Below are 519270 nucleotides of genomic sequence, written 5' to 3'. Positions count from 1 at the left end.
AGCTAGGAGGAGAAAATCCATTCTCCTGCTAGGAGAGAAGAGAGGAAGAGGCACCTTCCACCCAGGGACAAGTCTTCCCTGGGGAGAGAAGACACTTCTTTGGAGCAGAAGAGTTCACCAGAGCAGCTGGTAACACATCCCCAGGGGGTAAAGTGGAGAAAGGGAGGTGGAATTGCCCAGAACTCCCTGGAGCCAGCCTGTAAATATTTGGATCTGGCACCTAAATCTGCTAAATCCTGAGAGGTTTTGCTCTCAGCCCTTCACATCCCACTGCCTAACCAAAGAACAGGTTGGGCTGCTCACCAAAATGTCCGATTCTTAAGGCACCCTAGCCTGGCAGGGCCATATAAACCGCTACCCCTCCTGGTCAGCCATCCACATTTCAGTGCCTCAGCAGAGGATAATTTGCTGCTCCTATTGTGCCTTAACACCCCCTTCCCCCCAACTCTACTGCATTTCATGCAATGGTTCCACAATAACTAACTTCACAAAAGTCAAAATGTAGCTCAGATTGCAGCAAGGGGCCACTTGTCTGTGTGGAGAGAGTAAATTCTTTGAGACAAGGTGCCATGGCTTCTTTTTTGAATCTTTGTTCTCTAGTTGCATATGTGGTCTTACCTGTAAGATTAATAAATTGTAACAAACTTAAACTAGATGGCAATTGTATCTGAAATAGCCAAGTGATGTGCTTTCTGGAAAGACAGAGAAGGAAAGAGAGGGATGAAGGAACATTTTTTATCAGCCCAACTTCTGTATGTGAAAAAGACAGCCTTTCTTGTTTACACAGAGCTCTTCTTCTGGGCAAGATGTTCTTTAATGGTATTGGTTGGGAGGGGAGGCGGAGTTAATTTCAGTTGCAAAGGCTTGCAAAACCTAAAGGAACACATACTGGAAATCGAAAGCCTATATTGATTGAACAAAGAGCCTTTCCTATCAACTGCTTCAGTTTTGAACCTTGGGCAACAGAGATTTCAGAACCTCTAAACCCGGCCTTTTGGACTCTAAGCCCTGGTCTACACTAGGCCTTTATTTTGAAATAACCCTCCTTAGGTCGAATTAATAAGGAATTCTTGCAGTTTGTCTACATGGGGAAATTTACTAGCATAATGATGCCAGTGTAATTATATCCCTATAACTGCCCATGCCAACACTCTTATGTTGAAGTAAGTGTCCACAGGGGAGATGTAGCGATATCATTATAGCAGTATAATTATGTTGGTAAATTTCCCCTTGTAGACAAGCCCTTATTTTATGACCAAGAACAAAACAACATTGTAGGTGCATATTCTGGCTCCTATTTCATTTCGGGGAATGGGGATTGGTAAGGATGTGAAAATGTTTTCTCCGGAAGAATGCCGATGGGAGAAATGTCTAAACAATTTTCCCCGTGTTACCACTACTTCTTTTTCCCATGTCTGATCATAGTAGGCTAACACATAAGTCCTTGCCCCTCCTTTCTCTGAATGACGAGTCAGATGACTGGAAAGCAATGCTGATCGGTGAATATGTATTTGTGTTGAGTGAATGTGGCAGCACGAGTTGTGTGTTTGAATTAGGGTGTGGGAGGACAAGAGCTACAAACCTCCAGAAATATAACTGTGATCCAATGCAGTTCATTTAGATGATTGCAGGTACTTTTGGGTGAGATTCACAACTATATTGGTTTACTGGGTGTCAGGCACCAAAGCAGCTTTCTGAATCCCCTCCTTTGTGAACTCATTACTCAGGTTTCCAACTCCACACTGTACTTCAAAGGAGAATGTTTTTAACTGAAATTTTTTAAAAAATGAATTAAATAGATTCTATAGAGTTCTTTCATTTTTCATTTAAGATGTCTGTAAAGGGAGTATTTTAGGATTTCTTAATCCCAGCGATTATTCAGGCTAGCTCCTATTCTGCCTTTTGTAACTTCCGCATTGAAGTCGCTGTGAATTTGAGTCAAAATGTGAGAGCAAAGTTGCACTGAAATGAACATAGAATGTTTGCCTTCCTCTGCACACAGCAGACTCCTTAGAGATTTAAAGGGGGCAGCAGATACAAGAAAAAGGCAAAACAACATTTATTTATTACACACAAAAATGACATCAAGAGAATGAGGTTTAGGTTGCAAAATCAAGCAATCAGGATTTCGGAAATGACAGTATTAACGGTGCCATCTGACACTTCCCTTAGTACACATGTATAATGGTACAGTCTTTAGTTAAATGGTTAAATACTTGACTTTACATATTTTATAATATTTGCTTAGTGTAGGTTTTGTTTTATTTTTGTGTCTAAAGTTAGCTTATATGTATTCAATACACTGGAGAAGAGAAGTACTTTCTGTTGAAGTCAGGTGGGTTTTGCCTGAGTAAGTGAGGTTTTGCTGCAATGAGTAAGAGCTTCATGGACTTGCTCTCAATCACTTTTTTTAAGTACAGATCATCTTCATCTTCTTCTTGGCTTCATTGAACTATCAGCTGTAGCAATCGTTTGCCATTTGATCCATTCCTATGCAGCCACAAGGATGTGAGGAGTCTAATGTAAATGTAATGCACCCATATAATAGGAGGTCTGCCTGTGGAACTCCTCCATCCTTCACTTGGTGGAATTTTATCCCAGAATTTACAAGTCACCCAGATAACAGCTTTTTCAGAAACATTTTGTGGCATTCTCTCAGCATGTCTGAAAAGCCTGATGCCATCTGTGAACAATGCCATAATAGTTTATAGACTGGAGCAACCCTAAGCATCTGTATTACAAATGAAGTCATTCCACTTTATGCCCAATATAGGATATAGGCATTTTGTGTGGAAGCCTCCAACTTTGCCGAGTCTGAGCAGCACGGTGTCCACATTTCATAACCATACAGCAATAAGGAGAGGGTATAGATCTCCTGAAGGCACTGAAGTGTAGTTCTGAGAAGCTGGCTATCACAGAGTCATAGAACACTAGAACAGGAAGGGACCGCGAGAGGTCATCAAGTCTAGTCCCCTGCCCTCATGGCAGGACCAAGCACCAAGATTTAACGTATTCACTTCTACTTACGGATCTGAGTGCCCCCAGACCGACTCCCCATGAGTGCGAAGCCCCAAAGGGCCCTGAGCTCCCACCTGCGTCCTGTGTGTGCAGGGTTCTCAGCTCCAGCACCGCCTCCTTCCATCACCAATGGGCATGGCGCAGCCTAACCTGCTGCCGGGAAAGGGGGAGGGCACTGGCCACTCATGCACCACTAGAGCCTGTACCGTCCGGCTGGGCCCTGCGTAGCCCAATCTGCAGCCTGCCCCGTGGGAGCAACCAAGGCAGACATCCAGTGGCGGGTGGGACTTTTGCATGGAGGGGGATGGGGCGGTGCTCCTCCACATGTAACCCTGCGGCTTGCATGTGTATGGGAGGGTGAGTTTACTTTCTTCACCTCCCTGCCTGCCCCCCTGGAGCTAGTCCTGCAGCCTCAAGTTCAGTGGCAGCGCGGGCTCCCCGTGTGCCACTCAAAATCATCTTGCATGCCACTTACGGCATGCATACCATACGTCGCCGACCCCGATCTAGATCATCCCTGACAAATGTCTGTCTAACCTCCTCCTTAATATCTCCAGTGATGGAGACTCCACAGCCTCCCTAGGCAATTTAGCCTCCCTAGGCAATTTATTCCAGTGTTTAACTACCCTGACAGTTTGAAAGTTTTTCAATGTCCAACTTAAACCTCCCTTACTGCAATTTAAGTCCACTGCCTCTTGTCCTGTCATCAGAGGTCAAGGAGAACAATTTCTCCCTCCTCCTTGTAACACCCTTTTAGATACTTGAAAAATGCTGTTATGTCCCCTCTCCGTCTTCTGTGTTCTAAACTGAACAAACCCAGTTCTTTCAGTCTTCCCGCATAGGTCATGTTTTCTAGACCTTTACTCATGTATAACAGGGCTTCCACTGTCCCTAAACAGTTATTATTTGCATTACTGTAGCACTGGGAGTCCTACTAATGGACCAAGACCCATTGGCTACGTCTACACTGGCCCCTTTTCCGGAAGGGGCATGTAAATTTCACTAGTCGTCGTAGGGAAATCCGCGGGGGATTTAAATATCCCCCGCGGCATTTAAATAAAAATGTCCGCCGCTGCAAGTAAGAATAAGAGCCTCCGGAAAAGGGCACTTTTTCCGGAGGATCGGGGCCAGTCTAGACGCTCTTTTCCGGCTTTTTTAAAAGCCGGAAAAAAGCGGCGGACATTTTTATTTAAATGCCGCGGGGGATATTTAAATCCCCCGCGGATTTCCCTACGACGACTAGTGAAATTTACATGCCCCTTCCGGAAAAGGGGCCAGTGTAGACGTAGCCATTGTGTTAACTGCTGTTTGAGCACTGAAGCAAAAGACAACCCCGGCTCCAGACAGTTTACAACCTAAGCGTGACCCTTCTGCTGGTAGCCGAATCCAGTAGCTAGGGAGGTAAGCAAATTGGCTTAAGTCCCCACCCAGTAAACTGGGAAAATGCCAACCTACCCACTGGGTTCCTTTAGAGCAGTGTTTCTCAATCTTTTTTTATAAAGTACCCCTTAAAAAAAAGTTTTCCTACAGTTTTCAAATACACTAAATTTTGTTTACTGTTGCAACACATTTGTTTAAACAACTTAATCGTAGCTGGGTGGCCGATGAAATTTTTGGGTGTAAAAAGTACAAAAATAATAAAATGCTGTACAACGTAACAAAAATTTAGTTTTCTCCAAATTTCAGTTGTGTTGACGTACCCTCCAGACTTTTCTCGAGTACCCCTAAGGGTACTCATACCACTGGTTGAGAAACACTGCTTTAGAGGAACTTTTCCCCCTCTCACAAACACTGAGTTGGAGATAGAAACAGTCTGTTTAATACCAGTAATATAGCATCAATCTACAGGAACACACATAAACAGAGAAAACCCGTAAGCAAGGTACCATCACCAGAGTCCGCAGGGCAGAGTCTTTCCCTTAAAGATCTTTAGTCCAACCCCCAACTCATATAGTGTGGTTTCCCCCACTTCAAACATCCCACTCATGGCTCTGTCCAATCAGTGCAGACCCAGAGTCCATAGGTACATCATCCTGATGTCTCCACTCGTTGAGCATGTGGCAATAAAACCTACGTGCTGCTTTGCCAGCTGCCCTGCTGGCCACCTGCTGCTGCTCCCGCTGGCTGGCCGGCCACTCCCACTAGCCTCCTGCTCCCACCAGCAGCCTGCCACTCCCTCTAGCCCCTGTTCCTGCTAGCTGGCTTTGTGATGGATTTGGCTCTAGGCCAAACCTAGTGATTTCAGCTCTCTGTGATGTCAGCTCTTGGCCCACACCACAGTCCAGTCATTAGAATGGTGGAAGAGAAACAAATTGAACCAGTCTTGCAGTTCATGCCTGGAGGGCACGTACCCTGTTTGTTCAGAGCTCTGCCCTCCTCCTCAGTTGACTTCACAGAGTTGGGAAGAGAAAGCCTTGTCTATGCGAGATTCTTTACAATGACAGTGTCTCTCCTTTGAACTGAGTTAAACACAGTCTGCTTTTCTGCATTCCCAATAACTGAAAGCATTGGTGGTCATATTTTACAATTCCTACCTTTAGGGTTAACATGGTTTGTGACCCCACAACAGCCAAATTGGTTAAATAACATTCTAACAATTGAATATCTAGCAGGTCTAAGCAACAGCATGTACATGGCCACACCCAGAATTCTTTTCCCATTCCAGCTGGCTGTAATGGAAGCATTGATTCAGACCCTGCTTACATCAGTACAGAACAAGGAAAAGATGGATACAGACAGACTGATAGGGGAACATAAGGAAACCATGAGACAATGTAGGGCAGGGCTCTGAAATACTACAGGTATCTGCCTGGTGGGTCTTGCCTCCATTCTCAGGGTCTAACTTATCGCAATGTTTGGGGTGGGGAAGGTGTTTTGCTCTGGGTCAGTTTGGCAGAGACCATGGGCGCTTTTTTTTTTTTTTTTTTTTTTTTTTTTTTGTCTTCCTTTGCAGCATAGGGCATGGGTCATTTGCAGGTTTAAACCAGCGTAAACGGTGACTTCTCTGTAATTTGAAATCTTTGGACCATGATTTGAGGATGACGGCAGTGACTCATCCAGAGGATATGGCTCTATTAGAGGAGTGGGCAGGTGAGATTCTGTGGCCTGCAATATGCAGGAGGTCAGACAAGATGATCCCGATAGTCCCTTCTGACCTTAAAGTCTATGAATCAGCACACCAGTCGGCTATCCATTGTCCATTTTTCTTTTGAGGAATTACAGAAAAGCAGAGTTTTAAAAGAGGGATTTGAAGGCAGATGAGGTAGTTTTGTGGAGGTTTGCAGGGTGTTCATCTCAAGGGCTAGCATGGGAGAAAGCTTGGAGTTGCTTGTTGGAAAATCTAATCATTGGATGATGGAGGTTGGCACCTCTGGGTGGTGAGATGGGAGTCTCTCACTCACTAGTGAATTAGAAATGATTGGGTGAGGATAGCTTGAGGTGGGCCTTGAAAGTGAAGACAAGTAGTTCATGTTTGATGTGGCATCAGAGGATGCCATACTGAGAACAATGGCTAGGAACTGGTCTTTGCTGTCACGTTCAGAATGAATATGAACAGGGCAAGACTGCAAGGCCGGAGAAAAGGATGTTGCTTTAATCAAGACACCAGAAGATGGACATTTAGAACAGAGCTACATGGATGGATACGAAGGTCACAGCTTAGGGTCTATTGGAGCTGGGAGTATGCCCCTGCTTGGCATAGTGTGCTAAAAATAGCACTGGGATTAGTCACCCAAGTTCAGGCTTGCCTGAATCTCTTGGTACGTAATCAGGCGACTAGCCCATGTCACAGCATCCATATTTCTAGCCTGCTAATTTGAGCAGAACTAGCATATATGTTTACCCATAGGTCTGCCGATATGAGGGAGAGGAAACAGGGCAGTTGCCCTGGGGCCTGGCAATTCAAGGGCCCCTTTAAACCACTGCCAAAGCATAGCATGGCATGCTCCAGGTGGCTCAAAGGGCTGGGGGAGGCTACATGTGTGATACAGAGGGCTAGCTTCTCCTGGCTACTCCTCCTATCTGAGGCTCTTCCCCTTCTGGGAACATGGAGCCACCCTCCCAACCTGGCCAAGGGGATTGTGGAGGCTGTCAGCACCTTCTACCCATGCTGGGTGGTTTGCTCCCAGCTGTGATGTACATATACCCTTAGAGATATTCTGTAAGAAAAGGCTCATCAAGATTTCGGCCTAGCTTGGATGGGAGGACCTAAAAGGAAGTGAGAGTCAAAGATGACCCCCAAGTTACCGACTTGGGCTCAAGGCACATGACTTGGATGCACTGGAAAGAGGAGAAAATATACATCTTAAAACCCATCTCCATGAGCAGCATGGCATTTAAACTCCACAAGGAAATGTAAAAGATCAGCCTGATTCACTAATACACAGGACGATACTGCAGATCAAATACATGACCTGCAGGAGAACATCTAAAACACTGACCTGAAGCACTTTAGGTTAATAGATGGCAGGGTCATCTAATGAAGGAACAATCACCCTTCAGACCATGGAGCAAGGATCAGCCAATATAGCACAAAGAGTGAGGAATGTGAACTGAAACCTGATATTGATATTCTAATGCTACTACTTAGCACTTGCATGGCACTCTTCATCTTCAAAGCAGTGTACAGCCATCTGTTAATGGGACCTCCCAGCTAGCCTGTGAAGAAGCAGCTGTTGTGAACGCCATTGAAAGTATTGGGCCAAATGAGGGCAGCAGTCCAGTTTTGCACACAGGGCCATACCTAGGGAAGCCCAGGACAACCCCCCCCCCCCTCCAGTGTCCCAGATATGGGGCTTGGGGCAGCCCCTCTTCCCCTGCTCCACCCCGCCCCCCACTCTATTCCTTCCCCCAAACCCTGCCCCTGCTCTGTTGTCAAGGTGAAGCAGAGCGCTGTGGGCTGGCAGATGGGTGGCAGAGTGGAGCAGGCTGCCGTGTTGCTCTGGCTCCTGCCACCACAATGAGTGCCAATCCCCTGCTGCTGCCCTCCGCCAATCATCCCCGGTAATCCCCCAGACCCACAGGTCCTATCCATAGAATGGTTAGGGCTGCTGATGCAGGGGGCCCTACGGATGGGATGGCTCTTTTTGCACAGTCCTTACTTGGGCAAGCGCCTGTTGATTTTTGCCTGAGGAGGAGAAAAAATAACGAATTTGGTTTTTGGTTCAGTATTTGCATTTGTGGGAATTTCCTGAGTTGTGTTCCCATTTCTGCCACAGGCTTCCTCTGTAAGCTTTAGGCTTTGTCTATACTACCCAGCTTTTAGCGACATGGTTGTGTTGACACGGCAGTATCACTAAAAGTCCTTTGGCCTTGGCAACACTTCACGTTTTGTCAACAAAACTTATGTCGACACCCAAAAGTCACCGAAACAAAAATCACCAGAGGGTGTTCACACTTGCTCCTTCTGCATGTTCACATCATCGACAGTGTGGGCAACACACCGTGGGTAGGTATCTCACAGTGCCGTGCTGTGGGAAGGTGGAGCTGATCACTGAGCCTCTTGGGATTCCCTCCAAGTTCTCCCACAACCACCTCAGCTGCCGGAAGCTGGGTGCGGCAGCATGAATAGCTCTGTGAGCACTCTGTGCTAAGGAATGTCAAAGCAGCCCAGCAACCTGTCCCCCTTCCCCCTGCAGCAGTCAGACTGTGTTTCTGGCTGGGCAGAACAGGAGCATTCCAATGATTTGCTCTTTGTTCCCCAAACAGAGCAGCTCACTCAGCTGTCAGACATTTCCCGGAGATTTGAAAGGGGAGAGAGGGGCAGCAGAGACCAAAACAATGAGCAGAGCAATCAGGGCAGGCATTGTGGGTTACAGGTGGAAGCCAGTTCTGTCTACAGAACAAACAGCAGAGTCCACACTAGTGCTTTGTCACCAATAAAGGGAGGGGAAAAGAAAAAAAGTCTCTCACTGAGGTGGAAGATTTTTGTCACAGAAACTGGGCGTTTTTCTCCACAAAAGTTGCACTGCAGTGTGTACGCTCTCACTGTTTTGTCACCAAAAGGCCGATTTTTAGTGACAAATCTTGGTAGTGTAGACAAGCCCTGAAGAAGACTACGTCTACACTAGAGTGCTTACCGTGGTACAGCTTTCCTGATGCTTTTGCGCTGCTGAAAGATCTCCTGTATTTGTTCTATGCTGACAGGAGAGAGCTCACCCATTGACACAATCAAACCACCCACAAAGAGTGGCACTTCTGACGGTGTAACTTATGTTGCTCCGGGTGTGTGGTTTTTTACACCCTGGAGTGGTATCAGTTATAGCAACAAAAGACGCTAAGACATCGGGGGGGGGGGGGGGAGAGCCACAGAAATGCTTATGAGCAAATGAGCAGGAGGTTTTAAAAATCCAAAATGGGAGTTGCGTGCACCAGGCATGCTTTGATTTTCAGTGCACGTTAGGTAACTTTACCTCTAGTCAATCTCCCTGGCTGTATCTAGACTACACCTCATTTTTTGAGGAATACAGGATCTTTCGAAAAAGGGTTTATTTTCGACAGATCTGCGTCTAGACTGCCGTTTTTTTTCTGAAAAAGTTCCATTTCAGAAAAAAGTGGTGGCCATGTTTATGCTAATGAAGCACGGGATATTTAAATCCCTGCCTTATTAGCAATTTCCACGTGCCTAATCTACATCTCTCTGTCGACAGAGAGATGTAATCGAGACACTGCCCCTTTAAGTGAAAATCTTTCGGTTACAGATGGCAGAACTAGTTTGGGTGAAATCCAAAGCAGAATGAATCATCCGCCCCAAACATTTTAATGTAATAAAGTTCAATACACTTTTCATTTACAAAGATATTTTATGTGCCTGGTGGCAGGGGAGTGAGCTACTGAAACAGCAAGAGAGGTATTTTAAGCTGGGCTGAGCAGTTATTACAGGCCGTCCTCCTATAAGTCCAAAATATGTTCCAAAAAACTTGGACTCATAGTGAAACAACTTAAAGCAGGGAATTTTTTTCCCATGGCTGATTTTCATTTGTACAAATTGTTGGTTTTTGCATGACTTAAGAGTGGGAGATGGGAGGACTTCTAATGCATCAGTTCCTACAAGCATCAACGACTTTCGTGCAGAACAGATGTATACCGGGGTAACTTATAGCGGGGATGCCCTGTACTAGGATTAACAATTAGTATTATCATAACACCCACATCATGGACTGGCACCTCATCAAAGAAATCAGAAATCCCGCTGTGCAGTAAGAAAAGCAAATGTGGTAAACACCACATTGGTTTACCAGGGAAATCCTTGGTGAGCTTAAACACAAAAAAGAAGCTTATAAGAAGAGGAAACTTGGACAGATGACAGGGAGGAGTATAAATCTATTGCTCTAGAATGCAGGGGAGTAATCAGGAAGGTGAAAACACAATTGGAATTGCAGCTAGCAAGAGATGTGAAGAGAAACAAGAAAGGTTTCTACAGGCATGTTAGCAATGATAGGGTGATCAGAGAGTGTGTAGGGCCCTTACTGGATGAGGAAGGTAACCTAGTGACAGATGATGTGGGAAAAGCTGAAGTACTCAATGCTTTTTTTGCTTATATCTTCACAGACAAGGTCAGCTCCCAGACTACTGCACTAGGCAACGCAGTATGGGAAGGAGGCGGGCAGCCCTCGGTGGAGAAATAAGTTAAGAACTATTTAGAAAATCTAGACATATACAAATCCATGGGTCTGGATTTAATGCATCCGAGGGTACTGAGGGAGTTGGCAAATATCATTGCAGAGCCTTTGCCATTGTCTTTGAAAACTCATGGAGATCGGGAGCGGTGCTGGATGATTGGAAAAAGGCAAATGTAGTGCCCATCTTTTGAAAAAGGAAGGAGGACAATCCAGGGAACTACAGACCAGTCAGCCTTACCTCAGTCCCCGGAAAAATCCTGGAGGGGATCCTCAAGGAATCCATTTTGAAGCACTTGAAAGAGGGGAAAGTGATCAGGAATAGTCAACATGGACTCACCAAGGGCAAGTCATGCCTGACCAATCTGATGAGCTTCTATGATGAGGTAACTGGCTCTGTGGACATGGTGATGTCGGTGGATGTGATATACCTTGACTTTAGCAAAGCTTTTGATATGGTCTCCCACAATATTCTTTCAACAAGTTAAGGGAGTATGGATTAGATAAAAGGACTGTAAGGTGGATAAAAGCCGGCTAGATTGTTGGACCCAACTGATAGTAATCAATGTCTCGATGTCTGGTTGGTGGTCAGTTTCAAGTGGAGTGTCCCAAGGATCGGTTCTAGGGCTGGTTTTGTTCAACATCTTTATTAATGACCTGGATGAGGGGATGGATTGTACCCTCAGCAAGTTTGCGGATGACACTAAGCTAGGGGGAGAGGTACATATGTTAGAGGGCAGGGACGGGATCCAGAGTGACCTAGACAAATTAGAGGATTGGGCCAAAATAAATCTGATGAGGTTCAGCAAGGACAAGTGCAGAGTCCTGCACTTGGGACGGAAGAATCCCAAGCATTGTTACAGGCTGGGGACCGACTGGCTAAGTAGCAGTTCTGCAGAAAAGGACTTGGGGATTACAGTGGATGAGAAGCTGGATATGAGCCAACAGTGTGCCCTTGTAGCCAAGAAGGCTAATGGCATATTAGGGTACATTAAGACAAGCATTTCCAGCAGATCTAGATAAGTTTATTATTCCTCTTTATCCAGCACTGGCCACATCTAGAGTATTGTGTCCAGTTCTGGACTCCCCACTACAGAAGGGTTGTGGATGCATTAGACAGAGTCCAGCGGAGGGCAACCAAAATGATTAGGGGGGCTGAAGCACATGACCTACGAGGAGAGGCTGAGGGATTTGGGTTTGTTTAGTCTACAGAAGAGAAGAGCAAGGGGGGATTTGATAGCAGCCTTCAACTCACTGAAGGGAGGTTCCAAAGGGGATGGAGAGAGGCTGTTCTCAGTAGTGAGGGATGGCAGAACAAAGAGCAATGGTCTCGAGTTACAATGGGAGAGGTCTAGGTTGGATATTAGGAAAAACTATTTCACAGGAGAGCGGTGAACCACTGGGATGGGTTCCCTAGGGAGGGGGTGGAATCTCCATCCCTAGAGGTTTTTAAGTCTCAGCTTGACAAAGCCCTGGCTGAGTTGATTTAGTTGGGATTGGTCCTACTTTGGGCAGGGGGCTGGACTAGATGACCTCCTTGTGTCTCTTCCAGCCCTAGGATTCTATGATTGTAGGATTCAGGGAGTTCCAAAAGGTGTGCAATTCCTCCATGCCATGGACCTGTGCTCAACAGGTGCATCTCAGCACAGAGAAGGAATCAGAAAGCAGGATAAGTTGGGATGAGACGGGTAGTTTTGCAGTCATATGGATCCACCAGCCCCTCTCCCCCAGTAAGGGTGATGTGGAACAGCTGCATAGTATCCCTGTGGAGCTCTGCTGTCGTTCCAAAGCCTGAAAATGAGGATTTCTGTAGGACGCCTCTGTTTGTGGCCCAGTAATTCAGGCTGGGCCAAGAAAAGGATTTGGGCCATAGAAGGTAGAAATGAATTAACAGAGCCATTTAATACAATAGAGTACTTATAACACAAACCCAGATGTTGTGCCTGGGAAGTGTAGTTTTCCCACTACACTTTTTACACAGAAAGCAGTTACTTAGGGTGCAAGGGGCCTTAATCTTGAGTGTGTGAGGAATAGGGGAGACTGTTATTCTGAGTTGCCTCAGAAGCAGACAATTGTCTGACCATCCTACTCTCTTTTTTCAGTTTTAAAAAATGGAGAACTCTGGACTCTTTTAAATGCACAAAGGGGATTTTGAAAGCGCTAATACGATATTCTACTGCTGAAAGCTTGTGGAATATTTTACATTGAAGTTTAGCTCTAGTGATTTTCTAAGGATTTTGCATTCAATAGACCCAGCCGTAGAATACTCTCTATTCATGAAGGGAGGGAGGCAAAAATGTTTAAAGTTTTCAATAGAAGAAAGCATGTAGACTTTGCTTCATTGCAAAATCCCTATGACTCCCTTCTGGAGAAAGGTTTGCTGGTTATTTAAATCTCTGGGTTGAAGGCTTGCAAAATGACCCTTTGCTTATAAGATTACATAGAGCCTGATGGTCTCGCCGACCTCAATGGCAAAACTCTAGCTGTATGTGGGGTCCGGCTTGTTATTATGTGTAACACCCTGAATCTCCATGCTGGCTCAAGGCCCCATTGTGCAAAGCACTGTGCAGACATGTAGGAATGCACAGACACTGGTCTGAGGAATGGAGAAAAGAGTGCATAATCATAGAACTGGAAACAACCTTGACAGGTCACCAACTCCAGTCCCCTGCACTCATGGCAAAACCAGGCACCATCTAGACCATCCCTGGCATGGTGTTTGTTTAACCTGCTCTTAAATATCTCCAATGATGGGCTGTGTCTATACTGGGCCACTTATTCCGGAAAAGCAACCGCTTTTCCGGAATAACTTGCCAGCTGTCTACACTGGCCGCTTGCTTTTCCGGAAAAGCAATGACGATCTACTGTAAAATTGTCAGTGTTTTTCCGGAAAAACTATGCTGCTCCCGTTCGGGCAAAAGTCCTTTTCCGGAAAAACTGTTCCGGAAAAGGGCCAGTGTAGACAGCACAGTAGTCTTTTCCGCAAAAAAGCCCCGATTGCGAAAATGACGATCGGGGCTTTTTTCCGGAAAAGTGCGTCTACATTGGCCACGGACGCTTTTCCGGAAAAGCATCCTGCCAATGTAGACGCACTTTTTCCGGAAATACTTATAACGGAAAACTGTTCCGTTTTAAGCATTTCCGGAAAAGGGTGCCAATGTAGACGTAGCCATGGAGTTTCCATAACCTCCCTAGGCAATTTATTCCAGTGCTTAACCACCCTAATAGTTAGAAAGCTTTTCCTAATGTCCAACCTAAGCATTCCTTGCTGTAATTTAAACCCACTGCTTCTTGTCCTATCATTGAGAGTTAAGGAGAATAATTTTTCTCCCTCCTCTTTGTAATAATCTGTTAGATAAGAACATAAGAACGACCATACTAGGTCAGACCAAAGGTCCATCCAGCCCAGTATCCTGCCTGTCGAGAGTGGCCAATGCCAGGTGCCCCAGAAGGAGTGAACAGAACAGAGAATCATCAAGTGATCCCTCTCCTGTCATCCGTTTCAAGCCCCTGATTAGAGCAGGGTTGGGGCCAACCCATGGCTCTCGAGCCGCATGCAGCTCTTGGATTAAAAAAATGCAGCTCCTGCTGCTTCTGAACCATGCGCCTGGACTACTCAGGCCAGCTGCTCTGCACAACCAGCGCCTGGGGGGAGAAGTGTGTAGCGGCAATGGCAGCAGCGGCTCCAGGACCCAGGCATTAGGTTAGAGTCAGAGGGACTGGAGGTGCCTGGATGCGGGGGAGGGGAGCGAGATTGAGTTAGTGTGGGGGGGGGGAGGGGTGTCTAGCTCTGGGGGAGGAGGGGTAAGTTTGGGTTAGAGTGGGAGGGGCTGAGGGTGCCTGGCTGTGGGGGAGGGGAGGGAGATTGGGTTAGTGTGGGGTATGTGTGTCTGGCTCTGGGGGAGGAGGGGAAAGATTCGGTTAGGGGGGGGGCTGAGGGTGCCTTGCTGTGGGGGAGGGGAGGGAGATTGGGTTAGTGTGGGGTGTGTGTGTCTGGCTCTGGGGGAGGAGGGGGAAGATTGGGTTGGGGGGGCTGAGGGTGCCTGGCTGTGGGGGAGGGGTGGGAGATTGGCTTAGAGCAAGGGGGAGTGCCTGGCTCTGGGGGAGAGGGAGAGCATTGGGTTAGAGAGGGGGAGGGGGCTGGGAATGCCTGGCTCTGGGGGAGGGAAGGGGCATTGGGTTGGGAGTAGGGGCTGAAGCACCTTAAACTCAAAGTCTTTGTGGATGCAGAATAAAGCAGCCAACACACGTCATATTTAAATTCCAGGGCAAAAAAAGAATCAGCAAGTACCGGGTTTACATTTTGTTTCCTTAAAGAGAATTCAAAGGCTATTGTTTGCCAGGCTGAAGCAATTATTCTGAGATATGAGTCTCTCCCTTATTGTTTTTGAACCTCTCATATTTGCAGTCTGTGACAGGCACTTCAAATTGTGCTAATTTACTTCTAGGTTCAGTTTAATTTTAAAAAGCTCACAGGACATTATAGGACAGTAATGTTACATTTAAAATACATGATGGGGATGCTTTTTACTGTATTTTTAAAGGTTCTTTTTTTAATTTGATGTTTGATCCTTGTCAAGTTCTCTGAAGATCTATGAACTGGCCGTGAATTTTTTAAAGTGACTAGAGATTTTTTTTTATTTGTTTTTTGTCCAAAATGTCCTGTAATGTTATTTTTATCACTACATCTTGTGTACTATATCTAGCTATCTTTCTATATATAGAAATAAATATATAACACGTGGCTCTTTGCACTCTATCCACCGCTATTTTAGCTCCTTGTCTCTAACTGGTTGGCCACTCCTGGGCTAGGGACAACATTCCTACCCATTCTGGCTAATAAGTATTGATGGACCTAGCCTCCATGAAATTATCTAGTTCTTTTCTGACCCCTGTTAAAGTCCTGGTCTTCACAACATCCTCTGGCAAGAAGTTCCACAGGTTGACTGTGCACTACATGAAGAAAAACTTCCTTTTGTTTTAAACTTGCAACCTATTAATTTCATTTGGTGACCCCTGGTTCTTATGTTATGGGAACAAGTACATAACTTTTCTTATTCACTTTCTGTATACCTGTCATGATTTTATAGACCTCTATCATATCCCCACTTAGTCTCCTCTTTTCTAAACTGGAAAGCACCATACTTGAAAGCTGTTATCATGTCCGTCTATCTTCTCTTTTCCAGGCTAAACAAACAGGGGCAGCCCAACCATATAGGAGAACGAGGCTGTCGCCTGGGGCGCCAAGTTAAATGGGGCACCAAATGGTGGCGCAATATCATTGAGGGGTTTGGCGGTGGGGGCACCCATTGCATGGTTCGCCCAGGGCGCCAGTTGCTGGCAGCTAGTCTAGGGCTGCCCCTGTAAACAAATCTTTCAATCTTCCCTCATGTTTTCTAGACCTTTAAACATTTTTGTTGCTCTCCTCTGGATCTTCTTCAAGATTGTTCTTGAAACATGGCACCCAGAACTGGACACTATACAACAGTTCAGGCCTAATCAGCACAGAGTAGACAGGAAGAATTACTTCCCCCTTTTTGCTCACAACTCTCCGGTGAATACATCGCAGAATGATTTTTGGTATGTTTTTTGGTTTTGCAACAGCATCACACTGTTGACTCATTAATTAGCTTGTGGTCTACTATGACTCCTCAATCCCTTTCTGCAGTGCTCCTTCCTAGACAGTCATTTCCCATTTTGTGTGTGTGCAACCAGGCCCACTAATGGGGGAGTGGAGGGGAGCAAAGAAAGCAGCTGCCCCAGGGCCTGGCAATTCAAACAGGCCCACTGCCGCTATTCCAGGGGTGGTGGTGGCTAGAGCTCTGGGCCCTTTAAATCATTGCTGGAGTGCCACGTGGTGCTCTCACTCCAGGTGTCTCTAAGGGCAGCCTGAGCAAGATGCACTCCAGCGTGGCACAGCCCTGCCCCTTCTGATAAGGCCCTGCTGTTTCTGAGCGTGTGGAGCTATCCTCCACCCCTTGCCCAGGGGCCTGGAAAGTCTGTCCGTGCATCTATGTGCAACTGGTTCTTCGTTTCTAAGCGGAGTACTTTGCATCTGCCCTTGTTGAGTTTCATCTTATTTACCTCAGACCATTTTTTCAGTTTGTCCAGATCAGTGGGCTCCAACCTTTTTAAACACAAGAGCACTTTTTGAATTTAAGTCAATCCAGGATCTACCTCAAATACCCTTTCCTGCCCCGTCTCCAAGGCCCTGTCCCTACCCAACCCCATCTCCAAGGCCCTGCCTTGGTCTCTTTATGGAGATGAGGTACCAGAAGAAGGGGTGGGGAACACCTTGACATATGTAACCCTCTCCTCTGTCCCCAACCCCTGCACAGCAAGCAGGAGGCTCCCAGGGGGCAAGTCCTAGGCAGAGGGCAGAAGCAGCACAGTAGTGGGGGGAGGAGCAGCTAAAGGGCCAGCACTTGATAGCCTCCCCTGTCAGAGGCTCCAGGATCTACCAGTAGATCCTGACCTATTGGTTGGTAATCACTAGTCTACATAATTCTGAATGCAACTCCTCCCAGCTTGGTATCATCTACAAACTTTATAAGTGTACTCTCTATGCCATTATTTAATCATTAATGAAAATAATGAAGAGAATCAGACCCAAAACTGATTTGTGCAGAACTCCACTCATTATGCCTTCCAGCTTGACCGTGAATCATTGATAACTACTCTCCAGGAATTGCTATCCAATTAGTTATACACCCACTTATAGTAGCCCTCTAGGTCAAAGCTACTCAACTAGGGTTGCCAGATGGTTTAGTAAAAAATACAGAACACCCTTCCCCCCCAAAAATAAACACAACCAGGGCCCCTTTCAGAGTGCCTGCAGAGTCAGAAGAGGGCTAGGAATGGGGGAGAGGTTGAGCACTAAGACCCAGGGAAGGCATTGCTTCTCCTTGGTCTTTAGGCTTTTTGCCGGTGGCCATTTTGTTCTATTGATCAAGCCAAAACACAGCTTCCCTGTGGAACCTGGTAAGCAGGAGGTCTGGGGGCAGGGGGATTGGAGTGTCAGGGGCCCGGACAGGCGGGGAGGAGGGAGGCTGGGAGCTGGGCCCAGTTGCCGAGTGTGTCCTAGGGTTGCCAGGTGTCCGGTATTTTTGCCTCCTGGCTGGGGAAAAAAATCAGAAAATACCAGACATTTCACGTGTCTGATATTTTCTGATTTTTTTTTTACCGGACAGGAGGTGAAAATACTGGACTGTCCGAGTCAATACCGGACACCTGGCAACACTATACTCAACACATGGGATGCAGGCCTCATGTAGCTGCGTGCGTTTGTGGCCTGCGTTGTGGTTTGGGTTGCTATGTGTTTTAGTAGTTAAATTCCTGGACTGTTGTGAAGCCAAAACAAAAAAAGTAGTCAATATAATGATCTTTTGTTGCTATGCCTTTTAGTAGTTTAATTCCTGGACTGTCATTGCTCATTAAAAATTCTGTCATATGGGTGGAAATCGGGTAAATATTGCATTTTATTAATATTAGTAGAACTGACTTAAACGGGGCCTGCGTGTTGTCTAGTCTTGCCTTCATTTTTGTATTCATGCCTGTCAGCGTGAAAGAACCCATTTGCATATATTTGCATGTATATGCAACCACACTTAAAGTGTGGCCCTTGGCAAGTGCTGTGAGTATCATTGCGGCCCCCGGGGCTTCCAAAGTTGAGTAGCCCTGCTCTAGGTTATATTTCCTTAGTTTATTAAAGAAAAAGTCATATGAGACTGCATTATATGCCACACTAAAGTGTAGGTATTCCACATCTACCACTTTCCTCTTATCCACAAGGCTTGTTATTCTATCAAAGAAAGCTATCAGATTGGTTTGTATATATACTGATGCCCAAATCAATTCATATTTATCACTTTGTTAAGATAGAAACTTGAATCTGACCACCTTCAAATTCCATGATGTTCACATTCAAAGCCTGCCTTGACCCTTCTGTTTCTGAACTGAAAAGAAATTGCTTTTTTAGATACATCCAAAATCTTGAGAGAGCAGTCATCCTCATGAGGTTTTATCCTAAGTCTGCAGTCATATCACCAGCATAGCAAAATCAAGAGTGTCACTCTTGAGCATACCTACCTCTACCCTCAAAGAATGCCACATCCCTACAAGCAGAATTTGGACCTGAGGGTGTATGACAGAAAGCTTTTCTTACATAAGATCTAAAAAGATACTTCCAGAATATTCCTTACTGATATTTTTGCAAATGATATGAGATGGGACTTGCTTGAATTTTTTTCTGAATGCAAATCATTGTTTCATCGAATAAAGCTTTTGATGTAGATACAGTCTGACCATCATCAAAGCCTACGACAGACATTTCTCTTTATTCTCCCATGCCCTTTCCAAGCTTTTAGCTGTATGCCTGCTGTGTGTGAGAGAAAGAATGAGTTTTTAACATCTAAGAATACCCTGAAGCTAAAAGCACACCAGTGTAATTGACTATTGTCATTGCCTGTGTGCCTTGATATCTTCCCTATCTAATTTGTTGCCAGTGATTAGGAAATAAACAATCTTTAAACATTTAATTGCAATTATAGCAAGAGATGAAAAATGTTTTATTTATCATGAACTGCATCTTGTGCAGTATTGGGTAGCCTCCTGTTATAGCTGAAATAATTGTGAGATGCAGTTCTGAAACTGAACCTTTAACAGTGGGTTTTCACTGCTGCACAAATTTCTGAAGCGAGGAAGTCTGCAGAATTACCTTTGGAGGCAGATCAACATAGAAAATCTAGATCAAAGGGCAAACGATGCTGAATACATAACGCACATTTAAATAGTAGAGTCACTGAAGCTCTTCATAGTTTTACAGGATTATGTTCTTGGGTGTGTCTAGACTACATGGCTCCGTCGACGGAGCCATGTAAACTAGTTTACCCGACAGTCAATGAAGCAGGGATTTAAATAATCATAGAATCATAGAATCATAGAATAATAGGACTGGAAGGGACCTCGAGAGGTCATCGAGTCCAGCCCCCCGCCCTCAAGGCAGGACCAAGCTCCGTCTACACCATCCCTGACAGATGTCTATCGAACCTGTTCTTAAATATCTCCAGAGAGGGAGATTCCACCACCTCCCTTGGCAATTTATTCCAATATTTGACCACCCTGACAGTTAGGAATTTTTTCCTAATGTCCAATCTAAACCTCCCCTGCTGCACTTTAAGCCCATTACTCCTTGTCCTGTCCTCAGAAACCAAGAGGAACAAATTTTCTCCTTCCTCCTCGTGACACCCTTTTAGATATTTGAAAACCGCTATCATGTCCCCCCTTAATCTTCTTTTTCCCAAACTAAACAAGCCCAGTTCATGAAGCCTGGCTTCATAGGTCATGTTCTCTAGACCTTTAATCATTCTTGTCGCTCTTCTCTGTACCCTTTCCAATTTCTCCACATCTTTCTTGAAATGTGGCGCCCAGAACTGGACACAGTACTCCAGCTGAGGCCTACCTAGTGCAGAGTAGAGCGGCAGAATGACTTCACGAGTTTTGCTTATAACACACCTGTTGATACAACCTAGAATCATATTTGCTTTTTTTGCAACAGCATCACACTGTTGACTCATATTCAACTTGTGGTCCACTATGACCCCTAGATCCCTTTCCGCCATGCTCCTTCCTAGACAGTCGCTTCCCATCTTGTATGTATGGAACTGATTGTTCCTTCCTAAGTGGAGCATTTTCCTTTCTCTTTATTAAACCTCATCCTGTTTACCTCTGACCATTTCTCTAACTTGCTAAGGTCATTTTGAATTATGTCCCTATCCTCCAAAGAAGTTGCAACCCCACCCAGTTTGGTGTCATCTGCAAACTTAATAAGCGTACTCTCTATCCCAATATCTACATCATTGATGAAGATATTGAACAGTACGGGTCCCAAAACAGACCCTTGTAGAACTCCACTTGTTATCCCTTTCCAGCAGGATTTAGCACCGTTAACAACAACTCTCTGACTACGGTTATCCAGCCAATTATGCACCCACCTTATCGTGGCCCTATCTAAGTTATATTTGCCTAGTTTATCAATAAGAATATCATGCGAGACCGTATCAAATGCCTTACTAAAGTCTAGGTATATGACATCCACCGCTTCTCCCTTATCCACAAGGCTCGTTATCCTATCAAAGAAAGCTATCAGATTAGTTTGGCATGACTTGTTCTTCACAAGCCTATGCTGGCTATTCCCTATCACTTTATTACCTTCCAAGTGTTTGCATATGATTTCCTTAATTACCTGCTCCATTATCTTCCCTGGGACAGACGTTAAACTGACCGGTCTGTAGTTTCCTGGGTTGTTCTTATTCCCCTTTTTATAGATGGGCACAATATTTGCCCTTTTCCAGTCTTCTGGAATCTCCCCTGTCTGCCATGATTTTTCAAAAATCAAAGCTAAAGGCTCAGATACCTGCTCTATCAGCTCCTTGAGTATCCTGGGATGCATTTCATCAGGACCTGGTGACTTGCTGACATCTAACTTTCCTAAGTGATTTTTAACTTGTTCTTTGTGTATCCTATCTTCTAAACTTACCCTCTCTCTGCTTGTATTCACTACGTTAGGCATACCTCCAGACTTCTCGGTGAAGACCGAAACAAAGAAGTCATTGAGCATCTCCGCCATTTCCAAGTTTCCTGTTACTGCTTCTCCCTCCTCACTGAGCAGTGGGCCTACCCTGTCCTTGGTCTTCCTCTTGCTTTTAATGTATTTATAAAAGGTCTTCTTGTTTCCCTTTATGCCTGTAGCTAGTTTGATCTCATTTTGTGCCTTTGCCTTTCTAATCTTGCCCCTGCATTCCCGTGTTGCTTGCCTATATTCATCCTTTAATGAAATCCCCGCTTCTTTAAAATAAAAATGGCCACCGCGCTGTGCCAACAATCAGCTGATCCAGAACAGTGCGGCAGTCTAGATGCAGATCGGTCGACAAGGGAAGCCTTTGTCGACCGCTCCTGTAAACCTCGTTTCATGAGGCACAAGGGAGCAGTCGACAAAGGCTTCCCTTGTCGACCGATCTGCATCTAGACTGCTGCGCTGTGCTGGATCAGCTGATTGTCGGCACAGCACGGTGGCCATTTTTATTTTAATGAAGCGGGGATTATTTAAATGCCCGCTTCATTGACTATGTTGGGTAAACTAGTTTACATGGCTCCATCGATGGAACCATGTAGTCTAGATACACCCAAGAACATAATCCTGTAAAACTATGAAGAGCTTCAGTGGCTCTACTATTTAGATGTGTGTTATTATTTAAATCCCCGCTTCATTGACTATGTTGGGTAAACTAGTTTACATGGCTTCATCGACGGAGCCATGTAGTCTAGACATACCCCTTGGTTACATTTATACTGGCATGATTTTCAGGAAATGCTTTTAACGGAAAAGTTTTCCGTTAAAAGCATTTTTGGAACAGAGCATCTAGATTGGCATGGACGCTTTTCCGCAAAAAAGCCCTGATCGCCATTTTCGCGATCGGGGCTTTTTTGCGGAAAACAAATCTGGGCTGTCTACACTGGCCCTTTTGCGCAGAAGGACTTTTGCCCGAACGGGAGCAGCATAGTATTTCCGCATGACCACTGACAATCTTACATGAGATCATCAGTGCTTTTGCGGAAATTCAAGCGGCCAGTGTAGACAGCTGGCAAGTTTTTCCGGAAAAGTGGCTGATTTTCCGGAAAAACTGGCCAGTCTAGACACAGCCCTTATGTGGCTTGCAGAAAGGCTATGGTATAGTCAGTGATTGGAGCCTTCTTTCCTAACAGCAGCGTCTTAACCACAAAACCAATCTCTCTCATTGTATTATATTCAGAATATCTTGCCAGGTGTCTTTCATCTCAGAGGATTCCACATTCTACAGAGTATTCTCTTCACTCAGCTGCAGACGGCAGGTTCCCACCACCTCACACATTCATCCAGGCCAGGAAGTGAAAGCAACCTTGATTGTATGGGAAGATTTATAATCCAGAAGCTCTTTCTCTTCTCCCCTCCAAAATGTTACTTAATAATTATTTGACACTCATCTTGGACTGAGGAGACAAAAAAAAAAAATCACTTTTGAGGAAAAAAGTAGCTGCTCATTTGCCATGTGTCAGGAAACATTATACCCTTGATTCTCTTATTTCTTTTAATATATAAAACTAGAAGTTGCGTTGCTCAGGTCCTTAACTCAATTAATTTTTGGTTTTTGGAAAATAAAATGAAAATGTATAGGCTTCATTTAAATCATTGCTCTGGGCTTGGGCTGGGGGTTCAGGATGCAGGCTGCCCTGGGGAGAGAGGACTACACCAGCCCTCTCTCATGGCAGCAACCTGGTACCAGGTGAAAAGTGCATCTCCCCTAGTTGGCACAGGTGGGGGAAGGGTACATGTCTCATGGCTGGGGCAGGTTCAAGTTCATCTGTCCCTGTGCTCCCCAGCCAGAGTGAGAAAGGCAGCAAACTGTGCACTTTACCCTCGCTCCCAGAGGAAGCAGCCTACAATGTTCTTGTACAAATTGGGAGGGAGCTTCAGCCCCCCTGCCATCACTAAGGTTGCTCGGGGCTGGAGCAGTCCCAGATGTGTTAGGGAACCCTCAGCCAGCTCCTTTTACCTGCTTGGTGATTCTCTTTTCTGTATGGTTTTCTGAGAAGCAATCCCATTCCAGGCACATTCCATTTCCCTGCCACAACTAAAACCTTATTTTGCTTTAAGTTATGATAAGAGGAATCTGGATACTGAATTTGGTGGTCCTAGCTCTTACTGTTTAGGAGGAGTTCTTGAATAGACATGACAGACAGGCAGACAAACCCTCTGAAATATATAGTAGGTATGCTGAGGATTTCATTATGGACAGCAAGCCAACATACTCGCTTTAGAATAAATGTGGTGTGCTCAGAAACAACACTGAATGCTCCATACTAAAGACATAATTAGTTTCCCAAGAAGCCAGATGCTACTATTGGAAAAGTAGCTGCCAAAGCTTGTCAGCTGAGCCTAGAAATTGATATTTGAGAGTGATAGGATGAGACAGACTTGATAGCAACGCTGTTCTTTTTATCAGAATTCTATTTTTTTCATTTTTTAAATTGAAAAATATTTTTGCTAGAGACTTGCAACAAAAATCTAAAAGTTAAAAGTCAATGTGTATACTGAATCTGTATTGTATTCCTGTAAAAATACACAGAGTGTTTTGACCATTTTAAAATGCATAGGTTTTTTTTTAAGAATTGACTGGTAATACTGTTAATTTATTTGCTTACTCATCTTTTGAGATATGATGGGTCACAAAATTGGCTTGCCAAATGATACAGAAAATATCAATGGACAAAGTGCTCATATTTCACAAGTCTGCATGTCTCTAGTTCTTTGTGTTCGCCATCCTTTATGCATAACTGCTTTTCTTACCTCTTAGGTAAGAGGTATTTTAAGAGACTTATCCCTTAATTAAGCCGGTCTGATTGTAGGTCCTCATGGCTAGAAAATCCATTGCATCCTGAAACTGTATACAGGCAGTCCCCGACTTACGCGGATCCGACTTATGTCGGATCCGCAGTTACGAACGCGGCTTTTCTCGCCCCGGAGGACACGGACTGCGGGACCTCGCAGTCCCGCCGCCCGTGTACTCCGGGGCGAGAAAAGCTGCTCCGCATCTCCCTGGTCTGCAGACCAGGAAGACGCGGAGCAAAGCCGCGGAGGGGCTCGGGCAGCCGGGCAGCCCAGGCGCGCCTGGGCTGTCCCGCAGCCCCAGCCCCTCCAAGGCTTTGCAAAGCCGCGGGGGAAGCCAGCGGCGGGACAGCCCAGGCGCGCTTGGGCTGTCCCGCTGCAGGCATGCTCCAAGGCTTTGCTCCCCGTCTCCCTGCAGACTAGGGAGACGGGGAGCAAAGCTGCGGAGCACGCCCGCAGGGGGACAGCTCAAGTGTGCCCGGGCTGTCCCGCTGCGGGCGTGCTCCGAGGCTTTGCTCCCCGTCTCCCTGGTCTGACCAGCAGACCAGGGAGATGGGGAGCAAAGCCTTGGAGCATGCCAGCAGTGGGACAGCGCGGCGCACCTGGACTGTCCCGCTGCCCGCGTGCTCTGCGGCTTTGCTCCGTGTCTCCCAGGTCAGCAGACCACGGAGACGGAGCAAAGCCGTGGAGGACTTGGGCGTCCCCACCCCCGTCTCCCTGGTCTGCTGGGGAGGGGGGTGCAGCTAGTGCCCCCCCAGCAGACCAGGCTTTTCTTGCCTACCCCTGGGGTAGAGCAGCTGGGGGCTGCCGGGTTGGTCCCGCAGCACTGCTCCGGACCAACCCGGCAGCACCCCAGCTGCTCTGCCCCAGGAGCCCTGATTCAGCCGCTGCTGGTCAGTTTCAGCAGCGGCTGAATCAGGACGCCTGAGGCAGAGCATCTGGGGTGCTGCTGGGTTGCTCCAGTAGCGCCGAGGAGCCGTGCTACTGGAGCAACCCAGCAGCACCCCAGCTGCTCTGCCCCAGGCGTCCCCAAGTCAGCCGCTGCTGAAACTGACCAGCGGCTGACTACAGGAAGCCCGAGGCAGAGTTGCTCTGCCCCAGGCTTCCTGGAATCAGCCGCTGATCAGTTTCAGCAGCAGCTGACTTGGGGACACCTGGGTTTCTTAAGTTGAATCTGTATGTAAGTCAGAACTGGCGTCCAGATTCAGCCGCGGTTGAAACTGATCAGTTTCCGCAGCGGCTGACGCCAGTTCCGACTTACATACAGATTCAACTTAAGAACAAACCTACAGTCCCTATCTTGTACGTAACCCGGGGACTGCCTGTATTTGAAAACAAAATGTCTGGAGCACAAGTTAAAAGTATGATTGTGTGTTATTGGTGAGGGGGTTGGAAAGAGGGTACAAAAGTGGCCAAACTCACAGGGCCAACAAGGACATGGTCTTGATCCTGCAAAGAGCTTCAATGGGCCCAGGGGCACACATATATTTCGTACAGTAACTTAATCAGCAACGTGATGGAACGTTGATGTGCAAATCTGTCACCCAGTCGGTGACTTCTGGTAAAATAATCAAGGCTGACTGTCCCTCCAGAGGGATGTAGTATCCAGCTGAGACTCCATTGTATGTTTCCATCACATCAGACCCTGCTCCTGCAATGGGGTGAATAATTCAGTGTCTTGATGACAATGGAAAGTAGATAAGGATGTGCTGACCAAGGCTTAAATCCAAAGAAGACTGAAGTGATGTTGGCAGGCCTGGGGTATGTGCTAACACAGGAACAAGCAGCGTTCACTCCCACAGAAATGTTCAGCAGAAGTCAACAGGATTTCCCATGCAGAATGATGATTCTTGATTGCACCCCTCTATGCAGCTGGCCAATCTGCACTAAAAGGACACAATGCTGGTGCAAAGAGGAATTGTGTGCTGAGTGAAAAGCAGATGGTGACTCTTGGGCTCTCTCGCTTTTCACTTTCACTCATCAGTGCTGGGGGTGTGGTGGCACCCCCTGGCTTGAAAATGTTTCCATCATATACAGGGGTTTCCAGTGGTTCTCAGCACCCCGCTACACAAAAATTGGTCCAGCTCCCCTGCTTGTACCAGGCAGATTTGGCTAATATTTGTGCCACTTCAATTATGTCAGCACCTGTCAATGAAAGATGCGGCTTTGTCTCCTTGTTTGAAGTTCAGAATGAATGAGCTTTGTATTGAAGATTTTTTTAATACACACGCATCATAACACAGCCTCAAATGCTGGCAACTGACAAGAGGAAATATATACGGTTTCCGTTCTGAATCGTTGGCCTCCAAATCAGTGCGGCCTTGATTCAAAAGAACTACCTCTTGTCATTCCACACAGAGAAAGACACATTTAGTGTCTTTAATGTACTTTAAATAAATCTTGTTTCAAACAAATGTTCTTCCTCTCCAGACCTAAGGGAAAGCCTTCTGCAGCATGCTACAGTGATGCTGACTGAAATCACATGAAGTGTAAAATGAGCCAATCTGTTGCAAAGCTTATCATCTTGAAAAACAGCATATCACTGGTCTGCCTAGAGAGTAGAGGAGAATTAGCATAGTCTAAAGAAAGGAAATAGCTTGCTGCACTCCATTTTAACTATTTTAAAAAGGCCTTCAAAGTGAACCTATTGGAGGGGTGATTGAGAGAGGCGCATTTTTAGGGTAAGTCTTAAATATTTCAAATCAATCATGATACAATTCTACATCACATCTTATCTTTTAATCTGTCTAAAGTAACTTCCCAAGAGAGATGGCTGAATAATTTTGAGCCAGATAATACTGTATTTGAAGGGAAATCACTGCCAGAGAGCAGAAAGGATTTTTGATTAGAGCCTCTGCCAGATAGTCATCAGAGATATGGTCTCTAGGGAGCAGCCTCCTGCATTGCACTTTGAAAAGCACTATAAACTCTTGGCCCATTAGGGTAGGAAATTGGAAAGTAAAAGTGAAAACAGGGATTATTTCTAAGCAGGTTAGCGAGCAGGCAATGTTAAAATGCTCAGAATCCAGATTCAAACATCCTAAAGATTGGAAGCAGATCTAAGAATTCCCGAACTCTGACGTGCTCACCTCTACCAAAGTGGTCTAGAATTCTCCTTGGGACAATCTTGTAAGATATCGGGAACTTTTGCCTCCTGATCACGAGTACAAATTCCTAAGGACAGCCAATGGAGAATAAGAGAGATTGCTGTATCATTTTTTTAAAATAGCATTAGAGCCCTGCGCAAATATAAAATTTTGTATCCACATCTATATCTGCAAAAATGAGCCCAGGTCTGTGTATGTAGATACCCACAGATATAAAGGGGATTTTAGTAGATTTGTGGGGCTCTACATATCCACATACCTCTTAGGATTATCTGTGTTCTATTAACAGCTTCCTGGCAAGAGTTAAACCAAAGGCATCTTTTCAGGAAAAAGCCAACAGGAAATAAAACACTGACACTGAGGCTAGTTATGCACTTACCCCAAGATAGACACTCCTGAGATTGATCTTTCGGGGTTTGATTTAGTGGGTCTAGTAAGGACCCACTAAGTTGACCACTGATGGTGACCCCGGTACTTCATAGTGTCATGAGGAGTAAGGGAAGTTGATGGGAGATTTTCTCCCATGGACCTCTTGCAGTAGGACGCTGCAGAAATTCAATTTAAGGTATGTCGACTCTATCTATGCTGTACTCGTAGATGGAATTGTACATCTGAGGTCCATTTTCTCATGTAGTGTAGACCTGGCCTGAGAAGGGTCCTGGAGGAAACTATCAAAAGGCTGTTAATTGGGGGAAAACCCAATCTGACTCCATCTAGGCTAGAATGGTACTTTTCCCAAGGATGAACCTAAGATCAAATTGAATCCTAAATCTCAGAAGTCCTAGCTACAGGAAAGGGGCTGAGAGGAGAGTAGCTTGTCAGCAATGGATATTGACTAGGGATGTGAATGTTTAAATGGTTAACCAATAAGCCTAAATGGGTACAGCTTACTGGTTAAGGTTAAAAAGTTTCAGAGGGGTAGCTGAGTTAGTCTGTAACAGGAAAAACTTAAAAAACAACCAATAGTCTGGTAGCACTTTATAGACTAACAAAACATGTAGATGGTATCATGAGCTTTCGTGGGCACAGCCCGCTTCTTCAGATGACCGGAGAGTTGGATGTTCAGAATCAAGAATAAATGGGGAAGAAGGTGGGGGGAGGGGGAAGAGAGGGAAGGAAAAAAAATTGGGGGAGGGGAGAAAAAGAGGCAGTGGGTAAATAAGTTTCAAAGGGAAACCCGAGCCAATCTGTTAACCAGTCCCCACCTGCCATGGGCAGGGGGCTTCTCCAGCCCCCCAGATGCCTGCTGCAGACAGGGGGGCCCTGGATAGCCCTTCCTGCAGCAGTGGGGCCACTCCAGACCAGCATCAGGCGGGGGACCCCCACACACACCCTTCCGATAGCCAGTTAACCAATTAAATGGGATTTTACATCCCTACTGCTGACATCCAACTTGACAGAAACAGAGGGAGTAAGCCGGACCTCCCTGACAGATGGATAGAGAGGTTGAGTTTAGGTAAGAAACTCTGCATCTAGGCCTTTCCTTCTGTTCACCCTATTCCCTGAATCCTTGTGCTTTCGAAGAATGAATAAATAATGCTTTGTTTTGAAGACACTGTTTCTATATCACTGCAAATGTAGGCTGCTGTCACTGGTTTCCAAAGAGAAACTTTCAGCAGCTAAAACTGAGTTGGCTCTCATGAGCACGGTTGGGAACAAAGGGGGCTGCCGCCCAGAGATCCAGTGAGAGCAGGGGTGGGCCACCTGGTGAGGAAGCCAGACCTGTCACTTATGGGGTGCACTCCAGAGAGCGCAAAAGTGCAGTTTTCCCATTAGCTATGGCATTGCCTCTCTTGCATGTTCAGCATTTTGTACTCCGGTCACAGTGTGGAATCCCCAAGGGATGGTTCTGGATGTGGGGATAGAGAATGGAATAAAACATTTCAGAACCTTAACAACAGTTAATTTTTATTCATCTTCTAAGACTAGGAAAAGGTGGGTCTCAGCTACCAAGTGAGGTCATATTCTGATCCAAACTTCTCCAAAGTTCAGAGGTGTTTGGTGCCACAGTTTTGGACCAAGGCATTATAGACAGGAATCAGCAGCAGCAACATTTGTACCCAGAGCCACGCTCAGATGAAGCACATCTGGAATTTTGACGCCTGGACTCTTTTTCCTTGAGGGTTTCTTGTTTATTTGCTCCTCTGTATGTTTAATTCAATAGGTTTCTGTGGCAGTGAGACCAGCCAGAGAAGCAGAGATACTTGGCGAGCCAAAATCAAAAATAGGGAAAGTGCTGGCTCTGTTCCAGTTTCCATTGAAATCAATGGGAGTTCTGCCATCGCCGTCAACGGGAGGCAGAATCAGAACCTTAATTTTGTTTTCATTGATGTGGAGAAGTATGAAAGAGTTCAGGTTAGTGGGCAGGTTTTGCTTTGCTGGCTTTGCTTTTCATTTATTTACAAGGTAAGGCAGTGGTCACCAACTAGTAGATCGGGATCTACTGGTAGATCTTGGAGCCTCTGACAGGTGATGCTCACTGGTTTGGCCAACTGACTATTATCAAGTGCCGGCACTTCAGTTGCCCCTCTCAGGAGTGTCTTCTTTTTTGAAAGTTCAAATATGGTAACCCCACTCACTAGGTTAGGTTGCCCATTGCTCATATAAGGTGATAAGCTGTCAAAGGTCTGATTCAGCAACCCTGTCATCCAAGCAGTCTCACTGCAGAGACAAGGTGGATGAGGTAATATCTTTTATTGAACCATCTTCTGTTGGTGAGAGGGCCAAGCTTTTGGGCTAACCAGCGGCTCTTCTTCAAGTCTAGGAAAGTCCGATTGTGGACTTGTTTCTGGATTGGACCCAAAGACGGCCCATGAAATTTAACTGGAAGCTTCCGAATGGAAGGAATTTGCACAGATATGAAAACTGGATTAAAAAAACAAAGCTTCAGATACGCTGACAGGGAGAGACCCAGTCAGCCAAAAAGGCAAGAGTGGATGCACCCAGACGCACAAAAAGCCAGAAGTATCCAGAGCTAAATTCTGAAGACCTTCTGTTTCTAAAGAAAGCCTACAAGATAGGAAAAGGATGCAGCTGGCCAAGATACCATCACATAATGAACCCAAATTATCCTGACAATTCTTGCCAGACAGAAAATAAGAGCTACATTTCCCAGTTCCTTGAAACTGTTCCAGTGTCAACAGTTACATTTTCCTTGCTTAAAATCTCCCTGCAGTTTCAAATAGCTATGGCATTCTTTATTAATTTTGTTGCTGTGGACTGTTAACAATTGCTATCACACACACCCTTTACCTGCAGAGACAGATGCATTTCAGGAATGGACAAAGCGAGCTCTGGGTATATCAGTTTTTAATGCACTTTGAGACAACTTAGGGAACAAACGACTATATAAGTGTGGGTCATTATGTTTCACAAAGGGCAGTTAGTTATGTGCAAGATAGCTGAATGGCTGTGAGACAGTTTGGGTTCACATTTTAAAAAATAGAGATTTGTACAAAACAATCGCTGATATTCTATTTGTCTGTATTTCACGTCACAAAAATCTAGCTATACCATGAATCTCAAAATTATATAGCATGAGTCGTAAGCTGCTGTGGTGAGAGAGGGCTGGGATTGTCCTTTCTCCCCAAGGCAGCCTGAATCCTGAACCAATTAACCCAAGCCCCACCCTAGAGCAATGATTTAAATGAAGCATGGACATTTTCATTTTATTTCCCAAAAAACAAAAATCAATTGAGATGAGGACTTGAGCCGTGCTGGGTACATCTTATCAGGGGTGGTCCAAGGTGGACTGCGGCACTGGTGCCCCAGGCAGAACTCTCAATGGCGTGACATCATCATTGGGCGCCCCGTTGTAGGCAGTGCCCTAGGCGACGGCCAAGTTGGCCTATAGTCACGGGCTGCCCCTGCGTCTTATAGTAAGTAACTGAGGCTACGTCTAGACTGCAGGCTTCTTTCAGGAGAAGCATTTCTGGAAGAGATCTTCCGGAAAAGCTTATTTTGAAAGAGAGCATTCACACAGCAAAAGCTCAATGAAAAAGCGATCTGCTTTTTCGAAAAATAACGTCCATATTGATTGGATGCTATCTCGCATTTAAGTTTTGATTTGTCATGACTGAGTGGGCACCAGAGCACCTGTGTTATTTCTCAGAGACCTCTTCTTTTGAAAGAACTCCCTCTTCTGCATCCACACACACCTTTCCCTGAAAAAGCTTTTTTGGAAAATGACTTCTTCCTTGTAGAATGAGGTTTACCGCCCTCAGAAAAACCCCTCTGTTGAAAGAACTCAATGGCAGTGTAGATGCACCCTAAGCAAGCAAGCAAGCAAGAAATGTCAATTTTACTTCTTCTTTCAGTCAAAGTCCTTAGCAGTGGGACTCATAATGCAGAACAGAGTATGGAAAAATCTCAGATCAATGCAGGTTCATTTGTTATTTATCCTTTGTGTGGAAAAAATGTGCACTTCATAAGCCAAGCACTGTGCAGTGTATTCAATCAATGTAGCCTTGGATGCAGGGGTGGCCTGTGAGCCTAGGCAGACCAGGTTGTCCATAGGGTGCCGCCGGCCCCGGGCGCCCAATGATGGCGTCATGGCCATTGACGGCTGTGCAGAGAGGGGCGCCGATTGCGCCTCCCACCTGGCGCGCCAGCTGCTACAGCCAGCCTCTGACCGCTCCTGTTTGGATAGGCCCTCCAGTGTTGGGGGGGGGGGGGCATTTGCACATACAGCAGAGGGAGTTCCATCCCTTGGGGATGTGGTTTTGAATTTTTCCAAACCCTTTCCTACAGCAGTCCAGTGGCTGGGGTTGTTCCTGGGCTGAGGAGAAACCACTATTGAGGCCTGGGTGAGGTGGAAAGGAATGCAAAGGTGTTTATTTGCTCTCACCCCCTTCAGGCAGAGAAACACCTCAAGACACCTGTTTCCTCAGAACGTAGTAACTAATTACAAGTACAGGCAGCCCCCGACTTGCAATGCAGTAGGGTCCTGGGGAAGCGTCTCAAGTCAGGGGTGTCGTAACCTAAGCCCGCATTTATGATAGGCGCCATGCGCCGTCATAAATGTGGGCCAAGGACACAAGTTGGGGGGTGTTGGCCCCTTCCCCACTTACAAAAATGGTCGTAAGTGTGTGTGTGTGGGGGGGGAGGGAGGGCGGTGTCGCAACTCGGGCCATCGTAACGCAGGGTTTCCTGTACAGTTATTCCACATCAGGCCTCCCTTCCCTCAGGCTACGTTTAGACTGCAGGCTTCTTTCGGAAGAGGTTTTTCTGGAAGAGATCTTCCGAAAAAAACTTCTTCCGAAAGATAGCGTCCACACTGAATGGGCACTCTCTCACATATAAGCTATGATTACTGTGGATGGAATGGCTACCAGGGCACCTGTGCTTTTTCCTCTTTCCTCTTTTTTCGAAAGAACTCCTTCTTCCCTGTTCACACACGCCTTTTTCTGAAAGAGCTCTTTCAAAAGAAGTCTTCTTCCTTGTAGAAAGAGGTTTACCAATGTTGGAAAAACCCCTCTGTTCTTTCGATTTTTTTTCGAAAGAACCTGATTGCAGTGTGGACATAAGTTTTTCTTAAAAAAAAAAAAAAAGCCATTTTTCCGAAAAAAAAACCAACCTCTTTAGTGTAGACATAGCCTCAGAAAGACCCTGACAGGCAGCCATCTCTGAAGCTGTTCCTTGCCCCAACCAGGCTGTGATGTAGTGGGGGTACTTGCTGGGCTGTGGTGACCTCTGCTGTCTGGAGCAAGACCCAGCATGGAAAACCTCATTATGCAAAGGTGACGCCAAACCTGTTGAACCAGACACCCTCCCCTCACCCCCCGTGGAGAGGAACAAAGGAAGGTGGAATGCTGCCCTGGCTGGGGGGCAGGGCTGGAAGAGTGGGAGTTAGTGGCTGTCTGGGAGCATGGAGGAGACAGCCTAGGGAAAGGGGCTGGAGTTTAGGGGCCCAGTCTCCCCCCATCTCAAGGGGGCCTGAGGCATCCTAGCCCAGCTCTGTGACCAGATTACATCTGTGTTGTGCTGTATCCTGGAGAGGCAATAACCTTCCTCTATTCCACCGGCTGGTGCAGTCTGTTTGTGCCATTTCGGGGTGCAGGAGACGGGGGACCCCCAACGCGCCGTCACACAGGCCTCTTCCACAGAGCAAGAGTGTTGGGGATTTGTTCTCCTTCTCAATCATCTGAGCTGGACTGTCCTCTTTCAACTCCACCATTCAAACCTGTCTCCTGTTACTACTTTAGTGCGCCCACAAAAGCTCATTAACCCTTTCAGGGACAGTGTGGAGTTTGAAATCCCCATCACAGGTCCCTAAACCATGTACCATGAATGCTGGAAATTAATGGAGCAATCGCTCTCCTGTAAAAGTGAACCAAGCCACAAGCCATGCAAAAATTATACCGGTAGTGCTTTAAACTGCCAAAGGACACAGTGCAAAACAGCAGAAGCCTTGACAGAATAAGCACATTGCTGGCAAAATGCTCTTTTCTCCCCATCCCTAATAATCTCGTTGCAGAGCAGCGCTGAGCGTGAGAAAGGGCTTTTGGAAGATTACACACATTCACAGACAATCTCCCAGTCACACTAGAAATTCTCAAACAAAACCATGAATCACTTCAAGTGACTCAGTCACCGGTGATAGAGTCATCAACGAAGCAGATGGTTTCACCGTGGGCTCATCTGTACTGTCGACTGCATGCAGATTCGAGAGCAGCAGTCTTTGCTGATACGTAAGGTAGATGGCTGCAAGAACTGAAGCTGCTGTTAGCAAATAAAGTATCTTTGAAACTGTAGGCCCAGTTTCTCTGTCCACACCTGACTCCTTTGCATCACTCTGGTACACAGGAGTCAGGGGGAAGTGTGCTCCAGCTGTCGTGGGTAACTGGCTATTCTTACCTGGCAGATAGCGGCAGGAGGGCTTGGTGGCTATGGGACTTTCCTACAGCCAGGGAGACCCAAATCTTCATTACCAGAAAAACAGAGCAATCTAACCTGGGCCTCCCACATTCCTGGTGAGTCATTTAACGGTGTTGTGAAGGCCAGGACTTGAACAGGATTAAAAAAAGAGCTGGATAGATTCACGGAGGTTAGGTCTGTCAAAGGCCATTAGCCAGGATGGATAGGAATAGTGTCCCCGCCTCTCTTTGTCAGAAGCTGGGAATGGGTGACAGAGGAGGGATCACTTGATGATTACCTGCTCTGTTCATTCCCTCTGGGGCACCTGGAATTGGCTACATCGGCAGACAGGACACTGGTCTAGATGGACCTGTGGCCTAACCCAGTTTGGCCATTCTTATATTACTGTTGCCTGTAGCCGGAGAAGCCCATGTATAAATGCTCATTTGAGCAACCAGGCATCCCCTCCCTCTCCCCCTGGGGAGACTGAAAAATCACAGCCCAAATCTCTGCTGTATCCAACCTGATTGTGACCCTAGAATCAAACTGCTTTGATTTTCCCATCTGTGAAATGAGGACATTGATCCCTCTCTCTCCTGTCCTCCCTGCTTCACAGGTTCGTTGGGAGGGCTAATGAGCTAATGTTCAGAGAGGTCCACTTCACCTCATAGGTCCCGACATGGTTGCGTTTGTAAATCCCTTTAAAGTGCACTGGGAAAACTGAGGCTTGTCCCCCTGAGAATTTAAGCCACATCAGTATAGAACAAAAGCTGTTTTGTACAGAGGAGACAAAGTACATTGCTCAAATAGCTGTAGCCGCATTAATTGTGAAAATCCTGGACAAAATATTTAGCACAGAGGAAAAAGGAAAATGCCTGCCAACTGCAGGAGCTTTGTGCCCTGGGGTTATCGATACTCTCTTGCCTCTGCATTTGCTGAGCTTGCTTCAGGGAAAGGGGCTAGAAAACTGGCTGACATTTTAAATTCCACTCGTGTTACATCACTATCTTATCCACAAAAGAAGCTCATTCCATTCCTGTGAAGACAGGCAATAAAAATGTGTGGCTATGATACTCCTAAGACATCATGAGCTGGATCAGAAATTCCATGCCCCTCCTACCAGAGTCATTCCAAGACTAATGAGCCTACACAAGCTTTTCAATCTCCCAAATTATTCCCTCACGGGCTACAATTGAGGCAGACCCATCCAAATGGGGGCAGGATGGGTAGAAACAATTATTTAATGAGTACGGGCTGAGGCAAGACCACCACATTGACACAGAGCTGAGGAGGCAGAGTGCCAGAAGCCATTGCAAGCTAAAAAAAACTAATTGCATGTGAGGTTGTTTTTTTTCTTCTTTGTTTAGACAGAGCACACTGGTTTATTTACAATACTTCGCATATCTAAGGCGTTCAGGAGGTGGAATAGAACATAAGTGCTGCTCGCGGAACGACAGCAACTCAGAGCATCAGAGTCCACTCCGGCTGGTCTGAGTCTCTGGCAGCGATGTAGAATCCCTCTCACCAAAGGACTAAAAATATCACAAATATCCATTTAGCTGTCACATTTATGGTACTGAGCTGAGGACACACAGCTCCCCTGTTGATGGGTGCTGAGTGGTCCCAGTGCTGGAAGGACAGACGGTATAGCAGAGTCCCCAGCTTGCTTGCTCCAGCCTCTAGAATCACAACAGCAGGCTGAAGGAGTGGGTCTGCAGAACTCTGGTGAAGCATGGGAGGGGCCAGATGAAGCAATGCCTTTCACTGCCTATGATACCCGCTGCCTATGCTGCTTGCTGTGTGCAATATTTATTCCGATGCCAATCCCAGATCCCTTGCTCAACTGAAAATATATCTCCAGGCGCTTCACTTCATTAGATTTCATCACCATAGACTGTGTTGCCTGTGAGATTAATTTTTTTAAAAAAAATAGAGTTTTCTCCTGCTAGTTCATATTTTGTTACTTTCATCTCTCTAGGAACCAGCTCCCCAGCTGGTCCATGTTTGGTTAAAATATCTTCTTCATTGTGACAGCTCTAAAATTGACATGAAGAGAAAACTTTTAAAATCCATTAAAATTCCCCCTAACTGGCCATTGTCAGAGGTTTTATGTGATGAATAAAATGTGCTGTTCTTCCAACAGACTCCATTTGAACATTTACACAGCCCAGTGATGAAGTCCCACCGAACTACCTCTTGCATTAGAATGGATAATCTGATCACGACACCCATGACTTGCTCTGCTCTTGCTGAACCTGATGCAGCTGTTGCTATGAGTCACGGTACTTCAGGCACAATGAAGGGTAGATCCTCAGCTAGTGTAATTGGCCATCGCTCCATTGACTTCGGAGGAGTCAGTGATGATCACTTACACCAGCTGAGGATCTGCCCCTCATTCCCTGCACGTCTGGACAGAAAATAAGACCCAGAAATTTCAGAGAACAGGTGATGAAACCATGTTGACAACCTCTGAATCATGCTTTTTACCAGGAGGCAGACAGGCCATTAAAATAGCTCTACCAAAACTATAAAGCAACAAGGAGTTGAATTTTGCCCAATATGGAGCTCAGTAAGCCATGCCAATACCTCTTTCTGTTATGCTGTTTAACTCCATGGATGACAGGATTATCATGGCTTAGTCAGCTAAAGCAGAGAGCTGGGAAGCAAGAATGTCTGATGTGTAAGTGAAAGGAAAGACAAGGTTAACCATACCAGTTCTGCTTGTCTCCCAAGGATGACATTTGTGCTATTCATCGAATTAATCTCAAAAGGGTAGCCTTGATAGTTTGTAACTTCAAAACCAATGAGTGGTCCTGTGGCACCTTAGAGACTAACCAAAATAAATATATAGAATCATGAGCTTTCATGGGCAAAACACACTTCATCAGATGAATTGGAGAGGAAATAACAGAAACCAAGAGATCTATATAACAGTAGAAGAAGAATCATAGAAACATAGAATACTAGAACTGGAAGGAACCTCTAGAGATCAGGTCCAGTCCCCTCTCCTCACGGCAGGACCAAGCATGGTCTATATCAACCCTGATGGATGTACCTATCAATTATAGTACCCATGTTAATGAGACTAATTAAGTGGACTGGATGTATCTCAAACATAGTTTTTGATGTGGAAATGCAGATGTTAATGGCAGGAGAAATTGGCTTTGTAATGCATCAACCAGTAAATGCCTTTGTTTAGACCTCAGGTAAGGGTGTCAAATCTGAAGATAAATTCTAGTTCTGAAGACTCTGTAATTAGTTAGTAAAATTCCTTTGCAGAAGAATAGCTACTTTTAAATCCATGATTGAGTGACCAGACAGGTTGAAATGTTCCTCTACAGGTTTATGTGTGTAATGTTATTAATGCTATAGGAAGACCTTGTAGCACGTCTGTGATGGATAGGAAGGGGGCCTGCCTTTTCTGAACATCCCAGCATTTAGTGACTAATAGGGGTTAAACTCAGGCAGCTAGAGGGGTGTTGGCAGGGAGCCAAAAGAGCCAATGGGAGAAGGCAGTGAGATTTTAATTGGAAGACACCTCCCTGCTGTTTTTCTTTGTGTGAGTTTTAAGCTAGGAGTTGGGTGAAACAAGATTAATTGAACCAGGCGGAGCTACCATGCCCACAAAGAATACTGGCCATGGAAATGGACTGAACCTTGAAGTATGGATTGTGACTAGATAGGGAAATGTCTAGTCAGACGGGATCAGGTTATTTTCTTTGTTTTGTTGTTTGGTTAGCACAAATAAAATTAAGTCCACGTGGCCCCCCCCCCCCATACGCTGTACTTTAAGCTGTATCCCAAGGATGGAAATTTCTCTGTGTTTTTAAATTGTTCTTTTCTCAGTTGCTTTACAACACCTAGCAACCAGGTATGCTTTATCAAACATATCTTCTTGTTTTGTTAAAAATAATCTTTTTAAGGTGATAATTTGATTCTTGTGTCCTGGAATTAATAGGAGGTCTGTGTATGGATTCCTGAGACCGAGAAGTCATCTATCAGAGATTGCAGTTTTTCTCTTTTTCCAAGAGCTTGGGGGTGACCCTCTGGAAGAAGTCCAAGCACTTTCTTCCTAGGTTCAAAAAGAAAGTGTTTTTTTTTTTGTTTCACTTGGTGGGGGCAGCCTTTCCCCCAAGGCCAGGTAATCTGTGACCTTGAGGAGCTTTTGAGCAGAAACCTATAGAGGCAAGGTATTTTTAAGGTCTGTTGCAGGCCCCCACCTTCTGCATTCAGAGTGTCAGAGTGGGAAACAGCCTTGACAGCATCTATTGGGTTGAATAAGCTAATCAACAAGGGCTACAGAAGTTTCTTTGTACTGAATGTCTACACATTCAACCTGTGTTCCAATAAAACCAGCTCTTGTTTGTGTGCTTTCCGCATAAGACCTCATAGAAAACTTCTGAAGTGCCTATGGGTCCTGTGTAGAAGACACATGGGAGAAGCACATGCCATGCTTTCTTAAGGATTTGCTGGCATTGAGCTTTGAGTAACTGAGGCTTGCTTGCCCATGCATGATCACTTTGCTGTTGCCAATATTACCATCACGACAAACCTCAAAGGGATGTAGCTTCTTTGCAGAGCAAACTCCACCCAGATTAGTCTCGAGGTAGGTCCTTAACATGGTTTGCTGGATGTTCAATTTAGTTCTGTCATTGGTGATCTTAAAGCTTTTGACACCAGTGTGATTACTAGCCACGTAGTGAAAACTTGTGGTAAACTTGGTTTGTAACTATCCATTTTCTAGCTTTAGGCCGGGCCTACATTCATAGGGTTTGTTGAAGCAAGAGTCACAACTCCAGCCACATTAATTAGGTAGCTGGAGTCAACATTCTTTGTTTTGCGTTTTCCCACTGCCCCCACAGCAGGAGACCAACAGGAGCAAATGCTCCCATTAGCTTACTCTTCACACAAGCAGTAGTACCAGCCATCAACAGGGATGCCCTCTGAGTTCCATTCAGTAAGTCTTAACTAGACTTGCTAAATCGAACTCCAGAAGATCGATTGTGGCAGAGGTGATCTTCCATTTAGTGTAGACCTGGCCTAAGGATGCACCCATGCCAAGAAAATTGCCACCACTGAACCAGTGATGATGAAAACAGTGAGTATGTTCAGCTACAAACACCCTCCTTGGTGATCTTCTCCTGTCACTTAGTGCGGAGCAGCTGATGAAGAGGACAAGAATTGAAAAGGTCAATCAGCTGCTCTTTCGCCTTCCTCGGTGCTCACATTTTGCTGCCATATGATAGAGTTGTGTGACCATAATTTTTTCATGCCGTGGCTTTGTAGTAAGCTTGATGTTTCAACATCTCCATAGAGTCCATTAAAGGCTCCGGGGCATGGCAGTGACTGCTGCTATAGGAGCATCCAAATGCTTTTGTCAATACAGGTAGGTGGCTGTTATGATACATATTTAACTAGAGCAGAGAACTGAAATTACTTGCCAGAGGCCTTGGAAGTCAGCAGCAGAGCTAGGATTAGAGTTCTGGATTTTCTGACTTTTCTTATTCCTTCAGACCACTCAGCCTCCTTGTATTCTCCCCCATGCACATATACCTGTCTTCCTCAAAGCCTTAACCATGTCTGACACACCTAACCTTTTCCTCTGAGTGCAATGGTGAGATGTAAAGAAAATAAATCTCCCTACAGCTCCCAGTATTAGCAAGTAATTCTCGGATTCATTTTTCCAATGCCTGATCATTTTTCAGGTAGCGAAAGCAAAAAGAGTGAGCATGGTTTCCTTCTCGTTTGAAAACTGAACCGTTGTCCCTTAAGGTAGAACTCAAGATTTATTTTTAATTTGTCAAAAGAGATACTGATGTTAATTAATGATGTCTGAATAAGGGAGGGCTAACTAGAGTGTAAGGTAGACTGTCGAGCAGATGTGTCGAGTGATCAAACTGACAAGCAAGATCTCTATGTCTTCAGAACAAAATTTTTTGTTGGTGTTGAGCATCATTAACAATGAAAATTAAATTAAAATATTTTTAAAATGTGTTTGCCTTTTTAGTGACCTGCTCTCTCAAACATATATGAGCAGCCTTTACTCTGGTAAGCAGCCTCGTTAAATTCACGTGAGTAAGGACTACTTAGATTTATGCATTCAGCATTCGTGTATAATTTCCATTCAAAAAATGGTAAACTTCCCCTAATTTTTCAACATTTTGTATTTTTCAACTGAAATTATATATGTACTTTTTTGAGCAATTGACACAGGAAGCAGAGTGGGTGCCTATGTTCCCCTATAGAAAGACCACCAACATTTCATTGAGAAGAATAGCGTTTCTACACACTTTTTAAACTACCTTATGGAATTTTATAGCAAAGTAGCAACTCAGTACTCATTTGTTGTTTTAAATCACTTGTTTTAAATGACGAAGAAAGGCTTTAATCTTGTTTGTTTTTAGAGTAGTTTATACAGAACATTATTTCATAGATGAATGACAGAGATCCCAACACATCAGAATTTCACTCAGTGATTCTTCCTCAAGCCCATACCTAGTCACTGAATTAAAACACACCATTTTTCAGAAAGACATCTCATAATCATTACAAAATCCACCATAGCCAATGACATTTTCCCAATGATCAATTAACCTCAACATTAAAAATGTGCATCTTATTTCTAACCTAAATGTATCTAGTTTCCTCTCAGTTATTTCTTATTCTGTCTGTAGATTAAGGAGCACATGCTTTCTGAAATCTCCTCACATGTAAAATATTTACAGAGTGTATTTGTCTCACCCCTTGTACAGGATTTTATGGAAAGGTTTTAAACTCTTTTACTACCAAAGGAAAATATTCACAACCTGGCTATTTCTTCAGTATGCCCAAATAAGTCAGTTGCAGAAAGAAAGTCAGCCTTTATTCATGTAATATAGTATAAGCCATCCTATACTGCAGGACTAGCATGTTTGCATACAAGTCTGAATTTCTGGAAGGGTTAGTAGAAAGACTATCCCAATGTGCATGTTTTAAGTCAGCAATATTGTGTCACATGGTTCTTTTTTTTCAATTTAACGTGACAAAGCTGTGAAATCCCATTAAGTGATGCCAGCTGGTATGCCGTCACTAAGCAAGCTGTTAAGATTGTGGATATCAGTTACTGAGGTCCCTTCTCATCCAGACATACACAAACCCAGGCACAGGGGAAACGTATTCTGAAACAAAAGAACAGGATTAATAACAGTAACTTCAAGATCGAAATGGACTATTGCTTCTGGTTAATGCTTCCTGCCTATACAGGACAGTTACTAAACTAGCCAGTGATCACTGAGTTTATGTACTTAATTGCCTTCTTCAAAAGAGGCAAGAAGTATTTAAAACTCCTTAAAATTCAGACTAAATGAAAATATGCTCATTTTTCAGAAGAAAGCAAGCATCAGGGGGAAAAAACCACATAGGTATTACAGTAGGGTCTGCAGTTCCCCAACTGAGTCTAGATGCACATGGTGGCTGAGGAGAAAAAGGGTGTTTTCCATAAACTCTTTGGACAAGACATTTTAAAATTCATTTTGTTCAGAAATGTTTACTGAAGTTTCTGACCAAAAATGAAATGAATATCTTTTTATTTATTTAGAATAGTGATAGAAATGTAGCCATGTTAGTCTGGTGTAGCTGAAACAAAAAACAGGACTATGTAGCACTTTAAAGACTAACAAGATGGTTTATTAGGTGATGAGCTTTCGTGGGCCAGACCCACTTCCTCAAATCAAATAGTGGAAGAAAATTGTCACAACCATATATACCAAAGGATACAATTAAAAAAATTAACACATATGAAAAGGACAAATCAAATTTCAGAACAGAAGAGGGATGGGAAGTGGGGAGGTAAATGTCTGTGAGCTAATGATATTAGAGGTGATAATTGGGGAAGCTATCTTTGTAAAGGGTAAGATAATTAGCGTCTTTATTCAAACTTAGGTGTAAAGTGTCGAATTTAAGCATGAATGCCAGTTCAGAGGATTCTCTTTCAAGTGTAGTCTTAAAAGGCCTTTGAAGCAGGATGCAGGTAATCAAGTCGTTGAGACAATGTCCTTTCTGGTTGAAATGGCAAGAAACTGTTTTTTCTTTGTGATCCTGGCTAATATCTGTTTTGTGGGCATTGATCCTTTGGCGAAGTGTCTGAGACGTTTGTCCAATGTACATAGCAGACGGACACTTTTGGCACATGATAGCATAAATTATATTTCTGGATGCGCATGAATATGTGTTCTTGATCTTATAACTCACTTGCTTAGGTCCAATAATGGTATCATGCGCTCTGGATGGCTCTGAGACAGTGGTGGGTAAGATGCTGCCCGCCAAGCCACTAGATCCATCCTGCAGGCCACTCCACTGGGGCCCTCAGAGAGGGAGCAGCTCCACATTGCTGTAAGCAACTTGTGGTGCTTTCTGCTCCGGGCGCCTGGTGTAGGGGGAAGCTTTGTGTGCTGCCCCTGTCTCACCGAAATATTTCAGCTCAACCAGCCAATAGGAATGCAGAAATTATGCTGGGAGTGGGGGCAGTGCACAAAGCCTCCCCCTCACAGCACCCTCTGCTTCTTTCCTATGTCACTGGTTCCCACTCTTTGGGTTTGCCAGCTTCTAACTCCATCCATTCAGGGAGTGACCACAGCCTACTTCCCTGCAGCCTTTCCCGTGAGTAGCCCCTGAACACTCCTCTCTCTTCCCAGGCAGTGACTATGTTGTTGTTTTTCTTCTTCAGTAGCTGCCTTTCCCAGGAACAGCTACCCCTCTTGGCAGCCAGCTTCCTGGCTTTACCAGGCCCTCCTGTTCCTCTAATTAGGGCATTCTAGTAGGTGAAGTGGCCCATCTGGTCTCCATTCCTCCTTTCCACTCCTGTGTGGGGAGGATACCTACTCACAGGTGCACTCTCTGGCAGACAAGGTGAAAAGAACTTTGCTCAGCTTTTCCATCAGGCGGGTCAGTTACGAAGGAATTTTTAAGGTAGACTCAGCTCTAGCAGAGAAAACCCAACCAAGTATGGACCCTGAGAATAGCTCAGACATGGAAAGGCAAAAAGAGTTGCTAATTGTAATCTCTGTCTTGGTTACAGGTGACTCAAAGCAGGGGTGACTTTTGCAAGCACTGGCTTTGTGCTGATGGTCAGAGCAATTCAAAGCAAAGGCCCAAATGGGAACATTTATTAAGAGCAAATCCCTTCTTGATTTTAAAGTGCTCCCGGAACAGTCTGCTGGCAATCTGGACCCAAAATAAACTTCACCCCCTCTTGAAATGTTCTCTTTCTTCTGGACAGCCCTGCAAAACCACAGTGGTTAATGAACAGGAAGACTGATGGGTTGTTGTTTTATTTCGCATTTCCACCACTCACTGTGCATTAGGTTCCATCATTTCACATGTCGCTTGATGTAATATGATGTGGCATAGCATACCCTGGTCTGAAAGTGAACCATAATGCAATGCAAAGTAGATGCATTGGGCTATGAGTTTGGAATTACTCTTCCTTGAGTTATCATCTTTGATTCCCCTTTCTAGTAATGGCAAGGTACTTAAATATATAGAAACAAGTAGTGTCTGCTTTGGGTGTGTTGTTTCTCTGTAAACATCACTCAACCCTCCAGGCAGAGTCTTTAGTTGCAAATATAGTCCATTATCAATAAAAATAATTAATATTTTGGTAGTGCTACCTAAACTCTCTTTATTCTAAACTAGAAGCCCTACCAGCAACATATGTATCACTGAGAGAATAGTTGCATTTGATTTAGCTTTTGAAATTGCAATGTTGTATATATTTTACTTACAGAATTACTATTAATTTAGACTGAAATTTCCAAAACCGTCTAAGTTATTTGGACATTACGTTCCTATTAAAATTAATGGAACTGAGAGTACAAATTCCCTATATGGCTTTAAAAACTCTTCAGCTTGATATTGTATCATTAAGTAGACAGTGTAATGCCCTAGATATGACTATCTAACTGCCTATCTTGGTTATTTACCATTGTGTCTGAATCCCTCAATGTATTTATCCTCAAGTCACAACACCTTTGTGAGATAGGGAGGTATTACCACCATTTTGTAGATGGGGAATGGAAACACAGAGAGACTGAGGGTGTGTGTCCCTTAGAGCTGGAAGATGTTATCCCAGCAGTAGGCGACATACCTAAGCTAACACTGAGGAAGCTAGTGTGCTAAGAAAACAGACATGGCATGCAACCATGACAGTGGAAAGGGCATCCACCCCTAACGTGGTCCTCTCTGAGGGCACATCTAAACTACATTCCTCTTGCGAAAGAGGAATGTAAATGAGGCAAATCAAAAGTGCAAATGAAGCATGGATTTAAATATCCCGTGCTTCATTTGCATATTTGCATCTGAGCGCTTTTTCGAAAAAGGGTTTTTCAAAAGTGAAAGTGCGGTCTAGACAGGGTTCTTTTGAAAAAAAATCTTTTTTGAAAGAACCCATCCTTCTGAAAAAATGAGGAGTACAGGGTCTTTCGAAAAAGGGGTTTTGTTTTAAAAAAAGAAACCCATCTAGACTGCCCTTTCACTTTCAAAAAACCCTTTTTTGAAAAAGCGCTCGGATGCGAATATGCAAATGAAGTGCGGGATATTTAAATCCGCTCTTCATTTGTACTTTTGATTTGCCTCATTTACATTCCTCTTCCGAAAGAGGAATGTTGTCTGGACATAGCCTAAGAGCCTAGGTATATACTCAGAGAATAGCCTCTCCCACCTCTTACACTATGGTTACTATATTCAAGGCCATGGAGCCTGAGGTAACCCCTTCCCCATGCACTATTTGCAGGGCCTTCGGTGTGGGGCCTCATGCAACCCCCTGCCAGAAGCCCCACCTGCCCTGGCCTCACACCATATCTGCCCCACTCCACTCCTTCACCAAGCCTTGCCCTTTATTGACCCTGCTGCAGCAACGCGAGCCAAGGGATTACTGGAGGGCCTGGCACAGTGTAGGAGCAGGAGTCAGCCCCCCTGCTGCATTTGCCAAGGTGGCAGGAGCCAGAGCAGCTCGGCAATCTACTCTGTTCTGCTTCACCCTCTCCTAGCAGAGCCATGGCGAAGCCAAGCGTAACAGCCTGGGGAGGGTGGAGTGGAGCAGAGCACGCTTCCAGGCTGCTCCAGCTCCTGCTGCCCCCCTGCACCAGGCCTCTCTCCCCAGGTCATCCCCCAGCTGCCCTGGGACACGCTCATAAGACGGTTGAGGTGGCTGCCGTGAGGACCTCCAAAGTTCAGGGCTTGGGTGGCTGCTCCAAACCATCCCATGGACGGGCCAGCTCTGACTACACGTCTACGTTTAGCACACTAGCTCCATCAGAGGTAGTGTGGGTATAACTCCTCAAGCTGGAATTTACACCTTCCTGAAGTGTAGTCATAAAAAAGAAGTGATACACTCTATTGACCAACCAGTATGCTGCTGCTTTCTGCCCCTGCAGAGCTATACAATAAGTACCTTGCCCAAGTCACATGGTGAGGGTTGTCTGGGGAAGAGTAGAGACTTGAACTTGGGTCTCCTGCATTCTAGGCTAACCCTAGTGATACATAAGGAATCCTACTCTATTAATCAATTCTCAAGGGGATGCCTGCTTGACTGTGAGCCTCTACATATTTCATGTTATGCAACTGATTCTTAAGAAATTGGGTTGACTCTAACACCAATATCTTTATGGTGAACATAAGAACATAAGAATGGCCATACTGGGTCAGACCAAAGTTCCATCTAGCTCAGTATCCTGTCCACTGATAGTGGCCAATACCAGAAGCCCCAGAGGGAGGGATCGCAACACGTAACCCTCACGTGATCCCTCCCCTGTCACCCACTTCCAGAGAAACAGAGGCTAGGGACACCATTCCTACCCATCCTAGCTAATAGCCATTGATTGATCTAACCTCCATGAATCAATCTAGCTCTTTTTTGAACCCTGTTAAGTCTTCACCACATCCTCTGGCAAGGAGTTCTACAGGTTGACTGTGCGCTAAGTGAAGAAAAACTTCCTTTTGTTTGTTTTAAACCTGCTATTAATTTCATTTGGTGACCCTTAGTTCTTATGTTGTGGGAATAAGTGAATAACTTTTCCTTATTCCCTTTTTCCATACCAGTCATGATTTTATAGACCTCTATCATATCCCCCCTTAGTCTTATCTTTTCTAAGATGAAAAGTCCAAGTCTTTTTAATCTCTCTTCATATGGGACCTGTTCCAAACCCCTAATTATTTTTGTTGCCCTTCACTGAACCTTTTCCAAAGCCAATATATATTTTTTGAGATGAAGTGACCATATCTGTACGCAGTATTCAAGATGTGGGCATACTATGGTTTTATATAGAGGCAATAAGATATTCTCCGTCCCTTTTTTAATGATTCCTAACATTCTATTTGCTTTTTTCACTGCTGCTGCACACTCAGTGGATGTTTTCAGAGAACTATCCACAATTACTTCAAGATTTCTCTCTTGATTAGTTGTAGCCAAATTTGTTCCCATCATATTGTATATATAGTTGGGATTATGTTTTCCAATATACATTACTTTACATTTATCAACATTAAATATTATTTGCCATTTTGTTGCCCAATCACTTATTTTGGTGAGATCTTTTTGAAGCTCTTCACAGTCTGCTTTGATCTTAACTATCTTGAGCAGTTTGGTATCATCTGCAAATTTTGCCTCCTCACCGTTTACGCCTTCCTCTAGATCATTTATAAGTTGAATAGGATGGGTCCCAGGACAGAGCCTTGGGGAACCTGTTTGTTACTTCTCTCCACTCTGAAAACTGACCATTTATTCCTACCCTTTGTTTCCTGTCTTTTAACCAGTTACCAATCCATGAAAGGACTTTCCCTTTTATCCCATGACAACTTACTTTACTTAAGAGCCTGTAGTGAGGGACCTTGTCAAAGGCTTTCTGGAAATTTAAGTATACTATAGCCATTTGATCCCCCTTGTCCACATCTTTGTTGACCCCCTCAAAGAACTCTAGCAGATTAATAAGGCATTATTTCCCTTTACAGAAACCATGTTGACTCTCCCCCAACAAATTACATTCATCCATGTGTCTGACAATTTTATTCTTTACTATAGTTTCAACTGATTTGCCCAGTACGGACGTCAGATTTACCAGTCTGTAATTTAGAGCCTTTTAAAAATATTGGTGTGACGTTAGCAATCTTCTAGTCATTAGGCATGGAAGCTGATTTAAAGGATAGGTTACAAACCACAGTTAATAGTTCTGTAATTTCCCATTTGATTTCTTTCAGAACTCTTGGGTGAATGCCATCTGGTCCTGGTGATTTGTTACGGTTAAGTTTATCAATTTGTTCCAAAACCTCCTCTAATGACACCTCAATCTGGGATAATTCCTCAGATTTGTCTCCTAAAAAGAATGGCTCAGGTTTGGGAATCTCTCCAAATATCCTCAGTTGTGAAGACTGAAGCAAAGCATTCATTAGCCTCTCCTCTATGACTCTATCATCTTTGAGTGCTCCTTTAGCATCTTGATCATCCGAGGGTTGTTTAGCCAGCTTCCTGCTTCTGATGTACTTAAAAAACTTTTTACTACTAGCCAATTAGCCCGTCATAAGATGGGATTTTCAGGTCTCTCCTCCACATCGGTCTTCTCTCCTGAGCCTCCAGTCTCTCTCTCTCTCTGGGTATGTCTACACTACCACCCTAGTTCGAACTAGGGTGGTAATGTAGGCATACCGCACTTGCAAATGAAGCCCGGGATTTGAATTTCCCGGGCTTCATTTGCATAAGCCGGCCGGCGCCATTTTTAAATGCCGGCTTGTTCGAACCCCGTGCCGCGCGGCTACACGCGGCACGGGCTAGATAGTTCGAACTAGCAAGCCATTCCGAACTATCTGTACACCCCACGAGGTGTACAGATAGTTCGGAATGGCTTGCTAGTTCGAACTATCTAGCCCGTGCCGCGTGTAGCCGCGCGGCACGGGGTTCGAACAAGCCGGCATTTAAAAATGGCGCCGGCCGGCTTATGCAAATGAAGCCCGGGAAATTCAAATCCCGGGCTTCATTTGCAAGTGCGGTATGCCTACATTACCACCCTAGTTCGAACTAGGGTGGTAGTGTAGACATACCCTCTCTCTCTTTCCTCCTCCTACTGCCTCCACCTCGCTCTTTCAGCTCTCCTCCACCTCCTACCTTGCTCTTTCTCTTCTCCTCCCCCTCCTGCCTCTCACTCGGGGGACCGCGGAGCCCAAACGGCCATTTGGGCTCCACACTCCCCGTGCTGCTTGGGGAGCATGGAGCCCAGACGGTCGCTTGTGCCACTTGCTCCCATGCGGCGGCATGGCTGAGCGGTGCAGAAGTCAGCTGAGCGTCACGGTGGGAGGCGAAGGGAGGCGGGGTGGTGACGTTCACAGCCAGGGGACAAGGCCTGGAGCCGCCCTCACGCTGCATGTCACCGCCCCGCCCCCTTCGCCTCCTGCCGTGGTGCTCAGCTGACTTCTGCGCCACTCAGCCGGGCCGCTGCGGGGGAGCAAGCGGCGCAAGCGTCCGTTTGGGCCCCGCACAACCCATGCAGCACGGGCCACCCAGAGGGAACAGCCAGCATTTCAGGCAACAGCACCCCCCAGAGGGAACAGCCAGCATTTCAGCATTACAGACTCTCAGACACTGGGCTACTATATATATGATTACTTTTGGAGTTTTTGGCTAGCCGTTCTTCAAACTCCTTTTTTGCTTTTCTTATTATATATTTACACTTAATTTGACAAAGTTTGTGGTCCTTTCTATTTTCCTCACTAGGATTTTACTTCCACTTTTAAAATATATCTTTTTATCTGTCACTGCTTCTTCTACCTGGTTGTTAAGCCACTGTGACACTTTTTTTGGTTCTCTTACTGTGTTTTTTAATTTGAGGTATACATTTAAGTTGGGCCTCTTTTATGGTGTCTTTGAAAAGTTTCCATGCAGCTTGCAGACATTTTACTTTTGTCACTGTACCTTTTAATTTCTGTTTAACTAACTTACTCATTTTAGTGTAGTTCCTCTTTCTGAAATTAGATGCCACAATGTTGGGCTGTTGAGGTGTTTTTCCCACCACAGGGATATTAAACGTTATTACATTATGATCACTATTTCCCAGCGGTCCAGTTATATTTACTTCTTGAACCAGATCCTGTGCTCCACTTAGGACTAAATCAAGAATAGCCTCTCCCCTTGTGGGTTCCAGAACCAGCTGCTCCAGGAAGCAGTGATTTAAGGTATCAAGAAATTTGACCTCTGCATCCCATCCTGAGGTGACATGTACCCAGTTAATATGGGGATAGTTGAAATCCCCCACTATTATTGAGTTTTTTTAATTTGATAGCCTCTCTAATCTCCCTTAGCATTTCATAGTCACTATCACTATCCTGACCAGGTGGTTGATAATATATCCCAATATCTATATTCTTATTATTGGAGCATGGAATTACTATCCATATAGGTTCTATGGAACATTTTGGCTCATTTAAGATTTGTACTTCGTGGTGACTTGAAATAGTTTAGTAATAAGCTATGCAATGAGCATTTACATCTACATTTCTATTCTGTTATGTTCGAAAGGGGGTTATGATGTCCAATAAGAGAATCCAAATGGCTTTCATTTATTTTGAAGTTAGCATATGGTCTTTCCCACGAGATCTCTAGTGTTAATTTTAGCCATTCTTTGCTGTGTCCTTTTTGCATTAGCTGAGTATTATGCATCTAAATATTGTGACAAGTAACTATTCATACCCAGGATCTATGAATGCCTCCAACCACTGTGACAATCTGTAATGATTTGTTTTTCTTTTCACTGTACCTTTAAATTGAGATACATTTCTCTCCTACTGCATCCACCCATTTTGTTTGCTGATATAACTTGCAACAGAAGTCAGACTGATACTCATGGCAATCTTACTTTAATGTGAAGGAATTTAAAAAGCCCTGATGCAATTTAGAAGCACAAATCTCCCAGGACCACAATTCCCTTTGACTTCCAAACTCACTTAACAACTTCCCCAAATTCCTCTCTCAATACAAAATAGAGACTATAGATATAATAGAAAGTAGATGGTTACTTCTTTTTTTTTAACGTGGAAAAGCAAAGAGTGATCTCTATCATATATCATGATTTATATGGACCTGCCCATTAGAATTGCTGTAAGTGTATATAAACACCATATGGCCAAGATTTTCAAAAGTGATGGATGAGTTCTGTACACCTCAATGTAAGAGACATGAAGGAGCTTAATTTACAGAAGGCAGGTACATCGCACCTCTTGAAAATAAGGCCCCTTTAATGCATTTCAAGTTGGGTACCCAAAATTTCCAGTCACGTTAAAAAAAAAATCTTGGTTCATAAATACAGGTTATTTCTCTTCGACTCCTCCTGTGGAAGGAGACTTTGATTAAAACAGTTAGCACAGTTAGGCAGAGTTAGCACAGCATGACCGCATTAACAAGCCTGCAGAAAAGAATGAATAAAAGCTGAGTTCTGCTGACAGAGAGGTAAAATCTTTCTGAACAGCCGTGACCGTTCTGCATGTTAGCAGAGGAGACATGAGACACAGTTGGCAAAACACATTAGCATCTTCCGCTCTGATAATTAGTTTAGTGAAAAATTATTTCATTGTCTGTTTAGTTTCACTGGATACCAATGGAGGATCTGAAAAAGAAATCCACATTAGCTATTTTAAATAAAAGTAATAAACTTAATTGGTTTTCTCAATTAAGCTGAAAATTAGATAGCACGTGAGTAATTAGCAACGGTAGGACAGGGGTTATAATGCATTATTTAATAATTAAATTAAATTTTCTCACAAAGAAAAGAGTCTCTTAAAATTCATAATACAAAGCAATATCAATACATTATCTATAAAACCCATCGTAGCAGAATTAATTAATACCAACGTAGAACATGGTTCAGTATTCACAAGACCATAAGAACGGCCAAACTTTGTCAGACCAAAGGTCCATCTAGCCCAGTATCCTGTCTGCTGATGGTGGCCAATGCCAGGTGTCCCAGAGGGAATGAACAGAACAGATAATCACCAAGGGTATGTCTACACTACCCCGCTAGTTCGAACTAGCGGGGTAATGTATGCATACCACACTTGCAAATGAAGCCCGGGATTTGAATTTCCCGGGCTTCATTTGCATAAGCGGGGAGCCGCCATTTTAAAAACCCCGCTGGTTCGAACCCCGTGCAGCGCGGCTACACAGGGCTCGAACTAGGTAGTTCGGACTAGGATTCCTATTCCGAACTACCAGTACACTTCGTTCCACGTGGAACGAGGTGTACCGGTAGTTCGGAATAGGAATCCTAGTCCGGAATAGGAATCCTAGTCCGAACTACCTAGCTCGAGCCCCGTGTAGCCGCGCTGCACGGGGTTCGAACCAGCGGGGTTTTAAAAATGGCGGCTCCCCGCTTATGCAAATGAAGCCCGGGAAATTCAAATCCCGGGCTTCATTTGCAAGTGCGGTATGCCTACATTACCCCGCTAGTTCGAACTAGCGGGGTAGTATAGACATACCCCAAGTGATGCATCCCATAACCCATTTTGAGCTTCTGACAGAGGCTAGGGACACTATTCCTGCCCATCCTGGCTAATAGCCATTGATGGACCTATCCTTTATTAATTTATCTAGCTCTCTTTTGAACCCTGTTAAAGTCCTGGCCTTCACAACATCCTCTGACAAGGAATTCCACAGGTTGACTGTGTGTGTGTGTGTTCAGCAAATCTTACGATCAGTGGTGGAAATTTTGTTTCTGTTTATTTAAGGTCAAATATGGACCCATATTACCTAGCAGTGTATTGTCTAGAGCAGGGGTCTCCAAACTACGGCCCGGGGGCCGGATGCGGCCCGCGAGGCCCTCTCATCCGGCCCGTGGAGACCTTTTTGGATTCAAAGGCAGAAGAAGTGAGATTGTTTCAAAACCCATTTGAAGCAGATGTGGCCAGTTGCCCAGATGAACTGCAGCTGGAAGTCATTGAGTTGCAAGCAAATGACCTCCTTAGGGACAAGTTCAAAATAGGACTGGTGGGTTTTTACCAGTTTTTGCCCAAGGAAGACTTTCCTAATGTCAAAACTTTTGCATCAAGGTACCTTTCAATCTTTGGAACAACATACCTGTGTGAACAAACATTTTCAAGAATGAAATACGTGAAGAACAATTTGAGAACAAACTTGTCCGATGATAATCTCAGGTCACTGTTGATGTTAGGGACAACAAATCTAAAGCCAGAAATGTCTGCTATTTTGGCATCCAGGAAACAATTTCACCATTCACACTAATACAGGTGTTCATGTGTAGTGTATGAATGTGTTATTAAATAATAACTGAATAAAATAATATTAAATAAATAATTAAAAACAACATCCATGTTTTGATTGTTTTTTATTTGGACCTCAAGTGTGTAGTCGGCCCCCGAACTGCTGTTTGATAGTTAATGCGGCCCTCGGGCTGAAAAGTTTGGAGACCCCTGGTCTAGAGGAAATAACTTGAAATCAGTTCTCAGCTTTTGTTACTGAGAGTCAGTTTAGAAGTCTGAGACCCCTCAAGTTGTCCATGTTTGCATTCTTGTACCTGAGAAAAGGACTGAGATTTTCTTAGCAGGGGAAGGATTATGCAGATATCAAAGTTTGCCACTGTAAGAGTCTCTCTCTCTCTCTCTCTCTCTCTCTCACAAACCCCTGCTTCCAAGAATTGACATTTAACTAGGGTTACTACTTAGCAAGCGTGAAAACTGAACAGGGCAGGGGGAGGTAATTGGTTGCCTTTATAAGACAAGGCTCATAATACCAGGATGTCTGATCGCCCTATATTTATTTATTTTCTCCATTTCTTTATCTATGATTGTGGTTTAGGATTAGCTGTTGGTACTGAAAGTTCAGAAAAACAAATCTTTCCTCTGAAGATAATAGTCACAGTTAGTAAGAATAGTCACAGTTTTATGTACTGAAATTACTAGGAAGCTTATTCAGCTTTTCAAAACCAGAACTAAGCATGCTAGATCTTGGCAAGGATCTTCGTCTCATTGACACCAACTTCAGTGAGGTGATTTTCAGTGCTGTAATCCAGGCTAGAATAAGGTCCTTCAAAGGTAAAAGTGAGGTGTTGCATATAGCAAGGCCAACAGCCTGGCCTGGCCCAGCCCCTGAGCAAGGTGAGGGGCGGGGCCTGCTTCACACCCCCAGAGGGGGCGGGGCCTCAAGTGAAAGGGGTGAGGTTGGGACTAGGCAGTCCTCAGCACTGCCCAGAGGGAGTCGTGCCTCTCTCAGGCAGCCCTCAGTATTGCTTGGAGTTTACCATGCAGTGCCCCAAAAGCAATTTAGAGGGCCTGGGGAACTCTAGACCTTTTGTATCTCTGGGCTCCAGGGCAGTTACTCCCACTTCCACCCCCCTGTCAGTGGGCCTGTTTGTAGAGAACGAAATAGGAGACCTGCCCAATAAGATCTATGAATAGGATGCTCTCAGAAAGCAAAAGGTGCAATGCTCAATGCGTCAGACATCGGAAAGACAGTCCTGTTTATGCAAACAGTTTCTCAAAATGGACAAATTTGGCACCAGCGATTCAAAGCCTCCAACTGTGCTGTGAGATGGTTTGCTTTTGGAAGATGACAGTCAGAGCGTCAAGCCATGCAAACTCCAGGATTGAGCCCTAGTTCTCCAGAGGAATTCTATGACTTGCAATAGAAAAAAATATGCACTCACCCACTAACCATTTCCTTAAGTTTGATCAGGCCAATTGGATACAAAATGAATAAGAAAGCTAAAATGAGAAATAAAGCAGGTCAGAGGATAGTGGGGATTGGAGTTCCAGTAAAGTATAAACATACAATGAACCTTTTCTTCATTGAAAATGTTCCCCATTCAGATCCCATAAGACAGCCAACTCAGTATGGCACTGATGGGCAACCGGGGCTAGTGAGTAGGCCGCATGAGTGGCCCTCCTTTGTCTCAGTGGGCCAAAAGACTGTCATAATAAAGACAGTCTCTTGGGATAGGATAATTGTACTAACTGTGCTTGAGCACCTAGAATTTGCTGGGCATGCCAATTGAACTGTAGCAGCACTTTGATTGCATGCCGACGGAGCCAATGTTGCATGCCATAGGCACGCCCCTCACTTCTCATGCCCTTGCTTTACGTGCATGTCACTTCAGTAATACCGGAAGAGAAAAAGCTATGTGGATAGAAACCAGAGGAATCTGGCAATCCCGTGGATGGGCAACAGCAGGCCGCAGGTTGTATAGTATATTAGTATAGACCTCAGCTGTATAGTGTACTAAAAGATTTACCTGGGGTTGCTTGGGTCCTTAACTCAAAAAGTTTTGTTTTTCTTCATTTAAATCATTGCTCTGGAGTGGAGTTGGGGACAAGGGGTTCACTATGCAGGCTACCCTGGGGAGAGGGGGCAACCCAGCCCCTCTCTCACTGCAGCAGCTTGGGGCCAGGTGAGACGTGCCTATCCCTGGCCACTGCAGCTACAGCAGGCCCAGCTGGGGGAGGAGGTGCATGTCCAAGACACACAAACAGACACACTCCCTGAAATATTTAGTAGCTAACTATCTTTTTCTTCACTCTTACCCCCTGCTGGCCCAATGGGGTTATAGCTGTCCTGGTCCCCATCGCTCAACCTTTGTTGCCCCCCGTGGTCATTCTGCAGTATAACTCCTTCCTACCAGGCCCCTCTCTTTCTGTTTTATGAGAAACAACTGAATTCCACATACATCCCATTACCCTGGCACAACCAAACCCTGACCTTGCTTTAAATTAGGATAAGAGGAAGCTACATACCAAATGTGGTGGTCCTAGCTCTTACCGTTTAGGAAGAATTCTTGAACAAACAGACTCGCAGACGGACTGAGAGACATTTCTAAAATATATAGTAAGATGTGGATACTATATAGTATACTTCCAGAGTGATTTTCAGGCATTAATAAATTAGGCTTCTCAATAGGTGCATATTATTTCTATTTTGTATATGGGCAAACTGAGCGATGCAGTAACTTTCTGAAGCTCAGTGGTGGAACTGGGAATAAAATCCAAGTGTCTTTGCATTCATATTCTGGCTTTCACCATTACAGCATACGCAGTCTCATTAGCTGACCAAAGAGATCTATATTCAGTAGCTCACAGACTTTCAGGGGTAGTTTTTTTTAACTGTCGATGTTGATTTCTCTGATGCAGCAGACAGATAACAGCAGAGCACAACATTGTTCATTACACACTGAATGAGATCAGTTTTTCACTGCTCCCCTCTGCACACTCACCTTGATCCCCCATTGGCTGTCGTCTTCACAAAACAAGTGTACAAAGCAGAAGACGACTCTGTCCTGATATATAATTCAAACCACCCTAAAGAGTTCAGGCTGTTTGCAGCCATAAATCAATCATATTTACTTATCTTCTAACTGCACTGACAGACAAACCAGTCTGGGTGCATTAGCTCTAGCTGTTTTCATTGTCCTCATTTTCAGACTGGAAAGCAACTGTTGTGCTACAGTAAAGAACTAAAGACATGGAACAAAATTCTGGGCCCAAGACAGCCCCTTTATACCACTGCGGTCATAAAGCTGCCTGCATGGAACAGATGAGAATTCCTCTAACTAGAGAACCAGCTATCCCAGCTCCGCATCCTCTTTCCTTTTCACTTCGCTCCAGCATAGGGAGTACAATGAGGGGTGCCCCACAGGGACGGGGTGTGCCTACAGCTGTACTGTACTCTTCCAATCCCTATCTGACATAACTGTCCTGTGGGGGCCATTACCAGCTGGCATAAATTAGAATAGCCCTGAGGTGCTCTACTTTATGGTGTGAGCCAAATTGGTCCTAGGCAGCTATGGGATTGTAGGGAGTGCAAACTATAGTCACTTTTGCACCAGAATAGGGAAATGGGAAAGAGCAAAGCACAGGTCAGCTGGCCCATGGGTGCTTACTTAGGGCCTTGAAGTCAATGCGGGCTGTGTGTTTCCTCTTACAACCATTTCACACCCATGTATCATCCTTGAGCTGCACAGAGTTACGCCTCACTTCCTCCAGCAGAAGTAAAAGGACAAGGCCTACTGGGAGTTGTCCCTGAGTGAGGACTGAGTGGAATATAACTTAACACATTAGGGTATGGCTCATTGTAAATCCATTTCCTGTGATGATTCCAGAGTGGTGAACTTTTATCACCTCTTCTAAGTAAATTCCCAGTAGAATACTGCCTGAGGGTCCTTAAAATAAGTTAGTGATTAAAAAAACATGTTTATGTAGAGTACAAAGCTCTCAGGCATAGTCACATCAAAACATGTGAACTGTTAAACTTTCCAAAATCTATGCTCTCTTGTTAGGGTCACGACCAGACTGTGATCCAGGGACGCTTTTCCTTAGGGATTGAGAATCTAGCACAACCACAAAATTAACTAAAATCTCACCTGCTTGTAAATTCAGCAGCATTAGTCAGCCCTCTGCACAGAGATAATCCTCCCTGCAATCAATATTGACCTTTGCCTGCCTTTCCTAGCCCACCCCTTCAGGGAGCAACCTCCCTTGGTGGGAACGTCGAGTCCGACAAACAATTTGTGTGTGCCATGATTTTTAATCTGTCCCTGGGATACAAACTCTATCCTCAGAATGCAACGCCGTCGAAATGATGCTCTATTCATATGTCAAGCCACTTCACCGACAGTCAGTGCTTAGAGGGAAATGACTTGTTGCAAGCAAGCTGCAAGTTGGCACATAGCATGGGTAGTCATTTGTGAACGACCACATGGAAAACCAGGTCTGGACAGAAAGTGAAAACCAGCAGTGTTGAACGGTCACCATTAGAAACTAGAATGAAGTTTGTAATTCATAGTAGAGAGGGTTAGAACGGAGGCCAGGACTCATTTCTGTCCCACTATTGGTCAAATAAGAACATAAGAACGGCCATACTGGGTCAGACCAAAGGTCCATCCAGCCCAGTATCCTGTCTGCCGACAGTGGCCAATGCCAGATGTTCCAGAGGGAGTGAACTGAACAGGTAATGATCAAGTGATCTCTCTCCTGCCATCCATCTCCACCCTCGGACAAACAGAGGCTGGAGACACCATTCCTTACCCATCCTGGCTAATAGCCATTTATGGACTTAACTTCCATGAATTTATCTAGTTTATTTAAATACTTAGGTCCTTACTCAATTTTTCCCACCTGAAGTGAATGGAAGTTTTGTCAGAATGAAGATGGAGTGAAAACTGAGAAGGGACTTTAGATTTTGACCCTAAACTAAGTAGGTCCGTAAAAACACTTGACCTTCATAAGATCATATGGCTGGTTACCTCTTCCTGCTCCTATGAACAGCCTCCACTGCGGGAAATCAAAGGGTGCCTGAGTATTTGATTGAAAATGGATACTCCATTTGAAGAGCATGTTTTGGGTCTGCAAATAGGAACAGGTGAGAAACCTTTTTCCTGCAAACAGTCGCAATTAATTCAGTTGGCTGCTATGCAGTTGTCAGGAATTCCAGCCTCTGCATTTCAATGTGTATATTTAATTGGGATGGACAGGAGCACCCATAGCCTCTACAGGCCACTATGCAAGGTGGGAGAGGGGGCCAGTTCCACGCTACTGGAAGAGGTAGGGACTCGGATGGAAGGGGAGGACTGGGGGCAACCAGCTCTCTACACTGCATAGTGTGACACCCCTCTCCCCGCCAGCACTCAGAGCCACAGAGTGTATGGTACTCTCTTTACTCACCAGGCCCTGGGGCAACTACCCCCTTACCCCACTCTTCCCCAGTCAAACAAGTTTCCATTGTCACCTTCAACAACACACAGCATATGCTCTGGGAATCTGCGAAGGGTTAATCACATTTTGGTGCAAGCCTCACTTTAAATGGGACATTATTACCTCGTTATTTCAAATGTGTTGCATGCAACATGGCAAAAATCTATTATTCAGAAATAAATTCAGGTGGAAGAAAAGCAGATTTTATTAAATAATGCGCACACACTACACTGAATCTTCCCAAGGTTCAACCTGATAGTGTCAAACAAAAAAAAAATCCTTGTTGCTCGACTTCTTTATAAAGGGAAAATTATCTATTCATTTAAGAAAAAGTAATCATGCTCACTTAGACACCCCAGACAAGCATATGAAAGGAAAAATGTCTTTGATGCCGCTATTGATCGTGAGCCCTAGACAGCTCTAGAAGGAAACTTTGCAAGTCAGGTCTTTAAAAAAAATTATGCAATAGAAAGGTCTATTAAAAAGGTGGTTTGAATTGCCAATTCGAGTCCTTTTGTTGCATAACATATTGGAACCTTTAGAAGAACTGTAATGAAATGCAGCTCATTTTTTCTAATATACTTGGAAGCTCTTTGAATAGCATTACCCACCACAATATGCATGAGATCTGCACCTAGGATGACTGATTGGGGAAGTAAATAGAAACGCGTACCTGTCACTGCTGTTGGTGCAGGAACAGTGGGATTAAGAAAGGTATAGGGAAAGAGAACTGGGTTGCATGCTATTTTTGAAGGGTTGCTCTAATCTCCGTGTATCATAGACTGTATCTAGATTAGACAAAGTTAGCTAATGGGGTGGGGAGGGGCAGGGACTGAAAAGGCTTGGGCAAAGGCAGGGTGGGGGGTTAGGAGAAATGGTGGAGTGAGGGCAAGGCAGAGCAGAGCTGGGTGGACTGGGGCCAGGTCACTCACTCACTGTTGCCCATGCCACCCCCCAGGCTGCCCTGGACTCCACATTCCCCTGACGTAGCAAGCCCCATAAAGTGCAGGATGCAGGGCGGTTGCCACAGTCTGTCCTATGAACAAGACAGCTCTGAAAATACAAGCCCAAACATCGGGGGAGCCAAGCCCACGTTATCATAGAATCATTGGGTTAGAAGAGTCTTCAGGAGGCCATCAAGTCCAATCCCCTGCCCAAGGCAGGACCAACCCCAACTAAACCATCCCAGCCAGGGCTTTGTCAAGCCAGGACTTCAACACCTCTAGGGATGGAGATACCACCCCTCCCTAGGGAACCTATCCCAGCGCTTCCCCACCCTCCTAGTGAAATAGTTTTTCAAAATATCCAACCTAGACCTCGCCCAGTGTGACTTGAGACCATTGCTCCTTGTTCTGCCATCACTCACCACTGAGAACTGCCTCTCCAGCCCCTTTGGAACCCCCCATCATGGGGTGTGGGGGAGTCCCCAGCCCCTGCACCCCCCTCCGCAGCCTGAAGTGACTCTCAGCCAGCAGGTAGAACAGAAGGTTTATTGGTTCACAAGGACACAGCGTCGCACAGGATTGATGTTAACACCAGGACCAAGAGCAGCCAGGATTCTTCTTCTTGGGGACAAGGGGCTCCAGGCCCTTCTCTCCCCTTTCCTGCCCTACACCCCATCTCTCATCCTAACCCTGACTCATCCCCTAGGCCCTGATCTCCAGCCTGGTGTCAGCCCCGCCTACCCTTTGTCTCCCTTCCTGAACAGGAGTTATCTCCTATGCCTGGCCCTCAGGTGTGAAAGGCTGAATACACTTCTGCAGTGAGTCATCCCCCTTCCTCCAGGCTGTGTCCAGGAGGATAGGAACCACACACAGCACAGGAAGCAATACAATCCCCGCTAGGTTGCATCTCCGCAATACAATTCCCACTACGGCACCCCCCCCTTCAGATAGTTACAGGCTGCTCTCTCATCCTCCCTCACACTTCTCTTCTGTAGACCAAAGGCCAAATCCCTCAAGCCTGTCTTCCTAAGTCATGTGCTCTGGCCCCCTAATCATTTTCGTTGCCCTCCGCTGGACTTTCTCCAATATGTCCACATCCTTTCTGTAATGGGGGGCCCAGAACTGGACATCATAATCCAGATGTGGCATCACCAATGCTGCATAAAGTGGAATAATAATTTCTCTAGATCTGCCGGAATATGCTCCTCCTAATGCACTCTAATATGCCATTAGCCTTCTTGGCTTCAAGGACATACTATTGACTCATATCCAGCCTCTCATTCACTGTAATCCCCAGGTTTTTTTCTGCTGAACTGCTACCTAGCCAGTCGGTCCCCAGTCTGTAACAGTGCTTGGGATTCTTCCGCCCCAAGTGCAGGACTCTGTACATACATAAGAACATCCATAGTAGGTCAGACCAAAGATCCACCTAGCTCAATATCCTGTCTGCCGACAGTGGTCAATACCAGATTCCACAGAGGGATGGAACACAAGTGGTAATCCTCAAGTGATCCCTCTCCTGTCACCCATTTCCAGACAAATAAAGGCTAGAGACACCATTCCTACCCATCCTGGCTAATAGCCATTGATGGACCTCCATGAATCTATCTAGCTCTTTTGTGAACCCTGTTAAAGTCCAGTCTTCAGCACATCCTCTGGCAAGGAGTTCCACAGGTTGACTGGGTGCTGAGTGAAGAAAAACTTCCTTTTGTTTGTTTTAAATCTGCTGCCTATTAATTTCATTTTGTGACCCCCTAGTTATTATGTTTTGAGAACAAGTAAATAACTTTTCCTTATTCACTTTTTCCATTCCAGTCATGATTTTATAGACCTCTATCATATCCCCCCTTAGTGTCCTCTTTTCTAAGATGAAAGTCCGAGTCTTTTTAATCTCTCTTCATACGGGACCCGTTCCAAACCCCTAACTATTTTTGTTGCCCTTTTCTGAATCTTTTCCAATGCCAATATATCTTTTTTGAGATGAGGTGACCACATCTGTATGCAGTATTCAAGATGTGGGTGTACCATGGGCGTACCACTTGTCCTTGTTGAACGTCGTCAGATTTCGAGATGTTGATCATTACCAGTTGAGCCCAACAATTTAGCCAGCCTTCTATCTACCTTACAGTCCATTTATCCAATCCACACTTCTTTTAATTGCTGGCAAGAATGTTGTGGGAGACCATAGGAAAAGCTTTGCTAAAGTCAAGATATATCACATCTCCCCTCTGGGTCTAATTCACTTTGAATTCTTAGTCCACTTTGAGACACCCTGTAAGAATTCATTGGCCAACCAACCCACTGGCAAATGCTTTAGAAATTGTACCCAGTACCACATTCTGGGGCAACGTTTCTCAAACTCTTTCATCATGGGGTCCCCCTTATCCGCAAAACTTCACAGGAGTCTCCTCCCACTTAGCTACGTGGAAAGAGCCATGGGGATCAACCCTTGCTCTGGGAGATGAAGTTTGCAGAGGAGTGTCACTTTCTAGGAGATCAATTCTGTGGGGTTTGACTCTGGCGGGAGGGATGTCAATGTAGTAAATCTTGTAACTTCTGTGCTGATCACGCTCCTATAGACTCTGGTACCGGGTTGAGAAAAGTAAGGGGAGTCGACAGGAGAGTTTCTCCCATCGATCCCCCACTGCGAGGATACCACGGTAATTCCAACTAAGGTACCCCAACTCCAGCTACACTATTCATGTAGCTGGAATTGCATACCTTAGTTTGACATTGCCCCCTAGTGTAGATCTGGCCTTAGAATCAGATTTGCTCTCTGGTTTGCTCTTTGAATCCAGTACACAGCAGATGTGAGTGCTTTATCAGGACACAGGTAAAGGAGCAATTTCTTTCAAATACAAACCCCAATTTGAAACTGGGAAATTTACTGTTTGGGGTGACCAGACTCTCCCTGGCTCCTTTTGTCCAAGTTGTCGGCAACAAGGAAATTTGAGGGACTTTCAGGAACTTGTCTGTTAAGAGACCAGGATCTGGAGCAGCTGGAAACTGCAGATTAGAATGAAAATTCAAATCTCTCTCTGCAAATTACAGCATATCTCCATGACTCTTGGAAGTGATGGGAGCTCCTGCTGCCCTTTATGACTTACAGTGGAATTAGAAAGGTGGTTGCAGAATCTAGCACATAATTATAGTATTCTCCTGTTGAGAATTGAAAGAACTCATTAGCTTTTGAAATCAAGGTAGTTCTCACTGGGGCCACAGGTTTTGCCTGTGATCCATCACCTCTTTTCCCCCCACCGCTAAAGAAATGAGACTATATCACCCAGGCTCATCCAAATGTGTTATCTCTGTAACCAGGGGATGTCTATGAATTAATTTCTGCACATCCCTTCTCCCCCCCCTCCAAACAATGGATGAATTATCTGAACAAACCTTCCTCAGCATATTGAAATGTCATTAGCCCCTGAAGCACATGTGCTTTCTGCAAGAGAGCAACTTCCAGAACTCCCTCTCTCTGGGCCCAGTCTTGGTCTCTTGGGAGCCAAGGGGTGGTTTTGATGATCGCAACAATGCTATGAAGGTTTGGCCTTCAAGATCACACAGGGGCCAACTTCTACTTCATAAGGAAGCTAAAACTCTTTACATGGTCAGATCCTACAGTACTTCACCCTCCCCCCTTTCACCTCCATCATCACACTTCAAGACAAAGAGAGTCTCAGACTGGAGAGCCAGTCTAAGTTCCCCATCGCCACAGAGAATGCGGCACAAGCGTGCCCAGTCTTTTATTTGTAACTGATATTTTTCTTGGTTGACGTGATCATACAATGCTGGCAGGTGGAATTGAACCAAGGACCTTGGGAGCTTAACGCATGAGCTAAAAGCCAGCTGGCTCGCGGCTAGGTGGGTGAAGGTAGGGCTGGGGGAAGCAAGCTCTCCAGCCTCCCTCCCCCCCCATCTGCCCGGGTCCTGCTCCCCTGCACCACAGAGGGAGTGGGCAGCCCCAATCTCCCCAGCCCCAGAGCACCGGGCATGCAGCCCCAGTCTCTCAGGCCATGGAGCACCAGGGAGGGAGGGCAGCATGTGGCCCCAGCCTCCCCTCCCCACAGCACCATAGGGAGGGTGGGCGGCAGGCAGCCCCAGACTCTCCGGCCCTGGAGAACAGAGATGGGAGGGCAGCGCTTGGTCCCAGCTCCCTCAGCACCACCCCCAACTCCAAACCTTCCGTCCCATCCCCCTGGCACGCAGCCCCAGCCTCCCCAGCCCCAGAGCACTGGGAAGGGCGGGCAGTGCACGGCCCATCTTCCCTGGTCCTGGAGCATAGGGAGGGCAGGTGCTGGTGGCAGCAACACTCTGCCCTCAGTATGCCTACAGTAGGTGCTCTGGGGGCAGAGTGTGGACGGGGCCATGCCTGGCTGTTTGGGAAAGCAATGCCTTCCGCCGCCTATGATATCGGCCTCCCCTGCTGCTAAGGCTGGAGAGTACACTCGTTCTTTCTCCCTGTAAGTGGTCTAAGTGCCACTAAGTTCCAGTAGGCATGTGGGTTACATAAGCAACACTGCTATAGAAACTGAACAAAACAGCAGAGCCCTCTGCAGCTCGTACCGAGAGGCCACTTAAAACAGGTGCCAAAACAAGTCATGGAAACACATGTTAAGTAAATTATTCTCAAAGGAATAGGAATCATGGCATTTTATTTGTCCAGATATCTCCCCACAGCATGTGGAGGGCAGAAAACAACTGAGACTATATTTGGATTAGAATGGAAGGTTGTCACAGGTTCTGTTATCTGGCCCCATTTTATGGTTTTTACAGCTTGCCTAGCTAAGCATTGCACAAAATTAAAAAATACGAAATCCCCAGCAGTCTGATAGTCACATCCAGCTGCCCTGTTCTTGGGTAATTGTTCTGAGGGATTGTGCAACATCTGGCCCAAGTCGCTAATCCCCAACTCATTAAGTGCCCTTTGAATTAGGACCAGGACTTTGAATTCTGCTCTGAAGTGAATGGAGAGGCAGCAAAGTGAGCAAATCAAAGCTTTTTTGGCTGCTGAGGTACGCTGCTGTGTGCCGCGTCTTAGTTTCTGTCTTTTGGTAGCAGTTGCATTGTTTCCTAAGTCGAGTGCTGCTGAACAGCCTGAACACCCCGCATGTGGCCTATCAAAGCAATGGATTCTTAAACATCTGAAAAAGCAGGGTTAGGCTCCTCAACTTTGCAGACTGAGGGGAAGCACGGGTCTCTTTCTTGCCTATTCTAGGAAGCCATGCTGTCCAGGGTACAATGAGACAAAAAACGATCAAACCTGACTCTTGCATGTGATCAGATAAACATATCTCAGGATCAGCTAGATCACGGTCTCACTTTGGATATTTAATTGATGAAGGCATGCGTGCCAACTACCCACCTTCAGAGCACCAAAAAAAAAAAATCACCAACAAAATAAAAGGATTGGTAGAAATAAAGGGCTTTATGGTCTCCTGTTTAGCCCAGTTCCAGCCCCAAAATACTGTGTGTGGTTTGGATGCTAAAATACAAATGTAACACAAGATGATCCGCTTCTGCATAAGCAAAATGCCCAGGCAGCTATGAGAAAACATCAAAGTTTGTTCCTAGGAAGGATAGCACATATAGAATACATATGCAGTCACTTCAGAGTTATCATGAAAGACATTATCCCATACCTCAGTAAACGGCAGAAATTAATGCTAGAGGAAGAAATCACTGAACTGTCAGGACACAGTGTTGGGAAAAGAATTCAGACACAATATTACCAGCTGTGTATGGAACCTCCAAGCAAACTCTTCTGCCATCTCCTGTTTCTGAAGAGCTATAACTTGTATAAAAGAATACTCTTCATTTGTGCTTGTGTGTGTGTGAGAGAGAGAGAGACTGAGAGAGAAAAGGTTAATTAGCTGTGTAACTACAAGAGAGGTCTTTTCACTTCGAGACTCATTTCTGTTCCCTGATGCCAGGTCTACACTAAACCCAGCAGCTCAGCTAAAGGTACACAATTCCAGCTACATAGAATATGCAGCTGGAGTTGGCTAACCTTCAGCTAAGCTTGGCAGCATCCCCTGCAGCAGGAGACCAATGGGAGCAAATTCTTCCATCGGCCTCCCTTATTCCTCGCAAAAGCAAGAGTACCAGGCAGTAGCAGAGGTGCCCTCTGAGTTCCATTTAGCGAGTCTTAACTAGACTCGCTAAATCGAACTCCGGAAGATTGATCACGGCAGCGGCAATCTTCTGTTTAGTGTAAACGGGATACTTAAATCCCTGCCTCATTTGCCATGTCGACCTGCCTAATCTGCATCCTTCTGCCGACAGAGGGATGCAGTATAGACATACCCTAGGAGACATATCTACAGCAAAATAAAGATCTATTCACTGAGAAGCCCAAACCACCACATTTCACTTATAATTTACAAATTAGCTGGACAGATATACCATCCACATCCCAGCATGTGGTTTCAATCATATAGACAGGCAGTGCATGTGCTAAAACATATTATATTCTGGGTATGTTTGATCATGAAAGGAATTTCCTTCTAGGGAAAGCCGAGACAGGGACATGCATTACCCCTATTATAGCAATAGAAAATGACAGCAACACATGGCTATATGGTTAGGGAACTCAATTGCTCTTAGTCATATAGATGAATCACAGCGTTTGTTTCACGATGGAGTTGTTCACCCATACACAGACATAGCGTCAGATGATTTAAAAAATGGGACATGAAGGAATGTTATGCTAACCTTTGTCAACCTCATTTTTAAATTCAACAGGGACAATAATAAGCCTTCTGACGACAGATCGATTGCATATGCAAGTAGTACCTGTGAGCTTTTTCAGGACTTCTCAACTGGCTGGAACTCAAATGTGGGACAAAGAATCTAAATCAAAAATACAAGTGCAGGAAACATAAAATAATGTGACATTTATTTATTAAACACGGACAACATTTTTTATGTTTTCTGCTTGGTGCGTGAGTAAAGAATTTACAGAAACAAAGGAGAGAATGCCACATGGATGTAGAGCAGCAGTAAGTGTGCTTGATACTGTAAATGTCACTTCCATTACTCTTTGCAACATTTTATTAGGGTGGTTTGTCCCTTTTAGGACTAGAGACCTGGAAGCAGTCAAACCTAATTACTAGATAAGCATACATGAGTAGGCATCAGATGATTCCCCTATTAAAACAACAGGATGCTGCAAAAGAGACAACTAAAGGAATCTAGGACAGAGACTTTCAAAGAACAGCTGTGAGCAAAAAACCTATTCAAATTCTTCAGAAGTGATCAGCTTAATGGTGTAGAGAGTATGCTTATAAAGTATGCAGACTAGATATCATGCTGAGGAGAAGGTGTTGCAAAGACTTCAGGGGACAGGATAAGAATTCAAAATGACCTGGACAAACTGGAAAAATGGTCTAAGATAAAAAGGCTGAGGTTCAATAAGGACAAAAGCAAAGTACTACACTTTGGAAGGAACAGTCAGTTGCACAAATACAAATGGAACATGATTGCCTAGGAAGGAGCCCTGCAATCAAGGATCTGGGTATTATAGTCGATCACGCATTCAAGATGAGCCAATAATGTAACGCTGTTGCAAAAAACATTTTGGGTGTATTCACAAGAGTGGTGGAAACAAGATACAAGGGCTGTGTCTAGATTGGCAAGTTTTTCCGCAAAATCATGTGATTTTGTGGAAAAACTTGCCAGCTGTCTACACTGGCCACTTGAATTTCCGGAAAAGCACTGACGATCTCCTGTAAAATCATCAGTGCTTTTTCGGAAATACTATGCTGCTCTCGTTCGGGCAAAAGGGCCAGTGTAGACAGCATAGTACTGTTTTCTGCAAAAAAGCCCCGATCGCAAAAATGGTGATCAGGGCTTTTTTGCGGAAAAACGCGTCTAGATTGGCCACGGACACTTTTCCGCAAAAACTACTTTTGCGGAAAAGCATCCTGCCAATCTAGACGTGATTTTTCCGAAAATGATTTTAACAGAAAACTTTTCCGTTAAAAGCATTTCCGGAAAATCATGCCAGTGTAGACGTAGCCAAGTAGTAATCAATCCTTCTGCTCTGCACTGATGATGGCCTCAACTGGAGTTCTGGAAAAGATGTGGACAAATTGGAGAAAGTCCAGAGGAGAGGAGCAACAAAGGGGTCTAAAACATGACAAATGAGGAAAGACTGAAAAAAATGTTTTTTGTAGTTTGGAGAAGAAAAGCTTGGGGGGGGGGGGGACATGATCATAGTCTTTAAGTATGTAAAAAGCTAGTATAAAGAGGAAGGGTGGCAAACTATCCCTTTTCCACTAGGGACAGTCTGAGAAGTAATGAGCGTACTCTGCAGCAAGGCTGATTGGTATTAGACATTAGGGAAAACTTCCATACTGTAAGGAAAGCCCTGGAACGTGTTCCCAAATATGGATCATTTGCAGGATTGGGACCTTCCTTCACTAGTTTCCTAGGGCACATCTGTGAGCATCTCCATATGGAAAATAGCTTTATGGAATATGTGTGTGGTGTTTTAGATGCTGCTTGTAATGATTAGAATTGGGAGCACTGGCCGTTGGGAGTCTGGAAGCACAGGAAACAGGAAGGAGGGGGGAGGAGATGAGCCAGGGCTGAGTGAGAGCTATAGAGGGGAGCAGCAGCAGCAGCTTTCTAAAGAGGTTTCACCTTTGTTAAATAAAGGCCTGTTGAAGTTTGTTAGTACCTTGCTTGCATGATACAACAGTCAGATATCTAGTTTAGTGGCCAGGCCCTGTGTATTCAGGATTTGAACAACGCTGACAATCGGCCATGGTCGGGGGGGTAGGGGGAGGGGAGCGATGTTGGAGGTTTTTAAAAAACTTGCTCAGTCACACAGCCAGTCAGTGCCACAGCCAGGAAATGACCCCAGAAATCCTGACTCTTAATCCCTAGTTCCACCCACTAGATAATACAGCCTTTATGAGGAGTATCAGAAACAAATTCAGCTACTATCCGAAAACAAATTCAGCTACTATATGAAACAGGTGTGGAGAATTGGTTTTAGAAACAAGTTCTTATTGAAATGTCTCATTTTCCAGGCTCAAAAATCTCTCCAGTCACATGCACAAAGCCCCCATTCTTACCCATGGGATTTAGGCACACATAGCAAGAGGACAATAAGACATTTCCTGTGACTGGTTCCTTCCCTTTTGTGGACCCTCCCCATTCTATTCCACCACATCCAACCATGGAGGTGCTGCATCTCCCAAGGGCCTGGATGATCAAAGAACCAGGAATTCAGCCGTTTTTTTTTTTTCATTTTAATGCCATAAAAACAGGATTTCCGTGGAGTAGGAGTCAGGGTCCAGTAGAGCCCTACATAATACAATTTGACAGCAGCTGGCAGCTAGCGGCTGACACCTGCAATCAGAATTCCATCAAGAATTTCCGACTGCGCTGTGTATTCATGCCTACTGATGAGTAAAAATATAGAAAGTACTAAATCACTGCTCCCTAGAATGCCCTCCACAAATCATGGATGAGGAGGAAAGGAAGGACAGGGAACTTTCTGGAGATAGGCTATGGAAATCATTCTTCAGCCTGCAGGGACATGTTTATCTGAGTGCTTGCTGCTAATTTTTTACCTCCTCTTTGGCTTTGACTCAGTATTTTCCAGAACTTTTTTATATCAAGCTTGCCTCTGAGCATAACTTACTGCTAGCCATTTAGGAACTATTGGTGGGTCTCAATAAAACTATTTCCCACCATTAATTTAAACCCACCGCAGGATTTTTTCCCCCCCACTCCTCTATCCAGGAACAATAGCAAGCAGGCCTGCTGACAGGGGGGGGGGCAAAGGGGGAAGCTGCCTTGAGGCCCAGTGATTCAAAGGGGTCCCGCAAGCCCTGAGCCCTTTAAATCGCCACTGGAGCACTATGTGTTCCGTACGGCTCTGAAGGCCTGCTCTTTCTGCCTCAGGCTCCACCCCTTCTGGGAGCTGCCCCCTCCCACCTTGCACAGGGGCCTGCTCCCTGCTCCCGGAGAGCAAGAATCAAAAGCAGCACTTTGGTCTCAGTTCATTTGGTCCTTGATCTAGGGCCCCAATCTATAGACCTCCCTGCCTGGGTTTCCTATCCTGCTCAGGGGACCCGTCCTTCTGCAACAACACTGCTTCCACTCATCATGGGTCCCCAGATTTGGTCAGGTCTCACACCAAGAGCTCCCCTGGCAAGCAACTTTTGCAAGCTTTTCCGTGCTGCTTCTCGCTCAGCTGCAAGTTTCAGGCAACTTGCCCCTGCCTCTCTCGCGCCTTGGTCCACCAGGTCTCAGACTCACCCAGTCTCTTTAGGGTTGCCAAGTGTCCGGTTTTGAACCGGACAGTCCGGTATTTGAGCTTCTGTCTGGAAAACAAATTGAGAAAATACCAGACATAGACATGTCTGGTATTTTCTAATTAAGTTTTTATTATCATCACGAGTACCAGTACGTAGTTGCGTGCTGCCTGGCTGGTAGACGTGCTCACACTGCGTGAGCCAGGCAGTACGTAACTACGCAGTAGAGAGGAGAGGAGGGGGGGCGGGGGCTGGGCCGTGGCAGAATGGAATCCCTGAGGCTGGACTCGACCATGCGCAGGACGGGCAGCATCCCGGGATCTGCATGTGCCCAGGCCAGCCCCGCTCCCAGCCGGCTGGTTCCCCCCCATGCTCCCCACCCCTCCGGGCCAGCACCGCTCCCCACAACCGCTTCCCAGCCAGCCTCGCTTCCTGCTGGCCAGTTCCCCCCCCACACACCAGCCAGCCCCACTCCCCCTGACACTCTCCTGGCTAGTCCTGCCCCCTCCCGGCCAGTTCCCCTCCCCACCGATCTGAGATCAAGTGTGTCCGGTATTTTTTTTAAACCATCCGGTAACCCTACTCTTCTTGAGCAGCCAAGTGTCCTCTTTCAAGTCCAAATGGGATTCAACTGAGGGATCAAGGATGCACTGGCCTCTTTCTTTTTAAAGGGCCAGTGCCACCATATGACAGGTACCTGCTACTGCAGGGGTGAGCAATTTGCCAGAGGTGGTTCGCCGGGGTTAGACCCTGGAAGGCTGCTGGTAGGGACATAAAATCCCATTTAATTGCTTAACCATTTAAACATTCCATTTAGCCGGTTAACCAATTAGGGGAAGGGATGCAGTTAATTGATTAAAGGCAAAACAGTCCCAGCCTGCGGGGTGCCTGGACTCCAGACAGGCAGGTGCCATGGGCCCTCTGTGGGGCTGGAGCAGCCCCCTGCCCACGGCAGGTGGGGAGTTGCTCCAGCCCTAAACAGTTAACCAGAACAGGTTAGCAATATCCGTTCAGGGTGATGCTTACCATTCAACCACTTAACCGTTCACATCCCTAGCTGCTAGCACTTTATTTACCAGTGCATCTGCAGGTATGGCTGCTTGCAGCTCCCGCCGACCATGGACTGCTGTTCCTGGCCAGTGGGAACTGTGGTAAGCACCATGGACCAGGATACCACTTCCTGCAGCTCCCATTGGCCAGGAAAGGTGATCCATGGCCAATGGGAGCTGTGAGCGGCTGTACCTGTGGATGCACAGGTAAATAAAGCATCTGGAAGCCCACTAGGGCCTCACCTTGGTGAACCACGTCGGCCTGCAAACTGTTTATTGCCCCTCCCTGTGCTAGTGTGATGCCCACCCTCTTTGCTAACATAGGGGGACTGAACAAGGGACCTCCATGCCTAAAAGCAGGGTCTGGAACAATTTGCATCCTCTATAGATTGGAGATGAGAGGTGGGTTGTTTCTGTGAGAGCTGGTCCTAATGTCTCCTCTATCAGGGATGTTCAGAATGGAGGTTTAGGTCTGAGCCTTTCACATAGTGCCCTCTTGTGGACCCTGGAAATATGTAATAGGAAGGAGACAGGAACTCAGACTGGAGGAGGTCCTGTCTCTAGGGTCTAGCGTTCCTACATGCCACGGAGGCAATATATAGGGGCTGTAAATAGCCTTCATGCAGATAGGGAATAATTACTCTGGGGCAGAGACTGTGTCGTCCTGGAAGCTCCCACAGAGTTTAATTGGTAATGAAAGAGATGCTGGGATTCAAGTCATTGTTTTACATTCAGAACTGATGCAGCAAGACTAGAAGTGCCAGGCTCAGCCCTGACAAGCCCTAGCACAAATTAAGCACTGATGCTGTAGTGTATCCATTCAGGGAGGAGGGGCACTTCGGAGCACTCAAGGGAGGCTGAATACGGAGAAGTCCATAGCAGCCCTCGGCAAGCCATAGCAAGGAGAAGAGTCTCTGGTATCTCTAATTTGCACCAATGGGCTATCAGCCTCGGGTCACACAGCCAATCACATGAAGTGTCTACAAACTCTCAGCCATAGTGTTTGGGGAGAGGGTTGCCTTTAAGATACTGAATCATGTTCCAGCTATCTTGTTGTTTTATGCAATTGTTAAATAAAAACATTTCACTGAACCCTGATGCTTCCCAAGACCAAGATACAGGATCTAACAGACACAGGTTTGGCTCCATTCCTTAGATTCAGTGCACTCCTGACGTTTGTCTGGGTTTTGAAGTGCTGTGAATTTTTCATCTTAGACTCACTTCTACTTAGTGGACCTCTTCGTGCAAATTCTTATTCAGCTGCCTTAATGGAACTCAGCTCGCACGACTGCAAGATCGGGTCTTGTATTGTTTTCCTTTCTGGTTTTTCATGCATCCGCATAGCTGCAGTCCATCTAAGGCAATGTTGACATTCAAAAATATACACTTAGGCCATGTCCAGACTCAGGGGTTTTTTCGGGAAAAGTAGCCTTTTCCCGAAAAAACTTCCCCTGCGTCCAGACTCAAGCCGCGTTCTTTCAAAATTATTTCGAAAGAACGCGGCTTTTCTTTCGATGGCGGTAAACCTCGTTTCACGAGGAAGAACGCCTTCTTTCGAAAGTTCCTCTTTCGAAAGAAGGCGTTCTACAATGTAAAGAGGCCGTCTTCGAAAGAGAGCATCCAGACTCGCTGGGTGCTCTCTTTCGAAAAAGCGGATTTCCTCTATCGAAAGATCCGCCTGCAGTCTAGACGCGATCTTTCGAAAGAGGCTCTTTCGAAAGATGCTTTCGAAAGAGCCTCTTTCGAAAGAAGCCTGCAGTCTAGACATAGCCTTAGAATGTTAAAAGTAACAAAACCAATTCAATGAATGCTAGAATATGCAAAATCCTCTCACCTAAAATTTGTTCTCCACGGGGGTCAATATTGCTTTTAAATAATACATGCACTTGTGTGTTCCTAAAACATGTTTGGATTACAGATTATTTGAAGTCCAGCTTCTGTGGGGAAAAGATAGTGGCTGAGATTCTACATATCTGGATGTTCCTACCAGCGACATGAATGAAAATAATGTATCAACCACAAAAAACATGTATCAAAAACTCCCAGACATCCAGTGCCATTCTGCCTAATGATCAGTCATGGGAGTGTCATTAATAATACAGTCAGAAACTCTCTGCTACCAGAGGACTGTGGATATAAAACTCATTTGGGAAAGTTTCCACCAGAAATTCTAAACTTTGCACATAGTATTTCTCCTGAGGTACAGAAGGGGGCGCTATGAAACAAGCAGCAGAAAAGCAATTTCTTGACTGCTATTTAGAAAAACCAAAAAGCTTTCTAACTCTTCTTGCCTGAATCACTTTCTTTTAAAGGTGAACCTCGCCTCTGCTCTACCTCCTCAATCACCATCCGTACGGTGAGTATCCTGCATGGCGCCAGCTGTACTAATCAAAGAGAAAGATAAACGCACTAGTGAAAGTCACCACAATTTAGGGCTTAGAGCTTCTGTGAGGAATTCATTTCATGAGCGTTGCTCATGGGAAGAGGGAAGAGGAGGACAGGCATTGTCAGGTAATTTATTGGCTAATTAGCACTACGCAGTATGGCCCAAAAGAAAAATCTAGAAGCTGGCAAACTGAGGGGCTCATGGTTTGAACAAATCTTTCTGAGTCATTCAACCACCAGGACTGTCATGCCTGAGATTCTGTATCCTGCAGGATAAATGCAATGCCTCAATATGTACTTTGCAAGGTGGCACTCGCAAGTCTTTGATTCACCAAAGAGGTGACAGAGTGGACGGAGCATAGGGCTAGGATGTACGGGGCTTTAATTCTACCCTCTGTGGAAGCCCCATTTTGTCAGCAAAGTCAGGCTAATGCTGACAAATGATCCCCCAAGGCACCCTCCCTTGGTAACGTATGTCAAAGTTTGCTCCATCACCTCTTAGAACTAGGTCCCTGTGCTCTAATCCTGAATCTGGAGCAACAAAAATGATTATAGGTCTAGAAAATATGAAATATGAGGGAAGACTGAAAGAACTGGGCTTGTTTAGTTTGGAAAAGAGAAGATTGAGAGGGGACATGATAGAAACTTGCAAGTACCTAAAAGAGTGTTACAAGGAGGAGGGAGAAAATTTGTTAACCTTGAAGATGTACACACCTTCCCTTGCTTTTCATTGCCTTTCCGCAAGTCTCACACTCGCTCCCTGCTACCCGTTCACCTGCCACACAACAGCCTTGGCCTCGCCTCTGTTTAGTTTTCTCTCTCCCCTTTTCTCAGCAAAGGAAACGTCTCCTCTCACTCGGTCAGCCTCTGCTTGCTCCAGTCGCTTTCCCCTGCCTGTGGCTGAAAGGAAACTGAGCCCCTTTCCTATAGGGAGGCCCATCCACATCAAGGCCGACAGCCACCATAGGGCCCAGGGCAAGGAGTGTGTGTGTGATGGGGGGCTAGCTCCAGGGCAGGGCCAGGGGCAACCAGTCTTCAGTGTGCCCCCCGACCATGGCAGAGCTATGTGGAGTAGCAGAGCACTGCTCTGGTGGCTATTCAAAGTGCCTAAATCCTAATGATAATGGGGGCCATAGAAGTACCTCAAAGAGAACCTGGTAAAACTGTCTTCACACTAGGGCTTCTTTGGCACTTTTTAGTGGCAAAATTCCTAGCGTGAACAAGGCCTCCAATAGACTAAGGGAGTGAGGCACCTGAATCCCAGTGAATTTCAAGTTGGATGCCCAACTTTCCTAGGCACTTCTGAAAAAACCCATTTGAATGTCTCACAAGCATGTTAGGCTGCTGCTCTTCAATTTTAAACAGGGAAAGAAAATGCACAGGCTGTTTACACTCCTATCTTTTAATTGATCTGTTTAAAGGGGCCTTGACCATTCCAAGCTTTAATTATTATTCTGAGCTGGATTAAACCTAATTCATGTTCAGATCTCTTTCCTGATGTCTTCTTACAAAACCCAAGAACTTAAAGTAAATGAGATGGTCCTAGAGGTCCATTTATAATAATCTTTTAAACTTCATAACATCTTGTTTTCTGAATGCGCTGGCAGAGAAAAGTGACTGTCTGTATATTTAATTGGACCCACACGAAAAGAGGCTGTTGACCAAAAAAAGAACATTGCTGACTGTCAAAAAAAACCTTCATAGTGAAGTGTCATTAGATGACAGTTATCTGAAAAAACAAGGAGAGAGAGAGATGAGGTCAAAGACTTGGTCAAAAGAAGACATTTACTTTCAGTTAATCATTCATTAAAAACGGCCATGCTGGGTCAGACCAACAGTCCATCTAGCCCAATATCCTGTCTGCCGACAGTGGCTAATACCAGATGCCCCAGAGGTAATCCTCATATGATCCCTCCCCTGTCACCCACCTCCAGAGAAACAGAGGCTAGGGGTATCATTCCTACCCATCCTGGTTAATAGCCGTTCCAATGGTGCCTGATACATTTAAAGGAGATAAAATTGCAGAGAGAGAAGGAAGGATATTAAGGACCTGTCTCACATACATCTCTGACTCGGGATCAGATATTATGGAGAGCTGGGCCACATAAGCACCAAGGCACTTCTCTTTATATGAGAATCTGCCTACATTTTGGACCATACCTACCATTGTCCACTGCGCAGGCTCCAATGCAGGAAAGGATCCCCATCTATGGCTGCTTGTAAGTCAAGACATGTCAACACGTTTGAGTTCTTTCTTGAATCGGGGAAGCAACCTGCTTTATCCACTTTCTGTATCTGTGTGTTGGAAGTTACGGGAGAATGTGAAACTCCACATTCATTCAGGGTGTCACCACTCTGCTCTTTATGCCAGGCTTTTTTTCTTCTTCTTGCTTTCATATCCAAGCCATGGCAGCCTGAGGAATCTGAAGGCAGGCCTACACTTACCCAGAGATCGGTGCTGTGGCTATCGATCCCTCGGGGGTCAACGTAGGGGGTTTAATAAAGCCCCACTAAATCAACTGCCGATCACTCTCGTCGACTCTGGTACTCCACTGGAATGAGAAGTGCAAGGAAGTCTATGGGAGAGTCCCCTCAACACTCAGAGGCAACTCGACCTAAGGTACGTTGACTCCAGCTACAGTGTTCACGTTCCTGGAATTGTGTACCTTTGGTCGACATTGCCCCATAATATAGACCTGCCCTAAGGCAGCTCATTATGGCCTCTTACAGCTGTGCCAATTATTGCTCTCATTAATAACATGCAGACTTGGACCCTTGAAATTCCACCTGCAAAGAGAGAAGCTACTTCTACACTAGGGCTATGTCTACACTTGCGGCTTCTTGCACGAGTAATATGCAAATGAGGCTAAGCGTGGAATATCGCCAAGCCTCATTTGCATACCTAATGAGCCACCATTTTTTTCAGAAGAGGCTCGTGCACAAGGAGTGTCTACACTGCCCCTTCCTGTGCAAGAAAAATCCTCTTGCGCAATGCCGTTCTTGCTGGCAAGTAATAAGAGTAACAGCATTGCGCAAGAGGGTTTTTCTTGCGCAAGAAGGGGCAGTGTAGACGCTCCTTCTTGCGCAAGAGCCTCTTCTGAAAAAAAATGGTGGCTCATTAGGTATGCAAATGAGGCTTGGCGATATTCCACGTTTAGCCTCATTTGCATATTACTTGTGCAAGAAGCCGCGAGTGTAGACATAGCCTGTGTGTTTTTTTTTCAGCAGAAGATATGGAAATGCAATGCTCATTTGCATATCTCATGCTCATTTGCATATCCTCTTCCGATCTTTTTTGCGGAAGAGGTTTTTTTGCGATAAAAAGCCCTGTGTAGCAAGAGCCTGTAAATCTCATTTTTTGAGGAATAAGGTTTCTTGCCCAAAAGGGTTTTTTTTCTGACGAATGGCCCTGTCAACTCAGGGGCTTTTTAATCGCAAAAACCTCTTCCGCAAAAAGGATCAGAAGATGATATGCAAATGAGAACACGATATATGCAAATGAGCACTCCATTTGCATATCTTCTGCCAAAAAAAGTCACACAGTGTAGATATAGCCAGAGAGAGTCTGTGTAAGAGGAACTCACTGCAAATCGCCATGCAGGACAGATGAAATACGAGGAATTTAATAGCACTATATTACGGTAACAGTCTGACTCACCGCCATGGTGCCTCCAGCTGATCACTCCAGGAATTCTCTCAGTCCAGCCTATGAGAGCCCTTTCATGATGGTGTCTTCCCCACTGTTACCTTTTGGTTCATTCTCCACCACTCATCCGGGTCCTTGTTCATCCCAGACTGTGGCACCCTTCCCTCTGGGTACTGGCCCACAGCAGCACCCCCACACTCTGGGGTCCTCCTTTCTCAGGGAACCCCACCCCCGTATAACCACCTTGCCTCCGTGACCTCTGCCAGTTGTCATCTAGCCCCTTAGCTCAGGGGCAAAATACCATCTGAACTAGCCTCTCATCATTAGCAAGGGAGGGTTGGACCTGCTTCCTGTTCCTGCCCTGGCTGCTCCTCTGCAACCCTAGTAATTTGCTGAGCCTCAGCCTGAGGTTTATTCAGGCCTGAGCTCCCCTGCCTTCCTCAGCACTATTTTGTCCAAGGTACCCCATCTAGTAGGCAGCTAGGTCCCTTTCCTTCCAGAGGTGGAGCAAGAGTGAACGCCTCCTGGCCAGCCATCTTTTTGGACAGCCCTGCTGGGCTCTGATTGGCTGCCACAAACCCTCTCCCAATTGGCGCTCAGCCTCAGCCCTATGCCAGGGCTGTTTCAACCCTTTTCATGCCAGTGCAGACTAAACACCCCATCACAATTACCTACTGTTCTATAGAGCTTATCATCTGTGGCTATGAAAGAGCTTTAAAAAGGAGGTATCGTTATCCATATTTAACATATGGGGAAACTGAAGCACAGAAGGGTAAAGTAGCCTGCACAAGCTATAATACTATATACCAGCATTTCCCAAACTATGGGCCATGGCCCAGTACTGGGCCAAGGGGGAAAAAAATACTGGACCTCAGTGTGGCTGCCGGGAGGGGAGTGGGGCGGGGCAGGCTGGGAGGAGGTGTGTGTGGCGGAGGGGAACCGGCCGCTGGGAAGCAGGATTGGGGGCAGTGGGGCTGTCCAGCGGAGATCAGGGTGGGCGGGCGGGTGGCCAGTGGAAGCAGGGTTGGGGGCAGCAGGGCTGTCCGGCGGAGATGGGGGCAGGCGGGTGGGGGAAGCAGGGTTGGGGGCAGCGGGGCTGTTCAGCGGAGATCAAGGCAAGCGGGCAGCGGAAGCAGGGCTGGATGGGGGCAGTGGGCTGGCCAGGGGACAGTGTGGGGGTGGATGGACGGGGGAGATCGTGAGGAGGAGAACGGGAGAACCAGCCGCCGGAAGCAGGGCTGGACGGGGGCAGTGGGGTTGGATGGGGGAGATCAGGAGGAGAAGCGGGGGGAAGGGTGGGAGCAAATCGGCCGGCAGGAAGTGGGACTGACCCGAGCACATGCAGACCTGGGCACACAAGTGAGTCTGGTCCCGGGGATTCCATTTTGCCTCCTCCCCATACCTTCCATTGAGTATTTGCGAACTGCCTGATCTGGTAGACACACTCATGCAGCATAAGCACATCTACCAGCTAGGCAGTTTGCAGCTGCGGACTGATACACCTAATAATAATAATAAAACTTACCTAATTAGAAAATACCGGACATTTTATATGTCAGGTATTTTCTCAATTTGTTTCCCGGACAGAACCCTCAAATACCGGACTGTCCGGTACAAAACTGGACACCTGGCAACCCTACCCCTCCTTGAACCTTCACTCCTAGCCAGATAACCTACCCCCAACCTGCTCCTGCTCCCGCCTCCTGGAGTTCCCCAGGCTGGGTAGAGGATACAGCCAGGTGAAACACTGAAAATTTATTCATTTTTAATTCTTTTTTTTATATGCATTTATATGTTTGGGCTGCAAAAAAAAAAAAAAAAAAAAAAACAGGTTCCAACTAAAGTAAAAAGTTTGGGAAACCCTTCTCTAGCCAGCTTTCTATCCATCTATGGTACGTCTAGACTACAGGCTTTTGTCGACAGAAGTTTTGTTGACAGATACTGTCAACAAAGAGCATCTAGACTACATCCACTTCTGTTGACAAAGGAAGCCACTTTGTTGACATGACAGTGTAGACGCAAAGGACAGTGTATATGCAGTAACGCCTTCTATCAACAGAACTCTGTCGACAAAAGGCGTTATTCCTCGGAGGATGAGTTTACAGCCGTCGACAAAACTGCTGAGTTCTGTCGACGTTATGTCGAAAGAATTCAGTGGCAGGGTGGATGCAGGTATAGTTTTGTCAACAAAACCCTGTAGTCTATATCCAATCTCCCTTAATTTGCTGGCAAGAATATTGTGGGTGACTGTATCAAAAGCTTTGCTAAAGCTGGCACTGGGGGCTTTGGGAGGACCAGAAACAACTTATTTGAATATTCATCATTTGCTTAATGAATATGCAAATGAATGTTACAGGTCCTCCAAAAGCTCGTGAATGGTTACTGGTCCCCGTGTCAAAAAGTTTGGGAACTCCTGCTATACAATTAAAATCTGAATTCAGGGTCAAGTGTGTGTGTGTGTACACACACACACCCCTCTATATGGGTGCACGTTTATCTGCCCCCACACAACCTAGATGCAACTATAGGGAGATCTCAAAAGCCATTATGGCATATATTTGGCCTTGGCATTTTCTTTCTAGGATGAAGCAAAAGTGCTCACCATTCTTTACACTCAAATGCCTGGCTTGCTGAAGAGCCATTTCAGAAGAGAATTTTAAATACATGCCTGGGATAATGCAAATATGCCACAGAGGATTTTGGGGGGGGAGGGCGGGGAGAAACCCAACTGGCGCGTAGGTTGCAATGTTATAATCTCGGGCTGTTGTCAGTTTAACGTTATCAAACCACTTCTTAAAATAGCAGCATAATTATTCTCATACTGCAGCTCAAACTGAAAAGCTTTAAGTGTCTTCATTTTTTCCCCTCCTCTGCAAATGTAGGGCTGTCTGCATTGCTGCTTCCTAGCTCCCACCAGCAGCAGACTGAGCTCTAATTAATGTCTCTTGCTAGAAAGAGCTGAAAGTGTTTCAGATGCATTTTTTCCCCTTGATAATTCAGCTACTGGATAAAGCCCAGGTATGTGGCATGACGCCTTGGAGACTAGCAATTTTCCAAGGTTTTCAATTGAGAACCTCAGTGGTCCGAGGAGAAGAGATTCCTGATCTCTCTACTGGAATTGTCTGAAGTGCTTAGCACCAGCCAAAGGGGTCACAATGGGAACTGCTAGATACTGATTGCTTCTGAAAACCTGGCCTTGCGTATATGCTGAGCTTAAAAATCTGGCCCTCGGAGCAGGGTACATAGGAATCTTGGAGAGACTTGCTAGTGGATGGGACAATGCTTTTTGCTGGAGGTGGCAAAGGCTCCGGAGAAGAAAGCAGAGTTGTTAATGAGAGAAAAGAAATGGCTTAGAGTTAGTTACCAACTCACAATAGGGGAGAGACAGGAATAATTCCTTAAAAATGGACCATCTTCCAGGGTTGATCAGAGGACAATAGGAAGCGGCTTATTCAACAGGTCCACCTGATCCTTGAGAGATCCCCAGAATTACCTGAGATAGACATGAAGTGCAAGAAACTGAGTTGAGACAAATGTGTGGTGGGCTTTTTTTTTTTTTTTTTGCAAAAAATGTATTTACATGAATAAAACATAACCCACTGGGAGATATGACCTACTTTCTCCAAAATGATGAAAAACATGTTCACATTTTTATTGTTTTTAATTTTATTTCAATTACTTTGTGTCAGAGAGAGAGATTGAACCACACTGGGAATCCATGCCTATCCACCATATGCTGTGATTTTCTTTCTTTCTCTCTTTCTTTTTTTTTTTTAAATAATCACAAACCAATTTACATGATTTTCAGATTCTGCATTTCCGTGCTGGAGCCTTTAACCTTCAAATGCTGCAGAATAGCTTTGACAGTACATAATTTATATAGAAATAAATGATTTGATGAAGGTTTCTCTGTATTTGTTCTGCACTAGTGAGATCCTTTAGCTATTTATCTAAATAATGAATGATATTAAATAATATATAATACTATTGTCCTGCATAAACATGAAGCCTTTTTTTTAAATTCGCAGAACTCCCAAAAAGCAGAGGAACAAACCATGTCATTTTCTTTTAACGAATAAGCAGAAATCAGACTTAATTCAGGCTTGAGCAGGTCTATCTTTAAAATGCTGCATTGATTTAAAACTTGATTTACATAAATCAAATGTTAATTGCAGCGGCATGCCATTGTGCTGTGCCTGACATAACAGCAGAGCATTATCATTGATTATTTAGAGGAGGCCACTCCAACTGTCCAACGAGTGAGATATTACTCACCATTTGTGCTAGCCATAAGGGTTAGCAGCCTCACGCCTGTGGCAAGAGAATTGTGCATGATGATTTCAAAAAACAAGTCCCTCTCCCAAAGAGCTTATGAGGAAAGGGCCCCACTTTTGCAACCACATTGAAATTCTGCTGTTGACTTTGAGTTAAATTCAATCACAATCTGCCCAAGCAAAGGGTAGTGCATTGGAACACAGTCCTCAGAGAATACCAGGGGAAGAATTGCGCTGTTTAAAGACACAGTTCCTTCATTCCTCACTCCCGCCATCGATCTATATTGTCAGCAATTGATTTTCACTACTGGTCGAGCTTGGGCCATGTTTACACTCCAACTGCTACAGCAGCATGGTTGAGGTTGTAGCTGTGTAATGTAGACATGTCCCATGTTGAGAGAAAGGCTTTTTCCATCCGTGTAATTAATCTACCTCTCCAACAGATCCGTGTAATTAATCCTTCTGTCAACCCATCAGTGCCTATACCAGGGATTTGGTTGTCCTAATTATGTCACGCAGCACATGAAACTTTTCACAGCTCTGAACAACATAGCAACTGAGCTGTTGAGTTCCTAAATTATTACATTCAGTGTGATGGTGACACGTTGGGTTTGGGAAATGCATACAAAAACACCCCAATTATCACTAAGAATTTTGAGGCCAACTCACCCTTGCCAATTCCATCATCCAAGGGGTTGGAATGAGCAGAAAAACCCAGGTGATCTTAAATATTTTAGAAGGAAAGAACTCGTCCTCCCTTCCCCCCCACCATGACCCAGCAGAAACCTCTGCAGATTATGGAGTATTGAAGATTGACTCAACAGCATCCTCTGGCCAATTTTTTGAGGAATTTCTCTAGGAATTAATATTCAGAGACTCCCAGTTTGTACCTGAGAACCCCTGGGATCCAGATGAGGATAGAAAAGCCTCAGGGCTTTAAGGACTACAAGCTGTTAAGGGAATATCAAGTTCCTACGCTTCTCTAGACATCCTGCCCAGTGGTTAGTGTGTGGAACTGAGGGTCAGGACTTCCAGTCTTACCTCTGACGCTGACCTTGGGCAAATCACTTATTCTTTTAGTATCTCAATTTATCCATCTATAAATGGTGAGGTAATATCTTACATCTCATAGGGGAGAGGTCAAAGTCTTATAATTGTGGGGAGAGTTTTCAGGAAATGGCACTATACCAACACTGTGGCAAAGTTGCTGCTTCAGCATACTGCCTTGTAGGCCAGAAGTAGAGCTGCAGCAATTTTGCCTCAGTTTCCCCAGAATTTGGCCCTACTTTAACTGCAGGAGTGACCAGGCCCTCCAGCCAGACTGTTTTACTGCTTCCAGGGCCATAGGATTGGTTAAAAAAACATCCAACAGAAATATAGAAACAACCCGACCTTTAATCCAGCCAGATTCAGCAGGCTGCCTCATACCATACCTTACCTCCACTCCCATGCCTCAAACAACCCCTCAGGCACTCTCTTCCCCTGACTCAGGGGTCCAGGCAGACTGCAGCTCATCAGCCTTCTGTCCCCAGTCCTCCTCCAGACAGTCTGTTTACTCTGCTTTTTCCACCTTGAACTGCTGGCCTTCCCCCTTTAAAACACTCCTGTCAAGCTAAGCAGCCAGCAGAGATGCAACAGGGTGTGATCAATTAGGCCTAAGCTGCTGGGAACCCTTTCTAGACAGAGGTTATGGGACCCACCACGAGCATTGGCAATGCTTCCAATGCATGTGCTCCTTATATTTCCTAAAGCAATTTCCTCAATTAAGCAAAAAGGGGAAACAGGGTTTCTTTCCAGTCTATCCTCCTCCCACCTCAGTTTGCTGTTAGTCATCAAGGATCAATTGGAGAAAGATTAAAGCTGTGTTCAGGCTCGCATTATGTCCACAGTTACACTAGTGCCAAGTATCAAAATCAATAGATTTACACTCCACTGGCATAAATGAGCAAAATCAGTCCCATGAGGAAATTGAGGTGACAACTCAGTGGACCCTCCAACACTGAATGTTTTTGTTCCAGTGGGTTTCAATGCTGGCACTTGAGTCATATTTTAGTTTCTCTGCTGTTAGAAACATACCCAGCTTAAAATTGACAAGCTCACTGCCAGATAAACCGAACTTTATTACAGTACTTTTGCACAGCTGTTGCTAGTACTTAAATTACATCTTTCTGTTGTCTCTATGGAACATTTTTTCCTGGGAAACTGCTGGGGATATTGGCGTCTTTTTTAACGTACAAACCAACAAGCAACATCTCTATGTTAATTTTTTAAAAGACAGATGTCTTGTTATAAAGATGTATCAAAACCGCAAAAAAACTCGTGGTCCTTAATTGGTAGTGCACTTATTTTTTTTTCCAAAGGGGTCTCCATATTAGTCTAACTTTAAAAACAATGAGTAGTCCTGTGACACCTTAGGCTACGTGTAGACAGTAGCACTATTTCGGGATACTGGTAGTATCCTGAAATAGCTATTCCGCGTCTTTAAACGCACCCATTATTTTTAAATAGTTTCAAAATAATGGGCATGCTATTCCGGTGTCAATTTTGAAATAAGCTATTTTGAAATTAGAGTGAAATAAGATATGCGATTTGCGTAGCTCACATTGCGTCTCTTATTTCGACCTACAGGTACAGTGTAGATGCACCCTTAGAGACTCACCAAAAATATATAGCATCACGAGCTTTCGCAGATAAAACCCACTTCATCAAATGAATTGGAATCATCCCACGAAAGCTTCATGATGCTATATATTTTGGTTAGTCTCTAAAGTACCACAGGACTACTCACATATATTTTGGAAGCTTCAGTTTAACTGTTACAGAAAGGCTGCAGCTGAACAGAGCAATTAAGCATATATTTAAGCCCAACCTATTCAGCAAAATATGTAACACTCGCTTAATTGAAAAAATCACCTCTTCGTAGCTATGCCTTTCAGAGGTGATTTTTTTCAATTACGCAAGTGAAAAATGCACACCCTTGAGAGATACAAGTAAGTCGCCCTAATCCACAGTGTAGACAGTGCTAGGTCGATGGAGGACTTCTTCCCTCAACCAGATTACCTGCAGTGACAGAAGAACCCCTCTTATTAGTAGTGAGTGTCTACACTGAAGGGTTACAGCAGTGGAATTTAATCCCACTGAAGTCAATGGGACTGAAACACATACTTAGGTGCTCTGCAGATTAAGGCCAGAGCATTGAATTAGGGGCCATGGACTATGTCTACACACAAATGTGCATAATCGATTTAAATAAACTGGTTTAGTTAAACCAATGTGGGAGCTTTTAATCCTGTTCATGAACCATTTATTTCAGTTTAGTTTAAATCTGTTCCTATTCAACGTAAAATGAACTGAAATAAACCTGGTTTATACTGAAATAAGTGTCCATGTAGCTTTTTGAACTGGTTTCAACTAAATCATTTATAACATTACACCATGTAACTGGAATATGGACAAGTCACAAAAGACCATCTCTCCTGCAGGAGAGCTGTCTGGACACCACACAAGCGAACCTCCACTATAATGCCATTTATTAACATTTTAAAATCTTCCCTGTCTTTGAAAGTTTAGGAAAACAAAGAGAAATGGTCACAGACTTAGCAAGGCTGAATTAGCAAGAAACAGAGAAACCATGTTTGACCAGGGCTTTGACTCAAGCTGTTAGCAAACATTCTGGGCTACATCCGACCCTTTGTTAAACTGGTGGAAATCTAGAGTCACATTTTATCAGTAGAATTACTTCAGATTTATGCTAGTAAAAACGAAAGCAGATTTTGGTCTGTTATGCCTTCTGTGAGTTTCACTAGATTCACACCCCTGGGGCAAAGCCATGTGAGTAGTGCATACTCAGGCACTGAAATCCTTGTGATTTGGACATGCATTGAAGTGCTTTGTCAAATCAGGATTTTTGCTAGTACAAAGCTGAGTGGAGTCAGTGGGATTCGGCTAGGGAGCTTCCTCTGAAATGGGACCCAGTAAGACCCTTGAAGGCCCTAGCCGATAGCTCCACTGAGATCTGTGACTAATGCAGGGGCTGACTTGTGGCATGTTCCTCTGGATGTTCTATTTTTATGGTTCATCGCGGTGTATGTGGGGGAAGCATAGATGCTGCAATTGGGAGTCAGCATGCTCATGATACTAGATATATATTTGAAACAAAAAACAGGACTATGTAGCACTTTAAAGACTAACAAGATGGTTTATTAGGTGATGAGCTTTCGTGGGCCAGACCCACTTCCTCAGATCTGAGGAAGTGGGTCTGGCCCACGAAAGCTCATCACCTAATAAACCATCTTGTTAGTCTTTAAAGTGCTACATAGTCCTGTTTTTTGTTTCAGCTACACCAGACTAACACGGCTACATTTCTATCACTATAGATATATATTTGTTACTCTCTAAAGTGCCACGGGACCACTCGATGTATATAGCTCTGTTCGCTTTCCTAGCTCTGCAGAAGGCTATGGAAACATGCGGCAGGCACTACAAAAATAATATCGCTATAGCAGAGCTCTGTAGCCTGGAGGGAGGAATGGCTGCATCTCACTATAGGTAATGTTATTTTGTTATCTCTTGGTACAGTACACACCGGGCCTGATGCTGCTTTCATTAAAGTCAAGGAAGTTTTACCAGCCTTCAAGCGAGAGACCCAGCAGTGTTTTAAGGAAAGCCCAAAGGAATAAAAGGAAACAACAAGTTGGCATAGGCCAAGTGGCCCAGAGTTAAAATGTGTGTAAGGTCTTCTGCTGTATGAATGTAGTAGGTCCATTTACACACTTTGCTGTACCCCAGAAGTGTGGCACGAAGACCCACACTGTTTCACATGACCTTGGCAGATACAGTACAGATTCTGCTCAGCCAATTTGTTGAAAGACAAATCCAAGAAGGACTCTTCAAATAGCTTGTATTATTGCTGGAACACGAAACGGGGGGGAAAAAAACCCCAACCAACAAATGATGATGTGATATAATCTGAAAAAGACCCAACATCCCTGTTAAGGGCCCAGAAAGGAAAAAAAAAAGTGTCTTTTTTATTTATTGTGTGAATTGTCAATCTGTCACAGGCTGTGAATCTGAAACTTTCATCTCACATCTGTTATTGTGATAGAAAAAAGAAAAAAAAAAAACAGAACAAGAGCTCATTACCAGAAGAAAATGACACATTTTGCTTGTTTAGGAAGAAACTTCACACCATAGAGATATGGCTTCTTCTAAATAGCTAATAAACTAGCAAAGGAGGGAAGACATTTATATCCTTCTTTGTTTAAAGTTAATGATCACAGAGCCCACCTGAGCCATGGGCACTGGGCAAGATTAATACACAGGCTGGATAAACAGCCTTAATACAGTTAAAATACAGATGTACAAGAACTCTCAGCTGTACACTGTATAACAGACCATGTAACAAAACGCAACAGCACCTGATTCTCTGTTCTGCTACATGCGTGTGACTCCACTGAATGCAGTCCTTAAAAAAATGCAGGTGATGAATGTTTACTGGGGGCAAACAGGCAGAAGAAAAGGAAAAGAGGCTTTACAAGCCTCTTGACCAAAGGAGCTTTTGGCCTTTTGTCATTCAGGTCTGCAATATGGGTCTTGTTAGATCCCCGCCACCAGGGCCGGCTCTAGGCACCAGCAAATCAGGCAGGTGCTTGGGGAGGCACTTTGCCAGGGGTGGCATTTCAGGTAAGCAGCTGGTGCCACCTCTGGCAATGCCTAGCCCCGCCCTGCTGATTTAAAGGGTCGTGGCCAGGAAACGCCGGGAAACACCACGGCTGCGCGCAGCCAGCTGGCAGCACCAATGCGCCCGAGCCTGCTGGCTGCCCCATCTCCTCTCCTGCTCCTCCCTTCCCCCGTCAACGCCTAACCCCGCCCTGCCCCGCCTCGCTGATTTAAAGGGCCGCAGGAGATGCCGCGGTTGCACAGGCAGCACTGGCACCATGTGCGCCTGGCCCCGGAGCCTGCTGGCCACCCCTGTCTCTTAGTCCTGAGTCCTGGTCCTTCCCAGCAGCCGCTACCTCCTCTGAGAGCCTCTCCACTCCAAGCCAGCAGCCACCCCTCCGCCTACACTGTATGGAAATCCGAGGTAAGATGCCCCCTTTCCGCCTAGGGTTGCCATGTGTCTGGTATTTTCGCTTCCTGTCCGGTAAAAAAAAAAAAAAAATCAGAAAATACCAGACACCTGGCAAACCTACAAACACAGCCCACTGGCCCAGCTCCCGGCCTCTCCCCCCAGGCCCCAGCCCCCAGCAGCGTCAGCCCATGGACTCTTTGAAGTCTGTTCCTAGTATATTTCTCTTGTTCATGTTTGTAGTAGAAGTAGAACCAAACAAGGATCCAGCACGCACGCGCGCACACACACACAGAATATTAACTGTTCTACATTCTTCAAAGAACCACACATGCTGTTTCGTAGATATTTCTTTAAAGAATTAAACTTTGTTGATCTGGGTAAACTTTTGTGTTTGATGTCTCTAAGGCAAGCTTCACCCCATAAATAGTTGTATTGGGTACATACAACTCTCCACTCCCTCTCACACCTCATAAACTTGAATATATAATGGCTACTAAAAAGATGGACACACAAAAATAATGTGCACATGCACACCCACTGATCTCAGTTTCTGATAACATAGTTGTGTTAGAGCCACAGGGTACGTCTAGACTACATGCCTCTGTCGCCAGAGGCATGTAGATTAGGCTACCCGACAGAGTAAAATGAAGCGGCGATTTAAATAATCGCCGCTTCATTTAAATTTACATCGCTGCCGCTTTGAGCCGACAAACAGCTGATCAGCTGTTTGTCGGCTCAGCGCGATAGTCTGGACGCTCCCCTGCCGACATCAAAGGGAGCTGTCGACAACCCAGGTATGCCTCATCCCCTGTTTGTCGGCTCAAAGCGGCAGCCATGTAAATTTAAATGAAGCGGCGATTATTTAAATCGCCGCTTCATTTTACTCTGTCGGGTAGCCTAATCTACATGCCTCTGGCGACAGAGGCATGTAGTCTAGACGTACCCACAAATAGCCACTGCATTCCAAAACAAATCTAGTTGAACAATGCAACTATTTATTGATGTAGTTTAGATATCCTATGTGCTATAGTTATAATTGGTTGACAAGTGTGTTTAAACAGAGTGGTATTGTTAGCTGATTGTAATTGGTTTGAAGATTGATTAAGTATAGCCATAAACTACTTGAGTTAGATGTGGCACAAGTTCTTCCTTCTATTTTTGGTACTTAGTTAAGGAAATATAAACTATTTGTGTTAAGAGTTTTTCATGCATTCAAACCCCAATTAAAAAGTAGCCTATTTCTAGAAGAACAATAAAGTAGAGATTTAGGATACATTTCCCACTCTTTGGGAAAGAGCTTTGTGTGAGCTGGAAATTTTGTCTCTGTCACCAAAACAAAAAAAATTGCGAAGTGCAAACGTGTAAAAGCCAACAAAAGGGGGAGGGGGAGGGGGAGGGGGAGGGAGCGGGGCAGCCAAAAATTTTTTTGCTTGGAGCAGCAAAAAACCTAGAGCCGGCCCTGCCCGCCACATCCTGAATGCCCCAAGAGCTGTAGTGGCCAGAACTTTATTGCACCTGCACTGCCACCTGCCTGCTTACAATCATCTGTGCTAGGCTTTGCAGCCATCCTGAACTGGGCAGGACAGTCCTAAAATGAAGAGTTCAAGTCTTGGTCCAGGCCTAAATGACTCCGAGATTTCCTGAGGTGCCACTCCATGCTTGCCTGAGGCTGGGGGTGGTGCCCACCTATTCCCAGTAGAAGGAGCTGCCCTAGGCTCTGGACAGCCTACTCTCCTCAGCCATGAGGCTCCACTCCCAAGCTAGACAAGAAGCTGGAGCCAGGCAGTAGTGCAAGCCACCTAGGGAGCCCCAATTCCCACCTGCCCTGGGCAGTGCACCCCGTGGAGTGAGGACATGGGCCAGGACTGCCTTCCAGCCTTCCACTCAGGGCAAGTCCAAGGTTCATCGTCAGCCAACACAACCATCATACTTCACTGAGGCCTGAAATCAGACTGACCAGGGTCAAGGTGAACTGAGGTATCACCAGAGATGCTTCGCCACAATCTTCTCAATCTCCTTTGCCATGGTAGGTCAAGATGTATGAGTTAATGAAAGGAAGAAAGGAGAGTCCAGGGTTAGGATGCTAGCCTGCATCTCAGGCAACTTTGCTTCCATCTCCAGACCCCCCATTCACATCCCTCTACATGTGACCTTGGATAAATCACTTGGTCTTTCAGTGCCTCGATTCTCCACCTCTGAAAGGAGGCATTAGGAGGATAACTACTTTAAAGAAGGGCTCAGATAGTACAGTGATGGGGCCCTACAAGTATCAGAGATAGAATGCAGTATGCCCTAGGCCAGGTCTATACTAGGAGGCAATGTTGAACTAAGGTATGCAACTTCAGCTATGTGAATAATTCGAGTTAAAGGGGCATCTCCACTGCGGGGGGTTGACGGGAGCGTGATCAGCAGTTGATTTAGTGGGTCTTTACTAGACCTGCTAAATCAACCCCTGTGAGTTCGATCACTGTAGTGCCTGTTTCCTGATACATGTAGACAAGGCCTTAGCTGAGATGGCACTGTTTCTGCTGCTTTTGCATTCCCCTGTAGCTTATGTAGTAAAGGTAGGACTAGTAAATCCAAGCAGCTTCTAAAGGTCTGATCTGACCAGGTGCAGAGTTTTCCCCAGATTCCCTCAACCTCAGTGGGAGCTGAGGAGGCTCAGTCCAGATCACCTCCTTTCGGTATATTATACCTGAGCAGTCAAAGTTAGCTAGCAGCATCTAATGAGCCTCTTTCATTCAGAGCCAAATCTCATTATTATTATTATTATAAGGCTTCCAGGGTATTGCCAGCTAATTTACAAATAGAGAAATTAAACCATCTGTTATTCCTCAGTTTCCATGACATCTAAATCCAATTCCTATTTAATCTGACAGTGTGGCAATGATGAAGCAATAAGACACGACAAGTGATGTATTTTTTGATGGGCTGGGGGAAGGCCTTGGGTGGACCATGAGATGAGACGTCATTTCTCCACTCACCCAAGACTTGCACTAAGACGCCGCCTGTCACTTCTCTGACCAGGGGTGCCCAAGTGGGGTTATGATAAGGTGTGGGGAGGAGACACCTTGTCTTCACTTGACAGGTGTTCCCAACTTGGCGTGACCGATTCAGTGCCAAAGCTCCATCTTGTGACCAGACGCCCGGCTCACACTCACCTCCCACACGCTATTTCTTCACTTACCCAGTGTTCCTCATCAGCCACCCAAAGTCGTGAACTCCACATATGTCTCCCAAACTGCTGAAATTCAAGCATGTGTGGTGAGTGGGAGGCTGCTGGCAGGCGTAAGAAAAACCACGATCATCTGAGGCTGGATCCCACAGCTCCGAGAGCACTGGGGACTTTATGGAAATCAGGCACCCATTCGATTTTTCACCAGCTCTGCTGGCTTAGCTGGAGAGTCAAAGTGCCAATCACCTGAACGTTTAGGAACATGTGTGTGTTGTACATGTACACAGTCCACGCACACGCAGACGCCCAATTCTCACGTGAAGTCTTCACAACACTGATTCCCTGCTCGGTGCCTTTCTGCTTCTATGACAGCAATCATTGTAGGGTCTGGGCATCTTTGTCCATTCTCTGCTGCAAGGAAGTAGTGTTAGCCCCAACTTGCAGACAGGGAAGAGCAAGACCTGGTCTTGGGCACACAGCAAGCCCGAGCCCTGCACGGAAGCAAGTTCTCTCACATCCCCATCCAGTTCCTCAACCCCAGGACTACCCTTCTGCCTCTTTTCCATTTAGGGAAGAGGATACAATCTAAGTAGGCAGAAATTAACCAGGCTGAGATGGAGGGAGCATCCCATGAACAGAAGGCAGAAAGGAGAGCAGGAGACGACCAAGTGTTTGAGCTGGGAGGGCAAAAGGCAGTGCAATGAGAGACAAGGGCAAGCAGGAGCAAAATCGTGCAGGGCCTGGAAGGCACGGACAAGTTGCTTCAAAGCAATGACGTAGACAGCAGAGGGAGAGAGGCAAGGACACTCAGAGGAAGGAAAGTCACCCATAGAAGTGTTGCAGCAATCGGTGCCCAGACTCCTAGGATCTCCGGCTGACTTTTGCCACAGACGTGCGCAAATTACGTTAACCTCTCTATGCCTTAGTCCACACTTCCTTCAACCCCTGAAAGACCATCTCTACCTACCTTGCAGGGTGACGCTTCCTCATCGCACAGCAATTGAGATCCTGGGATTCCAGGCACTGTAGCTAAGAGTGAGCACAACAGGGCACACTGAGAAAGTGTGTGGCAGCCCGAGTGTGAGGCGTAGCTGGACATCTCTGGGAAGGCGCTGAGCACCTTTGTGTCCCAACAACTGACTTGCCATATGGGTCTGATTAACCAGGAGGTTGGCAATCTTGTCTGTAGCATAGTCCAGCAAGACAGGGATGCCAAGCATGAATACCACCATGCTGGCAAGGACTACACCTTCCTGCAACACACCAGGTAGTTAAAAGATGTAATAGTACCTGAACACTGGGACACAATTTCAGGAATCATGTGTTTTAGGTGAGCTTGCGCTTCGTTGCATGGATGGGTTGCCACACAGGGAGCTTTTAGGCTTGTGTGTGTGGAACTGTAGATCAAGGCAGATCTCTCCAGCTCGACAGTGAATACAAGTAATTATCTTTCTAATGTGCCTCCAGATGCTGGCTCCCAATGGTCTGGCTAGTGTGGCTTGTAAAAGGTGTGAGGTTCCTGTATGTGATCTGTAAGGGCAGATGTGAAAAACAGTGTGGTGTTTAAATAATGCAAAGGAGAGAGCCCCATGGCTCCTTTTTGAGCTCCCCCAGCACAACTTTACTCTAGGGCTACATCTTCCCTTTTTGTGAAAAAACCCATTGTGCAAAAAGAAACGGCCGAAAATATGTTAATGAGATTGTGACTTATGCTAATGAGTCTGTCATTAGCATATTTTCTGCCAGGAGAACTTGCCGGGAAGACAAAGCCTAGGTGAGCATAAGGAATGTACCTCAGGATGGTTTTCGTGAATTTTACCTTTCAGGACTCCAATGCATTATAGAACAGGACCATGTGACAGACCCTTTTTGAGTGGTCTGTGATTCTTCTCAATAGCAAGGATGATTTCTGTATCCTGACAAAATCCGAGGGTTTCCTTTCCTCTCAAACCGATTGACTAGGAATCTACAACAAGCACAGCAGCAGAGGATGCAAAGACGACAGCTTGTCAGCCATCAGCATCACTCTTAGCTGGTGAGAATGAAGCAGTTCTTTCAGCCAGCTCCATGAAAGCCACTAGGTCTGTGACGCTGATGGGGGCAGACTGCTGACATGATGGGATAGTGGTCGTAAAGCTCTTTGATTGGCACATGAAGGCTTGTGTAGTTCTTGCGTACGTTCTTCGGGATGTGGGGAGATGGTTATCCCCATTCACAGATCTGACACGTACATTCAAGCACACAGTTGGCCAAACTCAACACACTTGGCCCCCATGCTTCTCTGTTGCTTTTTATTGTTAGTGGCTTCAGTTCAGCAAGGCACGTAAGCATGTGATAAGTCCCAGTCAACTTCAGTGAGACTACTTGCATGCTGAAAGAGAAGCATGTGCTTAAATAACTTGCTTACTCAGCCTCAATCCTCCCTTGAAAACGAGCCGCTCAGTGGACCGTGGGAGTAAGCAAACAGATCCAAGAGCCTCAACAGCTCCCACAGAAGCCAAGGGGAAGACTTGTCTAGGAGCTGCACTGGGGTGAGTCCAGGCCATGGTCCCTGGACAATCGGCCTTTTACACATGATTTCAGACTTTCCCATCACTTTTAAAACTGGGCTGGTAGAATGATGACTGATGGGAGGTTTCTGTAAATAACGCTCACACACCTTGAAATTAATGCTTTTAGGACCTGCACAGCAGAGCGGAAGCTAGGCAGATTGCGTGTGTCCTTCACCTAGCCTTTGAGGAAGGATTTGTACACCTTCACTGAACACACACTTGCATTCACGTGCTACTATGACAATCTACATCCCTTGATTTACTCTTGGCTTTAAGTTGCTTAAATGAAAGCGACTCATTGCGTAACAAAGATGGTTTCTTTCGTCCTCTTCGGCCCCATTATCCTTTACCAGCATCAGGCAACTATACATCAGCCGCTGATAGGTCCCAACACAGAGGATTTGGAGAGAATTAAAAAGAAATCGGAGAATCTATGGATTGAAAGACTGGATGACCAGGGGTTTAAAACAGTTCCCATGTATTTTTCAAGCGGCACTTATTTTGACAAATGTGAACAGAGGCACTGACTTCGTGGGTGCTCTGGGGCTATAGTACCCCTGGGGAAAAATTAGTGAGTGTTCTAGGATCCCCCCCTCTTCCCTCCCTCAGTGCCTCTTACATGCCAGCAAGCCTGCATTTATCAACTCCTCCCCTTTCCTCCCACTGCTTCCTGAGCTCTGTGAATAGCTGATTCACAGCATTCAAGCTGCATGAGGGAGGAGGAGAATTGGGGATGGGGTGCACTTGGGGGGAGGAAACAGGGGTTGGAGGAGGAGCAAGGGCAAGAAGAGGTGGGACAGGGGCAGGTGTTTGAGGAAAAGGATAGAGTAGCGGCGGGACCTGGAGCAGTAGGGAAGGGGAGCAGGGAAAGCACTCCCTGACAAGAAGAGAGGTTGGCACCTATGAATGTGGATGCACCTTTGTGTCTAGATTGTTTCAATCAAAAAAGTAAATTATTTCCCCTAATGCACTGGAAAAAAGAATCTAAGCTGTAAAAACATCAAACTGATTTAATCAATTTATAAACATTGTATCGGTAAAAACAGTGCTATTCTAAATGCTCTCGGTACATTGGAAGTCTACCCAAACGTTAACCAGATTGAAAATTAAAGTCTGAAAACTGACAAAACAGCAAAGGCACGAGTCATAACCTGGCTCCTTACTAAAGCCCCAACCCTGAAAACACTTACGCCCATGGAACACTTTATCACATAAGTAGTTCCGTTGATTTCCAGGAGATTACTGGTGGCCTTGATTCACAATAGCACTTAAGCATGTGCTTAAGTCCATCCCTATCCAAGACCACACTAAGCACTTGAAGTCCCATCCACTGGGGATCTGATGGAATTTAAGTACATGCTTAATGACTGCTCTGAAGAGGGCTGCTTTCCTGACAATGAGCATATGTGTTTGCAGGCAGCTCAGCTTTTAAACCTTTCATCTGGACTGAACAGGTCATTTTCTATTTATACACAATGAATATCAAGCTCTAATTTAACAGTTTTTTGTTGTTGTTTTTTAATGCTTAAATATGCCTAAAACAAATCTATTACATAAATATATAAATTATTCTTTAAAATGAGAAACAGACGCCTTAAGAGACAGAATATAAAAACTTAGAGATAAATATAACCGTATTTACAAATTCTGGAGTATACAAAATGATGCCCTGGTTTTAAAACTAAGCAAATTATCCAGGGGATATGGAGACAGTATGTACATTACATTTCTTATCTGGAGCAGGAGGACAGAATTAGTTCTGATACTGCATCAGGACTGGCAAACACAGGCCCATATAGCTGTGCAGGGGTCCCACAGATTTCAGTGCACTCATGGATCTTTGCTATTGGTTCCAGATTCAGACTGTGGGGGTCATACTGTGGAATATTTTGTAAATAATGCTTCAAGGGTCATTACAAATGCATTGTAACAAGGTTGAAAGTCAGTGCGCATTACATTTAGCACAAACTTTAAACTCAAATATAATATACAAAAACACTTGTAGGACTTTTCTGATGCTGTTAAATCAACAAGAGTAGAAACCAAACATTCTAACACAGGTTTTTCAATAATCTTGTGGGTTTTTTTACACCAGTAATGGACTTTCACCTTCTGTTGTCCAAACTTCATTTAGAAATGGACTGATATTCACCTCCTGGTAGCTCTCAGTCCTCCAAGACCAATGTGTATAACACTGACTTTTTCACGAATGACGAGTTCCCCAAATAAGATATGCTGCAAAATTAATCAAGCTTGAAATAATAGATACCATCGTCTGTGAAATAAAAGACTTGGGTCAAATCTTCAATTGGGGGAATCAGCAGAGCACCACTGACTTCTACAGAGCTATGACAGTTTATGCCAGCAAAGGCTCTGACCCTTTGTTTAAAGAATTTGCCTTTCTGATGTCAAAAGTTTTCACCTTCATATTGGATGGAGGGTCTAACATGAATGGTTTTGGATGTGATTTGCCAAAAGCCCTAAATGAAAGTTTTCATCTGATGAAATGGGTTTTACCCACAAAAGCTCGTGATCCTATATCTTTCTTAGTCTCTAAGGTACCTCAGGATAACTCGTTGTTTTTAAAGTTACAGACTAACAGAGCTACCCTTCTGAGACTTGGCTCCCACAGAAAATCAATGGGAACCTCACTCAGTTATAGACCTTTAAAAATCCCCTGAGGTATAGCTGTCAAGGATGTGATTGATCATCCTATTGATCACTGTGGCCTGCTTAGAAACAATGCCGAGCAATGGTGGTCCATCAGCGTGAAAGTCAAATCAAGATGCAATTTTACTTTTCCAATGAATACCAATATTTAGAAATGTACATGTCTCGTTCATGCCAATAAATCTACAGTAAAACGATACAAAACACACAAGCTTGTGCCATCTGCCAAGAAACATGTTTTTGCTACTGGTGATTCTCTGATACCAAACCCTCTCTAAGCCCAATCCTGGGTCTATTCCACATCCAAAGCTACTACTTGCTGGGTGTGCGGAATGGCTGGAGGATCAGGATGTTAGATGTACTTCAGATATGCAGGGTAAGCAACATTAAAAAAAAAAACCAAGAAACACGCGCACTCTCTAGGCAATGATTAACACCACGTATGATCATATAAATAGAGGACTGTCCTGAAAGAGTAGCCTAAAAATGACCGAGTCAGGACTCAGCAGCTGCTTGCTCTTAATCCCAAGTAGATAATGGGGTTAACTGCCATTCAACATGGGGAAGAGGACATTTGATCGTAATCGGGACATTTGAGCAGGGCAGGATAGTTACTGTTCATCTGAAGAGACGTATCACTGGAAATATCGGAAGGACTGCGTCCACGCACCCAGGCATCTGGGTGCAGGAACTGCCCGGAGTAATCAGAGCAGTTGCTAAGACGGGGACGGTAGAAGCCAGGGTGGGGCCTGTAGATCTCCTCGGCTGTGTATCGTTTCATGAACAGGTAGACTGACATCACACCGGCACTCTGAAGGGGAGAAAATGAAACAAACACTATTCACAGGAAAGGGAACTGGATGGACATTTAGTTCTAAAAAGAGCTGGTGGCATTGCCATGGACACACACAGCTGCGCGGTTATGAAAGCAGCATGGCCAAGTGGGTAGGGTATCACACTTGGGTACCTGGAGACCTAGTTTCTTTCCCTTGCTCTACTAATAAGACCTGCGCTAAAGGGTGATCATTCCACTGCTTTCAGGAAGAGTATCATGCCACACCCAGTGACTACACACTTGTGAGGTCATAATGCATAAGGGAGACACCCCACCTCCACCGGCATGGCCTGTCATTGCTCAGCACATGCAAGGTCACACTGCATGGGGGATGCCATCTCTCCCACTGGCATGGCCTCTCACGCACCGGTCATGCTGCACAAGGAGTGCCACCCTGCCCCTGCCAGGCTTTTAATAATTGAGTTCACAGTCTAATACCAGACAAATCCACACCCGGGTCTGCCAGGATTAGACGGGAACATACCACCCAGAAAGAGGGCAAACCAGCTCAAAACTGGACAAATGGCTTCTGATTTAGGGAAGTCACTTCTGCCTCGGCTTCCCCATCTCAATCACAGAGATAACAATACAACTGTCACCCAAGCAGGCCTGCTTCTCTTGAGTCAACCTACTGTTGACCACTGGCATGGAGGGTTTGGCCTGGCTGGCAGGAGACACAGGCTCAATTGATGGCCCCTGGATCATACCATTTGTCTGCCAGTCCATAAATGTCTATTAACAATTTGGGGCTCTTACAGAGTCTTGCCCTTTCAAACTCCTCCTTAATCCCCCTTTTCACAACGACCAATTCCTGATAGGCCGGCCCAACCCCCAATATTTTAACTCCCGAGAACAGAAAACGTTGACTAAGGTTATGTCGACACTACCCTCCTGTTTGGACTGCAGGAGGAGTTCCCATCTTTCCTGACCAGACAAACTGGAAGCCATTGCTATGAATGGCGTCAGGCCAGGAACAATGGCAACCTTATCTACAGGGGCATGAATGGCAGTGAGCACAAAAGTGCTGCACTGTAACACCCCTGTGTGGACACCACGGACCTGAATAAAAGGTTCCTACTTTGCACGAATGGAGTCCCGTTTGAAGAGGACTATGTTAACATGGACTAGGAGCCGTTCAATTAATATCCACCCCAGCAAGTCACCACACAGCCCTTTAGTGCACTTTGCTTTCATATCTCTGTAGTTTGAGCTGTGAGACGCTGTAAGCACGCCTTTATAGGCGCTCCAGAGAGTTCACGACACACAAGTACCTCTGTGAGAAGAAAAGAGATAGCAGAGAAAGCAAATGACCATCCATATTTATAACTGAAGTAAGTCTCTGAATCCTTGGTCTGGTTCAGCATCTCGTCGTTAATGCTGGATATGTACAACACCAGCCCCACAACCAGAGATAAACCTGGGAAGGGAGAATGAGAGAAGGAAAATGTTCTTCAATACAGACACAAAGCAACTCCCAGCAGTTCTTCCTTTAAGAGAAAATTTGTACCTAACATTTAAAATATGGAGGTTGCCTTTCCAAGAATTGGAGAACTGGGCATCTCACCCACTGAATGGATCAATACACTGAGGTAATTTCTGTCAAACGATTATACTTGTAAGCCAGATTCTTCTGAACTACAAGTGATCTGTGTATGAAAATGCATTAAAACACCACTGTCACAGCTGCTTGTTTTACATTGCTCCATTGATATGAATAATACACTCACTTGTCTCATGTAGAAAGATCCCAGCTGACTATTCTGAAGTTTCAAACATCCTCTGTGACTGACTTAACCTAAGAAATATGGGGCTTGGGGTTTTTTTGTTTTTTTTTTTAAGAGGCCAATCTTATGGGAGTGATAAATTGTGCATGCAAACTCCCACGTTTCATTATGCCATGGAGTCCCAAATGAGGCTATTCAAAGGCTACCATTTATATATAGGCAGTCCCCGGGTTACGTGCAAGATAGGGACTGTAGGTTTGTTCTTAAGTTGAATCTGTATGTAAGTCGGAACTGGTGTCAGCCGCTGCTGAAACTGATCAGTTTCAACAGCGGCTGAATCTGGACGCCAGTTCTGATTTACATACGGATTCAACTTAAGAAACCCAGGCGTCCCCAATTCAACTGCTGCTGAAACTGATCAGCGGCTGATTCCAGGAAGCCCAGGGCAGAGCAACTCTGCCTCGGGCTTCCTGTAGTCAGCCCCTGGTCAGTTTCAGCAGCGGATGACTTGGGGACACCTGGGGCAGAGCAGCTGGGGTGCTGCTGGGTTGCTCCAGTAGCACCGCTCCTCGGCGCTACTGGAGCAACCCAGCAGCACCCCAGCTGCTCTGCCCCAGGCGTCCTGATTCAGCCACTGCTGAAACTGTCCAGCAGTGGCTGAATCAGAACGCCTGGGGCAGAGCAGCTGGGGTGCTGCTGGGTTGGTACAGTAGCGCCGAGGAGCCGCACTGCGGGACCAACCCGGCAGCACCCCAGCTGCTCTACCCCAGGCGTAGGCAAGAAAAGCCTGGTCTGCTGGGGAGGGGAGGGGAGGGGAGGGAGGGCACTAGCTGCACCCGTCCCCCCAGCAGACCAGGGAGACGCGGGTGGTGGGACCGCCTGCGTCCTCCACGGCTTTGCTCTGTCTCCCTGGTCTGCTGACCAGGGAGACGGGGAGCAAAGCCGCGGAGCACGCCCGCAGCGGGACAGCCCAGGCGCGCCCGGGCTGTCCCGCTGCGGGTGTGCTCCAAGGCTTTGCTCCGCGTTTCCCTGGTCAGCTTGGGGGGGCTCCCCCCCAGCAGACCAGGAAGACATGGAGCAGCTTTTCTCGCCCCGGAGGACGGGGGCGGCGGGACTGCAGCGCATCTGGGCATCCCACCGCTCCAGTCCTCCAGGGCAAGAAAAGTCCCGTTCGTAACTGCGGATCCGACATAAGTCGGATCCGCATAACTTGGGGACTGCCTGTACTATGCTGAACAGACTCGGAGAGCTCCCTAAGTTACTGAAACCATAACATGAAAAGCGTTCTTGGAGAATGCCAAAAATTACAAAAAAGAAGATCTTCACACCACAGCCTTCTTTCACATGCCTCAAGAATCAGAATTCAAAAAGGAAAGAAAGAATTATAGGAAATAGTTTTAGGCTCAAGTATTTTTTTCACCATTATTTCTAGATGTATCCTATGAAATGTAAATATCAATATTGATTTTCTTTGGCTCAACAGGTCTGGAATTCCTGAGGGGGAGGTGAATAGACTGCAGAGCATCATACTACAGATCAAATGAAACAATCATTCTTAAAGCTCATTGGGAATTTTTCACATAAAGCTCTCGATGAAAGTCCAAACATTTTTGAAGAAAAAGGCAATTTCCATTTTGCTCAAAAGCTAGTTTTTCACCTTTAAAATTGGTTTGATGACAAATTTTTGAGTGGGTCTAGCCATAACACTGATTTGAGTGGGGAGTTCTGCTTAAAAATATTAACACACAATACAGACTACAGTAAAGGCTTAACACAGCTTTACAGATCTGTAGGTTTATTACATGGCTATTATTCCTCATCTCCAAATACAATGGCTTTTAGATAAAACAAAGATGAGGCAGCAAATACAATGTTACAGGCATGCCAATAAAACTCACCAGATAAAATGAAGAAGATTCCCGATACGAAGGCCAGGATGGTTCTGTGAGGCCGAATGTGTCCAATATTGCTCAGGATAAACCCAATGAACATGAAAAAGAGGCTGACCAAAGGGAAAGGAGTAGCAGAACGAATCATCTCTGGTTGTAAAATGGGGAGGAAAAATTAGAACAGGTTTAGTACCTCCCTGCGTAACACCAGAAACAGGCTAGATTACACACCACAGGTCTGCTACGTCTTCAATTTGTACTATTCTATAGATCCGTTTTCCCTTTCCTGTTCCCTCTCTGAGTTTTGAGTGTGCTGGTGTTCACCCCCAAACTCACACACCAAATCTACTTTCCTAAGTAGTTGACCAAAGGTGCAATTATGCCCACTGAAAACATCTCTTAATGTTTGTATTCCTAGTGATTTTCCCGCCTGAAAAATTACAAATATACATCCAATATTTTTGTGTGGTCTCATGGCAAGACTTTTCACTAAGCACTTGTATTTACGATCTCAAAAATGTACCAAGCATGGTTAAGGTTTGCCGACAGAAGTGGCAAAAACTAAACATAAGAATTTAAAGTGAGAGCTATGACATTCCATCCTTAACTCATCCCACTCCGCAGGGGGTCTCAATCAGCAAGCAATCTGTATGTGCTGTAAGACCTTCTGTCACAGATTATTCATCACCTGCACGGAGAGAATATAAAATAAGCTGTTCCAAAAAATCCCACAGGCCTTGACCACTCCAACAACAGGAATCTGTGTCAGAGGCCAGCCTCCCTTGTAGGAACTGTGAGCCTCCTACCATTGGGGGTGACACGATCAGACACCCTGAGCATGTTTGGCATTTCACCATAAGTAAAACGCAGAGTTGTACAGAAACACCTGGTCGTACATTCCCACCAGCAGGGAATGAAAAGCCTTGCTTTGGGCATGTCTAGATTTGCTTTCACTTTCGAAATAAGATAGGCAAATTCAGTGTGAATTGGCATATCGTCTTCCAATCACTTTTTCAAAAGAGGGTCGTTCGAAAAAGAAAGTAGTCTAGACATGGTTCTTTCAGGAAAAAAAAAACTTTTTTCGAAAGAGCTATGTAAACCTAATTTTTTTTTAGGAAGAATGGTTCTTTTGAAAAAGGGTTTTTTACCTCGAGAGAACCGGGTCTAGACTTTCTTTTTCGAAAGAACCTCTTTTGAAAAAGCGATCAGAAGAAGATATGCAAATTCACACCAAATTTGCATATCTTCTTTCGAAAGAGAAAGCAAGTCCAGACATGCCCTTTGTGTCTTGAGTTCTTAAGTAATTTCCCGGCGACCCTTTAGTATTTTAGCAGACTGCAAAGAATAAGCGATACAACAGAAAAGTAAATAAACCACTTACTTAGAACATTGACTGTCGATTCAGATGTCAGTTGGACGTTCATGGGCATGACATACTCTATAGTAAAACACCGGCCACGCTCCTCACCTGCAGGGAGGAGAGTCTGAGTCATGGTTGCAATATAATGAAAATGTTTTACTTTAATAGAAGGGCTTTTTAAATTAAGTGCGTGCAGAAGAAACTTGCTTTTTGGGGTGGGGGGAAGGGGCTCTTTAGGTCATAAGTGTTATCATGTGGTGCTGAAGAAGGATGCCTACTAGCTACCATATCCTTGAGGGATTTGCTCTTTGGCTTTTTAAAATGTCACTGACCAAAGAGTGATAGAAATGTAGCCGTGTTAGTCTGGGGTAGTTGAAGCAAAATGCAGGACAATTTTATTACTGACCAAAGAGTAATAGCTACAGGAGTGGTATGAGCTGGTCTCGTGTGTCAAACACATCACTCAACAAATACAGCTCTCTCCCTCTGTTGGTCATTCTGATTATTTATTGGAGGGCAGCGTAAATGGGAAAAGAACAAAGCCCAAGGTATGGGAAGCACCTGGATAAGATTACGGGGGTGGGTGGACTCTGGGAGACCCTTTATGATATCGTTGATCCCAATATTATAAAACTGCTAGGATTCTGACCAGATATGCCATGTAAGACACCTGGGAAAATGCTAGGATTTGCGCAATATGATAATCTTGTGTATATGGATCACTTTTGTATTATAAGTTACAGATGTGCAGAGTAGATCTGTATTTCAAATTTGTGCTCTGCATCTGTGTGATATCCCCCAGGCGCACTGACAACAGCACATTGAACAGTGGGTTCAGTGCTGTCCAATGAACCCACTGAAAGCAACTATGGGATATGACTGACGAGTCAGCAAGGCATGTGATATGCTTATGGACAGAACTCTCCGGTTTTTCCATGCCCATGTGCTGTGAAGTTTGTGTTTGGGACACAGGAAGTACAAGCCTCCTTGTACAAAGGAATATACAGGGCAGCTCCATTTTCTCCATTTTGTCTTTAACTCCTGATTCTTAGCTCTGGAGTAACTATCTACAAATGAAGCCCTAAACAAAGGGCTGAAGGACCCATCCTAGCTATGCAGCAAAGAGGGTGGTGTGATTTTTTCTTCTTCTTCTTAACCATTGTGTGGGATAAAATCACTGTGACTGGTTGAAGAGTTCAGCTTCAGTGTTAACCAGCAATTTTGGGAGTGTCCGCTCTCCCTTTTGAAGCCTGCCCTGATCTGGGTGGGCGTTTCCAGTGAGAGCTGCCCTCAGCATCCTGTGTTGCAGGGTGAAAACGAAGAGGACACGTGGATGGAGCATGACAGTGCGTTTTCCAACAAACTGCATGTATCAGCTGTTCCTGAATAGGAGAAAACTCTGAAAGCTAATTGGCAAGAGGGGTGGGATTTTGACAGGCCATGCAATTCTAAGATAGCTAGAGAGGGCTTGGCTTAGGATGCCTTCTGAGGAGGCAGACAAAGGTTTAGCATTTGATACAAAATACATGAATAATTAACATGCATGGCCTGGTGGGTAAAAATCATGCAGAATTGTGACTGGAGACATCTGCTACTAGCATGGTCCCCTTAGGAAAATGATTTGGATTAATCTGGCCAGACACCGTTTGGAACCCACAGTACGAGCCTCCCAAAATTTACACCGGTGATGATTGTTCTTCGCCTCTACAAAGCACTTGACACCTCTGCCTCACAAACCATTTTATAAGCAAAAAGAGCAGGAGTGTGACCTCACAACAGCACACCAGGGAGAACTTTCAGCTCTCTCATGCAGGCAACTTCCATCCCTGGTCACTGCACTGAGGAGAGGGGAAAGCAACCTCAATGGGGCTTCTGCTCCCCTCTTCACAGGCAGGCAGAAAGTGGGTGGAAGGGAGCAAGGAATAGAGCCTCGGTTTAGCCCCTTTCATTTTGCATCCCATAGTCAGTTCCTTCTCTACAGAAGTAGGGAGAATTGTGACTAAAAGTAATTCCTTCCCTGCTGTGTGTAGTAAGATGAGGGCCTCAAACATAAGCCCATGTTATCACAGGCCTAGTGTGAAACTGGAGGCGTAGTCAACAATGGTCAAGACTCTTTTGATATAAAGCAAAGCTAAGCTGTGAGGAAGAGGCAGGCCCCTGCTTACAGAACTTGGCAGGAACAGGGTTGTTAGGGTGTGTCCTCACAGCAAAGTTATTTTGGAATAACGGCCATTGTTCTGAAATAACAATGCGAGTGTCTACACAGCTATTCCAGTATTTCGAAATAATGGACGGCTTATTCTGACTTCTGCAAAACTCATTCTATGAAGAATAACACCAGTTCCGAAATAGCTATTTTGAAACAAGGTGTGTGTAGACACGCCACTGCTGCTATTTCGAAAAAGCCCCTCACCAGGGCCATTCTAAGTTATTCCTCCTGGGGCTCTAAATCCAGACAGCACGTCTACATTAGGGAAGCCTGCCTTGGACTAATTTTGAGGCTTCCCTGAAGTGTAGACGTGCTATTTCAAAATAAGCTATTTAGAATAACTATTCTGGAATAGCTTATTTCAAAATAACTGTGCAGCGTAGAAGTAGCCTTAGTGTAAAACTCTAACTGGCAATAAGCACAGATGTAGAACAGTAATTGATACTAAGTACTGGCTGTAAACCAGTAATTGGTACTGGGCATAGGTTGAAAACACATTCCAGAAGGATGGTAAGAACATCTAGTTAAAAAGGACTTTGGTACCCACACACTCCCCACAGATAACAGGGACATACCAACCCAGGTTCAGGAACATAAGAACATAAGAACGGCTGTACTGGGTCAGACCAAAGGTCCTTCTAGCCCAGTATCCTGTCTATCGACAGTGGCCAGCACCAGGTGCCCCAGAGAGGGTTGACCAAAGACAATGATCAAGCAATTTGTCTCCTGCCATCTCTCTCCAGCCTCTGAAAAACAGAGGCCAAGAACACCATTTTATCCCCTGGCTAATACCCTTTTATGGACCTAACCTCCAGGAAAGGGTCTAAAACGACAGCATGATAGAGATGTTCTAATTGAATCAGGGTGATGGGAGGTACCTAAGTAACGTCGGGAGGTACCTAAGTAACGTCAGAAGGTGGCAACCTGACATGCCAGGAGTGGGGTGTAACTTGTTTGTACCCGTATTTAAAGTTGTGTCTTGAAGGGGTGTTCTTTGTCCAGTGTAGAGGGCAGTGGCAAATTCCATATTACTGACTGGGTTGTGTCCATTGCTAGGGGGAACCTACGCGTGGTGGTTTGGTAGAGTCTACTGAAAACCATTACCGTACTTCATTTGACAACAAACCTGACCGGGCAACTTGGATCCTTATCTGATTTTGTGGCCTTTGGGGGGCTGTCTCAGAATCTGCCGTGTTGACTTTGTGCAAAGTCAACACAACACACGAGAGGAGCACACACGTGCACAGCTGAACAGTTATCATTAACGGAGAAGGAGACCTGTCAGGACACCATCCCGGTGACTCCTGACTACCACACCGTGCTCCTGAGAAGCACAGCTCTGGATCAACCATTCAGGACAGACTGTAAAGGAACTACACCCCCCCCCCACCCACACACACACATTTCCTCTCCATGCAAGTGGGGGAAACAGAGGCACAGAAGCCATTAAGCGGCTTGCCCAAGGTTGGGCAGGTCATATGCAGTAAAGACAGGAATGGCTACTAAAATCCCTGGCTCCCAGTTCTTTGTCCAAAGCACCGTACCTGCCAAAAAGCAGACTCTCCAGAGGCCAGAGTGCAGCGACATTTTGATTTCGGTGGTCTGATTCTGGGGCAGGATGATTCCTTCCTCCAGGTAGAGCCAGTAGTCGGTGCTCACCGCAATTCCCAAAAGCCCCAAGCCGCAGACAGCAAACACGCTGCTGAGCAGAGTCAAAGCCTTCCTGCCGCACGCGCTCATTCCAAAAAGCATCAGGGTTCGCAACGGCAATAAGGAATAGCTGGAGGGGAGAAAAGACAGCGTGATGAGCAAAGACTGAATTGCACCCAACCTATTTCCAGCTTTGCTTTCTTTAAGATCTGTAAGTGACAAAAGCATTGCCCTCCCCTATCATGCTCATTTAGGTCAAGCTGAAATAAACCCTTAAAAAAAAATCACAAACTCTCCAGACACAGAGAGCATTTGAACCAAATGCTGCCGGATAGTCACATAGCTTTATTCAGTTTTATTCCCCATGGTCTTGCTGAACTCACTGCCACTGGGATGTAGACATCCTACCTTCGGGACACACACTATTCTCACTACAGAGTAGTTGTTTATCAGCGATGTTACTGAATTGCCTACATGTCACAATCAATATTGGGGGCCTCAGCTAATTATCGCCCTTCGGTACTTCCATGAAATGTTCCCTGGAATCTTTTCCATCCATGTGCAGAAGTTTTCCATCCATGTGCAGAATAAATTTCTATATGCTAATGTGCACCACCAGTTAAAAAAAAAACTGGCTGCATTTGAATCTCTCCTGAGAGGCCGCACATGTGCACCGCTTACAGCAGGGGTGTCCAAACTTTTTTCAAAGAGGGCCAGATTTGATGAAGTGAACATGCATGAGGGCCAACAATTTTGCCTGACATTCTTTGAACCATTAAAATTAAATGCAAATTAACTATTTTATGCAAAGTTTATTGCAAACGGCATACTTTTCATTTTGTCACATGGATGACAAATCTAAACAGGTGTTATCTGCCTTTCATATCTGAAGGCCAGATGAAAAAAAAAATCCAGGAAGCTGAAATATATGTCAGGAACATTGTAAAGTACATTACATATTATTGGTAATAAAGGTTGTCTGTCAACTTTTAAGTTCAAAAAATATGAACAGGAACATAACACCAAGTATACATGTTGTGTCCAAATATATTTATAACTGATTTAGACCAACTGACATTAACTGAGATTTTACAATGTATTCATCTCAATACATACGGATTCGTTGGGGGCCATAAAAGATAGATATTGCCAAATTACCTGGGGGGACGTATTAAACCGGTACGCAATTGGCCCGCGGGCCGGACTTTGGACATGCCTGGCTTACAGGGAACACTGCTTCTATGGCATGAGAGCCTCACATTCTTTATCTTCCCAGCTCCCCCATGAGGTCAGACACAGAACCACAGACATAGAGTAAGACACATTCCCTGGATCAGGCATCTTATATTCTGGAGCCCGAATCTTGCAAAGATTTACATGCTCACATCTAGGAGCTGGAATTAATACCATCGAAGTCAATGGGACTCCGCACAGTGTGTAAAGCGAAGCAGCAGTGTAAGTCTTTGCAGGATTGAGGGCTAAACAATACCTGGCATTTATCTAAAGCAGGGGTGGGGAACCTCTAGTCCGGGGGCTGGATGAGGCCCCCGGTTTACCTGGATTAGGCTCCCAAGGTTCAGCACAGGGGAGCCTGCACTGATGCTTCCGCCCCCCTGCCCCTATCCACAGGGCTGGAGCACACAAAATCTACCAGTCTGGACTCTTGTGTGCAAGAGGCAAGTGGAGAGCGTCTTTTTCCTTCTCGGTCAGGGGCTTCTCATTTTGCTCATTGTACGGCCCCCAACTGATTTTTCTGTGGGTCAGCAGCCCCCGACCCAAAAAAGTTCCCCACCTCTGCTCTAAAGGCTTTCATCTGCAAGGATCCCACACACATTGCAAACCCATGCACACTTGAGAACCACAGTGATCTGCACTTAGCAACACACACACACACACACACACACCACCCCCGAGCCATTCTTCTGCGTGAATTATAGACTCGTCACTCCCTTGAGAAACAATTTACCATCAGGAATTGTTGAGTGAATACTCATATTATTAAGAGGTCATTATTTTACTGTGGACCATTCACTAAATGGCAGTCGCTAGAGAAATTAATGAAGTGCATTGTGCAATGCATTAGCCTCACTTTATTTACTTTTTATTGTTTGTTCACTTACTCCCTAATTTGCAGAAATCAGTCACTCTCAGCGGGCCTGCCAGACGATGTTGCAAAGTGGCAAGATGTTACCAAAGGTTGTTCTATTTATTATGGTTTTATCAAAGCCTCTTAAGCAAAACAAACTGTCATGGGATAAGAGGGAAGATCATGAATCAATCATTGGTTGAAACGCAGGAAACAAGCAGTAGGAATACACAGGCCTGCCAACAGGGTGAAAGTAAAGGGAGCCAGTGATCCCCTAGCCCCACCTCCTCTGCCTGAGACTCCACCCCTTTCAGGAGTGCAGAACCACCTTCCCACACACCTTGCCCAGGGGTCCAGCAATTCTGTCGGTCCCTCCTGGGAATATGGTTAATTTTCACAGTGGAGAGGTAAAGAGTGGAGCCTCCCAAGGATCTATACAGGGACCAGGGCTGTTCACCAAAATTGTAAATGATCTGGCAGAAGGGGGTAAATAGCAAGGTGGCAAAGTTTGCCAACTATACAAAATTTCCCAACAGAGTTAAGTCCAAAGCAGTCTGTGAAAAATTACAACAGGGTCTCACGAAACCAGCTGACTGGGCAACAAAAAGGCACATAAAATTCAGTGTTGATAAATGCCCAGGAATGTGCACTGACAAACATAATCCCAACTATCTGTGCAAAACGATGGGGACTAGATTAGTTACCATCAATAAAAAGATCTTGGAGTCATTGTGGATAACTCTCTGAAAACATCTGCTCTTGTAAAGCAGCAGTCCAGAAAAGCGAACAGAATGTGAGGCACCATTAAGGCAGAACATATGAAGGGCAACAAAAATGTTCAAGGGTAAGAACATCTTATAAATGAAGAGAGGGGAAAAAAAAGGGACTGTTCATCTTAGAAAACAGACAACAAAAGAGGCATATGACAGACGTCTATAAAATCACGAACAAGGCTAGTGACAGACTTCACCAGGCCCTGAGCAGGTGGGGGAGGCAGGACGGGCCTGGCTCTGGGCTCCCCGGAAGAGGCGGAAGCTGGGGCTCAAGGGGCAAGGCTAATGCAGTCAGCCCTCAGTGCCGCAGCATATCCCCCCCCCCCCTCCAGTCCTCAGTGCCACCTGGCCTGCACTGTGTGGAACTCTAGAGGGGATTGAAAGGACCCAGGGTCGAGCAGCCTTTTAAATCGCCAGGTCCTGGGGCAATTGACCCCTTTGTTCCCCCTGTTAGCGGCCCTGATTATGGATGGGGTGGAGAAAGTGAACAAGGAGGTGTTATTTACCCATTTACATAATGAAAGGAACAAGGAGGCCACCCAATGAAATGAATAAGCAGCAGGTTTACAACACACACAAGCAAGTACTTCACACAATGCACAGTCAACCCGTGAAAGTCGTTGCCCGTGGCTACCAGGAAGGCCAAAAGTACAACTGGGTTCAAAAAGAATACAGTACAACATGGTCAGAGGCACAATCGCATGCTCTGAGTGCCCCTAAGCCTCTGACTGTCAGATGTTGGGACAGGACCAGAGGGGGTAGATCACCCAACAAATTGTCATTCTCTGTTCATTCCCTCTGAAGCATCTGGCCTGGGCCACTGTCCAAATCCAGGATGCTGGGCTAAATGGACCATTGGTCTGGCCCAATATGGTCATTCTTATGTTCGGAAAAGTTCACTGAACCCTAAAAAGGCACCAATGTCTTTGTGCCAGAGGGCAGAGACCTAACTAAAAGAGAAGAACAGCCCCAGAGCAAATGACAGACTAGAGAAAAATAAGAGGCAATGAAGAAGGTTTTGTGAAAACATTGTAGCGTGGTGGTGGGAATTGGGCAGCAAGATCTGTTCACTGGTTACACAAAAACACAACCTGAGCTGCACAGAAAGACAGAATCACGCAGAATTTCCCAAGTGTGTTTGGTTCTTGGTGAGCACTACAGAAGACAAGAGAAACAAACAAACGAAATTCCCCCTTGAGAAAAACAACAACCAAATTTAACACAGGAGCAGAAGGTAACATCTTCCTTGTCCTACTTTTCAAATTGCACATGCACTGTTCACGCTGTGTGAAGCTTTAGACAATAAAATGGTAGTTGATTGAATCCAAAGAGAACATAGCTTTTAACTAGCATGCACAATACCAGGTTCCAAAGAAGGCACAAAACTCCTAAATGAACACAAAAGAAAATTTCATATCAATTGTTGGAAGAATTTCCAAAACACCGAGGGGATAGTTAATCAAAATTATGGGGCAGCTTGGTCTTGTGCCTCTTCGGGCTGGTCTGCACACTAGCTTGCCCTGAAGTAACTGAACTGGTTTTCATTTCGCACCTTTGGTTATTTTGGGACAAGTCAGTGCGTCGGCAAGCTCAGTTTGGAATAAGCAAAATTAAAGGAGGATATTTTAAGGGCTTAAAAAAAACTTTGTTGAAATGGAGGACCCTACAGGTCTGTTCATGCCCCTGCTTTTTAATATGGATATATGAATATTGATCTAAAATAAAGCACAGTGGGAATCTTCATAGCAGAGGTGACCTGTGCCTGCGGGGATTAGGAAACAGTAAGAGGTAGGACCACTAAATTCAGTAGACAGCTTCCACTTATTGTATCTTAAAGCCACAAAAGGATTTGGTGTGCCAGGAAAATGGGCTGTGCCTGGAATGAGATTGGTTCTCAGAAAACCAAACAGAAAGGAGACAGCATCACCAGGCAGGTGAAAAGGGGTGGCCAGGACTGCCCCAGCCTTGAACCTCCCATCTCCCAGGAATCATTTCGGGAGGATGAGGAGGGTTGAAGCTCCCTTCCCCCAGATCATACAGGGATGTTCCTGGCTGTTTCCCTTTGTCAGAGAGTGAGGGGAAAGTGCATGGTCCATGACCAAAAGTGGTATTTCTGTGAGATGGCTAAGCCCTGCCTGGGCCTGCGTTATATCCAAACAGAGCATCAATATATAGAGAGATAGCGGTAGAATCTCGCAGGGAGATGGTGTCAAAGCTTTTCCTGAGGTACTTTTGAGTCCAGTCCCCAGCCCTTACAGCATGACCCAATACCATAGACCATCCCTGATAGATGTCTATCCAACCTGCTCTTAAATATCTCCCAAGATGGAGATTCCACAACCTCCCTAAGCAACTTATTCCAGTGCGTAACCACTCTGACAGATAGGAAGTTTTTCCTCATGTCCAACCTAAACCTCCCTTGCTGCAGTTTAAGCCCATTGCTTCTTGTCCTTGACGAGACAAGCCTCAGAAGCCAAGGAGAACAATTTTTCTCCCTCCTCCATGGAACACCCTTTTAGATAACTGAAAACTGCTATCATGTCCCCTCTTAGTCTTCTCCTTTCCAAACTAAACACGCCCAATTCTTTCAGTCTTCCTTCATAGGTCATGTTTTCTAGACCTTTAATCATTCTTGTTGCTCTTCTCTGGACCTTTTCCAATTTCTCCACATCTTTCTTGAAGTGTGGTGCCCAGAACTGGACACAATACTCCAATTGAGGCCTGATCAGCGCAGAGTAGAGCAGAAGAATGACTCATGAGATTCCATGGAAAGCCTGCAGTTTCCCCACCCTCCTGCTACGACACTCTCCCAAACCTTTCCTCATAATGTACTGCCAGAACCAAAGCAGCACAGAGTTAGGGTGCATAGGGAGCCGGGTCTCCCCCTGCTTGCATACAGAAGCTGAGCCTGAGTTTGCCTGTTAACCTTGAGCCAGAGTACTGGCAGCCTGTGAACAAGAGTGGTATTATTACAAATTGTTTCCATGTACATCTGCTATGGACTATACTGCCTTTGGGACTCAAGTATGGACTATACTGCCTTTGGGACTCATGCCCAACTTTAAAACTCACCATGATCAGAGTGTCTGGAGAGATCTGTGTTTGCCTCTAGGGTAACAAGAAAAATGACAAGTTTTGTTCAGAGACGGGCATGTTTGTGAAATGTTACAACCTTTTATCATGGAAAGTACAGTCACTCCATTGTTAATGGTCACTTTTCCAGACCAGACCTTGAAAAGTCAGGTATATTCCCCTGCAAACAAAATCCGTCAATTAAGGGAAAAAACCTCGAAGGACAAGGGAGGATCTGGTCAAAGATGTGTTGCGTCATTCAATGCTTCAAACAGAGAAAAGGGAAGAAAGAAAAGCTAGGGAGATGAAAGTCAGAACAGAAGCTGCTGAGCACACACTAAAGCTCATGGAAGACCAAAATGAGATGCTGAAGTGTCTTATCACGATGGAGAGTGAACAGAACCAAAGGCCTCCCAGTCAGCACATGAAGAACTCTTTTCACAGCAACTGTCCCTCCATACTCACACATCAGCCTCCATGGCCACATATGCAGAATTCTTTATCCAGCAGCCCTTCCTCTATGCCATGGGTTCCCAAACTGGGGGGGGGGGCATGAATAAACTCCAGGGGGGGTGCGAGGTGACACCCCTCCACCCCTGTGAATCCATCCGCCCTAAGTTTTGCTGCTATTTTTTTGGCCCCGGTGAGGTTTTTTTTTTTTTCTTTTTTTTTTTTTACTCAACAAGTTTTGCTGTTATGGGGGAGAGGGGCCAAGGTTTCTCAAAAATAAAAAGGGGGGGGGGGATGCCGAAAAGTTTGGGAACCACTGCTATATGCCCACACACTCATTTTCACAATCAGGTAATTTTTTCCAGCAAACTTCCCTCCCCGTGAAAGCAGCTGCGATTTTAACAGCTGGACGTCAACACAATTGTAAGGTTTTCCAATAATCCTTATCATCCCTTACTACCAAGCATCCTGACTGAAAGACATCAATAAAGACAAATACGATGCCGGTTTCCAGGAGTTTATTTTATGTGACACAACCCCTGTGAAAGCCTGAAATATCCCTTGGGTTTCATGGTAATGCCTCGCTCAGGATGAGGCAGTAGGATGAGGCAGGGAAGCAACCCCAACACACAATGTCAGTGCCTCTCATTGTCAAAGTGGTTCTTCTGAGCACCCTGGGATATTGATGGCCACACTATGGGATCCTGTGATAGAACAACTTTATATGGCTGCTCAAACTGTGCACCCAGGCGCTGTGTCTCATTGTTCCACACACAGCCAAACACTTCCTCCTTACTTACACACAAATTATGTAAGCAACAGCATGTGGCTACCACACAGGGGATATGATCCTCTAAAACATGGGTTCCCAAACTGGAGGGTGTGAAGAAATTCCAGGAGGGGGGGGAGGGCGCAAGGCAACCCAGCCACACATACACCTCCATCAATCCCACCCCAGGTTTTGCTGCTTTTGGGGGGGAGGAGGGGCGTGAGGGTTTCTCAAAAATTAAAAAGGGGGGCATTATGCTGAAAAGTTTGGGAACCACTGCTCTAAAAGATCCAGCCTGTCAGAGACACACCTCCATCTCCTTTTCAATCTGCCAAAGGCACATTCAGTGACCATGTGGCATTGGCTTAGCCTGTTATTGAATCACTCCTTACTGCTATCCAGGTGCCCTGTGTAAGGCATCATGAGCCAGGGCTGTAAGGGGTAAGCCATGTCACCTATGTGCATTTCCACATCCCCCACTATAATTTTCAGGTCTGGAAAGAAAGTTCCTATCTGAAGCTTTCTGAACAGGCCACTGTTCCTTATGATACATGTATCATGCACCTTTCCAGTCCACCTCACATTTATGTCTGTGAAACACCCACAGTGATCCACAACAGTGTTTCTCAACCAGTGGTACAAGCACTCTTAGGGGTACTCAAGAGAAGTCTGAGGGGTACAGCAACGGAACTGAAATTTGGAGAAAACTGAATTTTTGTTTTAAGTTTTACAACGCTTTATTATTTTTGTACTTTTTATACCCAAAATTTCATTGCCCACCCGGCTACGATTAAGTTGTTTAAACAAATGTGTTGCAACGGTAGAAAAAAATGGTGCGTCTGAAAACTGTAGGTACCGGGGGTACTTCTATATGGTTTTTTTTGAAAAGGGGGTGCTTTCAAAAAAGGAAGGTTGAAAACCTCTGATCCACAAGCATCTGAAGCACCCTGGAGAAGTGTCCCTTCCGATTCATGTACTCTGTGACAAGGTGGGAGGAGGGGGTGCTATAATGGGAATGTGTGTGCCATCGATTGCCCCGCCACAGTTTGGAAAGCCTGTGTCTGCAAAACCAGCCACGATGTCATCCACACTTCCCAGAGTCACAGCCCTACACAACAAAACTTGATCCTCTGCTATTAATAGCCTAAATAGCTCTGCTGCAGTGCATGATGTCCTAAGCACAATGAACACAACACGGCAGAGAAGTCAGGGATCCATAATTTCTCACAGCGGATGCTGGAGTTCGCAGCAAGGACTGTCCAGGAGGGCTGGGAAGCAGAGGGATGGTTTTCACGTTCCTAAAATGCGTAGCGCTACGTTGCTCATTCCCACAGTGCTTAGAGACTAAAGGTGACATCAGGCACTAGGGGATCCTTACGCACATTGCTAGGATTACCAGATGGTTTAAAAAATATACCGGACACACTTGATCTCATATCGGGGGGAGGGGGGCTTGCCCAGGAAGATCGGGGGGGGAGGGGACACCAGCCAGTGGGAAGCAGGGATGGCCAGGAGGAGGTTGGGGGGAGAGTGACTGGCTGGGTGGCAGGAGGGGGAAATTGGCTGCCGGGAAGCAGGGCTGTCCGGGAGGGAGTTGGGAGAAGCGGGGCTGGCCGAGGGAGAAGAGCAGGGAGGAACCAGGCAGCAGGAAGCAAGTCTGGCCTAGGCACACACAGATCCCGGGGCGCTGCCCATTTCGCGCACAGTATCGGCAACGCGCATGGGCAAGTCCAGCCCCGGGGATTCCATCCCGCCCTGCCCCCCTTCTCTCTACTACGTAGTTGCGTACTGATATTCATGATAATAATAAAAACTTAATTAGAAAATATCAGAAATTTATATGTCCGGTATTTTCTCAATTTGTTTCCCAGACAGAAAATTCAAATACCAGACTGTCCAGTTCAAAACCAGACACCTGGCTACCCTACACATCGCTTAGCTCTTTCTGTCGGCGGGGGAGCTAACTATGTGGCCATGACATGGCAACAATGGGTGGCAGAAAAACAGGTTTGCTCAGTTTTCGGTTTTGGCACCTTTTGTGTTGACAGCACTTTAGTTGCCAAACCTTCCCAGTGTAGACACATCCTTAAGCAGAGTCTAAAGAAACACACCCGCGTCTGCAAAACTTTACACTGCTTTTCCATTAGACCACACACAGAATTCTAAGAGAGAAGAGGAAAGCAGCATCTCCTGAGTGTTGTGTCTTTTGGTCTTTACACAACATTATGCGTCAAAAGAATAGGCAGTGAAGAGGCTCAAACTATTTAAAGGGACAGTACCCTATCCCTGTACACTGCAACACAGTGCAAAGGAGTTCATTGAGTCTTGGCAAGAAGTATACTTGGATTATCAGAAATGCCTTCCATAGTCATAACTATTTCCCTCCTCCAGTATCAGGGGAAGATACCAGCCACAAGACTGTACTGAGGCACGGGCTCGTTCTATACTGACATGAGGGTACGTCTACACTACAGCCGAAAGTCGGGCTTAAGATTCACAATTTCAGCTACATAAACAACATAGCTGGAGTTGACATACCCTAAGCCGAGTTTTGGCACCATCCCCACAGCAGAAGATCAATTGGAGAAACACTCCGTCGACTTTCCTTACTCCTCACAACTGCAAGGAGTACTGTAGTCAACAAGGGTGCCCTCAGCATTCAATTTAGCAGGCCTTTACTAGACCCACTAAATCAAATGCCAGAAGATTGACCGCCACAGTGTCAATCTCCAAGGCAGCGAATACATGCCCGTTAGATAGGCCGTCACCTAAGGTGCTGTCTTAAGTTATAAAAAGTGCAGTCACTTGAAGAATTTGGCCCAGGCCTAACCCTACCACTGCACGGTACCATGAGCTCCTTGCCTGTGACTTTGATTTAAAGTCTGTGGAGTTCTCTCAACTCATGAGAAACCCTGATGTTCAATATTTGCCACTGGTGCAGGGCTGTCCCTAGGCATACATGAAATACGCAGCTGCGTAGGGCACCTGAAAACTTGGGGCACCAAATTTTCGGGTGCTCTGTGTGGCTGCATGTACTTGTATGCATAAGTATGGCCCTATCACCTCCACTGCAACCTTCTTGATTCCTCTCTGCCCCTGCTCCTGTGGCTGCCTCCTCCCTCCAACACACACACACGTGCTTCTCTCAGCCAGTAGCCTGCTGAGAGTGAGGGCTCTCTCCTGCTAGGCTAGGGGTGAAGAGGAGACCTCTGCCTTTGGGACTCCACTCTGATCCTGGGCAAGCCCCCAAATACAGGCAGAATCTGCATAGGGGCAAGGTGAATGCCTGAGTCCCAGGCCCCCAGCAGAAGCCATTTGAGGGGGTGGGGGTCTCCTTAGTGTTCAGCACCATAAAGCGTAAGGACAGCCCTGCACTGGTGACGAAGGGGTTTTGCATTCTGTCAGCAACACCATCAAGATACAAAACAGAGATTACTTCTCTCATTCAAACCCTAGGCAGCAGGAGCTATCAACCCTGAAATTATGTGACTATTACTTGCCAGACACCCACACTATAGAGGAGCATTTGAAATTGCAGCCTCGAAGCCGACTATACCCCTCTAGAGAGCATTAGCAGTAAAACACATATTATGTGTCCTGGAACAAAAAGATGCTTTTTTTCCCCCTCATGTGTGGGTGGGCCAAAGCCAAGAAGGTTCAAGTGGTTATGGGGAAGAGGAAGAGAGTCTTGCTCCAAAAACATCTGTAGCCCTTTCATTTAATCACCACTGGCCTGTGGTAAATCTCTACCAAATCTCTCTTCTGTGGCTTCAAAACCAAAACCATTTAATAACAGAGAAGGCAAAAATAATGTTTTTGTCCCTTTAAGAGGAGAATTACTCCCCATGCCCCAAAGAGCTGTTGTGAGCAGAAAAGTGACTATGCAAACATAGCACCTGCGTCTTCTCAGTTCTTCTCCCTAGGCCCATATTGAGACATATTTTCTGACAACAGGATCTACAAGAAAGGAGTTTATGCTTGCAATGAACCCCGTTGCCAATTCTGTCCACACATCTATACAAGTGACACCGTCACAGAACCTAACCACGTAGGCCGCAACATCAGAGGCTCCTACAACTGCACATCCTCTAACGTGATCAATGCCATCAAGTGCCAGCAATACCTGTCTGCCATGTAAATTGGCCAAACTAGACAGACTCTACACCAGGGCTACGTCTACACTGGCCCCTTTTTCGGAAGGGGCATGCTAATTTTGAAAGTGGGAATAGGGAAATCCGCGGGGGATTTAAATATCCCCCGCGGATTTAAATAAACATGTCCGCCGCTTTTTTTCCGGCTTGGGGAAAAGCCGGAAAAAAAGCATCTAGACTGGCCCGATCCTCCGGAATAAAGCCCTATTCCGGAAGATCTCTTACTCCTACTTCAAAGTAGAGGAATAAGAGATCCTCCGGAATAGGGCTTTATTCCGGAGGATCGGGCCAGTCTAGACACTTTTTTTCCGGCTTTTCCCCAAGCCGGAAAAAAAGCGGCGGACATGTTTATTTAAATCCGCGGGGGATATTTAAATCCCCCGCGGATTTCCCTATTCCCACTTTCAAAATTAGCATGCCCCTTCCGAAAAAGGGGCCAGTGTAGACGTAGCCCAAATGATAAATGGACACAAGTCAGATATAGAAAAAGTGACACACAGAAACCTGTAGGAGACCGTTTTAACCTGCCCAGGCACTCATTAATGGACTTAAAGGTGGCTATTCTTCTACAAAGGAATTTCACAAGCCAACTAGAGAGAGAGAGTGCAGAACTGACCTTCAGATGCAAATTTCACACTGTTTCCCTTGGCCTGAACAAAGACATTACCTGGATGGATGGCCCATTATAAAAGCAGTCTTCCTTACATTTAACACATCATCGACATCAAAAGCTAATTAGGGGACACTTCCAGTCCACTCAATTAGCCTCATTAGCACTGGCACTATTATTGTCAGTAGGGTTGCCAGGTGTCTGGTATTCTACCAGACAGTCCGGTTTTTGGGCCCTCTGTCCAGTAAAAAAAAAATCCAGAAAATACCAGACAAGTGCAATGTCCAGTATTTCCTGGATTTCTGGCTGGGCGCTGGACGGAAGCCTGGCGGGGGCTGGGGGAGTGGCTGGGAGGCGGAACACGATCAGCGCTGGGAGATCTCACTGCATCTGACGCCTTGGGGAGGAGGAGAAGCCCTGTCCCTGCTCCTGAGCGCATGGTGGAGCCGCAGCTGGACTCACTCGTGCTTCTCTGGACCATACGCGGGACTGACAGCGCCCCGGGATCTGCACATGCCCGGGTCAGTCCCGCCCCGCCCCGACCAGCTCCATTGCCCCCAACCCCCTCCCGGGCACCCCTGCTTCCTGCTGGCCTGTTCTCCTTCCGATCTCCCCTGGCCAGCCATGCTGCCCCTGACCCCCACCCATATGCCAGCCATGCTCCCCCCCAACTCCACCCCTATCTCCTCGGGCCAGCCACACCACCCCTGCCCCCCTCTCCATCTCCCTGGGTCAGCCACACTGCCCCCGACCCTCCCGCCTGCTGGTCCCCCCTCCGCCCCTGCCCAATCTCCCACGGACAGCTGCGCTGCCCCCGCCCCGCCCTCCCAGCCAGCCCCAGCCAGTTCCTCCCACCCGCCCTCATCAAGTGTGGCTCATCTGAAGAAGTGGGTTTTGCCCATGAAAGCTCATGATACTATATGTAGTTTTGTCAGTCTCTGAGGTGCCACAGGACTATTCATTTTACAATGAAAGAGTTTACTGGGTTTTACTCCTCTTAAGACTTTTGAACTAAAACAATGGAGGGATCTGGATTCTCTTCCTGACTTGTGGGTCAACAACAGGACTGCCAACAAAGAGCCAGCCTGCGAAGACTTGTGTATGCAGGGAATGAGCACAACACAAGCCAGAGTGTAAATCGGCATGGCTGTAGCAGGCCACATACTAGCTGTCCAAGTGGAACCTACTTCCGTGCTCCAACTTGTTGCCATTTGAAACAGCAGCTCGTGAAGCCCAGGACAAAACTTTTAGTGTACAGCAATGCTACAGCAATCTAAATCAACACCCCATTCTCCTGTGCACTATATCAACATGCCCTGAGAAGCAGTGAGCACTGGAAAGTCCTATTGAGGCCAATCAGAAGTGAGTTTTTAATGTAGTGCAAGGAATTACCAATTGTTCTTTGTTATACCTTGTCCAGGACCAGTGCTTGGAAAAATATACTGGCCTGGCAGAATTTGTACTCGTTTATTGGTGTGTTTGTAGCTCTGACTTGAGAGGGCAGATTTCAGAACCATGCCATGTAACCGCCTCTCTTCTTTCCTCTCCCCGCCTTCAATTTTCATGTGATTTTAACAGCTCATCTCTGAGGAACTGTGAGACACAGAGGCAGAGAGCAAATCCCCAGTTAGAGCCATCTGTCTTCTCAGCATCCCCCTGGACCCAGCATAGGCAAGGGAGTCCCCATATAAACACTCTGGGGGTACTACGGGAGCCAGACAGAATCTCCAACCATCAGGGGCAGAAGCAGCAGGTCCCTCTGTTCCCTTGGAGAACTTTCTGCAATTCTGAGTGGACTCTCTTTGGCTTGTGCTGAATGGCTGTTTGCTCCCACCCACCCCTTCTACCTCATCCATAGACTCTTCACCTCAAGGTTCTCTCTCTCTAACCCTCTTCCCCCCTCCCTCTTCAAGCTCCTGTCCCGTCCCTTTAGGCCAGCCTCTCCTAAACTCACAACCTCCCCCCCCCCCCAAAAAAGACTGAGGCACTAACATGCCACCATTATATTGTTCACTCTGCCCCTTCCCCCACTGCACGTCCATTGTTCTATTTAAGCTCTTTGGGCCAGTGACAGGTTGGATTTGGTTTTTGGAGGATTTTTTTGTTCCGTCTTAGGTACAGCTCCTAGTACAAAGGGTTCCTAGATGTTACAGTCAAGCAATAAATAAGAACGGATATGCCTTCTGAATTAACAGGGGCTTGTAAAAGGGAAATTTTTCAAAGGCACAAATGGGAGCCAGGTTTGACTTTCAATAGGAACTGAGCAGCTGTCCTTTCTGCCTCTGAAAATCTCGCTCAAAATGAATCCATCATGCCACAGAAAAAATTAGAGTGTTGGGTTTCCAGTGAAATCGTGTGAAGAATTAATTTTTAACGCTGGTAATTTGCAAGATCCTGACCCTTAGAACTGTCCTTGATTCTTCAGTCTCGTTATACTCTTTGGGGACTCGTCCAGGGATGAATACAATAAGTCTGAAATTCCTTCAATTTAAGTCCTTCAAATGTCCTTAAAATTGACTCCTTAAAAAAAAAAAGTGCAGTTCTTAAAATGCTTTCCCTCCGGTGCCCCCAGAATGTGTATGTGAGGAATCCCTCTACATCTATGTTTCCCAATTTTATTTGGCCATGGAACCCTTTTAAACGCGAAAGAATTTTGAAGAACCCCTAACAACAGTCTTATATATGGAGCTGAAAAAGTAGACCACAAATAAGTCAGGATAATAATAAACAAATGCTAAACAAGGTCATGAGATCAACATTTAGTTTAATTGCACATATTTAAAAAACAAAAATCACACTTAATGTGTACAAAAAATAAAGCTCAAAAACTAATATGCATAATATATGGTATATAACAGGTGATCGCATCGCTGACTCACTGCGCTGAGTAGTGACGTCATCATCCCCAGTCTCTGGCTAAGCTGCCATTACTCGGGGACACTTATCATGGCAAACACAAAAGAAAATTGTTTTCAATAAAATTCATAAATGCTTAAATATTAATTATTATGTTTTAAATCATAAAATGTTATTGTAATGGAATTTTCTCACGGAACCCTTATTTTCACTTTACAGAAGCCCGGAGTTCTGCGGAACACCATTTGGGAAACACTGCTCTACATATAACACTCCTAGTGGTAATTGTGTATATACCATTCCAAGAGAGACCCCTTCAGAAACCTTTGAAATTCACACTGATAATACAAATGGTGCCCATCCGAGCTCACAAGTGACTTGCGTGAAATTCTCGTCCGTTTCTCCCAGATCTCAAAAATAAAATACTACGCTGGACTTGATCCCTGAACCCCGTTCTCCATAGCAGCAGGGGAAAGACCGGAGCAAGAACCATCCCCACTGTCTATGTCATCCGGGTCATGAAAAAACTCAATAAGGATGCCATGGTGACAGGGCTGGCAACGGACATTCCAGGGCCTCAGATAATGTGGGTGAGGAGCGGGAAGAAGAGAACTACTCCGCTCTGTCCCCGGAAGAGTGGGACTAGGGGTCAGTCAGTCCTTCGGCCATGCTGCGCCCTCCCCCGACAGCCCTCAGAGCTGCCCAGACAGCACCACATGGGCAGCAGGGCTGACAGCCTTGCCCGGCCCCTGGGCAAGGCAGTTGGGGGCCCCGGCTCCATGCCTCGGGAAGGGGTAGGGCCTGAGGTGGAAAGGGTGAGCCTGGGGCTAGGCAGCCCTCAGCACAGCCCAGAGAGTGAAGAGCCTCGTCCAGACTGTCCTCGGTGCTGCCAGGCGCGCGCCACACGGCGCTCCAGCAATGATTTAAAGGGCCCGGAGTGCTCTGGCTGCCACCTCTGCAGCAGTAGTGGGGGTGGTGGCCGGGAGAATAAGATGGAGACTATATTATTGCCCTTCTATAAATCCATGGTACGCCCACATCTGGAATACTGCGTACAGATGTGGTCTCCTCATCTCAAAAAAGATACACTGGCATTAGAAAAGGTTCAGCGAACAGCAACGAAAATGAGTAGGGGTTTGGAACGGGTCCCATATGAGGAGAGATTAAAGAGACTGGGACTTTTCAGCTTGGATAAGAGGAGACTAAAGGGGGATATGACAGAGGTCTATAAAATCATGAGTGGTGTGGAGAAAGTGAATAAGGAAAGGTTATTTACTTGTTCCCATAATGTAAGAACTAGGGGCCACCAAATGAAACTAATGGGCAGCAGGTTTAAAACAAATAAAAGGAAGTTCTTCTTCACATAGCATGTAGTCAATCTGTGGAACTCCTTGCCTGAGGAGGTTGTGAAGGCTAGGACTATAACAGGGTTTAAAAGAGAACTAGATAAATTCATGGAGGTTAGGTCCATACATGTTTATTAGCTAGTATGGGTAAGGAATGGTGTCCCCAGCCTCTGTTTGTCAGAGGGTGGAGATGGATGGCAGGAGAGAGATCACTTGATCATTACCTGTTCAATTCACTCCCTCAGGGGCACCTGGCATTGGCCACTGTCGGCAGACAGAATACTGGGCTGGATGGCCCCTTGGTCTGACCCAGTCTGGCCATTCTTATGACCTTTTCTATCGCCAGGCCCAGGGGCAGTTGCCTCCTTTGTCCCCCCTGTCGGAAAGCCTGCATGCGGGTTTCCAGTAGTGATTTAAATCACTAGGCCTCAGGGCAACTTCCCTGGTTGGTGGCCCTGAATCTGTATTTCAACAGTGACCACCACAACTGAGCCAAGCGTAAAAGCCCTAAAGTGGCCCTGAAGTGCCATCGCCCACTGGCCCTCCTTTCGACCCAAGGTCCGGGCTGAACGAGCAGAACCAAATCAAGGGTCGCCAGCAGCTATTTGGGCCTAAGCCCCTTGCTAAAATGCAGTCTCCAATTTACTGTGGTCTGCGGCAAAGCGAAGCAGGGAGAAAGTTATCTCAGCTGACAAGAGAAAACTGTTTCATGTACGGACACACGCTGGGCTGCAGCAGGCCAAATGTGATGGGTTTTCAAAAGCAGAGAGCAAGGGGAAGGCAGGGGAAGCAGAAGAGAATCAGAGGCTATAGGGTAAACACACACACAGTTGGATTTAGGAGGGGAACTGAAAGCAAAGGCAGAGATTAAGGAGAAAATAAAGAGAAATGAACAGAGCACAGTGACAGGAGGAAGATGAAACCCACTGAGTGAGCTTTCAAGTGTATGAAAAACTGTAGGAAAGTAGGTAGCCGCTGACAGGTTCAAGAAGGGAGAGGAAGGATGAGGTAAGGCAGGAACTGACTTGAAAGACCAGCTCCCCACTAAATTGCAGCAAAGCTTTTTCATTGGATTAAAAATAAAGGGCTTTCAAAAAGCCAGGTCTCCCCCTCAGGACACAATGCAGCCAGCAGAGGTGGCCAAGGATAAATAGGTCAAGGGAGAATGGATCTTTCCAAACTTAACTTTGCAAAGTTGCAAAAAGTCGGAGCGATCAGGGCTGGGCCTCCAGGCACTTTGTCCCAGTAGGTCCTGCTGCTTTAAGACAATTAACCCAGCACAATGTCAGAGTGACTCGTGGGTCAGCCCAACCCTCACCTTCTCAATGTGGAAGCAAACACAGGGGGTGCTACAAGAGGGCAGCCGCCAAGCCCCTTGTATCACTTCTTACTCCAGATCTGAGCTTACAGCCCAGTGGAACCGACCTCCATGAAGATGCTCTGAGCCAACTCCCCACTCAGAGAGGGAGGTTTAAACCTTGTTGGGGGCAGAACAGACCAGAAGGATGAGGGTCCAAAAGACCTGACACATGCGCAGTCCCAGAGCGTTCTAGTGTCCATGGGGCTGGGTTTTCAAGAGAGCTCAGCTCCAGTTACGCACCCGTATAAGGGCTGAGTTTTCAAAGGTATGCAGCAGCTCAAAACTAGGCTAAGCCATAAACATGCTAGGTCAGCTTTTCAAAAGCACTCTGGACACTAGGTGTCATGATGGGTCGTGACACCCAGTGTCCAGAGTGCTTTTCAAAAGCTGGCTTAGCATGTCCCACCAAGTTGGCTTTTCAGTTCTTTGGCCCTGTCCCAGCAAATAAAACAGACTTTTAATCAAGGAGCCAATTTTCAAAGGCGCAGATGGCAGATAGAGACCTGGCTCCCATTAGCTTTCAGTGGGGGCAAGTGTTTCAGGGCACTTCGTGCCTTTGAAAATTTCCCCCTGCTTCCCTCCAAGTTTCCAGCTGGGCTGACTGGTGGGAAAGGCACATTGCCCATCACTCTGAACCAGCAATGTGAGAAGATGGTGTACGTCGGCATGTATCTGTATCAGTCTACAAACTCCATTCTGCTGTGTGGACGTCCCATTTTGAATGACAAACTGTGCTGTGCCTCCATTGGACAACTATAGCTTCTAGTTTGTGCTGAACCACCCAGGATGTACAAAGATTGCCCCCCACACATAGATGACAGGCTGACATAGCAGAGCAATCAAGAGTGTTCCTGGACTTCTACTCATATGGACTCAGCTTAGAAGAATAAGCTGGCTGCAGCCCTAGCAAACCAGCTTCCTCAAGCTGTCCTGTAATGAATCACGTGACTGAGGAACTTGAAGTCGTTCCAGGAGCTCACCTGACAAACAGAGCTGGAACTTTTTAAAAGAATTCTCTCCAATTTATTACCTGGGGTGGTACTAGAAACAGATGACAAGACTCGGTGGCATGTGATGGGGCCCTGAAAAGACACGAACCAAGACCCAAATTTAATTAAGGTCTTCATTTATACAGAGGCTTTCACCTCAAAAGAGCCAAAGTGCTTTACAAATTCAAATATCAGAGGGGTAGCCGTGTTAGTCTGAATCGGCAAAAGCGGCGAGGAGTCCCGTGGCACCTTATAGACTAACTGAGGTGTTGGAGCATAAGCTTTCATGGACAAAAACCCACTTTGTCAGATGACATGCATCTGATGGAGTGGGTCTTTGCCCACGAAAGCTTATGCTCCAACACTCCAGTTAGTCTATAAGGTGCCACAGGACTCTTCGCCGCTTTTACAAATTCAAAGTGAAACTTCTGAGGATGGGCAAATGGAGCTGGATTGAAAGACCCAGAGAACGAAGTCCCTTGAAGCATAGAACAGGAGCAGCACTGACTCTAAGGACATTAACATCTACAGGATTTTTGAAGTGTCTATGCTGGGCCTCTTTCTCCTTGTAATAAATGAAACAACTCAGGAACAGCCTGAAAACAAGACATGTCCATGAGCTTACACCACAGGAAAGAGATTCCTGGGGAGGTAGAATGAATCGCCCAGCAGGATAGGTTAGGATTAGAACACAGATTTTCTGATTTCCCATCCAACCCACTGTGAGTCACCAGCCCATTCTTCTTCCTAAATTGCCCCATTGCACAGATGGATAAACTGAACCCAGGGAGTCTAAATGACTTGCTCCAGGCCTCAATCTCCTAATTACTCAGATGACAAAAGAAAGTGACCTAACTCAGCTCTACCAGTGGTGCTGGAATCACAGTGTGGATCTTTAGCTCAGCTTTTGGGTATTCTGATTGGATAAAAATTACAAGTTTAAAATCATTCAAAGAAAACTTTGTGATTTGGAAGGATTCAGCCTATTACAGGTTGAACTCCTCTAGTCCGTCACTCTCTGGTCCGGCAACATCCGTGGTCCAGCATGATTTTAGTTAGCAGGATGTCTACTTATCATGGCTGTGGCCACATTTCGCATGGCCCCATAAAGTTTGTTTACAGCCACCAGTGCTGAGACTCGGTGTTCTGTGCTGTTATTTAGCTCTAATTTACCCCCAAATGTCTTCTAAGAGCCAAGTCAGCAGTGGAAGCGTTGGTAATGCTTCTAGACAACACTGACCCCCTGCGAGTCGGCAAATTCTCTGGTTCAGCACTGGTCAGGTCCCGAGTAAGGATGTTAAATTGCGATTATCTAGCTAGTTGTATAGTCAATACAATTTGTTGATAGGATCGCTCTGCAGAGCCGCAGCGGGGGCTAGCTCCAGGAGCCGGGAAACTGAGCAGTCCCTGGAGGCTCTTACTACATTTAAAATGCAGAGGTGCAGCGTCCCGAGCGAGCATGAGCCGAGAGTGCTCAGTCCAGGTTCACGGTGTGTCCCCAGCGCCTGTTCGCGGTGGACAGCCCTGGCTGCAGTGAACAGGGGCTGCTTGGCGGCGGCAGCCCCTGTCTGCGGGGGGAGGGACAGCTCCCCACTGGGACTCCTGCAAAGAGGGGATGCTTTGCAGCAGCCTCCCCCTCTATTCTCCTGCCCCCCGCTGTCTCTGAGCTGCACCCCAAGTCTGCCCCCCTCACTACTCCTTAGAGCTGGGTCCAGATGCAGAGCAGGGCCTCTGTGCACAGGGCCAGCAGTGGAGAGGAATGCCGGGCAGACAGCCTAGTCAGTGGCCAGGAGCCCCCAAAACCAGCAGCTGAGTGGGACTCTGGGTCAGCAGCAGAGATCCTGGGCAGGCAGCAGAGCCCCCAGGCCAGCAGCGGGGTCAATGTCTGGGAACCCTGTGTGCTAGGTGGGCAGCTAGGACTCTGGGGCCAGCAGACGATCCCTCAGGGTTGGCAGCGGAGCAGCCAGGACACTGGGCGCAAAACCTGAGTTCAGCCTCATGCACAACACACCGTGCAATGGCCCTAGCAATTGGTGGGGGAGGGGGACAGACAACAGATTGCATAGATGCCTTTTTTAGGACACGTGCATATATCCAAGACCTCATTAAAACATTTGTTGCCAGATCAAAACATACCCTTGAAAAGCTCATATCTAACATAGCCTGTCTACTCTTAAGCAAACCGAAGAGCCACACTTTGAAGGTCAGCAAAACTCAGGTTCCAGGGGATCGGTCAAGGCGGCATGTTTCATAGGACGCTGCCCAATGAACACCTTTGTGCCTAGCTCCCAAGAGTTCAAATCCACAGGCGCAATCAGCAGAAGGGCAGCTGTTGGGACAGAGCAGAGGGAGAAAAGTCGCCTCTTGGGTAGGAGGGTCCCCGACCATATGAGGCTTTATGGGCTGTTATCTCTGTCAGAACGATTCAAGTGTGAAACATAAGGGCTGAGAAAACAGACCGACTGAAAGGGAGGCAGAAGCTGTCATGCGTCCATATTACAGGGAGACTCTGGCTTAGAGGTTTGATAGAAACTAGTTGAACAGATTGATTCTTCAAAGGAAAAGCAGGATCTCAAGTTCTCCCTGATCTCTGGATACTTCCAATTAGTGCAAAGTCCAGTTCCATAAACTCCTAATTACAAATAATGGATGTTACTTTTGTTTTCTAGCCCTTTCATGCAATCAGCACCCATGCATACAAAAGCCCGTGAACAATATTCACTTACTGGCACCAATCCAAAATCCTGACGCTAAGACATTAGATGGAAGATTTACAAAGCAGGAATATTTATCACTGTCGGCTCTTATCTACACTAGAGGTGAGTCTATAGAGCAACGCTATTTCAGAATAACGGCCGTTATTTCAAAATAATGTGAGGGTCTACACAGCCATTCCGTTTTTTCGAAATAAATTTGAAATAAAGGTTGGCTTATTCCAAAATCTGTAAATCTCATTCTATGTGGAATAACGCCTATTCTGAAGTAGCTATTTTGAAATAAGGTGTCTGTAGACTGTCCACTGCTGCTATGTGAAATAGCCCCTCACCAGGGCCATTCTAAGTTATTCCTCCCAAGTGTGCCTCTGGGGCTGTGTCTAGACAGAAAAGGGATGCAGATTAGACACAGCGCAATTGCAAATGAAGCGGGGATTTAAATCTTCCCCGCTTCATTTGCATAAACATGGCTGCCGCTTTTTTCCGGCTCGGGGCTTTGCTGGCAAAAAGCGCCAGCCTAGACGGGGATCTTTCGGAAAATAAACCCTTTTCTGAAAGATCCCATATTCCTGATTTTAAGAGGAATAAGGGATCTTTCAGAAAAGGCTTTATTTTCCGGAGATCCCCTTCTAGACTGACGCTTTTTGCCGGCAAAGCCCCGAGCCGGAAAAAAGTGGCAGCCATGTTCACGCAAATGAAGCGGAAAAGATTTAAATCCCCGCTTCATTTGCAATTGCGCTGTGTCTAATCTGCATCCCTTTTCCACAAAAGGGGTACAGTCTAGACACAGCCCTGGGGTTTAAATCGAGATAGCACATCTATATTAGGGAAGCCTGCCTTGGACTAATTTTGAGGCTTCCCTGCAGTGTAGACATGCTATTTCAAAACAAGCTGTTTCAGAATAACTATTCCAGAATAGCTTATTTCGAAATTGATGTGCAGTGTAGACATAGCCTAAGACTTTATTTTGAAATAACTCCCCCCTCCCCCCAGGTAAATTTGGTCCACACTACCAAGCCCATTATAAATTTTGAAATAACAAGCTGTGGAACTTGAAATCTGTACTCCTGCTTTTCGTCAGGAGTAACACTAATTTTGAAATAGTTATTTCGAAATAACGATAGTGTGGACACGCTGGTGCTGCTATTTAGAAGTAACTACTCCCCAGAATAATTCAAACTAATTACTCCCCAGTGCTTCTTGGGGCTCTATGTCTGAGGCAGCACGTTCACATTAATGGAGCCTGCCTTGGACAAATTTTGAGGCTTCCCCATAGTGTGAGCATGCTAGTTCGAATCTGTTAAATCGGGAGTTCACTCGAATTTACTAATTTTAAAACTGTTTCCTAGTATAGACATGGCCTAAGAAGTCTGCACATGAACCTGCAGAGAGAAGAATCAATTGTGAATTTCATTCTAGGCTGCAGAATTCTTGTTGCTCCGTGTTACTGATTACGGTACGTGTCCATTGACTACTGTTCATGGTGCTATGTCTTGCTGACAGCACTTTCCTCTTTATTTTCTAAATGCTTACAGTCTAGTAATCCAAACAAACAAGCAATCCTATTTTGCCTCCAGCATTTTAGGTTAACCCATGCTTGCATGTGTCTTCTTCACGCAAAGGCTCTACAGAATGTTAATAGACACACTGAAAGCAGCGCGCTCTCGCTGGATATACAATAGTTCGGTGAAAGTCAGAGAGGAGAGGGTGGTTCAAAGCGGGGGGCGGGGGGGGTCACCGACCTACAGAAAAATCAGTTGGGGGCTGCACAAAAGCAACCCCTCAAAAAACAAAAGCACCTCACTGACCTGGCCCCCAACTAAAAAGCAGAAAGACACTCCAAACAAAGTGTGTATTCCCTTACACACCAGAGCCTAGGGGGCACTGGGCTAGTAGATTTTGTGCCCCTCCAGGCCCTGGGCTAGTAGAGTTTGTGCCCCTCTGGGGTAAGGGCAAAAGGGGTTCAGTGTATGGGAGGAGCCTGCCAGGAAGAAGGCTTGAAGTATGGGGGGGTTGGTGGGTCAGGGAGGGTGGCAGGCTGCAGGAACAGGATGGGGGTGGGAGGACTAGGCAGAAGGTAAGGTGCAGAAGCAGAGTGGGGGTGCATCAGTGGGCTGGGGGCAGGGATGCCGCAGGGCTAGAACACCAGCACTAGTTCCCCAATGCTGGGGGTAGGACCCTTAGCCTCAGAGGTTAGATCCAGGCAAGCTGGGGGTTAGATCCAGCCCCCTGGCCATAGGTTCCCCACCCCTGGTTCAAATGATTGATAATTGGACATATCACCTTCATATCCAAGCCAGTTTTGATTTAACCTAGGAATGCATGAAATTAACGTAATTTTACTAACTTCTAGTTGCTTCTAGGTGCCGTTTAAGATGTTGCTGATTTACAGAGTACAGAATGGTTTGAGCCCTGGCTAAGCAAGATGAAATTGGTTACCGTATCTTGTCTATTTAGAATGTGCTTCAGGGCAGAGATTGTGTTTCACTGTGTGTCTACATGGCACCCAGCACAGGGGAACCCCCATCTCAGAAAGGGCCTTTAAGACAAACACTTGGCAGGCATTGTTGCTTTACAGTTGTCATCTTGAGGTTTAAGATGCTCAACTCATTCTTCCTGCCTATGGAGATGGAGATCCATCGGTCTCAGAAATTTACGGACAAATGTAAGGCCCTTCCTGTATTTAAAAAGAGAAATGAACTCTCCTTCTTCCATAACTAAAGCATTTCAACATCTCCACGTTTCTCCTGCCAGGCAGCAAAATGCCTAGTAACAGGCTAAAAACCTGGACACCTTTTCTGTATCCAGCCACATAAGATATTTACGATGCTTGAGTTTGAACTAGCAATGAAAAGAATTCGCATGCACTCTCCCAGCACCGACCATTTTAGCCCCACGTGAACTAAGCCCATGACATTTCCTCTGTGCTACGTTTCACCCCCAGCGAAGGGCTACGGATAACCCACTGTTACAGGATGTTGATTCCAGAAGGCACAGAATGAAGGCTCCTTCGTGCTCCAGGGTTATTCTGATTAGTAGCACATGCAGTGGTAGGTAAGTAGAGGATTAGGCCCTTGATCCACATTGTCCCTAACTGGCCTTCTCTTTGAGCGCTAAGGAGCTATGGTGATGTGACAGCTGGAGTTCAAAAAAGCAGAAGAGAGTTGGAAGGAACAACCTCAACTGCCAAATTTAAAAAATTCGACATCACTCCTCTTGGATTCAGACCTTCCAGGCAGCAACGACAAGAAAAGACGCCTGTGTAGCTGGGCATTTAGACAAGGCAGTTTGGGGTTAATAAAACAGAGCTGGGTTGCACTGTGCGAAATGGCCTCTCTTTTCACACGACAAAGAAAGCAAAAGAGAAGCCTGTCAAGAAATCCCCCAGCGAGTGCTGCGAACAACACATCCTGGTGCATGTGCAGAGAGAGACTCCAAGACCCAGCCAGCCTGCCTTATGACTGAGAATGGCTACCACAGAGCGGCACCCCTTGCACCACTGAAAAACCAGCTTTATCACAAAGCCGCCGAGCAGGGACACGGTATCCAATTAACCCAGAGCCTGGCTTTGGTATGCACGCTCCAGAGTTCAGACCAGCAGCGTAGCAACTCCACTGGCCACCTACATTAAAATCAACTAGCCAAGTAGAACCTTTCTTTACGAAAGCAGTTGGATGCGTGGCCTCTCCGATGGCCATAGAGCAGGCTTTGTGGACCAGCCCTACACACTCAGCCATGACCTCACCCGATTATGACAGAAGGCTCATCATTTGGCAAGGGTTCCTCCCTCCCGCTTTGCTTCATGTCCCCCGTTCACTTTCCCTGGAACGCAGCCCAATTGTTACCCAGTCTGAGTGCGATTTTGTGGCATCGACAGACTAATGTGTCACGGCTCTTGATAAATTCAAACTCTGTGCTTCCCATCATGACTACGGCAAGATTCATTACCGCCTCCTGGTCTGAATTGCTAATGTCCCAGGAGACACAATAGGAAAATCCTTGCAGAAATGCAGAGGAGTCTGTTGCCATTTCCAACACATCCTACAATTGTATACCCTACTACAACCCCCCCACCCCGCCCCACACTCTGCCTTAGCTATTTATACGCAAGCGCTTTGGAGCAGGGACTCGATACCGTGTCTAGCACAATGGAGCCGTAATCTTGGTTGAGAGCTTTCCCTGCATCCCTGACACAACTGATTAAAACAGGGAGTGGACTCTGGAAATTAGCACACCCCTCCAAATACACAGTTCCAGCTGCAGCCTGTGTCCCCCAGACCCAAAGAAACCTGCAGGCCATGTGCTCACCCCACCTCCTTGCATCTTCCACATGGAGAACAGCAGCAGCATCCCAGAGGAGTTTGCAGGGAACAGCCAGCACTGAATATACAGGAGGACGCAAGCTAGGAGTTAAGGCTTTCCAGTCCCTAGCACTGGCTACAGAGGGACCTAACCAGAACACCAAACCCAGCATCTCTCTCTCCAGAGAAGACGCCACAGAGGAGCCTTTGTAGCCTCCTGACAGTATCTCTGAAATTTAAACATTGAGCATATTTTCCTCACTTTCTCTATTGCCACTGGCTGTTTTCTCTTCATCCCCCATTCCCCCACCAGGGCCCCTTTCAGCTTCCCAGGCTCACTCTACCTGGGCACTGTGCCTTCTATCCCCCTCTTTTCCCAACATCGCCCTCCCTCCCTTTCACCCTGACCAGTGCCGCAGCAAGCCCCAAAGAAATCCTGACATGATGTTTTCATAACACAAATAAACACGTTGTTTAAAAAGCAAAACCCTCAACAATTAGTGCTAGCGTGATGTGTGCTTGGAAAACACCTGCCACATTTTGGGCACAACCTGAATATAAATATTTCAGACAAATCTGCTCTTTCAGGGTAACTAATCTTTAGGCAAGTGGGCCCAAGCTAAGCAGAAACAGTGGGGCTGAACTAGCACAAACAAATAATTTCAGCCCAGCAAGAAGCAAAGAAAACACTGTTCCCATATCTCTGAAAACAATGAGCAGTCCTGCGGCATCTTAGAGACTCAATTTTTTTAGGTCGTGAGCTTTTGTGGGTAAAGTCCACTTTATCAGATGAGTTGGAGTGGAAATTACAGAATCTGGGATATATATAACAGCAAAGGAAGCTGCTTGTCAGTTGGAGGACCAGTGTTAATGAAGCTAATTAAGTCAGGGTAGGGATGTCTCATTCACAGCACTGAATGCAAATATCAAAGGCAGGGAAATTGCCTTTGTAGTGTGTTAAGATCTTTATTCAAGCCTAGGTTGATAGTGGTGAACTTGTAAGAGAACTCTAGTTCCGCTGTCTCCCTCTGTAATCAGGTGATTAAATTCTTTTATAGAAGGATGGCTACTTTTAAATCCATTATTGAATGTCCACGGTGGTTCATGACTTAATACATTTGTTACTCTCTAAGGTGCCATAGGACTGTTCCTTGTTTTTACAGTCACAGACTCACAGGGCTACCCCTCTGAGACACTTTACCATGTATCTCTCGGTAGACATAGAAGGGCTGATCTCATTCACTCACACACCTAGCACTCACAGGACAGATATTTCAGCAAAAAGTGTGAAGAGAACTTTTGGCAAACCAGCTCCTTGTACGACCATGCCTTCTTTGGGCACCGCACCAAAGAATCTCCCCATTACTTCTACTTTCCAGTTCCCTTGGTTAAATGCGCTTCCTTTGGCAAATTAAATCTCCCTTTTTCTGACGAATTCCCCCACCTTTTTGCCTGGCTGGCTGAATGCAGATCACTGATGGAAGGGTACTTTCCTATCACGTGCTTTCCTCTCTGGACCCTCCTTTCAAGTCCGAGTGCTACAGCTATGAGGCAGCATGACCTTTTGTAAAAGTGTTTAATACCATGTGAGTAGATTGCAAAGTGGTTCACTGCTAGCCATCTAGCCTACGTGCCCCTTTGTCTTTCCCCTGATTGCCAAAGGCATGAGGCTCCCCTGAAATCATAACTGAACCCTTCTCTCCCCTACATCAGCTGAGTCACAAAGCAAAACCCTCTGGACATCAACGCATCACCAGTTCCTGATGAATCCACCACATAATACTTCGGGCCAACCCAATACAACAAGCAATACAACACTTGGCATTGGAAAAGGTTCAGGAAAATGCAACAAAAATTAACAGGGGTTTGGAATGGGTCCCATATGAAGAAAGATTAAAACGAGTTGGACTTTTCAGCTTAGAAAAGAGGAGATTAAGGGGGGAATATGATAGAGGTCTAATAAAATCATGACTGGTGAATAAGAAAAAGTTATGTACTTATTCCCACAATATAAAAACTCACCAAATGAACATAAGAACTCACCAAATGAAATTAATAGGCAGCAGATTTAAAACAAACAAAAGGAAGTTTTTCTTCACTTGGCGCAGTCTACCTGTGGAACTCCTTGCCAGAGGATGTGGTGAAGGCTAGGACTTTAACTGGGTTCAAAAAAGAGCTATATAGATTCATGGAGGTTAGGTCCATCAACAGCTATTAGCCAGGATGGGTAGGAATGGTGTCCCTAGCCTCTGTTTCTCAGGAGGTAGGTGACAGGGGAGGGATCACATGAAGATTACCTGTTGTGTTCCCTCCCTCTGGGGCACCTGGTATTGGCTTCTAATGGCTGACAGGATACTGGGCTGGATGGACCATTGGTCTGATACAGTATGGCCATTCTTATGTTCACACAATATGGCACATGTATTTTCCCCATCTAGGTAACTGGGGGGGAATCACTCATTAAAGAAGCTGCTCTTCAGACTGAGCTGAAGGCCACTAAATATTGCATTATTAGCTTTTACTCTCCCGGCCCTTTGTATAACTAGTCAGTGTGCAGGGGGAGGAGAATGAGAATTGCAACAGCAGGTATTGGCTTTGTTTTAAGACACTTCTTTTCTTCCTTTCATCATTGGCAATTACTTCCTCGCACCTGGGTTTCTAAGGAATTTGGGGGATACGGCCATGTCAACTAATCAATTTCTGTTTGCTTTTGTGAAGGCCACCTTACCGCTCACGCGCCTTTTTGAATGCAACTGTGTGGCTTTGGACATGCATTTTTGCAGCAGGACCTTAACACCTGTGAAGCTTATGACAAAGCAGTCAAGGGCTTTGTCATGTACCCTGGATGATGCAAGCATGACAAATTGGGACAGAGGGGATAATAAGGTCTTACATAAGATGAAGTCCCTAACGTTGGGATGGTCCTGACAACATTGGTACATCTGGTCATCCTAAGCCTATATCTTTACAACTTATTTATGTGGGTTATGAAAAGAATCACAGAATCACAGAACGAGATAGGACCGGAAGAGGTTATCAGATCCAGTCCCCTGTCTTCAAAGCAGAACCAAGCACCATCTAGATCATCCCTGACAGGTGTCTATCCAACCTGCTCTTAAATATCTCCAGTGATGGAGATTCCACAACCTCCCTAGGCAATTTATGCCAGTGCTTAACCACCCTGACTGTTTGAACATTTTTCTTAATGCCCAACCTAAATCTCCCTTGTAGCAATTTATGCTCATTGCTTCTTGTCCTATCATCAGAGATTAAGGAGAATAATTTTTCTCCCACCTTCTTGTAATGCCTGTTTAGGTACTTGAAAGTTGTAATGTTAGGCTATTTCAGTCAGTTCTCTGGCAAAAAGGATGGCTTTAATGTAATGTACACTTGCAAACTCTGTGCTAGCTCAGGTAGTTATTTCCTTTCCTTTCCTTGCATTCCCAAGCCAAAGCTGCAAATTTCCTGGTACAGAGTAGTGCCAGAGGGACTCATTCAGCTCCATGAATATATTCAACAGCTCTGATAGAGCTACAAGGAAGTGGAGAAATAACCCTATAAAAACGTGTCTGACTCCTGGCCATCAAGCTGAATGCTCCGTGCTGGCAGACAAAGGAAAGAGCGCACCAAGAACCTGCTCATTTCCTCATTCTGTATGTTGAACAATCCCAGGGCCAAACCTTGCTCAAGCAAATATTCTCATGCCTGTCAATGGAGAGATGTGCATGAGAAAGACGGGTGGGATTTCTTCCAGAGAGCATTTATACTGCTGGTGCGAAGCAGGCCAAAAGCAGTTCTAATGGGCTATGGCAAGACCAGCAGCGGCGCTGAGCTGCAGCTGCACCGCTACGGGAGCACCCCATGGACACTGCCTGCAGCAAAGGGCCAGGATCTCCCCTCACCCTGTGTTAATCCACCTCTCCAAGAGGCTGTAACAGTCAACACCAGAGGAAAGCGGGGAGTTAGAGGCTGGCTTAGCTCCATTTCTCAGGAGCATGGATTTTTCACACCCCTGAGGGATGCAGATGTGTCCCTGTCAGTTTTCAGTGCAGACCGGCCCCCAGAGCCATGCCCCCTATTTGGGGAAGGAGTGTGTCCAGAGGGAAGGGACTGCAACCAAGACTCCCTTTGGAACAGCAACGGCTTCACTACTGTATTGGCTCCTTGGAGGAACTGGCAGAGGATTATTATTATTGTTCGTGTTACTATTGTTCCAGAAGCCCGTCAGGCACAAAGTCCACACTGTGCTCGGCACTGCACAAACCCAGAAGTGAAGCGACAGCCCCTGCCCCAAAGATGAGAGGCAGGGCAGTCTCTCTCATCCCCGTCCTCAACTACAAGCTTGCCTGCCACATAGGCTACGGGCCTAGAAACTATTCCACCATTCTCCTAACCTAGTTAGAGCCGGGGGGCGAAAGTAACTTACATTTCATACAGGTACTGTTGTATCGCAACAGTTGGGGGAGATTCTGATACAAAAGAATCTGTAAGAAATTTAAGTGTTGGGTGGAGTGTGGGGTGCTCAGGGCAGGAGCTTGGGGAGTGCCAGGGGGCTCAGGGCAGGGGGCTGAGAGTGTGGTGGGGGGGGGTGCAGAAGATGTCAGGAGGGGGGTTCAGGGCACAGGGCTGCAAAGTGCAGGAATCAGGGTTAAAAGAACGGGAGGCTCAGGGGAGGGGCTTTGGAGTATGGGGGGTACAGGACTCAGGGCTGGTGGTAAGGAGCTCAGGGCAGGAGATGGAGGGATGGGAGATGCAGGAGTCAGGATTACGCACGTTGGGGACTCAGGACAGGGGATCGGTGTGCAAGGAGGGAAGAGGGATGAAGAATCCCCTGCCCCTCCCAGTTCATACCTGGACATTGCCTGCTCTTCCTCTTCAGGGAGCAAAAGGAAAGGGCCAGTTCGTCTGCCCCCCACCCTCCCCAGCCAGAACGAGGAATGCCACAAATTGTGCACTTTCCCCTCACGCCCTGCCATTAATGAGCAATCCTGGCTGGGTGCAGGGCATGCCCCCAGCCAGCCCTTTTCACCTGTCCTTTGTGAATTCAAAGGAAAACATGGAGGCAAAAGGCACTTCATCAGCACAGGGCTAATGTGTTAATATTCTTACAGCAGGGCTTTCTTCAGAGTCGCAGAGAACAGTCTCTCATTGTTACCCCTTACAAAGCAATACAGTGCCTGCGGGGGAAAATAGCTTTTAACACACCTGACCAAATTGCGGGTACTTAGTTCCCCCACTGTGCTTTTTGACTGAGAGCTGTTAAGTATCTTTCAGCAAGGCCAGGTGCAGGGGGGAATGGATGATTAGCAAGGGTAGAGGGCAGCGGCATGAGAAGTCAGACAAGAGCATTGTTCAAAGCAAACAAGTTCTCCACTGCTGCTCACTGGAAAATGGTTGTGTTTAGGTTAGAAAAAGAAGTCTCCACTTAGTCTGAAAACATGACTGCAAAAGATGCTAAAAATGTTCACCTTAAGGGGCTGGTACAGCTTTGCAAAATGCTGAACTAGTCAGCCCCTCCAGCCTGGCTAAAATACCAGCTTTTATAGTTCACCACATTTTCAGTGGATTTTTAATAACCACTGTTTGCAGAAGAGAAGACAGATTCCATGTCTCAGTTCACTTGTTCTTACAGCAACACGTGGTCCATTATTTTTGTTTGTACTTCATTTAACAAGCAGGTCAGGTGTTTTTCATGTTGCCTCACTTGAATTCAGATTATCTTCTCCAGTTGCGGTGCATGAGGTTTGTAACCAATGTTCCCTATAATCTTTTCCATCCATGTGCAGGTTTTTCCCTCTCCACATGTGGAATAAATTTTGTTATGTGAGCCAAGGAATGTGCACCACAAGGCTAAACACAAACCAAGCTATGGGCGCTCTGTTATCAGCTGAGCAGCACTGGAATCTTTCCTGAGTGGCTGCACAAGCGCACAGCTTACATCTGTAACCCTCTCGCTTTCTTGAGCACAGTAGGTTTTTATATCCTACCGTGCGGTCATGAACCTCACTTTTTCATATCAAGACTGTGAATTGCTGTGAATTACACTCTTGCATTGAGACAAGATAGGTGAGGTAATAATACCTGTTATTAGACCAACTTCTGTTGGAGGAAGGTACAAGATTTCATTGTTAGCATTGTTGGTTCTACAGTGATTAAATATATGGGAGAGCTCTTCTTTTTCTCCCCAGTAGGCAATGTCTCAGGAAAACAAACCAGTGCTGACATACCCTTCCCATGCAGACTTGGGAAGCACAGGCTGACTTTGTTGAAATGTGAGAAGTGATATTTCGAAGTCAAGGGGCCAATAGCCAAATCCCCAGCCGGTGTAGATAGGGGTAGCTCCATTGACTTCAATGGAGCTCATCAATTTACCTAAATTGAGACTATAGCTCTAAAGTTCTTAAGCAACCCCAGTATAAATTGCTAATCGTTTACAGAGTTCGCCAGATCAATCACTTGACCAACTCCTATTTTCTTTGGATGACTTTCAAAGCGTAACAAGATGAAGCCAATAAGATTAGGATATAGAAAATGAAAGTGCAAAGGTCCTTCCTTACAGAGGAAGAATGAGAAAAAGAAGAGAGCTAATAAACTCATTAACTATTTAAAATTTAGTAGGGGAATTTATTAACCAGCACATTCCAATCAATGAGCGACAACAAGAAGTTGAACAAGTGATGGCAGAGTTGTTTGGTCCCAGAGATTTAAATACTTCCTCTTTTGAGAGCCAAATTCTCACTGAAGACATAGGCTGTGTCTACACTGGGCCACTTATTCCGGAAAATCAGCCGCTTTTCCGGAATAAGCTGCGAGCTATCTACACTGGCCCTTGAATTTCCGGAAAAGCAACGATGCTCTACTGTACAAAATCAGCCACTATTCCGGAAAAACTATCCTGCTCCCGCTCGGGCATAAGTCCTTATTCCGGAACCCTGTTCCGGAAAAGGGCCAGTGTAGACAGCCCAGTAGTCTTTTCCGGAAAAAAGCCCCGATCGTGAAAATGGCGATTGGGGCTCTTTTCCAGAAAAGCGCGACTACATTGGCCACAGATGCATTTCCGGAAAAAGGGCTTTTCCAGAAAAGCAGCCTGCCAATGTAGACGCTCCTTTTCCAGAAAAACTGAAAACGGAATAGTATGCCGTTTTAAGCATTTCTGGAAATTCATGCCAGTGTAGACACAGCCTAAGTGTTTAGTGTGATAAAAAAAACGCAGCAGCTGGGGGCAGAAACATTTTTTTGACAGTATTAAAACTAAAGGGAAAAAAGAAATGACCAAGAAGAATCATTTACAGATGGATGAAAAAAATAAAGCATAAGAACAAGAGAAAGCAGCCTTAGAAGCTGTACTTCAGTTATTTCATCACAAATAATCTCTTCTTTAACTGGGATCCAACACCTCATTTTGTTAAGAATTAAAACAAAACAAAAAGGACAACTCTGAGGATTTGGAGGCACTTCAGTATTCTGGCTTTATCTAGACATGGTTAAAAGATGTGTCATTAGAATGCATTAGCTATCCCATTCTGACACATTTGACAGTTCAGTATAGATAAGGCCCTACACCTCTTCTTACCCTTTACACCGGTTGAGATAAAGTGTGGGGGAAAGTCTAACCCAGGGATGGGAAAATACCAGTCCAGCAGTGTTAGTTCCTGGCAGGCACCCACCACTATATTTACCTGCACGGCCATCAGTACAGGTGACTGCAGCTCCCATTGTCCACGGATCACTGTTTCCAGTCAATAGGAGCTGTGGGAAGCGGTGTCCTGGTCCGCACCACTTCCTGCCACTCCCACTGGCTGAGAATGGTAATCTGCAGCCAATGGGATGTGTGATTGCCAGTATCTTTGTCCATGCAGGTAAATATAATGGTGTGGGCCCACCAGAGGCTAACCCTAGGGCATGTCTAGACTATGGCATAAATTTGCATATCTTCTTCCAATAACTTTTTCAAAAGAGGCTCTTTCAAAAAAGCAAGCAGTCTAGATGCAGTTCTTTCGGAAAAAAAAGAAAAACCTTTTTCGAAAGAACCGTTCTTCCTAAAAAATGAGGTTTACACAGGTCTTTTGAAAAAGGGTCTTTTCCCCCTCAAACTGCCACAGTATTATTGCCTATTATTAACCTTTAACTTTATCATCTTAGCATGTGTAAAAGTCTACACTGCCTTGTTGGCACTGGACTTTTCAAACAGACTGTGTCTACACAGGAAAGTTGTACCACTAACTATAATGGTACAACTTCTTAGTGCAGATGCAGTTATTTCAATTCAAAAGTGATATTGGTGATTATTCCTCATATGGGAAGGGGAATGAACTATACCAATATCAAGCATTTTTATCCACACCAGTCATTTTATAAGTACAAAAAAAAAAGTTATACCAATACAAACACTGTGCATAGACCAGCTAGAATAAGTTACATGCTGTGTCCTTATTTTTTAGGCGTGCTAAAAAGCATCAACTAAAGAGATAAGACTTCAATAGCCTTTATCCAATCATCATACCCCATTCTCTCAGCATCACATGCAGAATTTCCTCAAAATGAATTAATTCTCTATATACATTTTTTTAACCAAAACCAGTAGGAATAACCAACCCGGTCATGTAAGGGTCTGACTCCGATGGACAAGTAGAGGAGCATGAGACTCACCTAAGATCAGCTTTGAAATGTAAACCCAAACAGCACCATAAATTACCTTAGATGAATGTCTTTAAGCTTCCTGGCTTTTACATCAAACAACATAAATCGTATATTATTGTGGCCCCATTCCCAGCCTATTTGTCTGACCTTCCTTCTTGAAGCCTGGCCATATACGCTGTAGTATTTCATAGCTAAATATTTTCAATATAAGCTCCTGTCTGAGAACGAGAAGAAATGGTAATGCATTTGGTAGTTATTAGATAAGGCCAATCAATGGCTCGCATGGCAATTAGCATCTCATCTGTATGAGTAGTAAATGTCTATCAGAACCACAGAAGAAATCTAATCCAAAATTACTGCTTTTCTTGAGAGCCCCTATACCTCTCGATCTGTCCCAGGCACCCGTGTGCTATAACGCTGCATTTGTTACCATCACACTGAAGCTGCCTGTTATTGCATGGTGCGGCTGCTTGCTGTCTTTCCCACAGTGTTATATTTATATTGCTTCTTACAGCTTCTTAACACCCCCACTGCTCTGTCCCTGGTGCTGGGTCACATGGTAACACCTTCCCACTCAACAAATTGACAGGGCTGGAATAGAGGGGGACCAAAGAGTTCTACCTGTTATAGCACAGCAATTCAGAGGGCCCTTCATTAACATGGGCCCTACAAATGACAGGTATTTACTTTGCTGCTATAGATATATACCTTGGATTCTGTTATTTCCACTCCATCAGTTGAGTTGAAGTGGGTCTCACCCAGGAAAGCTCACAATCCTATATATTTTTGTTAGTCTCTAAGGTGCGGCAGGACCACTCGTTGTTTTTGGGTCCCACACTTAGCTACGGCTCAAGAGAAGTCTTAAATCACTTAGACACACGGGGACAGGAAGGGAAGCAAGAAAGTGGCCTGTTATTACACCTCTATACTGCAGGCTTTGCCTCTTATCTCCTTCACATGCCCGTTTTCCATCCCATCATTACAGCCCTGCAGATACTGGCTTTAGATCCACGGATATCGGCGGCTCAGTTTTGCAGATACAGATGTGGATATAAATTTTGTATGTAGAACCCTGCAAGTTTGCAGATATCCACAGGTAGCCACATCCACGGATCATTTTTGCAGATGGATATTAATTTTATATCCTTACAGAGCTCTGTCCATCATAGCCTGCATCTCTATCCCTCCAGCTGCCAGCTCTCCCAGCCACACACACCTGCCCCAATTCAGCTGTTCTCTGGACATTGGGCAAGCACTGAGAACAGAAAGTGGCTTCAGGGAGACTCCTCTTCCCAGTGCTCACGGTTCGCATGGGTCCATTAAGAGTGTGCCTCTCTCGGAAGAGGAGGAGGAGGAGGAAAGGCAAAAGACCCATTGTGCAGGTGGAGAGCGGAAAGCCGCCTGGACCCTGCCCACCCCACAGCGCAGTGCCCGGGATCACCAACCCAAAGGAAACGTTTCTGAGACCAGACCCACCACAGAACGGAATCTCCAGCTGGACTCAAAGTTGCCTCTTTGTCAGGGAGAGCCCCTCTCCGCAATGCTGAGCTCAAGCCTAAGGGCGAGGTCGTCTCACTCGCCAGCTCCCCTCCCCCTCCATGAGCCCCCCTGTGCGGCTGAGCAGATGGGATGTGGGGGGCGTTTTCTCCCCAGGGCAGGAAGCTGAACCTGAAGATCCCCCCCCCCCAGCAGAGCTCCCATGTGCGGATCTACAAAAACCATGCGGCAGAGGGGTCCAGCAGGGGTAGGTGGGTGCATTTCAAACCCCCCAGCCCCTCTGCCATGACATCTGGGTGTGCATGGGCGGTTGCACAAGGGGGTCCTTACACACACACACACACACATTTACACACACACACACACACTTACACACACACTCACACTTACACACACACACACACACACATTTACACACACTCACACTTACACACACACTCACACACATTTACACACACACACACACACACACACACACACTCCCCCCCCCCAGCCATTCAGAGAGCGAACCCGACTCTTACCTTCGCACTGCAGGGAACCCCCAGCGATTTCCCCTCCCCCTGGGGGATGAGAGCGCCCCGGAACGGGGGAAGACGCCCGGCCCCTGCCGGCTCCCGGGCTGCCCGGCGAGCCAGAGCGGGCTGCAGCGGGTTCGGCCACGAGGCAGAAGACGCGTGTGAGCGCTGCGGCTCCGGCGCTGCCTTTTATCCTCCTCCCGCGGGGAGGGCGGGGCAGCCCCGGCAGGCTGGGGAGGGAGGAGCGGGGGGGGGGGGCGGTCACATGGTGTTCCGGGCAGGGGGGGCGATCCCTGAACTCCCCCCCCCCAGCAGGGTTTCCCTCCACGGGGGCCAGCAGCGTCTGACAACTCACCCAGAGGAGCCGGCTGCAGAAAGGGGGAGGGGGGGAGGCTTTTGTGGAGGGTTGCCTGAACAAATCCACCCAGCCCTTCCCTCCTTGTTGAGCTGGGTGCTTGGGGTTGGCCCTTCCCTCTGCTCCCCTGAACACCATAGGGCAGAGCAGGGGATCCGGGATATAACCCTTCTGTGGATCCCAAGGGAATTAGGAGCCAAACCCGCATGGGCTCCTTTGAAATTCCAGCTTGTGCGCGCTAGCACCTTCCATCCAGAAAGACTTTCCCAATGCTTCGTACAGAGGCAGCAGTTGGTGGCAGGAACTTGGCGAGGGCAGGGCAAGATTCACCCTTTGCAGCCAGGTTAATTCCCCCCCTCCTCCCCGTGTGGTTTCAGAGCGGGGGAAGGTATTTTGTAGCACGCCAAGGTCCACTCTTAAAAATTGGATTCCCCGAGCTGTGTCACTCAGGAACGTGGAAAAGGTTCGGCCCTGTGTGATGCCGTTCGGCCAACCTAAACCACTGTGTAGATGCGGCTAGATTGGTGGAACAATCAAGCGATTGGCTCTCAGAGAGATGGATTAACCACACATCAACACAAAACCCCCATCCCTGGGGGCAGGAAGCATTTACTCTACAGAGCACAGCCCAAGCCCAGGAAAGATAGAGCACCACGCCAAGACACACGGAAAAGGGTAGAGATAAAACTCACTTCTGACTTGGGGCAGTCAGGCACAGTACAGTGCAGGGCCACTTCCCTGGTAAAGCATTTTTCAGACATGGCCTGCCCCCCAAAATGCATAACATGGTTAAACATGCACAGTTACACCAAGACAGATGACGGGGGAGAGCGGAACTGAGGCATAAGTAAGGGAGAAAAAGAACTTCAAGTGGAGATTTAAAATGAGATGGAGAATCACAAGTAAGCTATCTGGGGAGATGTTTGCAGGGCAAGCACTGAAGGGGGAGGGAGAGAGAGAGAGAAGGGGACAAATTCAGAGTAACTCCACTGAAAACCGCTGAGGCTGCGTTGCTAAGTAACTCCCCTCACAGTCACAGAGTGGATCCATAGCAGAGCTAGAAATAGGGCCCAGGGCCACATGCTGGGGGTAGGCCTAAAAAGATGTTAGTGTCAGAGATTCTCAGGCAAAATTCTGAGGTAGACATGGATAAATTACAGTCATTTTGTGGCTGGGCCTTGCCGCCTGGCTACAGCAAACGTGATCAGTTTATGGATAAAGTCTTTAGTGGATTAAGCCTTCGATTTGTATTGGTATTTCTAAAGGCAGAACTCCGTCTTTAAAAGAATTCATCATCTACATATGCTGTGACTTACCTGGATCTATTTCAGAAGTGTGGGCACTCGAACACTCGGCATATGCAAAAGCCCTTATTAAATAGCCATGGAGTCAAGACACTGAAGATAAATTCAGTTTGGCACCTTTCAATGTCCGGCACCAGCGAGGAGATTTCCCGGTACCAACAGAAGAGCAATTAATTAATTATCGCATGAGGGCGATTGATCACCTTGGCTCCATCTTTCCAGTGAATATTGGATCACCCTTTCCATACTACATTATTCACGCATGCCTCAAAGCATTCCACAGATTTCTGGTGATTTGGTTCAGAGTCCCAGCTTGCAGCCGGAGAACATAATGATCCATTAGCAATATCTTAGTAATTTTACAAAGAGATCATCTAAAATACATTAGACATAAGATGCTCAGCTGGTGTTGACTAGCTGAAGTCAATGGATCTATGCTGATTTGCATCACTTGAGAATCTGGCTAATTGTATTTTACTTAGGGGCAAACATATAATTTAAGAATGAGAGTTGTGTATTAGCATTGATTTGTTCATACTGTCGTATGGCACTATTTTAAATACTACAGCCTTGGAATCAGACCCATGCACGCAGAAACCTGAACCTGTAGGGCCTCCCAACTGACAATAAATGTGCATCAAGTTACTCATGTCTGCAAGTTTTTGCAGGATTGAACCTTAATTTTTTTTCTTTCATATAATACAATCAGAGCCTCAACTTCTTTTTCTCTGTTACAACGCAGACCTTTACAGATACACCAATCACAGCCTTACATCTCTTAGTTTATCCCTGCATCACCTCACAAACCAAAGCCGAACTATAACAGTAACCCTCAAATAAAACTCTATTACATTTGGCAGAGGAGTTGAATGACTCCAAATCCCCTAGTGAATAAGACAGTATTGACTTAAGCTGTCAAGGATTAGGGCTTTGCTCACTGTAATAATGGGAAAGAAAGATAGCCTAATAAGAGGCTAATATAATACCAATAGGTGGGACCAAACTTGGGACCTCTGGAGCATAGGACATGAGCCTCTACAGGTAGTATTATAAAGCCAATTGGCTCACAGCAAACTCTCTCTCTCTCTCTCTCTGTATGCACATCTACACTGTGGGATACGGTCGAACTAGGATACGCAATTTCAGCTACATTAATTGCGGAGCTGAAGTCAAAGTGCCTTAACTAAACTTAGCATTGTGCATACTGCAGGAAGTTGAAGGGAGAACATTCTCCCTTTGACTTCCCTTACTCCTCGTGGAAGCAGGACTAAGCGGCATCGATCGTAGCGCCCCTCTTGGATCGAATTCGCTGTCTTTACTAGCCCTACTAATTCAAACCCTGGAAGACTGACAGTGGCAGCTTCGATCTTCTCTGTAGTGTACACGTACCTAAAGTGGTCTAAGAATCACTATATGGGACAGTGAAGCACACCAGTAGATGTGTGGGTTACACTAGGCGTATAGAGTCCACATTTCCACTGAAGGAGATGCAGCAATGACCCGTCAGGATCTGCAGCGCTCCCCCTGCCAGTAAGTCAAGGAGTAGGGGAAAACAAAAGTTGTCTACACGTAGACATTGTCCCGTGACGGGGTGGTGGGGACCGCCGAGGCTAGCCCCATGCCCCACACTCGGGCACCGGACGGCCCGGGTGCCACGCGACCCGAACGGCTTTGCCGTGCCTGTTCGGGGGCAGCCGCCGGTGCAGGAGGCTCCCCGGCAGGTGCGCCGGGGGAGAGGCACAGGGGCCAGAGAATGCATGCACCGGCATACCCGGAAAGGGGCGCAGACTTCAAAAGGCAGCTCCCAGCCAGGAGCAAGGAGACCGAGACCATGACCGGGACCGGGCGGCCGAGGGAGGTAGCCGCCCCGGACCAGCCGGAACCAGACCGGACCTGATGGAGCAACAGAGATGGCGGCGAGGGATTGGCTCACCAGGACGGGGTGAGGATAACTGCTGGACCGGGCAGGGACGACCGGTGGCTGGCTGGAGAGGAGGAAGCAGCCCAGGACGGGACCAAGGAGGACCCGGGGACCTGTGAGTTGTGGAAGTAGCCTCTCCCCCCCCCCCCCCCCCCCCCCGGTCGAGCAGGACGTCTGAGACGCCTGTTCTTAGGGTCCTGGGCTGGGACCTGGAGAGAGGGAGGGCCCAGGTCCCTCTCCACTCTTGGATGGCGCCGGAGCGGCAACACAGGCTTTTACCGCGGGAAGGACTCGGTGGCCCCCGGAAGGGAGGACCCAGACAGGAGAGCTAAATCCCGAGCAGGGAGGGATGCTTGACATCCCCCTGTAACTATAGTGCCTTGGTTAAAGTGATAAACTGGCCACAATTATACCACTGTAAATGTGCTTATGCCACAAGACCTTATTCCCACATGGAAAGCAGTGTTCCCTGTGAGCTGTGCGCTTGGGCAGCCATCCAGGAGCGATTCAAATGCCGCCCAGCTGATGAGCAGTGTCCAGAGCCGCCCACAGCTCCCAGCCTGTGTTCCCCCTGGTGGTGCACATCAGCACAGAGATGGGAAAAATTAGAGGGAACATCGATGGGAAGGTAAAGAAGATATGCTGGTATAAGGTCTTGTGACAGGGCCTCATCCTATTCCTGTCTGCAGGGGAACCACTCAAAGACCTTCAACTGGCCCAACACTTGGTGCAATTTACAGTGCTCTCCACACCATCCTTCCAGACTCGTGCAGCTCTGTATTCACAATAGCTCCTGTTCCTTAGCGCCGCTCTCCCAAGGTGGTGGGGAGACGGAAGGTTTCTTCCTCCTGAGAGACTTCTCCTGGCTGTGACTCTGAAAAGCCTGCCATGCTCTCCAGCCTTCCCCAAAGCACTTCCTTACCGTGCCTTGCCACTTCCTGGGATAGTGGGTTAATTGACTACACAGTCCATGGACCGCCTGGCTCTCTCCAGTCCATCCCCAGCCAGGCCCGCCAACAGGTGGTGCATAGGGGGCAGCTACCCCTGGACCCTGCAATTCAAAGGGGCTCAGGGCTCCTACTGGCCGCCCGGCTACTGGGGCAGCAGCCAGAACCCCAGGCCCTTTAAATTGTGCCACTCCTCACAGCACTGGGTGTTTGGGGGGAAGGGGACTAGCGCCATGGTCTGGGCAACACTGAGGTTCTGGCTGCCCCAGCTCCACCCCTTCCACTCATAGACTTTAAGGTCAGAAGGGACCATTATGATCATCTAGCCTGACCCCCTGCACAGTCAGGCCACAGAATCTCACCCACCCCCTCCTGGAATAATCCTCTCACCTATATCTAAGATATTGAAGTCCTCAAATGATGGTTTGAAGACCCCAAGGAGGAGAGAATCCTCCAGCAAGTGATCTGTGCCCCACGCTAAAGAGGAAGGCGAAAAACCTCCAGGGCCTCAGCCAATCTACCCTGGAGGAAAATTCCTTCCCGACCCCATGGCCCTGCCCCTTCCACACCTTGCCCGGAGGCCTGCAAAAGCTGTTGCCCGCCCCCGTCTTCAGCCAATCAGTGAGACACAGCTTTGCCCTCAGGCTTGCACTGTGGCAATTTAATTGGGGATCCAGTAGCTAGAGTGTTGAGCGCTCTGCTACAGGTCCCTTCATACCGGCACAGCCATGCTCCCACCAGGGGCTGGTTAGCAACTAGCCGTTGTCTAAGTCAGACACAGGACTCACAGATTTGTCTGACCGCTCTGTTTATTAGCAAAGCCGCTCTGCTAATACACCCAGAAAACGTGAGTACCAGACAAGGCTCAAACCCCTTAGATTTATACAGTCAAAAGAAAGCCAACTTAACAAGATTAAAAGGTGGCAAAACTTCACAATTAGTATGAGACTAGTCAAGTATCTTCATTTCCATATCAAGCACAAAGCAATCTCCTGCCCATATCTCTCTGGCTACCTCAATTACTTTCTACCTAACACCGAATGTGCCTTTTCCTGTTATACCATGCTCACCTGGCTTCATTCTGATCTGCATACATACAAACAACATTAACAACATTTCCTCTTTCCTGTTCAGAGACAAACAGTGTTCCTTCAACTTATTCAATTATTACAGTATAATCATCTTTCTCTTACAATATAATGCTTTCTACTTTCACACCCTGTAAGCACACTGAGGCCCTCACCAAACTTGTTACACTGGAACAAAAATCTGCATGTAGAGCCAGCCTAGGAGCCCGGCTGTCCTTAGGTTGCCCTCGGAGGAGTCCAGCCGAGTAATGAATTATTTAGAACAAGCGAATGAAAATGAATCTGGGTTAAAAAGGGGGAGTCTGAAGATCCAAGCTCTCACCTAATTGTGCGCCCATTAAATCGATGGCCGTGTTACCGCTGACCTCACTGGGCGCAAGGTTGGGCTACATGTTTTTCAAAACACCACTCTAAGCTCTTGCCACACATGGTGGAGGTAGCAAATCCACAGCAAATGACATTGCATCCAGCAAGTGTATGGGATAGAGCTTCAGTCAAACCCAAATTATTTTAATACGGGAATTGGTTAAGCTTTGTTCTGGATTTTTTAACAAGAGAGGGTCTAATTTTCTAATCACGTGTAATCTGCCAGGACAGTTGCCTGGATACTGCACAGGATTAATCAAATACCACATGAGTATGTATGTGGAGTATTTAAAAAATGGCATAATTGGTCATTATGGCATAGAGGTCTCTAGCAGCCATGCAGTTAATTAGAAATACCCAGTTTGGGCTTTGTTCTGATGTTTTGGATTTATATGTAAATAATTTTGGATTAATCACACACCAGGCACAAATCTCCTGTGCACTACACCACGTGCACCAGTGACAAGCAGGTGTGAAGTGTCACTCCTCTGATTTTGTGGTATTGTTCACCTTGCTGGCTGTAACTGGAGTCACCAAGCGCCTCTCAACCAGGCCGCTTGCCCACTGTGGGCCTCAGAGCCCAGCCAGAAGTGACAGGGCCAGGCCCTCGCTTCCCATCCTGAGGAGGGGGAGAGGTCAGCAAGGAGATGCTGATGGGTTGGCTCTGCATCCTGGCCCTGTACCAGCCACCCTGCCACCATGACATCATGCTACGCTGCTCACGTTGAAAGCAAGGCTGCAGTTACATCCCCCACGTGCCCCTTCACAGTGCACACCCACCTCTCCAGCACCCCCAAATACCCTTCCCACATCCTCCAAATACCCCTTTCACAGTACACACCCACCTCCTCCAGCACCCCCCCAATACCTCCAGTACCTGCAGATACCCCCTTCACAGTATACACCCACTTCTCCAGCACCCCAAATACCCTTCCCACATCCTCCAAATAACCCTTCACAATACACACCCACCTCTCCAGCACCCCCTCAAATACCCTTTCCTAATATACACCTACTTCTCCCACTACCCCCAATGCCTCCTTCCATACACATCCACCCCTTCAGCATATTCCAATGCCTCCTCCCAATACCCACCACCTCTCTGGCACAACCCATTGCCCCTTCCCACACACTCCTATCCCCTTCCACTCTCCCCATATATCTCCTTTCAGCACCCTCCATCTACACCCCCCTTAATACTCTCTCCTTCTGCCCCCATCTGTATCCTTTGTTTGAGAACTTGAAATTCAGTACATCCAAGGCCATTCCTGCTCTGGGCTGCCACACCCATGATCCCAGGCTGGGATTGTGAGTCAGCAGTGCTGCTTTCTTTTGCCTGGAGACTTCAATACCATGATCAAGACTGTCAAGGGAACGGCCAGACCTAGACCAAGGGTCTGCCTCTGCCTAGCACTGGCAGGCTTCAGAGCCCTTCCCTCATTTCCGGGTAGTGTGTGCCTGGGAGGCATGCCAGGGTGTGGTGGATGACAAGGGCAGGGCTGCCAGGAGACCAGCTCAAGGTATTCAGCAGGCTGCAAAGTTGGAGGGCATTGACAGGGGCTGGCTGTGGCATCTACCTGGCCCCTTTGCCCTCTCACTGGCCCTGGCCCTGTTGAGATGAAGGGCTGAGATGCCCAATGAGTCCCCTCTCCCTGACGGATGTGTATTACTAGTGGGCCACACTGCCTATTGCAGCTGCACAGGTGAGCCTCAGGGGAAAAAGTCAGACAACTCCTGATCTATCGTACCTGAATTAACAGAAAACCAAACGAATCCATGAGCACTAGAAGTCACCCAATGAAATGAATAGGCAGCAGGTTTAAAACAAACAAAAGGAAGTATGTCTTCACACGATGCACAGTCAACCTGTGGAACTCCTTGCCAGAGGATGCTGTGAAGGCCAAGACTATAACAGAGTTCAAGAAAGAACTAGTTAAATTCTTGGAGGATAAATCCATCAATGACTGTTATCCAGAATGAGTGGGAATGGTGTCCCTAGCCTCTGTCAGAAGCTGGGAACAGGCAATAGGGGATAGATTGCTTGATGAGTAGATGTTCTACGGGCATTCCCTCTGGGACACCCGGCATTGGCACTGTCAGAAGACAAGATACTGGGCTAGATGAAACTTTGGTCCACCGTGCTATTTTGTGACCCCAAGCAATAGTCTTTAATGATCAAAGAAGTGCATTAAGATTCAGCTCTGCCCATTACCATGTGACCTCAGGCAAGTCCCTTCATCCCTCTGTTCCTCAGTTTCTTCATTTGTAATCTGGGGATAACACCTACCTCACAGGACCTGTGAGGCTAAATTCAAGAGCGTTTGCAAAGCAAGCAGATTGCCTTGAGGGGATGGTGCCAGATATTCACTCTCACCAACCTTGTGCATTCAAGTTCCAGACCCTGGCAGGTTGCTCTTGAGCTGGAATGAGTCTCTTTCTTCATTTAAGCAGAGCAGCTGTGTTACCCAGACAGCATCCACACTGACGGACAAGTGCAGTCCCAGCTTCCCTACTTTCTTAGCTGCCCTTAATAATTCATTTCTCAGAGCAAAAATTGTGCAGTTCATAAAAAAATTGCGAAGAAACAAGGAGACATTTTCTGCAAGAGGATGCTGGGCAGGAATTAGTCAGAGCAGTTTCCCATGTGTTCCTCCAGAAAGAGATTGATTAATTAGCACTTTGCATCTCCTCAGGGCTCCAGAGGCTGGCTTTAGTTACCAGGTCTTGTGTTATACGCTATTTTACTTTGTCACCTTCCAGTGCTCTTTCCTGTCCAGATATCAGCATCTTCAAGTCAATCACTCTTAACTCTTTGTATTTTACTATTTGTGGTTAATTCTTTTCCCCACCAGGGTAAGCGAGGGAATTTGCCACTTCATGGGCGAATCCAGTTTCTAAAATCTCAATCCTGCAAAAATTAAGGCACACAAGAACATAAAACCGGCCATACTTGGTCAGACCAACGGTCCATCTAGCCCAGTATCCTGTCTGCCAACAGTGGCCAATATCAGATGCCCCAGAGGGAGGGAACACAACAGGTAATCCTCACTTCATGGGTTAACCCAGTTTCTAAAATCTTAGTCTTGCAAACATTAAGGTACATGTTTGACTTTCCATATAGCAGAAAACAACAAATGGTCTGGTAGCACTTTATAGACTAACAAAACATGTTTTGTTAGTCTATAAAGTGCTACCAGACGATCTGTTGTTTTTTCCTGTACAGACTAACTTGGCTACCCCCTGAAGCTTCATATTGGAGAAGTTCAGTTGAAATTGGTGGCACTATTCACACTGGATGATGTTAAGCACTTTTTCCAATATTTCAATATTTGCAGGACTCGGGCTTAAGTCAATTGGAGCCATCCCAGCAACATTACTGCCATCTGGATCTGGCCTTACTGCCATATTCAGAATCTAGTTAACTGGGACGACAACTCTGATTTCAACAGAGATGGGTCCTTTTACATCAGGTCTGAAGTTGAACCATTATACGTTAGTGAGCATGGACTTAAATAGAGATTGACCCAATTAGGGTACGTCTACACTGCAACACTATTTCAAAGTAACTAGCACTATTCTGAAATAACTTAGTCCGCATCTGAAATAACTTAGTCTGCATTTGGACAGCAGGCAGTTATTTTGAAATAGAATCAAAATACTGTCAAGCTGGAGGACTTCTTACTCCGACTCCTGTAACTCTCACTGTGCAAGGAATAATGGAAGTTGGAGGAAGGATGCTCTATTTTGAAATAAGTGCTCTGTAGATGTTCCCAATTTCAAAATAAGCTACGCAATTGATGTAGCTCAATTTCCGTAGGTTATTTCGCGTTAAACCCTGCAGTGTAGATGCACCCTTATAGCCCAGAGCAGCAAAGACATATATGATCTGCCCAAAAGTCCACAATCAGAGTTCTTTTAAAGTCTGCATGAAAAGAAAACATTCCCCACCCCTCGGGACATGTAAATCAAAAGGCAAGATATAAGGCATAGCCCACATGCAGCAATAAATGCAAAAGCAAAGACAACTTCAGTAAGGTCCAACCTGTCTGAGTGACTTCAGACTGTAAACTCTTTCAGGCTTAGAAGGTGCTTGGCTTCTGGCTAGAAAGCACCTAATACCATGTTGGGAACTACTAGATAGAAACAAACCAGCACCACCACAATAATGAAGTCCCCTCAGGCGACTGTGCCAAGAAAATCCAGTTTGAGATAAACATATCAGGCATTAAGAGATATTAAAAATAAGCCACCAACTGTACTACAGCCCTGTGGTAAAAATTAAATCACATTATTCATCCCTGCCTGCAATAGCTGTATTTTTTTAAAAGGAAAGGAGAAAGATGAATTTTCAAATATATTTCTGAACAGTATTCTGAACAAATAATTCCTCCAGCTTTCCAGGGCCCCAGGTTTAACCTCTTTGTCTCCTTTTTGTTATTTCCCTTCATGGGTTTTGTCATTGTGGAGGACAAGTACCCCCAGGGGAGAAAGGCCCCATCATCTGCAGTGTAAATCACATTTTCAACAGTTTGAATAGGCTCAGTATTAACATAATGTCATCCCCAGGTATCATGCTGGGCCTCGCAATTCAGCTGGGAGCGAGAAGAGAAATCAGCCATGGATAGTGTGGGTATAATCTCAGTGAAAATTATTTATTTTTTTACATGCACTCCAGTATGGAAAATTTGACAGTCAAACTACAGCCAGGCTTCTCCTCTCCTGGGGGGATTTCAGTCCACTCCCCATTTGCCAAATTCCCAAGGAACAATTCTGCCTTGAGAATTTATTCTAAGTCAGGCAGAGATGAAGGCAGAAGCAGAAAGCAAACTTCCACGTTGCTGCTCGCCACTGCTCTCCCAAAGAAACTCCAACAGTGAACCAACAATGAACCATTTCTTCTAAACCTAAAAATTTGCTCACCTGCTAGTAAAACTATAACAGCAACATCAGGAGTGTCTGCCCTCTATTGGATGGAATCAAAACTGCTCAACTTTGTGCCTTTGCCCCCTTTCTGATAGGAGCTAATGGAAATTATCCTTCAGCACAAGTGTCAGCAGCAAACTCTAAATTTTAACCCCAATATCACCAAGTAGTTTTTATAGGGCATGTTATGGAGCACGCTGATAACTGTGAGGTTCTCTAAAAGCCACGTTATTTTTTAACTGTACAATTTGTCTTTGCCCATTTTAATAGACAAAATATTTAAAATCAGTTGTTTTAGTGCATGGCAAATACCATTCATGACATTCAATTCCACCCACTCAAGTCTATTCAATTAATGAGAACATCCAAATATACTTTAGACTGGATAAAAATGTAAGGCATTTGAAACCTTTGCTCTTCAGGGTATCAAACAACCGCTAACAGAGGGACAGAAAACAACTTCCCCTGTAGGCTGATTAGTCCATAATTATCCAATATAAAATCCATGAACTTCTCACAAACATCTAATCTGAACAGATCCCTCTCCCAGAGAGGATACCGATTTACAGAGACCACTCACCCCATCTTGTAACACAATTCCTGTGTTATTCAGAATTCACTGTCTCAAAATAATTCTCTTTTTAATCCCTCCATTAGTCCTTTTGGACTGCTATGGATACACATTTCTTCCAAGTTGCTTGGGTGTTCCTAACTTGTCTACACTATTGTGAATCCCAAGTCATTGCAGCAACCTCTACAGACTGTTTTGTAGTTGTGCTTTACGATGAACATTCTGAATATGTTCTTAATATGTTCTTTGATTCCAAGCATCCATAGGGATGACCCAGAGCTGATGCTCCAGGATTGTCTACATGGAGCAGCAATGCATACTACAGCGGTGTGATTTCTAAAGTGCACTTATGTACAATACATGAACTGGTTCGGGCAAACCCTGCTGGTGAATGTTAAAAGTTCGTTAGCACACTTTAATGAGATGCTGTTTGAAACAGTACTAGGTTGAAGCACATTAGTGAACTTTAATACACACCAGCAGGGTCTACACGAGCCAATTAGTGAGAGACATGTTAGTGCATGTTAGAATTCACACACCCGTGGTGGTGCACACTGCCGCCTAGTGTAGCCAAACTCCCCCATGACTTGAAGTAGCAGAGGCTACACAATGCCATACATTCCATAAAAGGGCTTGCAACTCTTTGGACTCTAGTTGCTGGATTTGTCAAGCATTTCAGGAGTTTAATTTAATTTTAACCAATCAAAATATTAGAAAATAAGCCATCCCAAACCTTTCTTCATCTAAGTTCTACAGATTTCTTATACTTTCTGTAATTCTTCACTGCTAAAAGTTGATGATACCCTTACTACCCTGAAGTAAATAGGACAACTTGTAAAATCAGGAACTAAGCAGCATGATTATGTGAATCAGAATTTGGCCCATTGGCATGTATAAATTTATAGGTACATTTATAGATACAAAGATGCAACATCCTATGCTTTTAGTGAGGCCGATAGAAAAGTTTTCATTTAAACTACTTTTCAAGGGAACACAGAATCTTTACTGATTTTATTTTTCCTGCTTTCCGTGGAAACATTTGACTTTTTCCCCTCAAGAACCAGAATGCCTGAAAATCAAAACATTCCAGCAAATCCTGGAAAATTTCAATTCAGCAGTGTTGTCAGTGCTTCATGAGAATTGTAGTTTGGGTGCCTCATTCATCCATACCTTACTATGGACGATGCCCCCTGCTAGACATGGCATCTTCCATGATGCATCAACAGTGGCTCATCAAGAGGGTATACCCTAGTGAATTATGGGAGATGTAGTCTGACCAGGGAGTTTGGCCAGAGTCGGGAGCATGAGGCACCTGAAATGTAACTTACATGAGGCATTGTGGCAGCATTTTTAAATTTAAATATTTCAGTTTTCACTTGACAGTTTTGGTTTTCGCTTTTATTTTTCTGCCAAAAAAAGAGTAAAAAAATTTCACGATTTCCCCCCCACACACACAATTATTAACATTTTTAGTGAGAAAAATATGTTTTCCAACCAGCTCAATCTAGCAGCGACTTCATGCAAGAAAACAGTTTCTTGCTAATATGTTTTCAATGTTATCTTATTTATTTTCTAACAACAGTTTCCCATACAACATGGCAACTCTGAGTCATTGAAGGCTTTTTAAACCACCTCATTTTTAACCTTGGGATAAAGCATCAAGATTTTCATTCAAATTCCTCTAGGACTATTGAAACTCATGAACATCTTCCACTCCCTCCAATCTGATATCCCAATACCTTACATTTGTGTAATGTATTAATGCCATACCTATTACTTTCCTTAATATCTCATGTTCTCAAATAAATGACTGTGCATCTTGCATGCAGAAGAGAAGAGTGAGGGGGGATTTGATAGCAGCCTTCAACTTCCTGAAGGGAGGTTCCAAAGAGGATGGAGAGAGGCTGTTCTCAGTAGTGACGGATGGTAGAACAAGGAGCAATGGTCTCAAGTTACAGCGGGGGAGGTCTAGATTGGATATTAGGAAAAACTATTTCACTAGGAGGGCGGTGAAGCACTGGAATGGGTTACCTAGGGAGGTGGTGGAATCTCCATCCCTAGAGGTTTTTAAGTCTTGGCTTGACAAAGCCCTGGCTGGGTTGATTTAGTTGGGATTAGTCCTGCCTTGGGCAGGGGCTGGACTTGATGACCTCCTGAGGTCTCTTCCAGCTCTATGAGTCTATGAAGATTACAGAGGACACTGGATTTATGACTGCTTACAGCAATCTGTAACCCATTAACCCTCTTTTTTTTTGTCCCGTGACTGAAGAGGTATTAATGGGCACTACTTTGAATGGTCCATCAGAATATGTGCTCACTACCTATGTTAAACAATCCGTTCCACCTTGCATTTATCTGTGGCTCTCAGACTTGAGACTTCTCAAGACTTGAAGAAGAGCTCTGAATTTCTTGAAAGCTTGTCTCTCTCAGCAACTGAAATTGGTCCAGTAAAAGATATTCTTTCACCTACTTTGTTTCTCTAATTATCACTTCTAACAGGTTTGGAATTGTTGCACTGTGGATCAGAGAGATGTTTTCTATAAGAATTTTTATATCTGAGTAAGTAACAACCTCATGGGTATAAAGCATGAGGCACTTTGAACAGAAAAAGAATCCAACACTTTTCAATATGTACTGAAGACAAAACAACACGGTAGTAATTCCTGCTGTGATGTTGTAGGAATCAATGGCTTTATGGCAATCTTCAAGTTCCCCTGCAAAAGGCACATTTACATTAGGTTGCTGCAGAATGGAAAACCACTTCTAGCATCAAAGTATTAAAAATATTAAAACAGGGACAGCTCATGGTGTTCAAAGGACACCTAGGCCTCCAGGGAGGCCTCTTACACTAAAATTCCTTTTGATTTCACATGAGCACCAAGCAATTAAATGAAGACATCTCCTTCAGTGGTGTAGCTCTGCAGCTCAGCCTCGTTTATTATTTCTCACGATGTTCCCTTTATGTTTACTCAGGTACTGGTTAATGTCATAGCTGTTTAGGAGGCAATGCAGTGAGACCTGTTACATTATATTTAACGTTCCACCCAGGCTGCACCCGAAAGCTAAATCGACCACTGCTAATAATAACAAAGCACAGTCCCCTTTCACATGCCACCTCACTGAGAGACTCTGACTCACAGGAATAACCAAGCAGAACGTGTGACAGGAAGTTATACTATGCTCATTTAAAATAAAACACACTCAGCTCTCATTTGCAATCTCAGCGGTGTGAACGAAAGACAAGGAATTCTATATTCAGGCTTTGTACCCTGACTTTGCAGCACACACTTGTTTTCAGATCATACCATCAGCTGACAGAAAGCACCAAAATGCATATGGGTTGGCGCTGGGACCTGATCTTGGAAAATTCTTACTTTTTTGGGAGGGAGGGGGAAGTTAAGGCAGAGATCTGCAAACAGGCACTAAGGAAATTAGGTGCCCAAGTCTCATGGGAGTTAGTTAGCAGTAACTTCCTTACTAATCCTAAGCACCAGGAGTAACTTTTTAATTGACTTTTTTCCATTTGCTCTTCCCATTGTCATGATTACTTATATTAAAATGATCGGGGGAGGGGGGGAGGAGAGGTTTGGAGCTTGCTGATTTTTTAAAATGTCATTACGGGTTTAAAATGGAATAGGGGGCCTGATTCAAAGGAGGGATGCAAATGGTTAACCAGTTAACTGGTAAGCCTCACCCTTAACAGTTGAGGCTTACTAGTTCTGGTTAACCAGTAGGGACTGGAGCAGTTCCTCACCTGCCCTGGGCAAGCAGGTGCTTCAGCCCTGCGGGGCCACTGCAGGCAGGGGCTGCTCTAGCTGGCCAGAGCAGCTCCTGTCCATGGTGGGCCTGCCCACGCCCCCCTCCACTGTAGGTCACACGCAGGCTCCCAGGGAACCCACTGCGGAGCCTACAGCAAAACCTCCCCCGCTCCCAGGGAGCTTTGCTGCAGGCTCTGCCAGCACATGGAACCACTTGGATTTTTAGCGGTTACACTGTTATTTTTAACGACTTTTTACATCCCTAATCCGAAGCCCTCTGAGTCAACGGGAGAAGTCTCTCATTGTGCCCATACAAGGACCATTCTGAAAACGAAATTCCAGGCTTGCCCCACCCAGCAAGTGCAGCACAGGGAATGGCAGGGCAAGTTCCCTGCCAGGATATCTGGGGTCCTGGTTTAATCACTCTCTCTAGCCTGTTCAGAAGCCGGGCTCTACTGAGCATTCCAGTGAATGCCAGGTGGGGCCTGTTCTGTCCTGAATGTGCTGTTTGTCAAACAAACTACCTACAGCATGAAGACTTGCCATGGATTTAGCAACCAGATATTAGAAAGGTCACATGTTGGCTCACACTTCAGAAGATGTTAATTACTAAAGACTGAGAGCCCTTCTGTTAACGGGATGAAGTTTCGATATTATTTACACAGCAATCATGTTCACAGTCATTTTCAAGATGGGGTCCCTTAGACACAGAGAGGCTAAATGACATATCCCAGGAGGAGTTGATAAAAGAACTCGAGTCTTGATTTCCAGTACCACGTTCTCATCAGTTGACTGTGTCCCTTCCCTCAATCTTTCCTTCTATTTACCCAACAGCTACTATATATTTGAGAGGGTTTGTCTGTCTGTCTGTCTGTTCAAAAACTCCTTGGCTATATCTACATGGCACACTTATTTCAAAATAACAGAGTGCACATCTACACAGCAAGCCCGTTACTTCGAAATAATTTTGAAATAACAAGCTTCTTGCTCTGACTTCTGTAACCTTTATTTCATGAGGAGTTGAAGGAAGAGTGTTCTTCCTTTGACTTCCTGTTGTGTAGACGGCACCACAAGTCAAGTAAAGATGCTTTCACTTCAGCTACGCAATCAACATAGCCAAAGTTGCGCATCTTAGGGTACGTCTAGCCTACAGGCTTTTGTCGACAGAAGTTTTGTCGACAGATACTGTCGACAAAGCTTCTGTTGACAAAGATCGTCTACACTACATTCAGTTCTGTCGACAAAGCAACTTGCTTTGTCGACATGGCAGTGTAGACGCAAAGGACAGTTTAGATGCAATAACGCTTTCTGTTGACAGAACTCTGTCGACAGAAGGCATTATGCCTCGTAAAATGAGGTTTACCAGCGTCGACAAAACTGCTGAGTTCTGTCGACGTTATGTCGACAGAACTTAGCGGTAGTGTAGGCGCAGGTTTAGTTTTGTCGACAAAAGTCCACTTTTGTTGGCAAAACCCTGTAATCTAGACACACCCTCAACTCTATTTTAGCCCACAGTGTAGACATACAGCTACTAAACAGAAAGGGCTATGCCCACCAAATTCGGTAACCAGCTTCCGCTTAACACAACTTAACACAAGGTCAGGGTTTGGTTGTACCAGGAAAATGGGATGTGCCCAGAATGGGATGGCTTCTCATAAAACCATACAGAAAAGAGACAGAATCACCAGGCGAGAGAAAGGGACTGACTGGGGTGCACTCCCAGCTCCAAGCCTCCCACCCCCATGCACCCTTTAGAGAAGGTGGAAGGGAGCTGAAGCTCTGCCCCTCCTCGATTTGTACTGGAACATTGCGGGCTGTTCTCCTTCATCAGGGAGCGAGGGCAAAGTACAGTTTGGTGTATTCCTCACTCTGTCTGGGGAGTGCAGGGACAGATGAGCTGTGCACTTTGCTCTTGCTCCCTGACAGAGGCAGGAATGGGAAGAGCAAGGAGCACCGATACGACTTCCCCTGCCTTTCCCACTCCCCGCCTACATGCACCCCCCTGCCCAGAGCCCCTCTTCACCCTCAAACCCTATCGCCCCACCTCTCCAGCCCCTGCCCTGAGCCTTTTCTTAAGGACCTGAGCAATGCGGGTAAATGTTTGTAACAGACTTTTGCGTGCAGGCAGTAAGTAAATAGGGGAGCTTTCCATGGAAAAATTCAACAAAACATTGGCGAAAAATCAAAAGCTGAAATATTTCTGTTTGGAAATACTCCTGCAGTGCCTCATGGGAGTTGTAATCATGGTGCCTCGTGCTCCCCTCTGGCTGAAGCTCCCAAGATATAGTCTATATATTAGACTATATCTCCCACACTGTCACATAGCTGTCCTCCCAGATGAGGGAAAGCAGTGGATTATGGGAGTTCCAGGCTGGGAGCACCAAGGGACTGACTGGGACATCCAGTCCCTAACCGGACAGGAGGGCATTCAGCTAGGCTCTCCTGAAGCATGGCAGCTGCCTATGCAAATCAAAACATGATGGGGGTTAGGGAATCCATTTCTCAATGAAAAGTCAACCTTGTCTCTAGAAAGCTGGTAGTATGAATGATTTCATTCCCTTGAAAATCCAATTTTCTGTCAACAACAGAATAGTTGTCAAGCAGCTCTACATACAGTGTTCACAAATGAGTTATCTGCCTTCAACGTGTGGTGCCAGCTACAGACAACTCCTCCCTTGGACTCACTGCAACACCTACCCAACACATCCACTCTGGGCAAGGGCACTTTTTTAAAAAAAAGAGAATCGGTTGTACTTACTTGTGATGGCAGCTGAATGGCTCTCGCCATGGATTCATCTTTTGTACTAGGAGGTGGACACAGCAAACGGCTACATTCACAGCAAACACAATGATCACAGAGTCTGCACCGCCTAGTTTTCCAAAGTGACAGGTGAATTTTTGTTGGCCTTGCTAAGGAAGAGCGTGAGATCTGGATTTAAAAGCCCCTGCCATTTTTTGGCTCTGACACCTAGAAATGTCAGTCTTCTTCAGCCCTGAAGAATGTGCAGCAGGATGTCCTTTGGATGGCATACCAGAAGCAGATTTCACGACCAGCAATGAACACCTGAAGTGGCAACTAGAGTTTGACACTATCATACTGTTAAGGAATCTAGCAGACCCATGGGACGGAGATGCAGTTGACTCATTTCCCCATGAAATCTGCCTTATTCCAGCCCTCTCTACTTTGAAAAAAAAAAATCTTCAAGTTATTTTCTTCAAGGCTTCTTTAGACCAATTGCTACTGGGTCTTTACTTGTCAGTAGAGCTGAGCAACATTTGTTTTGGCAAAGAGTAGACATCAACACTATTTGTGAAGTCAGGTAAAATTGGGCAAATTGTTTTGACTAGGAAAAAAAATTTGAACACAAAAATTTCAGATACGTAGAATAGGGTTAGTACCGCATGTGTCAAAATGCGGGCATTTTATTTTAAAAGGATATTTTCAAAATAAAAAATGGCTGCTGCTCAGAGAGGCTTTAAACTCCAAATTGCACTCTCTTTTTAGCAAGGCTGGCAAAAATAATTAACATTCAAAATATCTTGTTCAGCCCACACAACATTTACATCCTGTTGGCCCATTGAGAAAAAACAAATCAATTTGTTCCATGGATTTTTTGGTTAGGCCACCAAGCCGAAACAGCCAAAAAATAATTAGTTGTTCGGCTTTACTTGTCAGCTCCCATTCTTCTCTGCACACCTTCTGCATCGTTTCTTTTGATATACTTGCACTCTTAGCAATATTTGATTATAGTGTCTAAGTTTGGGAAAGAAACCCTTTAGAGCTTGCAGTACTTTCCTGAGCTGATTCCATACTGTATTTATCTTTATTTAGCTGCCCATTGCTCATTGCACGTGGGCAGAAAGTAGGAGCAGAGGTGGTTACTAAAATAATCAGGATTTTATAAATCCCTTCCCAGTGATTTTCAGGCCAAGTTTTCAGTGCTGTAGGGTTGCCATTGATAATCTAGGCTGGTCTATAATTACTCTTAGGGCGTGTCTACACAGCATCCTAAACTTGAAATAAGATATGCAAATTGCCTATCATTTCAAATCTATTTCAAAATAGCTAATTTTGAAATTTGGCAGTTCTACACATCACCAAATTTTGAAATAACGCGCTATTTCGAGCCATCTTCTAACTCTCGTGCAATGAGGTTTACCGGGATGACAAAATAGCACACCCGTTATCTTGAAAAATATTTTGAAATAATGGGCGGCTTGTGTAGACATGGGGTAGCTATTTCGGGATAATGGAGTTAGTTCTACCCAGGTACTGTGGTATACATGTGGGGTAGCTATACCGGGATACCGTGCAGTGTAGACATACCCTTAGACAATCTCCTCCACTGACTATTGTATACATTCAAATGGGCACTCGTTAAAATGAATTTTTGCTTATGTGGAGTGGATGGCTCATGAAAATGTTGTATACTTCAAAAACAGAGTGTGAATGTTGCAGGGAGAAGCAGGAAATACTATGTCCACTGACAATGGAAGAAAGCAAGTCTCATTGCTTTGTTATGCATTGCTTGATAATTTACTGAGCATGCTTGACATTGTAGACAATATACAGGGTCTTGCACAATGAAGGAGACAATCAGGAAAATCCAGCCTCTCATTTGGAAGTTCCTATGCCTTACATTTTGTTTTAAGAACATAAGAACGTCTGTACTGGATCAGACCAAAAGTCCTTATAGCCTAGAATCCTGTCTTCCAATAGTGGCCGATGCCAGGTGCTCCAGAGGGAGTGAACAGAACAGGTAATCATGAAGTAATCCCTCCCCTATCACCCGATTCCAGTCACTGACAAACAGAGGCTAAGGACACCATTCCTACCCATCCTGGCTAATAAGTATTGATGGACCTATCGTCACAACATCCTTTGGCAAGGAGTTCCACAGGATGACTATGCGTTGCATGAAGAAAAATTTCCTTTTGTTTGTTTTAAACCTGATACCTATTAATTTTATTTGAGGAACATCTACACAGCAGGGCAAAAGTCAAATTAAGCTACGCAACTTCAGCAATGTCAATTGCATAGCTGAAGTCGAAATAGCTGAATTCGGCTTTTGGCGTGATCTACACAGCAGGAAGTCAAAGAAAGAGCACTCTTCCTTCGACTTCCCTTACCCCTTGTGAACTGAGGGTTACAGGAGTCAGAGTAAGAAGTCCTCCGGCTCTCCATTATTTTGAAATAATGGCTTGCTGTGTAGATATGCCCCTTGGTGACCCCTAGTTTTTTTGAAAGCCATAGAGTACATCAGCCTAAGTCATTAGACTCCGTGGTTAGTATTCCTTCCCACGCAAGTCATGAGTATCACTTGAATCCACCACTTTGAGGTGCCAAGATCTTTGGCTGGCTCTCAGCACAGGGGTGAATTTCAGTTTAACTGAACTCCCATGCTGTGGAAATCCCTGGCCTCCATTTTGGCTACATGGGTAGTAGGGGTTCAAAACGCAACATGGAGCTCAGGGGTGACTTAACTGTATGATTTAGGAATGATGAAATAGTGAACACCAAACCTTCTCAGCTGTAAGGTGGGGGGCAAACTATGAACATTTCCTGAGGATTACTGGGGTACAAGAGTGGGGAGAGAAGAGCTCCTCAGAAATTAACTACAGGTGCTGACGAGAGTATTCGGATTCTCACCATGCCGGGCTTTTAGAGTCGTGTTCACCTGCTATGACTAGCTGGCATGTGGTCGCCAACCCCAAGGAGCCTCCTGTCAAAGAAGTGCACTTGATAGTCCTTTAAACAGTGGTGGACAAGAATCAATACTTCACCTAGTCCATGATAAGCTTTATGTCCCTTTTCACACAGTGCAGATGGTTTCAGACACTCCATTTTGGAAGCCTGCTCTTGGGAGAATGTAATGAGAGAATGTAATTGCCACTGATCATCGATCATAATGGACTGCGCCACCAGGAAATCTAACCAATGTCACTGTTGGATTTTCTATGTGACCCCCAAAAGTGGTGCATGCAGATTCGCTGGGGAAAAGAAATATGACCACGTAGATTATCAAGGCTTCAAAGGCATCATCTATGCTCCTCAAAGGAGACAGGACTTGAGTGTAGAAATGTGGTCTTCCTTTGAACCAAATCTTAGAGCGCTAGGGTAAATTCGAATCAGCTTGTGGACTCCTGCCACTGCACTGTAAATGGAGGTATGCTTTGCCCTTCTGTAGCTTTGCAGGCAATACTAGTGTTTCATAGATCCAATAGCCTATGAAGCGGAGAGAACTGAAAGCTCATTCTGGGTGTTCTGGACCATTTTCTCAGTCAACTCCTGGAAGTAGGTGTATATGGACCCTCCCTATGACCATGGGACGTGTATGCATGTGTCAACTCAGCAGCTTTAAAAATGCATTTGGCTTTCCCTCCCCACCCCCGATTTAGAGCAGTGAAAAGCATCTTCCTTGTAGAGCTCTGTCATTTCAGGTTGCAATACCTCATACAAATGGGTTCTGCAATGTATCCCCTAAATAGCTGAAGTCTAAAATAACTCTGCGCCCAAACATGCCTCATGCTGACAATCTGACCATTCCCTAGAGAGGAATCTAATCCACAGGGTGTTCTGGGCCTTGTTTGTACTGAGCTCTATCTGACCTGAAAATCTAGCGACCTTGTGAATGCTGCCAATACTTCAAGAGCGTGACACATACTTGTATGACATCTGGTCATTTCACTTCATTTACTACACTGTGCTGACAAGTAGTGCAAACATTTCTGTTCTTAAATGGTTTAGTACTCAGGCCATGTCTCCACTTGCCGAAGGATCGACATTCAGGCAATCAATGCGCTGAGGTTTGATTCAGTGGGTCTAGAAAAGACCATCTAAATCGAATGCTGTGGATGCCCCCAATGGAGTAAAGGAAGTCGACGGGAGCATTTCTCCCATCGACCTCCTGCTGGTGAGGGGCCACACCAGAAAATTGGTACAAGGTACGTTGACTCCTGCTATGCAATTCACATAGCTGGAGTTGCATATCTTGCATCAGTTTTCTCTGCCAGTGTAGTCCTGGCCTCAAATGGCAAAGACCTATTCAGAGGCCAGGTCAGTATTTCATTTGCATTATGAACAATAGTTCTGAGGCTGTCTCTACACTATAAGCTAGGACTAGGATTCCTCCGTGGTATATGGATACCCACACTATCTCTTACACCCTGCACTAGAACTAGCCTGGGTATGAATAGCAGCATAGACATGGCAGCGTGGTTAGTGGCAGCAGACATATAGCTAAGCAGTGCCAAGAACATACCCACTGGTTTCAGATGGGTTTGTACTTGGCTCAGCATTAAAAGACATGAGCTATAATTCTTCTGTTTTACTCTGTGCTAATTAGGCCTCAGCTGGAGTATTATGTCCATTTCTGGGCACCGTATTTCAGGAAAGATGTGGAGAAATTGGAGAAGGTCCAGAGAAGAACAGCAAAAATGGTTAAAGATCTAGAAAACATGACGTAGGAGGCAGGACTGAAAGAACTGGGTTTGTTTAGTTTGGAAAGGAGAAGACTGAGAGGGGACATGATAGCGGCCTTCAAGTACCTAAAAAGGTGATACAAAGAGGAGGGAGAAAAATTGTTCTCCTTGGCCTCTGAGGATAGGACAAGCAGCAATCAGCAAAGGAGGTTTAGGTTGGACATTAGGAAAAACTTCCTACCTGTCAGGGTGATTAAACACTGGAATAAATTGCCTAGGGGGATTGTGGAATCTCCATCATTGACGATAAAAGGAGATTAGACGAACGTCTGTCAGGGATGATCTAGATTGGGGTGGCCTCCCCGCAGCTCGTGAGCTGCATGTGGCTCTTCACTCCTGAAAGTGCGGCTCGTGAAGCCTCCCCATGCGCCCCTACAAATGGCCCCCCGGCTCCCTGTGCTCACTGGGTACAGGGGAGCCACCCGGTGCGGCAAAATGGTGCCAGCAAGATGGCGTTGGATGCCAGAAGCCCTGATGTGCCAAAAAAGCCTAACCCGCGGTTTTTAAAGAAGTAGAGTCCTTTTGGGTTTTTTTGCTCAACAACCGCGGCTGGTGGGGAGCTCTTCCTTTTTTTTTTTTTTTTTTTTTTTCCTTTTTGCTCAGTTCTGGTGCAGCTCTTCGCATTTTTTCCACCGCTGTTCCGGCTCTCTTCGTTTAATGGGTTGGCCACCCCTGGCCTAGGGCGATTGTGGAATCTCCATCCTTGAAGATATTTAAAAGGAGATTAGACAAACGTCTGTCAGGATGATCTAGAATGATGATGCTTGGTTCTGCCATGAGGGTAGGAAACTGGACTTGTTGACTTGTCGAAGTCCTTTCCAGTTCTAATAGTCTACAATTCTATGGCACTGCGTCTACTCTATTTACAGTCGTGATAGCTCTCGTCAAGCGAATATGAGCATGTGCACAAGAACAGAGGACTCACACCCGAACTCACAGTGTAGAGACAGCCTGAGAGGCATACCCCAATTGTTGCAACAGTAGGAGACCGCTGACTGAATTACATATACTGACTTATACAGCAGCTTCCTTCCATGAAAGGATCTCAACACACTTTACAAATATTAAGAAATTAAGCCCTGCAGCATCTCCAGTGATGTAGTAGGTCTGAGTCCCCAGATGGAGACGCTAAGGCAAAGAGATATTAGATACCTGATCCTAAAAGGGGCTAAGCACTCTCAGACCACATTGCTGTCACAGCGGCTGAATGAAATAGCTCATAGTTCTAATCTAAACAGCACAGATGATGGTGAATGTATAAACCTTTGGATCATTCCTCCCCTTCTGGTCTCAACTGAGAAGAATCAAGCCACATCCTAAACAGGTGTAACTTGGCTTAGCTCCTATGACAGAGCGTTCACACTACAGAGGAATGGAAGGGGTTAATGGAGCCTTCTGGGGACATGCCACACCCTGTCCCAGAAAGCAGCAGTGGAGGCGAGTCTTCCAACCAGCCCCAAGAGGCTGCGCAGGAAGCAGACAATCGGAGGGAGGTGGCATTAAGCAGTAAATCAGGGCCCAGCAGCCTAGCATAAAAGGAGCTGCAGGGCAGAGCAGGGTCAGTTGCTGCAGGGAACCCAAAGAGTGAGGAGGGTGTTACTAGCAGACTGCAACAAGCATAACACATTGGACAGATCAGTTGCTGGCAGAGATCAGGGGAACCAAGAGGGAATTCCTGGCTGACTGCTAGGAGTTTCTGACTAGATGACATGAAAAGAGGAAAAGAAGGCGCAGGAGGCATCAGGAAGCGGCCCAGGAAATTGAAGCACCATTGAAGAAAGTTAAGGAGACTCAACAGGAAGCTGCTATCTACAGGGTCCCTGGGGACAAAGAGGTGGGCAGGTTTGACTGGTGCATAGAATTCCAAGTTCTGAAAGGGGGAAACCAGATGGTGACATGCCAGACAGCCAAGTGATGAAGATCAGGCAGTACTTGGCTTGAGGTGGGCATGCGGGCGGAGTGAGAGCACTAATCTCCATGACGACCAGCAGGAGGGGCCTCTGTTGTAAGCGGACCCCTCTCACATCACCACTGACTTCCTATTTGTAGAATCTGAAAATCTAATTCAGAATTCACAAATGTGCTTCCCTAACTCACCATGTTACTGTGTAGGAAAGTTCCATGGAAGCAAGGGATATTTTTCAGATTTTGCGTGTGGGAAAGAGAACAGAGTCAGCCATTCTGATAGCTATATAATAAACGCCCAAGTAATGAACCGAGTATAAGGTTGAACAAATACCTCAGACTGGGGCAGGCAAGATCAGGTCTCTTGAGATGCCAGTCATCATAATGTGATCCAAATTGCTTTCCAGTATTTGAGGATAAAACCTGCTGGTTCAAGATGTGGAAGGTTAAGCTTTGCTTAGTAGGCAGGCATGCATGAACAGGCAAGGGCTATAAGAGAGGGCGCAGGAGACAGAATAGAAAGATTACATTGGAAGTGTGGTGATTGCAAGTAATGAAAGAGAAAAATAGCGTCCTCCATCATGAATGTGGTAAAACAAATTCACATCACAGGCAGGAGGAGGGAAGAGAGTGAAAATGGATTACAGGCATCACGACTGTGAATTGAAAGCAAAAGAGGATTGGGTTGCCCATCAACGGACTAGCTGAAAATTAAGTGGAAAGTGTTTGAAACACACCTTCTTTGAGATGCCACAAAAAGCACACTGGGGTTCAAAATTACATGCAGAGATCCAGAGGTGAAGGCAGACATGTTTGGTAGGGCATTATTGTAATCACAGCAGAATTCACTTTTTAATTAATCATACTGAGCACTCCTAAGCTTTCACATTCAAAATAAGCCACATTTGTTTTGTTTCATTCCAAGAAAGGAATCTCAGGGTCAGAGTTGGATCAGAGCCTTAAAGATAAAAACGTATCCTGTCTTATCCTGCCTGCAAAGGCAGCATAACTGTATTTACAATCAAAGGGTATGTCTAGCCTACATGCCTCTGCCAACAGGCATGTAAAATAGGCTACTCGACATAGACAATGAAGCAGGGATTTAAATATCCCCGGCTTCATTAAAATAAACATGGCCGCCACGCTGTGCCGGCTCAGCTGATTGTCTGCATAGCGCGGCAGTCAAGACATGGATCAGTTGATAGGGGAAGCCTTTGTCAACCATCCGCGTCTTGACTGCCGTGCTATGCCGACAATCAGCTGAGCCGGCACAGAGCGGTGGCCATGTTTATTTTAATGAAGCTGGGGATATTTAAATCCCCGCTTCATTGATTATGTCAGGTAGCCTACTTTACATGCCTCTGTTGGCAGAGGCATGAAGTCTAGACATACCCAAAGTGAACAAGAATCAGCATACGAGTAAAAGAGGAAGTATAACTCTTGGTTTGTGGCATCCAAATGTAAATAGCATCTTATTCTAAGATGTCATTGACATATAGCATTAATGAGCACGAGAAAGGAATAGCTTTCTGTGAGGAATTTTGGAAAAGTGATAAAAAAAATCACATCCTCCAGTAATTTTTATACACCCTTTTAGCAGAGGCGACTTTATGGGTTTGGGATAGAACTAAATTATTTTCCTTGTCAATGGCATCCATTGAAAATAATCCAGCTCTCAACCCAAAACATGAACCAGAGTCTTAGACTGGGAGAATCATGGAATACATACATCTTCCAGAAAACTTTCTTCAGTGAATGACTAACTTATTTAGAGACCAAAACTAACTTTAACGGGCCACGTTTTCCATGGTATCACTACTTTCTAGTTAGGCCAGTGGCGGAGATAGGGCAGGGTGAGCGGGGTGGCTGCCCCGGGCCCCGCGCTTCAAGAAGCCCCGCGCATGCACCGTGTCAAAGGGGTGGGGGGTGCCGCAAAATCCTCATCCGCCCCTGAGTTAGTCATTATGTTTATCAACAATGTCCATACGTGACATGTCAGAAAAAGGACCTGGATAGAGCAATTACCCCAGAGGAATGGAGTTTGATAAACCAGCAACTGATCAGTGGCACAAAATAAAATTAGTTTAAGGTACCATTTCAGTGGTATCTCACACAAGTCGGGTTATGATAGAAATTGTGATGAAGTGGAGATTTTATGCATATATCAGACATGTCCAGTAACTAGAGTACTGGGATGAAATCTGTAAGTAAATATCAGAAATTGTTGACTATTTATGACTAAATGACCCTTTTGGTAATTCTCTTAAAGCTTCTTAATGGAGATGATCACACAGGAAGAAATGAATTACCTTCTAATCTGCTAGCAGCTGCTTGGCTATTGGTAGCCTTTCACTGGAAAAAAATAGCCCAACTACAAAGGACTGGTTAAAACAACCCAATGGGAGCTCATTGCTATGGAAAAATTAACACCAGTTAAAATAAATAGATGGACTGATACTTTGCTATTGGCTTAACTTTTATTTAAAACCTCTGGTAATACTGAATAAAAGCACAGTGTGCAATTTATAAAAATGTTAACATTTGATAAACATGCCTGGTCTATGTAATCAGATGCCACTCATTTAAAGAAATAATTAGAAACTAGATATAATGGGTTTTGTAATGATGCACATACTGTAATATGGTAATACCTTCTTAATAGCGAGATCTGAGGGCTATATTCCTGTATACCATCTCTTTAAACAAAGCTCATTGTTCTGTGTCTGATATTGCCAAGGCAAGAATTTGTAAACTTGCTTATACTTCTAAATAAGTAATGTGTGTACATATAAAAATAACCTAGGGTAAAAAATCACGCTCATGATTGCCCTTTGGGAGCATATCTAGCAGTTTTGTAAATTTTGAGAATTCATCTTCTTAACAACTGGTGGTTACTTGTATTTGATACTTTCCCCATCCCCCTTTTGCATGCACTTACAAAACCAAGATGTGGGGTGGAGCACAAATTAATTCATGGTCCATTTTCTCAAACAGAACAGTTCAAACCTAGGGCCCTGCGCTCTTGGCTTTTCTTAGATGAATGAAAACCCATGCAAGACTTTTCAATAACGTAAGAGCATCTTCCTCACTTTGGTGATAACGCTGTGAAAGCGAGGAAGCATGTTAATGGAATCACTGAAGCATCTGTTGCACTCCACTCTTCAATGAAAATAATTAAATGCCTTAGATTGGAGAAACTTCAAGACAAAGAAATCACAAAATGCCAGTATGTAGTTGAACACGGGCCAATTTTGCCCTATCAAACTTCCATCTTCAGCAATATTTTCAAACAATATTTTAACAAACCTGAAGTGCTCTTTGCTCTAGTTGTTCAGAAACTTCAGGTGAGCTTTTCTGCTCAGAAGAGATAGTCTGATAGTTTGCTTTTATTGTCCTTGTTGAATCACTGGAAATTCTGGGCAATATAGTAGTAAAGGTTGAACCTCTCTAGTCTGGAACCCTCAGGACCTGACCAGTGCCAAACCTGAGAATTTGCCGAACCATAGGAAGTCAATATTGTCTAGCTCCATTACAGATACTTCCACTACGTACTGGGCTCTTAGAAGACATTTAGGGCTAAATAACAGCACAGAACACGGAGAGCCAGGACTGGTGGCTGTAAACAAACTTTATGGAAATGCAGGAAAATTGGACACAGCCATGGGCAGTGGACATCTGGCTCTCTAAAATCATGCCGGACCACAGATGTTGCAGGACCATAGTGTACCAGACTAGAGAAGTACAACCTGTATAAGGTTCAAGCTGAATTAACCTAGATATCTTCCATCATACATTTTTAATACAAATGCCCAGCATCTTTTATGGAAAGTGTGGCCCAGTATGGTATACAGAGTAATACAATGTAATTATAAGTTTAAAATAAAATGTAATGGCAGACGCACAGGAAAAGTATATAATTAAGTACTGTGACATAGTAGAGAACATACACATTATTCAAAAAGTTGTAGGCGATTTTACATTTCCACTATAAAAAAAATACTTGCTTTAGCTGTTTGCCACATTCAGATAGAGACTCTTCTAAGCTGATATAATTACCTGCAATAAACAATTTTTTTCTTTTGTATTTTTAGTTTTCCTCTATATCCAGCAGTATCCTTGGAAATCCTCCAAGACATTTTGCATTTCTTCCACCAGTCCATATCCTTAATCATATCAATATTTTGATATGATTTATATTCTCTATTATATGCCACCGCACTTAATTATGTTTTAAAAGCTTACAATACAGTAATGTTACACACTTCCTCTATGTATATCTGAACATTCCCACTCAATGACATAGCTCTCTTGTGCTAACATACATGTTTAAGAGTGTGAAAGGAGAAGAGGAAAAATTAAGACAGTGAAAGCTCCAGTGAAGCTCGATGTTTGAGTTTAACCAGACTTTCTCCATTGCCTCTTTCTTTCAGATGACAGGTTAAAATGAGGCCCTGAGATCTGGTCATTATTAAAGATTACATAATGAATTTGGTGTGGTAGCCAAATTCTACTGGGGTTTATTACTTCCTGTCGGCCTAAATTCACTGTACGGTTTAGATGCGCTTCTTCTCTTACAACCCTATTATGTTGGGTCATTTTGCAGTATAGTAAAAAGACCTCTACTTCCTACACTGTAATTTCTTGATGGATGGAATGGAACATAAGCTTTTCAACATCAAAGGACAGACGTCCACCACTTGAGTTAAATGAATTTGCTGGAGATAACGAGCTCCTACAATCTATAAGAACTAGCCACAAGAGGGAGACATGTCGCACTTACCCATACACTTCCTGGGACATAGGAAGCCCATTCTGAGTGTCAAGTCCGCTGAACTAAAACCCCATACAGACCATCACTCTATAATGACCTCACCCATCAAGGATCCTCCATTAGCACCAGAACAGGCCTCTATCTCTTGTGCTACAGAAGTTACTCCTGTTAACTGTTAGCAACAGTGCACTCGTACTTTCTTTTTGGGTTGATGAACAGAAGAGGGCCAGCACTCCATCAGTATGTTAAGCATTTGGCCTCATTTCAACACCAATTCTTCCTTCCCTTCCCCCGGTTGACTTCGAAATGGGTCAGGAATCAACGTTTTCTTAGTAGTTAAAAATGGCTGAATTAGAGTATAAATATTTCCAAAGTGCCATGATTTCTGTGTCACACAAACATCTCAGTTAATGCTTTCCTCTTGTTCAGTTATGGATACGTCTCATTTAGTGCTTTCCTCTTGGTTTGCTCTGGATTATTTAGAGAGAGCCAAATTATTGCATGGAGTTCTCAAACTGCATGGTGTCATGACCTTACACGGCCCCAGGAAGAGGTACTAAGCTCTCAGCCCACCTGAGCCCCGCCATGTTGGGTGGGGAAGACAAAGCCAGAGCCCCACCACTGCAAGTGGGAGGACGAAAGCCAAAGTTCAAGGGCTGCAGCCCCTGGCAGAGGAGTCTATAACCTGATCCCTACTACTCAGGGCCAAAGGCAATAGGGTTGGGTTTTGACTCCAGGTGGTGAGGCTTGGGGCCTGGGACCCCATTAAAATGGGGAATGCAAACCACTTTGAGGTCCTGACCCACAAGGTAAGAACTGCTGGCTCTAAGGTATAGCCCTAAGCCCAATGACACTGATGGACAAATCCTCATAAGGCCAGGATTTCACCCATCAGCTCTGCATCAATTATAGGATGCAGGCACCGCCACACTTAATTCAGTAGGACACCGCCCAGATGCAGAAGTCCACAAGCACAGATCCCTTTGCAGGACAAGAGCTAATTTTAAAATTCTCAATCAAATAATGCCGTTCAATGGAAACGTGCAGGGAACTGATCATTCTGTAGCTGGCTAGCCTTTATGATGAATTATTTATTCATAATTTTGGCAGAAATATGGCAACAGGCTTAAGACCATGCCTGCATGCAGAGCTGGTCTTAGGAGCAGGGTAGCCGGGCGGTCACCCGGGGCCACCATTTTCAAGGGGCCACCGAAAGAAGCCCGTTTGGGACACATGGCAATTAAAGGGGCTGTGACCACATTTCATCCCCCCCCTTTTTTTGTTTTGCTTCACAAATTTGGCTTTGAACCACCAATTGGTTAGGACTGGCCCTGCCTATATGATCCTACACCACTGAATCAGTAGTAACTTGGCCACTGACTTCAATGGGCATGGGAGAGAAGTCCATCGAAACTTTGTACTGTAAAATGCTGGTCAGTTTCAGCAGCAGCTGATTTGGGGATTCCTGGGGCAGAGCAGTTGGGGTGCTGCTGGGTTGGTCCTGCAGAGCTGCCCCCCCCATCTCCCCCCCTCCAGACCCCTCATAGCCCCCGCTTCTGATAGTCTGGCATATCTGATAATCCGGCACCCCCTGGGTCCTAAAGGTGCCAGATTATCGGAAGTTTATTGTATTTGGATGTCCTAAATAGTGGGAAGTTCAGATCTCTTTCTAAACGTCTGAGCTTGGCTAAGCCAAATCCAGTGCAAAGTTTGGTGAAATGCTGGACTACTGGCTTTCAGTAAAGAATTCAGTCACTGGTCAGTGATGCAAAAGATGCAAGTCAGACAAAACAACACAAAGCAATGATCAAGTATTTTTTATTCATACACACTTGCTTTCAAACTACAATTAATATTTAACAAAAAGCATGTCATGCAAAGACTGAAGATTAAAGAATTAATAAAAAAACAATGCAGTAATTTATACATCAATCTTGCCAGCTATTCTTCCAATACATTTTTGAGAAAAGAATCACTTCTCCACATTTTCCTATAGTCGCTTGTAATTAAATAATAAGAAAATAATGTTCTCCTCGTTAGAAAAAGAAAGTTTGGGTCTTAAAATGTTAATAAATTCAAGGTGGTAACATTCCTTGTTAAAAAAAATAAAAAGGAAGTAAACACAACAAATGCAATGATTCCAATTTTTTCTGGTGTATGCTAGAAAAGACATTCTCTTGTTAAAAGTACAAGTATTGTGAGCTGCATTTTTAAGCTTTCAAAAGAATCAACAAAGCATTTCATTTTGTTGGAATTATTGTTCTTACATTCATTCTAGTAAACTCAAGGAACTGAACAAACTTGACACTCATTCTGGGGACATAAATCTACAGTGTTAAATCTTTGCTTCACTACAGCAGCAGTGGTCAGTAAGGTCTCAGTTCAGTAAAACACACAAGCATGTGTTTAAGTCCCACCAACTTCAATGGGACTTGAAGATGAGCATGGATGGACCTAAGCATATACTTATGTGGTTTACTGAAACAGGGCCTAAGGTCTTGCTTCTGGCAAGGTGTGAAGCACTATGACCCAGTACAATACTAAAGCACATTCTGAGCTATAAGCCTGAGCATAGTTCTACTCACTTCTGTGGGATTGTTGAGATGCACTAAGTAAAGTACATGCTGAAGTGCTTGGCTGGATCAGAGCCAGATTGGTCAGCACCTTGCAGGCCGGAGCCCTACACGAAAGGGATGCAAATAACACTGATTCTGCACAATTGTTGAATCGGGTTGGGACGGGGGGAATCCAAGTTTGTTACTTTATCAATTCAAATTATTCTTTAAAAAAATCCGTAATGGTCATTTATAAAGATTAAAAAACAAAGCTTATTGTTCTTAAAATCTATTTCTTTCACCTATTTATAAATGATAAAAAATAGTAGCTGAACATTTTACAATAGGTCCTTCTAATCGGAAATTTACACAGCACTCAGTCTGCTTCCATTGACATAAAAAGACACCAGATCTGAATCTCACCGATTGTAACTCCCACAGTAAAAACCTCCTGAGTTCAGTAGTAGCAGGACTGTGCCCTTGCAACACTGGTCTGCAAGGGATATTAAAAATCAGTGAAAGAACTTGCACTAGTAATAAACCAGAGTGAGTCCCAGCTCTATGGTTTCAATGGAAACAGGCAAAGGCCTGGAAAATCATCAGTGTTGTACCTATTGCTTTGGCATTTCTATTTTTAAACATTACTGAACTTTTAGCCAGTTGTCACAATCAGAAGAAAAACACAGTTCCTGGGGCTGTTTTTCTGGTCATATGAGCTATTGATGATGCTGTAGCTAAGTATGGAGCTAAATGAAGCAGGAGACCAGCATCTCACAGATGCCAGTTAAATTACCAGCTGAATAAAACTCTCACCAGTTGGACAATTGCAAACAAAAGATCAATTGTTAGGAGACATAACTAAGCATCCCTAAAAAATAGTTAGAACATAAGAACAGCCGTATTGGGTCAGACCAAGTGTCCATCCAGCCAGTATCCTGTCTGCCAACAGTGGCCACCGCCAGAAGCCCCAGAGGGAGTGAACAGAGCAGGTAATCATCACGTTCCCTCTCCTGTCAGGAGGATTTGTCCTCCAGGGTAGATTGGCAGAGACCCTGGAGGTTTTTCGCCTTCCTCTGTAGCATGGGGCACAGATCACAGCTGGAGGATTCTCTGCATCTTGGGGCCTTCTAAGTATTTGAAGGATACAATATCTGAGACATAGGTGAGAGGATTATTCTAAGAGGGGTGGGTGAGATTCTGTGGCCTGCACTGTGCAGGGGGTCAGACTAGATGATCATAATGGTCCCTTCTGACCTTAAAGTTTATGAGTCTATGAGCCAGGTGATTAGGTTGTCAGTTTTGTTTAGACAGATGGAATTTTACTCTACAATAATCAATTCTTCTCAGACTTCCATTTACAAGGAATTTTTAAATGGCACAAAAAAATTTCAGTAGTTGGAAAAAGGGCAGTGCAACTGACTTCAACATGACTGGCAAGAACACTTCACATTATGATGTGAGTTCAGTTAACAAGAGCTAAGCTGTACTCCAAATCCTATAAGGAACATATCAGATATGTTTTTTTCCTTTTAAATGGTTTCAGTAGAATTACTAAAGTTATATAAAAGTATAAACAGCATGGCATATCCAGCAACACCATGTGAATTGAATATACCGATTTATTTAATATTAAAAAATTATAATAATACTTACAATTACATAACACTTTTCATGTTAAAAGTGCATTAGAAACATTAACAAAATAGTCCTCACAATACGAAGTGCAGGACGTAAGTATTATTACCCCCATTTTACAGATGAGGAAACTGAGGCAGAGAGGTTAAGTAACTTGCTCCAGGCCACCGAGAGAGTCAGTGATAGACCTGGGATTAGAACACAGGTTGTTGATCCCAGACCTGTGTTCAGAACACAAGTGCACCCTCCTCTCTCTCAAGATTTTCTTATGAACAGGAGAGCTTTAGTGCATGATTACCCTTCATTATAAGGCTATTTAATTACCAATCATTACTGGCACTGCTATTAGTTGATATGAAATCATATATGGTTACTATGTCAATTTGTATACAACATTTCATCATTTATACATCATTTAAACATTTCAAATATTTTCTAAGGTTATGGAATTGAAGGAAAGAATAGTTTGGCTTTTATATACTGCCTTTTGCTTTTTAATGTAGCAAAATGTCTCCCAAACTAACAGCACAGAGATAGCTGAGTTCCTGTATTCATCATGAAAATTTGTAAAGACACACAAACCATATACAACAATTTATGCCAATGACTAAACCAAACAAAATTACATTACATTTCTAGAAATTCCTTGGCAAGTTAGCACAGCTATTGCAAAGCAAATACTACAAATTCTCTTTCTAGTGATATTGAAGATTTATCATTGGTGTATCCAATGTTGTGCTTTGTTTTGTAAGAGGTATCGTCTCCCTTTGATGACTGCATGCAACTCCTGCTCAGTTTAACTGGAATCAAGGAGGACCGACAGATTTGCCAGCCACTTGGGCAAGGTGGGCAAGGTGGGGGGTGTTGGCGTCACAGTCCTGGAAGGGGCGGGGACAGATGGAAGGGGCAGGGTTAGAGCAGTCAGCCCTCAGCATCATCCAGGGTGCACGGCACCACGGCCCTGCCACCCACGAGCCCTCACTGAGTGAGGTGCTCCAGCAGAGATTTAAAGGGCTCGGGGTGCTGGCGGTGGTCGGTGGGCATCTCTCTGATGGTGAACCTGACTGGAGTCATGTGCATGCACCGAAGGGAAACATGCGCATAAAGCGGTATCAGTAATTGAAATACTCTGGACCTTTAACATTCCACCTTTCCTGCAGGGAGGACAGGCTTTCCCTCTGGTTTGTTTTCCAGGAGCCTAGTTGTTTTCGAATGGAACTAACCTGCAGGACAGGAAGGATTTTAAAGGATCAGAGTGTACGCCTGCTACATAGATGACTTTATTCACGAATGAATGATTTTGACAGTGGAATTGTCTTTTGGGTAAACAGATTTTATTTCTGCAGACTATGAAACATTTGAAAACTAAATGTCCCTCCCCCCGGCCTCCAAATTTCTAATCTGGATTATATTGGAATTTGCAGTGTTAGGAGTGTGAACTCTGCATGTGCAATTCTAGTGGTTAGCAATAGCAGTGGAGTGCAAATAACTGGCTCTGTCTTGCAAACCCATACTCATGTGAGCAGCCTTTACCTCACTCAAGTCATCACTCTGAAGTCAACAGGACATGCATAAGGACTTGAAGGATTTTGCCCACAGAGTGAAATCCACCCCAGCACGAAGCCAAAGAACTGACTCATTCCTTGAGTGTAAGTGTGACTTAAGTGGGTCCAAAGCTTCATGCTAGCTCTCTACATAGGGCTGGTTTTCATCTACAGACAAGAACACATAGACTCCATTTATTTCACTGCTTAATTAGTAACGCAGCGCTGTCTTTTTGCCTCAGCCTGGGATACAGACAGAGTTTTGCATCTACAGAGAGCGTTTCTAACAAATTAGGTTAAAATATGTCACTTGTAATTTTTGTTCCAACAACTAGTTTAAAAAATAGGCAGTTGATTAGGGTTTTATTTGGGGGGAGGGGAGAAATGGAAGCTGGTCAATCACAAGTTTTAGATAAGATGCCTGAAGCCAAAACTCTCTCTCAATAGCTACAATTCCCCGTGAATGGAGGTTTTAACAACCTCTCAGCCGTCAGCTCAATTCATGTTAAACCCCAACTGGCATCTAGTAAGTGCTGCAGCATAGTGCCAGCATCACCTAACTGTGGAGTTCCTGGGAGCTCTCGGGTCCTGCAGAAATCAATGGGAGCAGAGTCTATTCAGGATCTTGTAACACCCTTAATTCGAAATAACAAGCAGAATGTCCCCACTACCAAGCCCATAATTTCAAAATAATAATGCCTGCTTTTCACAAGGAATAACTCTTACTTCAAAATAGTTATTTCAAAATAGCAGTAGTGTGGACACTCAGCTGTGCTATTTCAAAATAACTTCTCCCCAGATTCACTAACTCCCCAGTGTTTCCTAGGGCTCTAAGTTGAGGTAGCACGTCCACATTAAAGGAGCATGCCTCGGACTAATTTCAAAGCTTCCCTGTAGTGTGAACGCACTATTTTGAAATAGTTACTTCGGGAGTTATTTTAAAATAATTTCCTACTGTAGACATGCCCTCAGGTTCTTAAAACTTTCACCTAAATTTTAATGCAACAAAATGTCAAATTCTAGTTTCAGGCTTTTTCTGTTGTCTCAAAGGGAACTAAAACGGGGTCACTTTAATGTGAACGACTACTGTTTTAAAATGGCATTAGGAGCACTCTTGCTGTATATTTAGTGTTTTACTTTCTATCGTACATTTCCAAATCATGAAGAAATCATTGGATGGGGTTTTTAAATTATGTGTAAAGGGCTTGTCCCAACACCAGAGCTCATGTGAAACCTCAAGGGTAAGACAGAATAGTTAATTAACAATAACTTGTCCAGTCAGTCACTTTTGGACAGTCCTGCTCCTTATTCTTGCAGGATGGGTGAGTTCACATGACCTTTTTGTCAGCATTACAAAACCTACACAAGAAGCCAGGAGAGCTCACAAATATAGGAACTGGGAGGTATCATCATCAGAGATGACTTCTGCTATTATCCTTACCAATTGCAGAGTATGTGCAAATGGGTAAGAAAATAAAATGAAAACCCTTGAGGAAATGAAAGCAAAATATTTTGCAGTTTGGATGTTGGACCAGCCTGAGTAGACATTGTTCTGTTTGACAATTAAGATATGGATCCACAACTGATCAATTCCATAGCTCTGCTTCACAACTGTTACCTTCTAAGGAAAACACAAGTGCTCTATCTTGCCCACGAACCTCCTGTCTTGTGCCCAGCTTGGCTCTGTTCCACTTGGTCTCTCCTGCAGCTTCTCTCATCTGTACTGTGCTATTCTTTTCTACTTTTTCCTTTGCCAAGTCTCTCCATTATACCCAACATCATACCCCAAGGGAACATTTACATAGCAATACATTACTAGTCTCAGCTAAGGCTGGCCAGGGTCAGCTGATTTAGGCTCATAGGGCTTGGATTGTGAGACTAATTGCAGTATTATCTTTGGACTTCGGCTATGAAGCCTTGCAGAGATCGAGGGTATCCAAGACCAGGCACAAGCCCAACCCTGAACATCTGCACTGCAATTGTAGCCCTACATTTCCTGAGCCCAATTCAGTTGAGCCAGATACTGAGACTGGGTGCCAGAGGTTTTTTATTGCAGGAAAGAATCATAGACTACTAGAATGGAAGGGACTGAGAGACATCATCAAGTCCAGGCCTCTGCACTCATGGCAGGACCAAGTGCCAATTGGATCATCCCATACAGACACACCCCTAATGACAGCTCCCATCAATATCGGCAGGGATGACGTTAAGAGCCCTTCTTGTAAATCTGAGCCTCTGAAGTAATCTACGGAACCTTGCATCAAATATGAAATGATGCCTTGCTGTGTCACCCTGTGTCAGGTGTTTAATGTTAGTAGATTAGAATAATATAGAAGGTCATGAAATACTAAAAGACGGGCAAGATTTTGCGCAAAACTGGCCGCTTTTGCGCAAAAACTTGCCAGGTGTCTACACTGGCCGCTTGAATTTGTGCAAGAGCACTGACTTTGTAATGTACAAAATCAGTGCTTCTTGCACAAATACTTTCCCGCTCCGGCTCAGGGATAAGCCCTCTTGCGCAAGAATACTCGCGCAAGCGGGCCAGTGTAGACAGGCACCTTAATTTTTTGCGCAAGAAAGCCTGATGGCTAAAATGGCCATTGGAACTTTCTTGCGCAAAATCACTTTTTGCGCAAAAGCATCCGTGCCAATCTAGACGCTCTTTTGTGGAAATACTTTTAATGGAAAAACTTTTCCGTTAGTATTTCCAGAAAATCATGTCAGTCTAGACGTAGCCCAAGTGTCTACATAGTTTATGATGAATACCTATTTAAAATATATATATATACACGATACGCAAACAAGACAATTCTCTCTGAGGTTTGGCAGATAACTTAATATTTTGACACATTTAAAAAAAATTATTATTCCTAAAACAATTTAAAATTTTGTTTTAAAGTTTCTGTAATTAGGCAACAGTTGAGCTCTGGTTTGTGTATCATGCACCTCCTATGCAGCGTGCTTCTCTAAGCTCTTAGGATATTCCATTTTACCGGAAGCCCAGGAGTGCTCATTCACTTAGCTGTCACATGAGTAAACCCTTCCTTAGGAGAGTGACTGCAGTGACTGCAATGGGACTATCTGTGGATGAAGTCATAGAACTGGAAGGAACCTTGGTAGGCCATCAAGTCCTGCCCCCTGCACTCATCACAGGATCAAGCACCATCTAGTCCATCCACTCCTGTGCTGATCATCAGTGCAAGTCACGACGGCTATGCATCGGTGACATCGTCATCAGCTTTTGAGAGTAGAAGAGACACATAAGCTTAATACTGACGCCCTGCACATGGCTGAATTTCATCCAGACATAATTCCACTGCAATCTGTGAGAATGCTCAAGGAATTCACGAACAGACATAGGAGTACTAGTTTACAAGATTGGACCCTTCTGCAGTATTTTGGCACAGTTTAGAAGATCTAATGTAATACAAAACTGATAGGTAAATTTGCTATAGATTCTGATACATGTATAAGTCTTCTGGGAAATATTTTTATGTTGCATGAGAGTAAGTTTACATGCTGGAAAAAACCCGGTAGATCACTCTGCATGCAGCAACAGAGACAACATGCTTCTGGTATTGACATGCACATTCGGAAGGCAAAAAATATCTAAGATTGCTACCAATAACAAGGCGAAAGGAAAAGAGAAAGGAAAAGGTAATGGTTATACCAACTTACATGCTGTAATGGAACCAAAATATGCACAAAAATATTTACTGATCTTTGAATCAATATTCTAGTAAGTTCTAAGAGGCAATATCAATCATTTTGACCATGTGATTGCTACAAGAGAAGAACGTATTAATTACAGTGTTCATCACTGAAAATACAGAAAATCTATTCTCTTTTTTTCCCCAAGTCAGAGATGTGAAATAAAAGCCTCATTGAATCTTGTATAAAACCGGCAGGTAGCCATTATTGTTTAAAAATAGATCTACATTTAAAAAAAAACATAGTATATCCTACCCCATTGACCATATCCATAAACTAAAATAAAAAACAAAGCCAAACAAAAAATTAACAATAAAACATTAAGCTAAATCTAAATTATAATGCTCATTCAGAACAAGAACCTTCACAAACATAGCACAATTTTGTCTTAATTTTTTAATAATACTCTCTTTATACTTGATACGATTATGTCAATAATAGATTTGCTTATTATTAAAGGTTATTATTAAACATGCAAAATTCATTGCATGAAGCAGATGCAAAATGTATTAAATTCCCTTCTTCCAATCAATATTTAACTGCTTTTTCTTGAGGCTCCAATATTCCACTTCTCCATGAGTTTTAAAACAATATTTAAAGTGGAAATTTGACAAAAAAATCCCCCTAAAATTTTCCTGTGTTACCTGGGGGAAAGCAGGCAGTGACTCAGAACTCTACACTATCTTTAAATTACTGTACACAGTGTTCTCCTCTACTACCCTATTCTGCAGCCTACTAAATCAGTAAGTGTGGGTGAGTTGTAAGGAGCTACAGTTCTGTTTCACACACTGGTTAACAAAAATTTTATAGCAAAATATTGTTATTAGAAGAACTGGCTAACAATGAACTTGAGTAGTCGTGTAACTTAAATTAATATAACTAACAATGGCACCCCGGATCACAGAATAATCTCATAGAGATTATAGTTAACACAAGCATTATTTTTATATTATTATTATTATTATTATTATTATTAAATACGTAATTTTATCCTTGAGCTAAAATTTTCATGAGTGCTAGTTACCGTCATTCCTAAATATCTGGCTGCTACTGAAAATGTTTAAATTTGTCTCTGTTTTGTGCTATTAAGTCTCAAAGCCCAGAAGTCTGACTTTATTTCATTAAAAAAAAAACCCAAACCCAGTACCTCTCCATCATTTACTAAAATTAATTATTCTGAAACATCTCGTTTTGAACAATCTTATACAGTGCCCTCCCCCCAATGATCCTGCCATTCAGTTACTTGTGCTTTCCTTCCATCAGAAGTCCTCAGAAAGACCAAAAGGGCCTACTGCCCACATTTCATGCTATCCACATTTAAAGGCTGAAGACTTCCATTTTAAGGTGTTTTTTTTTTTCAGTCTATGGATGCTGTTACATTCTTTCTAATATGCTTTTTCCAGTGCTGAAGGTGAGGGGGGAAAAGGACAATAGAAATTATGCAAATATATTAAAATGTACCAAAACGGCTAACTTTATAAGAGTACTCTACAGCCAGTAGTGACTTCTAGGTCAATAAATGGGCACTGTATATTACATAAGATCCTACTAAGATGACTTCTCTTTGTTGCAAAGCCAAATCCTCAACAAATGTCCTTTTTTCCACCCCTCCTCCTATATTTTTAACCCTACAATTTTCAGGCCAAACTGGAACCAACAAGGCAAAGGCCTAAAAATTCTAGGGAAAGGAGGACCAGTTCCCACTGTGTGGTTTGTTCATATTTATCAGTTTCATAGTACAGTTTGTAAGTCAGGGTGTACAAACTGTGGGTTGACATAGGAGAACCCTTCAAAATCTGTTTGGTCTATATTAGAAATGACCAGTTGATCAGGTGGTGTTAACACTGGCTGTCCTCGAGTAAAGAATTTGTCGAAGTTTTCACCACCTTTGCCACACTGAAAGAGAAAAAGGGAAAAAAAAACTACAATTAGATGAAGAACAACCAATGACACCTACTAGTAACACTGTCTCTTGGCAAATCATTCAGGATAGAAGTTGTGGGGTTCTCATGTTTTACTTACAGGTAGTTAGAACACAATTTTCTTCTCTGGAATTAAAACAGATGGCAAAGATGCAAAGTGAAGAGAAAATGAAAAGTTTGTAACACGTGGAGTAGCTGGATTGTAATGTAAAGTTCTTTCCAGAAGTACTTTGTGGCTCAGGGACATAGCACAATTATGCATGGAACGGGAGAGGGGAGGAACCTCCCCAGTACCTACTCAGGTAGATTGGCAATGGCTTTGTTCAATGGAGCAATCATGTGTGTAAAATTACTCATATGTATAAAGCTGAAAAAATGAATCTGTCAACTGCTGGCAGTATTACACATAGAGTTTGGAAGAATGAGACTTTTTAATCAGTAAATGTTGACTTCGCCACACACACACTGATGAAAAAAATACTTCCATCAATTCTGATGTGTACAAATAGGCGAAGAGAGAAAAACACAGCTTGCCAATTCATCTGAGTTTAATTTAAGGATATTTACTTAGTATATTTTGACATGGGATATTGACAATTTGAGTTCCAACCATTACAAAGCTTTTTGCTTTTTATTTCTCAATGTCTGCTGTCACTAAATAATTATTGTCTGAACCCCTGATGATGATCATTTCCCACAATTGTGAAAACGTAAATGTACGAAAACAGAAAAAGTACTATAAAATAAACATTGTTATCTGTCAAAATTGAAAAAAAAATATGGAATTCTATCAAGCCTATTACACAGCATGGCTCTGACTATGAATTTTGACTAGATGGATCTTGTGTGAGTGTCATTACTTTCAACTATGTACCTTGTTAATCTTTGGTCTTGCTTCCAAGAAAAACTAACTCAAATTTACCATTAATCCCCATTGTGATTCTTGCGGTGAACAGGGCAAGCTCCTTTGTAAATTAACCCCTGTGGAATTCTATTCTGTTTGTTTAGTAAGTACACTTTTAGCATGCACTTTAATGCGTCTAAGAGCATGTCCACACTGCAATTAAAAACTCATGTTGATCTGTGCCAGCTGACTCAGATTCATGGGGCTGAGGCCAAGGTGTTGCTTAACTTCAATGTAGCCATTTGGGTAGGGGCAGGATCCTGGAATCTGCAAGCCTGAAAGGTTATTGACTTTATGCTGAATTCTAAGGCAGCTGCCTATCCTGAAATGGGCTCTGCAAGATATTTATTCCAACTCAAACTGCAAGGCTATGGGAGATTTCTTAGACAACTAAAAGATGGAGAGGCCAAGTAGGCAAATTGTATCTGCAAAAGGGTGGAGTTATAAAGGTCTGGAGAGAAGCTGGCTGGACAAAGCTGGTTCTATTTCACAGATAGGGCGACATCTCTTCTCACAAAGGCCAACTAAGAGGTATGGTTGTGTAAGCCAACTCCATGCAGAAAGCGGTTCAGTTCAAAATGAACACGAGGAGCTCAGTTTTCATGAAAAGTCCAAGGCAACATTGAGGAGGGCAGAAAACAGTGCAAAGCAGCATTATTAGCAAGTAAAAAGGGACGGAGGAAAGGAAGGAGCACAACAAAACAGCTTGGGAGAAAATGAGTGCACACTTGGCTAATACTGGACTTTGTATGTTCTGGAGAAACCTAAAGGAACATAAGGGCAAATCGGGTTCTCTCAAAGATGTTCGTGGTATAGCACTATACTGGGTGGCGTGTGCCAATAGTACAAGTCTTCACATTATATCTGCCTTGTAAAGCACTTCACATAAATAATAATAGTAACAAAGTGTAAGTAAAGCTGCAAATAATTTTTGCTCTCTTGGGCACAAGATCTCTTATGATTTAAAAATGGCATGCTCTGGAAATTGACTATGGCATTCACAAGGCTACTTGTTCAGTTTATTACTAACACAAGCAGAAAACCACTCCAGCTGGTTAAAGAGTTAGGTTACGTTTGCTTATCATTTCACCCAGCGTTCTGAACATGTGCTCACCGAGGACCTTGATACCCACTGAAGCCAGTGCATTTTGGTACAGAAGTTCTGAAGAACAAGAATGGACAGAATTGAATTTTAGCAAAGTGTAAAATTCTCCATCTTCAGAGTTGTGAGAAATCAGACATGTTCCACAGGCATGTTCCAACGATCACATAGATCTATAGCCCTGGCAATCAATTCAAAGCAGCAGGAAAGATCTTTGACAAATGCATCACATGCCTCCAAAAGAAAAATGATGCCCAGTAAGTTCTTTCAAGTCAGTGGAAGCTTATCAGATAATGCAAAGATGAACCGTTTAAACAATTCAATTATGGATAGTCTAACCACCTGCTTTATAAAACTTAGCACAAAACTGCTGTAATTGGCATAATTCTGAGGAGTAAGATTGTTGTTCTATGTCAGGGTGAGGAACCTTTTTTGGGTCGGGGCCACACACAAGTGAGAAGCAAAAAAAACCTACCCCCCCCCCCAAACCCACAAAAAACAAAACACCAACCAAACAATCCAAACCCTCACCCACCTCGCACACCAGAGCCTAGGGGGGCCAAGGCTAGTTGATTTTGTGCACTCTGGTCCTGCAATAGAGCGGCGGTGTGGGGGCACAGGAGCTGGGGGTGATCCCTAGGCCTTGGGGCCAGATCCAGGCAAGCCAGGGACCACATCCGGCCCCCAGGCCTGAAAGTCCCCAGCTGTTCTATGTCTCGACAAAAAGTTCTTGGGTTAGTCTCAGTTCCCTGTTGCATAGATTAGAATTAGGATATTCTAAAAATATATCGGAAGATGATGTCTTCCTCAAGCTGCTATCAGAGCCTGTAGGTCAAATACCTGTAAAATTGCAGAAGAATTTAATCTAGAACCTGCAAATATTTTCTTACTGGGTTGCGCTGGTACATAACCTTCCTAAGATGTACACTGTGATAAGAGATAGTTTAAGGAAGCTCATGCTACTATAGGTTGAACCTCCCTAGTCCAGCACTCTCTGGCAACATCCATGGTCTGGCATGATTTGAGTTAGCCAGGTGTCCATTTATCATGGGTGTGGCCAAGTTTCCCGTATCCCAGAAATTTTGTTTACAGCCAGCAGTCCTGGCGCTCAGTGTTCTGTGCTGTTATTTAGCTCTAACTTTACCCCAAATGTCTTCGAAGAGCCCAGTAAACAGTGAAAGTGCTGGTAGTGCTGCTAGAAAATATTAATCTCTCATGGTTCGGCAAATTCTCGGGTTCAACACCAGTCAGAGTGCTGAACTAACTAGAGAGATTCAACTTGTAATTGTATTCCATGTGTGTTCCTAAACAAACAGCCACTAACTGATCTGAAGTTAAGTTTGTATCTAATCTAGTATTTACCAAAATGAAAAGTATCCTACCCTCGATCATGAACAGCAACTACAGCAGATCATCACTTGAGTCAGATTTCTTAAGCTCTGTCTGTTGCAGTTGCTTATGTTGGTTCACGCACATTGGTTGTAGTAACACTGGAAGTATTTGGTTAGATAAGCCACAGATATTTTTAATGTTGCTAAAAGTGAATCTAATTAACAGGTTGTTAAAAATCCTATGGCAACCAGTTGCCTACACTAGGGCTCCCACTATTGATAGTGTTATTGGAGTTGAAACAGGATTAGAAACAATGGGAAATGTTGGCTATGTTGGAAGATAGATGAACCTTTGGTCCCTCTTACATTTTCTTGCTTTCTTTTAATTTCTTATCTGACTCTTGTTATATATTGTTTAAAACATGCCAAGAGACTACTCTAATTTTTGAAAATTTAGTTTCTGCAGCAGGGTACTCTGTGTTTAGATGGATGGCCATTTGTGAATAGCTTTCAAAACAAGTCTGGTGAATTAGTAACCGGATAAAAGACTTTTTCATAGGTAGGGCTCAACATTCATATCCTGCCTACGTCCAGGTCATCCAAAAATAATTTTATGATAGTTTGGTGGATTATGGATTCAGTGGGTCTGGTGACGTCTCAAAGTTGATGGGAGAACACTCTCCCACAGACTTCAGAAGTTAATTTGGTGGGAGAGCATACTCCCAGTACACAGTGTCTACATCACACTAAGTCAATGAAAGGTATGTCACTCAAGGGGGGAGGGAAATGAGTTTTGATGTAAGGGGCAGTGTAAACTAGACCCAAGAGTAAAAAAAATGTAATTGATTAAGAAATTGCTCTGCAGCATGTGTGTGTTACTTGTTTTATCTGCTCCAGAGTAGCCAAAGGGTGAAACAGTAATCTAGAGTGTCCAAGTTTTAGTGGAACTCTGGGAAGTGTGCAGTCATTACTGGGGAGAATTTGGCAGAGCTACCGTTAGTTTCAGCCAGCTGGGCTGCAGAATCCCTTATCTCAAAAAGGGGTGCTAGATAGAAGATCTGCACCACAAGATGGTTCCTAGAAACCATGCTTAGACTTTGCCTAGACTCAATAAGACAAAAAGCACAGGGGAATCCAATGACTGGGTACAAGTACACTAGTCCAGACTGCATCCACTGGGGGAGATTGTTCAGTGTTCTAACACAGGTCTTTATAATGTGGTATCCGGAAAGTTATTTACTGGAATGCTCACAAATTTTCTTGAGTTGAACCATCTGAAACTGGTTAACCAATTAAAGGGGGCGTGGGAGGGGGAGCTACTCCAGCTGGAGTGGCCCCCAGGAACAGAGTGCCCCCCCCCCCCCAGACACCGGAGCAGCCCCTGCCTGCAGGACACCTGGACCTGCAGTGGACAGAGGCTGCTCTGGTCATCTGGAAGTTGTCAGAAAAACATCCCCTTTATCAAGATATCAATCAGCATCAGTAGCCTGAGAAATCCCGATCTGTAATTAAGGGATTATTTAACAATTTAGTCTACACTTTATTCATAATCAGTAGCATGTCTAACACTGTGATATTTCAAATTGCAAGGATAAGCAAAATGGATGCAGTTTTTAGTTTTTTCTGCTTAATTGTGTGAGGTGTTCATTAACAGATTGATATTTGACTGGTATAACTTTCATACAGATGATGTAGTTTGTGTGTCAGGACTTACGCAATTATACTATCAAAGGCCAAATATCACTTTTAACCAAAGAATCTGTTTCGCCTCTTGAAGAATATGTGAAACCCTCATGGACATGTAATTAAGATAAGGATATTGCCCGAGTAACATATGCATTAAATATGATGCTATTCCCTGAGCAAAACCAGCATAACAGATTTCTTGGTATATTATTTTCAGTGCAAGCATTGTTCAGGTATTTCCACACTGAAAATCTAACATTAATTATTTTATTACAATTCAGAGCACATAAAATATGAGTGACATTCAGTAGTAGGAGAGACTGAATGAAATTTTCAAAAGTGACTCAGGTACTCATTGGCTAAGTCGAATTGAAATTCAATGATACATAGACTCCTAAGTGCATATATCAATTTGAAAAATGGGACTTAGATGCCTTTGAAAATATTACCCATTGTCTGATGACTTTCCTTGATAAATGAAGAGACACAAGTAATATTTAGTATCTTATTAATTAAAAATATACTTCCAAGAGCTGCAAAAAGGCACAATTACATCTAAATCTCAGAAGCGGCGAGGAGTCCTGTGGCACCTTATAGACTAACCGAAGTGTTGGAGAATAAGCCCACGAAAGCTTATAGACTAACTTCGGTTAGTCTATAAGGTGCCACAGGATTCCTCACTGCTTTTGCAGATTCAGACTAACATGGCTACCCCTCTGATATCTAAATCTCAGGTAGCCAGGGAACAGTAGCTAGTTTATTCTATAGCCATTTCAGATTTATTATACTTCTCTAATAAATCACATGTGTGTCAAAACAAAAAGTTTTAGGGAATTTAAAAAAAATCCATGTAATATTGCAGTACAACTATATAAAAGCAGGAACAATTTTTTCTGAGAGTTACACCATGTGTAAAATTACAACATGATAGGAAAGTACAACAAGAATCTGTATGATCAGCAACAAATATCCTATCCTGCAAATCCATTTTCTCCTGGTTAGTCCCTTATAGGGCTACTGATATGAGAAAGAACTACTTCAACATGTAAAAGTTGCAGGACTGGGCCTCAGGGAACAGAATCCCTATTTCAGTTACATGAGCCACTTACACCCAGTAAGATTTTCTGCAAAATTATTTAATTAAATCCAACTGTAAAAATACCAATGGGCTCTTCTGAAGATATTTTTACCTTAAAATCAATATAAATAGAATTAATTACTAGGATATGTTGTAAACCAATCACAAGAGACACAAGACTTGCATTTAAAATGATTGTGTGAGAAAGTAAAGCAACCAAAGTAATACTAGATTTGGCTTGGTATGCTTTAACAGAAACCTGTATAAATAAAATAAGCCAAGTAACACCATAGCTGGTGATTAATCCCCCATTATAATATAAATAGGTGCTGTGACATAGTCTGAAATACAATGTAATTCCAGTGTGTCACATTTAATTTCAGAAAACTATTAGTACTTTACACCCTTTAATAAGTTTTCATATGGTAAAACTTGGGTTTAGATCGTGTAAAGTGCTGAGATTATTTTCCTTAACATCAGTGGGAGTTCAACACATTCAGCTCCTTGGAGGATCAGACATACAGATACTAATGGAGATATGGTTTATTATTAGCTTTAATTTTGATGCAAACATTATGTGAAGAAAAATGTGCATAATTTGTTTCTGGAAAAGAGCAATTACTTGGCTGTCTGTCAGGCTAGACAACTACCAATGGGCATTAATAGAACCACATGCATTTTCCTACTTACTTACAAAATTCATTGCGTGTCTGACATTCACTTTTTATGATAAATCTGACTTTCACTAATTCACTATATGTAGTTCTCTTGACATGCAAGCACGCCTCCTGTTGAAGTTAAAGCATGCTTATGACTCTCAACGATAGTACGTGCCCTCTCTGTTCACTAGCTCTCCTTTAATGATATTTACTATCACAGTCCAAACCTCTGAAAGGCTTCAAACAGCTGCCATCAACCCGCTAGAGAAATCACAGAACTGGTAGAATAGTGATAGAAATGTAGCCGTGTTAGTCTGGGGTAGTTGAAGCAAAATGCAGAACTGGTAGGGACTTCTAGCGATCAAGTCCAGTACCCTGAACGTATGGCAAATTTACCCTTCTTTTTCATAAAAGAAGAGTCTATACCATCCTCCATCCAACCTCCTGGACACCTAACTATAGAACACTGCTCCATGAGCAACAATATTCAGTTCCACATAATGCCCTAGCAGAGCAAGAACTGATGATTTTTGTATTATTAGAAATGGTTCATTCAAATGAAACACATAGCATTTATCTCCAGAGATGAAATCAGTCCATATATGAGATCTCACAGTATAGGCAAGCTATTCAATCACTTAGGCTACTGTCTAGACTGGCATGATTTTCCAGAAATGCTTTTAATGGAGAAGTTTTCCATTAAAAGCATTTTCAGAACAGAGCGTCTAGATTGGCACGGACGCTTTTCCACAAAGCACTTTTTGCGGAAAAGCATCTGTGCCAATCTAGACGCGCTTTTGCGCAAAAAAGCCCCGATCGCCATTTTCGCAATTGGGGCTTTTTTTCCCAAAACAAATCACAGCTGCCTACACTGGCCCTTTTGCACAAAAGTTTTGCGCAAAAGGGACTTTTGCCCGAACGGGAGCAGCATAGTTTTTCCGCAAAAAGCACTGATTTCCTACAGTAGGAAGTCAGTGCTTTTGCGGAAATTCAAGCGGCCAGTGTAGACAGCAGGCAAGTTTTTCCGGAAAAGCGGCTGATTTTCCGGAAAAACTGGCCAGTCTAGACACAGCCTTATAGAAAAGTTTTAACCTTAACTAATTTATTAGGATTGTTCTACTCCTCTGAGCCCTCTACAGTTATTAGAACATTAAAAAGAAAAAACTTTTCCAAAACAGTTTTCAACAGTCCTGAGTAATGAGTAGCAGACTCACGCTGATAAAACAATTATACCACACTTCATGTGCGTCGCATTCATTTGCATGGAGGATGATTACGTAGATTGCTTTAATCTTGTTATACTACTAAACAGAAACAAAGTGCCATAAAGGAGAGCTACTGGGGGTAAGATATTTTCCAGTGGTCTCTGGCAGTTGTGGCCTTTTTCTCTCTCAGATTTAACTTATCTTCTCCTTTGTATTAGGTGCTCTTTGTGAGATATCCCATGAGAAGTAGGCAGGACACTAAATGGTGTGGTAGATGAGGTTTTTGAGTGGTGCTGAGATATAACTAACATTATAGTAATGTTCTAAGCTGCAAACACCTGGATAATGGTGTCAAGACCTGCATCTAAAAGAATAGGTCACAACACTCCAGCCAAGCATAGAAAGCTTTAAGGATACTGGGATTTTATTATACAAAAATATATGCAAATTTACTGCCATTTAGTCAACTGTGTTTTCACATAGCACAGCTGTATCAGAGACTTCCTACAGGTTGAACCTCTCTAGCCTGGCAACATCTATGGTCCGGCATGATTTTAGTCAGATGTCCATTTATCCTAAGGATGGCCAAGTTTCCTGTGGTCCCATAAAGTTTGTTTACAGCCACCAGTCCTGGCTCTCAGTGTTCTGTGCTAATGAGAAGTCCCATCAGATTTATTGGAGCATAAGCTTCAATGGGCAAAGACCCACTTTGTTAGATGCATGTGACGAAGTGGGTCTTTGCCCACGAAAGCTTATGCTCCAATAAATCTGTTAGTCTATAAGGTGCCATAGGACTTCTTGTTGTTTATGCAGATTCAGACTTACATGGCTACCCCTCTGATTAAGTGTTCTGTGCTGTTATTTAGCTCTAATTTACCCCTAAATGTCTTCTAAGAGCCCAATAAGGAGTGGAAGTGTTGGTAATGCCTCTGGACAATACTGACATCCTGTGGTTCAGCAAATTCTCTGGTTCAGTACTTGTCAGGTCCCAAGAGCGCTGGACTAGAGAGGTTCAACTTGAATTAGGAATTTAGCAATAATTTTCTGGCATTTTTGATGACAGGTTCCCTATGGTGGTTTATTGAGAGCATGGAGTAATATTAGTAGCATTGCATGGAAGTCAGTCATAATCAAAGTGCTTGATTTAAGAAATGAGATTTATTGGTCCATATACCTCTTTTATTGGGAGACAGCTATCTTGCAATAACATCCAGTTAGCAGTAGCCTCAAACCACAGAAAGGCTTGACTGCAAACAGTGCATTTTAATAGGGAGACCTTCTGCATTTCACTCACCACTTTAGGCTTGAATGGTGGTTGAATCTCCCTGTTCTCCAGTTTTTCCCAGTCGATTCTTCTGAAGAATGCATGCTCCCTGACATCTCGCTCCCCCTCCGTGCCGCAGCCAAGCCTTTTTGCTGGGTGCTTTGTCATTAACTATAAATCAATAAAGCACCAAATGATTAAATGACTGTTGGCATGAAAAAGCAACAGATTGTCCACAGGTGCAATTGTTATAGTGTGTCTCCTGTCGGGATGCAGCTCAGAAATAAAATCCTTGCGAAAAGCTAAACTTTATTTTTAAAGTGTTCATTTCTTTATTTCAAAGCTAGAGCTTGCCTCTAGGCACTAAAATTAAAGGTCATACTCTAAACCTTAATTTCCTCTTTTGTTACACAAAGGTTATCAATACAGGAATAAATTCAGGCATTCTACAGGAGGGCACAATGAAATTACAGCTGTATTCTTATGTCTGAATCCAGCCCTTATTACAATCTAGTCTTGCACATATCCAGAAGAGGCTGTACTTGGCTTAAGCAATCAGTTAAACCTGATGAATTCCATTACACTGAAACAGTCAAAGTACAAGTTTCCTATAATTTGTCTTGGTGTGCTCTGGATATGTCATTAGCACCTGTCATCTTTTGGCAGCCTCCTGACCATAACTAATGTGTGCTTCTTCTCTTTCTTCCTTAATGCCAACTTTATCAATATTAATTCCAACTGCACAAAGAAACCACACTCACAAAAAGGAGCAATAATGCACACCTCGGAACAGTAATGTGTACCCCAATTAGCAAGGTCCTCAACGGAAATGGGCTGTCAACGAGTCTCAGCACTGGTAACAAAGGAATGTAGCCCTCAATGAAGGGTTCCAAAATTATGAGGAGTTCTGAAATCTCTCTTTATTCTTGTACAGTGGGTGCCATTAATAAATGAACATTATTTAATAGTACTGTAATATTTGCTATATTTCTCATCTCTAGAATGGAAAATATAATGAAAGAGACAACTGTGATCATTACTGCAATAAAACACCTTTTAATTATTTAACTGTATACATTAATATAATTAATAGCAACATATGCATAACCAGCATTTTAAAAAATAGAGCCTAAATTCAGGCTCCTAAGTTTGTATAGTAGGCAGCTAAACAAGTAGCTTGATTTTAAAATATCTTGTGCATCCAGAAGCCCCTTATACATCAATAAACACTAATTTAAGTGAGTAAATTTTGGGTGCTAAAATTAGTCTTCTTTTTGGGAAAATGCTGATGGTAAATAGAAATTTAGGATTCCATTTCTTGGCACCCATTGTTGAAAAAGATGTTCAGACATCTTTGTTCACCTAGTTAAACAAGTCCATGTGCTTAGATGATCATTGTATCATACTTTTTGTTAATGAGATAATTCAAAACTGGAAACGAAAGGGATTGAAGAAAAGAGAATGCACATCAAGTTTGAAACACCTTGTTCTTCAAGCTTAAAACAACAGCTGTTTGCCATTTCTGTTAACTTTCCTAAAATGGACAATTTGACAGCTGGTGACATCAGAAAGTGTTGCTTATGATTGTATCATTTTAGCATGGAATGTACTACTAATAAACCTCGCCAAAAACAAAGACTTGTGTATAACCGGAATTCTTGCCAACCAGATTTGAGTGCAAGAGCAAGCAGGATTCTTTGGTTTTGGTCAGTTGAGGCTAAATAATATTCTCTGTCACAAAACTAAGTACTCTAGCAGCACTATCTGCACCTGAAGGTAGTATTTGGAATTCTACTCTCTGGTTGGCATGTACGAAACGGCTGCTGGCTTGTTGTAGACCACATGTGTGTGAGAAAGGGATTTTAGAAGGGCATGGAAGGACAGATCATGTCTCTTTGGGTCATTTCAATCATAGAAATGTTCCAGAGGGACAGCAAAAAAATGTTCACCTTCAATGATGCTCTATTCAATAAACGTATATGGATTTGAGAGATGTTAGTAGGAAATTAAATCCAACTCCTCAAAGTCATTTCTGTTCTTGACACCCTTCCCACAATGCTCTGTACTCGCTGTTCTTCAGAGTACCAGATGCACAGAAAGTATCTTTTGCAATAAAAATATCTGTCCATTATGGACAGAAGAAGTTCCAAACTGTTGAGATTTAGGAAAACTGTTTCTGTCTCTTAGGGTATGTCTACACTACCCTGCTAGTTCGAACTAGGAGGATAATGTAGGCATACCGCACTTGCAAATGAAGCCCGGGATTTGAATTTCCCGCACTTCATTTGCATAAGCGGGGAGCCGCCATTTTTAAAACCCCGCTGGTTCGAACCCCGTGTAGCACGGCTACATGGGGCTCGAACCAGGTAATTCGGACTAGGCTTCCTATTCCGAACTACCGGTACACCTCGTTCCTCGTTCCACGGTGTACCGGTAGTTCGGAATAGGAAGCCTAGTCCCAACTACCTAGTTCGAGCCCCGTGTAGCCGCGCTGCACGGGGTTCGAACCAGTGGGGTTTTAAAAATGGCGGCTACCCGCTTATGCAAATGAAGCCCGGGAAATTCAAATCCCGGGCTTCATTTGCAAGTGCGGTATGCCTACATTACCGCGCTAGTTCGAACTAGCGGGGTAGTGTAGACATACCCTTCTAAACTGATAGGACCCTTTAATTAAATACATTATGAGGTAAGTACCTGTACTTAGTTGGATGCAAATTCTACTTTTACATATGTCAGCGGTATTAAGATTGTCTTGGTGGGAGAGGTCTACTCAATCTGCTAATAATGAAAAATCTAGATAGCTAAGTGAGCATAAGTGCAGCTATGTATGACTGTTGAGGAACATTCGTGATAATATCTTCGCATTCTTGAGACTAAAACACACTTCAGTGTTAGCAAACAATGGGCACTGAGAGATGCAAAATCCAGGTTGTACAGTGATCTTGTGGTCTAGATTAATCATTTTAGTAAAAGGTTTAAGGCTCTCAGAGAACTAAGGGTTTTGGTTGTATAGCTTCACATCACAGCTGAGTAATCTTCAATCTCAATTGAGATGAAACTCAAAAAAAATCAATGCTGCATTTTATTTATTATTTAAACAGGATGGCTGGAAAAAGGATATCCAGCCAGGTCAAGAACTAAATTCTTAGTTCTTAGCTAAACCTTCAACACATACATATTTAAAAAATTATAATGTAAACACAAACACAAATTTTCCTTGGTGGTTGCAACCCAAACATTGTGTCACTTTTGCTAATACAGGAGAACAGGAAAATCGATGTAAGAAACAGAGAAGCTTTCTAATCCATTTCCATTGGCGAGAAATACCAAATGTAAACAAGAAGATTAAACAGTGAAAAGAAAAAGCAGCTTTTAAAAATATTTTAACAACGTGAAGTGTTCTCTGTAATGTAAAAAAGAAGATTAGACTTTTGGCTACATGGATAATTATCTGAACAGTTTCCCTACAAACATGATTAGCTTTGTGACACTTATGTAGCATTCTAGCTAGATAAATTCAGAAGAGGACATGTCCATTAATGGCTATTAGCCAGGATGGATAGGAGCGGTGTCCCTAGCCTCTGTTTGTCAGAAGCTGGGAATGGGTAACAAGGGATGGACCACTTGATGATTCCCTGGTTCTGTTCATTCCTTCTGGGGGTACCTGACCTTGGCCACTGTTGGAAGACAGGACACTGGGCTAGATGGACCTTTGGTCTGACCCAGTCTGGCTGTTCTTACCTTCTTATCCTTTATCCTGAGAATTGCAAAATACTTTAGAAAAGATATTCTGAAATGCAGCCACTTCTAGGACTCGGAGTGTCAATAATTCACATAAAGGGCAATGCGAAGCACATGGGAGAAAAAGCAAAGTTTGGCTAAGGACACTATGACAAACTTTTCCTTTTAGGAAGAATAGGATTTTTCTTATCTCCACACAGGATGCAGGACCTCAGTCAAAATACTCCATCAATCCTGTAGTTGTACACATTTTTTTCTGCATACAGCACATGTTCCTTCATGTACAGGAACAAGAGAATTCCACAGTAATGAATGGCAAACACTGCATCTTGAGAAAACAGTCTGGGTGATTCCCATAGAATAATGTAGTATTTTTTAATGAGGAAGATCTGACTTGACCCCAATAGGACTTGAACCTGTGGCACAAGGAGGGTTATTAATTTCAATACTGAGATACAGACATTTATGTCAAGTCTCCGCTTATGTTGCAATGGTTTTGGATTCATTGTGATAAACGAAATATCTTTTCATGTTCTCAATCACTGCATCTTTTAAGAAAAAAACTGAGTCATCTATAATTCTACATATGCAGTTACAAAGGACACTCTGCACGGGGGAAGTGGTTGCCAAATTCATTGTCTGTTCAAATGCACCACATTTTCATCCAGGTGAAGTGATAGACATTTAAAATTCTCATTCCAGAAGAGCTTCAGAAATGAGGTGCTTCAGGGTATGAGTCAGGAAAAAGTAAACACAAACTTTTTCCTAGCTCACGCTCTGCAGTCACATCAACGCTCTCCCAAAAAGAATATTAAAATCAGAGATAGACTTAAGCCGCAAATTTTGGACCTCGATCAGAATTTCCTCACCATTTGCTGGAAGTTTTAGGTTGGACAAAAATCTATGTAAAATCTAAAATGACTCCTGTTAATCCATTATTGTTTGCAGCGATGTTGTTGCCATGTTGATTCCAGGATATCAGAAAGATAAGGCAAGCGAAATAGTTTCTTTTCCTGGACCAACTTGGGCTGGTGAACGAGACAAGCTTTTGAGCTGTACGGCTCTGGGTAAATTGGTCTAATAAGAGATATGATCCCACCCACCTTGTCCCTCTTATTATTTCCTTCAGTTCTTCCTATCTGGTCAAGCACACAGGCCCCTGCTGTTGTGTCTCTCCTGCAGACTGCTGTGTACCATCAACTCCTTTTGGCATCAGAATGGAGATAATTTGCCACTTTGCATGATCTGACACTCAATGAAGACAATTTAAGAGGTGGGAAAGGCTTTATACACCCTACATTTGTAACTTCTGCTCTGTATTTGGCTGCAACTGATTCTCAAATGTTTCCTACCACAAAACAAATATGCACTGCAGGAAAGAGTTGAAACTTTTGCAGCCATGACTTTTCGCAAGGTTAAAGGAGGCAAGTTATTGTCCATGCTGCCAGGGTTTAGATTTGGAAAAGCCTAGTGGTATAACTCAGTCAAATACCACAAACTTTGGTTCTTGAACACACTCTGTAGAGTAAGGACCCCATGATATAGCAGCAACTTGCTTACCCCTTTGCAGATAGAAACAGCTTCTTTGGACAGCGATTTAGGATAGGAAACATTATGCTCCATTATAGACTGGAAGAGTTCATCTTCATCCTCCCCATCAAATGGAGGCTGTTCAAAGAAAATAATTGAGAAGGTAAAATGATGCAGTGTTAATTTTAATTCCCTATTAATGCTATGTATATACTGAAAAGCAGGTATATTATTGAGGAGTTTTACATTTTACAATATACTTGACAGTTCAGGCTCTCTAACGGATTGTTTATTTTTAATTAAATCCTTTTAAAATTACCTTGTTATAGCCAATCTAAAACAATCTAATTGGTCAATGTTTTGGACCATTGGCTTTGAAAGTGTCATGTAATTCCATTGATGCTGCCATTTGATTTCTGGCTAAATAGTGTTTCTGTGAGGGGAAGAGTGTGTCACAAGCATGGACTACATTTGTGTTTAAATAAGATGTGAGGCTGAAGAAAACCTGCACCAGATCCAAGGGGGGGAGCTTAAATCCCACCTAAACTCTGAACCAGGGGTGGATGAGAGTGCCACGGGGCTTCTGCAAGCGTGGGGCTCGGAGCAATCGCCCTGCTCGCCCTGCCCCAAATCTGCCGCTGCTCTGAACTAAGAATTTTAGTGGGACATCAGTGTTGCCTCGGCCTTCTAATGGCCCTCTGCACAGGGATGAATAGTAGTGCCCTGCAAACCCACGGATATTCACAGCTCATTTTTACAGCTATGGATGCCGACGTGGATACAAATTTTGTATCTAAAACCCTACAAATTTGTAGATATCTGCTTTATATCTGCTGGTATCCACATACGTGGATGTCAATGAGGATATCCGCGGCTTATTTTTGCACTTACAGAGGTGGATAAAAATTTTGTATCTGCACAGGGCTCTAATGAACATCACCCAAACACAACACTCCAAAAAAGAAAACACCACTTGGTTATAAGGTATTGTACAAAGAGCCAAGAGCAAACAGATAAAGTATCTAAAGATTGCTGAGCCTGATCTTATGTTTTTGTAGACATAGTCAAAGCACTTATAATTAAAGCAAATGCTGATGCATTTATCTGCAGACAAATCCACATCTTCCAAGAAGCCCTGGAAAAATTACTTAGCACTTACTGCAAATGCAGAAAATCCTAATAAGATAATACTCTCTAAATGACTTAAGACTTAGTAAGTACACAAGCATATCAGACTTCCTCAAGAATAAGGAAACAAGCAGCTGGGATTTCCCAACATTAATCGGACACAGCTGGATGCTACATTTCCACATTCTCCAGTTTAATTCTGAATATGGTAAGTAATATTGATGGGTGTTTACATGTAGACTCAAAATTATAGATCAACCCACAGACCTCATATATAGAACATCAGATGTTTAAGTAGGTTCTCACACACTTTTTTCTGTCATAAAATACAAAGATGTGGAGGCAACAGAACAATCTGCAAGTAATTGTAGTTGACCACGGACCAGACACATGGTGATCTTTTAAAGAAATCGAAAAGAAAAGAATACAGGAACAGCAGTGTTCAGTTATTACTCAAAAAGTCAAGAAATCTACTGGGATTTAGCATGGGAAGGAATAACATAGGATGGCTAAACCCTGTAAATGTAGGAAATTCTGTGATAGCTCCAGCTCTTTTTCTCAGGGAGAGTCATTTGCATAAATCTTCCCCACATCAAGAGTTTATCTTGAGAGCTGGTTTGTTACCCTCAATTAAACTTTACAATCAGGACTTGCTTTTTCAGTTTTGTGATTTGGTGATGGGAATCCCATTAAATGGGTAGAGAAACTATTCTGTAATTAACTGTGCTTTGCCCCCAGGTACATAATTAAACAACGCCATCATGATTCGGTGATTTAACTGCCACGAAGAATATCTAAAAACTCGGCTATGATGTTTCCAGTGGCTCTCTCACAAGTGCACAATACTTCTTCCATTTATTGAGCTCTGCCTTGTAAAGTTCTTCCTGTGAGATGTTGAAGAATAACAGCGTCATAATTCTTACCTGACCAGCTAGCATCTCATATAACAGCACACCATAGGCCCACCAATCTACTGATTTTCCATAGGGCTGATAAGCAATAATCTGCGTAATAAGGAAAATAAAAGTATCGGTGTTAAAGTTCAGAGATGAATCAAATAAACAAGACAAACAATGTGTCACTGAAATACACAGAGAACCCAATTCTGTCATCCTTACTGAGGCCAAAACCCACTCAGATTTATGCACATTTCAGCTCAGGATCCAGATCCTTGAGTTAGAACCGTAGGGCCAAATCTACAAAGGCATTTAAGCATGTAAAGGTGCAAACTGGCACCTAGAAGGATTTACCAAAGCACCTAGAGTAGGAGAGATGCCTGACTCCCAAATGAGAGTTAAGTGCCTTTGAAAACACCACTAGGTGCTTATTTGCTCCTTTAGCCATCTAGATACCTTTGTAAATCTGGCCCATCAAAGATTCAGGATGTACTTTTGAAAACAATGAAACAGGAAGAGTAATGCTACACAGGAAACCATAATGATTTTACTGAGTGATTTATGTTAAAGCAGCAAATCATCTGCTATTCATTCAGAGAGTATCAACAATTCAGAGTACAGTTTTAAAATCCCATTCTAAATCAGGCAAAACCCACTAAAATATGAGCAAGACCCCTGAAAATCTCAGTTTTGTTTCACCACACTACACAGTTCTCATGTTCTTAGTCTGCAATCAGGAAATCAGGTAAGCCAACAGAAAAGAGCTTTCTGCTGTTCAGGCTAATGACAATTTCAAGTATTTTGCACCTACAGAGCTCAATTCATACCTTCGACAAGTGCATATTGAGTCCTGACATTATAAAAGTCTGGTGGAAGTACAAACCCAACTCATACTGTAGAGTATTTTCTAAGATGAGACACTTCTTCAAAGGGCAGTGCTAATTTATTTTAAACATTTATTTGAACATCCAGACACAGTTCTCAGGTCTAAATACCATTTCAGTTTAACGTCAGTTGTTTGTACCTTTACTATTACGGATATCTAAAAATTCTGACGAGATTACCTATATTGGAAAAAAGGGGACGGGTAATGTTTTGAAACATTCATGGATATTTCTTCTAGAATACAGGTCTCTCTTATTTAGTGTGGGGGCAGGTCTAGTTGACCATGAAACCATCGTTCTATTACACTGAAATAATCAGAGAATGAAATACTATCCTTTCACCATTAAGCTAGTCTCCTTTTCCTGCTACTATGTATTGTTCATTCTCTGTGAAACAAATTGCTGGCTAGTGGAGATCTCACCCTAGAATTTCATCACTCTGGAAAAGGAATTAAACCGGCAATCTGTAAGGAAAACACTGAATTATCAGTTCAACAAAACAGGGCTAGGTTAGCCACTAAACAAAGACTACAGAACCCATCTGAAAATTATTGTCTTTACCGGGGTAATAACAGGACATGATCTTGAAGTTAGCAGTCTCTCTCTTAGCAAAGAAATTCAAAATAAGTAACTCTCTAGAATACACTCCTCATGAGTTAGTAGCTGAAATAAGTAGGAAACATCTAAATTACAGCATTTGTATCTTAATTTTACTGTAGAAAACTAATTTTTAGAATACAGTGTATATTTTTTACTCCATAGTAACTGCCATTAATACTAACCACTAATTAAATGGAGAGGAATTTTAAAGACCAGCTTTTAAATTGTCGGGAAACATGTAAATCATTTGGTTTAAGTTAGGAAAAAGGCTAGTGGGATTAGAGGGAAAATTATAACTCTGGGATTCTATTCCCTTACTTTCTATAATCTGCCCTATGTAATTTGTGTTTTATGTACCTACTTCCTTCTCTGTAGGTAGGCATAATGAAGTTACTGTGAGTACAACACTGAGATTCCAAGATGAAAGGGGCTACCAACACGCAGACTTAATTTTACGATTATTTTGCAATCATCACATATCTCAGGCCTTATAAAATACACTTGGGGCCACCTACTTCCTGTTAATAGTGGTTGACAGATTTGATACTCTCAATGTATTTTCCACTCACCAGTAAGTTCTCAGGGGGTCTATTTAAAATCAATGTTGCTACTTCAAAGAACACTTTTAACATTTAAACCAGGAAAAAAGACTGGCCTTTATACATAAAATATGTTTTTAAAAAAGCACCTCACTGTACTGGAAAAATCCCAACCCTATTAGAAAGTGTTTTCAGCCACAGAGTAATGGTTGTATTGTTATAAGGTAATTAACATGCAAGGACAGAATATTTTTCACAATTAGTGTTTTCCCTGCAAGGGCCCTATATGTAGAGATATTTTGTAAACTGAAATTACACAATGAACAAAATATCAAATCTGTTCCATATGGGGGCAAAATCCTCCTAAAATGTCTATCCCATTGGTTTTCTGGGGTATGGGTGTGTGTGTGTGTGTGTCACAAATAGATCTGGGGAAGTCACAACAAACTTCCCTTTCTCAATGATCACGTGCTGGGGCGTGGGAAACCAACAGAAGATTTTTGCTATTTTAACATGGGTCCGTGATTACAGTAAAGGTCAAGAAACACTTGTCCGCTGACGGTGACTGCTCATGTACCCTGGGCTACGGGATAGCTAAGTGTTCTCATTCTTGAATACGATCTCTCAAAACAAATCTAGCTTTAGAACAGGAGATTCTCAAGTCAGACATAATCAGTGTGAAATATCATAGTCCCTCATTCCCCTAAAATACTGTAAGAGACTCACACAAGAACTCAAGCTGTTTTTGTGCTGGCCTTATCAATGGAGTCGGAATACCAATTAGATATCACACCTCAGTAAATTTGTGCCCACCACACTGAGAAAACTATGCAGTACCTCCTCACTCCAGGCATGCTTCAAAAATCAATGAGGTACAGGTAGGATCAAAAAGGGGATTCAGAAGGGCACCTAAGGAAAGAAAATCCCACTGAAAGAAACTTGCTTGCTTTTTAAAAATCCTACTCTATATGCTTATTCAACTTTCTCTCATTGAAATCTAAGATGAGATGTCCCCATTGGTTTTATTTTGGGAAATATGGTTGCACATTTAGAATTACAACTCACTTCTTGAAATTATGGGATTTTCTACTATTTATATATCATAGTCCCAAACTACCAGGTATTATTGACACTGTGAAAACAAAAAGGTGATGATGCTTTTCCCACGAATGGGGGAAAATAAACCTATATGAGGCTATCATGATGTAGAACTTATTGAATGCTACATCCATTGCACCTTGTGGGGTCCCAAGAAGATTCTGAAAGAGTGCAACACCTAATTAAGTAGGTTCCACGTGAATTACTAGCTAAATTCTATTGTGGCTTTATAGATACGGTAAAACTGAAATGCAAAAGAGTAACCTGCTATGTTAATTTGCTAACCTGCCCACCACTCAGAGAATCTGGTAGCCTGGTTCACACAACAAATTGGAACCAAACATTAACTGGGAATGTAATGAGGAAAAATTCTGGACTGCAAAGAAAGGCAGTACTTTGGTGGGGGCAGGGAAGGACTGTTATGCAAGATATGTAGAGACAGTTCTCAGTTTATTGACTTTAGAGTCACAAAAGTCAAACAGTCAATATTCACTTCAAGGGAAATATATTTTTATTTTATTTTTTAACCAGCAATAGCTACTAAATGTTTCAGATGTAACTTCCTCCCCGAGTACTGAGGCAGCCTGGGGGGAAAAAAAGGCAATTCTTCATAAATGATCAAACAAAATTTGGCAAGCTAGTTTGAGGTGGAGACTAGTCTGTTGAATCCTACAGTAGCCAAATCTTGTCAATCTATTTCCTCACAAAGATCTGGGTGGCGGAGTTTGGAGAGAGACAACAAGTTCAAAACACCTTCTCAGTGGGATGGGAGTAGGGGAAGGTTCCTATCCACTGTTTTCCCCACCAACCTTTATGGTAACTCTGATAAGTTATTAACACTAATTTATCTGTAAATCAAAAAAATCAAATAGGGTTTTATAAAAAGCTGAGAGAACAGATAGAGCTCATTATTGTTCAGGTGTGGTAGTGCCCCGAAGATCCCAATTTGCGACGGTGCCCTCTTGTCCTGGACATGGTGCACCCACATAATAAAAACACCTTTACCCCTATGAGATAAGAGTCTGAAAGACTCCTCTAAAGGGCTGAAACTCTATCATGGGATATAATCTGGTCAGTGTGACTGGACTGCAAACGGCACAGGGTCAGCAGTAGGGATGTCAATGTGTACACGACAACATGATTAAACTGATCAACCTGCACTTATTGGTTAATCCTGTTGACTCCACACACTTCCCCCTTGCAACTACACGCACTCCCTCCTTTTGCTGCCTCTGGTTCAGAGGCAGCGGGGAGGGGGAGAGGGGAAGGTGGGAGCTGGTGTCCGTGGGGAGCCAGTTTTTAAGCCGGCTCCCCACAAGTACTGGATCTGCCTGCCCCATCTCCCCCACTGCCTCTGATAGAGAGTGAGGGGGGCAGGCCGGAGCCAATATGTGCAAGGAGCCAGCTTTTAAGTGGCTTCCCGCATGTGCCAACCCCACAAATCTGCCTGCCCCCACTTGCCCCCCTCCAGGCGAGTGGGGAGGTCTGAGTTCCTGTCCACTGGGGATCCAAGCTCCCCGCGGACAGAGGTTGCTCTGCATCCCATGGAGCAGCCTCTGTCAGCAATGAGCCTGCAGACAGACAAACACTACTCCACGGTAGCAGTCCCTGTCCGCGGGAGGGGGCGGGAGCAGCCTCTATCTATGGGGAGCTTGGATTTGCACGCTACTGTCTCTGCATGAGAGACAGCAACACAGAGCGGCAAGTGGGAGCCAGTCCTTGACAGGAGCTGGTTTTTAAGCCAGCTCCCCTCATGGACGAGCTCCTGCCTGGCACCCCTGCCCTGCTACCTGTAATAGGAGAGGCAGCAGCGTGGGGTGGCAGAGGCCTCCCCGGGAGTGTGATTGGAGCACACTGGCTGGCGGCTCCACCTACAAAGCATGTGAATTCTGTGTAAAAAGTGCAATATGAATACAATTACTACTACTACTACTACTACAACAATAATACATTCATCTTTGAAAAGGAACATGTATCTCTGCCACAACCAACAGTCAAAGCCCACTTTTCCAGCACTCAAAATATTTATCATTCTGCTACACTCCTGGCAGGTACAAGTTTGGGGATTTTTATATTAAAAAACAACAACACTGTTTTGAGATTCTCAGAATTAACCTTTCAGTTACTGCCTGTATTCTAACTCTTGGGATTTTGTTTTATGCCCAAGACAGAAGTTTGTGGTACAATCTATTGGAATCCCTTTTTATTAATACTGGTTTTGACATCCATCTCCCTCCGTCTCTGGTAACCAGCCAAGGAAATACTGCAGCATTTGTCAATGTCAAGGTTATTAGACCAGTCCAGCCATAAATATGTATATTTCAGCTCAGCACAATAATGAAAATCCCACCAGGATAATCACTTTACTCCAGTCTGACAGAATTGGTTGCACCAAGCATAACATTATTTTAATCAATGCACAGTTCTCAAATATGGAACTTATACATTTAAAAATACTCCCTTTGTCCAATGTGCACAAACTTAAAAAAAGAAAAAGCGAAATCTCCTAAGATATAAAAAGAACATCACTATTTTACAGTGATGCATTCATTGTCAATCTGGGAATCATGACCCTTCCCCTCCTGCAAAGCGAGTCAGGTCTTGAATAAGTATCAGGGGATCACGATTACCACGCCTTTTCCATAAAAATAAATGCAGTGGGGTGGAGGGAGGAGAGAGTCAGGAAAGCGGTGATGGTCCTGCAAGATCCAGACAGCATGGGACTGGAACCCCGGTATGGAAAATGCAATCACAACAGTAACGGAAGAGCCATGTGTAAGAGTGAAGTTGATCTTATGCTGGCTTCCCCTTATGGAGAGAAGAAATCCTCTGTTCCCAAGAAGGTGCAGTCGTTTTGAATTTTAATCCTTCATTCTATCTTTGCAACTCAACCCTCCAGAAGCTTTTCCCAGAAGCCACTCCCAAGGTGGTTGGATGATTGGTCCCTTTCTCTCCTGAAACCACACTTTCCTGCTTTGGCTAACTGGAAATGGGAAGATTTTAAGTAAAAAACCTCAGAAGAGAATTCACCTCCCTACTTAATTGAATTCACAGCGACATTATATATTCCATTGCTGATCATACAAAGACTCTTGGATGTATCTGACACATTTACAATAAAATCTACTGTAAAATCTAACCCACTGGGATGCCTCAAATAGAACAAACATCCTGAAATTCCTTTGCCAGCAAAGGGGAATGAGAGAGTACATGCCTTGGTATTCTTATGCATTATTTGTATTTCCCTAGGGCCAAGGAAGCTTATTTATGGACAAGAAAAAGACAGGCCTGCCCACAAAGACTTTACAATTTAACTCATTATGCATCTTCAAATCTCTCCATAAAACTCTACTCTGCTGTCAAGCCTATAAAAAAGGACACGCTTAGGCTGCTGGTGCATTAATACCACTGCCTTGCTTTGAGGCTCATCACATGGTTTTAGATAACAGTTCTTCCATTAGCGTCATAGCCACAAACGAAAGAAAACCAGTAAGCTGAAAAAGACACTCATGCTCTGAAACAGAATATAAACAAACAGCATTTCCTTGGCAGTTACAGTTACCATAAATTGATATGGTAAAAGGACAATTTCTTCATCTGAATTAAAGGGTATGTCTACACTACAAAGTTAGTTCAAACTAACAGACGTTAGTTCGAACTAACTTTCATAGGCGCTACACTAGCGCTCCGTTAGTTCGAATTTAATTCGAACTAACGGAGCGCTTAGTTCGAACTAGGAAAACCTCATTTTACGAGGATTAAGCCTAGTTCGAACTAGCTAGTTCGAATTAAGGGGTGTGTAGCCCCTTAATTTGAACTAGTGGGAGGCTAGCCCTCCCCAGGTTTCCCTGGTGGCCACTCTGGCCAACACCAGGGAAACTCTTCTGCCCCCCTCCCGGCCCCGGACTCCTTAAAGGGGCACGGGCTGGCTATGGTGCCCGTGCCAGGTGCAAGCCTGCCAGCACCCAGCCAGCAGACCCTGCACCTGGCACGGATCGAGCCACCCACCCGATGCCCCCCAGCCCTCCCCGTCTTCCCGGGACCAGGCTGGCGGCTCCTGGGAGCTTGCCTGGGACCGCAAGAGGCAGGCACCCGCCTGGGCTAGTGCAGACATCGTGGACCTCGTCCACGATCTCCGCACTAGGCACAGGAAAGTGGCTGTCTAGGGCAGGAGAGCTGCCAGCCTGGCCACCCAGGAGCAGGTGTGCAAGAGAATCAAGGGGGTCCAGTGAGACACCCGACCCTGAGCCCTGAGCTTACAATGGCCGTCCTGGGTCAGACCAAAGGTCCATCTAGCCCAGTAGCCTTTCTGCCGACAGCGGCCAACTCTAGGGACCCTGGAAGGGATGGACCAAAGACAGTGACCAAGCCATTTGTCTCGTGCAATCCCTCTCCAGCCTTCCACAAACCTTGGGCAGGGACACCACTCCTACCCCCTGGCTAATACCACGCCATGGACCCAGCCTCCATGACTTGATCTCACTTCCCTTTAAACTCTGTTCCAGTTCTAGCCTTCACAGCCTCCTGCAGCAAGGAGTTCCACAGGTTGACTCTTTGCTTTGTGAAGAACAACTTTCTGTTACTAGTTTGAAGCCTGCTACCCATTCCTTTCCTTTGGTGTCCTCTAGTCCTTCTTTATGGGAACTAATGAAGAACTTTTCTCTATGCACCCTCTCCACCCCACTCATGCTTTTAGAGACCTCTATCCTGTCCCCCCTCCGTCTCCTCTTTTCTAAGCTGAAAAGTCCCAGTCTCTTTAGCCTCTCTTCATATGGGACCTGTTCCCAACCCCTGATCATTTTAGTTGCCCTCCCCTCTCCCAGCCTCTCTCTTCCCCTCTCCCATCTCCTTTTCCCAGTCTCCCCCAGTTTTGTTCAATAAAGACAGATTCCATTTTGGAAGACACGTTATTTTTATTTTGTTCATCAAGAAGAGGGGCTAGGGAAGGGTAAGTGGAAGGAGGTTAGGGAGGAATGGGGCACGAGCCCAATGGGGAGGACTGGGCTGGCTCTGCGGGCTTCTGGGGGTGGAAGCTCTCCTGCAGCCCCCCAATTGCCCCCTCTCTCCAGATGGCAGCCTGCAGCAAGTGCAGCCAGGCTGATGGCCGAGTGGTGCGATGTGCCCAGTGTGAGTAGTCCGGGCAATCCAAGCCAGGACTGCTTTGCAAGCGGGGCACCCCTGAGAACTGTCTGTCCGGGGTGGGGGTCGGGACCCTTTAAGCACAGCCCTCGGCTAGCCTGAGAAAGCATCTCCACGCTTTAAGTTCTTCTCTGATGCCCTGCCAGCACTGCTTCCGGCCATCCTTAACCCCAGGTTCAGGGTCCACTTAATGTGGTCATGCTAGTTCGAATTAGCAAAATGCTAATTCGAACTAATTTTTTTAGTCTGGATCCGTTAGTTCGAATTAGCTTAGTTCGAATTAACTAATTCGAACTAAGTTAGTTCGAATTAACGTTGTAGTGTAGACATACCCTAAGTGAAAATGTACCATTTCAACAGTATTTCGACCATGTTTTCTCTGACAGCAGCCGGCACCAAACTATTACCCAGAGATATGGCATTATCTTGTGTTCTTTGCTATACTGGCCTCATTTGCATTTTGATAGGAAAAGGTGAAATGCTGACCTGGGTTATCTGATGCTGCGAGTAACAGTGATTTATGAAAACACAAGGATTGTGAACATTTCACATCGGTATGGACTAGTAGCTATAAGAAAAAACCAACTATTGCTGACTTCCAATTTCAGTAAAGCGACCAAATGCACATTATGCATTAATGAATGTCCCCCCCCCCCACATATAAATCTTATGTATGTTAACATGCAAAAATTATAGCTGAAAATGCTCCAGTCAGAGATGCATTTTAATTAATTGGCGGCAGCTGCCAGTGCAGGGGAAAGACACAAGAGAGGAGAAGTTGGTATTAATTACCAACAGACTGGTGACATATTTACAAGATCTAAAATATGCCAGGGAGGGGGGATAGGGGGAAAGAATAATGTAGCACCATGCTATTTACCATTGTTAGAGAGCAACACACAAAATGGTGAATCCTCTGCAGTTCTAAACAAAAATATTTTCCACCTAGTGTTAGCAGGGAAAAATAAAGAGCTTGTTTTTGCCCATGTTGAGCCACACTGGCCATGTTCTACCTATGAATGATTTAAAATATATATTTATATCTAGGGTGTTTGTACTGCTGGTGCACATCCACACACAACATCAATATTAGAGTTGCACAAAAAAAAATGCAACCCGCCCAAGGACTGAAAATGTTAGAAGGAACACCGGTGCACAAAATTCATTCTGCACATGCATGGGAAACACTGAGACACAATGTTCCCTCTAATATCGCAACTTCGGGTGTGTCTAGACTACCGAGTTTTGTCGACAAAAGTGGACTTTTGTCGACAAAAATATACCAGCGTCTACACTACCGCTGAGTTCTGTCGACATAACATCGACAGAACTCAGCAGTTTTGTCGACACTGGTATACCTCATTTTACGAGGCATAACACCTTCTGTCGACAGAGTTCTGTCGACAGAAGGTGTTATTGCCTGTAGGATTGCGTCCAGACTACGGGGTTCTGTCGACAAAGCAGCTTGTTTTGTCGACAGAACTCAATGTGTCTGGACGCTCTTTGTCGATGGAAGTTTTGTCGACAGTATCTGTCAACAAAACTTCTGTCGACAAAACGCGGTAGTCTAGACGTACCCTTCATTTCACACAGGCTGAGAAGCACATGCTAAGTAGCTGTATGCTGGAGGCAAGACTATGTTTTTAAGCTGAGCAGTCCGAGTGTGTGCGGGTATTAGAATGTTTAACTGGGAAGCTTATGAATTGCAGTTCTGCATGTTCATATTGCCTAAAATTTGCTCGTATAGTAATTCTATTGAAGTACTTGAGTTATCTGGCCTGTAACTAAGTTAACTAAGATTTTTTGGGTGGATATGAGTAAAGTAAACTCTTCTCATTATAAACCCTTCCTATAAACATCTGATGATACTGAAGAAGTCAGATGTAACTTTTTTTGGTAGCACTGATGATACTACCAGTAAATTTAGGGGGAAACAAGATTTTTTTATGTCAACTGCATCAAAGTCTTGAATTTATGGTTTAATAGGATGAGCTTTCTTAAATCCAGAGGTAGTAATCTAACTTTGTACAAGGTGACAGAATATACATTATTTAGAATACAGAACAGAAGCTTTGCAGGAAAGTTGGTGAATCATTGCAGGAATTCATTATTCTCTTTTGGAAAATCAACCAGAGACTCGTGAGTTCCTGAAAATAGTGCAAATGCTTGTTAATACATATTTTAGCAGCTGTGAGAACCCATGGTGAGATGCATTAATGAAGTTGTGTTTGCTCCCAATAACAACCTCATTGACACCTGTCAGCATCGCAGGACTTTATGGCTTGCTTAGTGGTTTATTATTATCAGCACATGAATTTCAACCTGAGAAACAAATCATGCTTCAGGTTTCTCAGGAGCTAGATACTCCTTAAATGAAATCTTATTAATAGTATTTTTTATTCATTCACAAAGGTATCACATCTTCCTCCAGATAAGTGGCACAGCCATGAGTACACGCATGGCCCCACAGTACGCTAATATCTTTATGGCTGACTCAGAAAGTTTCGTCAACTCCCTTCCCCTTTACTCCTTCTCTACTTATGCTACATCGATGACATCTTTATGATCTGGACGCATGGCCAAGAAACACTGGAGACATTCCACAGAGATTTTAACAACCTACATCCCACCATCAATCTCAGCCTGGACCAATCTACACGAGAGATCCATTTCCTGGACACCACAGTACAAATCGGCAATGGAAAATTAGACACCACTCTCTACAGAAAACCCACATGCCTCCAGCTCCCATCCTGAACACACCATACAATCCATCATCTATAGTCAAGCCCTTCGATACAACCGCATCTGCTCTAATCCCACGGACAGAGACCAGAAACTTCAGGATCTCTACCAAGCATTTATAAACCTCAACTACCCACCCGGAGAAATAAAAAAGCAAACTGAAAGAGCCAGATAAATACCTAGAAACCATCTACTTGAAGACAGACCCAAGAAAACCAACAATAGAACACCACTTGTCATAACCTACAGCCCCCAACTTAAACCTGTCCAACACATCAATAAACTACAGCCTATACTAGAACAGGATACTAAACTCCAAGGCTACGTCTAGACTACATCCCTTTTTCGGAAAAGGGACGTAAATTAGATGTATCGCAATTGCTAATGAAGCGGGGATTTAAATCTCCCGCGCTTCATTAGCATAAAAATGGCTGCCGCTTTTTTTCGGCACGGAGCTTTGCTGGAGAAAAGCGCCAGTCTAGACGCTGATCTTTTGGAAAATAAAGCCTTTTCCAAAAGATCCCTTATTTCAAGATTTAAATTCCCACTTCATTAGCAATTGCGATATGTCTAATTTACATCCCTTTTCCGAAAAAGGGATGTAGTCTAGACGTAGCCCAAGAGTCTCTGGAAGACAGACCCATAGTCTCCTACAGACAACCACCTAACCTCAAGATGATTCTTATCAACAACCACAGGACATACCACACTAATACCAACCTTGGTACCTTCCCTTGAAACAAACCCCGTTGCCAGCTTTGTCCACATATTCACTCTGCTGATACCATTATTGGACCTAACCAAGTGAGTTATAAGATCAAGAACACATATTCCTACGCATCCAGAAATATAATTTATGCTTTCATGTGCAGAAAGTGTCCGTCTGCTATGTACATTGGACAAACGTCTCAGGCACTTCTCCAAAGAATCAATGCCCACAAAACAGATATTAGACAGGATCACAAAGAAAAAACACTTTCTTGTCATTTCAACCAGAAAAGACATTGTCTCAATGACTTGATTACCTGCATCCTGATTCAAAGACCTTGTAAGACTACACTTGAAAGAGAATCCTCTGAACTGTCATTCATGCTTAAATTTGACACTTTACACCTAAGCTTAAACAAAGACATTAATTATCTTACCCATTACAAAGATAGCTTCCCCAATTATCACCTCTAATATCATTAACTCACAGACATTTACCTTCTCCCCCGCCCCCCCATCCCACTTCTGTTCTGAAATTTTATTTACTTTTCATATGTGTTCATTTTTTTAATTGTATCCTTTGGTATATATGGTTGTGACAATTTTCTTCCACTATTTGATCTGAGGAAGTGGTCTGGCCCACGAAAGCTCATCACCTAATAAACCATCTTGTTAGTCTTTAGAGTGCTACATAGTCCTGTTTTTTGTTACATCTTCCTGCGGAAGTGAAGATAGTTGTATGCGTAAAACAGACATTTTATAGCAGCCATATGCTGGGTGAAATCTTTTAATGTGTGGTCACAAAATCCTTTTGAGAGGTAATATGCTACTTTCAATGTTACACTTTTACCTCTGGTGCAATGTAGTCTGGAGTGCCACAGAAGGTCCTGGTTGTTACTCCATCTGTCATATTTTCTTTGCACATTCCAAAATCTGCTATCTTTATGTGTCCTTCTGAATCCAACATCACATTATCTAATTTCAGATCCCTATGAAGAATCACAGTCATTTAATATTAATACTTATACCACGTAGGTCACCAAAATGTTGTCACATATAAGTTTAATTAATGAATACTGTATCTATAGAATTTCAGATTTCTTATCTTCCATGCATGATTTTTTTCCTCTTCAGAAGTATATTTGAAACGCACCACACCAAAGAATTATTAAAGCAAAAGAGTTACATTCATCCATGTGCAAAGCAGTAAAGAGAACATCCTGCATTAACTTGATTTTCACAGTCATTCATAAAGTGTTTGGTATCATCTTTAAGATGCCGCCTTAAAAACAGGAAGTTTTTTAATTCAAGAGTACTATATCTCAATTACACTGATGCTGTAGATTATAGCAAATACAAGCACACACAAACACATTTGTCCTCCCCCCGCACCTTTACATAAACACATTTCTTTAGGACACGTGAATATGTACAATGCAATGAGATTATAACAAAGGTTTTGGACACCAGTGTTTTCAACTGAATGCCACATATCAAAGACGCAGTCACCCTTCGTTAAAGAAACATCACCAGCAAAATAATGACGTTTAGTTACTAACACCATTTTGACTACTTGTTATAGAAACATGTTTTAAAATACAAACACATCTGTCTTTCCAGGGTTTTAATAGGAATGACTTAAGTCAGTACTCACCTATAAACAATTCCTCTTTTATGGAGAAAGAATAGACCCACTGAAATCTCAGCTGCATAAAACCTGTAAGAACAGAATTTCAGTTTTCTTATATTTCTGCAGAGGATAATCATACATAGAAGATATTTGAAACTCACCACACCAAAGAATTAAAGCAAAAGAGTTATTGTATTCATGTATATGCAAAGCATTATAAAGAACATCCCACATCAACTTGATTTTTAGTCACTGATAAAATGTGATATTATTTTGACAAAACAGGATTAAAAAAATTAGGCATTTTTTAATAAATTAAGAACCATATGATTATTACATGGCATTTATGTGGGACCTCATCTGACTGAATAGGTCATTGCTCTCAACACCTGATCATATCTGATCATTTATGACTCATAATATTGCTTAATTTAAATTGTGATTCATACATCATTAAAATAACATAAAAAATATTGTTCCTTTATACATATGTTAATGGATTAATTACTGTACTTGAAGTTAATTGAAGTGACTGCCATATACAATGTACGGTAATTGCCAAAAGTAGTTTGAGTATATAGAACACTGATGAGTTTTTGAAGCCAGAGTTACTGCAGAACTGCCAATTACACGCAAGGCAGCCAATAAAAAACAAGATTGATTATTAAGTTTAATAAAAAGTAGAAGGCAGAGTAGACCTGAAAAAGCTGGTTCAGAATTGCTTTTACTCTCTTTGGAACATGTGCCAACACAGACCTTGGGGACGCTCTCATACGGTGTATAATATCATAGCTACACATAAGTCTATGGAGCTGTGGCAATATATACCAGCTACAAGTCAATAGAGATATGCACATTTTCATGCACTGAGGAGTTAAATCCTGAGATGTCTCAGGTTTTTATTCAGTATTTCGCCAGGTCATATTTATCTCAGTCATCTTTTGTGTGTCACACATTTTAAATTTAAGTTTTTTAATGACTCTTACTTGACTATTTAAATCATGTTTAGCCAGTTTCAAACTTTTTTACATCTATTTTTTTTTTTGCATTTTTAAAAACAGGACAGGTCGCACATAAATGAAGGTTTAATGGAAAATGTTGATAAAGGATTAATGGATAGTAAAAGCATGCAACAAACTTGAGCAGTATATTTTAAAGAAAAGCACAGAAGAAGATGATAGATGATTAGCAACCTATTGATCTGTTGCATTTATAACTACTGATTAACTATTTATTAAAACACCTATTAATATATTAAATCTTTTAAAAACTTTCTATAAATTGAACCTTAATATAAAACATGGCCACAGACTCTATCACTAGATATGCATAAAATTAAGATTAAGATTAATTATATTGTAAATGCTGAATCTGTTTCTTGTGTCTCTCACAATATTGTTCATTTAGTGTGAATGTTAATAACCATATTGTAAGTAAAACTATTTACTTGTTCAAAAACTTGTCGACGTTGATTTTTTTTCCCCAAGTTAAGCTATCTCCTGCAATATGTGCTGCGTGCTTATGCCAGCAGCCCCACAAAGTTTCTATTATTAGTGGATAAAAAGATGACAGCCCCAATTTCTATATAATACTGTACATAATGGACACATCTGATCCTTCTGCTGCCGTATAAAATTGGTAATGATTTGAATTAAATCAACAAACACTCACACTGCCTGTGGCTCCTTAAATTTTCCTACTTGCTGAATGTGATACATGAGGTCACCACCATTCACATACTCCATAACAAAGTACAGACGATCCTAGAACATAGTATTAAAAAGGTAAGCACATGAGGCATAAGCAGCGATGTACTGGTAAAACATATTAAAAAGAGTGACATATTCAATAGTAGAGGTCACGACTATAAAGATCATACAAAACAACTTTAAAGAGTGTGTCTATATATTCTGCACATTATGGCAAAAAATGTTATACATCAAGAAACAGAAAAAAATTATATATAGATTTTGCCAGGTCAGGGCTAGGTTGGAACTTCATTCAACCTTGCCTATTTTAGCGATGAAAGTTTATTTATTATTACTTGTATTGCTACAATGTTACAAATACTGTTCATACAGCCAGGAAAACATAACTAAGGCCAAGAGCTCATGTTTTTTAAGACAACATAGATGCAGCTTCCTTATCTTAGGGGTAATCAGGGAACCAAATTAACCATATTAATTAATAAATATCTCATTATATTATTGAGGCATTAAGGCCTCAATCCAACAGAGCACTTAAGCACATGCTTTGTTTTAATAATATGAAAAGCCCCACTGACACAACCGAGTTCATATATACAGAAAAAAAACCTTTCTGTATCAAGAGCTGCTGTAGAATACTTCTGAAGATGTATTATTATTATTATTATTATAATAAAGATCTTCTTTATTATTTTTATGGATTTTGATGATTTGACAGGGTATCTGTTCTTTTACATTTCTCTGAGCAAAACACCCAGGAGACCTGCAAGTTGAGGATAATAAATGTTGCTGAAATAATAAAATATATCAGAGTGTTATCTCAGTAGAAGATGACACTCTGAAAAAAACGGAGGAGCAGAGAAGAATTGACACCACGTACAACTGTTTGAAAGCAAGAATGCAGCTGTGTTAGGAACGGAGGCTTATCCTGCAGTGCTAGGACTCGTTTCTCAATCATGGTACATTCCACATCATCATCCTGAATCACCACATCTTTTTTCAATATTTTGATTGCATACAGCTCCTCCGTCCCCTTCCTGTCTGCCAGCATCACCTGCACAAAGAGAAATGACAGACTGAACATGTTCCTTCCTGGCAGAGAATAGAGGTGACTCATAAGCCTGGAGAAAGGTGTTAATGGCACACCAACCTCCCATTTTACTGGCACTTATTGAGTTGGCCTGAAGCTCTAAAAATACCATGATTACTCACTGATTACAATAAGCTGTACTTGCACTTCAAAAATAGCATTTACACTCACACCCGTGCCACTGCTCCCTAGATAATCGTCAACTCCACTTCCAATGGCGGACACAATGACAGGACCCCCCCCACTAGAGGTCTTCCATAAAATACACTTTTATTGCAAAGTCACCTGTTAAAACAGGCAGGAAAACAGCAATACTTTGGGGAGGTCACAATTTTCACTGAATTTCTCATTCCCAAATATTAATTCCTACTGCATGATGACAACATGCACAGATGGCCTTGTGATCTATACAGCAGCTCATCACCACCACGAAAGACGAGCCCAAATCTCCTAGAACTTTGGGAAACTCCAGATCTGGATTCCTGATCCCACTACTACATGGAAATCCTGGAATTATGTAAAAGCATTTAAAATTGAGGTCCTCCATGTTTTTAAACGTGCAACTTAAAGCATCCAAGTTTTGCAACTGAGTGCTGATAGGAGTATCTACAGCAGTGGCCACCAACCAGTAGATAAGGATCTACTAGTAGATCTTGGAGCCTCTGACGGGTGATCCTAACTGGTTTGGCCAAGAGGCTGTCAAGTGACGACTCTTCAGCTGCCCCTCCCCCCATTGCTGCTCATCTTCTGCCCCTTGCCTTGGAGCTCTCCCCTCAGGAGCCTCCTGCTTGCTAGGCAGGGCAGGGGAGGGAGGGGCAGTGCTGATGTCAGGGTACTCCCTCTCGCCCTCTGTATCCTATCTCCACAGAGCAGAGAGGGGGCACCTCAGGACTTCAGAGGGAGTTTGCTGGCTGCTTTTGGGAGCAGTGCAGGACCAGGACAGGGGTGAGCCTGCTTTAGTCCCACTGCACCCCCACCCAGGAGACATCTGAGGTAAGCAGTGTCCAGCTGGAGTCCACATCCTGAAACCCTACCCCAGTCATGAACCCCCTCCTGCACCTCATGCCCCTTCTCTAGCCACGAGAAACCCCTGCATACAAACACCCTCCCAGAGCCAGAACCTAGAACCCCCTCCAGTACCTCAAATGCCTACCTCAAGCTCAGCTCAGAGCCCCTCTCACACTCCAAATCCCTCAATTCAAGATCAGAGCCTGCACCCCAACTCTCTGCCCCTGCCTGGTGAAAGTGAGGGAGAATGGGGGAGGGAGGGAGAATGGAGTGAGCAGGGGCGGGGCCTTGGAGAAGGGGCACAAAGGAGGGGGGACAAGGATATTTGGGTCTGAGGTAGATCTTGGATTGAACTTAAATTCAAAAAGTGATCTCGTGCTTAAATAAGTTGGAGACCACTGGGCTACAGGCATAAACTAGGCATCTCCAGACTTAAGTGGCAGGTCCATACTTAAGCAATAGATACACAATTTGAATGTCTATTATATCACTCAGGCTTGAAAATTAGCCCGAAAAATAGAACACCAGGACAGCTGACGGTCCAATTCCGGACATTTCATACAAAGGAAAAAATACTCATACCCATCCCAAGTTTTCATAGATAATTATCAGTACAAAAGAAATATTTTAATACGTATGAAAATCTTCTACTGCAAGGGTCGGTCTTCAGTGCTCGTTAGTGCAGGTAAGAAAAATCAAGATAATAGTACTTGTACACAAGGTTCCCTCTAAGATGCGCAGCAGCACAGCCCCACAGCTGTTTAATGAGCCCCACCCAAGGGCTCAGGGCTGCGGCACACAGGAGCTACCTGGCTAGGAGTGGGGAACCCCTCTCTCAGCTACAGCAGCAGCTTCCTGCTAAAGACAGACCAGCGAGTCTCTCCCATCCAGTAAGGGTGAAACCTTGCTTGCATAGTAAGTAAAGACTAGGTTTAAAAATGGAACCTCTAAAATCTGCGGCAAATATACACAATGGCATTTTCTTGCTCTTTATTTCATAGATTTTAAGGTGGGAAGAGTTCAACTAATCTGTATGTCTGAACAGCACAGGCCTTGGATTTTTATGCAGGGATTCCTGCATCTAACCCTACAATTTATGGTTGAAATAGACAAGATCTGTTCAAAAAGACAGCCACTCTCAATGTAAACTTTCCAAATGATGGAGAATTTACCACATCTTGGCGTAATCTGTTCCAATGGTTATTTAGTCTCACTTTAAAAAATTCTGCATTTTATAAAGAACTGTTCATAGCAGGACAATTTCTATTATTAAAAATATGGCAGGTAGAACTGACTTTCAAGGTTTCTTACCTTTCCAAAGCTTCCTTTCCCAAGCACCATGAGAAAATTGAAATCTGTCAGCTCCACGCTGTCCAGATTATTGGATGGTATGCTGGAAATTCGGTCTTCTACTGGAGTAATGACTTTGTTACCAGCTGGCCCAAGTTTGGCTTTCTAAGGAAGGAAAGAATATTGAAGTGAGAAGTGTAGCTTGGTTACCCAGTAAAATGAAAGATTGGAAGAATGATGTTCAATTGCAGATCAATAAGTGGAAGGTGCATTCTCAGGAGAAAGGCTGCATGACAAAAGCTGCACAGACACAAATTAAAAGACTCAATCCAAAAACACTTTTGGAAACCAAGTGGTAAACTGTGTATGTGGCTAACTAGATAAAGGCAGCTACAGTTATCTGGTTAACAGACCAAAATCAAAGCAAAAACTGAACAAAAAAAATCACTGTTTTCATGCCAAAAGCAGGCCAATACGTGATTTTTGTTTTTAAATGTAAAGGGTGCTCTTTATAAATGTCATGCTGTAATGTTGCTAGTGTACTTTTATAAGAAAAAAACCTGCTTCTATAGATTCTTAAAATGTCATATGCAAGTTCACTCTTCATAGCAAGAGCTTGTCTGACTTCCATTATGAAAAATAACCTCCACTTGGAAAAACCAACATAATATGACAATCAGTGTTGATGAATATGTCTACTTTTGAACTGGCATTACAATCAATTTTTTTTCCATCAAGAGTTGGGGAGGGGGGTAGGAAGGGAGAAAAACTTCTTTTATGTAGCATATGTTGGTGTGTGAATTTATGTTTTGAGGAAAGTTGCAACAATTCAAGTGAGCAAATCAAATGAGATACTGGGAATCGCATATAAGCTGCATTTCAAACCTCACAAAGTTAGGGGAAAAAAGTCAAGTTTCATCAAATGATAATAAAAAGCTGTAATAGATCCTCCTCCTCCTTTGTTTAAAACTTATTCCTCACACCAGCAGTGAAGCCAAGAGGGTCTAAAATTGGCACATGCACACATTTTAGTGTGTCCTTTAAAATACATGAAGACCCATTGTGCTGGACTATCTAAATAATCCTAAATGTTCATACTCTGCTTTGTGTTTCCAAGGCTCTTGACAAACACAGTAATTACTCCTCAACCCAAATCCGGAGGATACAATAGTTGTATATTATGATCACCATCTCACAAGGAACAAAGGTATGGAGAAGTAAGTCACTTGTCCAAGATCAACCAGTAAATCAGTGCCAAAGACTGGGTTAGACCTTCTCCTGTGTGTTTCTCCCAGAAACCTGAAGATATATTCCACTCCCCCTTTATTTTAGCCATTTAATTCAACAGATATCAAATACTCCCTCACCTGTAATCATGACCATTCCCCTTCATACTTACGAAAAGCCTTTTACTCTGGGGTATATACATGATGTTTTCTGCTTATATTGATAATGGGTTTTAACATTATTATGCAGGCCCACTGCCAGGAGGAGGAGGGAAGAGGCAGTTGCCCTGGGGCCTGGCAACTCTAAGGGGGCCTGGGTTCCTTTAAATCACCGCAAGACAGTGTCGCGGCCATGGCAGCACAGAGAGCTGGCTGCTCCAGCCCTTCCAGGGGTGCAATGCCACGCTACCACACACTTTGCCCTGGCCCATGGTGGCTGTCGGCCCTGCAGTTAACACGGCATTTCCCGTTTTTTCCTTGATAATTAACTGTTTGCACGGCAGTATCACCCAGAGACACACTGAGGATCAGGACTCCATTGTGCTAGGTTCCATAAAAACACGTAGTAAGAGTCCCTGCTCCACAGACCTTGCAGACCTCTGTGCTGGTCCAAATGGATTTCAATAGGGTTTTGTGTGCGCAAAACGTCTACCTCTGAACAAGAGCTGACACAACCCAGATATTAACAGGTTGTAAAATCTTATGTTTATACACGGTAACAGCTGTTTAATGAGATCACTTTCCACATCTCCATTGGTCTTCTGATTATTCTGATGCAACCAATATGTTTAGGCCCCAGAAAGGGGCCTAAACAACAAAATGCTTTTATGTATAGGGCACAGGCTAAGTATCCATTTTTGCAAAAGACAGATGAGTTCTAGCCAGACACAGCCTGGGCAACACTAGAGGTTTCTACGCTGCTTTGCTTTACCAATAATATTCCCATGAGCAGCTTCTCCCCTTTACACCCAGTCTCATCTCAGAGGCTGCAGACACTATATTTCGCACGCTTATCATTTCAAGTTACTGCAAAGATTTGGGTCCATAATATTTGGGACAAAAACCTAAGGCTCACTTATATGTTAACAAATAGGTGCTTTATTAACAAATGCTCTAGCTTGTATTCCAAGAGAACTGTAAAAGGTTCATGGATAAGCTTGTGTGCCCTCTGCTGGATATACAGCTGGATTGCAGAAAACACTAATTTTTACAGCCGGTCCCCGAGTTATGAATGAGTTACGGACCAAACACTTGGCCGTAACTTGGAATGGTCGTAACTCGGAACCCATTGAGTTACATTGTGACCGCGCTGTTCGTAAGCGCGGATCGTGTTCTTAACTCAGAGCCTGCATTTACGACCGCTTTGGTCATAAGTGCGCATGGACGTAAGTCGAGATGGCTGTAAGTTGGGGACTGACTGTACTTGGTCTTGTAAAAGTTATTTCCACTCCATCTCATCTGATGAAGTGGGTTTTACCCATGAAAGCTCTACTATATTTTTTTTTCCCTAGTCTCTAAGGTTCAATAGGACTACTCATTGTTTCTGAAGTTACAGACTAACACGGCTACCCCTTAGTTTTTTTTCTTGGTAGTAACTATGGGAAATATTTAATTGCCCAGATCAAATAAGCAACAGCTGAAAGAAACAGCCTTCAAGATAGGAAGGACTTGTTTGGTCAGCCTGGAAGAGTAGATTGATCCCTGTAATAGTTCACTGTGGCACTCCTTAAGTGACGCAAGAAGCTGTTTTCTGCAGTTGAGGATATTTTTCTTCTAAAACCAGAAAATGATCAATATCTTATTTTGAAATAGCTATTTTGCTATTTTGAAATAGCGTGTCCACACTGACTGGACGCGGAATCGCATTTAAGGCCAGCTGGAACTGGTTCCTGCATGGCATCAGGTCAGAAGTTACCTTGTGGCCTGGGTGACCAGCAGGGCACCCTGGGAAGGGCTGGAGGCCCCCTATTTTGCAATAAAAATCTACAAAGCACTTATTTCGAAATAGCAATTTCAAAATTGGCGCTACTCCTCGTGGAATGAGGTTTATCAATTTCAAAATAAGCCCTTAGCTATTTCGAATTAATTTTGAAATAGCAGTTGGCTTTTATTTCGAAATAACTTTGTGTGGTAGACATACCCTTAGTCACATATGCTTAATGTAACTATTTATTCTGGCCACAGATGGCACAATGATCTTACCAATAAAATTGGTACATACTGTAGCATTTTAGACTAACTGAAAAAGCTACAAATACTCTGGGCTATTGGATGAGGAAGAAAACAAATGGAGAGTGTGGGGTTAACAGGGGAAAAATGCTTGGTAACCTCAATATGCTGATGGAGACTATATCATAGAATCATAGACTACTAGAACTGAAAGGAACCTTGAGAGGTCATCAAGTCCAGTCCCCCACCCTGATGGCAGGACCAAGCATCATCTAGATCATCCCTGATACGTGTCCATCCAATCTGCTCTTAAATATCTCCAATGGTGGAGATTCCACAACCTCCCTAGACAATTTATCCCAGTGTTTAACCACCCTGACAGTTAGGAAGTTTTTTTTTAATCTAATGTTCAACCTAAACCTCCCTTGCTGCAACTTAAGCCCACTGCTTCTTGTCCTGTCATCAGAGGACAACAAGAACAATTTTTCTCCCTCCTCCTTGGAACTTGAAAGCTGCTATCATGTCCCCTCTCAGACTTCTCTTTTCTAAACTAAACAAGCCCAATTCTTTCAGCCTTCCCCCATAGGTTAAGTTTTCTAAACCTTTAATCATTTTTGTTGTTGTAAAATGCACTTAGACTACAAAGTAGAACACACAGATTTTGTAAATTTTGCCTTTTGCCTTAGCAAGAAAACGAAGGAAAAACCCTGGGCTTTCTATAAGGTTTGCAGCAGTGGTGTTTTGTATAAGGCTGCAAGTATCATCTTGCTTTGTGTGACCTACCAGGCACCAGAAATGGTATCACGGGCCTTTTAACATTTGGTCACTCCTGAAGCCAAAAAACAGTGCTTCGCTAAAAGAAAGTCCTGATCTTAGCAGTATTATCCACATTTTACTGCATCACATTCATGGAAAACTCAGGGGCAAAAGGAACAATACTGGCTATAGATACTTTGGGATTTAGACAAGTGTAAAGTAAAAACTGGTCACAAAAAGCTCCCGAACAAAAGCTGGGTCAATTATTCACAGACCTAGATCATTCAATGGACGACATAAATCAGAGTGGCCTTAATAACCTAATGAAAGATCTGCAGTGCCCTTGCAACCTGTTGCCAACACGTTACAGTCTGTTCACATTGAACAATTAAAAAAAGCCTTCCCTATGTAGCACAGAGGAAAATAAGCATCTTTGATTCTGTTTTGTTGCCTTTTGGTTAAAACCATATCACCAGGACACGGTGAAATTTCACGGCTGGTGAACAGCTTTTTGAAGAAATGATGCAGTCACTGACTTTAACCAATCATTTCCAGAGTGAGTTATCTGTAGTGCAGCCAAACGTGAAACGTCAAGGTTCTACTGCCGTGCATTTCAACCCCTTAACGCAAACAGAAAAATGGTCTTCTTTCTTTGCTCTATTCACTGGAACTGCTAGTGATACCAAAATGAGACAAGGTTGTTTCCATGGGAACAAAATTAGAAAGGCTCTATGCAGAACCTCCAGTTTAAAACAGTAAAAACAATTTCTTTGATGAGAAATTGCACCATGAGTATAAATGGAAAGCACTAACACCTCATCAGCCCTTCACAGTCAGCTTCTATAACGTTGCGTGTGGTTAAATTTATCTTGCAGATGGGGCCAAACCAAAAGTTTTACATTTCACAGAATCAGTATCAGAATATTGTGATCACTGAAACACACTTATAATTTATTCTTGTTTATATGCACCTTAGTCAATGGATTAAAAAAAATACTCTGGAACCCTTAAATTTTGCCTTTAAAACTATGAGAATAGTATTTTAATGTTGTAGTTCACAATTTCAACAGTTTCTTGAGCATTGTTCCCTCTTAATTTTTTCCATGTGCAGAATACATTTTATGTGCACCAAGTCAGGTGACGACGTGCACCAGCAGTAGAAACACTTTGCTGGCTGTGGGCACTTTGCTAATCAGCTGGGCAGATTTAAATCTCTCGTGGGTGGCCACCCAAGCACTCATCTTACAAAGAACAACGGTGGAGTCATTTTCTGTCATCTCATGAGGTAGAACATGATCGATTGTTCACATCACCCTCTATAATTTTTTAAATTCCTAAGATACGCAGCTTTCAGAAGTTTCACCTATGATGAATTGAATGAATAAATGGATGAGGACTTTTAAAATCATCATACTGCTTATCTTTTAGGTAGTATTATTGAAGTCTGGATGTGTTATCTCCCTGTCCTGGAATGACACCTTGACAACTAATCAGCTGTCTAAGCAAGAGTGCATACCATCAGCAGAAAGCGACACTTCGTACACCTTTGCCACCAAATCCAAAGTGTTTTCTCTGACACAAGATAAAGGTTTTGAAGGTGGCAACACACCACCTGTAAACCGTTTTCAAATGTTCTGCAGGCAGTCCCTGAGTTACGCGCATCTGACTTATGTCGGATCCGCAGTTACGAACGGGGTTTTTCTCGCCCCGGAGGACGGGAGCGGCGCGATGCCCAGATGCGCCGCGGTCCCGCCGTCTGCGTGCTCCGGGGCGAGAAAAGCTGCTCCGCGTCTCCCTGGTCTGCTGGAGGGTGCTCCCCCCCCCCCCCCCCCAGCAGACCAGGGAGACGCTGAGCAAAGCCACAGAGCACACAAGCAGCGGGACAGCCCAGACGCGCCACGGCTGTCTTTGCTCCCCGTCTCCCTGGTCTGCTGTCTCCAGCAGACCAGGGAGACGGGGAGCAAAGCCTCGGAGGACGCCGGCAGCGAGACAGCAGGTTGACTCTGCATTGCATGAAAAAATACATTATTTTGTTTGTTTTAAACCAACTGCATATTAATTTCATTTGATGTTCCTTAGTTCTTATGTTATGAGACGGCATAAATACTTCCTTATGACTGGAGTGGAGAAAATAAATGATTTTATAGACCTCTGTCACATCCCCTCTTACCTCTTTTCCAAGCTGACAAGTCCCAGTCTTATTAATCTCTCCTCATATGGCCGCCGTTCTATACACGTAAATATTTGTGTTGCCCAATCATTATTTTATTGCCCAACAAACTAGATTCTTATTAATGTCAAGCTTCTCCAATTTGGTAAAGACTGGTTGTACAATATACATTTTTGCTGTATTCAGAACATACGGCAGCAAGGGGCTGACAGAGGTCTGGCTTCACACTCCTGAAAGGGGCGGGGCTGCAGGCAGTCCCTCTTGTACCACACAACTCCTGGTGCCAGCCAGCCTTTAGTGCAGCTCATGTCATGCAGGGCCAATATTAATGGACCCAGGGTTCTGGCCACTGCCACAGTAGCATCAGCCAGGAGCCCTGGGCCCTTATGAATTGCCAGGCCCCAGTGCATCTGCCCCCCGCATTGGCAAGAGTGTATGGAATTACTCATGATCATAGGTGAAACCTAAAAACCCACTTAAAACGCAATTGTCCCTGAGCACTAAGTTCAAAACACATTACCTCCTTGCTGATTCTCCTCTATAAAAGAAAATACCAAATTTGGGCCCCGATTCAGTAAAGCACGTAAGGATGAGTTTATGGAGTCAATGGAGTCTGATCATATATTGATATTCTTTGATGAACATGGGCCTTGGTGAGCGGTTTGCTACCTTGTATATAATGTGTGCTGAAAAAATCATAAGCAAGTAGATTAACTGTAGATACTAAAATAAGCAAAGTTTAAAACCCAAAGATTAATGAAAAATGAACTTGTTATAATATCCACTTAAAAGCATCATATCCAATATATGTAAACTATTGACGTTTGGAGCCAAAAATATACAGAACCAAAATACTGCTGTATTACTGAATATTACATTATGCACAAACATAATTATAGGTGCCCATTTAGAAGATACAGACATCTGTAATTACATATTGTAATATGCACTACACATTTTTGCAGCCTTGAAGCAATACTTAAAGTTTCAATTAGATTACTGCTTAGAGCAGAAGGATATTATAGCTAACAATTTTACATACAGGCACAAAAAAAATCATGATTGTTCTGTAATCACATCATCGTTTGTTGATGTTCACATTTTCTGAGATTAGCGCCAAACACCATTATTACACAATAGTATTATGAAGGTCATAAGTAATCAACTAATTAGTTGGCTTCTGCAGCTGTTTGCATAGTTATTCCTGTCTTGCAGAATTAAGGGACAGCTAAAATTCTCTGTATAGAAGTCCCAAATTATCTATATTTGACATAAAAACAGTGTTGAAATTTATTAGAAGATTTACCCGATGTTGCTTGGGTCCTTAATTCAAATAAGTTTTGTTTTTCTTCATTAAATCATTGCTCTGAGGTGATGCTGGGATGAGGGGTGCAGAATGAGGGGAAAAATCAACTCCAGCCCTCTGTCACCACAGCTGCTTGGGGCCAGGTGAGAAGTGCCTGTCCATGACCCCTGCAGGCAGAGTCAGGGGAGAGGTGTATGTCCTCCAGCAGGGGGACAGTCACACAGACAAACAGACACACTAACAGATAAACTCTGTGAAATATATAGCAGATAGCTGTCACTTTCTCCATTCCTGCAAGCCCAATGGGATTATTTATGTCCCAGTTCCCATCTCTGATCTCTTGCTGCCCCCTATGGTCACTCTGCAGTATAACTCAGCCTCCTATCCAAGCCCTCCCTTTCTATTTTATGAGAAACATTGAATTGCAAGCACATCCCATTGTCCTGGGAAAACCAAAAACTTAACTTGCTTTAAGTTAGGATAAGAGAAAGCTGTATACCGAATTGGTGATCCTAGCTCTTACCATTTAGGATGAGTTCTTGAACAAAGAGTCTCACAGACACATGGATAGACACACACTTCTAAGATACAGAAGAAGATAATTATTTGCTGAGAAATGCGTGTCTGTTGTCAGGATAATTTTTGAGAGAGCACTGGTTCACCTGTATGATTAGAGCATGAGTCCAAATGCAGTCGTCATACCTTTCTTCAATCCCAGAAGAGGAAAAGTGAAATAAGGAGGCAAAAGGGAAAAGAGGGACAAGAATTCATAATTTTAAAAAATATCCAAAATGGTTTATATTAGTTAGAAAACACCATGTACCTATCTTTTTAAAAATAGTATGTTGCTTTATTTCTTAGGATAAGCTTTGAATATCAATATCCTACCAGGAATCTATTCCTTTCATATATTTACAGGCAAAAAATTAGAATTAACTTTGATTTCTCCTATGCTCGATTAATTTTGCATTTGGCCTACTTTTGTTAACACCATTGATAAAAACAAAACAAAGTTCTCACAGTACAAGCAGTTTGCAACAAACCAACCAGGCCTGTAAATTTTAAGTCTTCTGGGATTTATTTAATTAAAAGAATTCCTGACTCATAATTGAATTGTTTTGGTTAAAAAAAGTGACGCATCAAAGAGTGCCTTATCCACAGGTCTATATTGCTGTTCTAGACTGAGGTTGGAAAACTTTAATTCCTAGCCCATCAGGGCAAACTGCTGGAGTGCCTGGACATTTTGTGTAGCAGGAGCATCTTCAGGCACAGAACTCCTAGTGGCTTCAGTTCACCATTCATGGCCAATGGAAGTGTTGGCCCAGCATGTTATTCGGCCCACACTGCTTCCCGCAGCTCCTACTGACCAGGAAATATGGCGTCATCTTCTGACCCATCAAGCGCACTGCTGATACAGAATTTCCACAATTATTTTCAATTATTTCCAAGGGAATGGACTCCCACACATCCTTGACCAACTGGGCAACAAGACTGATTTTTGGCTTCGTAAGATTTCTGCCTTTTGACAACTTTGCCAGGCATGACCACATCCACTCAGACAACATTTTGTGTACCCCATCTTTAAAGGGTTTGTACAGGCAGGCATCAAACAGTTGTAAATCCGGGTATTACAGCCAAAGTAGGTTGAGTTGTTGTTTTGTTTTGTGGACACGTTTCACCTCATCCATCTTGTATGCCCATAACCAGCAAAAAAGATTTCTTGAGTAGTGTGCCTGGTCGCTTCTTCCACACTTCCGGCCATTCAATAATCCCACTTTCATCCATCCATCCTGCCCCTTTTCTTGTGCACGTATGACGACACCCACAGGAAATTTCATGTTTTTAGGCAAGGTTTTTCTTTTAAAAATAAAAACAGGAGGGATCTTTGATTCATAGGCCAAACATGATAAAACCACTGTAAATGGATCTTTTCATGGCCAGTGGTTTTAATTAAAAGTGTTTTTTATCAACACCAGTTACCATTCTGTTGCTTGGGAGATCAAACGTCATTGGTGTTTTATCCTTATTTCCCATTTGTGACATCTCATATGCATATTGCTTTCCATGTTTTATAATAAACCTTTGGAAAAATTTTATTTTTTTCTTCCAAGTCTCTCTGCAGCTTTTGTGCTATCTTTGTTCACTGACGAAGACAGAGACCACAATGGTTCATGAAGTACGTACACCAATCCACTGCGACAAATATTGATGATTTTACTGGCATGCATTTGTAATCTTTCGACATTTGCAGAACACACAGACAAATTCCAGTTCTAGTGAGGAGGGTACCCATTTTGTTGACATTCAACAACTCAGTCATTGAGATCTTTTTCCAGCCCAGGAAATGAAGCGTACTGTCTTGCTTCTTGGCATGTCTTTTAGAGCTGCAATATTTTTTTGCCATTCTCTTACCTGCTTTTCATTGATACAAAATTCACAAGCAGTAGCACAATTATGTTTGCTTCTGCATATTCAACAATTTTAAATTTGAATACTGCATCACAAGCAGGCTGGTTTTTTTCACCTTTGTTCATTTTAAATACTAGTATGAAAATCTTAGAAAATATTTTGGCTATAGATTGGTATGTCTGTAGCATTAACAGGCTATTTAAATTTTATTACAGATTTCATCAACTCTATGCATTATATTTTCAGATTAGCTAGAGACTTAGGCGTTCCAATCATCAACATGTATGAAGAGACATGGTAGCACACTGACATCAGTGCCATAGTATTATTATTCATTGTACTTTACTGATTGACTTGGAAGGTCTAGCACAGGGATGGACAATAATTTTAGATGAGGGGGCCACTGCAGAAATTTTGGAAGTGGTCTTGGACTGTACCAGAAGGTGCGGGGCCTTGGGCAGAAGGGGCAGGGGCAGAACACTTCCATTCTTTCCTACCCACAGACCCTGATTGGCCTGGGTGTGGAAGGAGTGCATGAAGTCTTCCTCCCCGGCCCCTCCCCCAAGAGAACAGCAAGGTGTTCTGAACAGCTGGCAGTTCCCCCCAGGTGCCCAAACACCTGGTGGTGGGAGTTGACTTTGTGCGTTCTCCATGCCCCCAGGTCAATCAAGGACTAGGGTCAGGGGTAACATGGGAAGATGCTTGTTTCCTGTCCTCGACTTGCAAGGGAGAGCGACGCTGACAGTCAACTGCGAGCTGAGCAGCAGCTGGTGGTTGACTAAGTGTTGCATGCCTCTTGCAGGTCAGGGACGGGGTAGGGCGGGAGGAGACATTGTGCGCTCCCCGAGCCCAGGTTCTGATTGACTACAAGATGCTTGTTCATATCTTAAAAGTGAAACTCAGATACTGATGCCTTACCCTACTCCTCCCTCATCCACAAGAAACAGTTCCAAAGGGGAAAACTCACATTTTTTCCCACGTAAAATACTCTAAATTACAACAAAGCCTTTATAACAGAAATATGAAGTTCACTTGAAAATACCATATTTCTCTGTTGTCATGGCAACTCATCCATAGTATGTTGAAGAAAAGCAGTGAGATCTGTCAGTAATGTGTTTCCAAGGACGAGAAAAGTATAAAAAGAGATTTGTTTCATTTCAAATACGTGTTACCCACAGTAGATGTGAGTATAAAACTCACTTTTATTAATAGTATGGTTATTGCCAGGTTTTCCCTATCATTTGTTGGCTCCAGGAACATCTACCGGGTAAAGCTTTCTTCCTTGCAGTTGAGTGGGTTTGAGATTGAAACCTTTATGCTTGGTAAAGATCAATATTATCTGTTTTCCTAACAACGCATTCCTCCTAACACAATCCGCATTGCTCATGCAAACACTTATAGCCTTAAACAGTAAATAAATAACATAATGGCACAACAGTGTCTTTGGGTTCTATTACAAACAATGCAATCTGGACAAAAACACAAGAAATTGGGGTTTTGTTACATATCTCATCTTTGTCCCTGTAGCTGGGATAATTCAGGTAAAAACACTTCAGGTTTTAAAAAACCACAAGCACCAGGATCATGAAAACAAGTGGGCCGACTGAAGTCAAAGGCGAAAGTCCCAATGACATCAGACCAGCCAAGGTTTAACCCACCAATTAAGCATGACTTGGACATATACAGCTCCTTTGCAGACTGTGCGAGATATCCTGGACCCACTGAAGTTTCACTCTGTATCTTCCCTATCAAATCTCCTTCCATTCTTCCTTCCCACAGACTATAACTGCCAGTGGGATGCTCCAGAACCCCATTCTCTTCTCTTTCAGAACTGGGCATCAGAAGCTGGACTCTCCTGAACTTGACCTGAAGAACTCTCTGCTCTTGCAATACAGAGACCATCTCCTTGATCCTTGTAGGTTTACAATGACAATGGCAAAAGGCTCTTTTTCTCCCATGGCAAGAGCGTACAGCTCTTAGTCACCTCCACGACAGTCCAGCTTCCACTGGCTCAAGGAACAAGCCAACCCACATCCCTATCTAAACACTAGAATACTCGGTGCCTCATTTGCCAATGTTTTCTGTTGGCTAATGCTGATAGTAACCTTAAGATATAATCAATGATAGATGGCATTCTCTTTGTTCAGCATATCACACACATCTAGCTGGAGTCTAGATAAGAATGTCGGAACAGCTTGCTGCCCAACACTGTACAAAGTCAACGGAAGATGCAATGGGACTCAAGTAGCGGTACACATGCAAAGAACACCTGTCTATATATTGAGCTCTCCAAGTCCCAAGGGAAGATTAACCCTCTGGTCACTGAACTGGTCATAGGAGACACAACCAAGGCAGGGGAGGAGAGAGGGCACAAATCAAATGGTCTGTCATATTATCAGTAAACCCTTAATAAGCAAATATCTCCAGCAATTTTAAAATGAAGAACTGGAGGGAAAAATCTTGTTTTACAAAATATTCTTCACCCTTTACTATATTTATGACACTTTATACATTCCGTATAATTATGTCTGTAGTGAAGACTTCATTAACCTACAATTTTTTTCCCTCATTGAATGGTCCTTAATTATTGGTTGCTTAGTCATTTTGGATAAAAGGAGTCCATTTCTCAGACTCAGCCAGAGTTGGATATTTCACCAGACTGTGTTTTAATGTTAGCATCATAACACAGTGAAAGCTTGTAATTTGGTAGCAGAGGGCCTGGTAACCATGGAAATAACGTATATTAAGAGAAAGATATACCCCAGAGTACAGCTTACGTAAAGTGCTAAGTACTCTGATCAAATATGGCAATTAAGAAAATGTTAGGTCATGGTCCATCCCTAGCCATTGTGCTGCCCAAGGCCAAATTCAGTATGTGAGCATCCTCAGTTCTCTGTCCACTCTATCCTTCTTATTGAAACAGGTACTGAGCTTTCACACAAAGGGTTGCTTTTTTAATTAATCTTTCTAGTATGCAGTAGGATTTTTTAAACATACTCTGTCCTTCTTGCATTTCCTTTCTTCTCTTTCCATTCCCCTGTCCTTCATTTCAGCTTTTCATTTTGCTGCCTATCGTGATGGACCTTTTCTCCCATCTTTTTCACTGTTCATTCTCACTCAGCCTGATTTTGTCTATGGTTTCTATTAGGAACAAACAAATAATATTAATACTATATTTTAAATGACTGAGTTTCACAGGCATAATTATGGCATTAGTTAAGATGTATACATACACGTATGTCTACAGAGATAAATGTATGCACACAACAGGAATTTTTAAAATTTCTTATCAGCAAAGACATATGTAAAATATCTAATCATAATCACAACAGTCACTGTAATACCATTAGGATATAATATACTATTGGTTAGGGATGTGAATGGTTAACCAATGGCCCAGCTGAGCTGGTGCAGCTCCTGTCCACTGTGGGCATTGTGGGTCTGTGACAGGCCAGGCCCCGCTATAGCAGTCCATTGCATTGTGGACAGGCGGAAGGGCGGGGAGCTCCAGCCCTACCAGAGCAGCCTCTGCTTGCAGGAGGCCCAGCCTGGCTGGAGCAGCCCCAACTGCAGCAGAGGGGCCAGGCCTGCTGCACCACAACACAGGTAGAGAATGCTCTATCCCAGTACCTAGTGGGGCTTGAGCAACCCCCAGCCCACCCTGTTTAAGTGGTTAACCCGTCACATAAGGTTTAATCAGTTAAATGATAAAACAAGATTGTTACATCCCTACTATTGATACCACTAAGGACCTTTGTAACCACACAGATATTTTGTCATCTGTTGACTTATGGACCTTTCAGTGGAGTTACGCATCTTGACCACCAAAAATTAATACTGGCAAGAAACAATCAGCAAGGATGCAAAAATAAATAAAAACCATGCGCCACAGCTGCAACTTTATTATGGCTGTGATTTCACCAGAGTAAAATATGACATTAACATGGGAAGATGCACAGTGTGCAAAAAAGAAATCATCTAAAATGTATTCCATTTACATTGGTGACCTCTACTCTCAAAAATCCCAGCCCATTCCATAATGGTCTTCAAGTCAATTTAAATGTAAATATTTGAAAACACCGTCTAAAAATGTAACAGTATATTTTGATCTTATTAAAATTGTCTGGGATTGCAGATGTGTCAACCATATATTGTAACAGCCTTTAGTGCTACTTCCTCCTCATTTCCTCTCTTCTTTGTGTACTCTTTTCCCTCACTTTTTCAACTTGTCACATTTACCCTTCCAAAGAAGTATTCTAATCAGCAATAGTATGACGGTTTGTACTGAACCATGACAAATACTTACACCTCATACCAAGAGACTTATTTTTCCTTTATATGTGTAAATGAGTATGAGTGATTAAATAATGGCATGCATCATGCTTTACACACTATGCCACCTAAAACTGAAGAAAATTGAGATTAAAACAGTATGCAAATCATGGTTTCATAATAACACTGCTTTGTTCTTGTTGTGGGGATGCCACCAAACCTTTATTTCTTCATGATTTATATGTTAACATTCTGTGTGTCTCATTATTTATTACATTTAGAAGAGAAAGTATCCAGTTCTACAAAGAATTCTTATTGACTGAATGAATCTTATTCATATAGCCTCATCCTGCAAACCACTGTGGGTGTAATCAGGAGTCTGCCAGCAAAAAGCAGCTTCCAGGAGCCAGTTTTACTCAGTGACCAGAATTTTTCACGGAGCTCAACATTCTCTCTCTCTCTTTCGGAAGACAGAGGGAGGTGGGGGCAGAAAGGAAGGTTACTACAAGAGCTGTGGTGGAAGTTAAACAGAATGGTTGACAGAACAAATTAACAGATTATTTTCTTTCATAAATATTAAGGAGAGAGAAATTCTGTGCTGAATTTTACAAAAATTTCAGTGTAATATAACTTTGCATTTACTCATATGTATATATTTTAGGTATTAATTCTTCTTTCTGTCCTTTAGAACAGTCAGAAAAGATTTTAACTGAAAGTAAAATAATTTTTTAATCTTTACTGCCCTCTTGTGGCATGCAACTGTAGGGAAAAATGATTTTTCCTAGATCAAATGTAACTTAAAGAACCACTTTCCATTTGGAATATTGTTTACAAAAAAAATACACGTAGTTTCCGATAGAGTATACGGTCCCTAAACAGCTATGCCATTTTTGTGGTTTTACATCACGTTACTCTCTTTTTAAAACTGTTGTTCTCTCTCTTTGCTGGTGTGTTAAATCATCATACAAAGAACAAAGGACAAGTAAATAAAGGATCAATTACTGGGAAAAAAAGCAACGAAAGGTTGGGTATGGGGCATAGGTCACATCTTCCCCTAATACAAAGTTGATATCAGAATCAAATGCATACAAAGGAAGGGCCCGTTGGATGAGGGTATATTTGTCCAATTTCTCTTGAGAGGAGGCGTGCAGGCCACTCATCTGCTGTTAACCCAAACAGACCTTTTTTAAAAATGGTTTGCCCCCTGTCCGGTACGGAGACAAAACTGGATGATGTTTTATCCAGTCTCACAAATAGGGGATGCTATTTTGAAGAACATACAGCTCCACTCTCACCAGTGTGACCTTGCGACCACCACAAGCACGAGATCATGCTAAAAGGGGCAGAGTAGCATGCCCTTCAAAATGGTGTCCTCTGTGCAGTGTGACCTCCAATGCATGTCCATGGAAGCAAAGTCACACAGGCAGGACACTGTTCCAGGTGGTACCAGAATGTCTGGCATTCTGGGTATGCATGCATGGCCCCCTTCACAGGAAGGGTGTGAAGAACAGAGCTTGGGGCAACGGACTTGCTCTGGACATTTAACTGGGTGTAGTGATGCCAGGGGAAGTCAAGATTTCAATCTTTACAAGGCAGATTCCAGATACCCCTTTGATGTAATTAACATTGTTTAATATGTTAACAGTAAATAAAGTTGCAACCAGCTGACTTTACTTTGTCCTCAGTCTTTACTGCCTAATTACCATGTCTTCTACAAACCAGGAGTGTCTATAACTAGACAGAAAGCTAATTAAATGAGCTGTCTGGGGAAAATATTTAGAAATTATTGCAGAAATAGCCTGTAAGACAATATGCAGCAGTACTTAACAACAACAAATGTGATTATACTGCAGTGTATACTATCAAAACTCAATAGGAGCAGCAACTCCATGAAGGTTCACAATAAAACTATTTTTATAAAATTCACCCTTTTTTAAATTATACAAATTCTTACTAATTTACAAACACTGAACCACTCAAAAGAAAGCAGGGTTTGATTTAAGCAGAAAATGAACAATATCCAAGTATTGAAATGATTATCAATGATAACTTGTTGAATATGGACAAAGAAAAAAAATGTTTTGCAAAACTTCTTAATGGAGTTTAGTGGGAAATCTTGAATTAATACTTACTGCTCCAATGCCAGCCCCAAATTACCATGGGGCAAGCAGGGCACCAGAAATTCTGTTACTGGTTTATATGACTATCAGTTTAGACCTAGGAGCAGTGTCCCATGCCAAAGACACATGTAATTATTTTGAAGACAGGCTAGATGTATTTTTCCAATGATGATTAAAAAAAATGCAAAAGCACACAGAACCCTACATACAAATGCCAGTTTCATCTACTGGGTAGGACACCTTTCTCTCATACTCTAAAGCTGCTCTTACCAGACTCCAGTAATTTTATAAATGCTAGTGTTTGTGCTGTTTAAGGCAAATATTGTAGACTCAGTCTCAGAGCATTCCCGACTGTGATTTTGTTATTTATTTTCCGTTTCGAAGCAGTACACATCTTAAGGAACATAGTCTCCCTTGTGGTCTGCTCCTGCTGTTTCTTTTCCATTCCAATCTTGTAAATTTAGTAATGCAACCTCCCCATCAGTCCTATGAAAACTGATTGCTTAGACAATTATTTCCAAGGAGAGAACGTAAGTGGTGATTACTTTGCAGAATGGTTTATACAATGACGATTTTGAGGGTAGGTTCCTCAGGGATGCTAAACTATTGACAGCAGCAAGTAAAATATTTCTGGGCAAGAACGAGGGAAGGGGTGTGTAATTATTGGTTTATAGAGAAAAGAAACACAGAAATCAAAGGAGCAATGCCTCTGCAAATCAACTCAGGCTGGGATAAAAATGGCATTCTTGGGAGTTAGGTTACCAGAGCTGTGGGCTCAGTCTCCACCTTCTTTTAATGGAATTAAGAGTCCTGTAATTCACAATAAGCAAATATGAATTATACCCACAAAAACGTACTTGTACTTATTGCATCTATATGTGCAGCGCCGGGATGCACTGCACAAGCACTAAACAGTTATTGGCTGTTCTTCAATGAACAAGATCATTCTAGCTGCAACTGTGTGGTGCAAAAAGCAACTGACTAGAGACTTGGTCAGCCACCTGTTCCCCTGGAAGCTAGAAATGAAGGTTTTCACTTTAAATTAATCGATTTCAATGTCCTGATTGTGTTTGTATAAAAGTGGCAAAATTTAGTTGCACTTTTCAATTCTATGTGCTATTCCAGATGTATTAATTTACAGTTGGCTTTTGCCTTCTACAAAAAGCTTTTGTTATGAGATGGTCTTTTGATTTACTATTTGTATTTGCTTCATGTTCGGGTGATTATAAGATGGGATCTACCTGCAATTATTTTCAAGTCTCAGGTATTCCTAGATCTCAGAAAACCCTGAATTAAAAGGCAGACAAAAATTTATCTGAATGGTGTCTACAGTACAGATTATTCCACACAAATCAGGTTAATGGTCACCTCGGCTGGGGATATATTTAAACAGAGAAGCTTGCAACATCCCTCAACAAATCAAGGTTCACTGATGAAACCAAACTGTGATTTTACTTGGAAACAGGGTACAAGAGATGATTCCTACTGTGACAGGGAAGCTCTCTTCTGAAGGCAATTTCTGAGACAAAGACAGCAAATAAAAGATCAAGGTTTAAAACAAGGTAACAAAAGTCACCATAAACCTAGCTGAATGAAAAAGTCACGTTATTATTACATTATGAAATATCTAATGATTCTTAATTTAGTCCAATATTTAGCATAGCTGACAAAATTAGGTCAATTTAATATGAACATAGGATCGCAAAAATAAGAAATTGATTCTTGAATTGGATTTCCTATGCTTCATGCCACTTATTATCTACAGCTGCTCTGTATCTTCTAATACGTTGAACATATTTTTCACAAATAGAAGAAAATGGCTCTGATTCCATTTTGATTAAGTGTTCTTAACACAGTGTACAGTACAATACTTTTGAAAAATATTTTTTGCAACAACCTTAAGTTAGCTATGTACTGCCAGTGTAAGTTACATCAGTAGTCCTCACCATTCAACAGCATGAACAGCTGTTAGAAACAATACATTAATATTTTTTAAAGAAATCTTATATGCAAACCAAAGTCCTGACATACATTTTTCAGGGATAAGATATATATTAAGGGAAATAATTCTGTGAGGTTTTATATCAGTGAAGTTAAAATGGGAAGTAAAACGTGACATGGAAATACAGGCACCAAGCATCTTTGCGATATTTATGGATACTGTATTCTATGGCATGCTATGGTACATTATACATATATGAATATATATGTTTGTGGTATATTATACCACAACATATGCATGCAATACAGCGTATATATTTAAATATACAGTGAAAATAAATATAATCAGATATAAGGAATTTATTCACAATTCCACAAGAAAAAAATATAACTGTGCTGTCTATCACATTAACGATACACTATTTCCATTTTCCAACACAAGAATCAATTCATTTAACAATTTCTGAAACAAAGGCATGGTGCACCTGGACAGGTATGAATGGCAAACTTCTGGTCAATAAACTTTTACATTTTAGGAATACATTATGGCAAATTACAAAAAAGTACTTGCTTCAAAAAATGGTGTGGTGGGCAATGGAGGGTGGATCATACACTAAAAACCGCTTAAGCTAGGAAAAAAACCAAGTGCATCCTTAAAATGTGATAAGAACGAGAGCACTCCAAATGTAAGAAACTGCAAACATTCAGAGAAATAAGCAAGAGAACATGGAGGAAAAAAACTACCTTTAACAAGCGGATATGTATTTGACAGCCCTGAAAAAGACGGAAGAAGATGGAAAAACTTCTGCATTAGTAAAGGGCTATCAAAGCAAAGCACCAGTTAGTAGCAGCACTACATAAGGATAAAAGCAGCACCTCTGATACACAGCATAAAGTACAAAATGGATACGTTAGTTATGAAGATCACAGCAAAATCAGGAGAAAGGAAATACTTCACCGCCAGTAAGGATTGTGGTCAAGTACAGTACTGTACAGCATCAATGCTGTCTATATCTGACTGTCATTCATTCTATAAAGTGGGATGAGACATCTAAAGCCGCTGATACTAATAATTTAATTAATCCTGATCCCAACCCTATAAACACACACACTTCAGATTATGTATGTAACACCACTGATATCAAGGGGATTACTGGCATTTGTAAAGCAAAGTATGTGCATGAGTGGTTGGAGGATTGAAGTCTTATCATCAAAACTACATTAGTAAGCTGTGATGCCACAAAAAATCCTGCTGGGATTTTCCCTTTCATTAAAATGGATGGGGACTGTTTTATGCAAAGAAGTCTAGAAGTTTCAGCAACAGTGATTTCTAAGGGTCGTGCAGACACTCTTCATGCCCCCATGTTCCCTTTACAGAAAATAAAGTGCAGAGTGATTCTGCCTACCATCTTCTACTGCTTTTGGGCTGTCAGAGCAATTTAGTGAGCACCATAAGTGGGATCCACATGCAAAGGAACTTGAAGAAGAAACAAACTTCTCTAAATTGAGAATAGGTTTTACTTTAGTCATTAAATCAGAGTTTTGGGATGATTCTAATTTTATTTGAACTAGTTCCACTAACTTTTGTGCTCGGCATTCAGACAAGTTAATACTGTACATGTTTTGATGAACATAGGGGAATGGTAGAATCCTATTAACTAAAGGCAGCATTATTTAATGGTTATTGGGTGACTGCCATGATATGGTTATATGGCAGCATTAGATGGTGCTTAAAACCTGTGGTATATTTCAGTCAGCTAGGTCCATATCGTCATAGTGAATGCTTTGCCCTTCCTGCTAATAATTCAATAAAAATTAAACAAACACAGCTAAAACATTATTTTTCCTTTTTTTGGCTTTCACCTTTTTCAAGACATGGCAAATATAATAAGGAAATATAATACGATGGTCACGAGCAAATTTATACAAGTTATGAGTACCGTACAATGAGAATTCTTAATGTTGGTGAAATTAAAAATTTGGAGGAAAAGTGACCTAGTCAGAGCTATTATTGCCCCTTGCTCCTTTGTCTGTTTTCTTAATCAAGTGTTGCAGTTGTTTGGATCTAGTCCTGTAAATAAATGATGGGTTGCAAAGTTTTACAGGCAAATGCAGGACCCAAAGGGAAAAAAGGCACCCAGAATGTTTGTCAATATCCATCAGCACCCTATATAGAAGACTTTGCTTAATTTCTGTCTATATTCTTATACATGGTATAGAATGCAACATGCCTGATACTTTCCGGTACAAAATTCTGTTTTCAATTTCTTTTTAATTTAATCAAACAGTCCATTCAGGCTGATATGTTCCATGCTGCTTGTCTACTTAATGCTTTTTTTTTAAAATGTTTTTTAAGTTTCTGCTAAAGCAGTTCAGACATTACAGTGAAAAATACCTTGTTTTGCTCATGCTAAAAATATGTTCTACAACTGCTTTCACTGACCAGCTCTAGTGCCGCCAAGCTTTGCAGGGATTTCAATTTTCGCTACCCTTTGAGTCAAAGATGTATCTTCTTGCTGTCTCTGTGCATATTGACCCTAGCTATCAGCCTCTGAAAAACTGCAGTTTGCACATGGCTCAGTTATTGCTTCTTAGAGTCTGGCAGATAAATTCGCTGAAGCTCCCATCTACAAACACTGCTTTTTCTGCTAGAAGATAAACAAGAGAAAGCTACAGAAAACAAATTTCATCCAGAAGAAATATTTCTTTCTAATAAACTATCAACACTGATAATGACTATTAAAAAGCTACATTTCATAGAATCATAGAATCATAGGACTGGAAGGGACCTCAAGAGGTCATCGAGTCCAGCCCCCCGCCCTCAAGGCAGGACCAAGCTCCGTCTACACCATCCCTGACAGATGTCTATCTAACCTGTTCTTAAATATCTCCAAAGAGGGAGATTCCACCACCTCCCTTGGCAATTTATTCCAATATTTGACCACCCTGACAGTTGGGAATTTTTTCCTAATGTCCAATCTAAACCTCCCCTGCTGCACTTTAAGCCCATTACTCCTTGTCCTGTCCTCGGAAACCAAGAGGAACAAATTTTCTCCTTCCTCCTTGTAACACCCTTTTAGATATTTGAAAACCGCTATCATGTCCCCCCTTAATCTTCTTTTTTCCAAACTAAACAAGCCCAGTTCATGAAGCCTGGCTTCATAGGTCATGTTCTCTAAACCTTTAATCATTCTTGTCGCTCTTCTCTGTACCCTTTCCAATTTCTCCACATCTTTCTTGAAATGTGGAGCCCAGAACTGGACACAGTACTCCAGCTGAGGCCTAACTAGTGCAGAATAGAGCGGCAGAATGACTTCACGAGTTTTGCTTACAACACACCTGTTGATACAACCTAGAATCATATTTGCTTTTTTTGCAACAGCATCACACTGTTGACTCATATTCAACTTGTGGTCCACTATGACCCCTAGATCCCTTTCCGCCAAGGCAATCTCCACTTTGCAATTTCTTCTTCCCTAATCACCAAGGCAATTTCACCAAGGCAATCTCCACTTTGCTGTTTCTTCTTCCCTAATCACATCTCTCTAGTGCTCTGTCTGCTCCCAGATTTAGTAGGAAATAAGTCATATGTATCAACTGTAAACGGCACATAACTCAAAATGCTGTAACTATTTGAGAAAACCTGAGCTAACACAATGAAATGTATATTAATGTACTAATTTGAACATATTGCTCCTCTCAACATGGATTAATCTTGCTTCTAAATAAAGATGTGCAATTGTCTCATCTTATATCTTTTACAAACGCCTTCCCTTCTGCCTTCTCCCTGTCCAGTAGTCTAAAGCACATTTGTTTTAGAAGTTCTGCTAAGTTTCTTTGTCAATGTTTTCCTAACTCTGGGAAGGAGTCCACCTAGTCTTATCATTATTCAGTAACCAATTTTTCTATTCCTTTTGATGCCTGAGGAAAACGTATTCCTGTCATTGACATCCACTGTCATCCCTTGTGGAGCAAATGAGGAAAAGAGTTAAATACTCACCACTACTCACCTCTTCCACCACTAAGATCTTTTCTACACTTACTGGCAGTTGATCGATTTCAGCTATGCAAACAGTATAGCTGAAATTGACACTCATATTGAGGAGTCTTGTGTACGGTAAACTCGATGGGGGCTGCTCTCCCGTTGACACCGGCTACTCCACTATGTGTCTAGCTGCATCTTTAGGTGCCTATATAACCAGGAAAATCTGTCCCAAGGGGTCACTCTTGAAAATGAGTATCAGGATAGGGATGCAAGAAACTAGTCAACTATCCGATAAGCAAAAGCTTATCGGATAGTCAACTGGTCCCTCAACTAGTCCTTTCCCCGACCCCTTGCTACCTCTATCAGAGGCAGCAAGTGGGGGGAAGCATGAGCTGGTCCTGAGGGAAGTCAGCTTAAAAGCTAGTTCTCCCCAGCACCATCTCTGCGGGGGCAGAGGGATAGTGGGGACCAGGCGCAAGCTGGGAATCAGCTGATTCCAGGCTCGTGCCTAGTCCCAGACACACCTCTGCTTTTGAAACGTATTAAGAGCCTTTCAGATCTTAATACATTTAAAAGGTTAAAGTGCAGCAGGGGGCACACAGCACAAGCCAAGAATCAGCTGTCCTGGCTCATGCTGGGTCCCTCCTGCTGAGCTTTAACCTTTTAAATGTATTAAGAGCCTGCTAGCTCTTAATATATTTAAAAGACCGGTGTGCAGGGGAAGGGAGAGGACCCTGCACGAGCCCCTGAACCAGCTGTCCCAGCTCGCACCAGGTCCCTCCTGCTGCGCTTTAGCTTTTAAAATGCATCAAGAGCCAAAAGGCTCTTAACACATTTAAAAGGCAGAGCTGCAGCGGGGTTAGCTCCCAGGCTGGGTGCTAACCCCTCTGCGGCTCCCAGCTTATCGACTAGTCGATGGAAAATCTATCGACTACTCTATTAGTTGATTAAACTAAATTTAACATCCCTACCTCATGCTCTTCAGAATCAGTATGTATTTTTGAAATTTTTACTCCCGGCCTCTTAGAGACCTTGACCATGTATTCATAAGTTGAAGTTTTTCTTTTTCTTCATTTTTGCTAAATTTTACATTAGACAATTTCAAATTCTCAAGTTTTCTATCACCCTTTGCAACTGAGGCTTTGTAAAAATCTCACCTGCCATTTTCTAATCTAATATTATTTGTGGGTTTTTATTCACATACAATAGCATTACGTTGGTTTTATTTGCTATTCACATACAATAGCATTACGTTGTATGCTATTCACATACAATAGCATTTGTATTCACATACAATAGCATTACGTTGGTTCTCTATTCTTTTTCACTTCTGTCTAGAATAAGTTAACTGATACCTGTTCTGGGCTATCATCTGTTTTCTGATCTCTCTTCAGGTCTACCTGTCCCTGTCCTTCGTGTTCTTGACAAAATTACTTCTCTGGTAAACTGGCTCTTGGGATCAGAAGCTTTTTCCTCGAAAGGCTCCCAAAGCTCATTGGGAACTGATTGCAGATGGCCGATCAGCAGCAATGTGCACCTAGAAAATGCCACTGGCTCACAAACAGCAGCATATGTCTCAGAATAATCTCCCTATCCACTCAAGGTAGTTTACCTAAAGAAAAATGAACAAACAAACCTAAAATTAGAGGTAGACAGACAACACAGGGACACAACGGGAAGAGAGATGATCACAGAGTCAATATCAGATGTACCCTTCGCAGGGATACTGGGCAACCCCAGTACAATAACCGTTAATTTGGTTTACGCTATGCTAGCAAACATGTAGCCCTAAAATAAATTAAGTTTAATTTGCTATGCAAAATATAACCCTAAAATCTATCTTTATATAGGGGAAAGTAAAAAATAATAAGATACAGTAAATATAAAAATACACTAAGCCTCTTTTATAATAGATCATATACGTTTTTACGTGTGGATTGAATATTCTGCTATAGCTAGTAAAATAAGAGCTTTATTTTTTTAATGTCTTGCTTACCAAAAGCACCCAAGAGCTAAATAATTATAATAGTCTTATATTGGTCATATCCCATTAGTTGTATGTGTCTATTTGTTCTATGAAGGATTATTTCTTTGATTTCTTGAGTGCTGTGCTAGCAAAGTCAGGTTTCCCCTACGCAGGCACCTACATCAAAGCTTGTCAGAAACACAACAGAACACAAAGCTCTTAAAACATAAGCACAGACTCTGAATAGATGCCAAATGTGAATTTCTCACAAGGATGGAAAATTGTAAGACATCACAGAAATAATTAATCCTATGCCTATTATAATCAAACATTCATTGGAATTTCAAGTGTGCAGGACTTATTTACAGTATATTACTCATAATATGAACATCAATATAGTAGATTAATATTTCAGTTAATAAGTTTAACTAAAGAGTATTACTGGCAAATCAGCTAATACAAATTTAACTAAATAGCCCAACTCCCCCAGATGCTTGGTGCCCTCAACTTTAATATTAGAGTGCTAATGCTTTGTAGATTCAAGCGTATTTTGCCCGCCATGCTCTAGATCAAGGATACATTTATTACATAGTTTAGATAAGTTAACACATGAGTAAGAGAAATCAACACGCTAAAAACAAGAGTAGCTGGGCATAAGCACATTAGTAGATGAATCAACATAAGACTGGTCATATTGGATCAGACCAATGGTCTCTCTAGTCCAGTATCTTGTCTTCTGACAATGGCCTATTCCGAGTGCTTTACAGGGAATAAGCAGAACATTCAATCACTAAATGACTCTGTCGTCTATTCTGAGCTTTTGGAAATCAGAGGCTGGGGGGACCAAGAACATGGGCTTGCATTCAGAGCCATTGATGGACCATGAATTCGTTTACTTATCTATTTTTTTTTAAATCCTGTTATAATTTTGGCCTTCACAACATCCCCGAGCAATGAGCTCCACCAGTTTACTGTGGATTGTGTGGAGTGTTTATGTTAGTTTTAAGAACGGTAGTTTTAAGAACGGTTGCCGACAAATGTCATTAGGTGACACCTTTTTCTGCTACATGAGGGAGTAAATAGCACTTCCTTATTCAGTTTCTCACCAGTCATAGTCCCCTCCTAGTAGTCTTTTTTTCAAGCTGAAAAGAACCAGTCTTTTAATTTTCTACTTGTACGGATGATGTTCCATACCTCTTAATCATTTTCATTGTCTTTCTCTATACCTTTTACAATTTTTATATATATTTTTTGAGATGGGATGAACAGAACAGAAATCAGTATTCATTCAATGTATGGGCATATAATTGATTTATACAGTGACATTATGATAATTACTGCCTTCTCTCTACTCCTTTCCTAAAGGTTCCCAACTTTGTTAGCTTTTTTGACTGCCACTGCAAATTGAGATGTTTCTAGAGAAATATACAGTGTCTCCAAGGTCTCTTGAATAGTAACAGCTAATTTAGATCCCATCATTTTGTACATACAGTTGGCATTATGTTTTCCTATGTGCATTACTTTGCATTTATCAACATTTGAATTTCATCTGCTACTTTGGTGCCCAATCACCAAGAAATTATTAGAGATGGTGATAAACTATCATGATCAGCCATGCATTGACTTGGTGGGCTTTAAAACAATTAACCATTAATTAACACCATTTGTGTATAAATAGTTAATATATTATTTATAAATGTATCCTTAATATAAAGTGTGAATATTTTTCCTGGTTTTTTGGAGGGGTTCAAAATTTGAAGTATTTTAACTCCGTAATTCATATATATTTCCAGCAGGTTCATGATGAAGAGCGTATCATTACACCTTCCTCGGTGCTTGCAGCATACTTTATTTAATTTACTGAATTTAATTGCTCACTGTTTTAAAATCACATTTTTTAGTGGTAAAATGCCAAAACCAGACAGAATATATATATGCGGTTTTAAAAGAAAATAGTCTCTGCACACTTCTCAACTATAATACTGACCTAAGCTTGGATTTTTCTTCATGTGGTGGCCATGCCTTAAATAGGCATTGCACATACATTCCTACCTTGTACCCTGTACTGATGTTATGCCAGGAGCCATGACTGTTGATCCATGGTAATCCAAACAGGAGCCCTCACTTATCCCATAACGAATAGTCAAAACAAACAAACATTGGCTTCATCTTCTTCCAGCAGCTGATACCCAACACCAAGTGCATTTATACTTTCTTTTCATTTTGGCACCTGTCTTTCTGCTGTAGCTCTCCTGAGCAATGCATAACTGGATTTTCATTCCTGCATTATCAACACCCATTTGAACACACACACACACACAAACAAATTGTATAATACAAAGAAGCTAAAGGATAAAATAACACAGATAATCTATCAAGGGCCATCCACTCATTGCAAGAGCCTCCATTTAATAAAATATTATTGATTAATTTATAGAAGAGATTTAAACTGTAAAAATTTCCTATATTTTCAAACAAGGTACTGAAAAGACAGCATTATCTAAATTGAGGACTTGTGATTTTCATTTTACATTTGTAGACAATCCAGACAAACTATGAAGTAGTTGTTTAAGTTTTTATCTTTATAGGACAACTTTACATATGTCGCACTATAACAGTAGCACCATTTCCTATCCCTGGTAAAATGGTTTTTACAATAGGTTGTAAGAATTAAAAAAAAAACACCTCCCAAATGATATATGTTATGATTATGTATAACCGCCTACTCCCAAACCATCAAGAAAAACCAAAAACCCTAAAATTTTTCCCACATCCTTTTGTTTCTGCAACGTCAATTTTATCCGTTTTAGCCTCAAAACAACACTATAATGTCATTTCAAATCAGCCTTAAAGCCAGCAGTAGATGTCATTTTAAATTTGAAATACCTATATTCAGAATCCGAGGAGGGAAAAGTCCACTTTAAATAGGACAAATAATGTAAACAGGATCTTGAGTAGAACTAATACTGCAAAACAAATTTAAGCTGGATAATTGTACATGGAAGAAAATGAAAATTTGAACTGGAGTTTTAAACACTTCTCGAATATATAATAAATGTGATTCTATGCAGCAGATCACAAGAATAGTAGCTGACCCCAACATAGACACGATAGCAATAGAAACACCTACACTTTTGGAAAGCTGAATCATTTTCCCTCATTTTCTTGGGTTAACCTGTCTTACAAAAACTGCAGAATTCTGTCTGTTGGTAAATATAAAAAGTTATAATTTCCGGGCTAAAGAAACACATTTGGTATTGTGTTTGTGCACACAGCAGGCATGCTAATTAAGTCTGAGATAAATAATTGGGGTCAAATCCTCAAACGCCTTATTAGGAAAGAAGAAACATGGCACTCTGCCACGAATGTCTAAAACAATCATAGATATAGCTAGTAGGAAGAGTAGGGCCACAAATACAAAGCTTCCCCTGCTTGTGCCAAACCCTGTCGCTGCTGGGTCTGTCTAGGTGTGATAGACTCAAATACTTTGTTTGAACATCCTCTGTATTTGCAACAGGAGTCAGGACCATCCATTCCAATTTGCATCCCAGTAGGCAGGCAATATCTGCTTGCAGATATGCTTCTCCTGCAGTTTCTCTCTTCTGAATAGAAGAAGAAATGTCATTTGCTTAGCCTGAGATATGTGCACCTACATTACTGAGCTCAGCAATTCAGGACAGAGCCCTTTATAAATATTTTTGCCCCCGAACTTAAATTATTGTACATCCTCTGAAACTAACACTGAAACGTTAAAATGCTGCTGGTCCTAGGCCCATGATGTTTAACATTACTCACTGAAACTACCAGCCTGGTCTCCTAACTAATCCAAAAGTATATCAACAGGAATGCACAACAAAAATTATAATAAGTATCAATGATGAGCTGTCTTATTCTTTATTTTTTTAAAGGCATTTCCGAGTTTAATGAAATTATATAACATGTGCAAAACATAGCTGCTTCCACTTATATTTAGTCCTCACCTCAAATTTCTGCCTGAGTTCTACATTTCCATCATCATCAGCTTCTGGAATTGGGACATTGTAGTATTCACCTTCTTCTTGGTTAAGCAACTTGTACCTGTTAAACACATGGGGGCATGGTGAAGGACTACATTCATTTTACTTCTCATTAAAATATGATTTAGTACCCTAGCCTGTCTGAAAATACAGGACAAAATCCTATCCCTATTAAAGACAATGGCAACATTCCTGTCACTAGGACCAGAATTTTTAACCATTATCCCAACAGTGTAGTAAAACTATTTTATAAGGTTTGTAATGAAAATGTAATTCATTAAGTAAGAGAAGAACTCAGAATGCTCTTTTCTAATATCAGATACTGTGCGTTTCTGAGCAAGATTACATTTATCATGATATATGTACTGCTGCAAGCATGTGGGTTCAAGATCAAAACCAAGACCACAATGTCAATTTCTGCTCTCAGAATTGAGTTGGCAGCACTGGCTGGCTGCAGTAGGAGTTTCAGGCACAAATTCAAATGCAGGCTATTGGTTTTAAAATTTTAATTTTGGAGACAATATTGATCATTTAAATGCTCCACATTTAATGCAATGGCCCATAAATTTAAAGTGAAAATATGCAAAATGCATGAAGAAAGTTTTGAGGTTGAAAATATTGTGATGCATTGTTTTCTAAGGAACCTCATACCATCCATACGCTGGCATTTTCATAAGCTCTGACACCCCAAATGAGAGAGATCCCATGAAATCATTTCTAGTAGTTCGATCCCAGTCCCAAACTTCTATAGATAACCGTCGATCTTTGTCTGTAGGTTTCAATTTACTACAAGGGAGACAAAAATAAGAAAAAAGTTGTCAAGTTTTAAGTTTTTAGAAGTATTAGCTCAATAAATTATGCAGTGCTATATAGATAACATAGCACAACAAAAGAATTTAACTTACAATGTAAATGACTCATTCCAATGTGGGTTTAGAGTTGAACGGATGGTTTTTGTTTTTTGTTTACTCTCATTCTTAGGGTCAGGAATAAGTTTCAGCTTCACATATGGATCTGAAAGTCCATTTGGATCCATAGGGATTAAGTTTTTTGCGTCTCGTACTGCAGACAGAAAATGTATATGTGTATTATACATGTAGTCATAGAAGAGAAATAACTTAATGCTATTTTTAGAGGACTACAAAACATTGTTAACAAAAGAATAATGTAAAGTGAAATGAAAGAAAAATGTTAATTACGGATTTTAAGTCTGTTAGAAAATAAAGTAACATGTAGATCCACTAATGATATCTGGTTAGCGGACAAAACAGATATTACAGATATTTACTTCTGCCTTGAGCATGACAGGAAGAAATGGTAAGCGAGTTAGACAATGTACAAAAAACACTGGCACACCACAAAGGTTATTTTCTGCCTATGGCATGATTGTTTAGCATCCAAATCCAAAACAAAGAGCTTTTTACGTTGGTAACTATTCAATGTGTTTTTATTTACTTGGACAAAAAGCGGCAATGTGTTTCATTTTGCTGTACTTGCAAACATAAATAAAAGGAGAATTTAAGTTGTCTGGGAGCATAGAAAACATGTTTGTTTTTTTTCAATTTCTGAATCACAAGACCCATCTTTTTGCATTCAGCAGCCTACAAGAGTAGGATGACTTTGCAAATGTTGGTACCTTAACTACAAAGAGATGTTAAGTTGCTGTCATCAAACAGAAGGGCTGAGAAGAGTGTTGTTGTTTTAAAATTCTGTAACAGTTTGAAAACTGGTTCATATACAGTGAAGAGGATGTTGGATATACTGTAATTGATTTACATTCTAATTCCATGATAAAGATAGTTAGGAAATATCTATAAAGCCAGGCATCAGGGGGTCATTTTCCTTAATGTACTTTTAATCTATGTGCTCAATTTCAATGGTAGCTCAATTATATAACCACAGCGCTATTTATTTTGGTGCTTATATAGTTGCACAGGAAAACTGTGATGGCTTCTAATTTTATGATATGAGGGGGAAAACACACAAATGCGCCCATTTTATACTTTCTAGACTCTGAATTAACACCCCATGTGGTATTGATCCCAAAGAGTTGTGTGAGATAGATGAGTACGATCTATGGTTTACACATGTGGACATTCAAGTTTAGGGTCTGAAAAAGCCACGTCCTGAGAGAGTTGGCCAACTGCTTACATCAATGGGAAGTGATGCATTTACTAGAAGGTCACCACATCAATGTTTTTATCCACTTGTGACTACATCAACAATAAGACTTAATTAAACAGTTCAGCAGCCACAGCTGAGGAGTCCTTCAAATTGACGAGCAAATATATTAATTGTAATTCTCTCCCATGCAGAGAACCTTCACAAGCCATTGTGCCATGCTATTCTGAGTGTATAAGGAGGATTTAATTGACACAGCAGCTTTGTGTTGGCACTCAGACTGGGGGTAAATCTCACCCTATTGAGAAATTGCTCTCCTCCCCCCCCCCCTTAAAAAACAAACAAACAAAAACTCCTGCCACTTAGTGCTGAACTCTAATTAATATTAATGCAGGTTACATTTGTGGAACAACTGCAGAACTTGTAACAGTGATCCATAGGACATATCACAGAGGACAATTTCGGCCTTTTGCAATTGCGAAGCGAACCGTGGGCTGAATATGCATGTCCAAATCAATAATATAAACAATGGCTTGTTTATGTAACATTTTGCTCACTTGAGTAGCCTTCTGAGCTACTCATTTCACTGTCCTGAGACTTCCATATTCCCTAGAACTTGGTTTGCCTGTGGGCTCTGAATGGCCATGAGCAGTCAAGGATAGCTGCAGTGTAGTGGTGTTTTGGCCTCGGGCTCTTCCTCTAAACCTGTCTCTTGAGGCTGTGAGGGACTGTGGTGTAACTTTTTGGCCAGCGGTACCTCAATCGAGGGCACTCCTGAGTGTGTTGTGGAGGGTAAAAAGGGAGGGGTGAGAACAATTGCTTTTAAGTCACTGGAACAGCATAAGGAGGACCCAGGATAATGGAGAATTTTGCCTTAAAACTTTTCACGCTTATTTCTCATTTTAAATTTCTGAATTCAGTGCACCTGCGTTCGGTGCAAAATGTTCCATTCCTAAGATCTGCCATATGGACAAACAACATTCTTCCCTGGTTTCTTCTGAACTATGATGAATTAAAAACTTAGCGAAATTTTAAAAGGAAACTGCCAGCTGTCACCAGAGACCATAATTTAAACTAAAAAGAGCTATGCCTCTTTAGCATCACTGGTGTAGCATACCAGCGGGGGTGAAAAACAAATTTTCTGACCTTGAAAAGCTTCCACTTAACGCTAAATGAAACACCAACTGACAGGGTCCAAGATGCTGGCTTTTAGCAGATACCCTTGTTTAAGCTGAAATACAGAAATATTTCTATGGGGAAATATTGGTAACTGGAAAATCATGAAAGCATCAGTTGATACATTACTGCTACTCACGTTTTTCCTTATGTTCAACTGATTTATTAAAAGAGAGAACAAAATCTAATATTGGTAACAGAAATGGGGCTTCTTTCCCCTGTCCAGAATCTGAACTGAGCAACACTAAACCCAGAGTATTGAGATATTGGTCCTAGTTTAATTAACCTCCCAATTTTTGTGATGTAATTTTTGGACATAGGAGTCTGTTTCTTACCCTTCCCTAACATGTATCACCCCTTATAACTGCATTATGAAAACACTTAACGTCCCCTATTGTCTTTCAACTTATATTGTTGTTACAACTGAAATGTAAAATTACTAAAAGTAAAAGTAGTTAATGAAGAGAGAGTGGGATCTTTTCTCTTCTCTACCCGCATTTTATTTATACACGTAGGGTATGTCTACACTACATCATTAATTTAACTTAATTCTAAATAGTTAATTTGAATTAAGCTAATTCAAAAGAACACATCTACACATAAAATCTATTTTGAAATAGCATTTTGCTATTTTGAAATAGCGTGTCCACGCTGAGCGGACCCTGAACCGAAGTTAAGGCCGGAACCAGTACCGGAAGGGCATCAGGTTAGGACTTAGGGTATGGGGCTGCTGCCTGAGGCTAACTGAGCTCCATGCTTAACGGGACCCTATCCCCACCCTGGACAGACAGTTCTCAGGGTTCCCCACTTGCTTGTCTACCTCGATGAGGGACAGCAAAGCAGTCCTGTCTTGAAGTGTCCTGAGTGCCTGCACTCGGAACACCACAGCACTCGGCCACATGGAACCATAGCTGCCCCTGGGCATGCCGGTGTGTCTCGTGGGGTCGTTGCCATCAGCCCGGCTGCACTTGCTGCAGGCTGCCATACGGGGGGGTCCATTGCGGGGCTGTCAGGATCCACGAGGCCCTGCAGGACAGCGTCCACCCCGAGGAGCCCTCCGAGACACCCCGGTCCTCCCCACCAGGGGCTCGTGCCCCATTCCTCCCTCACGTACTTCCACTTACCTGTCCCTAGCCCCCCTTCCTGATGTCAAACAAAAGACATGTATGTTCAAAAATAGAAACTGGGTTTATTGAACAAACTGGGGGGTGGGGGAATGAACCTCTGGAGAGACTGGGAAAAGGAGGTGGGAGAGGGGAAGAGAGAGGGTGGGAGAGGGGAGGGGGAAACCTGGGAGGAGGGAGCTGGAACGGGGAAGCAAGGGGAAGAAGGGGAAGGGGAAGCTCAGGGCCCAGGGTTGGGGGTCTTGCCGGACCAACTTGATTTTCATGCAAACCTGCTCCTGGGTTCGCATGTGGCCTTTGGTGGCCAGGCTGGCAGATATCTTGCCATAGACAGCCGCATTCCTCTGTCTAGTGTGGAGATCATGGATGTTGGGGGCATCCTCCCCAAACCTAAATAAGATCCAAGATCTCCACCCTGGACCTTGAAGGTGCCCACCTTCTCTAGCCCGTCAGGCTCCTGGGAGCTGGCAGACTGCTCCTAGGAGCGGTGGAGGGTTGGCTGCCAGTGGCTTGCTGGCTCACGTTTTGGGGCCACTGGGTCAGGGGCCCCAGTGGCTACTACTGGCTCTGGGCTGGCAGGCTTGGAGCTGGCACAGGCACTGTGGCAGGGTCTACCCCTTTAATGGCTCCGGGGCTGGGGGGAGAGGAGAGTAAGTTTTCCTGGTTGTGCCCAGAGTGGCCACCAAGGCACACTGGGAAGGGCTGGAGGCCCCCTATTTCGAATTAAGTGTCTACACAGCATTTAATTCAAAATATCAATTTAGAATTTGGTGATACTCCTCATAGAATGAGGTTTACCAAATTCGAATTAAGCGCTCTGCTATTTCGAATTTATTTCGAAACAGCGGTTTTCATGTATAGATGCTATTAAAGTTCATTCAAAATAACGGCTGTTATTTCGAATTAACTTTGCAGTGTAGACATACACTAGAAGAATTACTTGGATTTGCTTGGGTCTTTAATTAAAAATTTTGGCATGAAATTCTTCAAAGTACACTTTTCACATAAGTAAAAATTTTACTAACTTTTCCCCAAAAAATATTTTAAAGTAGTTTCTTATTTGAAACATTGTCCTCGGAGCCTTGTGGTGTATGTAGTGGCGTTCTGTTTGTTTGTTTTGTTTGGATATCTTGAATTTTTTGCATTATCATCCTAACTGAACCACCAGAATTTCCACTAATTCCAAACCACGTTTCTAAGATGGCAAAGATCACCTCAAAAAATGGTATCCACAAGTATTACTTCTCTTTATTTGACTCTGTTGAAACTACTGAAGACGTACACTTCTTTAGAGGAAAATAATAATACAAAACTGCTTCATACGCAGCCATTATTTGACTAAGTTATTAACCAAGAGTTCGTAACTGGTAACTTCTGAAGGAGAATTTACTGATATTTCCAAGCAAATATTTCTTAATTTCCTATAAGAATTAACATATTTCATAAACTGAAGTTTTGAAGCTCTCTCTGACCCACATGCTGGATTAGATAGCTATTTACAGTAACTAAACCTATCCACCTCAACAAATATTTACAGTGATTGTGTCTGAAATAGGGTGCTCCTGCTATCGAGATACTGGTTTGCATTAAGCTTCTGTGCCTGTTTTTTTTGCCACTGATGCTACTGCCAGTCCAGCAACAATATTGATAGCAACAATGGAAGCTGTTAGCTGCCCATGTTTTAACCACTATCTTCTTTGCTTCGTGCAGATCGATGTGATCCCAGTGTTAAAAATTCCAGTGCCCAAATAAGCATATTCAGCTCAACCAATGGGAAAGAAAATATCTAAGAGCAGTAGCAAATGTGAGAACATTTAGGAAAGAAATGTAAGAGGAGACAATTCTTCTCCACAGCTGTAAACTCACACTGTGGTCATATTTCCATTTGACTTGCATACCAAATATTAAATGATCTGTAACACAATGTGGCAAGAACACATCTGTTAAGTTGAGTGTATTGTGTTTCTGCCTTGGAATTTAAACATTGCACATCTTTAGATTTTTAATTTAAATACTTTTATGTTAATCATTTCGCTGGTGTTGAAATGTTTTACTTTGCAATTAACCAGCTGCTAAGCACAAAGAAGAATTCAATCAACACAGGTTGACGTGTCACAATTTCATATAAGTTCACAGTGCTATCATTTGATTATTCAATTTATTTATTATAGGCTAAAGATACAATACTTGAAAAATGACGACCACCAATAAATCAAGTACTGGTAATATCTTTGGTTTCTAAACATTATCACAAGCTGTGAGGGAATTTATAATTTCGTTGTAGGTAAGAATTTGGTTTTACATGGGGCCTTTCACTAAAAAGACACCCTGAGATGCTTTACAGAAAGTGAGTTACTGTAGATATTGTAACAAATGTGCCTATGTGTTTACCCTTAGCTTTCACAGTCGCAGATGTTAGAAAATATTTTATCTAGCCAGGACATGAGGATCCTGGAATATAAAAGAAGTCAAGGAAAAGAAATTTTGCTTTGTCTGATGTCATAAAACCCTCCAAACACTGAATTGTATGATCAGATTGTGAGTGTAAATTGAAGTACTTGACTTGAACCTATGACTTCCTGGTCTAGATGTGAGAATGGTACCATCTGAACCACCCAGGCATTTTATAATACACCAGTTACTCTCAATATTTATAGAGCTGGAAGAGAACAGCTTTTAGCAGTATCTAGCAATCAAATGACTTGCAAACCAGCTATAGCACAACTTTTCTAAAGAAGACCTGTTTTCCCTCTGAAAATAAAGGCGTGATTGTGGTGGATTTACAACTGTGTACACAGCTTGCTGTCAAACAGAAAACAACAAACAATGACAGAACAGCACAGATGTCAGTGTAAAGCACGGTGAAATGGAGAAGTATTAGCTAACATGACTTAATAGCTCCATTATCCTGAAGTACTAAAGGTGCTATACAAAGCCAATAACGACTGATGGCATGAGAAAAACCAATATACATGCCAAACTGTAATTAGCAGTGTCTTTTCAGTCTCGGCGAAATAAGCTCTCTTCCCCCCAACTTCCCATCCTCTCCTCTGCTTCTCTTTAGGAGAGAGCTCACATTAATGAGTTGTATTCCACAGCACCACCCAACAAGGTTAATAGAGGTGACGCTCAAGTGCATAAATGTATTAAATAACTTCAAAGCAATTTACCCGTGACACCAGCACAATCACTAAAGTGTATAAGAAATAAATTAAATAAACGCTTTTTCAATGCTTTAAATATTTGGAGCACTGAATAAAGCCTCACAATACCCCTATGAATCAAGCAGTTATAATCCTTATTATATAAATGAGGAAATGATCACAAGAAGGCCCAGAATCTGCAACATATTTAAGCACGTTCTTAAATGCTTTCGTGAACTGAGGCCTAACTGACATATCCAAAGTCAGCATCAAAGTAAAGAGCGGAGATTAGACATAAGCAACTCCTACTCTTCCCTCTTAGTCTTTGGGTAGATCCACTGGAGCATACAACCAAACTTTCTGTTTGTATCTTATCAGCCTGACTAAAATGGTTGTTCATATAGACCCCATTACCTCAGGAGCTGAGAACCCTGCATAAAATTAACAATATTTCTCTTCCTTCCCAGCCAATGCAAGGAATAGCCTAACTAGTTGATAGATTTTTGCCTGTGAAAGCAAGTGTGTGCATTGTGAATGTATGTGTGTGATGAAATCATCAAGGGAAAACTAAATTGAAGTAATAAGCTTCGCATTTAGTTCTAGGTGTAGTGTGTTCTGGTGGCATCAGACACCAACAGGTGTTGAGTCCATGGTTGTTGTCTCTCGTGCAAGAGAAACTATCATGGTACATGGGCAGCAGCTGTGAAATTTCCTCTACTTCCTGTGTTCACGAACCTCCCACTATTGACTGACAGTTTTATTGTTTTAGTAGAAGGCAGTTGTCCTGGGAGGACCAGGCTCCAGAGAGAAAGAAAAGATCTCTTTTGTAACAAGAGCCAATCTGATGGACAGCTTTGACTATCAAGACAGAGGCCTTGAACTAAACTCTGTAGTTAATAAGGAATGATGGGAAGTCTGATGGGAATTGGGGAGATCTAGAGGGTGCCATGCACAACAAATAGGTTTCTAATGTTCACATACTAAAACTGTTATAGGAGGAGAATTATAGAAATGAGCAGATATTATGCTTGTGTTGCATACTTTGAATGTAATACATAAAGCGTCCATTTGGAGGAACTGTGGAACTACAATAATTCTCAAACAATGGAATCAATGGGAAAGCAATCACATTAAACTTATCCTGGGCTTCATATTTACAATTATGTTTAATTTTCTTTTATATAGGTTTTTAAATTATTAACAGAGAAAAAGATGTGCACAACAAAAAGTGCATCGTAGGATATACTCCCATTTATTCAACTATATTTTTAGGTTAACTGCACTGGGTAAATCACAGTCATGATTGTCTGATAATATAAAAGAAACCACTGTGCACCCTAAACTAAGATACTTTTTGCAACTTGATGCATTCTGGATGCGTAAATTCTTTCCTTTGCCTCGTAGACAGGTACAACATTCTACAGGAAGTGAAGAGAAGATTCAGGTTGCATGAGCCTCAGAGGTTTTCACAAAAAATGAGGCACTCTTACTGTGAATGGTACAACATGAGAACAAACAACTGAATCTCATTATACAAATTAGCTTTCCAGCTGGAATGTTTTTAAAACAATATTTTATTTGATCAAGCTCTATCTAAATGAAAAAGGATTTTTTTTAAATAACAGTTTTAGGCATTTTTGCCATGTTTCAAATAGGAAAATGGATCAAAATAACAGGAAGCAATGCTTCCAAAAAAGCCTAAATCTTGAGAGGTGCTGATCATTAGGCAATCCAATGAGAGCTGTAGGGTTGCCAGGTGTCCAGTTTTGAACCGGACCATCCAGTATTTGAGCTTTCTGTTCGGGAAACAAATTGAGAAAATATAAATGAGAAAATATAAATGTCCGGTATTTTCTAAATAAGATGCAATGTAGATTGTGATGTAATGTCAACTGTGTCCGGTATTTTTGTTGAAACCATCTGGCAACCCCAGAAAGCTGTAGGGGTTCAAACACCACTCAGAATCAGGGCCCCGGGTCCTTTCCGTAAAGAGACACTACCTCTTGTCTGGAAAGATTATTGTTCCTGCAAGCAACTTAGGTAGCATATATTTACCGTATATTCTCTGTACTAAGCAAAAGTCGATTCAAATGAAGCAATACGTGCACAATGACTTCAAGACTTTTGAGTGTAAAAATAATGGATATGTTGAATGAGCGTATATATTGTGCCACAACAAAATGCTAATCACAGATGGTACAAGGTACATATTAAGAGCAATTCACAGAAGCATGTCCCATCAATTCTTACTTAAACTGAATATAGAAAGCTTAATTTTTAAAAAAGCACAACAGAGTACACTTTTGCTGGCATGTGTGTAGTAAGCTGCAGCTTGACAGCAGCAGTTGTGTCTGTCTCTCTATGCTCAACTTGTTAGTCATTACTGTCAAACTTCTGGTCATCTCTAGGACTAGTTACAGGATGTCCTCAGCGGGGGTCCTATGTCTCTAAGAATTTATTCCTTTTTCTATTCTGCCATAGTCTAAATTTAGCTTCTTTGCACCAATCCTCTTCTCTCCTCCACTTAGAGGTATCTAAGGTAACTTAGGAAGATTAGATGCGTGCTGTTCTCACTCTTCTCCACAGACTGCAAGAAGAATAGAGGGGTCTGGAATGGCACACCTCTTGCTTTCTGCAGCCCATCACTTCAGCTCTGGTTGCAAGGACTTTAAATTTGGGGAAGAGATGACTCCAGCTTTATGGCAGTTTTTCCCCCATTCTCAGCTGCTCCTTTTCTCCTATCAAATCTTTGTCCATGAGGCAAGAAACAAGGAAAAGATGAAGTTTCTCTTTCAATCCTTGAAGAAATGAGCCATCGTTACCATAATTTACTATAAATGGTGTTGAAATGCCCAGGAGGGATTAAAGTTGGTACACTGCCCTTAACTAAATCATTGCAGGAAGATCATTGTATGGTCATTAATATTCTGAAGACTCAGCAGGACATGAGTGCAATGGGAAAAAGCGACGGAAGGAGCAGCAGCCTTCGGGATGAATCTCTCCAGCTAAGCATCATTTTTTAAGCTCAGCATATGTAATTTTAGTAATGTGCTGATAGCTTCGGAGCTTGTGCAGCTCAGGCCTCTGACAAAAACAATTACAGGGCTTTTATTCCTAGAGTCTAACATGAGACATGTGAAGAGCTGAATAAATTATATTTACACTGTACATGATGTTCACTGTTGGAGGGTTTTCATTAAAAGTCCTGTGAACACACCTGCTCAGTAATTTTTAACACAGTGTTGTCACCCTAATTCTCTGCATTTATACTCTACCAAGGGACGTTTCGTGTGAAGCCAAGCACAATTTACAGATATTAGTTACACTGATGCAGAATCATTCTCCAAGGCTTAGATAGAGTGCGCTTCCCTGAGAAAGCAATAACTAAATAGGCTTGGCAAATATCGCTGATCTAGGAGGCAGTGCTGACAGGTAGGGGACAGGAGAGTAAATGCAAGACTCTTTCTTCAGGAAACATTGAATGGAGAAAACACACAAAAAAAACCCCAATGTTTCACAAACAATAAAGGAAGAGTTCAAAGATTAATTGGGAAGGAAAAGACACAACTCTCTAACTAAACACAGGCTGCTAAAGAAAAATATCATTATCTTGCTCTTTCTTGTTTTAAGAGATCTGGGCTATTTGTATTTTTGTCTGCATAATTAGTACCCTTTGACATCTTTTTTCAACTGATCCAGCATTTCTTTTCACGAGAGAACAGGATGATGATACTTGCACTGAACAGAGCATAAAAACCTACCATCTCAGTGATCTATCTCTTTGATGGCAGGTTCCTTTAACGTGGAGGTCAGGATGCTAAAGAAATTTGCCTTCTGCATAAGAGGCATGATATTTATGAGGGCTTAAAACAGAAAAAGCCAAATAAAAATAACCCTGAGAAAAAGAATTAAGAGTCTTTTTGGACACTATCTCTGAATGGGACTCACTTTGAGGAAAACACAGCAGCAAAACTTTCCACTTTCTTCTCTCCTTTCTGTGACCCTTTACAAACTTGAATATTTAACCAATATTTTACAACATAATAATAAAGGTGCTGGAGATGCTAAATAAGGAGACCAACAACAATTATCCTGATAAGAGATGCAGATAACTTCATTGGGGAATATGGTGGCTGTCCTGTAATAACAGCCTCCTTTTACTGGACCAATATAGAAAAATATTAAATGAAGTATATACTTTTCTTGCCTTTCCATCTCTCTCCTGTTATTGGAGTAGAGTTATGCTGAAGTAGTCAGCAGAATAGTACTTAAAACTTGTATTTTAATAATTATCTTTGCCACTTCTCTATGGTGACTTCCATGAAAGAAGCTATTAACTGTTTTGCAAAGATTAAAGAAGCCTCACAACCCTACCATGAGAAAGGTAAGCACTTATCCCCATTTACAGATGGATAAACTGAGGTATAACCTGATCAAGGCCAAAATATAGGCTAGTTAATGAGTAAATTAGAGCACAAGACTCTCTTGGCTCTCAGACCTCTGCTAAGATTGTGCTTTTCTCTAACTGCTTATCATACATATGACAAGCCGTATAGCCTACAAAGACTATTCTGTTTTACATTTTAGCCCTGTACTTTATTCCATTCATGTGAAAAACCAACACACTTGCAAAACTGCTCCAGTGTGACCTGTCATAATTATCACATTGAAATGTTTGCTTAGTGGAGTTACTTGCAAAACTCAATTGTATAATCAACATCAAAATGAACTGCTTATGCCATGGTTCTTCTGTGGCAGAGAAAAATTCTGTTTCGGATCTCCATGTAATCCATCACCGCTAAAATGTCCTGTAAAGTAAGACTTTTCTCTAACAAATTACTATTCCTGACTAAGCTGAATCCTCCTTTAATATCCCTCTAGAAAGCACTGCTCACTTATTACTCTCACATTTATTGGATGCTGAACGATGATGCCATAATGAGTGCAGAATGTGAAAAATATCTGCTTTTGAAAAGTGTTCTCTTCAAGAATGTATAGAAGAATGATTAATTTTCCTTATATTACAAGATGAAAATGAACTAATTTTAATGTTACTCTCACACTTCAAAGTAAGAATAAGAGCCTCCGGAAAAGGGCACTTTTTCCGGAGGATCGGGGCCAGTCTAGACGCTCTTTTCCGGCTTTTTTAAAAGCCGGAAAAAAGCGGCGGACATTTTTATTTAAATGCCGCGGGGGATATTTAAATCCCCCGCGGATTTCCCTACGACGACTCTTGAAATTTACATGCCCCTTCCGGAAGAGGGGCCAGTGTAGACGTAGCCTACCTGTTGTAGGACAGGACAATGTAACTTAACAGGGCAAGAACTTCCTCTGCAATATGAAATTGCCAGAAGATGGTATCCTTATACTATTATTATCTGTGTTCTTCAGTTTATATTTTGAAATATTTTCATGATACTGTATGATATATAGTTTAGTTTGGGCAGTTGGCATCTTTAAGGAAAACTTATTTTATCGTAAAAGCAAACTTACTAATTATTTCAGTAGGAATCGTGCTGAAACGGCTTAAAAGAGCTGCCCCATTCTACAAGGACCACAGCAGGCTTTGGATTCTGGGATCACCAGAAAAGGTAGAAGAGGTCACCAGGAAGCAAAAGAAAATGTGAAATAATATTCTGTTACAGCACAAATCCCCCTTACATTCAGCTGGTCTTCTAGGATCACCTTGCTCAATGGCAGTTACTGGCAATTCTGATGACAACTGAAAGCTATAAGCTATAAGCTGGTCAAGTAGAAATATTGCTCATACATTCATTAACCCTCCCCCCCTCCCCACAGCTGGTATCTTGTAGGCAGGAATAAAGCGTCAAGTCCGGTATTTCAGCAATACTCTCAGTGCAGAACAATATGAATGTGATATTATTGAGGAGGCTGCAGAAAGATTCTAATGTGAGTTTACTGCTAACTAGGGATGTTAAATATCGTTTAATTGAACAGTCAAGTAATCTCATGAATTCTTATTGGTTAGTCAAATATTCTATAGTCCACAGGGACGGCAGCCGGTGTATCAGAAGTAGCAGTACAGGGTGCCAGGAGGAAGCTGGTCCAGGAGGGGAACCAGTTTAAAAACCAGCTCCCCTTGTGGACTGGCTGTCTGTTGCTCAGAGCTGCTGCAGCCCCTGTCTAAGGTGAGTCTGAGCTCCTGGACCCAATATGAGCCGGAACTGATCCAGGCTGCCTACCTGCCTGGCTCCTAGTACACTTTAAATGCAGAGTTGTAGCAGGAGTAGGTTCTGGACCCGATGCGAACCAGAACTGAGCTGGACCGCTGGCCAGCTTGTTAAAAATTCATTGGCAAGGATGGGGGGAGGGAAATGCATGTAGTCAATAGCATTAACCTATAAGCTTTTGCTTATCAGTTAATCGACAACACTATTACATCCCTACTGCTAACCTCTTCTAAACAGGTTGGCTTTTTAAAATATGGATAAGATGAATGGGGAACCTTCAGAGAGACAAGAGACTCAGAAATTAGTTCACCAGCTTGCACCACTGATGTGGCAGAGTAGTATTACTCAGCTTTGTTATACTCGAGGGTATGTCTAGACTACATGCCTCTGCCGCCAGAGGCATGTAGATTAGACTACCCGGCATAGGAAAATGAAGCGGTGATTTAAATAATCACCTGAGCCAATCAGCTGTTTGTCGGCTCAGCGCTGAGTCTGGGAAGTCGACAAATGTCTTTGATGTCGACCGTGGAGCATCCAGCCTACCGCGCTGAGCCAACACACAACTGATTGGCTCAGCGCGGCAGCCATTTAAATTTAAATGAAGCAGCAATTATTTAAATCGCCGCTTCATTTCCTATGCCGGGTAGTCTAATCTACATGCCTCTGTCGCCAGAGGCATGTAGTCTAGACATACCCTGTAAGCTTTGTGGCTTCCCTAACAAAAATGTGAACATTCGCAGCCACCAATGCAGCTTCTCTTTAATTAGGAAGCAGTGACTCCAACAGCCAGGTGTCCTTGGGACTGGGGCGAGGAGAACCCCACTGACTGATAGTGAAGCTACTTCTGTCTGCTTCAAAGGCCGTTTCAAAGCTCCCTTTCTGGTTTTTGAAAGTAACACAAACCTCATTATACACAAAACTGGTTCTTATATTCTCCATAACTGAGGTACATATTCCTACAAAACTCAATACTGCGGACTATAATAGTGTTTTTTTTAATGAGACGTTTATGTAACATCAGGAACAAAAGATGGCAGCAAGTCAGTGGCACTGTGGCTCAAAATGAGTGAGTATGTCAAAATAGCAGGTCTGTTATAAGATGCTGTCAAATTCAACTCCTAGCAATTGTTGGGCCAGGGTTTAGAATCTCAGTAATGTGATATATATATTTTTTAAAACTTTGCGTTGCACCATGCAAGGTTATTTTCTCTCAAAGATTTCTCTTAGCTCAGTATAAAAATAATTTTAGAAAGGGGGAAAAAAAAAATCCAACGTCTGATTCAGCCACCTACAGATTTGTTCACTGCATAGCATTAGATTTTAAGACTATAAAATGGGATCAGCAAAAACCAGAACAATTCAAGAAAGGAGTAGTGCTTTCATCTCCATCAAATATGTTTGTGCTAGAAGAATTACCTGATGTGCTCGCGTCATTCAGGACAGGGGCTTGGAGATGTGGAGGGCTCAGAGCAGGAGGCTGGAGACATTGGTGGGGGGGTGTAGGAGTCATGACTGGGAGGCAAGCAGGATTTAGTGCAGAGGCCAGGAGATGTGGGGGATGCAGGAGTCAGGGTTGTGGGGGGTAAAGAGGGATCCAAGATAGGAGGTGGGAGTGCAGGAGTCAAGAATTGAGGCTTGGGGAGGCGTGGGGTGGCACACGGCAGTGTGTGGGGGTGACCGTAGGCGTCATGCTGGGACGGGGAAGGGAGATGGGGCCGTGCACCCTGCCTACTAGTTTCTTCCCAGGGATAGCCTGAGGTAGGAGGTGTCTTGCGCAGCCCACCCACTGGCTGTGGGGGGAGGTCACATGCTCCCCCCACCCTGTCAGGCAGTCCACAACTACTCCCCAGAGAGGCTGGAGTGGCAGGGGCCATGCTGCCAAGCAGCAGCTGCTCCCCAGAGCTGGGGTAGTTGCTGCCCCCCTGTGGTCATTCTGGGGTATAACGGTCTACCGTGCTTGCTGCCCCCTTGTGGTTATTCATGAGTATAACTGTCCCTGCTATCACATACCTCCCTTTCCATTTGATGATAATCACATTCCCTGGACATCCCATTATCCTGGCACAACCAAACCCTGGCCTTACTTTAAGTTATGATAAGAGAAGGCAGCATACCAAATGTGGTGGCCCTAGTTCTTACCATTAGGAGTAGTTCTTGAATAAATGGACTTACAGATGGACGGACACACAGACAGACGCACAAACTCTCTCAAATATAGAGCAGATAGGCCCTGAGTAGAAGTCAATACAACAAGCAGCAGGATTGGTAATAATAAAAGCTGCTTTCCCATGTTTAAAAACAACAATCTGCCAACAAACCACAATGTTAAGAGTAAGTTGATAAGGAAAAGGATATACAGAGCTAATTAAAAACAATTCAAGATATTGCCTAAGCAAACAGCAACAACAACCAATACCCAAGATTTACTACTTTAAGGGGCCTTGAAAAGAGGAAGCGCTCAAAAACTTTTTTAGCTTGGCGCACCATTGATTGCAAATTCCAGGCCAACTGAAACAGAATTAGGTATTAATATTTTAGAACTGTCACAGAAAAGCAGAATGAATTCCTTCTTGAATGAAATGTTAGGTCAACTGAATTTAGAAAATGCAGTACTTAATTGTAATGTGTAACTTGAAATGGCCAGAAGAGTGTAGCATTTCATTTGAAGGAGATGCTGCAAATGCAGACAGCTGTTCAGTCCAGTAATTCATAAATCTTTCAACATGCACACAACACAATTTCCCTAATACGCGCAAAAGCTCCAAACGCAACTGGAGAATTGTCCTGTCTACTGATTTCAAACCCACATCCTCTTGTTGGATCACCATGACCCTGCAATCAGTTTCGATTACTGGCCAATGATACCTGTAGTTTTCTGTAAAATCTTTTGATTCAATAATTGTGTTCAACGGAAGGGATAAAGAAAAAAAAACAAGAGAAAAGGGAATTCTTGTTATCTGCTCCCCAGCCTTTCCCCGCCCTCCATGGAACTAATGCTAATGGTCCATGTCTCTCTTGGACCTCTCAACCTAACTCCTGCATTTGCTTAATAGGAAGCCAGTTTCTAGGCATTATCCATTTAAGAACTTGCTAGTTTTCTAAGTCTTAAAATTGATAATAAAAAAGCCTGAGCAAAGCCTTTAATGTCAGGATTTTCTTCCTGCTGAATCTCAGGAGCGGAAACCTTCTTGTTTCACAGCCTTATGGGTGTAACACCATCAGACACATTAAGCCAATGGTGCAAATTATGGAATCATCCACTAGCATGTAATTTGCTCTTTTGTGCAGTCCAGGACCTCTTTTGATTTCTCTGTTTGGTCTCTGATGTAATTAAAGAAAATTAATTGTGAAGGAAAATGTAAAGCAATCCAATTAACTGTTATTAATCAGCTACTGTATGTATAATAATATATAGCTCTTTTATGACATCCTCAATCTGCAGAACTCAAAGAACCTTCAGAGTGCCAAGGACTAAGCCCTCCGTGGGATGCACGGGAGAAAGAATTAACCTCATTGCACATATGAGAAACAGAGATATTAAGTGACTTGTCTAAAGTATTACCAGAAGTCAGTGGCAAAACTGGGAACAGAAGCAAGGTTTTCTACTGATCCATCCTGTGCCTTAACCACAAGCCCTTCTTTTTCCTCCTACTGTTGGATTAACTTTTAAAATAAACTGCCTTCAGTGCATACATAAAAAAGCAGAGAACAAAGAATTTAAATTTCACCTGTGAAACACAGGCAGTTTTGCAGTAAGCTCATTTCCCACAACTTTCCCAGGTGATTTCTTCTGTCGATTCCTAATGGACACAGAATTTTTTTGGAAAGACAGTGTTTGGAAAACATGATGCAAACCCTTACTTGTGAATCCAATCCAAAAGGCACTGCATTAGCTTTTCAGCACAAGAAAACATTTCTGGCGCTAATTTCATAGCAAATACAATACCCTTAAAATGATAACTCTATAATTAGAAGCAATTAAAATGCTGCTGAAAAAATGAGCTGCCCTGTCACTGTTGATTTCTCTTCCCATTAAAGCAATATTACTGAAGCAACCTTTACAATAATTTGCTTCCACTCTTCTGAGGGGCACTGCGGGTTTGCAGCCCTCCAAGACAACTGTGTTCTTTTCATGTTCATGGTTTGTTTCAGATGTGCTCATAAAGCCAATGTGAATTAATCTAGCTAGTCTCAAAGATTATTAGGCTTCAGTAACACATTCATCAGCCCATATCTGACAAAGAGAAGTAGTTTTTGCCTGATCACTTAGGACCGTAAGGTCTCATTTAAAAAAAAAAAGCTATCCAAAGACAGAAAAGTACAGATTTTTAGACAACTGTGTACCTCCTGCAGCACAGCCAGTGATTCAGCATCAGAAGAAACTTGTATTTTAACTGCGGCAGCCAGGATGCAGGGTGAATCATTCTTCTCCGTGGGAGATAAATCACTGCTGAATGCATGTTTAACATTTCACTGAACTTCAGACAAGTGTGAAAAGTAGAACTGGTACTCTGATGTCAACAACAACAGTATTTTCTATTAGGAGAGTATGAATCTCTCTGTTATTCCTATTATACTGGTCAAGCTTTGTGCTTTTCTAATAGATCCCAATCCTTAGAGTGGGCTATGATGAAAGCACAGCTACATAATAGAAAGTCAAGAGACAAATGGCTCAAATTTGGATCACACAATAGAACTGATTTTGGAACTGTCCTTTTATCTATACCCAAAGCATAACAAAGCTACATATCAAATAACATTCAGAAGAGCTCCAATACCTGGTCATAACTTTCTCTTCTATTTTTTTGTACATGACTTGTGTGTTACTGTTAAGTAAAGCAAGGGCTCTCTAGATACTAGTCATAAACCAAATAATTGAAAGCCTGTATCAATATGCAGTGTATGTAAAAAGATGGCAGCAAATGTCCAGCAAAAGAAGAGAGTACAAAAAAGGCAGATTTCAAGCTTAATATAATCCTCCAAACAAACTTTTGGATGGTCATACCTTCTGAATCCTTCCTTCATTCCTGATCTCAACTCTGGACAGACCAGAAAGCTTCCTAAATTGTGGAAATAATCCTAATCACCTAACCATATAGTAATTTTTACAAAGATGTCCTGGATTTTTGAAACATCTGGTCATCCCCAGTTAGTCTGAGTTGAGCTGTGTGTGAAGACCATGTAAGGCTGGGCTGCTGCTTAAGAAACACATATTTGTGTTTACATTCTGTTCATGGTAACCAAATATTAAATCAAAGTTCAAGCATCTTGGTTTCACATCCAAAAACTACACTCTGTATCAGAAAGGGCAACATAACTTAAACCTGTCCAAGACCACTTTATCTCCAGATTTTTTGGCACTTACTCAGTTTTAAACCTATAAAGCAGAACAGTCATCTTCCATTCAGATAGCAATCTGCCTCCCCAAAATACTTCATAAAGCTTCTCTAAGAAGCTTCAGTATACTGCAGCCTGCTAGGGTAGGAACTTGGTTACTTGGCACTACCTGATGCACAGCACTCTGCTAAGCAGTGTATGGGAGGGGAAATTTTGGCTAAAACAAAGAGATGATTCCTGCACAATTTTTCATAAGTACCACAAGGTCTGTAATCTTCATGCACACTAACCAGGAGTTCTGCTTTAAAGGTCTTATCTGGAAGTCCCAACTAAATAAATTACAGGAAGTCCCCAACTGACAAGTGGGTTGCGTTCCAAATGTTCATTTGCAAGTTGGTTGTTTGGGACATGGAATGCATTTTCCAATTGTCACATTATTGGATATTAATGTGAGCAGACAGGTCTCTGTTGCACCCCCTGTTGTGTGCTTGCCCCAAATTCTGTGCAAAGTGGGCCCTGTGAGGTATCAAATGAAAGTGCATGCTGTGCTGATTCTATGTATACTACTCATCTACTTGTATGATTTTTATATGTGAAGTTATGAATACGGTCTCTACTTGTACTTAAATGTTCTCTGTCTGGGAGAAATCAATAGGCTTCGACCACCTATTGTGAGGAGTGGTTATCCGAAGAATAGTTACGCTAGTTAGCGATGATGCTGCATAGACAAAGGCCCTCAAGGTTGCCAATAAACACCCGACGAATGCATCTGGGAATCTGCAGACCATCAAGTACATCATGGCCACTTGCATGAGAGAGACAGACACGTCACTTGATCATGTGATCAGCTCCAATTTGGGAGGTACCAGGAGAGCAATAGGTTTTCTCCCCACCTTGGAAGATTATAAAAGTATCATGAGGCTGCTTCCATCTTGTCTTCACTCCTGCCCTCTGTTTCAGAAGCACCTCTGGTATGGACAGAGGATCCAGAAGGATTTGTTGACCCATCCTGACATAGGATGTACACCAGTGACTTTTAAGTTGGCCGTTTGTCACATCTCTGCTAAGAGCCTGCATCAAGAACTTGGTGACTGATGTGTATAATGTATTCTCTTTAACAATCTCACTCTCAACCTTTTCTTTCTTTTAGTAATAAATCTTTAGATTCTAAAGGACTGGCACAGCGTGCTCTTTTGGGTAAGATCCGAGGTATAAATTGACTTGGGACTGTGGCTGGTCTTTCGGGACTGCAAGAACCTGTTCGGAGTTGGTGAGATTGGTATTACAACCTCTCACCTGTGTAATTTGTGGGTCTGGTTGTGGCACAGGGAAACCTGGGGTGCCTAAGAGGTTTTGCCTGTGAGGCTTTTTGCTGGCTAGGATGGATGCATCAGTGCTGTGTGACTGGATTGGTGCCTCATAGGGAAGGACTCCAGTCTTGGGTGGCTAGTAGCCCTGGTTTTAAGCAATTCACCCTGATTTGACACTCTCAGTGTTGCCCCAACTGGCCTGATAAATTACACCCATAGAAGCAATGTTATAAATGGTAGTAGCTAGGTTCCCAAATTAGCCCCCCCAAAGTGTATTTAACCCACAATGTAGCTGAAAATACTGTACATTTGCAATGAAAAATAGTAGAATGGGGGGGTGGTTGGGTTTGTTTGTTTTTTAACTTAACCATGAATGCTGGTGCTTAAGGTTTAATTAGAAGAGGATGAGGAAGTAGGTAGAGATTCTGAAAGGGACTTCTGGGCATTCTCGCAGGCTCTGTGTCAGATCTTGCAGCCAGTCCCATTCCCTGGTCATCACACCCAAGAGTGGTGGGTGGTGTAAGCGCAAGACAGAGGACTCCAGAGAAGCAAGCGGGAGCTGTGGCTAGACAGAAATGACGGTTTCCCCTTCAAAGCCACTTCTCTCTAGTCATGGGCTCAGCAACTACCCTTGCTCCTCCAGCCAGCAGCAAAAGGTGACCTTTTTGCTTGTATGTCCAGATGTTCAGTCAGATGCTTATAACTCCGGAAGTGTCTGTACATGGAAATATATCTGCATCAATCCAGTCAATATTCTCCAGGTTGCTCAAATTTTTTTAAAATGCACTGCTTAAGCCAGGAGGTATTACCATCTGGTTCAAGTCCCTCTCCCCCCCCCCTCCCCCGGCTCAATAATATTCAGTTGTGAAAGTTACAACATTAGCAAGTACATATGTGAAACAGCCCCCTTTTCGAACAAAAGCCACCTGAACATCCTTATTGCCTAAATAAAGTACTCAAAGCTATTTACTCAACAAAACTTGACTCCCAAACTTCAACCTCCCAAGGAGACCTCACTAAGAAATATCACCGGCCACCACTGTCCCACAATGGCTATGAATACTGCAGGCTCAAACTGTTTTGCTTACTAAGGCCAGGTCTACTCTAGACCTGGAAGATAGGCTTAAAATACGTTGACATACCTTAAGCTGAGCTTGGCACCATCTTCACAGTGGGAGGTTATTGGGAGCAAACACTCCTGTTGGCTTCCCTGACTGATTGCGAACAGAGGAGTACAGGCACTGACCCAAGTGCTCTCAGCGTTCAATTTAACGGGTGTCTAGTAGACCTGCTAAATCGAATGCCAGCAGATCAATCTCCAACATGGCAAGTGGAGACATGGCCTAAGACAGCAAGGGTTGCTGAGAATTTTAAGTACGGTGTGTACAGTGTGCCAACCATCAGAGGTGCCATTTGTGTGTTTAAAATAACAAATGTTTTATAGACAACCGAAACAGATCACTGGAAGGATACAAACTCAGCAAAAGTCTAAGTTACTTAACAACCATAACAGGATGCACGACAGGAGGAGCATCTGGAAATGCCAGCCCCGGGGGTTCAATGTCTATACAGTGTGTATCAAAATAAATAAGTAAACAAAAATTCCAGCCAAGTCCTATACAGCAGGTGCCAAGCATCCCTTTATTGTACTTCTACGCCTCAAGTGTCCTGATGATATATTCATCAAATTCGTTGAGGCTCGCAGCTGTGGGACCCCTCTTGCCAACTCTTGTGAAAGAGCTTTCTTCAAAAGCTTTTATAGGACAAGGTTTGAACTCATTTTAGAGGCAACACATTTCTGGCAGAAGAGGTATTAAAAATACAAAATGTCAATACAGCAAAAATATATATAGCAAGCTCCAGAAGAAGGTTTTTTGGGGTGAAAGACACAAAAAGAATCCAAAATCCCATATGTCCTGGATTAGATAGCTTTAAAAAAAAAATTTGCTTTCAAGGATCCAACTGACATTTTTATTTCAAGTCATATTCTGGACCCATGACAACGGAAATGCTGACAAGCCTTTAATCATAATAGCACAAATGGTATAACAATTATTATATACATTGAGAAACCATAACAAGCATTTGCGTTGGCATCCAGAGAACTATTAATTGTAGGCTGGAAATGCTTTCCTATAAACAGGGTTGTCACAGTATTTGACAAATACACTCACTAAAATGGTGATTAAGAAAAAACTTCACTTGAAACATATTTTTGTCCATGTTCTACAATAAACAAATACTGAAAACTTTAACAACCCAGAATAAAAAAAAATACTTTTACAACTTTCCTGTACTCACATTTTGGAAAATGGTTTTTCAAATAAAAATCTGTGAATTATGAAAATTCATTTTCACAATTGTATTACGCCACTTCATTATGTCCAAGTCTGGTAAATATATTTTATGATCTCTCTATGTTTAAAAGTTAACACTTTACATTTGTGTGTTATCAGAAAGCAGTGTATATGAGCTCCAGTATGAACGAATATTAAAAAAGCCATGTTTCGTTATTACTTATATCTTAAAATGTAAATACAGTAAAAGCAGTGTTATTCTGCTCTGTAACAAATAGTTACTGTAGCCCTGCTCTGTGGGGCTACAGGCAACTGGTCTGCTTGGGGAGCTGTTTTTTAAACTGGCTCCCCTCATGGATCAGCTCCTGCCTGCCATCCTGCATTGCTGCCTCTGATACAGAAGCAGCAGCGCAGGATGGCTGGGGGTTCCTAATAGCTGTGTAACCAATAAGATTTCAAGCGGTTACACGAGTATTAAATTACACATTATCTAACATCCTAATTTCTGAATATCCAGTTTATAGTCCAACTGGCATGGGACACCAAGAACCTCAGCCACTGGCTGCTACATGGGTGGAGAGCAGTGTGCAGAGCCACCAAGCTGCACCTCTATCTACAAGCAGCAGGGACATGTCACCATTTCCAAGGTGAGTGCCACCTGGATCTGGCACCACAAACCTCCTGACGCAAGTAGCTTCACGCATCCAAACTCCCTCTTTGAGCCCAAACCCTGCACTCTCTCCCACTCTCTGAACCACTAAGCCCCAGCCTGGAGCCCCCTCCTACATCCCAAACCCCTTGTTCCCAGTCTCACCCTGGGTTTGTATACTTATCTGGAGCCCCTATGAGTCCCTCCTATACCCAACCTCCTGACCCAGTCTAGATACTCCTCCCACATGCTGAACCTCTCTTTTAGCTTTTTTAGCTCTGCTGAGCAGCCAGAAACCTAGATGATGCTTAAGTGAACTATCCAAAATATCTAGGCTTATAAAACTATGACAGAAACTTCTAGGTGCAGTCAAGTTTTTATATATAGTGTAGAGTCAGCAACTATAGTTTATATATTCTGTAGAGTCAGCAACTATACGCCACACGACAGTAACTCTAACTCAGGAACAAATTCCAGCAACAAACCTCGATGCCAACTCTGCCCACATACCTACACCAGCGACACCATCACGGAACCTAACCACATCAGCCACACAATCCCTGGCTCATTCACCTGCACATCTACCAATGTAATATATACTATCATGTGCCAGAAATGCCCCTCTGCCATATACATCAGCCAAACTGGAAGTCCCTACGTAAAAGAATAAATACAAATCAGGTATCAGGAATGGTAATATACAAAAACCTGTAGAATACGTCCATCTCCCTGGACACACAGTAGCGGATTTAAAAGTAGCCTTCCTGCAACAAAAAAAACTTCAAAAATAGACTTCAAAGAGAAACTGTAGAGCTACAATTCATCTATAAATTCGATGCTATCAGTTTAGGATTAAACAAAGACTGAGTGGCTAGCCAACTACAAAAGCAGTTTCTCCTCTCTTGGTGTTCAAACCTCCACAGCAGCTACTAGAAGTAGGCCTCATCTTCCCTGACTGAATTGACCTCGTTATCTCTAGCCTTACTCTTGATTGGTACTCTTTTCACATGCCTGTATATTTATATCTGCCTCTGGAATTTCCACTACATGCATCTGACAAAGTGGGTCTTTGCCCACGAAAGCTTATGCTCCAATTAATCTGTTAGTCTATAAGATGCCACAGGATTTCTCGTTGTTTATGCAGATCCAGACTAGTACAGCTACCCCTCTGATTCAAGTTTTTGAGACATTGTATCACAATGCTGCTGCTTAACAAATAATTGTTTTTTATGCCCAGTGCATACTGGATGCAAATTGCAAAACATTTTGTCTGAATTCTAATTTCAATCACATTATCAAGAACCTACATGAGACAGAGGACATTCAGATGCAACATATTCCTGCATTCTAGACAATCTTCTATTGAAGACCACTGTTTTTAACATAAAAGAATTTGAGGCTAATGTCCTTTAAAAATTGCTTTACATGGCATTAGTGAATCCAAGCAGCTAGCTGAAGTTAATAACTAGGTAAAGAATCACAAGTGCGGAAGCAGCAAATTCTTTGCTGCAAATACTGCAAGCACATCTGCTGCTGGTCAAACTAACAACTCAATTAGAATAAAGAATGAGAAAGTGCTAAAGAAGAAATTCTCCGCAATACACACTGTTACACTGGGATGCTGTTTGAACAAACATTTTGTACTTAAAATATTTACAATTAATTTTAAGAAACATACTAAAGCTTTCTTTCAAACGTACAAGCTACAACCCATCTAGCTTGGAATTAAACAGAATATTATTTCCTGAATTTCTCCTGTGCTGCTAGATAATTTTGTGCTTCAAATCAATAATCTGTTTTGCTTCCCTAATGAAGCTCCATAATAAAGTCTTTCTGTCCATTCAAAATATTTTTAGCTAGCTATTAAAAAGAGAGAGACAATATATGGACAGGAGAGTGGGCAATACAGATTTCTGTCCAACACCTTCTTAACTCTTACCAAATTGCATTCTGCTGTTATGCACTAGTCTGTTCCTGACCACTTCATCACTGGCAAAGGAAAGTTAAAATTAAACGTGTCCTGATGTCTGTTTTTATTGATGTATGGAACTATCTGGAAAATGAGGGCACAACCACTTATTTGGATTTAGATTCATTATAAAAAGCAGGTAATAATGTAACTGTGATATCACTGAAAAACTCAGTGGTTGTATGCACTGCAGTGGCAGCCAGGTCCCCTGGAGTTGGTGTGCACCGGAAACCAGCTCCCGGCACATCCCGGCTTCCACCTGTCAGTCCTGCTCCCAGGGGGCCAGCTGCTGCCCCATTCTGCTGCATCTGTATCAGAGGCAGCAGTGCGGGGAAGCAGCTAGCTTGCCAAGAGCTAGTTTATAAGCTGGCTCCCAGCCCATACCAGCTCCCGCCTGCAGCCCTGCTCCTAAGGAGCTGGCTGCTACCCCTGCACTGCTGCTTCTATATCAGAGGCAGCAGTGCAGGGGTGGCAACCAACTCTGTAGGAGCAGAGCAGTAGCCTGAGTGTAATCATGAACATTAACTGATAAGTCCAGACTTATCAGTTAACTGTTTACATGGTTATATGTTTACATACCTATTATGCATAGTGAATATTTTTTTCAGATACCTTTATACGACTGTGTAGATAAACTGTTCCTCTTCACTGAAATGTTTATATGCTCTTCACTGAAATGTTTATATGCTGAAGTAACAGACAAATCTTTCCAATTTCTGATAAACTCGGTGACAATATATTTTATTGGCCCAGCTTCTATTGATTAAAGAGACAAGTTTCAAGCCATATAGAGGAGCTCTTCTTGCCTCTTTCACCAACAGAATTTGGTCCAGTTACAGACATCTTATCTTTTCTACTAGCCTGGGACCTACATGACCACAATACTGCAAACAAATACTCTTGTGCACATGTGAACTTGGAAGCTCACTGAAGTTCTGTAATAATTAGCTCTCAATACAGTAATGCCTCCTGCCCTACAACAATTGCTATATTTTTTAAGCTTAGAAACTTTTCTTAAAGCTGAGATGCTTGAAAACTACAAAAATTGTATATTGAATGCTCAGGGAACAAGTGACTGAATCTTCTATGTTTCTTCAACATGATGATGCATGTGTAATCAACCAGCAGCATCTGCAGAAGCCACAATCATTTTACCCCTACTTGAAACTTTGAAGAGACATTTATCATGTAAAAAGCTAACAAAGAATCTGATCCTGTTGTACTGGAAACAATGGGAGTTCAGTTTATTGATTTTAAATGCAGCAGAATCAAATTCACAATGCATAAAAAGATGAAAATATTAACAATGTCTCTAGATCATGGTTAATTGATGAGTTGGCAGGATTTTGAAACTGACCTTTTGAAATGTCTTTAAATTTAGGCATCTTACTTTCTAGTCAAAGTACTATGAGAGGTTAAAAGTAATTAATCTAGCACAGATTTCAGCTTCTAGATGGGATTCTTAAACAAATTACACGTTGAATCTCTCTAGGACCTGATGGGTGTGGAACCAGAGAATCTGCTGGATCATGGGAGGTCAATATTGTCTAGCAGCATTACCAACACTTCTACTGCTTACTGGGTGCCTAGCAGACATTTATGGCTAAATAAGAACTAAATAACAGCACAGAACACTTAGAGCCGGGACTGGTGGCTATGAAAACACATTATGGGACTGCCGGAAATTTGACCACATCCAAGGTAAGTGGACATCCAGTTAATCAAAATAATGTTGGACCATGGATGTTGCCAGACCAGAGAGCACCGGACTAGAGAAGCTCAACCTGTGTTATGAAATAAAACTACTTGTTATCACTGCTCCTTGTTCAGTATTTAAGAAGTCCTCAAAATAACTTTAGTTTAAAATCATCCCTATTCAGAAAAGCAATTAAATATGGGCTTAAGTTCCACTGGAGACAATGAAATTGAAGCATGCATTTTAAGTGCTATGTTGACTTATTTTTATAATAAGGCTTTAAAGTTAGGTACAGGATTAAATATCCTTCTGATCAATGGCCTAAATTAATACAGATTTTCAAATTCTTCAGTGTTACAATTTTCAAATCAATTCTTCTAGATGGTACAGTTAAAATTAGATATCCTGCATTACCATTTACGAAATGCCTTGACTAGCAAAAGTAACACTGACTAAATAACAGCACCTTGGACAAGTTTACTCCTCCTACATCAGTGGGGAATCCAGTGGAAAAAGTTAGCTACAATTAGTCATCACATGGGTTCTATTCTGACCTTTTATAGTTCTACATTATCTTTTTCTTATTTTCCTGTCTAGCGTCTGTTAAAAGATTTGAAAGAATATCATCTTAGGTGGTCCGGTACCAAAATGAAGAAGAGATGTAGGTATGTATGTATGTACGGGAAAAATCTTGATTGTCCTGTAAAAGTCTTGAAAATTCAGAAATTGTTATGATAAACAGCCTGACAAGAAATCCTAGAATGTGTTCTTATTCTGAAATATAACGAAAAGTGAAAACTGAAGGCAATATCCTTTATCATTTACAGTATTTTTGATAGACTGCACAGTTTGGCACTCAATGAGGACAAAGGTGAGACAACGACTATGTTCAATACCCACATATGAGGAGAGCAATAACTAATACTTCGCTATAGCCAGGAAACAGAGAAAAATGGAGACATCCTTATAGTCCTCCAGCACTGTGGTGGCCTCAGAACTGAAATTAATTCCCCATCACATCACCACAAAAGAGCAATAAGGAAAGGTCCAGCACTACCTTCTTAAAGCCCAAAGGGTCACAAAGTTCATATTCTGAAGGCCAATTTTTCCATTGCCTGCTTTAACTGTAAATGTTTCTTATATGCTTGCTTTACAGATCCTTTCACTGGAGAGATCCTGATCCTGTTGAAGTCAATGGAAAAATACCTATTGACTTAAAATGGGGCTAAGATTCTATTACTGCTTACCACTGCAGGTACTTCCCAAATAATGTCACATTTAATAAATTCTATAGTTTTCAATGAACGCAGTAAATTTAATTAAATGTCCTGACATCTGTTTTTATTAATGTATGGAACTGTCTGGAAAATGAGGGCACAACAACTTATTTGGTTTTAGATTTATTTTACATATTGGTTCATTATCATGATCTTTATTAGCTATGAGGTACAGGAGAAAAGGGCTCAGGCATACCAGCCCCTTACTGCACATACATTTTAATCAGAACTGCACATAGTATTCCGGACATGAGAACCCAATGAATTTACTTCAAATAGGAACAAATTGTAACATTTGTCACCATGGTGTGAACACTTCAGGATTAATGTACACTGTTAGTCACGCCTAGTTAAATTATAAAAATTAGACAATTTATCTACAGAGCAAAGGATGTGTATGTTGTTTGTTAATGTCTCAGCAACTAAAAACCAAATTCAATTCTCTTATATGTATGAGGAATCTCCACAGAACTTAACAAAAGTAATATGTGCCTACTTGACAGCACACTTTAGTCCAAACTTGCAAAACACCATTTTTTAAACCCCTCCATGGTGCATAAATTGAGTATATTCCCAACAATCTGGGGCTGGGGAAAAAAAGCAAACATAGCACTTTAAATGTCTAAGAAAATATTTTCAACAAAACACACTGCCTTTTCCCCCCAGAATGTCATTTTTTAAAACAATTATGTTTTGCTTGGACGAGTATTAGAAACCAGATCCAAATTGACTTTGCATGAACTGTAGGAAATAATTTTTTAGATAGTGAAGAAATCTTAACAGTTTTTTGCTTTGTCTTCAGTAACTTTTGGATTTCTAAAAAATCGATTTCACAGTATTTTTAACGTTAATGTCCCTGACTTAATTTAGAGCCACTATTATTTCTTTGAAACTTGTCTATGTGTCTCAAACAAATATGTTTTTAAATAATAACTATATTTCTTAGACTAAAGTACATAATGAATGATATTCTTGACTTACTGATATTAATGGGGTGTTTTGTTATTCTCTTTAATGGACCTAGATTTCATTTACTCCAAATAAAGAGTCATCAAATAATTCCTGCACATGTAACTTGTTGGTTATTACAAAACCCAGGAAAATGCAAATTAAATTCTTCTTTTTACCAATTTCCAAAACATTTTTTTTTTACCTGTGACTTGCAGTTTGTCACCAGTGACTTCAGCTTTCAGAAAAATCCTTCCTCTTTTTTCTGTGTGATCCATTCCACACAGACTTGGGACGTTTATTACACATTGTTTGTGAACATTCATGTCGCAAGCTGTATATCAGGAAAAAAAGGGTTCAGAAAATGACGGCATGTGTGAAAAATCCATATATTTATGCTAAATACATAAAGTAAGCACGAATGTCTAATTTATTGTATAACATTTGATTAACTGTAATACTTTAACTGACCAAAATGTAATGTCTCTCTTTAAAAATACAATTAAAAACAACAAAATACCAATCTCATCTCCAGTCACCTAAACATATCTTATTAATGGGATGTAAAACAGACAAAACAAAGAGTCTGTGGAATAAAGACTCGATCCAAAATATTAGAATATTTGCTATAAATTACTGTAACCAATACAGAAATTGGCAACTTGCTTATTAAGTAAATACAGAACTGTAAATATTTTTTGCCAATTTCTATACTAGCATGGAGGGAAGAGACACAAAATGAGAGAAAAGGTTGATCATGCAGATGTAATGGAGGAAGAGATGCCAGGATTTGGAAATGTGATCTGGATATGTGATCTAGAGAGAAGGCAGCTAAAAATTATATGAACGTTACCTGGCTTGGTGACAGGTTAAGGGTGATGATCTGCTCAATGACAAAGAAAAGGGGGAGTGGAAGGTTTGGAATGGAAGATACAGAATTCAAATATTAATCATGTTAAATCAGTGATAATAAATCAAGCAAGAAATGTTAGAGACACAAGCTACAGGACTGGAGGGCTAGAGAGATTCCACTCCCCTCCCTCACCACCACAATAAATATTCTGGGAACAGTACAGGAGCTATGAAAAGAAATGAGAAGACAAGAATCTCAGGGGAAGACAAGATTCCGAGGAGATAACAGATCATGTCAATAGCACACAAGAGATCACGGAATATTGGGACAGGCGAGAGGGTGCAATATGTGGCCATGACGTGGTCACTATTGACTTCGACACTGAGTGGACCAGGAGGCAGCCATTTTGGAAGGGATGGGGGATGATGCTGGAGAAGAGGACATCAAGGCAATGGTTATAGGAAGTGCATTTGAGGAGTCTGGGGAAGTGGGGCAATAGCAAAGAATGGCCAGACCAAAGCATGGCAGCATTCTGACAGTACAATTAATATCTATGCTTTTTAAACCATTTTCTATTTTTGGCACCCCTTTACACACCATGATGACTTTGGCTCTTGGCATACAAATTCCATTATGGGTGTTGTAGGGGTGACTATGAAATATGGACCCTTTGCTAGAAATGAGGCTGCACGAATATCTCCACAATGGATTCATCTCTCCCACCCCAAGTAGAATGATCTTCAGGGCTGTGATGTCAAATACACTGCAGATGCATCAGATTTGATAGATTTCTTTTTCCCTCTCCCCTGTAACCAAAATGGTTTGCATTAGCATACTTTTAGAGAATTTTTCCCACTGGAAAAGAGTTGGCTGATTTTTATTGTTGTACTAAGAGCCTTCAATAATGAAATATTCATTATAAAATATATGGTACTGTAATTGAAACAAAATTTTTCCAGACCAAGGAAAGAGGAAGGTTGGTGCCTAATGGTTTCACTGATTATATAAAAGGCCATTTTAATAACATTAGAAAAACTTACTTACTGTCACATTTCATCCCTTGATGTAGAAGTCCATATAGCAATGATCCACAATGGTCGCAGAATGTTGGGCTTCCATATGTGTGGATCTTAAACTTGTGTTTGCTTCTGGGATCCTAAACAGGAAGCAGAAATAGGTTCTCACGTAAAATGCCTAATAAAATGGCAAACCAGAGCTTCACATAGAAGAAAGCCACATCATATGTACTGCTATAAATTATTGTAACTGATGAAGGAATTGGCAGCTTACTTATTGATTAAATAAATTCACAAACCATGTGAGAGTTCACTGACCCTAGATTTGGTACAGCTATCAATCTGCACTTAAAACACATGTTAACAGCAGCAGGACTGCATACTAAACAGAATTTAATCTTTGATGAATGTGACATATACCAGATATGTTTATTCACAGATTGTGACTAATTATACTTAATAACCATTACTAGTTCTAAATAAAGATGTATTGTATTTGCAGGAGAAACATGTTTTGAAAGTTTGTTATGATGCTCAGGTGATTTAATCTGAACACAGAAAAAAAAATTACTGTAAAATCAGGATCTCAAAGATAATGTTGAAGTATTGCAAATTTGAGATTTGTATTATTATAAAGGAAAATGAGGTTATTTTAATTTGCAATGTGCTAAATATTTCACTCAGTCTGCTATTCCTGACTAATTTCCAGCTAAGAAATCAATAATGAGCAGGGATGCAAATTCCTGTTTAAAAAGTTAACTAATTAAACATTGTTAAACTGGTTAATCGGGATCCCATGGGCAGAGGGATTGTGTGGCGGGGTAGCCCCGCCCCTCCCGGAAACCGCCGGGACGCCGCGATCGCGGGGGGAGGGCTCACCCCCCGGAGTGGCGCAGATAGCCGCCCGTTGTCCCCGAGCGGGGGGGCCGGCGCACCGGCCGGGTGACGTGCCGGGGCTAGCAGGCAGCGCTGAGAGGGGGCAGGGGCGAGCAGACGTGGCGTTGACGTCACGGGGAGGCCGGCCCGGGGAGGGGCCGGAGGCCGACGAGGGGGGTGACGTCATCTGCCTGCGACGGGCGGGCAGTTTAAAAGGTCGCAGCGCGCCAGCCATTAGGGGGGACGCCGAGGAGACGCACCCCCCCCCCAAGAACCGGTGAGCGGACGCCAGTATTGGAGGCCCTGGGCAGGATCGGAGGAGAAGCCCAGGTGAGCCTATTGGACCTGGGGGAAGAAGTGGCCCAGGGCAGGGACGCGGACCCTGAGAGCGGGGGAGTTTAGGGTTCTCGACCCCCCTCGCTAGGTGGGGAATCTTTCCCTGACCTTAGGGCCCTGGGTCGGGGTCCGGAGCGATGGCGGGCCCGGACCCCCTTCCCCCAACCGCTGAGCCGATCCGAACGGAACCGAGCGAAGCTAGTCGCATTAGGTCACTAACGACAGTGACAACTGAGGGGGGCGGACGTAAGCCTCTCCGCACGGGGTGAACCCCTACAGATTGCCAAACAGGCTGGGCTCAGGCCGTCATGCCACAGATGGGGTGCTACTTCAGGCCAGTTGGGCTGCTGGTTAATGGTTCCCTAGTAAGCATGCTGGTAAAGCTGATACTTACGGGGTAACTGGTTAACCAGTTAACTCTTTATATCCCTAATAGTGAGTAGACATCTTAATGCCACTGGCCTCTCAGAAAAGATTTCTTGTTTAGGATTAGTGAAATGGAATACACAGAGATCATTTATTTCAAACTAATACAGTACTATAATTCCAGATAGATTTACAAATGCTAAGAGCCCACAATTTCAGTGGGAATTGTGCGTACTGAGAACTGATAATTAGATCCAATAAATCACATGATATATAAATAAAATTACTGAATGATTGTATTTCTGTAATATCTTTAGGGTCAGGCCCCTAAAGTATAAATATACGTATAACTCTTTAAATGCACATGTTGTATTAATTATGTATTTATACACACACACACACACTCACAAAAACATTACACAAAAGTCATACCACCAAATGCAATATAGAAAATATTGTACTACTATGTCATCACTTTCTGATAATCGCCCAAGACCAAATTCATCCATGGTGATTCATCACAGACTCAGATATATAAAGGTTTAGCAAGCACAATTTCCCTCCTCTATAAATATAGCTAAGAGTGTGGCTGTACTGTGATCTTTGTTGAATGACATACAGAGTCTTTTTTATTTGAAAGTGGATCAGCTGAAAATAACTATGATTCTCAATCTGAAATTAACTGCATCACTCTTGTTTCTGCCCATTGTCTGACTAACTCCTTGGAGAAAGGGATTATGCAAATCCCGCTCCTTCCAGCATCATTAAAACATTCATGAATACTTAACTGTCATGCAACCACACCTTTAACAGAGCAAATAGCTACACTCAGTAAATGCCATCGTCAACAGGTAGGTGTAGTTGACTAGGCTACTGCGAAGTGGGGAGAGCTCAAGCTCTAGAGTAGGTGGCACTCAACTGGAGACAACAGGTAGCTCCTCCTCCCCCTTGCAGGCTATTAGGCTAGTGAGTAGGCTGTATGACTGGCCCTCCATCTGAGTGGGCCTCAGGACTGTTTTAACCAAAGTGGTCTCCCAATATAGGACAGTTTTGCTAACTGCACTTGTGTAAGGCTGCCCCCAACTTGCGACTTGATCGGATCCGGAGATTGCGTCGCAAGTCGAGGACGTTGTAACTCGAGACCGCATTTACAACCGGCATCATACGCTGTCATAAATCCGGGGCTGAGGACGTAAGTCGGGGTATTTTAAGCCCCTTCTGCACTTAGGGAAAAGGCTGTAAGTGCAGGGGGTCATAACTCGGGCCATTGCAAAACGAGGGCCTCCTGTACCTACAAATTGCCAGGTGTGCCAACTGAACCATAGCAGTGCTTTTGATTAGATGCAGAGAGAGTACACAGCTCTCACAGACACTGTTATGTGCAATCCGCACAAACGTGCGCTTGTTTTACACGTGTGTCACTTCAGTAATACTGTTAATCCTGTGCTTGGGGAATGGTAAACAAATTGTCACGTGGGCCACACACTGAACACCAATGGACTGCAAGTGTGCTCACTGCTACTGTGACACCTATTGTCTAAAGAATCAAAGAACTGGAAGGGACTTCGAGTGGTCATCGAGCCCAGTCCCCTGCCCTCATGGCAGGACCCAGTACTGTCCAGACCATCCCTGACAGATGTCTATCTAACCTGCTCTTAAATAGCTCCAGAGATGGAGCTTCTACAACCTCCCTAGGCAATTTATTCCAGTGTTTAACCACTGGACAGTTAGGAAGTTTTTCCCTAATGTCCAGCCTAAACCTCCCTTTGTTTGAGCCCGTTGCTTCTTGTACTATCCTCAGAGACCAAGGAGAACAATTTTTCTCCCTCCTCCTTGTGATACCCTTTTAGATACTTGAAAATTACTATCATGTCCCCTTCTCAGTCTTCTCCTTTCCAAACTCAACAAGCTCAACTCTTTCAGTTTTCCTTCATAGGTCATGTTCTCTAAACCTTTAATCATTTTTATTGCTTTTTCTCTGGACCTTCTCCAGTTTCTCCACATCTTTCTTGAAATGTGGTGCCCACACTGGACACAATACTCCAACTGAGCCTAATCAGTGCAGAGTAGAGCAGCAGATTGACTTCTTGTGTGTTGTTCACAACACTCCTGTTGATGCAGCCCAGAATCATGTCTGATTTTTTTGCAACAGCATCAAACTGTAGGCTCATATTCAGCTTGTGGTTCACTATGACCCCTAGATTCCTTTCTGCAGTACTCCTTCCTAGACAGTTGCTTCCCATTCTGTATGTGTGAAGCTGATTGTTCCTTCCTAAGTGGAACACTTTTCATTTGTCCTTATTAAACTTCATCCTATTTACCTCAGACCATTTCTCTAGTTTGTTCAGACCTCAGACCATTTCCCCAGTTTGTCTATGTGGGAGAAAGATGTGTTGACTGGTCACCAGCTCCAGGGATTTACCCTGGAGCATGAATCCATATGCAGCCTCTCAGGGGTCTGTTCTAGGAGCCCCACACAGCCCTAGGACTGAAAATCTGGTGAGACAGATGGTGTGGATGTGGCCAACTGCCTGTTTGGGGAACAAGAAGGAATTTTTTCCTCCCATGGCACCAGATGGTCAAGGCCTAGGGAACTTTTCCATCTTCCTCACAGCAACTTCAAGGTGGTTAATTCGGAATATGCTGAGGTACTTGACTTTCTTTCATCACAACTTATGGCTAGTTTCCAGTGTAGTTAAAAGGATACAGTGAATGGTTCCGAGAGACAAAAAGACCTGGGATTATACTGATGGGCCACCAGCTTGTGAGAGAAGGAAGAACTTCTGGGTTGAAGTCAGAACTTGAGGGCCCGGCAGGTCCCAATCCCAATCCTTCTGCATCCTCTGTCTCTCTGAGAGAGAGAACGTTCACGCAGGCATGTACGTGTGTGCAGACTCTAAGCAAGACTCCTGAGAGGCAGGAACCAGCAACATCCACACTGCCATTACTTAAATGCCTGCGTGCAGGTGATGAGTGGAAAACACCACTCCTTAATCACTGTGACCTGCTGCTTAAAAATCATCGGTGTCTCTATCTGACATCACTTCTGTGTCTGGATCCATTACCTCTGTCACCATTTGCATGATATATCTTGTAGAAAAATATTTCTTCTGTGTACATTTTAAATTAATACTGATGGTCATGTTATTTTACACGTAGAGTATTATCATACAGACAGGAAAAAGTAACATGGCCACTTAAACCAAGCTGTTAGTAAAAGTTGTTGCAACTTTTCAGATAATACTTGATACATATGAAGACTAAAACACATGCACCATGATTTCAAGATTAAATATATTAGATTGCTTGGTGTGTGTTTCTCATCTTTTCATTTCATATTTCAGGCTGTGCTGTACAATATTTATTTTGTGAACACTTTCAGTTTAGATTGAGCTACACTCAAAATTCTCCAGAGAACATCTGTTTGTTATTTATTAAAGATATAGCCAATGGGATTTTGTGCTATGGGGTCATGAGAATGTGACTTTTCAAATAGGTTATCTGACGAATAGACTCACACAGTCTCTCTGAAGGAAAAGGATTGCATAATAATATCTAACTATTTAAAATAAAGTTCCATTCCTAACTCTTCACTCTGTTTTTAAGTAGGAAGGCATAGAAATAAATGCCATCTTATAATCATATATAAAATTATTTTGCTACCCATTATTGCTGTTGCTAAGGTCAATAAATCTGTTGCTAAGACTGATACTGGAGAGGCACTTTTTAAAAATCTTGTGTTAAACATCTGTCACAAATGACATTTATGATTGGCAGATTATAAAACCAAGTATAAGGAAAAAGCAAATATAGGAAATTATTGTAGTGAGTTCTGAATCAATAACCTACTGTACCTATAATAGTACACTAAAACTATAAAACAAATATTGTCAAATAGTTGTTGCAGGATGGAAATAGTTGTACAATATAGTTTATCTGTAGATGTATGTTGCCTCTGACTAGTACATATAATCAACTATTAAATATTTACAATTATCCTTATACTTACTGTCTGATGTTGATTCTTAAAATCTGGTTGATAAATTATTTGCTGAATTTAACTTAGTTTGCAACCATGGAAGTCATATGTTATTTGACTGAACAGTTTCATATTATATAGTTAATGCCATTATTTTATCCAATTTCACTGTATTATTACAGTGGCTGAATATGCGGTAAGCACTCCTGATTTAAATATAAATGATAAAATATAAATACAACAGTTCATTATATACATGCTGTAACCATATTTTTACTTTTTTTATTTGTTAAATGACTATTCCAATATTTGGGCAGAACAGGATTATTCTACAGATCTACAGTGGCTGCCTTAGTTATCAGATAACTAGAAAGCTCGTTTACCCATATAGGACACCTTTTATCCACTTTTAAACTCATGGATGCATAATCAAAGTGTGACACTAGAGATTACCAGATAGTTCCATTACACTGGATAGCTCTTATCCTGAAACACTTATGTATGTAATTAATATGACTATCATGAGTATTCCCACTGAAAACAATCATTAAGGTTTTGTAAAATCATTTACAGGATAAGGGCCTAAACCATGTAGCCTAATAATAGTGACCAGTGTTAGGAAAGGCTAAACCACTTTTATCATAAAACAGCATAAAAATGAGTCATCCATGGGATTACTACTTGTTTAATCTCACCTAATGTCAATGAGTAAAACATAAAGGCCATTAGTAGGCAAACTTGGGGTCAAGTTCTGTCCTCAGCTATCTCCAGGAAATAACTACTGACAAACACAATAATGTCTATGCATGAGGCAGAAATTGTTTCTCATTTCTCACCAGTAAAATGCTACAGAAAATAAATCAACTAGGATATAAAATTATCTGACTAACACTGGCTTTCACAAATTCTTATAAGGCACTCCATTACTTAAGCATATATAATTTAAAGCATCATTCAATTTTTTACATTTCATTTAATAGTAGTTTTCTGCCCAACTTAAGAAAATGCCTGTGGTGCTATATTTAAAATAACACATACAGTATAAATTACATCTTTTGAGCAGCAAAACATTGTTCTGGCCATTTTATTCTATATTTTCACACCTACAAGAAAAGACTCCTTGTTGGCGGAGTACGAATGCAGAGAAATAAATATCAAGCTCCTGCTGAAATGGAAACTCTCCTAATATGAAATCCATTAAAAAAATTCTAGTTACTTGATTGAGGGCAAACACAAAAACCTCAGGAACTTTTAAGGCTAGAAAACGGCAGGAGGCATTTTCCATCACTCTAACACTCTCCCTTTTTATAATCCTATGTTTCTTGTTTGGCAAAATGTCACAAAAGATTCATGTTACCATGGTAAAACATATTTCCCATTCTGGGCTAGCATTTGGATTTCTAGCTCACTAGATCTTCAGGGAATGCTGCTATATTTGTGCGTCTAATCTTCTACTACACTGCAGGACTTCAAACTATCTGTGCCGTAGCCTTGTGGCAGCTTAAAATATAAAATGGTACAACACATTTATAAAGCCATGAGTTCAAAGCAAATGCATTACCCACACTACTGCCTAAGAGAAGGTCTGGTTACATTCACTAAATGAGGAAAAGGGGTATGCACATGTGTGTGAACAGAAGCAACTCAGATAAAATCATTCAGAAGGCAGAGCCTTTTATGATGATCTCTTCCACATATTCTAAAATAGTAATTGAGAATTCATGTGTGAGCACTTCAGTCATTACTCAGCTTTCTAATTGCATGTGTATAGCAAATAAAATGTGAAATAAATAACCTTTGAAAATAGATTCCACGGTCTGACAATGTAGCAAACTTGAAAATGCATAAAAAGGGTACAATCTATTTCACTTAAGGTATCATATTAGATATAGACCACTGTTTTTTGTCATGTTACAACAGTATCATTTTTCTATGACTGAATGGGGCTTGGACATTTTCCTTAAGGCACTGAATAGAAGCATCCTTCCTATTAAATATTCACCTGTTGTCTTTAACAATGTGGATGCTGCACTTCCCAATAATATCTGGGCTCCCATATGTCAACCCTTGTCATATCCAGAAGTAAAGAGGTCACTGGATTTTGTTCTAATCTTACATCCTGTTGTATTTTAAGGGGGAATCCATTGTCTGGTAGTAAATGGCACTGTGCTTATTGTTTAATGGCAGCAGTAGTATCAGGTATTTGGTCATAGAAAATTTCCTCCTGAAAATAATCATCTTTCAATGAGCTCTAGATTTGTAGTGGGCAACCTGCAGCCCGCTGGGGTTTTATATGTGGCCCACAAGACATTTCGTTTACAGTCGCCAACACACAGGGTTTACCAGCGAATGCTGGTTTTCGTTCACATAGTTTTTCTCCCTACTGGTACCACAAAAAGTGACACACACTTAAAGGAAGGGCATGGGAAGCATGGTGTATGCTGGTTACTCACAACATTGTGAGAATGCACTCCCTCTGCATCCAATCAATGCGCTGCTACGGTTCATGGGGCACGCCTTGCAAATTCTAGTAATATAAGCACAGCTTACTACCCTCTCCTGGGAGACTGTCTTGGTTACGACAATCCTGCAGCCCACTGAGATGAAGGAGGTTCACTCATGCAGCCTGCTTACTAAGCTAGGTTGGCCATTGCTGCTCCAGATTGTGCCTGTCAATTCGTCTATTAAAAAAAATGTGGTTTAGTGCCAGAAGGAAGTGAAAAACCACAAAGGAATCCTCAAGCAATGGAAAAGCTGATTAAAAATTCCCTCACGCTAAATCCTAGGAACTCCTCTTAATTCTAAATATGTAGGAGCTGCCAGTTTGCGTATCACATGAAGTGAATATTATTTATCAAAAGCTGCTCATTTAACTCCCTTAGAACATGATCCTGTGAGTGCTTACAGGTCTGGATCTGTAATAAAAGGGATCCCATTTTGGGCCTATTTTGAAATCCTCATTCAATAACACACTCAGATAAATCAAGCCCAGAATCAGATTTCTGGGCATGAATTTTGAACATGTTTTAGATAGAAAGTGATACAGATGTCCTGACATGCAAAAGACTTGCAATTTTAAAAAACCTTAAAGAAAAACAGGAAAAACAGCTGGTAGTTCTGCTGAGATGTATCATATCAGATTTCACTTAAGCACTCAAAGCTGTTACATATGATCAAGTGTTTAGTGTTGAGCCTCCATATTGCTCAAAACTCTGTATCATACTTCCGGCAACAAAGTTGACACTGTTTCAAGAGCAGAAGAACATTTTAGTAGGACTGGCTTGTTACTGAGGAAATCAGAACACTCATCAACTCATGTCTTTATGCACTAACAGCTGTATTATACGAAAAGAAGTTAAAATATATTGTTAACAGAAAAGGTATGGATAAAACAAGAAGATTACCACTAAAATGCTTAACATCCAATGCTTACTTTCGTTATTTCACGTATCTGAAGTTTTGTTCTCTAAACAGAATTATTGATCAGAAGGATATTTATATATAGTGATAGTCACACTCTTGACATGGTGATTCTTCTCATGTTCCCCATTAAATTGAAAGTGCATACAATGTGGGATTATGTACATATATTAAGGAAAATATGACCCTTGCCAATGCTCTTCTAGTAAACTGTTAGGATTCTACGCCCACTAGCCATTACAGCAAATTATCAAGCGGCTGAAGCAAAAGATTGGTCTTACTCCTAGATTCTATTCCTGTCTCCACCCAACTCTTTACTTAAATTTTGTACTTATCTCTCTTCTTACCCATATGTAATGTGGGTTTGGTATTTTTAATTAATTAGATACGTAAAGCATAATGAAAACTAAAAATAAATAAAAATTAGGGATGTTTGTCTGTTTATAATATTTTAAGGGTTATGAATCCCATAATTTTTAGAAAGCAGAAACAAGAATACATTTTTACTTACTTAGAAACATACGAATGCTGTAATTTTCTTACCCTGTTAACGTTTAGCTCAAAGTTAACCTTTAATAATTTCTCACCGGAAGCACCTTTGGCTATAACATTTTAGTAGCAAACATGACCCAATCAGGGAAAACATGACAAACTAATTTTCAAGCAATGGCTTCTATTTGGAAGATTATTGAATTTTGCACTAACCTTGGCAGAGATTAATCAAAAATACTCTACATGGAAAATTAACTCCTCTTTTCAAAGAGACAGTAGAAAGGCATTGGGAAAACTGTATTAATCCTGATAGCATTAAGCAGTGCTAAGTGAAAGGTGTAATATTGCAGGCTGAAATGAAGTAAATCCTCTGCTACCTGCTCACACCTGTCATCGAATATCAAAACATATTTTCACCACGAAGAATGAGTGTAACCGGATTTAATTTAAATAAACTGGAAAGAAAAGCTCTTGCAATGTGTGATGTACATTATTTTGCCCTCTCAAAAAAACCTATTCCTTACACATATTTGTGCATTTTACTGCTGGTACTGAGAGACAGACAGGCATAAAATCAACCAGGATCATATCAGTATGTCTGTGATGAGATTTTCAAATCCTGACTGGCCATACATTTTATGAATGGGAAGTGGCACGTACCAGGACAATGCTTCCCACAGCTTCCATTGGAGGGGCATGGCCAACGGGACCTGCAGCCATGCATGTAAAACAGCAGCAGGGACCCACCTGGCACTAACCCTGGCAGACAGAATCTGGCCCACAGGCCGATATTTGCTTACCCCCAACTTACATACACCCAATAGCAACCTGCAATGTAAAAACACAGGAGAGAGTTGAGAGCAGAGATTTATGCAGAATAAGCCCTTGAAAAATTACATATAATTTACATAAAGAAAATAGGTCAAGGATATTGCTCTCTGAGCTGCCTATGCACCTTGATACCATGAAAAAAATCAATCTGTTGGCAGCTGTCAAAGAGAAAAAGTATCTTGTGTAACTAGTAGGTGTGTGAAATTGACAGAATCAACAAGGGATATGGAATGGTTCTCTCTGCATATATACCTCCTGCCTAGCCCGCTTCACCTATCCGAAACCCACTTCTCTCAGAGCTGCCCAGCCTGTTCGACAGGACATCCACAGGAAATGGCTCTGGGCCAATAGTCATTTCAATCACCCTACTATACTTTCTGCCACTCTGGCTTGCCTTTGATTCAGTCAGCAAGATATATTTCAACTTCTGATATGTGTTCCTTACATATTTAAGAGGTATCAGTTCCCCTTATAGTGATTTGGTGATGGGCAATATATTAACTCAGTTAACAGTAGAACTCAACATTAGTGAAGACAGTCATTGTATAGTTATACGTGTTTCAAAGGAGTTACTGTATAGGACTATCCATTAGAAAATGACTAACATATGATACTATTTAAAACAACCACAGGGAAATGCCAATGAAAATACTGGTGACCATGTGGAAACACATTTCTAACACTAGTTTATTTCTGTAACAACGTGTGTCATCAGTGTATGGAGGTGTAGCAAAGGTTACCTGACATGAGTCACAAACAGAAAACTTCTTGTTCACTAGTACTACCAAATAGGAAACTAACAATTCCAGTTCACTGACGTATCAGCTGTCAGACTGCACTTCAGTATCTGGGTCTAGTTCCCTCCTCAAAGGCAAAAACTAGTCTCTCTCTAAAAGAAATGGTCTTATTGGCCATCAACTGCTAGACTGAAATTCAGGGAATCAGGGTTGAAAGGAAAAAATAATCATTAAATCACTTTCTGCCACATAATGTACAGTATATACACAATATGCCAGTATACCCTACTACAATGATGAAAGATAGCAGAAGTTGTACATCTAATTCCCCTTGCACTGAAGTAAGAAAGTTGTATAACTTCAGGAGAAAAACTTAATTTAATGTACTAGAAGATAGAGAGTATGTCTACACTTGCACCCTCTTTTGAGGGAGGGATGCAAATGAAGACATTCGAAATTGCAAATGAAGCTAGGATTTAAATATCCCATGCTTCATTTACATAATTGTGTTATGGTGCTATTTCAAAACAGCGCTATTTTGAAACAACAGATGCTGTGAAAACATGGTTATGTCGAGAGAAAAACCTTCTCTCAAAATAAGCCTTATTCCTCATATGAATTTTACCAGTTATTTTGAGAGAAGGGTTTTCTCTCAAAATAATTGCATCTTAAAAGCATCTGTTATTTGAAATAGCGCCATAACACGAATATGCAAATGAAGTGTGGGATATTTAAATCCCAGCTTCTTTTGCAATTTCAAATGTCTTCATTTGCATCCCTCTCTCGAAAGACAGTGCAAGTGTAGACATACCCAGAGAAAAGATCCTGTGAAGATGCTATCTGAAGAAAAATAAAAACACTACTGGATACTAAATCAGAATACTGTAGATAGTTTGTATGTATTGTAATATTTCAAATATTCCTTACAACAAATATTGTAAAACACAATAAGCTCAGAGAAGTTTAAATTCACAGTCTTCAAGTTGAGTTTTAGATTTCTTTACAGGATACTTGGCAATTATGGCATCTGCTCACATTTTAGCCATCCTGCAGTAGATCATGGGTTCCCAAAGAGAGGGCCCTTCCCCCACTTAGTTTTTCGGCCCCGGTCAGTTCCTTTTTTTTTTTTTGCTCAGCAAAAAAAGGTTTCTCAAAAATCAAAAAGGGGGCGTGATGCCGAAAAGTTTGGGAACCACTGCTGTAGATAAATAATGAATTACACTCACCAGTTCTTTTTATGAGTTTTTTTTTTAAAGGAACAAGGTTTGAACTCTTTCATCCACAGTACTTAAAGTACACAGAGTTCACATGCCTTAGAAAGCCTTTGTTGAAATTTTCTGTCATATTTTTGTCAAAAAATTATGAAAAAATAGTTTCCTGTGTTCTTCTTCATGTCTGGAAAAGTGGTGTTGTTGGTGAGCCACCTTTAATTCTAGCAACTGTAGCCTTGAAGGTGGGCCCTACCTTAATCAAGGATTCATTAGGGAGAGCATGTTAAAAAAGCAAACTCAAGGCTAAGCAAGCAGAAGTAATATCCAAAGCCTCAACCAGATTGTGAACTACAGTCCAGAAATAGAGAGCAGGAAGGCTGAGCTCAAATACAACACACTACTTTTTAATCTCCATCCATATTTATGTTGTTCTTTGATTATAATGGAAGAATACTACTGTAGTTCAAGCATCTAGCTTAACCATCTATGTATTTAATGTTCAAAAATAAATCAGCTCAAGTAACAAATCAAATAAGATCATGTGCACATATAGAATAACGATGAATAATTAGATGTATTCTGTCATCCTTAAAAACCAGACCCTAACTTCATACACATCTTTATAAGGCGTAGATGAGAAAATCTGAGACAACTCTAAACATCGATGTGACTGACTTGCCTCATATTTGCAGGTGTTCTTTCATGTTTTTCCATAACATGCTCTCGTAGCTGCTACTGCACAACAACTGTAGTACCATAGATCAAGAAAAAAGTCAATGAGGATAAGGGCAGATCCTCAAAGAACATAACTATTCTTTAGAATGGGGTTCCCGAACTGTGGTATGTGTACAGCACATTTCTGGGGGAGGGGAACATGGGAGAAACTTATAAGAGTAGGTTTTACTTGCTGCATTTTCAAAATAGGCTATTCAAAGCAATGTTTTAAAGTTCTGTGGGAATTTGTATTTATATAAATTATAAAATGTGGTGAGCATTTATTTATGTAAAACTAATTTAACTAATTTACTTCAAGATGTAGCAAGAACACCACAGATCTACAGATAGGCTAAAGCACAAAGCTCTCACCTCCCATCACAATACAGCACAGGTTCAGTTGCTCAGCAACTGTCCAGTCTAACTGAGCTCAGAAGGTAGTCAAGGTTTCCTTCCCCCCGTTCCCCCAACTGTATACGACGCACTGTATCTGTATGTAACAGAGAAATATGGACAGATGGTTAAGGGGAGGTGGTGTTAAGAACACACAAAGTATCAGTGATGAGAAGGGCGGGGGTACATGGGCAGTTGGTAGAAGGGGCTAGGAAGTAAAAAAAAAAGTTAGGGAACTTCGGAGTTAGAGGATATGCCTTCATTAATATTGTAAATGGGTTAAAACAGGCTACACTTGAAAAAATACACACATGAGAGTTTACTATAGATTATAGCTCCATAAAACAGATTCAGCTCTACACGAGGAACTGTGTTACTATCTCCAATAGAAGGACTACCACATAAACTTAGAGAGCAAACAGCTCAGCTGACTTGGTCTTCTTCATCTGTAACATCCAACTAATTAACACCAAATTTAAAAGACCTGTCCAGAGCCAAGCATAATGCTTGTTCTGGTATACAGAGTCTCATTACACCTGAATTATGACGATTTTTAATCAAGCACTTTGTTAGTTATATCTATGACAGTAACTCAAGTGGCTTAAGAACAACATAATAGAACTCTATCAATTTTGGTTAATACAGTACTGCCCTATCTTCTTATTACTTGCTGAACAGGCACATTCAAAATGGAAAGTAGAAAATTAACACTGGGGCTACGCCTATATTGGCATGGTCTTGTGCAAGAACTCTTTTGCGGAAGAGTTCTTGCGCAAAAACTCTTCCAGAAGAGAGCGTCTACACTGGCATGTGCTTTTGCACAAAAGATGTGCTTTTGCCCAAGAGCATCCTTGCCAGTGTAGATGCTCTCTTGCGCAAGAAAGCTCTGATGGCCATTTTAACCATAGGGCTTTCTTGCGCAAGAAATTCATGTTGCCTGTCTACACTGGCCTCTTGCGTAAGAACAGTTGCACAAGAGGGCTTCTTCCTTAGCGGGACCATCATAGTTCTTGCGCAAGAAGCACTGATTTCATACATTAGAATGTCAGCGTACTTGTGCAAGAACTCAGGGCCAGTGTAGACAGGCAGCAAGTTTTTGCACAAAAGCAGCTGCTTTTGCGCAAGATTGTGCCAATGTAGACACAGCCCAGAGGTTTAGGACACAGAATATGCCCACGCTAACCCAACAATGAATTGAAACATTTACATCCATCCCACCTTGGGACAGGACCTGAGCATGTGTTCTGTGCTTTGCTGAAATGAGCCTTCTTCCATGTAAGTCCAATTAATAACTGTGGAAACTCTATGCAAGAACAGATGATAGAACACAGCCCAAAGAGTCACTTGACTAAGAGATTCCTTTTCTGTCAGGTAATAGAAATACTGCAAGAAAAAAAGTACTGCAAAAAACAACATATTTTAACTGAGACTAGAATAACTCCTACTGGTTAGTAAAGATAATCAAACACTTTCCTTCAGGTCTTCCATAATGCTGAGTTTCTGGCATTTGGGGGGGGGGGGGGGGGGAGGAATTCTTAGTGCACTTTACAAGGCAAATTACATCTAATAAATCCAAGATTTCAGATGCTGTTGTATTGTATGTATAGTGCAATGGTTTTTCATCATGTTTTTACTTTGTTTAGAGTGAATGTAATGGATAACGCCTATGGTTGCTTTCATAAAAAGGAGAGAGATAATTACACAACTAAGGATTGTGATTGCTCACTGCAACATTTTTCTGCTACTGGTCAGCTGGCGTAGGCTTCTCCTATTAGTAGCTGTGTGTGTTCTTGCATATGTTGACTAGTGTGTATCCCATTTCTCTTGAAGTGGAACCTTCATAATGAAATGAACTTCACTGAAGAAGCATTTACCTAGAGACTAATTCTCTTTAAAGACAATAGAAGCTGACTGCCTAGGTTATAAATGAAGATATATGACTGAATAAGTGTCTATTCATACACAGCTAGGCTTATCTTTCTGTCTTACCTTGTAATGAAGTAATAATTTAGCGTTTGGCAGGAGGGACATGTGAAATGCAGCTATTTTACACATAGGGATGAGCAGCAAAAATAGTGGTCTTAGAAGCTACAACAGGAATATTGGCAACAATTATGAGAGGTAGCAAGAACGGGTACAGAAAAAGTACAAGGCCATATTTTCTCCAAATATGAAGAAAAAACGAAGTAACTTTAGAGTAACTGAACACAAAAAGCTGGCATGAACAAAAGTAAAGCATCCGCAACACCTGTGTGTAGTAGGCAATGTTCTCCTCATTATACAGAAGAAGAAACTAAGGCAGAGAGAGATTCAGATATGAATCTTACATTGTGATTCCTACAAGCGTATTGCTACTCCTATCCAGAAACCCACAGACTTCAGTGGAGATCTGTACTTGTACAGCAGCCCCCCGCTGTGTGCGGTACCAGCGGCTATGTTATAAACAGGAGATTACAACAGAGTCAGGAGGAGAATCCAGGGACTCCTGAATTGCAGTCTTACATTATATCTGCAAGGTTATTCTTCCTCCTCAGATGAACTCCCACCTACGTATACAGTCTTTAGTTTTAAAATGTCTGAACGAAAATGTAAACATCAATTATAAAGTTGCCTGATTGCTTTAAGTCCTTAGGCCAGAAAAAATAGCTCTTCAGCCACGGTAAAATAAATTGTGGAGCTTAATGCTTGAATTTCTTTCTAAATAAAGAAAAAGAGGGATGAATGGAACAACATAGTAAGTGATGGATAAATATACATGACGTCTCATAACATCTAAAGAAATCAGTGATCCTATTCTAAAATAGAAATACAAATAATTATGCACACTCCATGTGAGTTTTTTATAACTCATTTCAGTAAAGAACAAGAATAACTGTCAGTTTCTGAATTAGAAACACAAATTTCAAACGCATTCTCTAAAAGACTGGCAGGTCTGTTCTCATCAAATCAATACACAACATATTACAACCTCTAATCATTTCCTACTGTGACAAAGAAACACTGAATTCTGTATATTTCATGCTGTACAAGATTTTGTTCTTTCAAAAATCCTCCATTAAAACTGTATCAAAATGGAACTTTGTTGTGACAGGTCAGAGAAAACGGTGTGCAATTTATGTTGGATACACTGTACTTATAACACATTTACCTTACTACTGATTAATGATCGAGTTAATCAAAAATACCAAAAAAGAGAAAGCTACTGCATTTTTTCTTGGTAGGAAAAATATTGGAGGTACTTTCTGTACTTCACTCAATCAAGATTTTTATTATCAACAATTATTACCAATGCATTATCAACAATCTATGACCCCTCATTCTGACAGGTCTTGAGGGGAAAGGCCAATCTTCACCTACAGACTACCCCTTAACCTCAAACAAATTCTTTCCAGTAACCACACAGCACACCTCCAACACAGTAACAGAGAGGTAGCCGTGTTAGTCTGATAGATAGATAGATAGATAGATAGATAGATAGATAGATAGATAGATAGATAGATAGATAGATAGATAGATAGATAGATAGATAGATAGATAGATAGATAGATAGATAGATAGATAGATAGATAGATAGATAGATAGATAGATAGATAATCTCACACTCTCACACACACAGATGAAGTGGGTCTGTCCCACGAAAGCTCATCACTTAATAAACTATCTCGTTAGTCTTTAAAGTGCTACATGACTACTTTTTTTGTTTTACCTCCATCATAATCATCCAGGAACCCACCCTTGCAACCAGCTCTGATGCCATCTCTGTCCACACATTGGGTACAGCTAGACTATGCAGTTTTTCCAGGATACCTGGTATCCCAGAAGAACTGTTCCATGACCAGGGAACGCGTTTGCTCTTCCGTTTTTTTGCGGAATAGCAAACACGCTGTTTCAGAAGCCCCCTTATTCCTCATTCCACGAGGAATAAGGCGGCTTCCTAACGAGGGTTTTTCCCCAACATTTTGCGCAGCCTAGATGGGCCAAATGTCAGAAAAGCCTCTTCCAACAAAAGAATCAGAAAAAGCTACACAAAATATGGAGCGCATTTTGCATAGCTTTTTCCGGGGGGAAAAAAAAAAGATGTAGTTTACCCAAACCCATCTACACAAACAATGTCATCACTGAACCCAACCACATCAGCCACCATATCAGAGGTTCATTTAACTGCACATCTACTAATGCAATCTACGCCATCAAATGCCAGCAATGTCCCTCTGCCATGTATATTGGCCAAACTGGACAGTCTCTTCGGGAAAGAATGGACACAAATCAGATATCCAAAAAGGCAACACACAGAAACCTGGTGGAGAACACTTTAGCCTGCCCAGACACTCATTAATGGATCTCAAAGTCACTGTATTGTTTCAGGCCAATTCCACAAGCCAAATACACAGGGAAGAATTGAAACTTAACTTCATTTAGAGGTTTGAGACCATTACAAAGGTATAAATAAAGACATTACCTGGCTAGCGCACTGCCTTCCACATCTAATCATTTAAAAAACCAAACAATGGGCACTTAAGAACAATTTACAGCTTCTCTATCAGCTTCATATAACATGAATACTCATGATGCTATCTATATGTTTTGTTAATCTTTAAGATGCTTCTAGACAATTTTAAGTTTTTCCAGTTACAGACTAACTTGGCTAGCCCTCTGAAGATTTTTATTGACGCTAGTTGACATTTTGCCCTACTACATTAAGGCACATTGAGATTCTTTTAACGTATATCTCACAAACCAATGGGTACAACTCATTAATTAAAGACACATTCAGCTGCAGTATCAGTTTTTGAGTGTATTTCTCCTTTTTATCCTTAATTTTCCTGCTAGGATGGTCTAATATTTTGCACAAAGTCATACACTGAGATGGCAACTAACACCTGTGTCTGTAGTCCATGCCAAAGAGCCAGAATTTGCTACTGGAAATAATAAACAATTTCTAGGGTTTAACATATGGTTCCTGTGATCACAATCCAGGATGAGAGGAAGAGAAATATCACAACATGCTTTGTTAACTGGTAACCAGCAATGTTCAACGTATGATTCAATGGGTTTGCACGTGCATAAAAATACCCCAGGGTGTGGCCAGACAGCCTGCCTCCATATTATCCATCTTATTTGCCTCTCTAAAGCACAGGGCAGAGAAGAAGCAATAATATCAGCATAGTCTATGCTGGCTCATCTGATCCTGAGAAGCTGAAACACAAATATGTGGATAGAGAGTAGCTAAGTCAATAAGCTGGCCTCGAGGCTGCGGCTGGCATCTATGTTGATTCGAACACACACAGTCCCAGGAAGAGGAATTTCCCACTGAGAAAACAATGTCCTGTACTTCAAAATTTAATCATCTCAAATCTCTCTTACAAGTGTAAATTAAGTTCACAACTCCCTTGTAAGAACTGGTCTCACAGCAGACAGACCAGCATCAATTGGCAATTAAGATAAGAAAGAGAAATACGTGACCCCATGATTATAAAAGATGGGCCCAGCACACACTCACTTTGAGTGTCATTCTACCCTCTACCTGCTGGTCGGGTTAGGTGTTTGACCTCCCGAGGTTCTATGGGGACGCCCACCTCGTATTTTCGTCTTTCCTAGGAATTGAGGGACCGGCCCTGGCCTGACATGCTGGAGTCGAGAGGCACAGAAGGGGGTAAAAATGGTACCTGGATGTGGTCCTCTGTCTTAAGTGTACACATAGAAAGAGTAAGCTGTTACTTGGTACCATTATTTCTATTTTTCTATCTTTATCTTCTTTGTAACCATTTTTAAGACCTATATTTTGCTAATAGTTAAGAAATAGAGCAATAGCCATTGTAACCATATGATTTATAAGCTTCTTTAATAAACCTGTAACTGTTTAAGCTTTAACCTGACTCCTTCAGTTGCTGTAACAGAACCAAGCACAATTTAAAAGAACTTCAGCCGGTCTAAAGGGACAGTTATAGGAAGAGCTTGGGCGTTTGGATCTGTGTCACTCCCAGGTGACAGGACCCACTGGGGCATCTTTCAGTCTTTCCTCAAGGCTGCCCGCTGCGAAGGAATTATGAAATTCTAGCAGCTGAAATCTAAGATGTAATAAGCTCTTCCTATATAACGGGGCGTCTGTTGGCCTGCTGGCCACCCTCTGCGATGGGACCCCGGTCCTAGCAGTAAAGGCACGGACGTTAAACCTTTTCTCGGAAACATACACACACACACTGCCCTGACCGTCGGCTGACACAGGGGGAGGAGGAATCCTGTCTCGGATGGAATCACTCTGCCAGCACTCTGGGTGGGGAGTGGGGTTGGGGCTGACCTGCTCCAAAGGTCAGCATATTATTAGCACTACTGCATGTTTCACCATTATTTAGGCTTTCCCAGGTTTGTTATCAGCAAAAGGCTCAACATTTCAAAAGGGCACAGGAAGATTCAAAATATTGGAAATTAGGATTCAAACATATTTAAAAGAAAGAAAGAAAACAATTTTCAGAGATTTCAGTTCTCTCCTCAAACACACCCTAATGAGTTTTTATTTTTTATTATTAGATGCATGATCAGAGAATCCATCTATTTTGATAATTGCCTTTTGTTCATATTCTTGTTGCAGAGAATAGTACTGATTGAGCTGGCATATGGAGCGTGAAGCTCTGTTCAACTGTACTCACAAGGATTTATAATTTCCTAGTTACCATACGGACAGTTAAATTTGGAAAATAATCAGCTATTTACTTGCTATTTTTTGTACATTCTTTTTAAACAAAGAAACTGTAGCATAATTACAGGAAGTGCATAAACAAAGAATACTGTCAGAAGATGATTTGCTTTTGCTCTTATGAACAGATGAGTAGCAAGGGGGCGGGAATTTGTTTTAGATTTAATTTAATCTTATAATGTAGAAGTCATGTCATGAAGTAATTTTAAAAGACAATTTAAAAATTACCGGTACTAATATAGTATTTGTGTTTACAAAAAGCTAATTATATTTGTTTTTAAAGCCTGCTAGCTGTTAACAATAGATGTTGGGAATCTGAATTCATAAGAAGTCCTTAGATAAACAAGGGCACTCTTATATGGGAATCTCAGCACTGAACCAAATCTTACTTATTGACTCCAGAACCAAAATCCTCTTTGACCAAAAGATACCAAGATATGCATGCATAATATTTTAAATGTTTTAGCACTACCAAGATGAAAGCAACAGTAATCCACAATAAAATGCACAATTCTTTGGACAACTGTTACATCTTGATAGTATAAAGTTATGTAACATTTTTAAAATTTACAATGTAGTTACTGTGGTTTCCAGTGAAACTGAAATGTAGGTGCAACTAGTGGACAGACATGCTAGTACAAAGATTTACTATCAGCAAATAAGTAATGTCATCTTTGTGATTTGATTGTTGGTCAGTATGGAGTATGTAAGGTAGATGATGTATTGTGTAATATCTCTGGGTGTGATAACCTATCAATGACTTCCTAAATGTAATGAGACTGCCTGTATACCAACACATACAGATTACAGACTTTTTTTTAAATTACTCATAATCCGATAGCTGGAACTCACTAATTCACATTATCCTTCTATTATTCAGTAGAAGAGATGCTGAGATGAAATGAAAGCTGAGTATTAACCAATCTGAAATCCTCTACTTCCTTTGCAAAATCAATAACCTAGGGGTCTAAGTTGAACATCTGCTCTACCTTGCAGGAACTTCATACATGCAACTAAATATTTGTTTATCCAAAGAGTAATCATCATCAGCACTTGAAGCAGAGAATGGGAACAATATCAAGCTTACTCTGTGACGTCATCATATTTCTAAGCTGAAGATATTTCCTAGCGTTCTTAAGATTTGAGAAAATATTTCTGATGATTCCAGCTTCAGTTTGATTATTATAAACAACACAAACTCAAAGCTGAAAATGATTTTTGTCCAAACCCACTGGAGACCAAGGTTCTTTGCCTTTTCTTTTTCCATGATGTCAATACTCATTACCACTTTATCTGAGTCTGAGCATCCTGTGTTGATGGAAAAGTGTAGTGATATCCATTTTACAGATATGTACACTGAGGCACAGTAAAAGGAGATTACTTGCAAAAGATATCAGAGTCAGAGCTGGGAACTGAAAAAGTCCAGATCTCCAGTTTCCTGCTCTACCCACCACCAAGTCACATTCACTGCCTAGAGCACAGGTGGAGAATCTGCAGCCTGGATTTAGACTGCTGCTTCATTTCATAGGGCCCAGGGCAAGTTTCCACACTACAGGCCAGAAGCCTCAAACCTCGCTGCTCCACTCCACCCCAGATGGCTTGGAGCCGCAAGCACCAGCTTGCCAACATGTCCGAGTGGCCCCTTAGGTGGAGGAGCAATCAATGAAACTGCATACTGCCCCTGCCCCCCACTGCCAGCTCCAAAGCGCCACTGGCCACAGTTCCCAGCCAATGGGAGCTACAGCAGGAGCTGCCTGCAGACACAGGCAGTACAAACAGCACAGGGCCACCTGGCCCCTCAGCCTAGGGGCAAGACATAGTGGCTACTTCCAGGAGTAGCACGCGGCCAAAGAGGGCAGGCAGGGAGCCTCAGCTTTGCTGTGCCACTGACCTGGAGCTGCGTGAGGTAAGCGTGCCACCTGGCAGAAGCCTACACCCTGAACCCTGTCCCGCATTCCAACTCCCTCCCAGACCTTGCCTCCCTGCACCTGAATACCAAGTCCCCTCGTGCACCCAACTCCCCACCTGGAGCCTCCCACACACCAACTCCCTGTCCCATTCCCATCTCCAACCCAGAGCCCATACCCCAACCAGAGCCTGAACCCCTCTCATACTCCAAGCCTCTTGGCTCTAGCCCTGAGTCACCTCCTGTACCCCAGGCCCTCATCTCCAGTCCCAGAGGCCACCCCCCCAGCCAGAGCCCTCACTTCCTACTGCACCTCAGTGCCCCTCCCCCATTCTGAACTTCTAATTTTGGATCCATTTCTAACGCCAAGGGAAAGCCCCAAACCTCTGTTTCCCTCTCTCCCCCCACCCACAGGCCTATGTGTGGCCCCCAACTGATTTTTTGTATGGGTCAGTGGCTCCGACCTGTGGCCTAGAGAATAGAAAGACTGGCCTAACCTATTAACTTTTACAGTTTTTCTCCCTGAAATTAAGGCATAGTCTATTGTACTGTCTAGAGCAGGGGTGGGTAATAACTTCTGGTGGGGGGCCACTCCAAGATTTTGGAAAGTGGTCAAGAGCTGCACTTTTCTGTGGAGGAGTTGGGTGCAGAAGGGTGCATGGGGTAAGGGACTGGCGTGCAGGAGATGGTGTGAGGTCTGAGAGGGAGTTTGAGTGAAGGGAGGGGGTTGTGACCTGGGTCAAGGGATTGGAGTAGAGTCGGGGAGGGAGTATGGTTGCAGAAGAGGTTTCTGACATGGGGGAGGGCTTTAGAAGGGGGTGCAAAGTCTGGGAGGGAATTGTGACCTGGCAGAAGGGGAAAGGGGAGTCTCGGTGGTAACCTGGAGCGGGGGAATGGGGTGCAGGGTCTGGGAGGGTGTTTGGGTGCAGGAGAGGATTCTGCTCTGGGGGAAGTGTGCAGAAAGGGGGTACAGGGTCTGGGAGAGAATTGTGACCTGGGGTAGGGGTATGCAGAGGGTTCGGATGGTAACCTGGGGGAGGGAGTTGGGGTGCAGGAGGGGCTGGGGTGCCAGAGGCAGGCTCTGACTGAGAGGTGCTTACCTAAGTGTCTCCTGACCAGCAGCCCTGTAGCACCCCCAAGGTAGTCCCTGCACCAGACTGCTTGAAACTGCCAGCTATTCCCTCCATGTGTCTATAAGCTCTGGGAAAAGGAAGAGGCTTGCATTGCCCCATGCCCTAGGCCAATTTCTTGGCTCCTATTGGCTGATTGTTTCTAGTCAATAGGAACTGAGAGATTGGCTGGGATCAGTTTCTATTGGCCAGTTGTTTCCAGCCAATAGGAGCTGAGGATTGGTCTGGGGCGAGGAGATCACACAAAGCCTCCCCCTGCGAGCAGAGCAGGGAGCCGCACGGACTGCGCTTTAAACCACGGCAGTTGTCTGAGGGTCCCAGCAGGGCAGTCCGCGGGCCGGATCCAGTGGCTTGGCGGGCCAGATCCAGCCACCAAGCTGTATTTTGCCCAGCCCTACTCTAGAGACTCTCTAGAGAAAAGATTCATACAGGAAGAGACCAGTAAATGGTACGTATCATTCTAGATACTCACACTGCAATATCAACCACTGATTTGGTGTGCCTCCTCCTTATCCGAGCCTTCACACGTGATAATTTTTCTCCTACTGCAGCATCCGTACACAACACAGCATTTAACTGGCCAACAAAATCACCCCAAAAGCTTAAAATTTACATGTCTGACAATCACTACAAAAGAGAAGGATTTAATATCCATGCAGAACAACATATGGGACAAACTGAGAAGCCTGAGAATGAGCTAACTTCAATACTGATGTATTTGTAGTAGTTGGAAAATATTTCTGTTACCAATACTCAGAAAGATTTCTCACCAAGAATGAAAGAAGGAAAATCAGAGGTCAGCCTATTCTACTTCAGGCTCTTTGAATAATTGTTCTTACTTCTGAGGGCTTGAGAAAATCTTTACAGAAGGAAATTCTTAAAACTAACCCCAAAACATTAAATTAAAGTTTCACAATGGATTTTTCAATTTGCACCACGATTTCTCAGAGGAGTCTAAAACCACTCACATGGGAATCAGTTATTAAGAATTGCACTCCGTAGGAGGCAGTACGGTGAAGGGGGGGCGGGTCTGCGGGAGCCGATATGCACTGGGGAGTTAGCTTAAAAGCTGGCTCCCCCACACATATTGGCTTCTGTCTGCCCCGTTCACACTGCTGCCTATCTGTCAGAGGCAGCACTGTGGTGGGGGGTGAGGAAGAGGTGGATCTAGTGCTCATAGGGAGCCTGCTTAAAGCCAGTCACTCATGGGCACCTGCTCCTGCTCCCCGCTTGCTGCCTCTGATACAAAGGCAGCAGGAGGAGGGGAGTGCATGTAGTTGATATGAACCAAATGCAGGTACGAATCCAGAGTATCTCCAGAGACATCACTAAGAACAGAATTTGGGTGGTTAAATATACTTCTTACTAGCAGCACAGCCTTCTCCTCCTATCAGTCCTGCTCTCCATTCCTGGCTCTAGTAGTAGCTTGGTACATGATTCTGGGGAAAGTCACTTAACTTTACTGTGCCCCGAGTCGCTGAACTATAAAAACAGGTATTAACATTGACCTTATACAATAAGGTATTGTGTGGCTTAATTCATTAATATTTATAAGAATTTTGAGTTTTCAGTTTGAAAGTTTTCCATTATCATATACTATAGTCTAATATAACACCCCATAGATGTGGCGTCAGACAAACTCTACATATCACTCATCTAAGATGTACAAATGGCACTAGAAAGACCTGACTGAACTTGACAGTGGTTTTCCAGTGACTTCAATATGCTTTATTTAAGTCAAGCCCTAAAAAAAAGCAAAGCCTTAATATGGTGCAACACCTCTAATATCCCAAAAGACCCCAAACCATTTTCAAAACTAATATTCACACGGGATCATTTGATCCAACACTCAAATGCAGGGAGCTCTGGACTGAAATACAGCAGCTGCTTAATAGCAGGTATCAACATTACACAGAAGGACAGAAGCACAGAATAACTGCTGTATGTCAGAAAGTGCTCCTCAAGGTTCACTGATGTATAAGCATAGGCTACCTCAAGCATTCACATTTTCTTTATCAGGTAAAGCTCTGAGGGTTTTTTTTAATACTTGCAAAGAAGGGCTCACATTAAGACTCACCTTTGAAGGCCCTGTGGCTCCAAAAGAAGAGCTTTGATTTCAAGGGTTTTCCAGGTGCACAGTTCAGATATTGGAACAGTGAGATTAGACTGTTTATTACATTTCTAGATTTGTGAGAGATTTGAGAATGTAAGAAAAGCCCAAACCAGCAACTTCTTAGCAGAGGGTGGCAGTGCCATCCTGGGGGATTCTGCAAAATTTGCCACTGTACAGTTTGTTACTACCTCTGTTTACAGCAACAGAATGTGTGCATGTTTTAGAAATGTAATTTGTGTACTTAGAAAACACCTGTCTCGTAACTGATTTCTGCTCCAAGCTGGGAAACTGGCCTGCAAGTAACACCCCCCCACTCCCGGTCATTTGCTATAACTCATCAGTGGGCAACAAATGTATGCATACATAGTTCCACGGGAAATTAGATAGGCAAATTGTAGATTATTCAGCCACAAGACAAGTTAACATTCTGATGGTTATTTAACCAAACTGCCGGATCTCCTGTACAAGGTCTCTTTCATGAAATGCTGTCAGTTGTTTACAGCTGCAGGCATATCAAACACCCAGGTCTATCTGAGAAGCCAGTGTTTGTGTGCACAACAATCACCATTATGACTTCAATTACTTCTTTCATTATTAAATCTTGGGTAGTTGCCTTTAACTAACTAATAGCAAATCTACCATTCTGATTTCATATTACCAAGTTGTGTGCTAGATATTCATTGCTTTGCACTGATCAGTCAGAAAATAAACAATTACTAGTAGGGATGTAACAATGTAGTCGTTTAAAAGGTTAACTCATAAGCATAAGCTTATCGGTTTCCATTACAGTCATACATTGGTTCCTACACCCGGGGAGTCATCTACCACATCACACTGTGGGCTCTGCAGAACGAAGTTATACTGCAGAGCTGGCAGTGAAGCCAGCTCCCTGGAAGCTGGGCTGGCAGCCGGCTTGTAAGCTGGCTCCCAGCGCGTAACTGCTCCCGGTTGCCAGCCCCACTTCCAGGGAGCCAGCTGTACTGCTGGCTCTGCAGTATAAAACTTTATACTACAGAGCCCTCAATGCATGTAACTGCTATGATGTTTAATGGTTACATTTTTAACCTGTTTTTTTACATCTCTAATTATTAGTGAAATGAATGACCCATTAGCATGTTCAAATTAATATAAGTATAAAAAATGAGGAGTCCTGGGGCACCTGAGAGACTAACAGATTTCTTAGGGTGTAAGCTTTCATGGGTAAAACCCACTTGCATAAAAAAAGACTGTGATTTGGTATTTGTCACATTATAAGGAAAACTCTCACTTAGGTGAGACTGAAAATCTTTAAATTTTACCTGAATTTCTTTTTTTTTTTTTTAAATTGGACTGACGATATTCCTGAAAATTATGCAATGAAGTCAGCAGAGAAAACACTGTCTAATAGAAATAGTTTGATCAAAAACTGTGTATTTCTGGTCTGTTAATGGTCTGAAGGGTTAGTGGACTCAGGTTCATACTCCTACATACTTGATTTCCTATTCCAAGCTCTATTTCTATTGCCCATTTGCCCACACCACTGAAACTACTGCATTTTTGCATCAGGATAATTATGCAAGAAAAGCCTAAAATTAGAACTACATGCTTGCTGCACACCAGGACCAAACTGCATTGACATACATGTGTGCAGGAAGCCTGCACAATGTCTGATCATGCAAAGTCCAACGTAAGCAATAAAAGTTTTCCCGTCATAAAAAATTTTTTTCACAAAAACGTTACTGTAAATGCGCAATTGTTTGTAGTAAATACAAAACCTTTCAATGTGCCAAAGCGACATCTTCATAATCTGCCAACTTTCAATTTGCACAAAACTGAACACCCTTGCCCTGCCCATCCCTTCTCCAAGGTCCCGCCCCTGCTCACTCCACCCCCACCCCTTATTTATTAATTTCACTGTAGTGGAGCAGGGGATTAGAGGGGTGGGGGGAATGAGATCTCTGTCTGGGGTCTACTTGACAAATTACTACAGTTTGATTAAGAATATTGAATTTGTATATTCTGACGTGACTGTTGTAAACTTTATGTTTTAACATTTGTAACACTTCAGCTTTTTGAATCTCAACATCCGTCGTCATTAAATAATTATCCTCCTATAACCCACCAATAATTCCACACAACTGTGAAAATTTAAATAGATAATTAGAAAAATACTTAAAAACTTCAATATTACCCATCAAAATGATCAAATGCAAATCAAATTCTGCCTAGTCTAGGTACATAGTAGTAGCTTGTCACACAGAGGAAATACAAATGTGTTCAAAACCACTCATTTTTTTTTAAAAAAAGGGAAGTAATGTGACGTGTACTTTATGAAATAAATGTTCTACTTCAAAAAAAGTAAGTTAGCAAATTTACTATGTACTTTATTTTATACTGCTTAAGTTGAAATGGCAGGTAGTGACACTAGCCTGCATTTCCTCAAAGCGTCTTTTTCTTTTCTGTTGAAGAGAGGCACTGACTTTCTTAAATTTCATTTAATGAAGGTTATAGTCTTAACACACTGACATACTGCATAACACTGTGGCTACGTCTAGACTGGCCCCTTCTCCAGAAGAGGCATGCGAAGTCAGAATAGGGAAATCCGTGGGGGATTTAAATATCCCCCGCGGGATTTAAATAAACAAGGCCGCCGCTTTTCTTCCGGCTTGGGGAAAAGCCGGAGAAGAGCGTCTAGACTGGCGCGATCCTCCGGAATAAAGCCCTTTTCCAGAGGATCTCTTATTCCTACTTGCAATTTAAATCCCCCGCGGATCTCCCTATTCTGACTTGCCTGCTTTGCATGCCTCTTGCGGAGAAGGGGCCAGTCTAGACGTAGCCTGTGAGAAATGGAGCTACTCTGTAACGATTTTTAATACAGGAAACATCCCAGTGCACAGTATCGATATATTGGTTTACTTTAATGAGTGAATGAAGGAAACAATGGCTTAAGGTAAATTATGCCATGGCACAAACACTTCAGGACTATTACAGGACAATGGCAGAGCCACTGACTATGAGAATTAAAGAATCATAGAACTGGAAGGGACCTTGAGTGGTCATCAAGTCCAGTCCCCTAATCTCATGGCAGGAGCAAGCACAGTCTAGATCATCCCTGATAGGTGTTTACCCAACCTGCTCTTAAATACTTCCAGTGATGGAGATTCCAGAACCTTCCTAGGCAATTTATTCCAGCGTTCAACCACCCTGACAGGAAGTTTTCCTAATGTTTAAACTAAACCTCCCTTGCTGCAATTTAAGCCCATCACTTTTTGTCCTCTTTTAAGAGGCCAAGGACAACAATTTTTCTCCTTTCTCCTTGTAACACCCTTTTAGATAATTGAAAACTGTTATGTCCCCTCTCAGTTGTAATTCTTCTAAACTAAACCAGCCCAATTCTTTCAGTCTTCCCTCATAGCTCATGTTTTCTAAACCTTTAATAATTTTTGTTGCTTTTCTTTGGACTGCCTCCAGTTTCTCCACTTCTCTCTTGAAATGTGGTGCCCAGAACTGGACACAATTCTCCAACTGGGGCCTAATCAGTAGGGTTGCCAGGTGTCCGGTTTTGAAATGGACAGTCCAGTATTTGAGCTTTCTGTTCGGGAAACAAATTGAGAAAATATAAATGAGAAAATATAAATGTCCAGTGTTTTCTAAATAAGAAACACTGATTGTGATGTGATGTCAAGTGTGTCTGATATTTTGGTTGAAACCATCTGGCAACCCTACTAATCAGTGCAGAGTAGAGCGGAAGAATGACTTCTCGTGTCTTGCTCACAACACTCCTATTAATGCATCCCAGAATCATGTTTGCTTTTTTTGCAACAGTGTCACACTGTTGACTCATATTTAGCTTGTGGTTTACTATGACCCCTAGATCCCTTTCAGCAGTACTCCTTCTTAGACAGTCACTTCCTATTCTGAATAGTTATAGAAGTGGGACTGGCCCACGAAAGCTCATCACCTAATAAACCATCTTGTTAATCTTTAAAGTGCTACATAGTCCTGTTTTTTGTTTCAGCTTTACATTCTGTATGCGTAAAACTGATTGTTCCTTCCTAAGTGGAGTACTTTGCATTTTTCTCTATTAAACTTCATCCTGTTTATCTCAGACCATTTCTTTAATTTGTCCAGATCATTTTGAATTTTGCCCCTATCCTCCAAAGCACTTGCAACCCCTCACACCTTGGTATCATCTGCAAACTTAATAAGCACGCTCTCTATGTCATCACCTAAATCACTGATGGAAGATATTTATCAGAATTAGTCCCAAAACAGACCCCTGCGGGACTCCACTTGTTATGCCCTTCCAGCAGGATTGTGAACTGTTAATAACTACGCTCTGAGAATGGTTATACAGCCAGTTATGCACCCACCATATAATAGCCCCATCTAGGTTGTATTTTCCTAGTTTATTGATAAGAATGCCCTGTGAGACAGTATCAAATGCCTTAATAACGTCTAGGTATACCACATCCACTGCTTCTCCCTTATCCACAAGACTTGTTATCCTATCAAAGAAAGCTATCAGATTGATTTGACATGATTTGTTTTTTACAAGTTCATGTTGGCTATTACTTATCACCTTATCTTCCAGATATCTGCAGATAGATTCCTTAATTACTTGCTCCCATTATCTTCCCTGGCACAGAAGTTAAACTGACTGGTCTGTCGTTTCCTGGGTTGTTCTTATTTCTTTTTTAGATGGGCTTTTTTCCAATCTTCTGGAATCTCTCCCTACTTCTATGATTTTTCAAAGATGATACCTCCTCTATCAGCTCCTTGAGTATCGTAGGATGCATTTCATCAGGCCCTGATGACTTGCAGACATTTTAACTTTAAGTAATTTTTAACTTGTTCTTTTTTATTTTAACTTCTAAACCTAACCCATTTCCACTAGCATTTACTAGGTTAGGCATCCTGTCACCATCCATCTTGACGAAAACTGAAACAAAGAATGCACCTCTGCCATTTCCCTGTTTCCTGTTATTGTTTCTCCCTCTTCACTGAGCAATGGGCCTATGCTGTCTTTGGTCTTCCTCTTGCTTCTAATACACTTGTAGGACATCTTCTTGTTACCCTTTATGTCTCTAGCTAGTTTTAGCTCATTTTGTGCCTTTGACTTTCTAATCTTGCCCCTGCATACCTGTGTTTGCTTATATGCATCCTTTGCAATTTGACCTAGTTTCCACTTTTTATACGACTCATACGATTTTTAGATCATATAAGATCTCCTGGTTGATCCAAGGGGGTCTCCTATCAGATTTTCTATCTTTCCTACATGGTGGAATAGTTTGCTTTTGGGCCCTTAATAATGTCCCTTTAAAAAAATCACCAACTCTCTTCAGTTGTTTCTTCTCTTAGTCTTGCTTTCCATGGGACCTTACCTACTAGCTCTGGCAAGAAGTCTGGCTTGACCACCTGCTTAACCAAGAAAAGTGGTTCGGGTGTTCAGGGCCAAAGCCTGGGAACTGAAAAGAGAAAAGGAACTCTGGAAGCAGTGTGAAGGATTCTCTCTTCAAAGGGAGATAGTGGGTGCAAAGTTGTTGGGGGAAATCAGACTTTGATAGAACAGCTTTCCATCCTATATAACAGACAAGCATGTAGATTGTTTTAAAATCCCTTTTCTCTAACTGCTCTCTTCCTATTATTAAGATTAAACAATTCTTTGGTCACTATATTCATCTCTGGTCACAGACTCCAAAAGGAACAACAGCAGCAAGTGCTGAATCCAATCAGATCTGGTGGGTAAATATAGTTGATACACAACCACAATAGCCCAGAGCCTCCAACGTGTGCACTCAGAGACAAGAGACAAAGGTGCAGCTACATCTGTAACCTCTTCACTCCATCAAGAGTCCATTCCACAAATCAGCACGCTATGTTCCACCCTTTAACAGCTCACTCAACTATAATCTAAGCATATGGTATAACTGAATTTCTGTCAGTTGTAAAGAAAGATTGTGTGTTCCTTTTTCAATGTGCACTTAAAATGTGTGGCAAAAATTCTCCTTGCTGTAGAATAATTCACAAACAATGAATAATTGCAGAAAGGAATACAGAACAATTGAACAAAAAAAAATAATTTCTCCTATTTTCCTGACAGGGTATTTTCTTGAAGCCCTAAATGTTAACTGTCATTGCACCACCAATGAGAGCAGAGCAGGGCTTTGACTGATTGGGTCATTTCATTAAACATTTAACATTTTTGTTCACTAGAGAACTTTGTGATAAATTGATGCCTAATGCTCATGATCCTGAATCATCCTTTACTGATATTATAGCATTTATCTTGAAAGAACAAAAAAAGGCTTCTAAATTTCTCATCAACCTAAAAATAAAACGAACATCTGTGAAATTCATCTGTAGTTTGCTGTTTATTTGCAGCATCCTGGGAGCAGTTAAGAAGCTCATGCATTCATCAGCAGAAACCACTTCAGTTCATGTGATTTACTACAAATGATTTCAAATAGATAATTGAATTGCTAAAAATGGCAAAACAAGATAAAAGATGTCTTTGCTCCTCCAGACTGTGGTAAAAGTAGGCGGGGCCTTTGCTTATTTTGCTTGGGGGTATATGATACATTATTTAAATTACACAGAACACCACCACATACACCAACATTAAAAGATATTATTTTGGCTTCAAAGTCAGGCACAAGGACCACAAGTTGGGGTCAGAGGGATATCAGTGTGAGCGTAGCCTCCCTCTCCCTCCTCCTGCCCCCCAGAAGTTGGGATAAACCATATAGGAAGGGGCAAGAGTGGAAATGGACCACTGAGGCAATATCTGGGTTGGGCGGCAGTTGACAAGGCAAGCCTGGACTGTTTCTCTCCGCTCCGCTCCCAAGTGAGTACCTTTTGGAGTAGCTCTTACTCCACTGACTAAATACAAACACACGTAGGCTCTAGTGGACAGAAAGGAGATGGAACATGGTAGCCTTTCATGTCTTTAGCCATGCATTCAAATCTGGACTTCATCACTGAACATGAGCAACGCTACCTCATCCTATTGCTCCATAGTATTTTATTTTAGCATATACCTGAGAACGCCGAAAACAGAAATGAATGTGAAAGAAGTGTGACACTTGTGACCCAAACCCTTAAACACACAGCAGAACTGTGGGTGAAAACAACAATAAAAATCACATATTGCAATAAAAAGAATCAGACGTAACACTAAATGACTCCCCAAATTTCCATGAACTTTGATTTATCCCACTTTATCTCCTCCCTCAGAAAAAGTGTAAAGAGGTAGGCTTTGTAGCATAGCCTGATGCACCCAGGGCACTCTGGAGCACTACTCATAGAATCATAGAATTACAGAGCTAAAAGAGACTTATGGAAAAGAACCATGAAAGTATTATCAAAGGAGGAAGGGCAAATATGCCTCATTGTGTCCAAGGATGAGAGAATAGTTCTGGTAAAGTAAGAACCAACTCAAACTTCCATCCAACACTTAAACGCAACTCAGTCCCTTATAAAGTTTCCCAATATACAATGTGAATCTTCAATTTAAAAAAAAGAGTGTGTAATCTTGTTAAAAATATGGTAAACTCCAAATACTCCTGTTCTGAATGAGAAGAGAACTCTGAAGCACTAAAAGGAAACCGTTGTAATTCCTTCAAGGCAGCTATCTCAGATTTGCTCTTAAGAAAGAATGAGTCACAGTAGCCAGCGCTATCGCTTCAAGGAGACAATATAGAACAGTCCTATTCGGGAGAGATTCATCCTATCATCCATGCCTGTCTTCCAGCAGTCAGAAATTTTGGGTTGCCTGGAGCACAGATTTCCACCCTGGACTAGTCTGACTAATATTCATTCATAGACCTATTGTGCATGAATACTCATTTCTATGGGATCTTTGGATAAAGTATTCTTGATGTCTTTGGCTACGCTGAAAACTCCTTAACTTGGAAGGTCAGTATATAGAGATATGTATCGCATTGCACTCTAAAAGAAGGCAACTTATGCTCAGTCTTTTGCTGGTTCTCTTCATTTCTCAACAATTTTTAATAGCAAAAACAACTCTTTGGTGAAGCCTCAAATTACTAAGATTTCATTACTTTCATAAAGAAAGCACTCTCATATTCCCAAGAATTGTGATAAACAACATAACTATGTCCAGGGCTCGCCAGTCGCGCTGTCTGGAGATCTGCGCATACGCAGATCACCCGAACCCAGCTCTTCCGGGTTACAATCTACTCGCCTGTGGCAAGTAGATTGTATTATGTCGAGCCCTGACTATGTCAATAAAAATTAAAGTCAGGAGAGATTTTTTTCATATGTATATGAGGGATTTAGCAGCACAAGTCTCACTGACTTGTGCCTCTAAATTCCTTGGGAACTAAGAAAAAAATCTGTCCCATACATTTTGTGATGTGTTATCTTAGCTTTTCCTACGGAGTGTAGTTAATTTTCTGAATTGGCAAATGACTAAGTAATTGAAAGGCAGACCCATTGCAAGTGAAAGTTAGTGGGGTTCTATCGCTATGCATGTGCAGTCTACGGTTTTTAAAGTTCAGACTAAGACAGTTTACATCAGACATAAATGTTCATTCCCTCTTAGGCACCCAGCACAGTTGATTTTATGTTCTTAGAAGCCTTCTGTCCTGGAACTATGGATTTTAAAAGTGACTAAGAGTGTAAGAATCGTTACACTTCTCATTTTCTTTAAAACAATCTTGGAAGGTAGCATCATTTTAACTGTTTCCTGCCATCATACAGTCTAGTCAGAGGGCACTGATTGTGATTCCCATTGTTGACATATAGTTGGTAATACTTTTGCAAACATGGAAGTGAAGAACAACTAGAGAAGCCAGCGTGGCCAAATATTCGGTGTGGCAGGACCCAATCAATAAATGATCTTTCCATTTCCTTCAGAGAATGCTATTAATGTTCTTTGTTTGAGTGCTCAGAATTGCGGACTCTGTCAAATTGTCAAAAACAATATGTGATGCCAAAACAATGTGTGATGATCTGACATTTAGTTAGTTCCACTGAAGAATGTATCTGAGAGTAGAAAGGAGCATGTACAATGGTAGCATGAACTCTGATTTATATACAAAACTAAGTGCATGAAAAAGGAACATTCTTCTATATGCAAGTCACCAGAGTCTTTTCTTGATACTGTCAGTTAAGCCTTTGTTGCTTTTTAAAATAGCCTACAACTACTAAAATTAATCTTTGAGTACAAGTGGAAGTGTGTTATATTCATACCACTGAAAGAGGTTCTGATATTATTACAGTGCGGAATAATCTGTATCAGAAATAGTCAGACGAAAGAATTCCATGAAAAGACTGTCAACAGTTCACAGGTCTTAAGCAGAGAAATGCAGGGAAACTCCTTCTTCTAAGGAGAGCTTTAGGATCCTTGCTTTGTTGACGGGCTATTCCAGAACAGAGTACTTAAGACATCCTTAGAAATCTGGAGCATATCAGTATGACCCTTGAGGGAACACACCAAACAAAAACAAACAATCCATCAAATAGAAGAAAATTTTCCTTCTGACTGTACCACTACAGAACATAGAGCAACTTAAATGTAAAGTAAATATTTATAGAACAGGGAGCCAAAAATTACATTGTCTCCTCAAGCCCTTAAGAAATTTAGGCTTGGAAAACCCCCTCCATTCATTACAAGAAACAAAAACATGGAAGCATTTGTGTTCTTCCTCCAAGAGAATATGAATACTTACTAAGACATGAATGGTTTAACTTTTATGATGCATAAAGTCCAAATTAAGAGACGGCCATGCAGAAGCATTGGCAAATAGTAGTGTGAGCCAGAACCAGAAATGATAGTAGCAGAGTTTACGTAACCCTTTAAAATGTATCTAGGCCGACTAGCTTGCTTAAGAAAAAACAGCGTATTCAGAAAGAGAAAATTATTCTACTTTTCTCCAGTTAGAGAATCATAAAAACCTTAAAAAAATGCATTGGTCCCCACTTAAATATTCGGATACAACACTTTGTTTAATAAAACATTCACTATCAAAGTGTCAATTTGCCACTAAACAAACTATTATTAAACTTATGCTCTTCTCCATTTAGAAATCTGAAATCTCTGCTAATGTATGCAGCTTCCAACAAGAAGAGTTTAATGAAATCAACTAAATGAATCATAAAAAATGCTGCAAGCTCTGACATTAAGATTATTGGAATTAAGTTAATAAGAAATCAAATTTTGCAGAAGGGGTGACAGAAAATAAGTTAACTTCAGCCTTTAATGGGACTTAAAAAAAATAAAAGTAAATAACACAGGTACAATGAAAACTAAGAAAGAAATATATTGGGCACATCCACAAATATGTATGAATAGTAGTTTCTATTAAAAAGAAAAAGGAGCTTGCAGTATAGTTCTCTGAAATAACATAAGGAATTCTCAAACTTTTTATCCATGCTTCTGATTGAATATCAGGTTTCTTCTACACTAACATAAGCAACTTCAGCTGTGAGAGTAAGCACAGCTGAAGTTAAGGTATTTACCAGTGTCTTCCATGTGGTAAGGTCGGTATGGGCTACATGAGAGAGTGCTCGGAAGTCCATCAATTGCATTAAGCAAATGTGAAAAATCAACTGCCAGTAGATCAATCACTGCAGCATCAATCCACTATGTAGTGAAGACAAGTCCTCAAAAACCAAAGGATTTATTCACCTCTTGCATCTATCCCTAGCCTCTGTTTGTCAGAAGCTCGGAATGAGTGACAGGGGATGGATGGATCACTAGATTATTTGTTCTGTTCACACCCTCAGCGGCATGTGGCATTGGCCATAGAAGGTAGAATACTGGGTTAGATCTTTGGTCTGAATACTGGGTTAGATCTTATGGCCGTTCTTATGTTCTTATCTATTCTTTCTGAAGATAGCAATGAAACACAGAAAAAATGTCCTAAGTGGTTATGTATTTGTAAATTGCATTTCATCCTAAATACAGAAGCTTGACTGAAACAAAAGGGCGTCAAAATATTAAATTAGCTATGATGCATTGAACTGCTGAACTTGAGTCTCAGGGAGCATGAAGTAAAATTAAAGATATCCAAACAAAATGGTTTTAATTCAAGCTTTGGAAACTATTTCCTACCCCCAACATTTCTGCATGAGAGGGACATGACTAACATTTAGCCTTCCTTACAAATTATGGATCAATCTTCCAAACATCGACTAAGCATAGTGCCTGGCCACAAGTGTTTGCTGGATCTTGATGTGTTTCCTTGCTAATAACATCACAATATTGTTCTATCTCCCAAATTAATTCTTTTCTTCTTGCCTGCCGAAGAAAACCAAAAACCAAAAACAGAGCAACACCCTTACCCAGTGCAAAAGATATCAGAAACTATAAATATTTTAAAAATTGTTTTCACCCTCCAATCATAAGTCCCAGTGTTTATTTTTCAAGTAAGCCATATACTTCTTTCTGGAATAAAAATGCAAGCCTCCATTGGCACAAGTCAATTCTTGTTATCATTGACTGAGTGTCATTAACAAAACATAAAGCAATCTTTGCAAGTCATAGTTCAAATCTAACTAAGAAACCAACATTCTTTTGCTTCAGGGGAACAGGGAAAATGATTGCCATCACAGTCTGAGTTAATCTGGCGGGCAGAATGAATTACCTCAAACGACCCCTCCTCCTTCAAGATCTCCTGGAAGATAGGTATGCAAAAACCTAATATCCAGAGCATCTCTGCATGCCGTTTCAAAAAATGAATTATTCTGATAATTCTGTAAAAGTGAACAATACTTATACAATTACTGTAACTATATATTCGGACTTCATATTGTACAAGGTACAGCAAACCTTCAGAAAAAAAATACAAGTCTTAGAAGAATGAATGAGTCATCCATTATAAAAATTAAAGGTAAACCTGCAATATACTCTGATGCACATGGTTATAAGCAATCGTCTTGGTTAACTGTTTCAAAATCCAAACCTGCAAGAGTGGAGCCAAGAAGAAGAAACAGCTTTTTTGTTGGTTTGTTTTTTGCTTGATAAGAAAACATGGCAGATGGAGGAAAGTTTCACATCCAACACAAGCAGAAAACCATTGTCACGAGAGTTTTAGATTATGTGACTGATCAATAGCCTACTCTGTACCTGCTGCTTATACAGAAGAAAGAGGAATCATAATAGCTTGGGTCAGACATGACACATATATGTAATTACAAGGATTAACTCATAAGCTATTTAACTTAATACAGGTGTCTTGCTTGCTCATTTCTTACTGTCTGTGTCACATTACATTTTTATATGACTAACAGAACCGGCAAATGAATGGAAGCTTCAGAACTAGCAGCACTCTGCCAGAACAAAAACTGCCAGGAGTCCGGTGGCATCCGAAAGACTAACAATTATATTATGGCATAAGTTTTTGGGAGTCTGCCAGAATAACAACTCTCAATTGCTAGGAAGGAAAATGTAAACCCATTTGGCAGAAGTAGAAGAAATTAATTACATGCTGAAATCATACTTATTTTTCCACAGAAAAATATCAAGTAAATTGTACCACTGCATTTGGTCAACATTTCAAACCGTGTCAGCATTTCTTTAGGATGATGATCTGTGCACAATAATGGGATAATATAAGGCATTCGGATTTGTGTCATTTTATGCACTTTCCTTCCTTAGCCTCTCGATATGCCTGTCTTTGTCTACTAACCCTACTAATCAATCTTTGTCCAGTAAGTGTCCCCTCCTCCCCTTTCCTGTCTAACTTATTCCCCTGGCCTAGATCTGATAGTTCCCATTCTCTTACTTGCCGTAACCTTCACAGTTCCCTATTAAACTGCCAAGTCACAGCAGGGTTTCAGATCTGGTAGCTGCTGCTTGGAAAGCAAAATCTTGAGTGTACTGAGGTTTCCTACAATGTGAGAAGCCTGCATTAGAGAGATTTTTACTCTTTCTATAGTCTTCAGAATAAGTAATATTGATTCCATGGAAAGAGATGTTAAAAGTATAACTACCCAAAACTTAACACTACACAAAAATAAAAGGCAACCCTCCACCAGGTCATATCCTTGAGTTCATTTCTAGTATATTAGCCAAAATCTGAGTTCAGCAATAGTGCAGATGAAACTTCAAGTTGTATTACCCAGTTTTGCTGATCTGTTTTATTCTTCAGTTTGCAACAGGAAAGGCGTCTGATATATCCCTAAATGTGACCTTCCTTTCCCTGTAATTCAGTCATGTCTGTTCCTGGTACTATGTATATTTTAACTAACATATTCACTTAAATAGTTTACTTCTATCTTGCCTCAGTACTAGGAAAATGTCTATAATTAATATGTATACATATATTTTTAAAAACAGCACAATGTTAATATTTTTGTAAACACAGATACTGTGACAGAGGTAAGCACTTTTTAATCAACGTCCCATCTGTTAATGTTAGAAATGACTGAATATGCAGGCATGAATAACAGGTGAAATATGTACTCAAATCTGTATTCACTATGAAAAAAATCACTCTAAAATCAATAACAAATCTATAATGATAGTTGACTACATGAAAAATATAGATTAAAATGTATACAATCTGAGAAGTATGGATGAAAAACACTGAAATATTATTACATATTCAAAAAGGGGGGGGGGTGTCTTAAACCTATCTCCTAAAGCTTTCTACAGTTCTTCAGGAATAAATATATATTTTTAAATTTGAATATTACTTGTCCATTTAGCTATCATGCCTGCAGCATCATGTAATGATCAATTGAGAAAGAGGACTCAATCAATTAAAAGGTAATTTGCTTTTTAAATTACAGGTTAAAATGGTAACATCTATTTAAAACTGAAACTATACCAAAGAGGACCGTATCTGTATTCAGACACATTGCATGGACTATAATTGTTTCAGAAAGAAACCACCAAAGGAACAAAGAAAAGAAATAAAAAGCACTAAAATTAAAGCAAGAAAATTGGAGACATCCTACCATAATTGAACCGTATGAGGTATTGTGCTGATAAAGTTCCTCAGTTAGCTCCCGATACTGTGCTACTCAATATACACAGTAAATCCAGTGAAATTAGTGTACCAAATTCTTTGGTCCTTTGGTCTTGGAACTCTGCTCCAGTGAGAATTGCCCAAATGATGGAAATTCCACCATAACAAATGGGTAATCACAGGTTTAGGCACCTAACTGAAGTCTTACACACATGCTTAAATGTGTGCATGGGATTAGTCCACTGATGTGTGTACATCTTTGTAGATGTAGAGCTTTATTTTCTTGTTATAAGGGGGTGATGCTTTTTCCATGCAAGTTTTCCAAACTTTAATTACACTTTGCAACACCTCTTACAATATACAAGTTATCTCTATTTTACAGATGGAAAAGCTGAGCTGGGGTGGATTAGAATACTGCCTAAGGTCACAAAGGTAATACTGAACCCAGATCTCCTAGTCCTATGCTTTAACCACTACTCAATAATTTCTCAAATAAATGAGTGCTAAATTATTTTACCACTGTAATATGTAAGTGTGCTGACAATGAGACATTCACATTATTTGGACATTATAAGGATTGAAGCTGAGACACATGCCTCCAATTCCCCAGGGTTTTGAGTTATTTTAAAAATCTGAACACAGAACTCTTAGTACTATGCACTGATGGAATATACATTTTTTATTCTGGAATATTTTAGTTGGAAGATATTACTCTACTCCGTCAGTGCATATTAGAATGCTTTAAAAACATAGGCTATTTTAAAGTTCCAAGACACCCTAACACAGCCTTAAAAGTATGCAATATTATATACTACTCCGGGTTTACCCAGAGCCTGATCTCCCCACCTCCAGTTTACCACTCCCAACACATCAACTACCCAATCCTCAGACAACAAATAAAGAACAAGACAAACCTCCTTTTCTAGTGCATATGTATACATTGCCCCTGCATTTAGCCCATTCCTTCTACTTTAATTGGTCTTCACTTGGACGGGGGGGGGGGGGGGGGGGGGGTTTCCATCAACCTAAACCATACTGCAAAAATGGGGCTGAGTGAATTACTGGATAGAGGAGCAGACTAAAAACTAGAAATGTAAGCTACTAATCGACTAGTCAACTATCCAATGAGCAAAAGCTTATCCGATAGTCAACACACTAGCAAACTAGTTGCTTCCTCCCACCTTTGCTGCCTCTATAAGAAAGAGGGCAGGCTCTTGCTACATTTTAAAGCAGAAGCAACCCTTATCAACGAATCAAATAGTTGATGGAAATTCCACTGCCTATTTGATTAATCTAATTTTAACATCCCTACTAAGAACCATTCCTGACTCACGGACACCTTCAACAACTTTATTTTCTCTTGGTTTGTTTTCCAATCTATAAAATGGTTGTGTCAATGCCAGCTCTCTCATGGGGACATTGAGAGACTTAATAGTTGCACAGTGGTTTGAAGCTGTCAGATCAAAGGTGCTATATGAACACAAAGTAATGCCTACTACTCCTGCTCTTTTCCAGCACAAAGTTCATAAGTTGGTTTCAGCAACTCAGACCTGGGACAATACTAGGGAGTACTCTGAGCCACTCAACATGAACTTGAAGAGATCAATTTATTGGTCAAGTAGGGAAAAAATGAAGGAAAAGATTAAACAATTTAACATTCACCTAATTCATTCGTGGCAAGTCAAACTGAGATGTAGTGTTATATCATTAACAAACAGAGTTGGAGTTGAAAGGGGGATGGATAAGAAGAAAAGAGTGTAAAAATTACTATGGAGAAAGAAAAGGCAGCTACAAGTTTTCCTTGGAAAATAAAAACTCACTGTTAAACTGCCTGGCAAAATGCTTTTATACTGGCTACACCATCCCCAGATGTACTTTGTGGCAGCCAAAAGCTAGCTGCACAACAGAGATTCTTGTTTCCATCAAGTCATGTGAAAATGTGGCCTGTTAGAGAAATAGTTTCAAAAGACCCAGCAAATAAATGAATCTTTAAAGAGGGAGGTTAACAAAGATTTAGACATGAAAAAAATCCCAAGTAACCTCTTTTTTAGATTTTCTTTTCCTTTCAGAAGTAGCTATAATAATTCATTTCCAGTCCAGCAGCCACACTGCAAACCCCTCGACTGAGCCCATTCCAAATCCCTGCACTACCAACACACTTATAGTATTTATTGTGACTTTCTGTCTAATTTATGTCCCGTCAGTTCTAAGACGAAAGGCCTCCAAGGTTAGAATATTATGTGCTCAGTATGCTATCTGTATGTGTAATTATTGTTTCCCAAACATGTGACACATTCTTGTTAAAGACACCAAAAAAGAACTCCTGGGTCCCACACATTTTATGACATTACCTAAACACATTTCAGAGGTCTCTACCAAAAGTTACCATATAACAAGTGAGAAGCTATTAGCCCATCATCACGCTGTAATAAGATGTTTGTCTCTCTTCACATGAATTCTCAACTTACATATTTTATTGACAAAAATAATTCTCACACATTGAAAGGCTCACAGTTCGTTATAAAACAAAAGAAAGGACTATGCAGCACTTTAAAGACTAACAAGATGGTCTGGCCCATGAAAACTCATCACCTAATAAACCATCCTGTTAGTCTTTAAAGTGCTGCATAGTCCTTTCTTTTGTTTCAGCAAGAACAGACTAACATGGCTACATCTCTATTAGGTTCATTATAAGATACAGAACATAAGACACATTTTCTGTGTGTGCTTAAGGATTGAAAAGTGCCTCTAAAAATTCCTTCTTGTAGTCCCATAAATCTAACTCACCACTGATGATTGATAGATTACATTTTCTCACTTTACAAATCAAAGTTGGATTTTTTTTTTAACTGCCAACACAGGAAGCATAAGCGAATATCTCATATCACATTTTTTCCACTTCTTAGAGTGCATCTTTCACCACCTTCCTCCATTTTTACCAACGCCACTATGTGGGTTTTTTTAAAACAGTATTTATTTGGGAAGTTTTAACAGTTTTACAAATTGTAGCCATGTCAGCAACAACATGGTTTTAGGAATCAGCAATGAGTAGGGCAATCTAGCAATGGATGATGAATGATGTGCCTGAAGCAAAATAATTTCAGCTTCCACTTCTTTGCTATTCTGAGAGGTTAAAAACCTGTTTTGTCAAGAGGCTAAGCAGGTATCGTGCATAAACAGTTTTTCCTGACTAAACATAACGTTTGGGGATTACAAGTCATTCCACATTTACATTTCAGCTGAAGACCCTGGGGAGGGTAGTCTTGCCTATCATTTGCATCCCAATAAAACCAGCGAGAAAACGAGAAAATCCTCAGAATAATACAAACTGAACAGAAATAAACTATACATGGTATATGCCCTTCCTCCTCTATCCAAGTACATTCATGGCTTTAAGAGCCATAGTAACTGAGGACCTCACAAATATTAACCTATCTATCCTCACAACATACCTGTGAGCAAGAGGAAGCAACCCCATTTTATTGATGATAAATGAGGCAAAAAGAGATAAAGGAGAGTTTGAGAGGCTATAATCAGAGGAAGCCTGGAGATCTGTTTCTCTACCCACTAGATAAACTCCAAGTAGGGGAGACTGATATCAGGCAGGGAAAACCTTAACAACCAGTGAGGACCTATTCCTCAGCTGACTAACCAAGCCCATCACTTGACAGGACTAGATCTCCATTTAATCAGACGATCCGTAGCAGAGAACATTTGCTTAGTGTCACTGATGACAGCAGAGCCCACGGAACACATGCCAGATAAGGGAGTCTCAATCAATCCTGGGGAGAGGGGAGTATGGTGCACAAGAGCTGCTAAGCCAGTGGAGTATGGTGGGACATAGGTGTTTGGAGGGATGGAAAGCAGTGTTCTCTATAAGCTGAGCGCTTGGACTGCTGCTCAGGAGAGATTCAAACGCCACCCAGCTGATTAGCAGAGTGCCCACAGATAGGTTTTGTTTCTAGTAGTGGAGCACACTGAAGAGGAGGGGGGCAAACAGGGGAAGGAATAATTTAACATCTAACACAGGGTGGCCAGGCATCTGGTTTTCAACCAAAAGCTCTGGTGTAAAAGAGAAACTGATAGTGTATGACTGTGGTCAGATCTACTAACCAGACACCCAAAGTCCAGTTACTGTGGACAAGTGACATGCTAAGTCATCAACTGCATCATCAGCCCCTACACAAATCCTACCAGCATTGGACAGCTCCCAGCTCTAGCTTTGCTGGCAAAAACCATGTAGGGAGGGGGCAGACATGGGAAAGAAAATAAGGGAGGGATAGAAGGAAAAAGAGAAATGAATGGGGATGGGGCCTCATGGGAAAGGGGAAGGGAGGGAGTGCATCCTACTGGAGTGTCTTGTTATTAAATATGACGAAGTTGGCAACCCTAATCTAACATGTATTGCAGAAATCTCAGAAGAGTAACCATGTTAATCTATAATTTTAAAGAAAAGTGTAGTCCTATAGCACCTTAGAGACTAACAAAAGTATATACACATTAGGAATGTCAATGTGGAGTCCACTACATGATTAACTGATAAGTCTTGGTTTATCAGTTAAATTTATGAACTACACGCATTTCTCCACCCCACCCCTTGCTGCCTCTGTAGTGGGGGGGGGGGGGGGGGGTTGAGCACCAGATCTGCCTGTCCTCCCATCCCCGCGCTGCTGCCTCTGATATAGCAGCATGAGGTAGCAGAGGGTTCCCCAGCAGTGGGGCTAGAAGCAGTGTTCCCGCTAAGATTTTCCATCTATGAACAGAGTGAGTTTTGCCTTGTGCACCAATATTGAGGTCATGTGCGCTTGTTCAGACGTGTGCCACCATGGCACCCAAGTTAAAAGAAAAATTTAGAAAATATTTGTTAAAATGTTATAGAAGAACACTAACACAAGGGATAATTAAGAAGGTGCATGCTTTTAAATGTTTTTGATATGAAGTCAAATAAAAAGAAAATTAACATTTAATAAAATTAATACTGCAAAATTTTCAGGAGCCAACTTCTGCTTATAGCCCTCTCCCAGGCCCTCCCCCAGATGAACTAAATGATCTCTCAGGGTCCCTTATGGTAAAACCTGCCTGGACCATGTGCTGAGGTGACACTGCTGTACTGAGAATAAAACAAAGAATAGCTTATAGTCTCTATATAAATCCATGGTATAAATCCTAGGATTGCTAACTTCCAAATCCCATGTTTTAACCTCTAGAGGCACTAGACCAGATTTACAATTACGTCACCCCTTAGTACTGCTCAAATAGTGTGAAGGATCCTGATTCTATAGGGCCACTCAAATTTCACTCAGAAATCAGTTTTTTTCCCCATGCCCAGTCTCTGCACAGTTGCTACTCCTCTCCATAGGTAACCAAAGTTGCACAGAAGAGAAACAAGGAAACAGATGGGAAATAGGTAAGGGATGAGGGAGGCAGTATGATGTCACTATGATGGACTGATTCAACATACTTTTCTATGGAGCAAAACAGGTGCTCTGGAGAAACTGGGACTCAGAAGGATCTATTAAGTGTTTTCTCTGAAAGCTGAGTAAGAGGTGGGGCACAGCTGCACCACCTCAAGAAGAGCTTCAGGAAAAAAAGGGGCACCCCTCTGAAAAACAACCCTTCTCTGGGCCTCTTCTGGGGACAATGCAGCTATGCACAGCCCCTTACTCAGCGGCTGAGAGGAAACTCAATATAGCCCAAAATAAAATGAGAAGCATTCCCACCTTAATGCTAGAAAGACCCCTTCTTGGTGATCCTCCAGACCACCATGGAGAAATACTCCTTTCTGCTGATGAACTCTGAGGTCTCGTGTGTGGAAGGGAGGGGGAAGAATAGGCATGAGGGTTCCATCAGTGGCTGCAGTATAAACTGGGAATCGTAAACACATGCAAGAAGGGACTGATGAATTTGCATTGCCAAGCCTGAGGACCCAGAAGACAGCAGCTTCTAGACAGCAGTGCACAGATCCATGACAACAGCCCTGACAGCTGATCTACCAACACCAGAACAATTAGCTACTGACTAGCAGGAGCTAGTGGCGATAAGCTCCCAAACTGCCATGTTTCTTCATGCTGAGAAGAGCTCCAACATAGGAGTCATGGTGCTGCATCTCCAGGGCTAGCACCACACAGATTTCTTTAAAAATGGCATTTGACACCCTGGAGTCCTGTTGCCACAGCTATTCACCCCAGCTCCCACCAGTCAGCACTACATAGCTTAGCCCAGAAGAATCAGCTCACCAAAGCTGCTCTAGGAAAAGCTCACACAAAAATAACTGCCCCAGTTCATCCTTCTCAGCCTCCTCAGATTACTAAGCAGATCCGACCTCCCTGGTCCGATAATCTACGGAATGGATTGGTCCCAAACAAGGGAGCTTGCTGGATCTGGGATAATCAATTCCAGTCCTTCTGCTGCTGGCCTCTGAGCTCTATCCTGGGGCCTCCAGCATCCCAGCCAGGCTCCCCTCACAGTCACCAACTGCTCTGCCAGACATGGCCACTGGGCTCCTGCCGCGCTCCAGGTAGGCTCTGGCTTCTGGACTGGCGCTGCTCCCAACCCTCCAGCTGAACTCCCAACCACTGGCTCCTGTGCTGTGAGTCTCCCAGCTGGCCCCCAACTCCTAACTACTGGTGCTCTCAGGTTAAGGGACTGTCTCATCCAGCAAATCTGTGGGTCCTGCCAGACCATGGATGTTGCCAGATCAGAGTCCTGAACCAGAGAGGTTCACCTGGCATTGGCCTGCCTCTCAAGTTATTGCACAAGTTGATACAAGAACATCAGCTTGATCATATTAATGTCCAATCACAATCACCGGCCTCAGCAGCGTTTCTGCCATGATACATGATAGTACTTTGAAGATGGTACTGGGTTTGCAAAAAACAGATGATGTGATGAGACCCAGCATCCCAGAGACTTTGGGTAGGTATCTCACCCACCATAATCCCACCACCTTTAAGAGGACAGCTATAAAGTCTCTGAAATCCAATCACCAGACAGTGGTCAAACCATGAAATAAAGTGGTATCACAGTAGTCCTGAACCATAACGATTGCATTAACAAGGCAACTCTCCAACACTGCTTAATACAAAGATGATGCCACACTCCAATTCTCTTAGGGATTTAAGAGCATCATGTAATCCTTCCCCAAACAACTCCAAAACTCTACAACTTCATTCCCAGAAACCTACCTCAGGTGCCTTCTGCGTCTTCCCAAGATATAAAAACATGAGAATCTAGGCAGACCCATCGTATCTGGCCATTGCACTTTTGCAGAAGGTATATCAGGAATCACAAGCGTGGCTGCTGCCAAAGCTGGAATCGGGGCCATGACGAGGCTGCCCCAGCTCCAGCTGGCATATAACGGGGAAGCCACCTGCAATGTGGCCCCACCAGAACCCACCACCACCACTCACCTTGCATCAGGTCCAGCAGGAAAGTGAGTGGTGAGTGCTGCTGCGCATCTCTGCAAACGAGGTGGATGGGCCTAACATTTTTTGTGCATGGCCTCACAGGCACACAGCATAGAGGGAACTATGGCTGGGAGCACACTAGCTACCAGCCTCACCCTTGAGGACTATTGAATAGTCGTGTAACCACTAAGATTTCATGTAGTTACACAACTATTCATTTACTATAAATATCAGTGATGTTAGATATAGTATATCATGAGCTGTTGTGGGCCAAAACCACTTCCTCAGATGAGAGTGAAGACGTGGGTTTTGCCCACAAAAGCAGAAAACTTTCAGGATCACCTTGTTAAATTTTTGGCAACACGTCACTGTTGTGTGTTTGATAAGACTTCTGGAAGATAAGAACTGCTTCCACCAACACTGTTCTTTTGTAGTTACATAATTATTCACAGACAAGGTTTAGTGTGGCTTCTTGACAGCTACTCAGTAAGAAAGAAAGGAAAATCCTGTAAAATCTATTTTATTTCTTCACATATCAATTTACCTCATAAGTGTCACACACCTACCTTCAAAGTTCTACATGTCCATTGAAATGGAAAGTGTCAGTTGAAACCAGCATTTCTGTTCTCTGAGACAGAGTTTGCAGATGAGTTTACTGTAACACAGCCTGAAAGTAACACTTTCCAGTTATTTAGCATCTCTCTCACCGCACTCTGCAAACATTAGTCCTAACAAAATCCCTGTATTTGGGTATGATCACTCCCATTTTATGCAGGGGGACGTGGAATTGAGAATTGTTACCAAAGGGACGAGCCAGAATCAGCATGTTGATTATCAGACTTTTTCTGTCATTGAAAATCAGTGATCTCGGTGCAAATAAGCAATAAAATGCAACTGGAAAAAAGAATGTGAGGAAACGATATCTTCTCCCTATAAAAACTCATGGACAATCAGTCACAGAGACACAAGGCCATGACACTGACAATTAAAGGAAAAATCCAAAAATCCATAATACAAACAAAATGTGCGTGTCTACTATACTTTATACAAACTTTTTTTTAACAGGAAGAAGCTGCTCATCACATTAATTTGCATACATAAATTAGTACAAAGAAAAATCACCTGCATCTGTTTATTACAGGGTATAACTACTTAGTTTTCTCATCCATGAAAAGCACCAGAATCTCAAGTGCAGTTTAACATGGTATTTTCTTTGGGTCAATTTAAAGACAAACAGAGTAAGTAAAAGGACAGCACATAAATAAACTATTGATGGGAATAAACTATAAATGCCCTTCCAGTTAGTTACCTTTAAGTATTAAAATAAAACAGTTTTCAATTCTATAGGCTAATACAAATATCATAAACATAATTGATTCAGTTTAGCTAAACTCCTAGGGCCAACTCCTGCAACATATATCCATGTAAAATAAACTTATCAGATGTTGTATAAAAAAACCTTGTATAAAAAAGATTACATGATTTAGGATTAGGCTCTGAAAGCCAACAACAACACACAGCAGCTGAAAGAGCTCAGGACAAGATGACAACCAAATGAGTTAGTTATCTTTTTGTTTACGAAATGCGGCCAAAATGCAGGGAAAAAATGCAAAGGGTTCCATTTAGCATTCCTGACTCAATTAACACATCCAATGAGGTCAAGGTATGCAGCAGCAGTTTTGGGCACATAAGACTTTGTTTACATTTCATTTGGAAAATGAAATCATTTTGTGGAGGAGAAAAGAACTCCAGCGATGCATCAGTTAAAACAGAGCTACCAAATGTATCAGTGGCAACTGCACAAGCCAGCTAATGTGAGCAGTAAATAATTCTAGAATTAAAAGAAATGAACTGCTACATTAAAACAACCATCCCAAATTATAAATGTAAATGTTTCTCTCTAAAATGCTAGAAATTACATTTTTTCTTGACATTTCACATATTCAAAACATATACACATTCTAACAGACACAATGCAAGCAATGCAAAGCTGCTTCTAAAACTAACAGATTCAATAAGTAGAGGATTATAGGATACATAATGATGTCACAAAATACACCTATGCAGCATTTCCACCCCCCCCCCAAGCCACCAATGGGGGTGGGGCTATCTGTGCTGTTGTTATATCCTGTAGCCCTTATTGCTTCAACAGCCCCTTGGGCTACTGGCAATTGGTATAAATTAGAGCAGGCTTCGGGTTAATTTATTTCAGGGGCAGACCTGGCACAGAGATGGACACTGGATTGGCGTAATTCCCTCTCCCCCATTACTTTGAGCATTTGCTAGTACTGTAGTCAATTTCATTGTAATTTATTTCCCTTTGTATGGCTTTTCAGAGTAACAAGGAGGGGTGGGGGAATAAGACAATATGATCATCAGACCCATTTTTATAAATGAAATGGATTTCAAATTCATAATGTCCCTTTCAATTATAAGCATGAACCAAACTACTATTCAAATGCTGAAAAGCCAGTTTTGGATTTGCCTGCCAACATTTCATTATAGACTTGATGGTTGTTTTTAGGTACTTAATGAATTCAAATTCAATTTACTCTGAGTGGCATCTAGCTTTAGTAAATTTTAATTTTACGTATTGACAATTAAATTAAGGTGTTTTTTTTCATTACTGCAGGATGATAAATTTTGTAGCTAAGTCTCATACTTCAGTTCAGATTAGGTAACATATTCCATCAACCCTGACAGAATTACCCAAACAGCCAGTGAAAATTAACATTTTCATTAGTCCTCACTGTTGCTATTCAACGGGCAAATAAATCTTGCCTTTTCAGACTGATTCGTTGCCTTTAAAATACTTTTAAAAGATGTACTTGAAAAGGAAGCTGGCTTTCTGAAGTGCTAGTACCTCAGGGCACAGCTACACTTTTGCAAAGATCGATACTACAGAGGTCCATCTTCCAGCATTCAATGTAGTGGGTCTGGTAAGGACTGAGGGTGCCCCCCATCGACCTGCAAATCCTCACAGTCATGAGGAGGAGGGAGAAACTCTCCTGTCGACTTAGCTTTCAACCTGCCGTGTTGGGACCGCTCCACAATATATTGATGCAAGGTACATCAACTCCAGCTATGCAATTCACGTAGATGGAATTATGTACCTTAAATCAATTGTCTCTGCCAGTTTAGATCTGGCCTTGATTGTGATCACAGAGACTCACAAGGTTCAGGCCAGATCAGTTAGTAAATGGTATTGGTGATTCAGGAACTGAGTGCTACCTATCAAATCACCCGTTCCAGTGTGCCTCAACTTGTAAATGCATACATCTAGGACCAAAGAAAGCAGACCATACTTACAGAATGAGAACCTCTGTCTCAGGAAGTAGTGATCCCCAAAATCCGGGATCATGGTGGATAATTAGTTAAGCGTGCACTCCCAGTGTAATGCTGTGGTAAAAAAACTCATGAAATCCTGGGATGCATAAATGGGAATCTGAAGTACAGCAGAGAGGTTATTTTACGTGCACTGATGGGACTGCCACTGGAATACCATATCCAGTCCTAGTGCCTGCAATTCCAGTAAGTCGTTGATAAACTGGAGAGAGTTCAGAGAATAGCCATGAGGCTAATTAACGGATTAGACAACAGGCCTTAAGGTGATAGCCTCAAAGAAATCAGTCTATTCAGACTAACAGAGAGACGTTTAACGGGTGACTTGATTACAGTATGTAACACCTATCTGGGAAACAAATTTAGTAACAATGTAGCACAGAAAGGCATAACATATTCCAATGTGTGGAAACAGATGCTAGACTGGGGTGGGAAATAAAATGGCAGTGGTTTGCCAAAGTTAGCTGCTGGTAGGCTGCTATTGCTATATTTACCTACACCTTAGGTACTGCCCATCACAGATCTCATTGGCCAGGATCACTGATCTGCAGCCGATGGGAACTCCGATCCCCAGTACCAGCAGCGGTGCAGGTAAATATGGTGGTGTAGGTGCCCACTGGGACTAACCCAAGCAGACAGGGCCCATCCTAAGGGCCAGCATTTGCCCACCCCTGATCAGGCAAATTTAGAATTTTCAAGAGTGTGGATAGTTCACCATTGGAACAGTTTACCCAAGGGTCATGGTTGAGTCTCCATCACTGAGTTTTTAAAATCAAGAGTGGGCTTTTTTTCCCCCTAAAAAGTCTGCTCTAGGAATAGTTTTGGCTATGGCCGATTTTATAAGGACAACAGACTAGATGAAAGCAATGCTCTCCCTTCTGGCTGTGGAATCTATGAATCTTTTAAACTTTGGCATTTGGGGCATTATGCTGAAAGAGGTATCACATTTCTGCTAACATTTAAAACCTACAGTGTGATAAAAACTAGAAATCTGACAACAAATTTTGTCTGACCATGGCATATTAAATCTCGTGTCTTCACTGAATTTCTATTTAGATAATTAAATTCAACCTATGTAAAATTCCTCCTGCATTTTCAAATTAAGGCAGTATAGTTTTAGCATTATTTGTTTTGCACTGACAACCTGCTGAAAAAATAATAGACCCAAACATGAAAAATCTGAAGTCTAAAAGACACATCGAAAAGAGAGATTGCACTAGAAGTGCACAGAAAGAAGTTGCATAGGATTGTAGATCAATTTTCATCTTATTAAGGCTACATTTCAGTCATGGGTACTTCTAGCAAAAATCACTGAGGCAGTCATAGACCATGAAGAAAAATTCATGGCCCAGGAGTGTCCTGTCCATAATTTGTACTATAAATACCCTCAACTAAACCTTAGATTCTCGGGGGAAGGGAGGACAACTCTGGGGTGTTACAGGTGCTCGGGGGTGGGGAGGCTCCAGGGTCATGATAGTGCTGCTTTTTGAGGGGAGGATGTGGGCTGGGCCCTGCCACTGCTGCACTAGGAAGGGGGCATGGAGAATGGCCTAGGGTTAGCTGCCTGCAGCTGCCCAAGCAGTGACCCCAGGGTCAGCCATCCCAGAGGTCCCAGAAAGTCATGGAGTCCATGACTTCTGTGAAAGATTTGCAGCCTTAATTATTATTGTTAGCACAAGTCTTGCTATCACCAGAGAATTAAATCTTTAGGAAGAACTAAACTGCAGAAAGCATGGTGACCTGGAAAACCAGGAGGAGAAAGCCATTCCATATATATGGGGTAGTAAAGAAAAAAGCCCGGTTGGGTACCCAGGCATTAGTGGGTAGCGGCTGCATTTCCATGATGGGTGAGTAAAATTAGTATTTAAAATTAATGTGCAACAAGCTTTGGGCTACTTCTAGTTGAAAATCTCTAAGCAAATGTTACATCTTTAGTATTTCTGGTCATCTGCAACAGAAGTCAAACATAAAATAATACAATGTACTTCTCTTAACAAATATACAGTCTTAAAGGTGTCTGCTAAACTAACAACTATACAGCTGGCTTTATTTTTAACTCTACATTACATTCAAAATTTATTTTGCTCAACTCCCTCCTCAACATGAATGATTATTAATTTGATGGGTAGGTCTGCAAAACATATATGCAGGGCCACAGTAAGACATGCTGAGGCCCTAAGCTATGTTACGTTAAAGTGGCCCCAAAGCATTACAAAAAATGTATATTATTCTAACAGAAAGGACAATGAAAATAGAAATAATAAAGTTTTATATTTACATATATACTGGTATATAGATGAGACTGTAACTAAAAAGCAGTGTTTTTTTTTATTTGTAGGCCCCTCATAAGCTAAGATCCTAAGATGTAGCTTGCTTAATTTGTGCATAAATCCAGTACTGCATATACACCTTTTGAACAAAATCTACCTAGCATACTACTGTTTTCCCATGTCCCTGCTCCTATGATGACTAGATTTCATAAAGAACCTGAAAACTAACCCCCTAGGCCACTGAAAATAAGGGAGAATGGAGGGGTGAAGTGGCTTTATCATCTAGAAAGAGGTGGCTGATTGCTCAAAACTTCAGCCAGCTAGTTAATGAAGTGGAATTGGCAATGTCTTCTGAAGAGGCTATTTTCAGCAAGAGATGAAATACCATCTGCAGAAGAAAAAAGGGCTTAGAGCAGAGAACAACAGTAACTTCATAACAAAAAGATGTGTTAATGCTGGGGTGTCCTACATGAGAGAGGGATACAGTCAGAAATCTAACGTAATAATTCTGCCATATTGCTTCAAAGTATAAATTATTCAGCAACAATAGTGTACAATAAGCACTGATATAAAAAGACTTCTGGAACATATCACTAGCAATTCCCAGTTGGTAAAAATGACTGCGCTTTATCATACTAAGGTTGTTATTCTGAAGGGCAGAGATTACATTAAGGTACTGCACAGGATAACATGCCCATGTTAAACTCTACTGATGGCAGTGGAGGCAGTCAACCCTAAAAAAACCTGTATGCTGCCCTAAAACTCATTATAAATGTTCATTCGGGAGGAGATGGCAAGAGCGGTCTTAAACGGGGTGCTACATTTTAAGAAGCTACCTAAAACAAAGTTGGAACATCACCAGCAAATTTAGTTTGAATTAATGCATTACAGTAGAACCTCAGAGTTAGGAGCACTTCGGGAATGGAGGCTGTTCGTAATACTGAACAAAACATTACGATTACTCTTTCAAAAGTTTACAGCCGAACATTGACTTCATGGAGCTTTGGAACTCTACTGTGGAAAAGAAAAGCGCAACTTTTAATGACCTTAGTTTAACTGAACCTAGCACAGAAACAGTTTCCTTAATTTGCCAATTTTAAAAAACTTTTCCTTTGTTTTAGAAGTTTACATCTAAATGCAGTAAGTATGGTTCAGGTGAACCTCTCTAGTCTGGCACCCTCAGGTCCTGACCTGTGCTGAATCACAGAATTTATCAACCCATAGGCGGTCAATATTGTCTAGCAGCATTACTAACATTTCCCCTGGCTACTGGGCTACTAAAAGACATTTAGGGGTAAAATAGAGTTAAAGAACACTACAAAATACTGAGAGCCAGGACTGGTAACCGTTAAACGTTATGGAACCACAGGAATTTTGGCCATACCCACCGTAAGTGGATATTTGACTAACTAAAATCATGCCACAACATGGATGTTGCCGGACCAAAGAGGTATAACCTGCACTGTATTTCCCTTTTTTCTTTCTCTGTTTCTGCCTGATTGGATACTTCTGGTTCCAAATGAGGTGTGTGGTTTTCCAGTGGGTTTGCACTGGAGATCATAACTCAAGTTCTACTCTATCAGCATTAGGCTTTCGGTGTTACTAAATAGAAAATGAGCATGAAAGAAAATGAAAAAGACATATTGAAAAATGTGTCTTTCTTTAAAACACAAACCACAACAAATGTGTGACATGAGGATGAAACTCTATTTCACATTATATATGTCTTGCATTTAGCTAGGTGAAATATTGTTTATATATGTATTGCAGCTGTACCCATGTCTATTTGCACTGATGTAGTACCCATAGACACCAATCAGGATTGTTCCAAACCCTATACAGAAAGCAGTAACAGTCTCTGCCCAAAACAGCTTATTATGTAATGTAAGACTAGATGCAATAAGAGGATTTAACAAACAAGGTCAACAGTGGAGAGGAAGATTTGTGAGGTATCAATTTTCAGATGGCAGCTGAAATGGTGCCAAAGGATAGCATCCACTAGAGATAGCATGGAAAGAGAAGATGAGTGGGACAACAATGGAACCTGGTGCGAGCCACATGGAAAGCTGGAAAAGGGCCACCCACTGAAGACGAGAATGAAACAATGATCAGAAAGTTAGAGACAGCCCAAACATGACATAATAGTTATAACCATGGGAGAAAGGGAATTCTAGGAGTATAATGAAATGTGTCAAAGGCAGCTCAGAGGTCACGCAAGATAAACTGGGAGTTGAGGTTGAGATTTAACCGTGAAGATGTTATTAGAGACTACAGTGAGATTTTCAGTGGAGTGAAGAAGGTAGAACTAAGCCTGAAGAGGCCAAATGGGCTAGAGGAGAAAAACTTGGGACAACAACTGCAGAAGGAATGAATCTGGAGATGAAGGAGAGAAACAGCTGGACAGATAAGTAGATAAAAAAGGCAGTCTACCAATATAAAAGTCAGGGACAGTTTAATACATGGCAGATGCACAATTTTCATGTGGAAATCTGTTGGGAGACTTCAACTCATACTTGCATGGAGAACTCACCATGGTGCCAACGGATGATATGCATTAGGCTGAATGGGTAAAGAACTTTGCTGCATCCCCCAAAATCAGTAATAAAATCTGGGTTCATAAAAATATCTTGCATGCCTGCTGTGCCAACAAACGTGTGACTCAGCATTAGCAGTTAAGTGAAAAGGGTAAAATAGCTGGGACACAAGTGATCAAAATAAGACATCACAAAACCCAGAAACACATTCTTTTCAGTCCCAAGAATAACAAACACCAGTTGTATTTATACTTGCATCTGATTTAAGTTCAAATCTTCATAGTCATGTAGCTGCTAAAAGCTGTTGAGTTTTACTCTGTTTCATCTTTTCTTGAGTCTGCTCATCAGTCGTCTTAGCTTTGAAATTTGGAAGAGCGGAAAAAGCCGAGTCCTAACATTAATGGATTTAATATTCTTTTTGTAGAAAGTCAGTTAACAAAGAGTTTGATAAATGCAGATAAGGTGGTAATTATGCATTCTTACAAAAGCGCTTTTTCCCCAGCAGAAATTACACCAGTTATATTTCATTTTTCTTAACTTTTTACATAGAATATTATGGACTTCCAGTAAAGGCTTTGGATGTGAATACTTGCAAGCACAGAAAAGTAGATACTACATAACAGCAATCAATTAGGGAACAATCACTAATTTCTCTTGGTAGCGTTGTATAGCTGGCACAAGCCGGAGATGACTGAATAGTTATGTAGAATATCCCATACTAGTGGCCATTAAGCATTTATATCACACCATCATGTATTCGGAACGTATTGTATAAAATAAAAGTATTGTATTTCAGAGAATTTGGGGTCATTTATTGTATTCCTGTGAAGTCAGAAGTCTTGTTTTAAATTCAAAAGTAAATGGTAGGTAGCGAGGTAGAGAGAGAAAAAAAAAGACCTCTGAAAAAGACCTACCTTTTGTTCAAGTAACAAAGGCACTACTCTAATGTCCCAAATTTTAAGCTCTTCTGTAGCTATACAATATACTTAATTGGGGAGCTGAGAGTCTTTTCTTTTCTATGTCATAAAACTCCACATTTGAGGACCCCAGACATATCAAACTACACTGACCCAGGAATAAATACTTCAGTTTTGGAGGAAAAATTCCTCAACTGAGTAGAATAAATTAACTTTATCTTTGGTAAGTTTTTTTTTAATTGTTCATTTCAATAGCAGTAGTTCACAAAATCCCAAAAGATGGAAATGTTACAAGCAGGACCAATAGACTTGGAAAAAAGGACCCAGAGAGCATAGATGGTCACAGTGTATGGTCAATACAATTCAAAGCATATTTACATCACCATTTACTGTATGTAGTCTACAAATAATCTTTTCCCCTGTGTAATGAAGCATAAAGAATTAAAAGCCACTGGAGGTTTTAAAAACATGCTAGCTTCAAACTATTGTTGGTCCATAAAGAAATTAATTGTGTGAATCATCAGACTATCCCCAAGAGAAACGTTACCTAAGCTTTGAACATCCTGTGGGAGAGTAAAGTAGGTGATAACTGAGTACAGATGAGAGGCCAAAATGTTCATTTAGTCCTTCAGTAGCACAGTCAAACATCTTTAATGACAAATTTTTTTGAACTTTAAAAAACTATCTTCACTATGAAAGTTTTAGCATCACAATTTCTGAGAGTCAAATACTATATAAAGTGACAGATAATACTGAGGCAAAGAATATGAAAGTATAAGTAAAGAATGAAAATTTCTACTACCCTAATAACTAAACACATACACACACTAGTAGAGACCTTGATACACAGAGGAATAATGAACACTTTTCAATATACTCTGATCATACATTATCCTGTTCCACCTCTGATTACCTGATCCAAATGCTAAAATTTGGTCCTGTTGTCGGGTCACATCTGCAGAATGAAAAATCTTAGTTTTTATTTCTGATTTGCCGTAGTCTTTTGAAAACTATGTTAATGTTATTAAAATAAAATCCTATTAATATGCTAGAAACGTTTCCTGTCTTTTGCTTATATTTAGTAGGACATAGAAAAATGTGGCACATCTCTTTCTTGCAGAATTACAGTTCCTTAATTACTATGTCTTTCATTCATTCTAGGAATGATCTTCAGTATTTGTGAAACTATAATAGCTAGAAATATAAGTAAATCTATTTTAACTATTTCAACTTTGTTAAGGGGCTGTTTCTGAATCACCATATTGGGTAATTTTAGGATTAGCGTCAAACAGAACTATGAGCAATTTGTGAGGCAGTGACTCTCTGGTTTTGTACTTGAGCCTTCGTATGTTACATTTACTACAGAATTCCTTAACACCTATGATTTGAAGCATAGAGTTAATCCATTGTTTTAAAACTACAATTTTTATTTAACTAAGCTATGAACTAGTTTATGTCAACCTGTTTGCATGACTATGAAGAATGCTGGAATATTTACAATAAGAAGGCTATCATACAAAATAAGCAGTGAGGAGTCCTGTGGCACCTTATAGACTAACCGAAGTGTTGGAGCATAAGCTTTCGTGGGCAAAGACCCACTTCGTCAGATGCATGTAGTGGAAATTTCCAGAGGCAGGTATAAATATGCAGGCCAGGATCAGGCTAGAGATGACGAGGTAGATCCAATCAGGCAGGATGAGGCCCACGTCTAGTAGCTGATCTCTCTTGGTATTCACACCTCCAGATCAGCTTCTAGAAGTGGGCCTCATCCTCCCTGATTGGATCCACCTCGTCATCTCTAGCCTGATCCTGGCCTGCATATTTATATCTGCCTCTGGAAATTTCCACTACATGCATCTGACGAAGTGGGTCTTTGCCCACGAAAGCTTATGCTCCAACACTTCGGTTAGTCTATAAGGTGCCACAGGACTTCTCACCGCTTTTGCAGATTCAGACTAACATGGCTACCCCTCTGATACTTGATACAAAATAAGGAAACTGATCAGTTGACTTGGTAGTACAATTTTACATCAGAATACAGGTGATAAGAGATCACTATCAAACATTTATTGTAAGAATTTTATATTGCCAACTGTTGTTCTACACCCATGAAAAAAGTCATCTAAAAATCAAAACGGTTCTGGATTCCTCAATATGTGGAATATCATTACAGAAAATGCCTCTATGTTACTTACACTTAACAGATATTAGAAAATAATTGTAATCCTAACACAAAAGCTAAATCCAGATAATAAACCTGACTGAATTCTCACGTGGAAAATCCATTTACATACATGCATTGTGAGTCTCTAAGGTGTTGCAAGACTATTTGTTGTTTTTTAAGTTTTTCCAGTTACAGACTATAACAAAGCTACCCCTCTGAAACTTTTATTCCACTCTTCTTTTTCTATAGCAGAATTGACTGAAATACAATGCATGTTAATATTTACAGGCTATGTTGTTTTTTCAGCACCATAATTTTTGCACCTTGAGGACTATCATGTTTGAACAAAGCACTTCTGTATTTATGATTATTGATAATAGAGCTGGACAAACTCATTTGAGCTTTTCATTAAACTGTCTTCACACAATACGTATCTGATACACTCTCATACATTACTGAATTACATTTATCCTCTACAGTAAACACAAACTGTGTAATCCCACAACAGTGTCAAATTATATTAAATAAATGTTTGTGATGTAAAATGAATACATAAGAAAATGTATCAGATGTGAGAAATCAGTAAGTAACAAGATACTATTCAGTTGTTTCATTCATTATCACAAAGTCATTCTGAAATATTTGTATTAATTTTCAGGTGCTTAGGCTGGAAATGATTTCAGGTTTTTTCTCTCATTTTCTGAAAAGCACACTAGCACTGTTACATGGCAGGTGTAATTTCATCATCAAGGGATTTTGTTTATATTAGTTTATGCTTTTTTGTCCAGTTCTAGTTTTCAACTATTTTTAAAATGCTCCCTAAGCCATATAAAGAAGCAGATAACAATTTGAGAGTATTCTTTGCTTGCTATGACACTGTTGACATTTATTTGTCAATGGCATGCTTTTTGCCAAGTTAAAATGAAGCACTTTCAGGTTACTATAGTAGGCTCTCAAAATCTATTATGTCATGTCACTATGCTTTTCCTTCACTTAGCAACTATGAAGAGTTTTTCTAGAGAAAGCAGAATGATAAAATGAAGTCTATCCATGTGCTGGCACATAAATTTGTCCTTATACATTGTAACAAGTCAGTTTTAGCCCGTAACAATCCTAGAACCAGAGGTTGAATCTGTGCGTGTAAATCTCTGAAGTGGAGTAAACCTATTTGGTAGGCCAAAAATTCCAGCAGTCTTTTTACCACCTGCCAAGTTTATGCCAATGCTACGTTTATTTTATCCTATACATACACTCGCCAAAGGAGCATCAATCAACTCAAGTGCTAAATTTACCATTTTTACTTGTAAACAGAGCTGGTTCTAGGGAGGGAGAGCAGGTCAGTCACCAATTTTCAGGGGACACTGGACACTCCAGCAGAGGTGGTGGGTATCAGGCACTTATCAGGATCAACCAAAAAAATTTCTGCATTTCCCAGGAGAAACTATTGAAGCTACTCCACTCCTGACTATAAACACAGTAACTGAGACCATGTCTACACGGGGCACTAAACTCAGAGAGCTACAGTACTGTATCTATGCCACTGTAACCTATGTAGAGCACAACAACAGAAGGGTTTCCCCTCCCCCCCATTGCTGTAGGAAACATTCTATTTTTTTAAAAGTTTATTAAAATACACTAAGTACCAGATATTTTTTACTTATGAAAAGCCAGGAGCTGCTGTACTACGTAATTAGAAAACACTAATGCAATGATTCTTTCCATCAAAGAATCAAAAAAGACTCAAGAGTCATGGGAAAAGGGGAGAGAGAAAAATCAAAGGGAGAGACTGAAAAATTCAAATATTGCAAGAGGAAAGTTGCAGATGAGTAAAACAAACTACACAAAAATCTGTGTGTCCAATTTCATTCACCCCACCATTGAGGGGTTTTGGGTCAACTGTTTGATGAGAACATGACCAAGAGAATGGGACAGAAATGGATTTTAAAGCTGAAGACCACAACTTCATTAGCTTTTATGGGTAGTGTCAAGAATGGGAAACACTAACTCCTCCCATCTGCCAAATATCCAAGCATTTATTTACTTCTAGTGTGGTATTCAATGGCATCCATACAAGACAACCCATATTCAGGACTATAACTCCCACAATACAACTCAACTCTCAATATCTGCACCTTCTTGCCCTCCTCACAAGAGAGGAGGGATGGAGGTATCCATAAAACTATAGAAACATAAGGCAAGAAAGGATCTCAAGAGGTGATCACATCCAGCCTCCTGCATTGAGGCAGGACCAAGTAAACCTAGATGTCCGTGACTGGTGTTTGTTCAACCTGTTCTTAAAAACCTCAAATGATGGTGTCAAGTATCAGAGGGGTAGCCGTGTTAGTCTGGATCTGAAAAAGCGAGAAGGAGTCCTGTGGCATTTTCCATTACATGCATCTGACGAAATGGGTCTTTGCCCACGAAAGCTTATGTTCCAATACATCTGTTAGTCTATAAGGTGCCACAGGACTCCTTGTCTCAAATGATGGTGCAATTACACAACCATCCAAGGATGTTTAGTTCCTTGTAGTCAGAGCGCTTATACTAATATTTAACCCGAGTTTACCCTACTGCAGATTAAGCCCCTTATTTCCTGTCCTATTTTTCAGTGGAAGTGGAGAACAACTGACTGTTGTTTTCATTATAACAGCCCTTGACATATTTGAGGATTATTATCAGATTCCCCTTCAGTCTTCTCTACTTAAGACTACACCTCCTGTCTCTTACGTACAAGACTTAGGTCAATACACCCCAGAATTATATTTACCCTTTTGGTAACTGCATCACATTGTTGACTCACTCAGTGTATGCTCTTGAAAGAGATTCTTTTTACTGCCTTTTATGTCTCTTGCTATCTGTAAGTCATTTTGTCCTCATCTTTTCAGATTTTGTCCCTAGTGCTTATGGTATTCTTTGGTTCTCCTCCTGGGCAATTTGTCTGTGTTTCCACTTTTTGTAGAATTCCTTTTTGATTTCAGGTCATGAAAGAGCCCCTGATGGAGACATATTGATCCCTTACTATTCTTCCTACCTTACCTTTGCATCGGGATATTTCACAATTGTGCTGAGAGAAGCTGTCAGCTGTCTTGAACTCCTCTATCCCTTAGACTTTCTTCACATGCAACCTTAACTACCAGATTTCTGAATTTGTTAAAATCTTTTTTAAAAGTCCATTGTTCTTATTCTGCTGTTCTCTCACACTCACATGAAGGGCATCTCAGTCTGCAAAGACTTAGAATTTACCTTTTTTTCCTCAAAGCTAATAAAGTACAGTAGTTCTCTCACAGCTCTGGAGAGAGGTTTATCCTGTGAACTTTTAACTTCTCATTTGTACTATCCAACAGCAAATAACTCTGATGAAATTACTAACTCATAAATGCACAGTGTTAAAATCCTCTCCTTACTCCTTATTAACATAAAGCCATGCCTCCAGGATCCCAAATGAAAAAGCAAAAAGCTCCATAAGACCAAATCTTGCCCCATGAGAAAAATTTCTTCTTCATCCCCAAAACTAGGGATGGATTCAAACAATTACTAAACATTCTCAGAATCACCCAACTTCCAAGGGAGAGTCTGGCAGGCCATAGCCTTTCCAAACATTTTGCAAGATTCAGGATTATGCTAGGACCAGAAATCCTTCCTGTTAGCTAAATCAAAAGGAAAACACTGAATTTGTTTAAACATAAATTTTGCATTTTACAAGTTCTTCCTTTGTCTCTTGGTCTCTGGAAAAACACAATTTGAATCAGTGTATACAAATCACACCAACAGGGTAGTGCCTCTCTGAAGTTGTTTGCTGTCTCCCCCCACTATTCTTTAGTTCTTGGAAGAGCTGTGCTAACCCTCCCCCACAAAGTACAATACAATCACAAACTATTCCTAAATTTAACACAAAGGTTCTCAAAGATACTGCGTGGGTTATAACAACTATCACACCAACTTTAAGCAAATTGCTTCAGTTGATGATAGACTACACAAGGAAACATTAAACATTTACATAAAAAGTTCCAGTAAGTTGTAAAGGTTCAAAGTTAATTTTAACAAAATGTACTGAATGTACTATTTACATACCTTGCTACTAAAATCAAACTTACTGTTTATTTTATAAGTTCTCCATGCATGTCTAACATTAGTAAAACATTAGTTAACAAAGTGCCTAATAAAGCATACTTCGTTTATGTAACGTCTCAGCAAAACTTTTCACCTCTTTATAAGCCTTCATCAACTGCTTTATTGCACTTAATCGTAGGGCAGAAAGAATAAACTATTTAGGATTTGATTTATGTAAGACCCAAAAAAGCCAACAACACACTGCAACTACAATTTATAAAGATCAGAATGCTGTTCAAAATAAATAATTGTATTGTTTAAAAAAAGTATGCAATACTTTTTCTTTAAGTTCACAGCCAGAAATAGCATCCAATTTTGATGGCAATGTAATGAAAAACATTTTAAAAGAATGGGTACAACTGTTACTCTTGCTTATGGTGATAATGATGTGTGACATCTATGGAAATAATGCAAAATGAATAGGAGACAGAATAGGTACATGCACCATAAAGGTAAAAGACGCCCTACAAATTAAGACAAGTGGAATTTAAAGCCCACTGTGAAACTCAGTTTAACAAGTCTGGGAATCCCTGACTGCACTGGCAGCAGAGGTTTAATTGCATCTGTGTCAATCAGAAATGACCACTCTAATTCACATGTTTGCAACCTCGTGTCATGCCCTGAGCACTTGATCTGAAGTCCACTGAAAAAAAAAACACACAAAAAAAGACTTCAATTGACTTCAGCAGGATTTAGAGCAGTAGCTCAGAATGAAAAGCATCTATCTTGAAGTGCTAAAAATGGTTAAAAGTGCAGCCAGTTTGATGAGCAATATTAGCTACTGAGAACCCAACACCCCTGTGTTCTGCTCTCTACAATGACTTCTCACTGAATTCTGGGCCAATGTTAAGATTTCAGTGTCATCTTCAGCCTCAAGGGTGGATGGGCAGGATCAGCACAGGTTCATAACTGCAGTAGCCAACTGGGAAAGGGGGCTGGGATACAGTATGGTTGCACAAGATCACACTGACTTGCCTCAGGTAAAGGCCTGGCTTGTAAAACTGGTGGTATTTTGTGATGAACAGAAACCTGCACAGGGTGTGGTTTGTTCTTCTTACGGGATTATCCAACTTATTTTTTGTTATTATTATAAGAAATATTTTCTACAAAAATATCTCATTTATATCCAGCTATTTCCTAACTGGTTTCTTGATCATTAAATTGACAATTTACAGTTCATGCAGCAGTTCACTGGAGTGATGAAATTTTGTGGTCTTTCAACTGTTTCTTTGTCAAACTGTGTTATGCAACAGGCCAGAGGCAAGCACTACACTTATATCATATTTTCCCTTTGTTGATCCTCAGATTATCTTCTGCTGCAGTACAGACCAGTCTAGTCTTTACAGGACTTTGGTATGTATCAATATTTATATATTATACAGAGCTATACCGCAGTGAAGGAAAGTGACAAAATTTCTAAAGGAAAAATGTTTACTAAATGGGCATGAGTACACACAAGCACATGATTACTTACAGAAGCAACAAAAATATTAAAAAAAACTTGAAAACATGATCTGAGGGAAGACTGGTTAGTCTAGAAAAAAAAAAGAAGACAGAGATAGCTTGATAACTTTTAAGTACCTAAAACAGGGCTACTCAACTTTGGAAGCCTCTTGGAGGTGAGGGGAGGCACAATGATATTCAAAGCACATGCCGAAGGCCGCAACTTAAGTGTGGTTGCATATACATGCAAATATATATGCAAATAGCTTCTTTCACATGGACAGGCATGAATACAAAGATTAAGGAAAGACTACACAACACACAGGCCCCATTTAAGTCAGTTCTGCTGATATTTATAAAATGCAATATCTACCCGATTTCCACCCATATGAAGGCTCTTTTAATGAGCAATGATAGTCAAGGAATTTAACTACTAAAACGCATATCAACAGAAGACCATTATATTGACTACTTTGTTGATGTGGCTCCTACCCTCGGGCCACATGTTCAGCCCCACGTAAACCCAAACTGCACTGCGGGCCACAAACAAATGGGCTGCAGGCCACATGCGGCCTACAGGCTGCGTGTTCAGTAGCCCTGACCTAAAAGGTTGTTACGAGGAGAAGGGATAAAAATTATTCTCCTTAACCTCTGAGGATAGGACAAGAAGCAATGGACGTAACATTTCAGTAAACGGAGATTTAGGTTGGACATTAGGAAAACCTTCCTAACTGTCATGGTGGTTAAAAACTGGAATAAAATGCCTAGGGAGGTTGTGGAATCTCCCATCACTGGAAATGTTTAAAAGAAGGTTAGACAAGCACCCGTCAGGGATGGTCTAGGTGATGCTTGCCAGGCGTGCCGGGGACTGGTCTTGATGACCTTTTGAGGTTCCTTCCAGTTCTAGGATTCTATGTGTGAACTACATTAATGGGCATTAGGGAACTATTAGTATTAGAATTCACACCCTGCTGGAATGCATTGCCTAACCATGTCTACAAGCACTGAGTGTATGGAAGGGGGCTGTGGAGACTTAAAGCTCCCATTCAGAAGCAAATGGGCCATAGAGCCCTGCTGAAACAGAGAGAACAGCTGAAGGCCTGACACCTCAGTGGACACTCCTGGAGTGAACCAAGAATTGATGGGAGGGGAGGCCCGGGGAGAGATACTTGTGCAATGACCACAAACTGTGACAACCGGTACAGTGTATATGAAGTAAAAGAAGCCATGTACACATTTAGTACTGTGTTTTTGACCCAGATTATCAACTTCAACTACAAGACTTACCCAGGTTGTTTAGGTCCTTAACTAAAATAAGGTTTGGTTTTTTTCCTTCATTTAAATCACTGTTCTGGGGTGGGACTGAGAATGAGAGGTTCAGCATGCCGGCTTGCCCCAGGAAACCACGACAACCCAGCACTCTGCTGCAGTAGCTTGAGGCCAGGTGCATGCTCCTCTGCTCGGGGAAAGACAGCTACACGGACACACACAGGCAAATTCTCTAATATACAGGCAGTCCCCGGGTTACGTACAAGATAGGGACTGTAGGATTGTTCTTAAGTTGAATTTGTATGTAAGTCGGAACTGGTACATATTGTAGGGGAAACTCTAGCCAAACATTTCTCCAGAGCTCAGTTTTATTCTCCCACACCTCACTTCCCTCAGTCCTTTATTCTCAAGCTGAGGTGTCTGCTGAGAAAAGCCGCTCCGCGTCTCCCTGGTCTGCTGGGAGGGGGGGCAGCTAGTGTGGGGTTGCCTCACCCCGTTTGTAAGTAGGGATTCGATGTAAGTCGGATCCATGTAACCCAGGGACTGCTTGTATATAATAGGCAACTGTCCCTTTCGCCACACCTGCCCCCTGCTGGCCTAATGGAATTAAAGACGTCCTGGTCCTCATCTTGGGTCCATAAAACCACTTTAAGAAAACTGCTAACTGTCTGCAGCCGTTTGTTTACTTACGGTGCCACAGACAGAGCCTTGCGGCTCCTACTGGCTCCAGTTCACCATTTGCATCCAAGGAGAGCCGTAGGAAGCAGCATGGGCTGGGCCACAGCTTCCCATGGCTCCCCTTGACTACAAACAGTGAACCAGAGCCAATGGGAAGCTGCAAGGCTCCGTGGCCATGACGCCGGTAGGTAAACAAACTGGCACAGCCAGTTAGCATGTCTCTCAAAGTGGTTTCATGGACCACTTTGAGAAATACTGTTCTACAATAAAATGTCCCTCCCACCAGGTCCTTCCCTTTCAATTTTATGAGAAAACTGAATTCCATACAGATGCCACTATTCTTGCACAACAAAACCATTAACATACTTTAAGTTACGATGAGAAGAAGCCACATACCACATTTGGTCGTCCTAGCTCTTACCATTTAGAAGTTCTTGAACAGACTCACAGATGGAGGGACAGACAAAGATAGTTTTCTTACTATATATTTTAGAAACTGTGCATCTAGCACAGGTTTTGAAATATAATTATATGTAACATAATAACCATTTCTGCATAAATTAAACTGATGTTGTAGATTACTAGATAGCTAATATGACACCAATATTTAAAAAGGGCTCTAGAGGTGATCCCGGCAATTGCAGACTGGTAAGTCTAATGTCAGTACCGGGCAAATTAGTTGAAACAATAGTTAAGAATAAAATTGTTAGGCACGTAGAAGAACCTAATTTGTTGGGCAAAAGTCAACATGGTTTCTGTAAAGGGAAACCATGTCTTACTAATCTATTAGAGTTCTCTAAAGAGGTTAACAAACATGTGGACAAAGGGGATCCAGTAGAAATAGTATACTTAGATTTTCAGAAAGCCTTTGACAAAATCCCTCAACAAAGTCTCTTGTGTAAATTACATTGTCCTGTGATAAGAGGGAAGGTCCTTTCATGGACTGAGAACTGGTTAAAAGACAGGAAACAAAGGGTATGAATAAATGGTAAATTTTCAGAATGGAGAGTGGTAACTAGTGGTGTCCCACAAGGGTCAGTCCTAGGACCAATCCTATTCAACTTATTAATAAATGATCTAGAGAAAGGGGCAAGCAGTGAGGTAGTAACGTTTGCAGATAATACTAAACTATTCAAGATAGTAAAGACAAAAGCAGACTGTGAAGAACTTCAAAAAGATCTCACAAAACTAAGTGATGGGGCAACAAAATGGCAAATGAAGTTTAATGTGGATAAGTGTAAAGTAATGCATGTTGGAAAAAATAACCCCAACTATACATATAGTATGACGGGGACTAATTTGGCTACGACAAATGAGGAAAGAGATCTTGGAGTTATCGTGGATAGTTCTCTGAAAACATCCACACAATGTGCTGTGGCGGTCAAAAAGGCAAATAGAATGTTAGGAATTATTAAGAAAGGGATAGAAAATAAGACCCAGAATATCTTACTGCCCCTGCATAAAACTATGGTACGCCCACATCTTGAGTACTGTGTATAGATGTGATCTCCTCACCTCAAAAAGGGTTCAGAAAAGGGCAATTAAAATGATAGGGGTTTGGAACTGGTCCCATATAAGGAGAGGACAAAGCGACTGGGACTTTTCAGTTTGGAAAAGAGGAGACTGAGGGGGGATATGATAGAGGTATATAAAATCATGAGTGGTGTGGAGAGGGTGAATAAAGAAAAGTTATTCATCAGTTCCCATAATATAAGGACTAGAGGACACCAAATGAAATTAATGGGTAGCAGACTTAAAACTAATAAGCGAAAGTTCTTCTTCACGCAGCGCATTGTCAACCTGTGGAACTCCTTGCCAGAGGAGGCTGTGAAGGTTAGAACTATAAAAGACTTTAAAGAGAAGCTAGATAAATTCATGGAGGTTAGGTCCATAAAAGGCTGTTTGTCAGAGGCTGGAGACGGATGGCACGAGATAAACCGCTTGATCATTGTCTTTGGTCCACCCCCTCTGGGGCACCTGGTGCTGGCCACCGTCGGCAGACAGGCTACAGGGCTAGATGGACCTTTGGTCTGACCCACTATGGCCATTCTTATGTTCTTATGACATATTATTTAATTAGATTTTACAAAAGGAAATGTATATTATTTTGGGGCCTAGTTTTCAAAGGTGTTGTGCACCAGCAGCTCTTATTGAATTCTATGGTGTGTACATTTGGTTGGTACCATTGAAAATAAAATGACTGTATGTATACACACACGTGTATAAGGTAATTGTACGTATATAAGCAGGAAGGGAAGAGAGAAAATAATACTGAATTATGACCTTTGGTACTATACAGGGAGATTTCGGCAAATCCAGTAATGTGCCTGAACACACTATTGCTTACAGCTTAAACTTTAGCAACCAAGCTAACAGGCCCAAAATAGACCTAGACATCATGACCAAGTCAGGGAGAGGGAAGAAGAGGGAGTCTGGGTGCCACAAAAGAGCAGCTTGACCCCGCGTCCTTCCTGACACCCAAATCTTAGTGAAATCGCTGAGCTATACGTAAAGAAAAACAGGAAGTTTGTCTAAATGCCCTAAGATACATATCTATCAGGGTCCTCAGGCATGGAGTCTCTGAAAAAGAGAAAATGCATCTGGTGAAAGTGATGATCTGAAGAAAACCTCTTGCCTAACCTTTAAAAAGTGCTTGCCTAACAAGTTTTTGTAAGTTTTTCTGGTTAAAATGGCAAGAAACTGTTTTCTCTTTGTGATCTTGTCTGATATCTGTTTTGTGGGCATTAATCCTTTGGCGAAGTGTATGAGATGTTTGTCCAATGTACATAGCAGACGGACACTTTCGGCACATGATAGCATAGATTATATTTCTGGATGCGCAGGAATATGTGTTCTTGATCTTATAACTCACCTATAACTATAAACTATTTTAACCAGAAAGGACACTCTCTCAATGACTTGACCACCTGCATTCTGCTACAAAAACCTTTTACATCTGCACTTGAAAGGGAATCCTCTGAACTGTCATTCATGTTAAAATTCGACACTTGCCAACAAGGACTTAAACATTTGAACTATCTCACCCATTACCAAGACAGTTTCCCCAATTATCACCTCTAATACCATTAACTCACAAACATCCCACTCTCCCTACCTCTAATATCATCAATTCACAGACACTTACCTTCCTTCCTCCCCCCCCCCCCGCATCCCCTCCTATTCTGCAATGTGATTTGTCCTTTTCATATTTGTTCATTTTTTTAATTGTATCCTTTGGTATATATGGTTGTGACTACTTTCTTCCACTATTTGATCTGAGGAAGTGCGTCTGGCCCACGAAAGCTCAACATCTAATAAACCATCTTGTTAGTCTTTAAAGTGCTACATTGTCCTGCATTTTGCTTCAATGATTGAGATTGCACAACCTTCCTAGCCAATTTATTTCAGTGCTTAATCACCCTGATAGGAAGTTTTCCCTAAAGGTATAACCTAAACCTCCTTTACTGCAATTTAAGCCCATTGTTTCTTGTCCAATCATCTTATGTTAAGGAAAATTATTTTTCCTCCTTCCACCTTGTAATGCGAAATACAGCGCTTTTTTGAGCCATCCCTTACTGCTCATACAATGAGATTTACAGAGATGGCGAAATAGCACATCCGCTATATTTTGAAATAGCAGATGCGTTCAAAGGACGTGGGGTAGCTATTTCAGGTTACCTTTGGTATCCTATATATGAACACAGGAAAATGGATTGTACTATGTATAATACAGGAGTATACCCAATGCAGACTTCTGGCAGTTGAGAAAAAGTTAGCTGGGATTTGGATTGCAATTTTACTTTTCATTCTCATTCATTCATCTTGGAAGAACCATGAATATAGAACAGTGACGTGCAACCTAGGCTACGGAGTGGGCTGAATGAGTGGCCCTTCTTCACCTCAGTGAGCCGCAAACCTATTGAAACCCACAAGCTCTCCTGTGATAGGCTAGGATTACTAATTGCACTTGCACAACTATAATTTGCAGGGAGTTCAAACTGGACCATAGCAGTGCTTTGATTGAATGCAGAGGGAGCTCTCACAATCAGCATTGTGTGCAATCAGCTTCATGTGTATATCACTTCAGTAATACCAATTCATGTGTATATCACTTCAGTAATACCAATAGGAAAAAAATCACACAGACAGAAACCACAGTGATATTTGGCAATCCCGTGTGTTAGTAACAGTAAACAAAATATCTGGTGGACCACACACAGAATTCAGATAGGCCCTCATGTGGCCCTCTGGCCATAGCTTCCCCACTGTTGATTTAGAAGCTTTTAAGTGCAGTAGCCATTTGAGGAATTAGAATATAACCTGAGTTATTGTTAATTCTATTACTCACCAGATCTCCACACACCATTTTAAAACACAACGGGTATGTTTTTGGCTCAGAAGTGGTCTCTTAGGTCAAATTAAGGATGTTATTGTTGTCAAATACAATGTAGCAGAAATCATTTCAATTTAATTTCAGCTTGTAAAACTGGTGAACAGCTGTCCCTTCAAACACAAGGATAAAGTACTAGACTGCTAAAACGTAACACTTTTGCCCTTCTTACTGTATAATGCATTTCCAATAATGCATCAGTGGGCTATGTGCTTTAAGCCCTATGCGAACTTAAAGCCACATTATCTTTCCAGTGTTACCCTTCTATTTACAGCTTTTCCATTCATGTACATGAGAAATGAAATGCATATTAATTTTAAAAGAAAATTATGTAGCATAGCAGAGTATATACGAAATCTACGGATTTAAAATAAAAACATGAAAGGCAATATGACAATGCCTGGCCTACTCTTAAATCTTTTGTCATTATGATGGCAATATTTCTAAGCAAATTCTTAAGGAAGTCCTCAAGTGACCTAGAAACATTTCCACATATGCACCACGTCTTGCTCAATTAACATATACATGAATGTATTTTTTCCTTTAACATGTTAAACATAAAATGCTAATACAGTTTGGACCAAGTTCCTTTATTTGGTACAAGGCACCTTTATGCAGACATAAGACATGCACTGATAACAGCACAGCTAGAGTCTGCTAGCTGCACAGTTACTTCCATCTTACTAACAGCCCATTCATGCTCTTGGCACATAAATAACAAATGCTGAGCAGAGCTCTGACAGGTTACACTTACCTCTCAGAAGTCACATACTGCCTGCTGCTAACTTGATTCATTCTCTCTCCCACCCCCCACCCCCATCTCCTTTGATCCTGCAAAGTTACCATTTTGGGATTTCTCCTCTTCTAAGGTGGCTTGAACATCAGTTTCTTTGGGAAATACTAGTATATTACAATAGGTTGTTAGCACTATCCTGAATATAACTCCAGCTTCCATAATAGAAGCAGAGAACTGCTTCTTTGTTTGCTTTCCCCTACCACCCCATTTAAATCCCCTTTTGGTAAATTATTCAAGTGCTTTCTAACAGCAACCCGCCAACCTGAAGCATATTCTCACCAGCAACTACACACCGCACCATAATAACTCGAACTCAGGAACCAATCCTTGCAACAAACCTCGGTGCCAACTCTGCCCACATATATACACCAGCAACACCATCACAGGACCTAACCAGATCAGGCATACTGTCACTGGTACATTCTCCTGCACATCTACCAACGTAATATATGCCATCATGTGCCAACAATGCCCCACTGCTATATACATCGGCCAAACAGGACAGTCCCTACGTAAAAGAATCAATGGACACAAATCTGATATTAGGAATGGCAACATACAAAAACCTGTAGGGGAACACTTCAATCTTCCTGGACACACAATTGCAGATCTAAAAGTAGCCATCCTGCAGCAAAAAAACTTCAGGACCAGACTTCAAAGAGAAACTGCTGAGCTACAGTTCATCTTTAAGTTTGACACAATCAACTCTGGATTAAACAAAGACTGTGAATGGCTTGCTAACTACAAAAGCAGCTTCTGCTCTCTTGGAATTCACACCTCCAGATCAGCTGCTAGAAGTGGGTCTCATCCTCCTTGATTGGATCCACGTCATCATCTCCAGCCTGATCCTGGCCTGCATATTTATTCCTGCCTCTGGAAATTTCCACTACCTGCATGTGACGAAGTGGGTCTTTGCCCACGAAAGCTTATGCTCCTACACTTCAGTTAGTCTATAAGGTGCCACAGGACTCCTCGTCGCTTTTTCTAACAGCAGTGATCCTAATGTAAACCATTTTAACATGAATCATCAGTAACTCCCCTTAGCTTCCCACACATCATATCATTCCCAAGCCCACCCCTTATTCACCTCTGTCCTTCAAAGAATTCTCACCCTTCCTCAAAGTCTGCGCTGCACTCTTTTCCTCAATACACAAGATAACCACTCATTACATTAACTCTTTTTATAAGCAATCATCAAAGAAGAAAAGAGTATACACAGTATGGTTGTCCACATCTATTTTCAGCTTTCAGGGTAAAAGAAATGGTAAAGATTCTGGATTTTACAAACAAGAATTCAGCAAATCAAGATCATTTGCATTTCTATGCTGCCTTTTAAGTAATGGTTTTACAAATCAAACCTCACAATGTGCTACAAGGTCAATCATTGTTATTCTCATCATTTTACAAAAAGGGACAATGAGGCGCAAAAGAATTCAAGTGGACCAAGGTTACCAAAAAAAGTCTGTGGCAAAGCAGAGTCTAAAACCCTTGAATCCCGGTCCCATTCTTTACCTACAAAAACAATGAATAGTCCTGTGGCACCTTAGAGGCTAACAAAAATATATAAAGAATCACGGGCAAAGTTTTTTCAAGTTAGAGAATAACACCGCTACCCCTCTGAGATTTTCTATCCTTTGTTAGACAACTCTTCACCCTATATCACAGAAAAAACACAGTTCTTTCTTGGTAACAAAATGAACTATGATCACAGGAGTTCAAAACCTAAAATTGCCAAGGATTGATACATGAAATGTGCCTTTGTATCTCAACTCCTAGTGCACAAGAGATAACACTCTGATTGTTTCTCTTGAAGGAAGGCTTTCTAACACAGTAAATGCTATCAGTATTTACTAATAAGAGCTGTTTTGAATTTATCTTCCTATTTCTGTGGTACTTATATATTTTATCATATTATCAACAACATTCTTTAAATGAAACTTAATTCCCCTACAAACATGAAGATTTCTCCATTTTTTATTGTAAAAGCTTATACTTGTCAACTTAAGATCCTGTGGTGAAAATCTAGAATACATGTAAATCACTTAAATTCAGATTCTGGTCTCAGAGACATATGGGGTCCCACTGATGTCACTGGAAGCCACATGTGCATCAGAAGTAAAAAAAAAAAATTAAACATCTCTAGGATAATGAAACAGAAGATTACCAAAAAAAAAAAAAAAAAAAAAAAAAAAAAGAGAACCGCCACCACAGAACCAACAAAACATCCCTTCTTTCAAACATGCACATTACAACAGAAAATATTATTTGCTATCTGGTCAGTGTGAGACTATCCCAAGAAATAAGAATATCTGGTATTCTGAGGATAGAAAAGATTAAGGTCAAAGAACATAACGAAGAAAGAAGATCAAGGGCATTAAACATCAATTTTGGAAGAGAGGATGAGAAATACCTATAAATCCCATAAATGAGTCCAAATGACAGGAAAACACAAGCTGAGTTCTAAAACACATTTGCTCTCCCAAGAGGAAATCCAGATTGAAGGCTGGATGAGAAATATTATACGTATAGTATTATAGGACTCTCAAGACTGACCACCAGATGGTCTCACAAGAAAAAAAGAGAGCAGATAGCAAAATATTGTCTAAAAAAACCGAAGTAACCATGCAGTGGTAATGAAGAACTGTAATTAAAGGAAACAGAGGTACAAGTAGGGAAAATCTAGTATTTAAACGGCACAAAAGAAAAAAATTGCTGTGGTGGGGAAATCTGCCCCTTAAAAGTAGTGGTGACTACTGGTCAGCCCACCCCATCGCAGGGAGTGGTCCTTAAAAATTCTGAAAGTACAGGCAGTCCCTGACTTACGCGGATCCGAATTACGTCGGATCTGCACTTGTGAACGGGGCTTTTCTCGCCATGGAGCTCGCGGGCGGCGGGACCGCCCAGAGCGCAGCGGTCCCGCCACCGCGTCCTCCAGAGCGAGAAAAGCTGCTCCGGGTCTCCCTGGTGTGCTGGGGGGGACTCCCCAGCACAGCAGGGAGACCCGAGCAAAGCCGCACAGGCGGCGGGACCACGCTGCCCGTGCGGCTTTACTCCTTTACTCCGGAGCAAAGCCGCAGAGGCGACGGGGTCCCCTGCCTCTGCGGCTTTGCTCCTGTCTCCCTGCTGTGCAGCTAGTGCACCCCCCTACCCCCAGCAGACCAGGCTTTTGTTGCAGGACGCTTGGGGTAGAGCAGCTGGGGTGCTGCTGGGTTGGTCCTGCGGGGACCTACCCGGCAGCACCCCAGCTGTTCTGTCCCAGGAGTCCAGATTCAGCCGCTGTTGAAACTGATCAGCGGCTGATTCCAGGAAGCCGGGGGCAGAGCAACTCTTCTGATCAGTTTCAGCAGTGGCTGAATCTGGAGCCAGTTCCGACTTACATACAAATTCAACTTAAGAACAAACCTATAGTCCCTATCTTGTACGTAACCCGGGGACTGCCTGTACCAGTATATATTACAGGACCTATGAGATACTGATGGAGAAAGCAGTCCCACAGGGTAGTGGGTAGCTAGGAAGAAATCCTGTCTAAGGCCAGGAGCCTTGCAGAGAAGCAGAGCCAAGGTTCCCCTCTTACCCAACTCATAGGGTCTGAACTGGAAGAACGGAACCAATGTAACTGCTGCCTCCTCACTCATGGCAGGGCAGATACCAGCAGAAGAAGGTTGGCTCTCTGAGCTCTATAAGCCTGAGACTAACTGCAGAAAAAAAGACCAGCTGAGAGAGAAGCTGGCTAAGTCCTAGAAGCTGGCGAAATTACAATCCAATTCCTAAGGGGAGAGCTAGAGACTCCCGTTTTCGGGGAGTGATCATTTAAAGCACAAACCTATCTCCACAAAGCACAAGGATATGTCACAATAGCTGGCCACGAGGCAGTCCCCAAACCTACCCTTTCAGTTCCCCAAAAATACGTTTCTAAGGACTTCTAAATGCTGTTTCTAACAGTGTACTTGGAAGCTCCTACCGAATAAACAGATTTTAGCACAAGTAAAAACAAAACAAAACCCTGCTATGTTGTAGTATTTAGAGTTACTGCAAAGTGCAAACCAATGTAATTAGGCAAATCCAGAGTCAGCGATGGTTACAAAGTTACAAAGACAGCTAAAAAGATAGCTGTGCAATATACAGTCAAATAAAGCACTTCAGCCTTCAAGACTTAGAATTCTGTACATTTCACACACTGTAAAAAGGTACATTGATGTATGCAATATTGGCAAGGCCGGGTTGGCCCCTGGATATTATAGCAGCAAGGTGCATGAGGTAATACTGAACCAACTTCTGTTGGTGAGAGAAGCTTGAAAACTTATCTGCTGTCTCACCAACACAAATTGGTCCAATAAAAGCGATTACCTCACCTGAAACCCTGACTCTGTAAGCAGAAGTATAAGCCAAGCCAACATACAGCTTTAATCAAAGATTCCATGTAGGAATAAATGTTTTAGGAAGCAGTTATTTTTTGCATCTGTGCTATTTTTAACATCCATTGGCACACCATAGTGCAGATTTTCTTGTCTCAACAGTAGTGCTATGACTTCCCAAAGGAGAAGCGCTGTTCTTACTATAGTCATGTTAGAAGTTAAACAACAGTTTGTTTTCATTGTGGTGGTTCACTGTCATGTCTTCTCTCCCTTAGGTGGATTTGTGCTTAAGTTATTCAGAGCAGTTTTCTCTTTTGCATACTGTGAAGCTGCTAAGCTTAGCTGGCAGAAAAACATAATCCCTTATCTATTCGTTTAAAAGAAATAAAACCACAACTTTATAAAAAAAACCTTCAGCTGTGGCCTTTCTGTTTTCTCTCATTTGATGTATGTTACTAGTAGCAGCAAAACTACAGCAGCTGGACTCCACTCTCTTTTCAGCCTTCAGTACTTACTTCTCATTCATTCCCCATACTGAATTAGACTGCTACATGTTCAGAATTTCTCACTGGGTTGCTTTTCTTCACAGCATGAAAATTCTGGTCCTCCTGCACTGACTTGCAGTGGCTGCTTGCAATCACTAAACCATTAATACAGTTATAGCGTGGGTATGGATAATGAATAATAGGACCAGATAGAACATAAAAGACTCTTCTGGGCAAGGAGAGAGATTCGTTTTCAATATAAATTAAATGTTTGAGCTACATGTTGAGATGGCCAACAAGGATGACAGCTTTGAAGGTGGTTTATCTGTTAACTGAGCCTGTCCACTGGGCCTGTGACCACCATTTTTTCCTCCTATGGGATACACGACATCATCAGATGGTATATTAAATAATTTTCAATTACTACCAATTGGACTAGTGACGTACATGTATTCTGTTATGGAGATAATCCAATCCCTAACTTTGCAAATGTTACCTTTCGGCATAACATGGGAGCTTCCTACATTGTCTATAAAACCATTTTTCCAGTGGTTATGTTGTATCCATTAGGAATAATAGTTGGTGTTTTAGAAAAACCCTGCATGGATTGATTCCAATTGCAAACTAAAATCTTAACAATCAGCTTACCTGTGCATACTGTGATAAGAGCTTTATCTCAAAAGGCACATGCAGCAGTTTGGAGCAGCATCTCTGCAGTCTAGTACACCTAGCTCTTTGAGCAAAATGTACTGCTCTAGTTGTGAGGCATACTGTATAACCTTTGAAATGCTCACATTACAAAGAGAGGAAACCTCTGTACTTCTAAGGATAGTGCTGTGAAAAACATGTTGAGAGAAAAAGTGGATGAAAACATCAACTTCCACCTTACAATGCTAATTTTATTTTACAGTGGTTTAGTTATGAGAAGAGCTTCTTTCAGATAATACTAACATAACTGTATTCCTGCAGCCATACAGTGAATCAAGGACATGCAGGTGATTAAATTACCCAGAAACAGTATAGTATAAACTAGGTGCCTGGAGGTCAAGAAAGCCACACTTCTCACCCTGACTCTGCAATTATCTGTTGCGCATTGCACAAAATCTTATCCTCTCTGGGCCTCAGTTTCTCCTGACATAATACAGTAAACTTCCGATAATCCGGCACCTTTAGGACCCAGGCGGTGCTGGATTATCAGATATGCCGGACTATCAGAAGGGGGGGCTATGAGGGGTCTGAGGTGGGGTGGGGGGATGCTACCCCAGACCCCCTCATAGCCCTCCCTTCTGATAGTCCGGCTCTGCCCCAGGAGTCCCCGATTCAGCCGCTGCTGGTCAGTTTCAGCAGCGACTGAATCGGGGACTCCTGGGGCAGAGCAGCTGGGGTGCTGCTGGGTTGGTCCAGTAGCGCCAACTCTTGGCGCCGCGAGACCAACCTGTCAGCACCCCAGCTGCTCTGCCCCAGGTGTCCCCAAGTCAGCCGCTGCTGATACTGATCAGCGGCTGACTCCAGAAAGCCAGAGGCAGAGCTGCTCTGCCCCGGGCTTTCTGGAATCAGCCCTGGTCAGTTTCAGCAGCGGCTGAATCGGGAAGCCTGGGACAGAGCAGCTGGGGCGCTGCTGGGTTGGTCTGGTAGCGCCAAACCTCGGCGCTGCGGGGCCCAACCCAGCAGCACCCCAGCTGCTCTGTCCCAGGTGTACCTAAGTCAGCTGCTGCTGAAACTGACCAGGGCTGATTCCAGAAAGCCCGGGGCAGGGCAGCTCTGTCTCGGGCTTCCTGGAGTCAGCCGCTGGTCAATTTCAGCAGCGGCTGAATCCGGGACAGCGGGGGTGCTGCTGAGTTGGTCCCGCAGCCCCGAGGGGCAGCGCTACTGGACCTACCCGGCAGCACTCCACCTGTTCTGCCCCCTGCTTCCCGGATTCAGCTCTGGTCAGTTTTAGCAGTGGCTGAATCGGGGAAGCTGGGGGCAGAGCAGCTCCAATGGTCCAGCTGCCCGGAGCACTTCCGGGTTCCTGATGGTGCCGGACCATCAGGAATGCCGGACCGTCAGATGCCGGACCATCGGAGTTTTACTGTATGGAGATAATATACTGAATATAAGAATTACTTCAATTATAACATTCTGCAGAACTTTATTACAGAAAAAGAGCTAATGGCTGCTTACTCACCCACACATTTTTCATAAAAACAAACTCATCTCCAGACTGAAATCTGCCTCCTCTGTGGAAAATGCTCTGAGCTAAAGCTATCAAATTTCTTCCCTCTCCTTAAATGAGGAACTCGTTAAATTGTTGCATTTAGATTTTCCTTTGATCATGATTTTTCTCTGATCTTTAATTGGAAAAACAAAAATATTGCAGTAAATACTTCAAGATGCAGTTACAAGTTAACTGAAAGGGACAGCCAATCAAAGTAGAGTTACTCCCTGCAGAGAATTCTTACAGGTGAATACCAACAGATGTCTATTCCTAGGTCTGGCACATGTCAGCAAGGAGTTATTTATAGATTTGCCTCAAGGCAAAACTGTTTGACATTCACACTACATGCCTCATGGGGTATGAAGAGTTTATTTAGAGTGAATCCTATTAGACTATTAAGAATACATCCCCTAGGGAAAACAAGTCCTCTGGCCGCAAGAATATCAAACTACCTTTCATGAACACCAAACATACACAGATGTTGAAAATATCATATACAAGCACTTCTTGCTAAATATTGTTTTTAAAGCTATGCAAACCTAATGAAAAAAATAACTGTTTTCATATTCTGTGGGCAGAATATTGTTTCTACTATATTTGCTTGTGTCATGCTGTCAGGATGAATATGTATTTCAGAAAGCTTTCTGCAACAGTTTATGAAGTGTGGTAAGTCACTTAAAGTCTAACAGTTATGTAATCTTTCTTCACAAAGTCTTTAGTTGGGCTACTATGCTGCACAAAGAATAAAAGAGGATATTTAATTTTTAGACGTTAAATATGCATTAAGAAAATAGGAAGACAAACTCATTTATGCATACATTTTAAATTATCTGACAGTCTCTCTTTATTGCCAAATTATTAAATATCAAATGAGCTTAGATCATTCAGCTGTACAAAAAACCCATATATAAAATAGGACTGATCTGAATCATCCGAAAAAATAAATCAGTGCAGATATTGACTCCTACTGTAGCATACCTGTTTTTATTTCACAGTGTGTCTGCTTTACTACAATAGGTAGCAAGAACCATTTAATTTAAAACTGAATGTCAGTAAAACCCTATGGAGCCATAATACGTTGGGCTCTGTTTCCCTGAGATCCAACAAGCTAAGCAACATCTGGTGCCAAAAAGGAAATAATTTTGGTGAATAAACTAGGACTCTCGTGAGCCAGTACTGAAGAGGTGCTGTAGTATGGCGTTAGGTTAAAGGGTGAGTCATTAAAGTTCTTAGCACAATTTTTTAAGAGTTGGAATGGTGTTAACTCTGATGTCCTAGCCAAATTCTGAGGTAGTTATTGCTACCTAAATTTCCTCAACAGTTTTAAAATGACACATTATTCTTTCCTTCATGTTGGACACTTATGAAGTGACATCACTGCGTGTTATTAATAGCTATTACCTTATGCAATCCAAAAGTTGCTGCAGTTCAGTGATTCTCAACCTGTAGCTCAATCAGCACACAGCAATGGCCCAGGTGTAGCCAGCTGTGATCCATGTCTCAGCTGCCTGGTGCTACATGAGGCTGGGGCCTGGCTGCCTGGTCCCACGTGGGGTGAAGTTCAGGTCCAGGCTGCAGGGCCCACACGCTCCAGAGTTTGGGTCCCAGCTGCCAAGCCAAATGCAATCTAAGATGTGTCTCGGCTGCCCAGCTTCAGGTGCTGTGGAGTTTGGAATTCAGGTCCTGCGTGCCCAGCTGGCCTCACAAGCTCTGGGGTCCTGGTCCCAGCTGCCTGGTCCTACCCACCACAGGGGTCTCCTGGTCCTACCCTATGCAAGGGTCTCTGAACAGCAGGTCTTGTTCACTGGGGTTTGTAGGCAGTTTTAGATAGGGTGTGATCCTCAAGCAACAGCTAACAATGATAAATAGGTAGAGAACCACTGTTCCAGATCCAATACAGGAGTTTTAAAAGGGTCACTTAGTTAATATTTAATAAAGTATTTTAATTTCTTCTATTAAGTACAGAAAGACAAACTTACATTATTATAAACTTATCAGGAAGATTCACTTGAAATTAACTGCTGCTGTACCGCAAATGAGTAGTTTCATTAAGACATGTTAATTTTAACAGATAACTAACTTGATGATGGCCATTTTTGGAAGGACAGTTTTGAATGTTAAATTATTTTTTAAAAAGGGAAAATGTGACACCATTGAACTGTGTTGCTGTACTGTCGAGTCTTGTAACTTGAGAACAACACTCAAGAAATATTGTTGGTGTTTGATATATTTAATAAATTATTACCGGGCTAAGTTTTAGTGTGTTCACTGTTAGCCTGGAGAGGAATGATTTAAAATGGCATTATAATTTATAGAAAAAGAGTAGAAACAGTAGAAGAGTAGACAACTATTTAACTATTCCATAAATGGGTAGAACTACAATGCATGGCTATTTTAGGAAAATCTATTTTTTATGTTTGATCATTGTCAAACAGGGATGTGAATGGTTAACCAGTGACATTTTCCAGTGATGCTTACTGATTACAGTTAACTGATGAGGGCTGGAGCAGCTCCCCACCTGCCACGGACAAAGGGTAGCAGCAGCCTGGACAAAGCAGCCCCCACCTGCAGCAAGCTCAGCCTGGGTGTGCCATATGCAGTGGTACTTCAGCCCAGGGAAAGCAGTCTCTGCCCACAGCTGGGAAGCTGTTCCAGCCTGGCAATGGCAGGTGGGGGGAGGGGCCACTAGCAGCCCCCTGACCTATCCCCATTTAATGGGTTAACTAGTTAAACATTATATTTAACTAGTTAATTAAACAGGACTTTACATCCTTTGTGTCAAGCAATTACATATGAATTGAAAAGTACTGAGAAAGTTATTCTAGCATTGCAGATGGAGGTATTTTGCATTAAACATTCACAACAGCTGCTGTTTTTGAACTCTAAAAAAACCTCTTAACTTACCAGAGGCACTGCAAAATGTTATCTGAAAAACAACTGGCTCACCAGACTATGAGGAAATAGGAAGAATTTATGTTAAAATACTTAATGTTATGGCCTTCTTTTTGTTTGTACCAGGAGTTTTTAGATTCTTGTTGGGATCACAATAGGGCTTGGAGTAATTTAACTCTTAGGCTGTGAACTGTCTTCTTGGTCTGGGGCTCAAAGAGCGGAAGAGAAAAAGGGGTGCTATATCAAATCTCCACAAGCAAACACAAAGAAGTTAGGTTTAGTAAATAAGTATTTAATCTAATAACACTCATGGGGGCTGGCAGTGGAAATAGACGGGAATGGTCTGAAGTTTCCAGGAGGCATGACAGTTGAACGACTAAAGAAGTTTACAGTGGCTATAATAAAATAAGTATGGTGCATAGCACAGTGGGATGCTAGTCCATCATTAGATTTCTTAAATATTATAGTATATAAATTAAAAATAATAAATAACAATAATGCTAAACTTGTGTCTGGCTTTAATTTTTCCTACCACCTGCATTTCAACCTGTCACAGCTTGCAGAAATAAGTCAGAAGGTGAGCGTGAATTTGGCAGCTATACATCACCCTGAGGAATGAACTCCAAAATTCTCTGTACACGTCGCAGTTGGCCAATCATCCAGGGAAACAGGCACAATAATGTGTTCTGTTTTCCACTGACTGTGCAAGAGCCTGTTGCCAAGAACAGAAATTCCAAATGAACAGATCAATGCCAATTCCTTGCTCCGCTTGCTGAATGAAGCACATAGGCACACAGTTCTCAGAAAGCTTTCTTAAAGCTGAGAGGGCCCTTCAGGTCAGGAAACTAATGTACATGATGCAGTGGTAGAAGAGCTAATACCTTGAAGGAATGAGCCTCACACACTTATCTGCTGGGGAAAGGAAGCTGGGAGCATAGTAACTGCATCCAGCATCCCAATGAGAGTGATGGCCCTGCATTTAAGGTTGTAGCTGTATTGCAGACTGCTTCAGATGACAGGGAGAGCTGGGGATAAGTATTGTTAAACACAAACATGTATACAAAATATTCAATTTCCATAAGAACATAAAAATGGCCATAATGGGTCAGTCCAAAGGTCCATCTACCCCAGTATCCTGTTTTCTGACAGTGGCAAAAGCCAGATTCCCCAGAGGGAATAAACCTAACAGGTGATCACCAAGTGATCTATGTCCCCCGTTCCCGGCTTCTGACAAACTGTTCCTATCCTTACAGGCTAATAACCTTTGATAGACCAATCCTCCATGAATTTATCTAGTTCTTTTCTGAACCCTGTTATAGTCTTGGCCTTCACAACGTCCTCTGGCAAGGAGTTGCACAGATTGACTGGGCATTGTGTGAAGAAGTATTTCCTTGTTTGATTTGCACCTGCTACTTATTAATTTCATTTAGTGACCCTTAGTTCTTGTGTTCCATTTACTATCATCCATACTCACCACTAGTTTTGCAAGCTTGGCTATTTATCCAAACAGGTGACTAAATATGACCTGATTGTAGCCAAAACCCAATATAGCCAGTTGTCATAGCTGATTCAGTTCAGGTATTGCCAGTGGCTTCCGCCCCAGACTCTTTAAAGTACACCACCTCTCTAATTATATGTAAAGATTTTAAAAACATATTCAAGAGATTAAAAGAATCAGGAGTATATAAATAATGCCTACATTAATAAAGAGGAATTTTAGGAAAAACAGAGGTGTTACTTTACTACAGGCTGAGCCTCTCTCATCTGCCACTCTCGGAGCTGACCAGTACCAAACCAGAGAGTTTGCTTGACCATGGGAGGTCAATATTATCTAGAAGCATTACCAACACTTCTACTACTTACTGGGGTCTCAGAAGACATTTAGCAATAAATTAGAGCTAAATAATAGCATAGAACACAGAGCCAGGACTGGTAGCTGTAAACGAACTTATGGGGAATATCGGAAACTTGGCTACATCCGTAAGTGGACATCTGGCTAAAATCATGCCAGACCATAGATGTGGCAGGACCAGAGAGAGTCTGACTAGAGAGGATCAACCTCTGGTATTATTTCAGTGACAATCTGAAGCAAAATAAGCTTCAGCGGAGAACATACTATTTGAACATCCTATTTGTACTTTCTTCTCATCAGATTGTTTTCACAGCGCAAAACAAATAATCATATGTTTGATATCACAAATGGCCAAACTGTAGCTTCTACTTTACCCTATATATTTATAAAACCAGATGCCAAAATTGTAATGCTCGTTATAACTGCAAAAAATCTATCTAGAACCATGCTGGTTTTGTTTGTTTACAAATAAATTAATTAGGAAACATCAAATGTTTGTTGCAAGGTAATTATGGTCTGACTTTATAACTGCAAGATGTTAATATATCTTAGAACAGTTTTTCTCCACTACTAACTGTAATTGTGTGGCTTAGTCTCAGCCTACAAAATTTAACAACAAAAAAAGACCCTCAATATAATGAACACCTGGAAAAATATTTTGCAGCACAGCAAGAGAAATTTTATTGCCAAAACTAAGGGTTTTTTAAACTTTACTGGTTATGACTACATTTCACTCAGTCATTTCAGAATATCCTCACAGAGAAATAAGATTTTAGGAAGTTGGGAGTATAACTGGTGAACTGACCTCCAATGTCTCAAAGATGATGTTTAGGAAAACTTGTTTGCTCTCATTTTCAATTCTTTTTTATTACTGTACAATTATACAGTAAAACTCCGAAGGTCCGGCACTCCTGATGGTCCGGCACTCCTGATGGTCCGGCACCATCAGGAAACCTGAAGTGCTCCGGGCACCTGACCATTGGAGCTGCTCTGCCCCCGGCTTCCCGGATTCAGCCGCTGCTAAAACCAACCAGCGGCTGAATCCGGGAAGCCAGGGGCAAAGCAGCTGGAATACTGCCGGGTAGGTACCGTAGCGCTGCCCGTTGGGGCTGCAGGACCAATCCAGCAGCACCCCAGCTGCTTTGTCCCAGGCGTCCCGATTCAGCTGCTGTTGAAATTGCCCAGCGGCTGACTCCAGGAAGCCCGGGGCAGAGCAGCTCTGCCTCGGGCTTCCTGGAATCAGCCCCGATCAGTTTCAGCAGCGGCTGACTTGGGGACGCCTGGGGCAGAGCAGCTGGGGTGCTGCTGGGTTGGTCCAGTAGCGCCGCTCCTCGGCGCTGTGGGACCAACCCAGCAGCACCCCAGCTCCTCTGCTACAGGCGTCTTGATTCAGCCGCTGCTGAAACTGACCAGCGGCTGACTCCAGGAAGCCCGGGGCAGAGCAGCTCTGCCTCGGGCTTCCTGGAGTCAGCCACTGATCAGTTTCAGCAGCAGCTGAATCAGGACGCCTGGAGCAGAGGAGCTGGGGTGCTGCCGGGTTGGTCCAGTAGCACCGAGGAGCGGCGCTGCCGGACCAACCCAGCAGCACCACAGCTGCTGTGCTCCAGGCGTCCCCAAGAGCAGCTGGGGTGCTGCCGGGTTGGTCTCGCCGCACCAAGTGTCGGCGCTAGCGGACGAACCCGACAGCTGAAAGCGCTGCGGGTCCGGCCCGGGTGCTCCGCCGCTTTGTTCAGCGTCTCCCTGGTCTGCAGACCAGGGAGACGCTGAACAAAGCGGCAGAGCACCCGGCTGGACCCGCGCCGCTTCCAGATCAGCTTTTCTCGCCCTGGAGAAGGGGAGCAGCTTTTCTCGCCCCGGAGAAGGCGGGCGGCAGGACCAGGCGTCCCGCTGCTCTAGTTCTCCGGGGCGAGAAATCCCAGTTCGTAACTGCGGAAAGTCGGATCCGCGTAACTCGGGGACTGCCTGTATACATGATTCATCTTTATATCTTTGTGCTATCAGGTACGATAGATTTTCATGCATATCCTGTAAATACTTTAGGTCATCAAAGTACACTAATCATGCATCAGAAGTATAATATAAGAAAAATGAAAGGAACAAAATAAAACAATTAGAAACATTAATGGTTTCCATTAGGAAGTCAGCATTCAATAATTGTTATTAGATAGCAGTATCTCCTGCCACAGTTATTTCCCTATACTAAGAAAGATAATCTTGATGGCAAATGCTATAAACTAAATGATGACTGCACCAGCCCATTAATCATTCTTCTAAATACTGAATTTAGGATTGGAAGTTTTTTTCCTAAATTCTAAAAACTGAAATGAATTTTTCTTCAACAGCCTACATTTTTCTCTGAATTGGGGTATTTCCATTTAGTAGCTTGATTAGTTAAGCTGAATTTTAATGACTTCTTTGAAGCTTTGTTACATTTATCCTATGCAAAAGGCTAAAACAGGTCAATCTTTAAAGTGGACAATAAGTTTCATAGAGAGGCCACTTAATGCATTTTGGTACAAGGTCACAGGCTAGCACCATTCCTGGAAGGGGTGGGGCCTGTGACAGAGGGGCGGTGCTGGTGATTAGGCTTCCCCCAGAGTTGTCCGGGGCCAGAGGCCCTGAATTAAAACACAGCAAATGGCCTCTAGCTCCAAGCCCTGCTGCTACCACACTGCCTGGCAGGCACCCAGGTTTACTGTGGCTATTTAAAGGGCTCAAAACTCTGACCCCTTTGGAGGTAGCACTGCAACTGGGAGCTTTGAACCATTTAAATAGGATCCTGTTGCATGAGCCACAACCTAGAAATTCAGTGGCATGGGCAGCAGGATATAAATAGAAAGTAGCCAGATGCTGTCTGCGGGCCAGATCCCAGTGTTAGGTGAGCCAGATCTGGCCTCTGGGCCACATGTAGCCCAGCCCTACTCTAGTCTTTTGGTACTTGAAAGGGGGAGGGGGGAGTAAAGAGTGAGTGTAAGAGAAAATAATACTCTATTCTCCTCTTGCGGGTCTTGTTATAAAAGATACTGCCAGATTCTACCACACAAGACAAACTGGCCAGTACAATATGTTTGCTACAGGGTAAGTGCCCAACTGCAGACCAAAGTGTAAAACCTACAAGAATACCAAACATTTTGAGTGTCAATGTGGGTGAGGTAATCTTTTATTGGGCCAGTTTCTGTAGGGACAGAGTTTTCACGCCATCCAAAGCTCTTCAGGTTTAAAAAAGGGACTCCCATCATCACAGCAAAATGCACTAACTATAAAGGACCATACACACTAAAGTGGCTTGCTAAGACAAAAAGAGGGGGTTTACAGATTGTTGCAATAAGCCATAGTTCCAATTTATCTGTTCAGTAGATGGTTATTAGTGTCTAGAGGAGTAACGAATTTAAGATCCCAAAATTGTCCTTTGAAAGTGTTGTGCAGGTTTCCTTTGAGAATGAGGTCAGACATCAGATATAGAGCGGGAGCTCTGTGAAAACATTTTTAGCACTTTCTGATTATGAGGTGATGGTTCCGATATCAAAATGAGATAAAAATATCAATTTATGGTAAGATGAGTGGGCTGCATTTGTAATGCACAGTCTGCAACATGCGGTGCAGTCAACAATTCTAAAATAAGAACATAAGCACTTAAGAACTGAGATACTGGGTCAGACCAAAGGTCCATCTAGCCCAGTATCCTGTCTTCCAACAGTGGTCAATATCAGATACCCCAGAGGGAGGGAACACAACAGATAATCATCATCCATTTCCTGCCTCTGACCAACAGAGGCTAGTAACACCATTCCTACTCATCCTAGATAATAACCACTGATGGACCTAATCACCATGAATTTATCGAGGTTTTTTTTTAACCCTGCTCAAGTCCTAGTCTTCACAACATCCTCTGGCAAGGAGTTCCACAGGTTGACTGTGAGCTGAAGTATAAATTCCTTTTTCTTGTTTTAAACCTGCTTCCTATTAATTTCATTTGGTGACCCCTAGTTCTTGTGTTATAGGAACAAATAAATAACTTTTCCTTATTCACTTTTTCCACACCAGTCACAATTGTATAGACCACTATCATATCCCCTTTTAGTCTCCTCTTTTCTAAGCTGAAAAGACTGAGACTTTTTAAACTCTCTTCATACAGGACCCACTTTAAGCCTCTAATAATTTTTGTTGCTCTTTTCTGGCACTTTTCCAATGTCCTTACATCTCTTTGAAGATGAGGTGACCACATCTGTGCACAGTATTCAAGATGTGGCTGTACCATGGATTTGTACAGAGTCAGTAAGATATTCGGTCTTATTTGCTATCCCTTTTTAAATGATTTCTAACATTCTCCTTGCTTTTTTGACTGCCAATGCACAATGAGTGGATGTTTTCAAAGAACTATCCACAATGACTGCAAGACAGAAGTTTTTTAAAAAGACATTATTAAGGGCCCAAAAGCAAACTATTCCACTGCGTAGGAAAGATAAAAAAGTATGGCAGAACCCCCCTTTGGATCAACCAGGAGATCTTATATGATCTAAAAATAAAAAATAAGTTGTATAAAAAGTGGAAACTAGGTCAAATTGCAAAGGATACATATAAGCAAACACAGGTATGCAGGGGCAAGATTAGAAAGGCTAAGGCACAAAATGAGCTAAATCTAGCTAGAGACATAAAGGGTAACAAGAAGACATTCTACAAGTGTACTAAAAGCAAGAGGAAGACCAAGGACAGCGTAGACCCATAGCTCAGGGAAGAGGGAGAAACAGTAACAGGAAACAGGGAAATGGCAGAGGTGCATAATGACTTCTTTGTTTCTGTTTTCGTCAAGAAAATGGTGGTGACAGGATGCCTAACATAGTGAATGCTAGTGGAAATGGGGTAGGTTTAGAAGTTAAAATAAAAGTTAAAAATTACTTAGAGACGTTAGATGTCTGCAAGTCACCAGGGCCTGATAAAATGTGTCCTAGAATACCCAAGGAGCTGATAGAGGAGATATCTGAGCCCTTAGCTATCATCTTTGACAAATCATGGAAATCAGGAGAGATTCCAGAAAATTGGAAAAGGGCATATATAGTGCCCATCTATAAAAATAGAAGAAAGAACAACCCAGGAAACCATAGGCCAGTCAGTTTAACTTCTGTGCCAGGGAAAATAATGGAACAAGTAATTAAGGAACTCATCTACAAACATCTGGAAGATAATAAATTGATATGAAGAACAAATCATGTCAAACCAATCTGATAACTTTCTTTGAGAGGATAACAAGTCTTGTAGATAAGGGAGAAGCAATGGAAGTGGTATACTTAGACTTAAGTAAAGCACTTGATACAGTCTTGCATGATCTTCTTATCATTTAACTAGGGAAATACAACCTAGATGGGGCTACTATAAGGTGGGTGCGTAACTGTCTGGATAACCATTCTCAGGGTATAAAAAAAAAAACGCTGTTTCTTTCAAAATAACCATGTCTACATGGCGTTTTTTTCTCTCAAAATACGATGTTTCGAAATAGTGGCCGGACGCGATTGTGCAAATGAAGCACAGGAAATTCAAATCCGCGCTTTATTTGTAATTTCGCTCGGCTGCATTTGCATTCCTCTCTCGAAAGAGGAACACAGTGTAGAAATACCCTCAAAGACTAGCTATTAACAGTTCACAATCATGCTGGAAGAGCATAACAAGTGGGGTTCTGCAGAGGTCTGTTTTGGGGTTGGTTCTGTTCAATATCTTCATCAATGATTTAGATGATGGCATAAAGAGTACGATGATTAAGTTTGCAGTGCTTTGAGGATAGGATCAAAATTCAGCATGATCTGGACAAACTAGAGAAATGGTCTGAGGTACATAGGATGAAGTTTAATAAGGACAAATGAAAAGTACTCCATGTTGGAAGGGACATGGACAATCCTTTTCACACATACAGAATGGGAAGTGATTGACCAGGAAGGAGTACTACTGAAAAGGATTGAGGAGTCATAGTGGATGACAAGTTAAACATGAGTCAACAGTCTGACACTGTCTGCAAAAAAAGCAAACATGATTCTGGGATATATTAACAGGAGTGTTGTGAGCAAGACACAAGAGGTCATTGTTCTGCTCTACTCTGCACTGATTAGGCCTCAGTTGGAGTATTGTGTCCAGTTCTGGGCACCACATTTCAAGAAAGATGTGGAGAAAATCCAGAGAAGAGCAACAAAACGATTAACAATATAGAAAACATGACCTATGAGGGAAAACTGAAACTGGGCTTGTTTAGTTTAAAGAGAAGACTGTGAGGGGACATGATAGCGGTTTTCAAGAATCTAAAAGGGTGTTTTCAGGAGGAGTGGAAAAATTGTCCTCCTTGGTCTCAGAGAGTAGGACAAAAAGCAATGTGCTTAAATTGCATCAAGGGAGGTTTAGGTTGGACATAATAAAAAACTTCCTGCCTGGCACAGTAGTTGAACACTGGAATAAATTGCCTAAGGTGGGTTGTGGAATCTCCATCACTGGAAATATTTAAGAGCAGGTTAGACAGACACCTGTCTGAGATAATCTAGATAGTGCTTGATCCTGCCGTGAGGGCAGGGGACTGGACTTGATGCCCTCTCAAGGTCCCTTCCAGTTTTAGTGTTCTATGAGTCTATGATCACTTTCTTGAGTAGCTATAGCTAAATTCATCACCACACTTTTGTATGTATAACTGGAATTATATTTTCTAATGTACATGTATCAACATTACATTTTATTTGCCATTTTGTTGCCCAATCACTTAATTTTGTGAGATATTTTTGAAGCACTTCACAGTCTGCTTCGGTCATAATTATCTTGAGCAGTTTAGTATCATCTGCAAACTTTGCCACCTCACTGTTTACCCCTTTCTCCATCTCATTTATTAATAGGTTGAATAGGATGGGTCCCAGTATGGACTCTTGGGGGACCCCACTAGTTACCTCTCTCCAGTATGAAAACCATTTATTCCTACCCTTGGTTTCCTGTCTTTTAACCAGTTATTAATCCATGGAAGGACCTTCCCTCTTATCGTATTAAACTTACTTTACTTAATAGCCTTTGGTGAGAGACCTTGTCAAAGACTTTCTAGAAATCTAAATACACTGTATCTACTGGATCTCCCTTGTCCACATGTTTGTTGACCCCCTCAAAAAAATTCTAGTAGATTAGTAAGGCACAATTTCTCTTTACAGAAACCATGTTCACTTTTCCCCAAGAAATTATGTTCACCTATGTGTCTCACAATTGTATTCTTTACTACAGTTCCAATTAATTTGCCCAGAACTGACATTAGACTTACCTTTCTGTAATTATCAGGAGCACCTCTAGAGCTCTTTTTAAATATTGGTGTCATTTAAGATATCTGCTGGTCATTAGGTACAGAAGCTGATTTGAAGGATACGTTACAAACCACAGTTAATAGATACGCAATTTCACATTTGAGTCCTTTCAGAACTCTTGGGTGAATGCTATCTTGTCCCAGTGACTTGTTACTGTTAAGTTTATCAATTTGTTCCAAAGCCTCCTCTAATATCACCTCAATCTGGGATAATTCCTGAGATCTGTTACCAAAAAAAGAATGGCTCAGGATTAGGAATATCCCTAACATCCTCAGCCATGTAGTCCAAAGCAAAGAATTCATTTAGTTTCTCCGCAATGACCTTATCATTTTTGAGTGCTCCTTTAGAATCCTGATTGTTCAGTGGCCCCACTGTTTTTTTAGCAGGCTTCCTGCTTCCAATGTACTTAAAAAATATTTTGCTATTACTTTTTGAGTTTTTGGCTAGCTGTTCTTCAAAGCCCTCTGAATGTGTCATCAAGTTCCTACCTTGTAAAGTACTCATCTACTGTAAAGTAAACTATTTGTTAGGGGGATAGAAGTGAAATCTTCTATAATCATTACTAGTCTTAGCCAGTGAAATTTCAGTTCTTAGTCCCTCAGCAATCACCTATTGTGATAGAGGAAAAAAAAAATCAATAAAAATAAATCAAGTGGATGATTCAGAGTACGTTTTTTCTAAAACAGGCTTTCAATACTGCTGACCTAATCCAATCTACGTATACTGGCTGGCAATGGAAGAAAATACATTGATGCCTCTCTGAGTATGACACAAACAAACATTTTCACTAGAGGTTGAACTTCTCTAGTCCAGCAATCTCTTGTCCAGCATGATTTTAGTTAGCCAGATGTCCACTGATCACAGCCTGTGGCCAAGTCTCCCACTGTCCCATAAAGTTTGTTTACAGGTACCAGTCCTGGCTTTCAATATTCCATGCTGTTCTTTCGCTCTGACTTACCCCTAAATGTTTTCTAAGAGCCTAGTAACCAGTGGAAGTTCTGGTAAATGCTGCAAGACAATATTGACCTCCCATGGTTAGGGAAATTTCTCTGGTTTGGCACCAGTCAGTTCCCAAGGGTCCCAGACTACAGAGGTTCAACCTGTAGTATATTTTTGTGTTATTGTGTCAGATTTGTTATTAGCTGTTTTTTATTCCCTTTTCCATAGTAGACTTAAAAAGGAGATATTGGTTGCATACTGTACAGCAGTGTTTCTTAAGCTTTTTAAGACCGAGGAACACCAAACTATATTTTTTTTTAAATGAGGAACATCAAGGATTTTGTGTTGAAGAAAAAAAAAGGATCAGCGGGAGGAAAAGTTATTGAGAAAAAAAGGTCACTTGCCCGTTTAAGGGCAGCCATTTAAAATTCTCTTGTTCTCTGTGGCACACCTCCGACTGCCTCGCAGCACACTGGTGTGCCATGGAACACAGTTTAAGAAACACTGATGTAGAGGCTGCCTATAAAACATTTTGCTTCTATGCAGAAGGAAAAGATAGAGTTGACTACAAAGAAGAGGTTTCTATCCAGAGGGTAAAGAGGGGACTAGGAGAAAGAGAAAACTTTTTTCCAGTAGGTATCTGACCATAGACTAGAAACATAGAATACTAGCAATGGAAGGGACCTCCAGAGACCAAAACCAGTCTCCTGTACTCATGGCAGGACCAACCACCATCAGTCAGATAATTTCTGACTGATGTTTCTCTGACCTGCTCTTAAATATCTCCAATGATGGAGATTCTCCTAATGTCTAACCTAAACCTCCAATGCTGCAATTTAAGCCCACTGCTTCTTGTTCTATCATCAGAAGTTAAAGAGAATAATTTTTCTTCCTCCTCATTATAACAAACTTTTAGGTCCTTGAAAGCTGTTATGTCCTCTCCCGTTTTCTCTTTTCCAAACTAAAGAAACCCAGTTCTTTGAATCTTTACTCATAGATCATGTTTTCTAGACCTTTAAACATTAGACTAGAAGAGAAAGAAAGTAATAGGCAGAGAATCTAACAGGAAGGTTACAATTTTGTACAAAGCCATCTAACCTGTTCTTGTGAGTCACTTGCACAGACAAGAATAGCGCTCAGATTTCTCACTCCAATGTCTTGATTGGATCGGTTTCTTCTCTGCTTAAACAAGTGATTTTAATTTTAGCTATAGTTACTAGGGTGTTGAAATTTGGGGAGATATGAAAGGCTCTTCCACTGAAGGGAGAGGAAGCAAAGAAGCAGAACCAATTGACCCAAAAGTGCCAACGTCACAAAAAGCTGTTTGAGGTTGCTCTAAAAGAAGCCACAGATGTACTGATGTACCCAATGACCTTACATCGTTTCACTGTATGGCAACACTGAGAAATACAGATCTTTATATTTAAGATCGATGCAATAATCATGAAGTATATCAAAATAGAAATTAAACTTATCGTTATGTCATGATAGAGTAGCCCGCTGAAATACCAAAGTATACAACCATATGGTGGGATACACAGTAGTGAAAGTCACACAATCCTGTCTTATAATTTGAAAGGAACTAGTTCAGATTATTCATGATAATTTTCGTCATATAATTAAATGCACTAGTAAGCAGGTTTCATTATATTTCAATTACAATAAACATGTGAATTTGAAAAGTAACACAAAAGGAAATGATAAATTCTGCTAACATTAACTTAATAGTGTGGTTTTCTCCAAAAGAAGGCTAGTTAATGTGCCAAGACATGAAAGACTCTCTCCCATGTCAAAGTGGCGGTTGTACTGCATAACAAATCTACTTGCAGATCTATTTCCATGGCAACAGCAGCTACACATAGGCAAAGAGTGAGGAGAGAGATAAAAGGACTTTTAAAACTGTTATTTAAAAAAGTACACATTACTTTGGCTATTTCAAGCATAATAAGGTTTGCTTGCTTTTCAAAAAAGAATAATGTGAATTATTACAGAAACTATAGATATACTGACACAGATTGTTATCCATCTTGTTGCCTGTCTGGAACTTTCTAGTACATGAAGATACTGTAGTAAGTGACCAACCTAATCACTACTTCTAAAGATACTGTAAAAAAAAAGAAAAAATAAAATCTTACCATCAGTAACACTTTCTAAACTACTGTATATAAATATTCATTTAAGAACATTTCTTTGTATTTTAAGGTTCATGATATATTTTTGAACATAGAATATTAGGACTGGAAGGGACCTCGAGAGGTCACTGAATCCAGTTCCCTGGCCCCATGGCAGGACCCAGTACTGTCTTGACCACTCCTGATAGACATTTATCTAACCTACTCTTAAAAATCTCCACAGATGGAGATTCCACAACCTCCATGGGCAATTTATTCCATATTTAACCACCTGACATTTAGGAAGTAAACCTCTCTTGCTGCAGTTTAAGCCCTTTGCTTCTAGTTCTATCCTCAGAGGCCAAGATGAACAAGATTTCTCCCTCCTCCTTATGACACCCTTTTAGACACCTGAAAACTGCTATCATGTCCCCCCTCAATCTTCTCTTTTCCAAACTAAACAAACCCAATTCTTTCAGCCTTCCTTCATAGGTCATGTTCTCTAGACATTTAATCATTCTTCTTGTTCTTCTCTGGATCCTCTCCAATTTCTCCACATCCTTCTTGAAATGCGGTGCCCAGAACTGGACATAATACTCCAACTGAGGCCTAACCAGCGCAGAGTAGAGCGGAAGAATGACTTGTGAGCAAGACACAACAACAAACCTGTTAATGCATCCCAGAATCATGTTTTCTTTTTTTGCAACAGCGTCACACTGTTGACTCATTTAGGTTGTGGTCCACTATAACCCCTAGATCCCTTTCTGCCGTACTCCTTCCTAGACAGTCGCTTTCCATTCTGTATGTGTGAAACTGATTGTTCCTTCCTAAGTGGAGCACTTTGCATTTGTCTATATTAAACATTATCATGTTTACCTCAGACCATTTCTCCAATTTGTCCAGATCATTTTGAACTATGACCCTAATCTCCAGAGCAGTCGCAACCCTTCCCAGCTTGGTATCATCTGCAAACTTAATAAGCATACTTTCTTTGCCAATATCTAATTCGTTGATGAAGATATTGAAGAGACCCAGTCCCAAAACAGACCTCTGCAGAACCCCACTTGTTGTACCTTTCCAGCATGATTGAGAACCATTAATTACTCTCTGAGTATGGTTATCCAGCCAGTTATGCACCCACCTTATAGTAACCCCATCTAAGTTGTATTTGCCTAGCTTATTGATAAGAATATCATGTGAGACCGTATCAAACGCCTTACTAAAGTTTAGGTATACCACATCCACCTCTTCTCTCTTATCCATAAGACTCGTTATCCTATTAAAGAAAGCTATCAGATTGGTTTGACATGATTTGTTCTTTACAAATCCATGCTGGCTGTTCCCTATCACCTTACCACCTTCTAAATGTTTGCAGATGATTTCCTTAATTACTTGCTCCATTATCTTCCCTGGCACAGAAGTTAAACTAACTGGTCTGTAGTTTCCTGGGTTGTTCTTATTTCTCCTTTTATAAATGGGCACTATATATGCCCCTTTTTCAGTCTTCTGGAATCTCTCCTTTCTCCCGTGATTTTCCAAAGATGATAGCCAGAGGCTCAGATACCTCATGTCAGCTCCTTGAATATTCTAGGACGCATTTCATCAGGCCCTGGTGACTTGCAGACATGTAACTTTTCTAAGTGATTTTTAACTTGTTCTTTTTTTATTTTATCTTCTAACCCTACCCCCTTACCACTAGCATTCAGTATGTTAGGCATTCCTACATCAGACTTCTCAGTGAAGACCGAAACAAAGAACTCTTAAGCATCTCTGCCATTTCCAAGTTTCCTGTTACTACTTCCTCACTGACCAGTGGGCCTATATCCTGTCCTTAGTCTTCCTCTTGCTTCTAATGTATTTATAAAAAGTCTTCTTGTTTCCCTTCATTCCTGTAGCTAGTTTGAGGTCATTGTGTGCCTTTGCCTTTCTAATCTTGCCCCTGCATTCCTGTGTTGTTTGCCTATATTCATCCTTTGTAATTTGTCCTAGTTTCCATTTTTTATATGACTCCTTTTTTATTTTTAGATCATGCAAGATCTTGTGGTTAAGCCAAGGCGGTCTTTTGCCATATTTTCTATCTTTCCGATGAAGCGGAATAGCTTGCTTTTTGGGCCCTTAACTATGTCCCTTCGAAAAACTGCCAACTCTCCTCAGTTGTTTTTCTCCTCAGTCTTGATTCCCATGGGTCCTTACCTATCAGCTCTCTGAGCTTACCAAAATCCGCCTTCCTGAAATCCATTGTCTCTATTTTGCCGTTCTCCCTTCTACCCTTCCTTAGAATTGTGAACTCTATGATTTCATGATCACTATCACCCAAGCTGCCTTCAACTTTCAAATTCTCAACCAGTTCCTCCCCATTTGTTAAAATCAAATCCCCCCGGTAGCTTTTTCAACCTTCTGAAATAAAAAGTTGTCACCAATGCAATCCAAGAACTTACTGGATAGTCTGTGCCAATGTTATAACATGCTATATTAAGGTGAGAAGCTATAAATCTTTGATTAGTCTATAAATATTCTCTCTCTCTAATAGCAATTTTGTTCCTCATTACTCAGTTCTCACTTTCTGTTGATATACTGTGACTGAGTGTTCTCTTAGTCTTTTCTTATATTGGATTTTGGCAGTCCATCATTGCTAAGGGTATTCTTTTCTTTACCCCATCTCATCCATGCCAGAGTAAAAATATTAACGTGAAAAAAAAAACAGGTTTAAAGGTTATTCCTCTCTCTACATGGAGTCTCCCTTACTGAACACCTCCTATTTTCTTCCCACTATTTTCACCCATCCGCTACATCATTTACAGTAATCTTCAACAAAGAACGTCCTGTACTGTGTAATTACAGCTACATCTGGACCTAATGCTAATTCTGGCACATTTAACAATCTTCTGAAAAGGTGAAGTCTCTTATTCTCCATCTTGAGCCAAGTCTATTTTTATAGCACTCCTATTCTTTCATTTTTCTAAGAAAAATTATCCTATTTCAGCAAGTATAAGAAAAAAGCATTAGCCTATTTTACTTGTGCTACTGAAATTAATCATTCTTGATGTTTCATTTCCATATTATGAACTTCTACAAAAGAGACAAATAGCATTTATTATACATTCTAGCATGTCTTTCTATGCTTCAAATACTTCTGATCTACAGTCCTGCAGATAGTTTTCAATGAAGTACTGTTTAAAAACCAAAATTTGAGGTAACCTGAAAACAAGTAAATTAGGAATCTTAGTCCAACAACACCTAATGCATATCTGACAAAACACAACATTTAAGGACCCTGTTTATTATCATTCTTTTTAAAGAGGTTAACACAGATAAAAAATCACATCTTTTATTGCAAGGTTAAATAGCATTCACAGGTCAGTAACAAGGAGAGAAACAGATAAGTAATCATGACAAATGCCAATGAATACTTCAATGAGCTAAACAAAATATATACCACAGCTTAATGAAGTATAAGCCACCTCATATTCCTACAGCCACTAATGAAATAAGATTATTACATATCTACTTCTTTTTGATACACTGTGTGTTCTTTCAGGTAGATAAATGTTGAAACAGATTATTTTCTAACCATATACCAAAAGATGTAATTTCTCACCTTAATTTACGTATCCACTCCAAAGCCAAATCAGAAAATGCATGACAATAACATCATTCATCTGGCACTAAATAGTTCACATGTAAGTTAAAATGGGGTTCTCAAAAATTAATAGTACCATACTGCTTTTTTTTTTTAAATGGTGGGAACTATTTCTCATCGATTTTCAGGTGAAGCAACTCTTATGGACTATTGCAAGCCTGAAGAAGCAGGACTTCCCTCTGTACAGGATGGCGAGTAGAACTTTGGCAGCTGGCTTGCAGACTGAAGGTATATTGGCTTTCTTGGCCTCACAAGGTCAACTACAAATTGGTATGCCACCTCGTGGTCACTTAGGTTTTCCTGAAGCAGGGCAAGAGCAGGACATCAGGGCCATATTTTAAATAAAAGGAAAGTAGAACAGGTAGGGACAATTCTGAATATTGCACATGAATTATGCACACAAAGTAAGATATAAAGCAGCTTTTTCCAGTATGTTTGTGGGAATAGGCAGTGTACATAAATGATTTATAGACTAAAACGACTTATACAGAAGATTCTTTGTTTCACCCTACCAGGCCATATTCTTGTAACAAATTACTTATCCCAAATTACTATTTCTCTCTATGAAAAAAGGATTGAAATTCAATTATAGACAGTTTGAGACCAACAATTCTAGCAAGCAACAGAAAGAAAGATCTGTCTATCTCTTCTTATAAATAGCTTTATGAAACCCTCCTCTGGTTCAAATCCACTATAGCTTTTCATGGTCTATTTTAGTAACCCATGGAGTGACCTTCTTAAGAATAAATGAGTCATGTTGGACTGTTAAGACTAGAAGCCTAAAAAAAAAAAAAAAAAAAAAAAATCACACTCCTCAACATGCTCATGTCTCACTTTTGCTTTTTGACTTTGATTAAATATAACACTTTATTCATTTTTGTTTTCTTAACTTTGCCCCCACAAAGTCAAATTCAGTTTGTTCTCAAAGCATCCCATGTCACATTTTACTGGAATCAATATAAAATTAAGATTAATTTTCATCACCTCTTCCCAGAAGTGGTACCCATTTAAATGTATAACCCAGGGAATAAGAACTAACTTTCTGGAGAAATGGGGGAGAGGGTGGGGAAGAGATTTATTGCAGGCTCTCTGCAAATATTTTTAACTATCATTATTTAATAGCTCCCTTGTGTCCAAGAGGGAGGTAACACCCCTCCCCCCTTTTTTTTCTTTTTAGTTGTAAATGCCTCTGGATACAGATTATGAGATTTCCTGCTCTCTACCAATCTTTCTAGACCATAAAACAGGTATGTACTTTCCTCAAACTTGCAATCCTCTTTTTAACAAAAACATGGCTAGTTTTTTATCCTGCGGTTCTCTATCAATATAATAGTCCATTAATGCATGATTAAAATTAATATATATATTTTGAGTGTCTCTGCCTGGAATTCTTTGAAAGCAATCATGCATCAACAGATACAGACAAATAAAAATGTGCTACGTGGGAATCTGTCATCTCACACTTCTGGTGCAACACTGACTTCACTATCTAGGACAATAAAAACAAGCAAAGACGGGAGATCTAAGCTATACATCTGTGAGGACTTTGCTGGCAGTGCTGAGACCTTTGTTCAAATAAAAAATGCAAAGTGTGCAGGTTGGTTTTCAATGTCTCTGACACTGGCCATAACAGATATTGAGTTTGAAATTACATTTTGTTGGATTTCCATGAGAAAGTGATATTCAAAGCAAGGGGCAATATCTTTTCCTTTACGTTTGGAGCAGAGATCTAAATTTTTTCCCTTCCCTTATTTTTTAAATTAAGCAAAACAAAAAGAGGAGACTCAAAACATTTAATTTACAGGTCAATGTAATGATTACTGGCAAAGTAAATTTAATTTGATTTGTTTGTTTTCTTGCAAATGGTATTAATGCTTGTGCTTCCATAATTCCTGCCTCCTCAGTCTTTTAGGAAATGTATTTAATACTGCAAAAAAAAGTATGTTTTGAAGCATTATACCTTTCTTTAAACAAAAATCACTTGCTTAAATAAAGAGAGCAAGAGATCATGCATTGTATACAAACTGGTCTGAGAAACATACAACCCAAACTCTTTTATATAATGCAACTATATTTCTTTCCTTGCAGTATGTAAGTATTATTGATAATTAAAAGACAATTTTCATCTCAAAAACTTAAAAAAATCTTAAATACAAGTTAACCAGACACCTGAATGTAAAAGAAGAGGCTTATAGACTGTTAAACTTCAATACTCTAAAATGTTTGACAGGTTTTATAAAGTTGACTTTTTAGTTTTTTACTCCATATTATTGCTACAGAAGTTAGTACAATATGCATACCCCTGAAACGCATAGTACTGTTTCCACTCCCTAGAGTAACCAGCATACCATATGATGATCTTTTTGTTAAAAGGATACTCATATTAAAAATGCTGATCTGTGTTGTCATTTCATTCAGGCGTCTGGTTAACTTGTATTTGAGATTCTTTAAGTTTAATTTGGTTTCCAATGTCTTTGAACAGTGTTTCTGAGGGGCGTGCAGGTAGGGCAAGGTAAGCAGGTAGCCTGCCTGGGGCTTCCCACAGCATCTGCAGGCTAGATTTGGTGGTTTGGAAGATCATATTTTGCCCAGGCCTGTCAGACTCTAAAGTGTCCTCATATAGCTATCATCGAGAGTGAGCTAGGTTGTTTGTACAAACATGTCTTGCATTTGAACAAAACTAATTATTCTACCATGGAAATGTATGCTGTATCACTACTTTTGGAATATGCTGCTTATCTCCAGTATAAAGTATACTAAAAATTATACAATACAGAGGACTCAGAGCAGTTTAACCATGAGAACAGCACTTAGCACCTGAAACTTATTTCACTTTCCGAAACATAAGAAGACTTCAAAGTGTTCTGCGCGTAGATCGCCGGACAGCGCAGCTGGCGAGCGGGGCTCACTGCGGTTCGGCGAGCCCTGTTTCACAAAAGCCATGAATTTCTCATGTGAACTCTTAAAAACAACAGAAACTTTCAGAGTTTATAAAATCAACATAGATTGCATCATTCTCCATACAATTATTTATCTAGATTATACCACATTAAAAATGTGCATGAGACACTCATTAAAATCTAGTGGCATGAGTATAGTTTACTGGTAAATGTCATCTGCAAGAGATAATGCTCTATAATCTAGAGCCTGAAATGGGTATAAGAAACAAAAAAGAGTGTTTCAAACAAAGGAAACTTCAGAATGTATTGTTCCTATAAACAGATGTTAAATTACTTCACTGTATAACAGAATTTATAATCCTGAAGGTTTCTATGTGACAAGCAGCATCAGTTTATTATTTCAGTATAGTGCAATAGAGTTCTCATTTTACATGCAACGTATAATGAACTGGAGGCCAATTATAAAAAGACAAAGGTTTCTCACCAGAATCGCTATGCATACATAAAACTATTGATAAAGCTCTTAAAAATGAAGTCAAAACTTTCCAGACCAAACCACAGCGGATTAGAGTATTTTAAAAGTGAGCAAAATAAAATGCAACAAGGGATAAAATACAGGAAGACTAATTGTAAAGTGCTCCACAAGGGCAGATTCCTGGAACTACATGGAGACGCACTGACTTATGTGGTTTTATGCAACAACAGGAGATCTTAAACGGAACTTCAACTGAGGCCTTAGTGTTAACACTAAGGATGTTAAGAAACAGTTAATTTACTAGTCAAGTAGATGATGAAATTTCCATCAACTACTCAGCAGGCACTTCCGCATTCCTCCTTTGAAATGTACAAGAGCCCCAATGCGGGCTCTTGTACATTTCAAAGGTGGAATGTGGAACTCTGCGAGCAGCCCGGGGCCAGCTTCAAAGTGGCAACACAGAATGGAGCCCGGGGTCAGCGGGGGACGCTTTAAAGGGGTAGTCCCCATAGCTGAGCTGGGGATCAGCTGTGCAAGCTGCCCTTCTTCTCTCAGCACACAGTCAATCCATGGAACTCCCTGCCAAAGGATGTGGTAAAGGCTATGACTTAACAAGGTTCAAAAAAGAGCAATACAGATTCATGGAGGTTAGGTCCATTAACGGCTATCAGCCAAGATGGGTAGGAATGGTGTACCTAGCTTCTGTTTCTTTGCAGGTGAGTGACAGGGGAGGAATCACATGAGGATTACCTGTTGTGTCCTCTCCCTCTGAGGCATATTGTATTGGCCACTGTCAGCAGGCAGGATACTGAGCTGGATGGACCACTGGTCTGACACAGTATGGCTGTTCTTATGTTCTAATGCTGCAGAGACGGCATTTCAAAGGGGCAGGCGCAACACGGCTGTGCTGGGCTGCCACTTTGAAGTACCCTCTCTTATCCACCCTTTTTGCTGCTTATCAGAGAGTTGACTAGTCCGTAACATTCCTAGTTAACACTTCAGACAGTGTTACTCTAGATATGAAGCAAGACTCCTCTCCTGCATGTTGCAGTTGGGCAATTACAACATAGGACCAGGGGCTGAAACAAAATATATTTGAATGTATTATTATTACATAATTATCTGGAGTTCATAAATATGTACAGTTAGGAGTCTATGGTGTGGACAAGGATGGCTGCAGGCCTGGGAGCGCAGCTGTGGCTAGGGAGTGCAGTCAGCGGCCGGGCTGGCAATGGGGCCAAGAGATGACCCAGTGTTTTGGACTGAGTTGGCAGCAGGGCCCAGGGCCAGGGAGTGCAGCCAACAGCTGGGACCAGGGCCGGAGGCAGGACTAGGGAGTGTGGCCAGTGGCTGGGACCAGTGGCAGGGCCAGGAGCGCTGCCGGATCCAGGGCCAGGAAGCAGGCCAGTAACTGGGGCCAATGCTGGGAATGTGGCTGGAGGAGAGCTCAGCAGCTGGGAGGCTAGTGGCTCCCAGGAAGATTCTGGAGACCGACAACAGGGAGCCAGGATTGACATCCCTGGTCTACCAAACGTGCTCATTCAGATGACGAGAATGCCAGACCAGACCACATGCACACACGTATATATGAATATTGAGTATATATGAAATGAACACACAGCACCTTGAAATACAGAACAGTTTGTGATCAAGCAATTTATAAAAAGGATCACATTAAATTTTTTTTAAAGTTTCTACTAATTAAGAAAATAAATGATTAAATTATTCTGCATTATAGCACAGTGAATTATAAAATTTGCTTCCAGAAAAAAGTAGGGCTTTTTTTTTCCAATTTCAAATGGCTCATTTTTCACTATTAGATGCTCAGAAATCAGCTCGTGAGGATGGTAAAAATGACCAGATTTAAATGCACCATTTCCCCCCCATAACTATGTATTCAGCCATCTTTTGAAATATTTAGCAAACAGCTGGTCCATCTCACGTCCAATATTGCTCCAATCATTTGCTGTGACAATTTTAATGACTATTAATTGCTGATACAGGGACATGCTGATAAGAGGATGACACATACTGCTCATCCTCTTATGTGGCTTCTGCACATTCCTGCAAACTTTTTACAGCAATTATTAAGGAGTTGTTTATATGTTGTCGATGGAAAAATTATTTGAAATGAATACCACAGGCCAAAAAAAAATTTCTTATGAAAAAGGAGGAGCATTTTTTACTGGTCCTAAATTTTAGACCCCCCATTAAATAGAGAATGTCATTTGAAAGATACCCTATTCAGTTGTTCAACAAAACTTGTATCTGTCAAAGAAGGCATGATATCAATCTGCAGTTTTATTCATTTGCAGGTAACACCACCACATCCATTCAGAACTATGAGAAAATATATTTATTTTTAATTGTATCTTTCATTACTGCTAATTAGCAACGAAAAATTACTCCTTTGCACAGTATCTTTCTATATTTAATTCAGAAAGAAAATTATTTCATTAATATTAAACTGACTGCATTCTTTAATAATGAATGTCTTTTTGCCTTTCCCTCTTTTCTCATATAGGACAAAGCTACGCAGAATGACGTTTTTTATACAAGCCGCCCTCACTGTAAGTCCAAGGTATGTTTCAAAAAACTTGGACTTATAGTGAAACAACATAAGGTGGGGAATTTTTTCCCCGTGGCTGACTTCCATTTGTGCAAATTAGTTTTGGTTTTTTTTGCATGAGTGGGGCATGGGTGGACTTACAAAGCATTAGTTCCTACATGCATCAACAACGTTAATGAGGAATGGATGTCCATCGGGACCACTTATAGCGGGGACGTCCTGTATATGCATACACATACTTGATAGGGGAAAAACACCGAACATTTTTACCTAGTCACTAGGAGGTTGCATCCGCTGCTCAATACACTTGCCAACCCCTCTCTCTCTGGCGGCTTTTGCCGCCAGAGAGCATGATGACAGCATTCCCTCACCCAGCAGGAAAAACTTTTTTATATAAAGAGAGAGATTAGCCAAGTAACAAACCAGTACAGTTACTATTTATCCTCCATTATCAGGTCTGCAACAACTGAGGCCTGCAACAGTTATGAGTTAGTTTTGAGTTATCTAGCTAGCTTAATTAAGATGGACTACTGTTATATTGATTTCAATATAGTTCTATCCCCAATAACTTAAAAAGCTATTATAAAGTGCAATTTTGACCATCTTTATAGTGAGGAATTCCTGTTAAGTGCAACACAATTAACTCTTTTTCCCAACATGAATATACCAAAATACATCACATTCTAGGGTACTTACATCTGTGTCAGGCCCTTTGTCTGCACCAGGACATGAAAAGGTAACAAATTCATGGCACCTCTTGTGAACCACAAAACAGCAAACTAGTTTAAAAAAAAAAGGAAACAACAGTTAGATTTACTAAATCTTTACTACTGAAACAAATTTAGTTTTGCTGAAATCATTGCATGAAGGAAGGAACTTCAAAAGGTCAGGTTACTTTGGATTAAAAAGTAAGACTTCTCTATGATATTTACAAGTGTGTACACCTTTCTGGTTTCAGAGGGGTAGTCATGTTACTCTGTTTTAGCAGAAACAACAAAGAGTGGCACTTTAACAATTAGCAAATTTATTTGGACATAAGCTCTATAGCTTCCAGCTTTTAAACAAAGGAAAACCCAGCCACTTAATCAGGACAACTACTTTCCTGAGGGAGTTATGTTATTACATGACAATGTTTTTATGTTCTGCACCTTAGGTAAATACAAAATTACAAGGATATTACTGTTGTTTCAGTCTCATGAAAAATATGGTTCTCTTGTGTATGTACCTTGCACAACTAGCTGTATTACATCAGTCAGTGTGTTTTATCTGGTGACTCTTTGATTTAAGCATCACTGCATTGCATAAACATCCTGCTAGAATCATTTCAGACAGTGCAACTTGTAAGGAAATGCCTTTAAACCATCATTAATAGATTACACTGTATTTTACTGTCAGACTGAAAGTTCTTGATTAGATACAACCATTTAATAATTCAGAAAAATTACTGAGCTTATTTGTAACATTTAAACCATAAAAAAAGCTTCAAACAACTCTACCTCAAAAATGTTCTATGCTGTAACAGCTAAGGGAAATCCCAAAACAAACACAGCAGGGTCATAGCTCTATAAACATTCCACCCTATACAGTGAGTGAGGACAAGGCATGAGGGAAGAGGAAGAAGAGTGAATGCAAAGAATCCTAGAATCCTAAGGCTGGAAGAGACTTCGGGAGGTCATCGAGTCCAGCCCGCTGCCCAAAGCAGGACCAACCCCAACTAAATCATCCCAGCCAGGGCTGTGTCAAGCCAAGACTTAAAAAAACCTTTAGGGATGAAGATTCCACCACCTCCCTAGGTAACCCATTCCAGTACTTTACCACACTCCTAGTAAAATAGTTTTTCCTAATACCCAACCTACACCTCCCACACTGTAACTTGAGACCATTGCTCCTTGTTCTGCCACCTGTCACCACTGAGAACAGCCTCTCTCCATCCTCTTTGGAACTGCCCTCCAGGAAGTTGAAGGCTGGTATCAAATCCCCGCCTCACACTTCTCTTCTGCAGACTAAATACACCCAAATCCCTCAGCCTCTCTTCGTAGCTCAAGTGCTCCAGCCCCCTAATCATTTTGGTTGCCCTTTGCTGGATCCTCTCCAATGCGCCCACACCCTTTCTGTAGTGGGGGCCCAGAATTGGACACAGTACTCCAGATGTGTCTTCTCTAGTGTGGAATCAAGGGGAAATTCACAGATTTCAAGGCCAGAATGGTCAATAGTGAATAGTGCACAACACAATCCATAGAGTTTTACTCATGAATTATTTTTCGCTACTATGTAAATGGACAGTATCAAGCCAAACAACTTATTTCAAGATCCGTACGTTGGGGCAGACCAAAATACAAACATTTATCCTGTGAAGATGGTGCCATAAACAACTATATAAAGTTTTTGCTCATTTAAAAACATGGTAGGAGCATCACTTTTAATATTTTAATGGTTACAATGAAAAAAGCCTCATTGCTGTGATTAACTTTTGTTAAACCTAATGATCATTTTTCAGAAGTTTAAAGTAGCTTTGACTAAGTGTGCAGTTGGACTGAAACTCCTATTAATGTGGATTGGCATGTAAAACCTGACTGGAAAACTGAACATAAGAATGTAAGAAGAACCTAAGAACAGCCATGCTGAGTTAGATCAAAGGTCCATCTAGCCTAGTATTCTGTCTTCCAACAGTGGCCAATGTCGGGTATCCCAAGGGGAATGAATAAAACAGTGATCCCTTCCCTGTCACCCATTCCCAACTTCTGACGAACAGGCTAGGGATACCATATTCACTCATCCTTGCTAACAGTTATCGATGGAGCTGCCCGCGTGTTCCGCCGCTTTGCTCCCCGTCGCCCTGGTCTACAGACCAGGGGGACGGGGAGCAAAGCAGAGCAAAGCCGCGGAGCACGTGGGCAGCGGACAGCCCAGACGCGTCTGGGCTGTCCACTGCCCACGTGTTCCGCCGCTTTGCTTCCTCTCTCTGGTCTCCTGGAGACCAGGGAGAGGGAGGGCCCCGTTCGTAACTGCAGATCCGACACAAGTCGCATCCGCGTAACTCGGGGACTGCCTGTACTCATGTGTTTAAGGAGATGTGTATCTGAAACAGGGAAAAGGATTTATTTCCTCTTTGCAGAACCTTTCTTTATCTACAACAGTGAATTTTGGTGCCTTTAAGATGCAACGTGAACTGTCCAACATGGAGCATGGACTTTGTCCCTCCCCTAAGTTTTACCCCACAACGGTGCACCAGCTTAAGTGACCAATGCCACTTATTAATCAATTCTGAAGCAAGATATGTTAAGCTGAGTTATAGTTGTAAATTTCCATTTCTTACAAAGGACATCTATAACATCTCTGTAGTGATCTCAAAAAGCCATAAATATTAAACACATCAGGAGTTATTACACACTTTATTATTTAGGTTAGATGTTGTATAAACTGTCAACACCAGTAATGAGAATAGCATATTAGATCATCAATCCTCTTTGCTGTTTGAAAAGACAGTGTACCCAACTACAAAATTAAAATCTCAGTATGTAACTTTTCATCAGAACAAATTTCACAACAGCTATCAGATATCATGAACAAACAGTAAATTACTTTTCTCACACATTCAAAAGTTGTCAACATCATACAGCAGGGTTAGTAAAAATTACAGAAGTAATCTGATACAGAGAACTATGTTGTCTATCAGAAGTAGAATCTCTCTTGGCTATCTGCAGCTGCATGTTCAATAAGGTTTGTAACCATATTCCTATAAAAACCCTTTATGTTTCAACACAGGCAATCAAGTGCAGTGCCTAAATACATATCATAACCACCATCAAAATGTAAGCAAAATTCTATATGATCAGATAAAGTAACATACAAAGAGCTAATCGCCTTGTCTACCGTATGAAAACAAATAACCAGTTACAAAATGATACGGTACCAAATCAATGTACCCTGTATTTCATTACAGCTCAGAGAATGGTTATGATCGGTATCTTAGGACAGCACAGAATGTAGTACAGTAAATGTATTGTAGTGACAAAAGAGACCATGTTATGATACTATACCGCAGCAGTGAAAAGAGGCATTACTAGGTAGCTACAACTGTTTTCAGTGAAGAATCAGCCACAGTACCCACAAAATACCATGCAATATTTGGCATCAAACATATGAACCTTATATAAAACCAATGTCTATTACAGGCATGGAAGTAAAACACCAATATAGTAATTAGAAATAGAGGCCATATGGTGCAAATAACCCAGGCTTACCTCTCTATTTTACCATACCACTGCCCACCAGTTCACCACATACCTAATTCTTTAACATTAAAACAATGTGCATTTCTGCCCTACACTGGGCTTGTTGATGTTGCAGAACAGATGCTGTGCCCAGTACCCCTCTTTAGAAACTTCTGTTACTGTGTAAGACTTCCATTTTTATACGTGTATTGCTATTTATCTTACTATATGTTTCAGAACTGTGCATGTGTCTGTCTGTTCAAGAACCTCCCCCACCCCAAAAGGTAAGAGTTAGGACCACCAAATTTGGTATGCAGATTCCTCTTATCATAATGTAAACCAAGGTCTGAGTTTGGCTGCGCCAGGACAATGGGATGTGTGTGGAATAGGGATGTTAAAATTCGTGAAATTGGCTAACTGTATAACTGCTGAAATTTTCTGTATCAGAAACAGCAGTATGGGGCAGCAGTCGGGGAGCCAGCTGAGAGTGTGTATAATCGCATAATTGCTAAGTTTATTCAGCAGTTACACATTTCCACAATTACCCTCATTTTAACATCCCTAATTAGTATAGCCCACCTTAACCCCCTATTAGGGGTAGGGGAGAGGTGACTGCTAAGGTCCCAGCAATGCATTTGTTGGAGAGACTTGGATGGAAAAGTATGAGAGCCAGCAGAAATCTCCTGGGAATTGTAAGGTCCCCCAGCAACACCTCTGCTTGAGGGACATGGATGGAAAAGAGTCCGAAGAGCTGGTACAAGCAATCCCCCCCCCCCCCCCCACACACACACACCCCACCCCACCTAATTATGAAAAAACAGAGGGGGAAGCTGCACTTTATGTTTTATCTGACAGCTAGTCCCTGACATCTAATAATAAAGTTGTTGCCTGATTAAACCCATGTCAAATATCTCCTCTCCTTTCAGCATAGCCAGACAATTCATCCCTGATGCTCTGCAGCTTCATTTTTTGGTACGGATTTCAACAGAGTTACACCAATGATAAATTTGGCACAGTTTGTTGTCCAAGTCTCTGTGCAGCTCCAAAACTAGTCTGCCTCTTCCACCAAATGAAGTTGGTCCAATAAAATATATTATCTCATCCACATTGTGTCTCATATATCCTGGGACCAACATGGCTACATCATCATCAAACATTCATGTGAATAATCAGTTAGCTAAACTGAATCATTTGAGGACGAATGTTCTATAGCAGTTCTATTTTTATAGCAGATTTATAATACCCCTAATGAAAGTTCCACATTACCATCCCTACATCAGTGCTACACAGAGCTATAATTTCATTGAATTCAGGAAAGTGAAATAAAAATGGTACCGAAAAGGATATGAGTACTGAGGGGAAAAAATGTTTTCACTCAATCAGTGGTCTCTGTATGATCTGAGGGCAAACTATACAAATACAATCCACTTGGTCACCAAGAATGCAACATGCCTGAATACTGCACTTTAAATGTAAATAGGCAGGGAAAGATACAAGTAGTACAAAGAAGCTCAAGTATTAATCTTTCAGTAGGTTACTACCTTTTACCTGTTATTGAATTAGTGTTATATTTAATTGTATGCTTTGAGTTTTGTTATAATTTATTTTTTTACATTAACACTCCTAATTTATGGAACACAAATTAAATGTCACCATAAACTGGGGGGGGGGGGGTACTTCCCACCATGGCAAGACAGTATTTGCAGTTCAACATCTTCAGTAACAGAAACGTCTATTGTATTGTATAGAAAAATCTATTTTATTATACTTACATGTTAAAACAACATAATCGAGTTCCATTTTGTATCTCAGAAAACCGTATTTACTGGGATAAATTGTACAGCTATAAGACAACAAATGTTTTATATGTATTAAATGCTAAATAATGGCACCCTGTCCATATTTTGTTTTTTAACTGAGCATTTCTAAAATGCTCAGACTACAACATTTTAATAGTTTCCAAACAAGCAGAATGTTTTTCCTCAAGAACAAAACACAAACAAAAATCTTTTTATATATCTCATCTGTTTAAATAAAATTTCAGTTTACCGAACTCTAATTCATTTTGAAAAGCTGATGAATTATAATTCATAGAGCATGTACAGATGATCAACAGTGAAAAGAATATAATTTTAGTTTAGTAATGAGTTCAAAATCAGTCATGGAAAAAAATATGATAGGAAGGGAATTAATTTGGATCATAAACAGCTAGATGAAGGGTAAAGTGAAATTCATGAGAGAGGTGGGGACAGGTTTTGCTAGAATAGTGACTACGTTTGCACTGAGCTTCATTAATTCTATCCAGCCCCACAATTTGGAGATTTGGGGACACTGGTTAAAGAATCAGACTCTTACTAGCTGCCACAAATTTGACAGTTCTCTTTGGCTGTGTCTAGACTGGCCAGTTTTTCCGGAAAATCAGCCGCTTTTCCGGAAAAACCTGCCAGCTGTCTACACTGGCGGCTTGAATTTCCGCAAAAGCACTGACTTCCTACTGTAAGAAATCAGTGCATTTTGCGGAAATACTATTCTGCTCCCCTTCGGGCAAAAGTCCCTTTTGCGCAAAACTTTTGTGCAAAAGGGCCAGTGTAGACAGCTGAGATTTGTTTTCCGCAAAGCCCCGATTGCGAAAATGGCGATCAGAAAGTGCTTTTCCGTTAAAAGCATTTCTGGAAAATCCCTCTCTCTATTCCACTAATATTTTGGGAACAGAAAGGCTACGTCTAGACTGGCATGATTTTCCGGAAATGCTTTTAACGGAAAAGTTTTCCGTTAAAAGCATTTTTGGAAAAGGGAGTCTAGATTGGCACAGACGCAAAAGCGTGTCTAGATTGGCCTGGGATGTTTTTCCGCAAAAAGTGCTTTTGCGGAAAAGCGTCCATGCCAATCTAGACGCTCTTTTCCAAAAATGCTTTTAACGGAAAACTTTTTTGTTAAAAGCATTTCCGGAAAATCATGCCAGTCTAGACGTAGCCTTTCTGTTCCCAAAATATTAGTGGAATAGAGAGAGGGATTTCGCAACATTATATTTTAAGCTTCAGGGGACAGCTGAGTTAGTGTATACAGGATAAATTTACAAAACAACAAATGATCTGGTAGCATTTTAAAGACTAACAAAACGTGTACAGTAGATGGTATCATGAGATTTCGTGGGCACAGTCCACTTCTTCAGAGGACCAGTCTTTAATCTAAACTGAATCGCATTAAAAATTACATTCGTTTGATAGCACCTACTTTCCATAAAGCCATGCTGATTACTATTAATGATACTATCTTTAAGTCTTTTTTAAATCAAATTCCATATCTGCTGCTCCATTATTATGCCCAGGAGCAATATCAGACTCACAAACCTAGAATTACACAAGTCATCATCATTATCCTTTTTAAATATTAGCATATTAGCTTTCTTCCCGTCATAGGAACATCCCCATTGTTCCCAGGGTTTATAGTACAGCAAGTATATAAACCAACTCTTGTAAAACTCCTGGATGCAAGTTATCTGGATCTGCTGAATTTCAAATATCTGAAGTTAGCACCTTCTTTTGCACATCCTCCCAACGTAGTAGTGGAAGACAAAGAGTATAATCATCATATGATAGGATTACATCACGGTTCTTTTCCAAATACAAAACAGAAATATTTATTGAACATTTTGTCTTTTTTGAAAGTATTACTGATAATTATGCCATTTATATACATTCATGGACTAATACCTTTATTAGGATCCGTTTTATTGCTCATCTTATTAAAAACCTCCTTATTGTCCCTCACTAGTCGGGTCATAGATTTCGCTGTGTGTTCTTTTGCTTCCCTTATCTATTGTCTACTTCTCATTTCTGATTTATATTCACGACTATCAGTTTTCTCGTTCATCTATTCATTATGTATCATTTTAAATGATTTTTAAAATCACCCTAATTTGCCCACTATACTAGGGATGCAAGCAACTAGTCAAGTGACTACTCACTTCCCTCTTCTGCTGCTTCTCTATCAGAGGCAGCAAGTGGGGGGAAGCAAGAGCCGGTGCTGGGGGTAAGCCAGGTTAAAAGCTGGTTCCCACCAGCACTATCTTCACAGGGCAGGGGAATGGAGCAGGGGAGGCAGCGTCGCAGTGGTCCTGGAGCCGCTGGAGCGGGTACTGTTCAGTCCTGGCTTGCGCTGGCCCCAAGAGTTAGCCCTGCTGCAGCTCTGCTCTTTAATTTTAAATGTAGTAAGAGCCCAAAGGCTCTTACTACATTTAAAATGCAGAGCCACAGCAGTGGTAACAAGCACCCTTCCCTATCGACTAATCAAGTAGTCGATGGAAATTCCATCAACTACTCAATTGGCTAATTAACCATTACTTATCTCTACTCTAAATCTGATCAGTTTTTTAACCAATGTGGCCTTCCTCAATTACGGGTATATTGTTGCTGAGAAAGCTAATAAAGCATTCTCAAAACAATTCTATATTATCATTTACATTTTTCTGATTAAACTATTCCTGACAGTAGACCTGGCTCCTATTTGTTTTCAAGTGAAACTGGTCCCTGTAACAGTCCCCAGCATAAGTAAGGCAGCAGAGAATTTAAGTGGGAATCATTATTAAGTATTGGGAAACGTTCAAGTTCTGCATGCTGTAACTCCAAACTTTGTTTCTTTAAATATGAAAGTCAATTAATAACTAGATAAAACAGCAACAGGGAAGGCAAAGAAGATCCTTTCAATCCTGAAGAATGTTTACTGTTTTTAAAGCATGATGAATAAAGCTAATATTTTGATAGCTATAAAGAACAACGTAACCTTTCTGAAAAACAAAGATGACACCGTCTTTTCTAAATTTATGTTATGTTGTGTTGAAACAATTTGTTTTCTTTCCTGCATTTTTGTCGTTCTTTTTTGTTTGTTCTGGTTGTTGTTTTTTGCTGCCAATGTAATTAACATGGAACCTGAAAAAAATCTAAAAATGTGCCTGGCTTATTTTTATGAGATGAGATGCCTTTTCCACCAAACCATTCATAGATATGGAATGAAGTTGGTGATAATATTTCTGAAGTATGACAAAATTATGAAAATAAAACTGTAAGAACAAAAATAAATGAAAAAACAAAACCCACAAAACAAACCCACAAGTTTGGAGGCCTACATGTATTTCCACAATGCAGTTAAAAAAAAAAAAAAAAAAAAAAAAAAAGGACATGACTTGAATTACACAACAATGTATTTGTGATTCAGAACACGTACCTTTCAAGATCAAATCTGCTAAATGCAACATTCCAAACACAAGCTGCTTATTATCAAAACATTTAACTGAATCAACAGAGTATTCAGAAAGCATTTGACATGTATTTCTCAAGAGAGGATATTTTCTAAAATAGATGCACTAGCTCAGTTACAAATTATGGGCTTAATGCAGAAATTCCTGGATGAAATACTTTGGCCTCATTATGGAGGAGTCAGATTAGATAGAGCATAACAAACCATTCTGTCTTTAACATTTATACATCTATGACTTCAATTTAATAGCTAGTGTATGAAGTGTACACACAGCTAAAGTTTAGCTACAGTACAGGTTGAATCTCTCTAGTCCAGCACACTCTGATCTGGCAACATCTATGGTCCGGCATGATTTTAGTTAGCTGGATGCCCATTTATCATTCATGGGTATGGCAAAGTTTCCCACTGTCCCAAAAAGTCTGTCTACAGCTGCCAGTCCTGGCGCACAGTGTTCTGTGCTAATATTTAGCTATATTTTATCACTAAATGTCTTCTAAGAGCCCAGTAAGCAAAGAAAGTGTTGATAATGTTGCTGGACAATATTAATCTCCCATGGTCTGGCAAATTCTCTGGTTAGACACCCGTTATATCCCAAGATAACAATTTCTAGGTTAAGTGTTTGGGGTTTTTTGCTGACTAATGCAATAAGATGTTTTATGGTAAATATTTAACTTTTTTTTGTCTTGTACACTTTGCAATGATTCATTACAATAACAAGGATATAAAATTGGTGATTAAAGTTCCAACAAAAATTCCTCATTATTCACTCCGATTAACTAATTTTGAATCATTTTATGGTTTTAATCAGGCCACAACTTTATTATTAGACTAGAAGATTTACCTGGTATTGCTCAGGTCCTCAACTCACTTTTTGTTTTTCTTCATTTAAATCATTGTTCTAGAGTAGGACTTGAGATTCGGGATGCAGGCTGTCCCAGGGAAAGAGGACCACCCCAGGCTCCTCTTACCGCAGCAGCGTAGCCCCAGGGGAGAAGCAGCTCTCCATGGCTGCTGTAGCTCCAGCAGGCACAGCTAAGGGAGGAGGTGCATGTCCGCCGATCGGGACATATTCAGATGTGTCTGCCCCCTGTGCTCTCCAACCAGAGTGAGGAATAGAGCAAACCATGCATGTTTACCTTGCTCCTTGATGAGGTGAACAGCCAGCAATATTCCCATATGAACGGGGGGAAGGGAGGAGCTGCAGCCCCCCCCCTCACAAAGTGCACTGGGGAGGGGGAGCTGAGGGCTAGAGAAGTCCCAGAAGGGAGGGGCACCCCCAGCCAGCCCTTGTCACATTCCTGGTGATTGTGTCACTTTTCTGTGTTTTATGAGTTCTCTCTCTCTCTCTCCCCTCCCTCCCCCCCCCCCCCCCCGGCTTTTAATTATGGTAAGAGGAAGATGAATACCAAATTTGGTGTTTCCAACTCTTACCGTTTAGAAAGAGCGCTTGAAGAAACAGATAAACTCGCTCACTCATAAAAAGTTCTCTCAAATATATGGTAGATGTCGGCAAATGACGTGTTCAATGTAGGTACATGAGCATTCATTCGGTATCTCAATGGTGGGCTTCCCCTTTTCCATCCAGGTCCCCAAGTCAACCCACTGCTGGGCCTTAGCAGCACCACCCCTTGAACAAATACTAAGGTGCATTATAAGAAAGGGCAATTGACTCTCAGTCACAGAAGCACTGAACCCTCCACCTAATCCCCCCGAGTTCCACTTCTTTCTAAGTCCTTTACCAAACCATTTATCTGGTCATCTTCCCTATGGAGTACCTGTATTGGACTTCCACCTATAATTAGCTGAGACATCACAGCCTAATTCCTTTCCCTACTTGCCATAATAAACCTCTCCCACACACTTCACCCAGACCAATCTGGTTGTAAACAGAAATATCCTTCCCAGCCCTGCTAGAAAGGAGCAACTAGTATGATGCCCACAGCAAGTCCTGACCAAATCTAGCTTTTTGTCACTTCACGAAAAAGGAAGGTGGGTGCCTGACTCGGGAAAAGGGCTTCTTCTAGATGGGTCTGACCTTTTTTGACTTGGATTAGATTCCTGAGATGAGTCAGCGCCACCACAGTGACCAACTTCCCCTTTTGCAGAGGCTTCATTTTATGCAGTCGCTGTCCATGAACTGAAGTGGTTTTAAAACTCAAGTGAACAATTCTGCACACATGAAGAGAGTTTTGCAACAGAATGTCCTCAAACCATAAGAAGCCAATGAATGAAGTATGGGGAGAATTAACCTATAGTTACAACATGGATGGCTACAATGCTCTTTGAGGTATATATATGAATAGCCTGAACATTTCTTTTTAGGAAAATTAAAACTAGAATTAGTTTTCCCTCCCTTATCGAATTCCTTGTCACACAACAGAGATCATATACCCTCCACAAACGCGGATACAAAAAAAAAGTCAACTTCAGAGAGTTTACTCACTCTCAGAAACAGTTATTTGGAGTTAATTATTAGTTTTACACGTGCTATTGTAATGTTCAAAATAAAACGAATAAGTTTATTAAATTGTGGTACATAAACATTGCAAGCAAGAATGACTAGGATAAATACTTTTTTTATAGATAGTGCTTGATGCAGATCTGTAAAATGGTTTGAGTTATGAATGTGAAGTATCTGTTTTTTTACAAGGTATCCCATCATCATGGTATCTGAATGCTTTCAACAACAAAACATTTCCTTTTTACATTCTGCTACATTCTCTACACTAGGAATCTATCACTTTCTCGATTTTAAGTTCCAAAAAGGAAAAATCATTCCTATATTGCAGCATGGTAGCCTTAATATAAAGCATATTACTTTCAAGCACGTTCTTGCAATGTGCAAGCAGATCAAAGTGAATTACTTAGCCTTATAATAAATTATTAGTGAAGTACATATGGCACTCAAGAGACATTTCCTGCATGTTTTATTTCTTTATCTTACAAGACTTAGAAGAAGTCTTACAAGAATGTCTTCCTACATTTTTACTGGTTTGCACTTTACTCCCCAGTCTCCCCAAATTCTGTGGAAATACAAACGTTATTCCCCCAAAATTTCATGACAGCTCATTTTCTGAGAAGTTTCTAAATGATCACTTTCCCTTCTCCAATATCTAAAATGGAGGTAAGGAACCGTTTTTGGTTTGGGCACCACTCTCCCCAGAAAAAAAAAATCAGTTGGGGGCCGCAAACAAGTGAAAAAGCAAAAAAATAAATAAAAATAAAAAGCAACCCCCCTGCCCCGCCCGCTCCAGAACAAAAACCACCCCTTGCTGATGTGGCCCCTGACTGTAGAGAAAGACAATCCCCACATTTCCCTCACAGACCAGAGCTTGGGGGGGGGGGGAGGGAGGGGAGAGGAGCAGCCTAATAGATTGTTTTTGCTCTACCCCTGCGGTAGGACAGTGGTGGAGCTGGAGAGCCAGGGTGGGCTCCCCAATGCTGGGGGGGAGGGGTGTCCTGAGCCTCGGGGGCTGGATCTTGTTTTTACTTAATTTCAGTTTGTCATTCATGACTGCACAAATGTATCCTAATGCCTTAATTGCCTTATTTACAATCCTACTCTGACTTTATAAGCTTTCTGTAAGCACACCTGAGTCTTCGCCAAGCTGTTTTTTTTCACGTAGCATCATTCTAGGCAGTAATTATTTCTGCTGTTCACATTTCCTACATACCATCCTTATAGAATTTGGGCAAGGTCTACAGCTGGTGCAAACTGGCATGGTCCACTAACTTCAACTGAGCTAAGCTGGTTTTATAGCAGCTGAAGTTCTGGCATTGAAAACTGTCTACTTGATAGGTTAGTTGCTAATCTGTCTAAACCCCAATGAATCCTGCAATTATGATTTGGATAGTTAGTTTCACTTATTGAAAGATCACTGCTTAGCAATTGCTATTAATATTAGTCACAGCTGAGGAATGTTTTAGGATCCAAAGGATATTTTTTACTTCAGACTTCCCTCTCTAATGAAGAGAATAGCTTGATATGGGCTTGCATGAGCAGTCATGTGGAAGGGCAGTCTCCTCACATCCTTCATTATAGTTAAAAAAAAAGAAAGATTTTTTGCAAGCTTTGACATCTGACTTTTATAGCAGTTGCCACCTACCTTTGGAAATGCTGCAAAAACATCTGTAACAAAAAGTTTGTGCAATCTTTAACTAATTGCTTCTCAGGAGCCAAAACATCACTGGAAGGGAACGGATTTGGGTACGGAATGCTTTCCTGTGAATCTGAAAGCCTTCCCCAACTAGATTTGTTGTGTGATGATTTTATAACATTTTCCCAGACGAAATTTCTGGTATTTTCTTTATCCTCCTTCCTAAGATCTTTATCATGTTCAGGATATGTGCACCTATCTATTTCGGGATTTGTATGTATTAATTATTATTCTTAAATCTTTTGAATGTTAAATAATGCTTTTTGAGCAACAATGCTAAAATAGCTTTGAAGAAGGTGGTAAGATGGTTCAATTTACATACCAAGCCATCCTGAAGATGTAAGTTATAACGTGTCCCTTCTGAGGACGCCCAAGACAATCAAGGAGACTCCATGATGAGGTGCAACAAAGCATGTCCCATACAGCTTCAAGATGCATTATATGGGGGAGCTCTAATCTGACACCTTTTCAAGATCTCTAGGAGGGAAGCCTAACAATCTCTCAAAAGCAAATCAATATACTCACTGTATCACCAACTAATAGCTTGTACACTTAGAGTACAAACAGCATGTCAGGAATAATAAACTAGTCTATGAAACACCACTCATTTTGGCATTTTTAATAAAAATTAAAACAAACAGCTTCTTCTCAGTATATAGCAGACTAAATAATTACAAAATACCATGAGAAATGCTCTTGCCAAGGTCCTTTGTAAAACAACTTTTGAGCCCACATATCTTAATGTTCAAGATGCACACCCCTACATATTATCATTATATTTGCTAAGTCCAATACAGTTAATTTTTATGCTGTGTTTAAAAGTTCCATGTACAACAACTGATGTTACTATAAAGCAGTGTCTCCCAAAGTGTGGTCCATGGTCCAGTACCGGTCCTTAGAAAAAAAAATACCGGTCCTTAGAAAAATGATCGCGCACAATCCTATTAATTTGTGTGACGGGGTAGCAGCACCCCGCACTGTCGAGTGTGGCGGCGCAGCCCTCTTGGGAGAGAGCCCGCTGCCACGGCATCTCTGCCGGGCTTACTCCTGGGTGGCAGGGCTAGATTGGGTGGGCGCTAGGACGCAGGGAGAAGGCTGGGCGCACCAATGCAAAATGCCCAGTACCAGACGCAGCCAGTGGAGCAGGCGCCGGCCAATAAAGCAGCCGGGATTGGGGCCAGGAGGCGGCGCAGAACAACTGCTGGGCACTCCAACGCAGAACGCCCAGCGCCAGATGCAGCCGGGGTAGCTGGCGCCAGCCAATAAAGTGGCCAGGATTGGGGTCATGAGCGGGGAGGTGGAACAACCTGCTGGACAGGTAGGGCCACACAATTTATTTGCATATTCATCATGTGCTTAATGAATAAGCAAATAAATGTTACCGGTCCTCCAAAAGCTTGTGAATGGGTTTACTGGTCCCCAGTATCAAAAAGATTGGGAACCACTGCTATAAAGCACCTAAAATGGATAAACCAATTCCTCTTTTGTCCAAAGAGTAAACTTTGACACCACTATGCAAAAGGATCCTCCCACCACAGCTGATAGCCCCTTATAGGAAATCCTATTTTAGGGTCTTCAGGATTGCTTTAAAGAAAATTTGTAGTCTGCTAACTAATAAAGTGGCTTAATAGATCAATACATCTTACTTGACCAATTCTCAGGCAACAGCTCAAGCAGTTTATGGCTCACCGAGATAACCTACCACTGAAACTCCACAATAGGATGACTAAACTAATAGGAAACAACATGAAGCGGAATGATTCAGGATAATATGGAGGGAGAATCATCAGCCAAATTGGACTGAATCCAAACTGTCCACGTGTTCCACACAATTAAGAAGATCCATTAGGTACATTAGCTAATAATTGGTTTTTATGAAGCATTTGTGGTGTCATTCTAGTTCCTAGTGGACAGCCTTTACTTTACCATCAAAGAACTGCATTGCATTGACTGGATTCTCACCCTTTCATGTGATAAACTCTGCAGTACTGCTTATTGTGTGCAGGCAATATAAGAAGAATATCTTTCACCGCCTTGGCCCATTCGACCCTGCATCTAAAAAGACTTCAGTTTCAATGCTGTGAGGATCCAAAAACATTTATATATACATATATATATATATATATAAAATGGTAAGATATAGTCCTCATTCTTGGAGAGAAACATTCCAGTGTGAGACTAATTGGAGTTGTAAGTCTAGGAAAAAAGGGACAGAATGATGAGAAATTACTGCAGCTTCAAGGTAGATATGAGCACATATTTTTAGCCTCTTTTAGACTCTGAAAGATATAAGTACACAATCATTCTAATTCATCATTAAAACTCCACTCTTTAAAAACGAGCCACAAGAAAGGCAAAGATGTAATAATGTCAGCAAGTGACATGGAAGACAAATATTGAATTTTTGTTAATGATTTGGTATATTGTGTTATAAAATACCATAAAATAAGTTGCTATTTGACCTTTATTATACTTCAACAAAATACAAATTATACATCTGGCATGAGATTTGATAAATAAATTAGAGAGGATCTAGCACAGGATGGCATGAAATAGGACTACACATTTTAATACATTCTGAATAATGTCTGTGCTGACAAGAACTATAAACTGAATATTTGATTGTTTAATTATTACTGCCTGAGGAAGCCATTCCCATTTTTTCTAATCACAAATTCCCAAATATTTTATTACTCAGTGTTCCTTTATCTCTTCTCTTCCCCAGATGTTACCTAATTGTGTAAATTGCCTTCATTTGCCACTATTTTAATAAAGACTCCTGTGAATTTATATCACACGTTTCTTTGCACTTTAATACTTCAAATGTTATCAGAGTTCTATATCTTGCATCTTAATTAAACTGATATGACATGGGTAGCATTGATGGACTTCCACAACAGTTCGTTTGCTCTTGGATGGTGTAATCCACACACCTCCTGGGTGTGGTGCTCTGTCTCCCTCTACCTCACCGAGACCACTTAGAGCAGAGGTGGGCAAAATATGGCCTGTGGGTCACATCCAGCCTGCCGAAGCTTCAAATCTGACCTGCCAACGTCCAGTGGGACCTTGGGCAGGTTCCCAGCCTGCCATGCCCCACACACCGCTCACAGCAGCCAGCAGTGGGAGCCAGCCATGTGTCTGCACAGCGCTTGGCCAATGGAGCAGGGGCTCTGCACGCTGCCCCCACCTCCAGCACAATCCTCCCCAACAGGTACTGCCTGGGTCATTCTTGCAGGTGCAAGCCACTCACTAAGCCCCTCTCCCCTATGGCATGCTGTGTGAGTCTCACATGGCCCCAGCAGCCAGACACTAAGCGGTGTGCAGAACGTGACAGGCAGGCAGGGAGCCCCCTCCTACACCTCTCCCCCATGTCAGAATCTACTCCTGCATCCATACCCCCTGCCAGAACCTGTACTCACTCCTACACTCTAACCCCTGAGCCAAGTCACAACCCTCTCCTTTGCCCAAACTCACTCCCAGACCCCACACACCCCTCCTACGATCCTATCCCCCACCCCGAGCTCTTTTATGCACCCAACCCCACACCTCCTGAACAGAAAAATGAGGTTCTTGGCCACTTATCAAAATGTTGGAGTAGCCTCCACCTCATCAAAATTATTGCCCACCTCCTGACTCAGATGAATGAGTCTGCTACACCCTTAGCAAAGAGCCAGCTGGCTTTTAGTTCATGCAGCAGAGGTTCATGCACTAAGCTTCAGAGGTCCCAGATATGACTCCCACTCGCCAACAACCAGCATATGTTGGCATTATAGCTACACCAAGCATTTAAACAATCCCTTAAACTGTTCATTAATATCTATCTTAATCTACAGCAATCCTACCCCCTTCCAGTATTAGACCTTGAGCATGAAAACTGTTCATGCTTCTGATCCTTCCCAGATGAAACCAAAACGTGACCACATTCCCATCTGCCAGCTGCTGCTGGAATATGCCTCTGGTCAATCCAAGAATCAGGAAATGCTCAGATCCCAATAATATAGCTAATAAGTATTGGCTACATCTTTACATTATTTGTCAAACGCTAATAGTGCAGGATAACTTAAAAACGTGACAACTTCCAGTCGTTTTACGGACACAGAAAACATACATAAGGCCGCCTCAATCTAAAAGCCCAGTACATGCTCATTTTCATCCTTTTGATTAGTCATGACATGTATCAGCAACACCTCTTTTAACTGGTTTTCAAGATACGAAACTTCTACATGTCAATTACTATAATGGGAAAGAAAGCGCTTCGGTTGTAGAACAAGAGCTATACATTAAAATACTCAGAACAGTGGGCTGGCTTTGAGGCCTACAGTATCAAAACAAGCTTACTGGTACTTGCTGCCTCCCGTCCAAAAATGAAACCTACTCAACCATTCTGTGCTCTGCTTTAATAAGCAGATAAGAAGTTAACGTTTAATCAGTTGGAAACATCTGCCAGTCCACCTTTCTCTCCTCATTTGTAATACACTGGTTACTGTGTATTTTTCACCTGTGCCATGTATAAAAATACAAATCTTATCAGTTGAACTCACAGGAAAAATTCCTTTAGGGATTCATGGTGGGACCTGTGATTTTTTTAAACCAAACTTCCAAAGATTTATTTTCCACAGGCTGATCTTGAAATCTTGCTTTACCACAGAATTATTACCATAACAACCGTTGCGTTCAATACTCAACTCTTACAATACTAAATTAAGTTTCCCTATTCACTACAATCCTAAGAAATCACTTAATTCTTAAGGGCCTTTTGACCACATTTGAAAAGAAGTGTGAAAGATTCTTATATGTCTATAATTCCTGCTTCTTTACACGCTCTGTTTCACAAAAATACTAATATATCATTTTATCTAAGATTTCAAATAATTTTTTATTGTCAGTAATCCCGATAACCATTAAGACAATTTAACACCTACATTCTTTAATATTCTACTATTCAATCTAATCAATTTAACAGTGAATTTAAAGTTTAGATGTTTTAATTGATCTCACATAACATTTCTATTGCGTCAACCACCTATACATAGTACGGTTTCTTATTGACTAATGACTAATTGAAGAGATTCGGTACTTTTTCAGTTTTCCATTTCAGTTAATATTATTTGCATACCACATTTTTCCATTTAATAGGTAGAAACTAAAAAAAAATTCCTTGTGTAGGATTATGCCTTCAAGCATGTATCAGAAGTTAAAAAAAGAGTCAACATCAGTGGTTTCTGGATATAAAATCTGAAGTTTAGCATTTGCCATTTCTCAATACTTGGACATTTATATGAAAAAGGTTTCAAATGCATCTTAACTCCTTTATTTCACCAAATAATTCAAAATGTCTGGGCAATTTTCTAGTGAAAAAGAATACCTAACAAGTTCCTATATGGAAAAGCAAAGCCTCAAATGCATGAGATTTCTAGAGTTATTTTTTAAAGAGAAGGATGAATAGCAACACTGACCTTCACCTGTTACACAATTAGAAAATGTGGTAGTGGTTCCACATTGATCATTTCAGCTATTAATAAGTCACACAAGACAGTCACACTGTGTGTCATTTGCTTTATAGTGAAGGCTATACTATTAGTACTACTGTAGAAAGAGCTGTCAAGGAAATTGGTTATTATACAGTATACCAACAAGTAAGCAAACAATAACTGATGACATATATGGTGTCCAGAGGTGGACAAATTCCTGCAGAGTTTTTGACACTAAATAATAATAATAATAATACAGGAAAATTGCTCAGGTATTTTGGAAGATTACCAACATGATTCCAACTTTTATAATTATATTTCCAGAACATGTTACCTCTTCCTCCAAACATCAACAAGAGTATTGTTAGCATATTTCTTCCAATAGGATTTGAAATACAAAGTGTGGGGTTTTGATAATATTTTGGGCATATTAAATTCTACAGAAGAGACCTTTAAAATAGCACATAGTAGCACGCTGGACTGGCAATACTGCAAAAATAACAATTGTCAATATGTTTTCAAAAACAAAGATACCTTCTGCTGAAATGTCATTTCACTATCTTGCATTTAAAAATTGAAAGAATTATTTTCAATACTGGTGCAATTTTAGTTTAACACATGGCCGCAATTCAATGGATTTCTAGAGTTCAGTTTCTGCCAGACAAAATGGTCCATTTTTATGGTTTTAGTTTTTGTATTCACTGACTCATGCATTTTAGTCATTTTATTTTAACCAACTGCTGCAGTATTTACTGCTTTGCGAACAGGGAATATCAGAACACTCAACAGTGAGTCTCCAACCCACAGGCGCCAATTCTGTGGGCACTTCAGAGCTTAAGCACCCCCCCCCCAAAAAAAAAGATAACAAGTGGTCAGCACCCACGAGCCACCAGAATATAGTGCACAGTGAAGCCTAAAGGCAGAAAGCACCTATCGAAAGTCAGTGCCCCATGTTCCAGCCCATCAGCTCCAAGGAGAAAGACAAAAATCTATTAGCCCAGACACTACATAGTTTTGACAAAATAGCTATGTTGGTTAGGAGTCTAGGAAAAAAATACACACCTAACTATGTTCCCTCTATTTTTTTCCATCCATGTGCAGAATAATTTTTATGTGCGCTGAAGCATGTGTGAATGAGCACCATCAGGGGAACAAAACCTAGCTGTGCGCTCTCTACTAATCAGCTGGGTGGCATATGAATCTCTCCTGAGTGGCCGCACAAGCACACAGCTTTACAGGGAACAATGTACCTAACCAACATATTTTGGCAAAAAAAAACCCCTCAAAACATATAGATGCACCTTACGCTGAAAAAACGTAGTTTTTAAATCAGTGTGGCTTATATCATTTGGGGAGGTCATTTAAACTATAATGGCAAAAGAAATCCTTTTGCTATATATGTTGCATTTCCAGTAGGGGGCTTTGCTGGCATAGCTATAAGGGTAAAGTTTTTGTAGTACAAAAGTATACACAAAGCAGAGCCTTTGTAAGCCGGCATCACTGCTGGTGGCTTAGCCCCTCTTGCTTTTTGAAGAGCTTCTTTGCTTTTCTCCTTTGACTTTGCAGGGGAAAGCAGGAGGACAGACCCTCTGTTGCAGAAGCTGGACCATTTCTGAAGGGAACAAATATCCAAGTTCTAAAATTTTACTTTGGAGAAGTCAGGCTTAAAATACGTAATAGAATTATGGACCCTAAACATTTGTGGGACAGTCCAGGAAGAAGAAACAAACACCACAAGAGAAAAGCCTTAAGTCATTTAGAGAATCCCCTTATGTTAGATACTGTATATATACAAAACAAAAAGATGAGTCATGCCTTAAACCACTTATAATTTAAGTATAAAACCATGTCAATATTACCAAGGGCCATCAATTTAAGTTACGGACTTTAAGCTATTTGAACAACATAGCTGAAGTGGGTTGCGCCCACAAAAGCTCATGATGCATTCTATATGTTTTGTTAGTCTTTAAGGTGCTACTAGACTATTTGTTGTTTTTTAAGTTTTTCCTGTTACAGGCTAACTTAGCTACCCCGTGATAGCTGAAATCGACATACTTAGGTCTGCTTACCACCGTGTCTTCAGAGCACTAAATTGACAGCTGATGCTCTCCGGTCTACTACACTTACTCTTCTTATTTATGTGGAGCTCTGGAGCCAACGGGAAAGCACTCGGTCAATTTATCACTATGGCAGACAAGATAAATCAAGCCCTCTCTCCTCCCCACCCTGCTGAATTGATCGCTGCCTGTCGATCCAGCCTGTAGTGAAGACATGCCCTTAGACAAGACACAATAGATGGATACAGAATGGCAATTACAAGGCGACAATGAATCAATACAGTCAGTGTGCAAGGGAATGGTATTCCAAACACCAGAATTTTAACACATTTCAAGTTTACTGTGGCCATCAAAGCAAGAGAGACTTCTGAGGAGGGATTTGAAGGAAGATAATGAGATAGTTATGAAGATTTTCCGTGTGCTCCTCCCAAACAAAGGACAGGATGAAAGAAAGCACAAAGTTGCTTGTTAAATGTGAGCCTTACAGGCTGTCATGATTGGCTGATTGCAGGCAGTAGTTGATATTTCAGTAGGAAATGAAAGATAATAGGCTGCGAGAGGCCCTGAAAGCAAAGAAAAGCAGCTTATGTTTAATGCTCTAGAGAAGATTTAACACTTTTTTCTCAAGGCAATCACATAAATTCTTCTCTGGATTCCTTGCATATCCTGTTTTTCATCATCGCTGGCAGCATCATACCAACTAATAACAAGATTATATTTGTGTCCTGAATCAACATCAAAGGCCACAGACACTGGGAGCAATTTCAAACAGTAATAAGATCCAATAACCACAACTTAGTCCTTTCCCAACAGTGCACGTCTGATTCCTGGATGTCAAATCTCCCTTATTGCAAAGACTCAGTATCTAAGGGTGTATAATATGTAATATAATGAACACAAAAAATAGTAAAGGTTATTTAAACACTACCATACATTATATTAATTATATTTGACTATGCTATCTGATAATCAACAAATATTTATGCCAAATTACTGACAAATTTTTAGGACAGAGGTTCTCAATTTTCAATCCTTCAGTTTTTCAGATCCTTTCAATTTGTCACACTTGAATAAAATTGGCAATGTGTACGTTAGTTAACTTTGTCTACTGCAACCTACAATCTCAGGAAGCTCATTACTTGCATCTGTTAAGTCTCAGAGGGGTAGCCAAGTTAGTCTATAACTTTAAAAACAACAAGTAGTCCCGTGGCACCTTAGAGACTAACACAAATATATATAGTATTGTGAGCTTTCGTGCACAAAACCCACTTCTTCAGAGCAGCAGCATGACTGGAAATAACAGGAACCCAAGGGTTAAAACAGGGATGTTAATATTAGATCAATCAACTAATTGAATAGTTGATGGAATTGCCATCGATTAGTCAATAAGGGTTCTTCCTCTCTGAAATGTAGCAAGAGCCTACCCAGTTGTTGCTATATTTCCAAGGTGGAAGTGCCACATGGCCTTCAGCCTTTGAAATGTACAAGAGCCCGAGCAGGGACTCTTGTGCATTTCACAGATTGAAACACCACATGGAGCCTGGGGCCTAGAGTGGGACGTAGGCTCAATTCCCACCACCAGCTTCATGTGTGATTTTAAGCAAGTCAATGAGACTGTGCCTTAAGTCCCCACTTATAAATTGAGATAATAGAATGTGTCTCTACTACATAGCAGGTTGTGTGGCACTGAGATACTACAGTGATGGAGGCCACATATGTTAGGGACCAAGAATGGTCATACTACTTCTGAGTCACAATTTGATATCTGCAAAATGGGTACAATTTTTCTATACACAGAGGGTTTTTTTCATATTTAATTTACACTTGAAGTAATTTGACATTCTCTAAAACAAAGTAAAATTAATTAAATTTCCTGCAGTATATTCGGAAAGCAAAAGCAGCAAATTGTATGTATTCAAATTTTACATTTAAAAGCTCTCATAAGGGAAAAAAAAGACTATGTAAAATCAATACTGACAAATTAGGGCTGGTCCTCCTGTCTTATCTCTGAAACCATGCCAACCAGGCAATCACTTTACATAGCCTGTAATACACAAATCTGATTCTGTGGAACCATTTCCCCTTTTGTCTAGTTCAAATAGACTGAAATTTTAGCGTGCGTGCATAGTTTTTTGGAGGGAAGTTGTTTGCTCTGTATATTTATCCAGAATTCTAAAGTGCAAGTAAGAGTCGTAGTAAACTAACAATTGTCTCAGCAATCTATTTGTATGGCATATTAATGACAGAGAAATAACTTTTGTGATGAGAAGGAAAGGAAACCAACTGAATAAAAGCTGTCATTTATTACCATCCAGACCATATCTTTTCTGAGAAAGGCTAATGCATATAATTTGGACATTCAGTTTCTCCTTACTGCAAAAGTTCTTGCAGATCCCATGTCATTCCTTTGCATCGGAAGAGGTGGATATAAACACTAATCTGGTTTTAAAATAACTATTATGTAAATTCAGCTTTTATATATGTTAAGCAAGTCAATGAGTCTGTGCCTAAGTTCCCCACTTATAAAATAGAGATAATAGTATGTGTCCCTACTACATAGCGGGTTGCGAGGCACTGAGATACTACAGTGATGGAGGCCACATATGTTAGAGACCAAGATATATATATATATATATATATATATATATATATGAGAGTGTATGAACATTACCATACATTAAAGCATTAAAATTAGTGTGTAAGAATAGTCGACTAACTGCATAAATTCTTAGTGATTAGTTGACTATTCTACAGTCCCCGGGTGCGGGGCTGGCAGCCAAAACCATCTGCCCCAATCCTGGGGAGCCCCATTACCTTGCAGCCTCCCTTGCTTCCCCCACCCCCCATGCTGATAGAGGCAGCAGCGCAGGGGGGAGGGGAATGCGAGTAGTCGAGAAGATTAATTGATAACACTAGGCTTATCATTAGTTGTCTACATAACTACTCATTCACATCCCTAATTAAAATAGCCTCCAAAAATATCCTCAATCAAGAGGCTGCAAAAAAGAGTGAAAAAATAAAATTGTGGGCTAAGGTAGCAAAGTATAAAGCTAGAGGTTAAAATAAGACACATTTTTTAATTAGAAGATGTGTAATGAGGCTCTATTGCCAAGTGACAATCCACTAAAAGCAGAGATTTTTTTCCTCTGCTTAATCTCAATTTATGCCTACTTTTGAAAGGATTAAGTGCTGAAAGGCTTGAGGATATAAACATATTAGGAAAAGCAGGTGATCGTTTGGTACATGAAAAGAGAGTGAGCACTAAGTATAATGGATGGCATAGCAGACAATATAAACCAGAGGCTGGGTAAAAAAAGGGATGAAAAGAGGTAAAAAGGTAAAAAAAATATATGCCCTCCTACCTGTAGTTTATTTATTTTTATATATATATATATATATATATATATATATATATATATATATATATATATATATATATATATATATATATATAAAACATTATATTAAAAGCACTAGCAAAGTCAGAACAAACTAAAATTTCATAAAACAAAACATTTATACTGCTCTATGTACGATACACTGAAATGTAAGTATAATATTTATATTCCATTTGATTGATTTTATAGGGTAATGAGAAAGTAAGCAGTTTTTCAGTAATAATGTGCTGGGTCACTTTTGTATTTTTATGTCAGATTTTGTAAGTAAGTTGTTTCTAACTGAGGTAACCTTATGTCCTGTATCCCATAATGGTTTACAACAAGGACTTCCCCTTCTCTCTTCCCCTACAAGAAGCACCCTCTGTTCACAAGCTCAGAAGGGTCAGTGTTTTTTTTTAACTGTACATAAGGCTTATAGTGGTTATTATAAAATGAGAACTGTTCAAGTATTAAAGCAGTCTCTGAAACATGTGATATGCAACCTTCAGGGCTTTTTCAATCGATTCATTAATTACATACTCAATTTTCTACACAGAGATTACTGTATCTATGCAAAATGCAAGCTGTACTTTCATCAGCCTATTAATATCTTTCCTTTGAGGTGCCCCATTTCATCTTATTAAAGTAATAATTCTCCTCAAGTCATCCATCAAAAATGGTGCTCATTTAGCTATTTCAAGAATATATAAATGGCATAAAAAGGATCCTGGATATAATGCATGGTAGCAGATATCTTGTGTAATTTTTTTAATTCACTGTAGTTTAGAATAATGTTACTCTTGGCTTTTGAAGCCACAGTAGAAAACATCATACACAATCATCTATTTGGAAGATGCAGTTTTTCAGTCAATACATCAGCGGAAAATGGAGGCAACACAGCTTTTTCAAATGTATCAATTAACATATGTGCAAACCATTAAACATTTATGATCAGCAGCAACTGATTCCTGACATATTACAGTAAATCTAACAATACCCCTAACCTGAAAATAAAATGACTTCGTAAAGTTGGTCTTTATCTTGCTACACTCCTAACGATAAAGGGAAAAAATTAAGAAAATTGGAAATACTAAATTACTTCAATGCCTCACCTTTGAGCATCAAAGATGGAGTTTATAATACTGGCACTTACATTATTACTGTGAAATGTTATTCGACTTTTCTTCTAGAGATCTAACTAAAATGGCAAACTAACTTACTATGTCAAGACCTAACCAGTTCTTTTATCTTTTAACATCTCACATTTATATAGGTCACTTACAAAGTAAGGGCAATATGCAGTAATGTTTGCATAGGCAAAATTGCCACCGACTTGCTTGCTTCCCTTGTAAGTCAATGAGTATATGCATGTTTAAGAAGACTGAAGAACTGGCACTAAACTTTATAGCAACCACAACAGTTAAATTTTGCTGTTTGCATTCCTGTCCCCTGTGCAGTCTAGATGAGCGGTTTGCTTTATTTATAAACTAATATTACAGATATTACCAGAGTGCAAACAACACTGGGCAGAAACATGATGGCTGACCACTTAGCATCTATCTATCACGTCAAAGGCTCACGAAATCCTGTCCACTTCTTATGTAGTAGAATAGGACCACTTCCACTGCAAGACGCCTTCCATAATCACAAGACGGTTATAGAAATGGGGAAGAGGGTTTTTTTTCTTGAATAAGACAATTATGCAACTTCCTCATTCTTATTAGGAAATTTGCCATTAAACCCTATTTTACAAAGTAGTTTAACATATAAAAGCTTCAGGTGAGAGTAGTTTCACTGCTGCAGTCCCATTTTTCGCTTAAAGTTTTCTCCTCCAGATTTTAAACTGAAAATAGTCCCACTCCTATGACCATGTGAAGACATTGCATTGGGACAACCTACTATAAGCTATTAAAATTAAACCACATCAATACATGACAAATTTAACCAGGGACAGTCATACTGGTAGGGACATCCATAGTTTAATTTGATATACTCAAATTACTGATCAAGTCCTTTTTGAGAGACAGATCTCTTTTAGTGTTTTTCCTCCTCCCGCTTTCAGACTAAACAGACTTGTTTCCAACCTGTACCTACACTGAAGTAGACATGAGCAACCATCTTTTCAAAAGCCCCAACATTATGTTAAAGCTTCCAATCTTAGCAGTTACTAGAATGACTCTTTCCTATCCTGACACATGCTGAACTTCCAGGTAAGAAGACAGGCAGTGTAGTTCGCCACAGAGCTCACAATGCTGCAACTGGCAGAGCTGTGCATAGTCTATAACTAAGCCTAAACTATTACTGTTTGATCATGAGCTGTCTAATAATCTTTTTAGACATATTTCTCTTCAACTCAAGAGTCATAAGATACATGTGAATACTTGATCTTTCATCTCACATTCAATCAACTACTTGTCAATTTAAAACAGTCTGCACCACATTTAAAAGGTAATGCATAAATCAGTTCATAGTTGAGAGCACTGAAAACTGACCGGAATAATGTGCTAACATAACAGCAATAAAGCAATGGTTTTTAGAAAACAAAGGTCATCTTTTGATGATAATTATAAGGCTCATTTTCCAAAAGCTTAAATGTTTTACTGATGGCTGTAATCAAAATATTTCCTTAATTTAATACTGTTTTAATGGACATAAATATAAATATTGAGACTATGGATCTGAATGCCAAGTTCTGAATAGTAAGCACTTCGGTCCATTAGTTTACTTCCTTGTCTTTCAAATGTGCTCAAGAAATGTGATCACATCTCTTACAAAATTAATGAATTGTGTATTTGCCAGAAAAATAACAAGTCACAAATTCATTACATTATTGCCAAAAAGGCAGCATTTATTTCACTTCCAGAAGCAAACAAGGAAGGCTAAAAAGAAACTGAAAAATCTGTTGGTGATTTGAATAGCAACGGATTCTAAGTACTGAAAAGAACACAGCTAAGCTACTTCCAACACCTATTAGGTTAAATAGTCACAGAAATTAGTAACTACTTTATTTAACTAAAAAGACAAATAAGATGGCTTGAGTGAGGCACCTGTGTAGAATATTGTAAATTTGTGAAAAATTATGTTACCATTGTAAAGCCACTGAATGATGTTACCAGGGGATAGTAATCCAGCAAGAACAAATCTAACACCAAGAATAAGGAGAGGTCCTTAAAGCTTCCTGAACAGAGACACTATTTACCCTTGGAACCCTTTGGCCAGGATTCTGTACTCTTCTGGAGCAATGCATGATGCCTTTGGATATTTGGGAATTAAGAGAACCTTGGAATTTATTTGTGGTAGATTCTTTTGACACCAGACAGCTGAGGACATTTGGAAGAAATGTGAAACCCGCTTGATGCGTTCAAAGGAAAACTGCCCACTAGAGCCATGTATCTGTAGACTATCACCAGCAGCAAACTTCTAGAAGAGGTATGCGTTGACTTCCTGTCTTTGAAAGTAACCAAAATGAATGCTAGAAATATTTTAGTCATGACTGACTACTTCATTCGGGCATGCGCAGGCATATCCTATGTGCAAACAGAAGGCCACAACCCTTACAAGATGTACCTTGACAGGGGGACAAGGTTAAAAAGATGCTAGACCAAAGCTGCTGACCAACATACATAGTGGGGTCCTTAGAGGTAAACCACCACAGCCCAGCAAGTCTGAGGGAGTCTAAAGAGGAGAATATGACCACAATATATCCTAGAACAGAGAGCAGATTCCAGCCTCAGTCTTCCAAACTTGATGAAAGCTCCATTTCTAGGCCTTAAACTGGCTCACTGTTGGCACATCAAGCTGCCAATGAGACTAAACTAACACAATTAATCTGATCCTTCAGCATTCCTAGGACTCTGACAATATTACTAGGGTGATGTAGAGTAAGACATACAAGTAGAAGGCATTCCTAGTACCTCTGACCCATGAGGACTATAACAAGGCTTTCAACGGCCTGTCAGTAGCTGAAGGACCTTCAAAGGAACCCTGATCATCACTTGCACAAGGAAAAGTTCTCTGACCATGAAAGATCTATTCTCAACAGGTGAGACAAGATTACCAGGCTAGTCAACACAAAGATGTCGGGTATTTAGTGAAGGGCCAGTACACAGGCTTATGGCAGCTGATTTCCTAAAATCCAATGAGGAGAGCTAATGGACCTGGTTTAAGTAAGTGTGATTTTCCTGGATGACAAATTCTCAGCAAGGGGAAGGATGTTAGCAAGATCTAAATGAGCTGTCCCCTGCTGGAGGATGAGCTGGAGGAAAAGACACCAGGAGCAGACATATTTGCACAGACATATAATACTCTACCTAGGTCACCAGCAAATACACCTGCTTTCCAAAATGATGACTTCTAGATGATAGTGATTAAAATTCACTTACATCTGGAAAGCTGGGGTAATAAGGTTAACAACATTTTGGCTCAAGAAAGGGCAACCTAACAGTATTCAACTTGCCCTAATGGACGGGGTTAATCATAAATTGAACCTCACTCCCTCGGCACTGAGTACTGATGCCAAATCCAGGTGACCGGTTCAGATGCTAGGGACAAGTGCTCCCACCTGGTGGTGCAAACTCCACAAGTAACTCTACTCATGTAAGTAAACAGAAGTTTGCTTTCTGTCTTCATTCAGGTTTGGCTAATTAGACAGGGTCTTAGTTCATCAAATTAAACATCTTTTATGTGATGTATGCAGTGATGGGATATTTTAAAGGTCAGACTAGTATTTTAAAAATCTCCAATGTCCTGAGAAACTATTCAGAAGAGTCTGACCTTTAAAATATCTCACCACTAAATGCATCATGCAAAAAAGGTTTCATTTGATGAACTAAGTTCCAGTCTAAGTAGTCAAACATGAATGAAGGAAAGCAGGTGAGTCAGGATAACACATTCTTTGCAAAATACTTACCAACCAACAAGAAGCATTCTTCAGAAGCTTGGTTGTTAGGGAACACCCTTGGATTTTGACCTAGAATATTTTATTCTAGCCAAATAATGAATGCTGGTTCATCAGCAATCTAATCTAGAATATTCATGTCTGGCAAATCTATTTAACAAGGTACAAAGCTCATGACTCCATAAAAGGAAAGAGATTTATTCCTATAAAGTAAATGTTATCGTGGAATGTGTTATGTGCTATTTAATGTTTACATTTGATATATTACTGTAATATTTTAAGTATTGGGAATTAGGCACCGAGCCAAAAAAACACCACCAAAGACATGTTTTCCGCTTCCTCAGCCTGTCTTCACTTCCCCTTTCTAGCTTTCTTCATGTTAATAAGGACATTTTTGTCAGTTCTAAATGAAGATAATAAGAACTTCTCAAGTTTTTGAGGAAGTAATAATATTCTACAAGTTAACAAATCCAACAGTTTATGCTTTAGGGCAAGCATATGTTACTTAGGAACTAAATATGCTATCTAAATATACTTTAAATTGAATTTATGTTTCCCTGTTTCTAAATTAATTAATTTGATGGGCTGCACACAGCATGTGCTGTGCTGTTAAAATGCTTACACTAATCACAAAAGAGATATAAGACATTAACACAGCTATGCATTGCTGTACTATCTAATACTCTATTAGCCGCAATAAAAGGAAAAATACAAATTCAGGATTCCATCTGTTCATTCCTCTAATTATAACTAAGTCAGAAAAGCACAAAAGGACAAACCAATGAAGGGAATAACAAACTATTCTCTTGATATACTCAGGAATTTCAAGCTCTTCATAATAATACCCTAATAAGGGACCACTGAACAGGTAGAGCATCTAAGAATCAGTTTGTTAAGGTCTAAACAGCAGTAGTTTCTTCTGAAGGTCCAGAGTTTAATTTCTTCATTATAATTTTTCAACTAGTTCAGTTAAATGACATCATTCATTCAAGAATAAAAAAAATTGAGACTTGAAAAAGAAGGAATGTTTGTTTTCCTCTTCTAAGCTATCAACAAATGAGTGTGAGAAGATGAGATCTATTGCATCTAAAATCTTGAAGGTCATGGTCATCAAAAAGAATTAATTCAATACACTAACTTAATATGTTCTTTGTTTAATACATCAGTTACTTCTATTTTTGTGTGTCCAGCACTTAGGATAGTATTATTTAAATAATCATAGCAATTTTAAAATTATTTTCTGCATTTTTAATTCCATCTAATTTTCCATTAAATAAAGCTTGACACAAATCACAAGTAAAAACTGTCTAGTAAATAAGTGATTGTCTATTTCTCAAAGATAATAAATATGCAAAAATTATGAATCTGAACAAATGTATATTAAGCAATAAAATTTCCTAAATGTATATAGATATAGTATACCCTATCCTGATTAACCATAAAAAGTACAAAACAGAATCACAGAATACTAGAACTGGAAAGGACCTTAAGAGGTCATCGAGCACTCCCAGCAGGACCAAGCACTGTCAAGGGTGAGAAACCTACGGATATGACCCTTGGATTGCCTGTATCCAGCCCCCGAGGTTCAGGGCTCCTCCTTTTCTCCCCCAGCATTGAGCTCATGCTTGCACGTCAGCACCCCTCCCCTCCGCACCATCTCACTTGGGTACAGCCCCCAATGGATTTGTCTGTGGATCAGCAGCCCCTGATCCCTGCTCTAAATCATCCCTGATAGATGTCTATCCAACCTTATTCTTAAGTATCTCCAGTAAGGATGTCAAGTAACAGTTGATTGACTAGTTGAGTAACTGATGGAATTTCCATCAACTACTCAACAGGCAACTCCGCAGTCCTCCTTTGAAATGCACAAGAGCCCCAATGGGGGCTCTTCTACATTTCAAAGGAGGAATGCGGAACTCTACATGCAGTCCGGGGCCAGCGGGACTTCCCGTTGACTCTGGGCTGCAAACAACGTGCCAGCTTTGAAATGCACAAGAGTCCCCAGGGGGGGCTCTTGTGCATCTCAAAGTGGCAGCGCAGCATGGAGCCCAGAGTCAGCGGGGACTAAGAGTCCACCACTGTCCCTGGGCTCCATGCTGCGCTGCCAATTTCAAATGCCACACAGTGCCGGGGTCAGCTGGGGAGTCCCCAGCGGAAACCAGGTTCTGCAGAAATACCGCGCTGGAGCCCAGGATCAGCTGTGCAGCGCTGCCCCTTTGAAACACCGCCTCGGTGATTTAAAGTAACCCTTCTTCTCTCCTCCCCCTTTGCTGCCTCTATCTGACAGAGGCAGCAAGGGGAGCAGGGGGGAAGCAACAAGTTGACTGACTATGCAATAAGCATTTGCTTATCAGATAGTTAAGTAGACCTTAACGTCCCTAATCTCCAGTGATGGAGATTCCACAACCTCCCTAGGCAATTTATTCCAATTTTTAATCACCCTGACAGTTAGGAAGTTTTTCCTAATGTCCAAGCTAAACCTAAACCCTCGCTGCAGTTTAAGCCCATTGCTTCTTCGCCTATCCTTAGAGACCAAGGAGAACAATTTTTCTCCCTCCTCCTTGTAACACCCTTTTAGATACTTGAAAACTACTATCATGTCCCCTCTCAGCCTTCTCTTTTCTAAACTAAACAAGCCCAGTTCTTTCAGTCTTCCCTCATAGGTCATGTTCTCTAGATTGTTAATCATTTTGTTGCTCTTCTCTGGACCTTCTCCAATTCCTCCACATCTTTCTTGAAATGCGGTGCCCAGAACTGGACACAATACTCCAACTGAGACCTCATCAGTGCAGAGTAGAGTGGAAGAATGACTTCCCGGGTCTTGCCCACAACACTCCTGCTAATGCTGCCCAGAATCATGTTTGCTTTTTTTGCAAGTGTCACATCGATGACACATATTTAGCTACTGGTCCACTATGAATCTTAGATTAGGGATGTATTCAACTAGTTGACAACTGATAAGCCTAGGCTTATTAAGTAGTTGAGTCACTATTCGTTCAATCGCTTCTCCCCACTTGCTGCCTCTGTATCAGGAGGAGCAGGAGCCAGTGCTGCGGAGAGCCAGCTTAAAAGCTTGTTTCCCCCAGCACTGACTCCCCAGGGTAAGGGAAGCAGAGGCACAGTGAGGGAAATGGCATGAGCAGGGACCAAAGCAGCTCACACGGGGTCCTGAGTGCTGCACCTCTTCCTTTGAAATGTACAAGAGCCATACTTGATTAACTGATTAATCAAAATTTAACATCCCTACCCTAGACCCCCTTTCTGCAGTACTTCTCCCTAGACCAGGGCTACTCAACTTTGGAAGCTCCGGGGGGTGGGGGGGACGCTACAATGATACTCACAGTACATGCAAAGGGCCGCAACTTAAGTGTGGTTGCATATACACACAAATATATGCAAATAGCTTCTTTCACAGTAACAGGCATGAATACAAAATTAAGGCAAGATTACACAACACACAGGTCCCATTTAAGTCAGTTCTGCTGATATTAATAAAATGCAGTATTTACGCAATTTCCACCTATATGTCAGCACTTTTAATGAGCAATGACAGTCCAGGAGTTTAACTACTAAAATGCATATCAACCGAAGACCATTACATGGACTACTTTTTTGTTTTAGCTCCCACCCGCGGGCCACAAACAAACAGGCCGCAGGCTGTATGTGGCCCGTTGGCCGGGTGTTGAGTAGCCCTGCCCTAGAAAGTTGATTCCGATTCTGTATGTATGAAACTGATCCTTCCTTCCTAAGTGGAGTAATTTGCATTTGTCCGTATGAAAATAAAATATAATGTACAGATTATATCTAGTTGCAAATCAGTATGTTTTAATGGTCACCAACAGTGTTCCCTGTAAGCTGAGTGCCTGGGTGGCGACCCTGGAGAGACAAATGCCGCTCAGGGGATTAGCAGAGCACCCACAACTGCCCACAGCCAGCAACATGTGTTTCTACTGGTGGTGGAAATCTGCACATGCCCCAGTGCACATAATAAAATGTACTCCATATATGGATGGAAAAAATGAGAGGGAACAGTGGTCACCAATCACTGAAAATGAATTTTTCCTTCAAAAAAAGAAATATACAAGTAAAAAACAAAGCAGTAATTTCAAGGATTATTGAAAGATGTTTTAGAATAGGATTAAAATCAGTGATCACTTCCACCTCTGGAAATTTTTCCTTTTAAAAAATGAAAAAGATACATAATCTAGCCTTTTGTTTGACAGAGAAAAATAAGTCAGCACTGTAATGCATTTATTCGACAGCAAAACCAATTCTGTTGCTGCATGCCAAGAATCTGAGGCATCTTCGGGAAAAAATTCACAATACAAATCTTGGTGATTTTCACAAAACGTATCATACCATAATAGGGATGGCCTTCCATTTATACAACAGAAGCCAGCACTGCAACTGTTTACCATAGGGAGCTCAAGCTGCACTTTCTCTCAATCTTGAGAGCGTTAATAAAGTTACATCAGAAATAAGTATTTTTTTAAAAACGGGGATCCTTCCAGATCCTGCTGTTCTATACTTTCTCTTGCTCCTTCTCCCCATCTCACACCCTCTTTCTGCTCCCACCTTTTCCTTCTAAGAAACCCTTGCAGATATTTTTGCACAAAGCCATTGTGACAGAAGAAATGAAGTGAGGGTTGAAATCACTGTGGAACTATATGTAAAGATTTATGGCTGTCATCTTTCACCAGGGACTTCTATTGTCTTACCTTTTGTTGCTTTATTGTGCCACTGTCTTAACATTATCTAAGCCTTATTTTTATTGCTTTATGTTTCAGTATCTTTTTTGTTGAAGGCAAAAGGTAGACATCAAATTTGTGCTACTGTAGAATGAGTTACCACATATGAGTCTCATTATTGCCATCCATTCTTCCATGGGAGTGACTATTTTGATTGGACTGAAACAGGTTAACGTAGATGGATTCTCCTAATTTAAGGAACGAAAGATTGCATTGCCAATGCAATAGGATCAAGTGCTGACACTTACTCATCTACTGTATATCTGAGAGAGTTTGTGTGTCAGTCTGTTGTCAGAGTCCATTTGTTCAAGAACTCCTAAACAATAACAACTAGGACCACCAAATTGGGTATGCAGCTTCTTCTTATCCTATCTTAAAGGAAGGTCAGGATTTGGTTGTGCTAAGTTAATGGGGGGAGGTGGAATGCTACTGTTTCATATCAAAGGGAAATCCAGGGGGTGGGAGAGCAGAGACAGTTATACTCACCAATGACCATAGAAGGGTAGCAAGCACACCAGCTCTGGGGAACAGCTGCTGGCCACCAACATGTGCTACCCTCTTCTGTCCTCCCCGGCCCAGGGTCAGGCCCAGGAAACACTGGATAACTCTTTTAGTTATATATAAATAACTTGTTTGGGGTTAGTCAACATAGAAATAATAGTTTGTGCTTCTCTCGCACCTGTTGCCAAATATTCCCTAGGCCCCTTCGAAAGATTAGTGAAATAAACCTCAACTCTCACACACTGATGGTGTTATTCCATTGTTATATAGGGAGAAACTGGTTCCTCGTGAAGTGAATTAGCTTACCCAAATTTGGGAAGAGCAAAACTAGATCCAAGGACTAAAATTCAGATGTTTAATGCTGTGTTGTAACCACTAGACTTACTTCCTTAATATCTCAGATCTGCATTGATAACTATTCCTGCAAAGGGCTCTGTCCTGGTGCCTCTCTCTGCTCACGCAAAGCCCTATTTTAGCCAAACGAGTCTGGGAGCAGAGTATGGTTTTGAGGATTCATTTATAGCAGGGCTTCTCAACACGCGGCCCGTGGCACCTGGAGCCACTTCCCGGACCATCTGCCTGCCTCACTGCTGAGGGCTCCAGCGGCAGCGCCTCCACACAAGTTGAGCCTCCCAGCGCCGTACTGAGCCAGGCCGCGTGCACAGAAGCTGCCAGCCGGTGGAAGCAGCAAGAGGTGGTGGCAGAACACGCAGGCCGCGTCAACCACAACAGCAGCATCGCGCTGAGCCAGACCACATCGGCCAGGGGCGGCAAGAGGCAATGAGGGAGGCAGACGGCTCGGCTCCAGGTGCTGCAGGCAACATACAAATGGGTTGGGAGGTACCTGGCTCTAGGGGCTGGGGGGATACCTGGCTCAAGGAGAGGGGAAGGGCATTGGGGTGGGGCTGGGGTGCCTGGCTCTGGGGGAGTGGTGGGTGAATTGAATTAGAGCAGGGAACTTGGCATTAAAACTTCTGGCTTCTTTCCTTTCCAATAGGTGGGCAGTGGGTCTGTTGCTTACATTTGGGAGTTCCAGTCTCAGCTTTCTGAGGACTGTGGGAGCTGGTACTTGGTGGGGTGGGCAGGGGAAAGCAAGGGATTCTGGAAAGCAAAATTCCTGGGTTCCTTTTCTAGCCATGCCACTTCTCCCCTCGGTGTCTTTAACTTCATGCCCCAGGATGGGTCCTAGCCTGCAGTCTCCCGGGCCCCCCACTCTCTCCTCCAGGCCCTGCAACAGCCCAGGCTGCCGGCTGGTTGTCAGCGACACTGGAACCCGCGCTGCCGCATGTCTCGAGGCAGTGCGCTGGGGAAGCGGAAGCTCGGCATGTGGCATCCCCTCACACCATGAGAGCCAGCAGGGGCAGGGGCAGCCCCAAGCTTGGTGTGCGCAGGGACGAGTTTGCCAGATTTCAAGACCAGCCTCCTCTGCAAGTGGAGCAGCCACCACCACAGCAGCACTGGCAAGTACCAGGTGCCCTCTTTTTTGAAAGTTCAAATCTGGTAGGCCTAGGCTTGGGCTGGGTTGGGGTCTGTTAGGGCTGGGTCCCTCCTTGCTCAGTGTTAGAAGGGGGAGGGGAGCGTGGTGTCAGGCAAGGCTGGGCTGGCTTGAGGATCTGGTATCTATTTTATTCAGGGACAGCCATGAACAACCTGGGGAAAACCATGCGGTGGAAGGAGCTTGCTCCGTTGTGTCCCCCTGCCCTCTCCCAGGCTGCTGCACTCTGCTTCACTGTTACTATGAAGTGGAGCCATGTTCCCTGGTAATCCCTTGGGCTGCCCAGGGCTCTGTGGATCCCTTCTAAAAGTCAGTTGAGGCAGCCACCCTGAACTCCTGTGTCTGCAGGTGGGAGGGAGCACTCGGATTTGGAAACTTTCTGAGAAAAATCACTCCAAGAAATGCACAAAAGGCCTTAACTACCACCCCCCAAAAAGGGTTAGAGAGAGGAACAGCCCCCTCCCTCCATGTTTTGTGCACTGATGAGAACTCATTTCAGACACCGCGATTTCAGGTCATGGATTTCCATTCCCCCACTTCTCCTGTGTCCCGGGGTTCCCCAACCCAGCCCTTGATTTCTATCCAGCAGCTGGCTGGTGTGAGTTAAAAACCCTCTTCCTCTCTCACAACTTTCCCCTAGCATTTATTAGTCCTGGTTCTCGTGCCGCTGCCAAAACTTCTCAATCGCCTTCTGCAGCTGAACCCACAGTGCACAGTCAACCTGTGGAATTGCTTGCCAGAAGATGTGATCAAGACTAGGACTTTAACAGCATTCAAGGAAGAGCTAGATCGGGGTGGCTAACCTGCTACAGGGAAAGAGCCAAAATACTGGTGGACATAGCACAAAGAGCTGAGGGAAAAAAGTTTGAGGAGGAAAAAAAGAAAGGACACTGCCCCTTTAAATTAAAATTCCGGTTTGGTTTTTATGCCACATCAGGCTCCCATCGGCCAGCACCATTTTGCTGGCGCCATTTTGCTTTGCAGCATCAGACAGCTCCCCTGCACCCGATGAGCCCAAAGAACCGGGGGCTGCGGGGTACACTTTGCGAGACGCACTTTCTGCAGTGAAGAACCGCATGCAGCTCATGAGCCACAGATTGGCCACCCCTGACTTAGATAGATTCATAGAGGTTTGGTCCATCAATAGCTATTAGCCAAGATTGGTAGGAATGGGGTCCTTTAGCCTCTGTTTGTCTGCAGACAGATGACAGGAGAGGGATAAGGTGATGACTACCTGTTGTATTTCCCTCCCGCTAGGGCATCTGTATTGGTCTCTGTCGACAGACAAGATACTAGGCTAGATGACCTTTGGTCTGACCCACTATGGCCGTTCTTATGTTAACCTGAAGCTTCAAGCTAAACATCCAAAACACTGGTATAAAATTTTCTTTTTAATAGGAAGCATTAAAAATGGAAACAAAGAAGAGACACTTGTTGGATGAACACTGGGTTTTTAAGGCTTTTTGGGAAATGGAATTCGCTTTTGCAGAGATAAATAGAAAACCAATGTGCCGTCTTTGTCAAAAGATTGTTGCTGCGTTAAAGAAAACAAATCTGCAACGGCGCCATGAATCTTGTCACCCTGAGTTCAAAGGCTTGTCTCCACCTGATAGCAATTTAAGAAAAACTAAGATACGTTCCTTACTGGAAGGTTTCCGTACTCAACAAGATATGCTCCGTTCACAAGTTAAAGACAGTGATGCCATTACAGAAGACTCCTTCAAAATGGCTTGGAACTTAGTTAAATCAAGACCACCTTTTACTGAAGGTGAGTTGATGAAGTAGTGCTTATTGGACTGCAGTGAATCACTTTTTGCAGAATTTAAAAACAAAGAGGATCTAGTTAAATATCAAAACTGCAAGTATCTGATTCAACTGTAGTAAGACGAATTGAAAGCATTTCAGGTTATCTGTTTTCTAAATTGCTAAAAGACATTGAAAGCACTAAGTATTTCAGACTGGCAATGGACCAATCTACTGATTTGTACATTTCAAAAGAGGGGAGTGCTGAGTCTCCTGCTGGCCATGCTCCCCAGGGTGCTTCTGCCTTTGAAATGTAGCAAGAGTCGACAGGGCTCTTGCTACATTTCAAAGGCGGAGGTGCCCTTATCAACTAAGAATAGTCGATGCAAATTACATTAACAATTCAATTAGCTGGTTAATCTAAATGTAACATCCTTAACTGGTACCTGGAAGCAGCCCCCTGCCTGTGATCAACTGTTGGGGGAAGGTTGTCCCAGCAAGACTGGGAACAGGTAGCAGCCCCGAGGCCTTGTCATCCTGGACCTAGGAGCCTCCTACTGCTGGCAGCGCAGCCCCCTCTCCCCAGGGCCATTTAACGTTTAAGCAGTTAACTGTTTAATCAGGATTTCACATCCTGATCTAGAATGCACACATAGTGACTACTTGACTGCTCACATATACCCTCTTATCTCCCCCCTCTGAAGACTAAAGAGGAGCTTAAATAGAGAAGAAAGGTTTGTGGACCTTCATTAATTGAATGAGTTTCACCTTAATTGCTTCCACTAGGACAAGTGAGATACATCCTGCCTAACAGGAGGTATGGGTGTTTGCACAAGTGAAGTCTGACCAAAAGAAAAAAAACAAACATCAGGCAACACTGACTCATGACCAACAAAGAAGTGAACACTACTATAACAACAAGCTTACTAAGCTGCACTTCACTGGAAATGCTTATGCATTGCTTCTTAAGAACACAGAGTACAGGCAGTCCCTGGGTTACGTACAAGATAGGGACTGTAGGTTTGTTCTTAAGTTGAATTTGTATGTAAGTCGGAACTGGTACATATTGTAGGGGAAACTCTAGCCAAACATTTCTCCAGAGCTCAGTTTTATTCTCCCACACCTCACTTCCCTCAGTCCTTTATTCTCAAGCTGAGGTGTCTGTTGAGAAAAGCCGCTCCGCATCTCCCTAGTCTGCCGGGGGAGGGGGGGAGCGCTAGCTTCGCATCTCCCTGGTCTGCTGGGGGGGAAGCAGCTAGTGCGGGGTTGCCTCACCCCGTTCGTAAGTAGGGATCCGATGTAAGTCGGATCCATGTAACCCGGGGACTGCCTGTATACTGGTAGTACGGCAGTGCTCTTGACTGGCCATTTCAAAGGCAACGAGCAGACCTTGTGTACAATGGATCTTCTCTGGACTTTATTCCCCTCCTTACAAACGCCTGACACTTGTTAATTCCCAAATTGTTTTGTTTCTTTAAGTTGCCTTTTCAGAAATCTTATTCCGAGTCCCAGGGATGAGTCATTTCAAGTCGGGGCAATTTGACAGGGTTCACCTAAGGACTGTCAGAGCTATATGAAATCAGCCCTCCCAAATCGCACTTCAATACGTGGTCAAGACATAAAAACATTGTGGTGGAATTTTAAAAAGGAGCTTCTAAAAGGACCCTCCAGCACACTCTTCCCTTGATGTATGAAGTAATTACCTAATAAGGATGTGTTCTGTATTACAGAGTAAGAATTTATTGTGCTGGCTCAGCATTTTTTAAAATTTCCATCTCAATTTGGAAAACACTTTTTCATAATACTAAAATGCAACAGAGTATAGGTGTGGGTTCAGGAAAAAAAACACAAGGCTAGCATTTTGCCCCTCTTCGCAAAATCAAAAATAATCACGTAACTCACTGCTCAATTCAGACTGTGAGGAAAGTAGTAGCAAATTTTAACAAAGCTGTAAGCCCTAAAAATCTGGTTAATAGTGCACATTCTGATTACCTGTTTTCTTTACATGGGAGAGAGAAATCAGGAGTTGAGACATGCAGAATGATTTAAACCCAGGCAGGACTACCATGCCGCCAAGGAATTCAGGGCATGGAAGAGGACTGAACCAATAAGAGATTGTGAGTAAATAAAGGGAAAAAGTGAATCTAGTTGTGATCAGGATATTTTTCTTTATCGTGTGATTCTGTTTGAACTGCTCTGTGTGAATCTATGCTTCCCCTCCCCCATTCACCATCTAAGAATTATTCCCACAGATTTTCTCTGTGTTTTTAATTTGTTTTCCTTACTTGCTTTGTAACACCTAGCAATCAAGTACGCTTTATCAAATATACTTTTGTTTTGCAGGTCATGTTTAAGATTTGTTTAAGGTCATGATTTGATTCTTGTGTCCTGGAAAGTAATAGCAGGTCTTTCTTGTCTGAATGCCTCACACTAAGAGGTCAGCTACCAAAGACTGTAGTTTGTTTTTCTCTTCTGTTGCTTTTCAAGCTGTCTAGTGGTAAAAGCTTGGGAAACCCCTGGGGGAGAATTCAAGTATTCCCCACTGTTTTTAGGGATAAGTCACTTGATAGTGGCAGCTACCTCCAAAGTTGGTATAGCTCTGACTCTGGGGAGTTTTTGTAAGCAGAGCCTTGCATGTCCCCACCTCCCGCACTCAGAGTGCCAGAGCGGGGATTAGCCCTGACAATCCCTGTCATATGCAGAAGGACTGACCAGCACCTGGGGACTAAGGGGTTAACTATGTCTCTAGTCCCTAGCCAGGTATCTGGCCAGGAATAGTAATGCAGGTATAGATTTCAAACTGGGACAAAGGAATTTGTATTTTTTCCCTCCTTTGTCTGGGTCAGAGTGGTTTCTTCCAAGTGACAGGGAGATGTAAGTAGGGCAAAGTTTAGTTAGCCCGTCAGGTTTTATTGTTTTTATGGTTTGGGGGATTTGAAACTGATGTCTGAGCTGTTAAAAGTGTTTCTTCTCTCTCTCTCTCTCTCTCTCTCTCTCTCTCTTTTTTGTAATGAAGCTTTCTAACCCAGGGAATTTTCTCTGTGTATATCAATTGGTGGCTTTTGCCATCTAGCCACCTCAACTATGCTTGCAACTGTAGTTTTGTTTTCATAGTAAAAGTTTGTTTCTTTTTTCTAATTAACCTAGTATTGGTTCATTTTGGTGTCCTAGTTTTACTGTAGGGATAAGATTCCCCAAGTGATCTCTTCCCTGATTTTTCATGGAAATACTTTGGATGGTGGCAGCGGATATTCCCCAAAAAGTCCAGGTATTAGGATTTTGGAGGGGAAGTTTTTGTATCAAAGACTGTAGAGGTAAGGTTTTGGGGTGCTTTTATGGACCTCCACTTCTGCATTTGCCGTGCCAGAGTGGGAAACAGCCTTGACAATCCCTGAAAAGCAAATGTCAGTGAATGACATAAGTGATATATAAATGGTAATGTGAACAAGCCAAAAGTGTCTGAGACACTGCACTACTGAAACCAACAACAATTTTAACAAGCACATATCAAAGCCATACTTTTTTGGGTGAGGGGGCCTTAACCCTAGTTTAATGTCTGCTTGCTTTCAGACAGGCTTTACTTCAATTTTGTGTAGTCCACCAAGTGAAATGTATATAACTAAATGGTGGTTTTGGATGAGGTATTTTTGCTTTTTTCGTTTTCTGTATTATCTAATGCATTCACAAGGTTTGCTACAGACACTTCCCTGGCTTACCTGCATCACGCCCGCAGTGAGGCTCAGGGCTTCTCCTTGTAGCAGGATGAGCCAGTGCTTGTACTCCTGCCCTGTGGCAAGTCTCCAAACCTTGGTGTCCCACCATGGGTGGGGGGGAGACAGGAGCACTAGCTTGCTCTAATGCCGGAGAAGCCCCAAGCTTATTGGGAGCCAGGTCAGTGATGCTTTGTTTTTCTCGTTCTCACCTCTGTATGAGCCCCACCCACCCACCCACCCACCAGACTGCTTTTTCTGTGGGTCAGTGGCCATGACCAAAAATAAGTTTCCCCACACTTAACATACAGGTCTGACAGTTAAGTTCAATGGCTCTCAGCACCCCTACAATACACATTGTTTCAGCAGACCAGATGGGCCCTACACATGCCTATCGCAACAGGTGGTGTGCCTCATAAAACTAAAACATGGGTGAAATCAGACAATCATTATGTTCACTAATAAACTCACATCTTTTTAAAAATAAATTTTAGTGGAACATCTGTGGGTGAAGACTCTGTTCTCCAAAGCCATCGCTTTATATCTGACCTCTCAAGCCTCACCTAAACAGGAAATCCACGCAATACCTTCAAAAGACCAGGCTGCGAGCTTACATTCATCACTTGCTAGATGCTATAAAAATCACAGACTGAAGAGAGACACTGGATTTATGGCTCATTACGAATTTATAAATCACAAACTGCGCTGAGCTTTACTGAGGTTTTTTTGCCTTTCTCCTCTATGACTAGTCAAGTGTTAATGGGCCACTTCCCCTTGAACTGTACCTTAAAATACTTTTTTGGCTATCATGTTGATCAATTTTGTTAGGATCTGTGCGTAATGAGGAATCATTAATTAAAAATATTATTCATTTTATTAATAAGTACATCTACTATACATTTGAGTTTGTCTATTCATCTGTCTGTGTGGCTGTTCAAGAATCTCAAACTTTATTAGGCCATACAAATGGCTTTGTTTAAGCCTCTCTCTCTTCTTGCACTCCAGTGAGTCAGAAAAGTCAGTCTGGCTTTCAGCCAGAAAATGTCACTTAGGAGCAGTTAATCACAACATAATAATTATAAAATAGGCACCTGTGTTTTACCATGCAGACATAGCTTAATGTCATGTTCTAGTAATAAGAACAGCAATACTGGGTCAGACCAAAGGTCCAGCATCCAGTCTTCTGACAACGGCCAATGCTATGTGCCCCAAATGGAATGAACAGAACATGCAATCGTAATGTGATCCATCATCCCCCTGTTGCCTATTCCCATTTTCTGGCAAACAGAGGTTATGAAAACCATCCCTGCCTATCCTGATTAATAACTATTGATGGACCTATCCTCCATGAACTTATATAATTTTCCCCTCTTTAGTCAGATCTGAATATATCCCAAGCGTATTGAAACAGTTCAGCCTTCATACAAATATACAATGTGAAAGGAGCTAAAAAGTATACATATTGTATCAAAAGAACATAACAGGATATGACTGAAAGGTGAATAATAAACATGTATGTGTGCAGAGAAGGAATGTAAGTGCACAATATTGAATTGGGCATTTCTTTATCATTGATACTTAAAAGCCCAGCATTAGATTTTTTTTTCAGGTGTCTGTTAGCCATGCCTTATATTGAGAAAAATAAAGTCAAGATTTATTGATCATCATAAACACTTCAGGTATTTAAGGCAAATTTATAATGAATGCAGTTTGAATCTCTCTAGTCTGGCACTCTGGTCCAGTTAGCTGGAGGTCCACTTGTCATCCAATGCGGCCAGGTTTCCCAAAGTTCCATAAAGTTTGTTTACAGACACCAGCCCTGGTGCTCAATGTTCTATACTGTTATTTAGTTCTAATTTATCCCTAAATTTCTTCTAACAGCCCAGTAAGCAGTGGAAGTGTTGATGCTGTTAAACAATATTAACCTCCCACGGTCTGACAAATTCTCTGGGTCGGCAATGGTTAGGTTCTAAGGGTGCTGGACTAGAGAGGTTCAACCCGTACTACTGTCTACAGCTGCAGCAATGTAATTTGTGGAGTCTGCAACAATGCAGACAGGTAATACTGTGGCTTATCTAACAATGGATTTCAACCCTTTAACCCAAAACACACCCACTTCACCTTTAGCTCAAGTGGTAAAATGATTGCACACCTATAACTCTGAAACAGGAAGACAATACCAAACTCATTCTCCCTTGTGGCCGCAGGAATTATTTGGATTTTAGTACCCATAAGGATGATGCATATACACACAGTGCTCATTGTTCACTAAGTACTCCTCAACAGTTATTTTTGTACTACTGTATTTTAGTAAACATTTTATTATGCACATTTACCTAATAGAGCCAGAAACGTACAAGATTTTGTTCTTATCGCATGATGCCTTTATGTTGCACCCACAGTAGGATGTGTAATTAGGAACACTCACATACAGGGTAAAGTAATGTAATAAAATCATAAGAAAAAATAGGTACATACATAAAAAATATCCCCTTTGTAAACAATGTGAAATTTCTACAAAAGAGGATGGAAAATTACAGTAGGCACATGCTGGTATGAGAATTGAATATCCTCTCACAATGAATAATATTGATGTGTAATAAACACTAACGTTTCAAAAATAATGAGTGTTGGGTTTTTTTGTTTTGTTTATGACCCAGTTTGAGACATCTCAGAAAGGCCTAGTATTCAGAAAAACTGAGCACTCTCCAAAAATAATCAACATCTCACAATATCTGAAGCATCCAGCATCACTAGCCATTTCTGATCATTTACATTGTAATTGTTTTGTTTTTTAAAAAAAAAAGTCTGGAGAAGAAGGATGTCTCCACCTAAATAGTACAACTCTCCTCAAATATTATAGGTTACACCTTTAGAGAATGAAAGCAATAATGCTTAATATACTCAAGTAATACAGAAAATAATTCATGTTTTTCATAACATGCTGCATCTTTTGCATCAACAGATCTACAAGAACTAAATCATCATCTAAGTATTATGAGGTGAGGGAATAACTATAAAAGCTATTAGATAAAGCTGTATCTCCTCCATGAAACACAAGACAGGCCCTGAACTAAATGAACTGCTTCAATGTTTCATTTACATGATGAAAAATTTTGCTTCAACCACATTTAGACTTTTAAATACAAAGTGCCTAATTTTCAGAGGTGATAAGTACCTGCAACTCACGACGGCCACAATGAGTTATAGGTACCCATCAACAAGGGATGTCAACATATAGTCAACTATACAATTAACCGATAAGTCCCCATTGCTGCCTCTGTACCAGAGGCAGCAAGGGGGGGAGCCAGAGCTGGTGCTGAGAGGAGCCAGCTTAAAAGCCAGCTCCCCCCAGCACAGGCTCCATGGTGACACCTGTTCTCCCTCTGCCCCCATGCTGCTGCCTTTATCAGAGGCAGCAGCACAGGGTTGGGGAGGAGCAGGAAGGCTGTCATGAAGCAGCCTCAGTCTGTGTCAGGCCCAAGCTCCCCACAGACAGAGGCTGCGCCACCTCCCATAGAGCAGCTATGTATGTGCCAAGCCTAGACCCACCGCGGAAACAGGCTGACCTCTGGCAGCAGCCCCGGTCTCCAGGGAGTCTAAGGGTACGTCTAGACTACATGCCTCTGTTGCCAGAGGCATGTAGATTAGGCTACCAGACATAGTAAAATGAAGCAGCGATTTAAATAATCTCCGCTTCATTTAAATTTACATGGCTGCCACGCTGAGCTGACAAACAGCTAATCAGCTGTTTGTCCTGGGATGAGGCTTACCTGGGTGGTCGACAAATGCCTTTGATGTCGACACCCGCGCGTCCAGACTATCACACTGAGCCGACAAACAGCTGATCAGCTGTTTGTCGGCTCAGCGCGGCAGCCATGTAAATTTAAATGAAGCGGCGATTATTTAAATCGCCGTTTCATTTTACTATGTCTGGTAGCCTAATCTACATGCCTCTGGCGACAGAGGCATGTAGTCTAGACATACCCTCAGCTGCTGAACCAAGGCCCAGGCTCATCATGGACAGAGACTGCTCTGGGGGAGGCACCCCTGGGAAGTTTGCTCCCCTCCCCGTCCCGCGGACAGGGGCTGCTGCTACACCATGCTGCTGCCTCCATATCAGAGGCAGCAGCATAGGGCAGCAGCCAGCTGATCTGCACAGGACGCTCCTTTTTAAACTGGCTCCCCTCACAGACCAACCCCACTTAGCACCCCATGCTGCTGTCTCTGATACAGAGGCAGCAGCACAGGGTGGCGCGGGGCTCCCTGGGAGCGGGGCTAGAGTGCAAAAGCTGCTGGTCTCTCCCCCAAGGACAACAGAATAGTCAAGTAATCGATAATTCATGTGGTTACTCAACTATTCAATTACCCAATACCCAACATCCTTATCAACTCTGACAATCAATTATTTTTTAGTTAAATGCTGAAACAGTACTAACTTATGCATTCAAATTTAAAAATTTTAGCTTATACATAGTATCATATCATATACACTATAAAACAATAGATCAGATTACTATAATTCCTAAATGTAATATGAATTTCCAGCGTAGGAGGAACTCTATTCTTTTAAATTGTAATGACTACCTTGCAAATAAGAGATCAGTAAATTTAACCACTGACTTTGTCTGCTGAAGCAAAAATCCAGTGCAATAATTTATAACAGGCCAAATGCTGCCCTATTCATGTTTGCAGGCAGTATCCAGGGGAAAAAAGGAAGGGCAAAGAGTCCTCTAAATACATCAGTGCAAAGTCTTAGATCTTAAGGAGTTTGGAAACGCATCTAGGTAGTGCACTAACCCTATAGAAAAGGCCCCTCCAAACATGCATGGTCAAACTGGTTAAAAAACACAGATTGTTTTTGCTGAGAGGGCAGAAAAATATACTCCAGTCTTTGATACACGGACAAAATCTTACCAACAACTATGTAACAGTGCCTCTGCTCAGCCTGCCTTCTGCATAAATAGGTCAGACAGGAATAGGAAGGTTCCAATATCTTGTCTGGCCCCATTGGCTGTTTCACTAGCAGAAGCTGGATTTACCCCACTCTACTGCTAAATGCATACATTACCAGTCCCTGTCAATTTCCATTATCAATTTAAGTATTTTAAATTACTGTAAGAAAAATAATATTTTTTTTCTGTAACTCAGCAATATTCCTCCCAGTGAAATTCAGGGTAACTGAAAACCAATATGTGTATTTATTCTGGAACTACAAACTCAAGGTAACTTGCTCAGCTAACTTATGGAGGTGATTCAGCCTCTGGAACAAGCACAGGATGAGTAAGAAAATAAGAAACAGGGGAAACATTTGTGCTCAGCACCTTTACTTTAAAAAAGTCTATTGCTGGTGTTATGTGGCAGACATCCTGAGTATCTGACACACTATTTCTCTTATCCTTGATTTTAAGACCAGAAGATACAATTTCTGGCCCCCAGTGTATCGCGTCTTGACATGATCATGAGAGATGACCTGCACCCTGGGAGTTAACTATACCTAAGCCAGGTAGAGTCGGCCAATAGGAATGTAGGTAGGAATTTCAAACTGGGACAAAGGAATTTTGGGGTTTCCCCCCCTTTGTTCCTGGGCAGTATTTCTCCAGATACTGAGAGAGACAGACCAAATGTCTCACTCCAAGAGAAGACTCTTCACTATCTTTAAGTAGGGTAAAGTTTAGGTAAATCCATTAGGTTTTATTGTTTTATGGTTTGGGAATAGCAATCTGATGTCTGTGCATTTAAAAATGGGTTTTTCCTCTCCTCTGTAACTAAGTTTTGGCCCATGGTGGAACTCCCCATGCATATATTAATTGGTGACTTTTCCATCTAGTCATTATGCTTGCAACAGGAATATTGTGATGATAATAAAAGTTCTCTCTCCTTTTTATTGTGTCCTGGTTTTTACTTTTGGGGCTAAGATTTCCCAAGTTGCCTCTCCCTGGTTTCTTTATCATTACTTGGGTGGTGACAGCAGATGTTTATCCCCAAAATCTAGGTTTTTTTAAGATGGGGGGGGGGGAGTTTTATATCAAAGCCTGGAAAGATAAGGTTTTGGGGTACTTTTGTAGGCCCCCACTTCTGCATTTATCGTGCCAGAATGGGGAAAAAGCCTTGACACCCCAATATCAAGCTCTACCAACTAAATTAGTGCAAGCGTTACTACCCTCCGGAGACTCAAGTATTGTGAGCCACTGGTAGAAAACACGAGGGACTGAGGTGCACCAATTCCCCAGGCCTCAGCAATTCACAGGAAATTGATTGAGAGAGAAAAACCCAGATGATTCCAGCAAGTGACTCTGCACCACACGCAGGAGGTGGCAGTAAAAAAAACAAAAACAACTTCAGGTCCTTGCCAATCTGCCCTGGGAGAAATTACTTCCTGATCTCATGTACAGCAAACAGACTCTGAGCATGTGGGCTGGACTTGTCAGTCAACTGCCAAGAGAAAAAATTCTCAGTGCTGCCTCAGAGTTCTGGCCCACATCATTCACTGTCTCGGCCTCAGCCTTGGTACTTGAGGCTTCAGAAGGAGTATTTAAAAAAATCCTAGATTGCATCAAGGAGAAAAGGGAGAGGAATCTCAAGTTAAACTTTTAGTAAATTTTCAGTTTCACTGGAAGCAGTATCTAAACATCTGGCTTATTGTGTACTATTATCTAGTCTATAAAATGAGGGCATGTTACATATATTAAAAGACTATGGCCAATGGTACTACTTCACTTTCTCTCATTTCTTGACAGAATCAAATTCTGAGTTCACGAGTAAAAAGACTTTTGTATGTTTAAGAATAATTTAACAGACCTATTATACGAATGTATTTTCACAGCATAATTCAATGCTCTTTGCTTTATATAAGAATTAGGGCATTTTCACAGGAAGCAATGAAACCTTAAATTGTTTTCCATCAATTAAAAAAAAAGCCTGTTTCCTTAAACAGACTCACTGCATCTGCCTCAGAGCTCTTATTTGGTCTTAGAAGAAAAGTTGAAAAGTTCTTAGTTAAATACCAAAAAGCAAAATAAAAAAAAAAACAGCATTAAAAAAAAATCTCAGCAATAAAAATGGATTAGCTTTCAGACGTACCGATAGATAAAACTACAAATTCATTTAGTAACGGTATTAACAGCCGTGATAAATATGAAAACACAATGTAAAGCATACAGAAAAGTATTGATTAAACCACTAGCTGTGGAAATGAGACAAACCTGATATGGCTTTGCCCCTTTTGAAGGAGAGACAGTAAATCATTGAATAATATGAGGAGGAAAAAAAGAATGCTGAAAGCTATTAATTAGTCATAAATAAGCTACAGATAACTTTTTAGTGCAGTTAATAAAACCCAACCATGATCTTCACAAAAAAGTCCATATTGACTTCCTCAACAAAGACCTATAGTAGCCCCCTTAAACTTGGTAATATCTGTAAAATCAGTTCAACAGCATTTCAATACAAGTAGAACACTTAGAGTAAGTAACATTTTGACAAGAGCTAAAAAGTAATGGAACAAGGTTTAGTTCAAATGAAAAGGAAGCTTATAGCTGTGTGATTTTTGAAGTTGAGGTGTTGTGGTTACACTGAATAGGAGTATAAAATTTAGTGAGAAACAGCACAAACAGGTTAGGACGTTTTGAAGTTACCATGCCATTAAACGCAGTTTTGCAAAGCACTCCAATTTGTATTTGCTATGCTAAATATTGCCATATGTTCATTATTTCCTGAACTAAGGAGATTATCATCTGAAAATTTGACTTCTATCAAAACTCACAGTCTGTTAAAATTATGAAGCCAAGATTTGGTCAACCAACAGTTTAAAGCCAAGTGATGCATTGTTTCTATTCTCCTTTCTCCATTTTTCAGAAACAGATGCTATTCAGTTCTGATTTAAACCAGAGGAGTACACACATTTTGCCACATAATTAAAATATTTTCTACAAGGACTTGACCCTAATTTTACTCTGCAAGCTTTAACTTAAATGAATTTTGGTTCACAGTCCTCGTGGGAAAATAATTTTTTCATCCTCATTCACAAATAAAATTTCTGCAGACATCAAAAGAGTTTGCCTTTGTCACATAAGATCAGAGTTGCAGACTACTATATAATTCAACCTTAAAGATTTTTGTGTTATTTATTGATATAAATAAACCGTCACCCAACATATAGAAACGTACAGATACATTCAAAAAAACAAAGACAACTCAGACTGAATTCCAAAGAATAAAGGAAATGGTTTTAAAGAATTATGATGGCATAAAATTATCTATCTTTGGGGTTGCCACTTGAATGACATTCAACCAACACTACTGAATTTTAAAACTATATATGAGTTTCAATTCAATCCTGTTAGTGACAGTTACTTTGTTTTAAAAGAATGGAAAAATGTATTTCTGTCCTCCACCCCCACTGCTCTTAAGTCTCCTTCCCTTTTATAAATAGTACACAGTTATTAAAAGCATCCTTGAGTCTACCCTGTAACTTGCTGCTATACTTGCCTTTGCATGTGTCTCAACTTGGAAATAATTAACAGGAGGAGAGTGATTGATTCTGAATTGATTTAAGCATATCTGGAATGAATAATAAAATAAATAATAATAATACTATTTGACTTTTTTTAGTGTTTGCATCCCATAATCTCAAACAGGGTACCAAACCATACTTATGGTAAACATCATCAAAAAACCTGTTAAGAGTTATACTCTTTTACAGATGTGGAAACAGCAGCTCAGAAGGGTGTACTGATAAAGGTTGAACCAATTTAACTAAAGCTATTTTAAATACTACAAATATTCAGTAAAATATTCAGTGTAAAATACTGGTGGCAGAGACACATTCTGGTATGAAGACAGCTCTCTCAAAGTAAAAGTCACCCATTTTTGCAGTGAAGACATAACCTAAAGCTCATTTAAGTCAATTTAGTTCAACCGATTAAAAACATTATGTGGATACACTTAAACTGATATAAACTAAATGTAAACAAACTTTTTTTAACACAGGAGTGCCTGCACTGGACTTACTATCAATTTTAAAAGGAAATCTTAACCCTTTGCAACATGTGTGTTTCAAAAAGATCTCAGGGCTTGTCTGCATTATATATTTTTATGCTGATGTCACACATTTGAAAGTCTCACTGCACAGATGCAATACATCTACACCAAAAGGAATTTGGAGTGAACTCAATGGGACTATTAACATGTTTGTGTGCACAGAACTGTTAGCACACTCCGGGCCTATTTTATGCAGCAAGGAACAAAAAGCAGGAATACTGGTGCCCATGCTGCATTATAGTCTGCATAGTATACTTAATATCAGAGTTAGATTCAATCAAACAGCTTCCTAAAGCTATGAATGCAACCCACAGGCTGATGATCAAATGGAAAAACAGGATGAGCAAAGGAAAAGAAAAAGCACACGACATGGTTGGATTCATATATGGAAAATTTTAGCCAGTCATGATGCTGGCCTTTCAGAGATGTAAGGGAGTTACAACCCAGCCCAAATGCTGCATGCTAAGTGTCAGTGGGAAAAAATGTTTAGCAGTACAGTTTTTTTATTTCCACACAGTCAAGCAGGAAGCAAAATGTCATTAGGATCACTTCAGAGTAATTAAAAAATATCCTGTTCTAGGATTTCAATTGCTTAGACGTTGCCAAAAGTTTTTATATTATTTAAAAAGCTGGCAATCCATGTTCTCTCACAAAAATACAGTAAGTGCACAATGAGAAGAGAGCAATTTTTTATCCTTTAAAAATACGTACACCTGAATCTCATAATTGCCAAAACAAATGTCATGAATGCCTATAATTTGCCTCGAGCCCTGTTTAGATTCAGGAAGCCCAAATCTGTCCTACAGAGTTGTGTATTTCACAGAAGCTTCATGTTTTACAGTACACCAATGATGAAAATGGTGCTAGTTCACTGTAAACTTCCACTAAGTAACTTTTTGTTATCTTGTGCATTTAGATTTAATTTTAATATCCTGCACAGTTACAGGCTGAACCACATTCTTTCTATTACAATATCACATAGAATGCTAAAACTTGGGAATTCCATCTCCAGGTGAGGAAAATAACCCTGGGTTCTTGTTATCAACATGTGCTAATTTAACAATGTCATTTAGAATTAGTAGTCATAACGCTGTTCTAGAGAATAGAAGCTTAAAATTACAGCTGGAAAGAAACCAGGGTAGTGAATGATCAACTAGATTTAATAAAGCTACACCCCAAACCTTGGCATTAGCTATTTTCAATATTAGCTGGCATGAAAGTCTTGCACAACACAATCTCCCATACTTTGCCAGTTTTTTAAAGATTATAAGACTTAGACATCATCTTTTGTCACCAACGATCTTTCAGTGCTTTGCAAATGGAAGAGCCTTTTCTTCCACTAGCAAAATTAGGCTACTTCTGGAGAGTAACACAGCAGCTAGTCTTACATACACAAAACTATACACTTCCTGTTCTGCTATGTTGAAGAATATCACCCTGTTCAGCAGGGTGAAAGATGTTTCATCGCACTAGTAATCTCAGGAGTCTAAGGGTAGCAAGGAGGGAGAGGCACAGCTGTTCCAGACTTCTTCCTCAGCCTCTCCCAGAGAACAGTAAGGGGAGGTTTCTCCCTCTACTGCTCATTGGCCAAGTTGTGGAGGAGGAAGCCGGTGGACTATCATGAAGATCTCCCTAGTATGCTCACTCAAAGATTCATTAAATGTCAGGTGTGCTTTTAGGCCTAGTTTTAGGTTAACATAGAGTAAAGGACAGCATTGCAAAGATTTTTGCTTATAATTTTATCAACTTGCAGCCATGTCAATTATAAGCTCCCAGAAACATACGGAAGAGAGAGTGGGCTGGTGAACGCTGTTACTGTACAGCAAGCCTGGGCAAAACACCCTCCATGAGCTAGATCCGGCCCACCAAGCCACTGGATCTGACCCGTGGACACAGCAGGGAGCCTCAGGTAGACTACCCTGCTTGCCCCGCCCCCCACTCAGAAAAGAGGCTATGGGGCCTTTTGTTTTCCACAAACTGTAATCCGGCATAGGGGGTTGAGGAGTGGTGCCTCTTGCTTGCTTCCACCCCCCAGCACAATCCCATTGGCCGGTTTCTGTCCAATGGGAGCTGCCTATTTGAAAAGTTTTTCCCCTCACCTCTAGTTTTTATTCACACAGCACATGGCCCTGCAGCCTGCATGGGGGCGGCAGGCTCCTGACAGAGAAACAAGCTGGGCTGCTGGCCAGGAGTCTCATAGGTAAATCTTCCCACCACAGCCTGACTCTGGCACCCCAGTTCCTCCTCCTCCTCCTCCCCCCCCAGCCCTTTGTCCCTTGCACTTCTACCCCACCCCCCCCCACCCCACATAACCCAAACCCTCTGCCCCCTCGAGCCCATATCCTCTCCCAGACTTTGCACCCCAATCCCCTGGCCCTGATCACCATCCCTTCCTGCCCTAGGTCACAACCCAAACCTCTGCACCCCAATCCTGTGCACAAGGTCACAACTGCCTCCTTTGTTGTGTAAAGCCCTGCCCAATACAGTATAATGTGAACTTAGGTTTTGTAACCTTTTGGGCTCAGAAGAATTCTTGTGATTCAGCATGATCACACTTCTGCTCTTAGAAGTAATTAGAATATAGATTGTGTTATAAAGAAAATATGATGAATAATTAAAAGTCTGTACCAATAGAAGCTTTGTATCGAAATAGATGGATACCTTTTGTATGGACAATTGTATACTTTTTCCCATGCGTGAAAAGATTGTGTAGTTCTTGGGGTGGGGGAGTGAACGAGTTTGCAATGTGATTGTTGAGAGAATTAACAACTTGTAGGCTTAGCAGTTTCAGAGTCCAGATGGTGGAAGAAGGGGCTAGAAGAAGACTACGAGACATCAAGGTACCATAAATTGAAGCCTAAAACAAAGCAGACCAATGTGGGACATTATGGATGGCCTTGGAGTGTTAAGAGCAAGCATTCCTTTACAAACAAGACAGCCTTGAAAGAACACTGAGAAGGAATCACCAACATACTCACGTCAGAATCAAGAATAACTCCCAGATAAACAGATGTTAAACAGAACAGATGGCGATTAAGAACTGACGCAGCAAAATGTATAGACCTGAATGGGAGAAAAGTCCTATAAAAGATGGGGTGTCTTGCATGAATCTCCAGGTCTCATCTTGTCCGGATCAGAGTGTCAGTCTGCACTGGGAGAAGCCCCTGCTCTTCCCTCTCACATTTAACTCACCTGGCAAGTGAGTTAATTTGACCAAGAGACCGGTAACTTTAAGCAAAAGCAAGACAGGGTTTTGTTTTTATGTATGAGTGTACGGATATGTGTGTGTGATCAGGTTCAATTCTTTTTCCGTTTAATTCAACAGTGGCATTTAATAAAAGCAATATAAGTATAACCCTGGGTTGGTCTTTAGTGAAAATAAGGTAACATCCTTCACTCAAATGCTCTCACAGGGCCTCCTGCACTCAAAACTCTTACCCCGGGGATAGGCAAAACAGCCTCCACAGGCCGGATCCGGCTCACCAAGCTGGTTCATTCTGCCCACAGCTGCCCTGCCACTCTCCTGCCCACAGGCCAATTGAGACCTGGGGACAAGTGGGCATGCAAAGTCTCCTCCCCTGGCCAGGAGTGTGTGGCACCACAGGGAACTGCCAGCTGTTCAAAACAGCTGATGGTTCCCACTAGGCACCCTGCACCCCTGGTAGAGCAGGAGCAGGGGTAGAGAGATTTCACATGCTCCCAGATCCTGGGCTGCAGGTGGGGGGAGCACATGAAGTCTCCTCCTGCCGCCAGACGTGTGCAATGCATAGAGCGAACCGCCAGCTGTTCAAAATAGCTAGCTGTTCTCTCTAGGCACTGGGGGTGAGTAGGGGAAAAGACTTCACACACTCACCCCCAGGTCTATCAGGGGCAGCGTGGTCCCCCTTGTTAACCAGGGGCAGTGTGGTTCCCCTTCAAAAATTATTGCCCACCTCTGCCCTACAGGAAAAGGGAAGCCCTTAAAATCGTCACCACTTGAGATATGCTTCCCACAAAGGAAAAGCGGACAAGATGATGCAGAGGTGTTCTGAAAACTGGAGATTGTGCTGAAGAGGACCAATGCTAAATATTGGTTCTATGACATGAGATCGCTTACCACCAGACAACCAAATAAATACCTCATACTTTGGAAGGTGAGATGAGACTTAACCATCTCCCCTAAAACTCAATTTAATAAGGTTACAAGACATCTCTTGAAAATCTATCCCTGTGTTTGTATTTCATTCTCCTGCACACCCTCATCCATATCCTACTCCGATTAAAGGGAAAATTGGAAAGGGACACACAGCAAGGAAGGAGCAAGAAAGGGGGCTATAAATGAATTGTGTATGTTTTCTCTATTGTAAAACTGACAAATTCATTTCATGCAATGTTTGCTGTGAGGAAAAGAGTTCAATTACCTGTAAAGAATGTTCTAAGGGACAACGGAGTACAACTATATTATTTTTAACATGAATATGCTAACATGCAAAGCTTTTTGTTTCTTAAAGCTGAAAACACACTCAGCTACTGTAAATACTTTGTATTATTAATTCTTTATATGGTATCTTGCACTTTTTATGGAGTTTATTTCATAGCATATTTCATGACTTCAACAAATGACACACATACCAAATTTTTAGTAGCAAAGCTTAAAATTGTAAATTTATCATGCCATAAGAAACAAAACTATTTCAAACAATGGTTGTGCTCCACTGGCATTATAATCTGTAATTTTACAATTTTAGGAATAACAACAAAACCAAATAAATATAAGCATATAATAAAAATTGCACTGTAATTACCATGGTACATTATGTTAAGCTTAATTCTTCTTGTCAGGACTCCAATGCCTAATTCTCATTTTCAGAAGTGACTTTATCAGCTTAAGAACATAAGAACAGCCATACTGGGTCAGACCAAAAGTCCATCCAGCCCAGTATCCTGTCTTCCAGCTGTGGCCAAAACCAGATGCCCCAGAGGGAGTGAACAGAAACAGATAATCATCAAGTGATTCCCTCCCCTTTCATCCATTTCCAACCCCTGACAAACAGAGACTAGAGACACCATTCCTACCCACTCTGGCTAATACCATTGATGGATCTAGCCTGCATGAAGAAAAAATTCCTTTTGTTTGTTTTAAACCTGCTACCTATTAATTTCATGGGGTGACCCCTAGTTCTGATGTTATGAGAACAAGTAACTAAGTTATCCTTATGCGCTCTCTCCACACCAGTCATGATTGTATAGACCTGTATCATACACCTCCTCCCTCCCCCGCTCTTAGTCTCCTCTTTTATAAACTGAAAAATCCCAGTCTTTTTAATTTCTCTTCATATTAGACCTGTTCCAAACCCTTAATCATAGGGGACAATACTGACACACAGGGTCCAAAGTCACGGCTGAAAATGAACTTACATTCTTAATTCACATGGGCACTTGAAAATTTTATCAACTATCTTTATTGGCAATATTTCTTAGATTAAGCTACCCCATTAAGGATAGAGATAACACAATGATAGACATCATGTGAGAAAACTAGAAAGAAAAGATAGTGTGTGGTGCCTACCAGGGGAAAGGGATTGCAGACTTTTTAATTATTTTTACTGAGTTATGTAATGTTAGTTCTGTAAATAGAGCTATTACACAGTAAATGTACTACACAACTGCACATCTCTCAAAAATCGCAAGAGAAAAAATATAAGCCACAGACTCCTGCTACTTTTTCCTTCATCCGATTAGTTCAGTTTAACTTCTAGGTTATCTTTGCGCTGTGAATAAACATATTCAAATATTCTAGTAAAATGTACCACACCTCCTCCTGTTTATATTGTGCTACAAATATACGTAGCCTTTATGATGCTAGACTAAGATTTATGCTGTATTATTCAGATTCTAAATCTCTTCATCTTGGCACAAATAGATACAATTTGTCACCATCTTTTGCACGGTTGGCAGAAATTGTGTATTACAATCATCTCATTTGGTGATCCATAAAGTAAACACTTGTTTCTAAATAAAATGGATTCACCACACTGCATGTTACAAGTATGGCTTGAATCCATTGATTTTAATAACCATTTCTTAAGTGACATGATTTTTTGATATAGGGTCATTCAGTTGATTCTTTCAATGAAGCCTAATTAAAATTAAATGAGAAGAGAGAGCAGCTTCTTTTAATATCAATAGCATTGCTCTTAGTTTTACATTATAAAGTTCAATAAGTATCAAACTTGCAGCCTGCCCAAGGTACCTCACTCACTGGCACATGGCCTTTAGTCCTGGAAAAACAGTAGTTCCATCCCTTAAGACTAACATCTTCACCTGTATCTCAGCCTGTCCTGCTAATGTTCTCTGTTAAATCCGACCCCCTTGGCCCTTATGAGAAGGATCCTAAATTCTTCAAAACCAGTCCCCTTTTATCCCTTCTTCAATAGTAAAATTTTCATCAGACACTGGGGTTGTTAACATTGTTCTACAAACACAAAAAAATGTGGGGGAAGAGGGAGGTGATGACAGCATAAATTGAGTATACTGAAAACAAGAGAAGTTTGGAGAAGTGTATAGTGTTAGTCAACTGAAGGTGTTTAAGGGTGCCTCTCACACATCAGTCAGAACAGAATTTATCAGTGCACAGTAAAGAAACACTGTGAACAGGCACTGAAAGAACAGATTGGTCAACTACATTGCTACCTATCCAGCATGAGCAAGTAAGTATGCAATCACCTACAAAGCAATGACAATGGCCTAAGGTAAAACTGAGTTCACCTCTCAGTTTTGCTGCTACATCCATACCTTTGACTTTGCCTAATAATGTACAGTGGAGGCATATGCTTGTCATAATTCCCTCTCATTCATCCTGTGACGGGGCTGGTGAGCCCAGCACTGAAGCTGGGGGCGGAGAGCCCGCCTATTGGGTAGAAAACGTCCCTCTCCTGCAGCCCTGCTGGGCAGCCGGGTGGCTGCCCCAGGCCGCGCACTTCCCGACGCCCCGCCGTGGTGTCATGGCGCATGCGCCGTGTCAAAGGAGGGGCCCCGCGAAATTTTGCTGCCCAGGGCCCCGCAGCAATCTCATCCACCCCTGCTGCTGGGCATGCTCACAGTGCAGCCCAGGTATAAAAGGCTGCTGGGCTGCTCAGTTGGAGCTGGCCGCTGGAGGCGAAGGAGCTCCTCTCCAGACACCGGAGCCACAGCCGGTGCAGTTGGAATCAGAGGCGCTGGACCAGTTACCCCTGCCGCTGTTGTCTCCAGGCCGAGCCAGACCACAACGCTGGCTGAGTTGGGCAGCCTCCCTAGAAGCCGTCGCTGCCCCATCCACTGCTATCTCCCAAGCCACGCCTGCCAACGTTGCTGCTGTCGACGGACCCGCATCTATAGGTGGGACCGCTGTCGGCCAGGGCGAGGGGGTAGGAAGCAACCCAGGGCCGGGACCAGGAAAGGACCCAGAGTGCTCAGCGAGTTTCGAGGAGAACTCCTGCTGAGCCAGTGATGGGAACCACCCACCACTGATAAGGCCCTGGGTTTGGGCCAAGTGGAGAGGGAGGGCCCAGATCCCGGACAATGAGTGAATCCCATTGAAGGACTAGGCCGTGGGGCCTGTGTACAAAGGACTAGGCTGCGGGGCCGGCAGTTAAAGGCCCCGGCCTTGGGGTTGAAGGATGCAGGGCTAGTGACCCTGCCACACGTCCATGTTCCAATTTATTTGCTGCGTAAAAACAAATTTATCATTGTACACTATTTGTACAATGTACACTAATTAATGTATCATTGTACAATAATTGGAACAACAGCTTTAGATCAGAAACATATGCGACATAATACCTGGGCAAGAAACCTTTCCATACTCTGCATCTTTCAAGCTAAATCAGTCTAAAGTTTAGATGGAATTATTAATTCAATTTCAGCATCATTTAGATCTTTCATATCCATTGGGAACAGGACCAATATGGAAAATGCAATAAATAAAGCACATTAACTATTTCACATATCAGGCAGTTTGGAAACAATTTCTAAACCCATAATTCCTAACACTGAGGGCCTGATTACTGAGGAATAATATCTAATATGCTTGGCACTGGTAAGTTGTTTAGCCAAACAAGTAAAAATTAATGTACTGAGCACAGAAAACAATAAGATAACAAGGGACCATGGTGTTGGGAATTAATTTCTAACTCCCATAAGCTCTAGAGATAACTACCATAACAAGTTTGCTATGGAATATTAAAAAAACCAAAAATTGCCTGATATTAGTGATGAGTACTTTGCTAAATACTATGGTCCTCAGTGAATAAAACAGAGACTTTTGCAAACTGGCAATGCATTAATTATGTGAACAAATGCCTCTCAGCGCAATTCATAACTTGCTATGAATGACATCACATTCTAATTGTGGAATATGTTATTAGAAACAAAGCTCTGTGTCAGGGCCCATTTATATTTCCTTTATGGCATATTTACTGATACTGGACCCTAACACTGCAATACTGATAAGTTGGATACCAACCCCTAAAGTAGCATATCCTGAATAAAGCATCCACAGAGGAAGTCTGGATTTCCTTCAGCTACCAGTCAGTCACAGGGCAATGCAAACCTGGAGGCTACCACATAATAGACGGTGAGTTGGAGGACTTCTTACTCTGACTCATGGTAACTCTCATTTTACAAGGAGTAAGGGAAGTCGAAGGAAGAGTGTTCTTCCTTCAACTTCCTGCTGTGAAGACCGCACCAAATTAAATTATTTTGACTTCAGCTACACAATTGACATAGCTGAAGTTGTGTTGCTTACTTTGACTTTTGACCTGCTGTGTAGACGTGCCCTAATTTGGAAACAAAACTTAGAATCAGACAAATGTGGGACTGATGAGGTCTTGAGATCCCTTTCAAGTCCAACCCCCTTGAGCTAAGGCAGAATCAAGTAAACCTAGACCATCCCTCACAGATGTTTGTCCAACCTTCTCCTAAAAAATGTGCAATGACAGACTTCCAAGGGAGTTTCTTCCGGAGTCTAGCTGCCCTTATGGTTAGATGATTTTTCCCTATCAAGACCATTTTGAATCCTAATCCTCTTTTCCATACCACTTACAACCACTCGCAGTTTGCTATCATCTGCAAATTTTATATGCATGCTCACCATTATCCCACCTTCCAAGTAATTAATGAAAATGTTGACAAATACTGGACGCAGGCTGACCCCTACAAGATACTAGTGATGTCAACATGTACACAACTACACGCATTAAGCCAGCTCCCCATGAGCACCGGATCCACCTGCCCACTCCACACCCCCATGCTGCTGCCTCTGATAGAGATGCAGCAGCAGCAGCAGAGGTTGAGGGGGGCAGGCAGGAGCCAATACGCATGGGGAGCTGACTTTTAAACCAACTCTCTGCAAGTGCCTGCTCTGCAGACCCACCTGCCCCCTCCCCCGCTTTGCTGCCTCATAGAATCATAGAGCTGGAAGAGACCACAGGACGTCATCAAGTTCAGCCCCTTGCCCAAGGCAGGACCAATCCCAAATAAATCAACCCAGCCAGGGCTTTGTCAAGTCAAGACATAAAAACCTCCAGGGATGGAGATTCCACCACCTCCCTAGGTAACCCATTCCAGTGCTTCACCACCCTCCTAGTGAAATAGTTTTTCCTACTATCCAACCTAGACCTCCCCCACTGTAACTTAAGACCATTGCTCCTTGTTCTGCCATCTGTCACTACTGGGAACAGCCTCTCTCCGTCCTCTTTGGAATCTCCCTTCAGGAAGTTGAAGGCTGCTACCAAATCCCCCCTCACTCTTCTGCTGACTAAACAAACCCAAATCCTTCAGTTTCTCCTCATAGGTCATGTGCTCCAGCCCCCTAATCATTTTGGTCACCCTCCGCTAGACCCTCTCCAATGCGTCCACATCCTTTCTATAGTGGGGGGCCCAGAACTGGCCTCCCACAGAGATAGCAGGGAATGGAGGCAGGAGCCAGTGCTGGGGGGAGCCAGCTTAAAAGCCTGCTCCTCACAGCACCAGCTTCATTGTGCTCACCTGCCCTCATGTGCTGCTGCCTCTAAAAGGGGAGGGAGGCAGGTAAGGTTGCCACAAAGCAGCCTCTGTCCGTGGTGGGCCCAGGCTTACCATGGACAGAGGCTGCGCTGGCATCCCACAGAGCAGCCTCTCTCTATTATCAGAGGTGAGAAGCAGCCTCCGTACACGCCAACAGGGGCCGCTGCTACAGAGCAGACTCTGTCCAAGATGAGCTGGGACCCCCTGCTAACAGGAGCTTCTGCAACCCCATGCTGCTGCTGCCTCTATATCCGAGGCAGCAGCCCAGGGTATCAGGTGGGAGCCGGTCTGCACGGGAAGACAATCTGCACAGGTTTTTAACAGGCTCCCCTTACAGACAGGCTTCTACCTGCCACCCCGTGCTATTAGCTCTAATACAGAGGCAGCAGTGCGGGGTGGCAGAGGGCTCCCCGGGAGCTGGGCCGTGAGCACACTGGCTGCCAACTCCATTCATGGAGTCGCACACTGGCTCCAGACTCCACTCCACCACTAAAATCTGATGTGGTTACACAACTATTCAATTACACGCTATCAATCAAATATCCTTACTAGATAGATCCTGCCCTGATTCACAAAGAAGTACTCTTTCATTATGGTCTTTCAACCAGTTGTGCACCCTCTCTATGGACATTGCATTTAGCCACATTTCCCTAGTTTATGAGAATGTCACATGAGGCTGTGACAAAAGCCTTACTGAAAATCAAGATGTCACATTTACTGCTTCCACCTACTCACTGGGCCTGTAACCTTTTCAGAGAAGGCAAAACCATGCCAGCTATTTCTTATAATCCTGCAATCCTCCAGATGCTCACAAATTGATTTAGTAATTCGTTCCAGTATTTTTCCTGGTATCAGAATTAGGCTGACTGGTCTATAAATTCCCCAGGTTGTCTTTGTTCCCCTTTTTACTCTGTCTGCCCTTCTTCAGTCATCTGGGACCCTATCCATCACTCAGGAGTTCTCAAACATAACTTCTAACAATTCCAACATTGCTTCAGCTGATTCCTTAAGTATCCTAGGATGAATTTCATCAGGCTTCACTATCTTAACATTTAAAAAAGACTGAAGCAATATAAGCATTAAACACCTCAGCTTTCTTGAAGTCATCAGTTATGAAATCTCCTTGGTCTCTAAAAAAGGACCTACACTATCCTTCATCTTTGTCTTGCTGATAATGTATTTTAAAAGAACCTCTTATTGCCCTTTATGTCTCTTGCTAGGTGTAACTCATTTTGTGCCTCTGCATTTCTGATTTGTTCATATATGCTTCTGCTATTATTTTGTACTTCACCTTAGCACTGTGTCCATATTTCCACTCTTCCAGAGGTAGTTTTGGGGTTCTATTTTGGAAGCACATTTTCTATGCAAGGCAGAGTTAGCATTTTTACTGGAAAAACTCATTTAGGATAGAACACCAGCAAACCAGGAAACTAGGAAAAATAAAATTATGAGAATATATACTAAAGAAAATTACGGAAAAAATATTTAGCAATTTAATAGTTTGCTGTATACATATTTATATAATAAAGAAAAGTAAAATGAGTCCTAACGTGTAACTCTTCCTTAAGGAAATATCAACCCAAAATGTATACATTCTGATGTTCAATATATATTACATATCTTACTGTTACGTCCATGGCAGTTTTATTTTTCATAACTCAATCACTAAATCTCTTGCCTTACATTAACCACAATCTGAACTAAACCGAAACTAGCTAAGTGTAATATGGTGTGCATTAATAAAACAGTTTTTAAATGAGAAAAGTGCCTGAACTGGAACTAGGTTGTTTTTTTCCTGTGATGGGAAAAGCCATGGTTCTACCTGGTGAAAACCACTTCTGTCAATACCATACCATTCCTGCTGTAAAGTGAACTGAACATTCCCTCTTCCCCATACTGTCTTCTTGTCAGTCAGTACTGTAAGTTGTCTAAACTTGGTTATTTGGTGTCTCAAACATGTATAACATGGAACCACAACAGTCAAGCAATTGGCTATACTTTCAACAACACTGCTCACTCAAGGAGGAGCAACATCAGCCTGTTCTTCCAGAGATGCTGCAAGACACTATCAGATGATAAACCAACTTTAGAGCTTTTAAGTAGTAGCAATACGCTTTAAGAACATGCTCCTCATCACTTTACCCTGTTCTCTATTCTGCAGGATTTTTATGTCAATCTCCATCTCCTCCTCTTCCCAGGCAGTTTTCATTGCATGCGAAGAATTACATGTCAACTTATTGCTAATTAACCTCACAGTAAGATTCTGCTGTTCATTTTTAGCTCTTTATCTTACATAATGATAAAGTTTGGACCAGAATTAACCTCAGATGCTTCACTTTTTAGTGGTCAAAACATTTTTATATTTCCATATGGAGAATTTATTCTCTAGATACAGATTTTATCCCATCTCTTCTTTTCAAAATGCACAGACGAATGTAGCTTTATGGAACAAGAACAAGTCTAATAAAAAAATATTAGAAATAAGATTACAAAGAATCAAATTACACAGCACATCAGTTTTCAAATGACATTTGTAACCATTCATTAGGGATAGTTTTTAAAAAAAATATTTAGCCATTTCCAAACCTTGGCCCCAGGCCTTGAATTACACAAAATGTTTGCAAGGAAAACTATACTATGATGCTTGGATGAGGACACTGGGTTAGGACAGAAAAAAAAAGCTTGACTTGAAATATCCAATGCTCATTCATGGATTATTCAGGAATTTTGTAGGCTATACTTTTTATTATCGTGACATGAAAACAGTCAAACACAGCACAACCCTCACCGAGGTCCACCCTGGCTAGACACTCACCAGCATTCTGAGTTTGGCACCCACCTTATCAGGGCCCGTAGATTCTTAAACCTTCCCAATTCTGAACAGAGACTCCAGGCACACGCTCAGGGCATGTCTACATGTTTACTTACCAGGACTCCAGGACTCCAATGGAATGTGAAGCATAAAATAAGTCAATGGGAGTGTTTCTCCCATCAACCCCCTGCAGTGGAAACCCTGTGGCAACTCGATCTAAGATATATTGACTCCTGCTATGGTATTCACATAGCTGAAGTTGCATACCTTAGGTCGACATTGTCCTATAGTCTAGACCTGTAGCATCTGCCTAGAAACAGCTGGATTAGCGCTGATGCCTCAGATTCCTCAGGGCTCTCATAATAACTCCAGCTGTGAGGGCACTCTGTATTTGTGTTCTCCTCATTTTTACATCTTTTGTTTTATTGCTAGGATTTTTGAGTCCTACAGCCTTGAGAGCAGATGGTTGACTTCATATCCACACCAAGGTCATAATAATTTGATAATCAGAATTCATGTTACACATCATTTTGCCAAATTATCACAAAAACTAGTGTTAAATGCTGAAAAAAGTGGCAAGAAAAAATATTACAATTAACAGAAAAATGCTGTTTCTTTGTATTACAATGCTGAAGGGTTCAAAATCTAATGGTCAAGTATGGGAAATAAAACCAAGAACATTCTGAAAACTTGGCTTGAAATAGCTCATGTTCTTAAAAGGATGAAATCACATTTCACTTTTTGACCCTTCCCCACCTCGTCCCCCACTGTGTATGTTTGATGTAGCTTCTTTTTTACATGACTACGTTAAAAAAAAATCTACGATGAAAACACCAATGACATTATGTACCTCCTGAGGGCATGTTCAAGTTGAACATTTATAAATTGTGTTTTCTTTCCTTTTTTTAAATTACAGACAAAAGCCAAACAATTAAAAAAAACAGAAAAACAATCACCAGTGATGTATACAAATACAGTTTATAGTAAAGAAAATGACTTCCTGTTGTATACATTTATGTCCATTTATTTACAATTCTTGCCATTAAAAGGATTCTTATAGTTATATCTGAAATAAAATGCATCATTTTGGCAGCATCCCTTGTGAATTGTAACAATTTATTTTACTGTGTCGTATCTAGAAACTGTCTTGAACATTTTTTCATGTACTGGTGCCTGTCACCACGGGGGGGTCAACAGACTTACTGGGCCCCTGTGCAAGGTGAGGAGGGCCAGTTCTATGCTCCCGGAAGGAGCTGAGCCTTGGTCGGAAGATGTGAGGCTGATGGCAATCAGTCCACAGAGCTGCCCAGACCACACAGCACTCCTCTCTCCCTATCCAGCCCTCAGAACCTCTTACAGGGATTGTGTGGGTCTCTGGCAGCGATTTAAATGGCTCAGGGCATGGCTGCCACTACACCCTGGGGCAGCTGTCCCCTTTGACTCTACCTCATTGGTGGGCCTGCCTCTCACCTTCCCTTTCATGTCAATGAAAACTCAGCATGCAGGTAAACCAATAGCAGGATATGGCTGTCTGCACCACATATTATTAAAACATATTGACCGATAATGTTTAAACTCGCATATTGAGGCAAATTCCATCTTGCCCCTTCTGCAGCTTTTCATGTTCCAACTGGGTAGATCAGTGTCCTTCTTAACACTCACTTCGGCATGCTGCTAGTTTTAAGATTCAGTTCAGGCAACTGGACACTTTTCAATAAATACACCATCTAAAGGACTGTTCTGCACTCTAAGGCAGTTACCCGTCTGGTTGAAATCCTCAACTTAACAGAGTTATGACAATTTAGGCCAGCAGAGGATCTGCTCTCTGGTGTTGGATACATTCTTGAGAATATGGCATAGGAAAGTGAGACACATGAAAAGCCAAATGGACAACAATTACCTATTTTTCTGGTACATTTAAAGCAACAGGAGTGAGTGTAATTCACGAATATCAGAGCTGACGAAGGAAAGCATGCAACTTAGAAAATGGATTCAGACTGTTTTTAAGCCTGTCAAACAACATGATCTGGTAGTACATTCCTGGAAGGCATACATTTCTCCCCACATTAAGACAATGGGATATTTACTATGAAACTGTCTTATAATACTGGCCATTCCCAACAAGATTCATCAGTCATCCTTCGACTAAATATAGGTTAGAGAATAAATCTTCAAAATGTTTGTAACCAATATTTTGGTCGAATCTGCAAGTGAGTAAGAAAATGTATCTTTAAACTGTTACATAGAAATAAAAGAAGGCTGCTACAAGGTATAACTAATTACTAGGAGCATTCTCTTGACAGGAAGGCTTTTACCCATTTTAACAATACCATTCAAATCTGACAATTATTCCTTGAAAAAAGGCAAGTCCACAGAAAAACTACTTGACTCTGGTACTTTCCAAATCACCAATGCCTGCACTACATGTTGACTTTTCATTTAAATTACTGGAATTTCTTTATGCCCCTATAGTTAATGATGTTTTTTAAATATAGAAATAGCAAAATGTAGTGATTAAATTGTGAAATGTCTGGCATTAAACCTGGCTCGTGTATTTTATGGACCATTAAAATTTATTTTTTTATAGCCACTGTTGATCAAGTGTGAACTGTGGCATAGTTGCATGTTTTCCCATTTTCTTTCAATTTTTCTGTACAGGAATCAGATAAGCTGTACATACTTCGTGTACAAAGAGTTAGGATGGTAAAACCTGAGCTACACAAATTTTTCTGCACAAATTTTAGCCTTGTAGCTTTCCAAAACAATTATAAACCAGTCAGTCAGAAATGCAAATGCAGATTGCCTAGAAAGAAACAGTTTGGCTCTCTCCTGAATCTGTTGGTTGATTTTCACTCTCATTTACATAGTTATGTATCATTTTGCAAGCTTATAAAAAAATAGTAAATTAAAATTTTGATTTACAGTAGCACCTTGTCTCAAGTTGAACCAAAGACTGGGAGGTCACACTGCCCTTAGCAAAGCTTGTGAACTACTGGAAACAAATGTGTCTAATTTTTTTTTAAACCACAAAAAATACCAAACTCCTATTTTGACAAAAACGGGTTCATTTGAATTACTTATGCTAATACCTCATTCTTCGGCAGTGAGGGTCAGCAAAACCCTAAAGCAGGAGTTCCCAACCTTTTTTGGTCCCCGTACTCCCTTGGCTTTTAATAAACCTTCCCGTACCGCCTATTCAATATGAAAGGAAATAAATTCTAGACTCTAGAATCCACAACTTTTTTCACTAACACTACTACTTTTGGAATATTTCAATTAAGATAATCTAGTTATTTACCAAATATTCCCCGTACCCCCTTGACAAGCTTCTTGTACCCCCTGCGTACCCCAGGTTGGGAACCCTTGCCCTAAAGCATGTCTATTGCTTCAGGAGTCTGAAGAGGCCTCCAACAACCCAGCCTTTCTGCTCTCAAGAAGAGGGAGAAGGCCATCACAGGCAGAGTCATGCCTAACTGCAGTAGTAGCTGAGGTGAACCCTACAGCCATCCTGAATAATTTAGGTATCTCAGTCTGGGCTGAATTTGTCTTGGTCAGAGATGGAACAATGCAGTGGTCCTACTTCATGTTAAGGTTCAAGCTAGGTGGGCACCTTGTTGTTCATTCACTATTCCCAAGTTTGTGCCTGACTGAGGAGGGGATGGAATTGATTCAACACGTTTGTAGCAGTGCATCCAGCTCCCAAAGCTGACTCTTCTTTGGGAGCCAAACATACCCAACTCCCCATCCAATCACTCAGAGCATGGAGGATGAAAAAAGGCACTTTCTGCTTCTGAGCTAACTGCATCCTCTGGACAGAGGGTAGTGAACCCCTGGAAACCTGCAGCAGAACATTAAAAGGACTTAATGAGAAACAGTCTGTTCTAATGTTGCATCCATGTAAAAGAAAAAAAGTTTTATTATCCTCTTGAAATGTGAATTTACCTAATAAAGGCATAAAGTCCCCACAGACACTGGATGTAGGTGTTGTGCTCTGTAAAAGCGAGTACACCTCCACTTCAGCTCTGGAAGTAGAGAGAACTAGCAGGCTCTTCATTAGGAGTATCTCAAGTATCACAAGGATGACTATGGTACAAGCGTTAGACTAGAATAAAACAAACAGCCTAGGTTAAGAGCCAACAAGTTTCACTTTGCTGTCTAAAGCAGGAAAACGAATGAAAGGACAACTATGGACAACACTACCAATTTATTTTACTAATCTCTGAAAGAAAAAATATTTTTCCCTACTGTTGAGGTTCACAAGCCACGTAAAAGTACAACTACACGTGACTAAACCAGCAAACTGATTTGTCTCTATCATATCTTAATATTAAAACTCTGGTAATTCCATGAGGATTAAATTATTGAGGAGTGATAGACTGTTTGGAATTGATGGTGTAAACATAAGTCTAAATCCTGCAGCCTTTACTCTAAAAACTCCCAATGCCTCCAATAATTTGTAGGAATAAACAAAGCCACAAGAGAATTCTCATTTTCTAAGAATTTTCTTAAGTGTGCACCATGCGTTCATGCTTCTCTATAGGTTTCTTGAGAGATACAAACTTTTTAACAAAATCAGAAAGACACATTAAAGGTTTAAATGATTAAATTAAAATTTCATTAGCAGGAAGTAATCAGTGAAATGCATCCAAGCTTAAATCTGCTAAATCTACTAAGACTTTTTGGCTTTTAGTGTTCACTGACGCAGCAGTGTAAATTTGATGCAGCATGCTGCTTGCTCAAAAGCTTCTTAGTTTCCTTTAATCCTAAACCCATGAAATCATGTATCTAACCAGTGTGTCACCTCATTGTGAAACACCACTCCTTGTGCTACAAACTGATTCATCAGGTTAACTGAAGTTTCTATATTAAGGTTCAAATTCCTTACTAATAAAGCTAACAATTGCCTTTCCAATAGTTGTCTAAAGTTAAACATTTGTCAAGCCTTACAGAGATAACCTGTTAATCATTTATTTATGAAACAATAGCATCACAGAGGTTAATAGTACAGCATCTGACCATTCTTTCATGTTTAGCAATTTTTATTTATTGATAATTATATGTAGTACATTTCTCTAAATGCAGTAAAAATATATTGTCAAACAAGGAAAGATATCTCTAGACTGGCAACATCTGTGAGCTGGCATGATGTTTGTTAGCCAGATGTCCACTTATCATGGGTGTAACCAAGTTTCCTGCTGTCCCATAAAGTCTGTTTACAGCCATCAGTCCTGCGTTCAGTGTTCTGTACTGTTATTTAGTTCTAACTTACCCCTTTATGGCTTCTAAGAGCCCAGTAAGTAATGAAAGTGTTGGCAATTGTAGCGGTCAATTGCAAAAGAACTTTGTACGTGTTACTTTAGGGGTGGTGAGGCCTGCTTTCTTTCCCCCTCTTTCCCTTTTCCCTATACCTGATGAGCCAGAAGCAAGTCTTTGGGAACATACGCCACTTAAGATAAGCATTGTTGCCAGTATAGCAAGAACAACTATGAAATAAGGGTAAAGGGCAAGAACTCATAAACAATTCCGTTTACCCTAGTGTACTGATCACGTAAACAGGGCCAAAGAACAAGAAGATCCAGATCAGAACCAGATCAATAACTAACAGCTAATCCCTACATCAGCACTAATGAGTAAGCCATGGAAATTTCCAAACTGCCAAAGGAGGCAGGAAAACTGTATTTAAGGCTGCCTCAGAGCCTAGCAAATTGGACTTCACCAATGGGCTTTGGGTACTGGCGCCTTGGAAGCTGAGACAACCTCCCACTTCGTCCACAGTCTACCCGGGATCCCAGGCTTGCAGGAAGGGACGTAACATATGTCGCTTCTTTGTTATATTGTTCTTCCATTTATGGGGCACAGCTGTTAGCTGTCAGGAAATAAACTACTTGTGTTTGACAGATAACTGTAGCGTCCTTTGTACTTTGGGAACCCAGTGTCGGACCTGAGACTTACTCTTGCTGACTACAGCACCTTTATTCCTACAGCAAATGAATTACAAAAGTAACATATTAAAACAATGCCAGCCACCTGATGCAAGAGATGGTTTTGATAATGCTAGTGGTGACTGGGACAGCTTCAGCTAAACAGGGGAGAACACCATACTGAGACGGTCCAGGGGGTGACCCTTCCCTTCAAAGTAGCTACAGAGTAATTTGCTAGCTTGAGCACAAGGGAATCGATTCATCCCGCCCCCTCCCCTTTCAGTGATTTAAACCCTAGCCCAGGCCATGTCAAATCTCTCTCGACTCCATTCCAGTGGCTGCATCTTCCTCATCACATACTGGTATGGAGGAGTACAGACAGCCACGCCAAGCCCCTCAAAACGATAGAGCCTCAAGTGTAAGGGGTGAGGCCAGTGGCAGCAAGCCCTCAGTGCATTTGCAGACATTCTGAGCATGCCATGCAGCACTCCAGCAGTGATTTAAAGGAGTCTAGGGTTCCAGACACCACTGCTGCAGCAGTAGTGACAGCAGCAACCCAGAGCCTCAGTCCTTTTAAAATTACCAGGCCCCAAGGCATTTCCCCCCTCCCTGCCCTGCCCACTGTCGGCAGGCCTGCCTGTAGCTTCAGAGCTATGTTTTGCGGATTCTACATCTGACCCCTCAGCTGTTTTTGGGTCAGGAAAGAATGTTTTCCTTCCCATAGGAGCCTAAGGGCATGTCTAGACTACATGGCTCCGTCGATGGAGCCATGTAGATTAGGGTTGTAGGCAAAGGGAAATGAAGCGGCGATTTAAATAATTGCTGCTTCATTTAAATTAAAATGGCTGCTGCGCTGTGCCGATCAGCTGTTTGGCGGCACAGTGCTGTAGTCTGGACGCTCTGCAGTCGACATCAAAGGCATTTGTCGACCTCCTCATTATGCCTCACGGAATGAGGTTTACCAGGAAGGTCGACAAATGTCTTTGATGTAGACCGCAGAGCGTCCAGACTACAGTGCTGTACCTCCAAACAGCTGATTGGCACAGCACGGCAGCCATTTTAATTTAAATGAAGCAGCGATTATTTAAATCGCTGCTTCATTTCCCTTTGCCCAGTAAACAAATCTACATGGCTCCATCAACGGAGCCATGTAGTCTAGACATGCCCAAAGAGGCAGAAGCTTGGAGAGTTGTAGGTTTGCTTTTTTTTACCTTGGAGATCCAGACCAAGTGATAATTCACTTGATCTACTTCAGTGAAAGTATCTATTCACTAGGGAGGTTAAAATGCAGGTGTTTGGATAAACGTGTAACTGCTGACATTTGCAGTTGTTCTGTAAAAGCCAGCTCCCCATGAGCACCAGCTCCTGTCAGCCTTCCCCCGTGCTGCTGCCTCTGATACTTAGGCAGAAGCACTGGAGGACAAGGGTGGGGGAGCTGCTTGTAACCATGAAGGTTAACTGATAAGCCCAAGCTCATAGGTTAACAGTTTACACTATCATATGCTTACTATTCACATTAATAGCCACTAACGAATCTGCACTTATTCCTACAACTTTGTGTATATGTCCAAAATTCTTAAACTGTCCTACAGGAAGGAAAAATAATTAATGGAAAAAGATCAATTGAGTGTCCTCTTTATATGGGGATGTTTAGTGATATAATTGTTCTTACAAAGATGCTGCTCAATCCTAAATGTGACATGTGACACTTGTGACTGACGGGAGAATGAGGTTGGTTAACACCCAAACCACTGAAAACACGTATGTTCAATACTCAAAACTAGGAAAAGTTCAAGAGTTCAGTTGCTTCTAAATGAGCTCCTACTAAGGAACAGTGAAAGGCAGAAAGCAATATATTAATATCTAGGTTAAATCATGTTGACAAGTAGAATTCCCATAGTTACTTGACGCTAATGCTTCCCCTAGGAAACAGTGCAGCTTTATTATATATACACAATTAAATTCAATTAAAAACAAACAGAAAAAATGTTACAAAACTGTTTCAAGTGCCTTGCTGCTTAACAAGTCAACTATTTCTGGAATAATTCTTTATGTACTCAGAAGAGGAAATGGACTTGTTACAAAATTAACTCTTGGCTTTTGCCTCATTATTTGGGAGAAAAAGTACAGAGGAACGCTATAAAATGTCTAAGATTATCTGAGGCAGTCCAGGAAATATTAACATTAAAATCAAACAATGTGCATCAAGGGTAGTACATGGCACTAAGTGCCTTTTCCTCAGAGCAAAACCAAAACACCTTATTGACAAGCATTCTTTGGATTACCAACGATGGAGTTTAAATGTAAAAGTGTATTTGAGAGAAAATGTTTGCCAAAAATCTTGAAAGATGTGTTAACAGTTCGTTTCAAATATTTGTGCTGAAGTTAAAGTAAAGTCTTCATATTAAAGAACTGGTTTCAGAATCAATATTTTTCTACATTTACCACAGCTATGATGATTTAGGCAGTTTCTTAAAACTGCTTAACCAAGTCTCAAATGTTAGATCCTGTAACATTCTAAAGGCACTGCTGTTACTGTTAGTTGTAAAAGAAGCTGTTCAGCAACACTAACTGATTTTCCACTTGGAATGACTGTTACATATCTTAGTTTACCCATACTATATGCCCTTCAACCCAGAGTAACTTGTAACCAAACACTGTGATAATTATACCTTTTAGCAAACCTGTTTCAGAGTATCATGGGTGGTTCTGTCTCTTGAAAAAGTACAAAAAATTAATTTGTGTCACTGTCTACCACATGCAACTCCTCTCTACCACATCCAACACTGAAGCTAATGTCAGTAAGTCACAAATGCCTTCCACTTATCAAATTGTGACATTTTCCAAGAACACCCAAAATGACTATGAAACTGTACATAAAAACAATCCACAAGTATGTCAAAGACACAGTATCTGTGAGGCCATGATGCTAGAGCTCCCTGCATGACGACACATGCATAGCTGGAAACCACTCTGACTCTCCTGTGTGTTAGTACTGTTAAAATAGATAGGAGTTGTAAAAAAATGTGTTTAGTTTTCATGAAATGTTTGTAGGATGCTACATGTATTAAATATTTACCTTATGACATGGCATACAGATGATATAAATAAGATTAAGTGCTTGATCTGTATCTATAAAAAATGTTTGCTAAGACTGTAAACCCTCCCCTCCTCCAGCTGGAGAGAAGCATTACCAAGTGTGAAACCCTAGCAACAAGGAGTCATCTCCTTCCCAACAAAAGGAGGCCTACAGATACACACCACTGTGGAACATCAGTTAACAAAAGGCTCGGTTAATCACTGTCCCCCTCACCCATTACTTCTGGGGAAAATCTATGCCACTGCATGCACACAAAATTTATTTCCCCTGCAGATTTTTTCTTTTCTCTGTAGAAAACACATTCAGCCAGACAGGGACTAGTTATGGCTTTCACCCACCAGGACCTTCGGTGCTGCCAGAAAAGAGGGGAGCCAGCTCACTGGAAATAGCAGTCAGCAGCTGATAGGGAGCAGGAGAGGCTGTGTTCCTCAAAGTGGGGCAGATAAGGAGACACAGGATATGTGGGGCACAGATGAGAGCAGGTGACCTGAGGGTGCTCGGGGAGGTAATAGCACAGGGTGGCAGGCGGAGCTGGTCTGCGTGGTCTGACAGAAGCATCAGCGTGGGGTGGCAGAGTGCTCCCCGGGAGTCTTCCTCCCCCCCCAAGACTATCGAATATCATGTAACCACTAAAATTTCATGCCGTTACACGACTATTCAATTACATGCTGTCTAACATCCCTAGTCTATAGAGAGATGCTTACATGAATAGAAGGAACATTCAGGTCTGTTGCTATGACAGTTATGTACTATAACCTCACGAGAAGCAAGGAAAAGTCCAAACTGACAATTTTTTTCATTGCAACCATTTTACATCATTTCCTTTACTCTATTCTATTGTGCTGTATTAACTGTGCATCATATATTTATAGATTAAAAGCAGTTTCCTGCCATCCTCTACCCACTTAGGACAACTCCGGATTTTAACCCAGTGTAGGATTTAAACCCAACAGTACTAATCTTGAGTTGATCATTAAGATTAAAGCTTACAATTCTATTCTAAAGCAGCAATGACACATTTTGAATGTTTGTGAAGTTTTATGATTTTCTTGAAATTACCTTTGTTGTCAAGCAACCCTTTATATCTTTCTAAAGGCAGCAAAGACAAGACTATTATAATGAATAAGCAGAAATGATTACTGTGCTTGCCTTTTGTATCTTGTCAGGAATCATGTGATTACCCTTCTTCACTCAATGTTTTCCATTCATTTTAATACAAGACTAACAGACAGTTGATCTCACTGGGATAGTAGTTTCTATTATTCATCCTACAACAATAATGACATCTCTCTAAGGAATATGCTACATAGTTCCTAGACATTAGCTAAATCAGATTAACAGAGCTCACGCAATAAACATACAAAACACAACAAAATTTCATAGTATGGTATTAAGAAAACATTGTAATCCATTTTCTTAAAAAAAAATCAACTTAAGCAACTAATCACAGTTATAAAAGGAGGCGGGCCCATTAGGGATTTAACTTGATACTATATATGTTCTTCAGTGCCTAGACATTTCAGTGACGGAAATCCCATAAATACAACGCATCACACAAACCCCACCTACTTCTCCCCAATACCTTTAAACAGTTCAATTAATTTTTTCCTTACTGGCAGATAATGTACTGTTTGCTGCCAATTTTGAACAACCAACCCACTACCTCTACATATGACAAAAAACTGGGACTAACATTCAAATCTGACAGCTTGCTGGTGAGAAGCAGAGGAAATCAATGAAAAGACATGTGCAAGTACAATCCTCTCCTCCAGAAAAAGGAGTAAAAGTAAAGAGAACCATGCTGCATGTCACATTATGGTGATGGCCATGTAAAATCTGGCACCGTAACACAAGATTTAAGAAGTTATTGCAAATAATACTCCTGACCTGGTTAGCTAGATAAACAAGAACAAAGTGAAAATATGGCGCTAATTTATCTATCAAGACTTTTCAGCCCTATTATTTTGACAGTGGAGCACACTGGAAGGATTATTTTTGTACACAGAGAAGTACAGAAATAATTGGATTACAAATGTACAGTCATTTGGTTCCACCTATAAGTAGGTTTTGAAGATTATATTTTAATGAAACTTGTCTTTAGGCTTTAGAAAACTTTGCAACCCATTAAATTACGCAGAAATATTGGTCTACATTTTAGATTTCCATCTAAGATGTAAAACCCTGTAGTCAGACTGGAAACAAATTAAAGTCAACTTTCACCATTCGGCAGGATGATTTTTAATATAAAAATGAAACCATCATAGGGAAATTTTTTGCTGATCTCTGAACACTGAAATGGCAGAAGGTATGATTTCAAATTCCTCCCATAACATAACTCCGTATGTACATACGTCATTCTGTGTGGGAAGTATTTTCAGTTTCTCTTGCCTGCCTGACACAACAGCATTTAACTCAAATACTGATGTCCATATATGGCTTATTATATGTATTCAATGGTTTCTGGACATCAGATTCTTCAGGAAACATACTTAAGAGCAAACAGGTGTTGCAGAGCTTACTTCATTTTTTTAAATTGCATATAGAAATATATATTTACCCCAATACATCACATGCAGTAGATTTTTATATCTACTCTCCCATCATTTCACCCTTCTTCTTACACTGTAAGCTCTTTGAAGCAGAGACTGTCTTTTTATATGTATTTATACAGCACAATAATGGCCCTACTACCAATTGTGGCCTCAGGACTATGACAAATCTAAGGCTAAGGTTTTGTCACAGGTATTATTGTTGCAGGGCAGCCACAGGGGCCGTAGCTCAAAGCCAAAGGGTCCCCCACTGCCTGGGAGCCACAAGGTCCTCCAACTACCCACAGTGGTCAGAGTGTTGTGCTACCCCTTCCATCCGCTGCCTGTGGGGGCCAGGATCTGTGGGTCCACAGTGGACCGCTCCAGCCCCGCCATTCCAGGGCTGAAGTCATGGATTCCATGACTTCTGCAACCTCCATAAAAAAAAAAAAAATCACAGCCTTAGTCATAACCACTAATGAAAATCATTCATCAAATGCCCGTAAGTACTTGATTTAAGCATTTAAGTCTCTGAACTAACTGAAAGATGTAAAAATCACTCAGATATTTTTGTAATGAGATAGCACCTCATCCAATTCAAAAACTGCCCTCCTTTTTAAAACTGGCTGTGTTTTCTCCCACCCACCTCGCAAGATCTTCTACGTGTTCACAGCTCCCCTGTCATGGGTTACCAGGCTATCACTTTCTCATCTCACACTATTGGTATGAGAACTTCCTTTTCTATAGCTCCCAACTCAATAAGTCCCACTGTATTTCTCCATGCTTTTTCAATTTAATTTGAATTGTAAAGTAATCTCTTATCTATATGTACTTATTTTTCTCTCTCCTGTTATTACACATACCTAAACTCTTAAATAATATGTACCATTCATCTAAAATTACTTTAGGAACTGCTATCTTGAGTAACAGACTGAAATGAACATTACTATTTAACTCTTTAAAAAAAAATCAAAATTTCCTGGCTATAAAATCAGAACTGAGTCTGTGCCAAGTAGAATCAATGGGCAAAGAACTGGAATCTTAATTATAACTAGGGATGTAAACCACTATTGGGTAGTCAAATCACTAATCAACTAGTTGCTTCTCCCCTGCCCTTTGCTGCCTCTTAAAAGCCGGGGAGAGGTGGAGGAGAAGGGAAGGGAGGCAAAGGTGCAGGTGGCTCTTGCTACGTTTAAAATGTAGAGGCACAGCCGGGATGGTGAGTGCCCTCCCACTCTTACTGAATAATCGAGTAGTCAATGAAAAGTCTATCAACTACTCAATTATCTGATTAATTGAAATTTAACATTCCGAATTATAACATTACCTTGAAGTAATGTAATTTTGATTTTTTTAAAGTTAATACTGACTACCTCAACAGTGCATGAACTAGGTAGAGTGCTCAGAATAGAACTAGAAAACAAACTGCATAATTTTGTTTGAAATGATCAGATGAAGTTATACTGCACTTTTATTTAGAGCTTGCACATATGATTAGCAAAGCTTCACCTACCTACATAATTAGCCATCTGTTTCTTAAAATTCTGTGTGTGTGTGTGTGTGTGTGTGTGTGTACGCGCGCACACACACACACACACACACACACACACACACACAAAATCTACATTTTGGCAACAGGAGACCTTAGTATCCCACTTATCCTTTTCCAATCATCACAGTGAAATACATTATCAACAACGTGATGCAGTTGCAAAAATACAATAGTAGCAGTCTCAAGTATATAAATAGGAACGTCACATGTAAGACGCAAAAGGTAGCTATCCTACTGTATTTGGCACTGATGAAGTCTCAGCTGGAGTACTGTGCCCAATTCTGGTTGCCACACTTTAGGAAAGGGGGGAAACAAATTGCATCAAGTCCAAAGAATATCAAAAATGGAAAAAGGTTTACAAAACATAACCTACGTGGAAATATTCAAAAAAAAATGGGCATGGGTAATCCTGAGAAAATAAGACTGAGGAAGGACATGATAAAAGTCTTTAAATATTTTAAGGACTGTTATAAGGAAGATGTGGATTAATTGTTCTCCATGTCCAATGATGTAAAAGGAATGCACTTAACCTACAGCAACTGAAATGTAGGTAAGATTAGGGATGTTAGCGCGTACCCATTTACACAGTTAACTGTTAAACCTGGGCTCATCAATCCTAACTTTTGTATGCCCCAGCCCCCTTGCCGCCACTGTATCAAAGATAGTAGCACAGGATTCAGGGGACAGCCAGTGCTCGTGGGGAGCTAGTTTTAAAGCTGGCTCCCCACGAGTACTGACTCCCATAGAGCCAGCAGCCCCCCCCCCCCCCCCCACACACACACACACAGACCCGTGCTGCCAATGACAGAAAGGCAGCATCGTGGAGAGGGAGACAGGCAAGAACTGGTACACACAGAGCTGCCTGCCCCCACGCTGTGGTATCAGAGGCAGCGAGAGGTGGGGGGCAAGCAGGAGCTAACACGAGCACTGGCTCCCCACTTGCCCCTCTGCGGTTACACGTTTACAAAAATAAACATTTGTTGTTAACACCCTAGGTTAGAAAGTTTTTCCTGGTATCTAACTATAAAACCAGTTAAGTTCTGGAGCAAGCTTCAATAGAAGGTTATAGAATCCTTGTTATCGGAGGTTTTGTTTTTTTTTTTAAACGATGAACAGTTTGGACATACACCTCTCAGGAATGCTCTAGGCTTGGTCATATCTCAACATCCGGTTGGATTCGATTACCTTTTGGGATCCCTTCCAGGCCTACATCTCTGCAATTATCAATGAGGCTCTCCCCTTATGAAGCCAAAACACTTGAGGAAAAATTCTGCCTGGGTTTGCAATCCCACAAAGTCAATGGGGTTACAGCAGAGTGTAAGTCAAGAGAGCATACAGACCAAGGATGTTAGGGAAATACAAGGAAAAGGACCTGCAGGTATCAGTGCAGTAAAACCTAAGTTTTTAATGTGATGCATGCGCGCTCTCGCTCTCTCGCTCTGAGAAACAGAGGTAACTTCCCCTGCTCTGTGTGTGCATGTACCCATGCATGTGAATCGTATCAAGCAATTAATGCTAATTCAGGTATCTACAAGTCTGATTCAGCAAGGTCCCTTAAGTCTATTGATGTCTCTGGCTATACTAATACGTATCAATATACATCTGACTAACATCCCCAAAAATCACTAACAAAACTGCCTGAAGCCACGGATCAAAATGTAAACTCTCCCTTCCTACTGAGAGAAGAGTTCAATGCAGTTTATTTTGATGGGAGTCTTCCAGATGAAAACTTAAACGATGTCTTGTTTGCCTTTTGAGGACAAAAATGATTCCACGGAAGTTTTCCAAGTGTTGGGATTTACTCGGATTTACTCTAATTTCCTATTCTAAAATTTCTCCCATTTCTCCAATGCTGTGGGGCATGTAACTGTTTAGTGGATTCCCATCTTTTCACCACAGAGACACCTGCATTTCAGTGCTGCTGCTTTTTATGATTCCTTCAGAATGAAAAAGTACTAAATAGAACACGTAAAATATCCACCTAGTACTCTCAACCATCCACAGAACATGCCATAACATCCACAGTGTGCTCTCTGGGACAGAGGATCCAAAAGGCATCAATTAATTCAGACCATTTAAATAGGAAGACAAGGATATTAAACAATGGTTCACAAACAAATATTTAGCACAGCATCTGAGCGAAAAGCTTGTAACCACATTTTGAAAGTCTAGAAATAAACTATGTGGCTTTTCAGGCCTGTATGCAGCAATTTCTGGGGGAGGAGGTGCTTATTTTGTAAATGTTCACCGCAAGGGTGCAAATGCACCTCCCCCCATGGTCCACCAAGTAAGCCTGCTCCAGCTGATGGTTTGTACAGAGCTTCTCCCTGCATAACTGTGCTACTGGTAGCAGTTACTGATTGGTTAGTTCGTAAGGAAGTGCTCCTGTAAGATACTGCTACTAGCAGTAGTACAACACTACAGGTAGCAGTTATGCAATGTGTCATCTACACACTTAGTGGGTGTAGTTCACTGTCCCATGTAGTGGCACTTTGAACACTTAAAGCAAGAGATAAGAACAAATGAACTCTACAGTCTAAGCTGAAAGCTAGCTGGCTTTATAGCTCAAACAGTAGAGGGTCCTACTGAGTGTGGTAGGGTTACCAGGTATCTGGTATTTTCGCCTCCTGGCGGGGCAGGGAGTGAGGGGGAAGGAATCAGAAAATACCAGACATTTTAGGTGTCCGGTAATTTCTGATTTTTTTTTGTAAATACCGGACACCTGGCAATCCTAAAAATGATTCCAGGAGTAGCTTACAACACTGTCCAGAGAAGCCTGCATAGTGCTGCACTTCTGCCCTTGGGAAGGGAATGCCATGCTTCCAGCCTTCCTCTGCCTCCAGCTTTGCTCCTTCCCCAACTTCACTTAGCTCCCGTTCTAACTCTGCCTCCAGGCCTACTTCCAGGCCCTGTTCCACCTCCAAACCCACTCCACTATCATTCCTTGTCTGGCCCCCTCCACCTTCAGCCCCAGCTCTTCCTCCATCCCCAGTTCCATTCCCAGCCCAAGCGCCATTAACGATGGATCCTTGGCAGTGCAGTAATGGAGGTAGGACATGAACAGGTTCCAAATGCTAAGGGTGGGGGCAACTTCTAAACAGTCTGCACGCCACTGCTGTAAAAGGTATAGGGATTGTCCATTATTCAAAGGTGAATGCTGTCAGAAGCTAACAAAACAATATTATTTGAGGTTACACAAGCCAGATGAAACCAGACCGCATAACCTCAAATAACTTGCCACTCCCATTTCACACAATGATAGAAAATTCATCTATATTCCAGATTGTTTTAATGTGAACACAGAACCTGTATTGACAAGCCTTTGCCTACAGTTTTCACCCACTCCTCTATTTCAGTGTAAAATTTCTCCTTTCTTTTGACTCTCGCGCCTCACAACTCAGCAGGACTCAGAGCACTTTGAAAAACAGACTATCCAGATTCTCAATCTCCAAGGATTACTTGCTAAAAATACCAGAAGAACATAAATTTTTCTAGCCTCCTTCCTGCAGACTACGAGTTCTGTGGCTGATAGTTATAGTTTCCTATTGCCTCAAAATCAAGATTCTGAAGACTGCCAAAAATGTGCTTGTGGCTAAGACCACCATGCTTACCAAACCACAACAGTGACTAGAAACCAACAGCACACACACACTTCACCATGCAAACTAACGTAATAGCATACTAAGCATACCAATTTAATAGTCATACACTTTGGATTATGTCTGTCAGCAGTATTTTCTTTAAACCATTATGAAAACAAATCAAACCTCCAACTGAAACAGAATTCTTATGGGAACATATTTCTTCCAATCAAAGGTCTTTTATTCTCTATCACAAGCTATCACTGAGTTTCTCGGCTCAGACTTTCTATTTCTCTGCTTAACAGTATCTTAGCTAGCAAAGGCCCTTAGAGCTCAGCTAAAGCAGAGCAACAGTTTTAATACTATTAAGCAGGCGATCCAATTAGCATTCCCAAGCAGTATTTATCATTAGAGAGAGCTGTAAGTAAACAGCCAGAGTTGTTCACATCTATAAGTGAAGTGTGTAAGTATTTCACAAATCTTTAAGGACACATCATTCAAAACAATAAAAAGAAATAGAATACAAGTATCACAAAACGTACACTGTTTTTAATTTTCTAGGAGCACTCCTCCTCAACGGGTAGCAATATCTACATGGTTAATTAACTTACTAAATGCACTTAAAAATCACAGAATCAACCCAGTAATATGAAAAAATACTCTATTCGGTGTTTAAACGTCCTTGATAAAACTATTCTACCAGTGCATCTATGTGGAAGAACATTTTATTAGTTCTAGATTCTCTGTGTGTGTGTGTGAGAGAGAGAGAGAGAGAGAGAGAGAGAGAGAGAAAACATGTTTTTTATTACACACACACAAAACACTATGGAGGAAATAGATTAATGCTTCCTTAATTTTCTTTTATAGCCCATAACATTCTGTTTAATGGCATTCAGAAAGAGATCACTAGCAGTTTAGAAGGTAGCAGATTGAGCAGTTTATTTGGACAATATATCCAATAATTTAAACTGATCAATATAGAGTTTGTATCAGCAATCACACTTTCATGATCTCATTTGTGTATGAATTCTGCAAATTATCTTCTCTATAATCTCCTAAAATTTGACTTTTGACTTACCAATCAGTTTGTAGATTGGTGAGCATTCATTAGAAAAGAACAGCAAAGGAAAAAAGGGAAGATGAAGTTTTTGTTGGCGTGTGTGTGTGTGTGTGTGTGTGTGTGACTTCATTTAGCAATTTAAACCTTTCAATTCTTGAAGTATTGAAAGTGAAATTTATTGTTCATTTCACACAAAAAATTGAGAACGATAAATAGGTGTTAGCAAAGTATAATTTTCAGGAAATGAGAGAGTATGGAGATCAGATCTCTAATTCAGAACAAATTATGTATAGCCATGGTAATTAGGACAGATGTACGTACAGATACTAGTTGATACATCGTCAATAGGTCCCTACCAAATTCACAGACATGAAATCTCGTCTCCCCTCATAAAAATCTATACAGATTTCACAGAGGAGACGAGCATTTCTCAGACTCTGGGGACTCAGGCTGAAAAAGGAGTTGTTGGGATGGGGTCGTTTTTTTCCACCCCAAGATTATTTTACTTCTGCACTGACTTCAGAGCTGGGCAGTCAGAGAATGGAGTCTAACAACTGAAGGCCCAGCTCTCTAGGCAGCAGTGAAGAAATAAGAATGGCTATACGATAACCATACCACACCACCTTTCTTTCTGCACTACGGACAGCAACTCTTCCTTCACAGCTGGAGTCCTCAACACCAACTTCCACACTCCAGCTGCCCAGCTCTAAAGACAATGCTGCCACCAGCAGCAGCAGAGAACTGTATCAATACCATAATCCCCACTAAAATGAACTTGTGAACTCCCCCTCCCTCAACACAGAACTTTTTTTTGTTTCAGGACCCCTAAAAGTACAACATCAGGACATTCCAGATTTAAATAAATGAAATCATTAAAAAAAAATCATTAAAAAAAAAGGATAGAGAATAAGACAGAGAAGATCTTAATGCCTCTAAATAAAACCATGATATGCCCACATCTTGAATACTGCGTAAAGATGTGGTAGCCACATCTCAATATATATAACAAAAATGATTAGTTTGACAATCAAATGACAGGTCCCATCTGAAGAAAGATTAAAAATATTTGGACTTTTCAGCTTAGAAAAGAGAATACTAAAGGGGGATATAATAGAGATGTATAAAATCATGACTGTTGTGGAAAAAGTGAATAAGGAGAAGTTTCTTACTTGTTCCCATAATATAAGAACTAGGGGTCACCAAATGAAATGACTAGGCAGCAGGTTTAAAACCAACAAAAGGAAGTTTTCCTTCATGCGGTGCACAGTCAACTGGTGGAACTCCTTGCTAGAAGATGTTTTGAAGACCAGAACTCAAACATTGTTCAAAAAACAGCTAGATAAATACATGGAGGTGAGGTCCATCAATGGCTATTAGCCTCTGTTTTCCTGGAAATGGATGATAGGAGAAGGATCACTTAGTGATTACCTGTTGTGTTCACTCTCTTTGGGGCATCTGGAATTAGCCACTGTCGGCAGACAGGACACTGAACTAGATGGACCTTTGGTCTCACCCAGTTTATGGCCATTCTTATGTTCTCATGTAAATCATGAAATTTATTATTTTTAAAATCCCCTGACTCTGAAATTGACCAAAATTGATCATGAATTTGGTAGGGACCTAATGACACAGTATACATCATCTTCTGTAATGCAATGGTTTGTACTTGTTTTGACTTCATGAGGAGTTAAACAAGATTAGTCACTAATCTTATTGCAAGATGCATATAAAAGGATTAAACTCTAATGAATAATGTTGAAGAGATTATAGCAGAGGAAAAGGTAAGGAGAGGAAAGAGACAGTAATGTTGATAGTTAGCAGTTTCAAGTCATGTACCACATGCTGTTGGAGAGAAGTTTGCACTGAAGCAACTGGAGGCTCCTGTTTTTTTGGTTCAAATTTTAACAAAAGTATACATGCAATTCCAATATCAATTTCAATTTCCCTTTTACAATTTAAAGAAGATATTAAAAACAAGCCACCTTGATGATCCTTGTGTATTGTATTATTAACATAAACAGCTTGTTCACACAGTCATTTGCTACATTCGGGTGATTAAAACAAAAACAGGAATCTTAACAAAAACATTTTTTATTTAAATCAACCAAATAAAAAAAATGCTAAATCTGAATCAGAGATACAGGCAGTCCCCAAGTTACCCAGATCCGACTTACGTCGGATCCACAGTTACGAACGGGGTTTTTCTCGCCCCGGAGGACAGGACCGGCGGGACGCCCAGATCCGCCGCGGTCCCGCTGCCCGCGTCCTCCAGGGCGAGAAAAGCTGCTACGCGTCTCCCTGGTCTGCTGGGGGGAGGGGAGCCCCCTACAGCAGACCAGGGAGATACTGAGCAAAGCCACGGAGCACACGGGCAGTGGGAAAGCCTAGACACGCCGCGGCTGTCTTTGCTCCCCGTCTCCCTGGTCTGCTGTCTCCAGCAGACCAGGGAGACGTGAAGCAAAGCCGCGGAGCACGCAGGCAGCGGGACAGCCCAGACGCTTTGCTCCCGGGCGGCGGCACCAGCACTGACTACAGGAAGCCCGAGGCAGAGCAACTCTGCCTCGGGCTTCCTGTAGTCAGCCGCTGGTCAGTTACAGCAGCGGCTGAATCTGGACGCCAGTTCCAACTTACATACAGATTCAACTTAAGAACAAACCTACAGTCCCTATCTTGTACGTAACCCAGGGACTGCCTGTATATCAAAGAGTGAGGAAAATTCCCAAGTCCCCCCATTTCTGCCTTCATAGAGGCTTACCTCCCACTCCCAAGCCTCTCTGTAATGGATCTGTGTATCAGTCTCAAACAATAATACAAATGCAAGGCTTACAATTAGGAGTTTTATAATAGTTACTGAGCTTTTCAAACTGACATATATGCTGTAACAAACACAGGGTATAACACAAACCTTTCTTTTGCAGAGGTTTAATTAACATGTCAACATTAAATCAACTTATTAAGAAGGTTATATGAAATTAAAATGAAATCAGTTTTTATCTTCCCCCTCAGGAAAAGGTTACATAATGCACCTGAATCCATTATGATTTTATTCTAGTTATGTAGTAAAATGTATTGATACACATCAGTTATTTAACAATATTTATTGTCAGTCAACCCTATGTTCATACATAAGTTCAAATTGTGTGACTTCCACATTAGCTAAGACAACTTAGTACCAGAAACATAAATATGTCCCTGAATAGTTCAGAGGTATATTATACATTTTCTCAGCACAGACTAGTGAACAATTAAAAATTATCTACTATCAACCTTACAAAAAATGAGCTTAGATTCATACCTGAGTGTTCATTTCTGGCTACAATAACCACTAGAGCATGACCTCAGAAAGTCAACTAATCACAAACCACCATGTCACCATTCAGAATATGGGAGGAAACCAAAGCGAACTATTACAAAATGGAGCAGGAAGAGAAAACAATATACAAAATAATCCTCTAATACTACTTCATATCCCTTAGAACTTTTAATGAGTTCTCACTGCCATGTCTAAACACTGTTAGAGCTGGCAACAATCTGAGGAGGGTTAGGACAGAGAGGGAAGGAGTGGCAGGATTTTTATGTTACTGAAGAATAAAAGTGAAATAGCATTAATAACTAACTACTTGGTTTTATTTTTGTTATTAGTGAATGGTATGTCTAAAACGTACCTTTACATTTACAGCGCATTAGTAATATTTCTGAGGTACTATACAAAAGCAAATTACAGTGTAGAGACTATAGTTCTTCAGAGTGAAATCCATCCCTTTTGCTGAGGATCATCAGTCAAGGCACTACTTAAATCTCACCTAACCTCTGAAAATATGACTGAAAGGGATCAACTTCATTTATATGCCTGGAGCTGTGTCTCTGCACAAAGTCAACTTGCCACTCCAAACATTTTCCCAGCAAAAGAATTTGTGAATCTCAACTTAGACCACTATTAAAGGTGCTTTGCTCAAAAAGCCCCACCTGGAATGGAAAAATGATGTAACTGCACTAACACTGTAATGCTACGGCTACAAGCGGTAAATGTTGAAAAGACACACCACCATAACTCACTACAGAATGCACTGAAGACTATAGTAAGTTCTCAATTTTCATACTACACTGATTCCAAATAGTTCAATAGGTCTTAACATGAAGTATACATCCATTCATCACCAAATGCCAAACTTAAAAAACAAGCAACTGAATGTTATTCTCTCAGTCAAAAAATTGTTGAAAAAAGAAGTACTAACAAGATTTATAGTCATGCATCTACAATGTTGAAACATTTCACATTGTCGTAAGTACCTCCTATTTGGAAGATGTGTATAACAGTTTCATTATCATTCATGTCTATTAAGCGGAACTATTATAAATTAGTTCCATCTCATTATGAAGTAGTAGAGGAGATATGGGCCTAGTTTTACAAAAAAAAGTCATTTCACAAATCGTGGCCTTTACAGATCATTAGATTCAACAACTCATTCCATGAAGACACTAATGAAATAAATCCATCTGACATGAATGCAATATGAGAGTCTGAGATTAGTGGCATTAACGGAAGAACTAAGTATGGGAAAAAGAGGGAGGAATCCTCTTGACCAAATTACTAGGGAACCAAACAGCATTCCAGCCTTATGTCCCAAATGACATGCATAGCTGTCAATTTAAGTTCAATAAGCTGCAATTAAAACACCATGCTTTAAAGACTGGTGCATAGCCGGTGCACTTACCTGAAGCAAATTGAACACTTGATTAAAAATTGTGCCAACAAATAAGTCTGTAATTTACATTTTAAAATCATCCTATACAAACCATCCTATACAAACTCACAGCCTGAGATCATCATTACGAGGGAAACTACCTAGAGTTTAGACTCCGTTCACAAAAACAAACTCCCCTGATGCCAAACACACACATACAAAACCCCAAACTAGCTAGCCTCTGAGGCAGGGAATCCTAATGAATAGGCTAAGTGATAGTAGATCCCAGGATCTGCTGTTAGAAGAAGGGAAGAAAGGAAAGCATTTTGCATCACTCTTTGGCCAAGTGTGGGGTTCAGACTATTCATGAGATAAGACGCGCTGGAAACACTTGCCCTGCCAACTATTAAATGCAATTGGCAGGCTTTCAAAGACAAGTAAAATAAATCCTTCTACAATAGATGAGGTAGTAATAAAGGTAAAGTAGAATCCTGAGTGCAAGATCTCGTGCACCTTGAAACAGTAGAACTAGGAAGTGTACATGGTGGACATGCTAGTTACCCTAAGAGCCCTTTTATGAAAACTGAATACGGATTCTCATCACACAGGGTTGTCTGAATATTTAGTCAAACAGCATCTTGTAAGGTATCATACAAAACCCAGTGACACACTGGTCATGAATATCATTGCATATGTGTGTTTGTGAAAAGAGTTAATGTGTATGTGATGATATGTTCTTAAAGTATGTTGCAGAGGCTGCTGATAAACAAATTTCTCTAAGGACTAGAAGACTGGAAAAGGATAAATATAGTGCCCATCTATTAAAAAGAGAAATAAGGACAGCCCAGGAGATTACAGACAAGTCAGCTTAATGTCTGTACCAGGACAGATAATGGAGCAAATAATTAAGGAATCCATTTGCAAACAGCTAGAAGATATAAGGGGATAAATAAAAGTCAGCATGGATTTGTCAAGAACAAATCGTGTCAAACCAACCAGATATCATGTCAAAGAAAACTAACAATCCTTGTACCGAAAGGGAAAGTGGTAGATGTAGTATATCTAGACTTTAGTAAGATTTTTGATAGTCTTGCATAATTTGCTCATTATCAAGCAAGGGAAATCCATCTCGGTTGTAGCTAACATAACGTGGATCCCTGACTGCTTTGATAACTATTCCCAGAGAGTAGTTATCAACGACTCTCAGTCATGCAGTCAGGCTCCACAAAGATCAATCAGTTCTGGATCTGGTTGTGTTCAGTATCTTCATCAATGATTTATATTATGACAACAGAGTACACTGGTAAAATCTGCGAATGATACTAAGTTGGGAGGGGTTGCAAATGCCTTGGAAGATGGTTATAATTTAAAATTATCTGGACAAACTGCAGAAATGGTCTGAAGTAAATAGGATGATATTCAATAAAACAAATGCAAAGTGCTCCACTTAGGAAGGAACAAACAATTGGGCATATATAAAATGGGAAATGACTGCATAGGAAGGAGAGCTGCAGCAAGAGATCTGGGGGTCATAGTGGACCACAAGCTAAATATGAGTCATGACACTTGCCAAAAAAAAAAGCCCCACAAACCCACACCCCACACACTAAACATCATTCTGGGATGTAAACAGGTGCATTTGTGAGCAAGACACAAGAAGTAACTCTTCCGCTCTACTCTGAACTGATTAGGCCTCAACAGGAGTTCTGTGCGCATTTCTCGGCACCACGTTTCAGGAAAGAAGTGGAAATTAGAGAAGGTCCAGAGAAGAGCAACAAATATAATTCAAGGTCTAGAAAACATGACCTATGAGGGAAGATTCAAAGGCTTGTTTAATCTGGAAAAGAGAAGACTGAGAGGGGGGATAGTAACAGCACTGGAGTACCTAAAATGTTGCTACAAGGATGAGGGAGAAAAGTATTCTCCTTGACCACTGATGGTAGGACAAGAAGCAATGGGTTTAAATTGCAGAAAAGAGGTTTACGTTGAACATTAGGAGAAACTTCCTAACTGTCAAGATGGTTAAGTACAGGAACTAATTGTATATACGCCAGTTGTAGACTCTCCATCATTGTCTAACCTGTTCTTAAAAACCTTCAAACATCTGTCAGGGACGCTCTAAGATGGTGCCTGGTCCTGCCATAATTGCAGGGGACAGGACTTGATGACCTCTCACAGGCTTTGTCTACACAGCAGCATTATTTTGGAATAACTATCATTATTCCAAAATAAAAAAAGAACATTTCTTTTGAAATAATGGCAAGGTGGAGAGGGCCGATAAAAAATTATTTATTAGTTCCCTAAATAGAAGAACTAGAGGACACCAAATGAAATTAATGGGGAGCAGGTTTAAAACTAATAAAAGAAAGTTCTTCTTCACACAGCGTGTAGTCAACCTGTGGAACTCCTTGCCAGAGGAGGCTGTGAAGGCTAGGACTATAACAGAGTTTAAAGAGAAGCTAGATAATTTCATGGAGGTTAGGTCCATAAAAGGCTATTAGCCAGGTGATAAAATGGTGTCCTTGGCCTCTGTTTGTCAGAAGCTGGAGAGGGATGGCAGGAGACAAATCGCTTGATCATTGTCTTCGGTCCACCCTCTCTGGGGCACCTGGTGCTGGCCACTGTCGGCAGACAGGATACTGGGCTAGATGGACCTTCGGTCTGACCCAGTACGGCCGTTCTTATGTTATGCTCTTATGTTCTTATGACTTCTTACTCCAAATTCCTTAACCCTCAACCCTCGATTTCAGCTACACAATTGACACAACTTAAGTTGCATGGCTTAATTTGATTTTTGCCCTTCTATGTAGATGTGCCCAAAGTTCCTTCCAGTTCTAGGATTCAATGATTCTAGGCAAAAGAATGTTGTTTTGCCTGCACCTCCACTGTAAATTAAGCGAAGTGATGTCAGAGACAATGGACATTTGCATTTGAGTCCCCAGGAAAAGCCAACTGAAAAGAGGGTGGAGAAGACAGGATGGCTTCCTGGAACACAAGCACCAGGGGAGAACAACTTTACCTGGGGATATACTTCAAAATAATACATTTGAAAAAATGTACTGGACTACTAAAAGAATGGGAAACAACATCTTAGATATCCATCATCTCTTAAGGGACTAAAAAGGCCAGTGTTCTTGGAATCTGTGAAAGGTGGGTTCTTCAGCCATGTTGGCTGAAGACATGGAGAAGGGACAGCAGGTGAGACGTCACATAAAATCACAATTTTAAATTTTAGATATTAGAAAGCATGGGGTTTTTGTAACCATTCCAGCCAGTTATTCCTGCTTAGTATCACTTATTCCTATGTTCTTTAATAATAATGTATGATTAGTTTTATTAGAAATGATCTTGGTGCTGTATATTAAGGTGAAAAAGTATGTCCTCCATGTTTATTCTGTCTCTGTGTAGACAGCAGATTGGTCATTTCTATCAGTGTCCAGAGAAAGTGACTGGATGCTGCAGAGCCACATCTCTGTGGAAATGGAATTCACTGAATGTTACCTGAAAGGCAAAGTTTAGATTGGCACAGTGTCAAGGAATTTCCTGGTGAGGCAGACAGACTAGTGTGGCAGGAAGCTGCCAACACAGTTTAAACTTCAGCACAGCATCTTACAGTTTCAGGATCCCTGAGAAGCACATCGCTGGGTATCAAGTGAAGTATAAAATTTTATAAAGGAATTAAGTCCCATTTTTAAAAGCACAGAAGTCACTTAAAAGTTGGAGTCCACTGACTTGTAGGTGACTGTTCTGGAGTTGCAAGCAAATTTTACTTTACCTCAAGAAGTCATTTCTTTCCAGTAGTCTGGGGATTATGAAGAATTCTATTTAGATTATATTCATCAGAAGAAGTGGGTTGTGCCCACGAAAGCGCAAGATATGATCTATATTTTTTTTGTTAGTCTCTAAGGTTCTACAGTACCACTTGGTCGTTAACGTTTTTTTCTATTTATATAATGTGTATTGTAATTGAGCCCCACTACATTGGGTATGAGACTAACACACAAAATTAATTCATGTAAGATCTACAGGGGCAAGGACAATATTTTTGTATAACCTTAGAAAAGTATAAGAACCAAAGTTGTTATAGCAGAAGTAAAACTCCTTTAAAAGGCAGGAAAAACGTTAAAAGACAACGAATAGTTTAACAAAAAATGAGATTAACAAAAAATGACTCTCTCCTGTCTGGCACCATCCATGGTTCAGCATGATTTTAGTTAGCCAGGTATCTACTTATCATGGGCATGGCCATGTTTCCCAGAGTCCCACAAAGTCTGTTTACAGCCACCAGTGCTGGCTCTCAGTATTCTGTGCCGTTATTTAGCTCTAACTTATCCCCAAATGTCTCCTAAGAGCCAGTGGGAGTGTTGGTAATGCTCCTAGACAATACAGACCTCCTATGATTCGGCAAATACTCTGGTTCAGCACCAATCAGGTCCTCAGGGTGCTGAACTAGAGAGGTTTGGCCTGTAATTGTTTGAGGTAATCCTGATACCAATGAAACTGAATAAAGAATGACTCAGTCAGAATGGGTGTGATCTTGCAGAGTGTTCTGTCCGTGATTGAGCAACTCAATTTGGCATGTCCTTAGCTTTGAGCATACAGGTACTCACATTAACTTAATAGGGAATTACTCCTATACCTACAGCCAAGCACATACATAAGTGCTCTATGGGATCAGGGACAGACTGTCCAGCATTTTTGCAGGATTGAGCTCTGTATCAAGAATAAAAGGGACCAGAGGAAGTTCTGGAATTTTATTCAAACGAAGACAAACAGAGGAGATGTCCTTAGGAGTCAAGGAGAAGGAAGCCAATGAACCCAGGAAGTGGGGTATAGGACAGGAGGAGTCCTTGACAGGGAATTTCTGCAGAAAGAGATGAGGCAAGGAAACGTGAGACTGATCATAAAAAATCCTTGCTCAACCTGCCTGCCTGACAGATGGAGAGGCACACCCATGGTACAACACTGAATGTACCTAGCTTGTAAATGTTATTGCCTTGCTTTTTATCTCTTGTAACTTTGTTTCTTTCACCTTCCCCTATTCCCACTGCTATTGCTAAATCAAAAACATTCAGCTTGAAACTCTTTCGGTTGCTGTTCCTTGAAAAGTACGTTATTCAATAAAATGCTTTCACTTTGTTTAGTCAGTTTCTTGAGTAGATGATCCTAATGTTTGTTCTGATGATCCTAATGTTTGGAGTGAAAGATGGAGCAAAGGACAACAAGCAGAGGAGAAAAACTGCTGTAGATGGAGATGCAACAGATGTGTTCTTAGATATCAAATCCCAAATTGCACAACTGAGCTCTACAGACAGATCTCACAGAACACTGAAGCAATCAGCATGATTTTCAAGGGCTCTGTCACTACAGGTACTGTTAAAACAAAAAGACAACTGTACTATTCCTGGGTCTGCCCGTCTGTCTCTATAATACTGGGCAAGTCACCACCTCTGCACCTCAGCTTCTCTTTGTGAAAAAGGGAATAATGTTTATGGACCTCAAAACTGTGCTGTGATGCTTCATTATATTTGCATTTGCAAAAGACTACGAGATTATTGGATGAGGCTGACAACGGAGGAATGGTTAGACTCAGTAAATCTTCAGTTCCCTGCCAGGTTCTGGAGGGCAATTAGCTCTAATGGGCAGAGGCTCATCTGCCCATTTTCAGGTTAGCTCCTGTTTATACACTGTCATCAGTGATAATATAACAGCTCTAGGAAGAAGATTTGATTAGTTAACTGATACAGGAGAGCAAGGTGACTATAAACAAGGGCACAAATCATATACTCATGATTCTCGCAGTACCAAGCACTAGATTAAATAATTTTTAGATTCTCTATAGGATTTTTTTCAGCAGGATTATACCACTCCACTTACCATAAATGTAGGGTCAAAACTACTTGGTATTATCAGCTGATGAAAAGGACTGCTTAAAAACAAATCAAGTGACTTAACTTCGTAAACAGTTTGATTCGTATCCCAAAGACCTTTAAAATAAAACAAATTTCTTCTTCCCGAAGTATATATTCCAATTCATCTGTACAGCAGTAATCTTCAGCAAGCATACTGCAGAGCTACACAATAGCTATGCTACAAACAGAAGTTCTACAGAACTTACTACACTATTTTCAAAAGACTTGACTGTGATTTAGTAGCTTCCTTGAGGCCTGATTGTAGCAGATACACATCTTTCTGCTTGGGTTCCCAGGTGTCTGGTATTGACCCAGACAGTCCAGTATTTTCACCTCCTGTCCGGTAAAAAAAATTCAGAAAATACTGGTCACCTAAAATGTCCAGTATTTTCTGGTTTTTTTCCCCTGCCAGGAGGCGAAAATACCGGACACCTGGGAACTCTACAACACATTCAGCAACTGGGCCCAGAACCCAGACCCCCTGCTTACCTGGTTCCACAGGGAAGCTCCCTCCTGGCTCAACCAAAAAAACTGAATGGCTGCAGGCAAAAATCCTAAAGACCTGAGCAAGGGGAAGCAATACCTTCAGTGGGTCTTAGTGCTTAACCTCTTCTCTTCCTATCCCTAATCTGACTCTGCATTCAATTAAAGGGGCCATGCTGTTTTAATTTATTTATTTGCTTAATAACTCTTGGGGTCCTTTTTTTTTCCCCTCCTCAATAACTTTGGTCTCTCCCTGCCCCAAACAGAATTTTTTCCCCAGTTGGCTTTTTGCTTTTGGTTTTTTTGCCAGGTGGCGGGGATGGAGTTCGGTATCTTTGCTGAAACCATCTGGCAACCCTACTTTCTGCATAGTGCTTTTTTGCACAGCCTTTCTTGATAGCATGCGATGAGTATTTCTTTGTGCAGTTTAAATGACTGTGTGAAATATTGACTAAGCAGAACACATATTCTCTTTTTAACCTTGGTAAACCTATTCATATGCAACACTGAATATCTCATGAGTCTCTGAAGCATACACAGTGAGTGCTCTCTACAATAATTTTTAAGTAACTCAAACTATTTAAAGAATCAAATCTATCAAAAAAACAGGGCCTATCTACATGGTAGTGCAACTGTGCTGTACAGGGGTATGATTTCTAAAGGACACTAACATGTCGTGCATTAACTGGTCCATGTAGATGCTGCTGGTGTACTTTTATTTAACACTGTTTGGATAAGTAAGATATTCAAGTGCACTAGAGAACATTTAATGCACATCACCATAGTCAACAAGGATCAATTAATGCACAACACATTAGTGCAATTAGGAAATCACACTTCTCTAGGCCATATATATCCCTACCATGCAGAGCAGCTCAGAGATGTAAACATTTTCTTGCTACACTGTGCTAAAAATAATTCACGTGCTTAAAAAATGGAACCAAAACTTTAAAAAAAAATGTTCATGTCTCTTTATAAAACTTTAGGGTATACTAAGGATGTTAAAATGCAGTTACTTTCCTGATTGAGTAGCCAACAGATTTTGTTATTAACTAATCAAGTAACCGGTAAGGACTGCGATTACAGCGATCAGTCTGGTTTGTGGATCCCAGCATAACCTCCTTTGTGTGCCACCTCACCAGTCCCTTGTAATGCTGAGTGGCAATGAGAGAGATTGATGGCTGATCAATGACCCACTGGAGCAGGGTCTGAGCAAGCGTCTTCGCATGCCGGCTTCCCTATCTCTTAATATTATAAAGCCACAACTGGGGAGGTTGCGGGGGGGATGCAACTAGTCGATGGTGCTAACCAAAAAGCTCCTGCTTATTGGTTAGTCAACTAGTGACTTACATCCCTAGGGTATACTGCCTTTTCACTGTTTAAAGAAATAGGATTTGTCATATGAAAATGAAAAGTTAAACTGTTTGGTCAAGTAAGAATGTACCATAAGCAGCAGTAAGGCGCATGTTGCCTTGTAAGCATGTAAAACAACACCCAATACGGAAAAAGGAAATCTAATCTAAGGAGTAACTATTGTGTCCTGGCATTTTTCAAAATTAACGTCAGAGTTTACACAGAGATAGTACGAAGAGAAACACAGTCCTATGTCCAAAGTTGTTTTCCCAGTGTTCAAGAAGGAGTTGCTAATGTAGTCTCAGTAATTATTTGGCTTGGCTTGGAAGTCTTTAAAGATGGCTAGTATTCTTCATATAAACCACTACAACTCAACTGTAGAGGGGGATGATAGCAAGACTCGGAGAAAAGATGGAACAAAACAATTACATAATGAGAAAGCCTCATCATGACAAAAAAAAAAAGTATAAATGATTAAATTCCATAGACATGTGCAGTCCCTAATGGTAAGTTATGTTAAATCTGGACATACCCCTTTTTCAAAGGGGGTTGATTAGGTTAATGCAGTAATATCTATACAGCTGTTGTATATCCTTTGAAAGCTGACTTCACTGTAGCCAACTATTTTGGCAGTAAATTTATGATATTCTCCATCATACTAAGCCGTTTATCATAGGCTTACAAGGAGATTATTGAAATGCATTATACAAAAATTTATCAAAACAAATTTTGATACAGGGGCAGCTTGTAAAGAAGAAAAACATGAAATCTGAAAAACCTTAGCGCTTTTTTATTTATGGAGATGTTCTTTAACATCTCAAGTTCTGAGCAAGTTTCGTCCACCACTAATATGTCAGTACTATTTTGTGCTACAGCTGTGGGATTTCACATCTTGTTGGCTTTTCCCCTCACATATCTGAATATCCCCCATTTTAAATACAGGCAGTCCCCGGGCTACGTACAAGATAGGGACTGTAGGTTTGTACTTAAGTTGAATTTGTACTTAAGTCGGAACTGGCGTCCAGATTCAACTGCTGCTGAAGCTAACCAGCGGCTGACTACAGGAAGCCCGAGACAGAGTTTCTCTGCCCCGGGCTTCCTGGAATCAGCCGCTGATCAGTTTCAACAGCAGCTGAATCTGGACACCTGGGACAGAGCAGCTGGGGCACTGCCGGGTAGGTCCCCGCAGCACTGCACCTCTTTCCGCTACTTGAAATGCGCACTCTTTTTTTCTTGCCCACATCTTGCACCCAAAGACAGTGGAGGGTTTTGGGGGCAGAAAGCTTGCACATTTAACTAAAGATGATAAAAAAAACAAAAAAGCAAGAATTAAGTATTCAGTACAAAGCTGCTTCTATTGTCTTTCATCACATATTTAAAGTTATTCATAGAGGCCCTAAAAATAAAAGTCACGCAGAACAGCCAAGAGAGAGATCCAACACGCAATTAAAGTCACGGTATGGAAGACCACAACAGCTGATATTAGGACAAAGTCCAAGATTTTTAAAAAAAAAATTGTAAGTCAAGTAATGAAATTATTGTTCAGAAAAAATGAAAAGGAATTAGAAGAGACTGAAAAAGTATTCTTCACCAATTTAACACCAATGAGCATATCTTATCCCATAGCTCTACCACAGAATGCCCAACCCTGAAGACTCTTATCACATTGATTTCCTACCCTTCGCTACATTAATTTGCCAACTGTATGACAAATGTATGAGTACATAGCCAGTCAAAAGGAAAAGAGAAAGGAAAACACTCAGGAAAAATGTTCAGCCTCGAAGCTCCTACCATTTGCCAGGGAGTCAACTCATGTTTTTAAAACAAACAAACAAAAAAAACCTCTCTAATATAAAATATTATAGACCTCAAGGGAGCCTTTACAACCCAGAAAACACCATCTCCCACCAAATGCTAAATGTTCTAGAAAAACATAGCTCTCAAAGTAGTATATAGAAAATAATACCACAGTTTATTTCAGTGATACACCAACATCATACCAGTGAACAAGCGCCGAAATTTTGAATCTGGGCACCATGACCAATCTGTCCTTCATATATTTCTAAATGATAGAAAGACCACAACCGTATTCTGGCAAGTACAGTATAAGGCATTTCCAGCATGGAAAGGGTTGCAAAGCACTGAACTGCTGTATCAGAGCTGGATTCTGAACATAAGACACAAATCACTAATACAACAAAAAATCTTCAGCACTAAATCTGTCTATGCAACACTTTTGAATCCACTTAAACTGAATAAAAGGTAGCCTAGAAAGATAATACTTCATCCTGCCATGAGTGTAGGAGACTGGACTAGATGACCTCTTGAGGTCACTTCCAGTCCTATGATTTTGTGGAAGTGTTATAATTGGGAGGATTACACACTGTATGTTGGAAAAGAGAGCTAGAAGTTTGTTCTACAATGACTAAGATTTGATTAAATGGTGGTTTCAAATGAGTACTACCATATCCCTAATGTTACAGTCATACAGTAATCTGAATGTAAATGAGCTGTAAAGTAGTTTACATTTTTAAATTGAAAACAATATAGTTTGGAATGGAATACCACTTATTTAAATCCAATCTTACCCTTTCCACCCAACCAATGGAATCATTTACTAGATTTGAAATCATCAGGTCAAGCTTTTACCATCTGGAATATGGTAACTAACATAGATAATACTTTGTAATTTAACGCCTTCCCATTGATGATTTACAAAGCACTTTGCGAACATTAACAGCTTCACAATACCCTGGTAAATTATATAAACTGAGGCACAGGGAAGTCTCCTAACCCCTCTAATATCACATAGTAAATAAATGTCAGAGCCAGGAACAAACCACAGGAGCCTTGTTCACAGGCTTGTGCCCTCACCGCTATACAACACAGGCAGTGATAATACTCAAATGAAAGAGTATTGAGATTTCATTTATAATCTACATCAAAGACAAATAACTATAAAGGATTCTTACAACTGCAGACAAGACACATATTTCATCATCACCATTGTAAAAAAAGAAAACCACACAGAAACGTGACTGGAAGAAAGTAATTTTTTTAAAAGTTATAATTTTGCCATTTCAGTGAATGATTTTAAATGATAAAGTTACCTGTAAGAGGCCGTAATGCAACTATAGCATGAGATGAGATACTGTAAGTATAGGGTTTGGAAAGATAACCCAAAACAAAGTTGTAATTACAGGCAGTCCCCGGGTTACGTACAAGATAGGGGCTGTAGGTTTGTTCTTAAGTTGAATCTGTATGTAAGTTGGACCTGGCGTCCAGATTCAGCCGCTGCTGAAACTGACCAGCAGCTGACTACAGGAAGCCAGAGGCAGAGTTGCTCTGCCCCAGGCTTCCTGGAATCAGCCTCTGATCAGTTTCAACAGGCTGAATCTGGACGCCAGTTCCATACAGATTAAATTTAAGAACCCCAGGCATCCCCAAGTCAGCCGCTGCTGAAACTGATCAGCGGCTAATTCCAGGAAGCCCGGGGCAGAGCAACTCTGCCTCGGGCTTCCTGTAGTCAGCACTGGTCAGTTTCAGCAGCGGCTGACTTGGGGATGCCTGGGGCAGAGCAGCTGGGGTGCTGCCGGGTTGGTCCAGTAGCGCCCAGAGCGGCGCTGCGGGACCAACCAGGAGCGCCCCAGCTGCTCTACCACAGGCGTCCGGAGAAAAGCCTGGTCTGCTGGGGGGGGGGGGGAGGGGCGTACTAGCTGCGCCCCCCCCCCCCCCGCAGACCAGGGAGACGTGGGTGGCGGACCGAGACACACAGCGGTCCCGCCGCCCGAGTCCTCCGCGGCTTTGCTCCGCGTCTCCCTGGTCTGCTGGTCTCCTACTGGAGACCAGGGAGACGCAGAGCAAACCCCGTTCGTAACTGCGGATCCGACACAAGTCGGATCCGCGTAACTCGGGGACTGCCTGTACTCTAAATTTTCTAATAAACCTAAATGAGGCAAATGACTGTGTGAGAAAGAGTTTCTGCACCCATTTGCCTATCATCATTCAAATCTTTTAGCAACAATCCAAAGGAAACAGATCATTGTCCATCAGCAGCAATACTTATTATAAATATCAGCTTTGTGGATCAGTCTTTCTAAAGGAGGGTTTTAAGAAAATCAAGCACAAGTTCAATCACAACAAACAGTTTTCATGAAAATTGCCTCAGATTTCTAAGATGCAGATATTAGGAGAAAGCAGGTTATCATAAATAAATTAAAGGTCATAGTCAGGAGGTTAGGATATCTGGGAATGATCCCAGAATAGCGCGCACAGCTCCTCAAACAAAGGAAAAGTCTTTGGGTTAAAACTGAAGGAACGGGACTGGCCAATGCTCAGACTTCAACAGAATCACTCAACTATTTGTAGTCAAAAAGGAAGGTGTTGTCCAAGAATATAAACATAATGAAGGAGAGGAGATGAAAACTTGGCTCATTGAGGTCAATGCCAAGACTCCTGCTGACTTCAATGAGGCCAGCATTTTACATGTTACGTTTATCAGAGGGGGGAATATGGAATGAATGGGCAGGTTCCAAATAGTCTCCCCATTCTTTGGAAAGGGCTGCAGAAAATTAAGCAAGCAGATCAATGTGACAACAAAAGTACTTGCCAAATACACTAAATTGTTCATCCAATACAAATATCTGAAACAACAAAAAGGAGTCATATAAAAAGTGGAAACTAGGTCAAATTACAACAGATGAAAATAAGGAAAGAATACAAATTGCAGGGGTGAGATTAGAAAGGCAAAGGCACAAAACAAGCTCAAATCTAGCTAGAGACGCAAGGGTTAACAAGACAACATTCTACAAATATATTAGAAGCAAAAGGAAGACCAAGGATGGGGGAGTGAAGAGGAAGAAATAGTAACAGGAAATTGGGAAATGGTAGAGGTGCTTAATGACTTTGGTTTCACTTTTCACCAAGAAGTTTGATGATGAAGGAATGCCTAACATAGCGAATGCCAGTGGAAATGGGGTAGGTTTAAAAAAGTTAAAATAAAATAAAAAGTTAAATTACTTAGAAAAGTGAGATGTCCTCAAGTCACCAGGGCTTGCTGAAATGCAACTTAGAACAACACTCAAGGAGATGACAGAGGAGGTATCTGAGCCTTTAGCTATCATATTTGAAACATCATGAAAGTTGGGAGAGATACCAAAAGAATGGAAAGGGCAAATATAGTGCCCATTTATAAAAAGGGAAATAAGAAAACCCCAGGAAACCACAGACCAAGCAGTTTAACTTCTGGGCCAGGGAAGATAATGGTGCAAGTAACTAAAGAATTCACCTGCAAACATCTGGAAGATTATAAAGTTATATTTATTTCCAAACAAATGTCAAACCAATCTGATAGCTTTCTTTGACAGGATAACAAGTCTTGTGTATAAGGGAGAAGCAGTGGACGTGATATACCTAGACTTTAGTAAACCATTTGATATGGTCTCTCATGACCTTCTTATCAATAAACTGGGGAAATACAACCTAGATGGGGCTACTATAAGCTGGGTGCATAACTGGCTTGATAACCATTCTCAGAGAGTAGTTACCAACGGTTCAGTGTCATTCTGGAAGGGCATAACAAGTGGGGTTCTGCAGGGGTCTGTTTTGAGATTGGTTCTTTACAAGGTTGGAACTGCAGCATGAGCTCCTGGCTGTGTGGGGGGAAGAGGTGGGGCTGAACTCCCGCCCCACATGCCACAAGAAAATGGCTCGCGGCTGACCCCTGATCTAGACAATGTTTGGTCCTGTCCTAAGAGCAGGGGACTGGACTTGATGATCTCTTGAAATCCCTTAGAGTTCTAGAACTGGATGGGTATGTCTAGAGGCATACCTGGGTGGTCGACAAATACCTTTGATGTCGACACCCGCGCGTCCATACTATCGCGCTGAGCCGACAAACAGCTGATCAGCTGTTTATCAGCTCAGCGTGGCAGCCATGTAAATTTAAATGAAGCGTCAATTATTTAAATCGCCGCTTCATTTTCCTATGTCTGGTAGCCTAATCTACATGCCTCTGGCGACAGAGGCATGTAGTCTAGACGTACCCTATGATTCCATGATAACAGGACAAATAATAACTTAACACAACAATACGTAAGACAGCTTTTTCTGATGGGCTTACAAATGAATATTTTTCAGAACTGGCATGTGGTAGTCACCATCTGTAGTTACAAATTAAGGACAGAGTCTGACTTTTAAAAAAATATATATCTAATTATAAACCTAACAGGACATAGTCTATGCTCTGACTGATTTCATAAAGTCCCAAATTTATGACAAAGAATACGCTGCTTTCAGCAATAGTTTTCTTCTAATTAACAATGAAGGCAGAGTAGGGCTGATCAACCAGGCCACGTGCATCCAGCCAAACCAAAAACTTACTTTATAAATTTTATTACCAATCATTATTTAAATTCTTAGGTTCACTGCTTTTTTAAGTCATTATTTCTGAAACAACCTACTCACAGGATAACTAAGCATACTGAATGGCTTTTACTTTTTTTTTTTTTTTTTTTTTTAAAGGCATGAGGTCACAACAAAATATACAGAGGACTTTACAGAAATACATAGATCTAATGGGTAATAAAAATAAATATATTTTAGGACTGGTCATTTTGTGTACAAAACTTTTTTTTAACAATCAGTCGTTCTGTAATTTAAGGGATTGTCAATAACAGAGAATATTTTTAAGGTATCTGAGAGATCCTTTCACACTTACAAGACATCTATATCTGTTACTGGGGTTTTTTTAAGTTAATGGGAACTGAATAAAAAGATATACAAAAAAGCAAGTATTTAAAATCCATTTCACAAGAGAACCAGAAATTCCTGTAAAGCAAGACACAGAAGTTCTTTAACAAAAAGATAAATACAATGACACATACAATTTGCATTCATTTAAAGCTACCCACGTGCATAAAAACACACCAAATCTCAAGCAATTATTCTGTGCCAGGATGAGACTGGTAATATCAATAGTCCTTAGTTAATTATTTTCGAACAGTAGTAATTAATGTTGATTATGTTCTTTAACTATGGCACATTTTTCTTTTCAGTAACTTCTTAAATTCTTTGCATCTGTTAATTTTGTCCTTTAACTTATGCAATAATTTAACATGTTCAACTCAAACAAAGCTTCTTTGTGAAAACATTATCCAGGAAACTATTTTCTAATTTTTGCTTGAAAGAAGAGCTGTCAGGGGAAAAAAGAATTTCTTCTCAAAGCTTTAAATAGCTACAAAGCGTCACTTCAGGAAATACTACCAATATTTAATGTAAATGGGGAGGAGGAAAAAAACAAGAGAAGTTATAACCACCAAAGTAAAACATAAAAGTTGTACTAACAAAAATCAAGACAACCTAACATTTATGGGTCATTTTTCAAAAGTTGTATGCGTGCACAATTATCACGCTGATAGATGCAAGCCCTGTATATACCTATTCAAACCACCTGTATATGTTAAGGATGTTAAAAATCAGGGTGTTTTGGTCAATGAGTAACCACTGAAATTTTCAGCAGTTGCATTTACACGTGGGTGTAGGGAAAGGGAGGCAGCTCCGTGGAAGCCGGTGCATGCAGGGAGCTGGCTCTCAACAAGCACCAGTTCCCAAAAAGCTGCCTGCACTCCCCACACTGCAGCCCCACAAGTACCAGCTCCTGCCTGCCTCACTGTGCTGCAGCCCAGGGGAGGCTTGTCCATAACCATTAATGTTAACCAATGAGACCAGGTTCATCGGTTAACCATTTAAGCATGTACATTACTGTGTGTATTAATATTTGTAAGGTTTTCATCACCCCATATCTGTCTATCTCCCAGTATCAGTGCATTTCACCCCTTTGACAGTACAAATGAGGATACTGATGCACGAGTAGGACGACTTTCTAAAAGATCAGGCAGGAAATCTGGAACAGAGAAGGAAACAGAATCCAAATCTGAAGACCACTCTTTCTCTCTGAGCATCTGCCTTCTCTGCGCAAAGTAGTTTTACATGCAAATCAGATGCATATTTTACATAAATATTTTGAAAAGGCAGGTCCTTAAACACAAATAAACTATTTTTTCAAAAGCTTGCACTTTTATTAATTATTGTGCATACTTAAGTCATGAAATCTATAGCTGTTGGTGTCTCAATAGCATACAGAATCGTTATGAACTCAGCCATCTCTTCTTTTTTAAAGATTAAATACATATATTTTTTAAAACTTTCCTTTTAATAGAAAAAAAGAAAAAAAACTTTCCCATAGAACTTAAGAATGGCCAAACTGCGTCAGCTCAAAGTTCCATTCCTGCCCAGCATCTTGTCTTCTGAATGTAGCCAGTGCCATGAGCTTCAGAAGGAGTGAACAGAACAAGCAATCAGGAAGTGATTCATCCTATCACCCCAATTCCCAGCTTCTGGAAAACACAAGCTAGAGACACTATCCCTGACCATCCTGCCTAATAGCTATTGATGGGCCTATCTTCCATGAACTTACCTAATTCTTTTTCAAAGTCTAAGCCTTCACCCTATCCTCTGGCAAGCTGTTCTACTGGTTGACTATTCATTGTGTGAAAAAACACTTCCTTTTGTTTTAAAACTGCTGTCACACGTCACTGAAAGGCAACCAAATCTGTTGAATGATATTAAGTCCATGAGCTAAAGCAGAGATAGTACTTTCTCCCATTTCCAACACTAGAAAATACAAAATATCCAGGTGAAAGAAACATGAACAAGGCTCTTCTTATGATGTATCACAACTTACATATCCCAAATTATAATATATTTGAAGGACAGTCCAGCAGCTAGGATGCTAACCAGTGTTTCTGGAGAACGGATTTCAACTCCCTAATTTCACACACAAATGATGTGCCCAAAGTCACAGGTGTATACATTATGTGTACACAGCAACTGTAGGTGCAAGTCCCAGCATGGAAACATACCTGTAACTAGCTCATAAAAAAGACAATATGATCACAGCAGCCTGCAATCCTGCCCAGCCATATGCATATATACTCAGTAGTTAGTAGTGTGGCTTCTGAGGCATCATTTAGGCTATTCTGAGGACTACTCAAGCAGAGCTGGAGCATGTATTTCTGCTCAATCTGGGAACTACACCTCTGACTGCTACAGATATACATTCTTAAGTGATAAGTGATTCTCTTTATCTCAGATCTTCATTATTAAATGGGGATAACAGCACTTCCTTACATTGCAGTGGTGTTGTGAGAATAAGTCACACTTGGAGTCTGCTCAAATACTACAGATTACTTGCTATATCTTGCCTAAAACAGCAAGAACAGTACATATAGACAGCAGCTGAAAGTAGAGCCACCTAACAAGCTTGCAGGCAGTGTGGCAGGCAAGTTTGCATACCATGCGAGAGAGAGAGGTGGGAAGGATAGGGGAAGAAGAAATTTTAGCAAACAGTACGATGGGACCTAAAAAAGGAGTCTATAAATCACCCACTACATAGAATACTAGGACTGGAAGGGACATCAAGAGGTCATCAAGTCCAGTCCCCTACCCTCATGGCAGTACCAAATACTGTCTAGACCATCCCTGATAGACATTTATCTAACCTACTCTTAAATATCTCCAGAGATGGAGATTCCACAACCTTCCTGGGCAATTTATTTCAGTGTTTGACTACCCTGAAAGTTAGGAACTTTTTCCTAATGTCCAACCTAAGCCTCCCTTGCTGCAGTTTAAGCCCATTGCTTCTTGTTCTATCCTCACAGGCCAAGATGAACAAGTTTTCTCCCTCCTCCTTATGACACCCTTTTAGATATCTGAAAACTGCTATCATGTCCCCCCTCAATCTTCTCTTTTCTAAACTAAACAAACCTAATTCCTTCAGCCTTCCCTCATAGGTCATGTTTTCTAGACCTTTAATCATTCTCGTTGCTCTTCTCTGGACCTTCTCCAATTTCTCCACATCCTTCTTGAAATGCAGTGCCCAGAACTGGACACAATACTCCAACTGAGGCCTAATCAGCGCAGAGTAGAGCGGTCTCCTCACCTCAAAAAAGATATTTTGGCCTTGGAAAGGGTTCAGAAAAGGGCAACTAAAATGATTAGGGGTTTGGAACGGGTCCCATATGAGGAGAGGTTAAAGAGACTGGGACTTTTCAGTTTAGAAAAGAGGAGACTGAGGGAGGATATGATAGAGGTCTATAAAATCATAAGTGGTGTGGAGAGAGCCGATAAAGAAAAGTTATTTATTAGTTCCCTAAATAGAAGAACTAGAGGACACCAAATGAAATTAATGGGGAGCAGGTTTAAAACTAATAAAAGAAAGTTCTTCTTCACACAGCGTGTAGTCAACCTGTGGAACTCCTTGCCAGAAGAGGCTGTGAAGGCTAGGACTATAATAGAGTTTAAAGAGAAGCTAGATAATTTCATGGAGGTTAGGTCCATAAAAGGCTATTAGCCAGGGGATAAAATGGTATCCTTGGCCTCTGTTTGTCAGAGGCTGGAGAGAGATGGCAAGAGACAAATCGCTTGATCATTGTCTTCGGTCCACCCTCTCTGGGGAACCTGGTGCTGGCCACTGTCGGTAGACAGGATACTGGGCTAGATGGACGTTTGGTCTGACCCAGTACAGCCGTTCTTATGTTAAGAATGACTTCTCGTGTCTTGCTCACAACACACCTGTTAATGCATCCCAGAATCATGTTTGCTTTCTTTGCAGCAGCATCACACTGCAGACTCATATTCAACTTGTGGTCCACTATAACCCTTAGGTCCCTTTCTGCTGTACTCCTTCCCAGACAGTCATTTCCTATTCTGTACAGGCAGTCCCGAGTTACGCGGATCCGACTTACGTCGGATCCGCAGTTACGAACGGGGCACTTCCTCTCCCTGGTCTCGAGCAGACCAGGGAGAGGAAGCAAAGCGGCGGCGGAACGCGCGGCCAGCTGACAGCCCAGACGCGTCTGGGCTGTCAGCTGGCCGCGTGTTCCGCCGCTATGCTGTGCTCCGCTCTGCTCCCCCTCCCCCTGATCTGCAGGGGGGGGGGGGAGCAGAGCGGAGCACGCGGCCAGCTGACAGCCCAGATGCGTCTGGGCTGTCAGCTGGCCACGCGTTCTGCCGCTCTGCTCTGCTCCGCTCTGCTCCCCCTCCCCTGGTCTGCAAACCATGGGGGGCAGGGGGAAGCAGAGCGGAGCACGCGGCCAGCTGACAGCCCAGACCCGTCTGGGCTGTCAGCTGGCCGCGCGTTCCGCCGCTCTGCTCTACTCTGCTCCCCCTCCCCCTGGTCTGCAGACCTGGGGGACGGGGAGCAGAGCAGAGCAAAGCCGCGGAGCCCGAGGGCAGCAGGATAGCCACGGCGCGTCTGGGCTGTCCCGCTGCCCGCGTGTTCCGCCGCTTTGCTCCCCGTCCCCCTGGTCTGCAGACCAGGGGTACGGGGAGCAAAGCAGAGCAAAGCCACGGAGCCCAAGGGCAGCAGGATAGCCACGGCGCGTCTGGGCTGTCCCGCTGCCCCCGTGCTCCGCGGCTTTGCTCCGGACGCCTGTGGTACAGCAGCTGGGGCGCTGCCGGTTGGTCCCGTAGCGCTGCTCTGGGTGCCACTGGACCAACCCAGCAGCACCCCAGCTGCTCTGCCCCAGGTGTCCCCTAGTCAGCAGCTGCTGAAAATGACCAGTGGCGGACTACAGGAAGCCCCTGCCCCGGGCTTCCTGGAATCAGCCGCTGATCATTTTCAGCAGCAGCTGACTTGGGGATGCCTGGGGTTCTTAAGTTGAATCTGTATGCAAGTCAGAACTGGTGTCCAGATTCAGCCACTGTTGAAACTGATCAGTTTCAGCAGCGGCTGAATCTGGACACCAGTTCCGACTTACATACAGATTCAACTTAAGAACAAACCTACAGTCCCTATCTTGTACGTAACCCGGGGACTGCCTGTATGTATGAAACTGATTGTTCCTTCCTAAGTGGAGCACTTTGCATTTGTCTTTATTAAACTTCATCCTATTTACCTCAGACCATTTCTCCAATTTGTCCAGCTCATTTTGAATTATGACCCTAACCTCCAAAGCAGTCACAACTCCTCCCAGCTTGGTATCATCTGGAAACTTAATAAGCATACTTTCTATACCTATGTCTAAATCATTGATGAAGATATTGAACAGAGCTGGTCCCAAAACAGACCCCTGCGGAACCCCACTTGTTATGCCTTTCCAGCAGGATTGTGACCCATTAATAACTTCTCTCTGAGTACAGTTATCCAGACAGTTATGCACCCACCTTATAATAGCCCCATCTAAGTTGTATTTATCTAGTTTATTGATAAGAATATCATGCGAGACCGTATCAAACGCCTTACTGCAGTCTAGGTATACCACATCCACCGCTTCTCCCTTATCCACAAGACTCTTTATCCTATTAAAGAAAGCTATCAGATTGGTTTGACATGATTTGTTCTTTACAAATCCATGCTGTCTGTTCCCTATGACCTTGCCACTTTCCAAGTGTTTACAGATGATTTCCTTAATTAATTGCTCCATTATCTTCGCTGGCACAGGAGTTAAACTAACTGGTCTGTAGTTTCCTGGGTTGTTCTTTACATGTATAAAATGTAACCATTCGCCAAAGAACTCAGTGCTATGGAACAATATTTTTCCCACATAGCTTCGTTCTAAAGATGTCATTAAACACAAACACAAATCATTCATCACATGGAAAATACTCTACCTATCTCAAAAGGGTGGAGTGCTAAATATTTGAACTTGTAGATTCAGGAACTGTACCTACGTCAAGACAGATGTTTACCCCACTCCATCCTGTCTAGGTCAAAACATTTCTCACAAACACATCCACTCATGAGCTGCAACTATGAGTGCTAGGCGTGCGCATAGCTTGAAGTGGTTTCCATTATATGGGGGATTTACAATTTGGTTCAATGATTCCCAGCCCGCCCCCGCCCCGCCTTCCTCCCCCACATACACTATAAAAATGGTCCAGCACACCCTCCTAGCCCCAAGTCAAATTTAAGATATTTTCACTCTACTGCATTTTATAGAACGAAGTTCCAGATCTCAGCTAGTCTAAGTCCATGCAATAAATTGGAGCTATGTGGTCCTTATAACCTACATCAATGATGCCTCCTTTTTGGCTTATTTTAAAAAAATCAAATACTATATTGACGTACATATGTGAGAATCAATATGGCTCTGCTGGTACCTAGACAAGTACGAATGAGTCACATCATACAGGGTGTGTTTCTACTCCCATATTTGGTCAAATTAACTGTGACAACACTGAGAAATGTTAGTTGCAGTATTTTAGTTACAGAGGGTGACATGTCACATACTATAGGGGGGCCACAGATTCTTAACTAGGGACCCAAATACTATAGTCATGCCCACCTTTAAACATTTGCTGTAAGCTTCAATTAACTAATCTCTCTCATTAATAATAAAATTACATGAATTGTATCAGTTTCAGAAGCAGAGATGCACTAGTTACATCTATATAAGAAGCAGACTGTTCCAGTCATAAGGCACTAGGACTCTGAGTCAGGAGACCTGACATAATTCTGGTCCCACTGAACTCAGTAGTAAAACTTGTATTAACTTCAACAGGGTCAGAATTTTGCATCTCATGTATACCCAAATCTTCCAATGACACTGTGTTTTATGTTGGGCAAATCAACTCAGGTGTTTTAAGATCAAACAAACCCAAGTTGCCATTATTGTTTATGCCAATAATAATGTACTTGTAACAAGGGCAGGAAGAATCCTATTAATAGTCTGTTAGTTTGTTCGCTTTGATAAAGGGGGAAAATCATTACATTAAAATTTAACTCCTCCCCCCCCCCCCCACACACACACACACTTCAAAGAACTTGCAGTCTTTTAGGTTTGAATTTCTGTTTATTTGTGTGTAGAAGTTTATATTTTATTCCCTCATAAATCAACATCTACAAACTTGTTTTGCTGCTCCTCAGTTCCAAAGAAGTTATTCTTTTCACACCAACTGAGTGCAGAGTCAGGAATTACTCAGCAAGTAGGTGGAGATGAGTGTTAAAGTAACAAATGAAAATAATGTAATTTACAATCTCTTGGAAGAAGATGGGAGTCAAATGGGAGTGATTTAGGATTATAATATTGAATACAAAAATCATGTGCTGTGGTACGTATATTTACAACATACTATGCTCAATACAGATTTATATTTGTAGCTGTAAAGTTTTTCAACTTTTATTTATGAGAGCTTAAGTGAACCACAGTGGACATGTAGAATCTCAGAAGATGCTACCAACCACTGGGATCTTTGGTTGTAATTTTCTATTATGCCACAAGGTTATACCAAACCTTTCTATTATACCAAAGGAAAGATCAATCCTCTCAGTTGCTATACCAACAAAAACATTCCTATCAATTAAGTATGGTGTTTAAGAAACAGATAAAAAAGCTTAGTAAAAGTGTACAATAAAAACTCTTCCATTTCACTTAAAACATAATTGCAAGTGGTCTTATAAAAAGTATACCATTTTCAGAAGATTGGTCATAGTTATAAAAAACTTCAAAAGCATTGAAAATACTGCCTGAAGAAAGCACAATAGTAACTTACCATGCCTTGATGCATTCCAAATAAATTACAAATATACCACAACAAAATTCTTTGAATTTCATTTTATCTATGTAAACTTTAGTGTGATTAAGCAATCAGTATATAAAATGTTCGCAACTGCAAAATGAAAATAAATGTCTTCCAAAATTCAGGAAAAAGTCAGAATTTAGCATCACTGGTAAACTTTTCTAATCTTTTCACATATTATGGCTTCTCATTACATAAATAGAAAGGAAGTGTAAAACAAGTTCACCTAAAATGAGAACATACTTAAATTGAACACTTCATCTAATACTTTCTAAATATTTAGCAGATTATGTCAATGATAGTAAATTTTCTTCCAGGGGAAAAAAAAAAAATCTTGAAACTACAGTAGAAAAATACAGAATTTACTCTATTGTACCAAATGAAACAGAAGAGGACATCTGAAATTATTAAAATACATCCCAAAGATTATACGACAGGCTGTTGAATTGTACTGATAATGACACAAATTACTTAACATAAATAGCTTTTCCAGGCTCTCGAGACACAGCTGTACCAAGCTTCTACCATAAAGAGCCAATCAAAACTGCAAAAACATCTATTTGCTGTTTGCAACATTGTCTATCCCACAATTAAGAATTTTTTCCCCTCTTTTGTTTTTATGGAGGAGAGTTGGTTACACATTGTATTCCGCATTTATGGTCTATAAATACCTCAGACATTTGCAATGATACTTTGAAAAAATGTCTTCTTTGCAAACATAACCTAGTGTTGACAAGACTTAGCTGTGATCCTGTTTTCAGTACACAAAACATTATCACACATAACAGGGACAATTCTAGATGTCCAGAAAACGGTACAAAGAAAATTATGATGCTAAAAGAAGTTCATTGTTTTAGTCTTTGGTCATTACCTTTTGGCTATAAATAGTGGTTTAACAAAGCAATGTTAATTGACACTATCTGTACTTATGCTAATGAGCAAAAAGTGTCAGCATCAGCATACATTTTCTAACAAGTTAAATCTTGCACTAAAATTATTCTTGAAGAGTGTATTGAGTTCCCACAGAAAACACACCCAACTATTAAAGGAGGATTTAAATTTTCACTCCCCAATGAGGTGACACATTACAGTGCAGGTTCGACCACTCTAGTCCAGCACCCTCAGGACCTGACTGGTTCCAGCCCGGAGAATATTCTGGACCATGAGAGGTCAATATTGTCTAGCAGCATTACCAACACTTCCACTGCTTACTGGGCTCTTAGAAGACATTTACAGGTAAATTAGAGCTAAACAGCAGCACAGAACACCACGAGTCATGACTGGTGGCTGTAAACATACTTTTTGGGACCATAGGAGACTTGGCCACACCCATGAAAAGTGGAAATCCGGCTAACTAAATTCATTTGGGACAACGGATGCTTCCAGGCCAGAGAGTTCTGGACTAGAGAGGTTCAACTTGTACAGGAGTAGCGATAAGCTTGGTCTCTGGCAGAGAAGGGAGATTGTTGCATCTTGCATAAACCGATCGCAAAAGTGTACTAGTTAAAAAATTAAAAAGACAGAACTGTGCCACAGCAGACCTAAAATTGGATATCCATATTGCCAGAAAAAAACTTGTTCAGGGGAAGTGAGAGGGAGGAGTGTTGACTAACTACATATGATAGAAAAAATACTCCATATTTTAAAATTTCTCATGGAAGTCGATTGTCTTTTCTCTCTCACCTTTACTTTCTTCTTCCCCGCTCTGCTCTCTTTTACTCTCACTTTTTATCACTGGTACTAAAGCCAACTCAGATCAGACAACCATTCCCAACATAAAACTTATTAACAGCTATTGACACAACTTTCTTTTCAGAACTGCTCAGCATAAACAATTCCTAGCACAGAAACACACCCAGCCTCTTTATTTGATCTTTCCTTATACCATGACAAAGCAACGAGTAACAAGGAAGGTTACACAACAACTGATCGTTAACTGTGAAGAAGTCTCAAATGCAACGCTTGACATAGCTTAAAAATACAATTATCTTGCTAGCAGAAAGCAGCCTCCACTATTTGGCCCAGAACGTTTCCCTCGGCAAGAATGCACAGAGGCTTATTCCTATATCAAATCAGAGAAATACAGTAAAACCTGTGTTACCCAGCACGCTCAGGAATTAGGGAACTCCCGTTATCTAAAAATTCCGGTTATCTGAGGGTCCCATCATCCTAGGAAAAACCAATGGACAATAATAGTAAAACTCAAGTTTTTAATATTGGTAGTTTTGCAGTGTGAGGCAGTTGGTCTCACGTTTCTATTTTGAGTTAAATATGATTAGTACTACTTAAATAAAAAATTGTTAAGCCAATCATGGTAAACCAAGCCAGACCTGTGTGCCTGAAGATGTGACAGTGTTGTGGCTGGGGGCAATGCCGGTTAAAGTGTTCTGGTTAACAGAGTGCCAGATAACAAAGGTTTCACTGTAGTATGGCTTGGTAGCAACCATCCAATAGGAGTTTAAACTAGGGATGTGATAGTGTAAACTTCACGATTACATAAGAACATAAGAACGGCCATACTGGGTCAGACTGAAGGTCCATCTAACCCAGTAGCCTGTCTGCCAACAGTGGCCCCAGAGGGGGGGGGACCGAAGACAATGATCAAGCAATTTGTCTCATGCCGTCCACCTCCAGCCTCTGGCAAACAGAGGCCAGGGACACCATTCCTACCCCATGGCTAATAGCCTTTTATGGACCTAACCTCCATGAATTTATCTAGCTTCTCTTTAAACTATGTTATACTTCTTGCCAGAGGAGGCTGTGAAGGCTAGGACTTCCACAGGTTGACTATGCACTGCGTGAAGAACTTTCGCTTATTAGTTTTAAACCTGCTACCCACTAACTTCATTTGGTGTCCTCTAGTCCTTATACTATGGGAACTGATGAACAACTTTTCTTTATTCACCCTCTCCACACTACTCATGATTTTATATACCTCTATCATATACCACCTCAGTCTCTTCTTTTCTAAACTGAAAAGTCCCAGTCGCTTTAGCCTCTCCTCATATGGGACCTGTTCCAAACCCCTAATCATTTTAGTTTCCCTTTTCTGAAACCTTTCCAAGGCCAAAATATCTTTTTTGAGGTGAGGAGACCACATCTGTACACAATACTCAACATGTGGGCGTACCATAGTTTTATACAGGGGCAGTAAGATATTCTGTGTCTTATTTTCTATCCCTTTCTTAATCATTCCTAACATTCTATTTACCTTTTTGACCGCCACAGCACACTGTGTGAACGTTTTCAGAGAATTATCCACGATAACTCCAAGATCTCTTTCCTGATTTGTCGTAGTCAAATTAGCCCCCATCATACTATAGGTGGGGTTATTACACGCAAGCTACTCTCCACTCTGCTGCCTCTGTATCAAAGGCAGCAGTGCGGGAGGTGTTGAGGGGAAGCAGGCAGTTGGTACGTGCAGGGAGCTGGTTAAAAGCCAGCTCCACGTGCGCACCAGCTCCTGCGCATCTGCCTCCCTCCCTCGGATACACGTTTACCAAAATAAATGCATTGTAACATCCCTGGTATAAACTTTACAGAGGTACAATATAGTCAATATAGGATGGAATCCAACTCACGTTAGCCCAATCACGCAAGGAGGTGCACTGTCAAAGCCAGGAGGATGGAGATATGCTGACACCCCTACAAGGGTGGAGTTTCTTGTCTCAATGATTAAGACAGCCAACCAAGAACTGCAAGTCCAAAATGTGAGAGAGACATATGTCTATCCTGCAGATCACTTGCGGAAGAAGAAAGGGGCTTTAGATCTGAAGATTTGCACCTATTTCCCATTCTCTAATTAACATGTATAGGGAGGCACACACACAATAATATATATTTTATATGTCCTTAAAAACCATTGTGCCTCTCAACTATGCAATGAGATTACTCCTGTCCAAAGTTTGCAGATGCCAAGCGATACACAAATTGGGAAGGCCCTAAGCAAGGGGACAAAGTGATGCAACAACTAGAGGATTTTACTTTAAAAAAGAATTTCCTAAAAATATTAAATCTCAGATGTAGATTGTTTTTAACAAACATCCTGAATTGATTAGTCAGTCACAGGGCTCTGCTGGTTTTACTTCCTTGAATGATACAATATCACCAGAAAGTTACACAGCTTATGCATCATCGTAAATTCCACTAAGAATTAGCACAATTTCAACTGTATAGATTATTTCTGATTAACTTTGTTTTTTTCATAATAATGCTATTTAAAAATTTAGTACCGAAGTCAGGCAAGCATGCATTTTTTATACAATCATGTAGACAGGCCACGAGCGAATTCATGCACAAAAACGCTATCCCCATGTGTCCCAGAAATCCCCAGCTGATTCAGCCACCTGCTCAATCTTGCTCTTAACTGTACGAGTCAGAACTACAACAATGGCTGCCCGTCGCAGGGAGCCATAGCCTGTAATACCTCTAAGGCTGGTATAGGGGACTCTGTCTGTGAGGTGGAATGTTTTCCATATAAGGGCACGTAAATTAATAATCTTCCCCTGCTCACTCCACCCATTGCAGTGAAAGATCAGCCAATGGGCTGACTCGAGCTCAGGCCTGCTACTCCATCCACTGCAGCAAAAACCAACCTACGGGGTGATAAGTTCACAGGCAATAAGACAGGCAGGCAGCCCCTCTCTCACTGGGGATTCGCATCAAGTGAACGCCTGGCCTGATCACCCAGACGCCTTGCACCCCCCGCTCTCGAGTCTTACTGAGTGTACTCTGAGTTGGTCGACTGGAGTGGAGACAGTTTATGAGCATGCGACCGGTACTTGTGTTCCTGCTGTCTCCAGAACTGGTATAACCCCCGCCCCCCGCCATCATCCCTATCCTAATTGATTTCTTAGTTGTCCTTATTGCTTGTCAAGTGACAGTGGTTATAAAGTTACTAAGTTAGTTTATAAATAGTTGTGGTTTAGGGTTTTTACTGTTTCCTTGTATAAAGTTGTGTAAATAATCAGCCCTATGGACAATACCAATGTTAATTCAACTGTTCCTAACCCCTGGGCAGTTATTGGGAATTATTGTGATTGAGAAAAGCCTCAGGGAATTGTTTTGTGTTGTCTGGCAATCTGTTTAATTTTTGTTCTGATGATTGTCTGGCGTCATCAAAATAAAATCAGTTTGTGCTTTTTAAAACCCCCAGCTGTAGTCTCATCCTTTCCGGCATCCCTTCGAACCTCGTGTATTACGGAGACCGACATTAACCAAGTTACTAAGCTCTTTGGAAAAAGTGACACCTCACTTTACTACATGTTTGTACAGCATCTGATTGGCGCCACACTGGAATCAAAGGGTAAACAACAAAACAATCAATCATGGTCTATAATTATTTATACTAGATTATGCTTCTGATCCCCACAAGTTGCTCTTTGGAAGTAGACTTAATAAATGTCCCGTTGACCTCAACGAAGGCACAACCAGGGTCTAAAATAATAAAATTATAGTTACTAGTCTAGCTAAGAGCATCATCCTGCACTCTCACAATGCCACTTCCTTCACTACAACTACTCATATAACTAACGGTTTGCAACATCAGGACCTAAATCAGTTATACACTTCTCAGAAATTTCCAGTCTTTGCAATGTTTACATTAAAGGATTTTAAATTAAATACTGTTGCTTTTTATTTCTCTGACAAAGAAAAAGTCATGAGATGTGTATATCTGCAACTACCCTTTACATAAATCAAACCTAAAATTCAAATTAATGTAAACTAAATAAAGGATAGAGTACTTCTTGGCCACCACCACCCATCCACCGACAAAGCTAAGCTCAATAAAAAACAGAGAATGCAAAGAATTTTTAAAGGTCAAAATTTGCATAAATGGGATGAATGCCAAGCTAAAGCAAACAGCACTATAAAAATCAACTTCTACAGTAAGTGCATAGTAATCTTTCCAATTTATAGGTTTTTAATTTATAATATAAGCTGTATGGAAAAGAGACAAAGTCTTCATTTAAATTTCACACAGGGCTTAGCAGTTGCCAAAGCATAAAGTTAATTTAAATTACATACTCTTAAACACAAGCTTCCAAAACCATCCTCATGGCAGAAACTCTATTTATGAACAAGAACATTCATCCCCACTCACCCATCCATCCCTATTCTTCCTGAATATGTTAATGATATATTAGTTATTGCACGGTCAACTATTTCTTCCTTTAATCTTCACCTGCACATTTTCCTACATATCCAATAATAGTAAGCTATTATGTCCCCATATACTTATGGCCCTACATGAACCAGTTTTTACAAAAAAGGACTTGTCACATGAAGTCTCAGTCACTGTAAACAACACAACAATAATCACCCACCTTCTCTTATTCTCTCACCAAGATGCAAAGCATTCAAAAAAGAACTGTAACAGAACAATGGGAACTGCAGGGCATACCCATGTCTAATGCATCTGTGGTGGCATACACTGACCTGTGACCAATAAAGAAAGAAATTATATAAATCTGTGAAGAAAAAAGTGGCTTTTTAGAATTCAGAATGCAATCTGTTTGCATCTAAAATATAACAGTCAGCCTAATGCCAGCATTAATATATGACAAGTAAAGTCCAACCCTTCAAAAAAAAATTGTAGGGAGAAACTGGCAGAAGCATAATAAAGTCAGTATGACTTCAGAGGTATATGAACAACCTGTATATAGCTCCGCTAATTTCAGTGAAGTCTCCCCACAGAAGTTTGGAACCTGCCCACACAAAGCAGCTTGTGGGATCAGCTTATAACTATTTTGCAACCAAAACTTTAGGATATTACATTAAGCATAATGCTTACCTTTTTCTTAAGAAGGTTACTTAGAATTGTGTTTATGTCAGGTATACATACATGCTGGCATTTTCCTTTTTAGGGACTCTGTCAGATGCCCTAAACTGTTCCTCAAACTTGCACTCTGCTTTCCTGGTATGGTAGTAAGCCCTTCAGTTTTTAAAAACAGGCATTACTTACTTTTTGTGTATGTCAAAAAGGGCAGTCATCAATTTCACAGGCTACACAATGCCATGTACCTGCATAACTGAGCAACGAATAAAACACAAAGTACTCCATAACACAACATGGATTCCACTGACAGGCCATTATAAATACAAAATAAAATCAAAGAATAGAAATAGCTAGTGCAACAGCATGACCTATAGATGGCATAAAATCAAATTCCATTCTACTTTTAAGAAAAAAACATGCCCAATATGCATTTTTTAAAAAACACTATTAAGAAACTGCTCTGCTTTGTAATATCTTTATTATAAGCAAGTCAGGGTCATTACTGTGTAAGTGATTCAGAAACTAAGATTAAAGAAACAGTGCTATTTGTACTGACATGTGGGTGAGGTTTAGACAAGCAAAAAGCTACATGCAGAAATTAAACACCGTAAAAACACACAACCTTTTTTATCCAATTGGTAGAGCATGGAGTTTACAGAATGATTTATTTAATAACATGTATTTGTTTTCATTAGTAGCTTCAGACAATCTGTTCCTTAGTTCCAACAGATGTGTGACAAAATAGCTGTGTTATGGACATACCACCAGTTCATATACACTACACAACTCATTTAAAGTAACTTTAAATTCAGAACTGTTTATCCCTTTTCTTCAGTTTTTACAGACTTGTGCCTGAAGTTGTCTTTCGATGGGTGTTTGGACAAAATAAAGAAGTGTTTATTAAATGGAATACACTGTAAATTTAATTCTGGTAAGCTCCCGTTTTGCTCTATTTTTCCAATATTCTCATATATACAAGAAAACTGAAAACCCATATAGAGGATGACAGATGTTCCCTTAGTATCCTTCGTTCTCTTTCCCAGCACTCAGTCCTTTTAATAAAGAACTTTCATCCTTTACACATAGCCAGAATAATGTCTATACTACACAGCTTTTACCAACAAGGCTGTGATGACATATCCCTATAGCTAAAAGTCAAGGCTGTATGAACTCTGTTTGTCAACACTTCTGCAAACAAAATAGTTCCACTCCCAACAAGAGGGTTTTGCTTTGTTGGCAGGAAAGCATCCCTGCCAACAAAGCAGAATTCACACTTTCGCTTGCCACGCAAAACTTTGTCTTTCACTGGGGGGGGGGGGGGGGGGGGAGGGGGAAGAAGGTTTAAGCACCTGTGAAAGAAGAAAGTTTTGTCAATTAAATTCAAGTGTAGACATACCTTTAGAAAAGCCATAATGAACAAAGGAAGAGAGAAAACATGACGTTTATGGAATGTGCTCAGTCAGTAAGCTCATTTTTGGACCTAGTTACCAGAGACAGATCCAAAATCTGACAAGTTGTAGACAGTGATCCCTCTAAGCTGCAGGGCAGGACAGCATCACAAGTGATTAATCAGCCTCACCCAGTCAGAGCCTCAGGGCTCTATGCAAAGAGCTGACTGACTGGACGGGGCTGATTCCGGCGCAGCTTAGAGGGAACATTGGTTATAGAGCACAGGGCCTATGGCTACGCCATTTACTGAAGCTTTTCCACCTTAACAGATTTGTAAAACCATACACAAACAAAATAACAAGCTGAGCACACTCAGAATGTGCAAAAGGGAAGACTCATATACATAAGTCCATAATGGATATCATCATACAGAACAAATGTTTCCATTCCTCTCTCAGATACAATTTGATGGTTACAATTTGATGGTTGCTATAGGAAATCATTAGATTAGACCAGGCATGTCCAAAGTCCGGCCCGCGGGCCAATTGCGGCCCGTGTTCCGGTTTAATACGGCCCCACAGGTAATTTGGCAATATCTATCTTTTATGGCCCCCAACGAATCCATATGTATTGAGATGAATACATTGTAAAATCTCAGTTAATGTCAGTTGGTCTAAATCAGTTATAAATATATTTGGACACAATATATATACTTGGTGTTACGTTCCTGTTCATATTTTCTGAACTTAAAAGTTGACAGACAACCTTTATTACCAATAATATGTAATGTACTTTACAATGTTCCTGACATATAGTTCAGCTTCCTGGATTTTTTTTTCATCTGGCCTTCAGATATGAAAGGCAGAGTGATTTAACACCTGTTTAGATTTGTGATCCATGTGACGAAATGAAAAGTATGCCGTTTGCAATAAACTTTGCATAAAATAGTCAATTTGAATTTAATTTTAATGGTTCAAAGAATGTCAGGCAAAATGGTCGGCCCTCACGCATGTTCACTTGATCCAAATCTGGCCCTCTTTGAAAAAAGTTTGGACTCCTCTGGATTAGACAGACAAAAATTGACTACTGGTGTGCAATAGTAAAGTCAGGTTATGTATTCACTACCCACTGGATCGATGGGCAGTGATTGATCCAGCAGAAGTCAATTTATTGTGTCTAGCTCAGACACAATAAATTGACCACCAAGCACTCTCATATCAACTGCACTACTCCACCAGAATAAGAAGAGTAAAGCAAGTCAACAGGAGAGCATCAGCTGTTGACTCACTGCAGTAAGATCCAAGTACACCGAGTTCAGCTATGTTATTTGTGTAATGGAAATTGCGTAAAGATGGTCAACTAGGCCTTAGTGAACATAGCTGATATGTCTTACATACTTCCTACAAACAACAGAAGAGCTAGAAGCTTGTTTGACTGTTCCTGTCCAGCCTCTGAATTATCATTATTTAGTTTTAAAGCTTTTAAGATTTCTCTCTCTCTCTCTCTCTGGAAGACGGACTTTTTAATTCAGTTATGGTGCCTATTTCATATTTTAATTTTACTATGCAGAGAGCAGTTAGACACCATATAAAACTAAAAGTAAACTATAAAAAGTATATACAATAGAAGTATTATATTCACTGAGATCTGCTAGTTTGAGAGTTTTGGGGCGAGGGATTTGTCATTTTTATACGTGTGTATAGTACTTAGCACAACAGAGGTGCAGACTGGCTGTGACCTTTAGGTACTACCACCATATGAACAATAAAGAGTAAGACAATGCATAACTTGTTAACACATGAAGCAGTGATACTTTACATCTATTTCAAACCATTAACAACTAGCATATTTCCTGTACTGAATTATCATCAAGCCAACACCGCATAAGATTTTCAAAGCTGGATTATCCAGTGTCTGGAGATATGGTTAACTAGAGGAGCTGGACTGCAGAAAGCTACCTTTCCACCGTCACCATTCTTCTGTTGTTCAGCATTACAGAAGGCAAGACACGCAGACAGCAGACCTCAGGGGACATATTTGATCCTGGAATACCTTAATGTAACTAGAATTTAGATAGCAGAGGCATAAGTACAGTGACTAGAAACTATGTATCTATATATTTAATCCTGACATACAGAACAAAATGTTTTAGAGTTCATGTATTATTCTGCTTTCAAGAAATGGAAAGGAAAGATGTTTCCCTTCTGGGAAAGGCTTTTTTCAGTCAGAGAGAATTAAATGAATGTGGAATATTTTGCAGCACAATATGGAAGTAGCCAGCTGGAAATATATTTCGAAGATAAATTTCATGTAGCAAAAAGCAGTTAAAAGACAGACTGATGTTTTTTACCTACTACAAAGTCTGCTTCAACCTATCTGCACAGAAAAGCAATCATAATATGTTAGGACTATATTCTGCACTACTAGTGTAACAAAACAAAAAGACTGAATTCACAAAAATTATTTGATAGCAGATTTCAAGAAGAGGGAGCCTCATCCTAAACTCTTCGGTGATCAGGACAGATTTGGGCAGTTTTTAATACTATTATTGATATTTCCATACACCGTTCAGTACCATATGGAGGTGATTAAACAACAAATCAGTGACTTACTGTGTGCTAAAAGGCATCAACCAGGAAACATCAGCAAAAGGTACATTAAAGTCTGTTCTGAAAGCACTGACTCCAGAATATGAACAACACTGTCTATTGAGCCAATATAACAACATGTGTAACACTGCTTTCCAGAGAACTTCATAATGTTTAAGGAGGAGCAAAATATTTGGGCTTTGGAAGAGATATTTTTGGAAACAAAGTTCATTTTCCTTCATAACAACTTCTACTCCCATCCTGAAGCTACTATACATTTTTTCCCCTTACATATTAGTAATCTAAAGGGAATGAACCAAACACTGCCCTCATTCACAGCCCTACAACACGAGTCAAGGAAACAGAGTTTCATTGATATAGCAGGGCAAAAGAAGTCCCTTATAAAATAAATTAAAAAAACAAACATGTCATGGGTAAGGAAAATAATAATATATAATGAACATATCATCACTGAATATTTAGTCATTTTAATCAGAAAATTACCCTGGTGTTTCAAGAGAAATTAATACAGAAACTTGACTTTATCCCAAACCATGCCCGATCTGGCACATCAATCTATACATTTAAAATGGATTACATTTTTAATTAGTATCTGTATTGTTAATCAGTATGGTTATCTAGAACAGTGATTCTCAATAGGGATGACTGTTCAGTTAACTGATATTTAAGTAACCTCATGAATTCTTATTGGTTAATCGACTATTCTATAGTCCCCAGAGGGAGGGCAGCTGCCACTGTATCCTAGACAGCAGCAAGGGGTGCCAGGCGGGAACTGGTCCACAAGGGGAGCCAATTTAAAAAAAAAAAACAGCTACCCTCATGGACCAGCTGCCTATCGCCCAGTGCTGCTGCCTCTGATAAAGAAGCAGCAGCGTGGGGTGGAAGCAACCCCTTTCTGGGGAGGCGGTGGCATTTGAGCTCCTGGACCCGGCGTGAGCCAGAACTGAACTGAGCTACCTGCCCACCTAGCTCCTAATACACTTTAAATGCAGAGCCACCACAGGAGTAAGGTCCCAGACTTGGCATGAGCCAGGACTGAGCTGGGCTGGTGGCCAGTGTAGTAAGAAATTTACTGGCAGGGAGGGAGGGAGGAAAATGTGTATATTCTATAGCATTAACCTATAAGCTTCTGATTATCGGTTAATCAACTACACTATTACAACCCTAGTTTTCAAACTGCTATCTACAGACCACTGCCTTCCAAGTGGTCCACAGCTCGAGCTCAGCCCTGCCTCCCAAGCTGGGAGCCGAAGCTGGCACTTCAGCCTCACCCACCCCTCCCTGTGAGATTGGAGCACCAGCGCCAGCTTCCTGCTGGGGTGGTGTGGGGAAAGAAAGCCCTGAGCCTCACTGCACAATCCAGCTCACAGGGAAGAAGTGGAGCCAGAAGCGTCTCCACACACTGCTGCTTCCCCTTCCCTGGCTAGGGGAACAGCAGCGCATGGACATGCTGCCTGGAGACTTTCCCCATTTCTCCCATTGGCTGGAATCCAGCCAATGGGAGCAGCAGGAGGCCAAGCCTGGGGCACAGTGCCTGGAAGTAACAGAGTGCTAAACCAATTAAGTGCCCCTCACCCCCTCATGCCAAGACCCTGTACATCCAGCCCACTCCTGCACCCTCCCTCCTGGCCAGACACCCTACCCCTGCCCTGCACCTGCATCCTCGCTTGCTCCTGCACCCTCCCTCCAAGAGGACACTCTACTCCCAGCCTACTCATGAACCCTCCCTTGCTCCTGCATCCTTCACCTCCCCCCCCCCACCTACCGCCAGCTGGACACCCTACCCCCAGCCTGCTGATGCACCCTCCTTCCTGCCCAGACACCCTACCGCTGTACCCATCCTTGTTCTGGCCCCTGCCCAGACACCCTGCTCTCAGACTGCTCCTGCACCCTACCCCCCCTCCAGACCTCACCCCCTCCTGCACCGCACCACCATAATCACTTACTGCACCCCACCTCCTTCCCAGGTCTGCACCCCCATCTCTATTCCACTCACTGGCAGCACTGTCCTGCATACTGAATCCCTCATTTCTGTCCCCTCCTCAGAGTCTGGGGGGGGGGGGGGAGGTCCATAAAATCCATTAACCCTGGAACTCAAGAACAGTATATCTGGCCTACGGGAAGCCCTGAGCCTCCCTGCCATGAGAACACCAGAGGAGCGGGGTTACCCCGTCTCACTTGGAGGCCACATCAGTGACGGTTGGGGTTTTGGAGGAGTTTTTGTGCTTCTCACCTGTGAGGTTTCCCAGCTGATTTTTCTGTGGATCAGTGGACCCCAATCCAAAAACAGTGTTCCCACCCCTGGTATAAAGAAAGAAAACATGGAAACCTTTTGTGTTGGACATAAATTAATATTTTAAGTTTGATAAACTAACATGAGTAAGTCAAAATACTTAATCTGTTTAATCATTTAAATTAATATTCACTTTCTTACTGGTTAAATTAAACAATTCTCCCTAGCTGAAGCAGTAGCAAAATGACTCGGGTGGGACATAAGTAATGCAAGTTTCCATTAGCAACTGGTGGTCCACAGAAAGGTTTGCACTGAGCCAGGTGGGCCATAGGCCAAAAAGTTTGAGAATCACTGTTCTAGAAGTACAGTATTATGAAAACAATTATAGTAAGGACTGCACAAAGATAGTTATCTTCATATAAAGGTGCCTCCCGATAACATTCAGAGTTTGATTTTTAAATGTGTTTCTGCATTTCTTTGTTTCCGTTCTGAAGGTTAATGGCTAGTCTGGGTACATCAAAGGAGGACAGGAAACACCTGATATGGATGTTCATCAGGCCGCAGCTTTATTGTGTCTGTGCGCACGCACAAACACACGCATTTCTGAGATTACCTGGGAAATAAAATTTATGACAGGCAAACCCATGTTTCTTCAAATCATTACACAGGGCTCCACAAATCCCCCTTTAATTTCCACCCATGTCCCCAGCCAACCCATGATTTGGACCTTACCATCCACCACCCTTGTTGGAAGGTTAAGTTGGGCTACGAGAACAGGAGAAGAAGAGAGGGAGTTGGATCCCTGCCATGCTAATCAGAGGAGTCCCAAACCCCCTTCCCCATTCTGTTCCTTTATCTAGTACCTTCTTTTAAGTCCATTACCACGCCATTTATTTGATCCCTGGATACTATCAAGTACCAGCACTGGGCGTCCGCCCAACCTTACAAAATAAGTTGTGACATACAGCCTTACCACCTTCTTATCGAAAAAGGTCCTCCTTACCACTCACTGTGGGAAGGCAAAACATCTTCACTCCACGAAAGCCCATCTGCTTAAGAGAAAATTTCTTCCCAGTCCCTAACAAACTTGATGTTCGCCTCCACTAAGAAAGGGAAGGGGGTGCTGGCATTGCTTCTTGTGTAGAACAAAAAGGCTTCTCCTACTCAAGGCTTGTAGCTTTATGCCTTTTCTGACCTCATTTCCTGAGGGGGAGAGTCAGTAACGCAGAGTTGTCTAGTGTCCACCTCTTTGCAGCAGTCTCTGAGCTCACCCCCATTTCTCCCAGCCATAAAGCGGAGCAGTCCTTTTCTGGTAAGCCCAGACAACCCCTCCCTCACTTAACTGGTGCAGTCATTTAAAAGCTCTTGGATAAAAGCAACTTATAATTTATCCTGTTTTTGTTTTTTAAAGACAGGTAACTTTCTACACAGCAACAATCCATAACGTATTAATTAAACTGTAAACCCCCTAGGGCAGGAACTGTTCCATGTTTGTACAGAACTTAGTACATTGGGGTCCTGAGCTGTGACTTGGCCCCTAGGCACCGCAGTGAATATAAATAATAAATGCTGAACGTACTCTAATGGCTTTTAAATAAGTTGATCATTAAAGCCTTAGTCCTGCAAGGGGAGCTGTCTACATAGACTGTTCTCCTTAACCTACACTGGGCTCCTTCAGTACACACTGGTTCCAACACTGTGAATAAACTACATGCATTTTAACCTTATGCAGACTTCACTGTTTAAAAGGGCAGGGCATGCACAGCAGCTGTTTTTTTCAAACCAGGCAGGTTTGTCATATTAAGGCCTCAGTTTGGACTAACAACCTACATTTCTAAAAATAAAGAAAAATTGTCAGCTGCAGAAAAGCACCGATACTTCATTTTTTTCTTGACAAGCTCACATTTCATGTTGAGCACTAAGTTTTGGTTTCCGTCCAGAATCCAGATAAAATGCTCTATGACTTATTTTCCATTTAGAATGGTGGGAGCAAGGAGAAGAAGGGAGTAAAATAAAAAGGCAAATAAACCTTTACATTAGGGGCCCAATGCACATTTTCAGAGAAGTGTATCACCTTGGAGAAAAAGCAAAAGCAACTCCAGGCAATTGGAAATACGCACCAAGCGCACATCTGCACACACAAAACTGTCTAAAAAATGTTACACATTTCCCCTCAGTAGATTAAAGCCCAATTTATGCAACTACTTAAAGTGCCAGCAAAAACTTGTTCTGTATAAGAATAGTTTTAACTCCAAGTCAAATAAAGTTATACTGGAATCCACACACCACTCAAAATAATGTATTTGACTGAGACAGGAACTACCTTTAGAGCATATTTCACTGTATTTTTTTAATGTTTCAGAGTTGATTTTCCAATAGCAATAACTTTGGATATGAACAACTTAAGACAAAGAACTGAGTACCTGCCATTGCCACTGGACTTGAGTTGACTCCTGCTGATTTCAATATCTGGCCCTAAGGGCTACTTCCTACAGACTTTTACTCTTATGAGAGGTTCCATTAACTTCAGTGTCAATGGTGGAATAATTCACATGATTAAAAAAGTCTAGGAGCTTCACAATCTTAGTTGGAAACTGGATTTTTTTTTTTAGCTTCACCTTTTTTCAAATTCCCTTCCCAACATTTCATGAAATTCCAGTTATACCAGGGAAAGCCATTAAGAACACTTGCTAAACTCCAGCTCCAATATAATCAGTTTAAATGTTATTTTGCAAGTTAATTTACATGAACTGAACACTTGCATGGCTGGGTATTAGCAGGTGTTGTGGTGTTTTGTTGGGCAATCGTGCAAAACCAAACTGAACAATAAAGAACACACCAATTTTGTCTGCCCAGGACTCAAACTGGTTTGTCTGTCATCTCTGAAACAGATATCACTCCCACATACTGTACTTAATTAGAACATGAAGAGCTTCACAGAACTACTCTTAGGGCAATGAAACAGTCCTTTTCTTTAACTGTAAAAACTACTGGGATAGCTAACTGATTCTAGAAACAACAAAAAGTGAACATGTTAGGAGTCTACAGAGAGGGAAGGTGGAGCTGTTGTTGTGGAGACGTAATTCCAGAAATGAGTCAAAATGCATTTATCTGTGTGCCTCCCTGAGTCAGATCTTAGAAACAAAAAAAACCCACACACATACACACATGCAGTAAGCCTAGATTCTCCAACAGACGTTGCCTGGAAAACAAGTAAATGACGTACTTTCCTCTTTTAATAAAGCATTTATATATCATGAATAAATTGTGAACTCATTATTGGGCACATGGTATTATTTTATTTATAGTTTTTTCTATGGCCCCTTAGCAAACCAATCAAGCAAGCCCTTTCACCTACCAGAGTGACAACTTCTATGAGGACCTATACAAGCTGTTCTTAATGAAGGATCAGGATTATTCTAAGACATACGAGAATTTGACAGCACAGCACAGAAAGCTTCCCCAGCCCAGTATCAGTGTTATATTAAAGTGTACTTCCTTGCTACTTGACATGTGTGTTGTTGGGACAACAAGGGGGGGAAGGGACAGAAGCTGTGCGCAAAACAATTTCAAACAGAAAGTAAAATTAATGTATTTAAAATTGGTTTAAGAAAAAATATATTTGTTAAATTTTCACCTGCAACAGATTGCACTCAAATTACTCCTGAGAGAATTGTGCACCACTGTGCAATACAGAATTTTGCAGAAATTAATGCTGTGCGTGCAGAATTGCCTTTCCCCACACAGAAATGGGCTGCAGTGCTGTAGCCACTACTAGGGGACTCTGGACCCAGGAGAACCCAGCTCATACAATAGATATTGCTGAGGAGAAAGTGGAGAGAGCTAGAGGGTTCCTGGCAGCTGCAATTCCCAGCATGCCCTGAGGGAAGGAGAACGCAAGACACAGGAAATTCCATGCAAGCCTGGGACTGAGCATCAAGTTTTTCCCTCTGGACCCTTGGGCAGATGGGGCAGGTGTCTGGATAAATGGAGGAAGTCATCTGGACTGGAGGGCCCCAGGAGGTGGGCTCTGGCAGGGAAGGGAACAGAGCAACAGGAACTGGGACATCCTAGAGTTTATTTAAAGCTTTACCCCTGGTTTTATATTGTTGGAGACATACTTGCGGACATGTATTTTGAAATACATTGCCAAAATAACTGCAACTGGTGTGATTATATCATGTCTTTTGACAAATAAAATTTGTCAAATTTAATTTTTTTGGTGCACACCACCGCAGGATCATCATATAGACCTTAATCCTACAGAAATAACTTGTAAGCTCATAACCTAACTCCCTTTCAGATTCTCAGTTAGTCCTGTAAAACTGAAATACCATCTTAGCATCGGGCTAACAGAAGTGTTCATTAAACTGATTTATAAAGCTATAACAAACATAGCACCCCACAGAAATGGAATTTTCAAAGGGGGTAATGTATTGCATCCTTTCTGCCTGTAAAAGTTACATTGGCATCAAGAGACAGACAACTTTAGGATACTTTACTTCCAATTTCTGGGAACAGAAGCAGTGGCAATTCAATACATTTTGCTTTCTTTGAATTAGTGAAAAATAGAAGAAGCTAGCACTCAGATCTCATATGAGGAAAGCAATTAATATGAGACTACTAGTGGGAAAACACGACAGAATAGAAAATCTGTCACATCCCTAGCTCAATCACTCAAAGAGAACTTGTGACCTCTCCTCTATCAATATGTTAAGACTGGAAAAAGAAATCAACATATGCTGCATGTGCAAAACATGCCAAAGATCTCTCTTCAGATAAGAAATATAGAACAGGAATATTAGAGACTCCCCATCCTGGGAGTATTTTCCCCATCCTGCCAAAAAGTTTTTATTATACAAAATTAAGTTTTCTTCCTTTTTATAAAAAAATTAAGTGGGTTTAAAAGAACAAGATACAAGGGCCAAGGTTTATCTCAGAGAGCACAAGAGAAGGAGTAGTAGGTGCAGGGGACACAAAAAAAGGATCTTATATTGTAGTTTCTGAACATGATCTTTGCTCTGCAAAGAAAGGGAAATGGCTTGGCTCCCAATTGATTTCATTTATTATGTATTAACTGAATTATTGTAGTACCCAGAGGCATCAAACAAGACTGGAGTCTCCTTGTGCTAGGCACTGCACATAGTAAGAGTTTCAAAGAGCTTCCAATCTAATTAAGATGAGATGCAACAACCAGGCATTACAAAAACAAAAAAAATCACTCAGAGGGAATGGAACAAAATAAAGGACTATGTAGCACTTTAAAGACTAACAAGATGGTTTATTAGATAATGAGCTTTCGTGGGCCAGACCCACTTCCTCAGATCAGAGGAAGTGGGTCTGGCCCACGAAAGCTCATCTAATAAACCATCTTGTTAGTCTTTAAAGTGCTACATAATCCTGTATTTTGTTTCAGCTACACCAGACTAACACGGCTACATTTCTATCACTACTCTACATGCAAGAGGGAATGGAGGGAGAGAAAGACACTAACAATAGAAAAGACACAGTTAAATGGATTAACTAAGCATATTATTAGTTCTTTAAATCAATAACACACAAGTAAACCCTACAAACTTGCTGAGCAGTTAGTCAGCCTCAATTATGTATTTAGAAACTGAAGTGTGTGGAGTTTTGCAAAGTAGACACTGAAGTAGTAAATTAAGAGGTCAAGTTTGCAGTTAGGTGAACACAGACTCTGAACATGGATAATTTTACTCAACATCACAAAATCTCATCTTATGTTCACTGCTGGAACTAAAACTTATTCTTACCTTAAGGACCACACCCAGATGGAGGCCCAAAAAAGAAATTACATGCACATGCACAAGCCCTAAATATCTTCAATATGTACCATTCCTGTTCTTTAAAACAAATATGCCTGTTTTCACAAAGAAAATGGAAACAGGTGAAAACAAAAAAATATAAAATAAACAAGGTCCACATTAATGTGTCGTTATCAAAGACTGTTTCTTTAAAGAGAGAAACATTCATATTCCAGAAGACAATTTTTTTTTAAAACGTGTCTAATTTTCTGCGTTCCCACTATAAAGATTGCAGATAAGAGGACAAAAAGCATTTCCCCATGACAGCCAGTTTTCTATCTTGCTTGACAATGGGAAAAAATGACTTCCATGATCTTACAATGTTTTCACATCAACAATCACAAGAATAATCTAGAAAGAATGAAAACTGTTTCAAATCTTTGAGAACAGCTTAAGCAGACCTGAATGCAATTTGTTTACTAGCAGTCCATCAGAGTTACAACATGCTGACATGTGTCTACCACACAATATTAATGTTTAATTACAAAGTAGACAAAGTGATCACAAATGCAAGTGTCCAAAAAGAGGGCGTTAACCGTTGCACAAACTTCTATAGTGATCAAATTTTAAAGCTAAGTGCAAGATTCTCCCTATATAGCAGGGGTGGGCAATAATTTTAGAAGAGAAGCCACTTCATAAATTTCTGAAGTGGCCCCAGGCCGCCCCAGAAGGGGGAGGGCCAGCACACTTCTGTGCTCCCCTGCCACAGACCCTGATTGGCCTGGGGCTGGGGGAGCAGATGAAGTCTTTGCCTCTCCCCAGAGAACCGCCAGCTGTTCTGAACAGCTGGCAGTTCCCTCCAGTCGCCTGCACCCCTATCTGCCCCAAGGTGAATCAGGGCCTGGGGTCAGGGAGAGCTCCCTTCCCCCGCCTTGCAAGGGGCACATGGCGCTTAGAGTGAACCACCAGCTCGTGGCTCACTCTAAGTGCCACGCACCCCTGGCAGGGGAAGAGACTTTGCACGCTCCCTCCTCCCAAGATCCTGAATGACCTGGGAGCAGGGGAGCCTTCTTGACCGCCGCAGCACACTGTGTGGATGTTTTCAGAGAACTATCCACGATAACTCCAAGATTTCTTTCCCGATTTGTCGTAGCCAAATTAGCCCCCATCATACTATATGTATAGTTGGGGTTATTTTTTCCAACATGCATTACTTTACACTTATCCACATTAAACTTCATTTGCCATTTTGTTATCCAATCACTTAGTTTTATGAGATCTTTTTGAAGTTCTTCACAGTCTGCTTCGGTCTTGACTATTTTGAACAGTTTAGTATCATCCACAAACAGTACACGTTAATGAAATGTTAACAAAGTTCACATCTAGAATTGGATCCATAACAAAAATTCCCTGAAGTCAGAAAAGATTCAAATGGATTGCTCTATTTCAGGCTGACTTCTAATACTATAAAATTCAGCCAGTGTTTCAACATTTACTACAATAACTGAACCCTGTACACTGACTACAGAACAGAGCCAGAAAATGCTGATATAACTGTCAGTTCAGAGCAACTGCACACGTTCCCCTTCCTGGTCCAGCAAGGGCACCAACCCTTAGCCATTACCTCTCTCAGTGATCTACATCCTTTTTCCTTCTGACCAGGTTATTTCCAAGCTACACCATTCCCTGTCTCCACTATGTATTTCCCAGTGCAGACAGGTTGCCCAAAATTGCTGGCTTTTTCTTCAGAGATGGGGCTGGCAAGTGTAATTGCTGCAGTTAAAAGTACCACATTTTTTTCTAATCATGCCCACTTTATTCTTAAGATAAGAAACCAACAAAAGAACCTAAATGCAGGCTAAGAAAACTTATACTGAATAAGTCCAACCCTAACAGTAATTCTGGTGGAATTCATCCTTCAACTCCTTAACCTTAAGGGAGTTCTCGTGCTCACAAATTCATCCAAGTTTCAGCTCACAACAAGCACTCGCGTTTCACCATTAATATATGGGGTATTTAACCTGGAGTTCCCAGAAACAGGTTATTAGCATGCAGTGGGTCTTTCTCCCCAGATGATATCAACAAGGGGTTAGCTGCAAAGGGGAGAATTTGCACCCTCCTCACTTAGCTGCTGCAGGAAAACCTCTGAACTTCCTAATATTTAACCTATACATTTTTTGCTTATCGGATAATCAACTACACTATTACATCCCTATTAAGAAGTGGTTTTTACTATAAACCAGAATGAACTCAGCAAAAATCTCTGATAGACACAGAATTTATACTAGATCTACAGTTATAAAAGAGGAACTCTTTAGGACACCAACTGTCCCAGCACACAATATATTGGGTAGGGCCTGACTGGGGCTTTTGAGCATTAAGGAAATACAAACAACGCTCTGATTTTACTATTTTTTCAAAAATGTAAAGGATCGCTTTAACTTTAAGGTGGGTTTACACTCAAACCACATTTTGCAAAGTTTTATAGGGAATCAACAATAAAAAGAAACATTATCTTTTCAATTTAAAAGATCAATGAAAATTTTTTTTGCTATCAGATGTCCTCTTCAATGTTGATACCCCAACACTGCAGCACAGGCCGAGTGCATGGTAACTAGAAATTGAAACATTATTACAAAGGAAAAACCACTTTTGCAAGGTCCAAAGCAAATTGAGTACAAAAAGTACACAAACAGTATTAAAAGTTAGCTCAATTAACTTTCCGTTTCATCATGTGTGGGTTAAGACAAGAACTTCAACTACATTTTTAACCCAAGACTGTCAGTTTAAATAGGAATATTGGAAGTACTTAGTATATGATTTTCCTGCAAAACAAGTTACAAATATGGCCCAGTATGAGAGACACCTAAAACGTGCAGCATTAGCTCTAACAGTTTATGTTAATATATACAGTTAGGATTTATGGGTTAATTCACAAGTTGCTGGCACAAATACTCCCACTAATCATAGTCCTTTGTGGCAGCAAATTATCAAAACCCTTTTAGGTTTGTTCCATAAATGAATATTACCAGGGAACATTTCACCTCCCCTTTTCTATAACTTACTGCCAAAGACAGTTTAAGCCAAGTGTGGTTTTCAGAAAAATTACCCACACTCAAATTTGTCTGTAAAGCTAGTTTGAGTTTAGCATGAAATTTTACCAGAGAGTTAAAAAAGAGACCTAAGAAATAGTTTCTTGTCATGGAGACTTTAGAAGACCAAGAACTACACCAGAACTGTGCTAAAAGAGGTCACTATAATAATTTTTTCCTTTCCCTTTCTTTCATTCTGAAATTGTTTCATCTTTCCTCTGACTATAAAAGCCATGCACTTTTTGTAACATACTTTCTAACTAGAATCTTATAGCCCTTCTACTTCCTTGTCCTCATTATTTTCAACTGAAAGACTTGCCTGGAATTGCTCACATCCTTCATCGCAGGAGGCTGGTGATGTGGGGGGGTGCAGGAGTCAGGGCCAAGTCTTGGGATATGTAGGGGGGCTCAGGGCAGGAGATGTAGGGGGTGGGAGTCAGAATTAAAGAGGCTAGAAGGGGCCTAAGGCAGGAGTGGGGAATGCAGAAATCAGGGCGAGGCTGCTTGTCGGCTTCTCCCCAAAGGCCACAGGGGCCACCAGCTTCTCCCCAAGGACAGCTGGAGGGGAGGGGCAGCCTGGGGTCATGCAGCAGCTGGCAGTTGCTTCATGGGGTAGGCCAAAAATAAAGTTTATTTTTGTGAACCTGTAACCATTGAAATTTTCAGCGGGTACACATTTACAGGTGGGGGGCAAGTGGGAGCCAGTGGTTGCAGAGAGTGGGAGAGGGGTCAGCCAACTTTCTGTGTGTACCAGCTCCCGCCTGCTGCTCCCCTCTGCCCCACACTGCTGCCTCCGATACAGAGGCAGCGAGGGAGAGGGGATGCATGTAAGCGTGATGGTTAACCAGTGAGCCAAGACAGGCTAGGCTATTTCCATTTGCCCATCATCTAATATTTCTCTAGATCTTTTTTGCTCCATCTGATTACCCTAATTAAGAACGTAAAGGGGAAAATAGGAAAAAACCTCTAGCACTTATTCACTTCAGTTAACGCCATGTCCTAACCTAAAGTTCCCCATTAATTCTGCACTTCAAAGTTGCAAGGCTGCTAGGAGTTAAGCCGTCTGATCTCAAACAACTCTTTTCTTTTATTATTTAGAATAATAAAAAAGAGGTAAAAGAAAGAAGGGAGAAGGGAAATAAATGAACAATATGTTTTCCATCCACAGCAGAACTTTTTTTTTTTTTTTTTTTTTTTTTAAAAGAACTAGGATTCAAGTCAGACAGCTAAAGTGCAGCACTCCCTCCCCACCTCCAACTGTCATCAGTGACAGTGATTCAAGATTCAAGGACACTCATGGTATTTCTAACTAATGTGATTTCACTTTAATCTGTATCAGCAAACAGCAAAGTTCATCATTTAAAGAGGATAGTAGGAAAGATCAAATACCACAATAAATAGTGCATTAACACACAAAAACATTTGGGATTAAGAAATGTATTTTATGAAATTAGCAAACACGATAACAAGGAGAATTTTAAAAATTATCACATTCTTTATTACTTTTGACCATGTAAGATCAGAGTCCAAATGCACAGTCCAGAGTATCCTTCAATAATGTCAAAGCACAGAAATACTGCTTGGAAGCACAAGAAACACGTGGGAAAACATCTTCAGGCTCCAGAAAAAAAAAGTCACTTTTAAAGCAGAAAATCAACTACTATTTCTGTATTCACTGTTGCCAGTGCCAAGACAACATCTTGGATATGAGACAAGATTGAACTGTGATCTTCACCTCCTATGATAAATATCATTCATGCCAAACAGACCTATTGTCAGAAAATTATAATCAGAATTTAACCCTACCAGTTTGATTGTTGTAAGAGAAACCCTCTCAGAAGTTAAGCAGAGAACAAGAACTGCCATACTTGACAGCAATCCATCTAGTCCAGTATCATTGGTAGATAACTGCAAGTATCAGTTGCTTAAGAGAAAGATGCAAAAAACTCTACTGTAGGCAGTCACGGAGCAACACAGGGGAGGTTAAGAGCTGGCTCATGAGAAAGTTGAAGAGCTTTTTAACTTGATTTACTGTATTGATCTTGTTTAAAGGTTTTTTTAAATCTTTAAGAGTATAACATGCTCGCTAAAGAGCCAGTTCATTCCTATGCTCTTACCCACTTCCTTGCAAAACATTGAGCACAAACAACTATTCACATACCTGAAACTTCCCTCCATGCTCCACCAATTTCTATCAGTAAAGTGCAGTAGTGAGAGATAAATCAGTGAGGCCCTTAAATTTCAACATATTATATACTTGCATGCCCATAACAGTGAAGTACACCAGAAAAAAAATGCAAATTTCATAGTAAGGCACACTTGCTATGAAGCATACTTGCTTTTCTTACCAACTGAATTTTTATAAGTTCACCATGAAAAACAAATGAATTCGTTCACAAAATAAATGAAGAACAGTCTCACTTAACTTGTATCTACATAGTTGAGGGAATTTCCCATGTTCAACATTTAAATAATTCCTTCACTAGAGACCAAATTTTAACATCTTTAATGGGATAAAGAGCATCACTCCATTAAAGATTTGGCAATATGATACTGGATCTATCATTTAAAACGAGCAAAATAAATTATAGGGATAGCAGGAAGATTAAAAACAATGTTTTTTATTTATGTAAATTCTGTGATAAAAACATGTTTACACAGTGGACAACAGACAAAATATAGGCTACAGTTTTAGAAAGGGGGATATAAATATACTGTAGTCACTTGTGCTTCCGTTAGCAACACTACAGGAAACAAAAATAGTAGCAATCGGTATATTTAAAAAGGCATCATCCCTCTACATGAAATATTTTGTTTTTACAAGTGCCAGCTAACATCAAAATAACCCTGCCATGAAATTGCTACAACAGTGTGCGCATTCCTCTACTTAGTAAGTAAAATCCGTATTCAGAATGGAAAAATATGGTTTGAAGCATTAGCAAACAGTCATAAAAAGTGTAATGAGGGAAAGAGCCAGAAGGCTAACTACCAAGTACATATGTACCATCAATAGGACAGGTAAGTTATAAGAAATTATAGCATACTGATGCATATTAAAAACATTAAAAGGTAAAAACACAGTATATAGAGTAAATTAAGAAAACTATTGCTAACAGAATAAATACTGAAAAATATGACAATGTTGCAGTCTATAAAGGCTGTAACAGAGCGTAGCAGGAAATAAATATTAACGTAACTATCCTAACACAACTTACAACTAGGGTTGTCAAATTTTTAATTACAGAAAATGAAACACCCTAACCCCACCCCTTCTCCGAGACCACACCTCCACTCACTATATTACCCCTTCTTCAGTAGCTCGTTCTCCCCATCTTCATTTACTGTCACGAGATTGGGGCAAGAGTTGGGGGTGCATCCAGGTTCAAACTGTAGGTGCATGGAGTTAGGATGTGGGAAAGGTGAGAGGTCTGTGAGTCTATGTGGGCTCTGGGAAACCGCTGGAATCAAGAGTTTGGAGTACGAGGAGCTCCAGGCTTGGGCCAAAGGATTTAGAAAGTGAGGGAGTAAGGGGTCTGGCTTTGGGCTGGTGATGAGGGGCTAAGGGTGTGGAATCAGTCTCCATCTGAATTTTTAGGTAAAATGGATGAAGACTAAAAGCAGATTTGGACATCAAAGAAAATCCGTAAGAATAAAAGGCAATTCTATTTTCTCACAGACCCACATATGCAGCACCTCCTGACAAAAATGTTCTCTGTAAGATAGAAATTGCATAAACATTTTTTCTATAAAAAGTTAGACACTGCACTGTATGCAGATTATAACATTTAATTTGAGTAAACTGTCAAAAGTAACTTCCTGAGTTTCAAATTTTATATTTTAAAAAACCTTAATTAAATAACTTGACCTTTTCAAAGCACATGAAGACAGATTACTTGCATGGCTTTTCCTGGTATGTTTGTTTACTTTTCTGTACATTTTAATCTTAGGCTACATTTAAAATGAAGTGTAACACTATATGCCAGTGAATAAACTACTTGAGACTTACCTTGGCATTGAAATCCTTGTTTCCCAAATCCCCTGAAAGGAAAAAAAAAACACTGTCTTAATATTTGCAGTTATTGTTTCTTCCTACTAACCTTCTGTACTAAAAATCTCATACTAAACTACATTATTTCAGGTTTTGCCCCAATACAAAACAAATCATTACCCCATCTATTTCAAAGAGGAGAATTATAATTGATTCTATCTATGTAATTTGATTTTCTGGCAGCCATTTATTTTATTTTTATTTTACAGGCAATTCTGGATCCACAATTAGTGTCATCTGTGACTATTACATAGTGTTATAATTCACTCCATGCCATGTATATACTTACAATATTAAAAATACTCCAACTACTAGAGGGGGGGTATAAAAAACCCATGGATTCTAACATGAATTTTAGTATGCGTGATGAGATTCAACTATATGTAACAGTGAGAGCAGATATCAGAACACAGATGTACGGAAAAGGGTTTGAAGTTGGTGTTTTGAGGCGTTTATAAATAATAAACACCTAACAAGGAAAATAAATTAATAATGGCCATGGCTTTAATATTTATTGTACTTCTAATCTTTTTAAAATACATTATTTTAATAAGTTATTATTGTTTGGAATGAGGATTAAAATATGGACATAGTATTAGCGATGGTACCCAGACTTTATTAATATTATTAAAATCTCTCTCAAAACACCAGTTAATTTTTCATTTTGACATTGAGTGCTCTCTCCCAATCAACAAAAACAAATGTTATGAGTCCTCATTTAGACACTCTCTCTTCAGTCTCTTTTGAGGATGTCTTTTATCTGAGATAGTAGCTACAAGAGTTTATACTGAGAGAAAAACAAAAACCAAATTACAAAGACAAACAGCCAGCAAAAAGCTTTAAACTGAATATACCTCCCATTAGACACAACTGTGGGGAATTCAGTTACACCATTTATGATTAAACAACAACATTTAAACATTTATTGTGATTTAAGGAAAAAATGGTTGGAAAAAACGTATGTTACTTCAGTAAAAAATGTACTTCACATTTACTTCAAATCAAAGTTGACGTAAAAGCGATATCCAACTTTACAAAAAAGTTACAGTTTTATCTGAAACTGTTCTTGTACTGTTATTACAAACGGTAAGATCATGGTCCTTGAAAAATTATGAAACTGCATTTGCTTATTTACTCTGAGTACATTTGACAATACTTTGCATACAGTCTTTTCACTAATTCCCTGTTTGTGTGGGTCTCTCACTCCACAACACAAAGAGAGAAAATCTGATTTTGTTTTTCTAAAATATACAAAAGCAATTTTAAAACCACTGAAACAGACAAAACTAAGGCTGATCACAGAACCTGAAACTACTTTTTAGGTTGTTTCTTATTTTGTTAGGTGATTAGATTTCAACACAACAGTGTTCTCTGAACAGCCAAACTGAAAATGCATCGTTTCTTCATGGTTTGTACTGATTTTGTTTGATATTAAGATAATCAAATTTCATTTTGAAAAGCAATAGCAAAACCCCAGACAAATTTGCAGAGGAACTTAATCCCACTGAAATATTACATGTTCTTTATTCACACTTTCTAAAGTTTAGTAATAGTCACATTCTTTATTTTTACTGGAAATTGTTACGGGAATGCAATTGTTAAACATCCATTTAATTACCTCTGAAAACGCTGTACTTGCCATGTTTTTGGTGCAAAAGCACCCAGTATTTCATCTTACTTTAAAACAATCATGAAAAATAATGTACTGAAATTGCTGCATGCTGTCTTTGAAGAACATTTAAGAGCTTCCTAGACTTACTAGCAAGGAAAGATCAGAGCGTACGCTACTCTTACCACCTGTCAACAACAGGATATCCTTTCACTTTCAAATACATCCTGTAATCAGGTGCCTTTTATCATGACAGTATTGTTTTTTAACACTGCATTATTTATCTGTACCAATACATGCTGACAATAACCCTGCAGCATTCTTTCATACCTGCCAAGTCTCATTCTTCTTAGATTTATTGTGGAGCACATTTTAAATTCTTGCACTTTTACAAAAAAGGGTCTTACAATTTCCCTCAAACTGTGATAGTGTGTGAGAAGCCAGATTTTATTTTTCCCTTTTACATCCATCTACAGTCTGCCTATGTCCATTTAACTCACTCCTCGCCCCTTAGAATTCCAATTTTGTTGCATGTTCCCCTCACTTGCTTTACTGTTTGCACTAATAGAATCAGTCTCTCTCTTCCATAGCATCCAAGCTACAACATGCACTATAAAAAGAGAAATTGAGAATGAACTTTACGCCAAGGGCCATGCCGCTCAGTCACAAACATGCAAGCTGAAGGAGCCAGACAAACACAGTGTACATTCAGTCAGTTGCTGCATTCCCCTTAAAATCTTCTCACACTGCTGAGCCCCAATGAACAACAGGCCTTACTTTCAGCAGTTGTCTCATCACCACCCACTGCTCTTACTGATAGTGGGAAAAAGTGGGTGCTCCACAAATGTGAAGATCAAGCCCTTAAGTCTTTCCTCTCTCCACACAAGTCGTAGGATGCAATATTAAAAGAAGGAAGCACATAAATACATATAATTTACAAGTGAGCCAAGTGCTCCACCCATTCCCACTGCCTCACCCAACTCAGGATCTGATAAATCAGTTTGCACATCTACTCATATCTGCCTTGTTGAGCGGAGGGTATAGGATGCAGCTAAGCCAACCACATGCAAGCACACATTCCAACTCCTCTGTCTGGCCAACCTTATGAGTGAGCTGGGTATGCCTCTTGGATGAGAACACGTTAGGGACCAACAATTCAGTTTTTGTTCCTGGATCTTGAACAGTTTGTTAAAGAGCTTTGCAAACTGCTACAAGCGTAATGGGACTCTAGCACAAGTGTCAGATTGAGTCTAAAAAAAAAAAAAAAACCACCCAGCTCTTTCAGATTCAGGTCTAGTCAAGTAGCCTCTAACCTCACAGGCAGGAGGAATGATCAGTGCTAAAGCAGCTGCATGCCTCTCTCCTGCCCATCACCACCACCTCACTATGCTGTGTATGCGACAGAGCGCACTCATGAGTCACCATGCATCTCGCTCACAGCGCAGCAAGGCAGCAGTGGCAGGGCACACACCTGCCACTGTACTGACCCTATTGGCAGGAGGCAGCCAGAGATGATTCACAGACATGAAAAGCATGAAACCACTACCCAAACAAGCCCAGGGACATGGTGAAGGCAACCCTGATACCAGTTTTGAGGGAAGTGTTGGGTCCAGGTTGTACCTAAAGAGAACTCAACATATTCGGCTCAGGTTTGGAGCAGCCATGCCCAGGCTGGGTTCAGGTCAAGCTTTAAAAGCAGCTTTAAAAGCCAAAGCAGATTTCTAATGTGATTATATTCTTCCCTTTCTCTCAACAGCATATCCTTGGTAATCACTGTACGCAATGTATTTTCTAGTATCCCTGCCCTCCACAGGCAGCAACAGGGAACACAAGAACATCAACTATCACAAAAATAATGAAAAGGCAGCAAAAGTTTTTCTGAGTCACTGGAGAATGGTACAAACTCTAGAAAGTGGGGAGGGCCTTTACCAGATTAAATCAGTGACTGCAGAATCTGAGTAGTAAGAGATTAGATGTACCTATGCCAATGAGGATCAAGTAAGCACATCTGGGAGACTCAGCAAATGAAATCAGTGAAGCGACAGCACAACTTGGATTGGTGGAGGAAGCATAAGCACATACGGTTGTCTGGAGGAGATGGGGTGTATCATGATAAGGAAATAGATGTTTCAGAGACAGAGGATAGTCCAAGCAGTAATCCCCAGGATTAAATTGATCCTGTGGCTGCAGACAAAAGGGTGGGTGCATACCTGAGGACTCCAGGGAATTTCTTGCCCTAGAGACTCCAGGTCATTTCCCAGGGGCTCCCAAAGAGCCTAGGTCCCCAAGAGGCTCACTAAATGAAGTGCAATGGTTGCAAAACAAGGGTGCATGTACATTATGCTACAGATTAAAGCGTATGAGAGGTGATGTAGAATTTTCCCCCCAGAGTTCAAGCTAGGGGAGTCCACCGTTAGGGCCACCAGTGGCTGCAGGAAGCGGACAAAGTGTGTTCGCATAGGTGAGCTACTGGGAGGAAGTTGGCAAATTAAGTTAGTGTACTAGCTACAGAAGGTGTGCTGAGCAACAGGGGTGAATACATAGGTATGTTGGGTTGGAGGCAACATGGGGGCGGTGGGAAGGTCACAAACTAAATGAGTGCAGTGGGGCGGCACTAAGTGATCAGATATGGGGAAAGGCGCATGGCATGGAGGAATTCCTCCCTAGAAAAGGTGTGGTAACAGGGCAAGGTACAAATAGCATAGTAGAGTCTCTCACCAAATTAAATAAAGTGCAGCAGCAGCATAAAGTGCACTGGCTGATGTGGGTAGCTCATGGGGCATCCCAAATCAGGGGGGAAAGACAGATGTTACAGTTATGGTAGCGGGAGAGGAAGGCGGGTCCCATCAGATGAAGTCAGTGCAGCGGCTGTAGGAAGTGGGCTGGCTAACAGGACAGTGTCTGAGGGGAGGGAGGGTAATGCAGGAAGTGTGGTCCATAGGGAAGCTGTCCCTCACCAAAAGTCAGTGCAATGGCTGCAGGAGGGAATGGCATAGGGGCAATATAGCAGGGTCTCTCACTAGATGATGACACTAATGCCTGCAGGAAGGGGGCTGGCTGAAAGGATGAGGCAGTATAACAGGGGTGGGCATGAAAGTGACCCCTGGCAGGCCACCACTGCTGTATTTTCTCATGCCTCCACAGGCACGGGAGATTACAACTACCATTGGCCACGGATCGCTATTCCCGGCCAATGAGTGTTGCGGGAAACGGCACAGACTGAGACACCACTTCCCACCTCTCCCATTGGCCGAAATCAGCAATACACAGCCAACTGGAGGCGCAGGTAAATACAGCAGGGCCAACCCTCCAGGGGCTAACTCTGACAAACTGGATCTGGCTTGAGAGTCAGAATTTGCCTGCCGCCACAGTATAGAAACCAGGGGCAGTTTAGGGTCATAGTAAGCAGCAAGAAGCAGTACAGAGGTGATATAGGGGCAGTACAGGAGCAGATATGGGGTCTCTCATTAAAGAAAGTAGGTGCAGTAGCTGCAGGAGGAATACTTGCTGGGGCGGCAGGGATGGTAAAGGCAGCAGGAAAGATATAGGGGTAGTATAAGGGCAGTAGAAGAGCAGAGTAGGTGGGGTCTCACCAGATTAAGTGAGTGCAATGAGGACAGGAGGGAGGTTGGCAAGTGGAAGCAGCAGGGAGCAGTACCGGGGTGTGTCGGCAGATAAGTACATGCAGTGTTTTCAGGAGGAGTGTAGACTGGGGGACGAGAGTGGTGACGGTAGCAAGGAACAGTATGGAGTACAAGAGAGTACAAGAATGGGGCAGGGAGTCTCTCACCAGATGAAGTCAGTGCAGTGGCTGCAAGAGGGGAGTTGGCTGGGGGAACAGGGAACAGTTTAGGGGTGATATATAGGGAATTTGGAAGCAGTACAGGGGTGGTGTTGGGACAGTTCAGGAGCAAGGTACAGTATCTCACTAGATGAAGTGGATGCAGTGGCTGCAGGAGTGGGGCTGGCTGGCGTGTTGGAAAGAGCAGTATGAGGCAGCAAGGGAGAGGCATGAGAGTGGTACAGCAGGGAGGCTCCTTCATCAGATGAAGTCAGTGCAGTGGCTGCATGCAACAGGGGAGCTGGTAGGTAGGTAGGTAGGATCAGTAGGGTGTCATATGGGATTATATAGGAGCAGCATGGAAGCATTATGGGGGGGTATAGTACTGGCAAGGTCTCTGACCCGATGAAGATGGTGAAGTGGGTCCAAGAGAGGGGTTAGCTGGGGGACAGTGTAAGCAGCAGGGTGATACAGCAGAGGCAGTATGGGAATGGTATGGGAGGAGATAGGGGTAATATGGGAGGAGTACAGAGCATATAGCGGGGGTACTATGGGAGCAGTACAGGAGTGGTACAAAGCAGTAGAGAAGCAGCAGTGGGCAACATAGCACCGACAGCATGGAGTGGTATAGGAGCAGTTACTGGGGGATATAGCAAGGATAGTAAGGCAGAGACAGTACAGGAGCAGTAGAGGGGTTGTACGGCAGGTGCAGTGCCGAGGTACAGCAAGGAAAGCTCTGTCACCAGCTGAAGTTGGTGCAGTGGTTGCAGGAGGCGGGGGACTGACTGGGGTGCGGTGCAAGCAGTAGGGAATGGTATCTGAGCAGTATGGGGGTAGTGCAAGGCAGTAAAGGAGGGGTGCAACACAGCAGTAGGGGAGCAATGTGGGGGTCATAGAGGGGGAGCAGGAAGTGGCAGGGGGCAGTTGGGAAGCGGTACAGGAGAGCAGCAGGGGCAGGCTCTCGCCAGATAAAGTTGGTGCAGAGGCTGAGCGGTGAAAGCCGGAGGGGGTGGTGGAGGGGCAGGTGGGGGAGCAGCACAGGGAAGTAGCAAAAGTCGGCGCAGAGGAGGGTTGGCTGGGGGCGGGGAAGAGGCCGTTGGGGAGCCGAGTGGGGGAGCAGCGGGGACGGGTCTCTCCCCAGATGAGGCGAGCGCAGCGGCTGCCGGAGGAGGGCTCGCGGGGGGAGCCGCAGGGGGGGCAGGTCTCTCACCAGATGAAGTCGGTGCAGTGGCTGCAGAACGTGGGCTGCTTGAAGAAGCGCGCGATGAATTTATGCTCCTTCACCTCGTGCACGTTCTTCTGGCGCAGGGCTCCCTTGCGGGCGAAGCGCTGCACCGCGTCCGGGGCCGCGCCGGGCTCGGGGCCCGGGAACACGTCGGCCATGGCGCCCCCTCGCCGCTCCCGCCGGGAGCCGGGCTGAGCCGCCAGCCGCCGTCCGCCCCGTCCGGCCGCCGCCGCGCCTCTGGCAACTGCCGGGCTGGGCGCTGCCTCCTGGCCCTGACGTGGGAGCTGAGCGTCGGGAGCGGGAGGAGGATCCCGGCCCGCCTGCTCCGCCCGCGGGCTGGCGGGCGGGCGGGGCGACGCGGGCCGGGCGGGGAGCGCCGCTCGGCCGGTCCGACTCCCTCCTGTCTCCTCGCCCGCCGTGACAGGCCGGCCCCGCACCACAGCCCCCCCCCCCCCCCGCCCTCGGCCCCCCCCGCCCTGCCCAGCCCAGCCCCCCCCCCAGCCACAGCCCCCCCCCTCCCCCCCCCGTGTGGCCCTTCCCCCCCCCCACACACAGCCCCCCCGCTCCTCACTCACAGCCCAGCCCCCCCCATGTGGCCCT

General features: G+C 42.0%; 2 protein-coding genes across 4 annotated transcripts; both read right to left on the bottom strand.

The window, feature by feature from the left end:
• Window positions 1–93108: 93108 nt before the first annotated feature.
• CACNG5 (calcium voltage-gated channel auxiliary subunit gamma 5) lies at window positions 93109–140726 on the bottom strand. Of its 2 annotated transcripts, none has more exons than XM_006110576.5 (6): window positions 140564–140726; window positions 104323–104558; window positions 100591–100677; window positions 99219–99359; window positions 96868–97013; window positions 93109–95572 (listed from the first exon to the last, which is right to left on the bottom strand). In XM_006110576.5, exons 2-6 carry the CDS (start codon window positions 104528–104530, stop codon window positions 95315–95317), a joined length of 840 nt encoding a protein of 279 aa, XP_006110638.1. In that variant the 5' UTR covers window positions 104531–104558; window positions 140564–140726; the 3' UTR covers window positions 93109–95314. The 2 variants fall into 2 exon arrangements, with proteins under 2 accessions (XP_006110638.1, XP_089628037.1); XM_089771911.1 differs by lacking the exon at window positions 140564–140726 and adding an exon at window positions 106549–106674.
• A 31024-nt stretch (window positions 140727–171750) lies between these two features.
• Window positions 171751–519065, bottom strand: PRKCA (protein kinase C alpha). 2 transcript variants are annotated; one of them, XM_075903949.2, is made up of 18 exons: window positions 518656–519065; window positions 512014–512045; window positions 378580–378662; window positions 275748–275859; window positions 274056–274184; window positions 245518–245674; window positions 245264–245398; window positions 244577–244673; window positions 216298–216441; window positions 213769–213942; window positions 212854–212945; window positions 211207–211269; window positions 210403–210541; window positions 197867–197947; window positions 195846–195953; window positions 190575–190715; window positions 183334–183381; window positions 171751–181289 (listed from the first exon to the last, which is right to left on the bottom strand). In XM_075903949.2, exons 1-18 carry the CDS (start codon window positions 518826–518828, stop codon window positions 181125–181127), a joined length of 2073 nt encoding a protein of 690 aa, XP_075760064.1. In that variant the 5' UTR covers window positions 518829–519065; the 3' UTR covers window positions 171751–181124. The 2 variants fall into 2 exon arrangements, with proteins under 2 accessions (XP_075760064.1, XP_075760065.1); XM_075903950.2 differs by lacking the exon at window positions 183334–183381 and having other exon boundaries at window positions 518656–519058.
• Between the last annotated feature and the right edge of the window lie 205 nt (window positions 519066–519270).

This window comes from Pelodiscus sinensis, chromosome 20 (assembly GCF_052426305.1).
Source record: "Pelodiscus sinensis isolate ZL-2025 chromosome 20, ASM5242630v1, whole genome shotgun sequence".
Taxonomy (NCBI): domain Eukaryota; kingdom Metazoa; phylum Chordata; order Testudines; family Trionychidae; genus Pelodiscus; species Pelodiscus sinensis.
Note: the sequence above shows the minus strand (reverse complement) of the source record. Positions and strands in the feature narration are given on the sequence as shown.

Bases quoted from the DNA above. Each gene is read 5' to 3' on its own strand.
- PRKCA (XM_075903949.2), bottom strand. From the start codon at position 518,828: ATGGCCGACGTGTTCCCGGGCCCCGAGCCCGGCGCGGCCCCGGACGCG. The intron at 274,185-275,747 runs GTAAGTAAGTTT...CCTGATATACAG, and splicing joins TCAAGGGATGAAATGTGACA to CTTGCGACATGAATGTTCAC. The intron at 245,399-245,517 runs GTAAGTTAAATT...TCTCCCTTGTAG, and splicing joins TGGAATGAGTCATTTACATT to TAAATTGAAACCTACAGACA.
- CACNG5 (XM_006110576.5), bottom strand. From the start codon at position 104,530: ATGCTTTTTGGAATGAGCGCGTGCGGCAGGAAGGCTTTGACTCTGCTC. The intron at 99,360-100,590 runs GTAAGTGGTTTA...TTTTACAACCAG, and splicing joins ATCGACAGTCAATGTTCTAA to AGATGATTCGTTCTGCTACT. The intron at 97,014-99,218 runs GTGAGTTTTATT...CTCCCTTCCCAG, and splicing joins AATCTTCTTCATTTTATCTG to GTTTATCTCTGGTTGTGGGG.